The sequence below is a fragment of the Stegostoma tigrinum genome, chromosome 6, assembly GCF_030684315.1.
Source record: "Stegostoma tigrinum isolate sSteTig4 chromosome 6, sSteTig4.hap1, whole genome shotgun sequence".
Taxonomy (NCBI): domain Eukaryota; kingdom Metazoa; phylum Chordata; class Chondrichthyes; order Orectolobiformes; family Stegostomatidae; genus Stegostoma; species Stegostoma tigrinum.
Window position 1 is genome coordinate 16,604,676 of NC_081359.1, and position 432,337 is coordinate 17,037,012.

Consider the following 432,337-nt stretch of genomic DNA (forward strand, 5'->3'; position numbering starts at 1 on the left):
CAGCCTCACATTTTATTATCTTGGAATCTCCAGCATCTGCAGTTCCCATTATCTCTGATACCAAATTAAACTAATTCCTTCCGCCTGCCTTTGGTCAATTTCCCTCCATCACCTGCATATTTATATGCCGATCTAAAAGTCCCTTAAATACACCTGTCCTCCACCAACACCCCTGGCAGTACATTTCCGGGCTCCTACCGCTCTTTGTGTAAACAACTTGCCCCTCACATCTCCTTTGAACTTTCCTACTCTCACCTTTAATGCGTGCTTAGCTATTAAATGTTTCTAAAAGGAACACAACCCTCGGTGCAATTATTATCAGTGGGACAGCTCGGGACAGACACTGGGGCGGGGAAGAATGCAGTAGATTAATTATTAAAAGCTGCTCCAAAGTCTCCTCTCACTGCTTGACGTTCAAGAGTGTCTGCGCAAGCCTTGGTGCAATTATAATCAGTGGGAGGGCTCCGGACTGATACAGTGTGTAGCGGTGGCGGGGGAGAATGCAATGGATTAATTACTAAAAGCGGATACAAAATCTCCTCCCACTGTTTGACGCTCAATTCCATCCTAACCCTATCATTCATTCTCTGCAGTTTCCATTTGCACCGAAGCACTGACCTTTCAAGAAGGGCATCTTGTTGTTGTAAATTTTGCTGCAGTACTGTTGTAGAGCTTCCGGCATTTGCAGACTTCCCCCGCAAGTCAAGGTCGGCTTGGCTTTTACCCAAGACCGGAGACCGAGAGGCGCATTCCGCTTAAGACATCTGCAGATAGGTTTGTTAATGTGACCGCTTTCAAGGGGTAAAATTGAAGAGAGACCGGATTGCTCTGTGGGAACTCAATTCGTTAGAGGAATTGTGTTTTTAAAAAGAAGCTTTGGAAGTCGGAAGGACTTGGAATGGGGAGGTGTAATGGGCCGAGTGGGATGGCACGGGCACCATGGGGCTGAATGGCTTGCTTTTGCTCTGAGAGATTCTGATGGACTTGCATTTCCATAGCATCCTTTATTTGAACAGTACGTTTCGTCGTTTCAGGATGCCCCAAGCTGTCTTATAGCCAATGAAATTCTTGGTCTTGTTGTTGCAATGTGTGACACCTTAGGTAATTGAGAACTAGTCTAGGAGACTGCAGCAAAATCTTACAAGGTGATGAATGTCTCAATTACAAAAAAATACAGGTCCAGCTTTGGGAATGGAGGGTTTGAGTAATGAAAATAGGCTGGGACTTTTTTTCACAGGAGTGTGGGAGTTTGAGGGGTGTGGTTTATAAAGATTTTATAAAATCACGAGGGGCATAGGTAAGGCAAATAGTCGAGGTCTTTTCCATAAGATGCATGAGTTCAAAACTGGGGGAGTATTTTTAAGGTGAGAGGAGAAAGATTTAAAAGGATGGTGGGGTAGGGTTGAGCAACTTGTTTTCTGCAGCGATAGGTTTGTGTGGAATGAGCTGCCAGAGGAAGTGGTAGATGCGGGTAGAGTCACATTGTTCAAAAGACATTTGGATAAGTTCATGAAAAACAGATTTCACAGGATAGAATCCCTATGGTGTGGAAGCAGGGCCCATTCAGCCCATCAAATCCACATTAACCCTCCAAAGGGTGTCCCCTCCCATGCCCCCACCTATCCTTGTAACGCTGCATTTCTCATGGCCAGTCCACCCAGCCTGCACATCTTTGGACTGTGGGAGGAAACCGGAGCACCCGGAGGAAACCCACGCAGACCCGGGGAGAATGTGCAGACTCCGCACAGACAGTTACCCAATGGTAGACTCGACCCCAAGTCCCTGGCACTGTGAGACAGTAGGGCTAACTGCTGAGCCACTGTGCCACTGTTTGGAGGGCCAAACGTAGGCAGGTTGGACTAGTTTAGTTTGGGAATGTGGTCAGCATGAACTAGTTGGACCGAAGAGTTTCTGTGCTCTATGACTCTTTGATAATGGCCCAAAGTGCTTCACAGTCAGCTGAGATGTAGCAGCAGTTACAACTTGTTAGGAAGGAAAAGCAAAGGCCGGCTTGTGTCCAGTAAGGTTCTCCAAACAGCAAATAGATTGTGATCACATAATCTGGTTGCACAATAAATAGTGAACAAGGCCTTAATTTCCTTGAAATTTTTGCTTTGGGAAGCTTTATGCCCAGCTGAGAGGTCAGATACATGTTCCCAATCAGCACTGCTGGCATACAGCCACCATGCAGACTGCAGCAGTTCCAGAAGGTAGCTCACGATTGCTGTCTTCTCCAGAACAACTATAGATAGTGAATAAACATTGGCTGTACTAGTGACTCTAGTATTCAGTGAACAATTGTGAAAATTACAGGACATTGGTTTAGCGTCCCATTTGAAAACTGGGACACCCAACAGTGCACCACCTCGGTATTGTAATCGTTCTTTTACCTAGATCTGAAGCTCCCGTCTGTGGAGTAAAATTAAGATGAGGTTACTGACCAGGCGAAATAGCTCAGTTGGGAGAGCGTTAGACCGAAGAACTAAAGGACCCTGCTTCAATCTTGGGTTTTGGCATTATACGAGCTCGCTGATGGGGTCAGCCTTTGTTTATGGACTTCAGATTGGTATGACAGGTCGGCACAAACATCGAGGGCTGAAGGGCCTGTACTGTGCTGTAATGTTCTATGTTCTATAACCCATAGCATAAATGTTAACCTTGACTGTGTGATATCCTAATGACAGTGTGTGCATCATCCTAGGAAATGACGTGATATCATGTACAGGATTTTGCCTCCAAGGGAGAATTTGACATGATGTGACAATGCATATGTTATCCCTCGTAACTTACGAACCTAGGTGTGAATTATGTGGTATTGAAGGAGCCTACAGATGTTACTTTTACAATTGGCTGTTTTGTACACCTACAACATTCACAGGTACAGACGTGTCTAGGCTGTGACTTTTTTATTTACAAGTTCTCAGGAAAAAAATTAAAGTACTGAAGAATCTGTTCCTAGGTACCTTGTACCTATGATGGTGCTGTAAGTGGCAACTATATAAGTTTTTCACTTTACGCAAACATTTTGAATATGTGTGACAGTATAGGTAATTCAGTTCAAGCAATTTGGTATGAAAACATGCAAAGAATGTGCAAAAAGAATAAAATCAGATTATGCGAGCGTTCTAGCTAGAAATATAAAAATAGACTGTAAGAGTTCATACAAATTGCTTTTTTAATAAAGAAAAATTAATGAAGTGAGTGTCAGTCCTGTAGAAAATGAGTCTGGAGAATTAATAATGGAAAACAAGGAGTTGGTTGTTGAACAGGTATTTTGCATCAGTCTCCACAACGGTGGATGCAAGTAAGATCCCAGAAGCGGCTATGAAGCAGGAAATGGAAAGGAGGAGCTTGGGTGGAATTACAATCACCCAGAGAAGTGAGACTGAATAAATTGTTGGAGCTGCAGACCATCAGGTGCCCAGAATATTGATAGACTTTAGCGTCTTAAATGTATTGAGTGAAGGGACTAAAGGTACGGCTTGCCAAATCAGTTGCTTGATCTGTAAAATAGAACTGCGTTTTTATTTGCACAGCTGTAATTCAGTAAAGGATGTTGCCAAATCTATAACATGGTCCATGATTCTTGAAAGATTGGAGCGACTGGACTTGTATACACTTGAGTTTAGGAGGATGAGAGGGGATCTGATTGAGATGTATAAGATGATTAAGGGATTGGTGAATTTCTGCAGTGCATCTTGCAGGTAGTTCTGCTGTGACTGAGTGTCGGTGGTGGAGGGAGTGGATACTTGTGAATGTGGTGCCAATCAAGCGGCTGCTTTGTCCTGGATGCTGTCAAGCTTCTTGAATATTGTTGGAGCTGCACTCATTGTCAGAGGTAGTTTCTTTACTCAGAGAGTTGTAAGGGAATGGAACGCTTTGCCTGCAACAGTAGTAGATTCGCCAACTTTTAGGTACATTTAAGCCATCGTTGGATAAGCATATGGACGTACATGGAATACTGTAGGTTAGATGGGCTTGAGATCGGTATGACAGGTCGGCACAACATCGAGGGCCAAAGGGCCTGTACTGTGCTGTAATGTTCTATGTTCTATGTTGTATGATTCTGCCTCAACTCCGCTCTGCCCACCTTAAGTTGTGTGCCCTGGACTTTGTCATTGTAAACTGTTAAACTGCTATTGCGCTGTTTTTATTCCCTACAATACTGCCTTAATAACACACATTGTTCAGGTGTTAAGACACTGTAACTTTGTATTAACTGCCAGGAACAGTGTGTACGAGCCCAAAATTTCTGGCTTTGAGTTGCAGCCTTATCTGTTTTTTGTATAAGTCGGGCCAACTTAGAAAATTATTTTGCATTGAACAAACTTGTCGTGATTGGAACCAGTTGGATCTTGTTGTCTATGAGCTCCTTGACTGGGGTTGTTAACCTGGGCCAATCAAGAGAGCCCTGGCTGACCAATATAAACAGGGGATTTAGAATCTCCTCAGTTCTGGAGACTGACTCTGAGCTGGCTGGTCGTAGGCAGTGTGCAGGTTTAAAAAAAAGTGACTTGGTGGCAGGATACTGGCCTATGTGCAGTTATTTCAAGAACTGACCATCATCCTAATGGTCAATATCCTACTGATAAATCAGTACAACCATCTGTTAGCTCAGAAACTGGTGCTTCTGTTTATTTAAATTGTCTGATACCCAAAGCTGTTATTTGCACGTATCTTGGATTTGTTTTGCAAATTCCTAATCACAAAGATACTGTAATGTTTATAGATGGTCAGCACTGCTAGCCATGATGTGGGGTTTGCTTCCTAACGGCATATTTGACCTGGTGGGGCAATGTGTATATTGTCTCACATAAGAAATGAGGCATTGATAAGGTGAGACCAGGAGCAGATTACTGCAGATTTTAGAATCTATACTGAAAACAACACATGCTAGAGATCATAGCAAGTCGGACGGCTACCATTGGAGAGAACAAGCTAACGTTTTGAGTCTAGATGACTCTTCAGAGCTGAAGAGGTGATAGGGTGATATTGAAGGATCCAACAGATGTTTATTACAACTGCCTACTAGATACGGCATTGCCCTGGACAGTGTACAGTTACTTGAGTACAACAGGGCCTTTAATAGTGTAGGTCAAGTGATCCAAATTAAAATGGAATCTGAGGTCTTTATACCATCGGGTTGCACACTATGATAGTTAATTTTTCCTAATTTCTGGACACGCCTACCTAAATGTAGGTAGTCAACAATTTGTAGCAATAGTTTGTGAGTTTAATGTGTTTGTGAAGCAGCTGTTTAGATGATGTATTAGTTAAAGTAACAACAGAGTTCTTGTGGTTCAGTGGTAGGGTCCCTATCTCAGAGGTAGAAGGTCCAGGTTCAAGTCTTACCTGCTGCAGAAGTGTAATAATACATACCTTTTCAGGTTGATTAAACATATCTACAAAGGGAGAACTGGGAATGATTCATTGGTGCCAGAGGACAAATAGGCTGTTGGTGATGAATCTGTTGGCCTTATTAAAGTTGTGAAGGCAGCATCCTATTCTCTAATTAGGGAGCTCTTTCCTGGGCGTTCCTCCTCCCCTTCTGGTCTATCTTCCATGTGAGTAAACAGCTCCATGAGAGCTACCTCTCTCTGTCAGAATTGCCTGATGAGGACCCACCTCTGGCCCTATGATGCAGTAGTGTAATGGACATGTCTGTTTAACAGTACACTAACCAAAAATCATAACACAACAGCGTGGATCTCCCTGTCTCCAGCAGCCTCACGGCAAGATGAAGCCAAAGTAAGATGTTTATTAAATTAACATAATGTTTCCCTTCCCTCAGCAGGCTTTGCAAATTTGCCTTGACGGCAAATTAATACCAAGAATATTACACCACAGATGCAACTTCATCTCGCTGGTCTGAGTTGCTGGCTAAACTCAGGCAAGGGGACTGCAAGAAAATTCTTTATCCCCAAAGATCAGATCATGAATTTGTACAGAAGCTACTGTTTTTAATATGTTTTATTGCTGTGTAGGGCATGTCATTTAATTTTTATTTAAACTTCTCAAATTTGCTTCATATTCACTAGCAATTTTGAAGAGTGTTTTGAGTCCTGTAACTTTTTAATATAGAATCACAGAGACATAAGGCACAGAAACAGGCTCTTCGGCCCACCAAGTGGATACTGGCCATCAAACACCAAACTATACTAATTCCATTTACCTGCACTTGGTCCATAGCCTACAACATTTTAGGTGCTCATCCAGATGCTTCTTCAATGTTGTGAGAGAGTACCTCCAGCACTCTCTTTAAATAATTTAATATTAAGATAAAACATATGCAAGACCACAAGAATTAGGAGCAAGAATAGGCCATTCAGCCCCTTAAGCCTGCTATGCCATTCAGTAGAATCATGGTTGATGTAGCATTGCTTTTATTTTCTGCTAATTTTCAAATTATTTTCTCAATATTTGCAGTTCACATTGATTGCTAGTCCTTTGGTGTTCATGTTTTCTCTACGAAGTGCGCTGGGCATCATTATACGCCCTCCAAACCACTGTTGGCAAAAGAAGATAGACTCTACCATCAGGAGATTTGGTAAAGCTCCACCTTTCGGTAATGGCAGGATTTCTAAATCGAATACACACGGGGCAGCCTACTCACAAATTGATCTCCCTCATGAAGAACCCCTATTGCCATGTGTAACATATCGCTCCATTTCGCTTTCCAACCCAGTCCTGGGTGTAATGACCACTTGGGATTGGGTTGATGCATTGTGGTAGAACGTGGCTGCTTTGTGCTTAACATGTCAATTTTGTTTATTTTAAGAGCTGACCTCTTGCATTTCTTCCTGAAAGGATAATAACAACAGATTCAATAGTAACTTTCAAAAGTGAATTGAATACAAGTTTGTAATGGAGGACAATTTTGGTGTTATGGGGAGACTGTCAGGAGCTGCGAGTATTTCAGTAGTTCCTTCAAAGAGCTAGCACAGGCTGGATTGGAGTGAATGTCCTCCTTTTGTGTTGGATGACTCTGTTGATGAGAGAATTTTAAAGAGGGCTCTGCTACAGCCCAGCCGAGTCCTGCCGCTAATAGAAGAAAGGTGTTGTGGAGAAGTATTTTTTTTTTGGTTGAATCGCAACGTGGAGTCCACAGGAAGCCGAGCTCCGCTGGGAAGAAAGGGGCAAAAGCTAGAGCAGCTTCAAAGAAAAGGACAGGATATAATCCCATGGGTCTCCATTCCTGCAACATTTTCATGGAAGTTAACTTCCAAAGATCGGTGACCTTCGGTGCAGCTTTAGTCATACCCGCTGAACTCCTGGTTTAATGTTTACTGTGGTTTGTTTTCTCACCTGTTTCCTGACTGTTCTGAAATAAAAATTGAGTCTGTAACTGTTTTGCCAAGTGAAGGGAGTTGGGTTGGGTTCTGCAAATGGCACTGTGTTTCTGACACTGTGGTTTGCGCTTCAAATCCTCTGCTGTTTTTTGTCTATTTTTACACGGGTTTTACAACAAAGAAACGGGCCATTCAATCCGTTAGGTCTGTGCTGGTATTTAACTTTTACACAAGGCCCCCCTTCCCCACTTCTTCATCTCAGTTTGTCCGTATAACCCTCTGTTCCTTTCTCCCTTATGTATATACAGTATCCCCTTACATGTATCTGCACTGAACAGCCATGTGACAACAGATCCCACAACTCCTCCCCCCCACCAATTCTGAGTAAAGAGGTTTCTTCTGAATTCCCTATAGGATTTATCAATGATTATTATATATTTGTGACCCCCCCCCCAGTTTTGAATTCTCCCCTAAAGAAGTGCTTTAACTTAGCTGAACGTAAAAATCTTGAATGTCCAGTGCTGCACTGACACACAGGACTATGTAGAGTTTAATAACATACCTTCCTTCTTTTGTGGGACCTGCAAGTAATTCTGAGTCTCTACTGAGTGCTGTCTAGGCACAGACACGTGGTCGCTCAGTGGTTGACACTGCTTGCCTTGCAGTGCTAGGGACCTGGGTTTGATTCCACCCACAGTCCAAAGATGTGCAGGTCGGTGATCAGCCATGCTAAATTGGCCATGGTGTGGGAATTGTGGCTAGGGGGTATAGGTCTGTGGGGGATGGGCCAAATGGCCTGCTTCTACTGTGTGGGCATTCTGCTCTAAAGGTGGAGCATCTTTTCAGCGAAGCCAGATCATGTTCACAGCTGATTGGCCCAGTTTCCGTCACAGGCGAATTCCGAATTGCATTGTTACAGGTTGTGTTTTTTTAATGTCTATCCCCCTTGTTTTAGGGGTAAGTGAGCAGTACAGGCTTGGAGATGGGGGGAGCATATAAAAGTGAAGACTGAGCAGCTGTCTTTACTTCCTTGATCAAAAGAATCACCATCGCCCTGTTCTTTTCCCAGCAACCCTGCAAAATCTTTCTTTTAAAGTACTTTTCCAACTCCGTGACTAAAGTATTAAATGTATTTCATAAAACTGTCTCCCTCCTTTCTTTGCCAGTTGGCTTGAATCTGTTTTCTCTAGTTACCAATCCCTCAGCCAGTGGAAACTGTTTCTCTTTATCTGCCAAAGCTGTTCACAATTTGGGCACCTCGAAATCTTTCCCGCAGCTCAGGCTACTCCAGTCTTTCCACATGACTGAAGGGGGAGGCAACGGCCTAATGGTATTATTGGTGGACTGTTAATCCAGAGACCCATGTAATGTTCGAGTTACCTGTGTTCGAATCCAGCAGATGGTAGAATTTGAATACAATAAATATCTGGAATTAAGAGGCTAACAATGACCATGAATCAGTTGTCTGGAAAAACCCATCTGGTTAACTAATGTCCTTTTAGGGAAGGAAACTGCCATCCTTACTTGGTGGGGCCTACTTTTGGCTCCAACCTACAGCAATGTGGTTGATGCTTAACTGCCCTCTGGGCAGTTAGGGAGGGGCAATAAATGCTGCCTAATCAGCGACACCCTCATCCTGTGAATAAATAAAATAACTCAGAACAATTATTACTTCCTTCAAGATTATGTATGACTCAGGGTGATTGCGAGATCACCAAACACAGATGTGTTTTCATTTGCAACAGACAGCCAAATTTTGTGAAGAGCATTTATTGCCCAACCCTAATTGCCCAGAGGGCAGTTAAGATTCAGCCGCGTTGCTGTGGGTCTGGAGTCAAACGAAGGCCAGAGCAGGTAGGGATGGCTGTTTCTCTCCTTGAAGGATATGAGTGAACCGAATGGGTTTTCTCCAACAATCGGCAATGGATTCAGGGCCATCATTAGACTCTTAGTTCCGGATTTTTCTTGGATTCATAATCCACCATCTGCTGTGGCAAAATTCAAACCAGGAATGTCCCCAGAACATACCTGGGTTTTATGATTAACAGACCTGCAGTAATACCACCAGGCCATCACCTGCCCTCAAACTAACAGAAGAGGGATTAAGCCTGAAATGTTTGAAACTAAACTCCATGTATTGTCCATGAGACAAAGCTGGATCAGTGTTTGACAGGCTGATGGGCTGAGTTAAGAGCAATGGTGGAAGGTTCATAACAAGCAGAAATACCAGTTGGGTTGAATGGTTGCCATTGTGCTGCAAAATTCCACACTTAAGACTTCAACGGAGCAAAATCCCCGAGATTAGATAAAACCGGTGTCTTCTCAATTTAACAGTGTTTCGTTCAAAAATGTCAAGTTGGCTAAATCAGTGGATCTGTCCAACAGCCCAGCAATAATACCATTAGGCCGTTGCCTCCCCCTTCAGCCATGTGGAAAGGCTGGAGTAGCCTTATCTGTTCCCCTTGCAGCTGAGAAGGTTCAAGAAAGAATTCGAGGTGCCCAAAATTGTGAATGGCTTTGGCAGATAAAGAGAAACAGTTTCCGTTGACGGGAGGATTGGTAACTATGGAAAACAGATTCGGGGCCAATTGGCAAAGAAACAAGTGAAATATGTGGGTGGTATACAACAGATAATATTGACTTAGTTTCAGACAGGTTGTACAGACAACGTGGAAGGCATGATAGGATTTAACAGTCTTTGAAACAAATGTCTTGAATAATGTCTTGGCAAATCTCAAAGCTTGGAATAGAGTTTTTTTCCTCTATTGTTGGGCATTGGGATCAACGAAAGGTTTGAATGACCTGGAAAAGTAGGACTGAATTTTTAATTTTTCAAAATTTAATGAATAACATTCGTAAATGATTTCTTGTGTTCTAATTGTTCAATGTAAACTGGAAATTTATGTATTGGTCAGAGTTTCGTTGCTTTGACTATTCACTTAATATTGGGCAAAATGAAATCCTTCAGCCAATATTTCACAATTACTTCCTCTTTATGCTGTAAAATATAAAGATAAAAACATTAACTTATTCATGCAAACATCGAATTGCATTAATTTTCTTCTGAAAGAAAATTGTTTGTCCAAGCAAACAGACAATGTGTAGTTTATAAGTGCAGCACTTTGTTTGAAAACAATGAAGATTTGTTTAAAAAATGAATTCTTATTAGGGTAAGTTGAATTGTGGAAAATGAAACAAATAGATTGGCCAAGAACACATTGAATTGGAGGGTCGGTTTAATGGCCCAAATGGCCTACTTGTGCTTCTAATTTTTATGTTTGACTAGTAGTGTGAGGCATTAGGAAAAATGTTGGCTGTTTTTATTTAGCTTTCGCTATTGTGAAATGAATGCAGGGTGGCGAACCTGTTCTTTAAGACTCTGTTAACTGTTTGTAAACGTAAATGGGATTCAAATATTGGTTTGATTTCTTTTCATTGATTATAGCCTTGAAGTGAGACTTAAATGATTATCGTGTATTGAGATTTTTTTGATGACTAAAGTCAATGGATTCTTGTTTTAATCAAAATAACTTTCTGGATGTTGGTGTAATGTTTAAATTAACCAGGTGACACATCAGCATATATAATCGGAGTTTGTAGCTTACAAGCTTCAGGATACCAGTGAATGTATGATTTCAAAGGTTTTATTGTCTCCACTGTTGGTGCCTGATTATTTCAAGATGTTGCAGCATTCTTGCCTCAACGTTCATGAGTTGTGTCAAAATTCAAATGCTTGGGAGTGGGGGGAGGTGTAGGAGGAGTGTTTTCTGGGAAGAAGTCCGCATTTCCTGCCTGTAGTTACAGTTCTGTTGTTTAATCTGACCACTGGCATTGATTAACTGGAGATGTTGGTCAATATGCTCCTCTTTACAAGCTTCTATTTATTTATTTGTTTATTTATCAATCTATCGAAAAAAGTCAGTTTTCACTAGTTGAATCCTGTCTTCACAGAGCTGCATTGAACACTATTTACTCTGCGCAAAAATTAATCCTATTATACTTTGCGTTTTGAGAAAGGGAATATAATGACCAATGCCCCACTGCAGTAACTAACCACAGAGGTGTGTTATTTTGCAAGGGATTAGTATTGGAATCAGGAAGAATCTGTCTTGCATTGTAGAGATAATAGTAACAGACGTATTATAATTGCACTTGGAATAAACTTTTCTTTCTATTTCCTTTTAGACTTGACTGTTGATAGCTTGACTACAATTAGCCAGAATTGGTGAGGAACCATAGGCATTGGCTGTCTGCTTAAAGTGACAGATGGTCTTGGCTTGAGGAGTACCATATCATTTAATCAGGAATCTCCCCCCACTCTTATTGCCTGGTACGGAGGTATTGGAACGATTAACAAACTTAATTCATGAAACTGTTTGTTTGGCTGCTCATGATTGCCCTTTCTTTCTGTGGCTAACGAGCCTGGGAGTGGGGGGCTCTAAAGCTTTTGGAGAGGCAGGGGCACTGCCCACTGAGCCACAGGTCATGTTATTCTGTACCTTCAACTCTTTCTCACACAGACTAATCCCAGCAGCACTGGAAGTGATTGATTAAATTTGGGTGGGTTTACTAAAACATATTCATTCTTGGTGGGGTGTGGCTGGGACTGATAAGCCAGTATTTAATCATAGGAACAGAGGGAGACCATTCAGCCTCTTGAGGATGTTCTGCCATTCAGTAAGATCATGGTGGATCTGTGGCCTGACTTCATATCCCTGTCTTTGGCCTGTACCCCTTAATACGTGTGCTTAACATAAATTTATTTATCTCAGATTTAAAATTAACAACTGATCTCCCATCAACCCCTGTTTTTGGAAGCGAGCTCTAAACAACTATCACCCTTTGTGTGTAGAAATGCTTCCTAACATCTCTCTCTTGAATAATCTGGCTCTAATTGTCAGACTTTGCCCCCTAGTCTTAGAATCCCCAACCAGCAGAAATAGTTTATCTACCCTAAATGTTCCTGTTTTAAAATCTCAGACTTCAATCAGGTCACCTATTAATCTTCTAAATTCTAGAGGAAACGGGCTAATTTGTATGCCTCCTCATAACATAACTCCCAAAGTCCAGGTATCATTCTTGTAAAGTATGTTGTATTCTCTCCAGGGCTTTAAAAAAAACTCCTTCCTGGGGTCTGGTGCCCAGACGTGCTCACAGTACACAAAGTGAGGTCATACCAAGGTTTTGCACGGCTCCAGCTTAACTTCTGCATCCTCATACTCCATTCATAGTCATACAGCATGGAAACAGACCCCTTCAGTTCAGCCAGTCCATGTTGACCATTGTCCCAAACTAAGCTAGTCCCACCTGCCTGCGCTTGGCCCCTATCCCTCCGAACATTTCTTATTTGCGTAGTTATCCAAATGTCTTTTAAATGTTGTAATTGTACCTGCTTCCACCACCTCCTCTGGAAGTTCATTCCACACAAGAACCACTCTCTGCGCAAAAACAATTGCCTGTGCCTTGTACATACACTTCAGGATTTTATAAACCTCTATAAGGTCACCCTCTGCCCCCACTCCACCACCTGTGATAATAGTCCTAGTCTATTCACCCTCTCCTTTATCAGGTAATCCTGCTATAATAGGTGTTTCATTAATGCGAATTGGCTGAAATGTGATTGAGTAGTGGATGCAGTTTGGATAATGCAAACTTTCTGCTGTATAGATGTAGTGATTTTCTATGGTGATTTCACTATAACGCATTTTTCCATAGCATGATGTCACGCAAAAACACAGGAGAACTACCTGTCACTCGCTTCATACCCCCTCTAATATAAAGGCCAGCATTCCATTACCTTTCTTGATTATTTTCAACATTGCCATGACAATCCTATCTGTGACAGAGCAGTACTAACCACTTTGGTAGGACTAAGGCAACCTTGTTTTACCTTTGTAACTGGTATTAGAGAATTGCCCTGTCAATGATAGGCTTTCAGGATCAGGCTGGGGTACTTATCCTCTAGTCAAGAGAGGTTTGAGGGTAAATCTGATCAAGGTCTTTGACATTATGAAGGGGGTTCGATGATTGGGAATGCAAAATGCAAGATCATAAATGTAAGAAAGTCACCAATAAATAATGGATTCAGGAGAATTTTCTTTATTCACAGTGTGGTGAGAAAGTGGAACTTGCTACCGCAGGAAATGGTCAAGATAAATAGCCCAATAGTTTAAGGATAAATGTCTGAGGAAGTAGGGATTGGAATGGAATATTGAAGGGATGGGATGAAGAGTGGTGGGAGGAGTGTCATGTGGGACAAAAACATTGGCATGGAACAGGAGGGGCTGAATGGCCTGTTTCTGTTCTGCAAAATCTATGCATTTCTGGCACCAAATGTTAGACCAAAATGCTCTTTGAGTCAGTTTCTGTGTTCCATAACATGGAACTCAACTACGTGGAATGTCTAGGTGGGAATGAGCTAATATTCGTTCAAGGTTCAATCTCATACCAGATTTGTAGTCTTGTACATTTGTCGAAGTTGGATAGTGTGGACAGTAATAATGACTTACTCAGACTTACACTGCCCAGTCCTCATCCTAAAGGCTAATACTATACTGTTTATTTTCCACATATGGACTCACCTGACTTGGGACTTATCACTTTGTTTCTGTTTATGTTCAAGACTTTGCCATGCAGTGCCTGTGGTTTACTCTTCAAATGCAATAAAGTGGAATGATTGCACTGAAGTAACATTCTGCAGTACTTCCTCTGCACTAGTTAACAAGGTCAATGTTTACTTTATACAGCTTCACAAATTCTACACGTTTGCAATTATACATTTTAAAAAAGTTCTGTTCTTTGAATTCAGTATTGCTTGAACAGTCCAGTGGATTTAGACAGATCTGTAATCTAAACTTGCAAGCAGACATGTCATTTCTTGACAATGACCATTCTAGGTGCCAACATACACTAAGCAATAAGAACAAAGGGAGAAAGCTGCATTTAGTGTCTTTCAGGAGCTGAGGGTAATCCAAGATGCTTTAAGTATGGGTTTTTTTTTTAACTTCAGCTTAGTCATCGTGATGTAGCGAAGGCGTCAGATTGTACACAGCAAATCCCCCAAACAGCAATGTAATAGAAAGGTTAAGTGGTCATTTTTAAACTGGTGATTGTGACTTGTGAGTTTTCCTGGAGTGTGACTGGAAAAGAGCAGTTTCCATTTTCTCATCTACCTTAACGATAGCTGCAAAGGGACAGAGGGAGGTTTTAATTATTCATTTGTGGGATTTGGGCATTACATTTTTATGATTTCCTAATGAAATTACAGCACACATATAGGAATGATAGCGTATATAGGCATAACCTGCATGCCCAGATATGGAGAGATAATAGGAGTTGCGGATGCTGGAGAATCTGAGATAACAGGGTGTGGAGCTGGATGAACATGCAGCATCCTAGGAGCAGGAAAGCTGATGTTTTAGGCCTAGACCCTATGAATTTTTTAAAAAATTCATTCACACGGTGTGGGATCGCCCTGTTAAAACAGTATTTGATGTCCATTGCGATTTGCTTTGAGAGTGTGGTTTGCTCCACCATTCTTGTGGCCTTAGCTCCACTTTGCTGCCTGCCTCATGTTTCTCACTCGGTATGTCAGAAACTGTCTAAGTCCGTCTTGAATATATTCAGTGACCCAGCTTGTTATGCTTTCTGGGTAAGACTATTCCAAGGTGTCAACATTGCAATAATAAAAATATGCACTAATCAGTTGACAAGCAGCATGATAAAATTGAACATTGGATCATCCCGAGTTTATGAAAGATGCTAAATGCAAGTTTCTTCCTTTGTTCTTATTGCTTATTCTTAGCAAACCACATTCAGAGCGAGTATTATCAAGCAACAAAAAGTCTGATTCTCACATTTGGATTACAGATATATGCATCAGATTATTTCAATCAACATTGAATTCAGAGACAAAACTATTTTTTTACATAATTACAACCTTGTAGAAGTTGTGAAGATGTACAAGATGTGCGTTGACCTTTTATAATTAGTGCAGAGGAAGTATTGTAAAATGGTAATTCACTGCAATCATTCCACTTTACTGACAGAACTACAGGCACCTGTGTGGCAACCAAATTGTATTTCCTGAACCATAATTTAGTTTTCTTAGAATCCAGACCTGAGTAATTTATTTGTAAGGAATGCCTGTTTAATACTGAGTACTGGATTGTCATATTCCAGGACTATGGAATTAAATGTGGTGAGTCATTTTGGGTTTTCTTTGTTGTTTAATTTGCATGGCACTTTTCACTCAGTCTTTTTTGTTCAGCACAATTTAATAGAACAAATAGGAACTTCAAATAATTAAGTCTTTGACAGCATTTATACTGTACACTGCAGTTTTCTCAATTTAACATTTGAAACATCTGTCAAACAATCAATAAGAAGCTTTGTTTTTATTCAAGTTTTAAACATTAATATAGAAAAGTACTTTTTTTAAAAAAAAAACTGCAATTAGTACTAGAAAATATATTAATTTGTACAAAAGTAACTGTACAGGTTTGTCCAGTTCGTTGAAAACTTTTGCCCCATTGATATGAGGGTCTGCAATCGCAGAGGCAATGAGGCATAATTTCCCTTAATCGGTCGTGAAAATTGAAAAATAACTGGTCCCTCCTGCCCCTCTCATGCTTTGGAGAACTTGCTTGTGCACTTCCAGTCTCACTAATGCAGTCTTCAGGGTGTAGTCTCAATTTCTTAGTCATTTGAATTCCTACTGTGTGGAAACAGGCCCTTTGGCCCAACAAGTCCGCACCGAACCTTGGAGCATCCCCCTATAATGCTCTTAACCTACACATCCCTGAACACTACAGGCAATTTTAGCCTGGCCAGTCCACCTATCCTGCACATCTTTGGACTGGGGGAGGAACCAGAGCACCCGGAGGAAACCCACGCAGACAAGGAGAGAAAGTACAGATTCCATACAGACAGTTGCCCGAGGCTGGAATCGAACCCTGGTACCTGACACTGAGGTAGCAGTGCTAACCAGTGTGCAGTCATGCTGTCTCATTCTTATTGCTGTCATTCTCAAGTTATCTACTCATTCAGAGACAGTAGGAACTGCCAATGCTGGAGAATCTGAGATAACAAGGTGTAGAGCAGGATGAACACAGCAGGCCAAGCAGCATCAGAGGAGTAGGAAGGCTGACGTTACAGGCCTGGACCCTATATCAGAAATTTTCTGAAGAAGGGTCTAGGCCCGAAACGTCAGCCTTCCTGCTCCTCTGATGCTGCTTGGCCTGCTGTGTTCATCCAGCTCTACACCTTTTCTATTCATTTTTGTGTTTCCTCCATCTATTTCTCTCTGTGCCACATCTTTAGATTTGTACTCCAGTACAAAAGTACAGTAGTACAGTGAAAAGTGGATAATGTTGTCACACTCGGCACCCATTATCTTAGGTACAAAGTTAGAGGTACAAAAAAAACTTGGGTACAAAGTGGTTCTAAAAAAAAAGTTAAAATGTTAAACATTACCTTCAATGAATAAATAGAAAACTAAAGAAATAAGGTAATAGTTAGCATTAAGCATTTTCTCAATTTAAACTAGACAATGAAGAAATTATAATGAGTCCTCCACTTAGCTTGCCCTCTGGGAGACCTCAACTGCCTGTTCTTGCCGCAGATACTGGGGGGTGTCCCTCTCTTTTAGTGCCCTGTTGGGTACAAACATCCTCACCCCTGCCTACCCCACGCTCACATACATGTCTCCAACCCCAGCTACACTCCCTGTCACTTGTGGCCCTTACTCCCTGTCCTTGTTTCACTCTTGTGCCATTAGCCTGTGGCTGTCTCCTCAGCTCTCCCACATGTGGCATTGCCATTTCTCACGGGTAAGCTGGATATCAGATGGAGATCTTGCTGAAATGCTTCTCTTGGGTAACTACCAGTCCTTGGAAACTGTGGGCAGGGTTTGATGCTGCATCCTCTCCCTCTGCCAGGTCTGGAGATGTAAGATCCAGAGGAAGCGGCTTTCCTGTTGGCTAACCTTCCACCCTAACCTGTCCAGTTACTTCTGATTTAGTGTTAAGCAAAGGAGCCCCGGCCCCATTGGAGGCACCTGGCACTGCCCAGAGGTCATTCCATTCCATTCCCTTCCCTTCGCGCCCCCCCCCCCCCCCCCCCGGGTTTTAAACATTACCCCTGCCCTGGCATCTTGGACCTAACACCCCTCCCTCCTCACCAGGACATGTGGCAGTAGATTTATCCAGAATCCTCTGTGTTGGTATTCCCTGTAATCCCAGTGGTGGTCACTGCTCGCAAGGGGCTATACTGGGTTTTAAGAGCCACCAGCCTTCCGATTAGCTGAAAACTCATTGATTTCCTCCTGAGATAAGGTTATAAATTGATGTGGGACAACAATTAAGATCGTAGATGGGCTCCACCTTGACTTTTTAGTTTAAAAGACACTCGGGTAAGTACATTGGTAGGAAAGGTTTGGAGGAATATGGGGCAGGAGCCGGCAGGTGGGACTAGTTTAGTTTGCGATTATGTTCGGCATAGACTGGTTGGACCGAAGGGTCTGTTTCCATGCTGTATGACTGTATGTGCAGGGAGAATGGAGCTTCTCAAAATCCACCCCCCTTTCTCTGTATATATTTTAGAAATGTAAAAATTCTACCTTTTGAAGCTTCATCTTTTGCATGCATTCATCAGCCTGAGGAAAATATTATTAGTTCATTTCTTAGAGTCATTGTGTGTTTTCTTTCCAGTTTGGGTCAAAACTCCCATGCCATCACAGTGACTGTTTTACCTTGAGTGGACAGTACCAAATTCTTGACCATTCTTATCAAGTTTAGATGACAACAGCCTAAATTTATACAATGCAGTGAAATATCTCCAGGCGTTTCACAGGAACATTGCGAAGTGAAACTTGTCACTGAGCCACATAAGCTGCTCTTAGGACAGTTGACTACAAGCTTGGTTAAAGGTGTGATCAGAGATAATGGGAACTGCAGATGCTGGAGAATCCGAGATAACAAAGTGTGGAGCTGGATGAACACAGCAGGCCAAGCAGCATCTTAGGAGCACAAAAGCGGATGTTTCGGGCCTAGACCCTTCATCAAAAAAGGGGGATGAGGAGAGGATTCTGAAATAAATAGGGAGAGAGGGGGAGGCGGATTGAAGATGGATAGAGGAGAAGGTAGGTGGAGAGGAGAGTGTGGGTGGGCAGGTAGGGAGGGGGTAGGTCAGTCCGGGGAGGACGGAGAGGTCAAGGGGGTGGGATGAAGTCAGTAGGTAGGAAATGGAGGTGCGGCTTGGGGTGGAAGGAGGGGATAGGTGAGAGGAAGAACAGGTTAGGCAGGCACGGATGAGCTGGGCTGGTTTTGGGATGCAGTGGGGTGAGGGGAGATTTTGAAGCTTGTGAAGTCCATATTGATACCATTGGGCCGCAGGGTTCCCAAGCGGAATATGAGTTGCTGTTCCTGCAATCTACGGGTGGCATCATTGTGGCACTGCAGGAGGCCCATGATGGACATGTCGTCTGAGGAATGGGAGGGGGAGTTGAAATGATTCGTCACTGGGAGGAGCAGTTGTTTGTTGCGAACTGAGCTTGGGTGTTCTGCAAAGCGGTCCCCAAGCCTCCGCTTGATTTCGCCAATGTAGAGGAAGCCACACCAGGTACAGCGGATGCAGTATACCACATTGGCAGATGTGCAGGTGAACATCTGCTTGATGTGGAAAGTCATCTTGGGGCCTGGGATGGGGGTGAGGGAGGAGGTGTGGGGACAAGTGTAGCATTTCCTGCGGTTGCAGGGGAAGGTGCCGGGTGTGGTGGGCTTGGAGGGGAGCATGGGGCGGACAAGGGAGTCCCGGAGAGAGTGGTCTCTCCGTAAGGCAGACAAGAGTGGGGTTGGAAAAATGTCTTTGGTGGTGGGACTCCCTTGTTCGCTCCACACTCCCCTTCAACCCCACCACACCCGGCACCTTCCCCTGCAACCGCAGGAAGTGCTACACTTGCCCCCACACCTCTTCTCTCACCCGCATCCCAGGCCCCAAGATGACTTTCCACATCAAGCAGATGTTCATCTGCACAGCTGCCAATGTGGTATACTGCATCCGCTGTACCTGGTGTGGCATCCTCTACATTGGGGAAACCAAGCGGAGGCTTGGGGACTGCTTTGCAGAACACCTATGCTCGGTTCGCAATAAGCAACTGCACCTCCCATTCGTGAACCATTTCAACTCCCCTCCTATTAGTTTGACAACATATCCATCCTGGGCCTCCTGCAGTGCCATAATGATGCCACCCGTAGGTTGCAGGAACAGCAACTAATATTCCGCTTGGGAACCCTGCAGCCAAATGGTATCAATGTGGGTTTCACCAGCTTCAAAATCTCCCCTCCCCCCACTGCATCCCAAAACCAGCCCAGCTCATCCCCACCTGCCTAACCTGTTCTTCCGCTCACCTATCCCCTCCTGCCACCTCAAGCCGCACCTTCATTTCCTACCTACCAACCTGATCCCGCCCCCTTGACCTGTCCGTCCTCCCTGGACTGACCTATCCCCTCCCTATCTGCCCACCCATACTTTCCTCTCCACCTAACTTCTCCGCTATCCATCTTCAGTCCACCTCCCCCTCTCTCCCTATTTATTTCAGAATCCTCTCCCCATCCCCCTCTCTGATGAAGGGTCTAGGCCCGAAACGTCAGCTTTTGTGCTCCTAAAGATGCTGCTTGGCCTGCTGTGTTCATCCAGCTCCACACTTTGTTATCTTGGTTAAAGGGCTGGGTTTTGATGATGGTCTTGGAAAAGTAGAGAAGTTTTGGGGAGAGAATGTTAGCGTTTAGGGTCCAGTCAGCTGAAGGTTCAGTCACCACTCGTGTTGTCATTAAAATTGACAATACTCTGTAATTAGGCTGGAAGTGGAGGAGGTTACAGAGATTAAAATAAAGGCATTGCAGACTGACAGCTAATGAAGGTCAGGTGAGTGAGGGGTGAGGGGTGATGGAGAGTTTAGGGATGAATGGATCTTTGTATGACTTAGGGCCTTGGGCATTGTGTAATGTATCACAACATTACATGAACCTAGCTTCATTTGCCAAGCATCTGATGTTTGGACAAAAGTATTACTGTACCTGCAGAAACATGAGCCTGATGATGTCAGGTTAGTTTTGTGTGTGTGTGTGTCTGTGTGTGTGTCTGTGTGTGGTATTGTTCGATTCATCTTGGCAAACCGGAGGTGAGAACATTTTATCCACCTTTGTTAGCATAGAATTTCTGTATTGCTGAAAATAGAGACTTGCTGAACTTTCTGTCTGTCTGATGCTCATCAGAACAAATTTGAAGAGCAGTAACGGTGCAGTGATAATGTCACTGGACAAGTTACCCAGAACTCATGCATATACCCTTGGCGCATTGGTTTGAGACGCAGCATGGCAGACAGTAAAGTTTGAAGTCCATAAGGTTCTGGATTTTAAGATAGCCTAAAAGCTGTTAATTGTTGTAGAAATCCATCAGCTTGCACCATCCCCTGGTCTGGCCCACACATGACACAAGACCCAAAACCATGTGGTTGACTCTTTATTGGTCTCAGCAATAGTGGGTAGGAACACCTACACCTCGTGAAGAAGTTTAAAAAATCGTGTGAATTCTAAATTTCAAATAATTGAAACTGCAGGAAAAGTATTTGATTGTTAAGTTGGCTTTGACTGGTCAAGGTGTTGCATTGGAGGGATTTTCATCTTGGTAAACAAGAGCTGAGTGCATTTCGTCCATCATTTGATTGCTAGTAGGGAACATGTATATTGCTGAAAAGGGAGCTTTATCGAAGCTCCATGTCTATGTGTTTGTCTTAGAATCGTTGGAACAAATTTAAGCAGACACAGCAGCACAGTGGTCAAGTCACTGGATGAGTAATTCAGAACTCCCCTTTTTTTTGTCTAAATGTCAGATACTTCTCAGATGATGTGAGATCATGTCATTTCAATGTTTGGTACATTACACAACGCAGAACCCTGAGTTTGTAATGTGGCTCATTTTCTCTTGCTGGAGGCAGCAGACATTCATATTCACATGCTGGGACATACAAGTGAAAAAAAATATGTTCAAGCCTTGTACCTCCTTTCAGTTACCTGGAACTTGGGGGAGTCCATAATTCTGTGTTGTTTTCTCCATGGCAATGCCTTACCCAATCAGATTCAACTTTACAACTAATCCGGTAACTATTATTGTGATGTGACAATATGTGCTTTAAAGGCATAGTTGTTTCCCTTGAAAAGGGGTGCTATAAACCTGATGCTGAAGTGTCTGCTCGATGGAAAGCAGAGTAAATAAGGTATAAATGAATAGTCTAAATCTGTTTTCGCGGTATTTGCCTTTGCCAAAGGGTGTTCTTATGGGATGCTGCTGTATTGGAACAGTTGAAGAGTAGTAGTTGTAATGTTTTTATGTATTTTGGTAGAGTTAAAGTTTTTTTTTGTTTGTAGTTTAAATGTGGTGTAAGAATAAAGCATTGTTTATCTTAAAGTCTAATAGTTTGACCAATTGAATCACATCAGAAACGCCACACCTTTTTAAATTAGACAAAAGTTAGGGTCTATAATATCTTCTTTGTATGTTTTGAGCGGGGTTTGATCTGGTCTTTAACAGTAATTTATTTAAGACTTGGAATTGTTTACGTTTAGATTAGATTCCCTACTGTTGTCCAGATGAGGGCAAAGCAAAAAGCTTTGGCAACTCACCTGCCTTTTCAGTAACATTTTGTCAATTATTTGTGGAGCCCACTCACATTGGCCCATTCCATCCTGCAGATTAGGAGGAAAACTGGAAGCCAAAGAGTTCAAGATAGATGAAAGGTGAGAAACTCAGCATACCAGTATTGTGAATATCCACTTCAGGTTTAACTATCTCCTGGCTTTTTGAAATTGTGTTGAATCAGGACAGAAATATGTGCATTTCTGTAGCCCCTTCTGTAAGCCCATGGTATCCCAAAACACTTTATAGCTGGTGAAGTGCAGTTAACTGCTGTCTTTAAAATAAATCTGGAATTAAGAATCTAATGATGACCATTATTGATCATCAGGAAAAACCCATCAGGTTCTAATGTCCTTTTTAGGGAAGGAAACTGTCATCCTTACTTGTCCCATGTGACTCCAGACCACACCAATGTGGTTGACTCTTAAACTGCCCTCAGTGCTCATCCCTAATTGCCCAAAATGCTGGCCTAGCCAGTGATGCCTTCATCCCGTGAATGAATATTTTTTAAAAAAGTAGGAAACATGGCACCTGAATTGTGTATAACAAGGTTCTACAAACAGCAATGTAATAACCAGATGACCCGCTTTCTCCCTTTGCTGACTGAGGGATAAATATCTACCAGATTATATAAAATTAAAACTGTCCTTTATGTTTGAAATAGTGCCAGGGGGCTCGTTTATATTGTCCCGAGATGGAGAATGAAAATTGGTTTAAGGTCTCATCTGCTAATCAGAATCTCCAACAGTATGGCACACCCTCAGCACTGCGGTGGGGTGTATCGACCTGGATTAGGAACTCATGTCTTTGAACCCTTAACCTACTGATTCAGAGGCGAGTGTTAACCACTGAGCCAGTGGTTAACCTTAAGCTTACCTGAAACAGGATAAGTAAGATTACAAGAATTGGCAGGAACATTTTTAAACTCCATTGACCCACATTGGTTCCTGCTCCAGTTGTAACTCAATTTTAACCTGCTTGACGTTTTGTTCAAATCTTTTCATGATCTCACTTCTCCCTATCTCAGGAACCTTCTCCAGCCCTGCAACTCTCCTAGATCTCTAATTTAGTTTTTGGCAACTTGCACATTGAGTACGGAAATAGACCCTTTAATCCAACCAATCCACACCGAACGTAATCCTAGACTAAACTAGTCCCACCTGCTCCTTGCCCATATCCCTCCAAACTTTCCCTATTCATGTTCTAATCTAAGTGTCTTTTAAACATTAAATGTGCCCACTTCCTCTGGAAGTTCATTCTGCACACGAACCCCTCCTCTATGTAAAAAAAAAGGTCTTTCATGTCTTTTTTTAAAATCTTCCTCCTCACCTTTAAAATATGTCCCCTACTCTTGAAATCCTCCAACCTAGGGAAAAGATACCTACCATTAATCCTACCTATACCCCTCATGACTTTATCTTGACTTTGACCACACTGTCCTTAGCACCATGCCTTTAGTTGCTTGGGCCCGCAGCATTGGAATTCCTTCCCTGAACCGGAATTTTCATCATACGTTTCTTCTCTAAGACTCTCTGCATTGCAAAAGCTTTGTTGCAAATGCAGATGCATACTCTCAGCCCATGGAATAGCCATGCCTATGATGTTATTGATAAATGTTGTAGCGGAGGGGAGTAGGGATGGAGAGGCGAGCGGAGGGGAGCAGCTAGGTGCCAGGGCTGCAAGCAGAGTGAGGGGGGTCAAGATTTCTAGGGCATCGGTGATGTTAACCACATGTGCAAAACCCATCCTCTGTTGCCAACTGTGCCAAGTTGGGCATTAGCAACATATTCTGCTCTGCGTTACATTTATTTTTACACCATTTCCAGTGAAGTACCTTCGAGTAATAACGGTGCTGTATAAATGCAAGCTGTTAAACTTCAGTCAGGGACAATTTGGGGCGAACAGTCGTGGTGAGAGGCAGTGACTCTATTGAAAGCAAAATACACTTGAATGTTCATGTCTTCTATTTGCTCAGTATTGTCAGCGATTTTGTACATTTTTCTTTTCAAAAGCGGATTTGGCTTTGACATTCAAATCCTTACTTTGCGTGAACATCTTTATTCACAATTCATTGCTGTTAACTCCAAGAGCCAGTGAGCTTCAAACCCCTGGGGTGAATTAATGAGAAGTTTGAGTCCTCACAGCTGACCTTTAGTGCCCTCTTTTGGGGCCTGGTTTATCCCTTTTTAGGGAGTATGATGAGTCAGCCATATCCAGACAAAAGATGTATTTTTTATACTTGAGCAAAGATGAAGAACAACAGCTTTATTGAATTTATCGCTTAAGGAAATTCCTCAATGAACTGGATTTTCTGTCCTTTTTCCTTAACAGTATCCTCCTCCGTGATGGTGTAATGTGGAATTTGTTACCTTCAAGGGAGTGGCTGAGGTGAATGGTGTAGATGCCTTTCGGGGAGGTTACGTAAGCACAGGGGAGGAAAGACTAGGGTGTGTTGAAGTAACCTGGCAGAAAGCTCACTTAACAAACACCAGCATGAACCAGATGGGCCACATAGCCTGTTCTCATCTGTAGATTTGCTGAAACTGTCAACCCTGGCTCAATTGGTCGCACTGCTGCCTCTGAGTCACACCGTTGTGCGTTCAACCTCTCTCAACCAAAAAAAAATTAGAAATACTGAGGGAGTGCTGCACTGTTGGAGGCACTGCCTTTTGGAAGGGATCTTAAACTGAAATCCCATCTGGGTGTAAAATATTAAACAGCACTAACCCAAAGAACAGCAAGGGAGTTTTCAACCATGTTTCTACCAATATTTATCTCTCTCAAAAATAGATTAGGTGGTCCTCACTGCATTTGTTTGTGGTAGTTTGCTCATGTGGGAATTTCGGCCAATTCACATTACAGCACTGACTACGCACAAAAGTATTTTGTTGTTGCAAAGCTATTGTGAAAGCATTGTACTAAATGTGAGTTTTTCTTTGTTATTTTGAGTCAGATGGGATCCACTGAGAGAGTTGGTAAGTTGGATACAGATGTAGTTTCATCATAGACAGAGGGTAGCTGCAGAGGGGTGTTTTTTTTTTTCTGATGGAAAGTCGAAACCAATAGTGTTCTGCAAGCACTTGTGCTTGAGACCTCGCTTGTTTGTAATCTAAATATACAGACATAAATGATTTTTGATAAATGTGTAGCTTTTTTGTAGTCTACACTGAGAAGGAAAACCTAGTAAAACTTATGAATGACACTTACTGCTCTGAAGAGAGCTGCAGCATATCCGTGAAGTTAATTTTTTGAGGATTACTGTTTCCTCCCTCTGGGGCAGTTGCTGGATGGTTTTGAGATGGCACCATCCCTGATCATAAAGGTGTTTAATGCATCCTGCTGATTTTTGAATGAATTGTCGAAAGTGACATCCATTGCACATGGAAACAGAGGCCTGGGGATTGAAACTAGTTCATGTTCCCTGTGCAAAACTGCTTTCATATCCAGGGGGCATTAAGTTGCTGCACTAGATTCTTGGAGATTGTCCCCTGACTTCCCAGCCCACTCTGTTCCATTGGTTACCTGATATGTCTATCCAAGAGATCTTTATTTCTGACTGTCCTCTAGCTTCAGTCTTTTAATACAGCTGATATGTGTTTGACCAAAAAAGTCAATTTATCTATTGACTTAGACTTTCCTCTTGATTTTTTTTTGCCAACATAATCTCAGTAATGGTGACCATACAGTCCTAGTTCCAGAGGGCTGCTCACTCATTAGAGAGAGACGGCAGGCTTAACCTGAGTTTGAGATGCGTCCGGAGCGTCTCCTTGATGCAGGACTATACCAAGAGACAGATTGTGTGGCTGGAGGACCATCAACTTGGTGAAAGCCACTGTGGTCTGCCTGAAACTGCCAGAACAAGGCAAATTCCAAGGTCCAGGACTATGTGCTGTGGGGAAGCACTAAAGCTTGGGGCAGCTGCTGCCTATGGTGAAATGGGGAAAGACTACTGTCTAAGATCTTTCTGTTAAGGTTAAATGGGAGTCTGTTTAGTTATCAGACCCTCCTGATGCCTCAAATATATGTAGTCTTGTATAAGTAAGAAATGTATTTGGTTTGTTTGTTTCTCCATATGTTACTGTATCAAACTGAACTGTTTGTGACTATATTCATAAAAAAAACCTTTATATACAAAGTATACTTCTGAAATAAAAGGGTCACCAGGCCTTGGGGAAGGACTGAGGTTGAGAAGGTGAGTCCTTTGTGGTTCTGTTGAAGGGTCACTGGATCTGAAACATTAACTCTGCTTTCTGTCTAAAGATGCTGCCGCCCATGTTGAGTTTTCCAGCAGTTTCTGGTTTTGTTTCTGATTTCCAGCATTTAGGTTTTTTTTCACTGTAACCTGGTGACCATAACAACTCCTATTGATCATCGTAAAAATGCATCTGGCTCACTAGTATCCTTTTAGGGAAGTAAATCTGCCATCCTTACCTGTCTGGCCTGTATATGACTCCAGGCCTACAACGAGAGAGTAGACCCTAAACTGTCCTCTGATAGGCTGCTCAGTGCAAGGGCAATTAAGGATGGGCAATAAATGTTGACCTTCATAGACACCCCCTTCCCATGAAAGAATAAATAAATAAATATTATCTTGGAGATTAGTCTTCAATTACTGAATTCTCCACATCATGCCTGATGCATTGGCAATCCTAAAACGCATCTGAAGTATCAGTCCTCAAGTGGAATGCAAGTCATGGCCAGAATTGAACAGTTGCAAATACGGTAGTTAACTGCAGCACAACATAGCCACCAACCAATAGAACCGCTTTCTTTCTTAAATCGTTCAATTCATTAACTGAACTTCTTCATTCCTCATACGGCACTGGTACCTAAAGTTGATTCCATGTAGGGCTGTAGATTGAATTACAGATGTTTACAGTCCAGTCACCCTCTGTACCTGTGCCAGCTCTCTGTTGCTGTTTCTCAGGTAGTCCCATGACTCAGGCTTTTCCTTGTAGCCCTCTTAAAATAGCTGATTTTCATCAGCCTGCCCTATCCAAAAGACATCTGTACTATAGATGCTAATTACGAAGCTTTCACAGCTCAGAAACGTCAGCTTTTGTGCTCCTGAGATGCTGCTTGGCCTGCTGTGTTCATCCAGCCTCACATTTTATTATCTCAGAAACAGACTGTGTTTGGCTCTTGTTTACATTCCACACAAGCCTCAGCTGTTCCTCATTCAACTATTAACATATCTTTCCATTGCTTTCTCCTTCATGTATCTATTGTTCTGTTCAACTGCTGTCTGGTAGTGTGTTTCACTTCTTTGCCAAGTTCTGGGTATAGAACTTCATTCAGAATTCCGTGTTGGATTTTATTTTTTCGTGACTGCCTTATATTAATAGTCTTGTTTTGTACTTCTCCAGTTTAGCAAAGTGGCATACATTTGCCCAGGCCCATTGATGAATGTTTGGTTGATTCCATCTTACTGGTTTCCCCAACAAGAACTTGTATTTATGTAGCATCGTTCATGTAGTAAGAGATCCCCAAATGCTTTGCAACAGGGTATTGAAGAAAAACTTGTCAGTGGGATACAGAGCTCAGGTGACTATGTGCTTTGCAAATGTCGTGTGGTTGAGAAAAGTGCCAAATAAGTGTAATTCTCTCTTTTTAGCAGTATTGCTATTTCGTTAAAGGAAACTGGTGAACCTCAATTGGTTTCCTAGGCTTGTGTTTTCATTTTTTCCCCCCCTCATCAATATTATAATCTGATTTTTTTTTTGTTTTTTAACCTCCTGTAGGGAAAATGAACACTGTGTTTGTGTATGGCACTCTCAAGAAGGGTCAACCCAACCATCATTACATGATCGATGGCTCAAAGGGGTGTGGAATGTACTATGGCAAGGGACGTACTCAACAGAAATATCCACTGGTGATTGCAGGGAAGTATAATGTTCCGTTTTTGCTCAACCTGCCAACTATAGGACACAAAATATTGGGAGAGATTTACTTAGTTGATGACCAACTGTTGGAGTTCCTCGATGAGTTTGAAAATTGCCCAGATCTTTACCAGCGCAACTCTATCAGAGTCCAGGTACTAGAATGGGACAATAAAGACAGCAAATCGGATGTTAAACCAGATGAAGATGGAACATTAATGTGTTTTCTGTACAACACTAAACTCTACGAAGAAGATTGGCTGAATTTTCCTTACTACAATGACTATGACCCCTTTGGGAACCATGAACAACCAAAGTATATCTTACGTGAGGCTAGATAACTGTAAAAGTTCATACCTGAACAGCAAGAAATTCTATGCATTAAATTTAAAAAAGTCATCCTGAATTCTTGGACTGATATTCTAAAGCCATTTATGTGAAGAATTTGATCTGAATTATGATCTTTTTGTTTCAACAATTTCTGTAGTTCATTAAATTCTATTCCAATGCACATCTGTGACTGTGTTAATTTATTCACTGCTAATTGAGAATTATACAGATGGAGTTTGTGTATTTCTGCATGTTGCTAATGGACTCACCTTATCTCAGGCTAGTGATGTTGGAGATATGCTTGTTTCATGTTTCAACTGGCTCAAAATCGTAGAAATCCCACCCTAAGGGCGCTGTGGGTCAACCTACAGCACACAGACTGCAGCGGTTCATCGAAGGCAGCTTGCCACCATCATCTCAAGGGCAGCTAGGACTAGGTAATAAATGCTGGCCAGTCAGCGATGCCCCCATCCCTTGAGTGAACTGAAGAAAACTGACTCGTTGGCAGCAATGGCTATAAAATTCACAATCCCAACTCAAATTTTTTGGTTCAAGCCCCGTACCAGAGACCTGTGCATTTAACGTAAGAAATAGGAATAGGCCGTTCAGTAACTGCAACTCCTGTTTTGTGTTAGCTTCACATAGTCCTCAACTTCCTGACACTTCGAAAAGCTATTTGCCTCCTCAACTCTACAGGTACACTGTGAAGAGGACTTTTTCCAACTGTTGCTTGCCTATGAACTATTATTTTGACATTTTTACAAAGTGAAGAATAATTTTCTTCTCAAAGTCCCACCTGCTTCTTGCGCTAAGAGAGCAGCTTCCTGGTATAAGTGTTAAAGTTGCTCTTGTGCAAGTCCAGGAGTTGCAGCAATGATGTGCTTTTTGTGTCATTCAAATATTTGGCAGAGACTTGTTAATTCAGTACAATGAATTACTGTAACTTCTTCCTGAGCAGGGATAGTTAAGTGAGTGTGATTGGGTTTTTTTTCCTCAGACTGTAAGGTTTCTGTTCTGTACACACCTTTATCAGTTTACAAACTCCACATACCATTACCCTCCTGTCTATCTCCTGTACCATTCTCAATTCCTCAACCATCCTTCCACCTTCCCTGACCTCTTACCCAACTTCTCCCCTTCACCAACACTCTTTTCCTCTTTTCTCTTCTGCCTCCTACTACCCTCTCTTTCCCACCTACGCTTTCGATCTGTTCTGCCTTTTGTCCTCTTTCTGTATCTTCCAATCTTCATTTCCTCCCTGCCCCTTTCACAATCTCTAATTCCATGCTCCCTCCACCACACTCCCCCCTTTTGAAGGCTATTTTCTCAACATAGAGTCATATAATACAGAGAAAGTCCATATGGTCAATTGCGCTTTTCCTAGCAATTTGTAAGAGCTATCCAATTTCTCCTAATGCCCTGCCTTTTGTCCCCCCCCCACGGCATTTATTTTTCCTTTGAGTATTTATGCAGTTCCCCTTTGCAAGTCATCATTAAATCTGTTTCCATAAGCAACACATATCAGATCACAACTCAGCACTTACCACAAATCTGCACCTTTTAGTTACTGACCCTCAGCAGGGAAATTTTCATCAATAAATTCAACAAAATATGATACCTGACACACTCCTCCACCCCCCACCCTCACAGCCAATTAGATGTGAGAGAAAATGAGAAAACAGATAACAATGTTTGAAAAGCATTTTACTTATTTTGAAAAAAAAACATGGATCAATAAATGTGAAGAAGTTGGAGGTGTAACTAAAATGTCCATTAACTTGTGTGCGAAGCTGGTGATAAAGTTCCTCCTCAATTAAGGTCAAATATTTTGATTAACAGCTCAGTATCATAGTATATTTCCATACCACTGAGCTAGGGAAAACTCCAAAATTTAGCAATGCTGCCAGTTATACACATGGGGAGTACTTAGTGTTCCTATTCTGCAAAAATAACAGTAAATATTACTGAAGTCATAAAGAGAAAATCCATATGGGAATGTCTACCAGAGTATTACCGTGAGGAGTTACAATCAAAAATCCATGTACATGATATGAGGTAAAACTTCTAAAATGCTCCTCTGTAGAATACACATCACTCAAATTCAATAAGAATATCTCCTTCTCCAACCGTGTCTCCTGGTTTGCAGTGTATCTTCATTACCTAAACAAAATCAAGAACAAGAGACATTTACAGTCATATATAGGTAACATGGTAACCAACAACCGATGTAATGCTTATCTGGAAACAGGAAGGAGCAAAATAATTTCTGCAGCACTGGATCCAATTACAACTATTTTTCCAATAATTGATCCTACACAAAGTTCAAATTTAATTTCGAGGGTATTAACATTTATTGTAATTACTTGTTCATACTACAGTTATACAAAGCCCTGGGTTTGATCACACCAGAGTAACTGAGCCATTTGAGACATTACACCATTGTGACCTTGGAGGGAGTGCTGGTTGGATTTACTGGAATAATACCTGGACTCCAACAGTTAAATTACTAAGAGAAATCACACCAACTAGGGTCATGTTCCCTGGAATTTCAAATTTTTCAAGCTATTGGCACAAAAACTAAAATCACAAGGGATTCAGGGTGATCTGGCTAGACGGACTGAAAACTGACTTGGTCATAGAAGACAGAGGGTAGTCGTGGAAAGATGTTTTTCAGAATGGGGCCTGATAACTAGTGGTGTTCCACAGGGATCGGTCTTAAGTCCTTTGTTGTTTGTAGTACATATAAATAATCTGGAGGAAAACATGGGTGGTCTGATAAGCAAGTTTTCTGATGACAGGAAGGTTGGTAGAGTTGCTGATCGTGCCAACGACTGTGAAAGTATACAACATCATATAGATAGATTAGCAACTTGAGTGCAGAAATAGCATATGGAGTTTAATCCCGACAAATGTGAGGTGATAAATTTCAGAGGATTAAATTTAGGTGTGAATTATATTGTAAATGGCAGAACCCTTAGGAACATTAACATACAAATGGTTCTCCGAAAGTGGCGACACAGGTAGCCAAGCTGATTAAGAAGGCATATGGCATGCTGGCCTTCATCACCTGGGGCATGGAGTATATGAGTTGGCAAAACATGTTGCATCCATGTAAAACCCTTGTTAGGCCGCATTTGGAGTATCATGTGCAGTTTTGGTCACCACATTACCGGAAGGATGTTGAAGTTTTGGAGAGAGTATAGAGAAAGTTCACCAGAATGTTGCCTGGTCTCCAGGGCATTGACTATGAGGAAAGGTTAAAAAGACTTGGACTGTTTTCACTGAAACGACAACGGCCGGGAGGAGACCTGATAGAGGTCTACAAAATTATGACAGGCATAGATACAGTGGAATACCAGAGGCTTTTTCCGAGGGTTGAAGTTTCAATTACAGGGGAACACAGGTTCAAGATCAGAGGGGGAAAGTTTAAGGGAGATGCGACAGGGAAGATTTTCACGCAGAGTGGTAGCAGCGTGAAGAAATGCCAGAAGAAATGGTGGAAACAGGCACCTGAAGACATTTAAGAGTCCATGAATAGGAAGGGAATAGAGGGATACAGATCGAAAAATGGCAGGTTCTTAGATTGTTGGTTTTAGACAGTTGGCAAAAGCTTGCAGGGTCAAAGGACCTGTTCCTGTGCTGTATTTTCTCATTTGTTCATTAAGGGAACAAAGTGGGTGGATAAGTAGAAACTAATTCCACTGGTTCGTAAGTCTAGGACCGGACAGCATAATCTAAAAATCAGTTAGACCTTTCACTAAGGCAAGTGGAAGTTTGGAACTCTTCTGAAAATGAATATTAGTGATAACTTCCCATTGTTAATTTTGAATCGAACGTAGACTCTCCTTAGCAAAAGCCATTCAAGGATATGGGTCAGTGGTATGCCAATGGAGTTAGGTTGCAGATTAGCCAAAGTCAGCCTCAGTAGATTTCAACAGGGCAACCTCAAGGATCTCCTCATGTTTCTTTGTTCCACTCTATTCCTGTGTTTTTCCCCTGTCTCTGTACATGCATAAAGCCTGTTAAATCCATAACATGTTCCAGATCATAGACCTAAAAAATCAACTGTTTCTCTCCCCATGGATGCTGCCTGACCTGCTGAATATTTCTGTTTTTATTTCAGACTTTTAGCATCTGTGTTGTTTTGCTTCTCTTTAAATGTTCACCGTGATCCATTTTGGGTTCAAGTTAAACTTCCATTGTACATTTCTCTTCATCTTTGGTCACTTATGAATTTTCACTCGTTTATTTACACCAGCAATAAGAAGAGAGACAGGAACCTATTCTATATGCCCTTTTTTTGGAGATACAGTGACATCAAACTGCACATTGAGGGTAAAGTATGATCAGAAAGGTGGCAATGCAAGGTATAACTAGAGTAACCTTTGGAATAGTGAAGGGTACAAACAGGTGTTTTGTGGCAGCATGACTCCAGGACAGTGTTCTGAAGGGGCCGGGGATAAGGATATCAATAAATTGGCTGCAGGGCATTCTGAAGGGGGAAGGTGAACAGTCAGAAATTGTGGTCCACATTGGGTTAGGATAGAAAGAGCATTCAGAAAGTGCAACAAGAATTTGGGGAAACTAGGTAGCAGATTAAAAGCAAGATCTTAAAAGCTGTAATCTCTGGATTCTTCCCAGTGCCATGTGTTAGTGAGTATAGAGATAGATAGATATAACTGATGAATACATGGCTGAAGACTTGGTGCAGGAGGGAGGACTGTAGATTCCTGGATGACTTGATCCATTTCTGAGGAAGGGGGGGCCTGTGCAAGTGGGTTGCACGTGAACCAGAATGGAACCAACATTCTTGCAGGGATATTTTCTGGTGTGGGTGGTGGGGGTTTAAACCAATTTGGCAGGGCAATAAGATACACAGTGGAGACAATAGTAGGGATGATGCACAAACAAGTATAGAAGAACCACAAGGACAACATAGAGGCAGTGCAAATATGGTCAAGTTATGGCACAAGGGTGCATGGATGGCATCATGCAAGGGGTCTTGAGAGTAGGGCAGAGAAGTTGATAATGTTGGTTTATGCATGGGAGTATTATATCAGAGCTAATACAGAGTCACGGGTGAGGAAGATACCAGTCCGTTCCTCAATATTCCAGGATATAGAATCTTCAGGTGAGACAGGACAGGATGTATAAAAGAGGAGGTGGTGTCACAATACTGATCAGAAGTCAAATATTACAATAAAAAGGGATGATATTTTAGAAGGCTCCTCAATTGAGGGCATAGAGGTAGAACCTAAAAGCTAAAACGGTATGGGAATACAATAGAGTCCCAAAGAGGAAGAGATAGAAAAACAAATATATGGGCAAATCTCAGGAAAGTGCAAAAATAGTGGGGTAATATTAGTAATAATTTCAACTTTCCCAATGTTAACTAGGAAGGAAAGTGTGAAAGACTGAGAGAGGGCCAAATTCTTAAAATTGCCTGGGAGAGCTTTTTAAACCATCATGCAGAAAGTCCTACAAAATAGGGGATGGCTTTGGACCTAATTTAAGGGAATAAAACCAGGAAAATGATAGGTGTGTTGGTGGGGGGGAGCATTTTGGTGACAGTGACCATAATTCAGTAAGATTTAAGGGAATTATGGAAAAGGACAAAGATGGACCTAAAATAAAAGTTCTGAACTAGGACGAAAGCTGATTTTAATATTATCAGACAGGATTTGGTCAAAATGGCCTGGAAGCAGCGATTTGCAAGAAAATCGACATCAGAGCAATGGAAGTCATTCCAAAGGACAATAGTGAGAGTGCAGGCCAACATGTTCCAATAAAGGTGAAAGGTGGGGTAAGCAAGTCTAGAGAATCTTTGATGTCAAGGAATGTACAGGATTTCATAAGGAAAAAGAAGGAAAGTTATGCCAGATACCAAGTGTTCAAAACAGTGGATGCATAAGAAGTGAACAGAAAGTATAGGGGTTAACATTAAGGAAAGTTCAAAGGTGTATACAAGTATACTAGGGGCAAGAGAATAACCAGGAAAAGGGTAGCACTTATTAAGGACCAACGTGGCAATCTGTGAGTGAACCCAGGAAACATTGTTGGAGTCTTAAAGGAGTGATTTGCTATTCACTATTGAGAAGGAGAGTGTAGGTACAGGAAGGGGGACTGCCATGTATATGAACAAATTAGCTTTGAGAAGGAGAAGGTAGTAGCTTTATTGGTGAGCTTGAAAGTGGATAAATACTTAGCCTATGGAGGAGGTCGCAGGGGTTCTGACATTAATTTTTAAATCCGCAAGTTTGCAGATTACATGAAAATTGGTATGGCAAACAGCGATGAGGAAAGCTTTAGACTACAGAATGATACAGACAGACTGTTCAAAGCAGTGGGAACTTGAACTTAATCCTGCAAATTATGAGGTAATGCATTTTGGGACGATGATAAGGCAGAGGAGAACATGATAAATGGTAGGACCCTAAAAAGTACAGGATCAGAGGGACCTTGGTTTGCATTTTCACAGATCTTTGAAGGCAGCTGGAGTGGTGGATAAGGAAGTTAAGAAAACATATAGGATACTCACCTTCATTAATCAAGATATTGAATACAATAGCAAGTAGATTATGATGGAGCTGTATATAATGTTGGTTAGGTCACAGCTGGCAGACCGTGTACAGTCTGGTATAGAGGATAGATACGATTGTACCAGAGGGGAAAAATGTCACCAGGATACTGCCTCAGCTGTGAAGGGAGATCAGACAGGCTGGGGTTGTTTTCTCAGAGCAGAGAAAGCCAAGATGGGACCTGATTGATGTGCACAGAAGTTTTGAGGGGCATGCGTAGGGTAGCTAGGGAGAAACATTTCCCTGTACTCGAAAGGGTCAATAACCAGGATGCACAGTAAGGAGCGGGAAGTTTAGAGGGGATTTGAGGAAATGGTTTTTCACCAAGAGGGTGGGGAATATCTGGATTTCACTGCCTAAAAGGGTGGGAGAGGCAGAAACCATCAAGGCTTTTAGATGCATTTAGATGAGCACTTGAGACACTTGAGACACCATAGCATACAATGCTATGGATGATGTGCTGGAAAATGGGATTAGAACAGATAGATGCTTGATGACTGGTGCAGATATTTTATGCCGAAGGGCCTATTTCTGTGCTGTAAAACTCTATGACTTGAAGTGGCATATTTAAATTATCTGCTGCATACATCTGATCTGCATTTTTATTTAAAATTTAAGAGATTTCATGCCTCAAAAATTGTGAACTATCCAATATTTGCATGCAAAGTTTTGTTTTACATGAAGGGAAAATCAAAATAATAATTCAAGATGAACTTTTGAAGGTTAACATTTAACCAAAGAAAATACATGTTCATAGACAGCAGTACCTAAATTCATAGGCATTACTTTCTCCAACCATTCACCCATTAACAGATAAACGTTTATAATCAGTTCCAGTGAACATACCTTGCCAGATTTTGCAGCAGTCAAACTGTTCTGCATTTTCATTGCTTCAATTACACAGACCTCCTGACCTTCAGTAACCTGCACAGTTTATGTTTAAAAGAAAATGTTTTATTAAAAACTGAAGATTGATAAAATGTGAGGTTTTCAGCCACAAAGGCCAGCATTTTCACTGTCCCAGAAAGATACATGCAGAAAATGAATTATACACCATGAGAAAAATCATTACAGAAAATGAGCTGAATGCTACCAGGCCAGCTGATACCCTGTTTTTCTTGTTTAAAAATTAAATTTGAAAATTAAACCAAGCAGAAAGGTGCCAGGTTTGATGTTTTTGCTGCACTGTTTACTGGCAGCTGCTGCAGGGATAAAGTTGAAATGATGATTAGTGTCAGCACTTCACTGACCTTCTCATGGGAGAGTATTGCCATTTTAAATACCAGATTCACAAGAATGTAAACTGGACAAAATTTGACATCAATAAGGAAACATCAGGACAAAGGCCAAAGAAGTCGTTCAAAAGACCAGTTTCTTTGGCGCATCTTAATAGATCAGCACACAAACAAGGAACAATAATACGCCTCTCAGCCTGCTCCACCATTCACTAAGATTGTGGCTGACCTCAATGTTATATTCCTGCATGTCCCCGATAGTCTTTCATCCCCTGGGCAATCAAGGATCTATTTACCTCTGCTTGAAAGTATTTAAAGATTCTGCACCCAATCATAACTTTACAAAAGGCAGTTCCAAAGTATCACAACCCTCTCAGAGAAAAGTGTTTCATCAACTCTGTCTTAAATTGGTGATCACTTACTTTTAAGCTATGACCCCGAGTTCTAAATTTTCCTGTGAGAGGAAATGTGCTTTTGACGTCCATCTGGTCAAGTCTCCTCAGGATCTTAAATGTTTTAAATTGTATTGTTTAATTCTTCTAAACTCCAGAGGACACAGACCTAGCTTGTCTAACTTACCCTCATAAGGAAATCCGCTCATGCCAGATATTAAGTCTAGTAAACCTCTGAGCTGCTTCTAATGTACTTATAGAAGGATATTAATGCAGTGATCAGTGATGTGGACAGTACTCCAAATGTGGTTTCAACAATGCCCTGTATAACTGAAGCATAACTTCCCTACTCCTGCATTCAATTCTTTTGATGATAAACCATATCATTCTATTATCCTCTCCGATTACTTACCAAATGCATGTTCCAGCCTTCAGTGAATTCAAGCAAGAGGACACCCAGATCTCCCTGTACCTCAGAGTTATGCAATCTCTCAGCGTTTACATAATATACATCTCGTTATTCTTTCCCACATTATATTCCATTTGTCAGATCTTTGTCCCCTCACTTTATCTATGTCCTTTATAGATTCCTTATATCTTTTTTGCAAGCCAATTTCCTGCCTATCTTTGTGTCATCAGCAAAGTTATCCAGGATACTTTTAGTCCTTTTGTCCAAATTATTTACATAAACAGTAAAGAACTGAAGCCCCAGTACTGATCTCAGTGGCATACCACTCATGGCATCATCCCAGCCTGAAAAAGACCCTCTGATGAAGGGTCTAGGCCTGAAACGTCAGCTTTTGTGTTCTTAAGATGCTGCTTGGCCTGCTGTGCTCATCCAGCTCCACACTTTGTTATCTTGGATTCTCCAGCATCTGCAGTTCCCATTATCACAGATACAATTTATTTCTATAGTCTGCTTGCTGTTAGCAACCAATCTTCTATCCTTGCCAATGTGTTACTCCCTACACTGTGAGCTTACATTTTCTGCAATGACTTCTCCCACAGTCCAAAGATGTGTAGGCTACGTAAATTAGCTGCAGGAAGTTACAAGGATGGGGGAGGGTGTGGGTGGACTCAATGGGCCGAATGACTTGCTTCCACACTGTAGGGATTCTTTAATGATACTCCGACTTTTGTTATTAAATGGCTTCTGAATGCCTAAGTACAATATTGAAAGTTTAGTCAAAAAGAAATATGAGACATGTGTAAGGTGTAAGAAACTGAAATCAGATAAAGCCCTGAAGGAATATAAAGGAAGTAGGAAAGAAATTAAACAAGGAATTAAGAAGGATAAAAGGAGCAATGAAATGTCCCTGGCAAATGGGATTAAGGTGAATCCCCAAAGTACTTTAGAGATAGAGAGTAGCTAGGGAAATGATACATCCACTCAAGGACAAAGAAGGGAATTTATGCATGAGGCCAAAGAGCGTGAGTGAGGTCCTTAATGAGTACACACATCAGTATTCATCTAGAAGAAGAACATGGATGATGGTAAAATTACAGAGGGATATATTGATATTCTAGGCTATGTCAATATTAAGGAGGAGGTGGTGATGGGTAGCTTGAAAAACAGTAAGGTAGATTAGTCCCCAGGGCCTGATGGGATCCATTCCAGGATACTGAGGGAGCCAAGGGAGGAGATTCCTGGGGCCATGACAGAGATCTTTCTGAATATTTATTTTTATCTCTTTCTATTTCATAGGTGAGGTCCCAGAAAACTGGAGAATAGCCAATATTGTTCCTTTGTTTAAGAAGAGAAGCAGAGATAATCCAGGAAATTATAGGCTGGGGAGTCCTAAATCAGCAGTGGGGAAATTACTGAAGAAGATTGTTAGTGACAGGATTTATTGGTATTTGGAAAAGAACAGACTTATTAGGGGCATTCAGCATGACTTTATGTGGGGGGGGGGGTGGTGCGGGGAAGTCTGGATTCACAAATTTGGCTTCAGTTTTTTGAGGAAAGAACAAAATGATTGATGAGGGTAGGGGAGTAGATGTTGTCTACATTGACTTTACTGAAGCACTTGACAAGGTCCCTCATGGTAGGCTGGTCCAGAAGATTAAGTCTCATAGGATCCATGGTGAGTTGGCAAGTCGAATACAAAATTGGTTTGGTTGTAGAAGACAGAAGGTAGTTGTGGAAGAGTGACCACTGGTGTTCTGCAAGGATCAGTGCTGGGACCTCTGTTGTTTGTGATATATATAAATTATTTAGATAAAAATGTAGGTAGTATGATTAGTAAGTTTGCAGACGACTTGAAATTGTGAATAGTGAAGACGGTTGTCAAAGAATACAGCAGGATATAGATCAGTTGGAAAGTTGGGCAGAGAAATGACAGGTGGAATGTGAAGTGTGTGATGTGATGCTTCTTGGAAGTTCAAGTTCAAGAAAGTATGCAGTGGATGGCAGAACCCTTAAGACCACTGCTATACGGAAGGATCTTAGAAACAAGTCCATAACTCATGAAAAGTGGCAACACTAGAGCATAAGGTGGTAAAGAGGCATACTGCATACTTGCCTTCATTGATTGGGGCACTGAGTATAAAAGTTGGTATGTTGCAGCTGCATAAAACTTTGGTTTAGCCACATTTGGAGTATAGTGTGCAGTTCTGGTCACCTCACTTTAGTCCAATAACTTAGTTAAACACTTTGACCAAACCATGTAGTCTCTGCCTGGTTCCCTTGAAGTTATCCAAGTGCCCTGTTATGAGAAAGGGCCATCGAAACGTTAACTGTGATTTTTCTCCACAGCTGCTGCCAGACCTGCCGAGCTTTTCCAGCAATTTGTTTTTTGCCCTGTTATGTCTTAAATAATAGCTTTTAACATTTTCTCCATGACCAATGTTATAGGGAATGAAAGGCAAACTCCCCTTTATGGTATGACATATTTAAGGTACCTACAGAATCGATACTACACCAGTATTTCTTCTGTGTTAATTCCTTAAATTCAGCTTTGGTCATTGTAGTGAAAACACAAAGTGCTGGAGATCACAGCGGGTCAGGCGGCATCTATGGAGAGAGAGCAAGCTTACATTACGAGTCTAGATCACTCTTCATCAGAGCTGATCGGATGCTGCCTGACCCGCAGTGATTTCCAATACTTTTTGTTTTCAGTATAGATTCCAGCATCTACAGTAATTTGCTCCGACATTTGGTCATGGCAGAATGCTAAAAGGATTCAACATACAGCAAAGCTAGCAAAAGGAGAAAAAAAAACAGAAATAGCTACAGAAACTTAACAGGTCTGGCAGCATCTGTGGAGAGAAAGTAGCATTAATGTTTCGGGTCAAGTGACCCTTTTTCAGAATTTGTAAAAGGTAAATTGACTTCAATGTGGCAAATATTCAAACCATGCAAGATGATACAGAACATCTTACTGTTCTTAGTAACCCTACGGTCTTGTATATGCAGGCTTTAGAGAGGGTGCAAGGTTGGTTTGTGAGAATGTTCCAAGGATGGCAGGCTTTAGCTCTGCAGATAGTTTAGCAAAGCTGCAGTTATTCTCCTTAGAGAATAGAAGGTTGGCAGGAAATTTGAGAGATGAATTCTCCTCTCCTTTGGCAGCCCCTCATGCTTGAGGATGACTTGATAGGTCTAACCTGGAGGGAGGTGGGGTAAGGTTCTGTGGTGGCTGAACAGTCTAATCCTGGAGCAGCAGACTCTGCTCCAAATGGGGCAGGTAGACTTTGAAGAGGAGGGAACAGGGAGCTATTCCCGTGTGTTCATGGGGGTGTTTTATTTGTTTAGGGGGACTTTTAGAATATCCTTGTAGTATTTTCTCTGCCATCCTGGTGATCACATACTATTATGGAGCTTGGAGTAAAGCACTTTTTTAGGGAGTCTTATGTTGGGTACGTGGACAATGTGGCTCACCTATTGAAGTTGGCATGTGTTAACCACTGCCTTGATACTGGGGATATTTGCTTTGGAGAGGACACTCATGTTACAACGCCTATCCTGCCAACAGATTGCAGGATTGTGAAGGCAGCGCTGGTGATAACTCTCAGAGATTTGAGGTCCCTGCTGTACATGGCCCATGGTTCTGATGTATGCAGGAGGGTGGGAACCATGGCTGCTCTGTAGACAATGAGCTTGGTGCTGGGTTTGAACTTCATGGCTGCATTGGTGCATTGCAGTCAATACTGTACGTCTTTGTCAATATTTGTTTGCAATTTTAATGGAGGCTTCCGTCATATGGCATCCACATTGCCCAGGAATTTGCTGAGGGTTGTGATAGTTCAGTGGCAGTGTTGTGTGGCAGGAGTGGGCTGGTAAGGAACATTTGTTTTCTAGAAGTTTAATCTGTGGTTAATTCTCTTACACGCCTTGGTTGAATGTGTTAGCAACGGTTTGTTTGTAGCTCAGCCTCCAAGTGCGTGCACACACGTCATTTGACGATAGAGACAGTTCCTGTTGGCAGAATGATCAAGAGCCAGAGGAAACGGATTTAAAGGGACTGACAAGAGAAGCAATGGTGACATGAGGAAAAGCCTTCTGCTGTGAATGGTTAGAATTGGAACGGACCCGAAAATAGAAAACAAGAATAAGAGCAAGAACAGGGGAAAACAAAAAAGCAGGACTATGGGGACATAGGACGAGCTGAACTGTAGTAGCTGGCAGTATAAGCACAATGGGCTGAAGGATCTCCTTCTCTGCTGTAACCATTCTGGATTGTAAAAATGTTTATTTAGTATATTAACTGGCTTTGTGTCTTAGACTGTACTCCCTGACTACGAAAACATACAGAGTTGCATATATAATAGCACACAGTACACCAGCGTGCAATGTGCTTGGCACCAAGGGCCCTACGTGAATCCTTTAGAGATTAAAAAGATCACATGCCACTCAACAATTGGCAGGATGCAGCCCTCCGCCCAGTTCTTAAAAACAAAGCCTTGCTTTCCCTGGTATCCTTTCAGCCTCCTCGCTCGCTCGCTCTCACTAGGAGGCCGGGATGGTTTGCATTTTTCACATCTGCTGTCAAGTGTCACTCCCCAAACTCTCAGGATGGAGAGACAGGCAATTCAAGCAGAACTTACAGGAAATGGCCTTTCTTTTTCAAAATCCCTCGCTTCTGTTGAAGTAGATACTCCATCTGGTGGCCTGGACTAAATCTGACAAAAGTCACCTGCGGGAGTTTGGATCATTGTGACTGGCTGCCTGAGGGTTCTTCAACTTACACCAACTTGCCAACTTACAGTCAATTTTCAGTTTACACCACGTTTTTTTTAGCTGAAAATTGCCCAACAATTAATAAAAAGCATTAAATTAATGATAGAATTTACAGCACAGAAGCAGACCATTTGGCCCTTGTTATTTGACAGTAATTTGTTGACCTTTACCTGAACTTGCTGCCATCCCACCAAAATGTCACCAATTCTCATCCTCATGTTGAAATCCCTCTACAGCCTCACCCTCCCTGTTTCTATCATCCCCTCTCACCCACACAACATGTGCACCCCTCAAATTCTAGCCTCTTGTGCTTCCCTGCTATTGACCACTTCTTCAGCTGCCTTGGCCCTCAGCACTGAAATTCCCTCCCTACCTCTCTATCCTGCTTTAAGATACGACTTCAAAACTACTTCTGAGACCAATCTTTTGGTCACCTGTCGTAATATGCACATGGTTTGTTTTGCAAAATGCCTTGGAGAGTTTTATTACACGTTAAAGCTGCCGAATGAAAGCAGGTTTTTGTGTACATCTGACCCGAAAAGGTTAACCTTCTATCTCTTTCTCAGCCATGTGCTTTATCTAGGGTTCTGTGAAAAGCACCTCTACTATTCATCTTAACCACTTTACATGGTAGTGAATACCACATTCTCACCATTCTCCCAGAAAACTAATAATCACCTATCAGATCTGTTGATAAAAGTTGGCTCAGTGCACAGTTGTGGCTTTATTACAGATTTTTATTTTGTGGTAATAGGAATAGGATTCCAGAAGTCAGTCAGTCCCTCAACCTGTAACACTTTTCAATTAGATCACAGTTGATCTGTACCTTAAACTCATCCAACTGCCTTGGTTCCGTGTCTCTTAATCCATGACCCAACAAAACTCTATTAATCTCCACTGCTTTTTTAAAAAATTCACTTCCAGCCTCAGCAGATTTTGGGGACAGAGTTCCGGATTTCTATTTCCTGTTGTCTGAAGAAGCGCTTTCTGATTTCATGTCCGAATGACCCGGCCCTAATTTTTAAGTTCCTGTCCCTTTGTTCTGGAAACACCAGTCCCTCATTCAGAGTAAAAGATTCTCTTTATCTAACTTATTAAATTATTTAATAGAAACAGAACTGGGACCATGGCAAATATCACTAAAACTTTAACAGCGCCAAGAGACAGTGAAGTCTATGGAGTGGAAAAGTGAACTTTTGAAGCTGTTTCAGTTTCAGCAACATCAATTTATTCAGTATTTTACAAGTTATTCAGTAATTTACTTTGTAATCCAAGATGGCACCGGAGTGTCGTGGCATTACACACTTTTCACTGTACTTAGGTACAAGTGGCAATATGAAATAAATCTAAATCATATTTAGACTGCATTTCACAAACAATTTCAAAGTTATGTTGAAGACTTAATGATTATGACAAGCACTCTTCAGTGTTAATTCCAAACTGGTTAAAAGCCCTAGGAGTCTTTTTGATAAATCCAATCATTGATGATAGACTTCCCTTTTTGCCTCTAACTGATGCAAAGTTTGGTCAATTGGAAACATATACCTTTCATCCAGTCTACAGCATCTCTTCCTTTCTGACACCAGGTCAGGGTTCACATTCGCATCAGATTATCAGACTGGCAACTCATTAGACTGCAGTCCGCTCTGGGCCAGAATGAATTTGCAGTAAAGAGGGGAAAAAAAAACTTGGCCCATTCACCGCACAGAGCTTGGCATTTTAGAAGCCTCTGAACGTCGCATAGTATTGCCACTTTTTTTTTCAGATTTTCAGACATCTCCGACTGATGATTAATTGTGAGTGATGGGAAATAAGACCAGCTGCTTGCCATGGCCTACAACATTACGATAATAGATATAAGCTGCCAATTTTCCAGGTTTACTGGCACGTCTTCTCTGTGCAATTAAGGGAAGTTCTAAATGATATGGAAATCTATCAAGGCCCATTTATTTTCACAGAGAGGTTCCTCCCTAGGGACTTGCATCTTAAAATTTTGGGGATAACCCAATAAAAAGGTAAACTGATTTAGCCTTTGCAAGTAATATGAAGACATATGCCTAGTGTAAGAACATCATGACTGCGGGATGGCTCAAGAAGATTCTGAAGTCCATTCTTTAAAGACATCTGCTGTATTTTCTAAGGGGGCTGCCAAGTGCCCTTTAATTATTCTCATGAATGAACCCTCATAAAACAAGGTTCCAAAGTCTCACACAGGCAAATGCTGCTCGCAGAGAGCACTGTAGGTAAAAACTAGAAAAACGAACTGAACAGCCCATTAAAACTCTGCATTTTACCATACGTATTTGTAGCTTTACAATGCATTACGCTGAGAAGCATCCAGCAGAAACGTGTACTGCGAAAGATTCTAAGAAATTCAGACAATGGCCTGAAATAATAAATGAGTATTGATCCAGGCTACTTATGATAACATTTACTTACTGAAACTTCAGTGCGCACAGATGCCAGGAAATGTTCTGAACTAAAAATGCAAAGCATGACCGTCCCTGACAAGGAATGCCACAATTTTGGTCCTGATCCGTTCGAGATGTGAAATGAGCATAATATATTTGCTGGATGTGGCATACAGTAACAGCTGTGGTTTTCCCACATGAGGGAGAGTGCACTATCATGGGCTGTGATCGGTTTTGAACAGATGGAAAAATACATTAGAGTTCCCCTACCCCCACACACCCTCCTGAAACCCCCCCGCAACAAGCATTTATTGTCTATTTGCTCAAGAAAGCAAACCGCAAAGTCTTTCTGTATTCAAAAGGGGTGGTCACAAAATCGCTTTCTTTTTTAAGTTGTGTTCTTCCAGCAGTAGCTTTTTTTAGCTAAGTTAAAAATGAAAACAGAAAGCCAGAGGATTTGAAATTTGTTTTTTAAGTGCAGATCTTTCAGAAATGTGAGGACTGTAATGGAACTGGTGCCAGTGACATATGGCTTTCTATGGTGCTAAACATTTCATACAAGAGACAGGTTCATCAGTCATTTGAGTATCTGGATTAAAAAATTATCTCCTGATGGATGATATTTAGAGTTTGCCTGCTGCTTAAACATTACCAAAGAAATACAGGTTTTTAAACCCACACGACATTAGAAACTGCAGACCATGAAATACTTCTGCTTTCAATGCTCATATCATCCATGCCAGGTAATATGCAGTAATAAATAAGCTTATGAAATTCTCAGCTAAAACCCACAGCCGGGGTCAGATCTGCACAGGCCAATTAATGCAGAGCATCTGTTGTACAGAGCAGTACAACGCCATGGAACAACTTTGGTAGCTTAAACAAATAAAACACCCTGGGCTGCAGTTATTCCAAATAGAAAATTATCTGAATGATGCAGAAAATCACATAACTTCCTACAGGTTTTAGTAAGAGGCAAAAGGTCCTTCGGTAAAGGTTCAGTAAGGTCACAAACCTCTTTGTTCTGTCACATCCTGTGTTTGTCTGCTAAATGTGACAGAAGGCACAAAGAGGGTCGTGGGGGTCCAACTGCAATATCACCTTCTGTTTGGGCAAATCAAAACAAAAACAAGGGATCGTAATGAAATTTAATTCACTCCAAAGAAGAAGAGTAAGGATTGGAATAAGAATTCCTGAAGACTTTTTGAGGTCAGGGTGCAAGTTTGGTTAAAAATGCTGTGGTATTTCTCTGGGAAAATGTATACTCAAACTGGAACGGGACTTTTTTTCTATTTTCTTGCAACTTATCTTTTATTTGGTGTTTTTGAAAGCACTGATTAGGAACGGAAGTGATAAATTGCAATTCATATTGTATTTTTTATGTCAGAAGACCTGTCCCTTCTGTACAAGGTAAGATAGCTTAACTTGTTTGCACACGTTTACAGGTTTGCCTCGTTTATTTTTTTTAATCTTTGCAAGCTTTTCCCTCTTCCATCACACATTTTCAAATTGATTAAATAAATGCAAAATACTGTTGATGTGGAAATCTGCAATAAAAGCTGAAAATACTGGAAATACACAGGAGGTCTGGCAGATCTGCGGAGAAAGAAACAGGAGTTAACCTCTTCGGTCTTTCAATTGGAACAGGAAAGACGGGGTGTAAACATCAGTTGCTGACGAAAGCAAAAACAAGGTCATTAAAAAGATTAAGGCCAAAGCATGCAAAGAACAAGAAAGAAGATAGATGTACCGATGGTCTTGCATTGTCAAACTCAATGCTGAGCGCAGAAGTTTCTAATTGAAAGTTACTCCAGATTGTAGTTGGCTATACTGGAACACTAACACCTGTCATCAATCTACAACAGCAAGAAAGCAAGGTAGAGAATTAAAATGGCCACTGCACGCTCTACATCATATGCACAGACCAAATGAAAGTGTTTCACAAAGTGGTCGCCCAACCTCCATTTGGTATTCCCAATGTAGACTCTACTCCAGCGTGAGCAGTAAATACAGTATTCAAATTTGAAAGAACTACAGCTCTCCTTACAGTCCAAGGCCCCAAAAGCACCTTTCAGCTGAAACTGCAATTTATGTGTACTCGTTTGATCAAAGAGTTACATTTAAGGACTGATTTCAAGGTAGGGAGAGATGCAAAGGAGTTCAGGGACAGAATTCTAGAACTTGGGCACAAGGCAAATAAAAGTTGCCAATGGTGAGAAGTTGAAAGTTGATAGAAGCCAGTAGTGAAGGACTGCAGAAATCTCAAAGGCTCTAATGCTAGAAGAGGTTACAGAGATTTGGGAGTCTGGAGAGGGGTGAGGAGAGCCAATGTGGTCTTGTAACGAAGAATTTTAAAGTCAACATCTTGCAAAATATTGCCAACAAACAATTTATCTTTTAAACATGCAGGCTATAAATTCATGTCACTCAAATTTGATAACGCATATAATTTCCTATTTAAGAAGAGAGAAAGAGAGTTTTGGAGAAGTCATATTGGGCTTGAAACAAACTCTGTATTTCTCTCCCTACAGATGCTGCCAGTTCTGCCGAGTTTCTTCAGCACTTTTCTGTTTTTATTTCAGATTTCCAGCATCCGTTATGCTTTTATTTCCTGTTCAAATGTTATACTTGTAGCTAGCAGTACTAAGACACAGCTCACACATAAAGCTGTTCGCAATATGGGTCACGGAACTTTGCTCAAAAACAGGCTTGTGAATTCATGCCTTTATTGTTTCATACAGTTTTAGCATTTGACAGATTAGAATTATTGTCTGAAGATTCATTTGGACTGGCCTTCATCAAGCAAAGCCCACTTGGGGTGAAACTGGACGTAGCAGCAGAGACTACAAAACAGGCCAACTTTCAGATGCATCCATTATAGGCCCCAAATGATATTGTGTCCTATTCTCATTGCCAATTCTGGTTGAACATATTCCTGGAAGTCTCATTGTACAATCTCAGGCTGACTCTCCCGTGCATCCTCACCATTAGTTGCTAGGTTTACATCCACTGTCAGTGTTCTGCAATTCCACAATGTCTGGCTGTGAACAGATTCCATATTATTGCTGAAAAATGTGTTAAGTATTTCATTTCTTAAATTATCGTACATTGAACATGGTGAGGTCAGCATATATTGCCCATCCCTAATTGCCCCAAGAAGGTAGAGCAGTTCCTGGGCTGTAGGGACAACAATGGTCTTAGGAAAGGAGTCCCTGATTTTGACCAAGCTGCAGTGTAGGAATTGTAATATAGTTCCAAGTCAGGATGGTGAATGACTTAAGAGGGGAATTTACAGGTAGTAATGTTCCTATGCATCTGATGCTTTTGCCCTTCTAGCTAGCAGAGGTAATGGATTTGGCTGGCAATGTTAAAGGAATTTTTGTGTGTTACTGCAGTGCATCTTGTAGATGGTAACCATGAGTAGCACTGTGTGTCAATGGTGGAGTGAGTGAACATTGAATGTGTGCCAATCAAGTGGGCTGCTTTGTTCTGGATGATGTCAAGCTACTTGAGTGGTTTTGGAGCTGCATTTATCTATGCAACTGGAAAATATTCCATCACACTCCTGACTTGTGCCTTCTGGATAGTGGTCAGCATTGGGGAGACAGGAGGTAAGTTACTCATCATGGAATTCCTAGTCTCCAACCCGCTCTTGTAGCTGCAGTATTTGTATGGCTAGTCCCAGAATGTTGTCATTTAACATCAGTGGCAAAACTAAAGAAGTGATCATCAACTTCAGAAAGAAAGGAGGAGAACACGCCCCCATCTACACTGATGGAACTGAGGTTGAGAGGGTGAAGAGCAGGAAGTTCCTTGAGTGATGTTAACCAACGACCTGTCCTGGACTTCTCACATAGATGTGACAGTCAAGAAGGCGCATCAATGCCTCTTCTTCCTCATGCAGCTCAGGACATTTAGCATCTCTGTAAGGTCCCTCACCAGCTTCTACAGATGCACCATAGAAAGCATACTGTCTGGGCACGTAACAGCCTGGTTGAACAGGAGGTGCTGTGCACAGACCAGATCATCAAGAAAGCCAACCTTCCATCTATGGGCTCTATTTACACGGCTCACTGCTGCAAAAAGGCGGCAACTTCATCAAAGACCCATCGCACCCTGGTAATGACCTCCTACAACCTCTTTGATCAGGCAGAAGATACAGAAGCCTGAATACACACACCAGGAGGTTCAGGAACAGCTTCTTTCTGGCCATTATCAGACTGTTGAATGGACTCCAGCCTCAAATAATATAACCTGCAATGTGTCCTGTATGCGTCTAAGACTTTTTGATCTGTACATCCTTTGTGTTCTGTGATCTGCCTGTACCGCTTGTAAACAAAGTTTTTCACTGTATTTCAGTACATGTGACAATAAATCAATCAGATGATTAAGTTCTCTCTTTTTGGAGACTATCATTGCCTGGCACCTGTGTGGCACGGATGTTAGTCGCCACTTGACAGCCCAAGCCTACATGTAGTCCAAATCTTGCTGTGTATGGAGACTACTTGACTATCTGTGAGATTGCAAACGGTGCTGAATATTATGTAATGATCAGTGAATATCCCCATCTTTTAACCTTATGATGGAGGGAAGATCATTGATGAAACATCTGAAGAGGTTGAGCTTAGGACACAATGCTAGGAAACTGCTGTATTTGATTAGTGAAGTTGAAATGACTGACTCCCAACAGTCACAACCATTTTCCTTTATGCTAGGTATGACTCAAACCTGAGGAGAGTTTCCCCATGACTCTCAATTACTTTAGTTTTGCTAGGGCTCCTTGACCTCATTTTTGATTGAATGCTGTCTTAATGTCAACAGTGGTTATTCTCACCTCATCTCTGGAGTTCAACTCTTTTGTCGGAATCCAAACTGAACATTGGTATATAGGTTATTCATTTGCAAGTGCCACTTGATTACAATGTTGATGAACCCTCCATCACTTCACTGATGACACAGAACAATGACAGGCCAGTAACTGACTGGGTTGGATTTGTCCTGTATTTTGTGGATAATTTCCCACTTTGTCGATAGATACTGGTGTTGTAGCTGCATTGGAGCAGCTTGGCTAGGGTTACAGCACCTTCTGGAGCAGACAACTTTAGTATTACTGTCAGAGTATTATCAAGATCCTTTGCAGTATCCAGTGTCTCCTAACATTTCTTTATATCACATGGAGTGCTTCTCTGAGATCAAACTCTGTTTGGTTGAGGTATTGCCAAGGCAAATATACCAAAATAATTATCTAGATCCTTCACTAACTGACTGAATAATCCTTAGCTATCAGTCAAACAGCCTTTTATTGCTACGTCTAATATTTTTGTGTATAATTAATAAACAAATGTGCTGAAAACACGTTCAAGGATAAACGCTTCTTTTACTGTTTCTATAATCTTTCTCCTCAAATTCTAATGCTCTGGAGTCCCCATTTTAATTGGCAGATACAGATTTCATGGACCATATTAGAATACCTTGCTTATTAGATCGCGGGCATCAAGCAAAATTCCACCTTCAGTCCCATTTCACCACCCCATGTACTATAATCTGCAAAACAGTCTAGGATGCAGTTCCATCATCTCACAATCTGGTTTATTGAGGCATCCACAGAACAAAAGCAATACAAACAGCAAAAAGGAGACCGAAATCAGTCAAAGGGATTGACGAGGGAAGCTGGGTTGCCAGACAACTAAACAACTCAGGCTGAAAATCATGCTCCATTTTTGTATTGCTCAGATTATTGAAAACCACAAAAATCTGTATGGAGTCCACACTGTGCTGGAAAGGAGTGCAATTCTGCTCATTTTTATCATGTCCTAAAATGGATTTCTTGTGATCCACCTCTAACCGTTAGAACCAAGCAGAGCCCTGGTCCTTCCCCTTCAAACTGAAATAACCCTTCTTCATTTTTTCCTGAAGAAGGGTCCAGGCCCAAAACGTCAGCTTTCCTGCTCCTCTGATGCTGCTTGGCCTGTGGTGTTCACCCAGCTCTACACCTTGTTATCTCAGATTCTCCAGCATCTGCAGTTCCTACTATCCTTCAAACTGAACAATCGTTTCAAAGGATTTTCAGTTAACACTACTAATGTTAGTGATGTTACTAATGATCCAAAACGTAACATGATCTATCGACGTGCCACTACATGCAGCACGTCAGTGTATTTTAATGAAACTCCTCAGCTATAGTCAAATGAGCTCAGATAGATTTAATGCCTTCATTGCCTAAACACCTCCTCTAATTCACTCTTTGCCTTCTTCACTTTCTTTAGCCAGCAATCCAACAAAATCTCTTGACAGTTTCAGCATTCCTAAATTTTATCGCTGGTGGCCATGCCTTCAGCTACCTGGGTCATAAGCTCTGGAATTCTCTCCATTGCTCTTCCGAAAGTTAGTTCTTTAAAACCCCCAACCCTTTGGCCAAGCTTCTGGTTCTCTCTGTTCTAAGATCTGCTCAAATGCTCGCTGTAATACATAATTTGATAGTAACTCCTTTGAAAAGTCTTGGGGAAATTTATTAAGTTATAGGTGCTATATAAACGCAAATTTTTGTTGTAGATGTTACTAAGCTAAAATGGATGCACCCAATTACCAAATACATTAAACTGGATTTCTTCAGGAGGATTAACAAAGCTTCGATTTTCTTTCCCTAATTATGGTGTCAGACTATGAATGAGGTCTCACCTACTATTCAAATGTTATTAAATTATTCAAGAATCCGAAAGACTGGAAGGTCAAAGGACTGAAGTACAATCGTCATGAATTCAGATTGCGGCTGAAAACTAATATCTACACACTTACTGGAGGTATCAAAAGTAGGATGTTCATTTCAGAGCACTTTTCATAATCACAGACAATCTCAACACATTTTACACCCAACGGAGTTCTTTTCCAAGTGTAGACACTGTGGTAATAGAAGAAACCTGGCAGCTAGTCTGCACTCACTAAAGCCCCATAAAGTATAATGTGATAAGGACCAGAATCCTTTTTTCCAAATGGTACTGTTTGGGGTAAATATTGATCAGCATAGTTGGAAGAATTTCCCTGCCCTCTTTGAAACTGTAAAAGTTGTCACTCACTATCACCCGACAGGCAGACGGGACATCAAAAGGAAGCTCTGACTGTGCAGCACTCCCTCAGGGGGTGTTTTAGTTAGGCACCATTCGGAGTCATGTGCACAGTTCTAGTTGGCACACTATAGGAAAGATGTGGAGGCTTTGGAGAGGATGTAAGAGAGGTTTACCAGAAGGCTGCCTGGATTGGAGTGTATTAGCTAATAGGAGAGGTTGGATAAACTTGGATAATTTTCGATACAGCATCAGAGGCTGAAGGGTAACCTGATAGAATATAAAATTATGACAGGCATGAATAGAGTGGGATAATTGGAGTTTTTATCCCAGGGTGCAAATGTCAAACAATAGGGGACATAGATTTAAGATGAGAGGGGGAAAGTTTAAAGGAGATGAGTGAGACAAGTATTTTACACAGAGGGTGGTAAGGTGACTGGAATGTGCTGCCAGGAGAGGTGGTAGAAGCAGATACAATGGCAATGTGACATTCAGTCAAACAAATGAACAGGCAGGGAATAAAGGGATGTGTACCACATGCAGGCAGATGGGATTGGTTTAGAATGGCATCGTGTTAAGTACTGACACGGTGGGCTGAAGGGTCTGTTCCTTTGCTGTACTGTTCTATGCCCTACGCACTGTGCTAGGAGGGTCAGCCTGTATTCTGGAGCCAAAGTCTCTAGATTGTGATTTAATTCCACAACCTCCTGACTCAAGCGTGCCACCAACTGAGTCATCTGACGTCACACATCTGGTTCTATCAAATAAACTTAGAATTTGTTCAGAAATAGCAGTATGTTTGGCATGTTAGAAAAGTCCCTAGCTACCTGTGACTTTGGAGAGATTTCCTGTTAGTTGCAAATAGCTAGGAGTTATGGGTTATTAGTATCCCTCAATCGTTAGCCTTACAACAAACTTCAGCACACCCTTAAATGCACCATGAGTTTCAAATGTTACATAACTGCCACTGTTAAGATGAATTAAAACTGACTACAGAATGTTGGTTCCTGCCATTCTTTAACATGCTAATTACTCCATTGCTCATTTGTTTTGCCGGCAATCTGAAGGCATAAAATGACTCGGGAGCTGAAGCATGAGGAATAAAATCATACTAACAGCCCTCAGTGTAAAACACTCAACTTCATCAAATTCTGGGCCTGGAGTAGATTAAGTATGAGTGTTACAATCTCTGTCATGACCAATAACTTATAAAAGGAAATCAGAGATTGCAGTCATTTGCTGATTTCAAGTTTTAAGACTTTTACTGTAAAATAAAAACCAAAAGCAAGACTGACTAAACACCACTTTAGTAGGCAGCTTACGCTTTAAATTATAAAGATGCCCCATTTAAAAAAATGAACATTCTCTCTGAGAGTCGTACTTTACTATCTTCTTTAAGCTCCTTCACACATCCTTACTTAAGAATATATCACCATTTCTTCAGGGTCACTAGCTCAACACCTTGGAACTCCCTCCTGAAGAGCATTGTGGGGATATCTGCATTAAAAGGACTGCAGTGGTTCAAGAAGGTGGCCCATCACCACTTTTTCACAGGCTGCTAAGGATGGGTAGCAAATGTTGGCATGAATAGCAACACCCACATGACTGAATTATTAAAGAAAAGTTGATATATCATTCTCCTGTAACCAGTCAAATGTGATTCTTAGCTCTCTTTTTCCAGCCAGAAACTTCAGTCCCTGACTTGGCTTTCACGGTGACAGTTACACTGGAGACACCTCCCTCTAGTTATTGTTATGTAAATCATCTACCGTTATTTAAATCTTCACCACATTGGGATCTTAATTTGAAGTGTAAGTTCCCATTCACATCCTGCCTAATGAACAAAAGAAAAATGCTGCCTCAATGTATCTGCTCTCTTGCTTTGGATTCTTGTACAGTGACCCTGGCTTTAAGTTGCCCTTTTTTCAGGAAGACCTGCAAACCAATCCTACAATAGCATCCTATGCAATCCTCCCCTCTCAAAGCTCATCTCAATATTAACAAAGAGAATCATGTGGGTCTTGTATCCAGCTAGACATACCAATGAGCTATCCTCTAGAACACCTCCAACTCCTTTCAATCGTAGAATTAAATGGACAGTTTAAAGTATAACAACTAACAAAACCTGACATTTCTAACATCTCTCTGCCAGTTGGAGACTATCAGTTTATTCACTGTCAGCACAGTTGTTTAAAGGTGTGAATATCTTGTACCTGAGCCTCCTGTTTAATCTTTAGCAATCAGGTCAGTTAGACTGCCATTAGCAGAATTTAGAACAGGTCACATGATTGCCCTCATTCCTCCATTTCACTATAAATTAAAGATATAGTCCCAAAGCATAATAATCTTATAAAACCTCACACTAATAACACAAGGTTCCCTACAACCTCTTCAACTTTACTTGCCAGACAGACAGCAGAAGTCTTGACTGACCACAGCCATGGCTTGGAGTTAACATCTGTCAAATATTTCAAGCAGCAAACCCACTATAACATATTAGAACTGTCAAGACAGATCCAAGACTGCTGACTCGTGTCACAAGCACTGAGAATTCGTCATTCAGCATGCAAACAGACCCTTTGGTCCAACCAGTCCATACCAATCATGTTCCCAAACCTAACTAGCCCCACCTGCTTGCATTTGGCCAAGTTCCCTCCAAACCTTTCCTGTTCACGCCCTTAGCCAAATGACTTTTAAACCATGTAATTGTCCTGACATCTACCACTTCCTCTAGTAGTTCATTCCACACGCTCACCACTCTCTGTGTAAAAACAGGTTGCTCCTCATGTCCTTTTTAGATCTTTCACCTCTCACCTTAAAAACACGCCCCCTAGTTTTGAACTTGCCCAGCCTAGGGAAAAGACTTTTGCTATTCATCTTATCCACACCCGTCATGATTTTAAAAACCTCTATAAGAACACGCCTCAAACTCCAACCCTCCAGAGGAAAAGGTCCCAGCGTATTTTTCTCACTCAAACTCTCCATTCCCAAAGCTGGACCTGTCTTTAACTGGGGCATTCATCATCTTGTAAGATCTTGCTGCAGTCTCCTAGATAAATTTTCAATTACTTCATGTGCCACAATAATAAAAGCAAGACCTACCGAAGAATTTCAGTGGCTGTTACACAGTTTTGGCATCCTAAGGTGATGAAAGGTCGTGTACAAATGAAAGTACTTTCCTCTCAAGGCATTCAGAAAGAATTATTTTCCAATTTTTTTTTCCAATGCATTTGGCGTGGTTGTTTTGCATCGTGACATTGAAGTAAATCCGAGTGGAACACAGGCTCCTCCATTGTCTACTCGTTTCCTATTTACCAGAATAACCATTTAATATTACTTTTTCATTTAGATCTAGAACATGTATTTAGATTTTTAAAAATATTAGTTCTCAAGATACAGGTGTCATGGCAAGGTCTGAATTTATTGCCCAACTCCAAGTACCTTAAGCTGGTGGTGAGCTTCCTTCTTGAGTTGCAGTGCAGGCAGAGTGACAGTGAAGGAACGGGGAATTAGTTCTCAGTCAGGCTGCTGCATGGCCTAACTTGCAGTATTCCAATACGCTCTGTACCCTTGTCCTTCTAGGTGGTGAAGACCAAGGGTTTGGAAGATGCTGTGGAGGAAGCCTTGATGATTTGCTGCAATGCATCTTTTAGAGGATGCACAGTGCTACCACCATACGTTGGTGGAGGAGGGAGTGGATACAAAAGCAGTAGATGAGGTAAGACTATAGAAATTAATATTTCTCAGGAGTGTGGTCAAACTGTAGATCTGCATTCTGAAGTGATAGTGGCTGTTCAGTGCTTGCTCGCCTTAAGCAGGTGTTTGAAGGGGTTTAGGAAATGCAAAAAGGGAAGATAAAATTTTCTCAGGTTAGCAAATCCAAACCTTGTCTGCTCCCCCCCAAAAGAGTTTTGTCAAGCTCTTCCTGAATTAGCAACCAATAATTTTCTCCTGTGCTTATTCTAGGAGGGAGTAGGAGGATAGATTGGGATGATCAGGTACTGGGTGAATGGGGCAGGTGTAAATGTGCCAAGTTGCATTCAGTCACCCTGTATCCATGTCGAAACTACCAGCATTACTTCTCTCAGATGTTTATTAAGCCTACCAAAGGAAAAGTGCTATACAATATTTTTAAATGGTCCAGCCCAATTTAATCACTGTTTTGAACCCAATGTACAAGTGCATATTTCATAAGTATTTGAGTTTAGGTTCTGAGTAAGGGAGTAAACATGTCTTGCTGCAATTATATAAAGCCATGGTGAGCGTATTGTGTGCAATTTTGGTCTCCTTACCCATGCAAATGTATACTTGCCATAAAGGTTATAAATATATACTTTCCACAAAGGTTCACCAAACTAATTGCTGGGGTGGAAGGATTGAAGGTTAAATAAACTGGGTTATAAACTGAAAGAACTGCAAATGCTGGAAATCGTAAATGAAAACAGAAATTGCTGGAAAACCTCAGCAGATCTGGCAGTATCTGTGGAGAGAAAACTTGAGTTCTGAAGAAGGGTCACTGGACCCGAAATGTTAACTCTGAGTCCTCTCCACAGATGCTGCCAGACCTGCTGAGGTTTTCCAGAAATTTCTGTTTTTGTGTTTGAAATAAACAGGGCTGTTTTCTCTGGAGTGTGGAAGATTTATACATGTAAAATTCTTACAAGTCTCAACAGGTTAGGCGCAGGAAGACTATTTGCTCTGACTAAGGGCTCTAGAATCAGAAGGGAGAGTCTCAGAAAGGCAGGCCATTTAAGGCTGAAATGAGAATGCATTTCTTCATTCAGGCAATCTTGAATTCTCTGCCCCAGCAAGCTATGAAGGCTCTGTCATTTATTACATTCAAGAGTGAGTCTGATAGATTTCTACACATTAAAAAAATTACGTTAAAATATTAAAGGTATGGGGATAGTGCTGGAAATTAGTGTTAAGAAAGCAGATTAATGACCTCAGTGATTGGCAGAATAGATTCAAAGAAGCGAACGATCTACTCCTGCTCCTATTTCTGGTAAGCAGAAAATTCTACAGCTGAATGTGGTTTTATTACAACGCATGAAAAGCAATATACTGCGGGTGCTGGAAACCTGAAATAAAAACAGAATGCACTGGACAAACTCAGCAGCTTCTTCGCTGAAGAAGGGTCACCTTGGAGATGCTAACTCTGTTTCTCTCTCCACGGACACGGCCAGACTTATTGAGTTTCTCCAGCACCTATTATTTCTTACAACATGTGTTATCTTCCACAACGCTTTAGTTCAAATGGTACAATGCGTTTTTTGTGATACGCTGGGAGTATATCAATGAACAGACAATTTAAATTAAAATTACATAGCTGCAGACAAGACCAGGTAAACTGGAATGAAATTCTAGCGGAATGTGGGAGCTATAAAAATGTTTTTTGACCAAAGTGATCAAAATTAACTAGCATTTTGAATTAAGACATTAATAAACAAAATCACCCCAAACCAATTCACTTATGCAAAGGTACTAAATGTCTGCTAAGACAGGTATATAACTAAACTGACAGACTGAATGATTTTCTCCTGTTACTAATTTCCTGGATATGAATGTTCCAGCATGCTTTTGCATGTTCATTTTAACTGAAGCAGGTCAATTATTGAAAGCAGGTTGCTTTACTACACTATCACATTTCCTGCTTTCTTCCTGGAGACTATTCACATGACTAGCAAACTATTGTTTTTGCAAGAAATACCAACCGTTCTGCACTGAAACGCCTCACTAAATGGGAAGATCCTCCAACTCCACCCACTCACTTCCCAAAGAAAATGATAAAACATAGGAGGGCAGAGCATTTATTATAGAGTAGCCGTCCCCTATTCATCCAAAGCTGTGCAGCTGTACAATGTAAAGTAGATTCCTCTGATGGGCAGGCACAATGAGTAATCAGAGACAGTTGTCCCCAGCACTTACTTTAACACAGATAGCTGGCACTGGCTTGAGGCTCAACCTTAATTCAAGAGGCTGATACTAAAAAGGAAGGAATTAACTAAATCCTTTTCAACATCACCAGCGTGTTTTTGTAATTAAAGCTGCGTAATTAACACCAGCAATAAGTGCAGGGTCACCACGGCACAGATTGTTTGCTGTTCAAAGCTTCCAGCAAAAAAACAGCTGCAGTAAGAAGAGGAGCACATCCTTTATCAAATTGGCCTCACTCCCAGTCTACTCCTTATGGAACACCACATTTTGCTTCACGCGTTTTGTGCTCCTCTGCTAACCTCACTTTGCACACAAAGATATCCTAGAGATTTTGCCATTCTCTCAAAATTGAAGTTAAATTTGGTTGCGTACTAAGAGAGATGCTAATCATGCAAATAGCATTTTCCTTGTCAAAGCACTCACACTGCATTAATGTTCTTCCAGTTATATTCACACAACAGAGGCAGGCACTGTGACCAAACCAACACTTTGCCTTAGCCTCTGGTCTTGCACATTTTTTCCTTAAACAAAGGATTTAGAATCATACAATCCCTACAGTGTGGAAGCGGGCCATTCAGCCCATCAAGTCCACAGCAAAGCTCTGAAGAGCAGCCCAAACAGACCCAGACCCAGGGCCGGCCCCCTACCCTACCCCTGTAACCCTGAATTTCCCATAGCTAATCCACCTAAGCTTGCACAATCCTGGACATTACGAAGCAATTTAGCATGGCCAATCCAGCTGAGCTGCACATTTTTGGACTGTGGGGAGGAAACGTATGTAGACATGGGGAGAACATGCAAACACAGACAGTCGCCCGAGGGTAGATTCAAACCAGGGTCCCTGGTGCTGTGAGGCAGCACGCGAATCACTCAGTCACCATACCTACCATTTCTTTTTGTTTCAAGTACTGTGGGCTTTCTGTGTAAGAACAGTTACTCCTAATGACAGTTTTATAATGACACATTGCTGTATTTCAGAAACTTTTTTTTCGGTAAAGTACAAACAAGTTAAGATTATATTAACTTTTCACCATAAAATCCTACTGCAAATATTAAATTTCACTTAAACACTACACAAAATAATTACTTCCTTAGATAATTGTTGTGTTTGTAATTGCCAGTATAAATTCTTTACAACCACAGCCTACAAAGAAAATCCTGTTAGCCATGCTTCCAAAACAACACACAAGATGTCATAACTGAATGCTGACTGGAAAGTCAATTGTTCAGATAATGGAAACATCACATTAAGGCAGATAGCCAGTATTGTGCAGAAAGTTTGATGTCAGCTGTGAAATACATATTTCCAATTTCATATTTTACCTCAAGCATGCACTAAGATACTATCTGTGTCTTAAACTCAAAGCCTTGGTTTGTCCATTATGTAACACCATATTTAATGCTTAAATATTATTATTTTGGTCCAAGGTGGCAACAGAAGGTCAAATTGGTGTAGTTCCAGACAACAGAAAAATTTAGTCATAGTGGTTCTGATTAAAGTACAGCAGGAAAACAAGTACAGCTTTTAAAATAAATAAAACTTGATGGCTCGTTATGTAGCGCTAACAATCTTGTCAACTCTTTACAATCATTTTAAAATTAGATGAAGCTTGAGACTTGTACGGGCAACTTTGACTATACGTGTCTGAACATCCACATCAACATGAGCCACCAGTGGAAAAGTGATGCCCTAACCTTTACATGGCTGTGGAAATACAGGCTGATATTGCATCATCTGGTGCATTTGAAAAATGGCATTGAGGCATGCCATCTCATCTCTTCTTCTCATTTCACTGTTAAGGTGAAGTTGAGACCATAAATTGGTATGTCACAGCTAAACACTACACGCCCATTCCCACACCACACTTTCATCCACTCTTCAGTTAATCCAAACAATTTAGCATCTGCTGCTGACTGCGTTTCCTTAGCAAAATAAGAAGAATTCAATTAATGTGTTTAAGGCTCAGCTGAAGGAGGATGTAGGCACAGAATTCAAGATGATGGGCTGTAATGCTCTTGAGCAGACTGACATAGGGAGTGAGGAGGTGTCAGAGGGGAGGTCATGCCTAATTAATCTGGCTGAATTTTTCAAGAAGGTGGCCAAGTGTGTATATGATGGCTGATGCTGTCAATACGGATTTCATGGGAAACTCTCAAGAAGGTAAAGGTAATTGGGATCCGGAGCAACTTGGCAAGTTGGATCCACAATCAGCTTGATTACAGGATACAGAGGGTGGTGGTAGAAGGTTGTTAGTATGACTGAAGCCCATTGTCCAGCGGCATACCACAGGGATCAGTACTAGGTCTGTTGCTGTTTGTGATACCTAGATTAACAATCCAGATGAGAATACTGGGGGGAATGACAAGTAAGTTTTCAGATGACACAAAGATTGGCCAGGTGGTTGACTATGAGGAAAAATACCTTAGGTTACAGGAGGATATAGGCAGATTGGTCAGATGGTTAGATCAGTGGTTCATGAAATTTAGCCTTGAGAGATGACGCATTTTGGAAGACATAACATGACAAGGGAGTACTCAATGAATGGCATGATGCTCGGGAGTTCAGAGGAACAAAGGGATCTTGGGGTGCTTGTCCACAGATTTCTGAAGACAGCAGGGCAGATTAATGAGATAATTAACCTCACAGCCTTTTAAATCGGTACTTGGATGTGCACTTTAAGTGTCATAACATTCAAAGGTATGGGCCAAGTGCTTGAAAGTGGGACGAGTATACTTATAGACTATTTTTGACAGGACAGGCTTGATGGGCTAAAGATCTCTCTTGTACAGATGTCAGAAGCAGGTTCTTTACTCAGAGAGTGGTAAGGGCGTGGAACACCCTGCCTGCCAATGTAGTTAACTCAGCCACATTAGGGGCATTTAAACAGTCCTTGGATAAGCATATGGATAATGATGGGATAGTGTACGGGGAGTGGCTTAGATTAGTTCACAGGTTGGCGCAACATCGAGGGCTGGAGGGCCTGTTCTGCGCCGTATTGTTCTATGTTCAATGTACTGTAGGATTCCATAATTCTATAAGCTATGGCACCTTTAGCTAGGTAACAAGAAAAAGACAACTGTTGGTAGAGTCCCTGTTGCTTTTGGCCTTGGCTCTGGATAGGGTTGAAATTCTGAATGTGTTGTCCTATTGAATGTCAATTCAATTTCTAAAAACAATCTTGCTCAAATTACACTACGCTCTCTGTGTGCACTTTAGTGTTGAATCCCCACAGTCCTATCTACCTTCCCTGCTAATACTGAACAGTTGGATCTGCATGGGTTTCCACCACGTGCTCCAATCCAAAGATGGGGGCAGGTTAGGTGGATCAGCAATGCTAAATGGCCTCATTGTCTCCAGGGATGTGCATGCTGGGTGGGTTAGCCATGGTAAATGTAGGGTTACAGGGATAGGGTGGGGGTGCTGGGTCTGAGTGGGATGATCTTCGAAGGACTGGTGCAGACTGAATGGGCTGAAAGGCTTTTCTACATTGTAGGGATTCGATGCTATGATTGGCCAAGAAACAGAATAACAGAGATTTCAAGGGCCTGAATGCTGTGTGTTCTCCACAGTTTAGCAAACTATCTATATTCTGATTTCTGTCTCTATCTTGTCTGATTGTTCGCTACATTCCTGAGTTTGTGTCGTTGACAAACTTTTGAAATTCTGCCCTGTAAAGCCAAGTCCACATAATTAATAGCGATCAGAAAGAACTGTTTAACCCTTTGTAATGTATTGTTTCTATTACTTCCCACTGCTACCTTTCAGTCTTTGTTCATATCCCTCTAAACTTTTGAAATAGTATAATTAGAACAAGTCAACATGGTTTTGCTAAAGGAAAGTCCTGTTTGACAGGTTTGTTAGGGCACTTTAAGAATGTAAGTATAAGTGTAGATAAAGGGCAACCAATAGGTGTAGAATATATGGATTTCCACAAGACATTTGATAGGATGCCACATAAAAGATTAATAGGCGAGGTAGATGCTCATGGAGTTAGTGTAATATATTAGCACGGATAGGGAATTAGTCAACAGATAGTAAGCAGAAAGTGGAGCATTTTCAAGTTGACAGGCATTAAGTAGTGGAATGCCTCAAGGATCAGTGCTGGAGCCTCAGCTATTTATAATCTTAATTAATGACTTAAATGAACAGACAAAGAGTGATGTATCCATGTTTATTGATGATACAAAGTCAGGTGGAAAGGTGAGCTGTGGGGAGGGTACACAGGGGCTGCAAAGAGATACAGCTGGTGATATCCTGCCACCAAGTCACCCTTCATTTACACATGCATAGACACTGGTCCAGCATCCTCAGAGCCAGCTCTCAAGAGCAAACAGACCTCTGACATTCCAGTTTATATCTTTCAGACGGGGTTTCCTGATTTGACCAGATTAACAGCTCCAATCAGGGAACTCATATTCTATTCTGCCCTCAATACAATCATTTCAGTGGGGGCTTAAGTGAGTGGGCAACAAGATAGCCGATAGAGGATAATAGGGGGAACTATGAAGTTATTTATTTTCGAAAGAACAGAAGGGCAGAATATTTTTAAAAGGTACAAAATCCGTACGTCTTGATGTTCAAAAAGATTTGAGCGTGCATGCACAAAGAATATAGAAAGAAACTAAAGGATACATTTGCACTGCAGGCACAACAACGTAGGTTCACTAAGTTAGTTTCTGGAGTGTTTGCGATGAGAGGCTGATTAAACTGGACCTACATTCGCTGGTCTATAGAAGCATGAGAAGTGATTGCATAGACATCTTGTGAAGCTGCTTCATAGAGCAGAAGCGGAGATATTTGTTCTTGCCAGTTGGGGAATCTAAAACACAGGGCCACAGTGTCAGGATAAGACGCCAATTATTTAGGCCTAGATGAGGAAAAACTACTTCATTCAGAGTTGTGAAACTTTGGAAATTTCTAACCTCGAGGGCGCTGCATCATTGAATACATTTAAGATTAGGATAGACAGATTTTTGGTTTCAGGGAATCAAAGGATATAGGAAACGGGCAGGAAGGTAGCATTTGTGTTCAAATTGATCGTAACGATATTGAGTGGTAGAATAAGCTTGATCCGCACTTGCTCCCACTTCCGGCGTTCTTGTGAATTCTCCTACTTAGAACTCTTGAAAAGAACATGTCTAAATGTTTTTGCAACAGAATTGGATGTTCAGTGAGCCATAAAAGGAAGCTGGAGAGAATGGGAAAGACAGAAGAGATGGTCAGGTAAAGGTGGAACTACTGGAGTCTGGAAGCAGAGGCATCAAAGTGAGATGGTTTTCAAAAGAATTCGAAGAGCTCAATAATTGAAATATCAAGCTCTGGTAATGGGACTGGATGAGGCAGGGCGCAAACTCTGGACTGAAGAAAGCTGCATGTACCAGTATAGCTACTCCAAGCAGAAATGATTGGCTAATTTCTCCATGAATCATGCCTAGAGACTGCATTGTTGTAAGTCAATGGGATTGACTCTGCACATATCATTTATGTTACTATACTTCTTGCTGGAGTCTTTGCTGCAGATGGGTTTTGTTTTCTGTTACTTACAGAGCTTCTAAATAGACTAATGTAGACCTATGAGAGCTATTTAGACAAGCAACAACTGAAAGAACTGCAGAACAAGAACAGAAGTTGCTGGAAAAGCTCAGCAGATCTGGCAGCATTTGAGAAAAAAATCATTCAGGTCCGGTGACCCTTCCTAAGAACGGGCAGTCACTGAGGAGTGTGACAGTTCTAAGGAAGGGTCACCGGACCTGAGACATTAATTCTGATTTTTTTCTTCACAGATGCTGCCACACCTGCTGAGTTTTTCCAGCAACTTCTGTTTTTGTGTAGACAAAAGCTGTTTAGTGAATAGGATTTAGTTGTTTAGTAAATAGATTTTATTTTCTGCAAAACAGCCCACCTGGGGCTTTCCTGGTGCCTGCCACCAATCAACAAGCTGATTCAGCAGTGGGGCTGGCAATCTGGCTTGATGCCATCTGTAATCAGATAGCTACAGGATAATTGAAAGGATTAAAAGAAGCGTTGTTAACGTTTACAGCATATCCACAATTTAAAATTACTGTTTAAAAATCTAACTTCAGAAAGCAAAACATTAACGTTTAATTCTTAATGCTAAGTGTTTTTGCATAGAGATTGCATTGGAATTTGCGGTTTAAGTTTACCATGGCACACCAAAAGGTTAAATCTAATGTAATCTGTGGACTATGGAATTAAGGAACTACTCGACATTGTATATAAGTGAGATGTGATAAGATATCCGCTCATTGTTACTCAGACCCACATCTAAACAGCCTGTTACTTATAGAGCTTCTAAATAGACTAATGTAGAACTATGAGAGCTATTTAGACAAGCAACAACCGAAGGAACTGCAGAACAACCAGGTGCCACACCAGATATCCAGGTAGTGAATGGTAGATCTGAAGCTGGTCATTGCACATTTAAAAGCTCACAGCTACAGAGATATCCATTACCAAATGCACCTCCAAAACCAACCACTATAGTTTCAGTTTGATCCTATATGGGGAAGCATAAATGAATCCTCAGCTGAGGTCCACTACTGCATACAACTAAACATCCATCTAATATATGATTAATAATATTAGTGGTTTAAGAGGCAGGCTGACGTGTTTTAATTTAAGGTCTACTAAATCAGCTATATTATTCAGAAATGTAACTGAAACTGAGTGATAATTGTACATTGCAAAACAAATGTAACATGTTGAAAAAGCAATGAAGTAGGGCACAAAAACAATAATACATTAAGTTTGAAGTTTAATCAAGTAAAATCTTCCCATATAACAAAAGAAAACATTGCAAAGATTAACAGATTGGCTCTGCACTGAATGCACAGCAAGAACAATCATCTCAGACCAGAAACAAATGGAAACTATTGTAATGATTTTTACCTGGTCTCCAGGAGCAACACCTATAGTGACAACTGATCCTGGCATTGGTGATCTCAAGATGTTACTAGTGTCATCTGACACTTTTTCAAGCATGTGCTTCTTCAGTTCTGCTGCTAATTTGGTCAATATTTGGACTTTGTACTGAAAAGAGAGAGAAAAAGAAGTATTCAGTTATGCAATTAAGCTTCAATCACTTCCAGATCCATTGGTGTTTGCTTATTTCTAAAAACTAGTTTACTCTAAATGTGAGAAGGAAACACTATTAGCTACTTCCTTACAACAAACAAGTACCAGCTTTGGTCAGTGGATTCAAGCTCCCTTGGCAGACCTGAGCGCGAGCTCTAGGCTGACGCTCCAGTGTAGGATGGAGGAGGGGTTGCTGCAGTGGAAGTGCCACCTTTCAGATGGGATGTGCAACTGAGGTCCCATCTGCCCATTTAGGTGGATGTACATATTCCAACAAGACTTTTTCAAAGAAGAAACAAGAACAGAATTGTTGGAAAAGCTCAGCAGGTCCGGCAGCATCTGGGGAGAGAAAGCAAAGTTAACGTTTCGGGTCCAGTCAGCCTTCATCAGAACAATCTGAACCAATCGGATCACCGAGCCCGAAACGTTAACTCTGATTTTTCTTCACGTACCTTTCCAGCAATTTCCATTTTTGTTTCTGATTTACAGCACCTGCAGCTCTTTTGGTTTCTATTTCAAAGAAGAGCTGCTGCAATTTTTATGTTACAATAGCAACCAAATTGTAAAAATACTTCAATGGCTGGAAATCACAGAGACATCCTGAGGTTTTGAAGGGCGCAGCAGAAATGCAAATATTTATTGCTCAACATTTTTGCATCATAATATACGCTGCAAAAGTGGGTGCACATCAAGACAGAGAAAAGAAACCATGTTTCTAACTCCAGATTGACCAAACAACATCCTTAGATAGGCAGACTTTGAGGCTTAAAGCAAAGTGTTCAATATTTGCCCATCCAACATCTTAAATTTTAGAAAGAAAAGTAATTCCATCGCCCTATTCACGACCGAGGAAAGCCACAAAGAGCCAAAGAACTTTTACTTTCAAGATGCAGTCACTGTTGAAGTGCAACAGTCAATGTGTGCACAGCAAGATCCCACAAAAGGTAATTTTATAATGTCCACATCATCTGTCCTTTGAAAAGTAACAACTGTTCAATATTTTTTACAAAATTATTAATACGAAGGCTGGTTTAATGGTTACCAGAAATTCCTTCACGTGGTGTAGGATTAGATTCTATGCCGACACATGCCATGCTGTATTTACCAATTTCAGAGGCCAGTGAGAGAAATCAGCCACTCATTTCACTTTCATCCATTCTACATTATAACTCACTGCATTAGAAGAGCTTTCTTAAACACAATTAATTCTGAAATCATCAAAGAAAAAAGTGATGACTCTCCGGTTTTGAATTTTCTCAATTCAGCTCCTTAGTAAAAGAGATGAATGACTTTTGCAAGAAGGTGGTATTAAAATATACACCTCTGGAGGATTTTTGCTTTGAGGCTGTCATTTGCATATCACGCCTGTAGATGGCAGCAATCACTGCTTAAGTTTGTCCTAACTCCAGTTCATGTGTAAAATGGGACTGAGTAGGAATTGAGAAATATTATCAAAGAAATGTTTTATACACTATTATTTATTTCATATTTTTTGTCACTTCTCCCCTTGGTTTTGCCAAAGTATGCATATGTCCTCAGCATCTTCAGTTAGCACACCATTAAAAGGGGTAACAGAGATCCCGTCCAAGAATAGCAGTGCAATTTCTTTGCTGATTCAACAAGAGGCAACCCAATGTGATTAACAAAGCTTTTATTGCTTTTCTTCCGCTATCCCCTCCCCCCAAAGCCTGATCCCATAAGTTGACCCAGCAAGGCTGAAAAACATTCTCTTTTCTTCTCTGCCCTTCCTCTTGAAGACTGAGTCCTTACAAAGGCAGAAACTGCAGGGTTTTTTTGGAAATTATATATTAATTTGATTTTATTTTACTCTTATCCATCTGTTATTCATGATACTTCACATGGCCAGGACTGGGAAACCACATCGATGAATATGAACATGAAAGGTCACATTCTGAGTCTCGTGGAAGTTGTCACTTCTCATACGTGAGTCACAGAATTAAATCAGACAACACAGAAGGAATCCATTCACCTTATTACATCTGGGCCACCTCTTTGAAAGAATTATCTAACTATCGAAATAGATAGAAATCCTCATTCGCTTTCCTGATACCCTTATAATTTTTCCCTTAAAGCCCAGTCGCTGTTGCAGTATTGTACTGGGAAATGCAGCCGTTACATTGTGCAGGATAAACAACAAGACAATTTGTTTCTGATGGTATTAGCTAAAGGGGTAAATGTTACCCATGACACCAGGGATACCCATGTGATCTTCTTCAAAACAGTGACATAAAATGAAAGACTTCCATTTTAGCATTTTTCACAACCACAGGATGTCTCAAAGGGTTTTACAATGTTTTACAACCAATGAAGCACTTTTGTTGCTAGTGGCTGTCCTTGTTATGCTGTACAGAGTGGGTGCTTAGGCACAATTAATCTCACAGATTACTATTGCGCTGTTAATTCTATAATTCCAAATGTTCATTCCTGTACTTGAATTTCAAGCTATTCAACAGGATCCAAAAAACTAAACCCACACATCTTTGGTGTGACAGTTATGAAAGTTAAAAGACTGTGTGTTTTGGAACTGTATCGTTAGGTGTTTGGTGTATGAAGAGGTCATGCAATCTATTCTGCTGTTTGCTGACAGTAAGCATAGGTGATTTAATTGTCAGAGATCAAAAGAAGGCTTTACTGAGAAGAAGGTGAAAGGCATTTACACTTGAAAATAAAAGCATTCATTTCCTTAATTTCCAAAGCATAGGCTCTGAATCTTCCAAAGTCCCAGATATGTGTTGTAGGTATTGGCTGTAAACAGATTTGCTATATATCATTCATCTACTTCTGAGGTGAAAGACAGTTGAGACTAACAATAGTAAATTAGCATTTATATGTGAATACAAGGTATTATGTGTTTGATGCTGCCAAGAGGGAGTGAGAAAAAGAAAATTTGTGATAACAAGATGTAGAGCTCGATGAACACAGCAGGCCAAGCAGCATCAGAGGAGCAGGAAGGCTGACGTTTCGGGCCTAGACCCTTGACTAAGGCCTGAAACGTCAGCCTTCCTGTTCCTCTGATGCTGCTTGGCCTGCTGTGTTCATCCAGCTCTACTCCTTGTAATCTCAGATTCTCCAGCATCTGCAGCTCCTACTATCTCTGAAAGAAAATTTGTGATCAAGTTACAGACTTCCTTTACAAATCAATGAATATCATAAGTGGACAGCAGCAGTTCTGTGTGGTCAGCAGAGACAAAAGACTGCTTGGTTTTGTGAGCTAAATGTAAGGTATAGATGGTCTGTCGTCATACAGCAGCCTGTAGCCATCTAAGAGGCCCAGGAGATTCAATTTACCATGGCCAGGTGGAACAGAATTGTCTGAGCAGCTTTACTGTTAACGCTAGATTTACAGAGTTCTCCGAAAATTGAGGAAAGCACCTGAGCAGTCACCAATTGGTGAAATAGAGAGATGGAAATCCATTGGAAGCTGGGTAGAGTGTTTACTAAAATGTCTGTAACTCCATAGAGATAGCTATGGGTGAGTATAAATGGGAGGCATCAGATTCTGTAGCTTAAAGCTTAAGTTGCCCACAGAAGCACACAAGGTGTAGTTAATAGTGCTTTTAGATATTTGTTTCAAAACAAGTTTTAAAATGTGAAATTCACCTCATTCATTCAGTTACCAACAGAGAGTTTGAGCCTTTTCTTTTAAAAGATTTAGGTCTCTTCAAGGATTTATTTTGCAGTGATTGCGAAGGTCTCCAGGTTCTGTCCTTTAAAGGTCTTTTGTTAACTTTATCTTATTGGGTATGAAACACGTAGGTGTATTTTAATATGAAATGCAGTGCTTTTCAGTTAACTATAATTGAACTACAGTGACTGCAATACTGAACTGCAATTTTGCTCGGCATGTCCCACATACTGAGGGCCAACAGTTGATCTGAGTTGACCAAAGTTCCGACATCAGCCTCAAAAAAAATCAATGACTCTACGGCACTAACAAAAAAATTCCAAAATTATTATTTTCTTTTCAAATCTTGTCAAACCAGAATTTAAAACTGTCTCTTGGCCAAATGCTGTCCTTGTTTTTTCTTTAATCTGAACAGCAGCAGAATTTACAGGCTGTGTTTCTGTAAGCTATCAACTGCAAAATCGAAAGCTTTCAGCACATAGGAACTAAATTTAGTTCATTTATGGTACACAGTCAGGAAATTAATTGTTCGTATCTTAATTTTTCGTGGTATTTGGATCAACTTAGAGTTTGTAATTGTAACTTCCTGTGTCAAATGGCCATCGGTTCAAGTTCCATACCGGATACTTGAGCAGATTGTTTCGGATGATACCCAGAGTGTTATACTTGAGGGAGTAGGAAACCAAGGTGGTCACGTTCTCAAGTGGTCATGAACGATCTCACGGCCACTACTGCGAAGAAGAGTGGAAGAATTAGCCCCGATGTCCTGGCCAATATTTATCCTTCAATTAGCATCTCAAAAAACAAAACATATGGTCATCATCATATGGCTTTTGATGGGAGTTTGCTGCATGCAAATTGGCTGCTACACTTTTCTACATTACAGCTGTGATTACACTTCTAAAATACATCAGGTCTACCCAACAAGTAATAGTTTGTATAAATATTTACCGTAATTTTATCTGGCATAAAGCCATTAAATATTGCATTTTTAAAAATAATTTCTAATTGAACTGCATTAACTATTCTTTCTGGCTTAAATGTTAAAATCCTGCCAAATAACAAACAACTATCTGTGTTAATACAAAACAGCTATGACTAAGGTGGTTATAAAGTTAAATCTGTCAAAGTATCACAATGTGAGTTTGTTCATCAAGGATGGAATTTGTGCGTGACACATGAATATCGAGGCATCCTTAGGAATACTTAAATATTTATAAGTTATAGCTTTATTATACATTCTGAATCTGATACAACAAATCTGTATTTCCCTCATTCGGATGATGGAAGCACATTCCCAAGAAGAGTAAAATCTACAATTTAATTCTTAAAGAGATGCAAACACTTGAAGTTTGTAACTTTAATCTTCCATAAATTTTAGTCAGATGATAACGTTTGCCACAAAAGAAGTTATGTTATTAATTAAAGTGGCACTTCCTTTGGGTTACATAATTCAGGCATTAATCATGCCACAGTGCTGGAAGTGCAAATCATGCGAATTACATTACTATTTTATGTGACTGTTTTTTGCTAGAGAAATAATCCTGCTTTTATCAGTTGCTTAACTTAAATGAATGAATGAATTGATTGTCGTTGTATATTACAGTAAGTATACAATAATACTGAAAATCTTTATTTTGTCACTACAATTCGGTGACAATTCAGAAATTGAACAATTTAAGAATAAGGAAAGAAGATATTGCTTAAAGACAGGGCATCAGTCCTGAGACAGCTTATCACCATCAACAATGCCACCAACCCTCCTCCACCGCCTCACTTACATCTACACCAGAGCCAATCAACGTCAAAGTTGCTGATCCTCAGGTGCCATCTTTCGCCACTTGGCCAATACTCCTCTGTCATTGGCTCACTGCTTCCACCACACAGGACCAACCTACATCAGTGCCATCTCTCTCGTCACTGGGCCCACCTTGTTGATGACACTACGATGCCCTTCTGCAATCGCTTTGCTGCCGTTGCCAATGCTGGCCCCAGCCAAGGGGCAAAGCTAAGTCACCGATCCGACAGCGCCAACTTTGCCGTTGGGCCTACCTCGTTGACATCGCCTCTGCCAATGTAGAAGCTGCCAATGTCAACGTCAGGTCCTGTGCTTTTCCCGGAAAAGTGAGTAAGAGCTCACTCAAGGTCTGTGCTAGGCCCACTGTCCTCCAATCTTAGCCCACTCAAGGGCCGTGCACCGGGCCTGCTCAAGGTCTCTTGGTCATGAGTTCTATTTCCTAGACTTTGGGATGCAGTAATATAGCACCAATTTAAATCCAGTTAAGTAAATATGTAAAGAATTAAAATAGCTTGGAATCAGTAATGATGGCTCTGAAATGATCAGGCTGTTATAAAAAACCCATCTGCTTCCCTAATGTCCTTTGAAGAAAGAAATCTACCCATCTAATTCATTCTGGCCTGTACATTAATTGGTCTCTAAAATATGTGAGCAAACCATTTAGTTGTATCCAAGGTGGTGACTCACATCCACCAACTTCTCAAGTCCTGGCATTATTCCCAACATACCAACTCCTTGGCTGGCACAGTGGTACCAGTAGGCATTCTGATTGAAGTCAGTCCAATAGCCTATGCTCACTAATTATTTTCAGGCTGGTCAAAACCTTTTTACATAACATCCCCAACTTGCTTCTCTCTCAGATCAACTGCGCCTTCATGTGCTCTTTCCTGCATTCCCAGTGACCCCCAATCTCGGTGCTGCCAGGAGTTCCAGAGAGTGGGACCTCCTTCCACCAGGGGCCAGAGGTCCAACTCTCCACCCACTTAGCCTGCCTGCAGCACAATTCAGTTGTGGAGTGGGCTGCTTCTCAGCCTGTCACTGGTTGTCGATTTCTGGGAGGCGGGTGGGCAGCAGCAGTCTGGCACCCCATAATATTCTGTCCCAGGTATGTAACAAGTTGCTCATTCATTGCAAGTCAATTTCACACAAAAAATTAAAAACCTTTATATTCATATTTTCAGTGCAAACATTTCATACTTGTTCAAAAATACTTTACTGTCAATATAGTACAGCTTGCTTTTCTGGACATCCTAAAATTTTTTTTACAGCAAATGAATTTCTTTAAAATCATTGCTCTAATTAAAAAAAACACACCAGTCAATTTACTCACAGAAAGTTCTCACAAACCTCAGTGAAATAATGAGCAATCTGCATGATTATTACCAGAATAATAATAATGATATTAGCTGAGGGATAAATAGACATTGGTAGATTTAAGTTTGAAATATTGAAGTCAGATTTGAAATAAAATGCTATAAAATGTGAGTGTGATGGCTCATTTGAAAGCATTCTTGCCTCTGAATCAGATATTTGTGGGTTCAAATATCACCCCAGAACGTGAGCACAAAATCCAGGCTATCATTCCAGTGCAGTGCCAAGAGAATGAGGAGATCATGAAAGGTGCTATGCAAACACAAGTCTTTTCTTTAAGATGATTTGCCATTCACACCAATCTCTCCTCGTGTCCCACCATCCCTACGTCAGACTAGGAAATTCTGCTGCACTTCCTCAATAACAAGTAAATCCTTCCACAGGTAGCGAGACCCATATTGCATACATTACTCTGGATGCGGTCTCACAACGGTCCGTATAACTGCAGTAAGGTATCCCGACTTCTAAACTCCTAGTACAATGAAGGTCAACATCCTACTTGCCCTCCTAATTGCTGCCGCACCCACTGGTTTACTTGCATTGTCTGGTGTACAAGGGACACTCAGATCCCTCTGTACATTCACATTTCCACATCTATCACCCTTCAAATAACACTGCTTTTCTGTTTGGTCACGCCAAAGTGTATAAATTCACATTTATCTACATGATACTACTTCTGCCATGTGTTTTCCTACACATTCAATTTGTCTAGAAGCCTCTTTGCAAATTCCTCACAAATCATAGTCCCATCTCACTTTATCATCAAGCAAACTTGGAACTATTGCCTTTGGTTGCTCAGTCAAGTCATTTATACATGTCATGAATAGGTGGGACCCAAGCACTGATCCCTGTCCACTAGTCATCAGCTGCCAGCAGGAAAAAAAAAGACATTTTTAAGTGGATTGTGGAATATATTGAGTTAGGCACTAGCCTTTCGTGTTTGGGAACTGTGTTCAAATCAAACCATCACAAACAAAATGGGAAGCCTCTGCTTGGTGCTGGAAAGATCTTATCTGAAATAAATCTGAACACTTCCAGTCAAATTCCTGTTGTAAACGGCCTCACAATGCTGACTTGCCTAAATTTCCTTCATACCTGAAGTGGAACCATTCACACAAACCTTTTCTGCACTTTGTTCAATACTTTCATATTCGTCTTTTAGTGTGGCATACAGAACCTGTATGCAATACTCCTGTGGAGGTTGAACCAATGCTTAATTGAAGTTTACGAAGAAGTCCTTGCTCTTGTACTCAATGCTGCCTTTTGTGAAACCTAGAGTACCATATGCTTTATTTATGGCTCTCTCCTCCTGTCCTGTTACTTTTAATATACATCCAAGGTTTTCTGCTCCTGCATACCCTTTAGAATAGTAGTCTTTATATTATACCGTATCTCTATGTTCTTCGTACCAAACGCATCACCTTACACTTCTCCATACTGAACTTCCATTACCATCTATCTGCCCATAACACCAATTTGTCAATGCCTTTTTGAAGTTTTATACTACCCCACCACACAGTTAACAATTCTCCAAAGATTTATGTCATCTCCAAACTTGGAAACTATTCCCCAAGATCTTGATCACTTATGTATTTCTGGAAAACAAGGATCCCAGAACTAACACTTGAGGAATTTCACTGCAAACATTCTTCCAGCCCAAATAAATACTTTTAAATATTACACACTATTTCCTCGCCCTCAACAAATTTTGCATCCCCATTGCTACAGTCCATTTCATTCCATGTTCTATAACTTTCTTCACAGGTCGGGCATTGCACTGACTTTTGGAGGTCCACATACGCCTACACTAACAGTCTTCCCCTCAACAACCCTCAAATAAAAGCAAAATAGCACTGATACAGGAAATCTTATAAAAAACAGAAAGTGGTGAGGCAGCTCCACGGGTCATAATTGCCAGCATTTGGCCCATATCCCCTAAACCCTTCCTACTCATATGGCCACTCAGTTGCCTTTTAAATGTTGTAATTGTATCAGACTCCACCACTTTCTCTGGCAGCCCAATCCACACATGCAGCACCCTCTGCATGACCACATTACCCTCAGGTCCTTTTTAAATCTTTCCCCTCTTGCCTTAAACCTATGTCCTCTAGTTTTGGATTCCCTCAACCTAGGAGTAAGACATTGGCTATTCACCCTATCCATGCCCCTCATGATCTTATAAACCTCTATAAGGTCACTCCTCAGCTTCTGATGCTTTGGTCCCAGGAACGTCCTTGTAAGTCTTTTCTGCACCATCTTAAGTTTAATAATATTCTTCCTATCGAAGGGCAACCAGAATTGTACGCAGTATTCTGAAAGTGGTCTCACCAATGTTCTGTACAGCCGCAAAGTAATGTCCCAATTCCTATATTCAATGTTCTGATCAATGAAGGCAAGTGTGCCAAACACCTTCTTTATCACCCTGTCTACGTGCGACTCACTTTCAAGGAACAATGCACCTGCACCCCTAGATTTCTTTGTTCATCAACACTCCCCAGTGCTCTGCCATTAACTGGAGAAGTCCTGCCCTGGTATGCCTTACCAAAATGTGATACCTTACATTTACCTAAATTAAACTCTATCTGTCATTCCTCAGCCCACTGGTCCATCTGATCAAGGTCCCAGTGTGCCCTGAGATAATCTTCACTGTCTACCAAACCACCGGTTTTGGTGTCACATGGAAACTTACTAACCATGCCTTCTATATTCACATCCAAATCATTTATATAAATGACACAAAGCAGTGGACCCAGCACTGATCTTTGCGGCACACCACTGGTCACACGCCTCCAGACCAGAAAGCAACCCTCTACCACTGCCCTCTGTCAACTATACTCAAACCCATCATCAACCACTTTGGGCAGAAAACAGCTTAGTCTAACCTTCCTGCCTTTAAAGCAAACATTTTCTTAATGAAACTCCTGGAATCAAATATTTCAGCCTCCTGATCCTTCTTGGAACATAACACAAGAAAACAACTTGGGTCGAGCGCAGGATCTGGGAAGCATGGAAAAGTTCTGCGTCAAATTGAAAATTGAGCTGAGAATCAAGCAAAATGCTGCAAGGCAAGATCAAAGCCTAATGCAATCAGGTCAAGGCAGATTGAGAGAGGCTCGTCATGAAGACAGTCCTTGAACCAGCAAATGAGTGCGATTGTGCTTTGGCGATTGTATTAGTGATGCAGGAAGATGGATCCATACGCTCCTCCCGTGATTTTAACATCGCTAGTAATCCAATGCAGCAAACTGACCACTATCCTTTGACTTCAACTGTTGGCTAATTTGCTGGACTTGCTGGATGCCAGCTTTTCAGCAGAATTTACGTCAGTTATGCCTAGCTCCCGATGAATGCCGATGCTACGTCACAGAATTACTCAATCGTAACATAAAGAACTATTCAAATACGAGAGACTTCCATTTGGAATCACATCCGCATCGGTGTTCTTCCAACATGCCATGGAATAGATTTTAAGTGGATTGGAAAGAATCCAATGTTACATTGATGCTATTTTAGTCATGGGGATAAAAGAAGAAGAGCATCTCCAGAATTTATTCTACAGAGACTTGAAGATTATGGCCTAGAGGAAGTGACTTTCCAAGGTGGCAGATGGGGTGTCAATCAAGTGAGCGGCATCATCCTGGGTGGAATTGAGGCAAGAATGACAGTGGAATATCCCTGGATATAGGGTTTTCAGGCAGGATAGAGCAGGGAATTTTTTTTTTAAATGGGCAGAAAAGAGAATCAATCGCATCTGTAAGGAAGGGAGACATACAAAATTAAGCATTAAATATGGCTATATGGGTTGAGTTCAGAAACATAAAAAAGGGGCAACCACACTGTTAATTGCGTACCAGAGATCCTCAGTTGAAGAGTTAAAGGGACAAGTATGTTGACAAATTTCTGAGTGCTAAAACAACAGGACAATAACAATGCACAAATATCAAGTGGATTACAAACAGTCAGAAAGGCACAGGGGGCACAAAACTTCCAAACCGTACTCAAGGGATGTTTTTTAGTCAGTGAATAAATGCCTAACGTAGGAATTAAGATGAGCATATCAATGAAATAGCAGTGGGCAACCACTTTGGAGACAGAGGTTGTAAAACATTTAGATTTAGCATCATTATGGAAAGGGACAAAGATGGGGCAGGAGTAAAAGATCTAAAGCAGGGGAAGGCAAACTTTACAAAGCTGAGAGTTCATCTGGAAAAGGTGGGCTGGTTACAGCTGCTTGAAGAAAAGTCAACGGTGAATCAGTGGAAGGTATTCAAACGTAAGTTTCTAATGGCAGAGTGCATATACGTCTCCACAAGAAGAAAGGGTGGTTCTGTCACATCCAGGTTCCCTAATAATCCAGAAGCATTACGACAAGACAACGCATGCAAACAAAGCAAATGTCTCTCTCGTAACACTCTAGAGAGTTTAGAGAAGCATTGAAAGTATAGAAATGGAGGTGAGAAAGGAAATTAAGAAAGAAATAAAAAGTAATGGCCAATAAAATTAAGGAAAACTCAAAATATTTTATTTGTATGTTAAGAGCAATGAGAATGATTGATGGAAGGTTTGGGTCCATGAGATATATACAACGGTAACTTTTGTCTACGGATGCAGAAGACAGGGGTAGGGGGTTTGCAGCTCTATTGAAAGATTAGATGCATTAGAGCTGCTCCCCAGGAGGCTGAGGGGTGACACAATCAAGGCGCGCAACGACATGAAGAGCTGGATAGTCCAGAGGGAACACCTCTTAGTGAAGAGGTTGGTTACCAGGGATACAGATTTAAGGTGATCAGATGGACAGTTAGGGAGCTGCAGGTGTCTGGAAGTTTGGTAGTTGAAGCCAAGATTGTCAACTCATTTCAAAGGAAAATGGGAGGCAATGGCATAGTTGTATTATCACTAGAACATTAATCCAGAGATCCCAGTAATAATCTGGGGGGCCCAGATTCGAATCACGCCATGTGCACAATCAGGGATTAGAAACAAACGCTGGCCTAGACAGTGACATCCACATCCCGTGACTGAAGCGAAAACAGGTCTGGCCTTGAAGTGCTGCAACCTGCAACGTGAAGTGTTGGTAACTGGGATTAGAATAGTTTATTCAGCCAGGACAGTTACAATGGGCTGCATGGTCACTTTCAGTGCTGTAGCCTTTCCACGATTCAAACCTTTCTAAAAGTTGTTGGATTTCTACTTATGTAGGAAAATGGACAGTTTTCAATTACACTCCTGATGTGTGTTTTATAGGTGTTGGGCATTGCTTTGTGGAGTCAGGGGTGAGTTACTCACCACAAAATTCTTAGCCTCTGGCCTGTCAAGGCATTTAAGTGGTTGTTCCAGTTCAGTTTCTTGTCAATAGTGATATTGGAGATTTTTATTGTGGCAAGTGAGTTGGGGGAGGGAGGGGCCTACCCGTTTGTGGGTAGTTGGATATTGACTCCTGTTGGAAATCACAGAATTGTGTGGCACGGTGACTCAGTGGTTAGCTTGCTGCCTCACAGCACCAGGGATCCAGGTTCGATTCCAGCCTTGGGGACTGTCTATGTGGAGCGTGCACATTCTCCCCGTGTCTGCTTGGGTTTCCTCCAGGTGCTCCAGTTTCCTCCCACAGTCCAAAGATGTACAAGGTAGGTGGATTGATTATGCTAAATTGTCTGTAGTGGTCAGGGATGTGCAGATCAGGTGGGTTATTGGGAAATGGGCCTGAGTGGGATGCTCTGAGGTTCGGTGTGGACTTGTTGGGCCAAAGGGCCTGTTTCCACGCTGTAGGGGTTCTATTAAAAAAACTGTCATAGTGCAGAAGACCATTTGGCTTATCATGCCTGAACCAGCTCTTTAAACAAGAATCGTTACCTAGTGCCAATCCCTGCTTTTCCTCAAACCCTTGCATGTTATTTCTATCCAAATCATCATGGAATGCCCAGCTGAATGCCTCAATTGAACCTGCCTCACCACATTTCCAGGAGGTTCATTGCATACCCCAACTATTTGCTGAGTGAAAACATTTTTTCTCACATCACTCTTGCCTCACTTGGACATGACTTTAAATCTACATTTTCTTTCCTTGTTCCTTTTACGGGGTGTAACAGCTTTGCCCTACCTTATCTATCTAGCCCACTCATGATTCTGAAAACTCTATCATGTATATTCTTTGACAAATGGACATTGCCATTACTTGGTTAGAAAGTAACATTTTTGAAACACACCTGTCCAAGTCTGATCATTGCCCACGATGAATTGCCAATGGTTCTAAACACTGTTCAATGATCAGCTCATGTCCCCATTTCTGTCTGAATGGTTAATGAAAGTAGCTAAAGATGGCTGGGCCAAGGTCAGTATCCTAATCAACTCATTCAGTGATGCCTTCCAAACACTTCTGTTTCACACTCATTAACTTCAATATTAATAGGGTCCCTTGATGCAACACTTGATCAAATGCTACCTTGATGCCAAGGAGAGTCATTATCACCTCAGCGATTGAACTCAGCTCTTTTCTCTGTATTATAGATTCAGGCTATCATGAGGTCCGGAGTTGATTGGCTCTAGTGGAACTCAAATTGAAGCTCAGTGATGGATTTTTGGTGAGAATAATCACTTTACTGACAAACAAGTGGATGGTCAGTGGCTGGTGTGGATTTTTTCTGCTTTGCATGGATAATAAGCTAGCTGCTAGTGTTCAATGGAAATTCTCGGCTAGGATCACAGTTAGTTCTGTAATAGGTCTTCAAAACTAGCCAGATATAACCTTTGGTATTTTCAGTACGGTTAAATGCTTCTGATATCACTTAAAATCAACTGAATTGGCTGAAGGCTTGCTTCTATGATGCTGGGGATCTCAGAAGGCTGAGACAGATAATCCACATAGCACTTAGACTCTCTACAGTGTGGAAACAGGCCCTTCAGCCCAACAAGTCCACACCTAGTTATAGATGTCTGCAAGTACTTAAGCATTGTCTTCCATTTGCCTCCAACACTGTTCAGGATAGGGATGTTGATGGAGCCTTCTATTCTCCCCCTCCCCCCCCCCATTAATTGCTTAACTGTTCACCAACATTTATTACTGGTTGTGATGGGTTGTGGATATTTGATCCGATCTGTTGATTGTTGGATTGCTTGTTTCTGTCAACAGCATGGTGTTTAACGTATGTTAGTATCTATGTAGTATTGTCACCAGTTGGGCACCTTACTTTCAGGAACTCTTGATACTACTTCTACCATGGTCTTTAATCTCTTCATTGGACCAGGATTGGTCCCAAGACTTTACTAATGTCATATTAGATAAAGTGAGCAGGCATAACATCACAGGTTGAGGTGGAACATAATTCTGTCACTGACACGAATCATTCTTAGCACCTCATGGGTAAAGCAGGATCAATTTCTAAACCAGTTAATTTAGGACGGTGACACTCAACATCACCTCGAAGCTTCACGGGTGTGAGGTTGAGCAGCGATGGAGAGGATACCATGTAGTGCAAGAAACAGGCCAAGCACAGGAAGAGAATATTAGGAGGGACAAATTAGGGTACGTCATACAACATGGAGGGTACCCACAATGTGAATCTGGGTTTTGGTCCCCTCGACAACCAGTGAGTGAGCAGTCCTTCCAAGACTCTCTATTTTCAGATTTCCTTTTAAAAGTATCCGTTTCAAGGGCAATTAGGGATGTCACATTGCAGGAATACTGACATCCCAGTAGTGAATTGTTTAAAAATCTGAACGCAGAATGATTAGTCCAGGCCCTAGGTTTATTAGTCTCTAACATACTGGCAACACTATTCCAAGTAGCAGAATTTGTATTTGTTTAAAAACTTATTTCAGAGATGTGGTTTTGGAATCATATGTAAGTCAAGCTAGGAGACGATGGTAGATTTTTTTCCTTAATGTGTCAGAAGGATTATTACAATAAATGATTGCTGTCTGCTCATCTAGTTTCATTTTCCGGTTTCGAAAAGAAAGTATTTACTTATTATTTCCTATGTAATGGCAAATATGTCATTATCGCAGCAGGTAGGTATTTTTGTTAACATCCAATGGACACTGTCACAAACCATTCAGGGGGCACTCTCAGCAAAATTAATTTTTCCCTTCTTTTCACATTCAGTGACTGTATAAAGTAACCCATGAGGCAACCAGCCAGACCATAAGTTATACACATTATACAGCTCTCCTTAGATTGTCAGGAACACTATCTAATACAATTGTGAGAGACTTCGGATTTTTTTCCACAGTGTCTATGCTGGTAGGTCTTCTGAAGTGAGATTGTGCCAATAATGAGCAGTTTTGTGCTGTGGACACATGATTGCTAGGAATCAAGATTGCTGTTAATGAAGATCAGAGATAATGGGAAATGCAGATGCTGGAGAATCCAGGATAATAAAATGTGAGGCTGGATGAACACAGCAGGCCAAGCAGCATCTCAGGAGCACAAAAGCTGATGTTTCGGGCCTAGACCCTTCATCAGAGAGGGGGATGGGATGAGGGTTCTGGAATAAATAGGGAGAGAGGGGGAGGCGGACCGAAGATGGAGAGAAAAGAAGATAGTTGGAGAGGAGAGTATAGGTGGAGAGGTAGGGAGGGGATAGGTCAGTCCAGGGAAGATGGACAGGTCAAGGAGGCGGAATGAGGTTAGTAGGCAGAAAATGGAGGTGCGGCTTGAGGTGGGTGGAAGGGATAGATGAGAGGAAGAACAGGTTAGGGAGGCGGGGACAAGCTGAGCTGGTTTTGGGATGCAGTGGTGGGGAGGGGACGAGCTGGGCTGGTTTTGGGATGCAGTGGAGGAAGGGGAGATTTTGAAGCTTGTGAAGTCCACATTGATACCATTGGGCTGCAGGGTTCCCAAGCAGAATATGGGTTGCTGTTCCTGCAACCTTCGGGTGGCATCATTGTGGCACTGCAGGAGGCCCATGATTGACATGTCGTCTGAGGAATGAGAGGGGTATTTAAAATGGTTCACGACTGGGAGGTGCAGTTGTTTATTGCGAACTGGGCGTAGGTGTTCTGCAGAGCAGTGACCAAGTCTCCGCTTGGTTTCCCCGATGTAGAGGACGCCACAACGGGAACAGAGGATATAGTATACTACATTGGCAGATGTGCAGGTGAACATCTGCTCAATATGGAAAGTCATCTTGGGGCCTGGGATGGGGGTGAGGGAGGTGGTGTGGGGGTGATGGAGGTGGTGTGGGGGCACCTCCCAGCTCGTCCCCTCCCCCCACTGCATCTCAAAACCAGCCCAGCTTGTCCCCGCCTCCCTAACCTCAAGTAGGTGAGTTCTTCCTCTCACCTATCCCCTCATCACACCTCAAGCCGCACCTCCATTTCCTACCTACTAACCTCATCCCACCTCCTTGACCTGTCCATCTTCCTGGACTGACCTATCCCCTCCCTACCTCCCCACCTATACTCTCCTCTCCACCTATCTTCTTTTCTCTCCATCTTCGGTCCGCCTCCCCCTCTCTCCCTATTTATTCCAGAACCCTCTCCCCAACCCCCTCTCTGATGAAGGGTCTAGGCCCGAAACGTCAGCTTTTGTGCTCCTGAGATGCTGCTTGGCCTGCTGTGTTCATCCAGCTTCACACTTTGTTATCTTACTGTTAATGAAGCTTATTTTATTTAAGAATCAGCATATCCCCATTTCAAAAGATGAACCGGACAGAAACAACAGCCAGTAAACATGCATTATTACATCATAATAAAATGTGAGGCTGGATGAACACAGCAGGCCAAGCAGCATCTCAGGAGCACAAAAGCTGACGTTTCGGGCCTAGACCCTTCATCAGAGAGGGGGATGGGGAGAGGGAACTGGAATAAATAGGGAGAGAGGGGGAGGCGGACCGAAGATGGAGAGTAAAGAAGATAGGTGGAGAGAGTATAGGTGGAGAGAGTATAGGTGGGGAGGTAGGGAGGGGATAGGTCAGTCCAGGGAAGACGGACAGGTCAAGGAGGTGGGATGAGGTTAGTAGGTAGATGGGAGTGCGGCTTCGGGTGGGAGGAAGGGATGGGTGAGAGGAAGAACCGGTTAGGGAGGCAGAGACAGGTTGGACTGGTTTTGGGATGCAGTGGGTGGGGGGGAAAGAGCTGGGCTGGTTGTGTGGTGCAGTGGGGGGAGGGGACGAACTGGGCTGGTTTTGGGATGCAGTAGGGGAAGGGGAGATTTTGAAACTGGTGAAGTCCACATTGATACCATATGGCTGCAGGGTTCCCAGGCGGAATATGAGTTGCTGTTCCTGCAACCTTCGGGTGGCATCATTGTGGCACTGCAGGAGGCCCATGATGGACATGTCATCTAGAGAATGGGAGGGGGAGTGGAAATGGTTTGCGACTGGGAAGTGCAGTAGTTTGTTGCGAACTGAGCGGAGGTGTTCTGCAAAGCGGTCCCCAAGCCTCCGCTTGGTTTCCCCAATGTAGAGGAAGCCGCACCGGGTACAGTGGATGCAGTATACCACATTGGCAGATGTGCAGGTGAACCTCTGCTTAATGTGGAATGTCATCTTGGGGCCTGGGATAGGGGTGAGGGAGGTGGTGTGGGGACAAGTGTAGCATTTCCTGCGGTTGCAGGGGAAGGTGCCGGGTGTGGTGGGGTCGGAGGGCAGTGTGGAGCGAACAAGGGAGTCACGGAGAGTGTGGTCTCTCCGGAAAGCAGACAGGGGTGGGGAGGGAAAAATGTCTTGGGTGGTGGGGTTGGATTGTAAATGGCGGAAGTGTCGGAGGATGATGCGTTGTATCCGGAGGTTGGTAGGGTGGTGTGTGAGAACGAGGGGGATCCTCTTAGGGCGGTTGTGGCGGGGGCGGGGTGTGAGGGATGTGTTGCGGGAAATACGGGAGACGCGGTCAACGGCGTTCTTGATCACTGTGGGGGGAAGTTGCGGTCCTGAAAGAACTTGGACATCTGGGGTGTGCGGGAGTGGAATGTCTTATCGTGGGAGCAGATGCGGCGGAGGCGGAGGAATTGGGAATAGGGGATGGAATTTTTGCAGGAGGGTGGGTGGGAGGAGGTGTATTCTAGGTAGCTGTGGGAGTCGGTGTTCCAAGATAATAAAATGTGAGGCTGGATGAACACAGCAGGCCATTACATCTCCCACTTTTGTAACATTCTCAATTTTTAAAATGAAATCCACAAAAAAAGAGTTTGGGCATTCAACTCAACTGATCTACAGCACTGTTTACTTTCTGGACAAACTTGCTCTGACCTGAATTCATCTCACTTTATCTGTATATCCTCCTACTCCTCTCACCCTCATATTTATCTACACTTAAATGCATCAATGCTATTCACCTCAAACAGTTCTTGTCATTGTGACATTCTCTCTCCTCTCTGGGTAAAGAAGTATCCCCCAAGTAGGCCCCAAATTTTGTACTGAACTTTAAATCTGGTGTCAAATGAACAGGATTTCAAGATATCCAGCAACAGTGATGTCATTATGCAGAGTACACCATCAAGAATCACTGGGAGTAAACCAGGAAATGAAATCCATGGATTAAATTGTAACCCTTTCATTTTATTTTAGATAAAGCAAAATGAATAATTCAGACGAACACATGGGATTAGAGTATCAAACTGAATATCATAAATGAACTTTCAAGAAATCTTTAAAAACTTATGAACCTTTTTAAATTATAATGAGGAAAACTGACATTTCATAAATATGAAATTAGATTTCAGGGCCAGAGAGGTTACTGATAAGTAATAATTAACCCAGTTACAAGCAACTGAACAAAGCTTATTTTTTGAAAGGTTCTTACAGTGGACCTAACAGCATAAAAGGGCCAGATTAGCATCAGCTCAGTAATTTCAAATTGATTATATGCTGCTGTGCTTCAAGAACGCACCATGAAGAAAGGTAAACTTTTGGATTTCCACATTTAATTGTGAATTTGGAGAATCCAGACATTGCTGCAAATTTCACAGCGGCAAAGACAGCAAACAATGATGACTTTGCTGCCATTACACCATAAAACTTAGGCTAATAACTTTTTTATTTGAACAGAATGTGTTTTTTTTAAACAGAGACAACATTACTGACAGCAAGGGGAGGAAATCATACATAAACAAAGCAAAGAAAATTGCAGGTAAAGTGACAATTAATCCTAGTTGAACATCAAGGCATGTTCTCTCAATAATCTAATTTTAAACTGACCCATTGCAGTGAAGCAATCGTTATAACTGTATAAATCTCTCTCAGAAGTTACAAAGCCGACGTGTGTGCATAAAACGAGTGGTGAAATGGGTACAACTGGAAGGCTGCGAGAATGCGTATAGCTGCAGTCACTGAAGCAGCCTGTTAGCATAATGCTTTGACAACTTCATCAGTGAAATCTCAAGGTAGCTGTCAATCACAATGCATCATTTAATCCAACAACACTCTAAGGAGTTCTGTATAAACCACATGACAGCACATCTACAGCTCTATTTATAGACATGCCCAGTTGTTTTGCACTGCTGTTGTAATTAGAACAAAGCTACAGGTCTGCATATATTCAGATGTCATGTTTCGTTCCTCTTCTGCGTTTCCACATACTGTGATCTTCTTTGGCTACATTATGCAAAATTCAAAAGCCTACATTTCATCCAGTCAATACAAGCATACGGCACCTCAGTTGCAGCTATCTCAATTTGATGAATTGTGCAATGTAGAAAAATAGATCCACTTCACATTAACCAGAAGAAGAATCAGAGCAAACACTTATTTTAATTCCAAAAAAGTGAAAGCAGTCGCTAAGGTATTTAGCATTGCCTTCACTGCAGAGTACAGTGCTAATTGTACACCATTATCTCTAAACTGCTTCCTTTGTTGTATTAATCACAGTGCTAATTGATGTAAAGAAAGAGATATAGCCACAGGCAAGAAAGCATATGAATGAGAAGGAAAGATGGCGGAGAAAGAATTATCAAGCAAAGCCATATACAGAGGAGGCACTCTTTTGAAAAAACACTTCCCTTAACCACAGTGATAATGGGAACTGCAGATGCTGGAGAATCCAAGATAATAAAATGTGAGGCTGGATGAACACAGCAGGCCAAGCAGCATCTCAGAAGCACAAAAGCTGACGTTTCGGGCCTAGACCCTTCATCAGAGAGGGGGATGGGGTGAGGGTTCTGGAATAAATAGGGAGAGGGGGGGAGGCGGACCGAAGATGGAGAGAAAAGAAGATAGGTGGAGAGGAGAGTATAGGTGGGGAGGTAGGGAGGGGATAGGTCAGTCCAGGGAAGACGGACAGGTCAAGGAGGTGGGATGAGGTTAGTAGGTAGGAGATGGAGGTGCGGCTTGGGGTGGGAGGAAGGGATGGGATGGGGTGATCCCTTCCTCCCACCCCAAGCCGCACCTCCATCTCCTACCGACTAACCTCATCCCACTTCCTTGACCTGTCCATCTTCCCTGGACTGACCTATCCCCTCCCTACCTCCCCACCTATACTCTCCTCTCCACCTATCTTCTTTTCTCTCCATCTTCGGTCCGCCTCCCCCTCTCTCCCTATTTATTCCAGAACCCTCACCCCATCCCCCTCTCTAATGAAGGGTCTCGGCCCGAAACGTCAGCTTTTGTGCTCCTGAGATGCTGCTGGCCCTGCTGTGTTCATCCAGCCTCACATTTTATTATCTTGGATTCTCCAGCATCTGCAGTTCCCATTACCACTAACTATAGGCCAGTTAGCTTAGTGTCAGTTATTGGAGAATGTTAGCGTCTATTATAAAGGATGAAACAATGCAGCATTTAGAAATATTTAACATATACAAAGCACGTAATATCTTACCAGCATACCTTCACAATGGGAAAACCATGCGTGACAAATTTAAATTTTTTAAAAATCTATTTTTCTAATCAACCTTTTCAGAGATGGTATTACACATCTCTGGAGTAGGTGAGACTTGAACCTGGCCCAAAATGAAAACCGAAAGAACTGCAGGTGCCGTAAATCAGGAACCAAAACAGAAGTTGCTGGGAAAGTTCAGCAGGTCTAGAAGCATCTGTGAAGGAAAATAATCAGGGTTAACATTTCGGGTCCGTTCTGAGAAGGGGGTCACTGGACCCGCAGCGTTAACTCTGATTTTTCTTCACAGGTGCTGCCAGACCTGCCGAGCTTTTCCAGCAACTTCTGCATTTGAACCTGGAGCTCCCATTGGGAGTAGGGACACTATCATGGCACCACAGATAGGCACCTGAAATTTATAAGAATTCTTTGAGGAAGTAACCAGCAGGATAGGAAAAGGGGAAGCAATGGATGTAATATATCTTGATTTTCAGAAGGCATTTGATAAGGCTACACACAATAGGCTACTTAATATGATAAGGGACCATCGTATTGGCAGTAGTATATTAACATAGATAGAGGATTGGCTAAATAATAGAAGACAGAGTTGGGATAAGGGAGCATTTTCAAAATGGAACTAGTTGAGTGCCACAATAATTCGTGCCAGAGTGACAATTATTTCCAATATATATTAATGGCTTGGATAAGGAAAGTGAACATACTCCAGCCATGTTTGCAGGTGACTCAAAAATAGGTGGGAAGTCAAGTGGTGACAATGACACAAGAGTCTACAAAGGGATTTGTGCAGATTAAGTGAGTGGGCAAAAATTTGGCAGATGAAACATACAGTGTGAAAATTGAGATAATGCACTTTTGGCATGAAGAATAGAGGAGTTGAATAGTAAATAAACTACTGAAAGTCTAGCACAGATGGAATTGGCAGTCCTGTGCAAAAAAAATCACAAAAACCTGCATGCAAGTTCAGCAGGGAACAGGGAAGGTAAACGGAACGCTAGTCATTATTTCAAAGGGAATGGGGGTATAAAAATAGGAAGTCTTGCTAAAACAATACAAGTCACTTTTCACACTGCAGCTGGAATTTGTCAACAGTCTTGGGCCCCTTATCTAAGTGAAGATATACTGGCACTGGAGACCGCCAGAGAACATTCACTGAGCCGATCCCAGGAATGGTGGGCTGTCTTTTCGGGACAGGTTGAGTTGGTTGGACCTATATTCATTGGAATTTAGAAGAATGAGGTGAGCTTATTGAAACACACAAGATTCTTAGTGAAATTGAAAGAGTGGACACGGAGAGCTGTTTCTACATGTACGACAGTCTAGAGTCAGACAGCGTAATCTCAGAAAAAGGTGTCACTCTTTTAAGACAGAAATGAGAATCAATTTCCTCTCTCAGAGTGCGGTGAATTTGTGGGATTCTTTACCCCAGAGGACTGTACAGGCTGGATCATTAAGTGCGTTCAAGGCTAAGACAGACAGATTTTCAATCAGTAAGGGAATTAAGGATTTTGGGAAAAACCCAGGAAAATGGAGTTGAGGATTATCAGATCAGCCATGATCTCACTGAATTGAACAGCAAACTCAATGGGCTGAATGGCCTACTTCCAGCTCCAATGTCTCATGGTTAAATAAAATATGTCACAAAAATACAAATATACAAAGGATTAATATTTTAGATGCACTTTTAATTCCTTCATGGAACACGACACACAGAGTAATCATCATCTTCATGTTTACTTGATCAAATCCTGTCACATTTTAAAAATCTCTTAAAGCCAAAGTTGAGTGCTTACTTCCAACGTAACAGCACGTCCAACTTTCTCCTTGAAATGGTTAGTGATATGTCTCAGAGCTACGCAATGATAACTCTAGTTTCTATGCGTGAAGGAACTTCATTTACAAGAGCCTTATGCAACATTTTAAAATGTCTACTCCAAGTTTAAAGCTCTTTCTAGTTAGATTACACTTTTTCTGAGTCATACGCAGCTTAAACAATCCAGAATAGTAAACAGAATTTACAGAATCAAAAAGAGAGCAAATGAATCATCCGAACAACAAATATGACAAGACGTTAAAAGGATTCAAAAGAAGAAAAGATTTTCGTGGTGTAAACAATATTATACTTTAGTTCAAATTCAGAGAGTAAATTTAGACTTGTAATTAAAAAAGGTAGATGGCAGAGAATTTAATGAGTTAAAAAAGCTTAAGATTCAAATGTGAAATCCTTCAAAAGCCCAACTGATGATTACAAAAATGCTTTAAAAACTTTAACTTTATTAGACCTATGGCAAATGACAGAAGATTCCATGTCAATGCTCTATTTCATGGTATGTTAGCTGTTAAAGGTTACAGATTAACCCTCTTAAGTTAAATCAAAAGTAGAAATGTCATTTTCCAAATCAAAAGAAAATACACAAAGGGAAACAAACGGCAGCAAGATAAACTTTTTTAAATTCCCACAATCATACATCCCCAGTGTATGGATTGATTTTTGACTGCCAGAGGTGGTGAATGCGGTGAAGCCCTTTCAAGTTCTTTGGTGCATCAATTTTTCACCCTTCCATTCTGAACACCCAGTTGAATAAACAGGTCAGCGTTTAATCTGTCAAATTCTTCAAGATCTTGTGTGTTTCAACAAGACCATCTCTTATTCTTCTAAGATGCATTCCATTGGAGCAAGTAGATCCACAATGCCATTAGGGAGTGTGTTCTAGGGTCTTAAACAGTGACACTAATGGAATGGTCATATGCTTCCAAGTCAGGTGAGTAGTTTGGAAGGGACCTTGCAGGTGGTGGCGTTCCCATGCATCTGCTGCCCTTGTCCTTCTAAATGATAGTGGCCTGGGTTTGGAAGGTGCTATCTCATGATGGCTATGTTACACTGTTGCTTGATTAGTTTGCCAGACAAATGTTGGTCAGGAGGACTTTGCAGGGTCAACAGGGTTGAAATTTGCCATTGTCGTTTCCAGTGCCTTGGTCAATGCCAGGTGGTCTATCCGCTTTCATTTCTTTTTGAGATTTTGTAGTAGTTGATACAACTGAATGGTTTTCTAGGCTATTTCAAACAGCAGTTATGAGTCAACCACACTGCTGCTGGTCTGAACTTTCATGTTTTGCCAGTCCAGCTAGTCAGCGGTTTTTCATCCCTAAAGGATTTTAGTCGTGCTAAACTGTACAGTTACAAGGCACATTTTTCCACCCTTGGTTGAATAAAGGTGTTAAATTTGTCACTTTTCAATCCTCTGGAACTACCCCAGTAGCTCAGGAAAATGGAAAGTTACAGTAAACTGTTTCTTTAGTAACCTAGGATGCACATCCAGTGACATATCGGCTGTTATGCTTTTCCAGCCTCTCCAATATATCCTGTTGATCAATTTTCACCAAATCTACAAGCTCCACTTCAACTGATAATTTGTCAGCATCATAGACCTTGGAAGGTAAAAGATTAGCAAATTTTGTCAGCTAAAGGACACTGGTGAAGCAGATACGTTTTTATGACAATCCACAGTCACTATTGCTGATAATGTTTTTTGTGCCAAAGTTTATTCATTGATTATAAGTTCCCCATTTGTCATGATGATACTTGAATTCATGGCTCTGGATCCTTAGTCCGGGCCCATGGATCACCCAGTAATATAGCCTCTGATTTTGTTACCAATTCAGCAAAAGCATGGGAGTTAGTTATCACCCATAGGAATGATAGGTGGCAGTTTCTTCCCTGAAAGATATCAGTGAACAATTGGATCATTACCACAACGAGAATTCATGTTAATACCAGATCACAGAAAGACAGAGCACAGGCACTCACTCAGCCCATTGTTCATGTCCTGGATAAGAGCTAATAAAACTAAGTTTGCCTTGATGGTAAGCGAACAGACAACCATCACGCTGAAATTCAAGGCACCAGAATTAAAACAATATTTAAAACTATGCTTGAGAGATTAAACAGAAATAGATTATTGCATCATTCAAGAATAGGTCGAACACTTTTCATAGTCACAGAGTTATACAGTGTGGGACCTTCAGTCCAAATCGGCCACGCTGACCAGATTTTCCTAAATTAATCTAGTCCCATTTGCCAGCATTTAGCCCATATTTCTTTAAACCCTTCCTACTCCTATACCCATCCAGATGCCTTTTAAATGTTGTAATTATACCGGCCTCCTCTGGCAGCTCATTACATCCAAGAACAACCCTCTACATGAAAAGGTTGGCCCTCAGGTCCCTTTAAATCTTTCCACACTCACACCACCCTATGCCCTCTAGTTTTGGAGTCCCTTATCCTGGGAAAAAGGTCTTGGCTATTCATCTTATCCATGTCCATCATGATCTTATAGACTTCTATATTGTCACCCCTCAGCCTCCGATGGTCCAGGGAAAACAGCCTCAGCTTATTCAGCCTCTCCCTATAACTCAAACCCTCCGATCTTGGCAACATCCTTGTAAATCTTCCCTGAAACCTTTCAAGTTTAACAACATATTTCCCTTAGCAGGAAAACCAGAATTGAATGCCATATTCTAAAAATGGCCTCACCAATGTCCTGCACAGCCTGAACATGACATCCCAATTCCTGCACTCAATGTTCTGACCAACGAGGGCAAGCATGCCTAATGTCTTCTTCACTACTCTGTCTTATCTGTGATTCTACTTTGAAGGAACTACGCACTTTACTTTTTAAAAGTAATCCTTTTTTTACTTATATTAGTTGACAACTATACATTTGAAATCCTCAAAGTTATTTTTGTTAAAGGCACAAATGAAACAATTTATTCATATCCTCGATCATTGGTGGCAATACTTACAGGTGTTTAAGGTGTGGCTAAAATGTGTGCTGCTGACCAGTAGCCTAGTCAGGTATAGTAGGAACCACAGATGCTGGAAAATCTAAGATAACAAGGTGTGGAGCTGCATGAACACAGCAGGCCAAGCAGCATCAGAGGAGCAAGAAGGCTGACTTTTTGGGCCTAGACCCTTCTTCAAAAATGGGGAAGGGAAAGGGGGTTCCAAAATAAATAGGGAGAGAGGGGGATGCTGATAGAAGATGGATAAAAGGAGAAGATAGATGGAGAGGAGACAGACAGGTCAAAGAGACAGGGGTGGGGCCAGTAAAGGTGAGTGTAGATAGGGGAGTTAGGGAGGGGATAGGTCAGTCGAGGGAGGATGGACAGGTCAAGGGAGTGGGATGAGGCTAGTAGATGGGAGATGGGAGTGGGGCGTGAGGTGGGAGGTGGAGGTTAAGTGGGAGGAAGGATAGGTTAGAAGGCGAGGACAAACTGGGCTGGTTTTGGGATGCGGTAGGGGGAGGAGAGATTTTGAAGCTTTTGAACCCTGCAGCCCAATGGTATTAATGTGGATTCACACGCTTCAAAATCTCCCCTACCCCACCACATCCCAAAACCAGCTCAACTCATCCCCTTCTCCCTAACCTGTCTGTCTTCTCACCTATCTCCACTTCCAACCTCAAGCCCCACCCCAATCTCCTACCTACTAGCCTCATCCTGCCCCCTTGACCTGTCAGTCTTCCCTGGACTGACCAATCCCCACCCTAACTCACCTTTACTGGCTCCAATCCTGCCTCCTTGACCTGTCTGTCTCCTCTCCACCTATCTTCTCTTTTATCCAACTTCTATCCACCTCCCTTGACTCTATTTATTTCAGAATCCCCTTTCCCTTCGCCATTTCTGCAGAAGAGTCCCGACCCAAAACATCAACTTTCCTGCTCCTCTAATGCTGCCTGGCCTACTGTGTTCCTCCAGCTCCACACTGTCTTGACTCTGACTCCAGTATCCATAGTTCTTGCTATCGCTTGCAGAGATAAATACTACTTACGCAACATAAGAAATAATGATATTCGCAGTCAACAGAAACCTCACCGTACACTTAATTGTTTCTGTAGATAACATTTGAATCTCATATGCACTTGCTGTGTCAATCCTATAGAGCCTAATAGGTATCTGTAAAAAATTTCTGCCAGAAAGCTTTCAGCGTTTATTTCCTTAGCAACAATTAACCATTGTACCCCTAATCCAGGAAGAGAAAGTCACTTACTCATGGAATCTCTATTAAAAAAAATTAACTACAGACAAAAATCACGTAAGGCATATGAAAAACAGAGATTCAAAGTCTCGTCAGATGAAATCAAAAACATCCTTTCGAAGTAAACGGCATATGCATGCAATGCTGACTACGCCACCTTAAAACACTGGAAATCTGGCCTCAACTCACCCACACATTTCAAAAATCTTCATATGTGAGATCTCAATCAGGCTCTCAAGACTCCATGAACAGCTGAAAAAATTGTGAGTACATGAGATTCAACTTACTAACGTTTGTCATTCGAATCTATTGGGTGGCAACAAAGGGGCATTGGCAATTTAAAAAGAAATTCCACAGAATGATACAGCATTGTGAGGCTTTTCAACCTTACATTCTTGTGCTGAATTTAACTCTTCTGCTAACACACGACCAGTTAACACGGTGACTGACAGAATTCCACAAGCCAGAAAGATTGTTGGCTTTAATCACAGGCTTTTGTGTTAACTTTAGTTGTTCTCAGAGAGCAGTGAACCCTTAGAAAATATGACTGGCTGATGTGGATGGTGCCAAGTCTCTACATTACCTCCAATGAGAAGGGAGACCAGTTCCGAACTGAGACAAAGATATACAGAAGGTGGGTACTTTCACAGCTAGCACTCAGTCCATTTCAGTCACCTTGGGGACTTTAAAAGGAGTTTTCCACAGAATTGCTTTTCTTTTATCAGCTTCGAGTTTTTTGTATCTCTGAAGGGGGCACGAGACAGAAAGGGAGAAAGTATTGATTTCTGAATCTCCACATCTCTCCAGATTTCTGTAATTCCAGCTGATCTCATCACCTATTCTCCAAGGTGTCTGGGCTTAGCCGACTCCAACCTCTTGTGCAACCCTGATTTAAGTTGTTCCACGATTGGTAGCTGTGCTTTCAGCTGGCTGGTCCTTACGCTCCCCAAACATTTCTGCCTCTCTCTCCTTTTTTAAGGCATAACTTACCATTTTTTAATTTCAATTATTGCTATGTGGGTGCCGCCGGCTGGGCCAGCATTTTCCGTCCGTCTCTGATTATACTTGAGTAAGTGACAGTGAGATACATTCTTGAACCCCTGCAGTCCTTGGGGGTGACACAGGGACATTGACAATGCTCTCAGGAAGGGTATCCAGGATTGTGACCCTGCAGCAGTGAAGGATCAGTGGTATGGTTTCAAGTAAGATGGTGTGACTTGCCAGGGAACCCGAAGGCAAAAGGTGTTACCACATATTTGCTCCCCTCATCAATCTAGGAAGTTGCATGCTTAGAAGGATCTGTTGAGGAAACATGGATGTCTTCTTGCAGTACATCTTATAGATAGTACATGCTCCTCACACTCCATAAATGGTGAAGGGACTGAACGTTGATGCTGGTGGATTAGGTTCTGATCAGACAGGTTGCTTCATCTTGGATAATGTCAAGCTCAGTCATCTAGTAAAATGGCAAGTAATCCGTCACACTTGTGAATTATACCTTTTAAATGCCAGACAGGTTTTGGGTAGTCAGCTGGTAAGTTATTCATCATAAAATATCTTACCTCTGACCTGCTTTTGTAGCCAAGGTATTTTTAGGACTGATTCATTTCAATTTCTAGTCAATGGCAATCCCTAATGCATTAATATTGTGGGACTCAATAATGGAAATGCTACTGAAAGTCAAGATGATTAGACACTCTCTTGTTGGAGATAGTAGGAACTGCAGATGCTGGAGAATCCGAGATAACAAGATATAGAGCTGGATGAACACAGCAGGCCAACAGCATTATAGGAACAGGAAGGCTGACGTTTCAGGCCTAGACCCTTCAGAAACAAAGAAGGGTCTAGGCCCGAAACGTCAGCCTTCCTGCTCCTATGATGCTGCTTGGCCTGCTGTGTTCATCCAGCTCTACATCTTGTCCTCTCTTGTTGGAGATGGTTACAGATACAGGCTGATTCAGTGTCTGAAGTGGTAAATTGTACTGAACATTGTACAATCATCAGCAAACATCCCATTTCTGGTCTTATAATGGGGGAAGGTCATTGATAAGGCAGCTGAAGATGGCTGGACCTCGGGCACTCTGCTGAGGAACTTCTGCAGAGATGGCCTAGCACTAAGAAGGCCGACATCCAACTGTCTCAACCGTCTTCCATTATGCTGCGCATGACTCCAGCCAATGGGGATTTTGTCCCAACCCCCAGTTCCAACTGACTCCAGTTTTGCTAGAGCTCTTTAATGTCACACTCAGTACAATGCTGTCTAGCTGTCAAAGGTATGCACTTATGCTTCTCCTCTGGAGTTCAACTTTTTGTCCATGTTTGGATCAAGGCAGTAACAAGGTTAAGATCTGCATGATCTTGGCAGAATCCAAGTGTCAGTGAACGTCAGTGAACAGCTCATTACTCAGCATGTCCATTTGAAAGCACTACCAATGATCTCTTCCATTGCTTTGCTGATAATCAAAATAAACTGACTGGGTGATAATTGGCCAGTTTGGATTTGCCCTGCTATTCGTGCGCAGGACACACCTTGGCTGGTAAATGACAATGTTGCATCTGCAGTGGAATGGTTTATCTAGGGGCATGGCGAGTTTTCAGTACCATTACCAGAATACTGTCAGGACCCAAAGCTTTTACAGTATTTTGTGTGTTCAGTCATGCCTTGATGACACACAGAGTGAGTCAAATTGCTGAAGACTAGCATTTGTGAACCTGGGACTCCTAGAGGAGGCTGAGCGTGATTACCAACTTGGCACTTCTCACTGAAGATGGATGCAAATGCGTTAGCCTTGTCTTTGTCTACAACTTCTTTGGCAAATCTTTTGGTCTCCTGCCCTAATCACAGGTTTGTTACATGTGTCTTAATGTAAAGTTTCATTTGAAATGCTTTTCTGAAGTACTGTTCCTATTTCCAACCTTCTTACATGATGTCTTACTGTGTTAAAATGTCCTCTAATGAAATTTGTGGCGAATGTACTGTTTCTTTCAAGGAAATATTAAAGTCTTGCTAACTTGGGAGTGGGTTTGATTTCTCAAATGGGTCCACGGCATTACTGATTAAATTATACCTTTCTATAGTAGCTCTGCCAGAATGGTCCTCAAAAAAAAAAATCAGGGCTCAGCATGAGTTCTCTCAAATGTTACAGATTATAAGATTCTTCTGGTCTATGGTTGCTTGGTTGCAGGTGTGTATTCTGAATGTAAATGGAATTTTCAACTCTACAGTTAAAAAAAATAAATTGTAGATGAGGTAACATCAAACACGAGGGAAACCATTCCAAATGAACTATATCAACAAACCACTGCTATTTTCCTACGTTTATCGAAGCAGTGCCAATTATTCAACTGTATATTGTGGCACCACTGATAACTCAAGCAAGCTGGAAATTTGACTGGAAATACCGAGAACCGGTTCTGGTGCAGTTTGAGCTGCAATAACAAAAGCCCAACCACCTGAGACTACAGGGGCCAGGATATGGGTTACTTATAGCAACCGTGAGACAACTAACAAGAATAGCAGGAAAGCTGCTGAATTTGAAGCAATGCCATCCTTTGAAGTCAGCTACTTAGCAGCTATTATAACCATTCAAGTGAAATCTTTGAAGGCAGGTTACCCTCTGCTGCATCATGTCCTGTTGTGGTGAATGAATTATTTCCTTTTCCTACATTTTTCACAATTGTGACACTGACACTTTAATTGTTTTCATTGCTAACTGCAGGCTTGGGGAACTGAACAGTTGACTAGCAAAGCAACAAAATTAATCAGTGAACTAAAAGAACTGTGTGTGCATAAAATCCACAAATCGTCATATTCATGTAGCCTGCATTAAACTACATATTCTGCCAAATGACAGCCAGTTGGATGCAAATTAAATATTCATGGCAGCAATTATTCGACTTAATTATAAGCAGCCATATTCTCTTGCTGTATCTCTTTTGCATTGATTACACGTCATCAAAACTGTTTCTTATTCATTGTCCATTTAGTCTTCTGTCATCAAGCCAAATTGAGCACTTTCTTTCAAGAATATTTTAAATGTGGTGAACATATTGTCTGAAACCTGCTTCTGTTATTATGTCTTCGTTTTATGCTTTTTCTCCAGTCAGTGTGCGACAAGACATTTAGAAAAAAAAGTGTATTTGGTTTTATTCTTGCATAACACTTTTTCTTAAACTTATGTGGCACCCCAGCTCTGAATCAGAAGTTTGTGAATTGAGCATGAACTTAAACTGATACTCCCACTGCAGTCCTGAGGGAGGAGCTACACTATTAGAGGTGCTTTGTTTCAGATGAGGCAAGGGGATACAAAAGATCCCACAGCCTTGTTTCTTGAAGAAGGGGGTTATTTCTTCCTGGAGCCCTGGCCAACACTTATTCCTCAAACAACGCCACTAAACCAGACTGTCAATTTTGCAATCTTGAATTTTGGAGCTTGCTGTGCACAAATTGGCTGCAACAGTACTTAAAAGCATTTCATTGACTGTACACCACTTTGGGTTGTGAAAAGTGCTGTATAAGTACAAGTTCCTTCTTTGTTTCCACCTGTCAAGCCATTAATTCGAAAAGCTTGATTTACAATATAAACTATGTTAAATTTTAATGCTCTATTATACAAAACATGCATTCTATAAATTTGTGATAAATTGGGGAAAAATGTGCAATATTGAATGTATTCTAATTAAACTAAAGATCATTGGAATTCATTTATAACTTAGGGATTATAAAGGCTTTCATACACAATTTAGCAGTCCACATTTCCCTCATTGCGTATCACTTTATCATTATATCTTTCTCTACACCATTTCTTATTTGTTATTTTTCTGTTTCCTATGTCCCATTTTTTCCCTTTAGTTCTCTTTCCTGCTGTACCAATTGCTGTTTGGGTTGTGGCTACTCAACAGCAATGACTTTCAGAGGAGATATTAAACTAATTCCCTAGCTGCCCTCTCAGACGCAAGTAAAAGATTCCCTCGCACTATTGTGAAGTGCAGGGTATCCTAGGCAATACTTAAAGTTCAACCAAAATAATTAAAATAGGCTGTCTCCGAATTTATTTTTTTGGGAGTTTGTGGTGTGTTAATTGGCTGCTAAATATCCTACATCATAACAGTGACTACACTTCAGAAGTACCTGACTGGCAGTTGCTGAGGGTATGAAAGCTACCAAATAAACCCAGGTCTTTCTTTGAGCACCCCGAGCTGTACTTTGAGTTCACACTGCATGCACTAACACTATTACACCAACTTGAAGCCATTTCTGCTCTACACACACGTAAAATCAGCACTGTAATTTGTGTTATAGATCAATATACTGGATTGCAAATGCATTATTACTTGAGGTGACTCCTCTGATCAGTGATCTGCATTTGCACTGCGACAAGTAATAGCAATAAAAGCATCTTCTGGAAAGTGTTCACAGTCTGCAATCGGACAGCTACAAAATATAGCCAAGCATGTTCTTGTGTGTGTTCAGGGGTATAAATGCAATATAATGCCGGTCTGCAGGATTTTTTTTGCCATCCCTCTTACAGAACTCTCACAATGTTAACTAAGGAACAAATTCATGTGACAGTAAATAAGCTAAATTAATTAAATTTAGGAAATTATACAATTGAGAAGAGGCCATTTTTAAGTAATCTATTCCACAGCTTAGAAATCCTAGTGCGAATACAACAACTGAGAACAGCATCAATGAAAACCTTCCACAACAATGTTATGAGTCAAATCTCCTTCACAACAATTTATATTTATATAGCACCTTGAACACTGTCTAAACAAAAATCCAATAGGCTCATTGTTAAAGTGAAATTTTACACCAAGTCACATAAGGAAATATAAAACAGATGATCAAGACAGGTAGGATTCATAAAGTGTCTTAAAAAGCATGAGGAAAAGGCAGCGAAGTGGTAAGGCTTACAAAGCTCCACTGGCATGAATCCTTTTTGAAAGGTTTTAATCTCTTTGTCCTCAACTTGATGCCCTCTACAAATTTCTCCATAACTTCACTCTTTAGAACCTCTACAACTTTCCAAAGTTCTGTACTCTAGAAAATGCTCTCTTTCTGATAATATTTTAGTCCCTACAATTCCTCCATAGATGTGATCCATCTACAGTCGCAGAGGCCTTCAGTCATCTTGCCCCACACTAGAATGTGATTCCTAAAACTTTCAACTTTGTATGTTTAGCCTCCTTCAAAATATTAGGCTTTGTCCATACTTCCAGACAATTCCCCTAAGCTCTTCCTAAACCGAATGGTTTGAGGTGCCAACTGTTTTGACATATGTGATTGAAAGACAAAAGACTTCTCATTCCTACAATCTGAAGGATTAGAAAATTAGAATGCAAATACTGAAGGCTTTTAACATCTGAGTTCAGCTGTCATGCTGTGTACTTATTCCAACTCTGCGGTGACTAGAATTTCGTAACAGCCTCCAATGCATCAGCTCAGCCTTTGGCTAGCTAATGAAAAGAATATTTGAGAACCAATCTAAAATTTAAGACTAAAGTTATGGTTTCCGAGGAAGCGGCAATCCCACACTCCTATATGCTTGAGGCACTTCGATGATCCACAGCAGTCACTTCAAAGAATGGGAGTAGCGTCACTACTGATGTCTTCGCAAAACCCTCTCAAGTCCCAGGGTAAGAAATGCAATCCTTCAGTACTGTTAAACTCAAGTTAATTTATCTGGCAAAGAGGCGCTAATCACTCAGAATGACACTGCTGGTCAATTATATGCCTGACAGAGTCCTGAAGCAATTACTCTACTTGGAACTTGGTTTCAGTAGGACATTTCCAAGACAAGTGAAATGCTACACAGATGTTCTCTCAGATCCCTGTTGAAGTCAAACATTTCTGTGAGAGTCACAGAGGCATTGATAGGTATAACAGTGTGGAATCAGGCCTTTTGGTCCAACTTATCCATGCCAAACAGATATCTAGTCCGATTTTCCAGCATTTGGCCCATATCTCTCTAAGCCCATCCAGATGCCTTTTTGGCATGGACAAGTTGGATCAAAGCGTCTGCTTCCATGCTGTATACCTCTATGACTGTAATTCATGGAAGCCTCTAGCCTGTGACTAATCAAAATGGGGAAGGTTCATTCAGGAAGACACCACATACATTCAGAAGCATGCATCAGTAAAATCGAGGTGAGGTTAAGAGTGCACCAGTCCCCAAATAAATCATCTAGCCAACTGTCTAAGTACCACCTTTCTGGCATGTGATCACACATTAGACTTAACAGCCATCTCAGAAATCACTGAACTGGAGTGGAAGCAAGTCATCCTCCTCCCAGAAGAAAAGAAGATTGATACCAACACTACGTATGCATTGGATGGGAAAAAGACAATGAGATCTACAATGCAGATAAACAGTTAAGTGTCTAACCAAATATAATATATTAAACATAGATGTGGCTTTTACATTAATTATGTATTACTGAAACAAAGTTGCACTTTAAATGATACTGAATTTACCACATCATTAGAAAAAGTCAAAAATACTGCAGACAGAAATTCTTCATATAATTAGTTCCCCTAGTAAAATACTAACCATTAAAGCAACAATATTACAAACGGCCATCGTCAGCAGATTCATAGGGCAGAACAAATTGTCTGTGCTTCGATTTATGATACAAGCTGGTCCCAATGCTCATTAGTATAATTGGTGTTAGGTAAAACGGGTTAGTAAAAGTCGTACTGGGGGCAATAAAGTCAGATCCCCAAGAACGCATAAACGAATACAAAAACAATGGAGAAATAGCACTGTACCATCATTGATTTAAAACCATGATGAATTTTAAAACAGTTAATTACATTAAAAGTGCAACAAGGCATCATACATGTTGTTACAGCATTGAAACAGGGCAGTCAGTCCAACTGGTCTATGTACTTAACATAACCTATATACGTAACGTAAGCACCATCTCCCCACTCTCCCTAAACTTCAATTTAACGCTCTCAGCATATTATTACATTCTTTTTCTTCTTCATACATTTTTCTGGCTTTCTCTTAAAATTGCTACTTACCTTAACACATTCTGCATTTGTGAGTTTCATATTTTCAAAATTCTTTGGATAAAGAAATTTCTCTTAATTACCCAATTGGATTTATTTGTGACTACCTTATTTTTATGGACCCCAAGTTTTAGTCTCCCACACAAAACAGGGTTTTTTTATATCTACCCCATCAAGCCCTTAACTTTCAAGATCTTTGACACCCTGGCAAAAGAAAAAAATGCTGATGGTTTAATGTATAACTGAATACTGCTGTTGTTGATATTATTACCAGAAGGATGCTATAACAGCATGATCCTGATATTTTATGCATTAATCAACTTAAAATAAACATCTGCACTAAAATGACAGGCAAAAGAATGGTACTCAAAGCATTTATTGTTATTATTTATGTAACTAGCAGTGGATTCCAGTTAATAATTATCCATAAACTGGCTAATCGTGGACAACCATGAAAGTCAAGGTGATGCATGGTTATAGTTTGGGGGAGAATTGGATCAAGGCTTACGGTTACAATTTAGCCTCTCACAAAGTTAAATTTGTCCTCTTTATATATGGTATGGTCAATCAGGTAGTTACAGTCATATGTAACCTTCAGGTAAAGTGAATTCAGAAGGTGAGTTGAGGAGCTAATTGCATGAGGGCAGAGGCGCAACCACATTACAGGGTGGACAAGCAGGGAGGAAGATCAAAACCCCAAGATAAGGAGGAGGCTGGTGGCACAGTGGAAGAAGGTTAGAAGCCATACATTGTGGGAAATAACATATCAGAATCAGGGACTTTTTCAACACATTGATGATATTTTCAATTAGGTAGAAGTAGGATATATTTTGAAATCACATCTTGAAAGTGGGTGATTACCTAGATTAGTAGATTTGACAAACAGAGAGGAATGAATGCAAAAAACTTCTGGAGGACATGGACAAATTAATTAGGAAACAGGAGGAAGATAACTGGGAAGTAATGGTTTGGGAGGAATAACAAGGTATTAATATAGATGGAAATATATGAAAGGTTTGGAAGAAAAGAGAAGTGTAGGAGTTCAAAGGCACAATTCTCTGGAAACTCAGATTTTGAGTTTCATTAATAGGTGCAGAATGTGCAGGAGGTGAAGAATCTCACTTCATAATTCAATGACATTGACTATAACCAAATTTTCTCACTTGGTATTTTACTCTAAGCAAACGCTGATTAATAAATGGATCCTTTGCTTACATTCTGAAATTTAAGATGTCTTTATAGCTTCAGGTTATGCCTTCCCAGTTAACTACAATAATACAAGTAAATCTATGATTAGGCAGCAAATCAATTTTCTGAATGAAAGATATTCTCCGGTTATGGTATCAAAGGCGGCTCTAATCAGGGCGTTACTTTCTTGTTGCTGTAAAGTCAATATCTCACACCAATGTAAACAGGGCAGGGTCAAATGTCACCCTAGCAATTAAACTTTGGCATTTGTTTGGGGTATTATTAGCACAGAGCCAGTTTCTAGCTCAGCGTTCGAGAAACAAGTCTGCAAGGGTAAGTCTTAGTGCAAAGTTGCACGTTTGTCAGTGCTTACAGGAAATCCCAGTGCTTTGGGTTGGGGTCAAACAGAAATTATTGCCATTGAAAAGGAACAGTTTGCTGCAAAGCTACATATTTATCCTGGCACGAGAAATCATGCAGTCATCAGTTTTTGAGTGCTGGTTTACTTCAGCAAAAATACCATTCCCAAATTATGACTGTAAACTCTTCAGCAATGCATTGCAACTCTGATCAATTCTATTTCTGATAATTCAAGTGGTACGTACGTCGTAAATAAACAGCAAATGTTACTGAAGTTAATGTCAACTCCATACGTCCATACAATGTGTTTAATTCAATCATACAGATTTTGCAGACTAATTGACTTCTGCAGTTACTGCAGCCAAAAAGCAGTGGTGATTTTACTGCGTAGATTCATGGAACAAGGTGCTACCTTAGATATGGAATTAAAATGTAGCATTGAGAGACAGGCTGTCATATTACGCTGCGTTAGTGATGACAATCCACTGACAACAATCTGTTTTTATATAGCATCTTGTATGCATTTATGTATGTCACAGGACATTTCACAGGAACAATAACAAACTAAGTTCGACACCAAGCCATATTGAATGTATCAGAGCAGGTAAACAGCAGTTTGCTCAAACAGGTATGTTTTAACCAGCATCTTAAAAGGAGAAGAGAAAGATAGAAAGGTGCAGAGTTTAGGAAACAAATTTCAAAATCGAGGACATCGCAACTGAAGGCACAATGGCCAACAGAGGACTGATTAAAACTGGAGAATCACAAGGTGCCAGAATTGGAAGAGCGCAAAGATTGCAGAGGATTTTAAGGCTGGGTGAACTTATAGAGATAGGAAGGTATGAATGCAGGGAAGGATTTGAAACCAAAATTGAGAATTTTAGAATTAATTAAACCCAATGTGAGCACAGGAAGTGGCGAATGGGTCGTGTTCCAAATTTGGACTCTGAGACTTTTGAATGGGATCATGCAAGTTAAATGGAGAGACACAAAACGACGGACTTGTTGCCCTATAAAAGAAGCATTGCTTGTTTTCAATTCACCGATTTCCAAAAATCAACTTCTTGTTTTCTTACATTTTAAAAGTATACTGTTTGATATAAAGCTGCTAAACTAGAAAGACTGTTTCTGCTAAGTGCCAACTAAAGGATAGCAATAAACAAAAAACATTTTAAGCTAAGGGCCAATATGGCATTATACATTTACAGAGGTGAAAAGGTCTCAGCAATTGAATGCATTGCCATGATCTTATTGAATGGCACAGCAGGTATGATGAGCTGTTCCTGTTTCACATGTTTGTATATAACAGCACCATTGACTATCTAGTGTCTCATAGTTTCCAAAAGATGCCATGAGTCTGCTGCCTCAAGTGCTACCACACTACTACAAAGTAAAAATTGTTTTGTAATTGTGTAAGTATTTTGGTACTGAACCAAAAAGAAGGAAGAAAAGAGACCAGCAATTGGCTGCCAACAGTTGGAACAAGGATGGGATAGATTTCGAGAAGAAAATCAATCATCTAAAATTCAGCAAGGTTATTCCAAAAGAGAGGTCAATTCCTGGATCTGGAGGATGGGACAATATTTTACAGTCAAAGTTATGAAGGAGGTGTTGAGACAAATCAGCTGACTGCAATCAGGTAACTATAAGATCATTGAAAGGTAAAACAGGCCACTGAGTTGAATAGACTACTCCCCAAAAGCTTATGCAAAATTATGCATATTAGTTTGCTTTAACAGCAAGTGGGTGCAGTTCCAATTTTTACTATAAGTTAGTCACAGATAAAATCATCTCAATAGTTTTCATAGAATGAAATTTACTATCACAGTTAACATTCACATAACATTTTAGCACAACCTCAAGTACCCTAAATTGCACTGCGTCATATCAGTCATTTTGACATCATCACCATCATCATGTATCATGTGCCATGGTATCTTTGTATGAATAATTAAAGCAAAATACCATGGATGCTGGAAATCTGAAATTTAAAAAAAGTGGAGAAATTCAGCAGGTCATCATATGCAACATTTGTGATGACAGAAGCAGAGTTATTTTTTCGATGACTTTTCTTTGGTATTCCCCGAGAAGACTTGAAATGTTAATGCTGTTTCTCTCTCCACAGATGCTGCTACATCCACTGAATTTCTGCAGCTCATGTTTTTATTTATATTAAGGAACTTATTCACATCCATTATAAGGCCATACCAGAGTGAGTGACCTTTACTCTGCTTACATGCAAAGAAAAAGCCACAGAAATGAGCAAGTATATAAGGATGTCAACTGTTAGTTTGTACCCTTGCATTGTCTTGGTTTCAGTTCTAACTTTCAAAAAACTCTTAACAGTTTTCTAAGTGCTTATTGAGCTCCCTTATAACAATTAGATGGGCCAATGGGCTGAGGAGTGCCAAATGGAGTTAAATTTAAATAAATATGAGTTGTTGCATTTTGGTAAGGCAAATCAGGGCAGGACTTATACAGTTAATGGTAAAGCCTGGGGGAGAGTTGCCCAACAAAGGGACCTAGGCGTGCAGGTGCACAGTTCCTTAAAAGTGGAGTTGCAGGCAAACAGGATGGTGAAGGCATTGTTTGGCACAGAAAAGATTTATAAGGATGTTGCTGTAACTTGACGGTTTGAGCTATGGGGAGAAGCTGAATGGCTGGGGCTATTTTCCCTTGAATGTCAAAGGCTGAGGGATGACCTTATAGAGTTTTATAAAACCATGAGGGCATGGATAGGGTGAATAGCCAAGATCTTTTTATTCAGGGGAGTCCAAATCTAGAGGGCATAAAGTTAAGGTGAGATGGGAAAGGTTTAAAATGGACAAGAGGGGCAACATTTTCACCCAGAGGATGGTGCATGCATGGAACAAGCTGCCAGAGTAAGTGTTGGAGGCTGGTACAATTACAACATTTAAAAGGCATCTGGACGAGTACATGAATAGGAAGGGTTTAGAGGGAAATGGGCCAAATGCTGGAAAATGGGGCTAGATCAGTTAGCATATCTGGTTGGCATGGATGAGTTGGACTGAAGGGTCTGTTTCCATACTGTACATCTCCATGATTCTATTGACTCTATAGTTATGTTTGAATTAGGTTTAAATGTAAGAACACATTCTATAGCTTTTTGTGTTAGAGACATTTTCTCACCTGTTTTATGGTTTTGGTTAATAATGTTGACTATATTTTAAATTCACCAACAATCTTTTATTGTTTAGCCCCTAAAAAATTCTAATAATTTTGCACACTTGTATAAGATCCGGTCTTAACTTTCTCTACTCCAGTCAAGAGAACCTTAGTGTTTCATATCTGTTCATAACTATATCCACTCAGTCCTACACTTATCTGTATAAAAACCAAAAGAACTGCAGATTCTGTAAATCAGGAACAAAAACAAAGTTGCTGGAAAAGCTCAGCAGATCAGGCAGCATCTGTGGAGGAGAAAACAGAGTTATCGTTTCAGGTCCGGTGACCCTTCCTCAGAACCGAGGGAGTTCTTCCTCAGTTTTGGGAAAGGGTCACCAGACCCGAAATGTTAACTGCTTTCTCCTCCACAGATGCTGCCAGATCTGCTGAGCTTTTCCAGCAACTTTTTTTTTTGTTCCTACACTTATCTGTACTGTACAATCTTCATATCCTTCCATTAATTCAAAGCTGTTCCCAGGAGTAGACCGACTATCCAACATATTGCACAGAATAATCAACTACAATCATATGGTATGGAAAGAGACCCTTCGGTCCAACTCTTCCGTGCCAACCAGACATTCCAATCTGGCCTAAAAATAAAACAAAGATTCCAATTTTCGTCATACAATTCAGTATTACCACATGGGATAATATTCCCATTGAACAGAGCTACCAAAATGGCACAGAAATATTCAGCCCAACCAGTCCATGAGGATATTTATGTCCCTCGTGAGCCTCCTCACACCTTACTTTGTCTACTCTACGAGCAATTTTCTATTTGTCTTATATTCATACTCACAGCACCAGTGATCTGGGTTTGATTCCAATCTCGTGCCACTGTGTCTGTGGAATTTGCACATTCTCCCTGAGTCTGCCTGAGTTTCCTCCAGGTGCTCTTGCTTCCTCCAACGGTCCAAGGGTGTGCAGGTTAGGTGGATCAACCATGCTAAATTGCCCATGGTGTGCAAGGACGTGTAGGCTAGGTGGATTAGCCAAGGGAAATACAGGGTTACAGGAATAGGCTAGGGGAGTGGGTCTGCATGGAATGCTGTTTAGAGGAGTGATGTGGACTCAATGGGTCAAATGGTCTGCTTCCACATTGTAGGCATTCTACAATTCTATGATTAATCAACTTCCTCGGGCTAACAGATGTACTCCCCACTTTTCATCAGGTTTGCACACCCCCTAAATTAGCATTACCAACAAATTACTATTATTCTCATTAATTCTGCCTCCAAATTATTATGTCGACAGAAAACATAACAGGCATGACAACTACACCTCATGAGAAACACTAATTTAACCCCACTTCATTTGCCACTCTTCCCACTATTTCTTTATCCATGCTAATATTTTATCTTTATGACTTGTAGGCCTTAATCTTTTCAACAAACATTGTAAGTGGCATTTCATCAAATGCATTTTGGAAGTCCATGCATAATACTCCATTGTGTTCTGTTTGTCTTCCTTCTCCATAAAATTATCAAAAAAGTCAACTGAGTTGGTTATGTCTGACCGACCCTTTACAAATCTGTGTTGAGTATTTTTGATGAGCATAAAGTTTTGAAAGTGTGCAATAATTTTGTACTTTATGATCTCCTAGACTTACATCAAAGTTCGTAACCTAACTGGTCTATAGTTAGCTAGCTTTTCCCTTTTGTTTAGGACAGGGGTGTAACAATGGCCACCCAAGAGTCAAATGGTACAATTCCTGTTACTAACAGTTTTTGGAAAATTATGATGATTATTTCTGTTTTTTCCACAGAAAGATATGAAAACCTGACAAACTCACAACACGTAACTAATTCTATTTCCTCTTATGTGTGCGACACAGCTTTATTGCTCACTAAAACTGAATGATTCAATCATGCCAATTGAGAACAATAAGAGAAAATGCCAAAACGCCAGAGGTGAGATGAGCTTTTTTTAAACCACAGCCAGTCATTGTGTTCTGGAATGAACTCTCAGAAAAGGCAGTGAGAATGGATTTGATAATAACTTTCAAACAGAAATTAGAAGTGTACAGAACTATGGAGAAAAGTTAGGAAAGCAGGAATAAGTGGCTAACTCTTTAGAAGAGCCTGCAAAGGAGCTTTAGGCCAAATAGTCTCCCTTCTATACTGTGTGATTTTATCAATGCTGGGGAGATGGAATACTAAAACTTCAGCTCTCAGATAATCTGATTCAAGCAACTGTGTTTAGTGTTCTTTTCGTGGTTAGGAACTGTATTAGCAACACAAACAGAAATTGCTGGAATAATTTGACAGGTCTGGTAGCATGTGTAGAGAAAAAGCAGAGATAATGTTTCAGGTCCAGTGACCTTTCCAACAATTTCTGTTGTCGTTTCTGATTTCCAGCATCCACAGTTCTTTGTTTTATTTGAGTTGGGAACATTTATGAATGATGGCATTAATTGTTTTTTCTGGATTTTAGTGAATCTCACATTACATTGCTCATGGTAAGATCAAAATTTGAGTTTCTAAATCTCTGTGCTGGTCTATGTCAATGTCCTGCTTGTTTTGCTTCTCCACACTCATTCTTTCCCTCTTCTTTGACTGTGAGATGGAGAACAAACTTGATGAAGAATGCACCTTTCATAGCAGCAATGGTGGGGAATTGGATAGGAATTCTTGAAGAATTTTCTGATTCCAAATCTTCTGCTCCTAGGTTAAGTCTATTACTTCCCGCTTTCCTCTCATGGCTTCTGAATGGGTGCACTGTCTGTACACTGAGGATACAGTTCTAGCTAATTGCCAGCCCAGATTACAACAAACTCCCAATTCAAATTGCCCCAAAAGATCCCCTCTCCCCACGTCCATCACTAAAACCTTGATTTTCCCTAAATCAGGATGACTTAAAGGTTGCAGGTGGTTCCTGACTTCAGGATCCTTGACTCTGTTCCTGGGGTTTCCAAACCTCATCAGTGGCCTTAAAGGGCACAAACTGCTGTCTTGTGAACCCACATGCTCCAGTTCCTGGCTGAATTGTGAAGAGAGGCCCCATCCTATTCCTATGCTACTTTCATGGAGCTCAGCAAGATTTTCAAAAAAACTATCATGATCTATGGTACATGAGAAGTGTTGTGAACTGAGTCTGCAAGGCAGGACCTTTTGAAAGCATGGTTTAAAACGTCTTGCTCATGTTCTCCCATGCCAAGGTATGCCTCCAAAAAAACCACTTCCTTGGCCCCTTGTGTTTCCCATGTCGAGGTGTGCACCTCCTTCCACAGCCCCAAATGCCACTCACACTTCTATGTTCCTCCTCCTAGCCCCTAGGGTCACTCATGAGCCCCATGCCAAGGGCACACCCTTCCTCCCACTCCCCCACATGGCCCCTTAAACCAAGGTATGACACAATGCCCATTCATCTGCTAAACAAGACAAAGAGGCAACGAATCCTATAGAGAAAGCTGAATGTATAAAAAAGATTTTTAAAAATTCATTGATAAGTTTCCAGCATGTTTTTAAAAAATAACTCCTTATTTGAGGCCAATAAAATGCTAATCATCTAGTTTTTTTTAGTTTCAATAACTGAAAGCCCTTGAAACCACTCAAACTTGTGTAAATGAATATTGTGAAACTGACAACAAATATCAGATGGCGAGAACTGTCAATCAGACTGGGGCTTGGGTATTTCAAGACAAGGTTGGACTCTCAGCCAAGAATAAATAGAGGCAAAAGCATTATACTTGGATGACCGGAGAGGTGAAAAAAAAAAGAACTGCTCCAGTAACTCAACAAATCTGGTAACATCTCTGGAGAGAGAATCAGAGTTGATATTTTGAGTCCAATCAGAGATTTCTTTGGTACTGAAGAGAAGTGGAGAAGTGATGGATTGTATGCCACTGAAAAAGGTGGAGAGGAACAAGAGAAACAGAAGAGAAGATCAGGAAAAGATATGATGGCGAGAGAGACTAGAAATCCAAGATGTAAGAGAAAGAAACGCCACAGGGAGTGGTAATGGGGATACAGAAGGTGTAAAACATCAATCCAAAGAATGTGAATAGTAGGCAGAATCTAGGTTAGTGCTGTCATGAATTCAAATCTCACTGTTCCGGAGGGGTGTAATAATATCTTTGAACAGGTTGATTAGAAAATAGCTTTTAAAATCATGAAAACCACACAAAGGGGAAGGGGAATTATCAAAACGGTGACTCCAACCAACAAAGAGTTTTGAACTGATTCTGAGGACAAGACTGAAATAGTTTGGCGAGGGCTGTGACTGCTTCTGGGGAAAAAAGATTTTAGTGCTTCTACTGTTGGTATGTTGTCAAGGCCCAGAGCATTAGCAGTGTCCAACATCTTCAGCTGCTCCTTGATATCATGTGAAGTGAATCAAATTGGCTAAAGTCTTAAATCAGTGACACTCAGTATCTCAGGGGTAGGCTAAGATGGATCATCCACTCGCACTGATGGCTAAAGATAATTGCAAATGCTTCATCCTTGACTTATGCACTGATATTCCCCCATCTTTGGGGGGCGGGGGAGATATTTGTGGAGCCTCCTCCTCAAGTGAGTTGTTTAACGGTCCACTACCACATCTACATGCAGCAGGACTGCAGAGTTCAGATGTGATCCTTTGTTTATGAGATCGTTTAGCTCTGTTTATAGCATGCTGTTTAGCCAGTTTGGTCAGTTGTGGGGCCACTGAGCAACTCTTGAAGATGGACATTGATGTTTCCCACCAAGAACATATTCTGTACCCTTGCCACCCTCAGTATGTCCTTCAATTGGTACTCAACCTAGGGGAGAACTAATCAATCAGCTTGGAGAGGGAGTTACTTAGTTAGGAACTCGCCTTGTCTATGTTTGGCCTGATGCTATGATGCCTCATGGGCCCCAGAATCAATGTTAAGGATTCCCATGACAGGGCTGACAGGATTCCTACCTGACTGCATTCCACTGTGAAGAAGCAAATACAGGGATAGCGTTCGTATTATCCCAGGGATAGCGTTCGTATTATCAGAAACAGTGTCTGAAAAGTATGATTCTGTAAGAATGAGTATGGTAGGGTCTTGTTTGACCGTCAGTCAGTCAGTTATCCCAATTTTTGGCACAAATTCCCAGATGCGAGTGAGAAGAACTTTGCAGGATTAACAGCGTGTGCCATTGTCATTCCTGGTGCCTCGGTCAATCCTGTGGGGTCAGTCCAATTTCATTGTGTTTATCAATCTGTGTAGCAGTTAGACACAACTGGTAGACCACTTTGGCAGGCACTTAATCGTCTATTAAATTGCTGTGGGTCTGGATCCAGACCAGGTGAGAATCACTGATTTTTCTTTACTAAAGAACATTAGTGAACCAGATGGGTTCTTGGTCACCATGAAACAAGCTCTTTTTTTAAAAAAAATTAAATTAATTAAATTTACATCTCATCATCTCCCCCAGAGCATTAACTTGGGTTTCTGAACTACTAGTTCCACGTAAACACTCCCAACAAAGGTGAAATGAGCAGTTTGGATGCATCTTTATTTAATTCATTCATGGGATGTGGGTGTCACTGGCTGGCCAGCATTCATTGCGCATCTGAAGAAGGGCGTCGACCCGAAACATCCAATTTTCCTGCTCCTCTGATGCTGCTTGGCTTACTATGTTCATCCAGCTCCACACTGTGTTATATATATTTTCAAGTCAGGATGGTGAGTGACTTGGAGAGAAGCATTAAGGTGGTGGTGTTCTCACACATCTGCTGCCCTTGCCCTTCCAGATGCAAATGGCAAAGGGTTTGGAAGGTGCTACCTAAGGATTTTTGGTGAATTTCTGCTTCTTGTAGATAATACACATTGCTAATACTGAACATCAGTGGTGGAGAGAGTGGATGTAGTGTCAATCAAGCGGGCTCCTTTGTTGTGGATAGTCTCAAGCTTCTTGAATGCCGTAGGAGCTGCACCCATCCAGACAAGTGGGATGCATTTCATCACACTCCAGGCTTGTGCCTTGTAGATGATGTACAGGCTTTAGGGAGTCAAAAGATCAGTTACTCACTTCAGTATTCCTAACCTATTACCTGCTCATGTAGCCATTGCATTTACATGGTGAGTCCAGTTGAGTTTCTGGTCAATGGTATTCCCCAGGATCTTGATACTGGGGGTTTCGGTGATGGTAACAACATTGATTGTCAAAAGATGACTGTTAGATTGACTTTTATTGGAGATGCTCATTGCTTGGCATCTGTGTACACAAACATTACTTGCCATTCTTTAGGCTGGATATTGTCCAGATCTTGAGGCATTTGAACACAAACTGCTTCAGCATCTGAGGAGTCACGAACAGTTCTGAACATGGTTTGCCAACGGCTGTGCATTCTCACTTCTGACCTCATGATGGCGGGAAGGTCAGAAGTTGGAATCTTCACCAATGGGGAAGTTAAAAAATTACATTAAGGAAAAATGTGAAAATTTATGTTAATAGAGAAAGATGAAGAGGGTTGGGAGGAGACTCATTTAGACAAAATACCATGGACTACAGAGCCAAATGACCTCTTTATGGACTGTTGCATTCTTTTCCTGTTGGTTACCCCTACTTCCTGTCATCACATTTCTGTCCCTACATTGTTGATTGGTACAAATCATAGAAATCATAGAATCCCTACAGTGTGAAAGCAGGCTATTCAGCCCATTAAGTCCACACCAACCCTCTAAAGAGCATCTCACCAAGACCCAAACCCCATCCAATCCCTGTAACCCTACATTTCCATGGCTAATTCACCTAGTCAGCACATCCCTGCACACTGTGGGCAATTTAGCATGGCCAATCCACCTAACATGCAGGTCTTTGGGCTGTGGGAAGGAACCCATGCAGTCACGGGGAAGAATGTGCAAACTCTGCTTGCACAGTCATTAGAGAGTAAAATCGAACCCAGGTCCCTGACACTGTAATGTGGCAGGGCTAACCACTGAGCCACAGTGCTGCCAAACAGTTTTAACTTTGGAATGCCAAATTCCAAAACATGCACTGACTCACTTAAGTGGAAGCAGAACATGTGAACAAATAAACAGATGGTGACATCAGAGTCCAATGTTCACAAAGATCTAGTAACAGTCAAATTATTCACACACTTTGAAGAAGTTTTATGACTCTCCATGTGACAATTTATTAACTCCCTGTCAAAGGAAAGCAGATGGTTGAGTACTTGAAACACCAAAGAAAGCAGGCTACGTTCAGCAAGGTTCTTCCGGCAAAAACAAGGTTGACATAGTAACGTACTGGACAACGCATCTTCTAAAATACCATTAAAATCTGGACCAATGGCAGAAAATAAATGTGCGCAACAATAACTTTCTCAGCACAGTATGATCTCCCATAAAACAAGGCAGTGCCATATAAATATTGGAGAAACTACTTCGTATCAAAACATTCAGCTGCAGAAAACACAAATGCCAAGTTAAATACTTAAAAGTGTAAGAACATAAACTTGAACTCTACTTCAAATCTTGCCATAATCCCCTAGCTGTATTATTTTTAAAGTAAACTAATCTTACAGTCAAATTCCTTTTAAATTGTGCCAATCATCCTCACAAGATAAAGCCGAGGACAATCATGATGCTATCCTGCACAAAGCAACACAGTATAAAATGAAAACTGCAAGCATAAACATCAGAGGCCATGATTTCCTTAGCAATCTGCCTCCATTCGTCTGAGTTGCTGTCCATGCTCCACTTGAACTTCTGCAATTGCACCCTCACAGTATATCCTTCTCCCTCATTAACATCTCGTGTGTTTATCTAGCTTCTACTTAAATATATCGGCATTTTTTACTGCAACCATTACCACTTCCTGTGATAGTAAGTTTAACATACCACTCACGGTGAAAAAGAAGTCTGTCTGAATTCCCTACTGGATTTATTATTTATTACTTTGTATTTATGACCTCTACTTTTTGACTGTTGCATTAGTGAAAACATTATGTCCACCCTATCAATTCCTTTAGAATTTTACAAGTTGTTCAAAAGCTCCTAAAGGACATAGCTGCTAAGCTGCGTCCGTGGAAGGTGGTGTGGAAACCTAAAAGGAAGAGGAAAACATGTTTGACCTTGTCCTCACTAATCTGTTTGTTGCAGATGCATCTGTCCATTGGTAACAGTGGCCACCACACAGTCCTTCTGGAGATGAAGATGTGTCTTCACATTGATAACACTTTACATAGTGTGGTGAGGCACTACCTTCATGTTAAAAGGACTGAATTCAAGCAGATCTAGCAACTCAGGACTGGCAAACATGATGCACTGTGCACCATCAGCAGCATTATACTCCCACACAAGCTGAAACATAATCCCCACTCCAAGACAGGGATCAACCCTGGTTCAACAAAGGGTAGAGGACAGCATGTCATGAACAGTATCAGGCATATCTAAAAATGAGATCTACCTAGTAAAGCTACAAAAGAGGACTATCTGCATGCAACTCAGCGTATATTAGCAGCAAGAATACAGGGTATTGAAATAAATGGATTCTGGTTACAAGAGCAGGTCAGAGTTAGGAATCATACAGTAAGTAACTCATCTCCTGACTCCCCGGAGCCTGTCCACAATTTAGAAGACACAAGTCAGGAATGTGATAGAAACTCCCCACTTGCCTGGATGGGTGCAGGTCCAACCATACTCAAGAAGCTTGACACCATCCAGGACAGAGCAGCCCGCCCTATTGGCAAAACATCCATAAACATCCCTCTTCCACCACTGAAGTTCAGTTGTAGCAGTGTGTGCAACCTACAATGTGAACTGCAGAAATTCACCAAAGATCCTTAGACAGCACCTTCCAAGCCTATAACCACTGACATTTAGAAGGATACATGGCGCCACTCACCATCCTGACTTAGAAATATATTGCTGTTCTTCAGTTGCTGGGGCATAATCTTGGCACTACTCCCCAATGGCATTTTGGGTCTACTTATAGCAAGTGGGCTGCAGAGGTGCAAAAAAGCAGTACATCATCACCTTCTCAAGGGCAACCAGGGATGGGCAATAAATGCTGACACAGGCAGCAATGCACACATCCCATCAATGAATTTTAAGAATGGTTGCCCTCAGTGTTCTCTTTCCTAGAGGAGATCTACTGTGTTCAAGAAACCGAAGAACAAGTTGTTGCTGCTCTTGGTTGATAGTCAGGTATATACTTAAACATGGTGAAGCTGTACGTGAAGTACTGGCTGGAAGCTAATTCTGGCAGTGCAAAGTGATCAGAAATGCACAAATTGGCCACTTCTTTCTATGCAGCCCACAGACACACAAGTATTATGCAAAACAGGTGTTTATAGTGCTGCTGATCCATTTAAATGTTCACACAAAAGGAGGTAACAATACTATATCAGAGTCCAGGGGTTTTATATAAATTGTGCATAATTTAATCAGAAGAATTCACAGTGGAGATTTGAGAAGCAATACGAATTTATACCAACGTCAAGCAGTTGCACCATCACTGACAAAATGATGCACAAGACATTTATGTAAAACTTATGTAAATTTTGTTGCACTGAATAAATGAATTTAATTATCCTACTTGGAAGAAATCAAGAGCATGCCGATTTGCAACCTGTTAAAAATGAGGTTTTATGCTGGATTCAGTTATAATACTTCATTATGAAGATATATTTTTTATTAGCTTGTCATTCTTCCAGCTTCTTAATGCATTCCAAGGGGTGGAGTGTTCTCAAACATGTTACCAAAGTTGCCTGGAATCACAACTACAGAATCACTGTATGTAATGTGTATGTATAAAAAGAAACACTAAAATAGGATTTCTTCTGAGATTTGGGCCAAAAATAACAGAAACACAATGCAGTTATAAATTATTTTTCTTAAATACCATGCAGAATTTCAGAGTTTCTTTGCCAGATATATGCTTTTCCCTCAAAAACAATTTGTTTAACACAAATCCTGCACCTTAGGAGATTCTTTTAGGTGCCAAGCAAATATCAGCAGTTGATGTTAAAAGAAATGTGACTTTGCTTGATTTTTGCAATAAGTTGAAACTTAATTATCCTTACAAAATTTAACTGGGGGGTTTACAATCTTTACCCAAGTTATCAAGTTGCACCAAAGTTTTACAGCAGAACTGTTAATCAATCGTAGTTCAGTTTCAATTCGATATGCAGAAATACTCAATCTTGTTCCATGCAGGAAAAAGGAATTTGTACATACATTGTACAAATGTATTACTTTCTTTAAGTAGTAGGGATCACAGAGACACCCAAGCATTGTTGTATCTCCATGATTATGTCGTAACCAATCAGAGCTTACCTGTCTGGTCTGAGAATTAAGATTGACAAATCAACTGTTCTTGCTCCATCTCCATGCCAATGATGGCCCAAACTACCAGCTTTCACTTTGCATGCTGTATCAAGAGGTGTCAAATCTGTTTCTTGCTTCCTAGTTTTGATGAGTGGAAGGCAATTAGCTTCAATTCTTCTTTTAGTAATGATTAAGAGCAGAAACCACTTTTCAAAAGTATTACACACAAACATCTGACCAAACCTTCAAACAAATTGGGAAACATTGTGTTCTGGATGTGAGTTTGCTCGCTGGGCTGGAAGGTTCGTTTTCAGACGTTTCGTCACCATTCTAGGTAACATCATCAGTGAGCCTCCGATGAAGCGCTGGTGTTATGTCCCGCTTTCTATTTATCTGGTTAGGTTTCCTTGGGTTGGTGATGTCATTTCCTGCTTTGGTGATGTCATTTCCTGTTCTTTTCTCAGGGGGTGGTAGATTGGCTCCAAATCAATGTGTTTGTTGATGGAGTTCCAGTTGGAATGCCATGCTTCTAGGAATTCTCGTGCATGTCTCTGTTTGGCTTGTCCTAGGATGGATGTGTTGTCCCAATCAAAGTGGTGTCCTTCCTCATCTGTATGCAAGGATACTAGTGATAGTGGGTCATGTCGTTTTGAGGCTAGTTGATGTTCATGTATCCTGGTGGCTAGCTTTCTGCCAGTTTGTCCAATGTAGTGTTTGTCACAGTTCTTGCAAGGTATTTTGTAGATGACGTTCGTTTTATTTGCTGTCTGTATAGGGTCTTTTAAGTTCATTAGCTGCTGTTTTAGTGTGTTGGTGGGTTTGTGGGCTACCCTGATGCCAAGAGGTCCGAGTAGTCTGGCAGTCATTTCGGAAATGTCTTTGATGTAGGGGATAGTGGTTATGGTTTCCGGGCACGTTTTGTCTGTCAATTTGGGTTTGTGAGCCTCCGACAAAGCGCTGGTGCATGAGAATTCCTAGAAGCATGGCATTCCAACTGGAACTTCATCAATAAACACATTGATTTGGAGCCAATCTACCATCCCCTGAGAAAAAGAACAGGAAATGACATCACCAACACAGGAAATGACATCACCAACCCAAGGAAACCTAACCAGAGAAATAGAAAGTGGGACATAACACCAGCGCTTTGTCGGAGGCTCACTGATGATGTTACCTAGAATGGTGACGAAACGTCTGAAAACGAACCTTCCAGCCCAGCAAGCAAACTCACATCCAGAGCCTCAACCTGAGCTACAAATCTTCTCAAAACTCGCTAACATTTTCTTTTTCTAGTTATTCTAGTTTATCTAGTTATTCTTTTCAAGTATTTGTAACGGCCTTAATGAAAGACGGGACAAAACAAAACAACAGACATTATTCCTCAACTGTCTTTATGAGGCAGAGATGTTTTCTTGTTTAGGAGAAGATGTTACAGGTGCATTGTTCCTTGAAAGTGGAGTCAAGGTAGACAAAGTGGTGAAGAAGGGGTCTGGCACGCTTGTCTTCATTAGTCAGAATATTGAGTGCAGGAGTTGGGATGTCACGTAGTGGCTGTTCAGGACATTAGTGAGGCCACTTTTAGAATACTGGGATAAAATTCTGGTTGCCCTTCCAACAGGAAGGAAGTTGTTAAACTCGAGGATGCTGAAAAGATTTACAAGGATGTTGCTGTGACTGGAGGGCTTGAGCTATAAGGACAAGCTGAATAGGCTGGGTCTTTTTTCCCCCTGGAGTGTCAGAGGTTGGGGGGTGAATTTAAAGAGATTTATAAAATCATGAGGAGCATGGATAGGGAGAGACCCAAGGTCTTTCTCCGAGGGTGGGGGAGTTCAGAACTAGACAGCACAGGTTTAAAGGAGATACAGGGAAGATCTAAGAAGGACACGAGGGGCAGCTTTTTCAAGCAGAGGTTGGTGCAAATATGGAACGAGCCCCCAGAGCAAGTGGTGGAAGCAGGTACAATTACGACATTTAAAAGGCATTTGGATGGGTATATGAATAGGAAAGGTTTAGAGGGCAATGGGCAAATGCTGGCAAATGGGACTAGGTCAGAGTGGGATGTCTGCTCGGAGTGTACAAGTTGGACCAAAGGGTCTGTTTTCGTGCTGTATTACTCGATGACTATTTTAGAAAGTAAACAAATCAGTAATTTTTCTCAAACGTTATAACAACAACCTACAGACATTCCCACAACTTTATAATGAATATGTTTGATGAGGAAACTGAGCTCTTGGAAAGGCACAGATTTTTTAAAAAAAGCAATGAAGTAATACATAAATTAGCTGATAAATCAAGGACGGAAATCAAGAAACAATTTTCTACCCAGAGAATAGTGAGAACTTGCTACCATACGAAGTAGTTGAGGTTACCAATATAACTACATTTAAGGGAACCTATACAAGTACATGAGGGAGACAGGAATATAGAAATATGACAGGGTGAGATGAAGTGGTTCATGTGGAGCATATGCACCAGTATAGAGCAGTTGGGCCAAAAGGCCTGTTCCTCAGCTGTACATTCCACGCAATTCTATATATGAGGCATCAAAGAGTCAATCAGTATGTAGCAAAATCAATATTTGATTAGCTTTATTTGCCATTTTTCAAGCTAGTTTGTACTGATTACTGAATGCAGTAGGATAGGGCAATGATGTCAATAAACTGGAGATAAAGCAGAAGCATTGGAAGTCGCAATTGTCCAGTGTACAGATCAGCTAGTAAGTAACGTTTCTAGTACAAACACGGCACTGAAAGCAAAAAACATGATTTTCAATGTACAACGGGCCCATATCACAAACAAAACATTGAGCGGTCGTAGTAAAAGTTTCCTTTTTGAACTGTGAAATTTAGCATGTCAGAAAATGGTAATGATCATTCACAATTTCTGTATGCTCTTGAAATGCTAATCACAATGAAACAAAGAAATGACGAGTGACATTAACGAGCAGAAAGGCATATATTGTCCTTTTTGAACCATTTCAATCTCATGCGCATTTCTCCAAATACATACACATCCAAACAAGTACCCAAGACTAAGATGCATTTTTGTGCAACAGATACTCCTAAATCAACAAACTTTATCTTTAGTTAAAGGATTCACTCTGCTAATGCTATTTGCACCAGAAGTGCATATCAATGAAAAAGGACAACTTGTCCTTCAAGATTTTCCTCTCCCTATGGGCAGTATTCAACCTCTGCTCACTAATTCTGTTTAATCAGTGGTTAGAGTGGAATTTATTGCAAGACAGTACTATGTCTGTACCCCTTCCACATGATGTTTACATGGCCAGAACAGTGCAATCCAGGGGAAGGAGATGAGAAAGCCAATCTGTACTCTCAGAACTTGGGTAGAGTAAAAGAATGATTAAAAACGGTTAATAAGCAACATTGTTTAAAATAAAAGTCATATTTTCATAGAATTGCACAGCATAAAAATAAATCATTCAGCCCAGTGTCTGTGTCAAAAGTGCTTGGAAGTACTTCCTAATTAGTACTATTCTTGCTCTTTATTGTTAGTTCTGCAAATGTTCGTGTGCTGTCTGAATGTAATGAGTGAAGATCTCTTTAAACATTCATCTAATTCTCTTTTGAAAATCACCATTGAAACTTCTTCTGCCACCCGTTTCATGCAACACATTCCAGATCAGAACAGTAGGTTTTACGCTGTGTGAGAATTAACCCTGATTCTTCCCAAACCATCCAAGCTCCCTTAACGACTGATCTGATTACACCATCTAATTTCTCAAGTAATGTTTAGTTGGATGAACGGCTGCACTCCCTCTTTCCGATGACTTAGAACATTAACTTCTGTCACAATGTTGATCATGACAAGATTCCTTCACATTGACAAGGTTCCACATAAAAGGTTATTGCATAAAATAGGAGCTCATAATAGATAACATACTAACATTCATGGCAAATAGACTTGTTGGCAGAAGACAGAGCACGCATAAATGGGTATTTCGATGATTGGCAGGACAGGATGAGTGGGGTCTCAGAGGGGTCTTGCTGGACCCCTATACTTTCAAAATTTTACATTAGTAGCTTAGTTGACGGGAGGGAAGGCAATGAAGGGTAGATTTGGAAACAACACAAAGATAGGGATTATGTTGTGAAGATGACATAACAAGAATGCAAACTGATACAGATAGGTTAAATGAGTGAGCAAAAGTCTGGTAGATATCAAACATAATGTGGAAAAATATGAAATTGTTCACCTTGAAAGGAAAAATAAAAAACAGTATTATGTGAATAGAAAATATTTAAATAATTCTAAAGTGGACAGGGATCTATATGTTCCAGGGTACGAGTTACAATATGTCAGGATGCAGGCACAGTAAATGATTAAGATGGCTAATGCAATACTATTTTTTACTACAAGATAAAACTAACTTAAATATGCTTCAGTTAATCAGGATACTGTTGAGACCATGTCTCAAACACTGCATGTCATGTTGGTTTACATACTGAAGGAAGGATGTAAATGTGTTAGAGGTGGTTCAGAGGAACTTTACTAGATTCATATTTGGAATGAACAAATTATTTTAGGAGGAAAGATTGGACAGGCTAGGCTTGTTTGCACTGGAGTTTTGGGGAGCAATAATGTTGATAAGATCTTGAATAATCTTGACATGGTGGGCATGGAAAGGATGTTTACTCAAGGGTCAGTCCAGAAATAAAGGGACATTGTTTGAAAATGAGGGGCTGTCCATTTAGGACAGAGGCACAGGGAAACTTTTCTTTGTGGGTTTTGTGGCTTTTGAACTCACCGTCTCAAATGGCAATGGAGGCAGCATCTATTTTAAAGGCAATTGTAGATATATTTTTGTTAGACAAGAGCAAAGCTTACTGGGGTTAGATGGGAATGTGAAATTTGGAACACAAATAAATCAGCCAAGATCTTGTTGAATAGTACAGCAGGCTTAAAAGGCCAAATGGCCTACTTTAGCATCTAATACATTGTTGAACAGCTGAATATACTCAGGATAAGGTAGCTGGAGACATGACTGTGCTGGCTATGGTGGTTAAATCCAGTAAATAGAACAAAAAAAGTGGAGCAAGAAGCAGGTATCCCTCACGGTCACCACGAAAGTAGCATAAAAATCCACCTGGTTCACAATGCCTTTGGAGGAAAGAAATCTCTTCTTACCTGCGTGGCCGTTAAGTGGCTCCAATGTAGTTGAATTTCCCAGTGAAACAGTCTAGCAAGCCACTCAGTCATGTTCAGGGTAGTGGCACACCACCACATTCTCAAGGGTAAATAGAGATGAACAATAAACACCGAGCAAAACCACCTCAAACTGAGTCTCACTCACACTTTTTATCAGATATATGCAATGTGCAGGGATACAAGAAACAAAAGTTTTGTTTCATAGAATGAATAGCTTATTTCTATGCTGTAAACTCTACAACAGTTGATGTAATTCAGGTGTTTGATATGTTCGGTAGCAGAAATATGTACTATCTACAGGATGCACTGCAGAAATTCACCAAAGATCCTTAGAAAACACCTTCCAAATCCACAGCCACCTGCTCCTAGAAGGACAAGGACAGTAGATAAATGGGAACACCACCACCTGCAAGTTCCCCTGCAAGCCATTCACCATCCTGATTTGGAAATTTACTGCTGTTTTTTCACTGTCGCTGAGTCAAAATCCTGAAATTCCCTCCCTAATGACATTGTGGGTCAACCCAAAGCTGGTGGACTGCAGCGGTTCAAGAAGGCAGCTCACCACCACCTTCTTAAGTCAACTAGGATCGGGCAAGAAATGCTGGCCAGCTGGTGACGCACATGTCCCATGTATGAATAAAAAACAAAAAATTACGGTAGACTGAGAGAAACTATTTCCTCTGATGGTGTAAGTCCAAAACAAGACAGTGCAGTCATGAAACTAGAATTTGTCCATTCAAGCAAGATGTCAGAAAACTCTTTATGCAAAGGGAAGTGGAAATCTGAAACTCTTTCAACCCCATCTCCCAGAAGGAAAGAAAAAGTTATTCAAGATAGGAATCAAATAGACATTTCAAAAGTGAGACTGACAGATTTGTGTTGTTAAGGGTATTAAGGATTACAGAACCACAGCAAGTAAATGTAGTTAAGAGATAGCTCGAGATACAATCTATTTGGACGGCGAAACAGTCTCGAGTGGGTAAATTGTATCCCACAGCTCCTACTCATGTACTTTTCAATCCAATGTTTTCAGCACAAAATCTCAGATGAAATTGAGGATGCTGCTCCAATGCAGCATTAAGGGAAAGTGCCATATTTCAGATGGGTTGGGCCAATCTAAATGTTTAAATCAGTGCATCTGCTCCTATAGCCATAATTGTGCAGAGGGTTCTCCTCGGTATTCTGGCTAATACTTATTATTCAACCACCAAGACTAACAACAAATTGTTCTGCTTTTAGCATGCTGCTGTTTATTGGAACCCGCAGTCCTCTTAAGTAAATCTTGTAAGTCTTTAGTAAATATTGCAACAATCTGAATTAAGTTAGCATAAATGATTAAAAACAATGTCAGAACATAATTTTAGGCTCTGGATTCTTCTTTGATGATTTAAATGAGAAGTGCTCAATTTATTTACTAAACAACATGCATATCCTGAAATCTAAGAGTAGGGTTGGTTTTGTGTAGTTGCAGGCGTAATTTGGGCTAGTCAATAAAAGAAAGTTCAAGCATGCTAACTTATAGATATGTTTTGATCAATAGTTGAGGACAGCAAATGCCCAGCAAGTTGGTTAACAAGGAATTAGTTAAAGGGATTTAAGATTTTTTTCTGAGTTCGAAGGAGACTGTAAAACCATCTTTGGTTTATGTGAAGTCAATTGCCATCAAGTTTATATGATTCTCTATGATTTGGTAACTTTGTGCAGAATAAAATATATTTTAGATCATGATTGATAGCCAAAAGAAAAAAAAACTTGCTCTTGAAAACATCCAATTGAGTTTAAAAGTTTGGAATAAAAGGAATGTAGGAGCAGATTATTGCAGAAACTGGAATCTGTACTGAAAACAAAAAATTTGGAGTAAAAGAAAGCCATTTTGGATTCTTCATAGAACAAACTTGTTTATCCAACTTTCCCCCAAACTCTTTCCCTAAAATACTCACTGGTAGTTTATTAGCTATTTCTATAAATGCATAGAATGTTTTATCCCCATCATACAGCCTTCTTTTCACTTCAGAGGCCAAGTGAAATCTTTGTTCTCTCTATCATTTAGGCATTGGGCAGAAAGAATGTCTCTGTTTACTCAAAAACCATCCACTAATGAAATACCTCCATCAAATCTCCTCTTAGCCGTCGCTGCTCTGAGGAGAACATTCTGGGCCTCTGCTTTTAACCTAAATGATGTGATAAATCATTCAATCATATCAACTCCCTGCCCAAAGTGGGTCTGAAATATAATGAGATTCTGATTGGCCTACCGTTGCAGTATTCTTTACACTTCTTCTATGGACAGTAGTTGTAACTGTATGTGTTTAGTAAACATTGGAATCTTGTTTAGGAATAAAACTTGGGCAGGATTGAATTTTTTTTCGAATAAAATCTATGATTAGTCATAAATGCAGGATCAGCAAGAGGAAGAACAAAAGGAAATAAGCATCATTTCTACAAAACATTTGGTAGAGTTGTCAAAGGCAGGTGAAGTGAAAATTTGCTGCATTTAGACTAAACTACAACAAGGCTTTTGTGTATAGATTGATAAGTCAAGAAAGTGTAAATGTTAAAAACATTTCAGCCTATATTGTGCAGATTTTTGTTTTGGTTTTTCTTCGAGCAGCGAAGGTTGAGAGGAGAGCTGATAGAGATGTACAAGATTAAGAGGGGTAAAGACAGTGAATGGGAAGGCATGTTTTTCATTATTTGAGGGATCAATAACATGGGGCACAGATTCAGAGCAGGGAGTGAAAGGCAAAGAGGAGAGTTAAGAATTGTTTTCACTATAATGATGATGCGAGTCTGGAACTGACTGCTTGAGAGGGTAGCTGATTTAGAAATCTTGTAATATTTAAGCAGTATTTAGATATTTATTTGTTTTCCTCCAGGGCTATGGGCCAAATGCAGGAAAATGAAATTAGTGTAGTTAGATCTTTGTTGACTAGCATGGACACAATGAACCAAATGGCCTCCCCTTTTGTGCTGTAAACATATCAACCGGGTGAAAGCTCCACTAATTTGTTGCAATTACTTCGTCTTTGACATATGTAAATCAAGACCATATGGCAAAACCATAAAAACCATCATATTTTAAGGCAAAAATACAAGATGCAATCGGTTTCAAAAGCTACTCCATCCACTTTAAGAACAGAGGGTAAAAACCTGGTCAGTTTTCAGACTTCAGTTACAGAAAACTCAAGCTCCTGACCAATATTCAACTTAAATATGACACAAGGAGAGATCAGTCAGTAGGGAACAAGTACAATTCCATTATCATTGGTACAAGACTTAGAGTGAAATGTGGCCAAGGCCCTGTTACATGCATATCATTCCCCATCTTCCAGTCCTAGAGATAATGTATTTTTGGCTTTCCTCCTTATCAATATAGAGGACCCAATATAAAAATTAATTAAAAATACTCATTATATATTATAAATAAAATAACTTCTTGATCAATAAAAGAGCAGCTAAGATCAATTATTTCCAAAGAAATATCTGCTACCTCTGAAATTTGATCCAACGCGTGATAGACAGCAACCAAACGATGAAGCAACATTTAAAAGTCTCATCTTTTAATCAGCTCTACAGCACTTTGCATTGTCAAGTAAAACTTAGAATGGTTTTGGCAGTTTTCATTTACATATAATTACAGCTTTATATGAACATGACAAGTGAAAACATTCTTTGGTGGCAGACAGCACAGGCTGTTGAGCCCCCTCCCGTGATACTGGATGACAAGATGCAGCACAAACTTCATCTCCTGCTAATTAAACGAATCAATTAAGAGACTATTGTTGCAACTGTGTAACTGATGTTCTGTAGTGACAATAACAACCCCACAGGGAGGTCGTTTACTACATTAAAATGCTGTCCTCCACAACTCCATCTGATATTATTAGAAACAGTTATTTGTGTCTTGCTGTCACTTCGCGAATGGAGGCAAATTATGGAAAGGGGGAGACGAAGATCAAACCAGTATGAGATCTGGTTCAGATCTCAGGCCTGCGAGAGAACATTCAGCAGAATTGCAAAGTTCCCTAAAGTTCCTTATCAGAACTGAAATATCCATCAGCACAGCAACCACTGAAGACACTAAGTGAGGGTCATATATTTGCATGCTATCCTGCTAAGCTAATATCATTCAACGAGACAAATTATCATATTAAATTTACCCTCCTGAGTTAAACTGATTGAGTTTCAAATTGTTTTTGAGGTTTGTCATTAGTTTATGCTAAAGCTTAAATGCAGATACAGAGATCTAATTGTACTGCTACAGCCTGGGTCACAGTGAAACAATCTACTTTTTTTTGTAATATGATGTCCCAAACAGCGTGTTACACTTAATTAGATTTTGGGGAGAATACACAGCTTATTTATATGGAGCACAGAATTTCATTTTTAGGATTGAACACCTAAAAATAACCTATCATCGATGATTCCATTCCTTCAATAAGCAGTTGATGAGGTTCTGGTTAATGAGGAGATTACTTAAGAGGCAATGTTCTCAGGCATCACATTGAGTTCTATTGTATTTAATCAGTTCTGATGAGCATTGCTGACGGGGAATGGTCCTGATAAAGACATCTCCACAACGACATCCCACTTAATGGGCCTCAACTATTGTACAATACTCTAATGTATAGAGTGTCCTTGCCACACAAAATGATACAATTAACAGAAGTATACTCTTGGGATAAACTGTTAGCTCAAACAGGCTGAGCCTCTGACTCCCAAGTAGAATTTTGCAAATCAACTCCCAAAGCTGCCCATCACTCCAACTAGCTTGCTTGGTTGCAGGGTTTGATCAAATCTTCAGACACACAGCTAGATGGAGCATGACTTGATTGAAAAATAGAAGGGGAAGAAAAACATCAAGAACGGAACATCTCCAAACTTTATGCCCTTAATATCAAATCACTGTCAATCACAGATCTGTGAGAACAGATTCTGTGCCCACAGCCCTTTCTCTTAGCTAAAAAAAGGAGTGTGGTGGTAGATGTTACACATCGAGCAGACACAAAATGTTTATGCAACAAAAAGCTGTAGATTCACTCAAGTTATTTCTTAAACGTTTTGTGCCACATCAGTGACAACACTCTTGCATCGAAGTAAGCTACAGGCTCAACAGCCACCCCAGAAGTTTGAGTAGCAATGAAGGCTGAAAGTCCAATAGAGGACTGGGGGTGTGAGGGGTCCTTCTCTTTCAGATGACATCAAAGAAAGCCTGTCTTCCTCTCAGGTGGATGCCTGGTACTATTTGGTAGAGGGTGAGGATTCCATCTGGTGTCCTGATCAATATTTACCCTCAATCAATCACTACGACAGATTATCTAGTCATTATCACATTTGCTGTTTGTGGGTGTTTTTTGTGTGCAAAATGTCTGCCACCTTTCTACATATTTTATACTTCAAAGATGCTTCCATTAGCTGTAAAGCATTTAAGATGACATGAGAGTGGTATGTGTAAATATCTTTTTTGTTTTGTTAACCTTTCACCTACTGCACAAAAAATAAACCAAACAAGCTGATACTTGCCGTCAATATGAAATGCTTTATGCTATGAATTAAACACTCATTAGTTTATTTGTCTTTTCATTTACTGGAACTGCATAGGTAGCAGTACAGCCAAAATCAATAACTTGATGTGCAAAACACAGACTCCAATCCAGAATACTGAAAGCATGCCGATACTAGTTCTTTGAAAGGACATTCTACTTAGTTCTGTACCCCTACTCTTTCTTCTTCTTACAAACTGCTTCATCTTAAACATTTATCCAATTCCATTTTGAAAGCTATTATTTAAACTGCTTTCACAATCCCCCCATAGAATCCCTGCAGTTTGGTGGCAGGCCATTCAGCCTTCTGAGTCCACACTGACCCCTCCAAACAGCATCCCACCCAGGCACACCCCATCCCTCCAACCCTGCATTTCCCATAGCTAAGCCACCTGGCCTGCACATCCTGGACACTACGGGCAATTTAGCACAGCCAATCCACCTAACCTACATGTCTTTAGACTGTGGGAAGAAACAGGCGCACCCGGAGGAAAACCATGCAGACACAAGGAGAATGTGCAAACTCCATTTGGACAGTTGCCAGAAGGTAGAACAAACCCAGGTCCATGGCGCTACGTGGCAACAGTGTTAACCACTGAGCCACCATGCCGACCATGTCAGGCTGCACATTTGGGATGTCAACAATTTACTGTATTAAATGAAATTTTCCTCATCTCCCCCTTTGTTTCTTTTGTTAATCACTTTAAACCTATGTCCTCTGGTTACCGCCTACTCTGCCAGTAATAAATTTCCTTTGTCTACTTCATCAAAATCCTAGCAAAGTTTAAACACCACGATTAAATGAGGAAAACAGGGGAGTATCATACCTGACCTCAGTACCCAAAGCGGTATTTTCCATTATGATCATGCTCTGAGATGCAAAATTTGCATCAATGTCGTGATGCGATGTGAGACAGTTAAAAGTACAAAACAATTTTCAGCTTCCATCTCAGAGGTCCCTGCTGCTGAATATTGCGAAAGAATACAAAATCTACCCTATCTGTGACCAAAGTGTTCCTATCAGCAATTTCTCATTCAAACATGGTAAACCACAATTCATTTTTATTCATGCACACAATTCTGTGACAACAGGACAGATCTGATAAAATATGGTCCAAAATACTGTGAACTTCAAGTTTATAGGATCAATCTGCAGCTTTCATTGTTCAAATATACCAAAAGTGACTTCATCTCCTGATTATGTCTACCTGTTGCATCAATGAGCTCTTTCAAAGCTGTCTCATTCATGATATGTAAATACCCTTAAGGAGGATTAAACTAGATCCATTTGAAAATTCTATTTAAGAGGCATCTTGAATAATAGATGAGTGGTGGCAGAGGATCATAGAAGACTAGCATTCTGCCTCAGGGAGTTGGATCTGAGCCCCATTCATACCAATGGATGAAAGTCTCATCACAAATAACAATTAAAGTTTTCAACAGAAATCCTTTTAGGCAGCTTCACTACAACTCCCAGTGGGCTCCAGTTTACGGTGCAGAGCTGGCCATCATTTTGGCACCAAATGGGCAATCTTAATAAACTTGTTTATGCTGAAGATCAATCCACTTTCAGAGAGCTGTTGTTAGGTTCAATTTCACTGCCAGGTACGTGTCCCCTCCCACTTCAGTTTACACACAGCAACATCAAAGCCACATCTGAGTTCCAAGCACCATAAGCAATGTCCTTGCACAGTGGATGTGATAGTATGCAACATGTTGGCTAGTACAGCAACTCAGCTACATGATACATACCAACTTTAACTTCAGCTGGGGAGCAAAGATTTAATATTGGAAGAGTCAAATAAAACTATTCACGGTCTTTAACTGGTAGCCAAACTGCCACTCTCCATTTTGTATCCCAAATATGAAAGTTCCACTCTTTGGACAGTTAGAAACCAGTCCCTATACACCTGCATTCCCCATGCTGCTTTGTGCTCCTACGAGGAACTCGAACAGTTCATCCACTTCACCAACACCTTCCACCCCAACTTCAAGTTCACCCGGACTATCTCGAACACCTCCTTCACCTTCCTGGACCTCTCTGACTCCATCTCAGGCAACCAGCTAGAAATCAATATCCATTTCAAGCCCACCGATTCCCACAACTACCTAGAATACACCTCCACCGACCCACCTTCCTGCAAAAATGCCATCCTCTATTCCCAATTCCTTTGCCTCCGCCGCATCTGCTCTCAGATGTGCTCGTTTTTCAAGGACCGCAACTTCCCCCCCGCAGCGGTCAGAACGCCCTCAACCGTGTCTCCCGCATTTCCTGCAACTCATCCCTCACAACCCATCCCCGCAACAACCACCAATAAAGAATCCCCCTTGTCTTCATTCACCACCCCACCAAGCTCCAGATCCAACGCATCATCCTCCGACACTTCCACCATCTGCAATCCAGCCCCACCACCAAAGACATTTTTCCCTCCCCACCGTTGTCTGCTTTCCGGAGAGACCACTCTTTCTGTGACTCCCCTGCCTGCTGCACACTCCCCTCCAACCCCACCACATTCGGCACTTTCCCCTGCAACCGCAGGAAGTGCTACACCTGCCCCTACGCCTCCTCCCTCACCCCCATCCCAGGCCCCAAGATGACTTTCCACATTAAGCAGATGTTCACCTGCACATCTGCCAATGTGGTATACTGCATCCGCTGTCCCCGTTGTGGCCTCCTCTACATTGGGGAAACCAAGCGAAGGCTTGGGGACCACTCTGCAGAACACCTCCGCTCAGTTCACAGTAAACAACTGTACCTCCCAGTCACGAACCATTTCCACTCCCCCTCCCATTCCTTAGATGACATGTCCATCCTGGGCCTCCTGCAGTGCCACAATGATGGCACCCGAAGGTTGCAGGAACAGCAACTCATATTCCGCCTGGGAACCCTGCAGCCCAATGGTATCAATGTGGATTTCACCAGCTTCAAAATCTCCCCTCCCCCCACCGCATCCCAAAACCAGCCCAGCTCGTCCCTGCCTCCCTAACCTGTTCTTCCTCTCACCTATCCCCTCCTCCCACCTCAAGCCGCACCCCCATTTCCTTCCTACTAACCTCATCCTGTCCCCTTGACCTGTCCGTCCTCCCCGGACTGACCTATCCCCTCCTTACTTCCCCACCTGCACTCACCCTTACTGGCTCCATCCCCGCCCCTTTAACTTGTCTGTCTCCTCTCCACCTATCTTCTCCTCTATCCATCTTAGATCCGCCTCCCCCTCTCTCCCTATTTATTTCAGACCCCTCTCCCCCTTCCCCATTTCTGTGAAGGGTCTAGGCCCGAAACATCAGCTTTTGTGCTCCTAAGATGCTGCTTGGCCTGCTGTGTTCATCCAGCTCTACACTTTGTTATCTTGGATTCTCCAGCATCTGCAGTTCCTTTTATCTCTAGAAACAACTCTGGCCCATTTTGCTGTGTCACTGTTGATGCTGTAATGGAACTACCTGTTATTATAGTGACTCTACCTGATATTGCCAAAATCTCTGATATTTTTCATATTAATTTCCTCAAGTCTGCTTCAGTAAAAATGCGGAATTGTAATACTTTCTGTTGAAATAACTTCTGCTTTACTCCATCTAGAAGAAATCCTAAATTCATCATTTCCAGGCACTGATGCTCAACCAATGCAAAATCTCTTTCTCTATTTACCCTCCCAAACCATTTCCTAATTTTGAATACTTCTGCTATATTTTCTACTGCTGAGAGGTTAAAACCCTCCGATTCCTGGTATTATACAAATGAACCTGTCTGCTGCTGGTTATTTGTTGCCTCCAGACTCAACTATTTTAATGTTCTTCTACGTTCAACTCCCTATAAACTTCCAACTCATCGTCAGTTCTGTGTCTACGTCCTAACTCACACCAAGTCCCTGTCACCCAATCCCTCCCACGCTCATCAACTCCATCAGCTCCCAGTCTGGCAAAACTTTAATTTTCAGTTTCCATTTCCAAACCCCTTCAAGGCCTCACCTCTTGTCACCTCTTTGGCCAGCCCTACACAAACTCAGCATTCATCCAATTCTAAACTCTTGCACTCCTCAAACATATATCAACACATCATTGGCAGCTTAGCTTTCAGTGCTCTCCGTCCAAAGCTTCAAAATTTCATCACCAATCCATTCTGTCTCTGCCTCCTCCTTTCAGCAGGAGGTAATGGCCTAGTGGTATTATCACTGGACTGTTAATCCAGAGGCCCAAGTAATGTTCTGGGGAGCTGGGTTCGAATCCCACCATAGTAGACGGTGGAACATGAATTCAATTAAAAAACTAAATTAGGAATTCAATGAGGACCATGAATCCATTGCAGATTGTTAGAAATCACTTATGTCCTTCAGGAACAGAAACAGCCATCTTTACCTTACGTGTGACTTCAGACCCACAGAAATGTCACTTGCCCTCTGGGCAATTAAGGATGGGCATAAATTCTGGCCTAGCTAGCGACACCCTCATCCCGTGATGAATTCAAAAAAAGAGATACTCCTTAAATTCCACCTCTCTGAACCAAGCTTCTGGTCACTTGTTAAAAGTATTTTTTTATGTGGCTCAGTGTCAAATTTTGGTCCAATTATGTTCCTCACTTGGTATGTTTTTATTATATTGATGGCATTATATCAATCTAAATGGTTGTTATTTTGTTGAGCAGTATAAATAGTTCAGTTTCTTACATAACAAGGAACCCAAAGTGAACAAAAAATACCTGTTATAGATTCATCGTAGTTTAGAAGAATTTGTGCTGTAACATCAAATAACACTTATCCATGACAATCAAAAGCCATTTGCAATCCTGCAGATTGTGCCCTTGTTATACTGACTGTTTCTAGTTATGTTACAATCATTTATTTGACACTGAATTGTAATAATGGCAGGTAAGATAGCTTGCAAAATATTGGAACAACACAAGCACTGCACAAAAGTCAGTGTGGGAAGCACGGTAATGCCTCTTTAAAATTCCAATATTAATTTGGAGAGCAGAATTTGGGAAGAGGTGGGCTATATGAATTGTACTCAGTTGAGAGAACTGCCAAGGTAGTTTCATTATTAAGCTGTCAATGTAAATAGGCTACGAGAGTTAATCATGTAAATGAAAATGGTGCGTGACTGCAGGAGGGGGTACCCTTTACGGAATGGGTCAAGAAACATTATAGGACCAGCACAGGAGAAGCTCTAACCTGCATCTAACTTGCACTTTACCTGACCTAAGATGACTTGATGCTGTCACTACAGAGAGGGAAGATGTTTCATTCTCCAGTACAATTATTCTTCAACACGAGCAACAAGATAGAAGCAAGAAAACATTAAAGTTAAAACAAAAAGAAAACAAGATAAACAATATAATCTGGCAGTTACAATTTTATTAGCTTCTAGCAAATGGGCATCAGTCATTTACTGTTTAAAGGGATTATGTATGAATCCAGAATTAGCTACAACTACTGCTTAGGTTGATAAACATGGAATCCTGTATTTTAAAACTGCATTATTTTCCCTGCCAGGAGATATATTAAATGCCAGAAATGACATTGCTCTAGATATTCATTACATGGAAACTACAGCAGAAAAGTAGGAATTTCAGCCAAGCCATGGTCTATGCCATTGTTTATATTGTACAGAACCTAATCCCACCCCGACAACACGTTGTACATTTAGCACAATAAAATATAAGGTACTCCACAAGCAGATAACAAGGAAAATTGGACATTGAGCCTCTGAAAGTGGCCAATGGCATGGTCAAAGACATGGATTTAAGGAACATGATAAAGGAGAAAAGATAGATGAACAAGAGGTTTAAGGAGGGAAAATTAAGGAGAATGGTCAACTGTGGATCAATTAAAATTGGGCCAAACCCAAAAGGCCTGAATTGGAGAGGGACAGGCATCTTGGAGGGTTGAAAGGCTGGAGGTTTCAGAGATAGGGAAGGAATAAGAATTTGAAAACAAGGAATGAAAATTTGAAAATTGAGGTGTTGCTTAATGAAGAGCCAACATTAACCAGCAAGCTGCACAGAGGACAGAGCAACAGAATGTGATACAAATAAGGATGTGGCAGCAGAGTTTTGAATGAGCTCAAAATTACAAGTAGCAAACATCAAACAAATAAAAATGCAGCCAGCAAATAGCTTTAGTCATAGTGCTGCAAAATCAAAGCATAACATAATACATAATTAGTACAGTCCAACATTTTCACTGAAAAAAAAAACCGAACATTTTCTAGTGTTTGCCATTAATGTCAGTATTTCAAATGAATCATTATATCCCAGCTGATGCCCTTCTAACTGGCAACATGACTGGATTTACAATCAATCCCCTTACGATGCAAAGGTCAGTGGAGTATGTGCTAAGTAGCATCATGCTGGCAAAGGAAGTTGAAGTGGTACTGACAGCTGGAAAAAATACTGATGCACAATACGGCAGACTGAACTTGGCAAATTTGCATCAGAAGCCACCAAACAAACCAGATAGTACAAAAACGGTCAAAATTTATGCATTAAAGTGGTTATTGTGGCTTCGCAGTACGATATACATATCGAAAAACACAAGAAAACCTTAACAAACAACCGTAGGAGAAAATTAGGCTGCCTGAATTAAAAGTAGTTAAAGTAGAATTTAATAGTTTAACTTTTGCTTTAATGGCAGTATCAATACTTAACATAATTGGCAAAAGAACAAAAGAGAAAAAGGTTTCTTTTTGCTATACTTATCTAACAGCAATCTGGAATGCATTAGCTGAATGGGCAGCGGAAGCAAACTGAAGAACAACTTTCCAAAAGCAAATGGATAAATCCTTAAAGTGAACTCACAAGAATCACAAAACCATACAGTACAACCAGAAGCCATTCGGCCTACTGTGTCTATGCCAGTTCATTAAATGAGCAATCCAATTAGCTCCATCAACTCCTGCTTGCCTCCCCATATCTCTTCAAGTAACCATGAGACATTCTGTTGCACAGAACTACACAGAAACAGGCCACTACATTATGTAAACAACACAGTACTGAATGAAGAGAAATAAGCAATCATAAAACTGAGCTCTTTGTTAACTGTGGCAAAGCAAACAAATGTTTACACAATTAATAGCACGTGTGCATGTGTGTTCTGTGGGTCTAAATCCTCCTTTAACTAAATGTGCTTGGTGGTTGCTTTTCTCCCTTGTTCGCATTTACTAACAACACTGTATTCCTAGCAATCGTGCTTGTTAAAAGTCAGATGTTTCTGTGGTTTTGACAAAAACTAATTTATTTAGCACTTTTAATACAGAATACAACACTGGGGCATTTCAAAGGGACTTTAGCAATCAACATTTGACACTTGAGGAAATATTAGGGCATGTGGCCAAAGACTTGAGCAAAGAACTAGCTTTTAAGAAGCATCTTAAAAAGAAAACAGAGAAACAGAAACACAGGCAAGTCTAGGGATGGAATTCCAGAAAATATATTGTGGCAGTTCAAAGTTTCAGGAAATGCTAAAGAGGCTGGAACTGGAGGAGTAGAAATATCTGCATGTTATGCATGTGGTGCTGTGCAGGCGGGAGAACAACACAACTTGCATTTATATAGCGCCTTTCTCATAATCATGCATCACAAAGTGTTTCACAAGAGTATTAAGAACGAAGTGGAGAGACCAAGCCTGGAAAGGAGTTATGACAATAGGTGTATAGAAATATCTGAACGATTATTTTAGAAGAAGAGTTGAGAAATGAAAGGTACAATGCAAAACATTTAGGAAAAGAATTCCTGAATTTAGGGTGAGCAAATTAGGAATGCACAAGTGCCCAGAATTGGAAACAATGAAAGAACACTTCACAGCTTTAGATTTAGAAGCAAATAGGCTCTTTCACAGAAGTTCAACACCATCCACCCACCACCACTGAAGGTTCCTCTTGAGATTTTATCAACGACCACATCTTGATTTTTTAGAGACACTGTTTGGTTCCTGGGGCCTCCTTGCTAAGTCTCAGTAACTCATTTAGAATGTGATGGATTCACGTAGCAATATTACTTTTTACATTTGAGTATTGCTGCCAAAGACTCATTTTGTTGACGCATTTCATCTCGTATTCACCAGGAGAATTCATAAGAAATGCCAATTTGAGGGGGAAACCATTTGTAAAATATTTAAAATTGCTCTCACTCCTTTTCAAACCCTCTCTTGCCATTGTGCAGACCTTCTTTGCCTTCCTTTACAAGCCCTCAACCCCATTTGCAGACTTTCACTCCACTTTGTAGATACTCTTCCTTCTTTGCAGCCTTACTTTCCGCTAGTCCCTCACTCCCCCGCCCCTTTCCACGAGCCCCAGCCTCATCAGCCCATCTTTACTGGCCCCAGCCTCACCAGTCCAGCTCCCTGATGCCATCTTTACCAGCTTCACTTCCTATGCCCCTTGTTCTCAGCTCAGATTTGCTACTGACCTGTTCTTCACCATTTCCTTAATAATAATAATTTTAATTATTTAATTACTTTAATAATGGGCTGATATTCCGCTGCTTGATTCGCTCTCGTGATTGAGATTGACTGAGCATTTTGGTGGCTATCCAAGTTTGCTCACTGCATTTTGAGCCCTGGTCTGCAGAAACTAATATTAAGATGTTCATATGAAGTTCAATCTACTGAAAATTTAGGTTGACACACTGGCTTAGGAAAACATAATAGAAGCTCTGGAATTCGATGCAGCTGGTTGCTTGGAAAAAGCTGCTAATTAGATAATTTTTATATTGCAAATTTAATGTAATTAAACATCCCCTGGTGCTTTACGGAAGCAATTAACATGCAAAATTTGACTTTGAGCCACCTAAGATGATATTAGGACAGGTGACGACCAAAAACATGGTCAAAGAGATAAGTTTCAAGGACTGGTCTATAGAAAAGGTTTAGGGACCTTCAAATCAAGTCCTACACTCACTCAACACTACTCTGTCAGTTCTGCTAATCTGCGTACTCACTAGCATCAGAGGAGCATAGAAACAGGGTAAGCCATTCAAACCATCAAGCCTGCTTCACCATTCATTCAGATCAGGTCCCATCATCCAGCTCAATGTCACATTAATTAGCTGTCTCCAAATCAATGTCAGTAGTGTCCAGAAGTCTACTGATTTCTGTCTTCAACACGCTCACTGATTGAGACGAGAATTCCAAAGATGTACTGCCCTCTAGGTGAATGAATTCTCCTCATCTCGACATTGCTATAATGTGACTTCTAATACTGGAGAATTGTCTAACAAGGGAAGAAACAGCAAGCACAGTCTTAAAAATTGTCACCACTTTATACATGAGCTGCAAGAGAGCTGAAGGACTAGCACTTTTTACAAAACCGAATCCACTCGCAGTTTTGAAGCTTCAAAGGTCTCATCTGAATTATATCAGCGCTTTAAAGTTTAGCAGAATGAACATCGGCCAGCCTAAAGGAGGAAACAGGCAATTTGAACTGAAGAACAAAGGTGGCTAACAAACTGCAACGAGCTTCAGACACTCCTGCATAAACTACAAAAGTGGAGAGAATTTCTATGTTCTTTCTGAGATAAAGCTTAAAAAAATCTCAGCAATACTCTGGTGGGAAGAGGCAGCAGCACGACTGTGATTACCAGAATTCTAGCAACTGTCGATAAGTTAACAGATGAGGCCAGGTTGTCTCTCTTCACTGAGCACTGACACATCGGTAATCCTCTGGTATGACCTGCTGGCAAGTTCCTCCTTCTCGCCGATTCTATCATTTGCAGGATTGAATGACTGAGGGAAAAAGGCGGAATCCAAGAGAAGCCTGAATAATATGGTTCGTATGAGATATCTGGAAGGGTCACACAAGACATCCTTTGAGGGCTTTCTCGAATGTGGGAGCAACAAATCACATTTTCCATCAGAGTCCCGGGCATCAAGACAAGATTCTTGCTCGGGAGCAGCGAAATGCCTATTACCAGGGGTTATTGTTCATCATCATCCTTATTAACTCAGGATTTCATCTCAATAACATGGAGGTTCCAATTCCACCATGTACCAGGTAGAAATCTATACGCCAGGAACTGTCATGAAAGTAAGAGCAGCTACCTGATGACTCCAACTCAATCCTCGACACTGCCACCTCTGAAAGCAACCTCGTGGGCACACTTCAGGGCAGTGGTTGCATGCACCCCATGTCCATTGACCTTGGCATTGCATACTTGCCAGCCTCTACACAACATCATGGCACCTCCCTGGGGCTGTTTCCTTGCTTTCTTAGCATCCACTCACTTTGTGTCTACCTGGATGTCCATTTCTGGATTGCCAATTCTGCCTTGCCTTTCAGCACAATACCCCATCAGCCAGACTTTAAAGGCACACACTGACTGGGTGTTGCCTTGCAGCATGGCACAGTGACAAAACTAGGCAGGTTGGCATGCCCAGCAGCAGAGCTCATTCAAGGGTGTTGTCATGATGTAAGGCATGACACTATGTCCATCTCTCACCTGCACCACGTTCCAACAGGCTGTGCAACAAACACATTGTTTGTGCATCAACATAATGGCCATATCTCAAAATCACAAAGGGAGTAGTCCTCAGTGGTGTAAATTAAAGCAGAGAACTGCAAGTTCTGAAGAACTGGAACAATAACAGAAATTGCTGGAGAAACTGAACAGGTCTGTGGCAATAAAGCAGAGCTAATTTCTGACGTCAGTGGCCGTTCTTCAGAACTGATAGTTGCCACAAAAAGGTGGTATTTATGCTGATGAAGGTAGGGGGAAGTGAGCAGACAGCTGGTGATGGAGACCAGTGAAAAAGCAACAAAGTTAGAAAGACAAAGTGATTGATAGTAAGCTGTTGGAGAAGAAAAGTTGATAACGGGAACAGGCAAAAATGGATTGACTGTGCTGCAAGTAGTCAATGAGATGACAGGAGCTGGGGAGTGTGGTTAAAGGGATTCAGGCCCTAAAATTATTGAACTAGAGTTTGAGTCCTGAAGGCGGCAGGGTCCCCAGGCAGAAAATGAGATGCTGTTCTTCCACTTTACACTGAGCCTTGCTGCAGCAGGCCTGAAACTGAAATAACTGCCAGGGAACATGGTAGTGTATGGAAGTGGCAAGCATAAGGAAGCCCAGGGTTATGAAACTATCTAACTTGCGCAAGTGCACATCTGGGCTTCCATTATGGCTCTGCCAGCAAAGAAGGTGGGCTATTTCAGATGGCCCAGCAATGACAAGTTCTTCCAGCCAAGGCAAGTGATAGAACTGGGTTAACATCGGATGGGGGTGGGGGGAATTGCTAAAAGGGTGGTCAGGTAGTTAATGAGTTGGAAACATTCATGCGAGAAAACTCTCTCGAGCTCATGAAGAGAAACCGTCCATGAAACCTGATACAAATGACAACAAAAAATGGTCAGATTCAGCTGTTAGGAACTGGAGGATACCATTCAGCTCCTCAAGCCCAATATGAACAATGACAAACTAGTCCAATCTAGCCCGTTCGTCCTATCCCACATAATTATGATACCTTGTGTGTCACCAGATATACCTAACCCCATCCAAAACGAGACAATCTCCTGGGAAAATTGAGAAACCTGATAAAAAGTGCAGGCAAAATTGGAGATGAACCAATCAGGAAATTCTTTGCTCGCCCACAGAAATAATCAAAATGGGTCCAGGAAATCACTCTGGCCGTGCATTACCTGGAATATCTACTTTCTGATAGGGGTGACACCCACCCAGCCAGAAACAGATCCGAGTGTAAGAACATAACAAATCAGTAACAACCTTCATTCACCAGCCACCTGATCCAGTGATCCTTTAATCTCATAGAATGTTTTGCAGCTCATTTAAGTCTTAGCTGATCAGTAACTCAATTCCATTTATCAACCATGGTTATGGTTGCCTTAACCTTATAAAACGTAGCAATCTCAGTCCTGAAAATTCCAAATTGACCCCTAACATCCACAGCCTTTTGGGGAAAGAGTTCCAGATTTCCACAGGTTTCTTGATCTCACTCCTAAATCACCTAGCCCTAATTTTAATAGTACCTTTTTATAAAATATACTTTATTCATAAAATTTGTAAAAGTATGGTATATTCAAAATTGCTAGTCAAATGCAATCAAGTCCAAAGATGTGCAAGTTAGGCAGGTTGGCCATGCTAAATTGCCCAATGTGTCCAGAGATGTGCAGGCTAGGTGGAGTAGCCATGGGAATTGCAGGGTTACGGTGACAGGGTAAGGGTGCTTCCACACTGCAATTATTCTATAATTCCATGAAATCAATATATTTCAATATGTATGTTGCTCACGAAATTGATATATGGTTTATATTTTACCTCATTCTTTTACAGGTCAACCATACAGCTTGAGGGGCTTGCCTGAGTTTCCAGTCTCTTGGTCTATCATGGCTGCAGTGCCTTAGACAGTGGTCTTTTCTCATTGTGCCTATCCAATGGCTGCCCTGAGCTTTCACATATCCCACACTATATCAAGCAGGATCTGGAACATGCAAGTCAGCAACACACATTCAAAGACATCTTCTTACACTGGAAGATCTGCAAGTTTTGGGAAGATCAAAGAGCATTTTTCACTGGGTTAATGGTCCTTTAGCTACAGAAAATGTTTATTTTAACAATCGTACAGTACAGAAACCTGTATCATAGAGCTGCTCAGGGTGACCTTCGTTTTGCATTCACCCACTAGAGCAAACATTTTCGCTCTGTTACTGTGTCTATACTTCTCATTATTTTATGATTTTAAATCCATTGGTTTGATCAGCTTTTGACAAACACCTTTTTTACAACTTGTCCCCATAATCTAACCACTTAAATCCTGGAACCTTTCATGTGAATTTGTGATATATTCGGTCTAAGGTCCACATAGCTTCCATGAGGTAAGGTCTTTTGTTTTTATTCATTCGCTGGTTCGGACAACATTTATCGTCCATCCCCAACCGCCCAGTGGCAATTAAGCTGACAGTCAACCACATTGCAGTGGGTCTAGAGTAACGTGTAGACCTGACCAGGTAAGGATTGCAGTTTCCTTCCCTAAAGGACATCAGTGAACCAAATCGGTTTTTCTGATGAATGGCAGTGGATTCACAGTCACCATGAGACTCTTAATTCCAGATTTTATTGGATTCAAATTCTACCATCTGCCGTGGTGGAATTTGAACCCAAGTCCCCAGAACGTTACTGGGTCTCTAGGTGAACAGTCCAGCGATAATACCACTAGGTGACTGCCTCACCGCAAAGCTGCTAAAAACTAAACTTTACGCCAGACTAGTTCTGACTAAGGATCTATGCAAGAGAAGCATAATTTCCTGAAACATTAACTGTTTCTCTTTCCAAAGATGCTGCCAGACATGCTAAGCTTCTCCAGCATTCTCTGTATTTATTACATAACTTCCTCACTTTTCAATTCCATCCCCTTGAGACAAAGGGCAAAACTCCATTCTTGTATACAATACCTTTTGTTCCTGTGCACCACTTTTTTAGTAATATGTGTACACAAACACCCAAATCCCTTTATTCTTCCACATCTTCTAGACTCTTGTTATTAAGAGGCAGTACCAATATGTGTCTTTCTCAGGTCCTCACACTTCCCCACAATGACCTCCAACTTCTTTATTTGTCCCTTGGCATCAATGTATTTGCTGTGCCTTCCAACTTAGTGTCATCTGTAAACTTCAACATACAACTCTCTATCCACTCATCCAAATCATTAATAGGTATGCTGACAAGTGGTTACAAAGACCATGAAACAAATCTGGAGCTTTCAGGTCTGCGTGGCTTAGTAACAATTCATAATGCGCATTTGCCAACACATCTGAACCCACCAGGTCATTTTTTACAAGCTTATTATAAATGGAGCTAATATGAACAACCTCATTTACCAGCAACTCTGCATTTCATACACTACAAAAATATATAGAGCATTTAAGAGTAAATAACAGCTTACCACAGTGCCAAGAAACTGAATTTTCATATTTCCAGCTGCATCTCGGGAAAGGCACTGAAAAAGGAAATAATTTGTTACAATAGAAAATCCCAGAGGGTTAAAATCAATTTCTGTGCAGCAAACCAATTATCCAATAATGTTTTGATCTGGACAGAAATAACCTTCATACAGCAAACCAAACCCTTTTCTTGTCACAACATGTTGTAACAGTTGTAACAAGACTATTTTGTTCAACATATGCACAAGAAAACAGTATTAACTATTCAGGATGTTGAGTAATAAAACATTCAGCACTGTAAATGCACAAAAATTGTTAAGTTAAACCTTGTTTTATTGCATAAGTAACAATTTTAAAAGAAACCATTACATGAATGAATTATTACTTGTTTACACAGATATATTTTGACTCAAACCTAGATCTCTAAGCAATTAACATTCAGCGCAACATTTTGAATTCATCAAAACATACAGCTCAGAAGGCCATTCAATGAGTTGTGCTTATGCTGGCCCTTTGAAAAAAAATTACTCTGTTAGTCATCAGTGCAATTGACCCACAGCATGGTACTGTTTTTTTAAATGCTTTAAATGCGTGTTCAATCCCTTTGTGAAAATTATTATTGAATTTGCTTCCATCACACTTTTAGGCAGGCCACTCCAGATCACAGCAACAGACTTGGTTTTGAAAAATTGTCATCACCACTCCACCACCGTCACTTCTGCCAATTATCTTAAATCTGTGTCCTTTGATGCCAGACCTTCCTGTCACCCAAAACAGTTTTTCACTTTTAAATGGATCAAACTCTTCAGTTTTGAATACCTTTATGAAATTTCTTTTTCACCTTCTCTACTCTAAGGAGAACAATCTGAGCTTCATTAGAAGTCATCCAATTTCTGGCATATTATCATTTGGCAAAGCCAAGACTTCAATGAATTACAGGAAAGAAACAGTCTGCATTTATACAGTGCTCTTTAAGCCTTCAAATTGTCCCACAGTTCAGCTCAGTCACTGAAATGTTTGCGATGCGTATTCAATATTGTAAAGTAGAGAAATGCAACTACTCATTTGTGCACAGCAAGGACCCATGAAGAACAATGAGATCCATGATAAAACAAGCCATGTCTTGTTGACATTGGTTAGGGGATAAATATTGGTAAGAGCATGAGGAAGAATACAGCTGCTTGTCTTGCGAAAACACAATATGATCTTTTACATACACTTCAGAGAGCAAATGAGTTGTTGGTTCAAGACTTATCTCAAAGCCAGAAAATAAAGCAGTTCCTCAGGAGGGTACTGAAGTGTCAATCTAGATTATGTGCTCGGCTCCCTACAGTAACAAACGGATGTAACTATCTTCGACATCAAGGCAAAATTAATTTGAGTTGAAATGTGATTGTCAATTTCTCACGTGACACACAGCCTTATTCTCCCCTCACCTTCCACAGTGACAGATAACATGCAGACAAGTTACTATAAACAAAGGATGCTTAACTGTTAGCAAGATCTCCTCTGCAATTTTCTCTATCCTTTCCTGTCGGAGAACTTTCTCATTTCCATTCCATACCATTCCCTCAGCAACTCATCTTAAAAAGGTGGGGCAAGATTGAAGCAACACATGCCTACCATAAGGTTCTCATTTTACGATGATTTAAAGGAGTTGATAAAATAGGAAGAAATTATTTAGTCTTTTGGAGGGAGTCTTGAATCTTACAAACAGTGATTGGCTGTTTAAGGGCAATGCCAGGAAGGGCTTCTTTACACAAAAATTGGTGGTGAAACTCTGGAACTCCCTCTCCCAAAAAATTATCGAAACTGGGACACTGAATTGAAAAGGTTAAATCTAAAATTGAAAAGGTTTTAAGTAGCTGAAGGAAATCAGTATTAATCACAAAATGGTTTTAAGAAAATAAATAGGGTGAAAGGCTTACAAAACACCAGGGATTAATAACCTACATTCCAGAGTACTAAAGGAAGTGGCCCTGGAAATACTGGATACATTGATGGTCATCTCTAGACTCTAGAGCAGTTCCTACAGACTGGAGGGTGGCAAACATTACCCCACTATTTAAAAGAGGAGAGAGAGAAAACAAGAGAATTGCAGGCCGGTTAGTCCAACAGCAGTAGTGGAAAATATGTTAGAGTCTTTCATAAAAAACGGCATAACAGACTACTTAGAAAACTTTAACCGGATTGCACAAAGCCAGCATGGGTTTATGAAAAGCCAATCACATTGAGCAAATCTACTGGACGTTTTTGAGGGTGTGACTAGTAGAATAGAGAAGGGAGAACCAGTAGATGTAGTGTAATTGGAATTTCAGAAGGCTTTTAATAAGGGTCCCATGTAAGAAGTTATAAAATTATACAGCACAGAAACAGGACCTTTAGCCAGTCTCGTCCATGCTGACCTGGTTTCCTAAACTAAATTAGTCCCGTTTGCCTGCGTTTGCCATAACCCTGTAAACCTTTCCTATACATGTGCCTCTCCAAATGTTACAACTGTACTTGCCTCTGCCACATCTCCTGCAGCTTGTTTCTAATATAGTCACCACGCTTTGTGTAAAAACATTGCCCCTCAGGTCTCTTTTAAATCTTCCCCTCTCAACTTAAAGCTATGTCTCTTGTGATGTATTCCCCCCACCCTGGGGAAAAGACCTTGCCTATTCACCTTTAACAATGTCCCTCATGATTTTATAAACCTCTATAACCCCTCACCCTCCTACACTCCAGGAAAAAATAGTCCCTGCCTATCCAGCCTCTCCATATAAATCAAACCTCTAGCCCTGGTAACATCCTTGTAAGTCTTTTCTGTACCTTTTCCAGTTTATTAGCATCCTTCCTACAGCAGGGCAAGCACAATTGTTGGTGGGTAATTACAGTACATGGGATGGGGGTGATATATCGGCATGGATTGAGATTTGATTAATAGATAGGAAAAGGATAGTGGGGAAAATATTGATTTTTTTTTCCAGGTGGCAGGCAGTGACTAGTTAGGTATTGCAATGATCAACGTTTGCGTACCATATGATTTATACATAAATTACCTGAATGACGGAGCTACGTGCAACATTTCCATTTCTGATGGCATAAAACTTTGCAGGATCAAAAGTTGTGAAGAAGATGCAAGGAGGCTTCAGGTATTTAAATGGATTGGCAGGACTGTCCTTTATGGAGAGATTGGTTTGACTGGGCCTGTATTCACTAGTGTTGAGAAGGATAAGAGGGATCTGGCTGACACATATAAAATTTTAACAGGACAGAACTTTTTTCCTCGGTTTGGGAATATGGAAATAAAGGACACTGTTTCAGTGGATTGACCATTTAGAATTGAGGGTCATGAACTCTGTACTGCACAAGGAAGTGGAGGCCAAGTCCACTGAATGTATTCAGGGAAGAGATCGTTTTTTTTTACTTTAAAGATTTCAAGGGGTATGGGAAGAAAGCAGGAATATGGCACTGAGTTTGAGGATCAGCCTAAATCATTCTGAATGGTGGAACAGGCTCAAACAGCTAAATGACCTACTCCTGTACTCCTGTTTTTAGTTGCTAAATCAAAACATAGAGACATTTATGAAAGGCTACAGAACCAAGGTGGGTGGCTGGATTTAAGGCATAGCTCAACCAGGAACTAATTGAATGGTAGAACATGATTGAGGGGGTGAAGCTGGTATAGCTTCAGACTCAGTCCCACCTTGGCCAAAGCAGTGCAATGGACCAAGCAACTGTCCCATTTGAACTAGCACAGTCAAAGGTAGTTAGAAACAGTGGGGTGGGTACAATTATCTCTGTTTCTGCTTGCCACACTTTGATGAGGACACGAAAACTCTTGAGAAGGTGCAAAGGAGCTTTACTAGAATGGTTTCAGGGATGAGGGAATTTAACTGCAAGGCCACATTGGAGAAGCTGAGTTGTCCTAACAGAGAATGAAGGAGAATCTACTATATGTTGACAAACTCATGACAAGTTTGAATATGATAGAAGAGGACAAGTCGCTCCCTTTACTTACGGTACAAGAACAGAGAAGTTGATGTTAGGATTTAGGCTAGAGATACAAAGTTGGTATCTGGAAGAATTATTTCACAAAGCAAATAATAGTCTAGAATTTGACATCTGCCAGGGTAATGGAAGCAAAAATATCAAATATTTTAAAGGAAACAGGTATTTGAGGGAAATAAACGTGTCGGGACACAGGGATAGTGTGGGATATGGGGACTGACTGGTTACTGTAAAGAGCTGCCATACTTGATGGTTGGATAGTCTTTTTTGATGCTATAGTGACTCTATGACTTCAACCAGGAAAGCAACAGCAGTTTCTGTGTGCTGTGAAAGCACTGGGTGGGAAGAAAACACCAACAAGATCAGAGACCCTTGCTGACTGGCTGACAATTGTATGTTGCGTTGCAGGTCCCCAGGTATAACTCTATAGTAGCAAAAGTAACTGAGTCCATTCTGAAACTACTCTCCTCTGAAATAAGAGATAGCAAGAACTACAGATGCTGGCACCAAAGATAATGAAGTGTGGAGCTGGAGGAACACAGCAGGCCAGGCAGCATCAGAAGAGCAGGAAAGTTGACGTTTTGGGCCGGGACTCTTCAGCAAAACAAGGGTCCTGACCCAAAACTTGAACTTTTCCACTCCTCTGATGCTGCCTGGCCTGCAGAGTTCCTCCAGTTCCACATTTTGTTATCTCCTCTGAAATAATACAAGTTTATAATAGCAAGAATAATGAAAATAATGCTGTACAACGTTTTACACTCACGTGACACTTTCTCCAGCAAAACAAATACATGAAACATGGAAGATTTATTTCAGTTCACTTACAGACTACTTCAGTGGAGGAAGCAGGAATAGCCATAATTTCCCACAAATGAACATAAACATGAGTTTTTGGAAAATGCAAAATAGAACAAAGTGGCAGATTGCTTAAGATGCACTGCAGACAGTGCCAACATAAATGAACAAAGTTTGGTCACTCAAGGAGTAAACAGCAAACCACACTGTATATTTTCATCCTCATTTTATTTTACAGTCAATTTTATGGACCATTTAAAAAAACTCCCTGAAGAATGAGATTCAACTCAAAGCATTTCTTTCACAAACGTGATCTTAGTTAGCATGATGTAGTGAAGTTGTTATCCAGGTTTTCTTGCAGAGATATCCTTTAAACATTAACTATAACGTCCTGAAAGCTTATTGTAGTTCAAGGCTATTAGATCAAAACAAAAGCATATGATGTTGTAATTTACAAAGAAGGAAAGTGTTGCTTTGTTAAAGTTGCAACCCTTTAAAAAATGTCTCTAGCTTTTCAAAATATCCTGCAGAGCACTTTTGAAGAATCGATTAAATCTGACCTACCCTTCTGTGTGCTGCAACCTAAGCTTGTATGCTTTGCAATAGTGAGCATAAATTCTAAAACAAATGTTATTAACCCTGGAACCTGTACAGCCATTCAGCAAGATCATAGCTGACATGGTCATAGCCTTAACTGACCTTTTCTGCCTGCCCCTCAAAACTCTGACTCACTTGTCAATCAAAAATCTAATTCAGTCTTGCAAATATGCAATAACACAGCCTCCACTGTTCTCTTGGGAAGAGAAGTTGAAAGACAAGACCCCTCAGAGAAAAATAAAACTCCTCCTCATCTGTCTTAAACAGTAAATCCTTGCTCCTGGTTAAACAGCACCCCTCAATTCGAAGAGTAGGAACTCTGCTGGAGTCAGAGATAACACAGTATGGAGCTGGAGGAACACAGCAGGCCAGGCAGCATCAGATTAATTCTAAATTCTAAACTCTCCTACAAGGGGAAATACCCTCTCAGTCTCTAATCTGTCAAGCCTCCTCAGAATCTAATGAATTCCAAATAGCAAAGTGCCAACCTATTGCATCTTTCCTTTTGCAAAAGCCCCTCATCCCAGGAATTCACATTGTGAAATATTTTTGCACTGCTTCTGATCCAAAAGAGTTTAAAGGAGAATTTAAATGAAATATTTTTAGAATTTAGAAGGAACTTTTAGGGTTGGAGAAATTTTAGATGGAAAAAATTTTTTCTTGCTGCTAGGGTCATGAGAGTTATAAATTTATAAGATTAGACAGGATTGATGTATACTTTGGCACCATGTCCTACTGTGTATTGTCTAGCACAAAACCTTAACAATTACAGATTTAAAATGATTAACTAACTTGAAATATACTGCTTTTTGTGGGAGAAAATTTAAGCAAAGGAAAATAGTTTTAAAAGCTGAGTCAGGCTGTTCAGGAGAGAAGATGGGAGATCCCTCCTCACACAAAGCATGGTCAATGTGCAGAATTTTCTCCCACAAAAAGCAGTATATTTCAGGTTAGTTAATCATTTTAAATCTCTAATTGTTAAGCTTTTGTGCTAGACAATACACAATAGAACACGGTGCCAAAGTATACATCAACTCTCGTCTAATGGAAAGGCAGATCAGAACTGAGGGACTGATTGGTCTATTCCCATGTTGCTATGTCAGTGATAACAACTTCCAGTTACATTGTACATATGGAGTGGAAGAACATCCCAAGGCTCCTCACAAAAGGGTAATCGAAAAGAAACTCTCCTGTTCCAGTTTCACATTATTGTGAGAGTTATGTATACACACCAAGGTAGCAGCTGTGAAGTGGTAAAATTATTAAAGTTGAGATTAGACAGACATGTGGTAAAGGTAGAGTGGTTTTAACGCAGGATTTTAAACTTCCATATAGATTGGGATAAAATAACAAGCGTATCTTGGAAAGGTATCAGATGTCTCAACAGTATTTGTGATTTTTAGCAATGGGAGGGACTTTCCTAGCACCTTGAAGACATGTACAGAAACAAGTGAGAGAGTCTGAAAGATGGCAAAAACATATTGGATTGACTCCTGCTTCCTTGTAACTTTATCGGAAGCAGTTTTAGAGCAGTGATTATAACTGTCCACCATCACAAGAAGCCATTTCAGATGATTATGGAGGCAATTCATGGACATTTCCAAAAGGCTGTGGAATTTTACTAGCAGTGCATGAGATCCCTACTGCGTCAGGAGCTCATCTGCACACAGGAGGCAGGAGCTGAGCAAGAGCTCTGTCTATAAGGAGGACCATATGCTCTAAGTACTTTCAAAGTCAAAACTGGTAACTCTCAGCATATTGACAGGCAATGTTTGTGAACAGGGGAAGAAAAGAGAACAAAAAGAAAGCAGGAGAGGGAGAAAGAGTGAGAGAGAGAAAAGAGACAGTGCAAAAGGGCAAGAGGAGGAGGAAGGGAATGAAGAAGGAAAGGGAGGAAGGATTCACAAAGACCTGACTGCGCACAGTGTGTACAGACTATCTTCTTGTTGTTTTCTTTTGTTTAATCTTGTTGTGGTTAGAAACAGGTATAAACCAACATGTCCAAGTAACTAAGATCTGAGGTGCAACGGTAGCTTAAGTGATAAAATATTGGTTTGTGTCAACCATTGCTAGAATCAAGCTGGTTGATTCTTGCTAAATTAGGTGCGGAGGGGAAAAGGAAATGTGTGTAAAGGGAAGTCATCCCTAGATTCCACAGACACAGCTGTCAATAGCTGGCTGAGGGCGGCACTGCCTGTGGGGGCACAAGACAATCTGGGCAGAGTAGAAAAACAATAGCAGAAAAATTGCACTACACAAAAAGTAAGCCAGGTTCCATGTTACTCATGGATTTGTTACAATAAAACACGATAGTGTTAATTTACATAAGTGTGGTGAAATAGACTGTCTAGGCACAAAAAAACATACAGATATGGATTGTCAGCATAAAATCCTCACTCTTGAGGCCTGAATGGATTCAAAAGCCTTAATTCTACATTTTTCTCAGACCAAGTTATCCTGTGGTTCTCTCTGAATGAGGGGGGCTTCATGGGACGCTGCACCCATTTTTTTCTGTCACTTTGCCATCTGTAATTAGTTCCACTTAGTTGGGTATCAATGACCTTTTCAATGCAAAATGCAGTAAGGGTACAATCAGCATGAACCTTACTGCCTCCACCGTACCATTATCACAGTGAAGGATGAGCAAAGGTAACACAGTATCAAAGAAAACAATGGTAGCATTCATATCGAAGCATTTCATAATGTTTCAATACTTTGTACATGTTCGTTTGCTATTCTGGGTTAGGCTAGTTAGAATTGTTGCAGGCAAAATTAAAATGTACACTTTTTAAGACACAGTAAGAAAATTATACAAAACATGATATCCAACCCTTTTCCAACTCACGTTTTATTTGTTATTAAAATGAGGACAGTTGTTTATTCTTCACTTCAAGTACAAAGAATTGGAATCACATGGCTTCAGTCAAATAACAGAATACATCAGAGAAAATGTTATTATGTCTTATCTGTCCCTGAAGAGTTGGCATTTTTAAACAGTTAGCAGCTGAGTCACACACTCCAGTAAAAGTTCAGTTTACTTCCCTAGTGTGTACAGTTTATTCAGCTACACTGAAGCAATGAATGTGATGAGGGGTGAAGACTATGTTTTAATGAAGTCTTTTTCCCACCACTGACAGTAAGCCAGTATATTGATTCTACTTCCTTGCAGTAAAAAGTTGTATTTGCCATTTCCCAGTTTCTGGCATTGAGCCTTTTTCTGTTGAAAGTTGATGGACGGACATCAGTGCTTCTGTCGTCTCCTCCCTAGTTTCTTTCAGTATCCACCCAATGTTACCAGAAAACCCTTCCCATGAGCTCCTGCTGCAGTCCACTGCGTTTCTGCTCCTTCCCACTTTCCAACAGCTGGTGAGCAGGAAATTGTTTCATTCAATCTCAGTGTCTCTCAGGTAGTTCTTAAAATCATGGAAAATGTACGGAACAAGAGGACCTTCAGCCCATTGTGTGTGTACATGTCTTCTTCCTGTCCCTGTTTACCACAGGAAGACTTAGCAGAGGTGTCTGCAATTGTAAAGAGTTTGAATTGAGAAAATAAGCATAAACTCTTTCCAATGACAGGCGGATCAGCAACTACAGGACACTGATTTAAGGCAGTTGGTTAAAAAAAAGTGAGGCAATGCAGAGAAATCATTTTACAGTGAGCTTTTGGGATCTCAAATGAACTGTCCGGGACTGTGGTGGAAACAGATTCAGTCATAACTTTCAAAAGCAGAACGGGCAGGTAGGACTAATTGAATTGCTCATTCAGAGAGCTAGCAAAAGCATGATGATCCTAATGTACTGTAGGAGAGGGAGCAAAAGAGAGAATTAGCAAATAGAGGAGGCAGAGACAGTGAGGTAATAGGGGGTGGTGATGGAGAGAACAGCAATATAGATGCTGGAAGAAGTTAAATTGAATTCTTCCACTTATTGGAAGAAATTAGAATTTTAATTTACAGAGTGTGCTCTTGTCTCCACAATATTTATCCTGTTGGAATCAACAGATTGTACGTAAAAAGCACAGTTCTACCGTCACATCTATTATATGGTGCTCACAGAAAACTCAAGACTTTAGCGCAGATAAATCTAATCGATGTTTTGATTTTTCTCTCCCCATTTCTCCAACAATTCAGACTGGCATTCTCCCTGCTCCCCAGCATCTTTCTCCTGCCCCTCCAATTTCAGGCTGGCACTCTTTTTTTTCCCCTCTCTTCTTCCACTCCCACGATATTTACATGCTTCTCCAAAAAGGCCTTTGATCCAAAATCAATTGAGGCCTTTCAAAGAGAAATAGATATTTACTTAGGAGAAAATTATACGAAGGGAAATGTTGGAACAACAGGGAATAACAGGTCAAAAGCTAAGCAAATGTCAATTGCTTCCTCCTGCACCTATCTTTCATGAGATCCTCTGCATATCTGCATTTCCAGCCAGTCTGTTCGATATTAATGCATCAAAATTCCGCAGTGGAAGATTTTCCACACTTCAAAGTTTTGGGTAGATTAAGTGTTTTTGATTCAAAATTGGTTTTGTCAGCAGTTTGTGTCCTTGCACAGCAATTTTGCCTACTTCTGTTATCTTATGTCAATGGAAACTGCCTCCCTGCTGCATATTTGGGGATGTATGAAAGTGGATAAGAGGCTACTTGGCTTGGGGAAATAGTGAAATCAATTGACAGGAACTAAAAACAAGCTCAAATTCCCATAATATAATTGTCAATTTCAGAAGCTTGAAGCAGACAACAGTTGCATTTATATAGCACCTTTAATTCAACAAAATGTCTCAAGATGCTTCACCGGAGCCTTATAAAGCAAAACTTGACACCAAACTCCAGAAGGTGATATTTCAGCTGAAGCAGCATTTTAAAGGGAACAGAGAAGCAAAGAGGTTTCAGCAGTGAATTCCAGAGCTTGTGCTCTTGGTAGGTGAAGGCAAAGCCTCCGATGATGACATAATTAAAATTGAAGATGTTCAAAAGGCCAGAATTGGGAAGAGATTGTGCAGCTGGAGATCACAATCACTGTAAGAGGGAAAACAGGGTTGAGCACTTGAAGATCAATATGTTGCTTAACTAGGAACCGATGTAGGTTGGCAAGTGCTAGGATACCGTAAACTATAGAATATTCTCAGAGGACAAGAGAGTCTTAGACGTTTAATGTTGAATAGGCCTTCATTCAGAATACTGTAATAACTGAAAAAAGATGGAATCAAATGAAGCATGCTTCACTCCTTCTCTGTACAGTTCCAAAAGACTGCAAGATTAAAGCTGACACTGCCAGGATTTCTAAATAAACACCCCTTTTGTGATCCCACTGATGTTCCACTGTGCCATGTACGGCCATGACACAGGACAGTGAAGCATGCAGCACAGATCAAACTGGTTAATGCACAGGCCCAGAAAAATAAAATATATCCTCTAGTGTACCAATCAGTAGCACAGTGTCACTTTAAAAAAGAAACTGTGCAGCATAAACTGAAATCCTGAGATCAACTACCTTACAGGATTCCTAATGGAAACACTGAACAGAATGGATGCCTTTGTGTGTGCATCAAATTCTGATTGTCCAGTTAGAGGAAGGATATCATTAAAGTGGACAGGGTTCAGAAGAGATTTACCAGGATGGTGCCTGGTATTGAAGGTTTAAGTTAGAAAGATAGGCTGGGACTTCTTTCATTGGAACTAGGATGTTGAGAAGGGACCTGACAGAAATTTATAAAATAATGAGAGGTATAGATAGAGTTAATGGTAATTGCCTTTTCCATGGGATGGGGAATTTCAAGACTAAGGAGCATATTTTTAAAGCAAGAGGAGACAGATTTTAAAAAGACGAGGCAATTTTTTTTACACAGAGAGTGGTTCACGTGTGGAATAAACTTCCTGAGGAAGTGGTGGATGTGGCTCCAATTACCAAGTTCAAAAGACATTTGGATAGGTATATAAATAGAGACGGTTTGGAGGGACATGAGCCAGGAGCAGGTAGGTTGAACTAGTTTAGTTTGGGATTATGCACTGCATAGACAGGTTGGGATGAAGGGTCTGTTCCGTGCTGTATGGCTCTATGACTCTGTCTGTGTGAATGTGAGATTTAGTGAGTTTTTTGTTTCCAACACATGGTTTTTTGATGTGCACATCCTGGACCATGAGGGTTGTGTGAAGCACTTGGCCTATACAAATTAACGAAGGTGTAGTTCTCCAAAATTTAAGACCATACCAATACATGATATATTCCTCAGAAGACAGAAAAACAGCATGTCCCTTACTGATTGCACTGTCTCCAAGAAGGTGTGATTGGCCGCTTAATGACAACTCAAAGAACCAACTTAAATATCAGTGAGACTCCTCTGTAGTTTTCAAATTCACTAACATCACCATCTCTTGTGGATATAAATCAAAACAAGTCTCTAGAGCAACAAAGATACATACAGTTCTAACAGAATACAGTTTACCAAATTCAGAAAGTCAATTTCCAAGGGAATCAGCAGTTGCTGGCATTATTTCCAAATTCATTCTCTCCCAAGAGGAGCAATGAAGAGTTAAAATAAGCATGACCACAAATACAACTCACCTTCCTAGACTACTACATCATGCCTGAATATAATTAGACTGAAATTCCCTTCTAAATCTTCCATAAAGTTACCAAGACCATAAACAAGCTAATTCTAGCTAATCACAGCATTCTTTTTCTGAGAATCTTGATGCAATTAACTATTTTACTGAACTAGTTTGAAGTCATTTTCCATTTTAAAAAAATTAAATAGAGGCTTTAAATTCTTACGCGTGACTGAAAATAAGGCACATCCAACTTCAAGGTCTTGATTTTAGTGAAGTCAAAGAGGTCCTTAATAAAAATACTTGTTTTTATAACCACAACAATAGAACAAAGTTAAACTGCTTTTAAAGGTGAGTTAGGAAAACAAGCATTAGCAAACTGTGTGTTAAAACACTATCTTCTTTCGTATTACCGGAGCTGTGGGTGCCCAATTCAATTTTCCAACATACGTATCATACATCTGGCATGGACTACAAATTTAAAAAAGTGAAGAAAATTTCTCATATTTTCTCAACAAACTTCACATTTTAGCCAGAACTTCTTGCAGAGGAGAGAATGACAGAGTTTTCAACAACTGGCATTTTCCAAAATGAAGTGAATGGATCTTTCTGTTCACAAGGCAAGATATTTTTATTACCTTTCTTTTCATGGGGGTATTCCAAAGCCTCTTACAGTAAAAACACATTGTCAGTAAGAAATGTAGGAAATACAGCTGCCAATTTGCACACACGAAACTCCCACAATTAGCAATGGGATGATGACCAGGTAATGTATTTTTGATACAGGCTGAGGAGACATTACTGGCCTGGGAAAGGTAAAACTTACGATTGTGCTAATTTTATTTTAGAAAATATTAGAACACGCTACAGTTGATATATTAACATAAACAATCACTAGTTTGCGAACAGGATTCATCTCCCTTTCGTCCTCTCCTATTGCATATCAACAGGAAAAGTTACTGTGACATGAAGTGTTTGCTCCTCAGCTGCCTCATTCTGAGTGGCCCATTTCAAAAGTAGTTCATGCAGAATAATCCCTTTTTAAAAAAAATCAGATAACTGGACAGTAGTTAAACATACCTGAACGATCCTTTGGGTACCGTCAACGGTGATAGGTAACAATGGTGAAGCAAGGTTCCATTCACCGGTCACATTCAGCGTCTTTCCATCAACCTCCACCTGTTGTGACATCAAGTGAGACTGTTACAGGGAAGACAGACAGAAAACAGATCCCAAATCCACGACTGTGAACAAAGCAGTAGCCATTTTAAACAGATGGTAACCCAACAGCCTGTCATGTTTATTACTACTGCCATAAAAGACAGGGCCCAACAACATAGTCTTGAGATTATCCCTGGGGACCAGCAATGGACCTCAGAACAGCTGTTTCTGGTTACGAAGGTTTCAAGCAATTTAAAATAAGTAACAAATAGTCATCCGACTTTTACACCTACCTTGATATGCTACATTTACTGCTATTTAACAAGTGCTGAATGTAAATTCTTGTGACACATTTCAACCTATGCATTGGGGCTGGTGTATAATAATTCATCTCTCCAAGGATTACAGAAGCATTTCTTCACTGCATCAATAATTACAGCATAATTAATATTTTCATTTTAATCATACAGAATACTTCACTCATAAATTGCTCTGTTCCTTGCACATAACTGGAACTACTGCTAAATGTTTTAACAGTATCAGAATTTTCAGCATCTAATTTGCAAACTTTTCAGCAGTAACCTGTAACAAATTTTGAAAATCAATAGTAAACATTGCAATGCAAGATCATCTTATTTTACAAGAAACACTGAAGCTTTTAATGTGGGCAGTCTTGCAACTGATGACATTAAGAAGGCAGCAGTTAAATAGATTCTATGACAAAATTTACTGGGATTTAATACAAGATGATACTTGCACAGCAGGACAAGTCTTGGTTTAAATTTCTTCCCTACTATCTAGAAAATGTTGACTTTCATCACCACCACCTCCTCAATGGAATAAGATCCAACAGGAATTGGCGACCTTTGGACACCTCAAAGTAACCATTAGCACATGTGAGCCTTCACTATGAGTGCTGCTGGGTATCTCACAGTCAAATCCTATGGGCGTCCTCAACGGACAAGCACTCTCGGTCCTTCTCTATAAAGAAAAAGAAACTTAGAAAACCTTTCCTCCTTACCATCTCACCTGTAAGAACGAGGGAGATTTTCAATACTCTACCATAATGACTCATTCATTATCATGGTGCATCTATCATAGTGAAAACATCCCAAGGCACTCCATGGGAGACCAAGACCTGGAGGATTTTGATATGAAACACTAAGACAGGAATATCGAACTGAGTTGTTTCTGTAGGAGCAGAGCTTACACCATGAAGTAATGTGCCTCAAATTGCTGCTGCATTTTAAAGATTCTTTATGCCCTGGCAGTAGCTCAGCTGTCCCAGGGAGAACTTTCATGGACAAGCAGAGGAAACTACACTAAAATGACTTCATCTTCCCCTTAATTTGATAACTGTCAGATTCAATATTTAAAATTTATAAAGAATGTAAAATTGACCAACACTAATATGATAGTTCACATAAAAGTTTTGTAATATCTGAGGTGCAAGATCTCCTAACAATTAGTTCTCAGAATGTGGGTAGCATTGACAAGTTTGTCATTTGTAACCCAGTCTTTGTTGCTTTACGAAAATGATGGTGGGTCCTCATTTGAATTAGTGGTCAGATTTCCTTTCCCAAATGTCAAAATTACATCAGTTGAGGCTTTCTACCAATCAGACTACTATATGCTCACTTTTACAGATACCAGCTTATTACTTCCAGTTTTTCTTGGAGAGAATTCAAAATCTCAAACTACCATTTGTGGGTCGTAGATGTCTTCATTTGTTGTATATGAAGGCGTCTATAGCTTTAATTTGTGAAAATCTTCAGTTTTTCAAATCTGTCGTTGTGAGCATTGAGAAGGTTTATAACCAAGGGATGCACTAAAAGAGCAGCCTGTTTAAGGACTGGGTGAAATCAGATCCTCATTGATTGATTCAGCAAGGCTGTTTCTGATGGGTCCACATAAGAGTAGCCCACTTAATGCGACTTAACACTTTAGAATACCGCATGCCTTGGAGCTGAGTGTCTCAAATACTTCAGGGAAGAAAGAGATTTTGGGATACTTTTCCCTAAACAAAGCAGCTGAGTACTAAGTACTTCTAATCTTTAAAGTAAAAGGAAAATCTCTAGTTTGTGTTTAAGTCTCAAGCCTTTTCACTCTCTTTTTCTTAAAAACAGCTTGGTTCGTGTTGGATTGATACTACTGACAAAAAGTCAGGAAAAAAGACAAGGGTAAGGACTTTTCAAGCGTAAAGAGCAGGAATACTAGATTGATTTAATTATTAACTTATGATAGAGATGGTATGTTGGGTGATGCATTGCAGCTGCAGCTTGTGGAAGATCCTGGATGCCCAAATGTTTGCAGTTTGAGCAACTTTGCATCTGAGTTCAGTAGCTAGAGTATGAGCTATAGACATTGTATCGCATTAGGGAGGGGAAGAGTCACCAGGACTCATTTCTCCAGGAGACAATCACACCCCTCAGATTAGGTTATTCAGTCTTGGTCTGTGATCAAGGTCAGGAGTGTGTGATTGTAGGTGAAGCAGACAAGGGGACCCAAGAGGCAGCTCACAAGGACCCTTTCCTGGCAACTGTCTAACAGTTGCAAATTGACTGCAAACCATGGTACATGCAACCATTCAAGAGGAGGGATAAAATAGGAATATTGTAATGATTGGGAGGTTATAATTATGGAATAGATGGTGTTTTCTGCAGCTGCCATACCTGAAATACTGTGAACAAGTTTAGTCCTCTTATCTGAGGACAGACATATTGGTATTGGAGGCGGTCCAGAGTAGGTTCACTAGGTTGATTCACAGGGGATTTTCTTCTGATGAAAGGTTAAATAGTTTGGGCCTGTACTCACAGAAGTTTGAAAGAACGAGAATAGACTTTATTGAAACACTGAAGATTCTCCTTTATGCAAAATCCAGGACTAGAGCACATAACCTCGGGGTTAGGGACTGTCCGTCTACGACAGAGAAAAGAAGGAATTTTTTCTGTCAAGGGAGACTATTTTTACCACAGAAGGCTGTTGAGGTTGGGTTATTAAATATATTCAAGGCTGAGATGGACAGAATTTTAAATCAGTAAACAAAAAAGGTTTTGGAGTGAAGGCAGAAAAGTGATCTTAGTAAATGGCAAAGCAGACTTGATTGGCCAAACCGCTGCTTCTCCTCCTGCATCTTATGGTGCTATGCAGTTGTGTTCTACTGGATTTTTAAGGTTACCAGGCAAAAAATATACCCAGTGCACCAGCCAACCTGTGAGTACCTTTGAGAGAAAGGGGCAAACCATACTGGTAATACAGGAAACTTCTGTTCAAAGGAATGTTATAGTCCAGTCTTTGCAAATCTTGTGACAAAGCATTTGTGAATTCTTGCCCAGGTGGATGAGTCCAGCTCTATTATCTTTAAGTTCCATTAGCAGTCATGAGAGGGGGTGGATTTAAATTATTGTCAGAACGAGAAGAAAGAGAACAAATCTTTTTACACAAATAGTGCCCTTTCTACAAAGGTAGTGAAAGCAGATTCAACAGTAACCTTCTAATGGAAAATGGATAATTTTTGAAAATGAAAAGAACAGCAGGGCGATGGGGAAGAGCAAGAAGCACGGGTCTAATTGAACATTTCAAAGAAATATAATGAACCAAATGTGGTGTATCATCCCATGAATACCAAAGAATACTTGTATATTTGTATATAGGTCATCTGCAGTTGCATGCTAAAGTAAAATAGCCAGCTGAAGTTAAGATTTTCGTAGGATTTTGAGAACAAAGAACTGGAATGTTACTGAAGCCAAGAAGAACGAGTTGAATTTCACTCTATTTCAGACATAGTTTGTAAGTCACTCTATATTTTGCAGTCTGACTGATTAGTAGCAGTTGTCTAGCCAGACAGCTAACAGCTGAGGTCTGCTGATATGTCATGCACATAGCACTTTAGTCCCTGGTCTTCAATGAGAAATCTTTATACAAGGTGGGACAGAAATAACTGCCAAAACAAATCGAGGATGTGGAGGAAGCTGGTACCTGGTTAAGCTGGATTGCTTGGAACAACAAGGGCTGACAGTTCACTTATGAGTTACTAAATATATAGCTGTCAGTAAATGCAACAGGGAATTCCGGAGACACCTCTTTTACTCAGAGAATGGTTAGATTCCGGACATCATGACTGAGAGAGAAAGAGACATAAGGATATGTCGACACTGATAGCAAGGCTCATGTGGAGCACAAATACCAGCATAACCCAAATGACCTGTTTCCCTGCAGTCGTCAGTGTGCGGGTATTTTACTTCTTGCACAATGGACAAGTAAAGGTTGGCGGGGCCTGGGTGATGGTGGGGAATTAAGTTGGCAAACAAGTGAAATGCAATTCTAGCTGCACAAATCCAGTGTAAGGCGGCAGATTTGAAGTGTGATCCGTCAGCCCATTCCAGGCAGATTGATCTGTGTTTGTATTCAAATCAGAACATGCTCCCCAGATTTTAGGGACTATTTAGGTTTGCTGGCTTGCAGTGCATTTCTTTGGGCTTGGGAATTCTGATTGTACAAAAGAGGGAACGAGCTACAGCAGATGTGTTTTTCCAGCATGGCTTATGGGCTAGGAGGAGCAATAACTCTTCTCTCTGGCCTCTCACATGATTTTTCCACTGTAATGTCATGTTTCTCATTTATCCAGATGTCTTTTTCACCTCGCAGGCCGCCATGCTTCAATCTTCCCCAGGCCCTTATTGCATGCAAGCCCTTAGCAGTGGCTTTTCCATCGGATCTCTACTAGCCTCATAATAACAAAGCACTGCTTTGTGTTAATTCAACAGCATTTTGAGCACATGACTGATATACAATAAATATGTAGGACATATCAGACCAGGCGACCAAATGTTTGTTCAAAGTAGTAACTTTCAAGGAGCCTTTTTAAGGTCAAGAGAGGATTACTGAGGCAGAAAGGTTGAAGGAAGAAATTTCAAAGTTGGAACAGTTGCCAACCAAAGGAAATCATAAGGGAAGGATATCAGAAATAGACGAGAGAGTAGAACTACATTGGGAGATGTGGAGGTGTAGGCTAGTGTGGTGCATACTGTACAGGAGTGCTTCAACTTGGGTTTACCTCCTTATTAACTGTGGAGAATTTAGTAAAAGATGGACAAGAAACTCGTCCTGAGGCCTCAACAAGTTAACGTTTTCCAAAGGATTTGGCATCTGTTGAAGGGGCAACTATTATGGAGAACCTATATCTGCTTTTGATTCCACCAGAGTCCATAAAATCAAAAAGGTCCAACCTCGAAGCAGTGAGGGACTTATGATTATATGAGGAAATGAATCCAAATCTAGGTCACAGTCACATGACATCTACTTTGAATGATTTCCCTATATTAAGTTTCTTTGATTGTCATTTTTGGTATACAGTGACAGTCTAGCTGCTGTTGAGTACATCAAAGACAACATCAACAACTTTGTGAAAGTATGTGAAAAAACTGTTTAATTAATTGGCAGCATCAACAGCACACTGATGGACTGGACAGAACATGCCCAGCTTATTGGCAAGCCAAAATTTTCAATACAAGTCCTCAAGTCTGGAGGGTTTTTTCTGTAATTCATTCATGGATTGGTGGTGTGTTACCTTCTCGAATCACTATCGTCCTTGTGTCATTGGTTGACCCAAAATGATGTAAGGGAAGGGATTCTAGGATTTTGACCCAGCAACGCAGAAGCAACAACGAAATTCTTCTAAGTCAGGGGGTTGAGTGGCATGGAGGGAAACTTGAAGGTCGTAGGATTCCCATGCATCTACAGCTTTTGTCCTTCTAGATGGAAATGATCATAAGCTGATGTGCAAGAAATATTCATGAATTTTAGCAGTACACCTTATGTTGATACATAGTGCTGCCTCTGAGCATCAGTGGAGGAAGAAGTGGACGTTTGAAGATGTGGTGCCAATCAAGCAGATTGCTTTGTCCTGGATGGTGTGAAATTCATCCAAGCAAATGGGGAAGATCCCACCATACTCCTGCTTTGTGCCTTATAGACAGATGGTGCAGTGGTGGGCAGACTTTGTGGAGCTGAGTGGTGAGTTGCTCCATGCAGGATTCCTAGCTGCTGATCTATTCTTAACAGCTAATCCAGTTCAGTTTGTGGTCAATGGTAACCCCCATGATGTTGATAGTTAAGGATTCAGTGACTATCATGCAATTGAATCTCAAGGGACAATGGTTAGATTGTCTCTTAGTGGAGATGGTCAATGCCTGGCATTTGTGAGGTGCGAATGTTACTTACCAGTTTTCAGCCTAAGCTTTGATATTGTCCAGGTCTTACTGCATTTGGTCATAGAATTGAGGTCTCATTTAAAACCCTACCACAATTCTGTCAGTAATTGGACACTGAAGTTAACATACTAAAAACTAGGGAATGAGGAAGAGCAACACAAGCCTAATACCAACCCAATATCGACCAGACCTAAGGGGAGGTGGCTATTTAGCCCCTTGAGTTTTCAATGGTTATTCAATAAAAATTGGTTTCATCTTCAAGCTTAGTTCCACTTTACTCAATCCCCACATCCTTTGATGCTCTTAGTGTCCAAACATCTGTTGATTTCAGTTTCAAGTATACACACAGACTGAGCATTCACAGCCTCTGCAGTAGAAAATTCACAACATTTTGATTACTAAAATCTGTCTGCCAACCTGGTTCTAAGTGGCTAACCTCTTATCAGAGACTGTGATCCCTCACTCTAGATTCTCCTGCCAGGGCAAACAGTGTCTCAGCATCTGCCTCATCAAGCCCCTCAAAATTTTATACATTTCAATGAAATCACCTCTGCTCAGTTTCACAGGAACACTGACTCCTTCTGCTAACAGTGTGCCCCATTCTACTTCCAGTTGTTTGATGGACCAAGCCAATGCTTTTTGTTAATGCTGTTGCTGTTGCTTTCTTGTGTGGGGTTGAGATTCTTCTAGGGGGCCACTGGGTGGCAGCAGTGTTTTTCTGATGGCAGCTGCTGGACTAGCGGTGAAGAGCCAGATTAACAACAATTTCCAGAATCATAGAATTGTTTATGCAATATGAACCCTTCAGCCCTTCATGTCTGTGCCAGATCTTTGAATGAGCATCATGGCTTAGCACCATGCTCCAGCCTTTATCCCCGTATCCTTGTTCATTGTTTCTATTTAAATGATGACCTGATGTCCCTCGGATTGAACCTGCATCCACCGCAACCCCAGGCAATGCATGCCATACCCTAACTTGCTGTATGAAAAATCTCTTTTTCATTCTTTTGCAAATTGCTTCACATCTCTTCCCTTTCATTTCCAATCTTTTTATGAGACAGATTAGTTTCCCCCTATCTATATTGTCCAGCCCCTCATGATTTTCATCTCCCCCTGGCCTTCTCTCCAACAAACAGTCCCAACTTCTCCAATACAATGCGATACAAACTATTTTCTGGAAATGCATCTTGTGCCTGATCCTGAGCATTTGAATTTTCAATGCAGTTCAACTCCGAGATTTGCTAAATACAGAAAGTGTTACGGGTATCCACCAGTTTCCAACAACAACAGACTACAACTTGCGCCTGCAAAGTGCTTCGAATTCAGTGAAATGTATCAAGGTGGTACAATGAAGCATTACCAAATAAAACGTGACACTCAGCCATTTCGGACACGTTTAGAGAGAGAATTCCAAATCATTCAGGCTTCAGAAGCCGAAAGCACAGCTATTAATGGTAGGATTGATAAAAGTTAAAGATGTGCAAGAGGCAAGTTAGAGTAGTGCAGAGATCTCAAAGGTTTTGTGAGAGAGATTACGAACAGAAAAGGGTGAGCTATAGAGAGATTTGAACACAAAGATGAGGCCACCACTTGAACACACTGGTAAGCCCAGCATGCAAGCATGTGACTATCAAGAAAGAACTGAATAAATGGTCCTGAGCAAGCTTTTCCTGTTGTATAAGAGAATTTCATTGGCATTGTGAAGTCTATACTTTACCTGGCTTCAATGAAAGATTACCAGGGGTTATGGGAGAAGAAAGACTAATTAACCACATTATACAAAATGTGGTTTAATTATACAAAAAGTCATAGAACATAAGGGTGGCATTTAGATAGCTCCTGTTACACGATACATCATGATGTTCTTTGAGATGTCATCATGGCTGGGTCATGGGAAATGCCAGCCAATTTGCACCAACACTATTATAATTAATACTTTTAGTGATGCTACTTCAGAGATAAGCATTGGCCTCTTCAAAACTCTGGAACTCCCATCTTAAACTGCTCTACCTATCATTCTCATCCTTTACAAAATCTAACTCATTGACAAGCCTTCGGTCACCAGTGCTAATATCACCCTTTATGGCCTTGTGTCAAATCTTGTTTAATAAATCATAGAATTGTAAAATCCCTACAGTACACAAAAAAGGCCATTCAGCCCATCAAGTCTACAGTGACCCTCCAAAGAGCATCACACACAAGCCCAGCCCCCTACCCTATCTTCGCAACCTTGGCTAATCTACCTAGCCTTCACATTCCTGGACACTGTGGACAATTTAACATAGCTAATCAGCCTAACCTGCACAGCTTTGGACTGTGGGAGGAAACCAGAGCACCAAGCAGAATCCCTGTAAAATATCTTAAGATGTTTTAAGATGTTAAAGATAATTAGTAAATGTAAGATATTATTGTTTTCATGCATGGGGTCTTTTACACTCACCTGAGGGGACCCTGGATCAACATCTCATCCAAAGATAGTACTCCCAGCGGCGTGGTACTCCCTCAGTACTGCACTGGAAACACCCAGCTTACATTTACATGCCCAAGTGTCTGGAATGGGAATTAATGGAGTTGAGTGCTATCCACGGAGTCACAGCTGAGCCCCTGGACATATGGCTACTGGGACGTCGCACAGGAGTAATGTTCTGTGGCATCCTTCTCCATTTGGATGGCACATCTTCATTTACAGACAAAACTTAATTTATATTGAAAGAGATCACAGGCAAAAATAAGGATTTTGAAGACATAACTCAACCTAACCATGCAAAAATAAAAACAATGCAATCTGAAATGCATAAAACAAAGTGGCAACTTAAGTGCAGAAGAATTGATTTTTTTTCCTGGAAATGGTGTATAAAACTTTTTTTTACAGAAAAGTTATTCAGTGACCAGATTAATGAGATGCTACAGTACACCTCCTACATTTTAATGCTTTGGGATCTGTTCCACAAAAGAAGAAAAGGGGCCAATAGCTCATGTTATTACAGGAGGATATTCAACAACCAACACAGAAGATGTTTTCTCCATAAAAGCAGTTGAACAAACACACAACTTTTCTCAGTAAAAGGAATCAGACATCAAACCACCAGCAAAATCCTGAACCCTAAAACCTCCTTTGAAGAGATCTATTTGAAGTGAGGTATTTCTAGTTATGGGTGATTGAAATGAGAAATCTCTAGCAGCACATGAACGTGTTGGCAACATGACCTACTAATTAAATCCATGTGAGCTAGTCTCATCTTAAAAGAGATCCCAAGCATTAGTTTTCTCAACTTGTGTCTAGTCAATCAACCAAGTAATAACAGTATTAAACATGAGACCACAATGACGTAAATCCCGCCACTAAAATAACCATTTTAACAATATTTAAACAATAAGCATTACATATTCCATTAAATTAATGCTGCCAAATAAGCTTTGAAGGTGAGAAATTATGTTCAGTATTATGTAAAGCCTGAAGTGGCTTCTCTCCCCACAGCACAGTAACACAATCTTGGATTTAGCTTTTGCTGACAGTCTGCAAAACCGCAGAATGGGTGGCGTCCATGTCTGATGAAAATTGTCCAGTTTGTCTACAAGACACTAAAAACAATATAGATAGCTTATTTTGATCAATAAGCTGTGTTTCTAATTTACAGGCGATTTGAAGGAAGTTGACAGCAAACAAAGTGATGTGTGAGCAATTTAAAAATAGATTTAAAAGGCAGAGATATTGTTTCAAGCTTACATTGTAGGATGACCCTGATCGTGAGACAGTAACAGAATGCACCCCATCATCCACCTGTAGTGACAGTTCCCAGCTCTTCTGTTCTTGTTTAGCAGCAGGAAACCTGCAGACCAAAGTACGAAGAACATTTTATTTCTAAAAGATGAAATGGATGTGCTCAATAAACTCAGATCACAGTGATATATTAAAGGAATTAAATTATTAAAGTGCCATTTGAATTTGAGTCTATTTTATTAATGATCATCCACTGAATGTTTTGAAACATTGTCTGCACAAATTGAAAGAGATCATTTTTTCATCACCAGTCCTGCAAACTTGAAAGAAGCTTGATCACAAAAATAATGTTCTCCCCATGAGAACAAGACTTCTGTTTAAAAAATAAATCAAAAGTTAATAAAGTGATCTTGCTGGAAAGTATGCTTGTAAAATTATTGTCATTATTTAAAATGTTTGAATCTTGCAATTATCTCTATTATAATTATGGTGAAGTCTTGACATTCAGATCGAATTCAACATACTACTAGAAGAAACTAATCTCAATGGTTAATTTCATTTTCACTCAACCCTCTGAAAACAGAAAGCGTTTTGGTATCACACAAAAAAAAAGACTACAATTCTAGATTACAATCTGAGAACAGAGTGATTGAAGAATTATTTTGATCATTCATTTCATATTTATACTCTAGTATTAAGCAGCAGCATTTTATCGGATAATAAAGTGTGATTATCACTGATAGTATTTTATAGGAAGCATTTTTTTCTACAACTGGAGATACATTAAAAGTAAACAAGGTTGTACATTGAATTTACAGAAACAGCCTACTCAGGCAACTAGTTCATGCTGGTGTTTATACTCCATACGAGTCTTCTCTTACATCACTTCATCTCACTCTTTCAACATAACCTTGTACCCCATTTACAGAGTCATACAGCATGGAACAGACCCTTCAGTCCAACTTGTCCATACCAAACAGACATCCCAAAGTGAACCTGTCCCATTTGTTTATATTTGGCCCATATCCCTCTAAATCTTTTGCATCCACGTGAATGTCTTCTAAATATTCTAATTGTATCTGCATCTAACACTTCTTCTGGCAAATCATTCCATACACGCATTACCCTGTGTGTGTGAAAAAGTTACCCTTTTTACTTTATGTACTCATCAAGCATTCCACGGAATGCAGGTTTACTATTAGCCTCGACCATTCCACGTGATGTGGAGTTTCACATCCTCGGTATCACTCTGGGTAGGATCTTTACCAAAATTATGTTAGCAAATGCAAAACTAGATATATTGGGTATTGGAATAGTCACTCACAAGGCAATAATGATCCATATAACAAACAGAATATTTATCAGTTTATGATGTTAAAAAATCTTTACACTAAGTGAATAATGAACTTATTTTCTCAGTAGCAGTTCCAGTGGAATCATTAATCACTCAATTTTGGATTATTTGAGAGTCACCAGCAAAAACGTGCACAAGATCTACTATTTTTCTTCAACATCCTACACAGCTAGTTCTAAACAATGGGAACTAGAGGCGGCCATTTATCTCAAGCCTAGTCTCCCATTGAATTAGACAATGGTTGATTTGTATCTCAACTTCTCCCATGGTGCTTTGTCAACTAACATCCTTGCCAAAAAAAAGTTGTTCACGGATATGTTTCAATTATGGACCAGAATTATTTTTAAACCTTGGTTCTGTGCATCGTTGTACCATATTAATGAATAAATTACGTTAATAAGAGCTCAAATAGTCCTTAAGAGCTTGATTTGGCTTACAACCACCAGCTTTTATTTTAACAGCTTAATTATTTTTTGCACCAATCTACTGCCTTAGCTTCAGATGAGCAGAGGAGATGTTCCCACCAGGAAGTCGATTCAACAGCTATACATGGTAACTGGTACAATTAAAGTTTGTGCACAGTATTACAAAATCAGAGTTTCACATTTCACAAAGAACATAAATCACAAACTGTCAATTTAAGAAACTGCCATACAAATTCAGACATAAGACCAGTAGCTCCTTTCTTTTTTAAGAAAAATATATTTAGAAAGTCTTGGATATTTTCAAAAGTTGCACTAGTTTTAGTATTACACTGCCCAGGAAATGTGGATTAAATAAAGGGTTAGAATATAACAGAGAAGATTTAACACTGCAATCATAAATCACAAAATTACTGTTACACATTAAAAACAAACTAAATTGGTGAACCAACATAGTGTTTCTTTTCGGACACTAACATGACCTACCCATGCATGAACTTCTCAAACGTAAACTCTGCTTGTTAAAGTTCCACCCCATGGAGCAGAGGCTATTTTTTGTTGAAATTTTAAATAAGAGAAACTCTGGGCCCCAAACATTTCATTTGTAATATGTCAACCATAGTTGAGTTCAAAAACATTACTTAGATGAATTAATGTCTTCGAGCAAAGAAATTATTTGTTAAGATTTTAACACCACCACAAAAACACACTAGGCCCGAAACGTCAGCTTTTGTGCTCCTGAGATGCTGCTTGGCCTGCTGTGTTCATCCAGCCTCACATTTTATTATCTTTAAAGTGGATTCATCCTTTTTACTTTGTATCAATTGTTAACTGTTCTGTGACAGTGAAAACAACAGCAACTTGCATTTATATACCACTTTTAATGTAATAAAAGCCACCCAAGGCACTTCAGAGGAGTGTTATCAGAGACAAAAATTGACATGGAGCCAAAGACATGAGGATAATTGGCCAAAAGGCTTGGTCGAAAAATGCTGTAAACAGCATCTTAAGAAGAGGTCAGTAAATAGGTTGGGGGGAATATTTTCACACTGAAGGCCTTGGCATGTGTGGGTATGCCCTACCAATGATGGACTACAATTCAGAAATGTACAGAAGGTCACAACTGAAGCAGCACAGAGATCTCAGAAAGTTGTCAGGCCGGAGGAGATTACATAACTAGGGAGAGGTGAGACCATATCAGGATTCGAACAGGAGATCAGAATTTTAAGCTGAGACGCTCCAGATCTCAAGCTGGTACATATAGATCAGTTAGCACCAGGTTGATCGGTGAATGAGACTGGGTCCAAGTTTGGGAACTAGCAGTAGACCTTTGCAAGAACTTCAGCTCAGTGTGAGTGGAAGACAGATCAGCATGGATAGCACTGATATGATTGAGTCTAGAGGTGGTAAGGACATAGATAAGACCTAAGCAGCATTTGAGCGGAGGTAAGGATGGAAATAATATCAGTAGCAAGAAATTTAGCTGTATCCATTTTCAGACATAGACCAAACCAGGGGGTACAACTGGCAGGCTGCAATTCAACAGACTGCCATATTGGGCAAGGGACAACAAGAGATGTCCTTTACTTATGACTGATGTAGGTGGTCACCTATTTGCAAATAAAAATAGGAGGCACAACACTCAGCTCAAATCCCTAGTCCAACATTAGTTTATTCTGAAACATCCAGTTCCATCACAGCCCAAGGGTAAAAATAACACAGTAAGAAATTACTAATATTTGGACATGAAGTTTTTGAAGTATATAAGAACACTCTGTGTCATTTGGAAGTTTTATTGCATTTTTTAAACCTTCTGGGACATCACAATTAAGAAACTGTCCCAATGGAACGCACGCCATCCATGAATTTATCCATTTGCAGAGATAGCAGGAGCATGATCCCAGTGGAAGATTCCCAATATGTGTCCTATCACCACTAAACGAGTCATCAGCACATTACTAACAAAGTGTGGGACTGGATGAACACAGCAGGCCAAGCAGCATCTTGGGAGCATCAGAAGATGAAGGGTCTAGGCCCGAAACGTCAGTTTTTGTGCTCCTGAGATGCTGCTGGCCCTGCTGTGTTCATCCAGCCCCACACTTTGTTATCTTGGATTCTCCAGCATCTGCAGTTCCCATTATCTCTGATCAGCACGTTGCTGTTTGTTGACTGTCACATTTCCTACACCATACCATGACTATTTCATTGGCTGGAACACAAACAGGGATGTCCTGAAATTGTAAAAGGCACTTTATAAAATACAATTCTTTTGTTTCTTATCTAAGGGCTGCTGCTAGTGTTGCAGTGAGCAGATATTTTCTTCTTGCATTTTCAATGATTTTTGTATACCTTTGCTGGTTATAGCCTTTCCAGTTTTTGCTGTTAGTGGCTCAATGGCAAAGAGGCCTAAGAATGAATTTCTCACTATTTTAGCCCAGGGAACCTACCCTTTGCATTTCTCATGATCTGCAACAATCCTTTTAAGCATCAAATCTCATGTAAAGCATAGGCTTATTCCACAGTGTTATCACTTTTCTACAAATGATTACAATTTTCATTAATGCATTACAACAAATTAGAAGAGCGAAAAAGGTGAACAGGAAATTTTTAACAGAAAACGAGTATAAAACACAATTTAAAAGAATGATAGAGTAAGAGTGGAAACAAAAGGCAAGTGTATGTATTTATCACATTTCACGACCATTGGGCATCTCAAATCCTTTCCGAGTCAAAGAACCATCTTACTTTTTAAATGTAGTCATTTGTAATGTAGGAAATATAGCTGCTAATTTTGCACAGCAAGGTCCCAGAAACAATGATGTGACAATAACCAGATAGTCTCTTTCAAGTGAATGTCAGCTGATGGGTAAATATTGGTGAAGACACCAGCATTAACTCCCTGTCATTTCCTCAGCAGTTCCATGGGAACCTTTATGTCTGCCTTATGGGATTAGTAGGGACTCAATGTAACGTATCATCCAAAAGACAACATAGAAAATGTAGCAATAGGAGAACACATCAATATAGTGAGAAGTAGTACAGTAGGAAGAGGTTCACATTGGAGTGTAAACACTGGCATTGAACTGCTGGACCAAATTGTCTGTTCTGTGTTATAAAATCGTCGTAACAATAATATCATTGCTACCATAGTGGAAGCTATTTTAATAATATGACTTGTAATTGAATTTAAAAGCAAATATAATTTCCATAGCTCAACACCTCACAGTTCAGAATGAAGGCAACTTGAGAAATATGACAAATAATTTACTGTCCAATTCACAATTAAACCAGCCATCAGTTACCATTATATGCCTATAGATAAAACAATGCTTTAGGGAGAACTACAAGATTTGAGTAAAAATCTACTTAAATGCCTCTTATCCCTCAAGGTTTTGTCCCCTTCAAAGAAAAAAGTAAATAACAGTTATTTTAAGCCAAGAAAATTTGAGTACATTAATTGATGTACAACTTTCTAACACCTGCCAATCTTACAATATTGTTGATCAAATATAGGCTTTGAATTAATAAAAAGACTTACACTGAAAGTATATTCTGATCTTAAGTAGCTTAGCTATGCAGTGAAAGGATCATTAAGAAAACCTTAGTCATAACTTCCACTGCAGGGAGTCACAAAAATGATCAAGAATAATGTGGCTAGTTTTATGGGAACTGAGGTCAGCTTTTGCATACAAGCACAGACTAGAGAAGTTAGTCATTCATCTAAAATGATTTCAGAGAATTTGCAAGAGCGTGAAAGATATGTTATGCAAGCATATAAAAGTATTCAGTGGAGGTGGACAAGACCAGCTACATGGAGACTACAAAGCAGCCCTCCCATGGTTCATGAATAAGTCGAGGAAATGATCAGAAAAAAAATGGAGAGATGTTTGGACAGATGGCCCACTTAAAACACGGGATAAAGTGGCAGCAATTTGAATGAAATGTTAGATTTTGATAATAATTGATCTTTATGCTTTGTAGTCCGCAGACAGGTAAACGAATAAATTTGTGAAGCGTTACAAATATTAATTTTTGCTATCAAAAAAACTATTTATGAATGTTATTGTTGGAAGTTAAGAGAAGTATTCAAACATAAAGACTGTATGAAAACCTCAAGTATAATCAGATGCAAAGGAAGGTCAGGATTAAAGGAATTTAAAATAGCATGAATCTGTTCCAACCAAAACAATGCCAAAGATTTATATCATGATCGTTCTGCACTTTGAATGGTTGTCCCTCCATGGATAACAAACTCGAGACTTATACTGCAGCATTTCCTCCCTCTTGCACCACCAGTTGTATTTTGCATGTTTAATATTTCAGCAAAAAAGGTTTTATTTGGCTGTGTGACATTCCAAAAATCTAGAACTATTATTTCTCAACGTTATTTCTCATCCTGAATATTCACAACAAACATTTCCTTTCAGATCATGCTCCTTCACAATATCATATGTCTATATATTGAATCCCAAGATATCCACATTCAAAACCTTTTCAAAACAAAGTATAAAACAACTCAACCAAAATCATGGCTTAACTGCTTCAAAACTTTGTTTGACATGATCATGATTATTTGGATTAGATTCTTCAAAATAACGTCTTAAGTCCGCTTGTTCGCCCACAATAAATTAAAATGTGATTTTCCCTTATTTCAAATTCCAATGTCTTTGCTTCACAGTACAGCTGAATGTTACTTAAAAGCAGGGCAAGTATCTTCTCAAATTCCTGTTCTCACACATAAATCATCAAGGAAACTATGTCATGCAGAGACAGGGGTCACTCTCCTAGTGAGACAAATGCTTTTAATACTTGCATTCTGGTCTAATGCTTTTGTCTGCACCTATTAGGGTGACTTATAACTTTACAAGCAGGTAGCTAGCTTATTTACCTACTGTCACCTACTCAAAGTAGCCTGGTTTTTTACAAAAATAATTATTACATTGCTGCTTAAAATCTACTTAAGCTGAGATTTGCAATAAAAATTTGGAATAAAAATAGCACTTTTAAAGATTTAAGATAGTTTTTACCTTTTAAAGAAAAAGTATTACATGAAATACTTTATTGGTTTTAAAATAAAAAATTGCTTTAAATTGTTTTAGGTTTGCTAAGTAATTAGCTATTTGGGAGTTTATGACCAGAGTTGCACTACATCACTTGCTCTCTCAGGCTAGTGATCTGATGTGTTGATATAGTCTCAGTCATAAATCCCCATATGGATCAACCAATAAAATAGAATCCCAGGCGTTACAGTCGTTCACACTAACTTAACATTTCCACACCATATTAAAAATACAAGGCTTTAATTTTTCAGGCTTATTTGAGGGCAAGTGATATTCCTCACCATGAACATATTGACCTGATACTCCATCATACATATGGTTTCTTGGACTTTTAGTCTTACATTGGTTCATAACATTTCAAAAAGGCTTGCAAACACATATTGGAGCTGGAGATCCCATTCTTAATTTTAACGTGGCGGCATCACAGAACATATTGAAGAAGGAAAAGCATTAATGTAATTTCTGTGGTGCAACATTGGGAATTTTTTTCAAACCTTTAATTCGGGATGCAGAAAGTATTAGAAATCTACAACAAATAAACAAAACTGAGGAATGGTATACTGCAAAACTCTGAAAAATCAGTGGAGTATCAAACGAAAAGAAGTAGCTATGTTTTCAAATTTGTCGACTTTATCACTTGCAATAAAACTATGGATTAACCTTTGTTTTTAATTAGTACAGGTATTGTTAGAAGTAATAGGCCTCTAACTTTATCAAGTTTAAGAAGTGAGAATGGCAGAACATTCGATTCACGTTAATGGTGCTTATAAAAATAATATTTCAGTATTAGAATCACAAACAATAGAACCATGACACAAAACTGAAACTTCTGACATCTAATGATGTTGAGAATTACGCAGCATTTTGCAGTGCAGAAAAATTATTCAGTGCAACAGGCCCAACCTTTGTCATCTAACCCTGTGAGCATGCTTAAATGTACCTTTGTTATTTGTCTCAACTAATCCATGTGGTTGCAATTCCACATTCTCATCACTCGGAGTTCTTCTTGATTCTCTTCTCCATTTCACTTGCTGCAATACTACAACTCACCTGCAGCAAGATTCACACTGGCGTGGAGATAATCTTCACAACAGAGGGGGATCTGGGCCAAAGTGCGATGCCTTCAATCCAAAATCAAAATCTTGCTAATCTAAATCATAGAACTCACTATACAGATATTGCTCATGTGCATTCACTAAGAAACTGAGCTCCAGGTCACTTTTCCCTCCGTCTACTCGCATTCATGAAAATTGGCTTTTTGTTAAGCACCTAGAAAAATAAGGGCCTCTTCCAATCAGCTGTCAAATGAGCCATGGTTTATCAGACAACAATGACCTTCACATTGCTATATGCATCAGAGACTTGGATAATCTACAGCATGCATTTGAAAAGTACCTGAGGGGTGTCTTTACAAAATCCTCCAAATCCAATGAAAAGAAAGGAAGTCCAAAAATAGTGTCCTCTCCCAAGACAAGTGTGCAAAATGAAAAATCACATGACACCAGGTTATAGTCCAACACAGTTATTTAAAGACACAAGCTTTCGGAGTCTCGCTCCTTCTTCATCTATGAGTGAGACTCCAAAAGCTTGTGTCCTTAAATAAACCTATTTGGACTAATAACCTGGTGTCGTGTGACTTCTGACCTTGTCCATCCCAGTCTAACACTTCCAGATCAGCACATAGAGTCTGCACTCATCCTCTGAAGAAGATACCACTCAGACCAGGTCCCCTACCTTATCTCTGTAACCCTGCATTTCCCATGATTAATCCACCTAGCCTGCATATTACTGGACACTATGGACAATTTAGCATGGCCAATCCACCGAAACTGCACATCTTTGGAGAAAGCCAGAGCACTTGGACGAAACCCACGCAGACACAGGGAGAATGTGCAAACTCCACACAGGCAGTCACCCAAGGGTGGAATTAAAACTGGGTCCCTGGCACTGTGAGGCAGCAGTGCTAACCACTGAGCCACCATGTTGTCCGTACCATGGCGAACCCTTTTGCCCTTCTCTCTCCATGGGTGCTACCTGATCTGTTAACTTGTATCAGCATTTTCCATTTTTACAGTCATCTCATCAGTATAGCACAAGTAGACTTCGGAATTAATTAAACAAAATGTGTCAAAATGCCCTCAACATTTAAGTTTGATAATAAAATTGGGAAATGGTATTGGCACTGAAGGGATTGGAGATAATATGATAATATGGAGAAGCTGGGACTGTTTTCTCGTTGGAGAGAAGGCCAAGCAGAGATCTGATGCAAGTTTTCAAAATCATGCAAGGTCTGGATAGAGTAGAATGTAAGAAATTGTTTTCTTTCGCATGAGGATCAATAACAAGAAGGCATAGATTTAAAACAATTTGCAAACAGCAGAAGTGATGTGAGGAAGATAAAACTTCACACAATGAGTGGTTTGGGTCTGAAATACATTGCCTGAAAGTGTGGTGCTGGCAGAGTCAAACAGAGGCAGTAAAGAGGACATCAGATAAATTCTGCATAAGTCTGAGTGAACACAGGTTTATGTGGAGTGGAGGGTAGGAAGCAGTCCACAAAGCATTGAAACAATTGGGTTGGCAGGACACGGAGAGACACGGATGGAATGCATTGAGGTAAGAGGTGAAAATAAGGAGTACCGGTGATTGAGTGGGTCAGAATCTCATCTTTGCATCAATCTCAAAACCATGAATGTGAATGGCCCGATTCAACCTCAGACAGGCACAAGGGCTGGAAGCAAAGCTTAGAAAACAGAGTTTGTGACAGGAAACAAACATAGCAGCTTCAGTCTTTGCAATATTTCATTGGAGAAATGTTATGTGTCTATCTAGTATTGGATGTTGAACAAGCAATACTGAAAGATGTGGAGAGGCCGACAGAACTGGTGGAAATATAGAATTATAGGACTTTGCCGATCTTGATGATATTTCTGAGGATCAGCATGTAAGTGAGGCTTGGAAGAGGGCTAAAGATAAATCCTTTGGGGATTTTGGATGTAACAGTTCAGGAGTTAAGGGAGAAACTATTGTATGTGATCCTCTGGCCAGAATTAGACGGACAGATACAAATATAGATTCAGTGACACGGGACAACACAGTGACTCAGTGGTTTGCACCGCTGCGTCACAGTGCCAGGGATCTGAGTTCAATTCCAGGCTTGGGTGACTGTTTTTGAGGAACACAGAACAGTACAGCACAGTACAGTACAGGCCCTTCAGCCCATGACATTGTGCTGACTTATTATCCTACTAAGATCAATCAACCCTGCATACCTTACATTTTACTGTCCTCCATGTGCCTATCCAAGAGTTTCTTAAAAGTCTCTAATGTGTCTGATTCCACTACCATTGCCGTCAGCACATTCCACACACTCACCACTCTCTGTGTGAAGAACCTATCTTTGACATCTCCCTTGTACCTTTCTCCAATGACTTAAAATTATGCCCCCTCGTAGAAAAAGTCTCTGGCTATCCATTCTATCTATGCCTCTCATCATCTTGTAAACCTCTATCAAATCACCACTCACCCTTCTTTGCTCCAGTGAAAAAAGCCCAAGCTCCTTCAACCTTTCATCATAAGACCTGCCCTCCAGTCCAGGCAAACATCCTGGTAAATCTCCTCTGCACCCTCTCTAAAGCTGCCACATCCTTTCTATAATGAGGTGACCAGAACTGAACACAATATTCCAAGCGTAGGCTAACCAGAGTTGTATAGAGCTGCAGCTTAACATCATGGCTCTTAAACTCAACTCCTCTGTCAATGAAAGTTAACGCACCATACACCTTCTTAACATCCTATCAACTTGAGTAGGAATTTTGAGGGATCTATGGACATGGATCCCAAGATCCCTCTGTTCCTCCACACTGCCGAGAATCCTGCCATTAACCCTGTATTCTGCATTCAAATTCGACCTTCCAAAATGAAACACTTCACACTTTTCTGGGTTGAATTCCATCTGCCACTTCTTTCCCCAAGTTTGCACATTCTCCCAGTGTCTGTGTGGGTTTCCTCTGGGTGTTCTGGCTTCTTACCACAGTCCAAAGATGTGCAAGTTAGGTGCATGGGCCAGACTAAATAGACCATAGTGTCCAGGGATGTATAGGTTAGGTGGATTAGACATGAGAAAAGCAGAATTAAAGGGATAGGGTAGAGGTGGGTCTGAGTGGGATGCTCTTCGGAGGATTAGTGTGGATGCAATGGACCAAATGGCCTGCTTCCACACTGTAGGGTTTGTTATGATCCTCTGATTCAGATGTGTGTGTAGTCACAGCTGGAAAACAGTGCAAGAGAATGGCGTGGTCAACTGTGTCAAGGGCTGCAGTCAGACTGAGGATGAAGTGCTGAGATAATTTAACAGTCAATATAGGGTGTCATTAGTGACTTTGTGTAGGTCTGTAACAGTATTGTGGTAGGAGCAGAAACTCGTTTGGAGGGATTCAAACATTGAATTGCTGTCAAGATTAACACAAATGTGCAAGTAAATCACAAGGATTTTGGAGGGGACAGAAAAGTTACAGCTGGAGCATAATTTGGAAGGGCAGAGTGGTCTCTTTAAGGAGGGGTTGATGACTGCAGATTCTAAAGAGACTGACAAGAGAAACATTAACTATATCAGTTAACATGAAACCCAGGAAGAGATGGTGGGTGCTGAATGGTTTGGTCAGAATAGGGGCTGGGGAATAGGAGATGAGTCTCAAAGGCAAGATGAGAGATGGATGAGACTCTAAAGAGAGATGCAAGGACAGCAGAGGACATCAGGGGAAAAATGAACAGCACAGAAAATCAGGGAAGGGGCAGAAATAGCACAGGCGGTGAAATAAATGGTCTTGATCTTTGTGACAAAAAAGTCCATGAGCTCCTCACACATGAAGTTGTTTCTAAGGCTGGAGTGAGCGCAAGTATGCGCTTTAGAAAAATGATTTGTGATGGTGAAAAGAAGCTAGCTTATCTTTGCATTACAAGATGATCCTAACTCATACTAAGTTTCACTGACTTTACCCCCTGCTTGCTGACTTATATTTGTTTTCTGGTCTGGTGATACCTTGCATGCAAAACATGTACCCCTGCATTTAATTCCTCCACTGCCTTCCTTCCTCCCCAACTCTGTATTCATCTCCTAGTCCACCATCTCCACCATTTGCAATTGTCATGATCCTGAGTTCCTGAACTCCTGCCCTCAACCAGATACATGGCAACATGCCCACCTGCAAGTCACACACTTTCTTGACATGGAACTATATTGTTGTTCCTTCAGTGTTGCTCAATCAGAATTCTGGAACTCCCTTCCTAAGGCTGTAGCTACATCCAAAGGACTGCAGCAGTTCAAGAGGGCAGTTCACCACAATCTAGCCAGCAACGCCTCCACTCCGCAAATGAATAAATAAAGCTTGATCTCTTTCTCCATTTTTAAGTTGCCCTGAAAACCTATATATTTGACCAAACTTTTAAGCACCATTTCTCATATTTCACTAAATTTTTCGATACTAATAATTTCTATTTCATAACTCCTTAGTCCAGCACCATTGGATCATTGACTATTAAAGGTGCTGTAGAAATTCAAATTGTTCTAGTTGCTGTAATTTTAAAGAGATGGCTGAATGAAATAAACATTTTTATTTTTCTCCTTTTGGAATTGTTTTCAGCTTGGAATTAACAGATGTAACTTTGGCAATATTTCCTGGTTTCTAAAATGTTATTAATCTGTGGCATTGCTGTGCAAATTTCACCCTTGCCTCGCAGCACTAAGAACTTTTTTGATGTTTCTTAAAACTAAAACCGATTTTGATTTTCATAACCATATAAAGAAAATGATTTATTTAAGTAGCCAAAGATCAGAGGTGGATGACACTAACAATGAAGAGAAGAGGAGGCTTAATGTTTCAACACTGTCTCAAGCAGAAAGCAGTCCCCTAAAGTTAGGTCATAAAGGTCACCAGCAACATAAGAGAGATTGGGGAGTTTTGGAATTAAATGAAATGAGAAGCCTGACATGTCGCTAAATGCAGGAAATGAAGTCTTGACTATGGAGAGAAAACTCTGGTCTGCTGTTACCCTGGTGACTGGCGATATAAAGTGATTATGGACTGAATGGCGACATGATATGAAATTAAAATGTTTCATATTGAACAATCCAAAATGAATAGGAAAGGGTTGGGGACATAAGGGAGAAATCAATTTGGCAATGCAAGTGGTGAATGGAAATAAAGTCTGAATAGACTATGCCAGTGGGGGTGCAACAACTGCCAAATGTCCTCGAGTCCAAAAAAAATTACAATAATATTTACGCAGTGTGTAAGAGCTTTCAAAATCATTCCAGGGATATTATGAAGAGTGATCTCAGAAAGATTCCAAATTGTGATTCAGTTAGGCATTTGTAACAGAACCAGGCACAGAATCCGATAGCACAGGAGAGAAACGATTCAACACTTCAAGCCTCTGCCAGCTCTCTGAATGAGCGATTCAGTTCATCCCATTTGTCCACTTATTCTTGAAAGTTATGAGCAAATATTCTTCCACCAGGATGCCAAGCAACTCGAACCAGCGTCCTCTCATTGTTCACCCTCCCTAGAGTAGAAACAGTTTCTCCTTATCTACTCAAACAACACTCTTCAGACTTCCAGACACCTCTGCTAAGTCTACCTGTGGTAAACAGGGACAGGAAGAAGACATGATGTACAGACACAACAGGGTGAACGTCCTACTGCCCTGTACAATTTCCATGATTTTAAGAACTACCTGAGAGACACTGAGATTGAATGAAACAGTTTCCTGCTCACCGGCTGTTGGAAAGTGGGAAGGAGCAGAAACGCAGTGGGCTGCAGCAGGTGTTCATGGGAAGAGTTTTCTGGTAACATTGGGTGGATACTGACTAAAACTAGGGAGGAGACGGCAGAGGCACTGATGTCTGTCCATCAACTTTCAACAGAAAAAGGCTCAGTGCCAGACAACTGGGAAATGGCAAATACAACTCCTGCTTTACTGAAGGGAAGTAGAACCAGCCCAGATAACTGTAAAGAGGTTAACTAATGTCAAAGGTAGAAGAGATACTGGGCTGCTAAAACATCATGTAACACAATATCTGGAGATGGGAATGGAGTGGGGAACAGAAAATGCTGGATAAAGCAGAGCAGACAAGTGCCTGGGTTGAGAGAAATAGAGTTAATGCTTCAGATCAATACCTAATTCCAGTTCCAATAAAAGGTCAAAGAGGTAACAGATTTTGAGGTTTTAAGCAAATACGGAGGCAGGGGGAGAACAAAAGGGAAGGTCTGTGATAAGTGTGGAAGGCAAGAGTGTAATGTAGGCAGTTTCCTTTGCTGTTATTTTATGCTTCCCTAATTAGCTTTTTCCTTTGATTGCTTATATTAGGTTTTCACAAATATTCTCATTTAAGGTTTGGTTATAAACTAAAGGAAATGAGTACAATGCTATGTTTGCTTTTATCAGCAAATGTGTGCTGTGGAGTTTCTTACAAAAAAATATAAATGCTGAGAAACTCGAGGTCACCACATCACTTCCTGGGGAAGCTCACAACTCTGATCTTATTCATCAAAATAAATCTCACCTTATGAACTGTATGGCCATTATTCTAATTTTCCAAATATACATTTTAAAGGCACATTTACCATTGTGACAGAGCAACAATAACACTGGGAACAACTTGGATTTAAATACTGCCTTTAATGCAATAATAGTCTGCAATCCAACTACGTTGCATCTTTCCAAGAATCAATGAAATATGTGAAATTACATCTGAAAATGTCACTTCACCTGACAATATTTCATCCCAACTTAATTTTAAATTTAGTGAAAGGAAGATACTGCAGATGCTGAAAAGCTGAAGCAAACACAGAACACTGGAGAAACAGAGTTAAGAAAAATTATGCTGTACTCAAAACATTATCTCTGTTTCTCCATCTCCACAGATGCTGCCAGACCAGCAAAGTTTCTTCAGCCTTCTCTGTTTTTAATTTTAAATTTACTAGTCAAAGCAAAGCAGTAACTCTCATAATCTAAAAGGTATCTTCTCAACATAAATCATACAACAACAGCTGGAATTCATATGTCACCTTTAGCATAGTAAAATAGCCGAAGGCACTTACTGATGGGTGATCAAACAAAATCAGACTTTACTTCATGTAAGGAGATGCGAAGGCAAATGTTCGGCCAAACAGGTAAGTTTTAACAAATGTTTTAAAGGAGAGATTTGGAGTGAAGTAACAAATAGGAATTGTCCACAAACACAGAGTGAGTATAATCAACACTGTAAACAAACTTCAAATTTACAGAAAATACTCCACACTGTAGACTCAAATTAAGTAAGGTAATAAGAAATGATCTTCCCTTAAAATTCCCCAAAAAGAAAACATAAAAATCTAACAATAGAAACAGGAATTGACCATTTGGCCCCTCAAGCCTGATCTCCTTTGACTAAAATAATGGTTGATCTTGGACATCAACTCTATTCTGGCCAAATAAGCCAGAATTGTTGTTACCTCAGCAGGGAATCTACAGTATAACTGACTCTGTACATAACTGACACTCTCAGTGGATAAAAAAAGATCCTGTGGAACTATTTAAAAGAAGTGTTCTTTATGACAAATATTTATTCCTCACCCAAAATTATTAAAATTGATTACCTGGTCATTACCGCATAGTTGTTTCTGGGAGCTGGCTGTATTAAACTGACTGTCATGTTTCCTACATTACAACAGAAACTTCCTTTGGAACATCGAGGTCAAGAAAGGCACTGTTGAAACTCTTGCATTTTCTCACAAAGATCATGACATTCTACTTCCACGTTGAATAGCTGCTCTTTCTCACAAAGATCCCATGCTCACAAGCCATCTCCTACTGGGATCCTTCAGCCCCTCCACTGCTCCTTTGGGTCATCTTCCTCTCTTCACAGCTGCAGTTGTTGTTGATCCTATTCAAACTCATAAACTCATCGCCCTTTCAATTTTACCCTCGCTCCTACAGGCAGCTCACCTGTCCCCTATTTTCATATCCCTAATTTCAGAATGCTGCTTGATGCAAAGGTCAAGCTCAATTATACTTTTTCCTCTCTCATCCAGACAAAGTTGGGGGTCAGGCTTAATGATCTATTATGGCAACAGGAGCACCATTCAGCATGCTACAGATGAACATCACAGGTCCCAGATATTCCATGGTTACCTTTTGAACTTCAATAACCCCCAGCCTACACTTTGGCCCCCAAGATTCCTTTATACATCAAAGAGTTTTCAACAGGTTGTCTATTCTCATCACCAGTCTCTAACCAATCAGCTCTCTACAAAAGCAAAATATTGCGAATACTGGAAATTTGAAATGAAACAAAATTTGAGAAACTTAGCAGATCGGGCACCATCTAATATGAGATGACAAGAACTAATCAAAGATCTTCCAACAGAACTGGAAAAAAATAGAGATGTATTGGATTTTAAGCAAATACAACAGTATGAAAGGGAAGGAAAGATAAAAAGGAAGGTTTGTGTGAAAGAATGAGATATTCAATACGAGATAATAGGTGCAAGTCAAAATAAGATGGCAATGTCTCAAGAAACAAATTATTGGCTTGCAACAGGTGCAAATAGGAAAAGCAAAATCATTACCAATAAGATCAGCTCAAAAAGAAAGGGTAAAAAGAACTGCTAACTCAGTATTAAATCTTGAAGAGCCTAAACAAAAAATATCAATCCATCTCTTTATTTTTGCTGTCATTTTGCATTTCTTTAAAGACAAAGAAGCATACAATTGTGCAATTAGTAAGGCAGCAATGTATTACAGGAGAAAGCAAGAGGAAAGTGCCAGCCATAAGGGCAAAGGAGATGAAAGGAAAAAGCAACTTGCAGAAAAATGGAGGCTGAAAAGAGCAACAAAAAAGCAAACAGCTAACCACAACCATGAATCATACAAAGTGGGGCAGAGTAGAAGCCAAATAAGGGGCAAGAAGGAATTAAAAAGCCACACAAGCACAGCTCCAGCAAGAATTTCTTTCTCAGGAACAATAAACTTGCAACTGCAAACACTGGTCCGAGTTGTCTGGTCAGAAGCAATGCAACTACACTCACCACTGACTTCAAAGAAAAGTAGCAGCAAAGATCAAAAGATCTCCATGGAGTGGGTTTCCCTTTCCCTTTCCCTTTCACCAAGTCGAGGTGGTCTCTAAGCATGCATCAAGCACGGCATGCAGCCAATAAAGTATTAATAGAAAGTAACATATACTGATTGCCTTTTACTTTTATTTAAAGTTTTACAGGGAGTGAAATAAGCAAGGGTATAAACGTGGGATTAAGGCAGAAACTGACATATCAGAAACAAATTTACTTAAATAAAACTAAATATTTGATTTTTTTCTTAAAAATAATAGAGAAGTATGACAGTCTACTAAAAAGCTTTCAGGGCCAATGATGCTGTTCAACAGTAATTATAAACTAAGTGCACTGTTAAAAACCCAATTATGTGTCAATTGACACAATGCTTCTTTCCAGGCTTTTACAACAAGGCTAAGTAGTGTAAAAAGACCAATTTCTTCTTAGTTCATAACTATTTGATTGTAATGAAGGAGAGTCAACAATGCACCCCATGATGAAGCGTGAAATGTTTGACAATAACTTCTGCACTTGCATATGGTTGTTTATTGTCAACACTCTCACAAAGTGGCACAGTGACCACAATGCACAGAAACACAGCTTTGCTGTCAAACACCTGAATGTCACTTCATGGGCATTACCGAATGGCAGAATTGACTTGTCAATGTGTGTTACATTACATGAACAGCACTGAACTATGAAAGCATCCTTCAAAAGGTGCCCCTGAAATAAATTAGAAAACCATTAGTCCATAGGTATGCTCAGAAAGTGCCTACGGTGCCTAACTCATTCCCCCAACTCCCCGAGTGAAGTAGCTGATTAGGCAGAAGGGATATGGCCAGCAGTGAGGTTCCAGGTAGAATGCTAGGCAGAGGTCAGCTGCATGGAGGGGCAACAGCCAACAAGGTGGTTGCTTGGGGGTAAATGTTGATTTCGGTACAGGGAAGTGACTGGCAGCTGTCAGCAGCAAAACGTAAAGCCGGGTTCAGGCAGAAGGCTCTGTTCGGCAGTTTCATGTCATCACCATTATTCTGATGTTGACATCCTGAGGTGTTCGCAACACACCCTATGTTTCTGCACTTAACTAGAGTTGCTGAGCGTTTCAGAAGAGTAATGACGGCAAACAATGACCACTTCAACATGATTATCACCACAAAATCAGGCCAATGCAATAATGGCACTGCTTAACCTCTTCCTCTGCAATATTTTCCCCTGGCTCACACAAGGGTAAAAATTCACACCGGAGAATGTTTGAATAGGTGCATGGAGCACTCTGTTAACTTACACAAGTGACCAAACTTTACATGCCAGCCACATTTGCAAAGAAATCCAAATTATGTGGCAATGGCTCTACCCATGAGGCAAGCATTCAATAAATCCAATTGCCGTGCATCATGTTAGTGATACTGCAAGTGGAAACTGGAAAAGGGTACAACTCACACAGAACCTAGAAAAATACACATTTCAGCCAAAACAAGTAATGCATAGGAAGTGCTGCAGGCAATTGGTTTTAGAAACATAAACATGACATTAGTAGACCCATGAGATATTTCTAATATAACCACACCTGGAGAATTACTCTGCTTTCCCTTTCCAATTCACAACAAAAACAACATAGCAAACAAATCATCAGCGTTCCACTCATATGGCCAAGATATTAAACGTAAACACTGATTGCATAAAATCACATAATCTCCAGGGTATTGTCAACATATCAGAAGTGTCTCAGGACGACCTCAATAAAATTATGATCGAGTTTCAAGAAAAACAAGACCTAAAAAAATGCATTGTGTGCTGATTTTGTACCTCACAGCAACACATTGGCAAGAAAAGCTCAATTTGGCACAGATTTCCGCCCTCTTGCCTGCAGTAGAAAATAATATAAAAGGGGCCTGTGCTCATGTGTGAATCTTGAGTGAGTTTCAGTAAGCAAGTCAACCACAGAGAGCACTGCCACAAGAACAGACTCACAATCACTTCTCTCCAACTTTGGTCGTCAATATTCATGCACATAGACCCCTGCCAATTTTCTCCCTTCCAACACAACGACATATATTTACATTCCTACTAAGCCTTTAGTACAGAACCAAGTTATCGCACAGGTGTACAATCGGATAAAATTTGGTACTGAGCAATGTGAGATGGTACATGTTGGACGTCCAAAATCTGACATCCTCAGGATCAAGATTGTACCACATTAAAATCGAAACAGAATTTGGAGATGTGAGTTGGACTGGATTGGGTGGAGTGTCATTTGATTCAGCTGAGAGTAGTACACTGGTGTCCTACTATAGACAAAGTGGCAAATTTGATGACTAGTCCGACACACCACCAAGAACTAGTGCCTTGCTGAGCTGTCTTGAAATTTGGACAATATATATGAGTTTTATTTAAGTGAATACTAAATTGTCTCAAACATTCGCAGTTTCCACAGAATTGGATTTTGGACATTCGACCTATATCAGGTCAAATTTCAAACATTTGAGCAAACAGGAAAATTTTAAAGAGCTTCTTAGAGAAGGAGCAAGAGGTAGAAAGGTACAAAGGTTTAGGAAGAGAATGCAGGAGTCCAGGGTCTCAGCAAGTAAATGTAGGACTGACAATGATAATTATGATAAATGTGGATATGAAAGAAGACATAATTCCAAAAAGCACAGCGATGTCAGAGGCCCATACAGTGGAGGAAGTTACAAAGACTAGGAGTGGCAAAAGTCACAAGAGGGGCTGAACTTAAATTCAACATGTTGCCAGAATAGGAGTCAATGTAGGTCAGCAGGTGGAGGGGGAGTTGGGTGAAAAGGACTTGGTGCAAGTTAGAATACATGCTACTGAGGTCACCTGCATGGCCCATCCGGTCGCCGGCTGAGATCAGCTAGTTGAGGACAGCCCTCAGGTCAAACCTGGGTCCTTCTATTCTAAATATTTAGCCATTCACCGAACAACTCTCTGAACCATTGCTGGTACACCACATGCACGCAATTAGAAAAGCAATATTCATTAGATAATTACTTCCAAATAATGCAGCAAACATTCTGAAAATTCCTGGCTTGAGGGAAAAAATAATTCTCAAAAACTGCATGCTGTGAAGCAATGCATATATGTTAGTTTAGTAGCTAACCTGGCAAATTATAAATATTTTTCAATGTTGCATATTAGCACAGTTTTGCAACCTTCAATTAATTTCCACTCTTCAGTTTCAGAATTATAGCATCAAATTTTTGGCATTCTGCAAAGAGTGAAACTGTTTTCTGTTCTCACGGATGCCATACTTTAAGGGTCGGTTAAAACAACACAAGAGGTTCCTTCCCCAACCTTAATGTTTAAGTCTTTCCCTTCTGTGAAGGGATTTGTGGGTTTTTTTTTCAGTGCAACAGGCCTTTTGACAATGAAACTCAGTTTGTGGAGGGATGAAAAATCAAACAAAGCAAGTGGAATTAAGTCCGACAATGAGGCAATTGTCAATCATCCAGAACCATTTCCTGACAGACATGTGTGTCGATTGCTTCTGTTTGCTGATCAAGAATTATGCACTGTTTTACAATTTAAATCTTAAGAAAAAATATTGTCTTGCAAAAACCAGAAGGTTTATGGGTTGAGTCCCGCCTGGGATATGATTGCATACTAAAGGCAGACCACGCACAGTTCTTCACACAGCATATTAAAGAGAAGATTTTTCTTCCTGTCAGAGAGGAGTGAGAACAATCCCCCACATTCTTGTGCAGTTTTTTTTAAAAAGAGACTCTGGTGTCACATCTAATGTTACCTAAAAAGAAACTTATCTAGAACTTCACTTCTGGTTAGTCAAGCACATTATTTTAGTTTAATTGGTCAAAATAACATTTCTGATTTTTAATACCCAACGACATCTGTTTTCTTGCTGATTTTGTAAAATTATGTTGCTTAAGCAATATAACTTTACAAAGTAGTTACAAACATGAAGTGAATAAATTCCACTAATATTTCCTAAGTTGTTTGTTTATATAAAAGTAAGAGAATGAGATTTCATTCAGCTTTACTAAGGCACCTGAGGTCCTTAATCCTGAGGAAGGCATGTCAATGACCGTCAGCTGTTTGACGGGCACTATTCAGTGAGCCTTCCCCAACAGAGGTAAGGCAGGGCTCCCATCAGTTCTCCAGCCGGGAGGCAAGATCACCAAACACACTAAACTCCAAGCATAAATTCAATCGGGAATACATGAAAAACCTCTTTACCCAAACAGTTCCGAGAATGTGGAACTCTCTACTACCATGAAGTAGTTGAGGCGACCAGCACAGATGTGTTTAAGGGAAAACTGGATAAACACAAGGCAGAAAAGAACAGAAGAATATATTGACGGTGTGAGATGAAGTGGGGTGGGGGAGGAGGTCTGTATAAAGTGCAGCATAGACCAGTCAATCAAATATCCTGTTTCCAATATTGTAAACTTCTGTGTAATCATGATAACAACCTACTGACTAATATTTTTTACCATAAAATCACTCCATAGCATGCATTATTTTCTTGAACTATGCATATTTTAAAATCAAGAAATCTTTCAACATCTTGCCTTCCATTACTGGGACTTGACATAATGAGGAAATGTGAAATCATTCATACTGGTAATAATTCAATTGCATATTGAATATTACATCAACAGCTGTTCAACCGTGCATTTGTTCCTTGTGAGGTAGCTATCATACGAGCAGCAGACACTGAATCAATTAATTGCTTATCATAAAAAAATTCCAAAATATTCAGCTATCAGTACAATTTTCTATGTGTACTGTAGAATAGGGGAAAGGGGATAATTTTTCCGCATCCACCTTCAATTTATATTGTATCACTTCAAATTTCACAGTACAGAACCATGCCTTTCACTGAATCACGATGGTATTTATTGTCAGCAAAGGCCTTCTCGCAGCTCACTCCATCCCTTCTTACCAGCCAATTTCTTTCCACCTCATGATTCAGACATCAGGATTAATAAATGAAAACTAGTTTATTCCTGGAGATCATTACAGTCCTAATTGGTAAATTATACCCATTTGCTAAAACAATTACCTCCCCAATATGTAAGGAAGACAGATTTCTCTTAAAATTCTGCCTGGTTGTTCGAATCATGCTCATAACATAGAGCCTGGAGGCAAAGATTTCTCACCTTGTAGAACTTTCAAGAAATCTCTGAGCTTTCAGCAAAGCAGTGACGTAAATGGATCCAGCAGTAGCCAGCAGTTCCTTGTGCTCAGAATTTGACAACATATGTCCTGTTGGGTTAAGAAGTTTTACATAAAATTACATCGAATGTGCAGCCAGAAACAGACCATTTGGCCCATATGGTCTCTGTCCTTGTGTCCTCCCACCCTGTTGTCTCACCTTGGATGGAGAAACTTTCTCCCTCATATATTTATCTAGCCTCTCCTTAAACTCATCAATGTTATTCTCCTTCACGTGGTAACAAGGTTCACAAGTTCTCCCTTAAAACATCATCTCATTAGTAACTTGTATCAGAAAACACAATAGAAAACAAAAACAGAAATTGCTGGAAAAGCTCAGCAGGTCTGGCAGCATCTGTGGAGAGAAATCAGAGTTAACATTTCGGGTCAAGTGGCCCTTCCTCAAGGTCACTTCCTCAGAAGGAAGGGTCACTCAACCCAAAACGTTAACCTGATTTCTCTCCACAGATGCTGCCAGACCTGCTGAGCTTTTCTAGCAATTCCTATTTTTGTTTCTGATTGACAGCATCCACAGTTCTTTCATTTTTGAACAACAGACAACAATTCGTTATAATAAAACAAAAAGCTGCAGATCTGAAACAAAAACAGAAATTGCCAGAGAAAGAGTTCTGATGAAAAGCCACCGGACTCACAAGTCTTTTCACAGATACTGCCAGACCTGCTGAGTTTCTCCTGCAGTTTCTGTTTTTGAAACAAATTATTATTTTGGATTAAGGCTTTGGTTTCAATAAAATATTTTCCTTAAGCTAAACAGATCTGTTGGATCTTAGACAGACCATCGTAGCAAGAGAAAACTGAAGGTTGATAGGTTTATATTTTTTCAAGTGTTGGAAACTAAATACGACATAATTAAAGTGTTTAAGATGATTAAAGGCTTTGATAGGTTGTTACAGAGAAATTATTTCCCTGGGAGAGATGGGGGACGTGAAAGGAGAAGTGTAAAATCTAGAACAGAGGGGTATAACCTTAAAGTTAGAGCTGAGCCATGAAAAGTAATGTCGGGAAGCAATTCTTCACAAAGGTCTTAATGGAAGTCTAAAATCTGTCTCTCCCAAAAACTGCTCAGGCTGTGGGTCAATTCAAAATTTTAAAACTACAGTTGTCAATTTCACTGACTAACAAAAAAAAGCTAAAGGTGACAGAACCAAGGAGGGAAAAAGAATTACGACACAGCACCAACTACAAATCTAATTTAGTGCCTGAACAGGTTTGAGGTGCTGAACAGTTCCCTACTGTTTCCCTCTTCCTAGAAGAATCAGCAAAAGTGGTACTGCATAAATTACAAAATTCTGTTTAAAAAGGAGTTATACAATACTATTTAATCAAACTGCATTGCAGTGCTCATTCTTAGCTTTCTGGCACAAATACAGGGAATGCTGGAGAAACTCAACTTTTCTGGCATCATCTATGGAGAAAGAGACAAAGTTAACTTTCTGAGTCCAACATGACATATTCTGAAGGAGTCACACCAGGCTTGAAATGTTAGCTCTATTTCTCGCTGCACAGATACTGCCAGACTGGCTGAGTTTCTCCAGCATTCTCTGATTCAACTGATTCTTCTAGGAAGAGGGAAACAGTAGGGAACTGTTCAGCATCTCAACCCTGTTCAGGCACTAAATTAGATTGTAGTTGGTGCTGTGTCGTAATTCCTTTTCCCTCCTTGGTTCTGACACCTTTAGCTTTTTTTTGTTAGTCAGTGAAATTACCAACTGTAGTTTTAAAATTTTGAATTGACCCACAGCCTGAGCAGTTTTTGGGAGAGACAGATTTTAGACTTCCATTAAGACCTTTGTGAAGAATTGCTTCCCGACATTACTTTTCATGGCTCAGCTCTAACTTTAATGTTATACCCCTCTGTTCTAGATTTTACACTTCTCCTTTCACGTCCCCCATCTCTCCCAGGGAAATAATTTCTCTGTATCAACCTATCAAAGCCTTTAATCATCTTAAACACTTTAATTATGTCGTATTTAGTTTCCAACACTTGAAAAAATATAAACCTATCAACCTTCAGTTTTCTCTTGCTACGATAGTCTGTCTAAGATCCAACAGATCTGTTTAGCTTAAGGAAAATATTTTATTGAAACCAAAGCCTTAATCCAAAATAATAATTTGTTTCAAAAACAGAAACTGCAGGAGAAACTCAGCAGGTCTGGCAGTATCTGTGAAAAGACTTGTGAGTCCGGTGGCTTTTCATCAGAACTCTTTCTCTGGCAATTTCTGTTTTTGTTTCAGATCTGTAGCTTTTTGTTTTATTATAACGAATTGTTGTCTGTTGTTCAAAAATGAAAGAACTGTGGATGCTGTCAATCAGAAGCAAAAATAGGAATTGCTAGAAAAGCACATTCTCTGTGCATGTTTCAGATTTCCAGCAAGTATCTTGCTTTCTGCAGTATTTTACTTTTATCTCAGGTTTCTGGCGTTTGATATACCACTTTGAATTCCTTTACAGTTGCTTCCCCATCAAACAATACAAGGTGGAACAACAAGAAGAAATAGAGAAAGCAGTCACATTTAGTTTGAAGGCATGTTCAGTATATAAGTGACTTTTACCGATTAAACTGAAACTTCCAAATAACTCTTAATTATAAAGTAATCAAACCTGACATAAAATTCAAAATCTTGATACAAAATGTCTAATACTATGTAAACAGCGAAAGGAATGAGCTTCCATTGTGCCCCTCATTTTCAGTAACAGCAACATCATGAAATAAGTCAGTCCTCTGAGCAGAACTCCCAGCTTCCAACATAAATTTAAGGCATCAGTGATATTTTTAAATTATCAGAAAAAAAATTATTCATTAATTTGGGTCTGCATTCAATTAAATGCAGCCCCTTCCTACTTTCAGTATATTAAGTGATGTGTAAATGCTTTGCAAAATAGCTGGGGTCAGACCAGTTACCTTGAATGAGACCACCAAATCGAGCTATGATTCTATTAAGGGTCAGAACAAGTTTGAAGTGTAATTAGCCTCCTCCTGTTGTTAAGTCCTATTCTCCTATATACAGCAAAGAAACAAGCCATTCAACACAACTGGTCAATCAGCGAATTCCCATTTTCCCTCTCATTCTGTTATTATATTCTTTCTATCCCTTTCTCCTTTTAGTGTTACTGAAGGGTTAACATTACTAGGACATGATTCTGCCCTTCCAACTTTCTTCTTTCATTCTAAAGAAAATACTAATTTCTAAACCAGGCTCAACAACCATCTATACCCTGCCCAAGCTGCAGTGACTTCCCACACTGAATTGTTCTTGAAAGGCTGTTGACAGCATCCCAGGTCTGTATTTACAGCTTTTCACCAAAAGCCACAGAAAGCAATTAGAATATGGAAATAACCTACATAAAAGTTACTTTTGGACAAGCAAAAAGAACGGGGCATTTCTGTTTCGATAGACCTACCCAAATTATGCTTATCATGTCACCTGTAAACATTTAAGGATTAAGTCAATGTCAACCAAAGTTAACTCTACTAACAATGTGTAAATAGAAACAAGACATCACAAGCAGTCAACGGTGCAGACACTCTATTATTCCAAGAAACAACTGTCTTTGCTTTATTAAATCCATCGGTACAGACCTTTGAAGCCATCTGGATAGACCTCTGGGAGGAAATTAGTGGTGATATCTCCTTTCACAAATCGTGGGTGGATGATAACTTCTCGAAGTAGTGGAATGTTATGGGTCACTCCTGGAAATTGAAAGGCAACATTTTGTTTTAAAATAGTGGTGACGGTACAATTAGGTATCACTGGAATCATCATATCATTGCTTCCAGTCCAAGTATTTATCCAATACATGAGGTCACGAGAAACACATGTCCCTTTCACATTCAAGGCTAACATGTTTCACAACGGAAAGTCTGACAACCATTTTTAGAATCTTGATGCTGAGTGGGGTTTCTCTTGATGACATGAACATACTTAAAATAAAGTTCACAGAACAAGAAGAAACGTTGATCAATCCTAAAATGCAGTCCCATTTAGAGTGAGATATTAAACAGAGAGACCATCTGTCCTTATGGATGGATAGACGTAAAATGGCTTATCTCAAATGAAAGCAGGAAACTATCCCTGGTATCTTGGCCAATGTTGACCCATCAACCAACATTACAGAAGATAATAGTTATCATCATATTACTGTTTGGAACATTGCTGCGAACAAATTGTCTATCATTTTTCCCAGCTAACAAAAGTGAGAGTATATCATAAAAGTACTTTGCATTGGTGTAAAGAGTCTTGGGGCATTAGCAACTAAGAGGCAAGAACCAGGGTAGATCATCCAGCCCCTTGAGTTTGCTGTGCCATTCAACAGGATCATGGCTGATCTCTAAACCAGTGTCAATGTATATAGTAGCAAGAATCTGTGTTATATGCACAATATTAAAATTAAACAGGGGTGAGTCTTTGAACCTAAATGAATAAATCATCTTCACCACATTCATCAATAAATACATTCGAGCCTGTAATTTTAGAGCTTTACTTGAAAGGAATTCAATAATTTCATCAAAGGGCTCAGTCCCATAGTAGACTGCCTACGATAAATAATGCATAGGAGGGCAAAATATGTAAATCAAACAGTTGTAGACAACATATTTCTAGATTTTAAATCCAACCTGAATGAAGCTTCATAAAGGGAAAGAAAAACGGTTTTATGTTACAGCTCTGCTAGATTTGAGGGGCAGAAAAAAAGCAGGCAAGCCAATGTGCCTTCACTTCAACTGAGAGCATGTCACAAGTGTTGAATGTGAGGTTCATATCTGACCTCCTCCAAAGTTCACAAGGTCTACATCTGTGTGTGAAAAACTGCCAGGCTGAAGAATGATGACCCACAAGCTGCCTTCTCCTGACTACCTGCTGCTACCAAAAACACTGCCAGGACATTAGCCACACACTGACAGGATCAAACAGAGGCCGAAGCAATGCTTATTTTCAATCTTAAAGTGCAGTAGTTAAAAGCAAAAAAAAGGCTCTTTGCATTCAGCCAAACTTTGTGCTAAAATTCCAGAAGATTTCTTTCAATGCAACATTTTTTGGTACATCAATTCCAAGTGAGATTCCAGTGATATTTACCTTCAAATGGAACCACTTAAGTAATTCCATACTAACAATATTGCATCCTTGACCTAGAAGGAGTAAAGCGGCATGATAGGAAGGTGTTTCCACAACAAGTATTGCAATTTATGTTGATCCCGATATGGGGACCAAGATCATTGACAGGGTGCATTCTCATCCTTTTGTTCGCAGCTATAACATGCTAGAGGTAGCTGATCTGGACAAAGCAGAGTTAGTGAAAACATTACAACAATTGCAGCATATATTAGCAAAGTACATTATCAGGCATATCAGCAGGTTACTATCATAACATGACGTCCACAAATTTGTTTTTTGAAAATGTTCAATCGTGCACAAAACAACAACAATATAATGATAAAATATTTGTGTTTTTCACAGAGCAACAGACGCTATAATATAAAAGTGAGCAAAGTTCAGTGGGATATTTCCATAAATGAGGAACTCCAGTTATGTTGATAGATTGAAGTTGAGTTTGTTCAGCTTACAGAAGAGAAGGTTAAAGGAAGATTTGGTAAAGGCATTCAAAATCATGAGGGGAGAGGGGTAATGGCAACTGCATGCTTACTGGGATGGCAAGAATTCCTAATTCACACAAAGTCCCATCACACATCACCTCTGTACTTTCTCTGCACTTTCAAAATTACTGTTCTAAACAAAAATACAGCTCTTAAGAAAACTGTTTTCTTTTACTCTGACTGTACCTAGTTCACTTTTGATCATTAACAAAATCATATTGCACATGTCAACTTATCAATTTTTAAGATAAATACATGGCTATTGAACAGCAGTATATATTTGATGAAGCCTCTTGTTGGTTGCTTTAATCATGTTGTGCTGAAATCCAGATCTGAGCTCCATCATGAAACCATAACATCAGGCTAATGAAATCATTCTGAATGTTCAAAGTCGATCATAAACATTAATATTAAAGAGGGTCAGAGCTTATCAGAATATTGTAATTATCTTATGCTGGAGTCAAGAATTACAGTCCTTGAAGAAAGATGTTCATACAATCCAAAGACAACCCCCCAAAGGACTACTTCCTTCAATAAAGTAAGAGGAATTTAATGTCCTGTCCATGGGGCATTTGATGGTGGGAAAGATTCTTAATCAGGGCGGGGTGGTAGAAGGTGGGCACTCTGCTACCTTTCACCCTAATAAACCTGTGATAGGAAAGCCCCTAAGCTGCGAAGCATCAACTAATGCTCAATATAGGACCTTCCCCGCTGCAGGTATTAATCCAGGGCAAGACAAAGGGTCACCATGCAGGGAGCACAAGAAACAAATCTGTTAGGGGATTCTTTGCAGACTCACAGAGGCTCCTTGTTCAAGATGCGTAGCCCGATTAAGAGATTCTACAATGGGAAGTGCCGTTCGCCCATCCCCGTAACTCCCACCTCATTAAAACCTTCCTCCCATTATTCATCTGCATTCAGCGATGATTCTGGACCTTAGATGGGCATCATTGGTGCAGAAGCCATTGCCTACCCTCTGACACTGATTGGCACACCTCTAAGTAGGTGGGACACTGACGCCTGGGGAAGGACTATCACATTCCACTTAACTGCCTGAGTGGCACAGGGTGCCTGATGGCTCTCTAGTCAGTAGCCAAGACTGCTGTTCCTTTCATTATATCCAGTATGGTGTTTCTCAAACCATCAGCGAGAATATTGACTCTTTGCATCCATTGCACAAATTTAACAATGTTACATGAAAGGAGTGGCAAGCTAACAAAGGTGATAAGATGCCAAAAACTATTTGATTTAAAGAGGAAGGTGAAAACCGTATTATATCAGACGAGGAGATTTATAAAGTTGCCAAAATAATAGAATTAAACAGGAGCATTCAGCCAAGACTGGGAAACTATTATGAAAGGGAAAACAGAATATAAAAGAAACATAGAAAAAAAAAACTAAAAAATATTCTACAGATATAAAGACATTAGAAAAAACAAAATAAGTCCATTACAGGCAGAGACAGGAGAATAAATTGTAGAACATAACGAAATGACAGGGCCGTTAAATAATTATTTCGGTCTGACTGCATGGAGAAAGATACAAGAGGATTGACTGCCACGAGGGGTCATAATTTTAAGGTGTTAGGAGGAAGGTATAGAGGAGACATCAGAGGGAGGTTCTTGACCCAGAGAGTTGTGAGCGCTTGGAATACTTTGCCAGTGGTAATCGTGGAAGCAGTGTCATTAGTGACATTTAAGCGACTGCTGGACATCTACATGGACAGCAGTGAATTGAGGGGACTGTAGGTTAGGTTACTTTATTTTTGGATTAGGATTATTCCACGGCACAACATCGTGGGCCGAAGGGCCTGTACTGAGCTGTACTTTACTATGTTTTATGTTCTATGTTCTAAATCTTCCAGTGGTTTTAAAGATCCAATGAACTAGTGAGAAAGCGGAAATGAAAAAAGTAATTACTAGCAAAAATGTACGGTTAGAGAAAATAATGAGACTGAAAGTTAGTAAATCCAAGAGTTCTCTTTTATCTACACCCCAGAGTGTTGATAGAGACAGTGGATACATTGGTGTCATCTTGCAAAATCTGCCAGAACAGAATTGAATAAATTGCCTTTGTCGTAACGTGCTTCCAACTGAATGCATTAAGAAGTTTGTAATATCACAACTTGGCACTAATTTAGGTACAGGGTACCTCGGTGCAGACACTTTGAGTGTTGTTACAGAATTGAAATTGCCAAGAAAAAAGACTAGAATGGGAATGCAGAGTTTAAAAGTCCAGAATGAGAATGAAAAGTGCCTTAAAGTACTCAAGTTGTAGTCCTTTTTCACCAAGTCCCTGCCTGCCAGGCTTCAGAACACGAGGCCTTGATGCGTCCATGTGCTGGCCTCTGTCCATGACTCATCCCCCCAGCCAGACTGGGCTTGGTCTGCTCCCATTCCAGCCACAACTTGGCTTCCAGCTCAGCCCACACTCACTCTGTTCCCTGCTCCAGCCCCAACTCACTTCCGGGACTCAGCTGCACTCCCCCTGCTGCCACTCTGGCCATGACTTGCTCCCGGGATTCAGCCCAAGCTCACTCTGCTGCTGCTCCGGGCTCCAGTCACAACTTGCTTCCAGGACTCAGCCCGCGCTCGCTCTACTCCTTACTCTGCAACTTGCTTCTGAAACTTGGCCCTTACTCACTAATTCTGGGACAGTCCCTGTAGATTGGAAGGTTGCAAATGCAACAAGAAAGGAATGAGAAAAAAAAACTTGGGAAACTACAGACCTGGTAGCCTGGCATCAGTAGTAAGGAAAACAAAATAAAATCTGTTATATAGGATGTGAAAACCGAACACTTAAAATAATAATCTGATTTGGCAGATTAACTGCGCATTTAAAGAGAAAATAATGTTGGATAAACCTGTATTTCAGAATGTTACTGGCAATGTAGATATATGGGAATTAGTGGAAGTAGCGTTTGACTTTCATAAGACTTTTAACAAAGGTCCATACAAGAGACTAACAAACAAAATTAGAGCACATGGGACAGAGGGGTAACATATTCACATGGTTTGAGAATAAATTAACAGGAAGCAAACACAGCAGGATTAAATAGGTCATTCTCAAGTTGGCAGGCTGTGACTAGTGAGTTATCTGAGGATTACTGTTCACAATCTATCAATGATTTGGATGTAGAGATCAAATGTAATATTTCCAAATTTACAGATGAGACAAAACTAAATGGGGATGTACTTTGTGAGCGTGATGCTAAGAGGCTTAAATCGGATTTGGACAGGCTGAATAAATGGGCAAGAACCATGGCAGATGGAATTTAATGTGGACAGGGTTGCGGACTGTCCTTTGAGCAGACGGATCCTTCTCTACAGTTTAGAAGAACAAAAGCAGATCTTACTGAAACTCACAAAATTCTGAAACTGCTAGGACAGGATAGATACAGAAATAATGCTCCCCCGTTGCTGGAGGGGTGTATAGGGCCAGGAACACTGTCTGAGAATAAGGGGCAAACCTTTTAGGACTGAGATCGAAATTCTTCATTCAGATGATGATAGGAAATCTTTGGAATTTTCTATACCAAAGGCAGGGAAGATTGAGATGGATAGATTTCTTGACAATAATGATATCAAGGCACGGTGGAACAGCGGTTAGCACAAGTTTTCTTTATTTATTTCATCAAAACCCTTCATAATGTCATATGATTCTGCTATTATTTTCCACTCCACAAAACCAGTCCCAGCATCTCCAGTCTCTCCACATAACTGAATTCTCTTGACTCTGGTCATTATTTTCAATTTGAGGATGACCTACTCAGGCTTTCAAGTTTCTGTTATGGGCCTTCAAGTAATTGAACAAGGTTATGGCGCAGAATGTCTCACAAGATATGTGAATGTGATGTGAATGTAGAGTTTTCATCCCTGTCTTTCCTTCCTTGTCACCACTCTGCCTCATTATTAAGATATTGGGACTTAAAGTGTGATGCAACTTGACAGGCAAGTAGTTGCCATTCTGAAAAACTGGTTGCTGGCTCTTCCCTGACAGGTGTGTCAATGCCAATGTTAAAGTGTACATTGATCATTTGAGAGTTGAGAAACAGGAGTTAGTTGGGGGAAGATAGTTTTCAGCTATTGCAACACAGTGTCCAGTCCATCAAAGTTTGCATAAGTTCTGCCTGACCACATGTGGATCTGACTAGTCTATGGATGTTGTGTACATGGAATTCCAGAAGGCATTTAATAAAGTCCCACATAAGAGACTGTTATTAAAGTAGAAGCCTGCAGAAATAAGGGCAAATTACTGACATGGCTGGACAATTAGTTATGTGACAGTTTGCAGTAAGTAGGAACAATAGCTAAGTACTCAAACTGACAGCATGTGACCAGTGACGTCCCACAAGGATCTGTGTTGGAACCTCAATTATTCACATTAGTTATTAGGTGGCACAGTAGTCAGTATCATTGATAGCATAAAATTACAAAGGTATATTGATAGCTTAAGTGAATGTCAGGACCAAAGGCAGGTATTTGAATTTAAGCCACAGATCAGCCATGATTTCAGTGAATGGTGGAAGAGGCTCAAGGGGCTGTACGGTCTATTCCTCCTCCTGTGTTCCTATGACTTCAAGGAGGACACCAGAAGTTCCTGATGGTTTTCCCACTGAATTTGGAAGATGTTGGAGAGATACTGCTGCTGGCAATTTTCTAGCATTCTTGTGCATTTCTTGTCCACTTCTCATTGTAGTACAGCAGCGATGGCAACTATGATTTATGTTTCCCTGCAGAAATCTTTGTTGTCAAAGACTCACTGCCAAACGCTATAGAAGGGTGAGGTAGCATAACTGAACCACTGACGCATTTACTTGTCAATGTGGTCTTCAGAGAGAGCTGGCTGCTGAGGTATAGGAAGTGCTCAACATTCCAGAGTCTCCACTTCAACATTTTTGGCTGACCAGACGTGGGTTGGTATAGGAGTTTTGTTTTGGCGACCTTCAAGAACAGGCTGGTTCCTTGAATGTAGAATTGAAGAGATCAAGACTGGCTTCAAATCTGGTCCAACTGGCAACAATGATCCCATATTTGAGGTCATGTTCGTCCATGGGAGTCAGTTTTGTTAGGCATGGGAGACAACTTGAGATGAAACAGCTTTCCATCTAGAAGTAATGAATGCAAACACTAGAGGGTAGTTGATTTTTGATGTGACAGATAGCCACTGTCAGATTGATTAGTGCTGCGGACAGCCTTGTCCAGATAGAAAGGGATCTGTTTCAGATCTCCCACTCAGGACAGTTGCAATTATATTTTCATGTAGCAACTGCAAAATTGCATTGAATTTTCCTGAACATCCAAATCTTTCAATCCCAATCCATAGTGCGTCACTATTTGCGAACTGAAATGCACTGGTCTGCACAACGAGACGTGAGGAATTCTATTCTCATCAATCTCCTCATCACCCTCTCTAAGGTCTTGATATCCTTCCTAACATGTGAATACCAGAATTGGAGATAAAACTAGCTGGGAACTCATCCGTGGTACTATTTCAGCAAATCTCTTCTGTGCTCTTTCCAAAAACCCCATATCTTTCCATTACTGTGGTGCACAGAGCTACACACAATGCTGCAGTAAGGGCCAGACTAGAATAACTTCTTGGTTTTGTACTCTGTCTCTATTTGTAAAACCCAGGAGTTCAGATGCTTTATAAATAATTTTGTGAACCTGTCTTTCCACCTTCACAAATTTCTGCATATGTACTGCCAGAAATCCCTCTTTTTATATTGCCTTTAAAATTCAACCATTAAGCATATAATATTTTCTCCCATTCTTTCTACTAAAATATATCATCTCACATTTTTTCTGGACTGAACATCACTTGTGCTGTATCTGCTCATTCCACCAGAACTGTCTTTGTTTTCTTGACACTATTGTCTTCCTTACTGTTTACTACATTTCCAAGTTTCATGTACTCTGCTTCTTTTGAAATTATGCTCTGTACCACACCCCCATCCCAAGCAGACATCCCACTTCAAAAATGACAATGGTCCTAAAACGGAAACCTGGGCAGGTACTGTTTCCGACTCCATCCCATCCGAAACTCTGTTTCTGTATGCTGCTGGCTCCTTTCATTTATAAATGGGGATAAAACTGAAAATTCTTTAGAACACTTAATCAGAATTTAAAAAGCAAACAGAATTTTTTCCCAATGTTAATACTCTTCCATCTTTAAGGCGTTTTGAGTATCCTAATTTCAAAACATGAATCAAATGAATGATGCACAATAAAAATGCAATTTATATTTCCAAACCTAGGTCGCCAAATGTTCAAGGCGATACCAGTACTGAGATGGGATATTTATCAGGAAAGATTTTTCAAGCTGGGATATTTACACGAGAAAAGTGAAGCCTGAAGGGCAAGCCAATAGAGGTTATTAAAGTGATGATGGGGGTTTTTGGGTAGACGTATGAAAGACGTGCCCACTTGTGGGGACACAACCTAATGTAGTTACATATGTAAGACAGTCACTGCCAAATCCAATAAAGAACTTGGAGAAACATTTTTGCCAAAGGAGTTGTTAGAATATAGAACCCACTTCCACATGGAGTAATCGAGACAGCATGTTGCATTTCAAGGTAACTTGGACAAACACGTAGGGAGAAAGGAATAAAAGGATTTGCCGATAGGGTGAGATACAGTGAAGGCTCATGCAGAGCGAAAACATTAAGAGACCGGATAGACCAAATGGATTATTTCTGTCTTGCAAGTTCTGTGAAACAGTTTAGGGGTTGGATTGTTCTCAATTTACAGCAACATTTTCCCATTTGTTTCCATTACAAAGCAAAAGAAAAATTCAGCAAGATTTACAATTGTCTCTTAATCAGGGATTGAAGTTGTTGATTTTTCTTTGATACAAGAACCAAGTGGTATCAGAAGCTTACAGACTAATTAAATCTTGGTTACAGACTTGGTTATGCATGTCAATGCTGCATTTAGATTGCTGATTACATTATTCACTTAATCAAATTAGTCAATTCATTATCCAACAAAGACCTATTTAATCTGTGATTTTTCCAACCTTATTTCCAAAATTTGCTTTTCTCTGTATGACTAACTGCAGGTTCTAGGTGTTAAATCTGAGCCATGACAGACACTACAGAGTCACACAAACGCTAACAGCTATAAATTATCAAAGGAGAAACCAGAAAGTAACAAAGAGCTGTATTTGAACTAAACATACCGGGGAACCAGGGATCTTCTGGCACAGTGGCAGTATCTCTATCTCTGAACCAGGAGGCCTAGGTTCCATGCCCACCAGAAATTAATCAAGCTCCGTCTTTTTATTAAAGAAGTAGCTAATGAGAAAAATATTGGCCAAGATTTTCCACTGGTCATTATACCTGAGCCAGTTGGAACAGGCTCCAATTGCTGGGCAACTTTCTAAGTGTAAAACACTTGGAAAGTCTCCAATGAAATCAGAGACTTTGGAGGGTTCTGATGAAATTAAGTAAAATATTCACTCAGAAAAGGTTAGACTTTTAAACACAAAGCCTAATTCCTCAGCAACTATTTGACAGACCCCATACCTACCTACCACATCCATAACCACACATTCCCAGATCCCCTACACACACCCACACACCCCTCCAAAGACATCACACATCCTTTTCCTCCACTCCTGGGTTCTACATCCATGCCCCTCCACCATTTGCCAGACCAGGCCCCTGCCCTACACACCTGCTAGATCTGAATCCTCCCCATGCGCATGCACACACAACACACACAGACTCATTCCAGATTTCTCCCAACCGTTCCTACCTTCCCTGAACACTGGATTACTTACCTTGCAAACTTGCAGACTTCACCCATTCCCATTTGGCAACTTTCCCAGCAGACACCCTCGTCACCTGGGATCCTATCCCTTACTCATCTGTATCCTACTTACCTGGAACCCTCCTGTTTTTCCCATCTGGCATCCTACCCAGCTGGCACCCTACATATCAGACACACTGGCACTCTCACCCCTCCCACGTTGTCACTCCACCCCATCCCAAGCTGTCATCCCACTCACCTGGCAACACATTTACCCAGCACCTCAATCCCACTTACCTTCCTAGCAATCCTATGCTCCTAGCACCCTAAATCACACCCATATTATGTATTTCTCGATTGGTAGCAACTGTCAAAGTGGCTGCTAGGACCTCTAAATTTCAGGAAATGTCTGCAGACTGCCCTGTGAATTGGGTGTCGGTTTGCCTTTCTCTAACAGTTCTGCCCTTCAAGAGAATTATCAGAATGTAAGTACAGCTCCAGATCTCTCAGAGAGACCAGAGTGGAATTTGCTCTCAGAAATGCAGAATTTGAATTCAATAAAAATCTGGGATTAAGAGACTAATTATGACCACGAAACCATTCTCAATTGTCAGGAAAAACCAATCTAATTCACTAATACCTTTTAGGTAAGATTGTTACCCTAATCCAGTCTGGCCTACACATGACTCCAAACCCACAGCAATGTGGTTGACTCTTGTCTGCCCTCTAGGCAATTAGGGATGGACAATGAATGCTGGCTCAGCATTTTTAAAAATTCAGATACTTTGCTTTTCTTTAAAAATAAGGCTGAAATGGCAATCTGTGTAAGATTGTCACTCCTCTGATAATCTGGCCTATTCTGACCTTCAAAAAACAGAATCTGTTGCAAAACAATCTGAAACAATGTTAATTTTTATTTAAGAGCATCTTCATCAGTCTAACAATGTCCTAAGGGTTGCCATTAACTGGAACAGCAGTATAAATACCATAGCTACTACTGCAGGTACAAGAGCAGAATTATTCATTTTCAAAGTTAAGGCTTGAAAGAGCTACAGAGAACATAGAGTCCAGAAACAAAGAAGCCATTTGGCCCATTGGCTGTATGCCAGGTTTTGTGCTCCACACTAGCCTCCTTCCAAATCTATTTCAACTCAATGCTAATTATTAGCATATCCTTTTATTAACTTCTCAGAAGTTGGTGTAACCTTCCCTTGAATGTATTTATACCATTCACCAGAACTATTCCTAGTAATAGTAAGTTTCATTTCTTCACTACTCTCTGGGTGAAGACTCTGCAACAGAGCTTCAACTAAAATCCTTGGGAGCAGCCAGTTACATAAAGGTTTAGGACAGCTGTCACCATGATGGACAATGTGATAGGACAGCCACCCACCACTTCAATTGCATTGCCACAGTTCTGTGATGGTGTTCCTCACTCTGCTCATGCAGAGCAAATTGCATTGAAGTTGGTAGACTCTAGTGTCCTGCATCTCCTAGAGAAGGGAGATTTTTTAAAAAGCCTTCTAATCAGTAAATGAATCATTTCAACAAACTCTGTGGGCAAGGAACTGAACAGCCTTTCCAGCCTTTTCCACTGTTCATGACACTCACTTTTCTTTGCTGTTTGCGTTTGTGTGCACAGGGGGAGGTTTTAAGGGAGTTAGAATTTTAACTAGCAGAGTCATATTTCAATGTTGCATAACTGTTTACCTCTAGTTACACTATTTATTCGTTCAATACAGAAACCTGCTTTCTGTCAACGTAGGTCCAAAACACACATAAATTGGGGAATTCTGTGTATCTTTTAAAAGCTTTAACTCCAAGAACACTCCAAGAATAACAGGGCTGGATTTCCAGTGCACTATCCCAGTGAGGCATGACAAAATATTAATCTCACTTTATCACAAGCCCACACCTACAATTTTGTTATATTGACCATCCTGTGATTACTGATGATTCACACCCCAAAAGGAATGCACACCCTCCACTGTCTCCTCGCCTTGTATGTTGAGTAACCCCGCCCCCCCCCCCAACAATCAGTTCACAACGACTGCCTCCTCTGCGCTCCAACATGCTGCTTCCAAACCCCACCAATCACTTTTCCAACTTACTCATCACATTATTGCCCCATTGACCGTGGTTCACTCCCCTGGTCAGTTTGACAGGATAGCACCTGCTGGGGAGTGACTAGATTCCTGACTGATGTTGTGCAGCCTCCCAAATGAGTTACCACTAATCCGTTCCTTTCTGAAAGTGGAAATACCCAGTGCTCAGTATAAAGAAGCTAGTGATAAGGCAGTCAATAAGATTCATCTTTTGACACATTGATATTGATTTTATATTATTTTTCATGGCTCTAAACTGTTATCCGTTACTCAATGCAATACTGTGTGCAGTTTACTAAGGATGGCATTCAAGTTGTTTTAATGTTTGAACCAAAACTTGTTCTCAGAATGTTTCAAAATTATTGACACAAATTCGTTCATTTCTCAGAAAATTTGTCTCTATTCCCAAACTACACAAAAACTCCAAACATTCCACTTTAGTTTCTGAAATTGATGGTGACTAAGGCTTGAAGATAATACCAACAACAGAAGAAACAACTGTAAGAAATTTCAGAACATATACACACACTTAATTATTGTACCAAACTCAGTGTGGAGCTCCAATAAAAAAGACAGTGTTGAAAATACTCAGGATGTCTAACGAAAGAAAAACAGAGGTCCTATTTCAAGTGGTGACCGTTCACTTCAGAGATGTTGCCAAGTACTTCCAGCATTTACTGCTTTTAATTCAGATTTCCAGCATCTGCACTTTTCTACATTTTGTTTGGAATATGAATCCTTGGCTCAATGCCAACAACAGTATTTTGATACTCAAACTGAGCAACAACAGTGTATTTCTAATTCCAAAATAGTTTATGAGCACTGATCATTTGCGTAAAGATCAAACTATAAATTACTTGTGTAAGGTATTAATGAAATCTCAGGATAATTGCTTAATTGGATTTCAGTCACACCTGTCCACAGAAAATCTTCATAACCCACTGTCTGTTAAAAATACTCTTGCCCCATACCTTAAAACATTTCCTGCCAACTTGAAAAGTGCAAATTTTCTTTCCCTAAATTTAGTTCTCCATGAAATTAGAACGTTTTATAAAGAGAAACTGCAGTTTAAAAAATCTTTGGAATTCCAACACGACTTATGCAAGTATTACATTTGTAAAGAACCAAGAAGAATGCCAAATGTCCAAATTCCAATGAGATATCTAGTGAGCCAATAAACATCTCCATGTAAAAGCTTCAAAGCTAATTCAGAAGGCTAATGCTAAACAAACCACATGAGAAAGAATAGGCCCTCAGCTAATTGGAGTTCAACAACAAATAACCTCGACTTAATTGATTTGAGATTTTCATAGCATTTTGCTTTAAAGAGAGTTGGTAAGAAATATTTACTTCATTTCGCTTAATTACTATGTTTTCATGCTGTTTTACTCTCTTTCAGTACATGCCAGGTTTCCACTAGTTACCTCGAATTACGTAATTGTCTAATGCTTCTTGCATTCTCTGTAATGCTTCTGCACGGTTAGCTCCGTGTGTAACCAACTGAAAAAGAAGAGTACAAGAGGATCGAAGTTAGCAGAAAATATACATGCTTTGATATTGTTAGTAAGGAATCAAAAGTGGGAGTTTGGGGCCAGAAGATATCTAAATATTGTTTATTCAATTTATATTCTGCAGATGTGCAAAATTCCTATTTATTTGCTTGCTATTCTATTTAAGAACTTTGAAACAAAGAAATACATTGACAATGAGTGCAGTGTTTTACAATTTTTATAATGGCTTCATATTGTGTCCATATAGCCCTAGCTCAATGCATTGACAACTCCCTCACTGTCCTTAAATGACCAGTTGCCTTCTCAGAAAAGTGAAGTAAGACCTTTGACCCTGGAAAACAGAAAGTACCAGATCAATTGCTGCTACCCTATCAATCAGAGGCCAGCGGCTCTCCAGCAACAGTAGGAGCAGTGGCCACTCTCAGTACTGCAGCAAGGCCAAGCAGGAACATGCAGCCTGGATCTGACCCTTTAGCCAAGTCAAAGTCACTCCAAGTGCCAAGTTGGTAAGGAGAGGCCAGGAAGTGTGGAAGGGCATGAGATATGGGGATCCTGGTGTTGGAAACTGGTGGAGGACAACATATGAATAAATGGAGGAGTAGTCCATGTGACCCCTCAAACATACCCCACTATTTAATAAGATTGTGACAGACATGACAGTAATATCAACTCCCATAATCCCACCTACCCCCAATCAACTTTCACCTGCTTGATTATCAAGAATCCATCCCCCTTCCTCAAAATATTCAAAGGCTCTGCTTCACTGTCTTTTGAAGATTGGATCCCCAGAGAAAAAAAATTCCCCACATTTCTCTCTTAAATGGGAGCTCCCTTTTGAAGCCAGTGATGCCCTGGTTCCAGATCTTCCCAAAAGAGAAACCAAACTCTCCACATTCATCCTGTCAAAATACCTCAGGCTCTTTTACGTTTCAATCTAGACGCTTTTTATTCTTCTAAATTCCAGAGGATACAAGCCTAACCTGATCAACCTTTCCTCATAAGACAACAACCACACTCCCACCCAGCCCCCCACCATTCAAGGGGTTAATCTAATAAGCCTTTTCTGAACTGCTTGCAAAGCATTTACAGCTTTCCTTAAATACGGAGAACAATACTGCGCACATTTATTCAGATCTGGGCTCGGACAAATGAACCAGTACTTCCCTACTTTGATATTCAATTTACCTCAAAACAAGTGAAAATATCCTATAAGCTTTCGTAATTTTTTGCTGTATTTGCATAGTACCCTTTTGCTATTCGTGCATGAGGACATGCTCATTCCTCTGTATCTCAGAGTTCTGTGATCTCTCACCATTTAGATTATGCATTTTTTTGTTTTATTCTTCTTATACTCCGTTTGTCAAAACTTTGTGCACTCATTTAATCTATCTATATCCTGTTATAGTCTCAAATCCTCTTTACAAATTCTACCCACCTTCAATGGCATCAGTATATTGAACAACCACGCCTTCAGTTTTTTTTATCCTAGTCATTAAAAATATTGTAAAAGGTTGACATTCCAACACTGATCCCTGAGGCATCCTGTTGGCTAGCCAATCTTCTCTCCATGCCAATTTGTTATGCCCTACACGATCAGCCTTTATTTTCCATAATAACATTTGAGTGGTACTTTATCAAATGTCCTTCATCCACAGCACATTATTTCTTCAAAGAACTTCATTAAACATGATTGCCCTTTCACAAACCGACATTTACTCCACCTGACTATGCTGACATTTTCTAAGTGCCCTGCTAGGTCGTCTTCAAAAAACAGTTTCTAACGTTTTCTCTATGGCTAATGTTAAGCTAACTGGCCCGCAGTTTGCTGCTTCCTGTCTCCCTTTTTGAGTTACTGTCTCTCTCTTTCAACGTAAAGAAACTTTCACCAAATCATGGAACACCTGAAAAATTAGAACCAAAGTATTAACTATCTCACTAATTACTTCTTTTAATAGAATAAAGTCTAACAAGGCCTGGGGACTCCTCAGCCTGCAGTTCCAACAATTTGCTCAGTGCCAATTCCCCTGTGATAGTAATTTTCCTAACTTCCTCCATCTCTTCCATTTCCTGATTTATCGGATGTTCCTTGTTACTTGTGAAAAATTTGCGATCAATTCATCTGATGTCTCCTTAATTTGCATTAATAACTTCCCCAGACTCTCATTCTATCAGACCAATGTTCACTGTGTTAACGTCTCAAAAATATTTATAGAAACTCTTATTATGTGCTTTAATATTTCTAGCTAGCCTTCTCTCATACTCTAATTTTTCCATTCTTATACATATTTTAGTTTTTGTTTTGCACTTTTAGTTTTGTAGTGCAGCAACAATGCTGGGGTCAGGGTATGCTTCACTGGGCTCAGATATGTGGAGCCACTGTGTTCGGAGTGGGTTGGCGAGGGCCTCTGTGCTTCAGTCAGGGTGGTGGGGCGTTGCTGGGCTAAGACTAGAAATGACTGGACCACTCTGCTCATGGGCTTGGTGAGCAACACCAGGACTACAGTTCCAGCAACAATCACAGATGCCTTGTATAAGACATACAATAATTCTTTAACTAAAGTTGTATGTTAAAAGCAAGTAAAAATGTACTAACTTTTGATATCATTGGATCATAATAAATACTGATGTCACTTCCTTCTTGAATGCCGCTATCAATTCGGACCTAGTGAAGACAAACAACTTCAAATTGATTGAAGCATTTGTTCAAACATTTTCTCATAACATCTTCACGCCAATTAGAAAAATATATGTTGCAACATTAATAAACGCATTGCATAGCATTATCAGCATTCTATCAATGAAGCTTTCAGCCTGTTGAAGATTTGAAGTATTTTTATTCACTCAGCATATACCAAATATCTTCAATATTCCCATATTACTTTCACTCTAACACTACAACATTTATTCCTGTAATTCCCCAGAGCAATGACTGTTTACACAGCTTTCTTCCATCACCTACCCAGAAGTTCTATTAAAGAGTATTGTCATATTGTACAGCACACGAGTTTGGTTTATCAAAAAGAAAGATAACACATTGGAAATTCTGGTTTCCTTCTCTGTTTGACTTCATTAAAACTACACTTGGATTATCTGAATAAAACCTTTTTAAAATTAGCTGTTCCTGGGGCACAAGTATTTATTAAATAGCTCACGTTATGATACAATGTTCAAAGTATTTAAAAATGAATCAAAATATTCAAGACAGATAAAATCATCCCAGGAATCTCAAGAACAAAGTTCTAAGCTGTTGGAACAGCAGGGTTCCAAGAAACAGCACTGTGACAAAATAAACCTGAGAGAACTTGCATAGATCTTCACCAGGGAAAGAAACCTCCATAATAAACAGCAGCAGCACATCTGTTTGCAACAGTGGCAGAAACTAGATGGTCAGTGCTATGCCTGCTCAAATTTTTAATATTTTAAATTTAGGGGATTGTCCAGGGGGATTTAAATGTAAATTTTTCAGGTCTGCTGCAGTCAGAGCCTGCTACAAAGATTCCTTTATTTCCAACAAAGCCAGCTACACAAGTAACTGGAGCTAGTTTAGAACATACATGCATCAGTTTCAGGTCAGTTTAAATTTACTTATCCAGTATTGTGGCCCCTCGGTTTCAGTTTCTGGTGTTTAGTATGTCATTTAGGAATACACAAAGCATGGTGAACAGTAAAGGCCTTTTAGACGATTCAGTTTCATCACCCTATTAAGTTATCAAAGTCTTTCAATCAGAGTTAATCTCCCTCTACCCTGTTCCAACAAACATTTCCAGTGCAAGTACTATATGGGTGAAATACACAATAAATATCCCTTTAAACTGTCCCATCAAATACTTCCAGATAACTATCACAGGGGTTACATTCAAAGTACATCTCCAACAATATTCTCCCATCAAAGACTCCCAAGGCAGATACAGCACAAGGCTTGATACAGAGTAAAGATTCCTCTTCAATGTCCAATCAAAGCTCCCAAGACAGGTACAACCTGGATTGGATTCAGTATATAGCTATCTCTGCACTGTTCAAATGATAAAACTTCACCGAAGAGAGCATGTTCCCTTAAAATAACTTACTAAGAGTTTGACTTTGGTCACAAATAACAAACATGTTTCATTTTCCAATTTTCCGTGGGTATGAGCAAAAAGCAGGCTCCATGATAAATATGTATCAGAGATAATGGGAACTGCAGATGCTGGAGAATCCGACATAACAAAGTGTGGAGCTGGATGAACACAGCAGGCCAAGCAGCATCTTAGGAGCACAAAAGCTGACATTTCGGGATGAAGGGTCTAGGCCTGAAACATCAGCTTTTGTGCTCCTAAGATGCTGCTCGGCCTGCTGTGTTCATCCAGCTCCACACTTTGTTATCTCCATTATAAATATGTTTGGCTCATGAAATTAGGAAAATGACAAATGTAATGAGAATTCAGTATTTACCAAAGGCAAAGAGCATATTTTCATCAATTCTTCTGAATCCAAATGCTAATTAAGTGACATTCAGTGAAATGATCAAGCCAGATTCAAAAATATTGTGTGTGTGTGTGCGCGTGCGTGCGTGGTGGGGTGTAGAGGAGGAATGGGTTGAAACAGAACAGTTTTGGATCCTCATTAGAATAAAGCATAGTCCCTCATCAGTCCTATTTGCACAGTACGAAATGGATTTTATGTCCTAATATGGATGCTACTCAACTGCGGCAAAACTTGCCCTTGCCCTGTGCAATTTTGTAAATTCATTCTTGGTGAGATTTATTATTAAGCCATCTAGCTACAATTGCTTAATCAAGTCTTCTAACTGTTTAACATCTTCTTCCCAGATGTTACTGTATAGTTTATGTAGAAGATGTGATATAAAGTCAAGCACTTTAATTACAACTCGATTTATAAGTTTTGGAGTGGAGCTGGACCATTTTTAAACCCAAAGCATTTTGGCATTAAAGAGCAACGATATAACTCTTGTGGTATAACAAAGGCTTCTTATTTTGATATTAATAATGCTTATCAGTACTGCTTCAATAAATCAATCTTAGAGAGAAATAGAGCACTGCCAACCCTATCAATATCACCTTCTAAAGAAGGAATTGGGTATGAATTTGTTTTTGTTGTACATTTCTGTATGTACACAGAATCCAGTCAAACCATCCAGTTTTGGAACTAGTACCACTGATGAACTCCAACTGTTTTTCTAGATTAGTGTATTGCATCTCTAATACCACTTGAGCTTGTTTTCTTTTCTGGGTTCAACCAGTAAGTACGATGTTTTATCAGCATTGATTTTCCCACATTCACAACATTTCTGGATAACATGGTACATCCTGGTGTATCTGTCCATTGAATTTCATAAGTAACCTTAAAAGATCTTCCCATTATCATTCCTCTAAAAACAAAAGTAGAGTGTTTAACCATGCCAGTATTTCAGCTAGTCAAACTGTAGGAGATTCACACTGTGAACTATATATGTCTCCTTCCAGTTCATTTCTATTCTGTCATCTTTGATATGCTTAGAACTTGCCGTATTTGCTCTTTCTTATCTTCATCCTCATCTACATTTTGCTTCAATTTTTCTCCCTGCAACCAGAAGTATCTACTGGATAAGTGAATTTACTAACCCTGCTATCTATATTGTGTGGAATGCTGAATCTTACTTGCAAAGGTCCAGCTTGTAAAAATAATAACACAAACAGTTTGACTCCTGTCTGAAATGTTCTAGTTGTAGCATGTCAGGCTGCCCATTGTCTAATCTTTGTCTGAGAGGGTTTTAAACGCTGCTGTCTCTCTCTCTCTAGATACAAGGACAACATTAAAGATTTATCTGTCTGCCTTCAAAACTTTCCTTTCTTAATTTCAATGGATCACTTACTTCATGACTGTAGATCGATTCAAATGGACTAAACACAGTAGATCTTTTTGGGGAAATCTCCGGTAGCAAGTAAAAACAAATCTAATTTTTTGTCTCGACCCTTATGAAATTACTCCTTAATCATTATTTTGAGAGTCTGTTGGTATCTTTCTAAAGGTCTTTGCATTAGTGGATGATAAGTAATCAACTTCAACTGTTTTAAATCCAAATTGCTCATGCCCTGAAAATATGTGGACATAAGGTTAGATCCTAGTTGTAATCGTTCTTAAAGGAATAGCTTCTGAAAATCAAGCTGTCACATCCCCAACTATAAGACTTTATTGGTATCCTATTTTTGATTTTGCTAATGATCTTCCACAATCTATTAACACTAGACTAAAGGTTTATTCAGAAACTGGTTATGGGTATTAAAGGTGTTAGTTTGATTTCTTTCTGAGGTTTTACTACTACCTGACAAGTATGGCAAGTTTTACAGAACTGCTCAACCTCCTTATGGAGTCTTAGCTAGGTAAAATATCTGTTATTGATGTCAACATTTCCATATTCCTATTTGTCATGTGCTACAAACAATATATCATTACAATACCTGGGCAGTACCACTATCATATATGAAACTGTCCATTCCTTATCTACAGATCTATAGGGATGTCACTACTTCCTCACCTGAACACCATATCTTAGGTAATAACATTTCAAAACTCTTTCAGTCTCAGATTCAGTGTGAGCTGCCTGTATTAACTAACTTAACTCTAGATCTGCTTTCTGTGCCGCAATTAACTAAAAACTTGTAAAACACTTCATTGCATGATCTCCATCAATGAAGAAAGTTTCAGCTGCTCTAACATCTGCTTGCAATATTTTTGACCTCTGGTACGGGATTCTCTTTAGCCACTGCTCACTACACACAATGGGAAAATATCTGTAACTTGTAATTGTTCTGTCTCTTTAACCTCATTCAGCCTTTGTGATTATAGATGAAGCCATATCTTCCAATTTCACAAGATCATTACCAAGCAGTGAGTCGACTCTGTCTGCACATAATCTCTTAAACTCCTAAGGCTGTTCCAGATAAGTTACATTCTAACGGCTTTTTGTATAACGGAACTGGGATATAGTTTACAGTTTGTATATTCAGTCTAGTATTAAGAGATTGTGGAGGATCATTAGCAAAATCAAAAACAGGATAACAGTAAAGCCTTGCAGGTGGGGATATGACAACTTGATTTTTAAAAGCTATTCTTTTAAAAACAAACACAGCTAAGGTCTAACTTTACGTCGATGTTCTTTCAGGGCATGAGCAATTTGGATACAGAACAGCTGGAGTTGACTACTTATCCACAAAGACAGGCAGCTTTGACATTCATTGCAGTCTCTGGACAGAATACAATGCCCTTCTCTATCAGAACACTTTGAGTAACTCTTATGTATTTTAACACAATAATGCGGATAGCTAATGATTTGAAGAAAATGGAACGATCATTCCATTTGAGAAATACTTTTATTCACAATTCAACTCTTCTGTAGACAGCAGACTGCTTACCTTCATCTTCCTGGATGTAAAAAAATAGAAATTAAAACTACAATGTGAACCGTGATCTTTCCCTTTTCAGTTCCTTTTTCAGACTGACTCTTACCAGCCCCAACAAGTCCCACGGACTCCCAATGCAACTTCCAGCATTCTAAACCAAAATATCTCACTTTAATGCAATGGAATCATTTAGGCTTTTGATTTTCACCTCCAGCCTCCACACCTTCCTTTGTGATCTGAGGAGGAGTTCTTGGGGCATTCCTCTGGTTTCCTTTCTATACTCTAACTAATTGCCTTCCTTTCACTCTCCTAACCCCTATCCTACCAACTTAATGGAGATGACAGGTGAAAAATAGGTTTGTTTTCTTCATCAGCTCGTAAAGGTCAGCCATTTCTGCTGCTTGTCAATCAGTTGCAACTCTCTGGATTTCAACATGAGTTCTAATTTAAAAATATAGTGAGTTTTTAAATTATTCCAGGAGAATTATTTTTCTGAGTGCTTTTTCATATGTGGTATTTACTCAGTCACATAGCATGGAAACAGACCCTTTGGTCCAACGAGTCCGTGCTGAACATAATCCCAAACTAAACTAGTCCCACCTGCCTGCGCTTGGCCCATATCCCTCCAAACATTTCTTATTCATGTACTTATCCAAATGTCTTTTAAATGTTATAATTGTATCCTCATCCACCACTCCTACTGAAAGTTCATTCTGCAGACAAATCACTTGCTGTGTAATTGAAGTTGCCTCTCATGTCTTTTTTAAAAATCTTTCTCCTCTCAACTTCAAAGTATGCCCCATCGTCTTGACATTCCCCACCCTGGGGAAAAGAAACCTGCCATTCAGCTATCTACATCCCTCATGATTTATAAGCCTTAATAAGATCCAGTGAAAAGAAGTCCCGGCCTATCCAGCCTCCCCTTATAATTCAAACCCTCCATTCCTGGCAACATCCTTGTAATTTTTTTCTGAACCCTCTCCAGCTTAATGACGTCCTTCCTCTAACAGGGCAACCAGAACTGCACACAGTACTCTAGGAACTCTAATGCACGTTTCCACACGTTGAAATCACTTTGCTTTACATTTACATATTCAGTAAAGGTTTCCTGGACTGCATAATTGTAAAGCTTTTCTATTCTGAATAAACAACATGGATTATTGGCTCCTTTCTTACACTGCACTTATTGATATTGTTCTTTTAATCGTCACTGTGTTCTACAATAGTTGCTATTACGCTGTTTGTAAGCTAACAGATAATGGAAAACCCTATTTAAGAATGAAAACGTTACAATTATGTACAAGTGACTCCTTGGTTTATGTTAACACTTACTGCTAAATTCCAAAATTTAAAAAAATACCCTTCCTAATATTTAAATTTAGTGACAGAAACAGAATTGCTAGAGAAACTCAGCAGGTCCAGCAGCATCTGTGGAGAGAAAGTGGAATCCAGTGACCCTACATCAGAACTTTCAGTTTCTCCACCAAAACACTGAAATAAGACAAAGAACTTTAGATGCTGGCAGTGTTTAAATTTACTGCCTTGCCAACCTATTTTAACTTTCATTTTTTGGTCTGACTAGCATAATAACTATTCAGTATTGGAACTTGCAAGAGATACTCTAACTGGGATAAATACAAGGTTAAGAAAAATCAAGCAGAGGACCCAAATGACAGACATTTGTTGAAAAACAAAAAAGGCCAATTGTCACAGACAAATCAACACTTCTAATTTTCCCAATCTTTCCTTTCCAGAAAGGATGGTGAGGCACGAGTGGAAATTGGAACAGAATGCTGGACAATTATACAATGAATTTGAGGCAGCCTGGTAGCTCAGTGGTTACCACTGCTGCCTTACAGTGCCAGGGACCCAGGTTTAATTCCAGCCTCAGGCACCTTTCTGTGTGGAGTTTACACATTCTTTTTCCTCCTGTTTCCTTCCACAGTCCGAAGATGTGCATATTAGGTAGAGTGGCCATGCTATACCGGCCATGGTGTCCAGGGATGTGTAGGTTAGATGGATTAGCCATGGGAAATGTAGTGTTACAGGGATAGGGTGGGAAGTAGGGGGTGAGTCTGGGTGGGATGCTCTTCAGAGAGTCGGTATGGAATTTTTGCGCTGAATGGCCTGTTTCAACACTAGCGATTCTAGGAATCCCACAACTGTCATTCATCTTAAATGAAAGATGTAAAAGGACTAATAGCTATCATGGGTATGTCAGTCTGTTGGAACAATTGCTTCAACATTCTTCACAGGTAAATATCTGCATTTAGTCCCACCAATCACCATAACTCTATGGTTTAACAAGTAAAAACAAAAAAACTGAATATGATCCACAAGTTGTGAAAAATCTTCATGTTTCATACATTCAACTACTTGTCAAAATCCCTCACATGAAAAATAATTGTCACGTTACTGATATAGAACAGAATGAAGATAACACACGAGCAGAACAAATGTCAAATTCCACTCAACATAATCTGTTCAGCAATGTTCCAGAGCCTCAAGTGTAATTAAAAATTCTGCTTATCAGTACCTTGACAAGCAACATGAAGCTTTCAGGCATCTCCCCACCCTTCATTTTCTATTCACCTCTCCTCTAAGCACTACTCCCAGTCTGCTTGTCTACCTGACAAGTGGCAGAACAATCTGATTAAATCTTTGCAGGGGGAGGGGGCTTACAGGCCTCCATGACAGGCCAAAAGTGATCACCATGGCGATGCATAATTACAGCTGTCAACAGCATCTATGATCCCGCTGGCATCAATCTGATTGCTCTCTGTAATAAAGATAGACAAAGCTTAGTGTGCACTCCCCTGCACCCAATCATGTTATCTGTTCCTTGCTCCATTTAGCTGACATGCAACATTCACACAAGCAAATAACAGCAGTAAGCACAACATTCAAGGCATTTTAATTGTTTTTTTTCCTTTATGCTGATGTCTTACAAGCATAAGTGTTATTACATAAAGCTCCTGCTGCAACATTAAATGAAGGAGGCTTTGGTGGGACAAGAACAGTAGGGGATAGTATATGTCCATTATCACTTATACTTTCAACAGGTTGCTTGCTTTAAAAACTGCAAATTGTAAAACTTGCAAGGGCAAAAGGTTTGACATCATTTTATCACGTGGCAAGCAGCAATTTTTCCTGCATTGCCATCCCTCTGAGAAAAGCAGTTGCTGTACATTTTTCATTAATGCATTTTTTTATTAAATCAGAAAGGTCAGTTTGACAATGATTGTCGGCAGCTTCCGATAGGGTTGCGATCAGAAAACCGAGGCTAGACTGGGCCCATTTGTCCAATGTGAAATTGCAACCAAGTTTCCACAAACATACTGTACTAATTAGGGGAAATTTATTAAGATCGGCCTGAAATGAGTCAATCTGATCCACCAGTGTAATCAATCAGAATCATTAAGTTCTAATGTCAGTGTTACAGTAACAAGAACGGGAATCATCTTTATGAAGTAAAATGGCCATTTTGGAATTCCAAATATATGTGATGAATTCTCTTTAATAAATTTTAACGAAATAGTTAAATTAGATATATGTCAACATTCAAATACATGAATGTGTTCAACTGATGAAAAAGAGTCATAATCAATGCAAGAAGATTACTATTTGTCTTCACAGTTACTGCCAAACTTGGTGATTATTTACGCCCCTTACGTTTTTCATTTCATATAAATAAACAAGGGGGCAGTTAATGCTTTCACATCACACTGTTAAGTCAAAACTGATTGTATTCAAATAAATGTAGACAGTTTGGGATTTCTTGAAAAGCCATTCAGCAGACAACTGAGTACTCAGCTAACTTACATTGGGCACGTGTAGAGGTTCTTTATATTGAGAGAGACGGCCAATTGAAGGCAGCCCAAAAGATTTGTAGGGATCCTAGGGAAAGAGGTTCAAACAAGAGGAAGCATTAACTGTAAGATAAAACACAGGAAGCAGTGTTAACTGTTCATACAATCTGAAGCCATTGACCAGGCTATTTTGGATTACCGAAGACATGAAATTACACTTGGAGTCTTTTCTCTCCTTGTTTTTACCACAGAGCAAATGACCAATAAACACCTCTCCCATTCAGAGAGGTTTCCTGATTTGCGTAACAAGTTACAAAATTGTTAGTGTGCTTTAAAGACGACAGAGAAAGTATCAGCACAAAGCCTTCAGGATGTCCTAGGTAATTAAACGAGAATCATTTTATGGAAGGAAAAGAACTGAAGTCTGGGGAAACTGGGGGAGGGGGAGGTATTGTGCAACATGCACTATCTGACATTAGTCATATCAAGAGTAAGTTTACTAATCATGAATTTCAACTTAATTGTCAATCAAATCTATCATAGCTCCAAATCCGTCAGATTGTATTTTTTAGGAACTGATGCCAACTAAACATTACCTCTGCATAAACTCTGCATTCAATGGCCCAGCCATTGATGGGAATATCAGCTTGCTTGTGACAAAGTTGGTAACCCTTGGCAACACGGATCATTTCTTGGACCAGGTCCAGGCCAGTAATACATTCGGTGACAGGATGCTCAACCTGCAAGGTCACGAAGAAATAGTCGTCAAGGAAAAACAATGAAAGAAAAACAGTGGCACAAAGTGGGAACATGCACGAGATCACCAGCCAAGGGCACTACTGTCACTTCAGCCATTACTGTTCAGTTCAGTAACAACAAAGAGAGGCTTTAACCAAAAACAGAAAATTAAAAGTACAAACAAAAACACCCATACTTTCTGAAAAACAGACATTATTCTCACTGTGTCTCTCTCACTTTCTATTTGTGCATGATCCAGACATAGGCAAACACACAGGCAGTATAGAAACCACAAACACACATAACAGCACAGACTTACCCAACACAATCTGGACTCAGAAGCTTGCACTCAAACATCACTAACATACACATGCAATCCAGACACACATTTGCACACACAATCTGGGCACATGTAAAATCCAGGATGCATACACTCATGTAAAATCAAGAGGCAGACATACTTATGCATAAAGCACAAATACACACACGTAAACACAGACAAACAGCCTCATATAGTGATAGACACACACACACACACAGCGGCTGGCAGACATGCGTGCACTGAAATCATAGACGCATGCGCATGCACTCACACAAACACACACAAATCACTGATATATACGTGTACACACACACACACACACACGCATAGCACACAAACACACAAGTCACAGACAAACGCGTGCACACACAAACCACAGACACACAAGCGCGTGTGCACTCAATCACAATCACAGACACACAAGCGCGCGCACACACACATAATCACAGACACACAAGCACGCACATGCACAAACACATAATCCCAGACACACAAGCACAAACACATAATCCAAGACACACAAGCACTCACACGCACAAACACATAATCCCAGTCACACAAGCACGCACACACACAAACACATAATCCCAGTCACACAAGCACACACACGCACAAACACATAATCCCAGACATACAAGCGCGCACACGCACAAACACATAATCCAAGACACACAAGCGTGCACACGCACAAACACATAATCCAAGACACACAAGCGCACACACGCACAAACACATAATCCCAGACACAGAAACAGGTGCACACACAATCTCAGACACAAAAACGCATGTACACATGCATAACCCCAGACTCACAAGCCTGCATACGCACACAATCCTAGACGCACGCGCGCACACACATATATAGTGCAGCCGCACCAGCATAAACAAACAAAATGCACACTCACAAACGCACACAACTTACAAACGTAAATGTGCACATAAACATAAGAATGCTCACATGCACAATCCAGACTGCAAAGACTGTATCTTTTTATTTTTCAGTATTTTTGCTTGTAGACAGAAATGAGAAAAAACTGTTATTAAAAAACCAAGGATTACTGCAGTTTTTGAAAGCAAGTAACTTGACTTTCATTGTAACTGCTATTTATACAGCTGTTGTTCAAGCAGGAATAGTAGTAGCAATAGGCAGGCTGGACCCATGGGCTGTGTACGAATGGCGATTCAGCCGGCAACAAGTAGCTGATAGATCTGTGGATCTGTGACCAGTCATTGATTTCAAAGTCCTTCTGCCTGACAGCAACCGTGTGATTGGTTCCTAAGGAGGTGAACAAAATAGTGAGAAGCACTAGGCTTCAGCGGCTCAGAATCTGTCGATGCTCAGTTGCCGTAAGCTGTGTCTTTTCATTAATAAATCAGAGACCTTTAATTAGGGCAAACCAGTCAAACAGTGCCTTCTGCAAACATGTGAAAGAAACCTGAGGAGGAAAAATCAACAAGCAGAATTCTGATCAGCAGAAGAATCATCTCAGCAAATCCTAATAACAGAAATTACTGAACTGATTTCCCAATTTCTCCCACTGACCCCAGTGCCTATTTTTTTTTCCCCTGTCTGTACGTGCAGATGGTGAGTTTATAAAGGGTTTAAAATTTTAACTAGTAGAGTTATATGTGCCAAGAATTCATAATTGTTTAATTGTAGCTGGAGTCTAATTACTTGTAATAAATAGTAAATCTTGTTACGTGCAGAAATCTGGTCCGTACTTCCTGTCAATCTGGGTCTGAAAATGAGGTAAATTGTGAAAGTCTGGGTACTTGTGAAATTATTAACTTTTGTGATGACCCCAGGAACAGCAGGGGTCAATTTTCAGTGCTCTACCCGAGTGAGGCATGAAAGACAAACAAATGCACACACATATGATCCAAACACACAAATACACATACAAAATCTCAGTGTGCGCGTGCACACACAGACACACACACACGCACGCACACACACATTCTCCAGGAATACAAACACATGCATATCCAATCAAGGCATACCCATGCAATCCAGAAACACACGCACACACAAACATATGTATCATCCAGACACAAAGTCCAAACACACATGCACACATAGTTGGAATCCAAACACACAAGCTTGCATACACACAATACAGGCACATTAGCACGTGTACACACAAGCTAGACACGAGAACTCACATGCAATCCAGATACACAAGTACACATACAAACAGTCCTGATATGCATAAGTGCACACACAGGCAGTCTAGACACACTACAAAGATTGTATCTTATTGTTTTTCTGTTTTTTTTATAGTGGACTGGAATGGAGAGAGGAATGTTTTGAAAACCAAGGATTGTGGAAAGGGTTATTGCACATTGTAAAAACAAGTTCCATGACACTCATCATTAAGTGCTGTTTACATCGTTGCTGTTCAATTAGTGGGTTAGGCTACTACAGACAAGCTGAAGCCAGGAATGTGCATGAAGGGAGATTTGGTCAGCAACACATAGCTAATTGGTCTGTGAAATTATGACCACAGCTGTCCTTCTGTCTGCCAACAACTGTGCGACTGCTGGAAATACCACGTTGCTTAAGTTGCGCTTTTAAGCCTGGGGACTGAAGTAAGATAGAGCTGTTTTAAAACAGTTTTTGACAGAATGGCTGCAGATTTGAAGCAAGTAACCTGAGACCCATTACAAGTATTGTAAATAGTGTTTGAACATGCAGTAACTGAAGTTTATAGAGTCATAGCGATATACAGCATGGAATCAGACCCTTCAGTCCAACCTGTCCATGCCAACCAGGTATCAGAAAGTAATCTAGTCCCATTTGCTAATATTTGGTCCATAACCCTATAAACCCTTTCACTTCACGCACCCATCCAGATGCCTTTTAAATGTTGTAATTCTACCTGCCTCCACCACTTCCCACTTGCAGCTTGTTCCATTCAAATACCACCCTCTGGGTGAAAAGGTGGCCCCTCACGTCATCTTAAAATCTTTTCCCCTCTCACTTAAATCTATGCCCCCTAGTTTTCGACTCCCCTACCCTGGGAAAAAGATCTTGACTATTCTTCCTATCCATGCCCCTCATGACTTTAAAATCCTCAATAAGGTCACCCCTTAGCCTCCAATCTCTAGGGAAAAAATGCCCAGCCTCTTCAACTTCTCCCTACAGCTCAAAACCTCCAAATCCTGGCAACACTCTTGTAAATCTTTTCTGAATCCTTTCAAGTTTAACAACATCTTTCCTAAAGCAGGAGCCAGAACTGAATGCAGTATTCCAAAAATGACTTTAACAATGTCCTGTAGCCCTGCAATATGACATCCCAATACCTCTAGTCAGTGCACTGACTAATAAGGGCAAGCGTGCCAAATGGCTTCTTCACCACCGTCTATCTACAACTCCACTTTCAAGGAATTATGCACTCTACCCCTAAGACCCTTTGTTTGGCAACACTCCCCTGGGCCCTAAAATTTACTGCACGATTTCCCATGCACAAAGTCATGTTAACTTTCCCCAATCAGTCCTTGCCTTTCCAAATCCATGTAAATCCTGTCCCTACGAATGAGCCAACCTCCATTCTTCCGGCATGCCATCCGTGGCTACTGATGATACATATATCTCAGCAAGAGCTGCAGCACTCTCTCCCCTAGCTTCCCACAAAGTTCTGGGATACACTCAATCAGACCAAAGGGATTTATCCACCTATGTGCATTTTAAGATATCGAGCATCACCTCTTGTGTAATATGGACACTTTCCATGATATCACTATTTATTTTCCCAAGTTCTCTAGCTTCCTTATCCTTCTCCACAGTAAGTACTGATGCGAAATACTCGTTTAGCATCTCACCCAACTCCTATGGTTCTACACTCAGACAGCCTTGTTGATCTTTACAGGACACCATACTCTCCAATTACTCTTTCCTTTAGTTTAGTTGTAGACGATTTGGAGCCAAGGGGATGTATTGATGCAGATTTTGCTTGGTCTTGTTGATTGGTCTGTGTACTAGTGACCATATAATGATGACAAACACCATTTTTACACGCCAACAACTTTGTGATTGTTTCTCAGGTAATTGAGCAGCTTGGAACTGGAAGCAAATTGCAAAGGGAGAGAAGTTATTAGTTCTTCCCCAGTTAATGAATGGCTTCTTTGTTCTTTTTGGTCAAAACTCACTGTAAATATAAATAAAAGCAGTATTTTCATCCTTGTTGTAACAGTTGCTGTAACCTGTGACTTTTAACTGATAAGTCAGAGATTTGTTTTAAGATAGATAACTGAAGCAAAGTGCTGGCCCACAGAAAAGTCATTAAGAGAATGTCAACAACAGAATCTGGCAGCAAAGACTACTGAACAGTCTTCCAAGCGTACCCTTTTGTCCATAACCTATCTTGGATATTTGTCCACCTGTAAGAGCGTAAGGGGGAGGTTATAAGGGATTAGAGTGATAATCAGCAGTCTTACATGTTGACGATTCATAATTGATTACCTGTGGCTAGATTCTAATTACTTGTACTAAATAGCAATGATTGCTTAGTACAAAAAAGGGTCCATGTTTTCTATAAACCTGCATCTAAAAGTCAGGAAATTTGGGGAATTTTGCATGCTTTATAAAACGTTTAACTTTTCTGATGACTTGGGAATGGTGGGACTTGATTGCCAACGCATCGCTCCGGCGAGTCATAACAATGGCTCCTAGGTTGCTGAACAGCTTGTGGATGTGAAACAGATAGCAAAAAGCCATCTGCCCTCTGCAAAGGAAGGTTTTGTCCTTTTCTCTGAAGCAAAAAATACAAAGTCTAAACAGAGTCAGTTCATTATTCCTTAGCAGCTACAGACACATAAACATGCATGCACAGAATCCCTGAAACATAAGCATGCTTTGGATACTCAAACACAAAAGCAACCCAGACACACAAGCAGATGCATGTTTGACTTACATTAACAAACACAATCCAGATGCAGGAGCACGCAAACATCCAATCCAGACACACATGTACACACAAGCATACATAGAAGCACGCTCATGCAATGCAGACACAACTGCTAACACGTACACATACAGACACACGCAGTGCCCACGCACAGATCACACTTGAACATACAGCACACAGATATACACATCTTCACACATCTTCATTTACAGACACATGCCACCAAACATGGATGCATATGCACAGATATATATGCATACAGAACCTATTATAACACATGAACACAGTCTATACACAGTTACATTCTGATAGATACACAGTCACACAGACATACAAAAGCATTTACAAAGACCAAGAGACAAGTGTTCTCAGATAACATACATCCCCATTTTAAGAAACGCACATACACAAAGCACAGCTATGTTATCATGATAGGTGCAAAAAGTTGTTGTTCTCATCTGATTAAAAGTAAGCTGTTATTTAACACTATATTTTCTGAAACATTTTGTGGTTTCCTAACTGTTTATCCTAAGTATCATCCATTTGCCTCTTTTCCTTAACCTGTCCTGACAAGCAACCAGGTTAATGTAATCTTACATCAACCCTAGGTAACGGAAATGAGCAGATGGATCCTTCAGGTTTTCTCTCTCCAGATGATGCTGTGTAGTGCTTAGCATGCACAATAGCTGGGCTGAACCATGCAGTCACTGTGTTATCAGCAAATTGCTGTTAACAGCTTTGCATGATGCTGTTAAGGGAATACCCAGCCTGAATGCATCCACTGGCCAGACTAGGTTTCTGAGCTTAGTAAGGATTGGAGGATGAGGATAGGTGAGAGGGGAAGACAAAAAATATTTTGTCTTTGCATTTGAAACTATGTAAATTGGACAGCTGCATTTCAAAAATCCTTTGCACGTAAAATTCATTGTAGGTTTTCTGGATATAAATAAATGTGTTGACATCCAGATTAAACCCCAATGTCTTGCAAAATATTGCCAGACACTTGTTTACTGGGCGATTTCAGCAGAGACCAGTTCACTATATACAGAGCAGATGGTGCAATTAACTCAGTGAAGCTTTTAATCCAAGGAAAATTTCCTCATAATTAACTGACACTTTGACATTTTTCTAATAAAAGTCATTACTTAAAAGAGCAAACAGTTTGTATAGTGCAAATCTGGCCAAAGGGACTGCAGAAGAAGGATTTTATTCTTTAAACTGGCGTTTAGTTATTAATCAACAGCAATCACTTTCAGCCCAAGCTTCAACTATGACAAAACTGTCTTCTGAATTTTGTCTACGTTAATTGCAGAAAACTCTTTTTCTATCCTTCAGCAATAAGCAGCTGAACTGTCCCAATGTATATTTTCGTTCTGTTGCAAAAACACTGCACAAGATTCTCACTAGTTTCTCTATTTACAGTAGGTGATGACAAGTTGGATTGACCACGTTTTCCCAGTTGATCTGAGCTGGTCAAATAAAGAATGTTTTGAAAGAAAAAGTAATCAGGGCCAGGAATGGGGCTACAAGAGGGATCCTTCCAAAAGAATACTCACTGGTTATGACATTAGTATACATTTACAATGACTCAGCTCACAGTTGCCTGTTGTGATTTTGGAGCCATGCGTATCAAAGAACAGAAACTGGCCCAGGTTTCAGCTCTTGATTGTGATCCAGTACCCCTGCTGAAAGTGAGTGTATTTAACATCTGAAGGAGAAGAAGATCAAGCTCAGCACGGTAGATTAACCTGCTGTAGCTAACTGACCAGAAGGCAACAAAAAAAGAGAAAAGTCACCTGAGACATTTACAAAGGGATTCTCAAATAATTCAAGGAAAGAAATAGCAATTCATCTTGCCCCATAAATGCAGCTTCATGAAATTCATGGTGGGGGGAAGGGGGGTCAGTAAAGAATCATATCCTAAATTGTGGAGATAATGGGAACTGCAGATGCTGGAGAATCTGGCTTGGCCTGCTGTGTTCATCCAGCCTCACATTTTGTTGTCCTAAATTGTGGGTTGCCTTTGGATCTCCTTCAAGTAAGACACCAGCAGAGTGACTTTTTGTAACACAAGCTTTCCAGACACTTGACAAGGTGAAAGACGGTGTAACAATCCACAACATGCTTGACAATAGGGTTGCTGGAACACAGGCTATCACTTTCAGCCAGTCAATAACTTGGTTAAATGCATTAAAAGAAGAAGCTTGCAATTTCATTGTACCTTCTTCAACAATAGTATTTTCTAAGGTGCTTTACAGATAATTAAGTATTTTGAAGTTCAGCCACTGTTCAAAATAGGAATCACAACAACCAACACACACACAGCAAACCCCATAACCCGCAGTGACAGAATGATGAAGGGTCTAGGCCCGAAACGTCAGCTTTTGTGCTCCTGAGATGCTGCTGGGCCTGCTGTGTTCATCCAGCCTCACATTTTATTATCTTGGAATCTCCAGCATCTGCAGTTCCCATTATCTCTGTGACAGAATGCCCAGTTTATCTATCTTGAAGGATGGATCAACAGTAGGCAAGGCATCATTCAGAATTCACTAGCTCTTCTTCGAATAGTGCAGTGGATTTTTTGGCCTCTTCAGAAGGCAGATGGGCCTTGGTTTAACATCTCAATTGAAAGACTCCTCCAGCAGTGCAGCACTTTCCCAATACTGCACTGGAGTATCAGCCTAGAATGTGGGTTCAACATTTTTTATGGATAATTAATATCTAGCAGAGTACAAAGTCAAGACTATCCATTGTTTATCTCCCACTCCACACAGAATGGCTGGATTGGGCTAGCTGCCAAAGATGGGATGTTTGCTCCAAATGAATTTTCTTCATATACTGCAATACGTACTAATATCTTCCCTTTTATGAAAGCCATGAATGAACACAATAGCAAAAGAAAATTGAGGGACTAGTTGATAATGATCTTAAATTGCTTTGATTCAAGTTCTCTTAGATATGAAAATTTCATAGTAAACATAAAGGAGGATTTGTCAATGTAATTGGTAGCAAAGAGGCTAATTTACCTGCTATGGCAATGCTAGCAGCCACCACATCAACTAATGCGGCCGTGGAATTCATCAAATGCTTACAGCACAGGAGACTTTTCAGTCTATCATGTCTGCGGCTGGCTTTTAGCGAGATCAAGTCAGTTACTCACATTTGCCTTAGGCTAGTAATTCCTTTCTTTTCAGATGCATACTCAGTCCTCTTTTGAAAGGCATAATTGAATCTGCCTGCGTCATATTAATGAACTCCAGATCTTGACCACTCACTGTGTAAACATTATTTTCCTCATATTACCTTTAGTTCTTTTGCCAATCACTTTTACTGGTACGCTATTGTACCAATTTTTAATTGATCCTTGGAAAAAAAAGTAATTGAAGGGGACAATGTTTTTGCATGGGGAATACAAAATCATTACACACAGACATGAGTGTACAGCTCAGCATCAATCTGCTCTCAGAGCCTACTACAGTAAGAGACTGCCTTTCTAATACATGCAGTGCTGACGGTGGAGGTAGATAGGTAGAGTGAAGCATATATTCCAAAATTGACTCCATGTTTCTGGGCCATGATTCTAACGGGCAACACGAAAATGGTTGAGTGAGTTGGCTATAAAATGAGAGCAAACGATTGATCACCAAGGGCACCATATCATCATCCATGAAAGGAGATGCTGTAGCTCCCACAATGCAATAGGTAAGAACAAAATGAAGTAGCAGCATGAGAGCAAAAGTGAGCAGTCAACCATGCTTGGCCAATCAATTCGATTGTGGCTGATATGTATCTAAGCTCCACCTGGATTCCATAATCCTTCGCTATCCTTATCTATTCATTGACGTAGCATTCAAACATATTTTGGGAGAGGGTTGAAGTTCAGAATTCTGGATTTCCACTAATATTTATGTGAAGAAGTGCTTCCTAACAATACCACTGAAAAGTCTGGCTTGAATTTTAAGATTCTATCCCCTTGTTATGGACTCACCCTCCGTAGGAAATAATTGCACTCTGCGGGCTCTCTCAAATTCTTGAATTATCTTAAGCACTTCATTTAGATCATCCTTCAATCTTCTACCCTCCAGCGAATACAACCCTAGTCTGTACAGTGTGAAGAAATACTTCTAAATATCAATTTAAGTGAGGTTTACAACCTGGCACAGTACTATGACTCAACTTTACTAGTTGGTGTAGCAAATTGGAAATAATATTGAAGAATGTTATGGAAAAAAATAAATCAAGTCATTTCCTCCCATTCTGCTGCCAAAGGAGTGGCAAGATTAAGATAAAAATTAAAAAACATCCTGATTCAATCAGCATGCAAAAGTTGAAATTGTGACGAGTGCAGTCCACAGAAGTGGGTAGGCAACTCTCTTTAGGGTCACCAGTAAATACTCATCCACTAATCTAGCAGGGTGACTAAGATCCTCCACATCACATACACACAAAGCAACAGCTTCCCACTTTCACTATTCAATCTCAAAAGAAATATTTAACATAGATAAAAAGGAAAAGATCACTGGAAAAATCTAAATGAAGTACTCTCTTTGAGACAACAATCACATATTGCTATTAAATGCATCTCAACTAGAAAAAGCAAATATATCTAATCTTTTCTGATAGCCCTGCAAATTACTCCATTTCCTCGTATATATTCAGGTCCTCGAGAGCTTCTGGTGGTATATTCGTAGTGTCCCTACCTCTGGGCCAGAAGGCCTGGGTTCAAATCGCACCTGTTCCAGAGGTGTTCATAATACATTTGAACAAGTTAATTAGAAATATGCATATCCAAGTCTCTCTCGCAAGTTATTAAATCTGCTCCTATTGATCTTTTGGGTAATGCATTCCAGAACATAACAAATGGTAAATATTCTCATCTGGTCATCTTGTCAATCATCTTAAATCTGTAACCTCTGATTAATGACCTGCTGGCAGTGGAAACAGTTTCTCCTTATTTAATTGTCAGTATCCTTCAGAATTTTGAACACCTCCCTTAAACCTCCCATATACAGCTCAGCTCTAAGAAAAACAACGCCAGTTTCGCCAGTCTCACTGCACAACTGAAGTATTTTACTCTTAGTAACATTCTGATAAATCTGCTCTCAATGTGCGACTATTTTCCCTCCTGTAAAACAACAGAGATCCTTAAACTGAGATAAACAAAATACTATGAAAGACATTTTAACATCAATTTGCAACAGGCTAACCTAATGACCATCTTGCCTATTTTTTTAAACTAAAACATCACAAATGACTAGTGATTGTTAAAATGCATACTTCTATATAAATATTGCTCTTTTGTTTTAAAAGCAAAGCCCACATTTTTGCTATTTCAATAAAACACATTTCATTAGTTGAGGTAAGCAGACTGTTGCTTTGAAAAATTATTTTCAAAAGGCTTGCTTTTTACTGCTGACATCAACATAGCTTTTAGTGTAACACAGCATGCATCCACCGTTGCTAAAAAACTGAAAGGAAATTTTGGCTGCCAAGTGGGAAAAATATCAAAGCACTGTGGCTAGCTACATACTGGGATCCTCTGTGGTACTTAATTGCACCCTCCTAAAGGTCACTTTGAAGCAAGGGGCAACGTGTACACAGCAACCACAGCAGCAATTACATCCACATTACAGTGGAGCAACAGGCCATTCAGCCTGGAAGGTCTATGCTGGTGTTTATGTCGCACATGAGCCTGCTGTCAACCTCTTTCATCTCACCCCATTAATGGATATGTTTCCTTTGTGCTCATCTAATTCCCCTTATTGTGCATCTATGCTATTCACCTCAAATATTCCCTGCAGCAGTGATTTCCACATTCTCTGGGTAAAGAATGTACTTTCAAATTCCCTTTTGGGTTCAAAATACTCGTGGGGTCATCTATGGCAAATTTGGGTCCATGCCAATTATCTAGTCAGTCTCATTTCTCCCTAAGACCATGTAAGCTTAATATCTTCAAGCAACCAGGAAATTTCTTTTTGAAATCAGTGACTGTCATTGTTTCTACCAGACTCATAAGTGGAGAGGCCTAAGGCATCATCACTCACTCTATAAAAAGCCTCTGTCTTATATGCCAGATAACAAAGTGTGGAGCTGGATGAACACAGCAGGCCAAGCAGCATCTCAGGAGCACAAAAGCTGACGTTTCGGGCCTAGACCCTTCAGCAGAGAGGGGGATGGGGGGAGGGAACTGGAATAAATAGGGAGAGAGGGGGAGGCGGACCGAAGATGGAGAGAAAAGAAGATAGGTGGAGAGGAGAGTATAGGTGGGGAGGTAGGGAGGGGATAGGTCAGTCCAGGGAAGACAGACAGGTCAAGGAGGTGGGATGAGGTTAGTAGGTAGGAGATGGAGGTGCAGCTTGGGGTGGGAGGAAGGGATGGGTGAGGGGAAGAACAGGTTAGGGAGGCAGAGACAGGTTGGACTGGTTTTGGGATGCAGTGGGTGGGGGGGAAGAGCTGGGCTGCTTGTGTGGTGCAGTGGGGGGAGGGGACGAACTGGGCTGGTTTTGGGGTGCGGTGGGGGAAGGGGAGATTTTGAAGCTGCTGAAGTCCACATTGATACCATTGGGCTGCAGGGTTCCCAGGCGGAATATGAGTTGCTGTTCCTGCAACCTTCGGGTGGCATCATTGTGGCAGTGCAGGAGGCCCATGATGGACATGTCATCTAAAGAATGGGAGGGGGAGTTGCAATGGTTCGCGACTGGGAGGTGCAGTTGTTTACTGCGAACTGAGCGGAGGTGTTCTGCAAAGCAGTCCCCAAGCCTCCGCTTGGTTTCCCCAATGTAGTGGAAGCCACACCGGGTACAATGGATACAGTATACCACATTGGCAGATGTGCAGGTGAACCTCTGCTTAATATGGAAAGTCATCTTGGGGCCTGGGATAGGGGTGAGGGAGGAGGTGTGGGGGCAAGTGTAGCCCTTCCTGCGGTTGCAGGGGAAGGTGCCGGGTGTGGTGGGGTTGGACAGCAGTGTGGAGTGAACAACCGAGTCACGGAGAGAGTCCCTCCGGAAAGCAGACAAGGGTGGGGATGGAAAAATGTCTTGGGTTGATGGGGTCGGATTGTAGATGGCGGAAGTGTCGGAGGATGATGTGTTGTATCCGGAGGTTGGTGGGGTGGTGTGTGATAACGAGGGGAATCCTCTTTGGGCGGTTGTGGTGGGGGCGGGGTGTGAGGGATGTGTTGCGGGAAATGCGGGAGACACGGGCGGTCAAGGGCATTGTCGACCACTGTGGGGGGAAAGTTGTGGTCCTTGAAGAACTTGGACATCTGGGATGTGCAGGAGTGGAATGCCTCATCGTGGGAGCAGATGCGGCGGAGGAATTGGGAATAGGGGATGGAATTTTTGCAGGAGGGTGGGTGGGAGGAGGTGTATTCTAGGTAGCTGTGGGAGTCAGTGAGCTTGAAATGGACATCAGTTACAAGCTGGTTGCCTGAGATGGAGACTGAGAGGTCCAGGAAGGTGAGGGATGTGCTGGAGATGGCCCAGGTGAACTGAAGGTTGGGGTGGAAGGTGTTGAAGTGGATGAACTGTTAGAGCTCCTCTGGGGAGCAAGAGGCGGCGCCAATAGTCATCAATGTAACGGAGGAAGAGGTGGGGTTTGGGGCCTTTGTAGGTGCGGAAGAGGGACTGTTCCACGTAACCTACAAAGAGGCAGGCATAGCTGGGGCCCATGTGGGTGCCCATGGCCACCCCCTCTGTCTGGAGGAAGTGGGAGGAATCGAAAGAGAAGCTGTTGAGGGTGAGGACGCGTTCGGCTAGGCGGATGAGGGTGTTGGTGGAGGGGGATTGGTCGGGCCTGCTGGACAGGAAGAAGCGGAGGGCCTTGGGGCCATCTGCATGCGGAATGTAGGTGTATAGGGACTGGACGTCCATGGTGAAAATGAGGTGTTGGGGGCCAGGGAATTGGAAGTCCTGGAGGAGGTGGAGGGCGTGGGTGGTGTCACGGACATAGGTAGGGAGTTCCTGGACCAAAGGGGAGAAAATGGAGTCCAGATAGGTGGAGATGAGTTTGGTGGGGCAGGAAAAGGCTGAGACAATGGGTCGACCAGGGCAGGCAGGTTTGTGGATTTTGGGAAGGAGATAGAAACGGGCCGTGCAGGGTTGGGGAATAATAAGTTTGGAGGCTGTGGGTGGGAGGCCCCTGAGGTGATGAGGTCATGAATGGTGTGGGAGATGATGGTTTGATGCTCGGGGGTGGGGTCATGATCAAGGGGACGGTAGGAGGAGGTGTCAGAGAGTTGGCGTTTGGCCTCGGTGATGTAGAGGTCAGTGCGCCATACTACCACTGTCTTATATCCCATACTCCATTTCTTGTAACTGTTAGCCAAAACCTTAAATTTGCATCCTCCTGAACCTTGTAAAATTAGCCAGGAGGAAAATATTGCTCCTCCAGGCTTTATTTCCCTGAACAGTTCAAAAGGAAAGAAGACAAGGTTTTTCTGTACCTGAAGACGAGTGTTCATTTCTAAGAAATAGAAGTTCTTCATAGAATCCACAAGGAATTCGACTGTACCAGCAGAGGAATAATTGACAGCTTTGGCCAATGCCACTGCTTGTTCTCCCATAGCTCTTCGAGTTTCAGGGTCCAGAAAAGTGCTGCATCAAAAGAAAGGCAAAAAAAATTAGCAGCACCAACTGAGCAATCATATGTAGCAAGACACAGTGAAAAATGTTGCTTTGCGCACAGTACAGGCAGATCCTATCATATGAAGTGCATCAGGGTAACAGAACACTGTGAGGAAACAGTGTTACAGCCACAGAGAAGGTGCAGACGAGATCAGAATTAACATTTGCAAGGTCCGTCCAGAAATCTGATAACAGCAGGGAAGAAGCTGATCTTGAATCTGTTCATACACGTATGTATTCAAACTTTTATATCTTCTGCCTGACAGAAGAGAGTGGAAGAGAGTATAACTGGAGTGGGAGGGTCTTTGATTATGTTGGTTGCTTTCCAAATGTAGCAGGAAGTATACGTGGAGTCAGTGGATGGAAGGCTGGTTTGCGTGGTGGACTGGGCTGTGTTCACGACTCTCTGTAGGTTCTTGTGATCTTGGCAAGAACAGTTTCCATACCACACTGTGATGTATCCAGATAGGCTGCTCTCTATGGTGCATCTCTAAAACCTGGTAAGAATCTTTGTGGACGTGCCAAATTTCCTTAGCCTCCTGAGGAAGGAGGGGCATTGCTGTGTTTCTTGACCATCACATCAGCACGAGGACAGAATTTTAGTGATCATCTCTCCCAGAAACTTGACTGTCTCCATCATCTCAACCTCAGAACCACTGATACAGATAAAGGTATGCCCTTCACTCTGGTTCCTGAAGTCAATGACAAGCTCTTTCATTTTGCTGACATTGATGTCTTTACACCATGTCGCTAACCACTCAATCTCTTTGCTATATTCTGTCTCATTGTTGTTTGAGATCTGATCTATAACAATGGTATTGTCAGCAAACTTGTAAATGGAGTTGGGGTGGAATTTGGCCACACAGTCATTAATGTATAAGGAATATAGTACTGAAGAACATAATCTAGGCTGACATTCCCACTTCCAGTGCTGGAGAAATAGTGCACTATCAGAAATGCTGCAGTTTGGAAAAAACAATAAACTGAGGCCCTTTCCACCCTTTTAGATGGACATAAAAGACCCAACATCACTATCTCAAAGAATAAGAGAGCTCTAGTCGCTATTTATGCCTCGACCCACATTAGTACATTGGATTACCTTATCATTTATCACTGTCATTTGTGGGAGCTCACAATGACTCTCGTGTCTCCTGTATTTAACAGTTGAAGAAATGACTTCATTGACTGCAGTGGGTTTCGAGATTACTCTAAGGTTGTGAAAGGTTCCACAGAAATGCTAGTCTTTTTCTATCTCTTTATCATCAATCACTAACAATAAGTAGAACAAATTTATAAATTTTCCTTAACGTAAAAATCCACTGCATTTCATGAAGAAGTGAGTCATAGAAATATTGTCAAAAAGGTTATGCGAAAGCTTTTAAATGAAGCCAAGTTCTGTTTTAAAGTTTTAAAGGAAGACGGCTTGCTTGACAGTGTTAATGAACAGAAATATCTTCCAACTAAAATTTGCTGAGAACTACTGGTTTTGGTCCCTAGGAAAAGTTTTGTTTCCTCACCACAGTTTCCACCTCCCTTCCTGGTTACTGTCCAACACTGGACACATTAGTTATAACTACTTAACACTGATCATAAATCATGTCCATCAGAGGCTGCAATTTCTGCAGCACTCCCCACCTCTGGAACTGCCTCAGCTCCTCTGCTACTCAACCGTAACTTTGTTACTTGCAAACTTTGCCTACTCCACTGTTTTCCTGGTTGGTCTCTGCTGCCCATTCCTTAACTCTCACAAATGTTGCACTACCACATCAGCCCTGTGCTCACCGATCAACATTAGTTATAATCCAGCATTACCCATTTAAAAGTTTCTACCTTGTTTTCAAAGGCCCTACCCCATTTCTGCAATATCCTCCAATCACACAACCTTGCAAGATCCCTGATAATAAAGTGTGAAGCTGGATGAACACAGCAGGCCAAGCAGCATCTCAGGAGCACAAAAGCTGACGTTTCGGGCCTAGACCCTTCATCAGAGAGGGGGATGGGGAGAGGGTTCTGGAATAAATAGGGAGAGAGGGGGAGGCGGACCAAAGATGGAGAGAAAAGAAGACAGGTGGAGAGGAGAGTATAGGTGGGGAGGGGATAGGTCAGTCCAGGGAAGACGGACAGGTCAAGGAGGTGGGATGAAGTTAGTAGGTGGGAGATTTGCGGCTTGGGGTGGGAGGAAGGGATGAGTGAGAGGAAGAACAGGTTAGGGAGGCAGAGACAGGTTGGACTGGTTTTGGGATGCAGTGGGTGGAGGGGAAGAGCTGGGCTGGTTGTGTGGTGCAGCGGGGGGAGGGGACGAACCGGGCTGGTTTTGGGATGTGGTGGGGGAAGGGGAGATTTTGAAGCTGGTGAAGTCCACATTGATACCATTGGGCTGCAGGGTTCCCAAGCGGAATATGAGTTGCTGTTCCTGCAACCTTCGGGTGGCATCATTGTGGCACTGCAGGAGGCCCATGATGGACATATCATCTAAAGAATGGGAGGAGGAGTGGAAATGGTTTACGACTGGGAGGTGCAGTTGTTTATTGCGAACTGAGCAGAGGTGTTCTGCAAAGCAGTCCCCAAGCCTCCGCTTGGTTTGCCCAATGTAGAGGAAGCCACACCGGGTACAATGGATGCAGTATACCACATTGGCAGATGTGCAGGTGGACCTCTGCTTAATATGGAAAGTGATTTTGGGGCCTGGGATAGGGGTGAGGGAGGTGGCGTGGGGGCAAGTGTAGCATTTCCTGCAGTTGCAGGGGAAGGTGCCGGGTGTGGTGGGGGTTGGAGGGCAGTGGAGCGAACAAGGGAGTCTCGGAGAGAGTGTTCTGCTTGGGAACCCTGAAGCCCAATGGTATCAATGTGGACTTCACCAGCTTCAAAATCTCCCCTTCCCCCACCGCATCCCAAAACCAGCCCAGTTCGTCCCCTCCCCCCACTGCACCACACAATCAGCCCAGCTCTTCCCCTCCACCCACTGCATCCCAAAACCAGTCCAACCTGTCTCTGCCTCCCTAACCTGTTCTTCCTCTCACCCATCCCTTCCTCCCACACCAAGCCGCACCTCCATTTCCTACCTCCCACCTCCTAGACCTATCCATCTTCCCTGGACTGACCTATCCCCTCCCTACCTCCCCACCTATACTCTCCTCTCCACCTATCTTTTCTCTCCATCTTTGGTCCGCCTCCCCCTCTCTCCCTATTTATTCCAGAACCCTCACCCCATCCCCCTCTCTGATGAAGGGTCTAGGCCTGAAACGTCAGCTTTTGTGCTCCTGACATGCTGCTTGGCCTGCTGTGTTCCTCCAGCTTCACACTTTATTATTTTGGATTCTCCAGCATCTGCAGTTCCCATTATCTCTTCCAAGATCCCTGTTCACTTCCAATTCTGGTCTTTGAATCCTAGAAGAGAACGAAAGTTGTGGGTGTTCTAAAGTTGGAAAATGAGTTTTGTTTTGTGATCGAGACTTTATTGAAGAACAGACAGTTATTAGACACTGTGTTTAATGGCTTACCTTGGGGCTTCTTCAACTACCTTCTGGTTCCTTCTCTGAATGGAGCATTCTCTCTCGTTCAACCAGAGTGCATTGCCATGTTTGTCTCCTAAAATCTGTAAATATCGTTGCATTGAAGGGCGTTTATAGGTATGAAATGATCTTTGATACAATCATGGAGATAAAAGCACGTTAATATGTGGACCCAGAACAGTATTATTTATCAAATGTGTGGTCAGGTTCCAGACTTTTCACAATATTTTAAATTATATTTACCATATGGAAACAAATTTTGTTTTCCATTAAGTCCCCATATTTGTCTTTTCCTGTATAAAACCTTTCTTCAATCCTGCAAAACTAGACATCGTGCTTAATACAACAACAGCTTTAGATGTCCTGAAGTGCCCATTTTTCAAGTTGGAGCTCAACAATGAGTGGGTGCAGACTGATTGCCTTCATGGGCATGACAGCTTAGTCTCCCCAGCAGAACACAAGCACATCCCCAAAACAGATTATGCGGTAAAGAACAGCAATGAGCCATACCTCAGTTTTGCCCATTCCTACCCAGGGTCTTGAGGCTAACTGTAGTGTCCTGTTAGTATTTCAGCCAAGATCAGTTGATTCAGCCCATTGCAGAATTAAACCCTGGTATCTCCCCTACCTATTTTCTTTCAAATGCTTTCACAGATTTCACTTTGTTGACGAGTCCAACATTTGCTTCCCACCCATTATCACCCTTCAAAAAGTGGCAGCAAGTTGCCTTCTTGAAACTCTGCAGTCCATATGGCATAAATACATCCAAAGTGCTGTCAGGAAGAGAATTGCAAGAGTCTGACCCAGTGACAGTGAAGCAACAACAGTATTGTTCCAAGTCAGGATGGTGTGGTGCGCAGGGGAACTTGCAGGTGGTGGTGTTCCCATGTGCTGTTACCCTTGTACTTCTAGATAGTAGAGGTTACAGCTGTGGAAGATGCTGTTTAAAGGAACCCTGGTGATTTGCTGCAGAAGAGATTCTGTGTGGTCCTACAGTCAACACTAATCATTAGTGATGAAGGAGGAATTGTTTAATATGGTAGATGAAGTGTCAATCAAGTGGGTTGCTTCCCCTGGATAGTGTCGAGCTTCTATATGGCTCATTTAAAATTAATTCACAATTGAGGATATACACGTGCATCTGCATGGGGGATTTATTTGCATTAGAAAATCAAACATTCTCCAGTGAAAGCTGAAAGATAACCTCATTAAGGTCTTGAAGATTACGTAGGGTACATTCAGAGTGTTTCTATTTTATTTTGAAGACCAAAAGCAGGGGTTATCAAAATAAGATAGGCACTACGTAATAGAATAGGGCATTCAAAAGCAAAATCATTACCCAGAGTGGTGAAAATGTGGAACTTACTACCACAGAAAATGGTTGAGGTAAATGTATAAGCGGGGAAAGGAACATAAGAATGCTTTGAAAAAGCCTGATGAAAACGGGCAGGAGGAGGCTCATGCAGAACATAATTACTAGCATGGGCCAGCTGTGTCAAATGGCCTGTTCCAGTGCAATGGAGTCAATGAAATCTACATATTTAAAAATTGCAGTCCTAATTCTCCTTTTTCCCAGGCTGACTACAGAAACAACATTTGCTGAGATTCAAGACTGATCATACAATGAAGTCTTTTTTTTAACATTTTGTACATTGTTTGTGGCAATGACCCTAAGGAAGTCACAATTTCATGAATTTGACAGAGCTTTGAAACACTGTAACACTTGAAATGGAAAAAAATTCATTTGCAAACACCCAATCTAGGTACCAAATACCCCCAAGCAAGCAGTCCAGCTTCATTAGTTACAAAGCAGAACACTCCACATTATGTCTGAACGTATGTCAGCACCAACGTAAGAGTAGATGCAGCATCTCTAAGTCCACCGTCTCCCACTGCTTGCTTGCATGTTAAGCAATTTTACTCCTTCAATTGAATGATGCTGTTAATTTGGTGGCAAATTAGGGAGCAGTTTTCGATTGCAGTAAATACATCCATTAGGAACTGGATTGGATATGCAAAATCATTTCATGCAGGGCCATTCCAGTTAAAGATCTGTACCCCCATCTATTATTGGCCATATTCAAAGCCAAACCCTATTTGTGAAAAGCCAATAATTGGTTCATCCATTTCTTTGCATAAATTTGTAACAATTGCAAGATTTTATTGGCCGAGAATCTTCAATTAAAGAATCCTGAATGCATTAACCTGAATTTCAATGTGACGAGGATTATCGATGAACTTCTCTATCAAAAGCCGATCATCACCAAAACTTGAAGCTGCTTCTTGTGAAGAAAATCTAAACCCTTCCCTGAAGAATTGGAGAGAAAGGGCATTTATCAGAAGGTAATCGTTTTAACTTGGCCCTTACATTTTAGTACTAGTTTTACACATCATTGTAGACAGGTGAGTTTTTTTTTTAAGTATTCACCAAGGTAACCAAATATTTATTGTTCTCTTAAATAACATGATAAATAGAACATTAACTATTTCAATAATCACAATTAAAATTTTAAACTAAATTACAAAAATCTATACATGTCAAACACCAATTAAATTAGGATTCAAGCAATATTAACCAAATACTCAGAATATAACATTCAAATAAAGTACTTAACTCAGTTGCTTCAAACGGAGCAGATCAAATTCTGGTTTCTGGAAGTTCTATGTTCATCTCCATTTGCATTTCATGTATCCACAGCCTAATTAAAATTCATTTCAATCTTCCCTAATGATTCAGCTTGGAAAGGCAGCATGCAATTTTAGTTATACAGATTACTTAGCTCTGGAGTGGAATCCCAGTTTCACTTAGTTCATTAATTTCACCCTCAGTCTGGTTTCACTTCTATCATAGATTCAAACTTGAGCAGAACTGAGAGAGTACTGTGCTGTTGTTACTGACTTTCATATGAGACGTTAAATAAGTCGTCCCCTGCCCTCTCAGATGGATGCTAAAAATCCCACGGCCTCAATTTAAATAAGAAGGATGGATGTCAGCCATTGTCCCATTCAATATTAACTCTGTAAACCAGCATCCCTAAACAGACATCTACTGGGCTATCTTGTTGCTGTTTTCCTTGTGTAAAACTGGCTTTTGTGTTTCTCACATCACAATTGTGAGTGCACTTAAAAATGTACGTCATTGGCTATAAAGCATTTGGGAAGTTCTGATGTTGTAAAAGATCATAGAATAGATCATAGAATCCCTACAGTGTGGAAACAGGCCCTTCAGCCCAACAAGTCCACACTGATCCTGACAGCATCCCACCCAGACCCGTCCCCCTGTAATCTACCTAATCTACACATCCCTGAACACTACGGACAATTTTGCATGGCCAATTCACCCAGCCTGCACATCATTTGGGCTATGGGAAGAAACTGGAGCACCCAGAGGAAGCTCACACAGACAGAGGGAGAATGCTCAACGTCCACACAGTCACCTGAGGGAGAAATCAAACCCAGGTCCCTGGCGCTGAGAGGCGGCAGTGCTAACCACTGTGCCACGCTAAAAACACCACATAAATTTAAAATTTTACACTGTGAAATTCTTTGTTTATTCAATCATAAACAAATGAATTTTGGTGCTGATTTAATCACTTCAGCTCTGTCTTTCCATCTGAAATTGGAATGCTAGTAGCAGATTTTGTATTATACCATACATCTAAACGTCCTGTATTAGAATTGCTGATTTTCTATCTCAGTAAACAATTTCATACCTGATGGGGGCTTTTGAAGAATATTTTCTTTCTTTCAATTGTACAAGTACAGATGTCAGTGACTTTTCGCTAACAATAATATGAGACATGCAGAGAAATTTGAAATTTATCTTCACACATTCTTCAACGTTGGCAAAACATTGTCCCCAAATATCTTGATTCAGTGGCCAATGAATACCAAATTGCAACCACAATTCAATCTGAACAAAATTTACAAATAAGTATCCCCTAGAGAAGCTATCCATTTATAAAAAGTGAGTGGGAATGTCCTACTTGAACTAAATCCAGAAGTGTTTAAATTGTGAGGTGAGCTACCAGAAGACAATACATCCCACTTTAAGATAATCTTCATCTGATCATTTGGGGTTGTTTAATTGTTAAGTTAATTCAGAATATTACTAAACATTATTTCAAATCTGAATTCTAACCCTGTGTAATATATAGCATATGCAGTTTTAGAGTATTGGTGGCAGCAAAAGAACTGAAGGCCCTTCATCCCATAAGGTACCATGTTGTCAATTATGGGTCCACTAATTTGATAATGATAAAAATCTATGGCAGGATGTTCATAGGTATGAATGAAATGGTCACTGGCAAGAAAGCTGGATGAATCACAAGAGATGTGCAATGATGTGATTCGTGATGTTGACTGCAAAAAGTTCTATTTTCAACCAAGTGTCGAACAGCAAAACAATATCTCACTAATGAGTGCTGAGAAGCCTATCCACAAGAATTAACGTCATCTTTATTACCTCATGTCACCCCATAACTTGCAGCTTCCAATTTTCCTACTCATTGGGTAGAAGCTAGACAGCAACAAATCCTGATTTGAAAGAGCAGTAACTTGCTGATTGCAGCTTGCCACTTGTCCTCCAGACCTCCATCAGTCACCAACATCTCACAGCAGGCTCCATGTGCAGTGGTTGAATGCCCTTCCCCTCAACCAAGACCTATTGGCAAAGTGGCGTGCCAATTTCAATCTGTCAGACATGTTTATGGATAATTGACAGGAACTGTTCAGGGCAACTGTGGGTTTCCAGCACTTGACTGGGTTCTTGGCTATATTTTAAAGATAACGCTGGTGCCAGTAATCCCAGGATATGTGAGCAGTGTTCTGTACTTCTACCACGGTGAATGGGAGAATACAGTAAGCAAGGCACCACAGGGCATGGTAATGAGGTAAGTTTGGGAAGACAGCACAAGAAAGTTCACTACGGCACATGAAGAGAAACTTCCATGAAACTTGCTGATTTCTGGCAAGAGTCAGCCCCATTTGCACTTGGGTTAAATGCAGGCAAATGGGACCAGTTCAGTTTAGGAAGCCTGGTCAGCATGGATGAGTTGGGCCAAAAGGTCTGTTTCCATGCTGTATGACTCTATATCGATGTACTGTCCTTACTCTTCTCCTTTGCCCTCTGATCTACGTTGGCTCCAGTCTGCCAATGCCTAGATTATAAAATTTTCATCCGTGTTTTCAAATCTTTCCAAGGCGGTGCCTTCCCCATTCTGTAATCTCCTCTAGTCCTTCAACCCTCTTTGCAGTCCTCCAATCCTAGCCTCCTAAACTTGACTCTGTCAATGGTATTCATATCTTCAACCGCCTAGGTCCTGAGTGCTGAAATTACCTCCCTAAACCTCTACCACTCTCTCCTCCTTTAAGATGCTCTTAAGTGTAAGGTCAACTTTCATTCTGCGTCTTTATCTTGTTAAGTGCCTCAGTGTATTTGTCTGATTCTGTCGCTCCTGTGAAACACACTGGGGCATTTTACTACATTAAAGGTGCTATGTAAGTACAAGCTGCTACTGCTGAAATGAAATTCATGAACCAGTAAGGTAAAATCATGAACAGGTTTACCAACAGATTGGTAAATGTACCAACTCAATAGTTAAAGGCACTCTGCCAGGTGCAAGATTTTTTTCTTTGAAATTTTCTTCTTTCCTCTCTTCACATTGCCTGGAAATGTTAAGGTACCGTTGTACAGTTGCTAAGCACTTCTCGTAACTCAACCAAACAGCCATTCCTTAATTGCTAGCGTAGGAGCTGAAAACACTCATGGCGAAGCAATTGAAGTCAGGGATCCTCAAAGATCATAGTACTGAGGAGTGGATGTCGGCCATTTGGCGTTTCAAACCTACTCAAAAGCAGTGTGATCAGGATTGATGTAATTGCTTTCTCAACTCCAATTTTCTGTCTGCCTCCCATAACCGTTGAATAACTTGCCAAATCAAAACTCTATCTCCACTGCATTGGATAGATATAATGATCAGCCCTCATTACCTTCTCAGGTACAGAACAACTCTTAAAAGGAAGATGCATTATTTTTAAAACTGTGGCCACTTGTTCGAGCCTATGGCACAAAACACCTTCCTGTCAATACAGCCTGTCACATCCCCACAGGATTTTATATATTTCAACAAGATTACCTCCAAGTCTTCTAAACTCTATAGGGCAAAGATCCAACCTCAGAATCATAGAATTGCTGTAGTGTGGAGGACAGCCATATGACCAGTGTGATGCAATGGCTCTCTGGATGAGCAATTCTGTTTAATATCATTCCCCACCTTTATCCTACAACTTTGTTGAACCTTTCTTCATAAGTTCAGCACTTTGTCCCAGGAATAACTGCAGTAAACCTTCTCAGCTCTGCTTTGAACATAATGGCATCCTTTTACAAATTCTATGTTAGTCCACCAAGATCCTGTACAGCTGCAACAATCCTTCACTACTTTTATATTCCATTCAACTTACAATAAACCCCAAAAATCCATTTGCCTTTTTAATCACCTGATGTTTCTGCATCCTAATATTTTCAGATTTATGTACCAGTACATACAGATTCCTCTGTGCCACCACTTCTGGGATCTCTCCCCATTTAAATGAATTGCTTGCTGGAGTTTTCTGATGAGACAACAGAGAGGATTGCTGGGCGCAGTGTTAATGATGTGGTGTACATGGACTTCCAGAACGTAATCAATATAGTGCTACACAGCAGACTTGTGAAGACAGTTAGAGGTCATCGAATAGAAGAGACAATGGTAATGTAGGTACAAAATGGTCTGAGGAATCGGAAACAGTTATGGTTCATGGGTATTTTTCAGGCAAAAAGAAGGTCAGTCCTGAGTTCTCCAAGGGTCTGTATTGGGACCAATGTTTTTGCTGAAATATACAAATGATCTAGATCTTGGTGTGCACATATAACCATATTATGGCTTTAAGAAGTGTGTTTTGTCTTTTTTTGAACAAAGGTTTTGAGCCAGAAATGCTGAGTTATCTCTTTCAAGCCAATAAAAGAAACAGCTTGTGAGGCCCTGGGTGTCCTTTTCTTACAGTTAGAACAATAGAAGCAGCATGAATGGTTGAGTCAGGCTTCCACAGAACTCGGGTTTCAGTTTAGCTTAGTTTTCTATGGCTTTGAAGTTGGTTGTGGAAGCTGCTGTACATCTCTCCGTCTGCTGCAGCAAACAAAAAGACTGATTTCTCCCTCTTTGCCAGAATTTTCTCTTGATGTTCTTTTCTCGCGAACTGGAGAAACATCGCACGCGAGACAATCTATTTTACTGAATGCACCTTTGCCAAATGTGTGTCTTTGGGGTGTTACTATACTGGAACAGTTGCTATTTAGGAGTTAAGTAATTTATTGTTCTGTTAGGTTTTCCAGTAGAACTTAAGTTAGACCAATTCTTTTTTGTTTGTATTTTAATTGGATGTAAGAATAAAGTGTATTTTGCTTAAAGCCGAGTAGTGTGACCAATCGAATCACATCTGGAGCACCTTACACTTGCCTTTAAGTAAGATAAAAGTTAGGGTCTAGGCTATCTCTTTAGTATTCTTGAAGGGGGTTTGAACTGGTTCATAACAAAAGGAATATTTCAAAATTCGCTGATGACAGAAAACATGGGTGAATTGTAAACAGTGAGTAGTATAGCGCAGAAGTTAATATGACACGGACTTGTTGACAGAGTGGATGGATAGGTGGCAGATGAAGTTCAATATGCATAAGTGTAAGGTGATACAACATGACACAAAGAACTAGGAGAGACAGTACAAAATAAAGGGTATTTTAAAGAAGTTATGCACGAGCAGAGACACCTGGCTGTATACGTTCATAAGCCATTAAAGGTGGACAGCAGTTAATAAAGTATACAGAATTCTAAGCTTTATTAAGAGAAGCGTAGAGTACAAAATCCACAAGGTTAACAATGGCGTTATATAAAGCACTGGTTGGACCTCAGCTGGAGTACTGTATACAGTTCTAGACATCACACTATAGAAAGGACATGAATGCACTGGCTAAAGTGCAAAAGAGGTTTGTAAAAAATGTTTCCAGGGATGAGCATTTCAGGTATGAGGAAAGCTGGGACTGTTTTCCCTACAGTTGAAAAGGTCAAGAGGATATTTGATCATAGTTTACAAAATCATGAGGGGTGTGGGAAAAGTGTATGGGGAGAATATGGTCCTACTGAGAGAAGAATTAAGAACCAGAGGACTGAGTTTGAGAGTGTTTCACAAAAGAAGCAAATGAGAGATGGGAAAAACATTCAGCATGCACTGAAATACCCCGTCTGAAAAGTTGAATTGGGACGTTCAAGAAGTCACTGATTATTTAATAAGAAATAACAGAGAGGGTTTCAGGGAAGAGGCTGAAAAACAGCACCTGATTAAAGAGCTCAGAATACCAGCGTAGACACGATGGGTCCGGTAGCCCCCTGTTCTATAACAATTGTGTGTACCGATTTTCTCTTTGCCCTGTCAAGGTTAAAAAGTTCGCTTTTTCCCATGTTATACTCCATTTCTCATTTTTCTGCCCACTCACATAACCCTTTTAAATCCCTTGTAGACTCTTCACCTCCACTTGACAATTTACTGTTCCTATCTACCTTGGTGTCATCAGAAAATAAATTCAGATTCTTTATCCAAGTCATTGATAGAGATTTGAAAAACTTGATCCCTGTGGTGCTCCACGAGTTACAGATTGCCAAGCCAAAACAGACCAATTTATCCCTACCCTCTGTTTCCTAATAGCTAACTAATTCTTTATCCATGTTATACAATCCTCCTACAATTTAAGCTATTATTTTATGCAATAACCTCTGTTGTAGCACCTTACCAAATACTTTTTGGAAATCCAAGTACACCATGAGATTGCTTTAAAGCAGCACACATATCTCTGCGGCTGTGGGCCTGGAGAAGGTAGTGCAGAAATTTGAAAACAGACAACAAGTTTAAAATCTAACCAATACCAAATTCCACACTGCAAAATGATCATTAGACCTGGGGGCATGATAAATGAGAAACAATGCCTGGAAGGACATAGGTGCATCAACTCAAGTTTGGGAAGAGAGAATGTGCAAAGCCCACCAGAAATGGGTTAGAATAGTCAAGTCTGCAGGTAACAAAGGCACCACGTGAGTTTCAATAGCAGCTGAGAAAAGGCAGGAGCACAGTATGTTGATGTTACAGAGAAAGAAATAAGGAAACAGGCTGTAGTCAGGTCTCGCTGTGGAAATTGACCGCAAAATCTGTTGGCATGCAACAGGAGTGCTGCTTTTGGCCAGAGATGCTGTCCTTCAGACAAGAAGGCACTGAAATAAAATATTTCATCTACCTATCCAGGTGTCTATTAAAGGTGTGATTTGCAAAGTAGCTTCCCTATTTGCCTATGTGATACAAGTTATTATGCTTCAGCAAATAATTCATTGACTGCAAATTACATTAGGCTATCTCAAGAATACGAAATTCTCTTTATAAACAATTATTATTCTTCCCTCTTAAAGAATGAGGTATGTTTTCATTAATGTGCTGCATTTACACATCACTAGTCAATAAAGAGGAAGGAAAGCAACAGAATTACTTCTCACGTATATCACTGAACATATAAGATTGAAATACTGGAGCTGTTGCTTGAGGCATCGATTCTGCAAATAAAAGGGCAGGAACAAAAATATTCTGCTTTAAAAATCACAAGCTTGAAGGAAACTCAGACCAAACGGAACGTGAGCACAAAAATGATTGTAAAATCAATCTTGGGAAACACAGAAGGGTGGTTACTGAGGCTACAATCAATATTTGCTCCTGTCAAATCAAAACAGATTAAAATGAAGCGAGGTTAATGCAAAAGAAAAGTGAAGTAGGAAAGTGAAGAGCTACGAACAGAAGGTAGCCATTTGGTCTAATGAATCACCACTTTCCTACCTTTATCCCATAACCCTTGGTATGCTTAGTGATTAAAAATCTTTCTCAGGCTCAACTACTGTTAACAGCCACGCCTCAAAAGTCCTCTGTGGGGGAAATAGAAATCATCAACTCCACTACTCTCAGAAGAAATTCTGTCTCATCCCTATCTTAAAAGAGCAACCTTTACTCTTGAGATTATGCCTCCTCGACTTTACTCCTCCTAGACTCTCCCACAATGCAAGCCCCCTAAACCTTGCATGTTTCAATGAGGTCACCCTTACTCTTCTCAATTCCAAAGTATACTGGCCCAAACTACTCAACCTCTCCTGAAAATAAATCCCTCTATTCCCAGGATCAACATAATGAATCTTCACTGGATTGCTTCCAATGACAGAATCTTTCCTCAGATACAGTGACCAAAAATACCGAATGCATTCTCGGTAGGTTCTAACTAATGCTAACTAGTTACAGCACAATTTCCCCATTTTTATTTGATTTCCTTTGAAATAAAAGCCAACATTTCAATTACATTCCCCACTGGCTGCTGAAGTTGCATGCTAGCTTCCTGTCATTTATGCATGAGGGTCCTCAAATCCCTCTGTGCTTGAGCTGACGGCAGTCTTTCTCTATTTCAATAGTATTCAACTCCTCTATTCTTCCTGTCAAAATTCAAACCCGCACATTTTTCCCTATTATATTCCAACAACCATATATTTTCCCATTGTCTATATCCCTCTGCAGACTCCATGTGCTATGCTCACCACTTGTCATCCACAAACACGGCAAGAATACCTTCACTTTCTGCATCCAATTCACTCATATAGATGTTTTTAATCAACCTGTTCATATACATTATGAAACACATCTGGAGCAGATGTACTTGAATCCAGGCCTTCTGGCTCAAAATTAGGGACACTACCAATGCACCACAAGAGCCCCAAGTCATTAATAAACATTGTAAATAATTGTCGCACCATTACTGATCTCTGCAGCAGTCCACTAGGTATAAGTTTCTATCTGAAATGCACACTTTATCCCAATTCTCCATCTTCTATTAACCAATTCTCTATCCATAATATACTACACCCAACACCAAGGGGTTTTATCTTATTAAGCAACCTTATGATTGGTATGTTATCGAAAGATACATCAAGGATGGTCAGCAAGGTTTCAAAACATATGAGGGAACTTTTTCTTGACTTCTGTCCCTGGAAAGGTCCAACACAGCACCATGACCTCCAAGAGGTCAAGGAGACAGCCCTAGCAAGTACAGGGATCAAGTCTCATGTTGTTAATACTAATCTGATCTAGGGTGGCCATCCAATCAACTCCTCAAACAGTTGAAGTTAATGTGGCAATGTACTATTTTACATGTATGTTGTTTCTGGGAGCCATGGATAGCTCAAGTTTCTTTCCATCGCATGCTTTTACTGCCTGGCATTGGGCTACATTGGAACACACAAACAAGAGGCAAAAGCAGGCCATTTGGCCATTCAAGCCTGCTCTACCTTTTAATAGGATCCCGGTTGATCTGATTATAACCTCAAATCCACATTTCCTTGGCAACCTTTCACCCCCTCACTTATCAAGAAGCTATCTACCTTTGCTTGAAAATATTCAAATTCTCTATTTCCACGATGCTTTCAGGAGGAGGGTACCAAAGACTCATGACTCTCCACGTGAAATAATTGCACCTCATTGCCTACAGCAATATACATCATGTCTAACAAGAAAGGACGCATTGCTGAACCTGGTTCTGGGAAATGAGGTGGGCTGAGTAGATCAAGTGTCACTGGGAGCACATTTAGGGAACAGTGATCATCTTATCGAAAGGTTCAGGATGATGCTGGAGAATAATATTAGTCGATCAGATAAAAAAAATTAATTGGCTGAGAGTGACCTTCAATGGGGCAAGACTAGAGATGAACAGTACAGCCTGGGATAAGAGGCTGGCAGGAAAGCCCAAAATCAATAACAGGTTACATTCAAAGAATGGATGGTTCAGATAATGCTAAGGTACATCCACCCAAAAGAAAAGGCAAGACATTCAAATCCAGACCACCCTGAATAACAAAAGAGATAGAAATTAAGATAAAAAATAAAAAGTGTGCTCCTGAATTGTGTCTGGTAAAAAATACAATTGAGAGCCAAGAGAATTATGGAATGTTCAAAAGGATGATGAATAAGTATATTACAGAAATCAGGCCACAGTGACAAGAGGAGAAAACATTATCACTAAAAGGGTTCAAAACCTGTAAGGAAGTAGTGTTGGATAGACTGTCGGTACTTAAGGCCGATAAGGACTTGGACCAGACAAGAAGCATAGTGATACTGAAGGAACAGAGAGTGGAAATTGCAGGGAACATGGGACATAATTTCTTCTTTGGCAAATAAGATTCAGGAAAATCCCAGGGTTTCTTATACATATGTAAGGTGCAAGAGGGTCACCAGGGAATGGGAGAGATCATGCATGAACAAAGGATGAAATTTACGTGTGGAGCCGAAGGAAGTGGGCGAGGTCCTTAACAAATACTTTGCATTGGTTTTCACAAAGGAGAAGGACATGTGAATTTGAGGAGGGGTGGGGTATGTTGATAATATAGGTCATGCCAATATGAAAAAAAGGTGGTATTGGGTATTTTAAAGGGAATTCAAGTAGAAAAGTCCCCAGAACTGAGGGGAACTATCCCAGAATGTCAAGGGAGGCAGCTGAGGAAATTGCTCGAGCCTTGTACAAAATCTTTGTATCCACTTTAGTCATAGGCAGGGTCCCAGAGAAATGGAGACTAGCCAGCATTGTTCCTTTGTTTAAGAAGGACAACAGGGATAATCCGGGAAATTGCAGGTTAGCGAGCCTTAGGTCAGTGATTACGGATATTACTGGAGAAAATTCTTAGGAATACAATTTACTCCCATTTGGAAAAATTAGAACTTCATACAGAAGCACCGCATGGCTTTGTGCAGGGATGGTCATGTCTCATCAACTTGATTGCGTTCCTTAACAGAGATAATGGATGAGGACAGGATGATAGATGTGATCTACATGGTTTTAAACAAAGGCCTTTGACACGGCCCCTCGTCGCAGGCTGATATAGAAGGTGAAGTCATGAGATCTGCCACGAGCTGGTAAAATGGATACAAAACCGGCTTAGTCATAGAAGTCAGAATAGCAGAGGAAGGATGTTTTCTAGATTGGAGACCTGTGATCAGTGGTGTTCCACAGGGATCAGTGTTGGGATCCTTTGTATGTAACATATAAAATGATTTGAAGGAGAATGTAGGTGGCCTGATTGATAAGTTGCGAGTGATACATTCAAACAGAGATCACAGGTTCTGTGGCTGGTGAGGAAGATTGCCAAAGAATACAGCAGGATGTGGAAAATCGCAAAAGATTTTGTTTTTTTAAAATTCTCTTCATATTTTTCCACCGGACCAGGTAAGGGAAAAATGCCCACAATACTCTAAAAGACATTTTAAGTGTATTATTTTTGTTTCAGTTATGACGTTAACTGTTTTTACCCAACATTCACGGCCTTCAGCAATACAAAGAGTGAATATTAAAAATATTTACCCAAGAATTTATTAAACAGCATAAGATGTCAAATGTTAGCAATCAATTTACATTCAATATCTTTAAGATGACAGGCCCCTGCGATAAGGCTGTTAAAAAATATTACTGTCTTGAGCTTTATAAATAGAGGCATTGAATTGATAAGTAAGTTATACTAAATCTTTGTAGAACACTTTGTATAGGCTTCAGATGGAGGATTCTGTCCAATATTGAGCATTACACTTAGGATGAATTTCAATGCTTTGGAGGAGGTACAGAGATTAATGAGAAAGATAGCATTGCTGAGAGGATTCAGTTATGTGGAAAGATTGAATGAGCTGCAATTGTTCTCTTTAAGGTAGATATGTTTAGATTAAACTCCCTACAGTGTGGAAACAGGCCCTTCGGCCCAACAAGTCCACACCACCCCTTGAGGCATCCCACCCAGACCCATCCCCCTATAACCCACACACCCCTGAACACTACCGGCAATTTAGCATGGCCAATCCACCTAACCTGCACATCTTTGGACTGTGGGAGAAAACCGGAGCACCCGAAGGAAACCCATGCTTCATGGGGAGAATGTGCAAACTCCACACAGACAGTCGCCTGAGGCAGGAATCAAACCCGGCGTTTAAGGGGATATTGAATCACAGGGTTTTAACAAACCAAATAAGGCAAAAATTATTTCCATTAGCCGGACGGTAATAATCAGAGGACACAGATTTAAGATAGGTATCAAAAGGACTTTGAATAATTATTGTTCATATCTGACAGCCATAAACAAAAGTCAAGTCCCATAGTTGTCCAAAATTTCATCCAGTAACCTCAACATGAAGAAAAGACTTGTTGCACCTGTAAGAAACTCATGACATTCCACAGCACTTAGCCATTGAAGTACTTTCAAAGTGTGGTCAATGTTGTAATGCAGAAAAAACAGCAGTCAATTTGCACACAGCAAGATCCCACAATCTCTAATGTGATGCATCATTATTGATTTTGGACAGAACAGTGGGAAGAACTCCCTAGCTCCTCTTCAAAATAGTGCCTTGGGATCTTTTACATCTACCTGAGAGAGCAGATGAAGCCTCAATTTAACACCAAGCCTGAGTTCTTTGGACAGTTCATAACTCCCTCACTACTGAACTGGGAGTGTCATTGTAGATTTTGTGCTCAAGTCATCAAGTGGGTTTGAGCCCTAAAACTTTCTCACACAGGCAACAACACAATGTACTGAGCATCAACTGGAAGGGAGGACAGGGGACAAATCCAGGGTTTAGTCACTGTCACTGCCACTCAAAAGCAGTTCACGCTGCAGCTTCCCTTATTTTTCTATGAAGGTACTCAGTATGCAAATCTGGCAATCAGCACACAGCAAGCCCGATGTATTTAAGTGCAATATGAGTGTACCATGTATCATGTTTTCCATTTAATAATTTTAAATTATCTGCAGTGACAATAATGCTAATTCAATTCAAGTCAAGCTATTATTTTAAAAGCAAAAGTATTCTTTAACATGGTTTAAAACTAGTTTACGATTAATTTAGTGATGTCTAACTTCAACTTGATAGTCACATCACGTTAGAGAGCAGGCACAAATGGAGTTGGTTTGTTTCTTGTGCTCAAGTTCCTGTTTGCTGCACCTTGGGTGTTGTCTCCTCCTATTTTCCACACAGCCTCTGACGATGAGAGAGAGGTAGGTATAGCAAATGGAGCATTTGGCTCAAAGCAGGTTTCAGCAAACTGGGGCAGAGAGGAGTGAATGACATTCCAGTGAGTTTCGCTAACACACGAAGTTGTTTGCTTTAACAGCAGCCTCTCAAACAAAATAAACAGAATTAACCTGCCTGTGGAGCTCTGTTTATGTTAAATGCCTGTCTCAGCCAGCACTCCAACACTTGTCTCAAATCCCAGCCAAACCTTGTGCAAGCAGGTAGTTGATTTCATCCTACTTCATTCTTAATATATTTCCAATATCAAAATCGTAATCACACAATAAAACCTCTCTCAGAAACCAACTGGGGTTTTTTGCCTGTTATTTTCTGAATATGGCCTCACCTGGTCTCATCATCATTCCAGGCTATTCTCATGCCTTTCCCACCACCTCCTGCTGAGGCCTTGATCATGACGGGGTAGCCTAGCAGCAGGGGACAATTAGACAGAAGTACTGACTTTGATCATTTGGTCATGTGAGCATAACAGCTGACCATATGTCCAAAAACGCTGGAGCCAACAACTGGTTTACTGGAATGTATATTCGAGTACCAAAGTACTGCACCAAGAGTATCATTCCTTCCTTTACCTAAATCTTGGTGCTTCAACCCTAGTTATAGCATCTGAAGTGTAATTTCCCATCTCACCACTGATTCACCGGGTACACCAATCAATAAGATTGTTAGTTTGGACATCAGTAGCTTGGTTCCTCCTTCCAGCCATCCCTCTTCCTCCCAAATCCAAAGAAAATAATAATTAAAAAAAGAGCATTGATTAACTAGTGTTTTTGGTCTTTATGTTTATTGTTGACTAAGAAGAGTAATAATTTACATCTTTGTACTTTGTAAATACGTGCACTGATGAGGAAACCAGACAAGTACTAGAGGGAGAATGGAATGCATGAGGGAGAAAGAAACACAAAGATAAATGCAGAGGTAAAATCAAGTTAGGGCAGCAGACTTGGGCAACAGAGCCAAATGGCCTGTTTCCACACTGTAACTAGTATCACAGCAAAAGTTAATCCAGTTGATGATACTTCAGCGTTGTTAGTCCTATGGCAGGTGAAGAACTGTACAAATAGAAACGGTACGTCAAAATAAAAACTTTTATTTATTCCACAAGCATGGGAATTACTACAAATTAGTTGGTGCAGGTATGCACTTGAACCAATCCCAATGTTGAATCCCTTATCACAGTTCAGTCACCAAGCAAAGGCAAGGCACTGTGCAATGGATGGTGGTGTTGGTGAGGTGGGGTGGGGTAATGAAGCAAGGAAACAGACATACGGCCCTTGGGCAATTCTTATCAGATCATCTCACGGCCAGTCGCAAAGTGGGACCCACCAGGTACTGAGATTAGAGATATTCCAATTTGACAAAAAGCATGCATGAATGCATCTCAGTCAGCGACAGATTAAGGAAATGAAAGGAACCTAAACAAATTAAACGGTCACAAAAAATCTTGGAGGGAATATAAACAAACTGCAAAATGTTAAAAATTATATTCAATAATTAAAATACTAATGCCAAAAACAAAGCAACTAAACAAATATTTCACCAAAGAGTTTATACTTTCTATTTATCCTCATTTTCCAAGATTAAAGTAGCAACAGCCATCAGTTTTAAAAAGCAAGTTGTACATATATGCAAATTACAGTTAGAATTACACATTCATACGTCTATAATGAAATCAGTGATATGATAGTTAAACTTAATACATTACCACTTTCCCTGGCAATTTTGACAGCTTCATCAGCATCCTGTAACAGCAGGAAAAAGACAAAATATAACTCCTGTCAACCTCTGTCTTTTCCCATCAAGGCAACAATTATATATTGTACCACTGACACTATGGACAGATTTTACATTACATTTCCAATCCAACCATGTTTCCTCACTCAAACAAACACAGAAATAATTTCACTATTGAAGATGATGAAAGCTTTTGCCACTGTTCTTCTAAATCCCTAACCTTTGGAATAATCTGGTTGAAACCTTAGCTCGTCCCTATTTTGTGAGATAACTCACCATTTGTAAGTATGCTCATTTCATAAGGTTTCTTCCCCCCCCACCAATAAATTGCCATTTAATAGAAATTTTCTCAAAACTTCGAAAAGAAGTAGTTAACACAAAAGAAGCAAAATAACCAAATCACCTGATAGTTCAACAATGTTACTCAGTGGATTCCAATGCTGTGAAAAATAGTTTTCAGTTAGTTGTGAAATGTAAATCACTCTTTGCAGTAACTGCCCACTGGTGTATGTTTATCATCAACCAACTAACTGTGCTGTCACCTAATTGACAGCAGGGGGAGTGGACTGTCTACAGTTCTGATGACAGTACTTGGAGCAATCATGCGCTCCTATGATTCTCAGTCATTTCGCAAATAAATTATTCTTGGAGACATTAACAGTCACTTTCACGACTTAACAAATTTGGCTTTTATTCCTTTCACCGTACACCAGGATGTTTCCTGTTTCTATTTATCCATTCTGATGGAACATGGAAAGCTACAAAAAAAATCACTTAGCAATTTGTTCAGAAAATACTAAAACAAAGTCCACTTAAAAGTCTGCAGAAACATTACATCTTGCTTTCTTTCCGGAAAACTGCTCTGAAAGGGGATATTAGAGACAAGAGAGGGCCAATTTAGTTTTGCCTGTTGGATCCATTTTAAGAAAATTTACAACGCTACAATTCTAAGCGTTAATTAACTGGGTTTTATATATTTCAGAAGGAAATTATATTTTCTGGGACTTGCTTTTTATTGGGAAGAAAAAACAGCTGAGCAGCAAAATGTTGGAAGAGGTATCTGGAAACCACCAGTGGTTAAAGCTACAGGGGTTGACTTATGAACATTAAAATGAAACTCAATAGTTTTTAAAGCTGTGTGCACAATATGATCTGACAACTAGATACCAATTGATGTTAAATACAAGTCTTTGACAAAATTATCTGTATAGCAACAGAAAAGTGTGCTCCTAGCTATGACTAAAAAAAACTCCTTACAAAATATGTATTACATATTAAAACGTATGAGAAGTAACAGAAAGCAAGTTAGAATGGGGGTGGGGAAGTTGGCAGAAATTTTAATTTCCTTTCATTAGCTTGTCTGCTCCACAAATCACTGCTTGTTAAGTTCAAAGCAAACCTGAAAGGAGTATCTGTTTAAGGTTCTTTACTCAGAATAATTGAGAGTGTTAACTGTTATGTTTTTCTAAGAATAACAATTTTCCTGGAGAACAAATTTTGTTTTAAAAGCTGATGACTTTACAAAACTCTCCAGCTACCTTGCTTCCACAGAGAGAAAACACCTTCTACCACTTTAGCTGAAGGGACCCCAAAAAAAATCAAAGGAGGGTAATTTAGGCATGTTAGTGGTTTCCACACATTGAGTTTCAAGTGCCTTTGTTCGACTCGATGACAGTTATGCGAGAATACTTTGCCTTAATAGCCACTCTCTCAGGAAGTGTTAAACCAGTCAAATGCAGACAATTAGAGCCTCTTGAACTCAATGCATGAAGTGAAGGCTGATAGCATTCCTCCATTTATAGTTAAGTGGAAACACTCTGAATTGTCTTTGCATTTGCAAATTGCATCTTTTCATTAGCATTCTGCTTTAACTAAGTAATGTTTGAGTTGTTTTGCTCCTATCTGAACTCCTAACAGGTAAAAAATACTTTAAAGATTTAGACAGCCCTCTAAGGTTGGAGTAAATTTTAGAATTAAACATACGTAAAGAGAAAAAACCTCTCTTTGGGCAAGGTGTGCACTGTCTTGGCATTACAGCAGGCACATTAGACTTTGTTGCAGCATTGTGGAGTCTCACTGCACACAAGTCATTTGGCCCATTGCACCTGTTTCATTTATTAAAAAGATCTATCCAATAATCTCAGTCTCCTCTTCTCTCAACATAGTCCCGCACATTTTTCTCTGCAAAGTCCAAATATTCAAGTCCAAATATTCATTTCAAAGTTATTATGAGTTCTGCTTTCATTGACTTTGCAGGCATATCCCAGATCAAAACAAGTTGCTAAGCAAAAAAAAATTTCCTCCATGTAAAATAAAACAAAGAACTACAAGATGCTGGAGATCTGAATCAAAGACAGAAACTGCTGGAGAAACTCATAAGAGAAAAACAGTGTTAACATTTGGACTTGTTGGGCCGAAGGGCCTGTTTCCATGCTGTAGGAATTGTATGATTTCCAATCCAGTGACCCTTGTTCTAATAAAGAGTAACTTGACCCGAAACATTAATTTTGTTTCTCTCTTCACAGATGCTGCTGGACCTGCTCAGTTTTCCCAGTACTTTCTGTTTTTGTTTCTTATCTCCTACGTGGTTCTTTGTCAATTGCCATAAATCTCTCCCCTCTGGTTGATGACCTCCCCTACCCGTACCACAATTCATTATTTGAAACAGTTTTGCTTGATTTTCTCCATCAAAACTCCTCATTATTGCAAGCACCTCTAACAAATAATCCCTTAACCTTCTTCCCTCTAAACAGAATGATTATCAACATACATGCAATCTTACCCAAATATGAAAACTTCTGTCAAAGTAATCAACTGTTACAATGTTGAAATTTTGTGCAAAAATAATTGTTAGCATATAACTTTTAACATTAATTACCTATTATACATTACCTGTGCCAGTTCTCCACTGAGGAATTTGTTCTCAGCAATGAGTGGATACATAAGAAAAGGGTCCAAGGATTTACAATTTCAGTTACAAAGTTAAATTGGAGAAGCTGGGATTGTCTTTGAATAAGAGAAGGCTGTGAGAAGATTTGTTAGCGGTATACAAAATCATGAGGGGCCTGGAATGAATAGATAGGGAGAAACTGACTGTGCTTGTCAAAGGATTGTGAACTAGAGAGCACAGATTTAAAGTAACTGGCAAAGGAAGTAAAAGTGGCATAAGAAAACTCTTTTCTCACACCACGAGTGGTTATGGTCTGAAATACACTGCCTGAGTATGAGGTGAAGGCAGGTTCAATCAAGGCATTCAAAAGGGGGTTAAGACTGCTGTTTTAAAAGATGTACGGTGTGAAGGGGAGAGGTTAGAAAATACACTAAGTCTATTGCTCATTCGGAATAATTCTGTGACTAGAGTAGCTGGATTTGTTTATATTACAGCAAAGTAGTAAATTGAGTAGAAGCATTTAAAGTTATAGGGCAATAAGACTTGAAAGGAGATTAAGATAAATCTTTTTCCACTGTGACTAGTTACAATCTGGATTGCACAGTCCAAAAAGGTGGTGTAAACAGATTAAACAATAAACCTTCAGAGCCAAGATGCACATTGTCATTTCAATGATAAGAACATAAGAACTAGGAGCAGGTCGAGGTAATTCAGCCTCTCAAGCCTGCTCCACCATTTGATACGATCATGGCTGATCTCATTGCAGCCTCAACTCAACTTTCCTGCTCATTCTTCATAAACCTTCAAACCCATTACTAATTATACTAATCAATCTGCATGGCTACATTTTGGCATACCTCCAGGGCAGGTGGTCTTTGAAGCTGGACCTTCTGGGCCAGAGGTAGGAACATTACCACTATGTCATAAGACCACTATGCTAAATGTACATACACTTGAAAAACATGTCAGGTCCAAGGAAAAGGGCAGGGAAAGTAGAACTAATTAGACAGATCTTTTTAAAAGCTGGCATACGCCAGTTTGGTCTATATCTGTATTAGAAAGCATGTTTCAAAATGACAATTCAAACACATCGGTCTTAATGAATGCCAGATTAATCTGACAGAACTCTAGAAGTCTCACCTTGACCACTCCATCAAAGCCAGGGATTGTGTTGACTTTTGCCTTCTTAGCTATTAGTTTGCTTTCAATCTTGTCTCCCATGGCCTGAATAGCATGTGTGTCGGGTCCAATGAAGGTGACACCTTCATCAGCCTGTGGAGATAATTAAATGTTTTAGATTTATAATAGCAACAAATTTTGCCTTAGCAACATGACAATCATATTTATAATACTCCATTATTTAGAAAATTATCACTTTTAAAATGCACAGTGCTTCAATTCCAAATGTTTCTGTCTTTATCATCAAACTGCTAAAGCAATTTGTACTTGCAAGCATGTTCTGATTTTAGTTCTATATTTTTGGTATTTGGCATTTTTCTTTTAGTTCTGAAAGAAATGTTCAGTTGTTATCAAAATAAAAACAAACTGTATTTCATAATGCTGCCCTGTGTCAGAATACAATGAAAGATTGTATTGAGTTCTGGTCAAAAGAAATAAGCAAATCCCAATAAACCAGCCTAACTGCAGACATGCACTCAAAATCCTTGGAGAAATTACTTGGCTGTGACAGGTTTCATACATGTTATTGCACCTTGGCAGCATTAAATTCACACTGAGAGCTAGAACTCAGTACATTTCAAAACACGACATGCATAGAACAGTTAAGTTGACCCGGGGTACGACTGCAGCAATCTCTGAGCAATCACTGTCAGACCTAATATTAAATATGATGCACAACACAGAGCAAACCAACAGAAGTCAATTCTTCAGGAAACAAAGTTCTATCTTACTGTTCATGTTCCTTTCCTGTTGATTTGTCATAACATTGTGTAGGATCTCAGCTGGACCACTCTTTAGAAAACCCTGATAACTTTCACACCTATTACAGAGGAAAAGCATTCCAAGGTGCTTTAGTGGTTCCCTATCAGACAAAAAAATGACACCAAGCCACACGAAGGGATTTTAATGTTAGCTTGTCAAAGATCTGGGTCTTAAGGGGGAGTTGCTCCTCAAAGAATTGGGGCATCAGAAAGATTTAGGGCAAGAACTTCAGAGCTTAAGGTCAAAAGAGTCAGACAACACTCCAAATGCACTGAGCCAGCAAGCGGACCCACCTTTGAAAAGCCCCAAATCACCTGGGAAAATACACTCGTAGGGGTAACCAAAGAAAGGTGACCCCCATAAATAGAACAAAAGGAAAGGACTAGAAGCTGCACCTCTATTTGCCAGTTGGTTGTCTTCTACACTTCCCGGGGAGCTTAACGGCAGGGAGGATAAGCGAGAAAGGGCCAATAATTGCAACAGCAGCCAGCACTTTGGAAAGTCAGCTAGCATCGAGTGATTTACTAGGGAGCCTTTTGCCAAGGTCTGGCAGCCCGAGAGCAAAGGCCAAGAACCACTTGCCACAAGCCTCTGGCTGGGATTGAAGAACATTTTGCCCAGGCGGCTTTTTACATATCCAGCAGGTCAGTTTCTTTTTGTTTAGGGAGGGGGGCAGTTTTATCCAGGGAATAGCAGGAAATTTAAGCCATGAAGGAATCTCCGATGAATGGTGGAAGGTGGTCATGTTAAAAGGAGTGAACAGGTGATGGAGTATGAAAGATGGAAGCGGGAGGAGGGTAGGATGCAAAGGGTAGTAATTGACAGAGGCTGTAAAGGAGAGCATTTTAAAGGCAAAATAATCCTCTGCTAATTGGGATCCAAGAAAATGTTAAATGATTAAAGTCAATGAATATTTTAAGACAAACATAGATTTTTAAAGAGAGCAGAATCAATGGTCATCAGGAGTAGATGAGAAATTTGAAACACAAACAGATCAGCCACAATCTTATTGAATGGAGGACCATCTTTAATCGTTGGAGAGGCTAGGACTCGGGACATGGTCTTAAAAATCGCAAAAACATACCTAGACACACAATTCAGAAACATTATTGCGCACAAGGGGAACTGACATTTGGAGTTCTCTCCTGCAAGTGGCAAATAACATCAAACTGAGAGACTGGAAAACAATGAATGTATGTTGCTAGGTCACAGATCAATCATGATTTTATTGAATTGCAGACTAGGTTCAAAGGGCTCAATGGTTCTCTCCTGTTCCTATGTTTCTAACACAATATCTTGGGAGTGCCCAGAACACTTGGGCTGATGTTTCCCAAATATCTAGCCTACTGAGAGTGGCTTTGCCTCATGCCTGGATCGGTTGTACACAAATTAAAATAAGGTTAATTGCTCCTATTGTCAACAACTCTCTTCTGGTTGCATTGTGCGACTACCATTGTGGTGCTACAACTATATTAGCATTCTTGAATAAATGAGGTGGGGTAGAGGTAATGAGTAAACAGTTCATCATTCTTGTTGCTTCTTGCTATCCACAGGCCTTTCCTCGGAGGGATATGAAGAAGACAACTTGAGGGAGCAGAAAATCCAAAGTGTCAGAACAGCAAATGCAAGGCCTTCCTCTTGCACCATCGGTGGTGCTATAGCTTGAGGCCACACTTGAAGCAAAGTAGCGGTTTGCTTGGTAAACATGTTAAACCAGAAACTAATCTTTTCAATTGCAAATTTTATTGCTGGCATTTCTCAAACAGAATAGCTGCTTCAAACATCCAAGTAACAGGACTCAAGTTAATGTTAATTCAAGAGTGCTAGACCATCACTTGTACAAAGGAAGAGGAATACAGTTGTTGAATTCAAAACTGTCTCGTTATATTCAATTGGAAAAGGGAAATGGATGTAGCTGCTGATTATGAGAAGATAAAGTTTAACAGTAAGTACTTGTGAAAGAAATGACATCAATTACTTAATTCTCTAAATGCCCACTAGTCCCACATTATGTGTCACAAGTATCAAAGTGTTTTATGGCACCTTTTTATTACAAGTTTTTCCCTATTGGCATAAAGTGTTACCAGCACTAAGTCAGTAGGTGCAATAGATTATTAGTTCTCAAAATATTACAATTCTTGCCTTTGACTTAAAGGAGTTTGTTAACTTGCATCCATATAGAGCTATCTCCTATTTGTGCATAAGCTTTTTTGTTCATGCATAATGCCTCAGAGTTTTGTGTCCATGTGAGGTGTTCGGATGTTGTGTGTATTTATGGCCTAGGATTGCCCATAATCACGAGTTTACTTTCTGCTTTTTACATATATTATTTCGTCACAGATCTAAATGTTGGAACAACTCCAACACAGCTGAGTCAATGATCCAACCTTTGGAATGGGTCCATCACCTGATGCCCCAACCAAAAATGCCTCAACATTGCCAGAAATAACAAGTCACTCACAGTCAATGAGGCTCAGTGGGTTACATGCTCACATTTGGTCAGAGCATAGTGCATTCAAGTCCCACTCCACAGACTTGGAGCACAAATATACAGGCTTGACAGTCCAGTGCACAGAGGGTGTGCTGCACTGTTGAAAGTGCCAATTTTTGGATGCAATGTTAAAAAGAGGTCCCATCTGATTTCTCAGGGTATGCGAAAAATTCTCTGGCTATTATTTTAACAAAGGAGCTATCAACCCCAGTGTCTTGGGCAACATTTATCCTTCAATCATTGTCACTAAAAAAAAATCAGACTATGTGGTTATTATCATTTTGATATCTCTGAAGTGGCTCCAACATTTTAGCAGTGACCACTTTTTAAAAGTACTTCGTTGGCCGTAAAGCTCTTTGGGATGTTCTAAGGTCATGAAAGCATTATAACATGAAAGATTCTTTCTTTCAGGGAGGCAAAAGTTTGCAGTGACATTGTTTTGTTGAACCATTTGCTTATCCATTTACATTTTTTCCATCTGTGTTTGGTTGCCAACGCAAATGGATTCAACAGCTCAACCCCCACCAGCCAAGCTTTCCATCCTAGTTACCGGATGATCACTGTTGGTCACGCGACTAGAGGAGGAGCAGGTTCAGTTGCAACCTCTCTGACTGTAAAGGTCAGTAACATGAATTGAAGACCAGGGTCCAACGGGGTCCTCTTACTTTACTCAGAAATACTTTAATACAGCTTGTGCTCCAACACCAAAATAACAGTGCCACTTTTAACACCAGCCATGTTTCTGATCCCCTAGAAAGAACACCTCTTTAGGCTCAGGAGCTTTTTATGGCCAATAGGTCATTTTTATTTCATGATGACATAATTACAGTCAACAAGGAGACAATCTTTGTGTCATTAGTCTGAGTTGGCTTAAAAGCCTTTGTCCAAGAGATGAAAGATTATCCCAACCACAACATTTTCTTGCACAGTTCTGGCCTCCATATTAAAAACAGGATTTCAAGGCACTGGAGAAGGTGCAAAAAAAATTTTCAATTTTTAAACTTTCAGAAGGGTTAAACAGGCCAGGTCTCTCTTGCTTAGGAAAATGAAGACTGAGGGGTGACCTAATAAGTCTATAAAATTATGCAGAGATTTGATACAGATAGAGAAGAAACTGCCACTGGTGTTGGAGACCAGAAGTAAGTAGTCACTAATAAATTTAGTTGGGAGTTTCTTTCGTGAGAGTTTCTTTAGTAGAACTCACTATCACAGACAGCAGATGAGGCAAACAGGAATCTAGGTAAAAACACACACAGGAAAGGAACAGAAAGATTTGCTGATTAGGTTAAATGCAGAGGGATTGGAGAAGCTTGTGTGGAGCATAAACATCAGCCTGGATGTTGGGTTGAATAGCCTGTATATGTGCTGTAAATTCAATCCAAATGGTTATACATTGTTCATATTTAACTATTACGCAGATCAGCAGACTTTACAAAATGTCAGGTTTGCTTTACTGGTTAAACTTAGAGCAGCATTAACAGATGGACACCATACATTTTTTTAAAGTATTTAAATAATATTCTTATTCACCACTTGATCTGAGTTTTAGGTAGTTAATAAGTACCAGCATCCACTGACCACCCCCGCCTTCCATACAACCTACATGCCACATAAAAATACATTTTAAACATAAAATATTCTCATTCTGGCCTTTTATAGCTGTTTAACTTTAATTAATTATTTGATGAGCACACATTATGCTTAGCTATCAGTGTTCGTCAAATACAGTATGTTATATGCTTTTAAAACTATATTCCTTAAAAGATATTACCAAAATTTTACATCAGGAAGTTACTCATTTTTCACTTGGGAGCCAAGTATTTTGGTCTCCAATTTATAAAATTTCAATGGCTCTTATTGCAAATCAAAAGCAAAACCGATTTATGGAAATCAAGCATATCTGAAGACCAATACATTCTTTAAAAACCAAAAGAACTGCGGATGCTGTAAATCAGGAACAAAAACAGAAGTTGCTGGAAAAGCTCAGCAGGTCTGGCAGCATCTGTGAAGAAATAAAATTAGAGTTAACGTTTCAGGTGCGGTGACCCTTCCTCAGAAAATGTTAACTCCGATTTTTTCTTCACAGATGCTGAGATTTTCCAGCAACTTCTGTTTTTTGTTACATTCTAATAAATCTTGCTGAAAAACCTTTTAAAACTGCGTGCAAGTAAAAATTTGCAAAACTAACCACAGATTCGCAGACATATGACGGACCAAATAGCCGCCTCCTGTGCTGTCATTCAATGATTTTAATTAGCTCTATTTGCAAATCACACACAAGCAGAGATTCTGTTCCAGTCTACACAAAGATCAACCAACAAACACTTGTGTTTCACATTAAATAAATGGTCAAAGGAAAGGATGCAACTAAGAGTTTAAACAGTCAAAATTTAATTACAATAGGTCTTTGCATGTAATTCTGAAGTCAAGACTGAAATTCATTTTAAGACTAACAGAGAGGGCATCAGAGACAGTAGACTCCAAATAATTAATCAAGCTTTTAACACCTTGCCATATGCCTAGCTGTGCTGGACAACAGTTACCGTCACTTCATTAACTGTCTCTGTTTAGCTTGTTTGTCTTAATATCCTCAGCCTTGTTGAAATGCAACTCATTTAGAATAGATATAAACTGCTAATTAAAAGCAGATGTCATTTATTACCCAAACACAGACATACCGAAACTCTGACTCAATCCTCAACTTTTTGCCAACTTCGCACCACATTGCAACAAGCAGTGAACTACATCAACACAGTTTTAAATAGTCCTTCATGATATTAGGAATTGCACTAATGAAACAACTCTTAAACAGGCAAGTAACGAGTCACATCTCTGCTTGTTGGCTGAAGTCCCCAGGGTATGATGGATACAGAAACTGGTTCATTCTCTGCAGTGGTAGCACAGCATCTCCATCTGTTAGATTTGAATTGCAGCCCACAAAAGAAATCAAAATCAAATTCATTCAGTTTTGCAAAACAACTCAAATTCTTCTATTCCAGTTTGTGCACTAACACTGTAGATAACTCTCATTTAGCTACTAGGCCACTACAGAATATCCTGTTCAATAACTTGGACTTAAAAATAAAATTAAGACATGCTTTCATAGATCATTTTTCTGAGCGTTAGTGGTGTGGTGGTAATGCCAATGGACTAGTAATTCAGAATACCAGGCTAATGTCCTGCGGCCGTGAGTCTGAATCCCATGATTGCAGATGGTGAAATCTGAATTCAGTAAAGAGTCTGTATAGCGGGTTTTGAGAAGATTTGTAGCTCAGGTTGAGGTTCTGCATGTAAGTTTGCTCGCTGAGCTGGAAGGTTAGTTTTCAGACGTTTCGTCACCGTTCTAGGTAACATCATCAGTGAGCCTCCGACAAAGCACTGGTGTTATGTCCCGCTTTCTATTTATCTGTTTGGGTTTCCTTGGGTTGGTGATGTCATTTCCTGCGTTGGTGATGTAATTGACCAACCCAAGGAAACCCAAACAGATAAATAGAAAGCGGGACATAACACCAGCGCTTCGAAGGAGGCTCACTGATGATGTTACCTAGAATGGTGACGAAACGTCTGAAAACTAACCTTTCAGCTCAGCGAGCAAACTTACATCCAGAAGAGTCTGTATTATAATGCTAGTCTAATGATGACCAAGTAGCCACGAAAAATGCACCAGGTTCGCTGTTGTCCTTTTAGGGAAGGAAATCTGCCGTCCTATTTGGTCTGGCCTACATTTGACTGCCACATCCAGAAATCTTGACTGCCTTCTGGGCATTTAGGGACAGGCAATGCCAGAAATGTCCAGATCCCATGAAAATAGTTTTAAGTGGACATTTAAAAGTGTTTTGCAGTCAGTACATTTGAAGTGCAATGGCTCCTGTGATGTAGGAAACAAGACAGCTAATTTGCACAAGACAAATTCCCACAAACTTCAATGCAATACTGACCAGCAAATCTGTTTTTGTGATGGCATTTGAGGCATCAACATCAGTCCAGTATGCCTGGAGAACCTCCCCATACTCTTCTTACTTGCTACAACTGTGATGCAACTGCATACGAAGGTATAAAATTTGAAATAAGCTTTTAAGTTACTATGACACAATTATGTCTGGTTTCTTACTTATTTCTTTCCACATTTGTATGATCACAACCTGCAATGTTAGGCACAAATAATTTCACCAGTAGATCAGAGAACGTGGTGACGTAAAAATTAACTGAAGATGTGTCATTACAAGCTATAAGGCTGCATGATTTCCCCATACTTGTACCAGCATGGATATCCTGATGATAAAATCCCAGCTTCAATCAAAATATGGATAGTTTTCTGCCCCCAGTCAGCAGATACATAGAAGTATCATTATCATCCCTGTGATTCGGGAAGATGATCCTCTGCACAGTTTTCTACTACAGTCAGGTTTTAGAGTGAACTCCTGTGTAATGCACGTTTTCTCAAACCAAAAAGCAATATCCAAGTTTAGAGAAGCTCAGAACAAAAGTTCTAAAATATTTGCTTTATCTATATTCTGTTTGCTAAAACAAAATTATATTCATGAGTTTTCATAAAATTTCCGTGCAATTGTACCAGAAGACCAAAATTGTTTCCAAGTCGTGCCCTTGGTATTAGTGATCAATTCAGACATATTTCAGGCCCTCAGGGCAGGCCAGACCAGACAAAGATGTCGAGACCATGCAAGTGATAATCAGTTCAGGAGGTATAAAGACAATAACCAGACAGACAGGGTGTGAGGATATTCATAATCCAGTACGCTAACAACAGATGAGCCACACGGAAAGTAAGGAAATTCTCAATACAGTCACAACACAGCATCCTGCTGAGATGAATAATTTGTGCAAAATAATAGTCAACAGTGTGCACAATTATACCACAAATGGTACAACACAGCATGAGGCCATTCGGTCCATCATGGTAGTGCCGGCTGTTTAAAAGAGCTACCCAATTAGTCCCATGCCCCTGCTCTTTCCCCATAAGCCTGTTAATTTTCTTTTCAAATATGTATCCAATTTCCTTTTGTAAATTATTATGATCAAATCTGTTTCCTCCAACCTTTCAGGCAGCACATTCCAGATCATAACAACTCACTGCATTAAATGAATTTTCATCTACTCTCTGGTTCTTTGGCCAATTACCTCAAATTTGTCTCCTCTGGTTACCAACCCTCCTGCCAGTGAAAGCAGTTTCTCCTTATTTATTCTGATCAAAACCCTTCACATAAAGGAACCGTCAACACTTAGTACTTACGAAACCTACGAAAGTGGATCCTTCCTGTCGTTTTGTGATTGTACAACTGCCTTTACCTTTAACCATATAATTACATTCATACTAATTAGCAATATTTTGTGTAACATGCTTGGCATGACTTCATTTTTAGAGTCGAGGTGTTAAAATAATATGATGCTTATGGTCTTATCCTTTGATCTGTACTCATTAAGGAGCATGTTGGAAACTTACTAGTCCCAAAAAGACTGGGAAACTATAAATTTCAAGATGAAAGATGTTTGAGGAAATTAGTCATCAGTCTGACAGGCTGAGAACCTGTCCACAGTCTGCGACACCACTATGAGTCCAGTATGGGGTTCAACACCCGAAGAGAGTGAGTTTTTCTTTAGGGGAAACGCAGTGTGCTCAGAAATACCAGTTTTTTTAAAAAAGTCAGCAAATAGCATCTGAATACCTTTTTTTGAAGTTCCTCCCCTCCCCCCCCCCAGTCAAAATAGGTAGGGAGAGGGATCACAAAAGTGTTATGGAGGCTGTAAGATATTGTTTACAAAACTGCTTAGCTGCAGTAGAGAAAGAATGGAGGAGGCTCTTGGTAAACGAGCTTGCCAGCAGCTATGCTATTTTGGACGGTGCTGACTATGTGTTTCACACTGCTACATTTTATATTCCTAAGAACATTAAGTCAGAAGTCACATCTGGAGTCTCTGCCCTGTGGAAATCCATTAGAAGGGTGTTCAGCTCAAGTTAGTCTTTTGGCATTCTTAACGTTTATAGTGGCAGATGAGACAAAAAGTCACATGCTCCTTTGGCTCCTATATACAACTAAAATGTGTCAAATGCATGCTATAAATTATGACTCATGAGGTTGTGAAACAAGTTGCAGAACTGTGGTAATATGCTGCTGAGAAGCATTTTGTTTCTCCAACTTTTCTCCAAACCCACCAAAGTAAGGATTAGAATGGTGGTTTTCTGGTGTCTTCTCACTTTGCATTCACCGCTGCCACCAATTCACTGGTGCCTTGGGTTTTAAAATTCCCATCTTGTTTTCCAATCCTTTTGTAATTTCACCATTCATGATCTCTTCCAGTTGCTCAATGACCTAAGATTTCTGCATGCCATCAATTCATTCTCCAGCGGATCACCAACTTTCAATTCTCTATCTATTGATGACCTTGCCTTCCGCAGCCTAGGCTCTGAAATTACCAAAGCCTCTCTGTCTCTTTACCTCTCTCTCCACCTTTAAGGAGTTCTTGAAACGTAGCTCTTTGACCAAGTTTTTGATCATGTGACTAAATGATTCTTTCCATGGTTAAGTCTCAAATTTTGTTTGATAACGCTTATATGAAGTAGTTACTACATTAAGTACAAAGAATGTAAATTGTTGTCCCAATTAGCCGTTTTTCTTGTTCAACAATAAGCAATGAATAGTGGCAAGCTATTCCAACACTGGGGCATCACAACTAATTTCATGCACGTCCTCATCCAATAGGTGCCCTTTACTAAAAAAGATTGCAGGTAGCAATCAAGATGGGACATCTGCTTGAATTCTGCATTCTTTAGTCCAGAGACAATTGTAATGATATCACTGTCACTAATTCCACATGCAATTAATCTTCTTTGTAACTCTTTTCAGTTTCTTGGAATTCCTTACCCCATCTTTATATATCTCCCCATTATAATTTCCTTTCTGTACATTTTAAAAAGATTTTGTGTGCTTTCCCAATCTCCCTAACACCTTTTGAAACATTCTCACCAAGTTAAATTAGTTTACTCTTTTATTCTGTTCATCACAAGGACAGAGAGATGAAAGGGATTCTGTTTCACAGTGAAGTTACGAGCTGGAAAGCACATGGGAGCAGATTTTGAAAGGGAATTAGATTAATACTAGAAAAGGAAGAAAATCTTCAGGACTTTGGGGAAAGAACAAGGGAAAGCAGTAATAACAGGATAGCTCTTTCAGAAGGAATGCAAAGTGATAATGGGCCAATTTGGCCTCCTCTCGGCTCCTTAATTCTATGACTTATTCAGGAGGAAAAATATTTTGCACGGTTTAAAAAGAAGTCATTAATAAGAACATAAGAAATGAGCAGAAGTAAACGATTCTGTCTGTCAATATTGCTCAACCATTCAATAAGATCATGGCTGATCTGATTACGGCCTGAGCCAACTTCCTGTCTATTCCAATAAATCTCGACTCCTTATAGATCAAAAATCTGCCCAATGTAGCTTTGAACATAATCAATGACCAAGCCTCCACTGCTAGCTGTGAAAACAGTTTTAAAGATTTGCACCCCTCAGAGAAGAAATTTATTCTCTCATCAGTCTTAAATGGGAGAACCCCTAATTTTAAAAATATGTCCCTTAAATCTAGACTCCTCCATGAGAGGAAACATCTGTCAAACCTCCTCAAAAACTTGGAATTTTTAAATATGGTCACTTCTTGTTCTCCTATATGCTAAAAAATATAAGCCAATCTGTTCAACTTTTGTTTGGCACAAAAATATATGGACAATGTGGAGAAACAGAAAATATTGCATCACTTTGACACTTTTTGGAATAAACTGGGTCAATTGTCTTAATTGCTGAAAAACTGACTCTGTGCTGATGGTTGCCTAGTAACTCTGATGGAGTTTGACCTCTGCTTCAAACACTTGGGGAGTCAGAATGGCGATAAGCAGCTGGAAGGATTGGAAAGGTGCAAGATCTCGCTCCCATTCACATCGTTCAAATTTAGATACCTGATAAAGTCAACACCTCAATATTTTGATGACTTTGTTCAGGACTTGAGAAGCTGAGCAGTGACCACTAGGCTAAAGACTGGGATCTTGTTTGATTTCCAATCAAACTGAAAAGAACGTTTAAAAGATTTTCCATTGATAGACAGCTGATGGCAATCTGCTTTTGTCAATGAGAAGCTTGCTGGATTGTGTAAATTTATTAACATCTATCCTTTGGTTTAAAGATAATTCACTCGAGTTTTTTTTAGAAACATCAATCCTGCATAGTTGTAGTCATCCTGTGTGTGAAAGACAGAGGTCTCTACCTATTGTGTTTTATTCAAAGGAGACGTAATTCTAATTCTGGATTAACGCACAGATGTTAAGCAGCCACATGTTTTAAGAATAAGTTTCCTATCACAGTCAATGGATTATTTTGGACTAATTGAAGGGAGCTGGTGAAAATCTTTTTTTATTTTGGATAGCAGTACCAAAGGTAAACAGCTGATCATTTCGGTGATTGAACTTAAACATTTATTTTCCATGGTGCCACTGACCCATGACGTAGTTGGAGGCTTGATTATCAGTGCATTCTTCAAGCACATTCTTAACACTTTCTATGCAGGACAACTTTTTTTGAGGAATCAGTCTAGTGAACCTTCTCTGAACTGCTTCCAACTTACTCATTCGAAGGAGACAAAACTGCATACAATACTCTAGGTGCCATCTTACCAGAGGCCTGCGGAATTGTAACATAACCTCCCTACTTTATATTTCACTTCCCTTCCAATAAAAGTCAACATTCCTTCCAAAGACCTTCTACATTACTTGCCTGTGTGCTAACATTTTGAGATTTACTGAAGATGATTCTACTTTCCATTGACATCTTTGAACTGAAAGTTGATGAAATAGGGTCTTTTCATTGTGGAAAAGTCAGAAATTAGAAGGTGGGTGGGGGTTGATGCAGATTCTCTACAAACTCAGCTAAAGGGAAGTTGGACATGAGAGAACACGTTGTGATATATATGTGGAAGATGGTAGGTGGTCTACTGAAAACCTATTTGTGCTTCCCTTTCTATTTAAAAATAATATAAAATCTGTCAGTTGTGAATGTTGATCTTCAATTATGTAAATATACAAACTGAATCAGAGGACGTTTACAACTATCCACTTTTCTACATTAAGTTTCTTCAATTTTTCACAATGTTTAGCATTACCAATAATTAGTTAGTATTTATTCTTCAATCTTCTGATTGCAACGGACAGTTGTCTGGTCATTGTCATGTTACTGTGTTGGTCCAATCAGCTGCTGCAAAAGGGTCCTCGCTGGTTATGAAGAACTTTCGGACAATCTTTCCTTTCCAGAATGCATTTTTTTAAGGAGTTAACTCCTAGCTCTCCTGAAAATACACAAATTGCTCCACCCTTGCAGCAAGGTGGAGACAGTTCTATTTGGAAGGGGCAAACACAGTTCTAATTTTGCTGCCTACAACTCAGCTAGAATGATCCTGTGTAAAAAAAAAGCGTCTCAAATTCTCTATTGGTCATTAAGCAAATAAATAATTAATGAACTATTTCAATTTTTTTGTCCCCAGCAAGACATTATTTGCAGCAACTAGAAGGAAGCATAAAGCATATTTTTTTCCCCCAAATGGTGAAAACCATGTTTGAGAAAATTCAACAACTGTTGTGGTTTGTTCTGGAAATAATGCAAAGCTCATGCTCATGGCAAATTTAAAGCTATTGGAAAGTGAGTCGAGAAATTTGGGGTGCATAACGAGATATATTTGAAGACCTCCCAACAGGGACAAATTTCATGCATCCTATTTGCATACTTCCCCTTCAAGTTTACACATTGATGTCTGTTCTGTCTTTACAATTTAAAGGAAGAGACGCTGAAAATCAGCCTATAGAACCACATTCCAAATGCATTCCAAATTGCAGATTTATAATAGAAACTATTCTTGCACTCAAATATAAAGAGAAACTGCTGGAAACATTCAGTAGCCCAGTAACTTCCATCAATAAAACACAGTTGACATCTCAGGTATAAGTGCTTCTTTGCATTTGCTGAATGTCCAGGTGAGGTACACAGAATGTGTGTCATTCAGTCCCACAAGCCACCTCCTACCTTTCAACTGGATCACAGTTGATCAATCTCTTAAGGCCATCTGTTCACTTCAGATCCACATCCCTCACTTCCTTAATCAGACAAAGAAGTTAGCAATGTCAGTTTTGAAATTTTCAATTTAACTTTTGACCTGAACAGAGTTTTTTTTTCTCAGTATAGTGGTGGTGGTGGTTGGGGGGAGGTTAGAAGAGAGTTCCAAATTTCCACTACCCTTCGTGTGAAGAGGCACTTCCTGACATCTCCCTCAAATGGCCTGGTTCTGATTTTAAGGTTAACCTTATTCTGCGCACACTGTGAGAGGGAATAAGCTTCTCTCTTGACCTAACAGTTCCTATAACACTTCAATTTGATCAACTCCTAATCCTCTACAGTTAAAGGAAGAAAAATATTATCATGCATTCTGGGAGCATACACCTTGCATCAAAGGAAGGTGGTTGTGGTTATTGAAGGTCTCACAGACTTAGACGCTTAGACATTTGCAGCACAGAGGAGGCCATTTAATCCATCATGTCTGCACCAGTCAACAAAGATCAGACTACACCAAGCCCATTTTCCAACTTTTGCCCGTAGCCCTGGACGCTATGGCATTGCAGTGAATATCTCAATACTGCTTCAATATTATGGCAGCTGCTGACTTGACCATCATTTCAGGCAGTGAGTTACACACTCCTACCACCTTCTTAGTGAAAAGATTTCTCCTCAACTCCCTTCTCAGGCGTAAATCTGTGCCCTCCGATCATAATCTTCCACTAAAGGGAAGAAGTTACTTCCCATGCACCCTACGTACCTCATAGTCTTGAGCAACTCTAATAGCTTCCCCCCTCTTCACTTCTCCCAGGAAAACAACCCTACCTTTTCCAATCTTTGCACATACCTCCAACATTCTGGCAAATCTCCACTGCATCACTGCATTCTTTCTAATGTAAAAATGTCTTTTGTATAATATGGGGACCAGAACTGCATATAACATTTTATTTATGGCCTAACCTGTGTTTTATAGCTTCTAACATAACCTCCTTGCTTTTGTATTCTATGCCTTAACTAATAAAAGTAAGTATCCCATATGTATTTTTAATCATCCTATCTGCCTGCCTGCTAACTTCAGAGAACTGTGGATATGCACACCAACATCCCTCTGATCTTCAGTACTTGCCAGACTCCTGTTGTCCATAGTCTAATTCCTTGCCTTTTTGGAGTTCTTCATTACATTACCTCACATTTTTCAGGATTAAATTTCCTTTACCACTGCTTTGCCCAGCTATCCAGTCTATTGTTGTCTTCCTGCAGTTTATGGCTATCCTCCTCAATATTTACCACTCAATGGGTGGCACGGTGGCTCAGTGGTTAGCACTGCAGCCTCACAACACCAGGGACCCGGGTTCGGTTCCAGCCTCGGGTAACTGTCTGTGTGGAGTTTGCACATTCTCCCCATGTCTGCGTGGGTTTCCTCCGGGTGCTCCGGTTTCCTCCCACAGTCCAAAGATGTGCAGGCTAGGTGGATCAGCCATGCTAAATTGCCCGTAATGTTCAGGGGTGTGTGGGTTATAGGGGGATGGGTCTGGGTGGGATGCTCCAAGGGACGGTGTGGACTTGTTCGGCCGAAGGGCCTGTTTCCACACTGTAGGGAATCTAATCTACCAATTTGTGAGGGGCAGGTCATGCCTTACAAATCTTATTGAGTTCTTTGAGGAAGTCACAAGACAGGTTGACGAGGGTCGAGCAGTGGATGTGGTGTACATGGACTTCAGCAAGGCTCATTCATAAAGTCAGGAGGTATGGGATACAGGGTGATTTGGCTGTCTGGATTCAGAATTGGTTGGCTGACAGGAGGCAGAGAGCGGTTGTAGATGGTAAGTATTCTGCCTGGAGGTCAGTGCTGAGTGGTGTCCCGCAGGGCTCTGTTCTTGGGCCTCTACTCTTTGTAGTTTTTATAAATGACTTGGATGAGGAGGTTGAGGGGTGGGTTAGTATGTTTGCTGATGACACAAAGGTTGGAGGTGCCGTTGATAGTATCGAGGGCTATTGCAGGCTTCAGCAAGACATTGACAGAATGCAGAGCTGGGCTGAGAAACGGCAGATGGAGTTCAACTTGGATAAATGTGAAGTAATGCATTTTGGAAGGTCGAACTTAAATGCTGAATATAGGATTAAAGGTAGGATTCTCGGCAGTGTGGAGGAACAGCGGGATCTTGGTGTTCAAGTGCATAGCTCCCTCAAAGTTGCCACCCAAGCGGATAAGGTTTTTAAGAAACCATATGGTGTTTTGGCTTTCATTAACAGGGGGATCGAGTTTAGGGAGCCGCGAGGTTATGCTGCAGCTCTACAAAACCCTGGTGAGACCACCCTTGGAATATTGTGTCCAGTTCTGGTCGCCCTATTATAGGAAAGATGTGGAGCCTTTGGAGAGGGTGCAAAGGATGTTTACCAGGATGCTGCCTGGACTGGAGGGCTTGTCTTACGAGGAGAGGATGACTGAGCTCAGACCTTTCTCTCTGGAGAGAAGGAGGAAGAGAGGTGACCTGATCGAGGTGTACAAGGTAATGAGAGGCATGGATAGAGTCGATAGCCAGAGACTTTTCCCCAGGGCAGGACTGACTGCCACGAGGGGTCATAGTTTTAAGGTGTTAGGAGGAAGGTATAGAGGAGACTTCAGAGGGAGGTTCTTCACCCAGATAGTTGTGAGCGCATGGAATACTTTGCCAGTCGAAGTCGTGGAAGCAGAGTCATTAGTGACATTTAAGCAACTGCTGGACATGCACATGGACAGCAGTGAATTGAGGGGAATGTAGGTTAGGTTATTTTATTTTTAGATTAGGATTATTCCACGGCACAACATCGTGGGCCGAAGGGCCTGTACTTTTCTATGTTCTATGTTCTAATTACCACATCACCCCTCAACTTCTTGATCATGCCATTTGCATTTAAGTCCAAATCATTCATGCATGCCATAAATGACAACAAACCCAGCGCTAAGACCTGCGAAATTTACAGTCACAGAAACATCCTGCAACCGTCACCCCCTGCTTCCCGTCTCTTGACTATTCTGGATCCAATGGAACACTTTGCCTTGGATCTCAGGTTCTTAGTTCCTTACCACTCTGCCATGAGGGACCTTATCAAAAGCCTTGTTAAAGACCATGCAGACCACTCAAATTCAACAGCCCCGTTTCAAAAAATTCTGCCAAATTTGTCAAATACAACTTTTTTTAAAAAAAGTCACCTCATTTCATGACCTTCCCTCCATCATATGGTCAAAAGTGACAGAAGATCTGCTGCATGATGGCATAATGTTCAGCATCATTCAAAATATCTCAGATACTGAAGCAATACATGTCCAAATGCAACAACAAAATTTCCTGTTAGCAGTTCTCACTGTTTTCCTGAAAACAGCTCTGACCGCACATATGCTTGTTGAAAGGAGACACTGAAAGGACAAATCCTCAGCCAGTAAGTGAAAGAATGAGAGAACTGGGGTATTGACAGTGTCACATTATTAGCAAAGAATGTAAGAAAACAGAAAGAAAACAACCCATACATCTGTGACTGGGACTGGTGTCACAGCTTTACGTCAATGTTTTCCCTTCTTACTCATAATCCTTGTGGTTTTTCTTGGCTGTCTTTTTGTATGTGTATAAGAATTGTTAAAAAATATGGAGTTATTAGTGTAGAGTTATGAATATGTTTCTTGCTTACCATTGCTTAAGAACAGTTTAATTACAGTAAATAATCATTTTCTTCGCAATGAAAATAACTGACATGCTTATTCTTTTCGCCTGAATTATGCAGTTCGATAAAATTGAGCAATCTGGTGGTTTAATCAAATTTTCATATTTGTGATGATTCAAGGAATATTAGGCTTCAATTGTACTACCCCTGTGAATTATAGTATACTGGACAAATCAGATCCCTGGGTGCAACCCTGCTTAATAGGTCACAAATTTTATTTTTGCATTTTGGTTACCATGGTGGTCACACAAGGCTACCAATGCTCTTGCAACAAAATAACTTAAGTTTATTACACAAAACCAAATAAAGACAAAAGTTACATTTTATAAGACACTAAGGAAGCATATGATCATAAATAGTAAAAGGAAAGAATTAATGCCTTTTCTTGACAAGCACTTTTACAGACACTCAACCCCAGTATTCCCGACTCAGTAAACTAGGTCACAAGAAGTATCCTTTCAGAAAATTTCTGTATTTTCACCAGGTGGGATATTTTTCATTCCGTCTCCTCTCCAATGACGTTTTCTCATTAAATCCTAAGAAAGCATCAAGGCTTTTCGCAATTACTTTTGACTACTTTGAGATAGCTAAACGGCACATCCATTGATACGATCTTTTCTTGTGGACTGATCCTGCGTCTTGTTTCATCTAGGTTGTAAAAACTCAACTTCACAAACAACTCAGCAACAAGTCAGGATTTCTGAAGAAGGGTCTAGGCCCGAAACGTCAGCCTTCCTGCTCCTCTGATGCTGCTTGGCCTGCTGTGTTCATCCAGCTCTACACCTTGTTATTACAGATTCTCCAGCATCTGCAGTTCCTACCATTACAGCAAATATCAGCTCAGGTAGCTTGTCTAGTCATTTAGCTTCAATCCCATGATTTGTCAGAAATTCTGTTTGACCCACTGCTTAAAAAATAGTTTCTGACCTTTAAAAAAGTCACCTTCACAAAATGAATAACTCAAAGTCCATACATACCTCTACTTTAGAACCCAAGTTCCCAACTAAGAATACTATATACCTTTGTCACAAATGGTATTGCCCAAAAAGACAGTGGAACTAGGTTCAACAGTGATTTCAAAAGAATAAACTGAGAAGTAAAAGGGGAAAAAAATTGCAGGGCTACAGATAAAAAGTGAGATAGTGGGGTTGTCTTTATATAATTTATTCATTCAAGGAATGTGGACCTTACTGGCTAAATCAATTTTTATTGTTCATCCTTAATCGTCCTTCGGATGGCGTTGGGGAAGCCACTTTCTTAAAAGTGCCAAAGTCTGTCCTTTATGATTACAGAATGATACATATACCTATCCAAATATGACTGTGGAATCGTACATACCTATAGTTACATTATTGTAAAAGCACTTGGGGTATTTGCAAAATGACGAAGTATAAAACTGTAAAATCCATGCAATAACTTGTTTCCTAAACAACATGTCCACACCTGATCCAAGTGTTGACCAACCCTAGTGTCCTGCAGCTCAGTCACTGCCTCATTTTACAAATTTTATTCTCAGTACTGTCTGGTTTATCCTTCCATTAAACCCTGAAGAAGGTTGAATTAATCAGGCAAAGGGGGAAAGAAACAAGTGCAACAGCAAATATTCACAGGGATCCCAATAACAATAATCTTATCCTGCGGTGCTGTAAAACCCATAAAGTCTTTTGTTTCTTCGAAGACTTCTTGCATCACAAAGAGACTTTGCTTAACAGTTGGAGGGGGGCTAAACAATCCAGTATTGTCCATTTCCCTGTATTTAAAGAATTGCATTTTTCACATGAACAGGGAACCAATGGAACTCCTGGACAATGCCCAGGACAGGATTTTAAAAAGGTAGCAACAAAAAAAAGGAAGGAGTTAATAAGATAGCCTACCTGTGGTAACTTTTGTGTTCCTTAATTTTGCATTCCAAACTATCCACGCATTGCTAATCAGTGATCAACTGGGAACTACAGATCATTCTGAAAAGCTCGGCAGGGTATTTGCCTTTCAATTCTTCTACTCTGTTTATTCCCAATACAAGTATATTCATCAAGCTTAGAAACAACTCCTGAACAAAGAGAAGCCTTTTCACAATGAAATGTAAATCACAGACTTGTGCTTAAAACATAGACTTGCCATTGCTTAATGAGTGCACTGAGAGGAAAATACTGACTGGATGATTTAAGTGTTTCCATTTAATCCGACAACTTCTAATGTTTCCACTCACCGGCGATGGTTTCGACAACGCATTGTGAAAGTTGTGTACTAACTGGAGTTCTGCATTATTCTGCATTCTCCCCAGTATTAATATGTTATCATTGTCAGAGCTTTTCAATGCAGCAATATTACAAGGCGTGCAACTGGAAAAGATGACTAAACCAAGTGTTTTAACAGTATCAGTTTTGTTACCTTTCATTTACTACAATAGCTATAGAATGGAATCAACAGTCCAAACTTGGTTTGATTTTCAACACGTTAGAAATCTTTTTAAAAAGCAGTAAACCTTTGTTTGCAAATTAATATTGCACTTTCCCAGTATTATCCATGCTTTTTCTTACTTTAAAGAAACACATGTTCTGCTTTTGTAGAGTGCATACTTAAATGTTATGTACGATTTTTAAAATCAGCCAAAGTTTCATACAGCTTATTGTTGGTAGAAGGTTGGAAAATGCAGCTTCTGCCAGTTGGGGGTCAAAACAGGCACCCAAAGAAATTTAGGGAAATACACAGGTTTCTAGTTTTGAGGAAAATAAACTTAAGTTCTAAAGTGAATTACAGTTTTTAGAGACACAGGAAAGAAATGAACAAGTATCTGGAATTTGAATTAATGAGTATACTGCATTGCTTTATACTTTGAAGCAGATTGAGAAAAAACAAAATAGCGATGCTATTGAATGACAATAGTTAGCAAAATTACCATTTTAAAACTACAGAGGAGCCCACTGATTCCAATCATTTAATATGATTGCAGAGGGAGCTGGTGAGGCTGGACAGGAGTACATAGTTTTAATCTCCTTGCACTGGACGCAGCTGAGAGAGAGTTCACGAGGCTAATTCCTGTCATGGAAGGGCTGCCCTATGGAAAAAACCTTAAGCAAGTTGGATCTATACTCATTTCAATTCAGAAGATTGAAAGATGATTTTATTGAAACATAAATAATTCTGAGGGGACTTGACAGGGTGGATGCTAAGAGGATGGTTCCTGTCATTAGGGGAATCTAGAGCCAGGGGACATAGTTTCAAAACAAAGGGTCACCAGTTAAGATGGATATGAGAAGAAATGTCATCTCCCAGAGGGTCATTAGTCTTTGGATTCTCTTCCCCACAGACACGAGCATAATCTGGACCATGAATAACATTCAAGGCTGAGTTATACACAGATTTAGAGTCATAGAGATGTACAGCACAGAAATAGACCCTTTGATCCAACATTTTCCATGCCAACCAGACAGCCTAATTTAATCTAGTCCTATTTGCCTGCATTTGGCACTTATCCCTCTAAAACTTTTCTGTTCATATCATCCAAATATCTTTTAAATGTAGTCACTGCACCAGCCTCTAGCACTTCCTCTAGCAGCTCATTCCATATATGCACCACCGTCTACATAAAAAAGTTGCCCTTTAGGTTCCTGTTAAACCTTTCCCCTCTCAACTTAAACTTATATCCTCTAGTGTTAGACTCCCCTACCCTGGGAGAAAAAAAATCTTTATATTTGCACTACCCATGCTCCTCACAATTTTATAAACCTCTTTAAGGTCATCACTCAACCTCTGACGCTCCAGTGGATAAAGCCTCAGTCTATTCAACCTCTTACTATCACTCAAGCCCTCCAATCCCAGCAACATCCTTGTAAATCTTTTGTACACCCTTTCAAGTTTAACAACCTCTTTCCTATAGCAGGAAGACCGGAACTGAATGTAGTATTCCAAAAGTGACCTAACCAATGTCCTGTACAGCCACATGAGCTCCCAACTGCTATACTCACTGCACTGACCAATAAAGACAAGCATGACTGACACCTTTTCATTACTCTGTCTACCTTTGACTCCACTTTCAAAGAGCTAATCAACAAGAGAATCAAAGGTTATGAAGGACAGGCAAGGAAGTACAGTTAAGGCCAAATTCATGTTAGCCACGATCTTATCGAATAGTAAACAGGCTCAAAGTGTCAAATGGCCTACGGCTGCTCCTATTTCTTATGGTCATTATCAATTTTTTTTCAAATATCCAACTTCTGTGATTTGACTTTACAGATATTTTCATATTTTGTGGATAAATGCTAGCTAGTGCCATTTTCTTGGCATTAGGCAAAACCATCCATTGTATTTTGGGGGTGGCAGGATGTGTTCCCATATCTTTCGGTTGTGATCATTGCAAATTACACAGCAAATGAATGCCTGCTTTACTCATTCGGTCACACAAACTTGGCCCAATGGGTTGTGGAGGGAATGGCTCAAGAGGATAATACAAACCCTACCAACAAAAATTGAGGCAGAAGTTGCTAATAGTGCATTGAATAATTTCAACACAGTAGAGATTGTCTTAGAGATAATGGGAATTGCAGACGCTGGAGAATCCAAGATAACAAAGTGTGGAGCTGGATGAACACAGCAGGCCAAGCAGCATCTTAGGAGCACAAAAGCTGACATTTCGGGCTTAGATCCTGTCTTAGAATACATGCTTCACTTTTGTCTTATCTACTCAGCTGTGTTATAGGTTTGAAACATACAGTAGATATTAGATAGAATTGGTAGCACAGAATCAGGTCATTCGCAGAATGTATGCTAATGTTTATGCTCCACACAAGCCTCCTCCTGTCCTTTTTCTTCCAATCCTTGCCAACTTGTGTGCCTATCTCAGTTTCCATATCACTATCTATTATTCTTTGTGATAGTAGGTTCCACAATCAATCAACTGTCTGAACAAAAAGAAGTTTCTCTTGGATTTACTGATTATCTGTATTTCATGTCAGCTTCCTGTGCTTACACATGTATGCAACTCATGAAACCAATTATTACAATGGTTTCTCCTATTTCTCCTATAATGATTTCATCCAATTCTCATCTATAGTGCACTGTTAAACGTTTCCACCACCCTATTGAGAAGCGCAGTCAAAATCCTAATCACGCATAATATAAAAACACTTTTCCTTTTATTATTTTAGGTTAAAAAAAACTGAGGTAGTATAAGGAAAAATGACTTTTACATTATGAGTGATTAGGATTTTGAATGCACTAATCCAATAGGGTGGTGGAAACATTTAACAGTGCACTTCAGATGGGAATTGGATAAATAAATGTAGGAGAAACCATTGCAAAGACATTAGTGGTGGGAGCATGGGTGAGCAGAGCTAATTGGATTAATCTTTAAAAGGGCTGATGTAGCCTCTATGGGCCAAATGGCCTCCATCACGACTATACTAATCTGTGATTCTTTGAATACAGAACCCATGTAACAGGCATCATATAAAGCAAAAATAACATTGTATTCAGGCTATTTCCTCAATGAAGCCACAGCCATGATGGATTAGTACCGCTACTACAATGAATCTCAGTTAGCATCACTTCCTGCTTATTGTCACATTCTAGGCTGGCAAATTGAAAGCGACAACAAGGTTCCACTGCATTAATTAGTGACTGAGTGCCTCTGCTTATTCGTCAGTGGAAGTGCTGTAATGACGCCTCCTGACCTAGAGGGTCACTATCTGCCAGTGTAGCATGTCCAACAGAAGAACAGCTGTGCTCTTTATCATATATATTTATCATTGATTTTAAAAAATCCTTCATCAACTTATGCTTTCACGAAATAAACTAAGTGAAATGCCATTAATGCAGTTAGATAAGATCAGAAAATTTGGAAAAATGTAATCCCCTGTCATGCTATTCATTATAAATAACTTGATTTCTCTAAATAATTTGTTTGCTACCAAAGCAGCTTGTTTTTATACAATTGAACCAAAACTTACGCTAAAGCAAAGTTTCATTGCTGGTTAAAATATATTTTTACCTACATCTTAACAAACATTCAATGCCTCACTCAGATTTTTAAAAATTTAACTCGGTTATGAACTGTGCAATTACCACAATTCCTTGTGATGCTAACTGTAAGGCAAACGGGTAAAATGAAAAGGGATTTTAAATAACGTCATTTTATACATGCATTGTGGAGCATTCAAGGTGAAAGTCATGATGCATTAACTTTTAACAAATCTGAAGAGTTAATTTTACTGAATAGGATTGCAGTGTAATTTCAGAAGTAGCCTCTATTCTTTGGAATCGCTGATTTTAAGAATTATTGTGTGCCATTTAAACATTTTTCAGAGCTGCTTGAGTCAGCGAGGCTCATGTAATTTCTCCCCCACGCTTTCAGTTGAATCTCATCAAGCCAGAATTCTCAGGTTATCATAATACACACTGATGAGGCCAGCTGAGTCATCAACAGCACCACTGTGAAGGTTTCAGCCTTGCTTTAAATCAGGGCCCTCTCTCTCAACTCACATGTTCGTTACTCGCAGGCGAACTGCCATGTCTATCCTTTCCGCAAGATTAATCAACAGCAAGCGGGGGGACATCAACTACAAAACTTACCAGACGTCTGGCAAATTCTTTGTTTTCTGAAAGAAACCCATATCCTGGGTGGACCTAAGACACAAAAAAAAGCAGAAGGCATACATAATATAATCTTTTAAGCTCCGAATTAATCTTAAATCTACCACCATTTATCTTATTCAGTGCTTGAAACAAGGAAAGAAAATTTGATCGCATTGTTTGCCTGACTATGTGTATTGGCTATGTGAACATTCATTGATTTCCTGCAGAGTGAATAGCTTTAGGAAGAATTACTACAACTAATATTAAGAGAGAAATGCTAATTCAATGTTCAAGATTAATTAGAAATTTTTTAAATAATAATAAATAAAAGTAAATGATGAAATGAACTCAAGTTACTCCCCGGAGTGAATAGCTGAATTCTGCAGCCACCTGCAGGATCAGTAACAGGCACTGCCAGATGCTACAGAGCCTTTGATTTCCAGTACCAATCAAGCTTCAATTTAACTCGCGTCACATGAACTAAACAGGAAGAGGATAGTCAATCTTTTACAAGTTCTGCCATTTCCCGAGGAACATATAAGCATCAGCAATGGGCTTTAAGCACATTCAGACTCACAGCTTGGGCACCAGTCTTTTGAATGGTTTCCATGATGGCATCCAGGTTGAGGTAGCTTTTGTTGGTGGGGGCTGGTCCAACACAGGAAGCCTCATCTGCCATTTTAACATGAACCTGCGGGGACAAAGACACAATTTACTAACAGGGTATTTTCAAGTGAACGTATTTAACTTATATTTTACATTCACCTGCAGCTTTGGAAGAGGTGACTGTGACAAGGTTTGAAGCATATTCTTTATCCGCATTGTGGTTCAGTTTGTTTAACAATGAATGCACTGCAAAACCAATAACATGATTTCAAAAAACAGCAAGCGACTTTTTAAAATGTTAGGTTACACAAGAAACTGATTCTGGGCGATCAGTGCATCAATTGTGAAAATTAATTGCAATTAAATATAAATGAATGACTGTGGCCATTTAATGCATCTGTAGCCATGAATGTTTGGAAATACTAATGACGATTATATCCAGCCCAAGCAGTTAATAAAATTGTACTGAATAACAAACACTCATGGCCATTTCTAAGCAGGCTCCCCAGGATGTTGGAGATAATTAGCGTGAATTCAATGCAGGGATGCTCCAAATGTCCCTGCACAGCATCAGGTCAGCAACATGCACAAATTAAGGCCAATGTCTAAAGAGTTCAATATCGCTGCACATGAACCGGAAAATCTAGGGAATTATTTATCCACGGCAGGCACTGACTCAAAAGTTTTACCCACATCCATATTCTTTTTATAAGATTAAAAGAGCAGGGAGCCATCCAATGTTTAACATTCAATTAAAGTTCAGAACATTACTGAACATAGTAGTTAGTCCAGTGCATTCTAGTACTCTGAGTCAGAATCATTGCTGCATGTACGATTTGGCTATACTCAAAACAGTTGTCACAATTAATTGTAGAAGGAATATTCTCAAACAATTTTAAATGGTGACAAATTTAGCGCAGTATTACATGGAAGTAGCTTTGGATAATCACTCAATGGGTGGCGACAGAGGAGGGGAGTGAGGGAGTCACAGATTTCTGCTGTTCGCTTATTCTGAGCACGTCAAAAAACGGTTACTTTTTTTTAAAAAATGATCGTTCTACTATAAATAGTAAATACTGTAAACCTTCCCCAGGCGCTCTAGGACTCTTCTTCAGAATTGTCTCACCTGAAAATGTTCAGCATAATAGTTTAAACACGTGGTGCAATGGTAATGTCTCTATCTGCGGACTGGGAGGCCTGCGTTCATGTCCCACCTGCTCCAGCGGTGCGCACTAACATCTCTGAACAGGTTAATTAGAAAAATAGGTTACTTTTGGGCTCTTTGTTGGGCCTAGCCAGGCTGGCTATAAGCAGGTCCAGGCAGTGGGCTGTGGAGAGGATCATCTCTGCCAACTGCTGCCTCCCTTCCGTAGTTACATTTGAGCCCAGTTTTCATTGGAGAAGGTGCATGCGGTGTCCATCAATGCTGTTGATGCCTTTAGAGACAGGTGGGCACGACAGGAGACAATGTGCCTTATCCTCCTCTCCAACTCAATTTGATTTAGTCACCCCCTCTCTGCACCCCCAACCCTTCCTTTTTTGTTTAGTGTCACCATTGCCCTTCGCAGGCTTTGTTTGTTACTGTACAACTGGCCATACATGTATGTTCCACCACCAGAAAAATGCCTATACAAAACATATACATAGTGAAGTCTGAAGAGATTGGTTGTTGAGTGTGAGGACGAGGTCAGCTAGGCGGATGAGAGTGTCGGTGGAGGGGGACTGGTCGGGCCTGCGGGACAGGAAGAAGCGGAGGGCCTTGAGGCCATCTCCATGCGGAATGCAGGTGTACAGGGACTGGACGTCCACGGTGAATATTGTCAGTGGAGGGGGACTGGTCGGGCCTGCATAGTGAAGTCTACTCACAGAGAGGTCTTTTTTTCTGTCTCACTACTTTCAGAGCTCTTGTGGCACAGTGGGTACTGGCCCTATCTCTAGACTAGGACACCTGGGTACACATCAGACCTGGGCTGATGTTGTGTCATTGCATCTCTGAACAGATTGGTTAGGAATTGTCTGCAATCTCCTGGTCCAAAATCAAGCAGTGCATTGACGGCTCCTGTGGCACAGCGGTAGTGTCTCTATCGCGGGCCCAGGTTCGAATCCTACCTTCTCAAAGAGGTGTGTGATAAGGTGATTAGAAAATAAACACTGGTTGGAAGACTCTTATGGTGTGGTGGTAGTTCCTACTCTAGGCCAGGAAAAAGAAAACACTGGCTTGTATCATTGTGGTATTGTCTCTACCCTGAACCAGGAGGTTCAGATGTAATTCCCACCAGGTTCAGACGTGGGTAATAACATCTCAGAACGGGCTGATTAGAAAATATCTAAGCACTGATTAGTACCTAAAACCTGAGTTCAATTCCAGTAAGTGTGCAATGTGAAATAGGGCTCATTTATAGAGTCTTAAGAGATGTATAGCACAGAAACAAACCCTGCAGTCCATACTGACCATTTAGTCCCATTTGCCAGCATTTGGCCCTTACCCCTCTATACCCTTCCTATACATGTACCCATCGAGATGCCTTTTGAATAGAGTTTCGTTTGTTTCAGTTCAGCTCCTAAAGGAAAAAGGGTGTCACAATGTAACATTTTCCATCCCACTGCATCAATGTCCTTCACCTTAATAACAAACAAAATTCACAAAGGGAAGAACTAGGTCATATTTTCAAACAGATAAAACTTGCATTTCCATAGTACCTTTCACGGTCTAAGGACACTCCAAGTGCTTCAGACCCTGTGAAGTACTTTTGAAATGTAGTCACGGTTGAAAAGTAAAGAGAAACACAGTTGGTTCCCCAACAAGGCAATGGCCAGATGATTTTTCTTTTGAATGATGCAGAAGTGAAAAGGTGTGTACAGTTCTATATCCAAATTGGACTGGTTATCAAATGTGAAATTAGCTACAATCAGAGGAGGGAAATGGCAGTTAGGAATGGGAGTTTTTCCAATCAGGAAGCGATTTACGAACAGTTCCATTGCGTGATGAGTTACACATAGCTCACCGGCAACTTCCTGGTATTATTTCACTGGCCTGCTGCATCTATTAGACAGGTCTAATTTGGGAATTCTGAAAAACATTATTTAGATTCTTAAGATTTGTTAAATGTGAGAGATAAGTGAGGAATGATCATATGAGAAACCCAATTTAAAAGCAGTCCTTTTAGTTTTGGAATGCGTCCTCCCTCACAAGAAAAGAAATATCGTAGCAAAGGTTTCAGGCAAATCTGATTTTAAATCATGCTGTGATTCGCTTTAAGACACTCCTTAAAACCTAACTTTTTGATCAAGTTTTGGGCCATATGCCCAATCATCTCTTAGCAGCTCAATTTCAAACATTTCTTTGTACAGCTCCTGTGAAATGCCTTGGGAACTTGTATCACATTAAAACTGCTGTCAGAGTTATAGGTTGTTGTTACAGAAGAGAATTCCTGACAAGGTTAGGTGCACTGTTTGCTTCATTACATAGTGGGGGTAAAAAGCATTGTTTGGTATAGCACTGAGGGTTTACCAACTCTGGATGGAGGTATTCCTGCAGGTTTCATCACATGACACTTTGCATCCAACTGCCCATTCCTGCCATGGAACACCCAAGTCCAACTTCCGCAGAACCAACCCCTATCTCAGTGAATGACACTTGACTGTCATTGAAACATCTTTTCACGTGTCCTCTCTCTCACATACACACACACACATCATGCTGTTAGAACACAGCAAGGATCCACTGTGGACTGCATGCAAAATGGTAACCTCAGCTTCATCCTAGGCAGCTGCACTTGTGAAGAGATAGTAAGAACTGCTGATGCTGGAGTCAGGGAGAACACAGTGTGGAGTTAGAGGAACACAGCAGGCCAGGCCACATCAGAGGAGCAGGAAAGTTGACATTTCTGGTTGGAACCCTTCTTCAGAAAGGCCCTTTTTCTGAAGAAAGGTCCCGACCTGAAACGTCCACTTTCCTGCTCCTCTGATGCTACCTGGCCTGGTGTGTTCCTCCAGCTCCACACGTGTTAGCACATGTGCAGAGGCTGGTTGGCACAGCACATTGCTAGCAAAGCCTTGTCCCCTTTAGTGCTGGTCCTTGAGGTCTGTGTTCAGCTCAATGACAGCTTGATGCTTACTTATAGTCTCTCGTAAGCTGATGACAATATAACTGTGTTAAGTTTTCTTTACAATTTCCCCACCAACCACCACAAGCAACAACCCCTTCTCCTCCCATGAAGTACTGTATCTAATATTAGTGGGACTGGAAGCTGGAGTAAGATCAAAGCCCTGGATGTGGGTAAGGAAAGGACTACAGCGAGGGAGTGGAGCTATGGATGCAGTAGGCTTGGTGCAGAGGAGGTAAAGCCAGAGCAGCGGGATTATTTTCACTGTTTTGTTGGTTCCAACGAACACACTCAGAAAAGATTCTGCAGCTGCCAGGAACAGCTCCAAAAACATCCTGCATAAAAACATCATGCACCTGCTGCACAGTGAGCCCAGGTTCCCCAAAGAGGGGTGCCAGTGAACCATCAGCATGAGCTATTCCTCCAGAGCCCGTTTCAGCATGAAGGATATTACTGAAAACTGCAGGGCAGTTGTAGCCACCAACAGCACTGAATATGGGACTATTAAGTTCAGGGCCAGAATGTAGTGGTCACCTTTATTGCTGCCATGCGCTGCACACCAGCACCAGCATCCGCCCACCCGCCACCTCTATCTGGTATGCATGGGCAATAACACCAGAGGTAGTCCCTGTAAAAACCAAATGGGGCTGAACAGATGACCGCACTTTTTAAAAGCATGTTAGCTAACACTAAGCATAATGTTTTTCACAAAGTTGCTTGGCCAAGCATAGGGGGTAGGACTGCAGACAGGCTTGAGTCAAGGGGTGCGTAACGACGAGAAATACGGCTGGCAACAGGTAGCTGATTGGTCCGTGGAATGGTGACCACCTGTCAATGACGAAAGCCTTCTGCCTGACAATAACCACGCAACTGGCACCCAACTTGCTGAAAGCTGGGGTTTTTAACCAATAAGTCAGAGACTTTCAGTTGTGAACAAGTCGCTCTGTGCCTCTTGCATGTAAGTCAAAGTACCTGCGAAGCAGCCAAGCCTGACAAGCAATAAGGATCACCTCAGCGATCACTGTGGACTGAGACCGCTAAATTTTTCCCAGACTTTTCCTCCACCTGTAGCACTCATTGTCCTTTGGTCTCTGTGTCTATTTGCAAGCATGTGTACAGGAAGAATTTAAGTAGGTTCGAGTTTTAACTAAAAGAACTAAATTAGTTAATGGCTGATGTTTGTTTACCTGTAGCTAGAATCTATTATTTGTTTCAAATAATTATTTTTAAGTACAGAAGCTTGGTCCATTCTTTCTGTCAACCCTGGGCTGAAAAGACAAGTAAACAGCACAATTTTGCTTATTTTTACAAAATCTTCAACTTTTTTGATGAATCTGAGAATAGCAGAGTTTGATTTCCAGCAGGCTACTCCAGTGAGACAGAACACCGGTGACGTTCAAATACCTTGCTGAAATTTTCCAACCTGACTTAAATAAAAGTCATAGGCTTTAGAAGGAAAAACGTGGTGAAAGCTGGTACAAATACAACACTTAAAAGACATTTGGATAGGTACATGAATTGGAAGGGTTTAGAGGGATTCAGGCCAAAGGCTGGCAAATGGGACTAGATCAGTTCAGCATATCTGGGTGGCATGAATGAGTTGGGCCAAATGGTCCATTTCTGTACTGTACATCTCTATGACTCTATGATTCTAAATGCATATATACCACATCTTTCATAACCTCAAGCAGTCCAAAGGTGAATCAAATCTAATGAAATACATTAAAAAGTAGCTAATATTTGGAGTAGGGAAATACCAATTTACCTGTAGAAACATCAGTAGTAAGATGATGACTAGATAATTTGTATTAGTGATGTGCATTGAACGATACCTAATGAGCCCCAAGTCACAGGACAGAACATCTCTGTTCTCCTTCAAATAATGCACTGAATCTACTAAATCCACCTGAGAGAGCAGGCTTGGCCTCACGTTACGTCTCATTCGAACTCTCCCTCAGCCAAAAGGTTCTGCTAAAATCTCCATGTGTGAGATTTGAACATAAAATCATCCAACTCGGAGAGGTTGGAATGCTACCCACAGAGCCATGGCTGATAACAAAATTGCGAAGTGAAAACCACATAATTATTTAATTTCTAATTACCTTCCGTATCGTTTTGCACTAACTTTGAGCAACAGCAAAAAATTAGCAGCTAAACCACGTGGAGTCAGCATGGTGGAGCAGCACACTGATAGTACCAAGGTGTAACAGAACAGCAGTGGGAGACTGACCCTCTCACCATGGTACTGAATTCCCAGTACTGGGTGCACTGAAGTGAAAAAGCCTCAAGCAAAGGTCAGACTGAAATTAATTAACAATTGCACCCATCCTGCTTCTGTGCATTCCAAGTAACCAGCTAAAAATGTCTTTGGAGAATGAAGGTCTAGAAGCAGATCACCACAGAACAAAAGCTCTTAATCACAAGCAAAAACATTTCTAGAGATAATGGGAAGTGCAGATGCTGGAGAATCCGAGATAACAAAGTGTGGAGCTGATGAACACAGCAGGCCAAGCAGCATCTCAGGAGCACAAAAGCTGACGTTTTGGCCGAGACCCTTCATCAGAGAGGGGGATGGGGTGAGGGTTCCGGAATAAATGGGGAGAGAGGGGGAGGTGGACCGAAGGTGGAGAGAGATGAAGATAGGTGGAGAGGAGAGTACAGGTGGGGAGCTTGGGAGGGGATAGGTCAGTCCAGGGAAGACGGACAGGTCAAGGAGGTGGGATGAGGTTAGTAGGTAGGAAATGGAGGTGCGGCAAGAGGTGGGAGGAAGGGAAGGGTGAGAGGAAGAACAGGTTAGGGAGGCAGAGACAGGCTGGACTGGTTTTGGGATGCAGTGGGGGGAGGGGATGAGCTGGGCTGGTTGTGTGATGCAGTGGGGGGATGGGACGAACTGGGCTGGTTTTGGGATGTGATGGGGGAAGGGGAGATTTTGAAACTGGTGAAGTCCACATTGATACCATTGGGCTGCAGGGTTCCCAAGCGGAATATGAGTTGCTGTTCCTGCAACCTTCGAGTGGCATCATTGTGGCACTGCAGGAGGCCCATGATGGACATGTCATCTGAAGAATGGGAGGGGGAGTTAAAATGGTTTGCGACTGGGAGGTGCAGTTGTTTATTGCGAACGAAGCGGAGGTGCTCTGAAAAGCCCACTGACTCCCACAGCTACCTAGAATACACCTCCTCCCACCCACCCTCCTGCAAAAATTCCATCCCCTATTCCCAATTCCTCCGCCTCCGCCGTATCTGCTCCCACGATGAGGCATTCCACTCCTGCACATCCCAGATGTCCAAGTTCTTCAAGGACTGCAACTTTCCCCCCGCAGTGGTCGAGAACGCCCTTGACCACATCTCCCGCATTTCCTGCAACACATCCCTCACACCCCACCCCCCGCCACAACCGCCCAAAGAGGATCCCCCTCGTTCTCACACACCACCCCACCAACCTCCGGATACAACGCATCATCCTCTGACACTTCCACCATCTACAATCTGACCCCACCACCCGAGACGTTTTTCCATCCCCACCCTTGTCTGCCTTCCAGAGAGACAACTCTCTCTGTGACTCACTTGTTCACTCCACACTGCCCTCCAACCTCACCACACCCGGTGCCTTCCCCTGCAACCGCAGGAAATGCTACACTTGCCCCCACACCTCCTCCCTCACCCCCATCCCAGGCCCCAAGATGATTTTCCACATTAAGCAGAGGTTCACCTGCACATCTGCCAACGTGGTATACTGTATCCATTGTACCCGGTGTGGCTTCCTCTACATTGGGGAAACCAAGCGGAGGCTTGGGGACCGCTTTGCCGAACACCTCCGCTCGGTTCGCAATAAACAACTGCACCTCCCAGTCGCAAACCATTTTAACTCCCCCTCCCATTCTTCAGATGACATGTCCATCATGGGCCTCCTGCAGTGCCACAATGATGCCACCCGAAGGTTGCAGGAACAGCAACTCATATTCCGCTTGGGAACCCTGCAGCCCAATGGTATCAATGTGGACTTCACCAACTTCAAAATCTCCCCTTCCCCCAACACATCCCAAAACCAGCCCAGTTCGTCCCCTCCCCCCACTGCATCACAAAACCAGCCCAGCTCATCCCCTTCCCCCACTGCATCCCAAAACCAGTCCAGCCTGTCTCTGCTTCCCTAACCTGTTCTTCCTCTCACCCATCCCTTCCTCCCACCTCTTGCCGCACCTCCATTTCCTACCTACTAACCTCGTCCCACCTCCTTGACCTGTCTGTCTTCCCTGGACTGACCTATCCCCTCCCTACCTCCCCACCTATACTCTCCTCTCCACCTATCTTCTTTTCTCTCCATCTTCGGTCCGCCGCCCCCTCTTTCCCTATTTATTCCAGAACCCTCTCCCATCCCCCTCTCTGATGAAGGGTCTCGGCCGAAACGTCAGCTTTTGTGCTCCTGAGATGCTGCTTGGCCTGCTGTGTTCATCCAGCTCCACACTTTGTTATCTCAAAAACATTTCTAGGTTGCTTCACTCAGGAATCCTGGAACAAAGACTTGCATTTACACAGTGCTGTTCACAATCTCAAGATTTTGCAACTTGACCAGATAAAACAGGCTCTTCATATCCACTTAGTCTATGGAAACATCTGATTTTGATAGTTTGGAGCTCAGTGTGGGTTCAGCTCGAGTTCGCTCTAGATTCTTCTTGTTGCCATTTGTGGGATTCTGCTGTCTTCAAATTGGCAGTCAGACTTCCAATATTACAACTGTAAGTACACCTCAGAAACACGTCATTGGCTGTAATGAAATGAAATGTAACCATTCAAAAGTACTGAATCCAAGCAACATGTGCTCCACCTTCATTCTTATCTGGCATAACTCAATAAAGTACTCACTGCAACAAACATCAACTGATTTTGCAGTCAGAATGCCAACTGCTTCAGCAATATTACCGATAAAACACATTACTGCAAAGAATTTTTTTTTCTCTTCTTTTAAAGAAATTTAGGTTGTATATGGTGACGTGAGAGATTGTTGAAATGGAGATTATTGGGTAAATTTCTCCATTGATCAATGGTAGGAGTGGCTTATTTAAATTACTGCTATTATATTTTCAGCGCATATTTTGTATGATACAACTGTTCTCCACTCACTGCAGTCTGTTGATGAAACAATCCCGCTTTAGTCTGAAATTTCTATTGTAGTTTTGGTTTGCTCTACTTCACAGGTACTCATTGAATAGGCATTGTCTGTCATGAACCAGATTCCAGCTGCCAAGAACTGGGCTGTTTGCACAGAAGCAGATTCTCACTCGTGAAAAGTTGACATTTTGATACGAGATATGCCCATCACCATCTCACTAGCTGACAAAATGGTGTCAGTATTGAATCATTTTAAAAGAAAGGGGAGCCCAAACATTGAGTCAAACTTTTTCACTGTTCAAAATAACTCAGTGACCAAAAGCTATGTCCCATTTTCAAAGAAAGCTCCACTGATTCAGTGCTAGGTCCCCTGCTGTTTGTAATGAGGGCAGAGATTTGAAGTTAAGGGACAGGGCAATTTGACTAAAAGGTACTATGTTCTCCCATTTGTTTTCAACCTGGCAAATCATACCAACACACTAAACATTAGCAAATGTAGACCATTCAGCTGTTCAAGTCTGCTCCACTATTCAGTAAGATGATGGCTTAAATGTATATTTTCTGAATTCTACATTTCCATCTACTATTAGTACTATTTGATTCTCCTGCATAACAAGAATCTATCTACATCCACCTTAAAAATATTCAATGACCCCATCTCCTTCTGTGGCAAAGATCCAAAGTTGCACAAGTCCCTGAGAGAAAAAGATATTTCCCTCGTCTTTGTTCTAAAAGGGCAACCACCTTACCAAAAATATTCTGGTTTTAATAAACTTCAAACAAATCCCTTCATGCTGCTCTAAACTACAGTGCAAACCAGCTAACCTGTCTAATATTTCCTAAGAAAACAGTCTGTTGATCACAGGTATCAATCCAATACACTTCCTCCATACTGCTCCGACTTGTTACATCTTTCCTTAAATTAGAAGGCCAAAGTTGCACACGATATTTAAGATATGCCCTTGCACAACTAAAGCTTAATATCCTTACTTTTATACTCAATTTCTCTTGTAATATGGGATGATTAATGAATGATTCAAGGAAGGAGCAGGGGTAAGTGTGAAAAGCTTAAAGAATAACATTTCACACTTACCAGATATTAAAACCAACTCAAATTCTGATCATCAACAGAGTGCCACATGACACCTGGACCGTTGTCTAAGGTAATGGTTACATGACGAGTTAATGTTGAAGTGAAATTCATACCAACCAACTTGATATATCACACAGCCCTTGAATGGAGAATAAGTTTGTCTTGCACAAGGCACCAATAGACACAGATGTGCCATTCCTGGTTCTGACAGTTCTAATTTTGCCTAACTGGTTAACGTTAATTGTACCAATTGTTATCACATAAAAACTATACCTTGTTATTTAAGATAAGTGTCTCTTCTTGTTATAACTCGACAGTGATCCATCCTCTACCATTGATAATACAGGCCCTTAAGACTCACCATATGAAGAAAAATTTGTGGCACCCAATTACCCTAACTACAAGCTATGAGAGTGGTGACCAGAAAATATACCATGGACAATATTTAAATTTGCATTTGCTATTCCAAACCATGTGAATTACAAAATATCTTCATTATCTGGCCTTCTCAGGTCTTGTCATCCACAACTTTCTCCTGTTGTAGTTTAGCCAATAGTGCAGGAAACAAAATAGAATCAGTCTTGTTGAGAAGGAAAAAATGCACACATACCTTTCCTACATGCCTGACAAAATGATTTACTGGAAGTTACCACATAATAGACACCTGTTAAACACTGGGGTCCCTTAAAAACCAGAACTTTCCTAGTATTTACTGTGTCTTAACAGATTTCATTCAACATCTACTACAGCAGTAATTAACTTTCCATAAATTCTAGCATATCAAAACAAGGAAGGAACACAAAAAAGAAAACACAGAAGTTATGACCCACAGTGAACTTGCAAAAACACACTATTATCAATGTGTTGTTTCGGAAAGTAAGATGACTTCATTCTTAGAAGAAATGGTAAATCAACCCTCAAATGAAGGTGGGCAAGAGGACAATGACTATGCAGTGTCATGACTGTCTGTCCCATAGCCATTGGCCAAAAGGGTTCAGACAGATTTTTGACACAGAGTAAGCTGCCTGCCCCTGGAAATATAAGAATATTTGCTCTGCAAGACAGGTAAGTCATTTACCATGCGTAGTTACCGCAGTAAGCCTGAGAATGAGCTGGTCAGGTAACAGAAGTATCTGAAAGGCCAACTCAGAGCAAAAGACGCTAAGGGAAGCCCCATGGGAGCTAGGCCAACCAACTCCATCTACTGGGGCCAAAGGAGTTAGGAAAGCCAAATCTGCACTGAGGAGCCACATTGGGACAGAGGGGGGCTCTTTTTGAGCAGTTCTCATCAATCAGACCTTGTAGGCAGCAATTCTCAATGGTCCTCAGACATCATTCTTCATCAGGCAGCTGGAAGGCAAACCAGAAGGAAAGGAGGAAGACTAAGGAAAAAGCTCCCTAACACCTCTACCCAAAAGCAAGATGCTGCCATCATTGCATTGACAACCCAACACATTCCATACTAACAGCCTGTTTGCCTCTGGTATCAGTGAAATATTCTCAATTGTCACAGTTGTATCGTTTCTTTATTTGGTTAACTAATGCATCATATCTAAACTTTTGCTTCTTAACAAACGCAATAAACAATCAGAAAATTGCCATCAAATTTTCAACTGCTTATGTTAGGTAAACAATCATGAAACCCTAAAATTAACAGCATCTTAAAAAAAATCCAGGAAAAGGCAATTCTATCAGCAGAAAATACTGCAGCAAACGTTCCCTATAGTAATGTCACAGCAAAAAGACAACCAGAGAAGTAGTGAATGTGTTAGAAGACGTTAACGGCTAAAACTCTGTGGATGAACATCAGGTCATAAGTAAAGAGCTTATTATTTCTTTCAAGAATTCAGGATGGAAGACATGAGAGGATTTAAAATGGTTCTTTTATGAAAGAATTCACAAGATATGAGCAACATTTCCTTCCCAAGTAATCATATTCCAAAACAGAGCGGATAACTTTCTTATAAATGCTTGACATTGACGAGCTTAGCAAGCTCAAAACAAATGAATCTCCCGAGATGGAATTTATTTATTCCAGAGTAACAAGGGATAAGGGATATAATGAGTGTCACAATGACAGTCATTACCAAAGAACTGAACACTAGAAAAACTCCAACTGATTAATAACTCTGTGCCTATCCTCTAAAAGGCATGGTAAATGAGAAACAGACAACTACAGCATAAACCAGAAGAATAGCATCTCATTTTGTACTTGGGGACCCTGCAGCCTTCAGGACTCAATATCAAGTTCAATACTTTTAGTGCCTGAACACCTTCAGGTTCAAGATATGGGCTGCTTTTAGCACAGCCAAGCCATTTTCACCTACTTATGGTCCCCATTATCAGCTTTTATTTTTGGCTGGCATTTTATCATCCATTTCTTTGTCTGCCTAACTATCACTCGGCCTGTCTGGGCTCCATTCCCACAACCTGTCATCAGCATATGTACTACCTTTTCCTAGCTTCTCCAGCAATTTTGGTTTTTATTTCAGATTTCCAGCATCCACAGTTCTTTGTTTTATTATAACCACAGTTCTAATTGTGTTAGTTTAAGAAAAAATTGATTAAATAAGAATTGGGATTTGTCATGAGTGAAATTGGATTATCGGCATAATACCTTCAAACAACAACCAGCATGGATTCAGAAGGGAAAATCCTACTTGATCGGCCTCCTTCAGTTTGAAGCCAAAACCATTTGACCAAATTCTACACAAAAAATTAATTACGTTTAAAAGTGGTGCAAATTCAATCTAAAATTTGGGATAAGGTATTTATAACAGATAGTGAATGCCAAACTCATGTTTAAGGAATTGGTCTAATATTTAGTTTGAGCCTTAATTTCCTTTTTAAATCTGCCACTCTGTAACTTGTTATTGCCTAAACTATCATTAATTCCTTCTCCTGGCGAGTTCTAGAACATTAACTGTTTCCATTCCACACCTGAATCCTGTATAATTCCTTAAAGACAGTAAAGATTGCAGATGTTGGAAGCTAGAAACAATAAATGTGGAGCTAGACAAAGCACAGCAAGTCGGACAGCATCCAAGGAGCAGGGAAGTCAACGTTTTGGGCCAAAACCCTTCACAGGACCTCTCTTAATTCCTGGAACTCATGTTTAAGGAATTAAGGGAGGCCTGGTGAAGGATTTCAGCCTGTAACATTGACTTCCCTGATGCTGTCTGACCTGCTGTGCTTTTCCTAGCTCCACATTTATCGATTCTAGCTTCCAACATCTGCAGTCCTTACTGTCTTTAAGGAATTATACGGAATTCAGGTGTGGGATGGAAACAGTTAATGTTCTAGAACCCACCATGAGAAGGAATTAATGATAGTTTAGGCAATAACAAATTAAGGATCAAACTAAATATTAGAAAGAAACACAGCAGCAAATGCAAAACATACCGATAGTATTCCTCCAATTTTATATTAAGAAAGTACCTAAGCCAGAGTTTGAAACATTATGGAAGCTACTTTATATTACAGTTGGTGTGGATATTTCTAACTAGCTTGTTCAGACATAGTATTACATACCTCTACATCAGACGGGACTCGAACCCAGGCTTCCTGGTAGCCTTTTTTTAAAACACCTGTTCAGATATGTAATGACACACCATTGGAGCAGGTAGAACTTGAAGGCAAGTCTTTTGGCTCAAAGGTAGGGATAATACCACTGTGCCACACTGTAACGATTCTATAAAACCCATTTGGCCCTTTGAGTCCACGCTGACTCTCCAAACAGCATTCCTCCCACAGCCCAAAGATGTGCAGACTTGGTGGATTCGCCATGCTAAATTGCCCATAAGTGTCTCGGGTGGGAAATGTTGGTACAGGATAGACGAGGGCTGGGTCTGGGTAGGTTGCTGTTCGGAGGGTCAGTGTGGACTCAAGGGGCCAAATGGGTTTCGTAGAATCGTTACAGTGTGGAAACAGACCCTTCAGCCCAACAAGTCTGTACTGACCCTCAAAGCACCCTACCCAGAGCCATCCCGCTATGACCCACCTGAACACATCCCTGAACACTATGGACAATTTAGCATAGCCAAACCACCTAGACTGCACATCTTTGGACCAAGGGAGGAAATAGGAGCAGACAAGGGGAGAACATGCAAAGTCCACACAGACAGTCGCCTAAGGGTGGAATTGAACCTGGATCCATGACGCTGTGCGAGAGCAGTGCTAACCACTGAGCCACCGTGCCATGTTGGGACAGTGCTCCTTTAAGAGATGAGCCATGTGAGCACTGGTGAGAATAAACTAGATTGCAGGCATGTTCAGATTTATTTTTTGAGTTTTTACAGGGGACACAGTTTCAGAATAAAAACCTCCCTGTTAGGGCGCAGCAAACAACAAATTCATATATTCTTAGTTCTGAGTGGAGCCTCGTATCTGCCCAGCGTACAATAACCGGTAATGAGGGTGAATCGGCCAGCGCTGGCAGGAAAGTGAGAAGTTTAAAAAAAAAGAAACCTTTTACTTCTTCAGAGATGAGCCATTTTGGCACCTCGCATCTTATAAAACCCAGGCAGTCGGAGCAAGATGCAGATGTACGTGCACTGTCCAGGCTGTCCTGCCCTCAAGTTGAGAGCGATGTAGTAGTGTGCTGAAGATTCCCCACTTCTCCCAGTTAGAAAGTGTGCCAACAACTGCAGCACAAGTGAGGAATGATACCAGAAATGACCTTGTTTTAAGTCAGGTGATGGATCTGGTCTGAAAGGAGGGGCCCAGCCGCACCCAGAACTCAAGCCATACATGTCCTGGGGCTAGAAGCTGTCAGCTTAGAACAGCAGTCTACCATGGGGAATGAGGGTGATCATTCATCCAAATTTACATTTCAAGGTTGAAACAGTTGCACCATGGCCATCCAGGGCGGTGAGGATGAGAGAGCTTGCAATAAGCTGTTTTTGGATGCCAACATCAAAGAAAGAGCCAGCTTGTGCCAGCTTTGGGCTGCATGAAAATGTTGTACCTTACATCCCCGATAAGTCTTCATCCTCTCACCTCAAACTTATGCCCTCTGGTTTTGGACTCCCCTACCCTGGGAAAAGACCTTGGCTATTCACCCTATCCACACGGCACGGTAGCTCAGTGGTTAGCACTGCTGCCTCACACGGCCAGGGATCTGGGTTCAATTCCACCTTCGGGTGACTGTCTGTGTGGAGTCTGCACGTTCTCCCTGTGTCTGCATGGGTTTCCTTCAGGTGCTCCGGTTTCCTCCCACAGCTCAAAGATGTGCAGGCTAGGTGGATTCGCTATGCTAAATTGCCCATAAGTGTCTACGGTGGGAAATGCAGGTATAGGATAGACGAGGGATGAGTCTGGGTAGGATGCTGTTCGGAGGGTCAGTGTGGACTCAAAGGGCCAAATGGCCTGATTCCACATTGTAGGGATTCTATGGACTACATGTTAAATTTAAAAGGAAGTTATTGACCACGTTCAACCTGTTGCTACCTCAATAAATGCACAATTATGCAGAAGAATCAGTTAGGCCAGATCTCCAAAAGGAAAACAGATTCCAAGAAGCCTCCTTTTTGTCAGGACGAAATACTGGTCCAGAGCTACAACAGCACTACCACAACGCCAGTGGATACATGCCGTAGTTCTGGCCAGCGGGTCCTATCCTCTGCACGATCTAGATCCAGGAAGAGATTGTGTGGAAAAGGTATGCTGACCAGCTGTCAGCAGCACACCTATATTCACCACAGGGCATCAAAGAGCCCCTGCCTCATTCCTGAAGGTAGCACATGGTACCGGAGCAACCCACTGTAGTCAGTGAGGATGCCTCCCCTGTGTATATTTACTAAGGGCAAGTCCACTTTACCTGAGGTTCCCAGTATCCCTAAGGTGAATCCTGCACCAGGCTCCAACCCATTATGAAATAGACACCTATTGAATAGACTCTCTCACTAAATGGTGACTCCTGTTTGTTGTATGTAAGGGAAGCTGTATATCATGTCCATGTAAGTAATTCTGTTGCTTGTACATGTAAGTTGTGTATGGAGCTATGTATATACTCGATAATAAAATGTGAGGCTGGATGAACACAGCAGGCCAAGCAGCATCTCAGGAGCACAAAAGCTGATGTTTCGGGCCTAGACCCTTCATCAGAGAGGGGGATGGGGTGAGGGTTCTGGAATAAATAGGGAAAGAGGGGGAGGCGGACCGAAGATGGAGAGAAATGAAGATAGGTGGAGAGGAGAGTATAGGTGGGGAGCTTGGGAGGGGATAGGTCAGTCCAGGGAAGACGGACAGGTCAAGGAGGTGGGATGAGGTTAGAAGGTAGGAAATGGAGGTGCGGCTTGGGGTGGGAGGAAGGGATGGGTGAGAGGAAGAACAGGTTAGGGAGGCAGAGACAGGCTGGACTGGTTTTGGGATGCAGTGGGTGGAGGGGAAGAGCTGGGCTGGTTGTGTGGTGCAGTGGGGGGAGGGGACGAACTGGGCTGGTTTTGGGGTGTGGTGGGGGAAGGGGAGATTTTGAAGCTGGTGAAGTCCACATTGATACCGTTGGGCTGCAGGGTTCCCAAGCGGAATATGAGTTGCTGTTCCTGCAACCTTCGGGTGGCATCATTGTGGCACTGCAGGAGGCCCAAGATGGACATGTCATCGAAAGAATGGGAGAGGGAATGGAAATGGTTTGCGACTGGGAGGTGCAGTTGTTTATTGCGAACCGAGCGGAGGTGTTCTGCAAAGCAGTCCCCAAGCCTCCGCTTGGTTTCCCCAATGTAGAGGAAGCCACACCGGGTACAATGGATACAGTATAGCACATTGGCAGATGTGCAGGTGTATATACTCGGGTTGTTTGTTTAAGGAAATGTTTGAAAGGGTATCACAGTTAGTGTGTGTTGTGTCGGGACAGTTTTCTTTCAAGGTGCGAGTCATGTGAGCACTGGTGAATCGCAACAGTGAGTTGTCAGCCAGATTGCAAGCTTATTCAAACTTTTTTTTGAGCTTTATCAAAGTGCACAACCTCATACTACAAACATACATGGTTGGAATGCAGCAAGCAACAAGTCCATATGGTCTTAGTTCTGACTGAAGCCAGTGCTGCCTAATACAGAATGGAAGCCATTAGGTTTATTTATACAGCACCATTCACACAGTAAAACGTCACAAGGTGCTACAAAGATCAGACCCAGTCCTGAGCCACATAAGGCAACATTAGTACAGATGACATGAACTTGATCAAAAGATAGGTTTTGAAGAATTACTTGGAGGAGGGGGGGGGACTAGGCAGCAACAGAAAGGGTGTAGGGTGGGGATCAGTTTTCAGAGTTCAAGGCCTCACTGGAAGCCTAACTTGAAGGAGCACAAAGATCTTGGAGGGTTGTAGGGCTGGGGATGTTTACAGAGATCTGACTTATTCCTCCAGCTGAGTTTTGAATTTCTTCCTCATATTTCGCAAGTGAGAGAATTTTGAAGCAAGTAAATGTCTAACTCTTAAATGACACCAGCTCACAAATTAAGAATGAATTTCTTTGAAGATCACCTGATGGCTAAGTGAGTAAACACCTTCTTATTTGTGATCAGAGATAATGGGAACTGCAGATGCTGGAGAATCCTAGATAACAAAGTGTGAAGCTGAATGAACACAGCAGGCCAAGCAGCATCTCAGGAGCACACAAACGTCAGCTTTTGTGCTCCTGAGATGCTGCTTGGCCTGCTGTGTTCATCCAGCTTCACACTTTGTTACCTTCTTATTTGTGTTCAGTTAGCTCAACAAGGGTCACAACTGGCCCTGGCACTCAGGGCAAAACAGCGAAAGTTGGGACAGATTTCAAATTAATCACCAATTGCTGGCCACAGTTGAAAGGTGCCCACACACAGACATACGAGATCAAGGCTACCTTCCTTGCTGCTTATTTTGAGTGTTGCTCGTTGGGACTTTATGGGCTGCGTTTATTGTCTGAGCCGAGTTGACCTTGTGAAGAAGGTGGTGAACTGCTTTCTTGAACAGCTGCCATCGATATGCCACAGGTAGTCCCACAATGCCCTTAGGGAGGAAATTCATCATCGAGGGTCTACCCACGGCACATTGACTCAAGCCACCAATGCCCGAGTTCCCTGAGTGAATTTAAGAAAGGAAAAAGGACATCAATCACTTGTGTCATGTATACTTTCCAACTTGTACACTTACACATCGAGTCATACAGTTGTGCAGCACAGAAATAGACACTTTGGTCCAACTCACCAATGCCGAGTACAATAACCTAGTCCCATTTGCCAGCATTTGGTCCATGTCCCCCTAAACCCTTCCTATTCATATACCCATCTACATGCCTTTTAAATATGGCACTGTACCCGCCGCCACCACCACTTCCTCTGGCAGCTCACTCCATACACACACCATGGTCTATGTGAAAAAGTTGTCCCTTAGGTCTCTTTTAAATCTTTCCCGTCTCACCTTAAACCTATGCGCTCTAGTTTTGGACTCCCCCACCCAGGGGAAAGTACCTTGGCTATTCGACCTATCCACGCCTTTCATGATTTTCCAAATCTCTGTAAGGTCATCCCTCAGGCTCCGATGCTCTGGGGAAAATAGCCCTAGTCTATTCAGCCTTTCCCTATAACTGAAGCCCTCCAACCCTGGCAACATCCTTGTAAATCCTATCTGAACCCTTTCAAATTTTACAACATCCGTCCTATAGCATGGAATCCAGAATTGCATGTGGTATTCCAAAAGTGGCCTTACTTATGATCTGCAGACCTGCAAACGACCTCCCAACTCTTATACAAGCCAATAGGTATACAGAAACAGACACACAGACAGGTTTTGTGTGCAGTAAGTGACACTGCCCTGAGTTTAAGCATCTTTAATGATGTTTGTGTCAATCAGATAATTCCCAGCTTTTACTGATGACATATTGATGAGAAAGTAGAACAGTCACGTGACATCGATTGACTATTGTCAGGTAAGAGGTGAATGTGTTTAGTAAACTCATGATCATTTGTACTATGAACTAATGTCCACTCATACGACAGTTCCATATATTCCCTTGATGTCCATCTGTGAAATAAATTGCTGTTCATTGTCAGAAACTCATTAAAAGTAAACTCACTGGCTTTACTGGTTAATTTTTTCAGTCCCACTCACACCTTGTGTTGGTCTATGTAAAACTCCTGTCTTCCTCTGTGGGATAAATCCGAGTTCATTGACTGCAGAATCCTGTATTCCCTTGTCAGAATAAATGGGTGTTGTGGCTGGTTTAACATTCTCTCTCTCTCTCTCTCTCTCTCTCTCTGTGAGAGAGAGAGAGAGAGAGAGAGAGAGAGAGAGAGAGAGAGTTTCTGTGTGTGTGAGAGAGAGAGTGAGAGAGACACATATGCACACGAACACACATAAAACAACAATCAGATACTACTGCCATACCACACACGCATGGCACAAGGCAAGTGGCAATGACCGTGAAGGAGACAAGGTAAACTGGATGGAAGTATGTCCAGTCGAGCAAAGGACTGAAATATTGCTGCCATCCATTGCATACAATTCAACAAAGGTCACTGCTTATGAGAGAGAGATAATGGAGGTGGGGGTGCAAAGGGACTAATACTTCAGTGATTTGCAGTGAAGAACAAAGCTGCTCACGATTATAATCTATGGAAAGAAAATTCTCTAGAACCAACATATCTGTAGCTTTAAATCAATGTGTTTTATGACTGACAAACAATTCAACTATCAGTTTCCTAAATCAATACTAATGAAAATCTTGCAGCCACTATAAAGTATTTGTCCATTAACATGCTATACTTTGAGTCTACAGATCTTAGTCTGTAGAATCCAGAAAATAAATTGCATGGGACACCCTCCAGCTCAATAAAACCGAGTTGATATAATCTGTACAAGATGCACCCTCCAAAAACTATTACCACATTGATGTGGTGACCTGGATCTCACTACTTAGGTCAGAAAGCAATGTTGCTGTGTGGTCCACACCATGCTAACCCTACTATCTCACCAAATTCCCACGCAGCCCACATTTGCTGGAGCCACAAATCCTACGTGTATATAATCAGTATCCTGCACAGAGAAGTCAAAATGCTCAACATCCACATGGGTTCCGGTGATCCCAGCCTGCCCCTATCACAAACATTTTAATCCACTACATTTGTGACTACCAATAGGGACAGAGAATACACAGATGTGAGTCTATCTCACAAGGAGAAAACATCAGGTTCACAAAGCTACCTGGATATGCAGTATCCTGAGATCTATGTTCATTTTAATTAAATAATCAAGCAATAAACTCAATCTCCACTATACCTGCTAGAAAGGTTTCAAATGAAGGTATGGCAACTAATCAATGGACAAGGGGGAACTTTGAGGGTGACTTACATTGGAGTTTGCTCATTGCATCATTGTCGAGACTCAAGAACAAATCTGTACCAGGAATGGGAGCCAGTCAACTGTCAGCCCTAGTGACCAGAGAATAGTGCAAGGGATAATGTGAGCCATTGTCAATATTCTGTGGGTCCCACTTGTACGAAATGGATTTGTTGCCAAATTGATTTTTTTAAATTTCTACCTTATTGACCAGCGCTTCTACATGGTTCTGCCCTATGCTGTTAGACTATTTCAACGAGTCATTAGCTCAGTTGAAGTGCAATTTGCATTCCGAAGGTCCCTCTGCACTAACAAAGCAATTTTAAACAGAAAACTAAGTAAAAACCGAAGGAACTGCAGATGCTGTAAATCACGAGCAAAAAGAAAGTTGCTGGAAAAGCTCAGCAGGGCTGACAGCATCTGTAAAGGAAAAAACTTTTACTTTTACAGATGCTGCCAGACTTGCTGAGCTTTACCAGCAACTTTGTTTTTCTTCCAGTTTTAAGCAGAATATTGATAAAAGCTAAGGACTATAAGCTTAAAGGATTCAAAACCCTAACGTAAACCCAGTTTTGGAGATTGACCCAAGGATTATTTTGCGCACTTGGAACTCAGTATCCTCCTAAGCAATAAATAAAGCAATAACAGCCATACCAGATTGCACCCTGGGAAAAACCGAACTGATACGGTGCTGCTACAATTACAATGAGATTAAAGTTTTCTGCAAGTGAACTTCTGCATTCACAACAGAAGTACAAAAGTTATGGCAACTGCATTACTATATACTGACTTTACCCAGAATGGTCACCCACCATAATATTTGCAGTGCCTCGGAAACACTTTCCCAGACAGCATGAGTTCATTGGGACAAAAACAAAGTTGCTGGAAAAGCTCAGCAGGTCCGGCAGCATCTATGAAGGAGAAAACAGGGTTGACGTTTCTGGTCCGGTGACCCTTCTGTAGTTCTGAGGGTCACCAGACCAGAAACGTTAACCCTGTTTTCTCCTTCACAGATGCTGCCAGACTGGCTGAGCTTTTCCAGCAAATTTGTTTTTGTTCATAATTTCATAGGGTCTGCTCTTGTTGGTCCAGAATTACAATCTTTTTATGAACCAGAATTGCAGCAGCATGTGTTCTGTTATAGAAAATAGAAAAACTGCCCTTTGTGCTTCAGTATAATTACTACATTTCTTCAACAAAAACAAAATCAAGAACTTGCCGAAAAAGCTCTGGACTTGCCAGACAATTCCATTTCTGCTGGAAAAGTCCAGTGACCCTTTCGGACCCGAATCGTTATCTCTGATTTTTTCTTCACATGTGCTGCCAGGCCTGCTGAGCTTTTCCAGCAAATTCTGTTTTTATTCCTGATTTACAGCATCCACAGTTCTTATGGTTTTCATTTGAAATCAAGAACTTGTCTTTCACAACCTCAGCAAATTCCAGGATGCTTTATAATCAGTTAAGCTTTTTTGAAGGGAGAAATGTCGCAATCAATTTGCACAAAGCAAGGCAAAATATTTGCACAGGATCTTAAAGATGGATTTGAAATATTGTGCACACTGTGAGCATGACTGGGCACAAAGGATAAAAGAACAACAGAAAAGACACACAAATATGGCACCTTCATCAATGTGAAACATCCTGAAATAGTTCACAGAACTGTTCCCAGTAACAATTTAACGCCAAGTCAGATCAGGAGACAACAGCAGGTCATCGAGCACAGAGATAATGGGTGAGTTAGGGTACCTGCAGCAAGTGGAGTTTTGTATCTGGTTAAGCTTACAAAGGATTGAAAGTGGGGAACTAGCTTGAAGAGTACTGGATAGTCATGAATAATGAACATCTTATCAAGGATGAAGAGTTGCAGTAACGAAGTGAGAGAGAGGTAAAAAGTTAATGCTTTGCTCACTGAAACTAATTTTGCTTTAATTCTGATGCATCTAATCATTTAAAAAGTTCACAAATTATAAAGGTTTGTATGTGACACTATCACAAAAGAGAAACATTCACCAAGTTTGCAAAAAGTAAAAGAAGGCATACACCTGGAAGGTTAAAAATACATGTCACATAAGCAGTTTCAGAGATGTCTAAATTTATTCCCTGTCCAATTATCAGAGTCACACAATAACGTGTCATAGTCATAATAATTCTCCTCATCCCAATAACTCACTCACTTAACACCACAGGTTTTTATATTAGAACTGAAATCCCAGATGAGCAACACTAATGCTGAATAATTCTTACCAACCTCCTATTATACCACAGACTGTGCAGTAGAATACAGAGACTTTGATGAGTCACAGTAATGCTGACAAGTTCCTGCCAAAATCTCAGGTCAACAACTACACACAAAAGACAGCCCTGACAACCAAGAAAATTGTCATACTGAGATCAAAAATAACTATAATGAAGAAAAATTTTAAAATCAGCAAAATTATTTAATGTAATATTCTATAATTAAGCCGACATGAATGGCAGCTACAAAAATGGCCCATCTAAATTACTGATTCCACATCACCCAACCCCAATACTAACCCTCAGTGCAATGTCTGAAAAGCTTTATGTTAAGTAAACACTGCAAATCACTTAGAGATCTTGAGCCACATATCAATGATGGTACAGAGCTGTTTTCCAGTAGTAAACCTGTATTATTATAAAACAACTGTCATTTATAACTGACACTTTCAACTGGAAGTTTGCTACATTCACAATGTGCATCAACATCATGTGCGCCATACTATCATGTTTTGCTGATAGAAGCGAGGAATGCTGCTAATAAATTGTCGAACACAGGAGGCAGCCATTCGGCCCAGTTTGTCTGTGCCAGATCTTTGTAACAGCTATTCAATCATTTTCACTTGCTGCACTTTCCCATTAGCTCTGCAGATCCTTTGCCTTCATGCTATTAAGAAGGCATACAGTGTTTTAGCTTTTATTAATAGAGGGACCGAGTTCCGGAACCAAGAGGTTATGCTGCAGCTGTACAAAACTCTGGTGCGGCCGCACTTGGAGTATTGTGTACAGTTCTGGTCACCTCATTATAAGAAGGATGTGGAAGCTTTGGAAAGGGTGCAGAGGAGATTTACTAGAATGTTGCCTGGTATGGAGGGAAGTTCTTACGAGGAAAGGCTGAGGGACTTGAGGCTGTTTTCGTTCGAGAGAAGAAGGCTGAAACATATAAAATAATCAGAGGGTTAGATAGGGTGGATAGGGAGAGCCTTTTTCCTAGGATGGTGACGGCGAGCACAAGGGGGCATAGCTTTAAATTGAGGGGTGAAAGATATAGGACAGATGCCAGAGGTAGTTTCTTTACTCAGAGTAGTAAGGGAATGGAACGCTTTGCCTGCAACGGTAGTAGATTCGCCAACTTTAGGTACATTTAAGTCGTCATTGGACAAGCATATGGATGTACATGGAATAGTGTAGGTTAGATGGGCTTGGTCGGCACAACATCGAGGGCCGAAGGGCCTGTACTGTGCTGTAATGTTCTATGTTCTATGTTCTATGCCTTTATCTAATTACCTTTTCAAAGTTACTGTTGAAACTGCTCTTTCAGGTAACGCAAACCAGATTATCAAAGCTTGCTGCATTAAATAATCTTCTCATTTCCTCTCAAGCTTGATAATTAACTTACAAACCAATGTCATAAAGAAAAATTCAAATCAGGCTTCAAAATATAGATAAACAAAATCCAAACAAATCATATAACAATCACAGATTGAGGCACATGCAAATCTATCACTTTGAAACAGACTCGATTATTTCATCAGAATAAAGTGGTACAGCATCAAATCCCATGTGCTGGTAACACTGAAACTGGTCCAAAAGCACAGTAGAATCAAGATGAATGGTTTCATGTGTGTGAAGGAACAGCATCTTAACACTAGTTTACTCTTTAACCTGTCCCTTGTTCCCCTTGCCCTGTATATCAGTCAAGAGCTGACAGAACACAATAAAGCATGCCCAAAATCTCTTTGCTGGCTTGATGGTGTTGTTTGGCTACTTACATTAATTTTAACATCTTAATCTTGAGCGAATTCTTTATATAATTTAACATCATGTAATAGGCATTTCTTTTTTCAAATACACAAATTAGGAGAAAAAGGACGCCATTCTACCCCTTGAGTATGCTCAGTCATTCAATAAGATCATGGCTTCTTTTTCAAAATTCATTCATGGGATGAGCGCTTCACTGGCCCATTCCTAATATTGCCCATTCCTAATTTCCCAGGGGGTAGGACCCGGTAAGAATGGCAGTTTCTTTCGCTAACAGAAAATAGTGATCCAGATAGGTTTTTCCGATAATCATCAATTATCAGACTCTTCTGGGGATTATCCAGCAATAAATACTTTAGGCCATCACCTTCCTTATTTGATTGCAATCTGAAATCCACATTCCTATTTATCCTTGATTAACTTTTACCCAATGCTCCACAAGAATCTATCCAAACTCTTATCTTAAAATATTCAAGAACTCCGCTTCTGCAATATTTTCAGGAAGTATTCGAAAGACTCAGGACTCAGAGAATGGAAATTGATTCACCTCTGTTTTAAATGGGTAACCCTTCATTTTTGAAACAATGATCCCTCGTTCTTGATTCTTCTCGAGTTTCTTTTCAATGCCATCCTTATATATTCAGGGAATATATGATCTCGTGATACAGAAGATTCTGAGGAGTTCAAGAGGATAGACACTGGGAACCTGTTACCCGTAGAACACAGAGGCGCAGTCTCAGGATGACGGGCTGATCATTTAGGACTGAGATGTTGTTAAATTTCTTCACTCGGAGGATTGTGATTTTTTTTGGAAGTGTCTAGCCCAGACAACTGTGTGTATAAAGCTGATGTGAACAAATGTTTGGTCCTCTGAAAAGTGAAGAGATGTGAGGAATGGGCAGAAAGTAGAGTTGAGGCAAAAGATCTGCACTGATCATATTAAATGGCAGAGAAGGCTCAAGAGGCCATTTGGTCTACTCCTGTCCTCTGCCTTACACTGAAAACACAAAATACTTCAGATAAATAAATTGTTCTCTTGTAACAATCTGGTCAACGCATTCTGCATTTCCATTCCTTTTTTTCTGATTGCAATTCAGTTAATTATTTTATCGCAGAAAGTACCAGGCTTGCAAATCACTCACTTCTTCTTCAGCTACCCTAGTAACTTTCAAAAGGCAGACAGCACTGTGTGTTACGTTGCAATAAAAAACAGTTTGGTTTTTTCCTGTATCCCCAGGCCAATCTCACAGCTCTTAATGATAAAGGGAGCAATTTCCAACTTTGATGACAGTGGAAACCCGATAATATTGGAGCCACCCGTTATACCCCTACAACATTGAAGACAACAGAAAAGCAAATCAAGGGCATTCAACAAGGACTGTTCTGTAACATTGCTTAATTTATACCCTTAAGAGTGATGTTGTACGCTGCTCAATGTCTTGCCACCTGTTCTGAATGAGTGAGACAGCAACTGGGGTTAAAATATTTGGCTATGGAAAGTGCCAATGTACAAACTTACCCTGTCCTAACCCAGCATTCACATCAATATGCAGCATTAGGTAGTCATGAAGATCTTGCTCCTTGGCTTTGGGTTCTGAAATTTTCACCGATCATTTAAGTTCAGCCAATTTCACTGAGAAAGGGATCAAAAATCTTAAAAATTTTGGACAGAGACTATTATGCTCCTCAATGCGACCTAGACTGCAATTAGACAATAGTTTACGTGACATTGGACTTTAACCCATCAGAGCATTAACTAATTCTTTAACAAATAGTGCTTCCTGTTCAGAAACACACAATCAGATGGCATTTAGGCTTCATATGTTTTCGCCCACCTTATTAACATCTCAGCCACTTGATATGTCTTCCTATTCCTTTCTCCGTAACGTTTACCTAGCTTCCCTTCAATTGTAACTCTATCAATGCTTCCAAAACATTTTCCCCATGACCTCATGTTAAGGTTTGAATAATCTCACAACCCCTCACTGCGAATTGATAGTGCATTCTGGCAGCTGTGAAACTGGGGCCCCATTACAGCAGGAGCACAGCTTTTATAACTCAGCCAAAGATCCAAGGCAGCCACTGCTGCTTCAGAATAAGGGACCACAACATTTCAGCTTGCAAAACCCCACTGCTGTGCTCTGACCTATGCTATTCACCTCAACTGCTCCTGATTGCACATTCTCACTATTTTCTGAGTGAAGACATTTCTCCAAGTTCCTTTTTGAATTTATATTGGACCACCCCAGAAATGGAAACATATCCTCCATTTCTACATATCCTGCTGTGTTCATCCAGCTCCACACTTTGTTATTTTGGATTCTCCAGCATCTGCAGTTCCCATTATCTCTGATCTCCATTTCTACATCATCAACTCCTCTAGAACGATAATGTTGTCAATCAACCCAACTCTCAGCTTTCTCTTTTCTACAGAAAAGAGTGCCAGTCTTTATTTTAATTCATTCTTTTCACTGAATATCGGTGGATCTTATTGACTAGGAGATCCTTGATGAGGGCCGTTAGCCTGGGCCAATCAGGGAGACCTGCCTGACAGATACAAGCAGGCGATTCCGAATCTCCTCACTTTGGCTGGCAACAATCAGAGTATTGTGCACATGTAAATAAAGGGTGACTCAGTGGCAGTATACCAGCCTCCATGCAGTTATTTCAGTTTTCAATCCTTAACTGTCCTTAGCCATTGATTGGCTTGTTAAGCCATTTCAGACAGAAATTACAAGTCAATCATATTACACAGGGCCTGGAATCATGTGTAGACCAGACTGAGTAAGGACTGCAGATTTCCTTCCATAAGAACATGAGTGAACTAGATTGAACTTTACAGAATTACTGATAACTGTCATCGTCACTCTTATTAAGGTCAGCGTTCAAATTCAGATTAATCAAATGCAATAAATTCCACCAGCTGCCATATCCCCAGAGCATTAGGCTGAGTCTCTGGAACACTAGTCAAGTGACTTTCGCACTGTGCTATTCCACCCAGCCCGTCCCGCATCCCTCACCACCTGAAAAAAATCTATTCAGCCTTTCTTCATTATGTCCAACTGCCCTATTCAGCTCGCAACCCTTGTAGATCCTTTTTACACCTTCTGCAGCAACTAAATGTGCTTTTCTTTAACATGAACGGTGCTGTAAGAGGTTGAAAGCCACAACAAATTACACGTCATTTTAAAAGTATACAGATCTAAGACCAAGGAACAGAATAATCTGTTAAAAGAAATAGTGAAGTATTGAAGAGCTAAAAGAGTGTAGGCTTTAATTAATTTGGAACTAATGCCACCACAAATTAACATACAGATTACAAGACTGCACATATCTGCATTTTTCTGCATTTTTCCTGTTTTTAATGTTAATCACTTTCAACCTTCATCACAAATACTCTTGTCGTCAGTGATACAGTTGAAGGGGGAGGCGCAAGGAGATGCAATTAGAATATTAAAATCCACAATAACCTGTTCAACCTCAGGACTTCCACTGTTCATCTCAATTGCAATGTCCACTTGCTTTGAACTGCAACGTTTCTCCTCTCCGTACTACCTAAAATTCTTGCAAATACCTTGCTCATCTTTAATCTTCCATTTCCAATAACTCTGCTGCGTTTATTTACTCCACACTAAGCTTCATCTCCCTGGGTGATTTACAAGGAAGCTAAGGTGGGTCTCATGAGCATGGTGATCTGGCAGATGGCATAAGCATGACAGGAAACAAACTGGAGATTGAGGAAGGTAGGGGAGAGAGAGAGAGGGAGAGAGAGAGAGGGAGAGACAGGGTGGGGTTGGGGGGTTACCAGAGAGATAGGGTGGGGTTGGGGGGGTACCAGAGAGATGGGGGGGTGGGGTGGTTGGGGGGGTAACAGAGAGATAGGGTGCGGTGGGGTGGTAAAAGAGAGACAGGGTGGGGTGGGGTGGTGGGGGGGAAACCGAGAGACAGGGTGGGGGGGGGAATGGAGAGAGAGGGAGAAAGAGAAAAAGAAGAGAAGACCTGTCCCATTCAAAGTCTTGCTCACATTGTTGACCTCACCTCTCCCATACTCTGCTGGAAAACCACAGTGTAATCTTTAATAAATCAAAGGATGTCTTGTTATTCTTTGTGCAATCATCTTTCACTCCTCTGTATTTTTCTTTTTTTTTCTATGATTGATATAACATCCTTTAGCCACAGTATCCTTAAACTCTAGAATTCCCTTTATAAATCCTGTGGGCCTGCCTGCATCTCTTTCCACCTTTAAAAGTATCTCCACTACCTTCCACCATGCTTCAAAACCATCCCCAATTTTTCTCCGAGATTCCTGATCATTGTCTGCTCTGCATGTGCAATGAAGACAAATTAAATTAGCAGGTCAGGCAGCATCCATGGACGGAGAAACAGGCAACATTTTGAATTTGGTACCACTTCTTCAGAATAGAGAAACAGGCTATTTCTTGATTTTCAAACACCTTTCAGTTCTGAAGAAAATTCAAACCAGACTTCACAGATGTTGCCAGACTTGCTGCGTTTCTCCTGAATTCTGTGTCTTTTGTTTCAGATTTCCAAAATACCAGTAGTATTTTGCTTTTAGCCAGGTTATACCTGATTTAGCGGGCCAGCATCTCAATAATTGTCATTAAAGACTACAATTAAATCACAATCTTGCAAACACACAAATACACCTCAACCTGATTAAAACAGTTGCTGGAGAAGCAGTAGCTCCTTCTCCCTCTTAAATACAGAAGAAAGTCAAATTAACAAACCAGAATGGGCACATACAATGGAATTGTGTAGATACAAATAAGGTTCAAACCTATTGGCTAAAATCTAAGTATATGGAACTGTAGTCATTTTTAAAATTGAAACGTCATCAAAATAAAATGTGAAAACAAGTCTTAATAATTTTAGCCATCAATAATAATTTTTAAATCTTTACTTTTTTTAAACCAAAATCTTGTAACCTTAAAATGTACATTACCTCGAAATAAACAGCCTAATCTGCAAAGTAAATGCAATCAATTTTTAAAAGGAATAGGAAGAACAATAATTGACTGGGTACATGATCCATATCGCCAATATCAAATTTTGATAAGCACTTCCCTGAGGTCCTTCCAGCTCAGCATCACTTAATGCATTCTATCTTCATTTACCTGATCATTAGCTTCAAGTTTGTTCAGCTGGAAACCAACAAACACTAATTACTTTGACATCACCAAGTTATATCTGTCCCCTACCTCCCTTGACAGCAGGGAAGACATTATCAAGGGTAAGGATGGTAATATCTTGATAAATAATGGCTTGCGTCACCTCACTGTCAATCATTTGAATACACTTGCAGAAGATACAAGTAAATCTTATTTCTGGAACCTAGCACTCAGAGGACAAAACACCCTAGGAGTTACATATTAAGAACAGCGGGGTCCCAAGTAGAATTCTGCTTGCAGCAAATATTTTGCAAAGTTCTTTGGCATTTGTCTCAACTTGAAGAACATAAAAATGTCAAATATGAAACCTTGTTTGCATGTGCATGGAGAAAAAGTGACTGCATAATTGTATAATAACAAGGCTTGGTACAGAATGTGTTTGCCAAATTTGATCATCTAGCTTCTGTTTTACCCTGCTTCAGCTGGAGTTGAATTCTGCAAAAAGAAAATAATTTTCCAGCATTCTTATCATAGCTTTAAAGATTAAAATGGATAAAATCAGGTCTATCATCATGTTGGGACTCCATTTATGCCATGCAACTCTGAATCATTTATCTAAATATTCAATGATCAAAATAATGAAATAACTGCTAAAATATACCTATTCATAAGCTTTTGAAGAGCACCACTAGAAATGAAAACAACTAAATCCAAATGTTAAAACACTCAGGGTTAAATTGTTCAGAAAGAAACCCATGGTGCTATTTCAAAGAGGAGCAGGGGAGGTTTCTTTGGTGTTTTAGCTGATGTTTATCTCTCAATCAGCATCACTAAAACAGATTATCTGGTTATACCATATTGTTGTGCATGGGATCTTACATTAAATATTTGGCGCCTCACTTCTGATATTACAACAGTGACTATGCATCAAAAAGTATTTGACTGTCTGTAAAACAATTCCTGAGATCGAATGGTGTTATACAAATTCTTAACCTGAAGCACCAAAGTGTTGTTAATGATATAGTTTAAAAAATAACATTCAAGACAGTCAGCAATTGTTGCGGGTTGTGACTTGCCTCATTTCTGCCTCAATATTGCTCATTCTTAATGGAATTTCTTGGTCCATTCTTAGGGGCCAGATTTTAACGCTGTGAGTAAGTGGTTTTTGAGTGAACTAAAATGGCCCCTTTTGTCTCTTCTCCAATCTGTGAACTGACATTGAATTCATCCCCTTTTCCTGCCTTCTCAATCCTTCTTCAGTTTATTTCCCAATCCTTCAATCTTCATTAGGAAAGAAGCACTCTTTTCATTGAAATTCAAAGTCCTTTTTGCCGCCCCTTAAATGTTACCCTCTATAAACCTGAGATCAAAATCTCTGCTGCCTCTGCCATGAACAGCATCACGACCTATTTATTGACTACCTATGATTAATCAATGCCTCAATTTTAAACTTCTCATTGTTGTTTTCAAATTCTTCTGTAGTTTTTCCTACCTACCTACCTCAATCTGTAAATGTAGCAAGTACAATTTCAACTACTTCATTAGCAGCTGTGCATTCAGCTTCCAAGGCCATAGGGTCTGGAATTCCCTCTTTCAATCACCTTGATTCTTCAACTCTCTTTCTTGCACTAAAACACCCTTAAAATCTAAATCTTTGGCCAAATTTTTGGTCATCTGCCTGATATCTCATTTGGCTTACTGTCAAATTGTCTTATAACCTTACTGCAAAGTGCCTTGCAATATTTTATTACATTAAAGATACTAGATAAATGCAAGTGTTATTATATTGTGCACTTGGGTCCCAGGAGCCTTGCTGTCTCTACAGCACTACCATCAGTTCATCTTTTCAGTAACTTTAAGTAAAAAACATCTGAGTTGAAAGGAGCAAGGTCCAGGTCTAATTGAGGGCAGATATCATTACTGGTGCCTGATTACTGAAAAATCTGGTGTTAATTTGTTAAGAACCAAATCTACTACTACAACAACCTGAAAGTCTTAGATTGAAAAAGAACAGAAAACACCAGAAATACCTAATAGGCCAGCTAACATTTGGAAAGCCATCAAGTTTGGATGCCTCAGATATAAAGAGCATCAAAAATGCACCTCACATAAATTTCAGATAACATCTTGTTACTTTACTGCTGAGTGGCCTGTTGAGTATTTCTGCATACTCTGTAATTACTTCCGATTTCCAGAATTTCCAGCCCCTCTTTTCACATTTTATGGGCAAGAAGTTTAGTGTAATGTAACAAAGTTGTTTAACGAATACCACTTGACATTGAAATTATATATTATAGATAAAATGCAACAAAATACATGTGAAGGGCTCTTGTGGCACAGCAGTAGTGTTCGTGCCTCAAAGTCAGGGGGCTTATGTTTAAGTCCTGGCTGCTCCAGGGGTATGTCACAACATATCTGAACAGATTGATTTAAAAATATCTACAAAGTACACGTGTAGAAACATTTGAGAGTAGGCTTGCAAGAGAAATTTCGGAAAAAAATCTTCAAATTGGGCAGGACTCCAGGAGAAGAAACAATAGTCCAAGCAGCTGTCAAAATAAGCATTCTATATTACAAAGGCTTTAAAATGATGCTGTTTAGCTCCCACAATAGTTCTGTAAGTTTTTATAGTAGATAGCTAAGCAATATAAATGTGGTTCCGTTCCCAGGCTGAGCTGACCCTAGTTACAGCAGCAATAGGGATACAATTGAGAAAAGTGCTTCGAGTTGGGAGGGAGAAGTGGAGAATAAAACAAGCTTGGTTTCTCCAAACTTGGTACTATCCTGCAGCATGCCCCAGAAGGGCTGTTGCAGGGTTTGGCAGGGATGTTGTACTTCCTCTCCCAAATAATTCTGCCAACATTCTAGTCAAAATGCAAAATGATAAATGTGTAAGGTACCACAAAGTAGCAAACTCTTGGATCCAAAGCCTGGCAAGAAGTAAAGATCTTCAGTAAAAGAGGGAAGGGGATGAATACTAATGATAATTATTATATTATTTATATTTACTTATATTATTAATTATTATATTGTATTAATAATTATTCTATTGTTAATCATGTGTGGCATTGATTGGAAGTGCAGACATTACAGCAACTTAATGGAATAAATCATGACAATCGTTTATCATGGATTAATCAATAACATGTAGACTGATGAAAGCCTAGACATCCTTAGATAGCTGCTAGAGGCTCGAAGTATTTAGCACAAAATTGATGAGAGATTGCTTCAACTTTTTCAAGATTATAAAATATTGTTGTCAAGAATAAATAAACAATCTATACATGTACAATAACATTAGGACACACATGTATCCTCACAAGGACCTTTTAAAAAACTACATTGACAAAGATTCACTACTACGGAGCTATGAGTCTGGTCTCAGAATTAAACTGTCTGTGTATTAGGAGACAGGCACACCACTTAGATTAATCACACCAAATTTGTTCCATGACAAAGAACACTATGGTGTGATAGCAATTGAGATAGGTATTCTCATCCAGAATTTAGTTTTGGAGGAGTCTCAGCTAGTCTTCAGTGTTGCTTCCAGTGTGAAAGAGGGCATAGACCGCAAGGAGGATGAGTGATCTAACCATGAAGAGTGTGGGTAATAAAGAGAAATGTAGTAACAGTGGTAGCACAGTATGGATACTGTTCACTGCAGCAAAGAGTGAGACCCAAAGGTTGTGTTGCATACCTGGTGGCCATTCACCCCATCAAGTCTGCGCCAACTTTCAAAGTGCTGTCCTGAACTTCAGCACGAGGTAGACATCTCTTTGGACTGAAGAGCAACCTGGTATGGGAAGAGAAGGATCCACTTGTCATGGTCCACATCAGTACCAAAGATATAGATTGGACTATGAAAGAGGTTTGCTGAGGGATTATAAGCAGCTCAGGGCTAAATTTAAAAGGCAGAGCCATAAAGGTAATAATTTCAGGATCAGTGTCTGAGCTACATTGCAAACTCCCACAGGGTAAACAAGATTAGAGAGGTAAACACATGGCTCAAGGATCAGCATAGGAGAAATTGGAAAGTAGATTAAGGGAAATCTCAGTGGATGAGCAGTGGCAGACATTTAAGCAGGTATTTTGTAACTATTTAAGCAGACAGTTCACAAACATTTGTGCACTGATTGAAAAGAAGTACTCCACGAGAAGGATGAATCAACCATGATTAATTAAAGCAGTCTAGGCGAGTATCCAATCAAAAATGAAGTCATACAAAGTGGCGTAAACATGTGGTAGGCCAGAGAATTGGTCTTTTAGTCCTTTTTTAGAAATCAACACCAGATAACTAAAAAGCTAATAAAAAGAAATAAAACTAATTAAGAAACTAAACTGACAAGAAATATACATATATATAAAAAAATCAAAAAAGTTTCAACAGGTTTACAAAAAAAACAGAGTATGGGATCCATGGAGAATGTGAATGGGAAACTGACAATGGAAAGCAGGAAAATGGCAGACAATGAATATCAACATTTTGTATCAGCCTACTGTTTTGTGCTTTCTGTCTCCTTCCCATTTTGAACAGGAGCGTTAGCAGTCTTCCAAATCGCGTCCAGGAATATTTCAACCAATGCCTCCACTATCACTGTAGCCACTTCCTTTAAAATTCTTTATGGTGGAGGACACTGTAAACATACCAAAGATACAAGATAAGCTAGGTGCTAATAGGAGGAAAGGTTTGGTAACAATCTCTATCTCAAGAGACAAAGTATTTGACAAATAAATGGGACTAAAAGCAAACAATCCCCAGGGCCTGCTGGCTTATTTACAAAGAATTTAAAGGAAATGGCTGCAGTAAGAATGGAGGCTTTGTCAAAATATTCCAGAACTCACCGGAGTCCAGGAGGGTTCCAACAGATGGCAAATCTGATTTCATGAAGCCCCTGTTCATCAAGGGAGGGAAACAGAAAGCAGGACACAATAGGCCAGTTAGCTTAACATCTGTCATTGGCAAAATGCTAGTGTCCATTATTAAAGAGGAAATAGCACAATGCTGAATACAATCAATGAGTCAGCATAGTTCTGTGAAGGGAAAATTGTAATTGACATGTTTGCTAGAGTTCTTTGAGGATACAGCAAGCAGAGATGATAAAAGGAGAACCAGTTGATGCAGCGTATTTGGATTTTCAGAAGACATTTAAATAAGGTGCCACATAAAAAGATAGGAGTTCATGGTTTTGGGGTAATATATCAATACAGACTGAGGACTGGTTAACACAGAGAAGACAGATTAGTAAGACCATGAAATGTAGGAGCAGAGGTAGGCCATTCATCCCATCAAGTCAGCTCCACCATTCAATGAGATCATGGCCGAGCTGGTAATTGTCAACTCCACTTTCCTGCCTTTTCCCTATAATCTATGGTTGGCTTACTAATAGAAAATCTGTCCACTTCAACATTAATATACTGAATAACCCAAACTTAATAGCTCTCTGTGGTATACAATTCCTCAAATTCATTGCCAGAGAAGAAATTCCTCCTTATCTCAGTTTTAAATGACACTCTCTGGTCCGAAACTCTCCCACAGAAGAAAACAACCTTTGTACATCTACCCTGTCAAATCCCCCCAGAATCTTGTAAATTTCAATAAGGTGACCTCTCATTCTTCTAAAATCCAACAAATACAGTTCAATCTACTCGATCTCTCTTCTGGTGTCATGTATTTCTGAAAGCTCTGCTCTTACATTTTTTATATTAGACTCTAACATTTTCCCAATAACAGCTAACTGGCCTACCTGTTTATTTTTGGCCCCCTTCCCCTTTTACTTAAAAGTGTTATATTGGCAGTTTTCTCATCTCTCAGACTTTTCAGAATCCAAGGGTTCTTGGAAGGCTACTACCAGTGCATCCACTATCTTTATAACTACTACAGGGGGTCCCAGATTTTTGAACATGTGACTTATGAACACTGGCACTTATAAGCACGATCCCATATAGGTGTGATTTTAAAGACTCGATATACAAACATTTTCCGTACTGACAAGGAGCAATTTTATGTTGTCCTACATTGTGTTCCGACTTGCAAACAAACTCAAGAACGGAACTCGTTCACAACTGGGGGAACCGCCTTACTTTTAATATCCTAGGGTGCATCCATCTGGTCCATGTGACTGATCAGTCTTTAGCCCCATTTGTTTCTCAAGCGCCTTGCTCTAGAGATAGTTATCGTACTTACTTCCTCTTCTCCTTTTGCTCATTGATTTTTTATTCATTAATTTTGGAGTGCTTTAGTGTCTTCTACTGTGAAAACTACTGCAAAGTACTTATTCAATTCTTCTGCCATTTCCCGGTTCCCTCTTACTGCAGAGTATTGTTCTCTAAGGTGCCTGTGTTCGCTTTGCCCTCTTTCTCCATATATGTACATTTAACAGTCTTTAACAGGTCTTTTTTCAGTTTGGAAAGATGTAACTAGTGGAGTGCCACAACGATCAGTCAACTATTTACCATTCATACTGATTACTCTCTGTCCCCACCCACAAGTTATGTATCCAAAATTGCTGATGATACAAAAATAAGTGGAAAGGCATGTTTTGATAATGACACAAAGTACTGCATAAGGGTATATAGATAGGTTAAGTGAGTCTGCAAAACAAAACGAGGCAGATGGTATATAATGTTGGAAGTATGAGGTCATGCATTTTGGTAAGAAGAATCAAACAGACTATTTAAACGGAAGAAAATTCCAAAAAAGTGCACCACAGAGGGATCTGGGTCTTCCTGTACATGAAACACACAAGATTAGCATGCAGGTGCGGTAAAACATTGAGGAAGCAATTGGAATCCTGGTTTTTATTGCTGTAGAGTGGAATGTTAAAAATAGGGAAGTCTTGTTACAACTGTACTTGGCATTGGTGAGGCTACACCTAAACTACTGTGTGCAGTTCTGTTTCCCATATTTAAGGAAGGATGTACACTGACACTGGAAGCAGATCAAAAGAGGTTCGATAGGCTGATTCCTTGAATGAAAGGCTTGACAAATAACGAATGGTTAAGCAAGTTAGACTTTTATTCATTACAGCTTAGAAGAATGAGGGGTCATCTTAAATAAAAATACAAGATCCTGAGGGGTTTTAACAGGGTGGATGTTGAAAATATGTTTCCTCTAGCACGGATCCTCAAACTAGGAACAGTCATAGAATAAAAGAAGCATTCATTTAAAATTAAAGTTCGAAAGAATTTCTCCTCTCAGAGGATTGTGGATGTCAGGAACTCCCTATTCCAATGGGATCTAGCCTCCACAACTCGAAGAATTTAAAGAGAAGGGGAGATACTATTTTTTAAATATTGAAGAGTTGAGGGCTGAGGAGGGGCTGATTGGCATTCACCTGCTCATATGTCTTATGTTCTTACATTGGGTTGGGGCTTGAACTGTGGCACCATCTGCAATTTGGACATATAAATCCCAAAGATGAGAAGGTGAGTTTTCCATGCTGATTTGGCCAATGTCTAATCAACAGCCAACATTATAAAAATCAGAAAATCTGGTCATGCTTGCTGTTCCTGCAACCTCGCCATGCACAGACTGGCTAGCACATTCCACTATCTTATACCACTGACTACAGTGCAAAAGTACTTTTGACATCCTAATAATGTGAAAGTTGTTGGATAAATGAAAGCTGTTCCTTTTGACTGCAATTTTGAATTTAATGAATTGGCAGGTAAGAGCGTAATTTAGATTAGCAAAGACTGACGGAAGAACTGAGGCATAGTTTTTCATTCCTTCTCCTGCACTAAATATCAACAAATCAAGAATTTATAGGAAGTGATAGATATGCACTTGGCAAAAGAAGGAGGCAATGTTCCATGACACTGATTCTTTCCTACTGTTATGACCCCAACCAATGTTATTCATGGACAAGTCAGATCCCAGACCAAAATCTGACTTGATAGATTGTATTTTCCTTTTATTTAACAAGATGGTCTTTCACTGAAACAGAAACACAGTGCTGCAGATCTAGATTTAACAATAAAACAAAACCTTATTGTGCAAAATCAAAGATAAAATAGAATAAGACAAACTATTTATATATAATACAATTTGAAAAATTTTGATGCAGACATTAAATGTGCAATATTGCATCTATCCTAACTACACCCCTCTACAGCACTGAAACTGAGAGAATTTCCTTGTCTATCAGATTTATAGATTTGACTTAACTGTTGCTTTCAATTGCCAGTTTTGAAAGTTTGAGAGCCATTCCCTTCATTATTCATGCAACAGAGCTTAGAATTTCTCAACTTTGAATAAGCCCTTCGAATTCTAACCAAACACTTCTGGCTTAGACCTTTAAAACTGAATTCCTTACATTGAGGTAACATATTTCTTAAGTTTTGTTAACTAACTCGTTACTCTAGGAGAAAATGTTTCATACATCTAACTTCAACCAGAACATTTGTGAACTAAAGCCAAAGCCATTCCACGTCATATGTTTTCCTCCAAAGCAAAATAAAACTCCTGATCCTACTAAGTAAAAGCAAGCTCATGCTTTTCATGTAGGGGCAGCATGGTGGCACACTGGTTAGCACTGCTGCCTCACAGGGCCATGGACCTGGGCTCAATTCCAAACACGGGCAACTGTTTGGGTGGAGTTTGCACATTCTCCCCGTGTCTGCATGCATTTCCTCTGGGTGCTCCGGTTTCCTCCCACAGTCCAAAGATGTGCAGGTTAGGTGAATTGGCCATGCTAAATTGCCCACAGTGTTCAGGGATGTGTAGTTTAGGTGGGTTATAGGGGGATGAGTCTGGGCGGGATGTTCTGAGGTTTGATGTGGACTTTTTGGGTTGAAGGTCCTGTTTCTACATGGTAGAGATTCTATGACTTCTAATGTCAACTCATGAAACTCTCCTAATGTAAACAAATTCCCATTATCACTCAGGGAATCTCTCTCTCTCATACTGTTTCAAAAGAAAGGCTTCAGAAATACTGACAAATTAATCATTTAACCCTTCAGAGACACAGACCAAAACTATTTGTCACTGGTTCCAAATCTAAATCATGAAACACCTTACATTATACACTCTCAATTCGATTCTTTCCTTCCCTTGTGCCTTCCCACTTACATCTACCATTTTTTGTGCTAGTGTTAACAATTTTCTGCCTTTTTGTGGGCAGTGTGAAATATTCTGTATTCCAATATAACTGTGCCCTCTTGACACTCTATTTCCAGTACATAATGATTTTGCCAGGGCTCTTTCCTATTCCTATCATAAAGTGAACAATTTCATCAACTTTGTTTCTGATTTCCACCCTTCCTTCACATTCATATGGTTCATCTCCAACTCTTTCTTTCTTTAATTATCAGAATTTCCCAGATCTATTGAGGAATACATCTCATAGCTACACTATCATTTCCTCAGGCCCTGTTTCCTACAAGGCGAAATTCCAAAGTCCCAAAGTTTCTATACCTGGCACATCTGTTCTCACAAAGCTCACTACCATCCCAATATTTGTGATATATCTTCATTTTCTGTCAGGTTCCCAAATGGGCCCATGCCACTTCCAGCACTTCCGCTTTCATCCCCTTCCCTCCATCCCAGTATCACAACAGCATTGTTCTTATTCAATTTACAACAACATCCACATTTAACAGATCATCCTTCACTATTTCTGCTACCTCCAACGTGATGCCACCACCAAACACATTGTCCATCTCACTCCTTTTTCAGCATTCTAAAGGAACCATTCCCACAAAGATACATGGTGCATACATCAATGTGCCCCAATAATCTTCCTTCCCACCCATTTTCTAGGTGATGTCTCTGCAATGAAAATTTTGGTGATGATCTAGATTGTAAGGATTCATGCTTGACTCTTGGTTGAAGAGGGCACTACATTTAAATGCCTGGGTTCAGTCCTCTCGGAAAGGAAGGCTATGTCATCCTCAATCCCAAAGGACTGCTGAAGATGACGATCATCTGGAGTTTTCCAAGTCACACTACAGGAACTTGTCAGCCAGGGAAGAAACATTAATGGCACAGCTAAAAAAAGGTTGATAATTAACCTCCTCCTACCTCGAATACACCAATAGTGGGAAGTAGGAGCAGGAGAAACTATGACAGTCAGCTATGCCTAGTGTTGAGTTCCATCCCTAAAGCTATAACCATTCATCTATCTCAGAAACAGAGTTTCTTACAGATGGAAACTAATTTTGGACAGACTCCAGAGTAGGCTGACTCCATGAAGGCAAACGGTGTTCTAATTCACTACGCCACAGCAGAATTTCCTTCTCTGAGATCTCTCAAAAATGACTGTGTGAAAGTAATGAATGGATACCCCAGGAGGGCAATGAGGAGTCAGCAATCGCCAAATCCTGATTTTGTGCACCTCCCTGTGATTAGGATCAAGGCTGCAACTGAGAAACCCAAGAACCTATCAGTCTGCCTGGCCATGAACATAAACATTTTTCCATAATATCAATCTCAGTTCTATTGTCAGTCAAAAGAAAGACAAAAAAAATCAACCAAGTTAAAAGGGGAAAAACTATTACAAAGCTTTCCACTCCAGCAGTGTTGAAATCCAGTGATCCTGCCAAACTTCATTCCCGGAGGGAACTATTTATTTTGGAGTCCGATCCACCAAACATCTAACCTCAAAAAAACATTATTTTTCAATTGCATGACATCGAGACCTAATTACCACTCTTTCAGGTCAGCATGACTGAACTTCATCTTTGTTAAATAATGCATTAAATGTAACCATGAACACAAATGATAATTTCAAAACAATTTAAAAGAGAAGTGAAACAATGACAATTAATTAAACTCAAATGATTGTATTACAAGAAAAGGAGAAGATACTTTCTAGTCAACCTGTTTAGATATGTCATTACACACCTCTGGAGCACTTGGGACTTGAACTCAGGCCAGCTGGTCCAGAGGTGGGGTCACTACCACTGGTTACATAAGAGCTCAATGCAAACATGATAAATTGTTGCTTGTGAATGTCAAGCTAAGGGCTAAAATACCTTACTGCCTGAAATGGGAGTTAACTTTATAGATTTTTTTTTGAGGGATGTGTGTAACTTTGGCTGGGCCAGCATTTATTGCCCATCCCTAATTGCCCTTGAGAAGTTAGTGGCGAACTGCTGCCATCCACCCGCTGTGGGTTGACCCACAATGTCATTACAGAGGGAATTCCAGGATTTTGACCCAGCGACAGTGAAGGAACAGTGATATATTTCCAAGTCAGGATGGTGAGTGACTTGGAGGGGACCTTGGAGGTTGTGGTGTTCCCATATGTCTGCTGCCTTTGTCCTTCTAGATGGAAGTGGGTGTGGGTTTGGAAGGTGTTGTTTGGGGATCTTTGGTAAATTTATGCAGCTCATCTTGTAGATCATACAGTTTGCTGCAACTGAGTGTTGGTGGTGGAAGGAGAGTATGTTTGTGGATGTGGTACCAAACAAGCAGACTGCTTTGTCCTGGATGGTGACAAGTTTCTCGAGTGTTGTTGGGACTGTGTCCATCCAGGCAAGCGGGGAGTATTCCCTCACACTCTTGTAGATAGTGGGCAGGGTTTGGGGGATCAGGGGGTGAATTACTTCCTGCAGTATTCCTAGTCTCTGACCTGCTTTTGTAGCCAGTGTGTTTGTCTGACAAGTCCAGTTGAGTTTCTGGTCAATGGTAACCACCATAATCTTGATAGTAGGATAATTAGGAATGGTAATAGCATTGAATGTCAAGGGGCGGTGGTTAGATTATCTTTTTTTGGTTAAGGTAATAGCCTGGCAGTTCTGTAGCACAAATGTCACTTGTCAGCCCAAGACTGGATATTGTCCCCAGGATTTGTTGCATTTGGACATGGACTGCTTCATTATCAGAGGAGTCTACATAAGGAGTTAAGCAGGAATTTAAAAAGGAGGAAATCAAGGGTAGTATTATCTGGAATACTCCCAGCACTACAAACTAGTAAGGCTAGAAACAGGAGGATGGGGCAGATGAGTGCGTGGCTGAGGAGCTGGTACAGGGGAGAAGGATTCACATTTTTGGATCATTGCAATGTCTTTTGGGTAGAAGTGACCTTTTTAAGAAGGATGAATTGTACCTGAATCAAAGGGACTAATATACTGGTGGGTAAATTTGTTACAGCTGCTCAGGAGGACTTAAACTAGTTAGGGCGTGGAGTGGGACTCAGGGAGATAGTGAGGAACGAGAGCAGTCTGAGGCTTATAGAGTTGGGAAAAGGAGTAAGTCAAACAGTCAGGGCAGGCAGGGACAAAGCAGAAAATGAGGTAGGACTAACAAATTAAACTGCATTTATTTCAGTGCAAGAGGCCTAACAGGTAAGGTAGATGAACTCAAAACATGGGGCTAGGATATGATAGCAATTACAGACATGTGGCTCAGGGATGGAAAGGCTGGCAACTTAATATTCCAGGGTATTGATGCTATCGGAAGGATAGAAAGGACAGCAAGACAGGATGGGAAGTGGCATCTTTGATTAGGGATAACAATACGGCTGTACTTTGGGAGGATATTCCTGGGAATACGTTGAGGGAAGTCATTTGTGTGGAACTAAGAAATAAGAAAGGGATGATCACCTTATTCGGATTGTACTAAGGACCTTCCCAATAGTCAGTGGCAAATTGAGAAACAAATTTGTAAGGAGATCCATTATCTGTGAGAATATTGGGGTGTTTATGGCAAGGGATTTTAATTTTCCAAACAGAGACTGGGACTGCCATAGTGTTAATGGCTTGGATGGAGACAAATTTATTAAGTGCACACAAGAAAATTTTGTGATTCAGTATGTGGATGTACCTAGTGAACAAAGTTAAAAAAAAAACTTGACTTAGTTTAGATTAGATTCCCTACAGAGTAGAAACAGGCCCTTCGGCCCAACATGTCCACACCGCCCCTTGAATCATCCCACCCAGACCCATTCCCCTTTCTTGGGAAATAAGGCAGGGCAGATGACTAAGGTATCAGTGGGGGAGCACATTGGGGCCAGTGACCATAATTCTATTAGTTTTAAAATAGCAATGGAAAAGGATAGACCAGGTCTAAAGTTAAAGTTCTAAATTAGAGCAAGGCCAACTTTGAGGGTATTAGAAAAGAACTTTCAAAAGTTGATTGAGGGATGGCTGGAAAATGGGAAGCCTTCAAAATGAACTAATGAGAATCCAGAGACAATATGTTCCTGTTAGGGGGAAGGACAAGGCTGGTTGGGGTAGAGAATGCTGGATGACTGCAGAAATTGAGGTTTTGGTCAAGAGAAAGAAAGGAGCATATGTCAGGTATGGACTGCAGAGATGGAGTGAATCCCTACAGGAGTACAAAAGTAGTAGGAGTATACTTAAGGAGGAGATCAGGAGGGCAAAAAGGGGACATGAAATAGCTTTGGCAAATAGGGTTAAGGAGAAACCAAAGAGATTCTACAACAACATTAAACACAAAAGGGTAACTTGGGAGAATAGTGCCCCTCAAAGATCAGCAAGGTCACTTGTGTGTAGAACCATAGGAGATGGGGGAGACACCAAACAAGTATTTTACATCAGTGTTTACTGTGGAGAATGATATGGAAGATCGAGAAAATTGGGAAATAAATAGTGACATCTTGAAAAATGTCCATATTTATAGAGGTGGTGGTGCTGGACGGCTTAAACGCATAAAGGAGGATAAATCCACAGGACCTGATCAGGCATACCCTAGAACTCTGCGAGAAGGGAGGGAAGTGATTGCTGGGCCTCTTGCTCAGGTATTTGTATCTACAACAGCCACAGATGAGGTGCCGGAAGACTGGAGGTTGGCTAATGTGGTGCCACTATTTGAGAAAGGTGATAAGGAAAATTGGAGGTCAATAGTTGCCTGACCATTTCAGTGATTGCAAAACCAGTTTGACAAAATTTATTCTGGTCTCCAACCCTAAAGTTTGTGCATGACCTCAGCTAGACTGAGAACCTGTACCAGGAAACCTTTACATATTTAGGGTACAACTTCAGTTCCATTCACTTATAAGAAGCAGCTGGTTCAGTTACAGTGATTGTAGTAAAAAGCTCAGGCCCAAGCTTGATGGGTGAAATTGGTTGAGCCAGATTTACCTAGATTGGTGGATAATAAAATGTGAGGCTGGATGAACACAGCAGGCCAAGCAGCATCTCAGGAGCACAAAAGCTGACGTTTCGGGCCTAGACCCTTCATCAGAGAGGGGGATGGGGGGAGGGAACTGGAATAAATAGGGAGAGAGGGGGAGGCGGACCGAAGATGGAGAGTAAAGAAGATAGGTGGAGAGGGTGTAGGTGGGGAGGTAGGGAGGGGATAGGTCAGTCCAGGGAAGACGGACAGGTCAAGGAGGTGGGATGAGGTTAGTAGGTAGCTGGGGGTGCGGCTTGGGGTGGGAGGAAGGGATGGGTGAGAGGAAGAACCGGTTAGGGAGGCAGAGACAGGTTGGACTGGTTTTGGGATGCAGTGGGTGGGGGGGAAGAGCTGGGCTGGTTGTGTGGTGCAGTGGGGGGAGGGGATGAACTGGGCTGGTTGAGGGATGCAGTGGGGGAAGGGGAGATTTTGAAACTGGTGAAGTCCACATTGATACCATATGGCTGCAGGGTTCCCAGGCGGAATATGAGTTGCTGTTCCTGCAACCTTCGGGTGGCATCATTGTGGCAGTGCAGGAGGCCCATGATGGACATGTCATCAAGAGAATGGGAGGGGGAGTGGAAATGGTTTGCGACTGGGAGGTGCAGTTGTTTGTTGCGAACTGAGCGGAGGTGTTCTGCAAAGCGGTCCCCAAGCCTCCGCTTGGTTTCCCCAATGTAGAGAAAGCCGCACCGGGTACAGTGGATGCAGTATACCACATTGGCAGATGTGCAGGTGAACCTCTGCTTAATGTGGAATGTCATCTTGGGGCCTGGGATGGGGGTGAGGGAGGAGGTGTGGGGACAAGTGTAGCATTTCCTGCGGTTGCAGGGGAAGGTGCCGGGTGTGGTGGGGTTGGAGGGCAGTGTGGAGCGAACAAGGGAGTCACGGAGAGAGTGGTCTCTCCGGAAAGCAGACAGGGGTGGGGATGGAAAAATGTCTTGGGTGGTGGGGTCGGATTGTAAATGGCGGAAGTGTCGGAGGATAATGCGTTGTATCCGGAGGTTGGTAGGGTGGTGTGTGAGAACGAGGGGGATCCTCTTGGGGCGGTTGTGGCGGGGGCGGGGTGTGAGGGATGTGTCGCGGGAAATGCGGGAGACGCGGTCAAGGGCGTTCTCAATCACCTGCCTGGTCCTGGACCTCTCAGTCTCCATCTCAGGCAATCAGCTTGTAACTGATGTCCATTACAAGCCCACCGACTCCCACAGCTACCTAGAATACACCTCCTCCCACCCACCCTCCTGCAAAAATTCCATCCCCTATTCCCAATTCCTCCGCCTCCGCCGCATCTGCTCCCACGATAAGACATTCCACTCCCGCACATCCCAGATGTCCAAGTTCTTTAAGGACCGCAACTTCCCCCCCACGGTGATTGAGAACGCCCTTGACCGCGTCTCCCGCATTTCCCGCGACACATCCCTCACACCCCGCCCCCGCCACAACCGCCCCAAGAGGATCCCCCTCGTTCTCACACACCACCCTACCAACCTCCGGATACAACGCATTATCCTCCGACACTTCCGCCATTTACAATCCGACCCCACCACCCAAGACATTTTTCCATCCCCACCCCTGTCTGCTTTCCGGAGAGACCACTCTCTCCGTGACTCCCTTGTTCGCTCCACACTGCCCTCCAACCCCACCACACCCGGCACCTTCCCCTGCAACCGCAGGAAATGCTACACTTGTCCCCACACCTCCTCCCTCACCCCCATCCCAGGCCCCAAGATGACATTCCACATTAAGCAGAGGTTCACCTGCACATCTGCCAATGTGGTATACTGCATCCACTGTACCCGGTGCGGCTTTCTCTACATTGGGGAAACCAAGCGGAGGCTTGGGGACCGCTTTGCAGAACACCTCCGCTCAGTTCGCAACAAACAACTGCACCTCCCAGTCGCAAACCATTTCCACTCCCCCTCCCATTCTCTTGATGACATGTCCATCATGGGCCTCCTGCACTGCCACAATGATGCCACCCGAAGGTTGCAGGAACAGCAACTCATATTCCGCCTGGGAACCCTGCAGCCATATGGTATCAATGTGGACTTCACCAGTTTCAAAATCTCCCCTTCCCCCACTGCATCCCTCAACCAGCCCAGTTCATCCCCTCCCCCCACTGCACCACACAACCAGCCCAGCTCTTCCCCCCCACCCACTGCATCCCAAAACCAGTCCAACCTGTCTCTGCCTCCCTAACCGGTTCTTCCTCTCACCCATCCCTTCCTCCCACCCCAAGCCGCACCCCCAGCTACCTACTAACCTCATCCCACCTCCTTGACCTGTCCGTCTTCCCTGGACTGACCTATCCCCTCCCTACCTCCCCACCTACACCCTCTCCACCTATCTTCTTTACTCTCCATCTTCGGTCCGCCTCCCCCTCTCTCCCTATTTATTCCAGTTCCCTCCCCCCATCCCCCTCTCTGATGAAGGGTCTAGGCCCGAAACGTCAGCTTTTGTGCTCCTGAGATGCTGCTTGGCCTGCTGTGTTCATCCAGCCTCACATTTTATTATCTTGGAATCTCCAGCATCTGCAGTTCCCATTATCTCTGATACCCCTTTACCTAGATTGGTTTTTGATTAGAAAATGGCTGCCTGAGTGAACTCTTAATCGAATATCTGAATACCTTTCAAGGAGGTCTAGGGTCAACAGTCCTTGGGTAAGCATATGGATAATGATGGGATAGTGTAGGGGGAGGGGCTTAGATTAGTTCACAGGTCAGCGCAACATCTAGGGCCGAAGGGCCTGTTCTGCGCTGTATTGTTCTATGTTCTATGTTCTGTGAAAAGCCAAGGAACTTTAGACCAGTAGGCCTGACATCAGTGGTGGGCAAGTTGTTGGAGAGAATCCTTGCGGATAGGAGTTACATGTATTTGGAAAGGCAAAGACTGATTAGAGATAGTCAACATGGCTTTGTGCATGGGAAATCATGTTTCACAAAACTGAGTTTTTTTGAAGAAAGAACAAAGAGGATTAACGAGGGCAGAGCAGTGGACATGACCTGTATGGACTTCAGAAAGGTGTTCGACAAGGCTCTTCATGGTAGACTGATTACCAAGGTTAGATGACATGGAATACAAGGAGAACTAGCCATTTAGTTTGAGAATTGGCTCAAAGGCAGAAGACAGAGGGTGGTGGTAGAGGGTTGTTTTTCAGAGTGAAGGCCTACGACCAGCCACAAGGATTGGTGCTGGGTCCACTGCTTTTTGTGATTTATATGAATGATTTGGATGTGAACATAGGGACTATGGGTAGGAAGTTTGCAGATGACACCAAAATTGAAGCTGCAGTGGACAGCAAAGAAGGTTACCTCAGAGTACAACAAGATCTTGATCAAATGGGCCAATAGATTGAGGAGTGGTAGATGGAGTTTAATTTAGATAAATGTTAGGTGCTACATTTTGGAAAGGCAAATCAGGGCAGGACTTATATACTTAATGGAAGGTCCTGAGGTGTGTTGCTGAACAAAGAAACTTTGGATTGCAGGTTCACAGTTCACTGAAAGTGGGATCCTATGTAGATAGGATGGTGAAGAATGTATTTGATATGAGATAATGGGAACTGCAGATGCTGGAGAATCCAAAATAACGAAGTGTGAAGCTGGATGAACACAGCAGGCCAAGTAGCATCTGAGGAGGACAAAAGCTGACGTTTCGGGCCTAGACCCTTCATCGATGCTGCTTGGCCTGCTGTGTTCATCCAGCTTCACACTTTGTTATCAATGTATTTGATATGCTTGCCTTTATTGGTCAGTGCATTGAGTGCAGGAGTTGAGAGGTCATGTTGCAGCTATACAGGACATTGGTTAGGCCACTTTTAAAGTAATACATGCAATTCTGGTCTCTCTCTTATTGGAAGGATATAGTGAAACTTGAAAGGGTTTAGAAAAGATTTACAAGGATGTTGCCAGGGTTGGAGGGTTTGAGCTACAGGGAGAGGCTGAACTGGTTGGGGCTATTTTCCCTGGAGCGTCAGAGATTAAATGGTGATGTTACAGACATTTATAAAATCATGAGGGGCATAGATAAGGTAAATAGATATGGTCTTTTCTCTGGGGTGGAGGAGTGCAAAACTAGAGATTTAAGGTGAGAAGGGAAAGATATAAAAGGGGCCTAAGGGGTAACCTTTGCATGCAGGGGGTGGTGTATATATGGAATGAACTGCTAGAGACAGTGGTGAAGGTCAGTACGAATATGACATTTAAAAGACATCTGGATGGGTAGATGAATAAGAAGGGCTAGGACGCTATCCTGAGGAAATCCTGCAGAGGCATCCTAGAGCTAAGATGACTGATTTCCAACAACCATAACTATCTTCTTTTGTGTCAGGTATGACTCCAACCAGAAGAGATTTGCCCCCAGTACCCACTGATTCCAGTTTTACAAGGCTCCTGATGCCACACTCAGTCAAATGCTGCCTTAATGTCATGGGCTATCACTCTCACCTCACCTCTTTTGTCCATGTTTCGACCAAGACTATAATAAGATCAGGGGTTGAGTAATCCTGGCATAAACCAAACAGGGCGTCACGGAGCAGGTTATTGCTGGGCAAGTGCAGTTGATAGCACTGTAGGTAACACCTTCAATCTTTAAATATACAAAGCCACCAAAAAAAAGCAGATTTTATATATAACATTTGCTAGACCATGCTAGGCCATGCAGAAATACAGGTGTCTGTGGAGCTTCTCAGCAACTCCATTATAAAAAGTGAAACAAAGGAACAGACAGAGAGACTAGATTCACTGGGAGTAAAAACAATAGCCATAACGGCATCTTTCAAACTATTTCAGATTAGATTAGATTAGATTCCCTACAGTGTGGAAACAGGCCTTTCGGCCCAACAAGTCTTCACCGCCCCTTGAAGCATCCCACCCAAACCCATCCCCCTATAACCCACACACCCCTGAACACCACGGGAAATTTAGCATGGCCAATCCACCTAGCCTGAACACCTTTGGACTGTGGGAGGAAACCGGAGCACCCGGAGGAAACCCACGCAGACATGGGGAGAATGTGCAAACTCCACACAGACAGTCGCCTCGAGGCTGGAATCGAACCTGGGTCCCTGGCGCTGTGAGGCTGCAGTGCTAACCACTGAGCGACCATGCTGCCCCATTTCTATCTAGAAGGACAAAAGAAGCAGATACATGAGAACACCACCACCCGCAAGATCCCCTCCAAGCCACACACCATCCCAGTTTGAAATATACTGTCATTCTTTCACGGTCACTGGGTCAAAATCCCGGAATTCCATTCCTAATGGCATTGTGGATTAACCTACCACAATATGGACTGTAGTGGCTCAAGAAGCAGCTCACCACCAGCTTTTCAAGGGCAACTACAGATGGACAAGAAATGCTGGCCAACAAGTGAAGCTCACATCCCACAAATGAATTTAAAAACGAGAGGAGTTTGCCAATGTGCTGTCTGATGTCATTGTGCCAGCATGCATACATGGCTGTCTCCATGGCCTGGGTGGGGGCTGTCATGGAGAGGCAGATCAAGCTGCATAATCAGTATCTTTAGATATGTGCTCAGACCTCCACTCTATTGTTCGAGCCATGAGTGTATTCATTCACTGGTGCAGCAATAGGGGACTGAGGCAGCTTCACTTCACTCCAAGTGCTGCATCCCCTCAAGGGGTGAGGGAGGTTCACTGTACATTGATTTGGAAAAGAACTAAAAGACAAGCACTAGAAATTGCCTGTCAGTACATTCAGAGGTACCCTGCCTCACCACTCCCCCTTCATCAGGGACATAAACTCCTTCACCAACTGAGGGCAAGGAGGTTGCCCTTAACCTGAAGTCGTGGAGCAGATCACACCCAACAGGCCATGAACACCAGAGGAACCAAAGTTGTCTGAGGAAAGATGGCAAAGCAGTCGGCAGATACAACTGCAATTGCTGAGGTAATACCACCTTGTAAAGAAAAGAAAGATCAAAGAATACTGAAGTGACTTTGGTTACACTGGTGTCGACCCTTTTGCACAGAACTACACTTAAAGGAATACAACACATTTATGTACATTCCTTTGGTATCATTCAGTCTGGTAAGTCATTAACTATTTATTGTTTTGTTGTCAACTACCTTGAAGGAACCACGATAATTCACAAGCTCACATATACGCCACGTACGGCGTTGGGAAGAGCAGTGAGACTCTCATGCACAGTGTTAACTGGGAGAATCCTAAGCTCTGGTGAGTGGGAATACAAGCAACATGGTTGTGCTTCAACAGTCAATCAGTGCAGTGTATGGCAGTGTATATTTCTTTGATATGAATTACCATGTAAACTAAGCTCTGTGTCATTCATGCATCACTCCCAGTAAACAAGCAGAATCTATACTGATGATCTGGCCAGCAAATTGAAAAGCAGTTTATTGGTACAAAGGGAGCAATATAAAGTAAAATGTATTGCAAACAGAGCATCATGTTATTTCATTGGCATAAAACAAGGCATTCCTTGAAGGCAGTAACATCTCAACATCACAACTGTCTGTAACCTTTGATGTCCAGAGTGTTCATGCAAAGTCGTTAGTTCTCAAACCTAGCTACCATCACATTATCGCAAGCCTGTCTGCTTCAGTTCACTACTGCTCTGGATTCCTCAGCACTAATGTTGGCTCCTTCAGCATCTCTATCACATTCTCTTCATTCTCATCCAAGGCTAGTTTATGTCTCTTCTTCTGTGTTTTCACCATATCATTGAGCTAGGTTGTGCAGTGTGATACGTATGGGGCAAAAATAGATTTTAGTTTCAGTTCTCTGAAGGTAACATTTTTTCTAAACAATGGTCAGAACGCGGCTATTTGAGCAGTGAATTGAAAAAAGCTGTTCCAAGAAAACATGTGACTGAGGTTGGGTTCTGAAAAATAGAAGTGATTCTAGAAGTAGGGCAGTTTATAGGCCTTACCAATTCTGAAGGCCTGGAGCTTTCTATCAACTTTCACAGCTTGGAGAGAAGTGTCCAGGCCATCAGATCTAAAAACAAGCCCAAAACTGTTTCAGTAGTGACAGGAAGAGGGCTGGAAAGAGCCATTTCACCAAGAAATTAAAGACTTAACAGACAAGTGATACTTTATTGGGATTGATTGACTGTAAAAGAACAATATTACTGGAAAATGGGTTGAATCTTTCTTTTGCTGTTTATGTTAAGTTTTTTTTCTAAATTGGCATTTTTTAAATTTATATATATTATATATATTAAAACATCTGTTACACACAAAAGAGACAAAAGCTGCGTTCTTCACTACCATGGTAACCAAAGTGCAATATGATCTATCAAGCCAGGTTTCACTCCAAGATCTAACTTGTCTACTGCTACCTTCAGCTGGAATCAAAACAAGTGCACAGCAAATAGTAGCAAATGTTCTGCAAAGTCAATCCAGCAAATTGAGGTACTCCCTCTAGACAGTCAAGGTAAAGGAATCTTTAAAAAAAATCACCTGCTCAATGATGGTTCCAGTAGATGTGTGTGATGTACTATAGAGCAGTTCACCTCATTTTGAGGGTTTTGCACTGGAGTCATGAATGATGCTTTCTCTGGGTACCCCTTTACACCCACAAGTAAGCCTATTATGACGTGGGAAACAATAGCTCAAGGAACACGGGAGTTCTGCAGTACATCAGCACTATGGTAGCTCCCCAGGCAGCAGACATGCGCCTGTGAAAATTGTTGTTAACAGCAGAAACAAACTGCATATTGAGAGGAGGAAATCCCTTCCTGTTCCCAAGAAAATGCAGCATGGGCTTCAAATTCCACTGCTTAGTTTGACAATCAGGATCCATAGTGAACTCAAATTCCTGTAATTCGGCTTTGAAAACCAAACAAACATCAACTAATTGCAAGGAATTGTGATGCGCAAGTTCACTGCCAATGTGCTCTTCAGCACCACTGGCAAAGTGTTTCCTCCTAAACCATCCAGCTGTAGATCCATCTGAAAAAAGGTGGTAATTAGAGGGGACAGTTTCTCTAGTCAGCTTCCTCTGCTCTGCCTTTCAATCATCTGGAGGTAGCTGCAATGCCTTCTGTACATTCTTTCTCCGTAAACTGCTTTACATCACTCAAGGTGAAAGATACCAGTAGCATACCAGAACTTCAAGACAGTCAGGGTAAAGAGGTGAATGTAGCGGTCACCACTAAGGAGAAGGTGCTGGGAAGCTGAAAGTGTTGAAGGTGGATAAATCACTTGAGCCAGATAGACTACACCCCAGTGTCCTGAAAGAAATAGCTGAAGAGATTGTCGAACTATTGGTGGTGATTATTCAGGATACAGTAAAGTCAGGGAGAGTCCCAGAGGTAAAGAAAATGGGTAATGTAACAACTGTTTAAAAACAGAAGGAAGGAGAAGACGGAAAATTATAGGCCAGTTAGCCTGACCTCAGTCATTAAGATATTATTAGTCCATTGCTAAAGATGAGATTCCAGAGTACTGAGGAATTCATAGTGAAATAGGCTGGGTCAGCATGGCTTTGTCCAGGGAGGGTCATACCTTACAAATCTTCTAGAATTGTTCAAAGACGTAATCAGCAAGTTAGACGAAGAAGAGCCAGTGGACGTGATCTATCTGGATTCCCAGAAAACCTTTTGCAAGGAGCAGCACAGAGGCTGCAATATAAGAGCATCATACTGACATGGACAGAGGACTGGTTATATGGCAGAAGGTAGAGAGTGGGCATAAAGGTGTCTTTTCAGGATCACACTGGTGACTAGTGGAGATCTTTAAGGGGTCAGTGTTGGGACAACCATCCACATTATTGTCTTTTATATTCCTTCATGCGATGTGTGTGTCACTGGCTTGACCACTATTTATTGCCCATCCCCACTTGCCCAGAAAGCAGTTAAGAATCAACCACATTGCTGTGGATTTGGAGACACATGTAAACAAAATGGGTAAGGGTGGCAGATTTCCTTCCCTAAAGGATATTAGTGAACTCAAATGGTTTTTATTTCCTGAAAATCAGCAGTGAATTCAAGGTCAGAATTAGTAACGTGGGTTTCCTCCAGGTGTTCCGGTTTCCTCCCTCTGTCCAAAGATGTGCAGGCTAGGTGGATTGGCCATGCTGAATTGCCCATAGTGTTCTGGGCTGTGTGGATTATAGGGGGATGCTCCAAGGGGCGGTGTGGACTTGTTGGGCCAAAGGGCCTGTTTCCACACTGGAGGGAATCTAATCTAATCTAGCAATAATGCCAGTAGAGCCATTGCCTGCCTGTAAGGCTGTGAAGGCCAAGTCATTGAATGCATTTAAGACAAAGATAGGCTCTTTATTAATAAGGGGGATAGGCTCTTTATTAATAAGGGGATCAAGATTAATGGGAGAGGGCAGGAGAGTGGAGTTGAGATACATAACAGCCATGATCAAATAGCTGGGCAAACGGCCTAATTATGGTCCTATATCTTGTGGTCTAAGACCCTCGTTCCCCTCTTCATGGGCTGCTTGTTTGTTCACAACTTAGGCCTCTGGGCCTCATCTCTCTGATTCTGTTATTGTTGTTCTTCCCTTTTCTTTTCCTTCATCGTCTTAGTCTTATCAATGCTGAGACAGTCGCTGGATTGTGGTTCTAACATCTGTCATGGAATTCTTATTTTTGAAGAGTGGGCAGGAATAAAATTATGCTATGCAGTTGGCATCTGGTCACAGTCAATGGCAAGTCTGGGCTGTTGACAGGTTGCTCCCATTTTGTGTAAAAGCCAGCCCTACCATCACCAGTAGAATGGAAGACGTATCCTCAATAGCCCATGATTGGTTTTCATTTTCGTGGTACTGCCATATGCAAGACATTTGTATTTCTTTTCTCTTGAGGCTGTTCCATTTGACATAGAATTCACAAGAACTATGAATCTATCTGCCCTTCATTATGCCTTATGATGAGCCCTTACACATCAGAAATATCAGCAGCACAAATGTTCATCACCACATGTACAACAGGTGGGTTGAGAGTGATTCGCCATGGCTGATTGGATGGGAGGCAGTATGCACCATTAAATTTCCCCTCCCACTCGTCTAAGAGCTCAAGGTGGGCCCTGAAAATACCACCCATTTTCCCTGACCCAACATCTCCGCAACCTGGTTTCAATTTCCCCTGGACCATGTGGTAAACCCACAACGGAATATAAACTGGATTTGGTCAACGTGGTCACCTGATGTGCAAGTTGCATCTCAAAGCCTCGCCTGGCTGTGGCTGCAGAAATCCTGACCAAGCCACATACTTGTACATTATTACAACTCAATTCAGAACAGCACTGTAGACAATGAACAGTTGGCAATTTGTTTCTATTTTTTCCAGCAAAGAGCTAGTAAAGATTCAATGGGCCAAACAGCATCTTTTCGTGCTCTGAACTTCCCTGGTTCTTTCCTTCTAAATCTAAACTTTAACAGTGTGACTGTTTCTGCAATTTCATTAGCCAATGGGAAATATATAGTCTTTCAAATTTAGGACCACATTCTACAAATCCTTGACCAACTATATTCAGCATTATTGACACTTCCAAGTAAGGAAACTGACAAAGGTTACCTGCTCCTGATAATTCAAATGGTTTGTCAAATTAGAAAAAAAAATGAAATGACCCAGTAACTTGAAGAAACACAAATAGCACAATAACATGAAAATGCAAACAACAAAATAACATGGAAACTTGATGCTTAAGACAGAACAGACAATTCAGAATTGTTTAATTTTAAATAAGAAAAATGGGTTGCAGTCTACCTACAAGGGTGTCATTTTTATCACTTTTACCTAGCGGGCCAATCTTTCCCACTAGTCTAAGTATCTGCTGCAGCAATTGCACATTGTCACCCTTCCTGCCTGTGGGCACCAGCTGTGACCAAAGAAATTTCTGCACTCATAACAAGCAGCCCAGCTCTTACTCCACTCAAAACTGGCCTAACTTTCTATGGAACCAATCAGAAAAGCATTGCTGGTAACTCCAAAGACCTATTCAACCATCAAAAATCTACAGAATGAAAGTAATCTGAAATGTCACAGGGAGCAAGTGTTGTAAACATCAGCACGTGGTTTTCAGTGGAGAAACAACAAAGCACAGATAGTGGATGGCTCATTCTTTTGAGTCAGGCCTGATGGTACCAGCCTTGCAAACTGATGAGCTTGGGAGCCTCCAACCTCTAAGCCCAAGCTGCCATGAGCAACACCATTGAAACTCCACTAATTTATTATGTTTTTGCATGGCGACTACAGAACACAAGTAGGCCATTTAGCACGTGATCTGTGCTAATCTTTATGCTCCAAGCATGTCTCATCCCACCTTACTTCATTCCTCCATAACTGCACATCTCTCTATTCTTTTCTGCCTCGTGTTTATCAGGCCTCTCCTGAAACGCACCTGTTATTTATCTCAGCTACTCCTTGTTCCATCAAGTGTGCAATTTTCACCACTTTCTGAGTGAGGAAGTTTCCACATGTTAATAAAGTTAACACATGCAGTGGGTCAAAACATCTTTCACAGAAAACACATGTAATTCTACATGTAAATTTCCAGTTGGGAATTTTCTATCTGCAGCCCTTGAAAGCTGTTAACTAGTAGTAAAAGTGTTCCAGGTATATCAATGAATACAAATGTTTGTGGGAGCAGCACTGGAGTTGGTGCAAGGAGTACATAACTTTGTTACGTTTTTAAGGAAGTACAGTGGACACGATAAATATAGTCGGTTCTGCTATAGTACATATTCCAGCAACTCAAATTGGCTAAAACGTGACTGACAAATAGGGGAACGCTATTTCTAAAATGATAGTTTGTGCTGGCTATAGAACGATTCCACCAGTGTGCGGAGGAGTACGCGATGACACAACATGATTGTTTCGCATGCTTTGTCCTGAGCACACGCAATGTTAGCGCGGAAACAGTCTCCACGCCAGCACCACATGACCACTTCACAGGCTTTGTCCTGAATACGCACAATGCTGGCATCGAGTCTCTGCACCAGCATCACAATCATTTTGCAGGCTTTGTCATGAAGCGCTTTCTGTAAGAGATACAGTACTCAGTGATTTTTTTTGCAAATTCTACCATGTTACTCACAATTTTTGTGAGGACAAAGTGTCAAGAATGTTAGCAAGAAGTGTCCTGGTGATAAAATTGTGGACTGTGAATGTAAAAGAAAGGCTATAACACCAGAAGAGAAGCTGGATGTTATAAAGCGTTTTGAGCATAATGGAATGAAGGAGTCTACCTTACACATCATGAGAGACAATGTAGAAATGATTAAAGTAAGCTGTATTGCTGGAATAGGTCTGAGTGCTAGCAAATCTGCAAGGTCACAGAATTTAAGCAGAGGGAGCTGCTTCTGTGTGTGTGGATAGATGATAAAACCAAAAAGTGATCCAGGACTACCTTTCTCACCATAAGAGGAGAAAACCTTATCAATTTATGAAGATCGAACAAAACAAGCTGAAAATCCTGCATAAGTGCCTGCCTTCAGTGCTAGCAGTGGCTGGTTTGCAGGCTTTAAGAACCGCTATGCTTTTGATAAATTATGCAGCGAAGCCGCCAGCGCAGACGAGGAGCATGCGGTAGCATTTCCTCCCATAGTAAAGAAAAAATTAATTGACGAAGGATGCTACATCTTAGATCACGTTTTCAATTCAGATTTGACACGTTTATACTGGAAGTGAATGCCATCAAGTGCCTACATTTCTATGAATGAAGCACACGCTCCAGGCTTTAAGATTGCAAGGGATCATATGACTGTGCACTTGGGTGCGAATGCCAGTGGAGAATTAAAAGTTAAGCTTGTGGTGGTGTACCACTCTGCCAAATTGCGAGCCTAAGTCCACTCTAGGCATCGACCACAGGTCAAGCAAAAGAGGTTGGATGACAGGGCAAATTTTTTCTGACCTTCTTGTTGATATTTTCAAAGATGCTTTTAGAACGTATTGCAGGGAAAAAAATTGAATTTCAAGATTCTCCTCATCCTGAAAAATGCACCAAACCACCCTCCCACCATTGGTGAGCTTTCTGAAGACATCAAAGTGCTATTTCTACCACAAACACACTCTCCTTCAACCCATGGACAACTGTGCAACAACAGCTTGTAAAGTTTATTATTTAAGCCACACATTTAAGAGGTTGATTGCAGCCACTGGAGGGGTAAGGGCAATGTTCTCCGATTTTGGAAGAGCTTTTAACATCAGTAATGCAATTGACAGTATTGTGGAGGCCTGGAGTGATGTCAGTAAGGACTGCTTGCATGCAGTTTGATATATTATTATCAGAAGTTTAAAACCTTTGATCCATCAAAGAGTTTCCAAGGATCAAGGAACATTGTGTTGATCTGGCAAAACAAGTTGGATTTGAAGACGTGGAGAGTGAGGATGTTGAACAGCTGCTTGAGTCCCAGTGTGAAGACCTCTGTACCGCTAATCTACAACAGCTTGTCGCTGAGGAGGAAGTCGAAGCTGGAGATGAAGAAGATGAAGTCCAGGATGTTGCACCAAGAGACCCTACCACTTCTGTTTTGTCTTTTATACTGAAGGAAATTGAGTAGCAGTTGCAGCTCCCAGAGGACAACGATTAAAATGCAGAATGTAACAGGGTAGCAGTTTGCGGAAAAAGATCTTATTTGACACCCTTTTTCACGAAAGAAAAAGGGCAAAGCAGCAAAAACTGGATTTTTTTTTAAGGCGACCCCCCAAGAAACAGTCAGAACCACAGCCATCCATTTCTGGATTAACCATATTTCACCATAACCGTGCAAACACAACTGCACCTAAGGTGGTGGAGATGATGATGATGATGATGATGACGACGACGACGAAGACGACGACAATGATGACCCTCCGCCCCTGCATTAACAGAGCAACCTCAAAACCTCCTCCTCCATCAAATCATCTTGACATTTTTGCAAGGTAAGGTAGTAAATTTATTTTTAAATACATTATTAGATATGAATTAAACATATATTTGAACTGTGCTAACCTTTATGTTAGGCTTTTGAGTGATTTTTTTGATTCTCTGCCCCAAATCCATTTTTCCCACAGGCTGTGTTATTTCTATAGCGCGATTTTCTATAACGCGATGTTGCATGCGAACACAACTATCATGTTATAGCAGAACCGACTGTACAAAAAAATTATTTGTCATAACAATTTAATTTGATTGTACACAAAGAATTTGTTTTTATGCTTCTGACAGTAAAGCTCAATCACCTTACTAGAGTCAATTTGTTCCCATATTTTCCATCATGTGTATAAATGATATTCAGTCCAAACTACAACTAATTTACCAAGCCAGTAGAATCACTCAACTCAGTCTCAATTTAAGTTTCATAATTAGATCTCACGTAATGCTGCATTTCCCCAGACAATATCTACATGAGAATAATTTGCTAATTATTACACTAATATTTTATGTAAGCACTCTTTCAATAACATGAATACGGCCTTTAAAAAGAGTATTTTGAAGAGAAACAGCTGTATTTTTCACATAAATCACCCTCTGCTTTCCATATGTATACCTTCAAATTATGCTTTTGAAAAGTCCACCTGTTTCTTCCTGAAGGAAAAATCAGTACAGCATTTTATTTTATTTTATTTTAAGCCCAGAACAACGATAGAAAAATGCATCAAACCTTATAATCTAAAGTAATTTCATCACTCCTGACATATGGACAAAATGTCTGCAACCTACAACTAGTTCAGAAATGTCACTTTGTAACCTAGGCAACCATTTTTCTCAACAAGATTGGTGCAAAGATGACAAAACTAACAATTTGTGCTGCTAACGCTTGTGATCAAATAAAACAGGGCAGCTCCTGCAAATCTATAAAGACAGATATTGCAGGAAAATATCAATTAAAAATGCCAAAGAGAATTTCAAAGTGTATGACATTGCTTCCTGCAGTCTTTTTAATCTACAATATTAACACACACTGCTCTTTTCCTTCTCTCAAATGCTTTCGTGGAGAAGGATTCCATATACTCAGACAGTCACTTGACACTTCATTCAAAATGGTATCTTTTATGTGGGAACCTAGCCAGCAAGCATCAGGATGCCAATGAATCATGTCAACCATGATCCTGCTTCAGTAGGTGGCACTCAGTTCTGATTCAGAGGAATGGATGCTCAAGTCCATATCCAAAACAGTTCAAAATCATGAGGAATTATCTGGTAAAATACCAGTAAACTTTTCAATATCTAAGGGTTGATAACCAAAGAGTACAGGTTTAAGGCAAATTGCAAGACAGCCCGCGTTGAAAAGAGGAAATATATTTGTGCACAATTACTGTTTAGTATCGACACATTCAGATCCAGTAATAGGTGCAGATACAAAAACGGAATTGGATATACATGCGAAAAAGGAAAACCAAGAAACAACAGGGAAACGGGAGTAGAGATAATGAAGGGTCTAGGCCCAAAACGTCAGCTTTTGTGCTCCTAAGATGCTGCTTGGCCTGCTGTGTTCATCCAGCTTCACACTTTGTTATCAGAGAAATGAGAGTAACTTGGTTGCTCACTGAAAGTGTCAAAGCAGCTTCAGTGTACCAAATTGCTCTTCTACGCTATATAATTCTGCAATGTTTTAACCTCAACTCCAGAGAAGTGACCACTCAAGCCAGCTTGGCACTCATGGGCGCTGAGAGAATTCTACAGTTGAAGGGGCATACTTTCTTTCAGGTTAAATATTAAAATCTCTCCCTCTGTCCTGTTAGATTGTTGCATAAAGATCCCAGTGCACCATCCAAATACAGCAAGGAAGTTGGTCTCCAGTGTCCTTAACCAACATCATTAAAACTGTTTACTTGATCACTTCTCACATTATTGTTTATGAAAATTTGACATAAACAAATTAGTTACCACATTTAGCCACAACAATGATTGCACTTCAAAAGGTAATTAATTGACTATAAAGTGCTCTGGAATGTCCTACACTCATGTGAAGTGCTGTTTCCTTATGCTTGTTACAGGTACAGAATATAATTTTAAAGCAAAAATAATGAATGAGAAACAGATTAGTGAAAGGGAGTATTTGTTTGTTCCTCTTACAACACACAATTCATTTCCTCAATTCATTTAGCCCTATTTGATGTAAAATTAACCTTCCTGGGCCACAGCCAGGATAGAGTTTCAACAAATTGTTCATAAAACTTAAAAGAAAAGCACAATTTCCTTTTTATACATTATCTTCAAAACTAATCATAAAGTGTGGAATGTAATTAACAAGCTCAGTGTGTACTGAACCAATGGCAAAAATATTTATGGCATCCGTTTTATCATAAATTTCACAGATCGTACAAAGGTTACAGCAGAGAAGGAGATCATTTAGCCCATCGTGTCCTTGCTGCTCGATTTGATTTGATTTATTGCAGTCACGTGTATCTAAGTACAATGAAAAGTTTTGCTTGTGAGCAGTGCAGGCAGATCATATTAAGCAAAGACATACAGATCATTGACTTACGCTCTCTGAGTCACACTCTCCCACCTCTTCCCAATTGATGTGATTTTTTTCTCCTCAGATAACCTTTTGAAAGCCATTTTTAAATCTGCCCCACCACACTGTTGGGCAGTGCATTCCAGATCTTCACTGCTTGGTGCATAAAAAACATTTTTCGCGTGTTGTTTTGTCTCTCACAGGAAATAAGTGGCCTCTGACTCTTGACACTTTCACCAGTGCAAACAGTTTGTCCCAAGCTAAACTTCTGAAAAAAGTGTCAGTGTTGTGGATTTAATTGATGCAAAAGGAAAAGAGTAGTGGAGGCAGTGGGAGTAGTGAATGTTTCATAGCCAATAGGGAAAATGGTGGTTTTCTCAAGTTTGACAAAAAAATTATAAAAAATAATCACAAACAAGAATGGATGTTGTGAAGTCATTGTGTACTGAAAAATTTGAAAATTAAGGATCTGAGCTCCTCTTCAAACACAGTCTACTAAATTATAATTTTGTTTAAGATCATGCTGTCTGCAATTAATGTCCCATCTTCAGCATAATGTTTAATTTAGTATCTTTTCTATGATCACAATGTAACTTTTAAAAGTTATTTTAAATGATTTTTAAAAACTGAACATGAAATAACACATCACAGTTGGAAAAGACTAGCTTTGCAAACTCTCACAAGCCAGTAGAATAGACCATTTTACTTATTTGAATTTAACAAGTATTTAGAACCTCTACAAAATTGTATTATGCATGATTTATGGTGATTTTCTATGGGAAATCCCTCAGAATATAATGTAAAACTACAATTACCAAAACTTCAAAAACATTACTCTCAAGAAAAAAAATGACATTTCATGTCATGTCGTCCAAGTTTAAGCTTCTATCATGCCATGTTGACTGATTTTGAGCTTTCATTGAAAAGTAAATATTAGGAAGGTGAAGCCACTGATTTTAGTCCACTCCAAATATGTTCTCCACCACTGACTTCATGTCTCTCCCTGACAACAGTTTGAGACTAAGCCAGTCTGTTCAAAAACTCGATGTCAAATTTGATCCAGAAATGCCATCTCCAAGGATGTCTATTTACAATATCATCGAACCTCACTCCTGCCTTAGCTGGTCCACAGCTGAGAATCTCATTCATGTCTAGATTTGAGATTTCAAATACAATCCTGGTTGGTTTACAGATTATACTCACCGTAAATTTGAGATAATCAAAAATGCCCCTAACTTGCAGGAAATCATTCTCTCCTATTAGCCATTGCTTGATCACCTACATGAGACACCAGTCAAGAAAAGTCCTGACTTTAAAATTCTTATTTTCATTTCCAAAACCTTCCAAGTCCTTGCCACTCCCCATCTCTGCAATGTCCTCCAACCCCATAACCTTCTTAGAAATCTCTGCTGCTCCAATTGTATTCTCTTGTTTATCCCAGATCATAGATGTTCCAGTATTGGTGGCTATGCCTTCAGTTGCCTGGTTCACAACATCTGGAAATGCCTTCCTACATCTCTGCGCCTCTCTTAATCACATTCTTCCTTTAATACAGTCCTAAAAACATGGTTCTTTGATCAAATTTTTGGTCATTTGACCTAATCTTCCTTTTGTGGCTTGGTGTCCTAGTTTGTTTAAAAAGCAACTGGAGATGTTTCTTTAAGTTAAAGATGCTGTGTAAGTCATTGTGGCATTTCTGTTTTATTTCAAAAAAAGGAACCATGAATTTAGAAAACCTAAATTCCAATGAGTTCTGGCATTAACTCCTTCAAAGATAAAGTTTGACACTGCTCAGAATTCACCTACTTTAATATTACACCAAAATCATCAATTTCTTCTCACCAAGATGACAGTAATCATAGGCCAAATACACACTGGAGAAAGGGATAGCTTTGTCACAGGAAGAGACTCAAGCTAGCACATTGGCCCATTTTAAAAGAAAAGTCATTTTTAAAAAAAATATATGACAATGGGCAGTCTGAATTCTAATGACTGATTGGATCAGTGACTTGAACCAATGGCTGGGAGTCCAGAACCAGGGGTCACAAGTCAATGGATTTGGGTAGGCCATTTAGTACTGAGATAAGAGAAATATTTACACGCAGAGGACAGTGAGCCTGTGGAAATCTCTGCTACATTGGCAAACAAATTCAATGTTTACAAGGAGATTGGTAAAGCTCTTGGAGCTAAAGGAATTAAATGGGTACGGGGTGAAAGAGGGATCAGGGTACTATGTTCAATGATTAGTCATGATCATATTGAATGGCGGAGCAGGCTCGAAGGGCTGAATGGCCTACTCCTGTTCCTATTTTCTATGTTTTGATAATTGATTTTGGATTTCTTTTGCAACTGTACCACAAACTTAGATCAGATGATCATAAACATTTACAACTCCCAAGCGGTATTGTTTCTTCAGTTAGTAGCCAACACTTTTTTGGAAATATCATTAGTGGTTTTGCTGGCTCAGTAAAGACATGGCATTAAGACCGCAATAGCACACAAAAATCTGGAGCAAAGGAATGTTGAATGCTACATTAAGAGTGGGTGAATTTTCGACAGGATTACATTGAGAAAGAGCTTGATAATCCCAAATGAACAGTATTCAAGAAGATCATTTGCTCCCAAAACAATAAAATCAAAATAGCTTGGAAGGATTTTTTTTGGAATATCAATAAATCTGCAGTGGACCCCTTGGGCTGTGTGCCTCACAAAGAATGTGCATTGTAAAACAAGACCATTAAAATTTTTTTGAGGCACATCAGAGTGTAGCATGGCGCATAGGGAAAAATTTACATCTTTTGCACTTCCTTTATTTTCCAATTTGAATTGTTTTACCCTCAGGCTGTATACCTGACATGGAATGCATGCTGTAAATATTAAGTCTATTACAATCATATTGAGTGGAACATGTTGTACAGAAATAAATTGAATATTATTCAGTAGGATTTAACTTGACAGGTTTCTGTACATTTTGTTTTACAACAAATTACATACATAAAGCGTATTTTTGGAAAAATACAAATCTGCCACGGTCTTGCTCCTCAAGGTTTTGAATAGAACAAATAAGGAGAAACTGTTTCTACTGGCAACAGGATCAGTAAGCAGACAGCACAAATTTAATGTCATTGAAAAAAAGTACTATAAGAAAAAATTGCTGAAATATTTTTAAGCACTGACATGTGATGTGGAATTCACTGCTTGACAGGGCTATGGAAGAATATGAAACTGCAACTCCCAAAAGAAAATAGGAGGTATATTTGAAAAGGAAAAATTTACAGGTCTATAGGGAACAAGAAAAGGATTGGGACTAATTTGAAAGCTTTTCTATAAGTGCCAGCTCAGGTACAATGGGCTAAATGGCCTCAAACTGTGTTGTATGATTGCATGCTTATTCAAGGGAAACAATGCATCTTTCAGCTGTGGCTGTTGTAATAAATTGGGGAATTACCTGCTAATTGCAATGTGTTAGGGGATGTGACAGCAGTCCCACCTCAAGGAGTTTATATTGCTCGCAGCTCTCCCATGATATTGCTTAGGATAAGTGAAAGGTTTAATAAAGGGGATACGCCAATAAAAGTTTCAGCAGAAACCACAACTTAACATAAGGATGTCTGCATTGTGGTCACAGGTTCAAACTGCATTGGGCTAAGGAGGGACCGAATGGATCTGACTACACCGGAGGCTATATGGTCTACTGGCCTGTTGGCCTATTTCAAATAAAGACAGTTATACCCATAATGTTCTGAGTCTTTGGAGATCATCAAATCATAACCTCTCAATATGTCCCACCGATGACAAACCTCACCCAAACCATATTCTGCAACTTTAGGCATCTCACGTGAACTAACATAAACCTCCTGCCATTTAGTAATATTGTGGACAAATCTATTCCTCTGTCCCAAATAATCTTTCACCTCCTTGCTTTCAAAGAATGTACCTATCTCTGCCTTTAAAAATATTCAAAGACTCTGCTTCCACTGCCTTTTCAAGAAGAGAGCTCCAAAAATTCAGGGCACCTCCTCAATCCCAGAGAACGCAAAGTTGCCTCATTTCTGTTTAAATGGTCAAGCCCTTATTTTTAAATAGTGATCCCTAGTTTCAGTAACAGAAAGTAGTCTTTGCACGTATAACCTGTTAAAAGTGTTCAAGATGCTAAAGCTCAACACTTTATCTTAACTCTAGCCCTATTTATCTGTCATCAGTTAGTTCCAATTTTAATGCTTTGAAGTTTTCTTCCTCAAAATTGACAGTAGTAAGGGGTGCAGCACAAAGAGTTAAGAAATTTGATGGACTATTAATGCTGTTAATTCTTAAAAACTCAAATGACCATGAACATAAAAGTTACCTCACTAAATGTTCATTTATACAGTTTGAGTTATACACATCAAAAAAATGAAGACTCAAAAAGGTTTAGGAATTGTTATAAGTGAATTTTCCAAAGCTATAATCACTCAAGTGATAAATAGACTCCAGTTGTGATTTAAGATCCACTGGCCAGATGGAGCTGAATCCCTCACTGTTTGTTAAATGCTAACAAATTTTCTAATTTGTTCATGGAATACGGTGTTGCTGGCTAAACCAGCTTTACCCACCCCCCAATTCCACTTGAAAAGGTGGTGGTGCGCTGTCTTCTTGAAATGCTGCTAGTCTCAGGAAGCAGGCCCACCTACAGAGATAAATAGTCCAGATTCCAAGATTTTGACAGTGTGACAGTGATAAAACTGCAACCTAGTTCCAAGTCAGAAGTGTGTGTGGCTTAAACAGGAATCTGTAGGTCATAGTCTTCCTGTGCTTATGCTGTCCTTGTCCTTCTAGATGGTAGAAGTCAACAGATTGGAATGTACCATGGTGAGTTGCTGCAGCGCATCGTGTAGATGCTACAAGCCGCTGTAACTATGTGGTGGGAGAGGAAGTGACTGTTGAAGGTAATGTGTGGAGTAAAATCAAGTTTTGCCCTTGATGGTGTCAAACTTCCTGTATGTTGACAGAGCTGCTCCCATTCAGGCAGCATAGCCCCGACTTATATCTCATAAGATTATGAAATAACGATGGCATAAAATAGAAGCAGGACATTAATCAGGTTGACTCTACTCATCACGTAGCTTCGCATAATCAGACTGACAGAGGTAGTTTTGAGGAGAAACTTATAAAGGTCTATTCGAGACAATTTCTTGGAAAATGTAGATCCAACCAGGGATCAGCCTATTTTGAAGCTGGTGATGTGTAATGAGGCAGGTTTGATAAAAAGATGTCAAAGTGAAAGTCCCCACCAAAACAGTGACAAAACACGGTAGAATTTAGCATTTGATTTTAAAAGGAGGAACTTTAGGAACTAACCAATAGGTGACAGAGAATTGGCATAAGGGGTCATTTTCCAGGTGGGAAGCTACATCTAGTGGAGTGCCCCAGGGATGAGTGCTGGGTCTAAAATTATTACAATGTATGTTAATGATTTGGATGACGAAAGTGAATGCATTGTAGCCAAATTTGTGGACAACATAAAAATAGGTAGAAAGGCAAGTGGCAATGATTCCGATTTCGCAACGAGATATAAACAGTTTAAGCAAGTAGGTAAAAATTTGACTGATGGGGAATATAATGTGGGGATTTGTGGGGTTGTGCCCTTTGGTAGGAACGAATGGAGGAGCTAAAGGTTACTTAAATGGAGAAAGACTGCAGAAAGCTATAGCACAAAAGATTTGAGTTTGTTCACTCATAAATCACAAAAAGCTAGCATACAAGTTCAGCAAGTACCAGAGAGGGCAAATGGAATTTTAACATTTATTTCAAGAGTCTGGAGTATAAAAATAGGGAAGTCTTGCTAAAGCTATACAAGGCACTAGTATGACCACAACCAGAGTACTGTGAACTATTCTGGTCCTCTTATCTAAGAAAAGATGTCATGGTATTAGAAGCCATCCAGTCACACTTTATTAGGTTGAAGCCAGGTACAGAGGAACTGCCTATTGAGGTCAGGCCGCAACTCAACAGAATTTTGAGGAGCACTTTTAGAATACTGCACACAATTCTGGTCATATTTCTATAGGGAGGACATTGTTAAACTTGAGAGGGTGCAGAAAAGATTTCCACGGATGTTGCCAGGGTTGGAGGGTTTGAGTTATAGGTAAATGTCGAATAGGCTGGGGCTTTTTTTCCTGGAGTGTCAGAGGCTGACAGGTGACATTATAAAGGTTTATAAAATCATGAAGGCATGAATAGGGTGAATATCGAAGATCTTTTTCGTGGAATGGGGTAGCCCAAAGTAGAGGGAATAGATTTAAAGTGAGAGGGGAAAGAGTTAAAAAGGAGTGAGGGCTAACTTTTTCATGTAGAGGGTGGTGCATGTATGGAATAATCTACCACAGGAAGTGGTGTAGGCAGGTACCGTTATAATATTTAAAAGGCATCTGGATGGATATATTAATAGGAAGAGTTTAGAAGGATATTGGCCAAATGCTGACAGATGAACTATGTCAGATTGAGATTACTGGTCAGCACAGACAAGTTGAACCAAAGGATCTGTTTCCATGCTGTATGATGCTATAATGAGAGAGAGAGAGACTTTTAACCAAAGACATCTGGTCTGAACTTTAATCTAAACTCCTTACACTGAGGTAATCTTCAAAGATGTTCTAGGCCGGAGATGATTGACGTCCAACGACCACAACCATTTTCCTTGTGTTAGGCACAACCTCAATCAGTGGCAGGTTTTCCCACTGATTCCCACTGAATCCAGTTTTACAAGATCTCACCAGTGACAAGTTTAGTCACTCTCAGCTCATCCCTCAAGATCACTCCAAATGTCCATGTTTAGACCAAGGCTGTAATGTAATGAGGAGCTGAGAGGCCCCAGCAGAACTAAGCATAAGCAAAAGAGTTATTGCTAAGAAAATGCCATATGAAACCACTGTCAACAATCTCTTCCAGCATTTTGCAGATGATTGAGAATAGACTGAAATGGCAGTAATTGATCAGATTGGATTTATCTTGCTTTTTGCAGACAGGACGTTTTTAGACAATCTTCCTCATTGCCAGGTATGTTCCTTGATATCACATGGAGAGAACAGAACTGGCTGAAGTCTGGTTTTTATTCTGCGCTTCTTGGGATATGGGCATCACTGATAAGGGCAACATTTGTTGCCTATCACTATTTCCCATTCCTTGAACTCAGCAGCTTGCTAGGCCATTTCTGAAGGCAGTTTAGAGTCAATTGTATAGCTTTGGACCCAGAGTCACGTGGCCCCAGACCTGGTATGGAAGGCAGATTTACTTCACTTAAGGGGCAATCTATGATAGTTTCATGGTCAACGCTGATGAGACTAGCTTTTAATTCCAAATTTATTCACTGGATTTCAACTGCATCATGGGATTTGAACTCATATCCCATAATATTAGTCTAAATCGCAGAATTACTCACCAAGTGATATTACCATGGTCCCACTATCTCCAACTGGTATGATGTGATGCTAAAGAGGAGGCCAAGATGGATCATCTGCTCAACATTCCTAGTTGACAATGGATACAAAAATCTCAGCTATATCTTTTGCATGGTATGTTACAGACTGCATCATTGAAATTGGGAATATTTGTGGAGTTGCTTTATCCTGTTAGCTGCTTAATTGTCAACCACCATTCATAACTGGATGTGACAAGATTCCAGAGGTTAGATGTGAACTGTTGGTTTTTTTGGGGGGGGGAAGAAATCGCTTACCTTGGCCTACTGCATTCTGCTTCCACTGATGTGCTTGAAAATAGTCCTGCATTGTAGCTTCACCATTTCCATAAATGCCTACATCAGCTAGTCATGCCCTCCTTCATTCTCATTGAACCAGGGTTGATTCCCTGTCTTGATGGCAATGATAAAGTGGGGGATGCGTCAGCCATGAAGTTACAGATTACAATTCAAATACAATGCAATTTCTGAAATTAATAACCTTGTTTATTAAATAAATCTAGTAATGGGCTTTTCTACTGTAATCCTAATATGAAAAAACTATAAAATTGGCCATAATCGGTAACTGGCCGAAACAGTTAATTTTACTTTCTGGCCCTTGGAGTACTGGGCCTAGAGTGAGAGAATTCACTCCTCCTGTCCTGGATGTAACAGAGTCAAAAGTAAAGGAGCAATACCTTAAATTGAAAAAATTGCTCGGACACAACGTTTCAATCACAGGGTAGCCGAAAGGTAGGAAACTCTCCTCCACTTGCCACCCCTCCAAAAATATTGCTGAAGACAGGGGATAATTGAAAATTTCAAAACTCAGATTGGGACATTTTTGTTGGAAAGAATATGAAAGGAAATGAAGTCACAGCAGGTGTGTGGAGTTAAAATACAGATCAACCATAAAAACTTATTAAAAGGTGGAAAAGGCTCAAGAGACTGTTTCTTTGTTCATGCAACATTAGGTCATACATCACAATTTGTGGGATGACAAAGTAATCAAAATAGAACCCAAAGTTTTGCTGAAAGCCCATACAAACCACATTTTCTGAACACAAGTTGTACAATATACCACATGTTTGAAAATTTTCCAATTGTTCCAAGCAAAATCATATTCAATCATGTACTGCAGACAGCATTCTCTTACTCAACAGCCAGAGATAAATTATCTACTTGTTTGAAAATTTGTGATCCTAAAGCAGTTCATGTATGTTCAACATCTTTTCAAATTCAGTCAACATTCAAAATTGTTCTCATTTCACAATCCTTTTCACTGAAATTGGAAACTAAATCAATACGAACCATTTAGGACTGCTTGAGCAGTGAAGCGTTCTTTTTGAAACTGATGAGCTTTCTCTAGTTCTGCATGGGGGCAAGCACGTGAGCTTTTTAGTGTTTGGGAAAGGACCGTATGGACCTTGGATCTGAGCTGAGGACTCCCTTTTATGGGTCACTGGAAGCAAAGGGCAAAACCTCATGCTCTGTTGTGAAAGAAAAACTAAATATCGTTGAAGATGAGGCACAGGATAGGTCAGAGCTAGGACGCGGTAATTTAAGAGCCCATAACTGAAGCAATTTTTGAGCTTTGTTATTACTTTCCTAAAACTCACCAGGGTGCTTTGATGTCTTCAAAAAGTTTTCTCCTCCCAAAAACAGTAGTTCCTGAAGCTTAATTTGGAGACAAAGTGTGGGCCCTGAAATCCAAGACTATTCAGCAAAATGCAATGGATGCTGTACTTAGCCCTTTATCTATATGTACTGCTGGCTCTTCAAGTAACGGGAGTTAACATGGACATTCTCACAAAATTGTTGGAAGTGCCATGTGTTGTGGTTGTTCCAATTTGTTTTTGTACCTTTATAGCATAAACAGATTCAAAGAGACCTGCCTGCAATTTGGATCAGAGACATACAAACAAAAAAGATTTATTGAAGTTTTAAACCACAAAAGTTGCTATCACACATTTTAAAAATACAAACTCTTCAAAATCTAATGATAAATTAAATTCACTCATGAATGGAGACCAGGTAGTTAAGGCAACAGTAACAGATATTTTAATTTTACAGTTTCTTTTACATTTTTCTGACTGATAGGCATGCCTGATTGCTTGTTCCTTCAGTTAGAAATTCAATTCCTTCTCCCAATTTCAGAAGATTATGCATATTCCACATCTGCAACAGAGCATCATTTTTGATAATGCTTGAAATCATGTTGATGTTCCTAAACTATAAATTATTCACCATTACAGATCTATGCAATCATAAAAGAAGTTTCTGATGTAATTTTATTCATTGGGATTATGAACAGAATTACACTGCTTTAAAGTCCAGTAAGTGCTAAACCTTAAGAATTATTTTTATTTTCCTCCATACATCCTGTACAACAAAATCATTTCTTAAGCATATTTCCCAGCCAAGAAAACACTGTTAGTGCACAAAGACTTCTCCGTGAGAAACTGAGAATGGGGTTGATGGGGGTGGGAGAAGAGTGGGTTTGGGAAAGAAATTTCCCTATAAGAGCAAGGGGCAGAAGACCTGCAAGAGTGAGAGGGAAAAGGATTAAAGCTCCATGACAGCCATTGGTGCTTCTAAGCTTTCAAATCTAAAATTTCCACTTACAATCCCACTTGGGCCCTGGTCCCATTTATGGAAGTTCTGCACCAAGGATTAATTTGATTCTACTATTAAGCCCAATTAGTGTTTCGAGGTAATGATTTCATCAGGAAAGCAGTGTTAAACAAGACAGAATTATACAGTGTACATTTACACGCATATTAATTGAATACTGTCACACCATCATACTGGATTTTGAAACAAACGTAAAAAATGGAAACACATTCATGGTTGCAGTTGCAAGGCTTCTTAGATAATGATGTTTGAGGTTGCACCTTTAAATTTAGCATAAATGAAGGCAATATGTGATCTGTTCTGAAATCTGGAAGCTTAGGTAATTTGATTGTTAGTGATCAAAGGCAGGTTTAAGTTGTTTATTGGTAAGAAGGTACAGATATTTATCTTTGACTACACCTCTGAATTTCCCAACTAGTGTTGTAGGTATCGGGTTGTAAAGCTTTTACTGTAAACTGTCTGTTCACTTCAAAGATAAAAGATAGTTGGAATCAAGGGTACCTAATTAGTATTTCTATCTAGAATACAAGTTAATATGTTTCATGTTGCGAAGGGGAAGAGGAAGGGTAACGGGAATGGGAAAACACTTTTGAGATCAGGTTACAGGCTTCCACACAAACCAATGAATATCACTGACAGACATCAGGTTTATGTAGTCAGCAGGTAAAAATGATTATTCTAACTTTGTGAGCTGCCACAGCTGGATACGATTGGTCTTTAATTGAAGAGTTGCATCCTGTGGGTTTGCAATGATTTTCCATGGAATAGCCTATAGGCTTTAGAGCTATTGGTGGGTTTAAGGCATTCTCTGAATCCTAAAGAAAACATCTGGAGATGGTCAAAGTCAGCACTAAGAAAACATTGAAATATGGAAATCCATTGGAACGAGGGAACAATATGGAATGTTGCTAAAACGAGTATAATTCTGTAGATAGTGTGTTGGGAAAGTATAAGTGGACAATGTCAGCTTCTGCAGTTTAAAGTAATGCCGACAAAAGTATTTAGTCAATATTGTTTTTCTTAGTTCTGTGTTTTGGTACAAGTTACAAAACATAAAATCTTGTTGTGTCATTTTTTTTGACTGGTAACCGAAAGGTTGAATTACTTAAGTTATCAGTGTCTATGGAGATCATAGTATTATGCAAGAATTAAATGTTGAAAAGTTCGCTGCAATTAAGATACTGACATAACAACCTACATATTTCACACAGATTCACTATTATCTCTTTCTTCAGGTTTCAGGTCAAAATGAGTTTTCTTACAGTACTGACTTATTTAAATAGTTTAAATACTGATTATTTAAATAAACAGGAAAAGCTTTAATCAGAAATAGTATCTTTATTCTGTTGTGGCTCAATGGTAAATGCCCGAGGCACTGTGCTAAACCACCCAAGCACATCAAGAAGGAACTATGGATTAATCCCTGGTCAGTACAGAGTTAGGTGTTTTCAGCACACACAGCATTAAGAATTTTTATAAACAGGAAACAGGAAAGTTCTCTCCAAATGGAACAGTCTTCTATGTGTCAATCTTCGAACAGTTCCAGGTGTTGAAGCAGGTCTCTGACAATACAGTAAAGCTTGTGTATTATGTGTTATACTGCTGGAAAGAGCAGATAATTGAAGAAAGGAAGGGCAACAAATTGTGGATTGAACAAGATCGATCGCTGCAGTTTCGGTGTTCAAACACATCAGACCATTTAAAGAGCTTACAGGAGTCCCTGGGAATTCTATGCCATCAAGACAACTATGACCTAAATGAGAGACAGTTCATAGATGGGCACCTCATTAGCAGTAACCCTATGAAGAATGCTGGATGGATTATTGCTGCTGGTTAAATGAAACCCAATGGCCTAAACAGTTGGATGAGATGACAGAGATCCCACAGCAAGTTGGAAAACAGATTGCAAGTGATCCCACACAAAGTAATGAGAGTCCTTATAGCTATTGTATTGACTATTTAAAGTGAAATGTACTCATTTATTTCAAATTATTCTTCACCTGTTAATTTTTAAAAATTGTGTTGATTTTAATTGCTTGAACAGTAAAAATTTTAAAACTTGCAATCTTGCCCAGTAGTATTCCTTTCGTTGAGGTCAGAGATTCCCTTCCTTTTGAATGGTTCTTAGCTTACATGATGAGAAAAAAATATACACAGTTTAACGTTCTCCAGTATTATAGCGCATAAATGTTATCATGTAGCATGCAAATATATAGGTGTCACTTAGGCACAGGACTGGATCGCGATATGAAAACTCGATAAACAACCTGGGTGACAATCTTTGAACAGCTTCATGCGTTAAGAATAAATGATGCACTGCTGTTGAACTACAGCTTTACTTGGTCAGAATCTTTGCAGTGGTAAACAGTTAGAACCAGGTGAGACCGGATAAGGTAGTAAGAGCAGGTGTGGTGGTGGCCGTGATGACTCACACTCATTTATGCATAGTATCACTGTTCCTCCACCCACATCCTTCCAGGCCAGAAACTCTCTCTCTTTAACTTGTAACTGAGAGAGGTAAAGGCCCACATTTAAGGTACAAGAAATAGAACAGGGGACATGTCAGACCAGGGCAAGTAAATGTGTATCTGCTTAAACTGACTGAAGAATTATTAATGAGTAAATTCTAAGCCAGGAAATAATTAAATGTCATATCAATACAAAGAGGGAACAAAGATGAGAATAACAGCGAATGGTAAAAAAGAAAGAAACAAAAAGACTTATTTAAATAAAAGCCTAAGTGAGTTTACAGACAAAAATATTAATTCATTGTGGTATTTTTAGTTACTTAAATCAAAACATTTTTGAAATCATGACTCTTTAAACTCAAATGTCACTATTAAAAACTTTCAACCTATTAATTGAAGCTTTTCTTAAAATGCACTTATTTAACTTAATTGGACGTTCTTTCCTTGTTAAAACTCCCAACAACATGCAAAATCTGAATGAGTGACACTCCACATTTTGTTGAGGTTACTTTTCAATGCCGCATGGGTAGTTGGGACAGTAATAAAGACTAACTACACCATTATACGTGTACTTACACTGGAATGGCTAACTTTCTTTGGTAAGATGTGTCTGTTTAAATGAAGAAGGTACCGCAATTAATGTTATTCTATTGGTTTCAATGCATTGTCTCTCAATGAAATATCAATGCTGCAGATTCCAGATTACTGCACTATAACTGCATTTGCGTGATCAAAGGAAGTTGCCATCTAATTTATACTTTAATAACAGCAAGTGCCAATAGCCTCATATTTTTTAAACCATGAAATCCAGCCATTGTGCTCTGTTCAGAGGATCAAACAACTTGTTACAAAAAACAATAATAGTACTGCTTAAATGTCTAAGAGCCACAACACAGACAGTAAGAAAAGAAAGGTTTAACCTCCAGTCAAGTGAAAGTCAAAACCATAACCAGAAATAGTTCAAATGTTTATACGATTGCATGAGAAATTCAGCGTTTACAATGTGTCACACCCACTGATAACATTGTAAGTCATATGCTTGAGCTTGCTAAAGTTGAAAACCTCAAAGCCAGAAGCAGACTCCCAAGCCCATAAAATATATGCTAATTTAAAAGATAATTTATATTTCATTAAAATAAAAGATGGACATTTACACAGCACCTTTTACAATCTAAAGTTGCAACAAAAACTACACTGCAAATTGTATAATGTTGGAGACAAGGCAGAACTAATTTGTGCGTGACTAGATTGCACAAACAGCAACATGATAATGGCCAGGTAATCAGTAGAGGATATTGGTTTAGGGAAAAATATCAGCAAGGGTATTGGGAAGAACCCCTGCTCACCTTCAAAATAGTACCATGAGATCTTATAACTAGAAAGGCAGATGGAGACTCAGCATTTAATATCTAAACTCTAACAGTGCAACATCCCCCCATCTCCTTCTCTCTCCCCTAACAAGCACAGCACCAAGAATATTACTACCTAGATTTTTCTGCTCCAGTCACTGGAGTGGGTCTTGAGCCCAACCTTCTGACTCAGAGGTGAGTATGCAACCCACTTAGGCCTGGTTGACACTTGTATATGCATCTGATCTATCAAATAATCCTCTCAGTAGCTTGGAAATAAACACTGGAAAAATAATCTTGAAGACATGACTACAACTGTTACTGCCACAACTTTTACCTCTTTAATTCTTTCTGTCCTATACTTTATTTTGGTTCCTTGCTGAATTTGTTACCTTTAAGAATTGAACTATACTCTAATATGCAAGAAGAGTGGGCATGATCTTCTATCTGAGCTCCACTAGTGTGCTGTATTTTACCATGCAGAAGATCACTGGCTCCAGTCTTCAATATCCTCAATGCCTGACCAAGCATGATCTTTGGAATAGAGAAGTCACTCCCAAACTGTTAAGGGAAGAAATGAATGCATGTTTAATCTTCAGGGCTCTTCTGTCATGGAGACAAGCTGTTGAATGCCATTGATGAGCAGTTGTTAAAAAGATTCTTTAATCAGTTATAAAGATATTGGAAATAGCAGGTTTTTTGACTGGCACACAACTGTTTTCCGACCAGATTATAAAGAGTTTGTTTGCTTTCCAATTGGCTTGGGAAGGTTGTGCATTACAAGGATGGATGTGCTCGGCAATCACTGGCAAGCACAATGCTGTTGTTCTCTTAGACATGAGCACAAAGAACAAATTTGACCCATTCAATGCGGCACTGAGGAATTGCTGGAATACACTCCAATTTCCTGGATGAGTGCAAATCCAACAACATTCAAGAAGCTTAGCACTAATCTGGATAAAGACGACCACTTGATTGGTACTGTATCCACCATAATCAACATTCATTCTCTCCACCACAAAAGTGGAGCAGCAGCAGTTTGTACCATCTACAAGATGAACTGTAGCAAATCACCAAGGTTACTTTGACAGTATCTTCCAAATCCATGACCATGTAGAAGGACAAGGGCAGCAGATACATGGGAACACCACGGCCTGCAAGCTCCCTCCAAGCAACTCACCATTCTCATTTTGAATGGTATTGCTGACTCTACACTTCTGCTGGGTCAAATCTTGAAGCTCCCTCGCTAACAGCATTGACACAGTGCCTATACCCCAAAGGATGCAGCAGTTCAAGAACATAGCTCAAATTAAGGACATTTAGGAGTGAGAAATAAAAACAAACCTTTTCTTTAAATAAAACCGAGGGCATCTGTCAGAGGTCAACAAAAAATGTCCAATGGCACCATTTCAAAAATAAGGCACGGAGCTCTCCGCAAAGACTTGGCCAATATTTAATCCCTTGACAATCACCCTAAAACAGTTATCTGATCATTACTGGAACATGCAATGAATGAATTTGACTGAGACATCTCCTACAATACAACAATGACTGCACTTCAAGAACGTGCTTAACTATACCTTTAGGTTGCCTGAGCAAATAAGACACCGTATGAGGGCAAGTATTTCATTTTTCTCACTGATATTGTGAATTCAGTGCAAAGAACATAACTAGTTCAACAAAATCTTGCAAACTGCCAATATGGAGCACAATGAGGACAAGGCAGCAGACTCAAGGGATCACCTTCATCTCTAAGTTCCACTTCAAACTTAGAACGAGATCAACACCCCTTCATTGGCAGTGGGCCAAAATTCTGAAACTCCCTTCTGAACAGCATTGTCGATAAACTTAACATTATACAGACTGCAGTGTCTGAGGAGTCAGGTCACCACCACTTTCTCAAGGGGAGTAAGGGATGGGCTATAAATGCTTGCCTTACCAGGGATGCTCATATTCCTTGAACAAATAAAAATAATGTCACTGTCAGATTATGCTTACAGTGTGGCACAATTTCCATAGTCCAATTGATTTACAGAGTAAGTGAGAGGGAGCTGTATCACTCTGCCAAACTTTGCACTCACTGTAAGACAGAAGCCATTTCCTGAAAGGTTTAAGGCTAATCATTCACGAGTGGACATTGACACAAAAAAAAACATTTATAGACTTAATTGCTGCACTTGCAAATGGATACTCAATGTTCTTCTTATATGAGAAATGTCAGAGACCAGTTTATTTTAATGTTCAAGTCATTATTGAGATTTTTACTTAGATGTAAGCATACTAAGATGTTTATACATCTTGGTTTTAAGTAACTGGCCACAATTTGAATCTTAACATTTAATTTTTGCGGCTTGTTAAAGTTAGAACATGTTCCAACTGGATATCTCAATGGAAAATGAACAGACATGCGTAGTTTTACTTAATTAACACACAGGATACATTGCCTTACTAACTTCAATTGTAGGAGGGGCTGAACTACTTGCAGGAAGGATATACTATCTGTAGGTTTCCTGATACTCCACAATGCCTACAAAATTCAAGTGTACAGCTCTTTGAGTGCTTAATTCTATTTTTACCTTTAAACGGGGAAAATATAAATGTATACGTTTAGAATAAGGTTAGTATTTTTGGAAGTGTTTGAACTGAAGGAACAGGATAAAATGACATAATTTAGACCCCAAATATGGATACATTGAATTGTACAAAAACACATGCTTTCTCATTAAAAACAACTAAGAAATATTTAAAAGTGCTCTTGCTCAGGGAAGTAGACCTAAAATTACAGGCTCCTGTAATGTTGGCTCCATTCAGTCTAGTGAAATATATCAAAATAGAGCAAAAATGGAACAACATCACCCTTCCTTGATTGTGGCTGGCTCAAAAATTCTTGAACTCCCTCACAGCACTGGGGTATACCTACACCTCACGAACTGCAGCATTTCAAGTTGCAGCTGCCTCAAACCTTTGCGAGGTAAACTAGAAACAAGCGAGAAATGCTGATCTTCTCAGTGATACCAGGTCCCATGAATTAATCAAAGGTAAAGTAAGAGGTTGAAATATTGCTCTAATACCACTTCAAATTTTGTACTAGATGTTACTAGCATCTTTGATTCCTTGTCATTTAGCTCGAGGCATAAACAATTCAAAGTCAGTTCGGAAAAGGTGTTGGCCATTCTTTTCAAGCCTGCTCCGCCATTCAGTTAGATCATGGCTAATCTGTACCTCCAATCCAAAACCCTACAGTTATGGGATTTGTCTCTTTCCAGGGAAAGAAAGGAAGTCTTTTATTTCTATAGAGCCTTCCAGACATCCTAAAGCTTTTCACAGGCAATTAAGTGCTTTTGAAGTGCAGCCACTGCCGTAATCTAGGAATACAAGGCCTTTTCAATGAACGTGTAAAATTTGGTTAATTTTCCACCTGAGTCACACAAAAATCTGGTTTTCAAAGAATGCATTGACGTTTCTGAATTTTAATTATAAACCCCGGGGTTTGCTGATCTCAACTGTTGTGGAAATGACATTGGTTGGAGGATCACTGGAACGTTCTGAAGGAGAACGTAACAATCTGTAAAAGTGAGGAATAAAACAAGGATTCTCATTTCCTATCTTCATACACATGAGCAGTCACTGGATTAAGAATAAATCAGCTGTCAGCAACCCCAGCCACCCTCACCACAATGATGTGCTGAGAAGTTTTAACATCCTAGATCAACAGAGAAGATTGGCTATTCGGGGGTGAATTATCCAGACATCCTCTGCCACTCATGCAGAGTGGCATTCACTACTTAATTGTGGGAGAATAAATAGCATCGATGCAAAATATTTGAGGACAAGATGCAATTTACTTTCATCAATTCTTGGTCACCTTTAATAAATGAATGGCAAGCAATGAAAATTATTAAAGAACGCATTGTTTATACTCAATCCACATTCCATAACAACTTCTATGCAGGTAATTTTCAATTTTTATATTGTTTCTGATAGTATAGCTTTGAGCTTTGATGTGCAATCGGTGTCATATTTCTTCTCTTTGCAAAAGAGCAAAGTCTTAATTATATGACATTTACGAGTTAAAAATATTAAGTATGCACTACTAACTTTTCAACAAGCCATTCCAAAATGTATAAAATTTCATTAGAACACCAAGAGGGCCAACTTGCATGTCTACTGTTCAGGGCAAAAGCAGTTCATACCAGATGTCATCAGTGACAGAAAAATAACGATTATTATAACACATTTTAACAGAGTCATAGAGATCTACAGCAAGGAAACAGACCCTTCGGTCCAACTCATCCATATCAACCAGATATGTTATTTAAATATCATCCCATTTGCCAGCATTTGGCCAATATCCCTCTTAATCTTTCCTATTCATGTACCCAGCTAGATGTCTTTTAAATGTTGTAACTGTACCAGCCTCCACCACCTCCTCTGGCGGTTCATTCCATACACGCACGATGCTCTGCATGAAAGAGTTGCTCCTTAGGTCCCTTTTAAATCTTTCCCCTCTCATCTTAAACCAATGTCCACTAGTTTTGGACTCACCTCTACTCTGGGAGAAAAACTTTGGCTATTTACCCTATCCATGCCCCTCATGATTTTATAAACCTCTATTAGATCACCCCTCAACCTCTGACAGTCCAGAGAAAATACCCCCAGCCTATTCAGCCTCTCCCTATAACTCAAATCCTCCAAAAGCAACAAGATTCTCATAAATTTTTTCTGAACCGTTTCAAGTTTTGTAACATCCTTTCTATAGCAGGGGACCCAGAATTATACGTTGTATTCCAATAGAGGCCGAACCAATGCCCGGTACAGATGCAACATGACCTCCCAACTTCTATACTCAATGGACTGATCAATAAAGACAAGCGCACCAAACGCCTTCTTCACTACTGTCTACCTGCAACTTCATTTTCAAAGACTATGAACCTGCATGACAAAAAAGGGAAAATAAAGGATTTCAAATCTGGTATTATGGTGACATAAACTGTACCTATTCAAACATTGTAAATACACATGCACATTCAAGATTGAGAGATAAAAATCAAACGTGAGACCTCTTGACTGGAAGGATAAAATCCTCTTGCATTATTTCAAAGAGCAGGGAGGAACCATCCCAGATGCCCTGGACAAAAGATATTCCTTGCTCATCACCTCTAAAAACAGATTACCTGCTCATTAACGTACAGCTGTCCATGGGGATCTTAGTGTACGAATATACACTGCTGTACTCCCTACATGACAGAATTGACTACACTTCAAAGATTACTTAATTGGCTCAAAAATGCATTGGTATGCCATGAAATTACAAATGGCATCATATAAATGCAAACCAGTATTTCTCTCTCTCTCTCATTCCATTTCCATTCATGCAGCAAAGCATTGTGACATCTTTCAGATCGTGAAGTCAAAGAGATATGTATCTTGGAAACAGACCCTTTGGTCCAAATCATCCTTGCTGACCAGATACCTTAAATAAATTTTGTCCCATTTGCCAGCATTTGGCCAATATCCCTCTAAACCGTTCCTATTTATGTACCCATCCAGATGCTCTTCAAATGTTATAATTGCACCAGCCTGCACCACTTCCTCTGGCAGTTCATCCCATATATGCACCACCCTCTGCTTGAAAAAGTTGCCCCTTAGGTCCCTTCTAAAAATTTCCCCTTCTCACCTTAAACCCATGTCCTCTAGTTTTGGACTCCCCCCCCCCCCCCCCACACCAGGGAAAAGACCTTGTCTATTTACACTATCTATGCCCCTCATGATTTTACAAATCTCTATAAGGTCACTCCCTAGCCTCCGACGCTTCAGTAAAAATAACCCTAGCCTATTCAGCATCTCCCCATAGCTCAAACCCTCCAACCCTGGTAACATCCTTGTAAATCTTTTCAAAAATCTTTCAAGTCTCAAACATCCTTCCTATAGCAGGGAGACCAGAATTGCATGCAGTATTCCAAGAGTGGCCCAACCAATATTGAGTACAGCTGCAAAGTGACCTCCCAACTCCTATATTCAATGTACATGTCAATAAAGGCAAGCATGCCAAATGCCTTCTTGACTATCCTTTCTATCTGCCACCAAACACATGAGGGAAACATCAGAATTTATATTTTTTAAAACTATACCGACTCTAATAAAACGGCTTTCTGGTACATAACTAAGTGACAAGTTAGAGTTTCTAACTTTGCTAAGCACTCTTCCAACAAAATAGTACACTTCTTGGGATTGTTTCTTGAGCTTGAAAGTCAATTTCTGCAGAGTGATTGTACAGTACATTCAAAAAATGACAAACCAGTCATATATTCAAATTGCAAAATAAAAGTAGGAGTTAAGTTACATATTGATAACTCGTCACTTACAGCATTGGAGTCCACATCACTGTGAATTGCAACTGTTTTTATGCCCATCTTCTTGCAAGTCTTAATGATCTACAAAAGACAAAAACCGTGAAGTCAACTATTTAATTTTTTTTATATAACTAAATAGACAAAACATTTTTCTGTTGAAAATTTCCTCCTTTCTTGCTAATTGATAGCCACTCTCACCTCCAAAACAATTGGATGACAATAGTCATTATTATGGTTAGCATTCCATAATCAGATAACAGAAACAATGTCATATTTTTACAAAGTGTACCAGGCTACTAATGCTCATTGTCACAGCAGCAAGGGGGCAGAATTAATCTCGACACTGATCGCTCCTAATTTCTACAGTCTTTATGTTGACATAAGTCAATTATTTTGGGGCAGGGGAAAAGAAAGCATTTCAAAGACAAAATCTCAATTAAATTTTCTAAAAAACCTTCACATAGCACAGAGGGAAGCCATCCAACCCATGGTGGCTGTGCTAGATCTTAGACTTATCCAGTGGGTCCAACTACCAATGACAGTTCTCCATAGCCCTGCAAATTTGTAAATTTCTTTTTAACTACTAATCAAGTTCCCTTTTGAAGGATACCAGTGAATCTTCCTTTCAGCCTCTACATTCCAGACTGCAACAGCTCAGTGCAAAAGGAAATTCCTTCGTACTGGCATTGCATTTTGGTAAAACAAAGACAAGACTTATACAATTAAAAGTAGGATCTTGAGCAAGGTTATAAAACAGAGACACCCAGGAGTTCAGGCACACAATGTTATGAAGCAGAGGTCACCCACCATCTCAGCACCCCACCTCTGATAATTAAAACCAAAACACCCAGCGAAACTCACCTTCCCTCACCTCAATCTGTTAACAGAAGTGTGAAAAGTAGTGTAAACTGCCTCTCACCTCCCAATCTGTTATAAAGGAGTGGTTAACTGAAATGAAATCCTTTCACTCACTGTATATTCAACAAGTAACAATTTATTTATTTAATTTTTACAGTAAACAAATTAACAGAGCTACTAACAAAGCGAACAATTCCCCCTTAACTACTAATTATTCCCGAATTTAAAAAATTTCTAATGTATGCTGCTCCAGTTGATATGACTCTCACTTATATAAACCAAACTAATAAACAAAAGTTAAAACTTAATCTCGCAAAATTACAGCCAGCATAAGTCTTCTTGAATGTTCTTTGCCTTCTTCATTGTCCTCCAGTCAGGAACGCCTTCTTCTGTCAACTTCTTGAGTCAGGAATATTAGCAAAGAGTGCCATCATACCTTTATTTAGATGGTGCTTACTCTAGGAGCTTAGTGATTTCTGTGGGAGACAGTGAGTTTCTCTCCAGATGGCAGATCACTCTAACTGATTTTCAAATGCCCTCTTCATTTATACCTTGGGATATCAAAACCATCAGATTTAAATTTAATTGGTTTTTAGTTTGGTTTAAATGAATTGGCTGATTTTTAAACCAGTTGCCTTACAATAAGATAAATCTCTGCCTGGGTTGTTATCCACACAGCCTTTTGATACAGTATTTCAATGTCAGGAGCTCTCTGTGCACCTGCCCTTTTTTTATAAATTTCCAAGCCTAGAAAAAAAAAATCTTTTAAAGGGACTAAGCACTCTCTTCCCCCATGCCCCCCATCATTTTACGAACATCAAATTCTAAAGTATTGCCTTCCAATCCACAAATACTCTACCTAAATTCGCAACAATAAGTCTTTAAACTTTACATCATGCATAAATAGGGCCATTAAGAAGGTGTTTAGCATGCTTGCCGTCACTGCTCAGTCCTTTGATTATAGGAGTTGGGATGTTATGTTGAGGATAAACAGGACATTTTTGACACCTCTTCTGTAATGTGTGTCCAGTTTTGGACTCCCTGTTAATAGAAAGGATACTATTAGGCTAGAGAGAGTTCAGAAGAGATTTGCCAGGATTTTGCCCAGCACAGAGGGTTTGAGTTATAAGGACAGGATAGGACTTTTTCACTGGAGCCTATGAGGTTGAGAGGTGACCTTATAGAGATTTAGAAAATCATGACAGGTATAGATAAGGTGAATGGCAGCTATCTTTTCCCTAGCACGAAGAATTTCAAAACCAGGGGGCATATTTGTAAGGTGAGCGGAGAAAGATTTAAAAAGACATGAGGGGGCAAGTTTTTTTTAGAAAAACACAGAAGTCATTACTATGTGGAATGAACTTCCAGAGGAAGTGGTGGATGTGGGTACAGTTACAACATTTAAAAGACATTTGGATAAGTACATGAATAACAAGTGTTTGGAGAGACATGGGCCAAGCGCAGGCAGGCGGGACTAGTTTGGGGTTATCTTGCTGTCACGGACTGCTTGGACTGAAGAGTGTGTTTCTGTGCGGCATGACTTTATTAATTAAAATTCAGTGACACATAGGGACACTTAGCTGTTGATTTTATTGTAGCTTATAGACTTAAATAAGTAATTCAAGAAATTAATGTTCAAAATAAACTAAGCAGTTTAAATTCAACAAAAAAAGTTTCAGCAACATTAGCCATCTCTCAAGGTATTGCTCAAGGAGGAAGATCTCCCTCTTTTTCTGTCCATTGTTGTTCACCCATTGCAGAGATTTTTGCTCATGCATGCCAGCAATTTTGAAGAAAAGTTGTCAGAAAGACAGAACAGAGATAAAGCTAAAGCCAAAGTCATGTCAGTGTCATTCCAGGAAGGACCATTGCTCCTCAGCAGCCAAGTTCCTGTGAAAGAAGAATTATGCCAAAAGTGCAGCTGCTGGAGTTCCGGTTGATCACAACCAGCATCCTGACCACAGAAGTCCTGGAGTTGACCAACAACACAGCCCCCGTCATCGAGAGGACCCACACCACCCTCCGGGTGGCCACCAGTAATGAGGTGAAATACAACATGTTGAAGGGTTGAATAATGTGCAATCAGGGCAGGGTATAGTTTGATATCCAGGTCAAAAAGAAGTACAAAGAGCAAATAAAGCAGGAAAGACTGAATCTGATAAACCAAATCCTTGCTGCAAAGTAGCTAGAGACACTTGAGGTACGTAAGTTCATGTTGTGCATGCTTGAGGACACAGGAAACAGTGCAAATCAGACACCATCCAAAGAACACAAGCTTGGAGCAGCGGAAAGCCAGTACAAACTTCACAAAAACAGGGGTTTCCCATGCAAGAGAAAAATTATCGGGTAAAGTTTGAAAAAGTACCATGTAGCCTCACAGCCAATGCAGCTGATTTTTTTAAAAATGGATATTAAACAAGATGTATGAGGAAAACATGCATGAATTTTTTTCTGAGCAACAGTGACGTAATGAGTATGCTTTCACAAAGCACTTTGAAAATCATAAAAATATTGCAAGTTTCTTCACAGGACCATTAGAAAACAAAAGTTGATACCATTCTGCACAAGGAAATATTAGGATACCATCAAAGGAGAGGTTTAAAGGAGACATTCAAAAGGAGGAAAGAGAACTGCCAAGCAGACAGCAGATAGAGTCAAAGATATAAAATGTGAGGTTCCATGGCACAGGCCACTCCATACAACCCTTACTGACCTGAGCAAACCGTGGCAAAGATCAGAAAATGTAACGTTCTAACTGACCTTCAATAAAAATATGGAGGAAGCAAATTTTAAAACTTATCTGTGGATGTGAAAGCATTAAAGGAAGAAACAGGTATATAGAGTGACGGTGGCACTATGGTAACGTCACTAAACTAGGAATCCAACAGCCAAGGCTAATGCACTGGAGCATGGTCTTGAATCTTACTACAGCAGGTAATGGAATTTAAATCCGATTGATTCAATTTGAAATATAAAACTAGTAATCATGACCATGACAGTTATCATCAATTGTTGTTCAACCCAACTGGCTCACTGATTTCTGTAGATTTTCTGCCTATAAACGACTGCAGGCTCACAAAAATGTGGTAGCGTGGCTGATACAGTCCACATGGACTTCAGTATGGCTTTTAACAAGGTTTCACATGGCAGATTGGTTAAAGAGTCAACAGCCCAGGGGATCCAGGGCAATTTGGATCCAAAATCGGCTTAGCGGCAGGAAGCAGATGGTCAAAGGGTATACTTGTGACCAGAAGCTTGTGTCCAGTGGTATACCATAGCAATCTGGGTCCCTTGCTGTTTGTAGTGTACATTAATGATCTTTACATAAAACGTAGAAGGTACGATCAGTGAGTCTGAAGATTACACGTACATTACTATGGTGATAAATATTGTAGAGAAAAGCCTTAGATGGCTGACCAACACTGGCAGGCTGGTTTGACACGCTGAACTGTGGTAAATGGGTTCCAATTCTGCAAAACATGAGCTGATGCATTTTTGAATGACTAATAGATAAGGCGGGGTACATGTTGAATGGTAGGATACTAGGCAGTATAGAGGGACCTTAGTATGTATATGTCCACATTGCCTGAAGGTAGCAGGACAGATAGTTAAGGATGTTTAGGTGGCATGAGAGATACATGCCTTTATTAGTCAAGGCATTGAATACAAGAGCAAGGAGTTTATGATCTAACATAATGTTAGGTAGGCCACAGCTGGAATATTTTGCGCAGTTCTGGTCACCACTGGAAGGATGTGATTGCACAGACAGGGTGCAGAGAAGATTCACCAGGTTGCTGCCTGGGCTGGAGTGATTCAGTTTTGAAGAGAGACTGGATTAGTTGGGGTTATTTTTCTTACAGAGGAGGCAGAGGAAGAGTACAGGTGTTAAAAGTTATAAGGGACAAGGTTAGGACAGATAGGAAGAAATGTGTCCCCTTAGTAGAAGGGTCAAGGATAGGGGTTACAATTTTAAGGTAAACAACAGGAGATTTCGAGAGGATTTGGGGAGAAGATGGAAAGGAGGTGGTTGATGGAAAATATTCAGCCTGAAGTCAGGTCAATAACGGCGTGCAAGGATCTGTTTTGGGACCACTGCTGGTGGTCATTTTTATAAATGACTTGGACGCAGGCATAAGTGGATGGGTTAGTAAGTTTGCCGATGACACTAAAGTCAGTGAAGTGGTGGACAATGTGGAAGAATGTTGCAGGTTGCAGGAAGACTTGGATAAACTTCAGAATTGGGCTGAAAGGTGGCAAATGGAGTTTAATACAGATAAATGTGAGGTGATTCACTTTGGGAGGAATAATAGGAAGACAGAATACCAGGTCAATGGAAAGATTCTTGGTAGTGTGGATGTGCAGAGGGATCTTGGTGTCCATGTACATAGATCCCTGAAAGTTGCCACCCAGCTTGATAGTGCTGTTAAGGTGGTTTACGGTGTGTTAGGTTTTATTGGTAGAGGGATTGAGTTCCGGAGCCGTAATGTCATGCTGCAACTGTACACAACGCTAGTGCAGTTCTGGTCACCCTGTTACAGGAAGGATGTGGAAGCATTGGAAAAGGTGCAGAGGAGATTTACCAGGATGTTGCCTGGTCTGGAGCACAGGCCCTATGAAGAAAGGCTGAGGGACTTGGGTCCGTTTTCATTGGAGAGAGAAGGAGGCTAAGAGGGGATTTAATAGAGACATACAAGATGATAAGAGGATTAGATTGGGTGGACAGTGAGAGTCTTTTTCCGAGGATGATGACTTCAGCTTGTACATGGGGGCATGGCTACAAATTGAGGGGTGATAGATTTAAGGCAGATGTCAGAGGCAGGTTCTTTATTCAGACAGTGGTAAGGGCATGGAACGCCCTGCCTGCCAATGTAGTTAACTCAGCCACATTAGAGGCATTTAAACCGTCCTTGGATAAGCATATGGATGATGACGGGATAATAGAGGAGGAGGGGCTTAGATTAGTTCAGAGGTCGGAGCAACATCGAGGGCTGAAGGGCCTGTTCTGCGTTGTATTGTTCTATGTTCTAAGACTTTTCTCCCAGACAGTGGTGGGTATTTGGACCTCACTGCCTAAAAGGGTGGTAGAGGCAGGAACATTCAAGAAATTTAAGAAGTATCAGATGAGCACTTCAATCAGGGAAGGGGTTATACTGGACCTGGTTTTAAGAAATGAGCCCAGCCAGATGAATGAAGTTTCGGTGGGGGAAGCATTTCAGAAGTAGTGACCATAATATCAAAAGTTTTAAGATTCTCGTGGATAGGAATAACAGCAGGTGAAGGCGAACTATAACAACGTTAGGCAGGACCTGGAGAATTTTGATCAGAGGGTAAATTCGAGGGTAAACTGACTTTGGGCACAGAGTATTTTGAATGGCAGCTGTTAAGAGTTGAGGAGCAGCACGTTCATGCGAGAATGAAGGGTTGGTATGGCAAGTTATGTGAACCTTGGATGACCAGGGATGTTATGGCCTTGGTCAAGTAAAAGGAAGCATACATTATGTCAAGGAGATGGGAACTGGCAAAGCCCTTGAAGTACATAAGGAAAATAGGAAAGAACTTAAACTAGGAATTACAAGGTCTAAAAGGGGTCATGAAAATTGGGTAGCAAATAGGATTAAAGAGAATCAGAAGGCATTTTATACATACATAAAAAGCAAGAGGATAGCCAGGGAAAGGGTTGGCCCACTGAAGGACAAAACAGGGAATTCATGTGTGCAGCCAGAAGAGGTAAGTGAGGTCCTAACCAAACACCGTGTGTCGAGTTTCTAAGCCAAGTCGCTAAAGGAAGAGGTGTTGTCCACCTTAAAAAGTGTTAAGAAAAGGTTAAGGAAAATCCCAAAGCCTTTTATTCATATATAAAGAGCAAGAGGGTAACTAGAGAAAGGATTGGCCCACTTAAGGACAAAGAAGGAAGGTTATGCGCTGAGTCAGAGAAAATGGGTGACATTCTTAACGAGTACTTTGCATCAGTATTCACCAAGGAGAGGGACATGACAGATGTTGAGGTTAGGGATCGATGTTTGCTTACTCTAGGTCAAGTTGACATAATTAAGGAGGAAGTGTTGCGTATCCTAAAAAACATTAAGGTGGACAAGTCCCCAGGTCCGGATGGGATCTATCACAGGGAACTGAGGGAAGTGAGAGAGGAAATAGCGAGGGCTTTAACAGATATCTTTGCAGCATCCTTAGACACGAGTGAGGTCCTGGAGGACTGGAGACTTGCTAATGTTGTCCCCTTGTTTAAGAAGGGCAGCAAGGATAATCCAGGTAATTATCGACCGGTAAGCTGAACGTTAGTGGTAGGGAAGCTAGTGGAAAAGATACTGAGGGATAGGATCTATTCCCATTTGGAAGAAAATGGGCTAATCAGTGATAGGTAACATGGTTTGTGCAGGGAAGGTCATGTCTTACGAACTTAATAGAATTCTTTGAGGACGTGACAAAGTTGGTTGATGAGGGAAAGGCTATAGATGTCATATACATGGACTTCAGAAAAGCGTTTGATAAGGTTCCCCATGGCAGGCTGATGGAGAAAGTGAAGTCACATGGGGTTCAGGGTGTGCTAGCTAGATGAATAAAAAAAACTGGCTAAGCAACAGAAGACAGAGAGTACTAGTAGAAGGGAGTTTCTCAAATTGGAGACCTGTGACCAGTGGTGTTCCACAGGGATCTGTGCTGGGACCACTGTTGTTTGTGATATATGTAAATGATTTGGAGGAAGGTTTAGGTGGTCTGATCAGCAAGTTTGCAGATGACACTAAGATTGGTGGAGTAGCAGATAGTGAAGGGGACTGTCAGAAATTATAGCAGAATATAGATAGACTGGAGAGTTGGGCAGATGGAGTTCAATCCGGGCAAATGCAAGGTGATGCATTTTGGAAGATCAAATTCAAGGGCGAACTATACATTAAATGGAAAAGTCCTAGGGAAAATTGATGAACAGAGATATCTGGGTGTTCAGGTCCATTGTTCCCTGAAGGTGACAATGCAGGTCAATAGGGTGGTCAAGAACACATATGGCATACTTTCCTTCATTGGACAGGGTATTGAGTACAAGAGTTGGCAGGTCATGTTGCAGTTGTATAGGATTTTGGTTCGGCCACATTTGGAGTACTGTGTACAGTTCTGGTCGCCACGTTACAAAAAGGATGTGGATGCTTTGGAGAGGGTGCAGAGGAGGTTCACCAGGATGTTGCCTGGTATGGAGGGTGCTAGCTATGAAGAGAGGTTGAGTAGATTAGGATTATTTTCATTAGAAAGACGGAGATTGAGGGGGGACCTAATTGAGGTCTACAAAATCATGAGAGGCATAGACAGGGTGAATAGCAAAAAGCTTTATTTCCCCCCCCCCCCCCCCCCCAGAGTGGGGGACTCAATTACTGGGGTCATGAGTTCAAAGTGAGAGGAGGAAAGTTTAGGGATATACGTGGAAAGTTCTTTACACAGAGGGTGGTGGGTGCCTGGAACACATTGCCAGCAGAGGTGGTAGACGCAGACACGTTAGCGTCTTTTAAGATATATTTGGGCAGGTACATGGATGGGCAGGGAGCAAATGGACACAGTACATTAGAAAATAGATGACAGGTTAGACTGAGGATCTTGATCGGCGCAGGCTTGGAAGGCCGAAGGGCCTATTCCTGTGCTGTAATTTTCTTTGTACTTTGTTCTTAGATGAGAGAGGAGTTCTGATGGGATCTTTCCCAGAATATTGGGGGAGGCAAGAGAACAAATTCCTGGAGCATTGACAGACATGTTTGTATCCTCTTTGGCCTCAGGTGATGTCCCAGAGGACTGCAGAATAACCAATGTTATCCCATTGTTTAAGATGGGTAGCAGGATAATCCTGGAAATTACAGACCTGTGAGTCTCATGTCAGTGGTTGGGAAATTATTCGAAATGATTCCCAGAGACAAGAACTATACACATTTTGAAGTGAATTGACTTAGTGTGATTTTGACAGCGTGACAGCATGATTTTGCATGGTAAAGGTCATGCCTCACTAACTTGATCAAGTTGAGGAAATGATGAAGATGGTTGATGAGGGAACAGCAGTTGACATTGTCCACATGAAATTCAGTGAAGCCTTTGACAAGGTTTCTCATGGCAGACTGGTAGAAGAGATAAAATAACATGGTATCAGGGGTGAGCTGGCAAGATGGATACAGAACTGGCTCAGTCATAGGAAACAGAGGGTAGCAGTGGAAGGATGCTTTTCAGAATGGAGGGCCGTGAACAGTGGTGTTGCAATAGGATTGCTGTGGACCTCGGAGCCTCAGTGCTTGGACCTCTGCTGTTTGTGGTCTACATAAATGATTTGGAGGAAAGCGCAGCTCATCTAATTAGAAAGTTTGCAGGTAATACAAAGATTGGTGGAGGTGCAGATAGTGAGGAGGATTGTCAAAGATTACAGCAGGATGTAGATCAGTTGGAGACACGGGCTATTTAAAAATGGCAGATGGAGTTTAATCCGGACAAATGTGAGGTAATGCATTTTGGCAGATAAAGTACAGGTCAGAATTATACTATGAATGCTTGAACCCTTGAGAGTATTGATATGCAGAGGGATCTGGGTGTGTAGGTCTACAGATCACTGAAGATGACAGCACAGGTAGATAAGGTAGACAATAGACAATAGGTGCTGCAGTAGGCTATTTGGCCCTTCGAGCCAGCACCACCATTGGTTATGATCATGGCTGATCATCCACAATCAGTATCCTGTTCCTGCCTTATCCCTATAACCCTTGATTCCACTATCTTTGAGAGCTCTATCCATCTCTTTCTTGAAAGTATCCAGAGAGTTGGCCTCCATTGTCTTCTGGGGCAGAGCATTCCACATAACCACCACTCTGAGTGAAGAAGTTTTTCTTCAACTCTGTTCTAAATGGCCTACCCCTTATTTTTAAACTGTGTCCTCTGGCTCTGGTCTCACCCACCAGCGGAAACATGCTTCCAGCCTCGAGTGTCCAATCCCTTAATAATCTTATACATCTCAATCAGATCCCCTCTCATTCTTCTAAACTCAAGTGTATAAAAAAAGGTAGAAAAAAGGCTTATGGCATGCTTGCCTTCATTGGAATGAGCACTGAGTATAAGGATAGACAAGTTATGCTGCAGCTTTACAGTATTGTAATTAGGCCATATTTGGAATATTGCATACAGTTCTGGTCACCACTCTACCAGAAGGCTGTGGATGCTTTCAGGAAGGTACAGAAAAGGTTCATCAGGATGTTGCCTGGTATGGAGGATCTAGCTACGCAGAAAAGTTGGACAAATGGGTCTGTTTTCACTGGAACGTAGGAAATTGATGGGCAACTTAATACAAGTTTGTAAGGTTATGAATGGCATGAATAGAGTTGAAAGTATGAGGCTTTTTCCCAGGCTGAAGGGTTCAATTACTACAGGTTCAAGGTGTGAGGAGGGTAAGTTTAAAGGAGGTGTGTAAGGCAAGTTTTTCCACAAAAAGGGTGGTTAGTACCTGGAACACATTGCCAGAGGTGGTCGTGGAAGCAGACACAATAGCAGCATTCAAGAAGCACTTGGACAAATACATGGATAGCAAGCGAATAGTGGGATACGGATCCTATAAATGAAGACAGTTTAAGTAATGGAAGGGTGAAATGTGTCAGCGCAGGGATGGAAGGCCAAAGGGTCTGTTCCTGTGCTATACTGTTCTTTGTTCCAAATACCATAGCATATATGGCTGCAGCCAAGTGCTGGAATATGGGATTAAAATAGATAGGCATTTGGTGACCAGCATAGACCTAGTGGGACAAAGGGCCTTTTTCCATGCTGTAAAATCTCTGACTCTATGACTCTCTAAGCCATAATTTCGAACTGGAATAGGGATGGCCTTCAAATGCCAAACTTTCTAACAACATCTGCATCCCCTGAAACAATAAAGAAGCAAAAACGTAGTAAGCAGCAAAGAGATTTCGGGAGTAAATTTCAGAGTTCAGGACCAAGGCACAGGTTCGTACAGTGGAGCAATGATAACTGTGAATCTGCAAGATGACAGAATTAGAGAAGCACAGAAATCTCATAGGGTTGTAGGGTTAGAGGGAGTTATAGAGATTGAGAGGGTAAGATCATGGAAGGGTTTGAAAACAAAGTTGTGAATTTTAAAAATCAAAGGGTTACTGGCATTGGAACCAAAAGAAACATGCAATTATAGCATTAGTGGGGTCAAGTAAAGAACAGCTAAACAGATTGGTAAAACAAAATTGGATACCATGCCACAAAAGGTCAATACACATTTGTTTCCCAAACCACCAAGCAACACCACTGCCGGCCATGGTGCACAAAGTGTTAAGGTGAACCACGAGTCACATTTTATAACAATTTTCACGCAGTTCCTTGAAATAATTCTTTATTGCCTCTTCTCTTTCAGCTTTATCACTACAGATCTTTGATATTCTTCTTGTTATTATCTGTTCTGTTCAGGATGTCATCCAATTCAGTTTAACTCAAATTCACAGTGGTATATAACTAGACAATAAAACAGAGGAACATTCAGAACCTTGAGTATTTTAACTGTTTTTATTTTAACCACTCACTGTGCCAAAATTCTGAAACATCCGCACGAACATGCAGTAGACATTTCCAAGTTGCAAAGAGAATTAACTAAGAATTCAATATAATGTGGCTGAAGTGCAAGACTAAGCCTTTAATCACATCTTCAACATTTTTCCATAACAACCAGGAGCGCATATTAGGAACTAGAATGGCATCATGCCACGACCTTCTGTACAGTAAAAATAATAGCACAAAATCCTGGCTGTACGATTTCCAAATGTTCTCAGCAGAACAGGTTCTGAATTAGGCAGAAGTGCACTCCTTAGAGTTAAAATTGGAAAATAAAGAACAATTCACTCACCCTTTAAAACACAGAGATCTTAACATGAATGTGCAATTAAACATGTTCTTTTGAAATAACTCCCTTTTTGGTGGAAGTTTTATCTGTACTTTAAATTCCATTGATTTTTTCAGAAATGTTAATTTAATTGCCAATACGAATTGTGTCAAACTGGATCCATGTTATGCTGGGTCAAATATTGCTGGCCTTCATTGCCAGTTCCCATTAATTGCCAAACAGCATTAAACCAGCCTGTAGCCTATCCCCAGGAAATCATCTAGCTTCTGGATGAAATGTGCACTCTCAAACCAGTGACTACTACTTACTCTCATGGCCATTTGACTCCGGAGTGGTTCTTGAGCCAACTGGAAGTCATATTTTCCACTGCTGTGACCATGGTGCTACTCAAGGACATTCCCTAATGTTTACACAGCATCTTAACAAGGACAGAGACTTTCCATTCTGTCACCAACAAAGTTTAATTATTTTTCAGAACATAAATGTAAGGTGGTAATTGTCTTCCACGAAGTTTTTTTTTCCAAGGGAGGAAAGACTCCTTTGGCAAGCGGATCAATAACCAGGGGCACAGATTTAAAATAAGTGACAAGAGATTCAGAGGGGTGATGAGGTGAAATTTGCTTTCACACAGAGAGTTATAATCTTACATAATTTGCCTGAAAGGGCAGTGGAAGCACTTTCAGTCAATTTTCAAAAACAGAATCATGGATATGAATTTAAGAACTGTGGAGGTACACATTAGAGGGAAGGACAATGGAATGGGACTAATGGGTAGTAATTTCACAAGCATGCTGACCCAAATCGACTCCATCCATCCTGTAGAGTCCTATCATTCTAAAAGAGACCCTCTTTAAACACATGCATTCCTCAGACTTAATTTCTCCTTGAACTAGTAAAGTACACGTGGCAATAAAAAAAACAGCTTACCCGACAGGCAATCTCTCCTCTGTTTGCAACAAGGATTTTGTCAAATGTCTGAGGGAGAAGACAGACATCAAAAGAAAGCAGTTTAATGACAAAACAAATAGAGTTCATTCTTTGTTATAAAGTTACCTCAATATTTAACAAAGGAAAATTAAAGTGTAATTCTCACCACTTCTGCCAATGTTCTCCCATCCCTTCTTGGCCATACCCCATGGGATCTGACTCCCCTCGAGTAGCTGATCTGAGGTGACACCACTCAGGGTTTTATTAAGCCTTCTACTAACCGTTAGATAGGGGGAAATCAGACAGATTTCCTGAAATTTAACCTTTCTCAGCTGGGGGCAGAATGGAAACAAGGTGCTTAGGCAAAGTAAAACAAACTAATGTTGAACAAATCTAGCCCTCTGTTAATTTTCATAATCCTAGTTGCCTTTTAAATTACCTCTTCTACCTGGATTCCCACCTTTGTGGATCTATCTGTGCACACATCTGGCTCTCTACACCTCCAATATCAACCCTACTTCATGGGTATGTATCCTTTTATTGCTGCTTGCTAAAATGGATCATTTCACATTTCTCACAACTAAACTGCAACTCTGCCTTTTCGCTCACTCTGCAAACCAACGTTTTCTACCAATTCACTCTATTCTTGCTCAATTTGCCATGCGCCCTCCCTTATTTAATTTGGTAGCTGGAAATTCAAATATCATTCCTTCTGTGCCTGTAACCAAGTGATTTTCAGAAATGTGAGACAACAAAAATCCCAATATGTGTATTTATTAATGACTATCTTATATTCATGGTCATAATATTAATAAGATACAGGAGCAGTAGTACGTAATCAAACCCAGCCAGTCTGCTGTGCCATTCGATTTGACCACAGCTGATCTGATAGTCCTTAAATCCACTTTCTTGCCTTTTCCCCATAACCCTTGATTCCCTCACTGACTAAAAATGTCGAACTCAACCCTGAATGTATTCAATGACAAATCAACAACAACCCTCTGTAGTAAAGAATCCCACAGATTCGAAACTCTCAGAGAAGAAATTCCTTCACATCTCTGCCTTAAATGTTCAACCCTTTATGCAGAGATTATGCCCAATGGTCCAAGATTCACTACCTTCGAGTGTCAAGCCCTCCAAGAATCTTACACATTTAAATATGGTCACCTCTCATTCTACAATATTATAATGAGTGCAGTTCCAATGTACTCAATCTCTTCTCCTAAGACAATCCCGCCATATCTGCGACCAGCCTAGTGTTGACCTATCCAAAGTGGAAACATTTTTTCTACATCAATCCCATCAAACCTTTAAGATCCCTACCATGCAGAACTTACTGGTTCATTTAGATCCGAAACTGTGGAGTACAACACACGAGAGACAGCAAAGCTGCATCTGGAGAGGGATGATGCATGCTAGAAGAACAAACAGAAGAACTTGATCAGAACACTGATTTATTGAAATTAGGGAAACATTCAAAGCAACAACTTGTAATAATATACAGCCTTTAATGTACCAAGCTGCTTCGCAGGGGAGATGAAACAGCATCTGACACTGAACGGAGACATTTTATGGAGTGTCTTAAAGGAGGAAGCAACACGATGTGTGGTTTCAGGAATCAGAATAAATTAAGGGATATTGAAACAGGAGAAGGCAATTCAGCACCTTGACCCTTCACAATAAATTTTGACCAATTTGTATTTAACTCCATCAATCCAACTTGATCCATATCCATCAATGACCCTATCTAAAAATCTAGCAAACGTATTCAACCCTTCAAGCCTGCTCAGCCATTCACTGAGATCCTGGATGATCTGGTTGCAATTTCAAACCCACCTTCAGAAACTCCTACCAACCTTTCACCCTTTTTCACATCAGGAAAATATCTATATCTGCCTTAAAAATATTTAAAGACTCAGCTTCCAATACATTTCAGGAAGAGCATTCCAAAGATTTACAATTCACAGAGAGAAAAAAAACCTGTTTATCCCCACAGGCCTCATTTTCAACCCGTAATGCAATTAACAAACACTTGGCATTAGGCCCTTTATAAAAGCCCATGCAGAACAGAACTGAACGGATCATATAAATACCAGGCAGAGTAGAACAACATCACTTCATCGGAGGCCACTTGATGTTGTCACCTACTATGGTGACAAAACATCTGATCAATAACTAGCCAGCTCCGCAAGCAAGCCAACAACCTCAGCTAAGATAACAAGGTATGGAGCGGAGATAATGGGAACTGCAGATGCTGCAGAATCCGAGATAACAAAGTGTGGAGCTGGATGAATTTGCTGTGTTCATCCAGCTCCACATTTCGTTATCAAGGTATGGAGCTGGATGAACACAGCATGCCAAGCAGCATCACAGGAGCAGGAAGGCTGACATTTCGGGCCTAGGCCCCTCCGGAACAACCTCAGCTTATTCCTTTTCAAATGAATGACCTCTCATTCTTAATCAATGACCTGTTGCTCCAGATAATCCCATATGAGGAGACATCCACTCTACATCTACCCTATTAAAGGCCCCTCAAGATTGTTTTTGTTTCACCACTGTGCATAATACTTCAGATGCACCCTCAACATCTTCAATTTCGTATTCACTTTCCTTTGTGATGTATGATGCAATTTTGCTGGTTTTCTTAATTACTTGCTGTACCTGCATACTAAACATCTGTGATTCATACACAGATAAACCTGGAACTCTCTGCAATTGCTCATCACTGAAATCATGTGCTTCTTTTTTATTCTTTGCGATAAAATAGACAACTGCACATTTTTCCAGGCTATATTCCAATTGTCAGACTTTTGTCCACTCATGTACCTGACTAAATCTTTCTCCAGCTTCCTCATATCCTCTTCACAACATTCTTTTCTTAAGCTTATCTTTAACTCTTCAGAAAATCTGGCAACCACACCTTCACACAGTCACATATAAATTGTAAACGAGTACTGATCCCAGGAATACCACTTGTTATTTCTTGCCAACGTTAAAAAGATCCATTTAGGCCTCTCTGCTTCCTACTCAGAATCACTGTTTTGTGGAATCAGGCCATTCTGTCCATTGAGTCTGCACTCACCAGTCTCCTACACCATCCCTGTAACCCCACAGTTACCGTGGTTAACCCATCTAACCTGTACTCCCCTGGACATGACACACAATTTAGCATGGTCAATCCACCTACCCTGCACATCTCTGGGCCGTGGGAGGAAACTGGAGCATCTAGCAGAAACCCATGTAGACACAGGGAGAATGTGCATACTCCACACAGTCACCCAAGGCTGGAATTGAACCTGGATCCCTAGGGCTGTAAGACAACAGTGCTAGCTAATTTCCAAATCATGCAAAAATGCTACTGCCTACATCACGAGCTTTTATTTTCTGCAATACGTTTGAACTGAGGCTCTATTGATAGTGGAAACCTAAGTATTTTGCATCCACTGGCTCCCCTTTATACACAGCACATTTCCTCCTCAAAAGAAGTCCAATAGATTAGTCAAATGTGTTACTACTTCACAAAACAACATTCCAGATCTGAAACGTCAGATTTCCTGCTCCTCGGATGCTGCTTGACCTGCTGTGTTCATCCAGCTCTACGCCTTGTTATCACTGACTCTGCCTGATGACTTTGAACTTATCTAAGTGACCTATTTAATGATAGCTTCTCACGTTTTCCCATGACAGATGATAAACTTTCTCTTCTTTTTTGAATAAGTTACATTCACTATCCTCCCCTCAAATAGGGCTGACCAAAAACCAAGGACGATTTTAGAAAATTAAAAACAAAGCATCAACTAGTTTGCTAGACCCTTCTTTTAAGACCCCAGCATGAAGCTCATCAAGACTGGAGCACTTGTCAATCCACAGCTACAACAATTTACTCAGTACCATTTCACTGTTGACTGTGATTTTCCAGAGTTCTTCCCTCACTTCCATTTCCTGATATATTGTCGCTACTGGAATGTTACTTGAATCCTCGGTGGTGAAGACCTGTTCAATTCATCTGCTGTTTTCTTACTTTCCACTATTCATTTTCCAGTCGCACTTTAATTTGTTTTGAAAGTTTCAACTGACACCCTTACTCATCGTCCAATCTCACTGTCAACAGCAACTTTTTTAATTAGGGTGGGTAATTGTTGCAGGATGGAGAGTTACAGATATCCACTATCCTTTGTGTGAAGGAATATTTCCAGACATCACTTCTAAACGTACTCTCTCTAATTTTATGGCCATGTCCTGAACCCCTTAACCACAGGAAATAGTATTTTTTTCCTCTCTGTCTAACCCATTACATAACAAAACTTCTGCACCTGGGTCACCCTGGAAGCTGTATCCTTCTGAAATTTGTAACGTCTCATACTGCAATCACCTCAATCCTCTACCCTCCACTGCTATCCTTAGTTCTTTCGCCCATGTCTCCTTTACTATCCGGTTTAATTTCGTGTGGTTCTAAATAGTGAGTGAATTTTAACCAATTACAAGTTAATTGTGTGAGATCTTGTGACATTGTGGATAGTGATTGTGTAACTGAGCCAGAAGCTCTAGGTTCAAGTCCCAACCCAGGCCTTGACTGCTAAGGATGGTGCATCATTACAGAGCCAAACAGGTTCAGTATCAATTTGCAAATACTTACAATGCATGGAAATGACAGGAGGCAGGAATGGGAGAAAATCCTGGTAGGCCATGTGATTAAATACACATCAGAGCCTCTACCATCATTATCCGTAGCTCTGGACTACAACACACTTGAAAAACATTCATGTTGTCTCAGCAACTTGGACTCCAAGCTAAGAGTAACACACAACACTTTCAAGTGCTGGAGTAAATTCTACAATCTATCATTTTGCGTTTTTCTCACTATGCTCTGAATCCTGTGAAAATTTGACTTCAAACATGACTAGGGGCATCAAAACAACAGAAAGATTCAGAAACTAGAAAATTTACACAAAATCTTTAGCGGGAACAGACCTGGAGTACCGCGAAGAGGTTTGATCTTCTTCTGTGATAATGGACATCCTTGGCTTAGAAGGGGTACAACGAAACTAATTCCTGGGGTGGGATGATAGAACTATCCCATGAGTAGAATGGGAATAGACTCTCCAATGTCTCGAAATACGAGCGATGATTGTAATAAAACATATAAACTTCTTGGAAAGTTTGGCAGAGTAAATGTTGAAAGCATATTCCCTGGCGAAAAAATGAATTTTGTCATAGCTAACTCTGATATTTTATATTTTGCTATTCAAATTAAAAATGGTCACATGTAACTATGAAATGGAGTGGAGGAGCAAGGTGATCATAACAGTACAAAAATATTTAAGTCTTGCTGTTCACTGGAAGCGTGTGTTCTTGGAGGGTGTCGCTGTAAACTATTTTTGCAAATGGCAAAAAGGGTTCACAGCACGTGTACAATATGTAGCACATTTCTATCATGTTTACTCCCTGAAAACCACAGATAAGTGAACACTGGTGTCAAAGGGTTAGAAAAAAGGTATACAGTAAGGGATAACAAAGTGTAGAGCTGGATGAACACAGCAGGCCAAGCAGCATCTCAGGAGCACAAAAGGGCCTAGACCCTTCATCAGAGAGGGGGATGGGGAGAGGGAACTGGAATAAATAGGGAGAGAGGGGGAGGCAGACCGAAGATGGAGAGAGGAGAAGATTGGTGGAAAGGAGTGTATAGGTGGGGAGGTAGGGAAGGGATAGGTCAGGCCGGGGAGGACGGACAGGTCAAGGGGGCAGGATGAGGTTAGTAGGTAAGAGATGGAGGTGTGGCTTGAGGTTGGAGAAGGGGATAGGTGAGAGGAAGAACAGGTTAGGGAGGCGGGGAGGAGCAAGGATTGTGAGAATGGGTGATTTCACAAAGAGGTGGACATAAGAATGGCGCAAAGTTGCGAAGTTGCTTAATAAGATCATTAGAAAAGCAAACTAAGCTCCTGGAGTTATTTCTGAAAGGAAAATTTTGGTAGGCAAGGATGTTATGCTAAATGTATGTTGAACCTTAATAAGGCAACACTTGGGGAAACAGTACAGCGCTGGTCATCATATTACAAGAAGGATATAGAGTCACTTGAAAGGTGTTAGAAGGATGACACATGAACTGTGTAATTATAGGTAACAGGAACTGATTAAGTCTAGGTCTCTTTTCAAGGAGAAAGAAGGGGTGACCTAATAGAGATCTCTGTATTTTTGAAAAGTTTTGATACACTCTCTTAATCCATCGTGTTTACACTTGTGGGGAAAAAGCAAACTGGGGACTATTAACAGAAGATAATCATCAAAATATCAAATAGAAAAATCAGAGAAAAATATCTGACCTAGCGAGCAGTGAGAATGGGAACCTTGCAATCACAGGGTGCAGTAAAGGAGAGTAGTGTAGATGTACTTATAGGAAAACCAAATGAATGTACAAGGTTCAAGTGGAGCATGAATGCACACAGATTGCTAATGCTGAAAGACCTGTTTCTATGCTGTATCTTTTATATACAAGTTAGGTAAAATTAAGAGGCTTGGTCTCAGGATAAAGGGTTAACTGCTCAGGAATGAGCTGACGAGCAATTTCAACACTCAAAGGATTATCAATCTTTGGTATTCTCTACTTCAGACAGACGTGGATGCTTGATTCTTGTCTGTGTTCAAGTCTGAGATTAATAGAATTTTGAGCAGCAGAATACAGCATAGAAAAGAGGAGTCAGTCTACTGGTTCATCCAGAATCCTGTTGAATAACTAAGCAAGCTCCAGGGGATTTACGGCCTCTTCCCATTCCTACATTTTAAGTTCTAAAACCTGGATCCTGTCTGAGCCCTCAGGCAAATGCATATAAAAAATATCCCAAAGTACAATTCAAAGAAAGGCAGGGAGATCTCCCTGATACCACAGCCTATATTTCTCTCTCAAAAAAAAACAGATTTATCTGATAAATTATTTCATTGGTGCCACATCCTGGCACAATTTGGCTGCCATATTTTGCATACACAACAGTGACTTTAAAAGCAGTCAATTAGCTATTTACTGCTTTAGACCATTCTGAAATCATGAGACTCAGCACCTCCAAAACAGCGGCACTCGTCCAGTACACCTGTCAACCATATCTATGAGTAATAAAGCCCACTGCACTGCCAGGAGCAGCTACAGTTCTGGGGCATGCAGTACCACATTCACTTGTTATCTTTGCTTCCTGAAAACTACAAGTTATGCTCCATCAGGAATGCATGTTGCCAGGAATCTAATAGTTATCCCATTTGCTTTATTCGGCTTAGTGGAGTTAATAGTTTTATTCTGCACTTTCTAATTCTCTTTGAAATTGCACACATTACCACCCGCAAACACGCAGCAGAAGCTTAAAGACAAAAGCTACTTTTTTATTTACTTTCAAATGGTGATAGGAAGCACTAGAAGCAGCAATAAAATTACATTACATTCAAAAAATCACATTGGAGATATCCATAATTAGCCACGGGGAGAAATGCCTACTGATCTCATTCAGTTAAATTAATCTGTTAATGAGACAAGCAAAAAATGAACACACTCCACTGTGACTTCTGCACTTCTCCCCTCCTAACTAAAGCGTAAAATGTCATCAAGTGCTTCTGAATCTTGTTCTGGCCAACAGTTTCCAAAAAAAAAATGCTTCTTCTTTTGGTATCAAATGCAACTAGGCTTTGATGCTAGGCTACCCCACCGCCCTACCCTTTGTGGGCCCCATACTAAAAATGAGTCAGACAGCTTCATACATAAATTAGATTCAAAATAGGAGATAATGCACAAAGTATATACCTTTGCTAATGCAATTCTGACCAACAAATAAGCAATTCCCATGTCTACACTGAACGTCGTCAGGAAAATGAAACACACATCATTCTGAGTTTTTTTTAAAAATCACATACTAATCAAAGCAAACCATTGAAATATTGGATAATGTGAACAAAGTCACAGTGACAAAAATTTTGGAATGTCATAGATACTTTCCATGCTAATACAAGACCTAAAACATAAAACAGGTCCTACAAATGGTGAAGCAATCTTAAGTTACCAGCCACAATCAACCAGCCAAGTGAACTGATCCAACACTGAGATTTCCCAACTCTGGATGGATGCATTCTCAAAGACATAGTTATAAGACCTCCCAGAACAAACCACCCTTTCTAGTCAAACAGGTTCTTGTCTCAGCTCCACTGTATTTATAACTACAGCATTCAAAAAATGTGAACGGACTAAGGCCTGAAGATTTTTCACCCAATACTGGTTTTATGGCCATTCAGCATAGGGACCATAAATTATGTTCACTGTTTGCACCATACGTGAAATCAGTCTCAAAAGGTCTTCTGCATTTCAGCTTTCCATCACCTGACAAGTTTACTTACCTTTCATTCGCAGGCTCAAGGTAACATGCAGCAGTTTGCTTATCAATTAAGCCTTTTCTGTACTCAACTCAGTACGAGAGTTTTCCCCACTTCATCTCAATTCTTTCCCCTTCTAAAAGCACTGACTACTCCGGATCCAAACAAACAGTGTAATTTTATAATTGTGAGCCCAACAATGAGTATCAACCAGCTATTTGGCAGAGAATTGGAGCCATCACAGTCAACACCAATTCTGTCCTGATTCTTCATGGTATGTTGTAGCCACCAATCATTGTTGTCCAAGTGGGCAACACTGATTAGGAACCAGAATCATTCCTGGAGACATTGCTATTCACTGAACCATCTATATTGCCTGAATTATATTGGCAGAGAGAACAATGTTGGTCTTTATGGCTTTGTTAAACCCATGAATCACGACATTCTTAAAAATTCAGCCACTTCAATTACAAACAAACCACACTGGTGCAGAGATAATGGGAACTGCAGATGCTGGAGAATCCAAGATAATAAAGTGTGAAGCTGGATGAACACAGCAGGCCAAGCAGCATCTCAGGAGCACAAAAGCTGACGTTTCGGGCCTAGACCCTTCATCAGAGAGGGGGATGGGGGGAGGGAACTGGAATAAATAGGGAGAGAGGGGGAGGCGGACCGAAGATGGAGAGTAAAGAAGATAGGTGGAGAGGGTGTAGGTGGGGAGGTAGGGAGGGGATAGGTCAGTCCAGGGAAGACGGACAGGTCGAGGAGGTGGGATGAGGTTAGTAGGTAGCTGGGGGTGCGGCTTGGGGTGGGAGGAAGGGATGGGTGAGAGGAAGAACCGGTTAGGGAGGCAGAGACAGGTTGGACTGGTTTTGGGATGCAGTGGGTGGGGGGGAAGAGCTGGGCTGGTTGTGTGGTGCAGTGGGGGGAGGGGATGAACTGGGCTGGTTTAGGGATGCAGTGGGGGAAGGGGAGATTTTGAAACTGGTGAAGTCCACATTGATACCATATGGCTGCAGGGTTCCCAGGCGGAATATGAGTTGCTGTTCCTGCAACCTTCGGGTGGCATCATTGTGGCAGTGCAGGAGGCCCATGATGGACATGTCATCAAGAGAATGGGAGGGGGAGTGGAAATGGTTTGCGACTGGGAGGTGCAGTTGTTTGTTGCGAACTGAGCGGAGGTGTTCTGCAAAGCGGTCCCCAAGCCTCCGCCAGCCTCTGATTGCCAGTCTAAAAAGAAAAAGGTACAGTCAGAGGTGCACACCTCATGAGCAGCAGAAGATAGTATTCAGATACAAAACTTTATTGAAATGCAGAGAAGGGGAGGGTGTTGATAAACAAATGAGACTGGGGTCCTTGAAATTGCTTTGCCTAGATCATCAAGATGAAAGTTTCAGATTAAAATGTTTTGTTCCATCCAATCTACAATAAACTACCATCCTGAACTGCATGCTGTCAGTTGTTACTTTTATATTCTGAAAAAACATGGATACTAAACCATATTTCTAAACTACAGCACTGCTTATAGCAGCACCATTATCAATACCCACTTCTTGCAAAAACAAAGGTGAACGCGAGTTTTGAGAAGATTTGTAGCTCAGGTTGAGGTTCTGGATGCGAGTTCGCTCGCTGAGCTGGAAGGTTAGTTTTCAGACGTTTCGTCACCATTCTAGGTAACATCATCAGTGAGCCTCCGACGAAGCGCTGGTGTTATGTCCCGCTTTCTATTTATTTCTAAATGGAAAGCGGGACATAACACCAGCGCTTCGTCAGAGGCTCACTGATGATGTTACCTAGAATGGTGATGAAACGTCTGAAAACTAACCTTCCAGCTCAGCGAGCAAACTCACATCCAGAACAAAGGTGAACTTCAGGATAATTTTTTTTGCAGCTTATGTTCCAATGACACTGTTCCTTTCTCCTGGTTCAGTAAACAAACCTCAAAATAGTAACAACATTGCCACAGTGCTTTCCATGTTGGAAAAGTACGATAAGTGAGAATACTACTCTTAATCAACTTGCATTTGTTAGATATGGGAAAACAAATGTTTGCTTAACTGCCAAAAAAAAACTTGATCATGAAACCAACATTTACTTTCCACTTCACAAATTTGGAATCAGGCATGTAATAAATCACTAATTTTATATTACCAGAAATTATTTTTGTCCTGTTGAGAGGGTACACCTTAAAGGTACGGGGCAACTGAAGATTGAGGTTGAAGTTTGAGTACTGTACATAACTGGGAAAGCTGCAGAGATTAAAGATGTCTTACAGATATGCCATATCAGACAAAACACATCATGTCCAACAACAACCAGGATGCCTTAAGCCCACATGAATACATGAAGCCTTTTTGAAGGAAAATGTCCATTTATGTAGTGCCTTTCACAACAACAACACATCTCAAAGTGCTTCACAACCAAATAAAACTTCTGACGTGCAGTCATGGTCGTAACGCAAAAAGTACAACAATAAATACCTACAAAAAGCAACATGGTAACGTTTGTTCTTTATCCGAGGGATAACGTTTTCACACAGAGAATGGCGCATGTACAGAACGTGCTGCCAGAGGAAGTGGTGGAGGCAGGTGCAATTCCAACATTTCAAATGCAGCTGGATGGGTATGAATAGGAATGGTTTCAAGGGACATGGGCCAAATACTGGCAAACAGGACTAGATCAGATTGGGATGTCTGTTTGGCACAAATGAGTTAGGCCAAAGGGTCTGTTTCCACGCTGCTTGACTCTTTGCAGTTAGATGAAGTCCAGCACTTAAATCACCCAGAATGTTAGAGGAAAATACCCTTACATTTCTTTGAAATAGTATACTTAACATCATTTACATTCACCTAAAGATGAAGACAGAGGACAATGGTTTAACTTTTCATTTGATATGTGGCGACTACAACAGTGCAGCAGTCCCTCATTACTGCGCAGGCAATGCTGGTTTTTGTTATGTCGTCAGGTCTCCACAGCAAAAAAAAAAATCCAAAATCTTCAGATTTAGGAGTGAGGCTGTTACCCACTGAGCCACAGTCCGACAAACTTGCAATTTCAGAGGATCTTTCATGATCTCTGGATGTCTCAAAGCACTTTAGAGCCAATGGATCACTTGCTGAGGTACAGTCACTGTTGAAATGGAGCTGCCAATTTCCAACCAGCAAACTCACTTTGTGGTAATGATGGTATAATCCGTTTTTTCTTGTGATGGTGTTACAGGGCCATTTAAAACAGAGCTTCATTGGAATAATGGAAGCTTTTAGGTCTATCAGAGGAGGCAGACAGGGATTTGGTTTTGTATTTTGTTTGCAAAATGGCACCTCTGATTGTGCAGCACTCCCAGATGACTTTTATTAGCACTTGAAAAACCACAGTCTTTCTACAAGCAGTGCCCAGAGAACAACACTTCCACTCACCAATTTAACACCAGTAAGGAAATTTAGCAAAATGAGAATTATGTTCCATATTTTGGGAGTCTTCTCTCCATGAAGAGAGACATAGTTAGCAAAAGTCATCACCTCCAATGTGCCAGCTCAGCTTACAGAAAACTGAGGAAAAAACAAACAGTCAAGGATCAGGGACTTAACCTCAAGTCCGTGATCATGGTTTATTGGGCAGCAGTGATCCATCTGCTCCTATTTTCTTCAGAGACTTGGACAACCTACGGAAGACACCTCGAAGTACTAGAAAATCAAATGAGCAATGCCTTTGAGAGATCCTCCACAAACTCCTCATTCCTGGTGGGAAGAAAACACAGCAGGAGACCAGTGTCCTCTCCTGAGTCAATGTGCCCAATATCAAGGTATCACTCAAACCTAACTCCACTGGACAGAATGTGTCCTTTTATCTGACACTAGCCTTTGGGAAGTGAGTGGCAGGATACTCCCAGGAGGATGGTGGAAACATTTCAGGGATGTCCTGGAAGAGGTCAAACAAGCCTGCCAAATTATGTGAGGCACCATCTGTGACAGTCCAATACAGTGAAGGCTCAACCAGGACAGCACTGAATTATCAGAGATGATGAGAACTGCAGATGCTGGAGAATTCCAAGATAATACAATGTGAGGCTGGATGAACACAGCAGGCCAAGCAGCATCTCAGGAGCACAAAAGCTGACGTTTCAGGCCTAGACCCTTCATCAGAGAGAGTCAGAGATGATGGGAACTGCAGATGCTGGAGAATTCCAAGATAATAAAATGTGAGGCTGGATGAAGGGTCTAGGCCCGAAACGTCAGCTTTTGTGCTCCTGAGATGCTGCTTGGCCTGCTGTGTTCATCCAGCCTCACATTTTATTATCTCAGCACTGAATTATGACAGCCTTTGTCACAAACTTGCAAGGGTGAAGTTGAGAGTTGGAGGCAGCTAAACAAACCTCCAAACAAACCGCCTGCCTGACCCTTCCAGTACCATCTGGCTGGCGTGTTGGAAACACTGCATACACTTCTCAGATCCCAGCGATTCCCAGTGGATTCTCAATCTGGCAGGATTGCTGGAGCAGAAATCACTGGGAGTGTTAACCTGGATTCTGCTCTCCAACATCTAGAGTGAGACGTGAACCCACAGCCTTCTGAAACCAAAACAGAAACTGCTGGAAAAGTAGAGTAGATCTGGCAGCATCTGAGAAATCGAGTGACCCTTTCTGAACTGGACACAAAACATTAACTCTGATTTCTCTTCACAAATGCTGCCAGACTTGCTAAGCTATTCCAACAATTTCTATTTTTGTTTCTGATTTCCATCATACACAGGTCTTTCATAAGACCATAAGAAGTAGGAGCAGAAGTAGGCCGTTTGGCCCTTCGAGCCTGCTCCGCCACTCAATAAGATCATGGCTGATCTTTTTGTGGACTCAGATCCACTTACCCATGCTCTCACCGTATCCCTTAATTGTTCAAAAAAATCTACCTTAGCTTTAAAAACATTTACTGAAGGAGCATCAACTACTTCACTGGGCAAGGAATTCCATAGATTAACAACCCTCTGGGTGAAGAAGTTCCTTCTCAATTCAGTTCTAAATCTGCTCCCTCTAATCCCTCTTGTCCTAGCTTCACCTGCCAGTGGAAACATCCTCTCTACTTCTACCTTATCTATTCCCTTCATAATTTTATATATTTCTATAAGATCCCGCCTCAATCTTCTGAATTCCAATGAATACAATCCCAATCTTCTCAATCTCTCCTCATAAACCAACCCCCTCAACACCAGAATCACACCTAGTAAACCTCCTCTGCACCCCGTCCAGTGCTAGTACATCCTTTCGGTCTCCCCGGTCTTCTGACTCGGGCATGAGCGGTCTTCAGCGGCAGGCTATAAAATAAATGAAATGAGCGAAGGACAGTTAAAACTGTGATAATGGGAACTACAGATGCTGGAGAATCCAAGATAATAAAATGTGAGGCTGGATGAACACAGCAGGCCCAGCAGCATCTCGAAAGCTGACGTTTCGGGCCTAGACCCTTCATCAGAGAGGTTATAACTGTCTCTGATGCAAATGACCCAAAGGTCACGACCCTGATCCAGGCCCGCTTCATCCCAAAGAAGTCGGTGCCTGCTAACCAGCCAGGGATAAAGCGGTTCCTGGTGCCCTTAGTCAATGCGTAGATCTACAGTGAAATCTCACCCTTGCCATACCCCCACTGTTTATAATCCCCGAGTTTTTTAAACCGCTCACCTTCAACGTGAGGATTGCAAGCCGCACGGCTGCACTGCCTCTGCGAGTCGCCATTTTCCTGTGACCTTTCACCGGCGGGGGGCGGGTCCGAGAGGCAGCCCATCAGCACTCATGAAACTCAAGCCTGGTGACGCAACAGCCTCTTGCCCTGCAATTTGTGGGACGGCAACGACTCGGGTCGCCTCACTCAAGAGCAATCAAGCTGAACGGGCCTTTTTTTTTAAAGTCTGCACTTGCTCAAATCAGTTTCACTCTGATGGTTTCAATCTGCTCCAACTTTTTCCCAAAGCAGCTGTGATTCAGTTGGCAGCACTCACACGTTCGGCTCCGAGTTCCGTTTTTTTTTCAGTTCTCTTCCCAAAGAGTGTCTGATTCAATTCAAAATTGCCATTTTTACCAAAGGTAAGTCAACAAGGCGGTCCCAAATGCACCACAGCCAGAAAAGGGATCAAATCTTCTGCAGCTAGACACCAAGCTGATGACAATGGCAATGTGCTCTTTCACACGTACTTTGTGGCCTGGAACCATGAATACAGGTGGTAAAGCCATCGATTTTTTTCAATTTTGGCCCCGTTGCTTAAGGAGGGATGTAGTTGTATTGGAGGCAATTCAGAGGAGATGTACTAGATTGATTGCAGAGATGAGAGGTTTTATGAAGTGAGATTGAGCAGTTTATGCTTATATTCTCTGGACTTTAGAAGAATGAGAGGACATCTAATTAAGGGATATAAGATGCTAAAGGGGATTGACAAAGTAGATGTTAATGTATGTCTATGAATACAATGGGATCTTGATCAACTAGGCCAGTGGGCTGAGGAACGGCAGATGGAGTTTAGTGCAGATAAATGCAAGGTGTTGCATTTTGGGTACATAAACAAGGGCAGGAGTTACACGATAAATGGTAGGGTCCTGGGAAGAGTTGTTGAACAGAGAGAGCTATGGGTGCAGGTACATTGCTGTTGAAAGTGGTGTCACAGACAAACAGAGTGGTGAAGAAGGCAGAGATAATGGGAACTGCAGATGCTGGAGAATCCAAGATAACAAAGTGTGAAGCTGGATAAACACAGCAGGCCAAGCAGCATCTCAGGAGCACAAAAGCTGACGTTTCGGGCCTAGACCCTTCATCAGAGAAGAAGGCATTTGGCATGCTTGCCTTCAATGGTCAGCGCACTGAGTATAAGAATTGAGATGTCATGTTACAGCTTACCAGGCACTGATTAAGCCATATTTGAAGTACTGCGTACAATTCTGGTCACCTTGCTACAGGAAGGATATTATTAAACTGGAAAGGGAGCAAAGAAGCTTCACAAGGATTTTACTGAGGTTTGAGTTGTAAGGAGAGGCTATTTCGGCTGGAACATCTTTCCTTGGAGCTTTGGAGGCTGAGGGATGACCTTATAGAGGTTTACAGAATCATGAGTCATGAGAGGCATAGACAAGATGGTCTTTTGCCCAGGGTAGGGGAGTCCAAAACAGAGAGCATAGACTTAAGGTGAGAAGGGAAAGATTTAAAAGGGATCTGAGGGCAACCTTTTCACACAGATGATGGTGCATATATGGAGCGAGCTGCCAGTGGAAGTGGTAGAGGCAGATACAATTACAACATTTAAAATGCATTTCGGAAGGTACATGGAGAGGAAAGATTTAGAGAGATATCGGTTAAACACAGGTAAATGAGACTTTTTCAGATAATGAAAGCTGGTTGACATGGACGTGTTGGACCAAAGGGACTGGCTCAATGTTGTATACCTCTAAGAGTATGTAGAAAGGATACTTTTAGCTGGCTGACCAAGAATCCCACCTGCTGTTACTGCCTATCATTGCCACGAGTTGAAATGATTTATAAATTGATTTGGCTAAGTTTGAATGTGCCTTCTTTGGCCATTGAGTCCGCGAATGAAACTTCAACCCTCAACTTCTGGCTTTGAGATAGGAACACCCCCAGACTGCTTCACAAGACCTCTCCCAAGTCCCACTTCAGGACAAAGCTCTCTTTTCCAAGCACAAGGCATTTCAAAGTTCATTGTAGCCAGTGGAATACTTCCAAAGTGAAGTCACTATTGTAGGGAAGGAAACAAAGTAGCCAATTTGTACAGCTCCTCCTCCCATGCTATGTGGCAAACCACAGATGCTTCAGTTGTCGCTGGTGGCCACATGTGCATGAAGTATGTCCAGCTGCAGCTACTGACAAACCACATTTTGGAGCTAGAGGTAAGGGGGGGATTCACTGTGGAGCATCCCTGGTGCTGAGCGTGTTCAGTGAGGTTTGCATACTGCAGGTGAAGACTGAACAGGCAGAAAGGACATCCATGACCACCAGACAGAGGAGAGGAAGGCAGGTAGTGCAGGAGTTGCCTATGTCCTTCCTCTTTCCAACAGATGTTACATTTTGGATTATGTTGGTGTGATGATTGTGCAGGGAAAGCAATGGGAGCAAAGTTCGTGGTACCATGAGTGGGTCTGCTGAATAAGGATGGAGGAAAAAGATTGGCAGGACTGTAGTAGTATGGGATTCAATTGTAAAGTGAACAGACAAGCATTTCTGTGGCCAGGAAAGAGTTTTCATTATAAAGAGAGAATTGAATGCACGGGAGTTGTTTTCCTTGGAGAATAGGACAAGACGGAGATGTATGAAATTATGAGGTGCATAGATAGGGTAGACAGGAAGGACCTCCTTCCCTTGATGGAGGGATCAATGACCAGTGGACATAAATTTAAGGTATGGGGCAAAAGATTGAGAGACAATATGAAACATTGTTCTTTTCACTCAGAGGGTGACAGAAATTCGCCTGTCAGCATGGTAGAAGCAGAAACCCTCATAACATTTAATATGGATTTAGATGTACACTTGCAATGCCAAGGTATGCCAGATCATAAAAATAGTTAGGTAGTTTTTTTACTGGTGCCAACTCAATGGATCAAAGAGCCTTTTTACAGTGCTGTTACTGACTCTATGACAGCAAGATCCCATAAACAGCATTATGATTAGATTAGATTCCCGACAGTGTGGAAACAGGCCCTTCACACCGCCACTTGAAGCATCTCACCCAGACCCATCCCCCTATAACCCACGCACCCCTGAACACTACGGGCAATTAAGCATGGCCGATCCACCTAACCTGCACATCTTTGGACTGTGGGAGGAAACCGGAGCACCTGGAGGAAACCCACGCAGACACGGGGAGAATGTGCAAACTCCACACAGACAGTCACCCGAGGCTGGAATTGAACCCAGGTCCCTGGCGCTGTTAAGCTGCAGTGCTAACCACTGAACCACCGTGCCGCCCAATGACAATAGCCAGATATTGCATCTTTGAGACATCAACTGAGGGATAAATATTGACCAAGATACCAGAGATTACTTGCTTTTTGCATGTTGCCTTGTTCTTTGAAACGGTGAAATAGGACCTATTACCTCATCTAAGAGGGCAACCAAAGTATCAGCTTAGCGTCTCATTTGAAAGATAGCACTTCTCAGAGTGTAGCATTCACTCATCCAACCGCAGAGTCAACCTTAAATTTAATGCTGAAATATCTAGAATGGGGTTTGAACCTATAATTCATTGACCCAGAGGTAAGAGTTATATCAATGAAGCAACCTCCTGTTCTGTTGCTTTGCTGACAAACTGATCTCATCTTTCATGCCATAGCTACCTGTACATGGGATTTTGCTATTGTTGATGTAATCCAAACTGCTCTTCGTCATATCTCAGCACAGCTACAAGTTAAATTTTTGATCTACCCGAGGGCTGACAGAAATGAACATGCCATACGCTCATTGCATCTTCCATTAAATATTCTGAGAGGAATCCAATATGTCAAACAGATTCTAATAACACTGTGAGAAAGTATTCACTATAATTCTATTGTTCACATGAGAAGTAGAGAATTCTCTAAAACAAGCACTGCATTTTATTTTGCGGAAATGCATGGACCAGTTTCTCAAAATTGGGTGCTGCAAGGCACCTCATTGATAATAAAATGAAACATGATAGATAACGGCAGTCATGTTTTGCCCTTTTTCTTCAAATCAAATATATGGGATTGACTTTCTGAGGTAGAGTAGACACAATCACAGATAATGTGGCAATGACATTCTTTTCTCAACAAACGACATCACAATGGAACCAAATAAAAACCGATAGAACTGCGGATGTTGTTAATCAGAAACAAAAATAGAGTTGCTGGAAAAGCTTGGCAGGTCTGGCAGCATCTGTGGAAAGAAATCAGACTTATCATTTTGGGTTGAGTGACCCTTCCTCAGAACCTACCAGACCTACTGAGCTTTTCCAGCAATCTCTATTTTTGTTCATATTGGAACCAATTTGACTGGGTACTATTCACTCATCCAAGAAGTCCACTCTTATAAACATACACACAAACGGATGGCGAGTTGTTCAGGAAAACCTCTTGAGAGCCACTAGAGATCTCTTTCCTTGCCAATTCTCAATACAATTCAAAATGTTTCTTTATAAAACTCACTCAAGTCTCTTATAAACACTAACACACATTTTACTTCCAACATTGTTTCAAGTAGTGTGCTCCACTTTAACGTGATAGCAGAGAAGGAAATACATATGACAAAAACTAAGTGAATAAATTGGAGGAAGCCTAACTTTGTGGGGCTGTGAATAAAATTTAAGAAAATAATTTGGGACACAATATTGGCAAACAATGATGAAGTACTATGAGAAATATTCAAACCGGTGTTCAGCAGAGTGCAGGAAAATCATATTCTGCTCAAAGGCAAGAATAACAACATCAGCAAGACTCCATGAATGAATAAAGACAAAGGGATTAATTGAAGTTAGCAGGTAATTAACATAATTTCTTTAATTAAGAAAGGGAGAAGAATGTGCCCAAGCAATTGTAGACCTTCTGTTTAACATCTGTGTTGGGAAAAATAATCAAATCCCTACTAAGGAAACCAATACAAAGCATCTAAAAAAGTACAATCTTGAATAATCAGCGTGGATTTGGAAAGGCAACATTTGCTTGACCAATATCATTGCATTTGTTGAAGCAATAACAGAGAAAGCAAACAATTATAAAATAGGGGATGCATTTGACCTGGCTGGTCAAAAGGTCTAATAAGGTACCCCATAATTCATCAGTGAACAACAAAAGAGAATGTGACAGCAGGGGACAAGTGACAAACAGAACTGCTAGTTCTCTTCAAGACAGAAGGAGAGAATGGAAGTGAATGGTGGTCATTGTAGAGAAACAGAAAGGGGCGGTGGTGTTTTTCTACAAGGAACTGTAGTGATTGTAACGAGGTCAGCCATGTGGACCTCATAGAATATGATTTCCCTGATTGGGGCCATTAATCTTGACAAAATAGGGAGCCCTGCTGACAGAAAAGAAGTGTCAGACATCCTGTTCAATTGTAAATAAAGGGTTACTTGGTGATAGGATATTGGCATCTGTGGAGTTATTTCAGTGGCGACGAGAGGAACAACGGATGCTCCTGAAGAAATTTGCTCATCTTTGAGTTGGGGTAAGCATTTCTGGTTCCCTCACGTTCATGGTAATGGCCAAGTAAATTCTGGACTCTGTTATACATCAACTATACCAGCTCCTTTATGGGCACAGTGTACTTGGTCATTATGAATAGCCACTCAAATTGGCTGTATATGGGTAGGAGTTCATTCGTCAAACACAAGAATGACAATAGAAAAACTGTGCACATCTTTTGCAATACATGGACTCCTAGAAGTGTTCGTCACAGATAACAGTTCATCATGCTGTCTGAATATTTCCTAAAGTCAAATGATATTTGACATAATAAGGGCAGCATCATACTATTCATCATCCAATGGTCTGGCAGAAGGAACAGTCCAAACTTTGCAGGTATGCTCAAAGAAACAGCCTGCAACTTTACCAGATTCCAAACTGTCCCAGTTTCTTTTTAATTATGGGATCACCCCTCATGCAACTACAGAGATGGCTCCAGGAGAGTTGCTAATGGGGACATGACTCCGTGCCAGGGTAAATCTGACTTTCCCAGTACTGGTGGGTGATGATGAAATGGCATCAGGCACACCGATGTTGGATACAAGATTCTGGTTAGCAAGAGAGACACTTTATTTCAGGGGACAAAGTTTGGTGTAGGAACTATGGAAATGGCCCTGGATGGGTAAACGGCATTGTTGATGTGAGGTCAGGTCCAGTGACCTATAAAGTTTGGATAGGTACAATGGTGCTGAACGAGTACATGGACCATATGAAAGCTGAAAACTCACAAACAGTACAGGAGCAAAATGTTCCCAGTTCCTTGACAGCCTTTCCAACTGTTCTGGAATCTGTGGGCTCTCCCTCTCCATCAAGCATTGAAGCTAACTTGGAACTTGAGATGGACATGGTAGATATCGCCGCCTTGATGCCTTTGCTGCCTGACGAAGAGAATGAATTTCTTCTGATACACTCCAAGTGCAAAAGTCAAGCTACTGTGTGTTACATGCTGCCTGTATCATAGGAAGAATTAGAGTAATCTGATCCAGTGTTAAAATGCCCCGAGGGAAGCTACAAAAAAAAACAGGCCTATGTCTTCAGATTCAAAGGGGGAAAGGATGTAGTGATTGTAGAAACATTAACCAGGTGAATCTCATCAAATATGACTTCCCTGATTGGGACTTTTAAGCCAGTCCAATCAGGGAGCCCTGACTGGCGAGGGTGTCAGATATCCTGTTCACTTTGAGAGGAAGCTGGATCAGGTTAAGAACTCTCCACATGTAAATAAGGGTGACTTGGTGTTGGGATACCAGCCTCTGCGGAGTTATTTCAGGATCAGTGCTGCAAATGCTACTGATCACAATTTATATTCAAGAATTGACTTGGCAATCAAAAAGACATTTTCTAAATTGTGAGTAGTCCCTGGGAGGGAAAATGTCAATAGGAGAGCTACAGCAAATTACAAGAGGACTGTAATATATTCTTGGATTGGACGAAAAATTGACAAAGTTCAAACGAAGTGAATGTAAGATAGTACATATTATAGCATAAATAGGGAGGTTAGTGATTACTTTGAAGATATTAATCTAGGATAGATCAGAACAGAGATCTCAGAGAACTGACACAACAATCACTAAAAGCAAGCCCATAAAAACAGAAACTAAGCGCTAAGCTTTACTTCTATAGGAATAGAATTAAAAGGAAGTTATGCAACATCTGTTGCAAATGTTGAGTAAGTCACATTCAGATTATTCTATGCAGTTATGATCTCCTAATTATACAAATTATGTAGAAGAATTAGAGAGGGTGCAGAGAAAATTTGCAAGGATGATAGGAAAATGTATTAGACTTGTCAACTAGTCAAAATACTTAAACAACTGATTTACTTTGTTACATCTTTCAGATTTTTGAATACCTGTGTTTTCCTCATGAAAAAGGAAAGAAAGATTTGGATTTAGATGATGGTTTTCACAAACATGAAATGCCCAAAACACTTTACAGTGAATTAAGTCAAGTGGAAGTGTTGTCACTGTTGAAAAACAGAAAATGCAGTATCCAATTTGTACACAATATGAATCCTTCAATACAGTGTGACTAGATAATTTAGTTTTGTGGTGAAATTATAGAATAAGTATTCACCAGCACATTAGGGGAGAGTTTTCCTTGCTGTTGTTCAAAATAATGCCTGGAGATCTTTTATGCTACCTGCGACAGCAGATAAGGCCTTGATGGAATGCCTCATCCAAAATGCAGAACATAAAACCCGTTCAGAATTCCTTCTGTATTGCACTTAGAACTTGATTGGTGTGCACAATTTCTGGAACAATTTCTTGCCTTTCACAATTTCTCCACACCGGAAAACAATCCTCCACCACCAACCTCTGTCTTCTACCTTCAAGCCAGTTCTGTATCCAAATGAGATAACAAGGTGTAGAGCTGGATGGACACAGCAGGCCAAGCAGCAACAGAGGAACAGGAAAGCTTGGCCTGCTGTGTTCATCCAGCTCTACACCTTGTTGTCTCAGATTCTCCAGCATCGGCAGTTCCTACTATCTCTGAATCTGTATCCAAATGGCTAGTTCTCCCTGTATTCTAAGTGATCCAACTTTGCCAACCAGTCTACCATGTGGAACCATGTCAAATGCCACACCGAAGTCCACATAGATCACGCTAACCGCTCTGCCCTCATCAATGTCCTTCGATACGTCTTGAAAAAACTCAATTAGATTAGTAAGACATGATTTCCCATGCTCAAAGCCATGTTGCCTATCCGTAATCAATCCTTGCCTTTCCAAACACATGTAAATCTTGTCCCCCAGGATTCCCTCCATCAACTTAACCCACCACCGATGTCAGGTCCACCAATCTATAATCTCCTGGCTTTTCCTTACCACCTTAGTTAAATAGTGGCACCATGTTAGCCAACTTCCAGTCTTCCAGTGCCTCTCCTGTGGCTATCAATGATACAAATATCTCAGCAAGGGGCCCAGCAATCTCTTCCCTAGCTTCCCACAGAGTTCTGCATAAAAATGATCAAACCCTGGAGATTTATCCACCTTTGTGCATTTTCAGCCTTCCATGACCATATCCTCTGTAATATGGACATTTTTCAAGATGCCATCATTTATTTCCCAATCTTCTCTATCTTCCATATTCTTGTTCACGGTACACTGGTGCAAAATATTTGTTTGGTATCTCCCCCATCTCCTGCAGTTCCATACAAAGGTTGCCTTACTGATCTGTAAGGAGCCCTATTCTCTCCATACTTACGCTTTTGTCCTTAATGTATTTGGAGATTTAAAATTTGTTTAAAATTTAAGATTTAATAGGGACCTAAGGGACAACTTTTTCATGGAAAGGGTAGTGTGTGTATGGACTGAGCTGCCAGAGGAAGTGGTAGAGGATGGTAGAATTACATTTAAAAGGCATCATGATGGGTATATGAACAAGAAGGATTTAGAGGGATTTAGAGGGCTGGCAAATAGGACTAGATTAATTTAGGGTACCTCGCTGGTGTGGGCAAGTTGGACCAAAGGGTCTGTTTTTGTGTTGTACATGCCTCTAACTCTATAACTGCATTTCCCTGTTGATTCTTCTTTAATTTGTGCTATTTCTGGGCTTTAGAGGATAGATGATTCCTTTAGATATATTTAGTGTTTACTGTCACTCTTATACAGTAAAATTTCTTAAACCATGCCATCATGTAGCTTCAACCTTTTAGTAAATAATAGGGATTTCAGGGATAACAAGGTGTAGAGCTGGGTGAACACAGCAGGCCAAGCAGCATCAGAGCTGCAGGAAAGCTGACGTTTCGGGCCTAGACGCTTCTTCAGAAATGAGGAAGGGGGTTCTGAAATAAATAGGGAGAGAGGGGGAGGTGGATAGAAGATGAATAGAGGAGAAGATAGGTGGAGAGGAGACAGAAAGGTCAAAAACCAAGCGGAGGCTTGAGGACCACTTTGCAGAACACCTACGCTTGGTTTGCAATAAGCAACTGCACCTCCCAGTCGTGAACCATTTCAACTCCCCCTCCCATTCCTCAGGATATATCCACCCTGGGCCTCCTGCAGTGCCACAATGATGCCACTCGAAGGTTGCTGGAACAGCATGTCATATTCAGCTTGGGAACTTGCAGCCCAATGGGTAACAATGTGGATTTCACAAGCTCCAAAATCTCCCCACCCCCTACCACATCCCAAAACCAGTCCAGCTCATCCCCGCCTCCCTAACCTGTCCTTCCTCCCACCTATCCCCTCCTCCCACCTCAGGCCCCACCCCCATCCCCTGCCCACTAACCTCATACCGCCCCCTTGATCTGCCATCCTCCCTGGACTGACCTATCTCCTCCCTACGTCCCCATCTACACTCACCTTTACTGGCTCCATCCCCGTCTCTTTGACCTGTCTGTCTCCTCTCCACCTATCTTCTCTTCTATCCACCTTCTATCTGCCTCCCCCTCTCTCCCTGTTTATTTCTGAAGTTTCTTTCTCTCCCCTATTTCTGAAGAACGGTCTAGGCCCGAAATGCCAGCTTTCCTGCTCCTCTGATGCTGCTTGGCCTGCTGTGTTCATCCAGCTCTACACCTTGTTCTCTCAGATTCTCCAGCATCTGCAGTTCCTACCATCTCTGAGGGATTTCAGGGATTTTTTTTAAGATAGAAGTTGCTGATCTGAGCCAATACAATGAAACCACTCTAGCAAAGTTTTTCATAGTTGTGAAGACATCTATAAAGATAAATCTTAAACCATTCTGTTCCAAGAAACACAATCCATACTTTTCTAACATTTCCACATAAGTTAATTCCCTTATACCTGGAAGCATCCCAGTAACCATCCATTGTCCTTCCCAAAGTCTCTAAATCCTTCTTTAGGTGTGGTGCCCAGAATTATCATTGATGCTCCAGCTGAGACTAACAAATGATTTTTTAAGTTCTAGAATGATGTTTTTAAGTCCTATTCTTCTGATTATACTTTTTTTTATAATATCCTTGTTCATTTAGCTAACTACCCTAAAGGATTTGTGTGTAATCTTGCCATTTACAGTGTATTGTCTTTCCATATCAGTCCCCCCATGTACGTCACTTCCCACTTCTCTACATTGAAGGAGGCCACACTTCTGCTATTTCACTAATTTATCTCAGTCATCCTGAATCCTCTAATTATCCTCAGTTGTGTCTCCTTTTCTAAGTCTTGTATCATCTGTAACCTTTATAATGCTGCTTTCTAAATCTTAGTCTTGTCCATTTTTTCTTGTTCATTCACGGGATGAGGGCATTGCTGGCTAGACTAGCATTTATTACTCATCCCTAATTTCCCAGAGGGCACTGAAGAGTCAACCATATTGCTGTGGGTCTGGAGTCACATGTAGGTCAAGAACAGGTAAGATGGCAGATTTCCTTCCCTAACGAACATTAGTGAACCAGATGGGTTTTGTCTAACAATCGACAGGGTCATCATCAGACTCTTAATTACCAATTTTTATCGATGTCAAATTCCACAATCTGCCATGGTGGGATTCGAACACATGTCCCCAGAATATTACCTGGACCTTTGGATTTGCCATTCAGCGATTATATCATTAGCTCAACATCTCCCCTAAATTATGAAAGCACAATCATCACCATTCTTTGCTGGTAGTCAATGGACTGAATTTGTGTGTGGGCTGATTTTTTCTAACCCCTGAATAATGTTGGCGATGACAAGTCAATATAGAAATTATGGCGAGACCAGAAAATGAGATACTTACTGTCAAGAATAATTGTCAAATTTCACAACAAAGTTTTGAGCAGTGAGACGAGAACATTCTTGATGGGCAAGGAGATGTCGGTTTGTATTTACATCTCATTTGTATCCAATCTTAACTCATCTTTGTGCAGTTTCCTATTCTCCCAGACACCAGAGAGAAACTGGACAGTGACAATTCCTGATGTGAAATTCAAAGCAGGTCCATGGTGGCTCCAGCTGACTAGTACTTCATGACCCCCCATGTTGGACAGCAACCGGAACATCTCAGGGTACACTCCATGGGCAGTGATTATCTGTGCCCCCGCATTTGGCAAGTTGGCACAGTACATGCACTAGCCTCACCACATAATCGTGGCATATGATTATGGTATAATCATGAATACAGCTCTGCACTTCAATACCGCATTTTGGAATGCACTAGAACCTTTTCATTGCATTGCTGCTGCCTGGTCGTTTTGCACACAGGGGCAGTCACCTAATGAGTTGGATGGGTGCACGTCAGGGTTCTTTGCTTGGCCTTTTAGTGCTCACTCAATTCATGCTGACTTGGATGCTTACAACACTTTTGTCTTGCCTTGCTTTGCCTTTTGAGCTTCGTCACTCATTCAGAATTTATAGGCTCATAGTAGCTCTGTATTGGACAGCCTTTTAGTACAGATGCAAAGGCAGCTTGTCATGGTTGTCAGCAGTGATTGGTGAGAGAGTGGGATACATTGATGTATGATGTCATGCTACATCAATGTTAAATCTGCAGCAGGTAGCAGAAGCTTACACAACAAACACACTGCATATGCTTCAGTCAAATGACTTGGCCCAAAGTCTTAGAGTTGGAGTCCTTGGTCAAGTCAATTTGGAATTCTCATCAGCCACACTGTCCAGGGCCTTAAACATGGTCAATTGGCCATTTGAACTGGTTAGGGTCAGGGATTCTGTATTGCTACAACCTGGAGTTTAGGCCACAGTCAGACTTACAGGTTCAGTTTAACCAGTCCAACGATTAGTAGTAAGTCAATCAGGGAGTAGCGAGTTTTGAGAAGATTTGTAGCTCAGGTTGAGGTTCTGGATGTGAGTTTGCTCGCTGAGCTGAAAGGTTAGTTTTCAGACATTTCGTCACCATTCTAGGTAACATCATCAGTGAGCCCCCGACGAAGCGCTGGTGTTACGTCCCACTTTCTATTTATCTGGTTAGGTTTCCTTGGGTTGGTGATGTCATTTCCTGTGTTGGCTTGTTCTAGGATGGATCACCCACTATCACTCGTATTCTTACATACAGATGAGGAAGGACACCACTTTGATTGGGACAACACATCCATCCTAGGACAAGCCAAACAGAGACATGCACGAGAATTCCTAGAAGCATGACATTCCAACCGGAACTCCATCAACAAACACATTGATTTGGAGCCAATCTACCATCCCCTGAGAAAAAGAACAGGAAATGACATCACCAACCCAAGGAAACCTAACCAGATAAATAGAAAGCGGGACATAACACCAGCGCTTCGTCGGAGGCTCACTGATGATGTTACCTAGAATGGTGACGAAACATCTGAAAACTAACCTTCCAGCTCAGCGAGCAAACTCACATCCTCAGTCAGGGAGTACCACAGAGATCAGCCTGGGGCTCAGACACTCATAAATCAGGGCTATCTGTCCAGGTTAGTCAGGATTTGGACTACTGTCAGTTCTGAGGATCTGATTAATGAACGTCAAGGACAGTTATCAGCAGCATTCTCTCTAACTTTCTGACAAGCTGTATGGTTCCAAGACTCACATGCGGCAGTGACTTCTGGAATCAGAAGTCAATGCTGCAGTATGTGTGTTGATGCCCATAACAGTGTGTGGAACATCAGAGCAGCTGCACTTGGACAGTTAGTTATCAGGGGCCAGTAATGTGGTAATGAAGGTAGACAAACAGGAGGCTGGAAGATTACAGCAAACCAGGCAGCCTCTGGAGGAAAGCAGAGTCATGTTTCAAGTGTAACTCCTCTGAAGACGAGTTATACCTGAAACATTGACTGCTCCTTTCTTCCATTGCTGCCTGGCATGTTGTGTTCTTCCAGCCTCCTGTTTGCCTATCTTGGATTGCAGTATCTGCAGTTTCTATTTTTCTCTAACTGTGGTGAAGCTGGGGGCCAATGTGGGGATTGAAGGCTGTATGCTGGGATTTGGAGGTGGAAAAATTGTGAAAGGGGAATTCTCAACATATAAGGTGGGGAGATGCTCGTGCATTGGAGGACATGAGTCACTGTGGGATGGGGAGTTATTAATGGTCACAAACAGTCCAGCTTCAGCTGGAGGATGTTGCAGCACAATAATTGGCATGGCTCCATGGCAGGCCTGAGGCTCAGAACATAATTTTGGGTGATGGAAGTGTTGGTGAGAATGAGTGGAAGCTCAGTGCTAATGGGTCCAGCAGACAGTGCAACGGAAAACGCCACATGGAAGTTCAAGAGTCTGGCCCTTGGTTATCAAACTGAGATTGCAATTCACTCTGCCAAATGCAACCTGCACTACCTTCCATCCTGATCCGAATCTTAAATATACAAGAGAAATATAGCCATGACCACGCCTAGAATGAGTGGAGCATATTTTTTGTATGAGCACATGAGCTTTATTTGTGACTAATGTGAAGCCCTTCAAGAATCAATTGCATTAATCAAACACTTACAACTGAAGACATCTGTAATCATAAAGTCCAGCATGTGAAATGCATGCATTGTCCAACTGTGTAGGTTATAACTCCTGGTCACGTGAAATCTTGACAATGTCGTAGTCATTGCGGATTGATCATAACCATCTATGTAATGCAGGAATAGTTATAGACAATCTGAGAAGTCTTACCTGAAGGCCACAGTCACAAAGACAATCCAAATGCCAAAGCATGCTCAAGGCCATGGAGCTGATTTCCTCTCACTTTGAAGCCAACATGCTTTTAGATGCAATGCTGCCTTTCTTGGGGTGAGAGGAACAATATTTCAGAATTCCTGAGGCATTTACAAGGTCCTGTTATATTTGGTTGACATGATTTAGAGTCATATTCATTGAGTCATAACACATAGAAACAGACCATTCGGTCCAACTAGCCTATGCTGACCATAATCCCAAACTTAACTAGTCCCTCCTGGTTGCGCTTGACCCATATCCCTTCAAACATTTCTTATTCATGTATTTATCCAAACTTCCTTGAAACATAACTGCAACCCACATCTACCACTTCCTCTGAATGTTCATTCCACACACGAACCACACATTGTGTAAAATAATTGCCCCTCACGACTTTACTAAATCTTTCTCCTCTCATCATAAAAATAAGCCCACTGGCCTTGAAAACCCCCAGCCTCTGGAAACAACTCCTGCCATTCACCTTATCTAACCCCTCATGATTTCATAAACCTCTATAATATCACCCCTCCACATTCTGCACTCCAATAAAAAGATGTCCCAACCTATCCAGCTTCTCCCAATAACTCAAAATCTCCATTCCCAGCAACATCCTGATAAATCTCTTTCGAACCCTTGTGCAGCATATATTTTGTGGTCCTTGTAGAGGCATTTCATGGCCCTCCTTGTCAAAGCCCTCCAACACCAATTGAACTATAATACCTTGTCAACCTTCTCTATTGTCTCATCAAAGAATTACATTAAAGTAGTCAGACATGATATAACTTTTTTAAAAAATGCTAGTATTCCGAATAACCTACAACTTCCAACTGAGAGATTATGGGGTGGCATGGTGACTCAGTGGTCAGTGCGGCTGCTGCCTCACAGCATTAGGGGCCCAGGTTCGATTCTAGGCTTGGGCATATGCAGTGTGGAGTTTGTATGTTCTCTTTGTGTGTATGTGGGTTTCCACCAGGTGTCCAGTACCTTGCCCCAGTTCAAAGATGTACAAGTTAGGTGAATCGGCCATGCTAAATTACCTGTAGTTTTCAGGGATGTGTAGGTTGGGTGTGTTAGCTATGGGGGCGGTTTTCAAAGGGTTGGTGTGGACATGTTGAGCTGAATGGCCTGACCCCACACTTGTGGGGATTTTATATATTTAAGTCTGATCCCAGTGGTGATTTCCTATAAAGTCTCCACCATTGCCAATAGGCTGAATTGGCCTGCAATTTCCTGATTTATCCCTTTCCCTGTTCAAGAGTAATAATTCATGTGCGACAATAAAAGGATATTGTATTGTATTCAATGGTAGTCTTTCAGTCCTTGGGCAATACTTCCTTATCCGATGAGAATTCAAAATTACTAAGGTTGTCATATGGATTATCTTCACTTATTACCCTAACAAATTGTACCAGACATATGTTGTAAACTTAATGTGAAAGCCATTAGTCATTTAGTTTCACTCTTGAGTTTATAATGTCGCTTAAAATCCCTGATTTTGGTTGTGCTTCCTTAAATTCTACGCCCGGGTATCCACTTTTGCTTGCGTCTGCATATAGGGAAGTGTATGTCACATATCAGACTTGAATAGAGATGTCTTTCAGCCATGAAATACCATACTTACTGTCAGAAAAAGGAAAACATCCAATCTCATTGTATGGCGCAGCAAAGTAAAAATTAATGTCTACTGTTGTATATTTGCGGTACAATTGAGTCTCTTCCCACCTCAATTTCCATTCTTGTCCCTGTGAATTTCTTTTTCTGTTCTTTCCTCCCTCGTGTATTTATCCTCTTGTTTTCACGCCTGTATTTGTGCCATTTCTCTCAGCCGTTCCTTGTATTAGTGAATTCCACATTCATTCTGACCTGCACAATGCCAGTTATCACAAATGTTGGTATTACCGATAAAATAACGAAACTATCACTGAACAAAGACCAAGAGTCAAGGAGGTAAGAATTTATTCTTGCATTCATGTTGGCTTTTGGACTATCAATGATATATAGTACACCAAAAATTAGATTTACAACAAGGTAAACACAAGGAAAATGCCATAATTTTGAAGCATAGAACTTTCCACATGTAACATTCCCCCAACGCTCCACTGGACAATAGCCGTGGAGGTAAAGAGATAATTTAAACTCTTTCAAAAACGAGCCATCCAGCCAGCAGAACAAATTTGCTTTTATTTTTACTTAAATCTGTTTCTCTTCTCTCCCAATGTTGACTTATTGTTCCTTGAACACCAGCCGCTGTCTCGCGCAAAACGGGATTGCGCTTCAATACATAGTGCCGATCAATCTGAAAAAGTGTTGCACTCGACAAGACATTGGAAAGAAAGGCTTAAATTATGAGATGTAGGTTTATGACAGGTTCTGTTATGTTACGAAATATTGGATATCACAGGATTGTAACTGAAGTATAACTTTTTACGCGCTAACAATGCATTCTTACAGTATCAACCACAATAAAGTAGGCTTTCAGGCTTCGAAAACGATATTTTATGGTTGCCGTCGAAATCTAACCTTATCTCTAAGCTCTAAAGTTAAAATGAGAATAAAATTGTTGTGCAAATAAAATATTGAAGAGTGTAGAATTGGAATATTTATTTTCTGATAATGCTGAAATAGTTGCAATATTCTGGGCGATTATGGAATCTATCTCATTGAACCACTGTGAGTAAATAAATGTGTTCGTAGGAAAGAGAACGAGAGGAGTTAGCATTTCAAACATTAATTCACACAATATGTTACAGTAAAAAGTACATTTTATTTTTAAAAAGTTTGTAATTGATGTGGCAGAGAAACACAATACTGACAAGTACATATCATTTGTTATTTCAGCATGTCTCCTTTGAGAATTCCGATGTAACATTTATTTGAACCTATGACATGTTTCTAAGTAGCTTCCCCATACCTACAAATACGACATTCTGTGTCTTGACCGTGGACAAACAAAGAGAAAACAGGTTCAAACGACAGAAACATCTTATTAAGTTTGGCACAAATACACTGGCCGCGTTCTATAATAGAGAAGAGAAAGGCATTCTTCAGCACCCACCACCCAGCCAATCTTTGGGTCCACAGTGTTTTGTTTTTCCAGCCCCCAACAACGCCACAGTGCTCGGGCTGCGAGCGTCGAAGGCATAGCCGGATATACAAGCTTCAGATGGGAGCCGCTGAGCAATTGTGAAAAGTGCGGCAGAATTCTGTCATACAGAATCGCCATTTATATGTCGGGGTCGGGGAGTGGGGCGGGGGGGGTGGGGGGGGAGGTGTCAGCCGTCCTATTCTTTGTGATCACTTTGATACATAAAATATAATTTATCATACAAATGATTGGAATCGTGACCCCACACTTCACTTCGGCTGAATTTCTGCAACACCTAACCTTTCCAAGATTTTTTTTCTTCATGTCATATACAAAGTCGTGTACTCAGATGTCTAAGAGATAATGGTGTACTGAAGCTGTGAGACTGTTCACCGAACCCCGAAGGGGAACAGATAACTAAACTATTCACAAAGGGGAGGGGAGAGTTTGATCCTCCTACAGAAACAGCAATTTCGTTTTGCTTAACTTCAGAAAACAACCGCAATATAACACTTCCTAATCGAAGGTTTTAGTCACAGGAGTGAATGCTTTTGAAACAGCGATACAGCCAGACGATTCCCACAAATAACTTTTAATGAACCTGTTGAAATGTCACGCTTTTTGTTTTGTTTTGAATTAAGGACTGATCATCAAAACCGTTGCCAGAGAGAGAGGAAAAAATACATGGGACTTTAGTCTGGACTTTAAAAACGTTGAGAAACTGTGTGTCCGGAGCAGAAGTACCGGGGAAAGACAATTTTAAAGCAGTGAGGGGAGTGTGCCTGGACTTTGCCGTACTCGGAATGCCAGTGGATCAGATTCGCCGATCCCGTTGGTTCCCGTGAATTTGACCTCAACTCGAATCGAAATAAGCCAGCAGTTCAAATTCCCACATGAAAATGGCAGTTAACATTTAGCCATTCACGCAAGAATCTGTTAGTAAATGGTTTAGTGTACAAGTTATTTTCTTTTTTAAAAAGCACAACATCTTCCCTTAACTACTACTAGGTGATCAGAGCATTTTCTTTCAGAAAATTCGTTTTTTTTAAAAAAAGACACAGATTCAGAATAAAAGTGTCACAGCGAAATTGGAAGTTCAGGGTTGGTGACAATAATAGTCGTTCACAAAGATGTGGCGCACGCCACAGAAACACTGAAACCTGTATAACAGAGACCGTTCAGAGCTCAACATTAGGTTTACTATGTCAAAATTTCCAAATGAAGGAGGCATTCTAAACGACCATTATGAACAGAGATAAGAATCCAGGTTGTTTTGTGTATGACTGTATGTCCTCTCATTGCAGAGACACAACTGAGAGGCAGACCTTATCCAAACTAACAATACCAAGAATTATGTTTTCCTGCATGTGGCAGTGATTCTGTGTGGTAGTACTATCCCAGTTAAGCTGTGAAGATCTGCAGCTCGAAACCAAGTAGCGATCCCGATCACTCAACCAGCTGCGTTATTTTTAAATACTGGACGACCACGATGGATAGGTCCATTATTTCAAGGTCAAATTCATACAGAAGCGAGAGGGATGTGGAAAAAGCAAAGTATACCTTAAATTTTCAAGCTTTGCAAATACAGTAAAGCTATCTAACTACTGAGCCGTAATCCGTACTAAGTCGGTGAGAATTGTCCTGACGCGTAACTAAACTATAAATTAGTCGCAAGATTTTTTTATGATTGGCAAAGTATTCTGACGCATTCTGACCGTTTTTTTTCGTGATCATGTGAAATACATTTTTAGAAGTATATTCATCATAGCACGTCCAATTGCAAATAAAGATGTTGAGAAGATGCAGAGAGCAATTGAAGGGTTAAGCTGGACACTGCATACTGGGGAAGAGACACCTTCTAAATTATTTCAAAAAGATTAACAAAGTTGCACACTTACAAACCACCATATCATATCGAAACATCAAGAAAGACTGCAACTTTCGAATTGTAGAGTAATTCATTCAACTGATGTCCAAAAACTACAAATGTACCTGTTGCATAATTTGTTATTTTCCTTTTAATATTTACACCGGTACCAGTGCACACAGTGCAGCACAATGCAAAGTATTGTGTTCGGATGGTGTAGGAATTCCCAGAACTGCGCCCAAGTGCGTACAATAATCCTCATTATACCATGTACCTCACACTTTTTGAGTCTTGTGTCGAGTGTTGAAGTATGGTTACAAATGTGAAGTTTAAAATACACTTACAATTAGTGTTAGGAGGATAATACCAATACAAGAAAGAAAACAGAAATCTGAAACAATCGCCGCAAGAGATTGTTTAATCAATAATACTTTTGGATAAAGTAACGCTCCACGAACATTTAAAATCGTCAGAATCTGTATTCACCTCCAGCAGTATAGCTTTTGCGTTCACATTCTATCTCGGATCGATATCATAACAGCGTGTGTCAGAAATGAGCAGATATCTGGACACCGTATGGTGCTGTCCTCTGACCCTGACTGTAGTTGTCAAATCATCATCACGAAATTCGCCATCAGCATTAGCAGCATGTTCAACTTCATAATTATTTTTGCGTCTCGTAATTTTCTCTGCAGCTGGCCTGATAGAGGAGATAGTGGACAGTTTTCCCCCTTCTGACAAAAAGGACGAGTCTTATTTTTAAGTCAAGTTATTAACAGAGAGTAATATTTTTTTCCCAGACGAACCTCTGTCACATTTTAATTAACGAGTGGTGATTGTGTAATAGAGCAGTCAAAGAGATTAATTTATCTTCCAATGAAAATAATTTGCACGCTAACGAACACAAGCCTGTGACCATTTTAATTGGTGAAACTTAAGTAACCAAATTACTCCCACTCACCCACTTTGATCGACGTAAATGCATGTTAAACCATTAATGTAAAACGGAATGAACCAGCGCTAATCCCCTAATAAATGTGCTGATTAGTTTATTGTTAATTTAATTAATGAATGAAGTAAGTAACGCGTAGAACTGGGAATATGGATAAAAATAACTAAAATGATTTCTTAAACATTACGCGAACACTAGAGGGTACTTAGAATTTCAAAGATTGCCGTCAATGTTATAACTTTAGCGTCTATCTTGCCAATAAATTGTATTATCGATTAGTATGTGCCCAACTTTCAAACCGCTATTGATTTGGTTGAGACCAATTATAGACATGAAGATGTGCTTTTTTTACATTTGCGAGGGTAAATATTGTGCCTGTAATCATCTTGTTTTAGGGAAATTAATAAATGTGTGACAAGTGTGTATTTGTACGTGTAACATTGAGGACTTGCTGCTTCTGCTTTGTCCAGGTGCTACAATTTACAGCACTGATGCCCGGTTTCCTGACAGATTTGTTTCCTGTCCTGACGGCCGAGGAGGCACATGTACCACGATACATTAAGAAATTCTCCTATTCTTAACCTTTAGTCCCGTTAACGAACAGAAAGAAGACGCACTGAACATCAAAACCTTAATTCACGATTAGTAAATTACAGTCTCTATTCCGCTTTGATTGGTGTACAGCAAGATTATAACATTGAAAAGTCTTTTTTTCAAAAATATGCACGTGCAGAATTTGTTTTGAATTTACATTTTTTTAAAAAAAGTGTTTCTTTTTTGTAGCTCTCTCGAATTTATGGTAGAACGCAATATATTCAACCGCAGGATATGAACACATCTATTCCAACCCACAGCTTCAATTGTGGTCCTTAATGTAACGTCATCGTGGTATTGTTAATCATTAATAGCAGGGTCAATTGAATTATCTCTTAAAATTGTCTTATAACTTTGAATGGTACCATAAAATCCGCCGATTTGAAGGCTACAATTGAATGTTTATTGGAGCAGCTTTATAATTTATGAGCTGCCATTTCGAGTGACAGGGACTCGCAATATCCCCCTGTAATTATCAATACAGCAGTCACTGTGCCCTCAGGTGGGTCCCTATCTGTAATTTATAGACCATTTAACGGTCTCTTTATAAGATTATATCATAACGTTGTTTCAATACTATCATCACTCTGCTGACTTTGGGGTATTATGACCACATATTGGGACTTGAACACGTTTTTACTTTGGACTCATCCAAACCTCGAGGTCTATTTATATGTAAAACCTCACTGGCTATTTATATCCACTTTTATTAATAATAGTAACTCCTTTGATAAACAAGGTGCCATTGTAATAGATAGCTTGGAATTTGTAACCGTATGCCTGATGATTTTGTTTTGAGATATGGAGCTGGAAATAACACGGGAGCAATCCCTTCTAAAACTGTTTTTTTTTCAATTTGAACGTGTCCCTGTCAAATTTCCAAAACATAATTCACCAAAAAAAACTATCCATTTGGTGCATAGTTATAAATGTTCCATGAAATCAGAAATCGAAGCTAACGGTACAAGATGGTACTTACATTTCACAGTAGTTCAAGTTCGCCTTGGTATAGTCTCAAAATATTTATTTAGTGACTATGAGAGGCGAGACGTGACCTTTTTTTTAAGATGGCCATTCTGTGGAATTCACTTCTGTAGGTCATCTCCATTCGAGCCTCGTTGAAATCGGTAACGGGAGCGCCACGAACGTGCAAGATAGCAAGGGCAGGGGAAAAATAGAGGCGACTCCTGAAAACGGTGTTTCATGTTGTAACATGGAGCAAGAGCTGTAAACAATGAACCAGAACCGGGAGCAAGTGACGCAAAGTCAAGTTCAAGTTCTTCCTTCGTTCGAAAAAGGCGCCGCTTTGCTTGGGTTTGTGGTTCGGCTCATATAAAATTCACACAGACCACTAAATTTTTTTTAAGCCAAATCAATCCGGTCGAATTTTGGTCATTCCAAAATTTTGTTTTCATGTTTTGGCCAAAAAAAAATTTAGTCACTCACTCCCTGCTGCATAATAAACCCGGGTGGATTTAATCACATTTCCTTATTTTGTGTATCTTTTGTGCTATTCTTTTCCAGTGGTTTGATTTTTAAAGTTACTTCATTCTAACTGATAGAACTGAACTTGTTCGCTCATCTAACGGCGTAGAGGAGCCGCGAGGGTTTCGCTTTTCATTATGAGCTGTGCACAAAGACAAATAAAAGCCAGAATATTTCCGCATTTTTGTTTATGTCTGCCCCGCAAGCTGTTGCTATTGCAATGCTTTTCTAAATTGGACGCTTTATTTTTCTGTTCGAGTTAGTTAAGAAATAAATTTTCAATCCAGATTCATAACAAGTAGCAGATTCAGGTTTCAATCAGATTTTGTGTGTGTGTGTGTGTGTACGTATGTGGAGAGAGCTTTTGTAGCCTCCCCCATTCTGGCATTCAAATAAGCGCCTGGTTCTCGCGGTCATTCAAAATGCAAAGGAAAACACCTCTCACACGTGTCAGGTTCGTGACTGCGCGTTAATGAATTCCACCTCGGTTTCCATTGAATTTTCTGCACTTTTTTTGAGTTTTACCAATCCCATACGCAGCAACTAATTAACATCGACTACTCGCCTCCAATTCCGACCCACACTATCCACACCCGCAGATAAGCTCCCAAATGAAAGTTTCACAAGGCCGTCCGACTCGCTGCTTTCTTCAACTTTGCTGGTCCCACCTTCAGCGCCCAAGAAACCCACAACTCGATTAATCGTTTCTAAGCATCGCATGCGAATCTTCTGCCAATCACTGCTGTGAAAAAATGTGCCTGAATATTTATTAGTGCACACGTACACAACCAAAACCAAATCTGCCTCATATGTTGTAGGCGCTGCAACTAAAGTGTTTGTCTTCCCTGAGGACTTAAGCAAAGTATTTCATCCTTCACCACCACACCCCAACCAAAAACGGCACAACATTATTGTGAAGAAAAATTGAACAATTCGGCCGGGATGAATTTCAACAAATGTGACACAGATAAACATCAATGAGGATGCATTTGGAGTTCAATAATAACGATTTCAGCAAATCCACTGGAATCATGTTTTATTATTTATTTGTATGCTGTTAATGATCTCAGAACATCGCACATGAAGGGAAAACGTAGCTTTATCTAGAAATTAAAACAAAGCCATCTGAACACTCTCATGTTTAACTCACAATTGTACATATTTATAGTTAAGAAACATTCTTTATAAATATTGTATCATGTGTAGCAAGTTAATACCATAATTTAATTACAAATGGGATAAATATGGCAACGCGGATATTTACAGAATGAGTATTTGTTATTACAAAATTAACGGCACAACCTTTGCTTTTTCACAATCATCCAAGAGCATTTCACAATTAAAACTGGCAAAGCACAAAACGTCACAAGATTTAAAAACCCAGCTAACAGAGAGGAAAAAAATACATTCACAAGCAATTATTTGCATTTTTGTGTGTGTTTGTGCACTGCAACTTGACTTTGGCACAGGTTTCACTTTATAGAATTGCATGAAGATCCTACAGTCGGTCGCCCTGAAAGAAAGGTGACATAAATCTCAGCATTAAAACACAGCGACAAGGAAATCATTTTCTGCGTCCTTCACGCTTCCATTTTGTGCGCAATCTGGAAATGTCATGTCTCCTCAGGAAAGATATCCATAGTCACCGCAGAATAAATGTATTTCACCAAGGATTCCAGGTACCGTTCAACTAACAGGCTGCAACTTTCTGCGTTCCAAGTTGGAAAAGTAGTCGAAAGGTTCATTCAGTAAGATATAAATAATGCTGATGTTCACCTCTGCAAAACCTCCGGAACTGGATATTGCTTGAAGGGAAGGGTTATAGTGTTCTCCATTTCCCATTCACAGATTTTGGAGTAAGTTTGTTTTTTACATTTTGTTTTTAACGTTACGATAGCACTGACGCCGATCTCCCGAGTTGGAGGCCTGTAGTCTTTTTGTGTGGATGTGTGTGTGCGTGTGTGTATGTGTGCGTTTCTTTGCTCTTTAAACGTACCATTCATTGAAGTTGGAAGGAATGCCGGCGTTAGTGTGCACCGCAGACGAGGCAGGAGATAAATTATTGCTGTTTTGGGGGTCGGTGGACGGAGAAACCAGGACCGGAGGAGTAGACGATTCATAACCAGAGCTGGCTGCCGGTGAGGACTCCGAACCTTGTGACGATTCGTGCACCTTAAAAAAACAAGTTTTAAAAAACGGGGAAGATGGGACGGGGGAAATATCCAATTAGTCCTTTGTAAACAGCAGAACCCAATCATATTGAACACAAGTAATTTTGCGCAATATAAATATTGAAAAATAATGACCTTCATATGTTTCCTTAGAGAGCTGGGGTGTGTGTAGGACTTGTCACACATTTTGCACAGATAGGGTTTGTCTGAAGTGTGCACATGCATGTGCTTCTTTCTGTCGCTGCTGTTGGCGAAGCGCCTATCGCAGCTCTCAAACTCGCACTTAAATGGCTTTTCACCTAGGCAAGAAAAATAGCGCGGAGAAACAGATCAGTCAAGCAAAGCCACACACCCCTGAATCTTCCGCCGCTTTCATTTCTCTCAGGTCCAACACCGCCTAAAGCACCCAGATCTAGACGCTTTCTATGTATAACAGTGGTGTTCCTGACATTCTTCATCACAACGAAAAAATTAATTCAAAATGAGCCAAATTGAAGTCTTAAGCAGTGGACGGAAATACGTTTGACAACATTGGTTCGCGCTTAGATTCGATTCGCGTTTAGATTCGAGTGATTAATGTGAATGTGCTAAGTATTCGGTTTTTAAGTCCTGTGTTGTTCGGGTCCCTCTCTCTGAATGGAAATAGTCACATTAAAAGGGTTCGCAGCTGCTTTCCTCAGCTGATGGCAACACAGGGAAAGGAAATACTTCATCGCGTTTACACAATGGCAGAATGTAATTAAAGAGTCTGCTGCAACTCGCAGAATGGATTCTGTGAATTCAATTAATTGGTCCCAACGAATTCTAGAAATGAAATAACCGAACAAAGATTAAGCAACAGCAGTCTTAGTTTACCGCGTTGGCTTCCACGTGTCGAGATTTTTTTCAACCGGTCCCCGGATATTCTTATTTATGGGAATACACTGAGTGTGTTAAAATGGCATTTGTGTCAGAAACACTGGGCATTTCCCGTCTGAACTTTGCATTTTACAGACTGACGGAACTAGGAGGTGGGAATCACACAGGAATACGGAGTAAACAATGTAACATTACCCCTTCCCCATTAGCATTTAAATTGTTTCCGAAAAGATATGTAAACCGCCTCGAAATCTGAAGTATAGCCACACCAAGCAAATAAATTTCCCAGTTGAAAACCCTGCTAAAGACTTGTCTGACACCTATGACTAATCATACAATCGAGCGAACAATGGGTCTTGCATTCTGTTACCACTCTCCTCCAAAAAGCAAATAGCTATTGCGATTTTTGAAAAAAACACTTCTTAATTAATTTTCGCTTTTGTTTCTCCACCTTTAAAGAGCCAGTGATTTGGAAAATACTGTATAAACATGCAGATAAGTCATACATGCCGCATGGCTGAAGGTCTGTTGAATTTCTCAGCTGGCTGCCACGTTTAGCACAGGGCTCTCTGTCCTTAGATTACATCCTGACCCATATTCAACGCTTCTGCTCCAAATACTGGCGGCTGCTGATGACATAATTCTGCCCACTCCAGAGAAATATTATGCAATGCAGCAGAAATTATAACTCACAAGGTATTCGTTCAGCGAACCTTTCCTACTGTCTAACAGCGGATGTGTTTATCTCGAACCACGTTCAACTTGTGGCTTGAGGCCGCTTTCCTACACAACACGAAGCGATTTTTCACGTCTTTCACATTTTCAATTCGCTCCTCTCAAGCGGCCAGAATTAGTGAAATGTGTATTTTTTCTTGAACCTCCACTACGGCGGATTTTTTTTTTGTAATTTCATTTTACAGCGTGCAGTGTGATTCTAATTATTAAGGATCGGATAGTAGAGTGAACAAATTTTGTGCTAAAACGAGTCGAAATAATTTACAAATTATGACCCCCGCCTCAAAAAAACCCCAAGGAGTTAAATTAGTCTGGTATTGTTACTAGACAGAGCGACGACGATGGGGGTTTCTGGAAGGGCTTGGAGAAGTTTGTTAAAGCGTCCACAACAAGGTTAATATCAGTGCTTTTAGCAAGATATAAATGATTGAGATGTACGCGGGAAAAAGAAAACGAATGAAGTGTTAAATAATATGCGAATGAGAAAGGGACCGGCTCTCCCCTCTAACCGGGACACGGCTGAGGGTCTGGGGTTGGAGAGTGAGGGATGGTGAGACGTGGGGGTGGGGGTGGGGGTGGGGGTTATTGTTGCTTTTATTTTGTTACCTGTATGGGTGCGTTTGTGGATCTTTAAGTTCTCCGACCTGGCGAAAACTTTTCCGCAGCCGGGGAAAGGGCAGGGGAACGGTTTCTCTCCCGTGTGGACCCTGATGTGGTTCACCAGTTTGTATTTGGCTTTGAAAGGTTTGCCGTCCCGGGTGCAGTCCTCCCAGAAACAGACATGGTTGGTCTGCTCAGGTCCTCCGACGTGCTCCACCGTGACATGGGTGACCAGCTCATGCATGGTGCTGAAAGTTTTATTACAAGATTTCTTGGGGTTGCTCATCTGCTCGGGGTCGACCCACTTGCAGATCAGCTCCTGTTTGATGGGCTGCCTCATATACCTGAAGAAAGCTCCGGGGCCGTGATGGTGGTGAGCTGCCATATTCATGCTCATATTCATGTTCATGTGGCTGTAGTTGGGGTGGTGGAGCTGAGCCGCAGAGTAAGGGTCAGTCCTGGGACACTGATCCGAGCGGCCGAACACCTCCCCGGGTAGACCCAGGCGCATCTGGCCGTTGAGGACGTGCGCGTTGGGAGACGAGTGGGAACCTCCTTGTTCATGAATCCCGGGGAAAAGGAGATGTCCCGGAGGCTCGGAGTGAAGGCTGCCCGGGTTCGGCCCGAAGATCCCGTGCTGGCTGGAGCCAGGGCTCGACTCACTGAAGCCGCGGCTCCGGAACAGAAACTCCCGGGTGGAGTTGAAAGCGGCGCCCGAGTATGAGCTCACATGAGCGGCGTGAGGAGCCAAAGCGGCAGCGTAGCCCGGCCCGGCTGTCGCTTGCGAGCTGAAAGCCGAGCTCTGACCCGGGGACGACAGGTCGTGGTGGACTCCGCCGTTCAGTTTGAAAGCTCCCATGTGAGGCGAGTCGACGAAACTGTTCTGAGACAAGCCGAGGTCCCGGTCGGACATATCAGCGCCAGAATGGTGATGGTGATGATGGTGCCTGGCGAATGTGCCCACCCCGAGGCTCGGGAACTGGGGTCCCGCATCGAGCAACATGCTTTCCACTATATAAAAAAAAGGCAGGGAGAAAGCCACAGAGATCTCCCCACCCACCGACACCACAACACACACACACACGCACACACACACACACACACACACACACACACGCACACAGAAGGATCAAGCAGCAACTCAGAGACGCCTGCCTTTTTTCCCTCCTGTTATTGTTGATGAGAGCGATTTCTCAAGAAGCCAAAACGCACCAGTCCATGAATTCAACAGCTCGAGTCCAAATCTTCGCCTCTTTCTTGTCACAGTTTCTGCCTTTCTGGAGAAATAAATAAGCGATGATAAAATAGATCGAGCCAAACGATCAGGTACAACTTTCTCTCTCTCTCCCCTCTCTGTGTCCTCTAGTACAGTTTTTATTGCGATCACGTAGAAGTTGTCGCAGCAGCAATTCCCACGGAGCAGGAACCGTCTTCTTTGAAGCCTCTTCCTCTCTCTATTTGTCTCTCTTTCTCTCTCTCTCTCTCTCTTTGAGCAGATGCACTGTCGTCGGCGATAGCGGTGATCAGAAAGGCAGTTAAATGAGGAGTTGAGATAAGGGCATCCTTACGAGGAATGTGTGGGGAGGGAGGAGGGAATGGGAACGGGTTGTGGGGGTGGGGGAGGAAGGGTTGGAGTGTATGTTGTGAAGGGGGGGGTACCTTAAGCTGGTCCCGCAGCTGTCATATGATGCAGAGTGCGAGAACTGACTGCAATGACGGCACCTCTCCCAACACCCCTTTTAAACAGGACAGCGAGCACTTTCTAATGGCTTTTCATTGGACAGCTCCGCCTCATCCAACGCAGGTAGCCTGCTCCAAACGGATCGCCATTTTTCATTAATTACGCCTACTTTGATTTGTTTTTTTACCCCCTTCAGTTCGGCCATTTCAGAGCCACTCCTTTCCACATCATGTAGGTAGCGAATTTGCATTTTCGCTACGAAGCGATAGAAGTTCATCGAAATCCGTTATAGCGACTTGTAATCAATTTGAGGTACTGGTGGTGAATATAATGTTCACAATGCCATACGTGTTCTCTTCCCACCCCCTCACCCCCACTATCCTTTCTGAATTGGGGATTTTTTTTCAAATCAAAGTATATAAAATGATGTTAATCAGATAACTTTTTTGATAAGTAACTTTTAACATCTGAAAGCTTTGGGTTGAAATCATTTGAGACCAGTTAAACAGACATGTCCAATTCTGATCAGATTTCAGCTGTGAAAAAACCCTCGACCACCCTGTCCCCTCTCTCTCCAAGGCGTTGCTTAGGAGGGTTTGTGCCAGAAATAAAGGGGGAGGGGGTTAATCCGATTTGCTACCTACTAAATTGCACTTCATTTTTCGCAATAAAAGCTGTCTGTGTTTTCTTCTGCTTAAATGAGATTTTCGATGAAAAGGTAAGCTTCAACAGGAAGGTGTGAAATAAAATCATTTATTAATGCAAGGATATTTTAAATACAAGTATTCCCACTATTTTCTTATCGTCTTGAACGAAAAGCCCTGATATTTCAACTTGCTACAATTTTCGTTCTGCTTAGAAAAGAAATCACTGGTATGGGATCTCTTTTGCTCAGGGAACAGTCTGTATTAAAGGGCAGGCCTGGAACAAGAGAGGGAAAAACAACGAAACGTCACGGAAATAATCCCGTGCGATACTAAATCACCCATAGTTGATTACAAAATCTGTCCTTATGCTACTGTGTACTGACCCCGCATTTTTCAGACATGTCATCGCCTCATCTGTGATGAACAGAATGTATAGAACTTTAACCAGACCGGAAGGTTTCTGGGAAAGTGCAAACAAAGCATTGATTTCATTTTATGGATAATGGTGTATAAAGTTTTATTCGGGCACCGCAGCTGTTTGTAACATGCATTCATGTAATACTCTTTTTACTGCTTTCTCAATCATCATCTGCCTGGTGCTTTAATTCTCGAATTCCTGTCTAAAGAGCCACAGCATCGTGCTTGCCGCTATTCTTTCAGTTATCCAGGGCTACTCTGCAGGAAATACAGGAGCTGATCCAAGTTCAAAGTCACGTTTGCCGACTTCTCCACAGAGCAGTATTATTTCTCTGCAAAGCCGCTCCCCCCTCCCAAAAAAACCCTCTGTCCTTGGTCACCGGGTTGGGAGAGAGAGAGAGAGAGGAAGAGGGACAAATCAAAAATTCACTTGCATTTCAGTATCATTGTAGCAGAAATGCAGACAGGAGCTGATGGTGGACAGTGTGTAAGGCCAGCCGCTGATAATCTATTCATTTAATGGGTGCTTCAACAGGTTTGCCGAGGTAAGCAATGAACTTACTATATGGGAGACGGTGCTCTAAGACTGAGAAGAATGTCTTTATCCAGTTTTCCAAATCTAGAAACCGCACTCTTTGCAGCGACAGCTCTCCTTTTGTTAGCCCTGCAGGCTTGTTTTAACAACTGCCAACAATGGCACCCTTACAATATCTTATTTCGCCTCAATCAATCGTGTCACATATTTCAATTTATTTTTGAATAAAGTTAGTTAACGCATGATGGAGAAATCAATGTCATATTTCTGGTACGTTTATGTGAAAGATTTTATTGGGGATATTTTGATAGAACTTTACAGAGTCCAACCATTAGACAACAGATCTGTGTTTACCCGAGATAGTTTAAATCTTTCCATTCCGTCGTTTGCTAGCTGTCTCGTTAGTTTTGGAAATCGTATGAAAGCAACAATAATGTCCCTCCTAATTTTTGAGAGAATGTAAGTAGGAAACAAGGCAGAAATTAATTGAATGGGCGAAGGGATTAAACACCATTGTTTCGAATACGTTTCGCTGAATAAACAAACGTCTAGAAATCAGTTAAAATGCCGGATGAGTGGTCATATTTCTAGGTTTTTAAATTTTTTTATCGGCTTCTTTAAAAATGACAATTTCTTAGACTTCACAGATAACATGAAGTCAACCAAGGTATAGGTGAATTTGCCCATGATCTATCGTTCAATAATATGATTATAATTTCAGGACTGTACCCACCATAGTCACTGCAACAATATAGAAATAACCCAGCGTCATTTAATTGAGATTTTGAAACCATTTTCTTACGGTTGTATTTTGTTCAGATTACAGTGTATTTAAGCACTGCTGATAATACTCATAAAATCATGTTTTGTAACAGGAAAAGTTTTCATATCTTGTTAACTGAACCGATCAAATGTAGAATTCAATTGAGTTAATCAAATAACTACTACAATACAAATTATCTCTGGTTTTGCTTACTTTGATTAGACCTAAGGCTCATGATAAAACGCATACGAGCTCTAGTCTTTAAACCAAATCAATAAAAAATCTCTTCGGTGCAGTCAGAATGTTTGTAACATGGTATCTCAGACAGCGTGATATTTATTCCAGAGGATTTATGTTATCTCTTATCGTCACTTTTGCATAAATATTTTCATTGAGCAGTTTTTAATGCCAATGTACATTCTGGGCTCGCAAAGTAGATTTCACGACATGCAAAAGTCTCAAATATTACGTGCAAAATATAGATTATTGTATCCTTCAAGCACAAAAAGATGGCGTATCTTCTGTACACTGGGATGGAACAACGCAGACAACTTTAACAAATGCAATGTTGTTAATTTATCCCATACTTCAAAGAGGATAGAATTACACTGGGCACGGTTCTGTTAGTCTGTGGGGGTGGGGGTCTGGTTCGAAGACCTCAGCTGAATGAATTCGCTCACTTGTTCGTGAAATACTGCCCCATATGTTAATATTAATGGCTACAAATTGTGGAAGCCAGAGAAATTGAACCCAAACTATTCTCATATTCAGATAAAGTCAACTGAAGGGGAAAAGGGGGCCGTGTTAGCGTTAAGAAATGGGCAGAACAAACCCATCCTTATGTTAAGCTCTTCGAGACTATATTTGATACATACAGAGTGGCGAGCTACGGCCTGTTGCCTACTGTCAAACCGCACCCATCCATTGATATATACATGTACATTACAGCGTTGTACTTACAATGAGTGGGCATGAACGTTTGTTGTCCTTTTGGCAGAGGGCTTCCAAAAAACATTGTCATGATGGCATGTTTGAAAAAGGACGAATGAAAGTGACATGTGTTATCAGTTTACGAGTTGGCGACCTATGATTGTTATTCCATAAATTATATCTGCAGTTAACCCCTGTAAAGTCTGTCGCGTTTTTAAACACATTACTAGTGTAATTTATTTCGGTTTTAGTCTGTGGGTGTTCTGCGTCTTCTTGTTTATCAGTCTTACGATTCAGTTCACATGATATGATCACTGTGCTAAGGTAAGGATGGCACGCGGCAAGCGTGGGTAGTATTTCCCTTCTCCCTCTTACAACTGCAACTGTTTAGGTAAATCATCAATAGATCGTTATTTTTGAATGAAGGAGAAAGTAGAGAAAGAAACTTGGCAAATAAGGAAGAGGCAGAAAAATGTGATGGGGTGATCAGCGTCAGAAATTATCCAATTAAGAAATGAGTTTGTAAAAGACATTTAATCATCTGCAACATTGACCTTAGCATATCTTGCGGCACCAAGGGTAAATCAGATCCAATTTTTAAAATAAATGATGTATTAAAATGGAAACAATTGCAATGCAACATGTATCAATAACAAATGAGAAAGGTACAATGTTTCAATTTGTTAGACTTTGTATTTACTGTAGAGATGTATGAAAACCTCTCAATAGTGTTTCCGATAGGAATTTTTAAACATAAGATTACACAGTATAAATCTCTTATATGAAGGATAAATGATCTGAACACATCTCCCATGATTTGTACAAATTACCTAGCAAGCATTTACAATTAATATTTATAACACTTAGAGAACATTGAGCCTTTAATATGCAGCATGAATTCTAATACCATTTTGCCAATATTTTCGCCAATGACATAGGTCATCCTACATATACCTACATACGTACAAATCTAAATAAACAACCCAAGCGTCAGCAAAACAACACCTGCAGCTGATGTTTGGTACTTGAGGGTGCGATTGTTTTTCTTTATCTGGGAGGTGTGTCTCACCAACCCAGGGTGCAGAATTTCGCAAAGAACAAAGTCGTTTTAAATGAGATATATTGCAAACGTCGACAGAAAATGTGAAACTCCCAAGTTTACTCATTATGTATCAGCATAACCTCATCTGTTTAGTTGTGCGACTATCAAAAAAAGGACATGAACACAATACCTCTATTCGCACTCTTTCATATTGACTCGAACAACTAGAAACACATCATAAACAAACAGTGGTAAACCGCCAGGAAGTATGGAATTCAGTTTACTGATAGTCTATTAATTACCCCATCCATTGAAAAGAAACATGTATCTGTTCAATAATTAAGGGCGTGCAATCAAGCGTATGGGGATTTTATGTGAATCCAGGCTTACAAGGCATGAGGTAATGGAGCGGCGGATTGCTATGAGGACATGGCTTGTATGATGTGGCCATTGACAGCGTTGGCTTTGTAGGCAAGTCGTTGTGGTTCACCACCAGTAAGTATAGGAACGGGAAGAAAGAAAAATACTAAACACATACCGCAAAACTTTCAGAAACCTGCACTCGCTCGCGCTTCTCCTCTCTACAATTATTTCCTTTAGTAATAGCGAAGAGCAACATTTATGTTTCGGTCCTGATATTGATACCAGCGAACTATACTACCTACTTTGTTCAGTAGATGGTATATTCATGTTTCTTGTGGACTTTGCCTTTTTCCACAGTTATATATTACAATATTTAGCGTTGCTCTGCACGGTCCAACAGTGCATTTCCGAAATGTTCCCTTTCTATTAACCTTTTCCCTTTATCCACTCTCTGACCCCGATACCTGATCACTTGACTCCTTGCCGCTATCGACTTTCGGACTGTTCAGGTTTATGTTTCCTAAATTTTAACCTATATTTCATATAATTTATTTTACCCAAGCACGTTAATAATCAGATATTCCCTGTACATCCGTTCAGTATATTAATTGCGTCCCGAAAAATCGCATTACGGTATTTCTTTTTGACACTGAACTAACTTATTTGATATAATTTTGAGTAATTGTTGATATTCCATGAGACAGGGCGAAAAGCGAAAAAAATGGAATTTTGAACTGGAAATACAATTATGCTTAGAAAGTGTAATAAGAGATAATAAAACCCCGGGAAATCGGAAGCAATTTCCTTAAAAATAACTAAGCCTGGAAAAACAGAAACAGGAAACCAATTCATTATAATTATAACGCAAACACAGTGCTTAATGAGTATTTCGCTTTATGCTTTACACTAAACGGACAGACTGAACACTGTACTATAACACCTCAGAGCCAAATTAGTGCCAGGTATTTGTTATTTTTGAATTGCCTTCCGTACTGATCGAATCTTGAACTCAATCCTAATTTACAAGTATCTGGAGGGTTCGGCCAAAGGCAGGGAACTTTCTTCAGGGTGTTACTTGGTTCTATTAAAATGCTCAGTTATACTCTCTGTAAAATCTATTAAAACCAACACAATCAGTTGGAGCATTCGGATTTTGTAAATAGACGGGTTTTATTCCTCTGTGACATTTTTGAAACAATCTTAAGCAAAAGAAAACACGTGGAAATAAATAAATCGATCACTGAAGTATATATTAAGACGTAGTAATCGATGACAGATACATATCATGCTGTGTTGATCAAGGACAGCGACAAGGAAACGCGTGTAACATCTATACCCCTTTCCAGTACAATCAACTTACCTCGGCTGCTCAAAACATAAATCCCTATCCTTGAGCAATCGGTAATATAGTGCAAACTTTCCTAACTGGCAAACAGAACTGGAGAACGGAATTAATTTCATTGCAAGTAGCAAGCACTTGTAGCAGCGAAACTTCCCCGGGAAACCTTTGTGCTCTTTTAAAATGTGGCTACTTGAAAAGTAACTCATTGAATTATATACCTCTATTTGTTTTGAATTCCATATTACAAGTGAGAAAAGAAACCCATGATACGCAAAATTCTTGCGCCCTTCATCACATACAATGTTTACGTTAAAATGCTACTACAGTGGCTCTCGTAGAATGACGTAATCTGATTTGGTGTGAGGCTTCAGGAATAAAATGAAATATTCATATTGCAAATACTATTCACTGAAACATCTTTGAAATCGTTTGAAGGAACATTCTTAATTTAGACAGTTGAATAAAGGTTGGGAAATGCAATGTTGTAAACAAATATCACCTTTTGTACGACATTCCGTCATAACATGACTAGTGCGTTAAAGACTGTACTCATTTTGTGTGTGCTAAAGGTGTGGCATTATTTTTCAACTTGGCTGGTTTTATAGGAAGAAATTAAATTGCTTCGCAGCAAAACGTCAAAAGCACCTGCTGGAGATTCGTTGGTCACTCGTTCTATTGTTTCCTACATTATTCAGAGCAAAACTTTACAATTATGGAAATTAATTATTATTAACGGTAATGCAATTTTGCATTTTCTTTTGTTGGCACAAGCCCTGGTGGAGCTTTGGGGCGATACAAGTACCCGATGCTTGTAAAGGACTTTTGGAGGACCTGCGCCGAGCCAGGCACAGTGAAATGGAACAGTAATTTGAAAATTATGGAAAAAGCTAACACACACTAAAAATTAACGAAATGTTAGTGGATAAAAAAATGTAGCGTAAAGCGTTGTCGAATTAACAGACATCCACATGTGCACAGCCTATGCATGTAGAACTTAACGATGTCTTATATATACAGGCAAAACAGACTGCAGGCAATAAAGCTCCACCATAATAAATATGATTAAAGTGGTATGTGATAATATTGGCTAGATGGATGTCAATAATGGAAACACGATAAGGTAAAACTATTTCAAACAGTGCATCATCTAAGTTATTAAAGTGACCAGGCAGAGAACTCTATCCATTTTTCGGATCAAGAAGACTGCATGAAGAGTCACTTGTTTATTATAAGTACAAAAGGACTGACGGACTATAAACCGTATTCAGTCATATCCAATCCATTTCGAACGTTTCTTTTCCCATTGTTTTTAAATCCTGAATGCTGTGGAAACATTAAGACAAGAATGAACGGGATCGTATGAAATATCTATATCTGAATACCGACATGCCGAATGTAGGACAAGTAAATATGTTCATCAAATGTCTATTTTACGCTATTTCACAGTTTAACTTTATCACCTACCTTTATTTGGATTTGCTTTTGTTAGTCTATTCCCAATTATATTTTTTCACAATTTTGGGAAGCAACTGGGTAAGAATTTCTCAGGTAGGTTCGCACACTATCTTAAGCAGAAGGACGGATTAAACAAGACAAATAGTTCATGAGGATGTTTCCGTATATTCACTTGTGTTTGTGCTATGATTAATATTTCATCTTATTGATCAATTCCACCGTACTGAAGTCTCAAACTCACAATAAAGACTTGACTTTGAAACCAGACATATTTGCTTACATTCTAAGTATTCCTGTTATTTTCTCTCCACCGAGTTGGTGTGACTCAACATAGCACTATTTCAACAAACTCAGTGTTTTGTCAAATAAATTTACTTTCTGTAATGGATCGTATTGCCATCCTTTCACACCGACTCGCCTTTCTCCTCTTGGCAATCTGCATTGAATTATTTCGCTTGGGATGAATGATAAATCTTACTTCAGTCAAAATCAGGTAATTGTGTTACATTTCACTGACAATTTCCAAACCGATACATATTCACACCTCACTCGTTCAATTGTTATAAATAACGGTCGCCCACTTTTATCGACGATTAAAATCAATAAAATAGGCAAATAAGAAGAAGTTACATAAAGTGTACGGACCCCCGGTAAATAATTACAATGAAAGGAAGCAACGGCAGCAGAAACATAATAAGGAAGAGCATTTTGTGATATAATCGACCATGCCAATTTAATTAGGTGTAGCCGGGTTGAAACATTGCCGTATCTGCAGAAACCCAACATGAACAAAATCACAGTCCATGTGATGTCTGGTGGTCGGACTTTTTGAATTCTCTTTTCCTTCGTGTGTCGACGCAAGATGAAGCCCCTGTTCTTTTACCTCAGCATTCTACCAACCAAGCCCAGCTTAGGCAACAAATTGTGATATTTAAGTACATTTTCTTTCTGTATGTTAGTTTATACACTTACCTTGCATTTATTTATGTCATTTGATACACGGGTGTAGGTTTAGAATGCGGATTATAAAATATAAATTCGAAAATCAGAAATCGTGCATATATTCTTCTTCAGACAGTTTGGATGATTTACTTATAACAATTTGCTGAAAATACCGCTATTCCGAAATCCTTCAGTTCATTTTTGAAGGTGTGTATATTTTCAGCGGTTTTCAAGCGCGTAAACTTTAAATTTGTACGCGGATACAAAAAAAGACGGACCCATCTGATTTATGCATCGATTATTTGTAATTATTGTCATGGGGTCCCCTATAAGCACAAAATTTTGATCATTGAAAGACTCTGAACTTGAAAGTATGCTGTAAATACCAACATATAACATGATTTGTGCTGTTTTACACGAGGATTGTAGAATAAGTTTATACATTATTTTTGCAGCTAATTATTTACGAAAAAAATCTACGAGCAAATCAAAATTCATGCAAATGATACATCATTGATTCCTCACTGCGAAGCGAATTTGAAAACAGCTCCCACTCATAAATAACAATTCTACATCAAATGCCCAAAATTCAGTGGGTGGGGTGGGGTGATGTATGGGGTGTCGTGGATGTGTGGTGATAAAGTCGTAATTCGTTAATTCCCAGTTATGTAACGATCAGGATATATATGCGTCCTTTAAAAGGTAAGTGTCCATGTTCCTAAAGTTTCCAAGTGAAAACTTGAGCAAAATCCACAGGATGGGAAGTGCAAGCGGGAGGTGGGAGGATCCCGCTGCGCCGATCCGCTCAAAACGGGCAAATTGCCTGAACGGAGCGCCTGCCAATCAGCCCAAAGTCGCCAATCGCGGCCTTGCCATTTCTGAACTATATTTCCCTACTCTGTCGCCTAACCACTCCAGGTTCTGCCAATCGCTTGAGGACAGTGAGAAAGGAGAGTCAAAAGTGCTCCAACAACAAAAAAAAAAGTGCTGGAACCGAGCTCAATATTTTCCAGCTTTGCTTTTTATTTTGAAAAGAAAAAGAAGTTTGGGGGCGTGTGGGGGGGGGGGGGAGGGGTGGGGTGGGGGTAGCTGGGTGGGTTTTGGAGAAGAGGGGGGAGGTGAAGTGAGAGAGAGAACAAACGGTACCACCAACCACTGTGCGGATGGGCAGGCTTGTGTAGTTATGGAAGCGGCGCTAAGCAAGCGGAATCCAGCTTTGAGATTAGCGGATTTGGCAGCTAACAAATACCATCCCCATCAGAATATGTCAGGTTTCCCGGGGCTGGCGAGTCACACACACGTCCACCCTGGGGAGATGAGCAACGATCCTAGTGTGGCTCTCACCTCTTTCGGGCCTGAACACGTGGCTCAGGCCAGCAGTGCTCTCAAACTCAGCCCATCTCAGCACATGGTCGGACACCCTGAGACGCAGGCAGCGGCGATTTTCGGCTCCGCGCAGAACTCGGTCAGTTACTCAGCGGGCCATGCCCACACGGGCTACGGCAGCGGGAGGGATTACATGCTCAGAAGAGATCTCTCAGCGTCCGCCATGCATGGGCTGACTGAGCAGCACCCGGCGTCTTCCTCTCACCACCATCACCATCACCACCACGGAATGTTCCTGTCAACCCCAGGGAGTTACGGACACCCGGAGGTCTTCCCCGGGCTCCACGAGCAGTCTGGTCCGGGCTCCCACCACACTTTAAACGGACAGATGCGCCTGGGTTTGCCGGGGGACCTGTACAGACCACAACATTTTAACCACCGAGCCGAGCACTACCCGGCCTCTTCCCTGCACAGTTATAACTCCATGAACTTAAACGTTAACCTGGCGGCGGCTCATCACGGTGCTGGGGCATTCCTGAGATATATGAGGCAGCCTATCAAGCAGGAACTCATCTGCAAGTGGATCGACCAAGAAGACTCTTCAAAGAAATCCTGCTCGAAAACTTTCAGCACCATGCATGAGCTGGTGAACCATGTCACGGTGGAGCATGTCGGAGGACCCGAGCAGAGTGTTCATGTTTGTTTCTGGGAGGATTGCCCGAGAGAAGGGAAACCATTCAAGGCAAAATACAAACTGGTAAATCACATCAGAGTTCACACAGGCGAGAAACCATTCCCGTGCCCATTCCCGGCTTGTGGTAAGGTATTCGCTCGCTCGGAAAACTTGAAGATACATAAAAGGACTCACACAGGTTGGTGTTTCTAAGCGGGATCTCCCTTCAGCAAGTGCGTCTCGCTGGTCTGTCTCGGGAACAGCTTAAGTTAGAAACAGTGATTACTTTGGTGGAATCTAACCAGTCTCAGGTTTTTTTTCCACCATCTCAGGAAACAAGTCCCCTAAAGCTAAATGGCCTGCACTCGGCTGCACAAAAGCCCTAGCATGTGGAATGAAAGTCCCGCGGTTTCATTTTGAAAGGTGCCGGAGATTTCCGTGGGTGGGAACCTTGTCGGGAACGTTTTCAAACGGGCTGGGGGCGAAAAAGAAGCGGGGTCTCCCCTTTGTTTCCTGCCCCAGGAATTACGAATGGAAGATGTCACCAACTTAAAACCGAAGCGGCCAGCCACAATGGATTGGAAGTGCGCTCAGGTTTTAGAAAGAGAAGGCTCCACTGAAAGTCCAATATTTCAATCCAAATCTATTTTTAATTAAAAAAAGAATTATCCACGACGAAGTGAAAGGCAAAGAGTGATAAATTAGGACAGGAAGGTTTCAGTGTAGCCTTGTGACAGGCTTAGGGGACAGGGCAAATAAAATCGAAGTTTGTGATCAGATTGGAGCAGCTTTAGCTTTAGCTGTTGAAATTTAAGACAGAGTGCCTGAGAGAAAGGATATCAATACTCTCACAGATAGCATTGTTTGGCTTAATCATTGAAGTAATGAAGATTTTTTTTGTGACCCACGGGCACTAAATACCCTTTAGGAACAATCGCAAATTCCCCCGAGGGTGTGCCCTGTCTAACTTGAGCTAAGTTTACTGCAGATCTTTCGTATATCTTTTTTTAGTTGCTTGCGAAATAAGGCAACCGGGTCAGAATTTATTGTTGCAGACAGATATTATCCCTTGGAGAATGTTTATTGACGTATGCTTTGCTTAATTGTTTCCACTGATTTATAGTGCGCTGTCACAGGGTATAAACAGATAGTGTTACACCTATTCATTTAATGTCTGCTTAATTTGTTGTTTAAATGTTAAAAGCAAATGGTCCATGACTGCTGTGGCTATAGATTTTATCTAAAGAATATGTTGGGCTGGTTTTAAAAGACAACATTGGAGTGTGGGAGGGGGTTGGAAGCGAACAAGGGATTGTACTCCACTTTCGCCCAGGACCCAATTGGAGGGCTGGATTCTCTTGCCCAAATCCTCAATCTCTTTCTAAGAGTATTGTGGAAAGAAATTAACGTTTTCAAAACTTCATTCCTGTCCATCTCTCTCTAAGTCTTTCAGACCATACCGATTGCTTTCTACTCTCCCAGCACCATATTCCGAAGCAGAAATTGTAATTGAGAACAAGACAACACTCTTCGGAGTAGTCCTTATGTCTTTTCGGGCCTTCTTTCATGGTTCCAAACTCGAGCCATAAAGTGGCTATTTACTGACCCTTCCACTAGTGTCCACTTCGGCCTAAAGCAATACGTCCGGGTCCGGATCAAATTCTCGCATCATAATGTTTTTAAGTGGGTCATAGATTAAAAATAACACAAAAATGGTAATTAGCGTCACACGGCGAAGCAGAATTACTTTCTTCACTTCAGTGAAGCTGCAAGGTAAAGCTGTCCATCACTTGACGTCGATCCCCACAAATGGAACTGATGTTGCTAAAATTCTGTGAACAGACTGGTTGCAGCATATTATAGCCCGTTGTGGAAACGTAGCTGCACGGAAGAATCACTTTCGCCGCTATATTAAAGAAAATATTATATGTAACGCACCAGCATTTAAATGTAACCCCTGGCATCAACACACGCATAATATGGCGATGTGAGTTAAGTGTGTTTGTAAAGTCAATTACCATAATTCTCTGTTTAAAAACACCGCATTCCGTCAGTTCGAAAGTTTATGAATGGCCCCTGAGACTTCTGGTGCCAGTCTGCAGATCTAATAAGGTTGGAAACACTTAGTGTTCAGTCGCGTAGTATGAATCTGGGGTTTGCTGAGAAGTTTATGCTGTGTTTGAAGCCTGTGTGTGTAGAGGTGTTGCTCAAACCAGACCATTGAGTTTATGAAAGTCACGTCCAGAGAAGAGGAAATCCACTCAGTCCCTGCTCTGCATTGATCCACGCAAAAAATAAGAACGAGGCTTTACTGTACAATATCTGGGGACCAGGAACAAAGATGAGTAGCAGACTGTAAGTTCCGAATGACAGTGATATGCTGTCAGGTTCAAATTGGTCCTGTTTTCTGGCAAAGCCATGTGTTTGGGGGCGAATCCATTTTTATCGGTCAAGTGTTTTTTTTTCTTGGACCCGAGCTCACGCAAAATGCAATGCAACAATTAGAGGCTGTCAGAGTCTTCCTCCTGACATGCTGCTTGGGGCCGGAAACTCCGAACTAACCGTTAGGTCAAACACCAGGCACGTTCGAATTGCTGGCTTATGACCAGCCCCTGGGATCCAGGCACTGCACCCAGCTACAGCAGAGCTAAATATAAATATTTACAGTATACAAATCTGGAAGACGCCTGTGGCCACTGCCATGGGTCCAGCCCCAACTCAAACCTCTGTGTAAGAATATTAACACGAGACAGGATCCAAAATAGGAACATCATTTTGCTTGAAAGAGTCCGCCAAGTACAGCCAGACAGTCAGTGCAAATAAGGCTCAAAGATTCTAGGAAGGACAGTCACCATGTTGTTTTTTTAATGGTATAAAATGCGTGCCGTTACAAAAGATGGCCACCATGCCCCGTGTTATTGTCCTCATCCAGTTCAACTTCAAGCACAGGCTCGAAGTTACTGCGATATGAAACCCATCTTCCCCGACCTAAAGACAGGCAAGTAAGCGAGATGGTTGGTCTGGATGCTTAGTTTACGAGAAGTTGGCCTGTATTTACCGTGCTGCTCCTCGATTGGGAGAATTTAATGCAACAAGCCTAACACTTCATACCGCAGGTCGATTTCAGTTTGACTAACTTATCAGATTGTTGGTTACCGGATTACAAAATATACAGTGAAAGAATTACATTGAGGGCTTCGCGGAGAAAGCGAGTAATATCCCGGGATGGTGTCCCAAGCTGCTAAGCCGCTTTAATTCGTTAGGTTGCAGAATTTTATCTGAGCACATTCTGTCCACAGAAATATCAAATCCAAATATTCTGTTCACGGTTTCGAATAGTCGAAAGACCGAAATAGGGTAGCATTAAACAAAAACGTGAATATTAAAACTAGCCAGGGAAATAAGTTTTTTTTTAAAGAAAAAACGTCTTAAAACTTCTTGCCATGGAGATTTGCCAATAATATCAGCGCCAAATTACATCCCAAGCGAAATGTTGTGGGATAAAAACGTGTTCAGTTGGAGTTTAAAGTTTATCAGTTCTTCGGGGAAGAATGTAGAATTTGGCTGAAATGTATTTTATGCAGATTCACAGCGTTTTCGGGAAAATCAGACGGAAAAGGATTATTTCTGCAGGAGACGCGTTCACGCCAGTCTAAAATGTGAATTAAATTGTTGACTTTCAATACGAAGAGTTCCACATGCCCTCTGAAATAAAAAGCAAAGCTAAGCATGCGTTGGAGAGCACAAAATCTCAGCCAGCAAGTCCCGTTGGTAAACCTTTTTATTTTAGATACGTGCACACTTACAGAAGGACAGATCAATTTGTCTATGCTTTTTCCGACCCGAGAATCTTATCCCAAAGCGCAATACAGTCAACGAAGTGCTTGTTTTGATGTGCAATCACTGCTGAAATACAGCAACTTACTCTTGCAACTAGGGCTAAAATGGTCATGTTGAATTCGGACCAGTGTACACAATCAATGTTAAAATAAGCTTGAAAAAAAACCTTACTGTATACAACCACTCGGCTTTATTCCCTTATTGTGTTTACTTCATTATTTTCAGGAGAAAAGCCTTTTAAATGCGAGTTCGATGGCTGTGACAGGAAATTTGCCAATAGCAGTGACAGGAAGAAACACTCTCATGTCCATACCAGTGACAAGCCGTACAACTGTAAAGTTAGAGGCTGCGACAAGTCGTACACTCATCCCAGTTCCCTTCGCAAACACATGAAGGTGCACTGCAAGTCTCCGCCACCTCCCCTCACTTCTGGTTACGAGCTCTCCAACACATCCTTGGGGATAGTGTCTCCAGCCTCAGAGCCCGTCAGGGGCCGCAATGCCAGCGTCTCTTCGCAAGTCACTAACCTCAACGAGTGGTACGTCTGCCAGGGGAGCGGGGCAGCCAACAGCCTCCACACATCTTCAAGCAACGGCACCTCATCTGACACTGAGGATGAGGAGGTTTACAGGGACCCAGATCCCAGGACTATGCTCTGACAGATGAGTGTTGCAGGAACGTGCATATGGATGGGCACCTTGAAAAGCGTCAATCGAGGGTCTGTGACAATGGCGGCCATCCAAATAATACCAACTAAGGTGTCCTGTGGCCACTTTAAACCAAGTGGGTTCAATACGCATAGGAAAACAACTTAAGGGCTACTGACCTGATCTCATGCAGCTTTGTGGCCTATACGTTCATTTTCTGTGTCAACCAAGATTGTACTGGGACCATTGAAGCTGATGAAACTCACAACTTGATTTATTTTTTAAGAGTCGTAATTACTGATGATCAAACGTGACTTAAAGAAATAAAGCCCATCATTCGACCTATTGCAGTTGAGCAATAGCGTTTTCTCCCGACCAGAAAACACTGGTCTTTATTTTTAGTTTGAACAGTCAGACAACACATTCCCCTCGAGAGCAGGGAGTGTTCCTTTGAGGTCCCGGTTACAGGGTTGCAAGTCGACGGTTTGAACGAAGGGCTACCCCACACTTCAGACACGATGATGGGCAATATGATTCAAGCTTGGCTGTGGGTGGGAGGGTTGCGGAAGTCGCCTTATTTCTGTGAAATGACCCAGTGCTAGTGGTTCGATAATAAAACACACACAAAAGGTACATACCGTTCCAAAAGAAAAGTTGAATTAGGACTTTCCTATTTGACCCCATGATATCAATACCGATAATTTACCAGCCTTTATTGGGATATTGGAACACCAGCCTCTCCTGTGATTTCCTATCATGGCACAGGCAAAAATATTCATATTTTACTCATAATTATTCAGGCCTTCGTACAAACAAACTAAAGAGCACTAATATGTCCTTAGAGGCCAGAAGACGCAGAAATGACAGTCCTGTCCCTGTAGGATTTGTACATAATTGTTGTGAGCTACGAGTCGTTGATATCATCGTTAGCTACCTTAAGATCCTCGTCCATAAATGTTCTTTTATTTGTAAAGTATAATTTATTTGCTGATGTGTAATATCTTTCTGTAATAGTACAGATACACCAAAGAATTATATTATTATGTTTGGTGCAGTTTCGTGGTGTTGATAAATCTGTGGTCTGTCAGAACATTTATTTTCTGCTTACTTGAATGAAATGTGAATGTGAAATGTGAAGATGAAGATATGTGATTGTTTATTCCTTCAAGGTGCTGCAGTTAATCGTTGTAACTACAGTGTTGGTATATTATCATTACCATGCATGTGCAGTTGTTTTGTATTCCATTTCCATTAACAAACACCGCCCAGAATCCCTGATTGGAATCTACAAATCTACACCCAAAATGCAGTTGCGAGATGACATTTTCTTCAAAATAATGAATGGTCCACGTGTATTTCCATTAGAAACGTGTTTCAGTGACGGAGGTTTAGCCGTGTGACAATGTATTTTCAAATTGTGAATAAACAAATATTGTTTTTTTTTCTCTCAGCGTTAATAACTTGTGTACTAAATGTGCAAATCCTGACAGTAAAGTCTTGTACTGTGCCTTGGGAAATCTTGACCTCAATGGTAGAGGCTCAGGTCATTTTAGCGAAAAGATCTGAAGGTAAATGACGGAGGGCGTCAGGTGTAGCTTCTTTTTCTCTGCTGTTGCATGACAACGCTTGTCTCCATGCAAATATTTACGTGTCTGTCGCGAATAGAATGCACAGAGGGACTTCAGCGAACATTGAAGATGCTACCTACCTGACTCAAATTGGCAGACGGGAGATGAAACAATTTCAAATATTGTCTCTAATTAGCATTTCAGTATGAAGTCAAAGGGTAAGGAAGGAAGTTTATCCTATGGGATCATGTTATCCCAACTCCAGAAATCCAGGTAAGCAGAGAGTTGAAACATATCCTGGTTATATCACTCTGTTCACTCCTTTATTATGAATCCAGCGACTTGCACATCCAGATATTTTGATGTGGTTACTTTTAACAACATCTGCAACAACGTAGTAACATCGCAATTGATGGATTACACACAAACACATTTGGACGATCCAGTATAAAACAATCCAGAAACAATACAAGGGGGAAACAATTCTGGAAGTCGAGTTCCATTTGCATATTTCCCTGCAATCCCACGTTTCCTTATCAAATGCCTCGAAAATACCATGCCTGCCTTATAACAGTCAAATGTGGCGGAGAATCCATAAAGATAATATGTGTGATTCTCGGTGATTGACTTTAAGTGTGATGTTAGTAGTGTTTTCGCCTTCTAATTGGGATTGTAAAACAACTTGGCCCATCTGTTGAAATGGTTTTAACACGGGAGTTCAATAAGTATGGCCTTTTAAAGACAGACAACCTATACTGAGCACCTGAAGGTTGAGATCTGCAAAAGGCTCGACCAATACAAAAACATTCAGCTTGGGGATACATCTTTCAGATACTTTGCTGATAAAATGAAGCAACAGGAACATTCCTTTTGGCCAAAGTGTCAAAGAACAGCTGGAAATGTGCGTAAGAGAACAGACCCGGGATGCAAGAAAGCAATTCGAAGAATGAGTGATATGTCTCCTAAATGAAATAGGTTGTTTCTGTGAGATTCACAATTAAAAGCATATGAAGCAGAAGAAGACTCATGTAAATGAAGGCGCCAATCAATGGAGAAACTTATAGCTCTCTAATGAAGTTTCTGGTGAAAGGAAGGGCTGTACAAAGGCATCCAGACATGAATCATTCATGGCAGATATCAAAGATAAAAGATATTCAACAATAAGCAGATCGTTGTAAAGAATGCAAAAAAAACACGCTTCCCCTGCATACTTGCTGCACTAAACCCTACAACCTCGCTCTCCCCGTATTCACTATCGTTTCCTATAGAGTTAAAATGTGACCAGTGCCTGTCCTGCGCCACTTCAAAGCAATTTACTCCAGAGCGGAAGACTTGGCGCTTGGACACTCTTCATGCTGTGTTAGGATTTCTATGGCAATTGGCAAACCCGATCTCCACATTTGAATATATTTACAATAAAGCTCACTTATTAGGTCTAAGCAGCGTATGATTTAAGCCGAGGTGGAGGCCATTCTCTCCCTGCACTGTAACTCCAGAAACCTTGCGCTCCGGGGAGAGAAACAGACTTTTTAATGTCGGGTACACATCAGTGAAACTTGTCATTTGTTCAAGTAGCGCGTCTCTAACTCAGCCACAAATAAACAGCAACACGAGTCAAAAGAGGACCCGTGTCCATTCCACACAAACACAAACTATTAACCAGCATATTGACGTAAACATGTTAAAACATTGATCAACGCTCTTTTGTCAAAGCTGCAAGGATGCCTAATAATTAATCGGCAGATGACACAGCGAATAATTTCGTTCAATCTTTTGAACAGGCGATTTTGATCATTGTGCTGGGCGATTGGATCAGAAATAGGGTTTGAGAACATAAACAAGAGGGATTACACTCTCCTCAGTGCATAGTGTGTGCTTGGTGCTTAGTTTGGGACGGATCATGTTGTCCCTTTGCAGTTTACACGTGGAAGAAATCAGCTGCAGAACACTTTAATTAATCACAGGCAAAATATTAGGTTTTAAGGGACAAGTCGTGAGCGACCTCCATTCCGCAAGCCAGAGCTGGAGTTTGTTGCTTCACGAAAGTCGAAGAAGAACACAACGCAAGACAACAACAAAAAAAGCCAAAAAAAAGCGCGAGTCTAATCAAGCAGGGGAAAGTTCAAAGGCAAACCGCTTTGAAATTCAAACTACTGCTTTTACGGTATATCAACATGGCGCTTTAAGATTGCTATGGCAATGAGTAAGCCCAAAGCAGGCTGTATTCAAAGCAGTCTACCTCGATTCGCGACAGTCTATTAAGATACAGTTGCACTGACCTTTAGTTTCATGCTATGTTAGTTCAGTCAATTTTCACTGCATCAGAAACGTTCATATTTTGTTCATCACCACCCCCCCCCACCTCTGACGGACTCTTCCCTCTCTACCTTACCTCCCCCATCCCTTCCCCCTCCTTTCCAAATATCAGCGACTTTACGTTTTTTGGATGAGTCTTAAAGTGTTTACTCTGATTTTTTCCCTCTTTTTTGGGGGGGCTTACCAACTATTGTGCGCAATATGCTATCGCCCTTTGTTTATCTAATGCAAGTACTCTGTGAATGGTGAAAAATAAACACGATGAAAAATAACCAAACAGATGATTCCTCTGAGTGAAAAACCCGGGGACTTAATAAAAGAGCGAAGCAGTCACCGTTGAATGGAAAATCCTTTGAAGTGGAACTTATTATCTGAGGAATACTTTGCCGTCGTCCTAACGACACAGCTGAATCGAAAAGCGTTCCCTTTTGTCAGCGATTTGTTCTCCTTTACTAGAAAGCCCACTGGAATTACTTACATGAACTGCCTTAATATACAGACTGGAAATCAGTAACTTTGCAAGTCAGACTTTCAGACGCCACTCTGTTGAATCTGAGGGGAGGTGGTGGGTGTTGGTTGGATTGTGTTGGGGGGGGGTGGGGAGGTTTGGGGTGTGGGGGTGAGACGACAGTGAACGGGCTGGCAAGGGTTTCATAAATATGTTGTGTGTGTTTCTGCGTTGTTAACAGCCTTCAGTTCAGCTCTACTTCATGTATGACCCTAGAACCAACGCTGGCTTTTAGACACCATTATGACAGATATACAACCCACACGTTTTCCCCAGCTCACACGTAGCCTCGCCACAAGGTTATAAAACGTGAGCTCCATCGCCGGGTGACGCGTTTTCTCCCCTTGGTACAAACCACATCCTGTTTTACCCAAATTTATTCATAACAGATGCACGAGATAAACAGGGCGACTTCAGAGTCAAGTAGTGAAAAGAGTGGACCTGGAAAGTTGTAAACACTTCTTTTAAGCTTCTCCTCGTGCAAGCAATTATTTACTTTGAAATAATTGTATTTCATCCGAGACTTCATAGCAGCAATAAAATAATCGGAAGTAATTGTGTTCTAAGGGCAGACTTTAGATACAGTCCGTTGTGATTATGGTCCCATATTTTCTTGCTTGTTTCATTTTAATCTAAATGCATTTTTGATTTACAATGACCAGCTGTCCACAGCTGAGCTTTTCTTGTTCATAACAGGGATCCCCTAAACGCGCCACATTTAGTACAGACGTTCTTTTTTTAATTGAAGTTGTTTCCAAACTGATAGCGTCTAATAGATTCTGAAGATAGACTATAGCTTACACATATATATTACATAGTATTGCACTTAGCATATTTTGGATCCTCTCCTCGGAGGAGCTGTCTTTTAGTCTGGCTACCGTGAAAACTAATGCACTTGCTGAGAACCGAGCATCAGTAGCAGCGTTACAAGCAGAGTGCATTAAATATTGAATGACACTAGGAAAAAAAGAGCTTGTCAAGGGGCACTCAGCCTGAAAGTCTTTCTTTGACTTTTTTTCTGCACTGGCCTGTCCGACTATTTAAGCTGGTGTTAATTAAGGTTGCTTACGATTCAGCTCGATCTCAGCTTTGTCTATTTCCTCACCACACTTGTCAAACGACATCGTTAGTCCAACCAGCCTGCTTTGCACACACACATTTAGTTTAGTAAAAGTACACTTCCTGCACTACTGGAGATAGAAGGGCAAGCAGCTTGAGACCATGCCCCGCAACTGATCCAGGAGTCTCTCCCTAAAACATTGATTTACATGGTGAAAGACCGACACAGCTGCATTTCATTCTAATGTGTCTTTGGTGTGTATAACTGAACCTTTAATTTGTGCGTTTACTGCAGATGCGGGGTGACCAATATGTCCAGTGACAGCAACTTTTTGGTTCATAGTGAACCCATGGTGATTGTAACATTCTTTAAGCTTCCAATCAAAGACTTCACTTCTTCATGTTTACCAGAAAGCTGAAGCCCTGTTTAGTCCATTCTGTCGAACGCATGTTGTATAAAGTTGGGCGAATTGAGTCTTTTATGCACTGTGGATTCTCAATTAAATTGCACGTTTGCAACGTTGCAAATGACAGACGAAAGTTACAAAGAATAGGTGTTATGCAAAACAAACAAAAAACTAAATGCAATCCTGCTTGTACTTGTTTAGAGACAGGTCTGTCCTGATCACCTCTGGAAACATCCTGCTAATTGCTCGAAGCCCTGCAACAATTGTCTTGCCCGCAGGGAGAGAGAAAAATATACCTACCGCTCGTCGGAAAAATGACAGACAACTTGTCATAAAATCTCTACTTGCTCGCTTCAATATTGAGGCAAGAGTGCGCTCAGTAACTGCCTTTAATCTGGATGATTTATTGGTAAAATCTGACCTCGTCTTTAAAAGTCTTGTAAAGGAAATAAACCGCGGTCAGAAACCGAGCACGCCCTTGGAAACTCCTAGGCCTCAGCGATAGAAGGCGAAATCAGCAACTCACCCTCAACTCAGGAAATTAACCTGAATGTTTTCGTTTAATTGCCAGGATCTTGCAGCCTAAACCATTTGGATGAATTTACACAGCCATTCGCAAATACCTCAGCGTTTAGGGCTTGAAAGCGTGAGGATTTGATTGAAATTAGTATTTTGCTGGGAAATGAGCTTTGTGTGCGTGTGTGGAAAAGTTCAATGTTTGTTTTGCACGAGTTCTAAAATATTACCTGCGAGAGCAGTGAAGGGAAAGCTCGTGGAAAGTGGGCAAAGCCCTGTCCTGGATAAAAGGGCTGTTTATTCAAGGTGAAAGGTCCACGTGGTTTTGTAACTGGGCTGGGTTTAACAAGGACACTAAATCATTCCGCATTTCGCCCCAAAGAACAAAGGTACCAGTACTGCACAGCCTCCCTGTTGTTCATATGGAAAGGTGATTGAGACGGAATAATTATGCAGTTCCTTGGAAAGATGGCGGACGGAATTTCCAGCCCCCCGAACACTTCACTTCCACCTAAACACATTTAGTTACATGGAGGGTTTGTGTGCAAAGTCCTGTTTCACAGGCGGCAGTCAAACGCTGTGAATAGTTTAAAACAGAACAGATTGTGCAGACGGGGGATTGAGAAGAGACAAAAGTTAAATCGCCCTGAAATGAGTAATATGAGCGTGCAGAAAATATTCCCCCCACCCCACTTTCACATTTAAACGATCTTCGTAACACACAGCAGCTGACTGAGATCTGCAGATCAGTCTTTTGAAGTTGGCACGAAAGGAAAGGCTTCGGACAACAGCATTGTACGAATGGAAAGCCTCAGACAGGTTAGCCATCAACAAAGACGTAAACAAGATGCAGTACAATTCAAGGGTTCCGTTTTCGGAATCAGACTTTTGTAGCGTTCAGCTCGGATCATTTTTAATA

General features: G+C 40.7%; 4 protein-coding genes across 9 annotated transcripts; 2 read left to right on the top strand and 2 right to left on the bottom strand.

Moving 5' to 3' along the window:
• The first annotated feature begins 465 nt into the window (after positions 1-465).
• LOC125453071 (gamma-glutamylaminecyclotransferase-like) lies at positions 466-28,373 on the top strand. 6 transcript variants are annotated; one of them, XM_048532143.2, is made up of 3 exons: positions 466-774; positions 6,427-6,565; positions 27,725-28,373. In XM_048532143.2, exons 2-3 carry the CDS (start codon positions 6,457-6,459, stop codon positions 28,201-28,203), a joined length of 588 nt encoding a protein of 195 aa, XP_048388100.1. In that variant the 5' UTR covers positions 466-774; positions 6,427-6,456; the 3' UTR covers positions 28,204-28,373. The 6 variants fall into 6 exon arrangements, with proteins under 6 accessions (XP_048388100.1, XP_048388101.1, XP_048388103.1 ...); XM_048532144.2 differs by having other exon boundaries at positions 6,427-6,547; XM_048532146.2 differs by lacking the exon at positions 6,427-6,565 and having other exon boundaries at positions 467-774.
• Positions 28,374-29,877: 1,504 nt separating this feature from the next.
• pcca (propionyl-CoA carboxylase subunit alpha) lies at positions 29,878-382,091 on the bottom strand. Its single transcript, XM_059646462.1, has 24 exons — positions 382,014-382,091; positions 369,337-369,414; positions 368,000-368,047; positions 355,357-355,425; positions 274,867-274,980; positions 274,287-274,340; positions 250,621-250,752; positions 246,562-246,598; positions 245,185-245,263; positions 231,894-231,996; positions 229,677-229,771; positions 225,996-226,146; positions 212,179-212,322; positions 211,596-211,670; positions 202,988-203,056; positions 200,308-200,383; positions 187,012-187,122; positions 183,355-183,460; positions 161,296-161,398; positions 151,276-151,374; positions 138,266-138,319; positions 63,893-64,033; positions 35,617-35,694; positions 29,878-30,352 (listed from the first exon to the last, which is right to left on the bottom strand). The coding sequence occupies exons 1-24, from the start codon at positions 382,065-382,067 to the stop codon at positions 30,284-30,286; spliced, it is 2,139 nt and encodes a 712-aa protein (XP_059502445.1). The 5' UTR covers positions 382,068-382,091; the 3' UTR covers positions 29,878-30,283.
• Positions 382,092-405,106: 23,015 nt separating this feature from the next.
• zic2a (zic family member 2 (odd-paired homolog, Drosophila), a) lies at positions 405,107-410,176 on the bottom strand. The gene is made up of 3 exons (XM_048532885.2): positions 408,448-410,176; positions 406,384-406,547; positions 405,107-406,249 (listed from the first exon to the last, which is right to left on the bottom strand). The coding sequence occupies exons 1-3, from the start codon at positions 409,442-409,444 to the stop codon at positions 406,064-406,066; spliced, it is 1,347 nt and encodes a 448-aa protein (XP_048388842.1). The 5' UTR covers positions 409,445-410,176; the 3' UTR covers positions 405,107-406,063.
• Positions 410,177-419,681: 9,505 nt separating this feature from the next.
• zic5 (zic family member 5 (odd-paired homolog, Drosophila)) lies at positions 419,682-426,489 on the top strand. The gene is made up of 2 exons (XM_048532884.2): positions 419,682-420,756; positions 424,623-426,489. The coding sequence occupies exons 1-2, from the start codon at positions 419,742-419,744 to the stop codon at positions 425,054-425,056; spliced, it is 1,449 nt and encodes a 482-aa protein (XP_048388841.1). The 5' UTR covers positions 419,682-419,741; the 3' UTR covers positions 425,057-426,489.
• Positions 426,490-432,337: the final 5,848 nt, after the last annotated feature.

What these genes read in the sequence shown, in the direction of transcription:
- LOC125453071 (XM_048532143.2), top strand. Translation starts at nt 6,457, where the DNA reads ATGTTTTCTCTACGAAGTGCGCTGGGCATCATTATACGCCCTCCAAAC. An exon ending in TGGTAAAGCTCCACCTTTCG is followed by an intron (nt 6,566 to 27,724) that starts GTAATGGCAGGA and finishes AACCTCCTGTAG; the next exon opens with GGAAAATGAACACTGTGTTT.
- pcca (XM_059646462.1), bottom strand. Translation starts at nt 382,067, where the DNA reads ATGGCGACTCGCAGAGGCAGTGCAGCCGTGCGGCTTGCAATCCTCACG. An exon ending in GCTTTGATGGAGTGGTCAAG is followed by an intron (nt 246,599 to 250,620) that starts GTGAGACTTCTA and finishes CTGCTGTTACAG; the next exon opens with GATGCTGATGAAGCTGTCAA. An exon ending in ATGATCCAATGATATCAAAA is followed by an intron (nt 200,384 to 202,987) that starts GTTAGTACATTT and finishes CTTCTTTTTCAG; the next exon opens with TTGGTTACACACGGAGCTAA.
- zic2a (XM_048532885.2), bottom strand. Translation starts at nt 409,444, where the DNA reads ATGTTGCTCGATGCGGGACCCCAGTTCCCGAGCCTCGGGGTGGGCACA. An exon ending in CCACAAACGCACCCATACAG is followed by an intron (nt 406,548 to 408,447) that starts GTAACAAAATAA and finishes TTTCTTGCCTAG; the next exon opens with GTGAAAAGCCATTTAAGTGC. An exon ending in CTCTAAGGAAACATATGAAG is followed by an intron (nt 406,250 to 406,383) that starts GTCATTATTTTT and finishes TGTTTTTTTAAG; the next exon opens with GTGCACGAATCGTCACAAGG.
- zic5 (XM_048532884.2), top strand. Translation starts at nt 419,742, where the DNA reads ATGGAAGCGGCGCTAAGCAAGCGGAATCCAGCTTTGAGATTAGCGGAT. An exon ending in ACATAAAAGGACTCACACAG is followed by an intron (nt 420,757 to 424,622) that starts GTTGGTGTTTCT and finishes CATTATTTTCAG; the next exon opens with GAGAAAAGCCTTTTAAATGC.